This window comes from Myotis yumanensis, unplaced genomic scaffold (genome assembly GCF_028538775.1).
Source record: "Myotis yumanensis isolate MYYU_CA2020_CCGP unplaced genomic scaffold, mMyoYum1.0.hap1 SCAF_4, whole genome shotgun sequence".
In the NCBI taxonomy this organism is placed as follows: domain Eukaryota; kingdom Metazoa; phylum Chordata; class Mammalia; order Chiroptera; family Vespertilionidae; genus Myotis; species Myotis yumanensis.
The window spans coordinates 93,969,565-94,546,280 of NW_027223755.1; the positions used below are offsets into that span (position 1 = coordinate 93,969,565).

A 576,716-nucleotide genomic window follows, 5' to 3' on the forward strand; every position below is an offset into this window, starting at 1 on the left:
CCTTTCACAGGGGTTGCCTAAGACCATCAGAAAACACATATATAATTACATATTGTTTTTGTGATTAATCACTATGCTTTAATTATGTTCAATTTGTAACAATGAAATTGAGGGTCATCACAACATGAGGAACTGTATTAAAGGGTCGTGGCATTAGGAAGGTTGAGAACCACAGAGTTATAGGGTAGCCATAAAGTCCAGAAACAAAGGCAAGAGTGCGTAACAAATGATGGATTGATATTAAAATATCTGCCCAAATAATGTACGGTGCCAGACTCTATGTCCTCCCTGCATGAGCCTGGTCGGGGGAGGAACAGGGAAATGACTAATGCTGTGGGTAACTGTGACATAAGCACTGGGTGGGGACAATGAGGATGGGGGCGGAGGGAAGTCTGCATCAAAGTGCCAGTCTGGATCCAAGCTGAGAGTGAGGTTGGGGATGGATCGAGGGCAATGCCGCCTCCTTTCCTTTACAAGAGATGCACCAGTTAGAGAACATTTTGCTCAGGGGACCTCTGAGATGATCTCGCTCCTCTGCCACTCTCGGGTGGGCCAGTGGAGGCTTAGGTGGAAGAAATGAAGCATCTAAGACCCCACCACTTTTCAGGGGCACAGCAGGGCCACACCCACTGAACCCCTGTTCTCTGCTGCACATGCTCGCCACCTGTGACTCCTTCCCTCCATGGCTTCCATTCCCCACCCAGGGCTGTAGCTTCCTCCCATGTTCCTCCTTCTACTCTCTGACTAAGAAAACCCCTGGGGCCCTCCCTTCTGCCTGTCCCCACTCACCCCCTCTCCTCTGGAGCCCCCGGGCCATGATCGGTGGCTCCTTGGAGAAGCAGAGCCGTGCGGGCAGAGCAAGAGGGATAATTATAATCTTGGAAGGCGTGAGTCTCAGGCTAAGAAGCAGGGAGGCAGTTCTTCCTGCTGTGTTTGAGAGCTGGGTCTGAGTCAGAAACCATCTCTCAGAGCCCAGCCTCCTAGAGAGACAGGCTGGTCTCACTTCGCCTTTCCACCTTTGAGCCAGAGCTAGAGCCACTTCGTTCATTCATGTTCCCATTCATTCATTTATGAAATGCTGGTTATATACTTACCACCTGCCACACAGTGCGTGGAGCCTGGGGACACAGATTGGAAGGGGGGCAGGGGCCATTGCTTGGAGGTTAGAGTGTGTTCTGTCAGTCCAGCTCCATAGGTTGCAGTCTTGTCTCCACCATGTATTAACAGTCCAAACTTACATGCATTGTCTAAACCAGTGCTTCTCAACCTTCCTAATGCTGCGACCCTTTAATACAGTTCCTCATGTTGTGGTGACCCCCGATTTCATTGTTACAAATTGAACATAATTAAAGCATAGTGATTAATCACAAAAACAATATGTAATTATATATGTGTTTTCTGATGGTCTTAGGCGACCCCTGTGAAAGGGTCGTTCGACCCCCAAAGGGGTCGCGACCCACAGGTTGAGAACCGCTGGCAACCTCTCTCTGCCTCACTTTCCTCATCTGAGAAAGGGGCAATATAAATATTTTCCTTGTAAGGATTAAAGGGTAGAATACATATAACCCACTAAGCATCGTGCCTGAAGCATTTAAAAGCCCAAAAAATGTTAGCTGTTGCTGATAATTATTTTTTAAAATTTTATCAAAGGGTTGAATAATGTACAGTTCCTGCTCTGGATAAACTCACAGTCTAGAGAAAACATTGTAAAGAGGCTTTATCTCACATGTCAACTCTGACTGAATGGTGGAGGGCGCTTGGAGTACTGTATTAAGAAAGATTCTGAGGATCGGTTCAGACCTATCAGAAAAAGAGCATGATTGATTAGCAACGGGTTTTAGACAAAGAAGAGGTGGTACATATTCCTAGTGTCAGCTATCTGCTACTGAGTTAGTCCGGGAGAGGAGGAGGGGAGGGAATGGCAGGGGTGGTAAAAAATTGAGAGGAGTATCTAGTCAGACCTTATCAGGTATTTGAAACCAGCGTTGGAGGGGTCAGGGCTGCGGAAGAGCTATTCCTATGCTGATGTTTCTGAGCATCCAAAAGAGATGTGGATTCTGCCTGCTGCAGCGTGCCAAGGGCTTCTTGTCAGAATATATAGGTTTGAATGCTGGCTCTGGTACTCACGCACTATGTGTCCATGGGCAAGCACTGGACCTATCCTAGGCCTCCCTGTATGGAAAATGGAGAGAATGACCCCCCACTCACCCCCCATGCTCCTGGATTTTGGTGGGGATTATATGAGATGATGCATGTTAAGAACTCAAACCCTGGTGGTTAGCTATTACTATTTTGTCTGCCTTAAAGAACTGGGGGGTTGGGGAGGAGCTTTCTTTCCTTTGTCACCCATTATCAGTCAAATAGCTCTACTGTGTATGAGCGCTGGAAACAATCAAGGATTAGTGGGAACAATCAAATTGTTCAAAAATAGAGGATTAGTAAGAAAAAGCTTAACACTTCAAACAATTGGCGCATGGCTCACATAAACTGTGGTAGGTTATACAACATTACATAAAATGCTGTTCCATTTCTTTTGAAAAAGTATTAATTCATAAATGACCAGAAAAAGATTTGGAAATTTGAACCCCACGGAGTTAACAAGGATCACTCCTGAGAAGGTGGATTGTGGGTGTACCTATTAGAGTTCTTAACAAAATCCAACTTGGGCTAATTAAGCTGAAAAGGAGCTTGTTAAAAGTATGTTGGGGAGTCCCAGACCTCAGGGGAATGTCTCTATTTTCGAGAGCAGGACCTGAGCTTGTCTGGTGGCTTGCCTGGAGCCCTGGTAGACAAGGAACTCGATCCTACAACCACCACGATTCCCAAATATAATGAACTGAACTCTGTGCCTGAGGGAGGGCTCAGAATAACAATCCTTATGACTAGATGGTTAGTAGCCCAGAAGAATGTACAGTGAATCTCTTCCCTTAAACTCTGAGTCCTATCTTCCAACTCATGACAACCCATAGGTGGGTGGCTCCTCCACCCAGTTCACTTGGCCCCTGCTTGGCGGGCAGGTTTCTCTCGTGGAGTTCCTGAGCTTCCCAGGATAGTCAAATCTCTTCCTAGTGATGAGGAAGCAATGTTTCCAGCCCTCAGTGACCCCTTTGGGCCCTTCCTCTCTTCTCATTGGTATAGGCTGTCTGTCTTTTCAGTATCAAGACCATCAGACCCTTCTCCCGTCATGAAGCACTTTTTAGTATGAAATGGTTCTGGCCAAAGGGTTTTATGGGAGAATGGTCCCATTAGGGGTCAGGGTGGATCTAGAAATTCTCAGGGAGGAGGAGGCTTCAGAGATGAACTTCAAAGGATAGTTCGGATTTTCACAGGCAGGCATGGGAGGGAGAAGAAAGAGGGTAGTGCAGGCAGAAGATAGAAGCATATGATTTGGGGAAAAGTGATTCTATTGAAAACAATCTGGTTGATAGAATCATTGGTCTTTTTTTCTGTTTGGAAGGAAGGAAGGAAGGAAGGAAGGAAGGAAGGAAGGAAGGAAGGAAGACCAAGTCTGCGGGTTTGGGGGAAGGAGAGATCTACAATCCAGCTGGTTGGTTGATAGTTAAATTCCTAAGGTGGGTCCCCATTGACTTAGGGCAACAACATGGTTGTAATTCTTCCAGTTGAGCCCTAGTGATGCCCACCTCTAGCAGTGGGGAGACGAGAAGAAAGGAGAGATCCTGCCACCCCACCAGGTGGAGGGCGAGAGTCCTCCAACCAGCTAGTCCTTGTCTGTTTAACAAGTGCAGAGGGACAGCCCTTAAGCAGCTGGCTCCTGCCTTCTTCTCCAGGTCTTCCTCACTCTCTTCTTCACCTTGAGCCTTTCTGAGAAAGAGAAAAGCCATCCCTGACATCTGGGAGCTGGCCTGGTGCTCACAGCCGGGCCTTGGTGTTCTCCTATTGAGTAGAAACAAGTTCCTATGTCACAACATCTGACAAGGTCATTGTGACGGTGATGGATCAAGACAAAGCAAGACCCCTTTGCAATTATGTCTGAACACAGGCAAAACAGGAGTGGTGTCCAAGCCATAACAGTGACCAAACAGCCCCAATCCTGGCTAGTGACTGTTGCATCTTCATCAGTTACAGCTTTAGCCTTACTTCCCTACTTTCTAGATAACATTAGATACCTGGTTATAGGTACCGAGTTGTAGTGATTAGAAGCAAGTCCCAGACTCGGATTGCCCTCAGGAGAAGAGATTGTACAGCTCATAACATTGGGAGGTGGAGATCATGGAGGACATCTGATCGTTCTGCTTATGCTGCCAGGTTTTCATTTCAATGAGGCCACTCCCCCATGCCCCTAGGGATTCAGAGGCACGTGGAAGGTGAAGACCTATCCAGGGGACCGTATACTGTGGTGGAAAGTTTGTGCATTCTGCCTGGGTCCAAATCTTCTCATATGGGACTTGGAGCAATTTCGTTAAACTTTAAGTTTCAGGACCCCCATATCAAAATGGGGGATGATCATAATAACAATAACAACTACTTCCTAGGACTGCTTTGAAGATTAAATGAGGAACTATGTTGAGACTACCTCATTCTAGAGCAATCAATAAATGTTAGCCAATATCTACCCTGTTGGGTAATTCTTCCTCCCGGCTCAAATTGGAAGGAAGGTTTGGAGGACCCTTCCCATCCAGTCCTTCCTGGCAAGATCGGGCATTCCTCTCTGGGATTTCCACAGCCCCTTTGCTCTCTACTCCCACAGCCCTTATCTGTTACTATGTCTTCCCCATTGGACTGAGGGCGTCATAAGGCAAAGTTCCGTGTCAGTTACGATAGGCTAGGTTTTGCTGCAGTAACAAATTATGCCCAAAGCTCCATGGCCTCCACCCTCAAAAGTTTATTTCTCCCTCACACTGCCTGTCCATCGTGGGTTGGCAGTGGCTCTGCTCTGTGTCACTTTCACTCTGGAGACTGGCAGATGGAAGAAACTCTGAGTGGAACATTGCCAGTCTCATGCCAGAGCCGGGGAAAGAGACATAGCAAATAATGTGTTGGCTGTTAAATCTGCTGGGAAGTGTCAGGTGCCAGTTCCACCTGCATATGAGTGGCCAAAACAAGTCACATGGCCAGTACTGACTTCAATAAGGTGGGCATCTAAAAATCTTTTTATGGGAGGTAATCGAGAATCTTTGTGTTAAAATTTACCATGTAAATCTTATAATATTCATTTTACGAACAATAGCAATACTAATATCAGCAAAGTATCAGGTGCGGTTCTTAGTTCTCTACATAAATTAACTCATTTAACCTTCATAACAACCCTCTGAGGAAGGAATTTCCATTCTATTAGTATTCCCATTTTACAGATGGGGAAAATGAGGCACTGAGCATGCCCAAGGTTGCAGAGCTAGTTGGAAGCTCCGGGGCTGGGTAGGGACGGGCAGTGTAGCTGTGATGGGAATAGAGTGGAGGAACAGGAAGGAACTGTGGGGACCCATGAGGCTCCTTCCCTATCCGACTGCTCTTCAATGACCTCCTTTTGCACTGGGCTCGATGGGGCTCCATCCCTTCCCATGGCTCACATTCAGCTCCCCAGCTGAAAAGCCTGTGTTTAGGGCCTGCTGAACACCATAAAAATGTCAATTAACTTGATTTAAAAATGCTCCCAGTCTCATTAACAATAAACTGTTAGTGTTGATGCAGGCAGCCCGGGCTAAGAATAAATAATATGAATATTAAAAGGTTTCTGGCATCATTAATTGTCAATAATGAATTATCCCCCACCCCCACTCTCTCTGCTGCCAGGGTCCTTCTTCCTTGGACAGGAAGAGTCATTCCTGGAAGTCTGAAATTTGGCTTATTCATCTGCTGTGGAGAGGGAATGCAGGTGCTGTAAACTCAGGCCCCAGGAATCACCACTCTTGCGATCTCCAGTCTGATGAATTAAAATTGTTAGCAGTTTCGTGCAGCTCATATAGTGTGAGCCACAACCCAGCTCAGCACCCGACCCCGGGCAGGTGTCCTACCCCTGTTTGGTGAATGAACAAATGAATTAAAGGTATGGGCTTACATTTGTAATTTTGAGCATGAGTCTGCTTCCTAGCTGTATGACCCTGTCACTTATTTCTCTGTCCTTTTCTTCTTCCGTGAAATGGAGTTGATAATAATAGTAGCTACTTCACAGGCCGCAAAGATGGAAAGAGAGGGTGCCTGCTCAAGCTCCAGGCACGTCATAAGCGCTCAATGAATATAAGCCATCATCACCATCATTTTAATGAGACTTGCAACTTTGTGGTGGAGGAACTTAAAGGTTTCCTGGTTCATCTCCTCAAAGGAATATTCTTCAGCATTAGAAATGTTGTTTAAAGACATTTTAATAACAAGGAAAAATGCTTATGACAAGTTTTAAAAAAGCAGGCTGCAGAATTTCATGGGCTTTATGGTTGCAGTGATGTTCAAACGGACAAAAACAGGACAGAGATACATCAAACACGATTGGTGATGTTTTTCTGGGTGGTGGAATTATTTTATTTTCTTCAGCATACTTTCTGTAGCTTTAATTTTTTATAATAAGCATGTCATGTTTATTATGAGAATTGCCCAACATTCATAAAAATAGAGAGACCCATATTATGAAACCAATAAACTCATCATGTAGATTTAGTGATTGTTGACATTTTGCCTATTTGCTTCATTTTTTTTTCCTTTTGGGTGAAATATTTTAAAGTTACTCACACCATGCCATTTTATCCCTAAATATTTTAGTATGTATTTATAAATAAAGTAATAAGGATATTTTCCTGCCTAATCACAACACCATGATCACATCTAACAAAATTAGAAATAATTCCTCACTGTTATCTAGACATAGTCCATATGCAAATGCCCCCAACTGTCCTTCAAACAATTTTTTTCAACAGGTTTGTTATAACCAGGATCTAATTAAGTACCATACATTACATTTGGTTGTAATGTCTCTTAAATCTCTTTAAATTGAGCACAACACAGCCTGGCCTTTTTATCCATCAAATTGATGCCTCCAACAGACCACATGAGTTATCCCTCTGAGGGTTCCATCTTCTGTGTTTGCCTTTTCTGTGTGGTTGCATAGCTTTCTTTTCTTTAATTAAAAAAAATATTTTATTGATTTTAGAGAGAGGAAAGGAGAAAGAGAGAGAGAGAAAGAGAAAGAGAAACATGGATGTGAGAAACATCAATGCAAGAGAGAAACATTGATTGGTTGCCTCCCACACACACCGACCGGGGATTGAACCAAAACCTGGGTGTGTGCCCTGACCAGGAATTGAACCTGCCACCTTTCAGTGCACAGGACGATGCTCCAACCAACTGAGCCACACCGGCCAGGGCATGCACTGCTTTCTTTTCTTTTTTTTAAAATCCCCAACTGGGAGGATATTTTTTCCATTGCCTTTCAGAGAGTGGAAAGGAGAGAGGGAGGGGGAGAGGTAGGGAGGGAGGAAAGAAGGAAGGGAAAGAGAGAGAGAAAGAGAGAGAGAAACATCGATATGAGAGAGGCACATTGGTTGTCTCCCTCACTTGCCCTGACTGGGGACAGGGGGCAAACCTGCAACCCAGGTACATGCCCTTGACTGAGACTCAAACCTGAGACCCTTTGGTGTGCCTGCCGATGCTCTAACCATCAAGCACACTGGCCAGGGCCATGCATCCTTTCTTAATAAGAAAATGATAAAAAATACTCTCCTCTGTAGTTATTATCCACTCTCCCAACTGTGTAAGTAATAATAATAACTCCAATTTCCACCCGCCAGGCATGGTACTGAGCACTTTATTTGTAATATCTTATTTAATTCTCACAATAAACCCATGTCATACATACTGTTTTTATCAATCCCACTAGAGGACCAGTGCACAAATTCATGCATGGGTGGGGTCTGGCTGGGCCCCAATCAGATGGATCAGGGCCAGGCCGGCTGGGGGGAGGGGCCTTGGGCAATTGGCCGGTGGGCCCTGCCCCCAATTGGGGTGGGGGGGCAATTCGGGGCGGGGCCAGCCATGGGAAGAAGCTGTGTGGCCATGCCCCTGAATGGGGAGGGGTCAATTGGGGGTCAGTGGCCAGGGAAGGGGCCATGAGAGGTTGGCTGGCCAGCCCCACCCTGATTGGTGTGTAGGGGGCCGATCGGGGTGGAGCTGGATGGCGGGAGGGACTGCAGGCCCATCTGGGTGATGGGGGCTGATTGAGGGTGGGGCTGGCTGTGGGGAGGGGCTGTGGGCAGTGGGCCGGCTGGCCCTGCCCCTGGTTGGGGTGGGGGGGCCAATCTGGGGTGGGGCCAGCCAGGGGGAGGGGCTGCAGGAGGTTGGCTGGCTGGCCCTGCCCCCTATTGGGGTGGGGGGGGTGATCAGGGGCGGGGTCAGCCAGGGGGAGGGGCTGCAAGAGGTTGGCTGGCTGCCCCATACCCCATGTGCCTGGTTTGCTGGCCTCAGTGGGCATCATAGCAACTGGTCGTCCTGGCGTCTGGTTGCTGGCTTTTTATATAGATACTAGACCAGCCATGGGCAAACTACGGCCCGCGGGCCGGATCTGGCCCGTTTGAAATGAATAAAACTCAAAAAAAAAAAAGACCGTACCCTTTTATGTAATGATGTTTACTTTGAATTTATATTAGTTCACACAAACACTCCATCCATGCTTTTGTTCCGGCCCTCCGGTCCAGTTTAAGAACCCATTGTGGCCCTCGAGTCAAAAAGTTAGCCCACCCCTGTACTAGACGCTCAATGCACGAAGATTCATGCAAGAATGGGCCTTCCTTCCCCTGGCTGCTGGCACTGCCTTCGCTCCAGCCCGGAGCTGCCTTTCTACCTTCCCACACTGCCCAGAGGCCCAGAGTGACTGGGGCAGTGCGGAACGCCTTCGTCATCGCCACGGTGACGACACAAGTGTCCCACCCTACCCCCAGCCGCTAGGTGGCTGTGTATACAAAGTAACCAGCCAGCTTTGTTGTGTTAATTTGCATACTCATGCCTGATTGGCTGGTGGGCTTCGAGAAGGTACAGTCATTTTGCATCTTTCTCTTTTATTAGTGTAGATAGATTATATAAGTGGCATAAATGTGGCACACAAGGAAAATAACTTGCCAAGGCCTCATCGTCAGGTAGACCAGCTCTGAAGCCAGCAAGCTTGACTGCTATGCGGTATTAAAAGATTTGAAGGAGAGGCTGCAAACTAAGAAGGAAGGTAGGGCAACCAACTCCCCTTGGGGATGCGAAATGACAACTGGAAGCAGAGTCCCCATCATGCCCAGTAAGAGGTCTGGAGGGAGGCGATGGGGTGGGCCTGCAATGATGAAATCTGTTCTGCCAGAGCTTGGAGCTGTTCTGGGCATCTCCAGAGTTTTCTCCTGCTTTCCTTTCTCCCAGTCTTAGTAGTTTGGAAGGGCCCTAGGAAGCTTGTGATTTTCTTCCTCTGGCCTTGACAGTCCCTGGGTCTGCTATTTACAGGCAAAAAGACATCAGACACAGAAAGCAACCTTCAGGGGAGCTCCACAGCTGCCAGGGTAAGGCACACATGGGATTCACCACGATTCCATTCTTGGGTCTTCGTTCATGAGGGTTCTGGAAAGATCAGGCAACGTCCCCAGTGCATTTTGGGAAAGAGCGTTCAGGTACCTGATTCCTTAGCTAGATTTGCCTCTGCCAAGGGCAGGCTGTGTGTCTTTGGCCATGGCACCTAGCTTCCCTGAGCCCAAGTGTGTCCCGTATGATAACACATTTAATGATGTCAGTTCTATTTCCACGTGAGGTTGTTAGAAGGACTATATGAGGATAGGAGTGGGAGCACTTTGAAACGTAACCATGGATATAAGAGCTCCCCTCTAGGCAAACAGCAGGAGTTGCACATTCAGGTGTGCACACGGGCTAGGTAGGTAGCAGATGGTTCCCAGGAGAGCTGCGGTGTTCTCACAGGACCCTACCCCAAAGCCACGGTTTACCAGTCAAAGTGTCAGCAGCTGACCCAGGCTGGGCCGGTGAGTCACTGCACTGGGATGTTGGACTTGGGAAGGCAGGGGGGTCAGTCATTCTTTCCTGTGGGTTTAAGTCCAAACTGGAAGCAGGGAGCGTTGATACGAATGCACCCTGACTGTAGAGGAATATAGTTTGGAGAGGGAGGGTGAATGTGTTGAACAAGTGAGAGGGAGACAGACGTGTGAGACCCAGGTTCCAGCTGTTCTCGAGATCTGACTGCGTTTCAAGGCTTGTCTCTTCAACCCATTTTTGGCTTCTCTGAGCCAACCATGTCCCCTTTTTTGGCTCAAGTAGTTTGAGATTGTTTCTGCCATCTATTGCTAAAAGGCTGTCTGACATATTAGTCAATAGGCTACCCTCAGCAGTCCAAAGGAGGAGAGAACTAGAGTGCACTTAGGTGTTTAGTGCGCCTCCTAGTCCTTCCTTCTCACTTAACAGCTGAAGTCCAGTGTTGTCAACCACCTTGCCTCAGGTATCTGAGCAAGTGAGCAACAAAACCCACAGAGGAATCCAGGTTGCCTGACCTCCATCCCAGGGCCTCCTCCGCCTCTCCAATCTGCCTTTTTTCCCCCTTCTATCTATAATAATCACATATGTAAAACACAGTAACTCTTATTATTTACTGAGTATGTACTAAGTTCCTCTCTCTGCCAAGTGACTCTCACACATTATCTTAATAGGGATCCAAATGAGGAAGTTACTATTTTTCTCACTTTGCATAGTGGAATACTGAAATTCAGAGAGGTGAAGCAATTTTCCCAAAGACACACAGCCAGTAAGTCACAGAGTCAGGATTCAAACTCAAGTCCTCGAGTTTAATCATGGCGCCCTCCCCCATCTTTTGCTTCCTGCTCTGCTGAGAGTGGCAGTGGCCACACACTCCTTCAGCCAGTGCCTTGCTGAGTTTGAGAGAAAGTCTGAGCTGTCCCCAGAGATCTGTCATTGCTTGCATCTTGTGGCTCCTGGTATGGGAGTGTTGTTCTTGGACTTGTGTTATTTACCTAAGATTTTGCAAGGCTGTTTCTTGCTTATTAACAAATACTTCTGCAAATATGGATGAAAAACTGGCTTTGCTTACCCAGAAGTGGGGAGAGCTCCAGGCATCCCTGGAGAAGATGTTGATGCAAATATGTATGTGCAGAAGAGGCCCAGGTCTCCTGCTAAGGTGGCTTTGATGCTTAGCAACAAGAAGTCTGCTCTGTGATGGATGGGGATGGTTCATGAAGAGCCATCCAAGGCCACAGAGACAGCAAAGGGCAATCTACTCCAATAAAGTGCTAACTTCTGATCACTTCTGACAGAACCATCTGAGAGGCTTGTTAAAAATCCTCTTTATAGCCCTAGCCGGTTTGGCTCACTGGATAGAGCGTCGGGCTGAGGACTGAAGGGTCACAGGTTCGATTCCGGTCAAGGGCATGTACCTTGGTTGCAGGCACATCCCCAGTAGGGGGTGTGCAGGAGGCAGCTGATTGATGCTTCTCTCTCATCGATGCTTCTAATTCTCTATCCCTCTCCCTTCCTCTCTGTAAAAAATCAATAAAATATATTTTAAAAAAAATCCTCTCTATATATAAAGAGCCAGGGGCCATCGCAACCGAATGGACAACCGAACGGACGACTGAACAGGCTGAGTGGGGCGACAAGGCCGGCAGGGGGGCTAGTGGGGGGGATGACCAAACGACTGAGCACCAGGCTGCTTTTTAACTAATTGGCAATTTGTACATTTTAAGCCATTAGTTGGACATCCCCCAAGGGCTCCTGGACTGCAAGAGGGCGCCAGACTGAGGGACCCCCTTACCCCCTGAGTGCACAAATTTTGTGCACTGGGCCTCTAGTACAGTATATAAGTTATCTATTGCTGTGTAACACACTACCCCCAATCTTAGCAGCTTAAAATAACAGCAATTGATTTGCTGATGAACCTCTAAGTAGGGCAGAGTTCAGCAGTAATGGCTTGACTTTGTTGGGGACAGGAGCTTTTTTTCTTTCTTTATTTTTTAATGCTTTAAAAATATTTTAAAATTACATTTGACATACAATATTATGTTGTTTCAGGTGTACAACATAGTGGTTAGACATTTATATAACTTCTGAAGTGATCAACCCCATAAGCCTGGTATCATCTGACACTATAAATAGTTATTCCAATATTACTGACTGTATTCCCTATGCTGTACTTTACATTCCTGTGACTTTTTAAATAATTGGCAATTTGTACATCTTAATCCCTGCCCCCTTTTCATCCACCCTCCCAAATCCCTTCCATTTGGCAGCCATCAAAATGTTCTCTGCATCTATGAGCTTGTTTCTGTTGTGTTCATTTGTTCACTTGGTTTTTTAGATTCTACATATACATGAAAATATATGGTATTTGTCTTTCTCTGTCTGACTTATTTCACTTAGCATAATACTTTTTTATGTCCATCATGTTGTCAAAAATGGCAAGACTTCCTTCTTTTTAGGGCTGAGTAATATTCAGGTGGATGAATGGATAAAGATGTGATACACAACCCCAAAGTGGGATTGCTGGGTCATAAGGTAATTCTGTTTTTAATTTTTTTGAGGAACCTCTATACTGTTTTCCATAACAGCTGCACTGATTTGCATTTCCACCGACAGTGCAGGAGGGTTCCACACAGGAGGATCCACTTCTGAGATGACTCACCCTGCGGCTGGCAGGTGGGTGTGCTTGTGAGTGGGCAATCCTGCCAGGGCTGTGGGCCTTGGTTCCTCTTCATGTAAGGCTCGCCCTGGGGTGACCAGGCTTTCTCACGGCATGGCGGCTGGGCTCCAGGAGGGAAGGTCCCAATGGAACAAGGTGGGATTGCACTGCATTTTTTATGATCTAGCTTCAGAAGTCACTTAGCAACACCTCTGCTATATCATATTGGTCAAGGAAGTACAAAAGGCCCACCTACTCTCACGGGTTCATAACCTGAATCTCTTGATGGGGTAGTGGCAGGAGTGGTGGCTTCTAGGGAGGTGCCTGGTGGCAAGGAAGAGAGGGGGGAGGGAGAGGGGCAGTAGAGAGGGACAGGTGAGAGAAGGAGGATTACATCTCACAGTAGAGCTTGATCTGTTTTTGACACGCACATATATTACCTTCTGTTTAAAAAATAAATAAAAGGCTGAGATGGCTGGGGGCAGGGGTGGGTGTGTTCATGTCTGAGTATGTGTGTGTCTGTGTGCTCACAGTCTCCGGCCGGCATGGGTGACACAGCTAAAGCAGCAGCTCCAATGGGAAGCAAAGGAGAGGGTGCCTCCATGGCCAAGACAGGGCGTTGGGCTCCAGCATGTCCATGCCCTTGAGCTCCCCAGAGGTACTGCCGGACCTGGTCCATCTCTTCAAATGGAAAGAGATCCATCGGTCTGCCAGGAGCTGAGGACCCCCTGGTGAAAGCAGAAACACACCCCTGGGTGGAAATCACAAAAACCCTTCATCCTTTCACTAGGAGCAAAACAAACAAAACTCCAACAGACAAACAAAAACAAACAAAAAAACCCACAACAACAAAGCAATGAAACCCCACACATACCTCACTCAACAAAGAAAGCTGTGACACATAATAATACCTACCATTTATTAAAGTATGTGTCAGATGCTTTACCTAATTGAATTCTCACCCAGCCGTGATGGTGCAGAGGAGGAAACTGAGGCTCAGGCAGACAGAACGACTTGCCCACGCACGCACAGCTAGAGGGAAGGTGCAGAAGTGTGGGCCCAGCCAGGCCTGGTGGCGCCCGGGTCTGCTTGTTGAGCTTCCATCTTTCCTCCTCTCCCTGTAGCCCGGATCCTTGGGTGGCTTTGCCTAACGAAGAGAAATGTTCTCTATGCAATTTGGATCTGACCGCTGGACTTGGCAACAATTTATTTTGTGACTTCCCAGTTAAAAAAAAAGGAATCCTTTTTTAAGAACAGTGACTCTCGGAGGGCAGAGCCAGGAATTTTAATTGGGTGGGAGGTAGCAGCGAGTGGTGGAGTGAGCACCAAGTGGGTTGTCAGGAAGCACCTATTCCAGTGCTTACTGCCTGTGACCTTGGGCAATGATACTAATGCTCATCCCATGAATAGCCTCTACTTACTGACCTTTTCCTTTGTCCCGGGTGCTGTGCTAAGGGACTCATGTGTATCACCCGTTTAATCTTCTCAGCAACCCTGTGAGCGAAGGAGGTACGAATACCATCCCCATTTTGTAGATGAGGACGTTGAGGCTTTGGCACTAAGCAGCATGCCCAAGACCACACAAATGGGAAGAATTACATCCAAGATTTGGGTCTGGGCAGACGGGTTCCAGAGTCTGTGCTTTTAGCATTGTGCCGGAATGTTGATTCAAATATGAATGTATTACAGATGCTGACAGAGGCTAACATTTATTGAACGTTTTCCACATAGAAGATGCTATTCAAATCGCTGTATGCAATATCATTTAAGCCCCACAATGACTCTGAAATCAATAATAGTATCGCCATTCTTTCAGATGAAGAAATTGACTTCTCCTGTGTTTAGTGAGGGGTTATCTCCCTTCACTACATGGTTCTTTTTTCTAAGAGCTACTACTTTCAGAAAAAGGATATAAACTCAGGCCATGTGGGGTGGGGCTGGATTCTGACTAAGCCCCTCCCTCTCCCTCTCAGAGGGAAGCTGGGGGTGGGGGGGAGGAGCCTGGGGAGGTAGCTAGCCAAGTGCCCCACCTGTCCCTGCCCTGGAGGCTGGCGCACACAGGCTGCTCCCTGGGCTCGCCACGCCTGCCTCCATCGGTTTGGGCTGGGCAACCTGCCTCTTTGGCAGAGCGCTACAGCCTGAGGCTCCTGGGCCCTGCGTGGCTCGGTGAACTGTGCAAGGGAAGGGAGGCTCTGCCAACGTGTCACCTGCCAGCTCCCCTCCGGGCACCATCTGGGACGCACTGAGCTGGAAAGCCAGGGCCAGGCAATGGCTGCCTCCTCCGCCCGCCCCATGGGCCTGGCCACCCTGAGCACACACCAGGAGCACTCAGCCCAGGGAAGGAGTCAGAGAGTCGGGGGACAGAACATCCCAGGGGAACGCCCTATCCAGCAGGAATAAGCATGCTAACAACTGGCATTTGTTAACTCTTCCTATGCCTGGCTCTAGGCTGCTAGTAAGTGCTTTATGTATATTGTCTCACTTAATTCACTCGTTATGCACCACCCCATATTTAAGTACTGTTTATCCCATTTTACAGACGAGGAAACAAACACAGAGAGGCTAAGCGACCTCCCCAGGGTCAGAGTCATGCAGCTGGGAAGTTTCAGAACCAGGGCTCAGGTTCTACATTTTAAAGCTTGGCTGGCTCACGAGCCCTGGGTTCTACTCTTTGCTCAGTCTCTTCCTGACGGGGAATTCTTTTCAGCCCCCTGCTCTTTGCAAGTCTTCAGTTTCTTCTTCTGTACAATGCAGGGGTGGATCATATTTTCAAAATGTGTTCGTCACCGTCCCAGCATTCCATCTGGAGCTAAGGTGGAGGCGGAGGTGAAGTTGGGGGAGGGGGAAGGAGAAGCTGAGGATGACTGTCAGACCCCCAACCTTTTACCCCCTTTTTAACCTGAGATGAAAGTGCCCCTTTTCGCTGCCTCCCATGTTAGAGCTATGTGTGAGATTTGGCTTACAGAGGGGTGCTGCCGCTTATGGTAAGTCTGAATCCTAGCAGTTGCTGCTCTGACATTCTTGTACCCTAAGAGAGGAGGAAGATGGGCCTCAGAGAGGGTAAGGGGACCCAGGTAAAGAGGCCCAGTTAATTAGTGACTTAGCAGATTACATAATAGTTCCAAGTACAGGTTCTGGAGCCAGATACAAATGGGTTCAAGTCTTAGGCTGCCTGTTACTGGTGGTGTCCTTCGGCTGGGTCAGCTCTCCACTGCTAGACAGTCCCTGTTTGCTGCCACCGAGGGCTCCCAGTGGGAGAGTTGATGCCCTGAGTTATTTCTCAGATAGAAGAACTCAGTTGCTGGGTCATACTTTCTCTCTTTACCCTCAACCACAACTCCCAACCCAAAGGGCACAAGACACCCAAATGCCTTTGGACATCCCAGTTATGATGCTGATACCCAGGGTACCCCAGGACTGTCCCACCTTAAGGTATAATATGAAATAGTGGCTTTCCATCCGGCAACCTGTCCTACAATTCATGCCCAGCTGAGTCTGTGTTCATGGAGAGGGAAAGAGCTGTGTTGTGACAAGACGTGAATAGGAGAGTGTCTGACCGTCAGTAGCTGTGTGACCTTCAGCACCTTCCTTCCAGGCTTCAGTGTCCTCATCTTTAAAGAACAGTCTTGGAGGTTTGATGGCGCCCAGGGGTTGCACCGCTTCGAGATGGCATGCTTCAGTGATCCCAGGCACCAGGAAACATGACCTCTTTCCTTGGCATCCACACGGTTCCCTGAGAAAAGTCCTCTTCCTAAGCGCAGACCTGTGAATCGGGGTCGCCATTGACTAAGTTTCCCCCTTTATCTGCGGGGTGAATGATGAGACATTTGAGCACCCCTGGCCTTGGGAAATTGGCCTTAAATGGTCCAGCTGCCGGGCTTCAAAGCGCTGTCCTGAGGTATTGCTCTGACCCAGCCACAGAGCGTGAGCGAGCGTCAGGTCAGGTCTGTGAATCTCCACAGGTAAGTCTGAGCCTGGAAGGGGAGAGATTTCCTGGAGAGGCCTGCCCTCCTCTGGCCATGGAAGCTGCCCTACATTGGTGTGTGTGACAAGGAGCACCCACAGGCTCCCTTGGGGTATAACCATGTGACCCGTGGGTACCGCAGGAGCTCCTCCCAGCTCTTCCTCTTAGAGAGGGAGTTGCTGATTTGGTGATTAGAGTCCAGAGCACATGACTGTTAAAAGGTGACATATATGTTTGGCTTCCTTCTCTCGGAAGTCCCAGCCATAAAAGGCTCAAGCTGATTTCTCTCCCTCTGTCACTTCTCTTCAGGCCACACACTTTGGTGCCTTCACTTGACCCAGGCCTTTCTGGTTTGTTAGGCAGTGTGGTCAGCACCCCACTCACATCGCCTTGCTCACCCTGTCTACAGCATCACTCATAGAACATCCATGGGCACCTGCTGGCTTTCTGCATTGCTCTGTGCACAGGGTAGGCAGGAAGGGTGAGGAGCTAATGCCCCAGGACTGACCCTAAATCAATGAAGGATGAGGGGGTGATGATTAGAGGGCTGGAACTTTCAGTCACTCCCCTGGACTTGCAGGGAGGGGAGAGGAGCTGGAGATTGAGTTCAATCAGCAATGGCCAATGATTTCATCAATCACAGCTATGTAATGAAGCCTCCATTAAAACAAACACGAAAAGATGAGGTTCTGAGAGCCTGCCGATTGGTGAACATGCGGAGATTTGAGGAAAGTGGAGAGTGGCGTGCCTGGAGAGGGCATGAAAGCTTCATGCTCTTTCCTCTTACCTTGCCCTGCACATCTCTGCATCAGATTGTTGATTTGCATTCTTTATAATCCCTTGTAATAAATCAGAAATCTAGCGAGTAAACAGTTTTTCTCAGTTCTGTGGACTGCTCTAGCAAATTAATCAAACCCAATGGAGGGGGTGTGGGAATCTCTGATTTACAGCCAGCCAATCAAAAGCACAGGTAACAACCTGGACTTTCGATTGGCATCTGAAGCTGAGGGCAGTCCTGTGGAATTGAGCCTTAACCTGGGGAGTCTGATGCTGTCTCCAGGTAGATAGTGTCAGAATTTAGTTGAATTTTAAGACACCCAGCTGGTGTCCAAGAATTGCTTGTTGGAGTGGGACCCCCCTACCCTACCCCTGTCCCCCATTCGTACTGTATTTGGGTGCAGAACTCTTACTATTCTTGGAGGGATCCACTCTAAGATATGTTTTAATACAACATTCACCATAGTGCTGGGGGAGGCAGGGCGATTTTACTCCCATCTTACTAATGAAGAAACTGAGGCCTGGACAGGTCAGGGACTTTTCCCGAAGTGGCAGAATGTAGACGCCTGATTCCCAAATCACGATTCTTTTCTCAATGGTATGCCTTGGTGCCTCCTAGGTTCCTGTCTAGTATGAGGGAGGAAACTGGGCTGCACTAGGTAAAGACCAATAAGGAACAAAATCTTTTTTTGCTACCTTCATTTTAGTTTTCAAGACTAGCAGTGGATTTGTTTAGAAAAAAACAAAATACTTGCCCTTTGATTAGACTATTTATTTTATTTTTTATTAATTTTAGAGAGAGGAAGTGGGGGAGAGAGAGAGAGAGAGAGAGAGAGAGAGAGAGAGAGAGACATTTATTGTTCTACTTATTTATGCATCCATTGGTTGATTTTTGTATGTGCCCTGACCAGGGATCAAACACCCAACCTTGGCATATTAGGTGATGCTCTAACCAACTGAACTATGTGGCCAGTGCTGATTAGAACTATCGATTCCTGAATGGGTCATGGGGGCAGGAAGGGATTGTAGTCTTTTGGATAAGTTATTATGGGAGGATTAACTAGTGTCTTTGTTGATCTGAGGGTTGAGTCCTTCAAGAAAGTCACAGAATCCTAGAACGTCAAATGTGAAGGGCAGCTTTGAGGCCATCTTGGCTAGTCTAAACCTTTCTCTTACAAGTGGGATAACTGAGGTCCCAGGAGGAAAATGTCCTCAAGGTCATCAGGTAACATGGAAATTAGGATCTGAGAGAAAGCACAGGGAATATAGGCAATCAAGTCAGGTTGTGCTAAAATCAGGAATCTATGAGCACTTGTCAAATCAGGCACGGCAAATTAGAGCCAACTCTAAGTAAGAGATGGGGCTCCCCAGAACACCTACAACCGAGCAAGCTCGTGAAGTTCTATCTAAACTTTGAGAGAAATAATTCAAGAATTGGTTAGTGATGTTTGCCTTGGCACAGGACAGGTGAGTCCTATTCATCTGCCATGACATAAAAGACAAGGTCGAGAAAGCTGGGACTATGGTTAGCCCGAGTGGGAACCCACAGGATGGAATTTGGGAGGATGGGGAAGGTAGATCACCACTAAAAAGCAATGCCTAAAGGCAGTGGCTAGCCTGGCATTGAGGCTACTCAGCTGTGGGGAGCTGATATAGGGTTAAGCCTCGGACTGACCTGTGGGCAAAGTCACAAACAATTCCCAGCTTAGAGGGCACAGTCCTCTTAGCATAATTAGGCTTGACCTTATGAGGCTCTCTAGATCTTATCTGGGAAGCTAATGGGCTGAGGGAAGTGCAGGAAGTGTAACTATGGTCAAAACAAGTGAAACTCACAAGAACTGTGTAACTCTAGAAACCACTACCTTGTTTACCTCTCACTATAAAATAAAGGCTCAGGTTGCCTTGGGATCTCTCTCTGTGGCCTCAGCCAGGCACAGGGAAGATCCACGGAGAATAAGGAAAGCTAGAGAGTTCTGAACGCTGTCTCTGTGTAAAACATCCTTTGCCGACTCCGTCCACACCTTTGGGAACCCCTGGACCACTGGGGCTGGCCCCCAGCACTCAGCCATCCTCAATTGCTTTCTTGCTTTACCCTTCTCTCAAGATTCTATCATACTGCTTTGGAATCTCAATAACCTTATAGAATGCAGACACACACTTTATTTTATACAGCAGGCAGTTAAAGCAAAAATTCTGGATCAAATCCTGCTTCAAATTTTGCCTTGAGCCTCTTATCTCAAGGTACTAAAGTTGGCTAGTCCCACTTGAGTCTTCTGTCTCCCATATGCAAAATAAAGGGCCAGGTCAGAAATTCTCAAAAAGCACGAAACGAAACAATAGCTTCGTAGGATGATAGCAGCTATTATGTGGAATAAAATAGGTTTCCATGATGACTTTCTTTTGGAATATTGCTGGATTAATAAAAACATTTTTTAAAACTGCAGGGCTTCTCAGATCCTTTACAAGTAAAATAAAAATTCACCTTAAAGTGATTTGGATAGGCAGAATTCCCTAAATTTACTTGAAAACAGGAAATACACCATACAAGGTAGTCTCTCAAGGCCTTTCACCTGCAAAATGTTATAATTCTTTGCTGATTTCCTTTGAGAATAGATATATAAAGAGAAGCATAATCAATGACTGGCTCATTTTACTTCTCTCTTGTGAACATGATATGGTGGTTGGTTTTTAACCACAGTGTTTAAGTGGTTCAAAGTAAGTGGTAACCATTGGGGTCCTTTCTTTAGTAGAACATTTGAAGATAAATTAATTGGTTTGAAAACAACTGAAGCAATTTGTTCCTAGCAGACTAGATTATGTCAGTGACTTTAATGATGTGATTGGCAAAATTGCAGAACAATGTTGATTAAGGTTTTTGTTTTTTAAAATAGTATTGTCAGTATAGCTGCTATGAAGGTTTTCTATCTGAAAGTCTTGAGTAGCAAGATCCTGCTCAAGCTGTGTGGCGGGCTTAGTTTTGCAGCACAGCGAGAGGTAAAGCTGTTATGATAACATATACACTATTGGAGTCTCCACATGTGTGGCAGAGTCCTAGGTGCCCAACTCAAATGGTTCTCTATACTGGGGAGATGTCCAGCCTAGAGCAACTCCAGCTGCCTGTTTCTATCTTTAGAGACAGACTGTTCCTTCTTTCTCTACTCAAAAGAGGCCACACCGGTTTGATCTACCGTATTACCAGTCTGGTCACAAATAAATTTAAACTCTTCATAACAATAGTTTTCATCAAAGACTATTTCAGGGTCAGCACTGATATATAAGAATGAATGTGCAGTGACTATTAACCAGGGCCATCATCAAGATGGCCTATAAAATTAAAACATATAATCACACTTGACCCCACTGGAGATTTTGATGGAAGAGATCTAAAGTGGGTGCAGCATCTGTATTTTGTTTTGTTTTGTTTTTAAAGCTTTACAGATCCAACCCACATATCCATCAATAGGAGACTAGAAATACAAAGTGTGGTTTACTCATACAATGGAAAGCCACTCTAATAAAAAAGAAAAAGCTGTTGTTACTTGCAGCAACATGTGTGAATCCCTCAGACATTAAGGGAAAAAAGCTAGTTACCAAAAAATATACAATGTAGAATTCTATTTACATGAAGTTTAAAAATGAGCAAAGCTAGTGTAGGGTATTAGAAATCAAAATTGTAGTTTCTATGGGGGGAGGGGGGGGAGTGGGATTAATCATGAAGGGGCACCAGTGTACTTTCTGGGGGTGATGAAAATATTCTGTACATTGTTGTGAGTGATGGTCCACACAGAGGCAAACAATTTCAAAACTTGAACCGAATCCTTAAGAGAAGTGCATTTTATTGTATATAATTTGTACTTCATTTAAAAAAATAGCTTAACTTCCCTGTGAGTCCCCAAATTAGGGTCCTGTGCTAAAGTCCATGAAATGATCATCTCCACACGAGGGAAGGGCCTAACCCAGCTCAGCCCAATTACAGTCTCAAGAAAGGGACCACTTCCCTATTTTCTGCCTCATATCACAAAACCCTTCGTTTTCACTTATCTTCCATAATTCTCCACCCTTTCTCTGTCTTTTGGATAACAAAACTCTAGAGAACTCAACATACAACAACCAGCTTAATAATAAACCCATTGGTGTCCAGGAACTGTGCCTCTTTTCTGTCTCCATTTCAGTAGCCACATCTGTATTCTTGGAAGAAGTCCCTTCCCTGCTAGGCCACCTTGAAGAGACCTCGTATTTATTGAGCACCTACTATGTGCTAGACCTTGTTGGCTCGCTCACCAAGGTTATGTCATTTTCTTTTTAAAACAACACTGAGATGTGGACCAATGTCACCCCAATAAATTTAATAGAAAAATAACCATGAGAAGTAGATATTTTTACTGCCCTCCCCATTTTCCAGGTTAGCAATGAAAAAGAGAAGATAAGTTACGGGCTCAAAGTGATATCAGACTGATAAGTGGAGGATGCAGGGTTGGAATAGTGACTGCACAACCTCTTACCATTTAAGGCCTTTTTTCTTCCAGGGCATGAGAGGAGAAAAGCAGAGATGGGCATTGGAAGGAGAGAAATAGTAGAGCGTAAACGGGGCAGTGGTCCTCCCCTGACAATGCTTTTCGTGCCCAGTGGCCAGAAATCAAGCTAACCAGGCCCTACACACCCAGGCAGTCCCATGCTCTCTGGCTCGCCCCTGCTGGGAGCTTAGAAGTGGCGGCCTCAGGGCGATTTTCATTTGGTATAACTTAGAAAACAAGAAGGAAGCAAGTGGGGAATGTCAAGATGTCTTTACTTTTCGGATTCTGGCTCTCTGAGCTCAGAGGAGTGGGTTCCCGCACGGGGGTGGGTGGCAAGGCATAGGGAGAAGCATTGGAACAAATTGAGAGAGAGAGAGAGAGAGAGAGAGAGAGAGAGAGAGAGAGAGAGAGAGAACGTCTGTGCGTGGAGGGGGGATTGCTGTACTCAGCGCAAGGCACCGGGGGAGGAAGAAGCTGTAGCGGAGGAGCTCTGAATAATTGATTCTTCAGCCGCACCAGACGACCAGGAGCGGGCGTAGAGCGTGGTTTCAGCACCACGGATAGCGGCGCGCGCCACCGCAGGCGCCCCCGCTGTCAGCCAGCCACCTATCCTGGCCTTGTCGCCAGCGTGCGCTCTGGGAGCGGGTGGCAGCGCTCCGCGCCGCCGCCAAGGGACTGCGGGGTCTGTCTCGGCCCGCCTCCGGGGAGAGCGGCTGCGGGCGGGAGACGCCTTCGCCCGACGAAGCTCCAACCCTCTCCGGCTTTCGCGGGGGCTGCTGCGTCTCACCGACTGGGAACAAGTCCCTAAGTTGGCGTGGAGGCGCCCCTGTCTTCCTCCTCCTCTTTTTCCCAGGCGACCGCAGCAGAAGCACGCCCTGGGAGCTCGGTTTTCCCAGTGCTGTGAACCAGGGTGATCAGGCGCTCTCGGGACTCCCGCCGCGAAGTGGGGAGCTGAACGCCTGGCCCGGAGCTGGCCCCGCAGCAAAGGGCCCGGAGGGAGCTTTCTCCCCCTCCCGCATCTCTTTCGGCCGCGGACCGCGGGGATCCCCGGTTACAAGCGCGCGCGCGCTCCCACACTCACTCTCACACACACTCGTCCTCACACACACCAGCCCGGAGCCTGGGCTGCAGAGACATCTCTCGGGCGCGCTCAGAGGACTGGGAAGCTGCTGTCGGGAGTGGGGCACGAAACCGAGCTCTGGCTCTCTGAGGGAGGCGCCCAGGGCTTAAACCGGAGCATGGGGCCGGATGAGCACTGATAGTCGCGGCTGCAGCCATCAGCCCTGGAGATGACCAGGAGCGGCCACTGCTGAGAACTATGTGGAGAGAGGCTGCGGTGAGTGCTGGCGCGGGACGCAGGGCCCCTTTGGGAAGAGGACGGTGGAAGGCCTGGATAGAGGTGGGCGGCGGAACCGCAAGAGAGTCGTTGTATGGGAACGATCGCACCTCCCTCGGGGATCTGGGACCGCGGGAGCCCGAGTCCTTTTCCCTTCCCTTCTCCTCCTGCCGGCTCAACGCAAACTCAGCCATACCCCCCCTACTACCCCTACCCACCTCAAGGCCCGCCCCCCCACCCCTCGTTCAGCAGCTCCCGGCCGCACAACTCCCAGCAGCCGGCGCTGGGGAGGTGGTAGGGGGTGAGGGCGGAGGTGCCCTGTTAGCTTCTCGTGGGTGGATAAATTGGGGCTCCGGATTCTCCTGTGCGCTCTGGAGAGGAGCTCTCCATATGGACCACAGGGTCTGAGGATCCGGTCTGGGGGCGTCTTGGTCACGGAGGTTCAGCTCCCCCTCTCCTGTCGAGCCCCCTGTATACACATAGGGGCTGTGAGCATTGCAGACTGCAGCCCGACACCCCCACCCCAGTCCCGCTCTCCTGACCCGTGGGCTGACCCGTCTCTTCCCATCTTCGTAGAGCCCTGCTGCAGAGCCTCCGGCTGGGATAGCCGCCCCCCGTGGGGGCGATGCGGGCAGCGCGGGACAGCCAGGGGAGCGCGCGGGGGCCGCAGCATGCGGAAACCCGCTAAACCCGGTGGCTGCTGAGGCGGCCGAGATGCTCGTGCGCGCAGCGCGCCCCACTGCATCCTCGACCTTCTCGGGCTACAGGTACGTCCCAGCGGGAGACTTGGGCTTGGCGGGATGGGGAGGAGGAAGACTCGACCCAAGCGAGAGCGGGAGAAGGATCTAGGGAGAGGGAGAGAGAAAGCGGGTGAGGGAGTATCGGTAGCTAGGCGAGAGAGGAGCACCAGGGGGCGCTGCGGCACCGCAGTGCTCACTCATAGAGCTCTGAGGTCGGTACGAGTTCTCCCCAACTTCCCCAGGCTCTGGCAGTGCCCGCCCCAGGGCGCGCGCCTGTGCACGCGTGCACGGCTGTGCTGGTATTTGCAGGCACGCGCCCCTGTGTACCTGGCGCGGTGTATATGTGTGCACCTCCTGAGTCCATGTGCGGACTCCGGATGGCCGTTGGCACCATTACGGCGGCCTGTGGTTATGCGCAGAAATGCGCGCGTGCCTATGAGCGAGTGGATCCCCACCTGCCCACGTGCACCTAAGACTTGCTAACAGGACCTGCAGTGGAAAGCCTGGGGAGAGGCTGTACAGTTTATGTCGGTCGGAGAGCTTCTTAGGAGCCTACCTTTAGCCCCACACACGTTTTTTGCCAGCTCCCACGCACAGGCCCGCGGACGACCTCCTCTCCGGAATTCTGCATTGCACACAGCGCGCGTGAAAGAGAACGTGTGTGAACCCGTGCGTGTAGGGGGCGGGTCCTGGGGGTCACTTTCTTCAGGGCCCCTCAGCGGGAGGAGGGGCGGGCCCTAACTTCCTTCAGGCGCCCCGGGAGACTAGAGCGCAGAAGGGAGAGTTCTCACTCCCAAGCTCGTGGGTTGTACCTGCGCGAGAGGAATGGGGTCCGCAGCGGGTGCCGCAGGGAGCCAGGTCTGCGCTGCGTCCCGCGCGTTCACAGGGGGCGGGGTCAGTCAATTCGCCGGAGCGCTGGAGCCGGGTTACTAGTCTCTACGCCGCCTCCGCACGCCCGGCTGATCTGTACTTCGCTCCTTGTGAGCAGGGGGCGGGATCCGTAACTTGGTCCGCTCTAGCCGGCGTGGGAGAGGAGTGGGTGACAGGTTTGCTCTGTGCGCCTACGCTCAAGGGCGGTGGTCCGCAACTAACTTGGTGGATTCGGTGGGAGATGTGGGCAGAGTCGGGCATGGAGACTGAGGCATGAGAAGGAGGGTGGAGGAGAAGATGGATTTACCGCCAGGGTTGGAGAATTAGTTCGGATTGGAGTTGGATAGAGTTGGCGATGTGTCTAGTGACGTGGATGACGTCGGGGATCGGGAATGGAGTAGGTGACTCGGGCAACTTGCGCTGCGGGTGGGCTCGCTACCTGGCTGGTAGAGCAAGGGGCGGGGTCTGGAACCCTGGCTCACCGCAGCCCTGGCTCTCCCTCTCCACCCTGCAGGGACCATAAGTGGCGACTATGGGCAGACTGGGCTATTGGACCCTGCTGGTGCTGCCGGCACTTCTGGTCTGGCGCCATCCGGCGCAGGGTGCGGCGGCGGAGAAGGGTACCCCGGCGCTGAACATCGCGGTGCTGCTGGGTCACAGCCACGACGTGACGGAACGTGAACTGCGAAACCTGTGGGGTCCGGAGCAGGCGACTGGGCTGCCCCTGGACGTGAACGTGGTAGCACTGCTGATGAACCGCACGGACCCCAAGAGCCTCATCACACATGTGTGCGACCTCATGTCCGGGGCGCGCATCCACGGCCTGGTGTTTGGGGACGACACCGACCAGGAGGCCGTGGCCCAGATGCTGGATTTTATCTCCTCACAGACTTTCATCCCCATCCTGGGCATCCACGGGGGCGCATCTATGATCATGGCTGATAAGGTAAGGCCGGAAGCGATGGTCTGCGAGGACTCCGGAGTGCGCTAGTCATAGTATAGCCACCCAAGGTCTTCGGGAGCCCCTGGTATCTTCTTGCCATGACAGGGTGTCGTGGCCACTGACCCTGGTGAGAACCAGGTCCCACCTCTCCAGCCCAGAAATGAATGGAAATGCTTTTTGTCTTGGGTCTGAAAGTGGGGTACTCAGAGAGGCACTTTGGGTGTGCCAGGAAGAACTCGGCAAACACAGAAGTGTGATAGGGTGGTGGAACGCTTGGAGATTGCTAAGCAGTTTACAGATACAAGTCTGGGGCCACTTGAAACAACATGGCTTACATTCCTATAATATCAATGTTACCAGGTTGCTTTGTGGAAAATGTCCATTTTTCCCCTCTTGTGGTCACTAAAACTATTTCAAAAAGGATTAAATATAGGTGTGCTGTGGGACAAAATGCAAAGTTTTTAGGTATAGCACAAAAGAACAGAGAAACGTCATGCTTCTGCGGCCCCAAGAAGGGTGGAAAGTTTGAGAAGCCCTAACAGCCACAAGAATGTATTCCTCTAGCAGAGTGGGTGTGAGTGGAGAGGAGAACTGACCGCAGACCCAGAGCATGGAAGGCCTGACGCTTTCCTACCTGTTCCTGGGATGGAGCTGGAAGGGTTTCCAATGCCCTCAGATGGAGGGGTTAGCACCCAAGGATGGGTTTTGGTACTGAAGTCTGAGAGTGTCAGAATGAAGAAAGGTGTGTCCAAATTTCTTGGCTTAGGATGAAAAGGGAGGGTCTTTCTGTGGACCAGATGGGAGCGTTGGTTGGGAGAAGAGGGGAGAGAGACTTGGAGATTTGAGTGAGATATTAGGAGGGCTTCGTTTGAGAATTGTCCCGAAGTGGAAGGACTGAAGACAGTAGGAAGAAGCTAAGAGAGGAGAGAGAAAAAAAAGGAAGGATTAGAGTTGTGGGTGCATTGTACCTCTCTTTAAGCTCCAGCAAGCGAAAAGGAGTCAGGAAGGGGAAGAAAGGGTAAATGTACTTGTGTGCCATGGCCCCCAGCCCCGAGGCCTTCTTGGAGTATGTTCCTTAGGTGGGAGGAGACATCTTCATGGAGCGAGCGGAGATGTGTCATAGCGCTTTCCTTCTGATGCTCTCAAAGCACTTTTCTATTCAATTCATCAAATCAGATTCTGCCTCTGCCTCAGCAATTCCCACCAGCTCTTTTGGGAACTGTATTAATTCTTTCAGGTCTCCTGGGCTGCAGTACATTCAGCCCAAGTACATAACTGATGCAGTATCTTATTAAACATTCATTTAAAATGGTTTGCAGCCTAGCAAAATTCCTACGTGTGGTTGAGCATTTTCCCAGCCACTTCTCAGTTTGGGGGTTCTTTCCTGGCATGAAAAAAGTAGGGAACAGCTGTGCCCTGCCACGAAGGGATGGGCCATTTCAGAACTGGAAAGGGACTTAGAGTCTACGAGAACACCCTGCAACTTTCCGATGAAGTGACTGAGGCGTAAGGCAGTTAAAGACTGGGCCAAGACCACACAGTGGGTGATGGAACTAGATCTCTGGTTTTTTTGGTCCTAAGCTGTAGATCTCACATTCTACCAAAGTCAAGCCTATTCTTTAACTTTGTCATCCCATCTGCAGGGGGGTCAAGGAATTTCATTTTATGGGAGGTACTGAGCCATGGAAAGGTGCAGCAAATCAGAGCTCACAGAGCTTGCACATAAGTGACTAGCAGGAGCGACCAGCCTTCCGATGAATATATTAAAAAGGAAGAGAACAGCGGTTTCCAGCAGGGATTTTAGTATCTAAGTATTACCACCAATACCCCTTCCCTTCTGAAGTTTTGACCAAAGGAGTAATACACAGAAAACAATAGTCATATTGAAAGTGACATTTCTGGATTGACTAGGGCCCAGCACAATCAGTGGAGAAATCTGATAAAAGCTGAATTGGAGAAGGTGGCTGGAGGCTCACTCAGGCTGGGATGCCAGAGCTGGCAGGTGTGTGGCTCAGGCTCTCTCCTGACTCATACATCCGACTGCAGGCACAGCAGCAGGATCAGGGAATGGGCTCATAGCTGAGCACTCCCTTGATAGGCAGTGACCCTTCCCACTGTGAATGGCAGGCTCTGACTTACTACCAGCAGCTGCTCCTCTCTTGAACAGGGTGTAAGGAAGAGAGTTTTGAGAAGTCCAAGAGCTATGGGTGGAAGCATCCTCCTCTCCTGTGGAGTGAAAATTCCTTCTGGGGATTGGACAAGAGAGTAAAGAAGAAAAGGGATGCCCTGGCCAGGTGGCTCAGTTGGTTGGAGAGTCACCTGGTACACCAAAAGATTGCAGGTTCGATTCCCGGTCAGGGCACATACCTAGGTTGCAGGTTGGATCCTGGTCGGGGCCCTTACGGGAGGCAACCAATCAATATTTCTCTCTCACATTGATGTTTTCTCTCTCTCTCTAAAAATCAATAAAAAAACAACAACAACCATATTCTCGAGTGAGGATTAAAAGAAAAAAGGAATCAGGAAATGCCAGGAGGGAGATGAGAAAGAACATTTTCAGAGAAATCAAGATTAGAGAGAGATTTAACAGGGGGCGGAGAAGAGAGGAACAAAAGATCCCTTGACTCAAAAATGGTGAAGGAAATTGTATATTCCTCATCGCTGGGGCTTTCTGAGTTGGTCTTGATGGCAGGGAATCAAATATGTCAGTAGGGATAATATTGGGGTACATGTTGGGCCCCACATATGGAATGTGCTTCTGATGTTGAGAAGGATTGGGTTAGAGAGTGGTGTTTTGAAAAACCTGGATGTGTTAAAAAAAAAAAAAAAAAGAGATCGTCTGAGACATGAACAGCCTAGTAGCACATCAAGTTGGCTAGTGCCTTTGCCACCTGTTTCTTTTGGAGCTGAATGCTGAATGCTGAATGCAGTTTGTTTGGCTCTGAAGAAACAGACCACCTTGCTTGGTCGGGTTTGCCAGTGGTGTTTATGGCCACAAAGTCTGAACCTCTGACAAGGCCTCCCTGTTTCCGCCTGTGATGACATTCACTTGGTAAAGCCCAGAACATAACTGTTTTCGCTTCGAAATTGATAACGCGATAGTGCTCCCGTGGATAACCATGGCACTTACTTTGATTATCAGTTACATTGAATACCTCTTTCTACCATTTTACCTTTCCCTCAGTCTACTTGGCCCTTGAAAAAAAAATAGAAAGTTTTATAGTAATTGAAATGTGTCAAGTGACAGATTTTTGTGGTGTTAATTGAATTTACAGTGAAGATGTTAATTTCTGCTTCTATCTGTGGGTGGTCTTGAGATATAATTAAGTTAGAGGTGGGAATAATGATTGATGTACATACGTTCTAACCACATCTTGGTTTGGCTATTTTGATCCTGTCCAAGTGGAATACATGGAAGTTGCAGTGGCAGCCCCTATAAATCAAGCATATGCACCAGTCCTGTATGTTTCTGCTCAGTGTCCTTACCTCCTCCTTCCCTGTCCCTCTTATTTCTAACTCTTTCATAGGGGAAAGGGCAAGGCTCAGATGTTAACTACATCTATCCATGTGGGTTAATGCTTTAGATGTTATTTCCTCATCTCCTCCACTAGAGTGCAAGTTCCCTGAGGACAGATATTTTTTTTAAGTACGTTTATGTGTATGTGAAATAACAAATACTCCTTCTCTACACAGTTTATAAAAATGTCTTTTCATTGCAGAGTACCTAGAAAATGCATTAAAATTTAAAGAAGAAAATAAAAATCTCCCTCTAAATCCTATCATCAGGAGTAACCACTGTTGACACTTGGGTCTATTTTCTTTCAAGCTGTGTTTATTTAGTTATAAATTCAGGGTTATACTGTCTATATGGTTACCTTTATTGTACTTTGCACTTTGTGGCTTTCTTTGTCAGAAGATTCAGTTTTTCTTTAATTCTGGAAAAACATCTCAGCCATTATCTCTTGGATGTTTCCTCTCCAACATGATCTCTGTTGTCTTCATACGTAGCTACTCCATCAATCCTCCATGTAGATTAACTTAAACATTTTGCCCCCTAGTTCTCTGTTTCTCTGTGCTATGTCTGGGAAGGTTTCTTCAATTTTATACTCCAGTTAACCAGCTCTTTTCATTTGTGTCTGATCTATTGTTTTGCCTGTCTGCTAAGTTTTTCATTTCAACAATGGTTTATTTTATTTCCAAGATAAATAGCTAGTTTCTTTTCATGCCTTCTCACTTTTTTTGATTTATAAAAAACTCTTCTTACCTTGTGGATGTAAATACCACCTCTGTCTCTTTGAGGATTTAAAAAATACTTGTCATAAAGTCCTTTTCTGATTGTTCTAGCATCTTTGTTTCTTCAGGTATGAATTCTTCTATTGGGCGAGTCTGATCATTGGATGTCCTCAGATATTCCCTAATTTGTGTTTGTAACTTATTTGCAAGGCAGTTTTATGTATTCTCCTGCCCTATATCTGTAAGGGTGTGTGCTTTTAAATCAGAGCTCATATCAACAGCTCAGGTCAGAGCTGTCTTCCTGCGCTGCATACCCTATGGTGCAAGCTTGGGTCCCAGCCTCATGTGGATGGCCTAATTTTGGCTCCTTGACACAGACAGGAGCATGCTTTTTGGCTGTGACTCATGGTGGACGGTGCAGATGTTTCAACCCCATTCATAACGAGCAGCATGGTTCTGTCCCTCATCCCCTGGTGGATGTTGGGACTTCTGCTCCCATGGTTCATAAAGGACCCATCCGTCCATGGACCTTGTGGCTTTGATTTCTACTTGAAATTGTAGAGTCCCTTCTTTTGGTTCATTTATTTTTAGGGAACCCTCTCTATTTTTCATCTGATTCTCTGTGCTTATTTCCAAGTACTACTATATAAATTTTAAAATATCTATAAATTCTATGTTTTAGGAGTAGAAGAGGGAGGTTATTGAGTGTGTTCATTCTGATTTTGACTCAGTTATATTTCACAACCTGCTTTTATTTTTTCAAACTCGGTTATATATTCTTGGAGTTTTCCCTTATCAGTAAGTAGACTTTTCAGACATGAGTTTAAGTGGCTTCAGAGTATTCTGTTTATACCATAATTATTTTAACTATTCTTCCTTATTTTCTACCTTTTGTAAGTTTAATTACTAGTCCACATCTGTGTTCTTTCTGGCAACCTGTGCTGCCCTTGATCTTTGCATTTGTTACTTGGCATATGTTTGTTGATTGAATGAACGAAGCCATTGGTTCCGTTGCCAGCTTGCTGCAGTTTCTGGGCGAACTTACCGCCCTGTGGTTCAGGGCTTTCCATGCAGTGTTTGTTCCCTAAACGCTGACTCATTTCATAGGTGTGTGCCAAGTCTCCTCTTCTCTCTAGTGGGAAGATAATTACTAGCCATCTTAGGGAGTAACAGAAATTGGGGGGTTCCAGACAAAAGGCCGTGTAGCGCTGCTGAGTAACAGCTCATCAGCAGGAGGTGCAAGTCAGTGCCCTTGTAACCCGGCAGCTCTGGAGTTCGGATGTGAGTGATGGGCCTTTCCATTAAACACTAAGAGCTCATGGAAAGGGCAGACATGCACATCAGAATGTTGGTGGTGCTCACTCAGCTCCTACTGCGGAGGCAATGGAGGCATCGGGTAGTTCCTGGGAGCGGGGAGGCCTATATTTAGCCTACGTGATGAGGCATGTCAGATGCAGTCATCCACTCCTCCTCACATAACTCATTCGGGAGCAACAGGCATCACCCGAGAGGCATGACTAAGTTTCCCAGTGGCCCCGGGGGTCATTGGTAATCACACGGACCCTTGGTAACTGTGGTCTGGTGGATTTCAAGGGGGGAGTGCTTATCTTCTTGGTAGCCTCAGGTGGAAAATGCTCCTCAAAGTAGAGTGGGGAGGGGAGGGGTGAAGGAGGAGGATGAGTAGAGAAGGGAGTGGAAAGAGACAAATAGAATCTTGTTTTTTTAATGAGTTGGTGGTTTCTGATAAGGCCGTGGGGTCATTGAGAGGTTATGTTATTAACCGGTGTGTTTCCTTTGTCCGGCACTCCTCCTTATTATTCAAATTTAAATTGCTTGCCAACATTTTAAAGTTAGTTGCCAACATTTAAAGACATGACATTTTTTAAAAAAATCCAAATTTCATGATTCTTTGAAAAAATCAGAAGGCCTGATCACACTGGGCCCATGTTTCCCGTGGCAACAGTGGGCTGGAGATAAACAGCACCCCTCCCCCTCAGACAGCCCAGGCGCTCTTTCTCTTCTCTCTTTAGTCCTCAACTTGCCCACTTCACCCTTCGTTCTGTGGACTTGGTCCTGAAGGCATTGGGCTTGAGATCCTTGATGTAGGAGGTGGAGAAAATAGCTGTTCTTTGTTAGGAGGCCTTGCCTGGGTATCTCCTTCCCTCCCAGAGGCTGCTCCTCGGTTGGTGGCTAATTCATAGTGTGCATGTGGCCACAATGCTGTGTTCACTGCTGCCACCAATGTAGTATTTTGTCCTTTTAAGCCCACAGACCTTCAGTCCTTCTCAACCAACCACTCGAGTCAGAAGATCCCAGAAAACCTTAGACCAGTGGTTCTCAACCTTCCTAATGCCGCGACCCTTTAATACAGTTCCTCATGTTGTGGTGATCCCCAACCATACAATTATTTTCGTTGCTACTTCATAACTATAATTTTGCCACTGTTATGAATCGTAATGTAAATATCTGATATGCAGGATGTATTTTCATTGTTACAAATTGAACATAATTAAAGCATAGTGATTAATCACAGAAACAATATGTAATTATATATGTGTTTTCCGATGGTCTTAGGGGTCGCGACCCCAGGTTGAGAACCACTCCCTTAGACAAAGAGTCTGAACCTTAGGCTCTCCTGAGTGAGCTGTACCAACATTCTGATGTGCTTGTCTGCCCTTCCCATGAGCTTTAGTGTTTAATGGAAAGGCCCATCACTCACATCCGAACTCCAGAGCTGCTGGGTTACAAGGGCAATTTCCACTTCCTGCTGATGAGCTGTTACTCAGCAGCGCTACACGGCCTTTTGTATGGAACCCCCCAATTTCTGTTAATCCCTAAGATGGCTAGTAATTATCTTCCCACTAGAAGGAAGAGGAGACTTGGCACACACCTATGAAATGAGTCAGCGAAATGAGGCTTTGAAGTGATATTATCTCTATGTCCCCTTCCAGCTCTGAAAAATTGATGGCCTTCAAGAAAAGGCTGGTGAGAAACATACGTATCTGTGAGCAGTGGTTGTTTTTAGGTGGTAAACTCATAGCTGTCATAATTTTTTTAAAATTAAAAAAAGTCATTGCAGCATGGTTAATAAGTTGGATCTCAAGTTAGGGTGTCTGGGTTTCAATTCAGAGCCCATCACGTATCTGCTGGGTGATCATAGACCAGTTCCTTAAGGGCTCTGAGCCTCGGTGTCTTCATCTTTAATATAATAATAATAATAGTACCTACTTCATAGAGTTGTGCGATTTAAATGAGATAATGGATGTAAAGTATGTAGCACAGTGAGTGAGTTGTAATAATAAATACTTATTACAGAAATTCTATGTAATATGTCTATATTTTGTAGTTTCTATTTTTCTCCAATGTACATGCACTTTTTAGTAACCAGAGGAAAATGATGAAGGGTGAAGAGGGAATCCCCTGCAGGAAGCTGGGAATGAATTCCACAGAACCCTTAGGAATGGGGAGTCCAACATAAAATGACTCATACTTTCGTAACTGGGACTACCAGAAGCTTCCTTTGAGTTCTTTGCACTTGCCATGAGCTTTATGGCAAACTGAAGACTAATTATGGCCAATGTCTGTAAGCGGAGACTGTCTCAGTGACCTTTGCAGTAAATAATTCCACCAATTGGATCAGATGCTTGCTCGGGGCTTAGGGATCTAGGGCGTGACCATATATAGTTTTTATTTCATCTCTGCCAAGGATAAAGTAACTCAGCGATGGCCTGGGGAACCTGGCAGCCCCAGGGACATGATTAAAGAATCCCTTTGTGCAGATGAGAAAATAAAGGTCCTGACTTTTGCAATGATTTTTTTTAGTTACACAACCAGAATCCAGGTCTTTGGGGGATTATTCTTCTGCTTTTATTTTATTGCTCTTTCAAGTGAATCATTCTGAATGCAGTTAGTTTAGGGAAGGGGCTTAGATTCAAGAGAGACAACCGATTTTGATGTTAATATTTTGGTTGTAACTAAAATGATTAAGACGTTGAGTGATGGAATGAAAATTCAAAACTGCCTTTGCAGATTGAAATGATGAGCCCACACTCCAGACTGCCCTGGCGGGTTTAAGGAGGATTTGCACTCTTGCAGGAAGCAGATGTGGCTTTCCAACTAGAATTGAGAATGACTTTTGCAAGGGTCATGAACTAGTGAAGTGCCTGCTGAATCTGGCTCATGGATGCATTAGTATTTTATTTACCACCACAGTATTTAAAATGCTTGAATTTTAATGTCTTTAGATGAGGCAAGCATTGTCAAGTTCACTAGAGCCCTCCACGCTCGCTGTTATTTCACATATAGCCAGATTCACTTTTTATGCTAACTGCACGGTCTCTGTAAATCATTTGTGATTGTGACTCCCCCCCCCCCCCCCCCCCAGTCACAGGGGTTTTTATTTGTTATTTGCTTATTGTTTTGCATTGAGCAGATGCTCCTCAGATTCTAAGTAGTGATATGGCTTTTTAAAAAGTGAAGTCCACATTTTTAGAAAGATAATGTCTGAATTAGGATTGGTGATAGCTCCATTATACCTCTCTCTCTCTCTCTCTCTCTCTCTCTCTCTATATATATATATATATATATATATATTTCAGAGAGGAAAGGAGAGGGAGGTAGAAACATCAATGATGATACAGAATCATTGGTCAGCTGCCTTCTGCACGCCTTCCACTGGGGATGGGCCCTTGACTGGAATTGAACCCGGGACCCTTCAGTCCGGAGGCCAACGCTCTGTCCACTGAGCCAACCAACTAGGGCATACCTTTTTATATTGACAAGAGTGCTTTCTGCTGCAAGTAACAGAATATTTGACCAACAATGGCTTAAACCATTAAGCTATTTAGGATTTTTTTGTTTAACAAGGAGCCCCAGGTATAGTTTGGTGACTCAATAACCCACCAAGGAGTCAGGTCCTTTTCACTTTGCCTTCCTCAGCTGCTGGTTCCTCTTGGTCACAAGAGGGCTGCTTCTTTCCGGCCATCACATCTTCACATGCCAGCCTTTAAAACAGGAAGAAAAAAGGATAGAAAAGAAGCTTTTTTTCGTGACTCTCTATCCTTCCATTTGAGTAGACTTCCCTTACATTTCATAGGCCAGCACGAGTCACATGCCACCCCTTGAGCATCACTGGTAGAGAATAACAATCAGGATTTGTCTCCAAGAACCGATAATTGCCACTGAAGCAACATTTGCTTCTGTTAGCAGGGGCGTAGGAGCAGTGGCCAAGTGGTATGACACCATTACCTGTAGACTGGACTTATTTCGGGTGTGGGGTGGGGGTTAATACTGAAAGATGAATGTTGAAAAATTGCAGTTTGTCCAGAGGAAGAGCCTTCAGGATTATGCGGGATCTCAATGACGTAAGAGTCTCAGAAGAAATACGTAGGGAAGTTTATCCCAGAGAAGAGAAATCTCAGCGAGAATGTGAGAGAGAGGTTTCACTACTCCATAGGCGGGTAGGGGATAGCCTTAATATTCTTTTGTTCTGGGGACAAAACTGAGGCCAGAGGATGAAATTAGAAGGAGTAAAGTTTCAGCTTGATATGGGAAATAAGCTTTGGAAGTTTGGTCTCTAATAGAAACCTGTGATGTTTTATAGGAGAATAAATGTCTGTCAGATGTGACTGAGTGGAGAGTGACTGCCTATCTGTCAAGAACAGGCTGGCGAGTTGGACTCATATTAGCCAGACGGGATTGGGCCACCTCTGAGGTCCCTTTTTTTTTTAAAATCCTCACCTAAGGATTTTTTTTTTTTCTAGAGAGAGCGGAAGGGAGGAGGAAGAGGGAGAGATAGAGAAAGATAGATAGATAGATAGATAGATAACCATCGATGTGAGAGAGACACATCAGTTGGTTGCTTCCCGCACACCCCCACCTCCCCAACCTGGACCGGGTATTGAGCACCAATCAAGGTACATGCCCTTGACCAGGAATTGAACCTACAACCCTTTTGGTCTGCTGGCCAACACTGTAACCACGGAGCCAAACCGGCTAAGGTGCTGAGGTCCTGTTTAACTCAGAGACTCTATACCTCTCAAATCCTTGAAAACAATTTTTTTACAGTCTCCAAGTCCTGGAACTTTAGGCCCTTGGATTTGGCTGAAAACCAACATCCCCACTTTCTGCAAGTATATGAGTGATTCAGTTTAAATTTGCCTGGCATGGGGGAGGAATTTATGAGCCCTGCATCATCGCCTCAAATCCCCAAAGGACTTTACATCATCCTGAAGGGTAGATGATATTTGAAAAGCAGAAAACCTATGTAGGTCTATGTCAACTCTCACACACATATATAAATATAAACATAAGTAGGTCAGCCGGCATCATATTTACTAGTGGAAGTGTTTTTGGCCAAGAAGCACATCTACAGAAGACGGTGTTTAGAATAATTGCCACCGATCTCCAAATGGGAAGCATTTGCAGTTGCATCCAGTTCATCATGATTACTTATTAAAGTACATTTACATTTTTTGACCATCTTACTGTAGTCATCCTTTTATATTCTAAAGAGATAGACTGAACCCTCTCTGACTTTTCAGTTGTCAGATTATTTTTTTTTTTTTGTCTGTTGTACCTGACTGTGGTTTGAGCATTTGCTTAGGGCAGAAAATGCTCTGGGGACTATTCTGTTGTTTATCTACTTTCCCTAATTTGCCCCTCACATCTTCCAGGGAAAAGCAGAACCTGAAATTGCTTTCCAAATGCTTTGTCTTTCCATTCAAATTTCACAGTGTTCTGTATAGTAGAAATGGCTGTGTTCTTTCTAATTATTTATTTATTAGAAAGAGCTAATCATGTGCAGAGTAAAAAACAAACAAACCCCAATTAATAGCATTTAGAGTAAGGGTATTTGCTCAATACTGCACAGCAAACCCTCAGACACATGTTCTTCTCCACGGAGGTGACCATGTTACTCATTCAAAGAAAAAAAATTAAATAGGAATGGTGGCTTGTTCCCATTTGTAATTTAGGTTGAAGTTGGTATGTGACAAGGACCTGTTCCTCTTTTAAATCTCACTGACCTGAAAGTGGTGGATGATTTTCTGTTGCTCCCCAACTGTGCCTATTTCCCCAAAACAAAATAATGACCCATTCTAGAATATAGGATCGCTTCTGAAAAGCTCTGGCATCTCAAACTAGACCCACATTCTCACCCAAGGAATTAAAGATAGTTGGGGGTGGTTTGGGGGAGAGTCATGATCATTTTATACACTGATTAAAGCAACAGACCCTCCCCAGAGGGACCACCTTCATAAGCATGCATTCCATATTATGTTCAGTTTGGGGGCTCATAGACCCTCTGAAACTCATTCATAGACCTTCTTAGAATCCATGCATTTATTGGTTTATTAATATGTTCATTCTTCAAACATTTATTGAGCCTGTACCCTGGGCCCAAATGTTTTATAGGTATATCTATCATCCAAATACTTGCTTTGATGTAACTCAGAACCTAGTTGGAGACCGGCCTTAGAGTGATGCATCTATGGTGCGGATGGTTTGGAGGGCTGTGGGAATATAGAGGAGGGCACCTCATTCAGAGGTCTGAGGGTGGGAATTTGTCAGAGAGGATGCCCTACTGAGCTGTGCTCTAGAGTCGAATTCAAGAACTCCTGAGTTAGAAGAGGCTGTCCTCTATGTGCCTGCCCTGCAGGTCGCATCCAGCTCAGTGAAGGGTGAGCTGCAGAGTGGAGGAGGCTGGCTCACGGAGGACCAGACGCCAGTTTACAACCTGGGCCTTTCCCTCTTCACAGGCTCCTCAAGGCTGCCGGGCTCACGTGTTGTTTGGATAGCTCCTGAATTTTCCTCTGGAAGGCAGGTCTCACAATCCAAACGCTGAGCTTTTTGCCAATTTCTGTTTTGTTGTTGCAAACGGTGGAATGTCTCCTGCTCTGTTTCCTCTCTTTCAAATTAGAAAACTCTAGCCAAAAAGACCGAGTGGCATTTGAAATCCACATTGTCTTGCTTGTCTGTAGTCCTAGGGCTGAAAAAACCCCCCACATACTTGCCAGGTGAATTGTTTTCAAGCTAAGATATGTGTAGGGCTGAGGAAATGTAGTATTGGCTGACTTTGGTGAATAGAGCCAAAGCCACAGGAAGAGGGTGTTAAGCGGTATGAAATGACAGGCTTGCTGTGGCTCTGGTGGTAGGTGAAGGGCATGGCTTCCACCCATGGGATCTGGGAATGGTGGGCTTTGGGTGAAGCCTGAGCTTCATGGTCAAATTACACGTTAGTTAATTGCTGGTGGTTTTGTCTTGGTTAATTAGTACTTGAATGCTACTTGGCAGCATTCAGAGAAAGACTTTAATCATGGAAAATTTCAAGCACATAAAAAAGTAGAGAGAATAGTATGATGAGTCCTCGTGTTCCCAGCTTCAACAATTATTATTCCTGTTTTATATACTTCATCACTCTCCTTACCCCTACCATGGGGTCATTTTATATCAAATCCATGACATCATTATATTTCATCTATTAAAGTGTCAGTATAAATATGTATAATGTCAGAATAAATGTATCAGTATATATCGCAAAAAGATAAGAATTTTAAGGACTGTTAAAAAATAACTTCAGCTAATATGAGAGTAATCTCATGCGTGCACATTGGGAGGTTAGTGAGATTCAGAGAAGTATAAAGAAAATAAAAATCACCATCCATGGACAATTTTTAGTGACATTTCAGTATATTTCCTTCTAGTATTTTCTATACCTTATATACAAACACATATATACTACTGATTATATAATTTCACATATAGCTTTTAATTTATTTATCAGAAGCATTACAAATTATTTGTAAGCATTTTATCTGCTGCATTTTCTATGATATAGAAACATCATTATTTACTTGATAATAGTACTTGATAATTTAGATTGCTTCACATTTGTAATTATGAATTACCTTAGCACCTAGCTGGCTTGGTTCAGTGGATAGCGCATCAGTCTGCGGACTGAAGGGTCCCAGGTTCGATTCTGGTCAAGAGCACATGCCTGGGTTTCGGGCTTGGTCCCCAGTTGGGGGGCATGCAAGAGACAGTCAATCAATGATTCTCTCTCATCATTGATGCTTCTCTCTCACTCTCTCCCTTCCTCTCTGAAATCAATAAAAAATATTAAAAAAATAGCACCTCAGTGAACCCCTTCATAATGAAATGTCTGAATTACAGATTATTGGTGTTGAATTGAATCCTGTGGCTGAAATTACTGGGCCACTCACTGTACATCAAGAATTTTAAGATTCTTTTTAAAAAAAATATATGTTAATTGATTTTTTACAGAAAGGAAGGGAGAGGGATAGAGAGTTGGAAACATCGATGAGAGAGAAACATCGATCAGCTGCCTCTTGCACACTCCCCATCGGGGATGTGCCCACAACCAAGGTACATGCCCTTGACTAGAACCGAACCCGGGACCCTTCAGTCCGCAGGCCAATGCTCCGCTGAGCCACACTGGTCAGGGCAAGAACTTTAAGATTCTTGATACATACTTCTAATTGGTGTCCAGAAAGATTGGAACCCTGGACATTTCCCATAACTGTATTAAAGTGCCCCAGTCACCTAACTCCAGCCAGAACTTGAAACAAAAACTTTTCTACTAGAATCTCATTGTTCTAATTTGCATCTATTTTATGGTACCTGCTGTGGAATATATTTTAATTTAGTCACACTTCTTTGTTTTCTCTAGATGTTGCACAGTTTAACCTCTTTGAGATTTCTCATTGTGTAAATGGAAAAGCTCAAAAATGATGGAGTCCAATATAAAGTACAGTGAAATAATTTGAATTTTTAAAAATTAATAAATATTTTGAAGCCTGGCAGGGAGTTCTATGATTATTCATTCTTAGTCACCAGGCGTTGCTCAACCGTTGTGTCTGTATCAATGTTATTTCAAGAATTGCTTTAAAATGTAAAATTTCTCAGTAGAAAATCATTTCGTGGAACTTGACTATTATGATTTGCCAGGAGGCGGTAGAGAACCATGTCTTAGCCCGCGATGTACTCATGTTGCCGGCTTTGTGGTGAGCAGTAGGAGTGTGAACCCATGGTTTGTTCCTTTCTCTAGAAAGTTGAAGGAGGGATGAGGATGTCACAGTGACTGCCCTGAGATCGGAAAGGGATATTGCATGGGTGCCAAGGAATAACTGTTCTCCTTTGCCATTGTCGGGGTGGGCCAGAAAATGCGTTGCAAACACAAGTAGGAGGGACTTAGGGTTGATATTAACAGATGTGTGTGGGGGAGGATCTCCCAAATATTTAACCTCTGTTACAGCATGCCAATGTTATGGACTGAATGTTTGTGTCCCCCCCAAAATTCATATGTTGAGTTCCTAACCCCCAACTTGATGGTGTTAAGAGGTGGGGCCTTTGGAAGGTGATTAGTTCATGAGGGTGGAGCCCTCATGAATGAGATTAGTGCCCTTATAAAAGAGACCCCATAGAGCTCTGTCACCTCTTCTAACATGTGAGGACACAGAAGATGTCAATCAATGAAGAAATGGATCCTCACCAGACACTGAATCTGCTGGTGCCTTATTCTTGCATTCCAGCCTCCAGAACTGTGAGAAATAAATTTCTTTCTTTTTTTTTATTGCTTAAAGTATTACAAAGGGTATTACATATGTGTCCTTTTTTTCCCCCTGCCCTTGACAACCCCCTGGCTTCCTCTACCCCCCAGTGTCTTATGAGAAATAAATTTCTGCTGTGTGCCCTTCACCCCCGTCTGTGGTGCTTTGTTATGGCAGCCCGACCAGAATAATGCCGAGAGGTTGGGAGGCACTTCAAGCTTCATCCCAAGCTTCCCTAGTGCTTTTCTTCTACTCCTGAACAGATCAGGACTCACACCCCCACGTACTCTAACACTGACTGCTGTCTTCTCCTGGTGGGGTTTCGGTTCTGGCAATAGGGCTCACACATTGAGGCACCCAGTCCTTGTCTTGGAATCTTTCCTAAAACACACAGGACTTTCAGGTTCAGTGTTTCCTAAACATTGTTATTCAAATAGCCTTAGGGGGTGTGGTAGACAGGATCATGGTCCCCTGAAGATGTCCTAATCCCTGGAAACCTATGACTATGTCACCTTATATGGCAAAAGAGACTTTGCAAATATGGATCTTCAAATGGGGAGATTCTTCTGGAATATGCGGTGGGTCCAATGTAATCACAAGGTCGTTATGAGAGGGAGAGAGGGTGGTGAGAGTCAGAGAAGGAGATGTGATGACACAAGCAGAGCTTGGAGTAATTGCCTTTGAAGATGGAACAGGGGCCACAAGGCAAGGAATGCAGGCTGCCTCTAGCAGCTGGAAAAGGTCAGGAAGCAGAAACCTCCCCTGGAGCCTCCAGAAGCAACGCAGCCCAGTGACACCTTGATTTTAGTCCAGTGAGACCCATTTCAGACTCTGGGCCTCTGCGTCTGTAAGAGAACAAATCTGTGTTGCTTTAAACCACTCAATGCATGATAATTGATTACAGCAGCCATAGGAAACCAACACCGGGGGAGAATCTGGTAAACGCGCCGCTGGGCAGGCTGTGCCCCACGTGGCCTTCTCTCTGTGCTTTACCTTAAAATTTATGCAGAGTATGTGTACCATCTCATACTGTAACTGCATTGGTATTAAGGCCAGAATAATTTCAAAGTGACTTACAGATAGAGGTGTCAACTTTTCTCTTCACCAAATAGTCAAACAAAAGTCATGCTCCAGAAAATTCTGCCATGTTTATTCTCTGCACATGTGTACATCTGGACCATGCATGCCTCTGTCTGAGAAACGTAGGAGAGTGTGTGCTTTGAATTCAGACAACTCAAACTTACTAGCTCTGTGTCCTTGGGCACACCATGTAACCATTCTGAGCCTCAACTTTCTTATCTATAAAATGGGTTAGTAGTAATGCCAATCCTGCAAGGTTGCTGTAAAGATCAATAATTATCTGTGAAAAGTGTATATAGAGCACATTGGCACATAAAGCACCTGGTGTAGCAAGCACTGTTCTAACACTAATACAGTCTACACATTAACACTTCTCGTCTTCACAGCAGCATGATGAAGTAGGCTTCATTATTATCCCCATTTTACAGATGCAGGAACTGAGGCCCAGAGAACTTAAGATATATGTCTGAATTCACACAGTGATAAGTGGTTGAGCCAGCATTTGAACACAGCTAGTTTGGCTCTTGGGCATGGTTTCTTAAACTTGGCACTGCTGACATATTGGCTGAATAATTCTTTGCTGTAGGGCTGTCCTTTGCTTTGTAGGATGTCTGGCAGCATCCCTGGCTGCTCCCCACTAGATTCCAGTAGCACTGCCACACCCCCAGTTGTGACAACACAAAATGTCTCCAGACACGGCTAAGTGTTCTCTGGGGGGCACGTTTGTCCCGGTTGAGAACCACAGCTCCAGGTTTGGAAGTCTGGTCAGTGTATGGTACTGTCTACACAGTGGTGTTTAATAAGTGACATTTTCATTGCACTTTGGGCCCCATGTTTTACTAAACCTTTGAAGCTCTAGCAGACTAAGGTCTCTTAATGCTCGTGTCTCTTTATCTAGGCAGCACCCCGTGGAGTCTGTTCCCTATTTGGGGGTTGGTGTCAGGACCAAGCGGGACTTGGTGTGCGAGGATGTTAACACTCCTCGCTGGCTGCGCTGGCAGTGCAGGCGGGCTGCGGCAGCTTGAGTCAGGGCACCGAGCAGATTGCAGCAGGCAGACGCTGGTGCACATAGGCGCTTAATATTCTTTTCAGAAGGATGATTCATTTGCTCACACATGGCCTTCCTGGGAGTCATCTGAACAATTAATGTGCCTCCACCAAATTATTCACAAGCAGTTGCCCCATCATTCTTGGACCTGGATGGGAGAAAAAGGGTCAAGAAATTCAGGATACCTGGGACAGAGAAAAGAAGAAGAACTAATCAATAATGAGCTTTCTGCTAATTGGGGCATTTCTCCAAAATACATCGCGATCATGTTTTATTTCTGAAAGGAATCTGTTAACGTTTAGGATTGACGAGGGTTAGTGCAATGGGCTGGAAGAATTCAGCAAAGGGGCCAAATCTCTGCTTCAGCTGCACCAGGGAAGGCTCTGCCTCCGACCGTTCCTCAGACTCTGAGCAGCTGAATCATAAATTCAAATCCTCAGCCACACTGTGACCACACGAGAGACTATCTCTGATCCTCCCCGTGACCAGGAGTCCTGTCTAGAAAGTACATTTTAATGAGGCCCGCCTGCATGCAGCCTTCTCTTTCGTCCCTAAAGCCACGTCTGGTGTCCTGCTTAGGGCAGAATTTCAAAGCCAGATGGAGTCTCGCCCAAGTCAATGTCCCGTTCATGGTTCATCTGCCCTTGGTCCACTGCCCTGTGTGATGTGTGTTGCTATTCACTTAGTTTAAGGAGACTGCATCCCACTTAGGTTTATGACTTCATCTTTCCCCTCTTTCTAGCACCCAGTTTTGGGGCAGGGTAGGTGCCCAGATGTGTAAGTAAGATAGTGGCACAGTAGAAAGGGCTAGGTCCAGGACGGTATTTCTTTCCCACGGCTGCTTTAACACATTGCCACAAACTCGGTGTCTGAGAATAGCACCCTTTCACTCTCTTGCAGCTCCAGAGGGCAGACATCTGAACTCGGGTTCACTGTGCCCAAATCAAGGTGTTGCAAGGGCGTGCTCCCTCTCGAGGGTCTAGGAGAGAATCTGTTTCCTTGCCTTTAGCAGCTTCCAGAGTGGCATTCCTTGGCGTATCACCCTCGCCTCCAACTTCAATGCCAGCAGCATAGCATTTTCCTTCGGTTGTCACACCTCCTGTAAGGACCCGAGTGATTACACTTAGGGTCTACCCATGCAGCCAGGATAGTCTCCCCATCTGAGGAGCCTTAATTTCATAGCATCTGCAAAAATCCCTGTGGTCATTCAAAGTAACATTTACAAACTCGGGGGGTTAGGACCTGGATACCTGGGGGGCCATGGGTTAGCCAACCACAGGGACCATTATAACCATCTCACTACAGGGGCATGCAGGATTGTGCTAAGAAGTTAATTTGCTTCCCCATGGTACTAGGGTGAGCGTGGCAGGCAGGCTGGGCAAACTCTGGACCTCAGTTTTCTTATTTGCATGTGAGAAGGTTGGGCTAATGGCTCTTGTAGCTTTAACATCTTTCCTCTTTCGGTGAATTCTATGCAATAAGAAGAGCAGGTTGTGTTGGAAAAATTTTGGAGCTTGGAGTTAGGCAGACCTGGGGTTTAATCTGAGCTTCAGTACTCTTCCCTGTCAAAAGGAAATTATATATATATATATATATATATATATATATATATATATATATATTTTTTTTTTTCTATGAGATATTAAATTTATAAAATACATTTTTCCTTTTTTTTTCTCTCTCGGCTGTATCTCTCCTCTTGCATGAAATTGGACTGGGCTAAGGTCCACTCTGTGATAGAGGAGTCCACTTGTTCTTCAAGGTCAAGAGTCACTCCCCGCCAAAACCGGTTTGGCTCGGTGGATGGAGCGTCGGCCTGCGGACTGGGGGGTCCCAGGTTCGATTCCGGTCAGGGGCATGTGCCTTGGATGCCGGCACATCCCCAGTGGGGGGTGTGCAGGAGGCGCTGGTCGATGTTTCTCTCTTATCGATGTTTCTGGCTCTCTGTCCCTCTCCCTTCCTCTCTGTAGAAAATCAATAAAAATATATTAAAAAAAAAAAGAGTCACCCCTACTTGGCTGCTGCTGATCTGCCTTCTGCCTGCTTGGTGGGGCCTAGGCCCCTCTACAGGTGAGACAGGGCCTTCCTCAAAGCATCCCTAGTAGCTGCCCTTCTCCAGATGTGGTCCTTCTTAGCTGGAGCTGTGCAGATGCTTCACCATCTGTACCTGTGGTCCCAGCCTCTTGCTCTGGGTTCTTGGTATGCTTACTCCCTTGACATAAAGTAAAACATGCTGTGCAGTGAGCCATGAGCACCTTAAACTGAACCTGCCTAGAACCAGTCCCCTTCTGCTTCGTCCCCATACTGGGTTTTCTCTCTCTGTCAGTGCCTTCCCAGCTCTTCAAGTCACCCACACTGAGAAGGAAAAGGAAGGACGGATGGATGTTGAACCCCCACATGCGCAGGCACCATATTGCTGGCACAAACTTCAGAAAAGTGAAGGAAACAGAAGGAAAGTGAAGCCCAGAGAGTCACGGACACTTGCTCTTGGTCACACAGAACTGGCACTTGAACTCAGGTTTCCTGACTCCCCACCCTGTGCTTTTTCCACCAGAAGAGTTTCTTCAGGCACCTTCCCATGACGCCTTCACAGAATTTTTTGGTCTATTTTGACTTTAAAAAAATTTTAGTGAGGTAGGCATAACATAAAGTTTGCCATTTTAACCATTTTAAAGTGAACAATTAAGTGGTATTAGTGCATTCACAATGGTGTGCGACCATTGCCTTTTGTAGCCCCATCTTCATCACTCGAAATGGAGACCCCATAACTGTTAAGCATTCACCCCATTCCCTCCTTCCTTTAGCCCCAGAAACCACTAATCTTTCTGTTTCTATGGATTTAACTATTCCAGGTGGAATGGTGTCCTATCAAATGTGGCCTTTTGTGTCTGGCATCTTTCAAGTGGCATAATGTTTTCAAGGTTCATCCATTTTGTAGAATGTACAAGCACTCACTCCCTCTTATGGCTCAATAATAATATCACAATAGTATTCCACTGTGGGGATGGATCGCGTTTGGTTTATCTGTTCATCCATTGATGGACATTTGTGTTATTTCCACCTTTTGGCTGTTGTGAAGAGTGCTGCTACCAATATGTGTGCACAATATTTTTGCTTGAATACTTTCATTTTGGGCGGGGATATATGCCCAGGAGTGGAATTGCTGTTATGGAAATACTACATTTAACTTGTTGGGGATGATCTTTTTTCTTCCCTCAATGCTTTTCTTGACATCATAAAATAAAATAAATATATTTTAAAAGGAAACGTTATATCACTACCAAAAATAGATCCTGTTTTCCCTTGCCATAAGTAGAAGGTAATAGTAAACTAAGGAACGAACACATTCACACAAATTTAAAAAGAACAACCTCAAAATAAAAAAGGGGAAACATAACAGCACCATTAAAAGGCAACTAGCTGCTATTTTCTGCTAACCCTTAGCATATTTCGCTCTCCTTGAAGAGTAGATTAACAAGTGTTAGAAAGGTGTTGAAGACCTATTAGCACCAAAATGAGACTTCCTCATCAATTAATCAGAAGGATTAAAAGAGAATCAGGGCTCTGGCTTGTGTGCTTTATTGTCAGCTAGTGCCTTGTCTGTGTTAGACGAAACCATCTCTGGTACCACACCTGGCACTCTGGTGTGTCCATTCTTCCACTACCCAACTCGTGGTGACCTCCTTCCTCTCCATGTCACCCGGTCCTTATCATCTTCCCTTTGGACTCTGACTCCAGTCTTCTAACTTTTCTGCCCAGATGTTCACCATCAACCACCGCTACCACCACCAAAGGGGACTCTGAGCATATTAATTCCCCATTCTTAGAGCTTTGGTGATATCTCCATTATTACCAAGGTAAAGTCTAAACCATTAGCCAGGTACCCAAGAAGCACCACAGTCTGCTCCCTATCACAGACCAGTTCTTTCTGTCTCCTATATTGACCCATCAGGTGATCTAGAGGGCACACTCTTTCTTTTAAAAAAATATGTTTTTATTGATTTTTAGAAGGAGAGGAAGGGGGAGGGATAGAGAGATAGAAACATCGATGAGAAAGAACCATTGATTGGTTGCCTCTGGCCATTGATTGGTTGCCTCCAGCATGCCCCCCTACTGGGATCGAACCCACAACCCAGGCATGTGCCCTGACCAGAAATCAAACCAGTGATCTTCTGGTTCATGGGTCAATGCTTAACCACTGAGCTACACCGGCTGGGCAAGAGAGCGCACTCTTTCTCCTACATGCCCCACAGTTCTAACTCTGTCTCTGAGTTCTTCTCTTCTTCCATCATCTTCACCTGTGTTGATCATCTTGGTTGATCTAACTCTCAAGGTTCTTAGGAAGATCAAATAAGGCATACAGAACCCTGAAAACCCTAAAAAGAAATACAAGTGCAAAACATGTCATTGCTAGTTCTGCTTTGTCCTAAGTTCTTGAACCTTTGAATGTCAAGGGCTCCCAGGTGCTTTTTCCATTTCTTAGGTTTGAATCAGTTGCCTTTCTTGCCTGCTGTGCCCTGAGTATCTTTTGTGCCACCTGACAGAAAGTATGGCCTCCCACATGACCGAATGTATTCCTATTCTTTTTTAAAATATATTTATTTTATTGATTTTTTACAGAGAGGAAGGGAGAGTGATAGAGAGTTAGATCAATGAGAGAGAAACATCGATCAGCTGCCTCCTGCGTACCCCCTACTGGGGACGTGCCTGCAACCAGGGTACATGCCCTTGACCGGAATCAAACGTGGGACTCTTCAGTCCTCAGGCCGATGCTCTATCCACTGAGCCAAACTGGTTAGGGCTGTATTCCTATTCTTTTTTTAAAAAAATAAATCTTTATTGTTCAGATTATTACAGTTGTTCCTCTTTTTCCCCCCATAGCTCCCCTTCACCCGGTTCCCACCCCACCCCATGTCCTTCCCCCCCTCCCCCCATTGTCCTTGTCCATAGGTGTAAGATTTTTGTCCAGTCTCCTTCTGTACCACCCAACCCCCTTCCCCCTGAGAATTGTCAGTCCACTTCCTTTCTATGCCTCTGATTCTATTATATTCACCAGTTTATTCTGTTCTTCAAATTTTTTATTCACTTGATTTTTAGATTCACTTGTTGATAGATATGTATTTGTTGTCATTTTGTTTATAGTTTTTATCTTTACCTTTTTCTTTCTCTTCTTAGAGAATACCCTTCAGCATTTCATATAATATTGGTTTGGTGGTGATGAACTCCTTTAGCTTTTCTTGTCTGTGAAGCTCTTTATCTGACCTTCAATTCTGAATGATAGCTTTGCTGGGTAGAGTAATCTTGGTTGTAGGTTCTTGCTATTCATCACTTTGTATATTTCTTGCCACTCCCTTCTGGCCTGCATAGTTTGTTGAGAAATCAGCTGACAGTTGTATGGGTACTCCCTTGTAGGTAACTAACTGTTTTTCTCTTACTGCTTTTAAGATTCTCTCTTTGTCTTTTGCCCTTGGCATTTTAATTATGATGTGTCTTGGTGTGGTCCTCTTTAGATTCCTCTTGTTTGGGGTTCTCTGCGCTTCCTGGACTTGTAAGTCTATTTCTTTGACCAGGTAGGGGAAGTTTTCTGTCAATATTTCTTCAAATAGGTTTTCAATATCTTGCTCTCTCTCTTCTTCTGGTACCCCCATAATTCAGATGTTGTACGCTTGAAGTTGTCCTAGAGGCTTCTTACACTATCTTCATATTTTTGGATTCCTTTTTATTTTTGCTTTTCCAGTTTGGTGTTTTTTGCTTCTTCGTATTTCAAATCTTTGACTTGATTCTTGTGATCCTCTCGTCTGCTGTTGGATCTCTGTATATTCTTTATTTCAGTCAGTGTATGCTTAATTTCTGATTGGTCCTTTTTCATATCCTTCAGGGTCTCACTAAATTTCTCAGAGGTTTCTAGAAGATTCTTGAGTAACCATATAACCGTGGTTTTGAACTCTATATCCAGTAGTTTGCTTTCATCCATTTCTTTCATTTGTGACTTGTTTCTTTGTCTCTGCATTTTGGCTGCTTCCCTGTGTTTATTTCTATGTACTGGGTAGCTGCTAATCTCCTTGAGTTGATAGAGTGGCCTTGTGTGGTTGGTGTCCTATAGGGCCCAGTGGTTCAGCCTCCCCAGCACCTGAGGTAGATGCTCTTCGTGCACCCCTTTGTGAGATGTTTGCAGTCTTGTTGTAGTTAACCCTTGATTGCTGTTGGTATCACTGGGAGGAATTGACCTCCAAGCCAAATGGCTGTGGTGACCAGCTGTGTCTACACTGGAAGATCTGTTGCGCAGGAGACACCCTTATGGGGCAGGACTTGCTTCAGTAGGGCTTTGGTGCTCACTGAGTCTGCCCCTTGAATGTGTCTCTTACGGATGTGAAGAGTTGTAATCCGTTACCATCTCCAAGGACGTGCAAGGTCAGCCACTGTCTAGGGCCGCCCAGCAGGAGCTACAGAGACATCTGCCGATTCCTCCCCTTTGTATGGGGTTTGGAAGTGCCCAGACGAGGCCCAGCTGTGAAGCAAGGCAGGCTGCTGCTGCCAGGTAGTGGGCCTTCTTTTGGAATCTCTGGGGCTCTCTGACCCAGCTGCAGTTTGTTTTAGGCGAAAGGACAGGCCATTCATATGCAAAAGCAGATGCACACAGCTTGGGTAGGGTTGTAAATTGGGTAGGGCGGGGTCTCTGGGAATCACCAGGGTGGAGCAAACAGCAATGGCTTCCCTGAACCAAGAAGCCCCTGGTTCTCCGCATCCCACGCACCCGTGCAGGAACAATGAATGCTGCGAGCACCTCTAAGAGTAAGCCACCCTCACCTTCCTGTCCCAATGCCAGACAGTCCAGTTTCTCCCCATATGTGTCTGGGTCCCTCAGAGTCTCGCCTGTAACTGGAATTCAGAGCAAGCGGGAGCTTGTATCTCTCTCCTGGTTTAAAGAACAGCACATCCAGGTGCCAGCACTTTCTGCGCCTCCGAACCTCTTACCGGTCTCAATGCGCTTTCTTCACCCCTCTAGTTGTAGAATTTCCACTCAGCCAGCTTTCCCGTGGTTCTGGGTGGTAGTTGTTCGGCCGTTTAGTTGTAATTTTGAAGTGATTGTGGGAGGCAGCAAGTATAGGTGATTACCTATGCCGCCATCTTGGTTTCTCCTTGTATTCCTATTCTATACCTTTGCTGTAGCCATGTCATCTCCTCACCCCTCAGTGCCTAGTATGTGTGCTTTGGAAGAGCAGATCTGTGCCTACCTGTGGGAGAGACCTTGTCAGTGTAGACCGGGAATGGAGGAAGCCTTAGTCTCACTGGCTCTGTCAAACATATTTTCTTTCCTTATTTTTCTTCTCCTATTAGATTTTCCTTTGAATATGCTTCCTCTAATCGGAAGTGACAGTTTAATTACTTAGGTGTTTTAAATTTATATTCTGCCACACAGCTGACCACATGTGCTGAGGAGGCAATCCAGTCTTATGGCATGATTCCTTCCCTCTTGCTCTTTGATTCAAAAGATTTGGGAGGAGCCATGAAATGACTGATCCCATGAGCAGCAATAGTATCGAAAATCATTGAAGGGGACAGAAGCTTCCCTGGGGAGAAAGGAGACAGGTGTGAGTACAGGTGCAGAGGTGGAGCAGGAAAGCTGACAGTTCTCCTGGCTTCAAGGCTAGGCCATCCCTTTCATTGTCCTTCTACCACTCACAATGGATTTTCTGCATGATTATTTACTCTCTTCTTTTGAAATAGTTTTTAGCCTTCAAATTCATTCAATAGGAAAGATGGTACCTTAGACCTTTCTATCCAACATCATAATCATTGGTAGTATCAGAGTCACATCACTGAACGTAATAATTGACAGAGACCATAGAAAGGATGGATGTATTTAATGTGGGCCATTGAACAGATGTGGAAGCTGAGGTTCAGAGAGGTTCAGGGACTTGCCAAACTTCAGGCGCCCTCCTTCCTGAGTCCAAGTCCATAGGTCTCCTGGTCCGTAAGCTGTTGATTACTGGGGCTGTTGAAAGGACCAGCAATGACATCCTTTTTCTGTTCTGGGGATGGGGATAAAACCTCATTGTAGACTTATCACTTACACCACTTTGCCTTCAGATAATCACTTACACCACACTGTCTTCAGATAAAATGTAAGCTGTTGGCCACACTGTTTCTCTTACCGTGATTTTCTGACCTTGCCCACCTCTCTAGCCTCTGCTCAATTCTCTCCCGATTTTGCAATTTGCTCTAGTCCTGCATTTCCCTAAGAAAGTTCTGAGAAGCCAAAACCGGTTTGGCTCAGTGGATAGAGCGTCGGCCTGCGGACTCAAGGGTCCTGGGTTCGATTCCGGTCAAGGGCATGTACCTGGGTTGCGGGCACATCCCCAGTGGGAGATGTGCAGGAGGCAGCTGGTCGATGTTTCTCTCTCATCGATGTTTCTAACTCTCTGTCTCTCTCCCTTCCTCTCTGTGAAAAATCAATAAAATATATATATATATATATTTTTTTTTTTTTAAAAAAGAAAGTTCTGAGGAATACTAGTCCTGGGAGGTGTTCCCTTCAAAGCAGAGTTTAAGCTGAAATAATTTAGGAAGATGCTGAACATCATGAAATTCTTGCATAGTTACAATATGTATAAGCCCATTCAAGGCTCTGAGAAGTCTTGCACCACAGACATCTTTAAACTGTATTTAATTATTTCCTAAATGGATTTAATCACACAACCCTATATATATATAATTCTTGTTCTTGTTGGCTTGATAAAATATAGCAAAAAACATTGCTCTGGTTGCTGCAATACAATACATCTGGCTTCTTTCACATTTTCTATTTCTTTTCTGTGATGCTCTTGCCTCTCTTGTGTCCTTCAAAACTCATCTCAGAAGTCATGCCCCATGGGAAAACTTGCATCCCCGCCCCCTTGGGATTAGGTGCCTTTCCTATGCTTTTGTGCTTTTTTTTTTTTTTTAAATCTTTATTGTTCAGATTATTACATTTGTTCCTCTTTTTTCCCCCCATAACTCCCCTCCTTCCAGCTCCCACCCCACCCTCCACCCTCACTCCCCACCCACTGTGTTCATCCATAGGTGCATGATTTTTGTCCAGTCACTTCCCGCATCTCCCACACCCCTTTTCCTCCCAAGAATAGTCAGTCCATTCCCTTTCTATGTCCCTGATTCTATTATAACCACCAGTTCATTCTGTACATCAGGTTATTTATTCACTTGATTCTTAGATTCATTTGTTGATAGATGCATATTTGTTGTTCATAATTTGTATCTTTACCTTTTTCTTCTTCTTCCTCTTCTTAAAGGATACCTTTCAGCATTTCATATAATACTGGTTTGGCGGTGGTGAACTCCTTTAGCTTTTCCTTGTCTGTGAAGCTCTTTATCTGACCTTCAATTCTGAATGATAGCTTTGCTGGATAAAGTAATCTTGGTTGTAGGTTCTTGGTATTCAGCACTTTGAATATTTCTTGCCATTCCCTTCTGGCCTGCAAAGTTTCTGTTGAGAAATCAGCTGACAGTCGTATGGGTATTCCCTTGTAGGTAATTGAGCCTCTTTCTCTTGCTGCTTTTAAGATTTTCTCTTTGTCTTTTGCTCTTGGCATTTTAATGATGATGTGTCTTGGTGTGGTCCTCTTTGGATTCCTTTTGTTTGGGGTTCTCTGCGCTTCTTGAACCTGTAAGTCCATTTCTTTCTCCAGGTGGGGGAAGTTTTCTGCCATTATTTCTTGAAATAGGTTTTCAATATCTTGCTGTCTCTCATCTTCTGGCACTCCAATAATTCTGATATTAGTCCGCTTAAAGCTGTCCCAGAGGCTCCTTACACTATCTTCACACTTTCGGATTCTTTTTTCATTTTGCTTTTCCAATTGGGTGTTTTTTGTCAAATCTTTGGTTTGATTCTTGAGCTCCTCTGGTCTGCTATTGGGTATAATATTCTTTATTTCAGTCCGTGTATGCTTACTTTCTAATTTCTTTATCGTAGCATCGAGGGTCTCATTAGTTTTCGTGAGGCTCTGCACAAATTTATGGCAAGCCCTCAAAATTGCGATTCTTAGCTCCATATCCTCCATTTCTGTCATGTTTTTTTGTCTCCGCATCTTTTATGCTTTCTTGGTGCACCCCCTTGTGGTCTCTGTGCGCAGTCTTGTTCTAGCCAAGCCTTAATTGTTGTAGTTAACACTAGAGGGATTTGACCACCAGGCCGACTGGCTGTAGGAATCAGCTGAGCGGAAAACGTCTGTCTTCTGGGGAGGCGCTAATCCAGCCTTTGCCTGAGGCAATTGGCAAATGGCTGTGCGCAGGGCCTGGGCGGGGTGGGCTCAACAGGGCGGGGGGAGGGAGCCGCTATGGCCGCTCTCAGTCCGTCCCCAGGGGCTCTGCCTCTCTGTCCCCACAACCGCTGCAAACCTCGGAGGGGCCGTAGCCAGACAGTCCCGCTTCTCCCGTTTGAGTCTGGGTCCCTAGAGACTCGCCCGGATCTGTAGCCCAGAGTCTGAGACTCACTCCTGATTGAAAATGACAACCGCGCCCTCAGCCGCCAGCCCGCTTTGCGCGTGCACCACCTCACCACCGCACCACCGTACCTTTAAATTTTCCACACTACGCCTCCTCTGAGCGTCGGAATGCTGTTGTTTTTGCTTCTAGTTGAAGAGTCTCTCCTCAGCCAGCCTTCCTGTGGTTCTGGTTGATGTCCGTTCCGACTTTTAGTTGTATTTTTGAAGTGGTTGTTTACGGCGGCAATCTCCGGTGTTTACCTATGCCGCCATCTTCCTCATCCCTTCCCTTTTGTGCTTTTGTAGTTTCTGTTGAGGATACTCTTGGGGCTAGGAATTGTATTTTATCTATTTTCTTCATTCCATAAATATGGATTGTGCCTTCTGTTTCCAGGTATATTGTTGAAGGCACTGGGGATCCTGGGGTACTAGACCAAGTTCCTTCCCTCATGAAGTTTACAGTCAATGGGATGAGGGCAAAACATGAACTTATGACAAATACATAATGTTAGAGCTGAAATAAAAGCAGAGTAAAGAGATTGAGAGGGGCAGGTGATGCTCTTTGGCATAGGGTTTTCAGAGAAGCTACATTAAGTAGGATGAGTTAGGTTATGCTGCAGAAACAATAGTCCCTTTCTCTTAATGGCTTATAACAATAAAGGCTTATTTCTCATTAAAGCAACATACCCAGCCAGGGTTGTCTAGAAGCTCAGGTGGACAGGGCCTGTGTCACATGGAGCATGGCCAGTTGTCATGGAGCAGTGGGGAAAAGGGGTATGATGAGTCATGTACTATCTCTTTAAGGCTTCAGCTCACGTTTGATTAGCCACAGCTCTCTCAAGGAGAGGAAAGTGCTCTTTTGCCTTGTGCCTGGAAAGAGAAGGAACTGGAGTGGTTGATGGACAGCACTCATATCCTCTCATATCAGGGAGGACAAGTGAGCAGACACCTGAAAGAGAGGGGAAAGGAACCATATGGATATGGGGGGGGGGCATTCCAAGTGGAGGAAATAGTACATGCAGAGACCCTGATCTACTCCACCTGGTCCTCCATGCAAAGACCTGATCTTTCAGCACTCAGCACAGGGTTGGTATTGAGTGGGCAACCAGTTAGAGAATGAATATCTTGAATTCCAGGACTTTCTCCATTTGTGAAATCTTTCTATCCCAGTTTTCCAAATGGCAAATATAACTGAGTGTACATTTGTAAGACTCGATCATATCTAAGCAACTCAAAGGAGGGTTGCTTGATATTGGAGTCCCTCAATTAAAGGACTTGGAATCAGTTTACTGAACTTATCTCTGGCTACCTGATTTTGACCTGTCCTTTGACTGAGGCCTTTCCCCTCAAGGATCTTATGTCTTAGCCAAGAAACAAGACAGAAACATGTAAAGTCACTTCAATCATATAATGTTTATAAAATACATATAAAAAGGAAAATTAGTGTTTACCTGATGGCTTTACCATACTTGGAATGACTTTACCACTACCCAGATTCCTCGGTACACTCAAAGAGGGCAGAGGCATGTCTGTCACCATCACTGAGTATCCCAGCACCTTGAATAGTGCCTGGCAAGTGATGGGCGATCCATACATCCAATAGTTGTAGACTGGTTAGCTGAAGGAAGGGAAGGCTATGCATCTTTTAAGGTATGGTTTGGGGAGAGTTCTGACTTCAGGACCATTGACTGTCAAGCAGATGAAATTAATTTGACTAGAGGAAGAGTGAATTTATCTGGTAAAGGCCCTGGTGGACTGAACACCAAGCCAAAAAAGGTGATGAAGTTAGAGAACAATGAGCTGAGACCTCAATGAAGTGAATTAGATCAGAGTGAGTACTTGTGGGGAGAAAGAACAAGTTTGATGGTTGAGTAGGATTTCAATAGTGGAGCTGGGGGAAAGGTTGCCACATGTGATCCATGGCTTTTAACCATAATTATGTCCATATTAAATGCTAACTTTGGCAAAAGTAAGCAATTTCACTGGGCTCACTTAGCCAAAGAGAACAGTATGAATAAAGACATAGGTAGCTAAGTACATGGTGTGTATGGGGAAACATATGTAGATAGTTGTGATTGGAACCTGGGGTGTTTGCATTTTGACTCTTAACTCCTCTTGACTTTTATGCTAATTTGGGGCAAATGGAAATGGCACCAGTCATGTTCTTGGATCTGCCAGGTATCTTGATTTTCTGGTTATAGTGTGCTCAGACCTATGGTCCTCTCTTGTTCGGACCACTCATTGTACTGGCTTCCCTGGTGGCCACTGCAGTGGAGAGGGTGTCTGAGACAGGCTTGCTCAGGCACGCTGTGACTCCTCAGAATGAGTGACAAGTTCAGCATTCCTGTTGGCATGATGCTAAGTCAGCAGAAGGTCTTGAGTGTGCTGGCTCAGCATTGATCTTCCTGCTGGTTTGAATGAATGTCTCACCTGCAGTGTGGCCTTGAGAGATGCTGAAGTGTCTGATGAGAGGGGTCAAGAGTCAGACAGAGGCTGGGCAGTCTTGGTGACTTTGAAGATTTTTTTTTAATGTTTTTAAGAGTTGGGTACTTCCACCTGGAGAGCCTTTAATGTCTCAAATTCAGAGGCTTTGGGGGAGGGAGCTTCTATCTTAATGAACTTGAAACTTCTTTGAAAAGCTGAAATTACTGGACAAACACAAGATGGTAAGGCTGTTATAGTCATTATGATAAAAGTGGGAGGAAACTTTCAGTTGTCCATCCTGATACAAAAAATAGAGGCTGATGATTTTGGCCAAGCATTGATCTTGAAGAAAATGTTCTGTTTTCCTGTGGTAAGATATGCTCTAGGAAAATACTTCCGCAACTTTTGAATTGAGTCCCAAGGGAGTTCTACTGTTTTGGGACAACATGTCTGTACTTTGAAGAAACATTTGATTTTCATGCCCCATCATTTCCTATTGGGTCACTCTTCAGTGTCTTGGTAAAAGTTGTTACCTGCTTGTAGTATGCCCCTCCCCACCCAACCAACAAAGTCAGGAAAAGAGGGGAGCTCATGAAATTGAGGCTCTGAAGGGATAAGACCAAGGCAACTCGTGGAATAAGGGGATCAGAAATTTTTCGGGGTTCTTGGCAGGATCTGGAGACCTGCTGCTCAAAATTAAAAAGCCTGTTGAACCCAGCTTACAACCTGTGTCTCAGTCTTGACCAGAAGAGGACATTTAATGGATTCACCAAGATGATGGATAGGGAAAGTGAGGATTCCCCACAGGCATTCATAATAGTGATGGTTCCTATGCTACTAAAGAAATTAACATATGCACATTTCATCACTGTTTAGGCCCCAGCTAGTCTCCTCTCCAGGCTTTCTTTGACTTTTCCAGGAAGGGTTTATTCAACATATGTAACATTCAACAGATATTTGAGCATCTACCACGTGGCAAGCATGTTCAAGGCAACAAGATGCAGTAAGAAATAAGATTGATAAGGTCCCTGCCAACAGGAAATATACTTTCTGGCAGGGACGATAGGTAATAAAAGTATGAATAACCATATAATATAAATTCAGGTAGCCACACGTGCCAGGCAAGGAAATAAAGCAGAGTAAGCTGTAAGAGACAGAGTACTAGGGATGGGTGAAGTGTAGAAGAGGGGATTTCTCTAGCTCTGCTTTGGCCATGTTTTCATGTCATTTCGCATCTAAGTGGAGATAGATGTCAGATTAATTGGCTGGATATAGGAATCTGGAACTCAGGAGGGAGCCCGAGCTGTAGATGCTGCTGCCTGCATTTACATGGTTTTTAATGCCACAGCACTCTCTGCTCTTCTGTAGTTTTATTCTGTAATAAAAATTCATTTAAAAAGTGAGTCAATGTGAACAAAAAGGATGGTTAAATAAGAATTTTGGTCAGCATACTTTTCTGGAAAGGCCAGATAAAAAGATATTTTAGGTGTCGTGGGTCTCATGATCGCTTGTAGCAATGACTCAACTCTGCCATTGTAGAGAGAAAGCAGTCTAGACAGTGCATAAATCAGTGGTCATGTCTGGCTTCTAATGAAACTTGATTTCCAGATCTGGGTGTTGCACTGGATTTGGCCCACAGGCTGTCGTTTGTCAACTTCTGGGTGCCCCCAATGTGGAGAGGTCAGGAGAATGGGAAAGAATCAACAAGAAGACGTGAGAGACAGCAGCCAGTAGAGTAGCAGAAAACCAGAGTAGTGTGGTGCCCAGAAAGGCAAGTCAAGGAAAGGAGGGACCCACAGATGGTCAGAAGGATGAGGACTAAGAATTGGCCAGTGTATCAGACAACACGGAGACGGCAGAGACCTTAATGGGAGCCTTTCTGCAGCGCGGTAGTGACTAGACTTGACTGGAGTCGACAGAGGAGAAAACAGTAAATGAAGTGGGGGCAGTTGCTAAAGACAACTCTGAGATTATTTTTGCTATAAATGGGAACAGAGAAATGAAGAATTTTGTGGAGGGAAGCATAGGGTCAAATAAGGGGTTTTGTGTCTGTGTTTTTCTAAATCCAATATACAAGGATATGCGTATTGATTTGAGACAGAGGGGGCTGGGGAGAGAGAGAGATCAATGTGAGAGAGAAACATCTATCGGTTGCCTCCCATTGGTGCCTCAGGTGGAGATCGAACCTGCAACCTAGGTATGTGCCCTGACCAGAATAGAACCAGCAACCTTTTGGTGCATGGGATGACGCTCCAATCAACTGAGCCACCCGGTCAAGGCTTGTTTCTGTTTTTTTTTTTAATATATTTTATTGATTTTTTACAGAGAGAGGAAGGGAGAGAGATAGAGAGTTAGAAACATCGATCAGCTGCCTCCTGCACATCTCCTACTGGGGATGTGCCCACAACCAAGGTACATGCCCTTGACCGGAATCGAACCTGGGACCTTACAGTCCGCAGGCCCACGCTCTATCCACTGAGCCAAACCGGTTTCAGCTTGTTTCTGTTTTTAAGATAGAAGCTATGTTTGTATTTCAGAGTTGATCTCTTTCTTTTGTTACAGTTGTACCCTGTGCACACTTCTGTAATTCCATCTTTCCCACAGGCATTTGTTCAAAAAATCTATGTCTCCTATGACAGCAGGGTTTCTCAACCTTTATAGTTTGAGCTGGGTAATTCTTTGCTGTGGGACCATCCTGTGCGCTATGGAATGCTTAGAAGAATCCTTGGCCTCTAGCCACTAGATGACAATAGCACCTCCTCCCCTAGTTGCAATAACCAAAAATGTCTTCAGACATTGTCACATATCTTCTGGGGATGCTCCCAATTGAGAACCACTGAGTTATAATGTGAGCTCTTAAAAGGTAGGGACTAAATACTCATCTTGGTCTCCCTGGTCCCCAATACTGTGCCTGGTGCATGTTAAGGGCTCAATAAGTATTTTGTTGGATGAATGGTGTTTTGATTTTCTGGGTGATTCAACGGGGAAGGCGGGGCGGGGGCGGGGGGGTCTCCAGAGAAGGGTTCAAGGTATCTGACCTTTGCTGGGGGTCCAGGATTTGTAGTTGCATTAAGGAGGGTTGTGTAGTTGTCATCATGGGGACAACCACATCCAGCTGTCATTTGCCAGACAGTTTCTGGACAATCGAGATCTCTTGCCTCATGCCTCCTTTAGCAATTTGGGAATGTCACTGTCATGTAATTTCTCCAAAAGCAAGTGGACAACGGAGATGGGGAAACTCTTTATCTCAAGTGTGATTTCTAGTATTCAGGCTGGTACCTAGAGACCTTCTGGAGTCACTTCTCTAGCTCCTGTCTTCACCTCCAGGCAGAAACCCAAGGATGAGTGGACTTGCAGAGTCAGAGCAATAATAATATTAACCCTCACTCTGAAATAGGTACACCAATATACACTCTGAGGGGTAGCCTTTATTCCCACACTAATTAAGTACAGAGAGGGGTGGTATAGGTGGGTGAATTGCTCTCAGCAGGAGCTGGAATGACAAGGAATAGATTAAGCACCTCCCTTTGCACCATCCCCTGATGCAGGCTGACATGTCCTCCTACGAGGGCTTTTATAAAATGTTATTGAATGTATGGACGACTGGATATGCTTGTTGTTCCCACCATTTCCCTGATTTCCTTTAATCTGTGTCTCTGCCCAGCACAGGGCCTGGCTGGTAGTTGCCTCTCTGAATTGATAAGAATTTATTATTCTAAAGAAAGGAGTGTCAGGGTCCAAGAATTGAGTACTTTTCTAGCTCTTACATGTTTTCCCTATACAACCTTCATGGTTTTTGCCATATTACTGACCTCAATGGTCTACAAATTATGGGTTGCTCCCTCTTTTGTGTAACTACATTTTTATTGGAACCAAACTGCACCTATTCAGAACAGAACTGTGCCCATTTGTGTGCATTCTGTCTATGGCTGCTTTCATGATATAAAAGTAGAATTGAGTAGTTGCCACAGAGACCATGTGGCACCCAAAGCCTAAAATATTTACTATTTGGCCCTTTATAGAAAAGTATGCTGACCTATGTTCTACATTATTATTATTAACCATTTTTCCTCCAAATTGACTCAATTGAAATTTTATTTATTATATAGAAATGATCAAACATACAAGAGTAGAGAGAACATATAATGAACCTTCATAGACCCTTAATCCAGGTTCAACTCATGGTCCATCTGTTTTTCTTAATACTCCTTCCTCTTTCACATCCACCACCTCAATTATTCTAAAGCACATTCCAGGGATTGTATTATCTTATTATAAAATTTCAGTAGCCATCTTAATAAGATAATGGCTCCACTTATTGAATATAAACATAATCTTGTTATTACATTTTAGAAAGCAATAATTCCTTACTATCATCAATTACCCACAAATTGACTCAATGTGTTAAAACATAAACATGTATTTCAGCTTCGTTCCAACAGCAATTTGCTTGAAATTATGGTTTGGATATGCTATTTGTATTTTTTCTCATATACGTTAGAAGAATTACTTTTTTTCTTTTTAAATAGAGAGAGAGAGGAAGGGGAGAGAGAGAGAGAGAAAAAAAAAAACACTGATAAGGGAGAAACATTGATCAGTTGCCCCCTGCATGCCCCCTACTGGGAATTAAGCCTGCAACCTGGGCATGTGCTCTGACCAGGAATTGAATTGGCAGCCTTTTGGTGCATGGGATGATGCTCAATCAATTAAGCCACACCAATCAGGTAGAATAGCTATTGAATTATTAAAAACTTTGAAGGGAAACCTCCATGTACCCTCATTTTGGAGCGCACCATGCTAAGGAGACCCTTGGCAGAAAGTCCTGCCAACTTTCTCCTTTGCTCGAGTGAAGGGTCTTAGTGGGTCCTCGTTGTTACCATGCCCACAGAGCCGGTCAGTGCTTGAAGCAAACACCAGGGACATGCAAATCAACCACGAAATCTGAAGGAACAACAGCTTTCTAGTCATTGTTGCCGGCTCAACACAATTTGCAATACAAGTAAGACCGACAGATATAATTGGATAAACAGAAAACAGAATTAAGGTAATCTATCCTAAGTGTACCAAATTCCTATAATGAGTTGCTTTCAGCAGTTGTGGAAACATATAATTACCAAACAAATTACATGTTATTTTTATCTAAGAAGCTAATTAAGTGTTTCGTGTAAATTATTATGTGATGGTACAAGGATCTAAGTAGTATTAGGGACCTCATTGGCAAAGGGACGAGACCCAGGAATTTTACATGGGAGCGAGATTGAGAGAGATCGCAGCCAGGGGGCCTGATTCCAAGGTAGGAGTTATGGGAAGCAGGGAGAGATCTGGAGAGACTTCGGATGCCTACAGTTGTTTGAACTTGAGCCTACAGTTGTTTGAACTTGAGCCTGGGTGGTTGAGGTAAATCAGGGCCCTTGCCTTTATGGATCCTTGGGCCTTATTTATTTATTTATTTATTTATTTATTAAATGTAACTCCTCTTTCAAAACTGAAGCAGTGAAGGATCATTTATTCCAGCTTTGACCCTGGGCTCTGTCTTCTTTGTAGCACTTACTGTGCTCCCATCGTCTTGTGATTCAATAAATCTTCCAGCATCTCCTGTGTGCTTGTGCCCCTTCACTCCCTGGAATGAGAGGAAATGGGCAGTTTGGGATGTTCACTTCTTTTTGAAACGGAACTTTGAGCTGGAGCCAGCCGCCCCCCCAAACACATCCCTCGGTTGAGGCAAGGGAGGGTAGGTTGGGAAGTGCTCTGAACTGGAGTCATAAGATTAGACATATTGTTTCTCTCCTGCTATTTCGAGCCGTGTGGCCTGCAAGGCGTTGCTCCCTTGGTATCTCATCTGTAAAAATGTGGCCCGTGTACTTCATGGAGGTGCTTCGAGGGTGTCATGCCATAATGCAAATGAACATTTGTAAAGTCTAAGTCTCAGTACAAAAAGTCTGGTCTTGCCGTTATTATTAACCGATGACAGCTGTAGAAAGTCAGGCAAGGGGGGTGATATAACTGAAAATACCAGGAATCATCTAGCCTGGCTAGCCAGGTGTCATTGGAAATCAGTCTCTCCCATTCTCAGTTTGGTTCTTCTCTGCGTTGGTTTCATTCTCAGGGAATATCCTCTCAACCCCACTCCCAAAGTGGCAGTTTAATGACTCAGAGGAACTAGAGTTCTGTTTCCTTCCTGGTAGCTCTAGCAAAAGGGCCAGGGCTAACTCTGATTGGACTCCTCTAGATCACGTGCCCTTAACTGAGCCAATCACTGTGGCCCACACTTGGAGTACACTTATTGATAAGCTGGCCTGGTCATATGCATATCCTTAGAGCTGGAGATGGGGTTGGCCCCACTTGAGCTACATGGAAGGAGAGGTGGGAAAGTTGGTTCCCCAAAAGTGTGAGAAGGAAGAGTTTTTCTTTACTGTGGAGAATAGGATCGATTTCCTTCTTCCAGGTGATACCAATGTGAGTTACAATAGAAAAGTGCACTAGATTGGGAGGCAGGGAGAACTTGGATTCTAGTCTTGGATGCTGTCACCAACTCTCTGTATGATCCTGGGCACATCATTACCCTTTTTGGAGACTCCATGTGGCCAGTGGGGCCTGCATTTCCTGAGGTATCTTGTTTAAATGACAAACATCAACCCTGACCAGAATCTGCATTTGAACAAAGCAGCAGATTTGACCTCTTTCCCGTTTCCATGAATAAGTTTCCTCATTTGCTCTTCTTGCCCAAGGCCTCTTCAGAAGAGACAGGGTCCCTCCTCTCTCCCCACCTGAGGGCACAGTAGACATCTATCCCATCCCTGGAGATATCCCACACCTCCCATTTCTGTCCCATCACTGAGAGAAGATGGTGGGAGTTTGACTTCCAGATCCCAGGAAAAACCAGCTTCAACAGATTGCAGGCCCTTAGGCTGGTCTCATGATCTTGATCTTGACTCAGGCTGATCTGTACTGGCTCCATCAGATGTTCTGAAGCAATTCATACATGACGGGGCTAGGCAATTTGGCCAAGCCTGTTAAGTTCTTTTTTCCATTTCCTTAATTGCAAGACTTTTTGTTTCCCTAGTGGAGAACTTCCATATGAAGAATTATAAAATCCAGGCACTGCCAGGACTTAGTTAATGATGTTCTTTTCTCAGCATTCGTTCATTCATTCATCAAACTGTTCTTATGCACATTCCATATTCAGAGAATTCTGATAATGATGGCACACAGTAATAATAGTGACAATGATAATAGTTGGCATGTACTAAAATTTTATTATGTGCCAGGCACTGTGCCAAGTGCCTTAAATATCTCACTTAATCCTCATACTAACTCTATGATGCTGTTGGTATTCTTACCCCCATTTGGATGAGAAAACAAGCTCATTGAAATGAAAGAGAATATTCAAATAGCTGGTGGGTGGTTGAATCTGGATTCAAACCCATCTCTCTCTGACTTCTGAGTCTGCATTATTAACCATAACACACACTAACATGAGTTAGGCTTGAAGAAAGGAACTCATTATTCATTAAACATTATCTATAGAGCCTTTAATTCTTACTCCTGCCATGAGGATGGTGCTATGCCCACTTTGGTGATGACAAAACTGAGGTCTGGGTGTGGATTGATGAGGTCAAGGTCACATGACCAGGGATTGGCAGAGATCAGATTTAGACTTGGGCTTCTTGCTCTAAATCTAAGTAAGGCTTTTCCCACCACCTCAGGCTCTACAGGTCATAGTCTCAAGGCCCCTCAGCCACCACCTCAGGCTGTACAGGTCATAGTCTCAAGGCTCCTCAGCGGAGGAGGGGAGTCATGTCCAGTACCTGGGAGTTTCTGACAAGTACGATATGGCCCTTACAGGTGGACCCCGGGCTCTGAGGATGAAACAATGACTCTTGGTTGAGCTTATAATACAGGTTCAAATGGATTCACAGCATGTACTTTGTGCTAAGCACTTTATACTTTCTTGTTTAATCCTTTTAACAACCCTATGATTATCTCCATTTTACAGAGGAGGAAACAAGGGAGTACATAGTGTCTCACAAAAAAAAAGTGTCACTTGAGCTGGATGAAGTAGGTGTAGTTCAGGGCTGGGGCAAGAAGGACAAAGGTTGCCATAAGGTGTTATGAGCGGAGTTGAATGCCTGCAGCAGGAGTGTGAACTTGATCTGCAGTCTGTAGGAAGGACGATGAAATTGTTTGTGGTGTGCAGAAGGGCTGGAGGCAGGGGAAAGAGGTCTCTGCAGGTCTCCAGCTGTGTGTGAACTAAGATGCTAACAGTAGGAACAGAAAGGAGCCACCTACCTGGATAGCATGCGGAGTGCGTAACAATGTGACTTTAGAGGCTGAAAGACTTGGTTTTTCAAAAATTTATTGTGGAAAAAGCACTTAACATGAGATCTACCCTCTTAACACATTTTTAGTGTAATGCAGTAATGTTGACTATAGGCACAGTGTTGTACAGTAGATCTCTAGAGCTTGGAAGTTCTGGAGAGCTAATGTACAGCATGGTGACTATAGTTAGTAATAATGTGTTATATATTCAAAATTTACTAAGAGACTAGATCTCATGTTCTCCCCTGCACAAATGGTAACTGTGTGAGGTGATGGATGTTAATTTATTTGATTATGATAATCATTCCAAACGTATACATATATCAAAATATCACATTGTATATATTAAATGTATACAAATTTTATTTGTCAAAAACAAACAAAAATAAACTTTTCATTTTATCCTCTCCCTAACCCCTGATAACTACCCTTATGCTCTTTGATTCTATGAATTTGACTGTTTTAGATATCTCATGTAAGTGGAATCATACATTTTCTGTTCTTCTGTGACTGGCTTATTTCACTTAATATAACGTCCTCAAGTTTCATCCATGTTGTTGCATATTGCAGGACTTCCTTCTTTTTTTTAAAGGCTGAATAGTTTTCCATTGTATGTATATACCACAGTTTCTTTATCCATTCATCTGTCGATAGGCATTTAGGTTGTTTTCACATCTTGGCTATTGTGAATAGTTCTGCAATGAACATAGAATTGCTAATATCTCAGATCCTGATTTCAGTTCTTTAGAATAAATACCCAGAAATGGGATTGCTGTATTGTGTGATAATGTTTTGAAGAATCTCCATTCTGTTCCATTGTGGCCCTACCATTTTTCATTCCCATTGTGCAAGTGTTTTGAAGTCTTCATATTCTTGCCAACACTTGTCTTTTGTTTTTTAGATAATTGCCATCTTGACAGGTGGGAGGTAGTATCTTACTGTCTTTGACTTGCATTTCCCTGATGATTAGTGGCATTGAGTATTTAAAAAATATATTTCTTGTCAATCTGTGTGCCCCCCCCCCCCAATAAACCTGATTTTAATTTGGCTCCATTATTTGAACAAGTGACTTTATCCTCTCTGGGTCTTTTTTCTCTAAAATGGGAATAACATCACCTACCTATCAGGATTATGTAGCATGAGCTGCTGGTACTTGCCTACATCCCCTTAGTCCTTACCTGTATGTTCCAAAGGCTGCTTTCTATAAGTAATGCATGTGACTCTACCTGCGCGAGGTCTTTCTGGCTCTGGAAGCAGGTTTAGCTCACCTACAGGATGAGTGAAGGTGCTGGAAGCAGCCAGTGATAGATAGGGAGCTGGATAAGTGCTCCTGTTTCTTGCCCTTTAGGTGGGATGACTGTGATGTAGATATTTTATGTCAGATCCCAAACGTCCCCAGTGATAATAAGGTTCAGTTGCCCGTGGTTGTAACTTGCTTAGAAAACGCACCACTTATTGTTTCATTTTCCTTCCCTGCCTCACTTCTCTTTTTTCCTATCTGAGTTTCCTGGGGTCATTCCTCAGATAAGCTACTGGGAACTCAAGTTCTTGTCTCAGGGTGTCTTCAACCTCAGGGTTTGGGGGAACTCAAAGTATGAGAGGTTATAATAATGACCAAATTAAGTACTGTGTATAAAGTGCTTAGTAAAAGGTAAGACCCAGTAAATGGTTGCTGCTATCATTGTCATCATCATCGTCATCATCATCATCATCATCATTCTGAAGGTAGAATGAACTCATTTTTGAAGATATTTGCACTGACAGATAACTTCATCCAAAATTATGAAGAAAATATGAAGGGAGAGGTCATCTAGAAAGTATTGCAATAGTTTATTTTTTAAAGGAAGACAGTTTATTAATTATTAATCAGTATTTTTAATCTTCAGTCTTTGTCTAAACCATGCATAACCTATCTAAAATTGAGTATGATTAGTCTGCGGCCTCTTGCATCCTCAGTTGGTCATTCTGAGTTACCCATTTTGATTTTCTTGGTGAAGAACGGGTTTTATTACAACCCAGGTGCAAATGAACCTTGCCTTTGAAGTTTCTGTTGATATTTGAGCTTGCATGCCTAGTCATAGGCTGGAGAGAGAATAACTTTTGGATTTTCATTGTTTTAGACTTCATCTGTTGAAGAGGTGGGATTATAGGGTCTGTGCTGTGGGTTATTATGTTCCAGTGTTTACAATATTGACTTCCCAAAGTATCAGATGATGTGCTTGCTGGGAGGCAAGGACAACAGGGAGCCTTCAGAATCAGTGGGGTTGGTGGTGGGACAGGGGGAGGGGGAAGAATGATGAACAGTAGTGATGAAAAGATGAACCCATTTGCCTGTAAACTTGCTCATTTGACATGTGCATGTTTGCTCTGGACCCGGGACTTGGGGGAAGGCATATAGAAATGCATGAGAGTCTGTCTTGAGTGTTAGGAACATAGCATGATGAATACAGCACCTGTGTGACGGTCAGTTTTTTTTTTTTAATTTCTTTATTGATTAAGTTATTACATATGTGTCCTTATCCCCACATTACCCCCCCCCCCCTCACTCATGCCCTCACCCCTTGTTTTGTTTTTAAATCTTTATTGTTGAAGTGATGGTCAGTTTTATGTGTCAACTTGGCTAGTCTACCTTCACCAGTTGTTCAGTCAAACACTGAGCCTAGCGTGGTAGTAAAAGTGTTTCGTAATTGTGATCCAAGTCTAAAATCGGTTAACTTTAAGGGAGATAGTTCTAGATTATTTGGGTGGGCTTGAATCAATCAGTTGGAAGGCCTTAAAAGTGAAGGTGAGGTTTTCCTGAAAAAGAAGAACTCCTACCTGAGGATAAAAGTTTCAACTCATGCCCAGGAATTCCAGCCTGCATTATGAACTTCAGACATGTCTAACCATTCCCCACATTATTTAAGCACATTTGTCATAATAAATCTCTGAATATATGCTTCCTATTGGTCTGTTTCTCTGATTAAACCCAAAGTCACACAGATTTGCTTCCAGGAATGGAGTTGCTTCTATAACAAATACTTACAAGAGTGGAAGTGGCCTTGGAATTGAGCAGTGGGCAGAGGCTGGAAGAATTTTCAGACAAATCATAAAAAAGTCTTGATTTCCTTGGATACACTGTTAGTCGAAATATGAATGCCAACAACTCTACCATCAAGGGCTCAGAAGGAGGTGAGGAGCATAGTAGAGAAAACATATCTTATAGAATACCCAAATCACCATGAACAGACTGTAGAAATATGGATGCTAACTACCAGAAAGGATTAGCTAACGTGGAAATGAGGACTATCTTATTGGAAACTAGAAGAAGGGGATCCTTCTTATATAGTGTCAGAAAGTTTAGCTGAATGTGTCCTACAGTTATGTGGAAATCTGAGCTTGAAGGCTATGAATGTGGATAGTTAGCTGAGGAGATTTCCAAGCAAAGTGTTGGAAGTGCAGTCTAGTTTCCTTTTGCTGCTTTCAGTAAAATGTGAGAGGCAAGAGATAGATTAAAGGAAGAACTGTAGAAATTCTCAGCCTACCCAAATTGTAAAAGATGCTAAAATTAGGAGACTCAATACCAGGAAAACTACTCCCAAGAGAAAGCCAAGGGAGTGGCTGGATAACCTATTGCTAGTGCCTGGAAAGGATAAAAAAAAATCTTAGTATTTGATTATACAGAGGGATGTTTAAGAGATTAAGTGTGAGGACCCCTCAGCCATCTAAGCAGAAGCCAGGGCTAGAGCTAGGATTATCTCAGAAAGATATACTGAAGTCTAATGGAATGAATCCCTGTGAATCACACAGGAGACCCAGGAAGTTTTTGAAATTTTATACCAGCAGAAACATTGCCAACTTGGACTGAAGGGATCAGAGAGAGGTTGAAATGAAAGAAAGCCATCACACTCCCAAAATTCTACAGGTGAGAAACAGATTGCTCAAACTAATAGGCAGAAATACATGTTACCCCTCATGAAAAAAGAAGGATTGCTTTGATGGTAGAATCATGGAACACAGAGAATTATTGCCAGGCCTTGAAAGCTAATGTTTGTTTGCCCAGCTAGATTTCAGAATTGTTTGGGTATGGTAACTAGTTTTTTCTTTCCATTGTTTCTCTTTTAGCTCAGGAATGCCCATAACTCAGCCGTGGGCAAACTACGGCCCGCGGGCCGGATCTGGCCCGTTTGAAATGAATAAAACTAAAAAAAAAAAAGACCGTACCCTTTTATGTAATGATGTTTACTTTGAATTTATATTAGTTCACACAAACACTCCATCCATGCTTTTGTTCCGGCCCTCCGGTCCAGTTTAAGAACCCATTGTGGCCCTCGAGTCAAAAAGTTTGCCTACCCCTGCCATAACTGATATCCTATGACTGTTCCACAATTGTATTTTGGGAGCAGATAATTTGTTTTCTGGTTTACAGCTTTACAGATGGAGACAAATTTTGCCCCAGGAATGGATTATACCTAGAGTCCAATACATATTCGAGTTAGGGTTGAGATGATGAGAGACTTGCAACTTTTGAGCTGATGAGATTTAGATAACAGGTTGAAATTTTTGGGAAAGGGGTGAATGCACTTTGCATGTGGGACAGAAGTGAATCTTTGGGGGTCAGAGAATGAAGTGTGGTAGGTAGAATTATGACTCCCCCTCCCCCCCAATAAAGTCCTGAAACTTGAGAATATGTTGTCTTTTATGGCAAAGGGACTTTGAAGATGTGATTAAGTTAAGAATCTTCCCATCTTGAGATGAGGTGGGGGTAATCACAAGGTTACATGGAGGAAAGCAGGAGTGTGAGAGTCAGAAAAGATATGATGGTGGAAGCAGAGTTCAGAGGGATGTGGCCATGAGCCATGGAATGCAGGCAGCCTCTAAGAGTTGGGAAAGGAGAGATTCTCCCCTACAGCCCTCAGAATAAAGTTTTAGGAAGCCCTGCTGATCCATTCTAGACTTCTAACCTCCAGAACTCTAAGATAATAAATAGTTTTAAGCCACTAACTTTCTGGTAACTTGTTACAGCAGCAATAGGAAACTAATACAACTCGTGTGCCAGGCTTTCTGCTACACTCTTTAAACACATTATCTTGTTTCCCTATTTCAGCAGTCCGTCGGGATATAGGTGTTATTATCCCCATTTTCTGATTGTGAAAACGGAGGCATTGAAAGTTCAGATAACTAGCCTAAATGAAATGATAGAGCTAGTAAGTGGGGGGTCTGAGATTTAACCGCATGTCCAACTGATTCCACTGTCTGTGGAGTAGGTCTTGAATGATAAATGCTGAGGGACGTGAGGAGTACAAACAGGTAGGTTGGAAAGCCAGGAAGACACAGTTCAACGTGAGACTTTACATGTGGCGTGCGTGGTGACGTAGCGAAAAGTAGTTTAGCAGATGTGTAAGTGCACTGGAGTCATATTGCCGGGGCTCAAATCCAGCTTTGCCACTTTTACTGGATATGTGGCTTTGGGCACGTGGTTTCACCTCTCTTGACCTCAGTTTTCTGACCTATCATAGTAACGCTTTTCTTATAGGGGTGTGGGGCTTAAAAGAGAAAATGTGCTAACATGGCTTAGCATAGTGCCTGGCATGTAAGTGCTCAAAAATAAGATAGTGATAATGATAACTAGTAGTAATAGCAAAACAACGAAATACTAATTACAATGATGAATTACTTTAGGCAAAGTGATATGGTGGGAGAGGATAATGGCGGTGAGGGGGGGGGGGTGGGGAGGAGGGGTACAAGCATGTTACAAGTGAAGGGAAGAGCAGGTTCTCCAAGCCCGAGCTTGGCTGGAGTGGACAACCCTTCCTTTGTAGGGTAATAGCGTGAAGCCCTTTCCTACTTCAGTATCGTCAATGTGCTTGATGCCTGGGAACTCCCTGAGGGTAGAGGTTTCCTCTGTTTCTCTCTGATTTACCGCTATGTCCTGGGGATTTATTTCTTAATTGAATGAATGGTGTGATGAGACTGGAGCGGGAAACCTGAGCCACGCCAGCGAAGGCTTCCTCTGCTTCCCAATTCCCCAAGGGTTGGTTTGCTTTCTTTTTGAAACTGAGAACACCCCAGAGAAAGGCACGGACATGGGACCTGCAGAGATGAGGCTGGTTGCTGAGCATCTCCATGGCCCTTCACCACTGCAGCCCACTGCCTACGCTGTTCCTGGCCTCATTAAACCTGTTCTCCACCAGCCGTGCTGCTTAATATATACTGATCGCCCACAGCATGCAAGCTGGTCAATAAGTGTGTTCAGGAGCTTCACTCCACGCCTTCTTGGTCAGCTCCTACTGCTTCTTCATCACCCCAGCTCTTGCAGTCTTGTAGACGTGCCTTGACTTTTTCCATCTGCACCTTTCTAACGGAGGTCCCGGCTGCTGAGATGCAGTGGCTGAAGTCCCATTTCATTTGCCTCCCGAGCCTGGAGAGCATTGATTTTAATAAAAGCTGCCTCCTTCCCTCTCATTCCTCAGTTCCCACACTTCTGGGGAATGTTGAAGGGAGAAAGGACCCGTGATTGGCTCTAAGTTCCAGCTTCTCTGTAGCTATAATAGCATCTCTATTAGCATAATCCGTTTGACTCCCCCAGCTGTTTGCTTTCCCCGGGATCTGCTTGAGTCACGATGCTCCTGAACTTCCTTAATGAAGATATGATTGTGGGTGGCTGGAGACAGGAAGTTGGAGGAGAAGGGAGAAGGGGAGAGTCCCTTGGGTTATCTTGCTGTTACTCAGTATTGTTGAATTGGATCCTCAGCATTCTATCACGTGATGTTTGGATGCTGGGAGGGGAGTTAAATATAGAATTGCTCCTTTTGGCATTTCAGAAGGTTTATATAATGTCCTGTTCCTTTGACAGTGGGGAGGGAGTGGAGAGGATGGCTTGGAAGCTGGGTCTGTGTCTGGAGCTCCATTCAAAGCAAAGTCTACTCAGCAGCCTTGACCCACCTGCCTACTCAGGGGATGTTCTGTGAATCATATTTGCAAAGACGCAGGTGCTCTTCTGAGCCCAAAGATCTGCTCAGCTTAAACATTCTATTAACTCTATGATTCCACAAGTAGCCTTCGCAAGAGTGGATGCTGAAAATAGATCATCCGTGTGGCGTGTCCTGAATTTGCCTGGGTTACTGATTTGATTTTTTCCTCCAAGTCCTCTCAGAAACTGGCTTGGGAATTCAGTTTGCTTTGCTGTTTGAATCCTGCCCTGGGGTCCCAGAGACCAGCATTCAAACCCTGCCTCTATTATGTCCCAGCTGTGTGTCCTTGAACTAGTCTCTTGGCTTTTTTGAGTCTAATTTTCTCATCTTTGGCATGTCCCCAAACCCATGCCTGCTTCTACCTTTCCCATTTTAGCCAATTAACCACTTTCCATTTAGCTGTTCAAACTATAAACCTAGCAGTCATCATTGATTTCTCTCCTTCTTACCACTTCTTCTTGCCAAGTTATCAGCAAGTGCAACTACCTCTACTTTTAAAACATAACCACAAAATCTGTTCCTATCTTGAGTGCAACTTCTTTGTTTTAATTTTTCTTTTATTGATTAAGGTATTACATATGTGTCCTTATCCCCCCATTGCCCCCACCCCCCTTGAGTGCAACTCCTTGTGCAAACCACTGTTGATGACAGCAACATCTTCTAAAGTGGTTTCTGCTTCCAGCTTTGATTTCCTACAATCAATGAATGACCTAGCTGCCTGCGTGATTGAGAACAACAACAAAACCCATAAATGTAATCACATTACTCCTTCATAAAACCTTCCTACAGCTTTTCATTTTACCAAGAATTGAAATCAGTTTCTTCCCACGGCCTAGAAGGCCCGCCATCATATCCTGATCACATCTCAGACAGAAGCCTGCGCTCCTTTCCCTTGGTCCCTTTTTCTCTCCCAGGAACAATCCTAGTCCTCACCTTCAGTCCTTTGCACTTGCTGATCTCTCTGCCTGGGATTTTCTTTTTCCAGATCTTTCGATGGTAGAGCTTCTCATCAATCAAGTTTTATCTCAAATGTTGCTGCTTCTCAGAGGCCTTTTTCATATTTTTTTTATTCTCACTAGAGGATACGCCCATTGCTTTGAGGAGGGGAGGGAGGAGAGAAGGAAGAAGGGGGAAAGGAGGGAAGGAGGGGAAAAGGGAGGGAGGGAAGGAGGGAGTGAGAGAGAGAGAGAGAGAGATCTATTAGTTGCCTTCTGTATGCTCCCTGATTGGGGATTGAGCCCAGGCATAGGCCCTTACTGGGAATCAAACCAGCAACCTTTTGGTGCACAGGACGACACTCAACTAACTGAGCCACTCCAGCCAGGAGTTTTCAGGCCTTTCTTGATCACTCAAGTTCAAATGACCTCTACCCCCAGCATTACTATATTATCAGTTCCATTTTCTTTTGTAGCATAGGTCTACCTAAACATTATTTTGTTTATATTTTTATCTGACTTTTTGCATTAGAATGTAAGTTCTTTGAGAGCAGGGAACTTAACTTGTCTTGGTCACCGCTGTATCCTGTATCCGAAGAGAGCCATGTACGTAAGTTGGTGCATAATAAATGTCTGTTAAATGAATGGATAAAGAGTGGCCATGGGGATGAAATAAGAGTACACACACACACACACACACACACACACACACACACACTTATATATGCTTTGAAACTGCCATGGTAAGAAATGCTATGTTAAGTTGGGAGCCAGACTTTCCATAGCTCTCTAGTTGCCTTGGGCCATCCTTGGTCATATTATGTTCCCAAGAAACTTTTCCTACTTCTGATTGAATCAAAATTTGTTAACTTCTCAGCTACCTCATGAGCCTTTTCATCTGCTCTGCATCTGTTTCTTAGCAGACTAGCTTGGCACATGGTACTTTTTAGAGACATTTAGCATGTAAAGCCATTTATGAAGGAGGAATTCTTTTCTATTTTTTGCCGAATCATCTGTTGGAGAGAGGGGGAGGGGGCGGCAGTGAGCAGGCACTCATGATTCATTCTCTTGCCTGGAGAGTTCTGCCCATCTCCATCCTGGAAGGGTGGGAGACAGGGAGGCCCTTTCTGCCCGCCAGGCCGGTTTGAATGAATGAAGCATCCACAGTGGTGGCATGGCCGTCTTGACATTCCACTATTGGGCCTATCCTTTATGTTTCACATTTTCCAGATGAGTTATTACAGCCACTGCCTTCTGAATATCCTTAGGAGTGGAACTGCGAAGTTAGGGGGTCACAGTCCACAAAGCCATCCTCATTTCTGGTACTGATGACAAGTTTGGAGATCCCCAAGACCACCCTTAGCATCGATAATTCACTGGACACTCACAGAACTCACTGGAAGCTGTTACACTCATGGTGATGGTTTATCACAGCTAAAGGATACAGAGTAAGACCGGCCCTGGGCAGCACATAGGGCAGAGTCAGGAATACCATCAGAGATTCCTCATGTTGTACCAATGCAGCTGGGCTTTGAGACCAAGCAGAGGGCCTTCTGTGAGGGATTCTGGGCACCTGTTGCTGCCAGGAAAAGGAATGGTGGCAAATGCAAGGGGTTGAGCAGGGCCCATGAGTTTGAGCTTTGATTTTTGGTGACTGCATTGCCACTCCATCCAGGAGCTGTCCTTTGTTTATGGTGACCTCAGGCCTTCAGAATGTGACTTGGAAGTTTCCCAAATCTGGTCACAGCCTCTACAGAGAGTAGATTGGTACTGCAGGCCAAACGGCATGGTTTATAAAAATGAAGGATTTCTGAGACATTTGGGGCCTGTGAGCAGGAGGAGTCATGGAGATTCTAGAAACTATATTTCAAAGACAGAACCTGTCTTTGGTAGAATTAGATGGCTGCTTTGTGATCCTTTCAGAAAGTTCAAGAAATGCCATGAAAAATTAATAGAAACCAACAGACATGAGGAAAAAATGTTGGCAATGTTTGCCAAGTGGATACTATTATTTGTACAAGAAGATTACTTACAAATTAAGATAAAGGCAAAGGCAAATGTCTAAGAAAAACAGACCAGGAAAATTAACAGGTGGTTAGCTAGAATAAAAACACAAAGGTTAACAAACGCCCAAGAAAATGTTAAAGCCTGCTAATAATACAAAGTACTCAAACCGATGAAGTGAATCAGCTCACAAAAGGTTCTGTTAAGTGGAGCTACATATTATTTTTATAATAAGAAAAGCAAAATCACAAGAAAGTAAAAAGTGAAGGCCTTTGGAAGGGGTTTTATCAGAGGCTACCCACTTTGTTTTGGTGGAAAGGAGGGAACAAGGAGAGGGAGGATCTGGCATCCTTTTTTCTTCTGCATTTTAGCTGCTTCCATGTCCTCAAACCGCCCCCCCCCCCCCCCTTCCCTCTGGCGTGAATGTGTCATACCTCCTTCTGTTCTAAAGTGGGAGCGGACTCGGTACTCTAGGGAGCTGAGAACAGGGAAAGACTTGCCTTCAAGCATCCTATACCCCAGCTTATTCCCCCAGTCCACCTCCCTGCAGGACGCTTGGTTTTCTTGGCCCAGGAAAACCTACCCTCTTTTCCCAAGGTGCCTGAGACATCTCTGTAGCAGGTGAGGCAGCCCCTTTGCCCTTGGCCACCTAGCCTGGCGTAGGCAGACCTAAGGCTTAGCTAAACAGTCGGGGACTCAGAGAGCCCTGCTTCCTTCTGGCTGCTGCAGGCGTGGGGATTATATTTTAGCTGCTTGGCTTGTCTCTGGGCTTTCAGATTCACTGGAGGAGACTCTCTGCGGCTCCTTGTCATGTCTGGATTTGTGTAATTGAGGGAGGCTGCCTGGCCGTTTATGTGGGGATTGACTTATTTCTTCGGCGTGCAGAGTGCACGGTGGAGGGAGCAGCTGGTCTGGCGTGTGTTTACTCAGCACAGTCTCCCCAAGGTTCCCACTTGTCTTAAGCTTTTGGGGTGACTCTGTCTAGTACCTCCTGGAACTTGCAGATAAAGGCCCCCCTTTTTTTCTTTGCTTCCCCTGTGCTGTTGGCAGTGAACACAAAAGACTTAAAGAAATTTCGTGCTGGGGTGGTGTCCCCAGGGTCACAGACCTTCAATTTCCAGTGGGAAGCAGAAGGCTTTTAGAAGACGAGTCCTCATGGTCTCAGGCCACTAAGAGACTTAATTCCTGCAGTGTTTATTGTTGTGTACGACAGATGTCTAAGGCAAATGTCTTAAGACATTCCCCTTTTAAAAGCTTTCCTTGACATCTGTGTTCTTCAGAATAAAATCCAGTAACTTCACTGTGACCTGCAAGGCCCTGTGTGATTTGGCTGTTGCTTGCTTTTTTGGCTTTGTTTCCTACTATTCTCCTTCTTTCCAACCCCAGGGCCTTTGCACTCACCGTTCCCTCTGCCTGTAATGCTCTTCTACTCCTTTGCACTTGGTTGGTTCCTTCTTATCCTTCAAAACTCAGTTTTCATCAGAGAGGCCTTTCATGATAATCTCACTACTTGCTCTCATAAGAGCCCTGTCTTCATGAATTGTACCAAAACACTAAATTTTATCCATTTATGTGGTTCTGTCTCCTCCATGAGGTGGGCACTCCTTGAGGGTGGGACCTCTGGTTCATCATTGGATGCTTAGTAGAGCAGCTGACACATGGGCCAGTTGAAAGATATTAGGGATAATTTATAGATAACTCTCTAGAAAGCAGTTTTGATTTCGTCGTTCCTGCTCTCCCCTAGCTCAGTCACGCCAGGGCCACATGGCAAAACCCCTTGCATGCAATAATTTCAGTAAACCTGTATATAAGCCCACAGGAAAGCCGTGCACCCAAGCACCAAGCAATCCTGCCCTCATTTATCACCCTCTTCAGGTTGGCAAATAGCCCTGCTTGACCTGAATGAGCAAAGAGTTATCCAGGCTAAGTTGATGGTTAGGTTGGCTTCCTTTCTTGCTTGTCATTGTGAATCTGGAGTTTTGATGGCAAACATCCTCCATGTATTGAGTGCCTGCCGCTCATGGTGCAGGCACTTGGCATACATTACCCATAATCCTCAGAGCACCCCTATATGGTAGGTTTTATTATCCCCATTTTACAGGGAAGGAAATAGAGGCAGTCAGAGGTAAATTTGAACATCGTGCTGCCAGACTCCAAAACCCGTGCTCTTTTTCCCACTATCCAATGTGGCCTAGTTTTTGACATCCATGCCTACAGCCCTTCTACATGATGGTGAGCTGGTGAGGCTTTGCTTTTTTAAATAGACTATGCTGCTGGGTTGAGTTGTGAGGGTCAGAAACTTTTGATTTCATTTCCTCTACCTCTGGGGCCCCTCCTGGGTTTCCTTTCACTGGGAAGGAGACCGTCCCAAGGAAACTGATACCAAAAAGGATACCAGGGCAGCCACCGCTCACATCCTGGATGCTTTTGTGCATGTGTTGTTCTGAGTGCTTTACAGGTATCGCCTCATGTGATCCTCATAGCAACTCTGGTTTTGCTATTACTTAAAGCATCGTTCTGTGGATGGGGAAACTGAGGCACAAGGAAAGGAAGTAGTGGAGGGTGGATATAAAGCCAGCTAACCTGACTTTTGAGAGCTTGAGGGCACAACCACCATGTACTACTCACCAGTTAAATAAAGCTTCCTAGACTCTCACTACTCAAGCTGTGGGCCATGGACCAGTAGCTCACCATCCCTGGAAACTGGTTAGAAATGATGGCTCTCAGCCTCGCCCCAGACCCACTGTGTCAGAATCAGCATTTTAATAAGGCGCTCCTCTCCGTGGGGATTCGTGTGCAAGGTAAAGTTTGAGATGGATGAATGTAAACAAGTGCAACCTTACAGATGCTGGAGGCTTAGGGCACGTGAGGTCTTGGAGACAACCTGTGATTTCAGTATCTTACAGATCATGGCGTCGGTGAGTCGTTGCCTCCTTTTCTGGGTGGATGAGTGCTAACTAATTAATTTAGTACCTTCAACAAACAGGAAAGCAAGTTGAGCTTGCGAAGTTGATCAAGGCTTAAAAAGGAGAAAAAGAAAGAGGCCACTGCTGTCTGTGGGACGGCATGGCATCTCAGCCACCAGGGGGCTAGCATTGCTGAAGGCGTCCGTATTGCCGGTGAAGTTTTGGCAAACAGCCTCTCTATGGATTGGGAAGGTAGCTACCACATTAGGTCTGCCTGTGACTCATCTGCAAGTGTGGTGAGCACAAAAGGAGCCTTTGATCCAAGACAGACTGGCTCCATCTTAATGTGTTGGGAGAAATACTTTGATCTCCTTCTTTGACTCAAAACGTTGGTTTTGCGAGCCATATATTTAATCATTGTGGCTGGACAGTTATTCAGCCCCAGTTCATTTAATTAGGTCCTTATAGATGCTCCCGTAGATACCTGAATCCTTACAAGACAAGGAGAGCCTTTTAAAAAAAAAAAATCTCTCCCATTTATAAATGCCCAGAGGGCCACGAGGCACCCACGTGGCTTTACCAGTGATGTATGTGATCGTGTTCAAGTCAAAAGGATGAGTGGTTCTGTAGGTGATGATTGAGGTCATATATCTGTGAATCACCTCATTTTTGGGGGGTGGGTTTAGGCCAGTGGGCGGCAAACTGCGGCTTGGCAAACTGCGGCTTGGCAAACTGCGGCTCGTGAGCCACATGCGGCTCTTTGGCCCCTTGAGTGTGGTTCTTCCACAAAATACCAACTTCTTCACATGAGCCACGAAGTTTAAATCGCACTGTACATGTGCACTCGCACGTGGTATTTTGTGGGAGAGCCACACTCAAGGGGCCAAAGAGCCGCATGTGGCCCGAGAGCCGCAGTTTGCTGACCACGGGTTTAGGCTGACCATGCGTCAGTGTCTCTAACGGAACCCCAAGAAGGTCAGTGTCATTTTCACACTACTTTGCTCTTTCCTCTCATCTTGCCAAGGTGCAGTTAGCAGGTTATTCATCTAATTCCTTTTTTTAAAATTGTAATGCTCCTCACTTTTTTTGAAAGGGACAAAAAGAGACTTTTAGGAAATAAGTGTCAGGAAACTAATCAAAGCAGAAAGTTTCTGGGAGGAACTTGACAGCAGCATAACTTTAATGACCTTCCAGAAGATCACGCGCCCGAGGCAATTACAGGATTTGGGAGAAAATAGCTCCTGAATAGCCTCACCTGCTCAGTGTCCCTGCGCTTTGCAGAGGTTCCCCCAACACCCTGCTTGTGCAGCTTCCTTACCAAGAATGTCCTGAAAGAGATTTCACTTGGATTAAAACTCCTCCGGCTTGAACAAACTGCCAAGGGGCGGCCGATGCTAAAAAAGGGGACCTTTGGCACAGTGCCAGGCTTCTAAGGAGGTTTTTGGCTCTGGCTACCGGAGGTGCATAATGCGTTCTGACTCGGGGCCAAATATTATTAGGAGATTTTGCTGTTGAAGCTCTCGAGTATGGGTGCAGCGGAAAAAACACATATTAGTCAATAGGTTATCAATTTCACAGCTGGGGATGCCCAGAAAGAAAGGGCGTTGACTGAACGCTAGCCATACCCATGCTGCCTGATGGAGGACACTCCTCGGGCATGAAGCCTTGAGTGAACAAGGTATTTGGGAGCCTAGAAACAGCCTTTTACATCATTTTAATTAGACCGAGTTTCCCTCTTGTTTGCAACGCTCTGAGATTTTATGCACATTCTGCTTGGTCCCCTCTCTTTTGCCTGACAGTGTTTCCATGATCTGAAATCTTTCATATGGAGTGAAATTAGCCAAGGCCCGCACTGTATTGAAGGGTCAGAAGTTTAGCACTTGTTCACCCTCCTTTCCTAGGGAGAACAGGCTTTTCTCCGTGTTGGCCTGTATGCTTCGTGTGGGTCCTAGTTGGGAAAAACTGCCATGTTCCTGTGCAATGAAAGAAACAGCCTGATTTCAGCTCGGGCAGAGTGGCCTGGAAACTCTTGGTGCAGCTGGACCCAGCCAGGACCTTCCCTGGCGTTGGTGTTATGGGGTTGGATAAGCTTGTGCCTTTGTGTTTTTTGGAAGCTGCCCAGTCTCCATGGTCACAGGGACCCAGTACAAGGTGTGAGGACCCAGGCTCCACTGGACACTGCTATTCTGAGTGATTCCAGAGCTGTCGGTGGGGTCATCTGAGTGTTAGTCTGAAGAGCCCAATCTCCTTCACAGCTTCTGAGCCTGAGGCCCAAGAATTGTGACCCTCTAAAAAGGTGTTCCCGGATGAGATGGGTGACCTTCCTTCCCCCAGCAGGGTTGCAAGCCAACACAGGGGCAAAACGATTAGGTGACCTCCTGGTAGCTCAGTTTAATTCTTCTGTGGTTGATGTCACTAGGGACAGAGGGTAGGCGTGTATGGGAGACAGTGTCCTATGGAGACCGGTTCTTGTGGTTGCCCAGCTCACAGCGACTGCTTCCCGAGCCCCACCCTTTCTTCCTCTGCAGGCTGGTCCGACCAGGGTTTGGAGCTGATTGAAGTGTAGCTCATCCTCAGACTGTCTGATGACCTATGACTTTTGTGGCTGGGCTTGAAAGGGGGAACTTGGGTATGAGGTTGGGAATTAGAAACCAGGATTTTCCAGTTAGCCTTGTTGACATGGGAGCTGAAGGGATGCCATGCCAGGCTGAAGGTAGGAATGATCAGGGAAAGTCTGTGGGTGGAGAGAGTAGGTGGAGACTCTAGGGCAGTGGTTCTCAACCTTCTGGCCCTTTAAATACAGTTCCTCATGTTGTGACCCAACCATAAAATTATTTTCATTGCTGTTTCATAACTGTAATGTTGCTACTGTTGTAAATCGTAATGTAAATATCTGATATGCAGGATGGTCTTAGGCGACCCCTGTGAAAGGGTAGTTCGTCCGCCAAAGGGGTCGCGACCCACAGGTTGAGAACCACTGCTCTAGGGGGAGGCGGAAATAAGAGACCATGGAGACAGAGAGACGAAGAGAAGAGAATGTTGATTTCCAATGGCCATCTGCATGTGTCTTTAGAATAAACAGTTTATTTCTTTTTCTTGAGCTAACTAGGATGGGGCTCTCTTCTTGTGAACCTAGAACACCTGCACAGGAAGAGGGAGGCAGAAAGGAAAAGATCATAAGTGTATTTCAGGCAGAAGCTCTGTCTTCCTGTGTGTTTAAATGTGGAGTCTTTCTGGTTTGCTCATCACCCTCCCACCCACCCACATACATACTCTCTCTTTCTCTCTCTTTCTATCTTTCACGTAATGAATTCCAAAAAGGGAACTTTAATTAAGAGGTAAAATTCTAAGACACAGCCAGAAAATTCATGTTTCATGAATTAGGAAGCTGAGAGAAAGGTCCACTGGCTTCAAGACCCAGCAGAGTTCAGTAGGAGAAGAACTGAGAAAGGGATAGAATGATTAATTAATCAAGTTGGGGTGGGAACCTCAGGTTAGACCAGGGTTTCTCAACCTTGGCAGGAAATTCTTTGTTGTGAGGCTGTCCTGTGCACTGCAGATGTTGAGCAGCATCCCTGGCCTCCACTCACTAGATACCAGTAGCAATCCCCAATTGTGACAACCAGAAATGTCTCTAGACGTTGCCAAATATTCCCTGGGAATAAAATCACCCCAGTTGAGAACTACCAGGTTAGGTAAAAGGAAAGTCTTATTTCCTTCTTCAAACGAATATTGTTTTTCTTTTCTATTGAATCTACTGTTTATGAAATACTGTGGATGAAATTAATTAGTTTATTTTTAATTACAGAAATTGATAAGTTACAGAAATCTGGAAAATATTAGGCGTGAGACTGGCTTACCAAATACACTTGGAAAATCCTTTCTCTTGGCTCTGAAAAACAGCAAAGATATCCACCTATATGGAATGGGTAAAGCACATTCTAATTCAAACGATATAAAGATAATGGTGGATGCTGTAACAAGCCCCAGAATTCCCCCAGGTTTAACAAGGTAGAAGTTTATTTCTTGCTCATGTAACAGTGTTCCTGGTTGGTGAACAGCTTTCTTCCATGTGGTGATTCAGGGACCCAGGCTTCTGCCATATTGTGGCTCTTCCCACAACTAAGCTTGCTCTCTCTCTCTCTCTCTCTCTCTCTGGTCTCTTTTTTCAGTAAGCTGAAGAAAGGGTAAGGAGATGGCATGCCCTCTTTAAAGAGCCTTGGCCTGGATGTGACTTCATTTATGCTTACCTTCCACTATTGGAAATTAAGACTCCTGATAGTTTCCAATCAAGTAGAATGAATCAATATTGAATTGCTCATCTTGGCTCAAATTCTGTGACACTCTCTGGTCATGAAAATTCACCAGGAGCCTGTTCATGTAGAGTGCTTCCTCCAGTGATGAGGAAAGTTTTGCATAGAGTTGTTCTCTCTGCAGTTTGAGGTAGAGCTGGAATAGGAACCCAGATCTCTATGTCCAGCAGTCTGTCGGCTCTTGAATTTCTATTTCTCTTTTCTATCAGGATTAGAGATGTGGATTGTGCCAAAATAACTTTTATAGCCCCAGTGCCTAGCACAGGATTGAGCACATAGAAAGCATTCAATAAATATTTGCAGGAGGGATGAATGGATAAGTACTGTCGAAACAAAAACACTAATTTGAAAAGATATATGTATCCCTATGTTCATTGCAGCATCATTTGTAATAGGAAAGATATAGAAGCAGCTTAGATGTCCATTAATAGACAAATGGATAAAGAAGATGTGATATATATATATAAAATGAAATCTGGCCAATTGGAATAACATGGATGGACTTAGAAGGTATTATGCTAAGTGAAAAAAGTCAGACAGAGAAAGACAAATACCATATGATCTCACTTACTATATATGTGAAAGCTTAAAAAAAATAAAAGAATAAACAAAACAAAACAGAAACAGACCATAGATATAGATAATAAGCTGATGACCTCCAAAGGGGAGGGAGTGGAAGAGAAGGAAATAAAAAAAAATTACTTCAAAATAAAAGGTCAAAAAGGTCTTAACTGAACAAACAAAAAAAGAAATATTGTCCACACTCTCAGAAGCATGCACTCAAGGAAGGTTTACTTATTAACTTGAAAATTGCAGCTTATGTGCATATAGAGCTATGCCCTTAGCTCCGCTCGGATGTTACAGGCACCAGAGCAGGACGAACTCCAAGTGCTGCATTGGGGGTGATCAGTTTCTTTTATTAGCCAGGGAAATAAGTGAAAGAACTCTAACTCAGGGAGCCTTAAGTCACAAATTTGTTTTTTGAAAACATTCAGGGTACTTGGATTTCAGCAAGGCTGAGTACAGGTGCTCAATAAGGCCATCAAGAACCTTTTTCTCTTCATTACTTGGCTCCACTTTCCTCTGTATCAGCCTCTCCTTGGCAGACTCTCCTCGCTCTCCTCAGTGATGGCAAAGATGCCACCAGCACTGACAGACATTCATCCCTCACTTAGCTACCTCAGGAAGAGGGGCTCCAGAGAATGTCTCAGGGCTGAATTTCATTGGCCAGAGTGGTGTCATGTGCCCATCCTTGCACCAATCACCATAGCCTGTCTTTCACTGGCCAGACTAGGTCATGCGTGCACCACAAGAACAAGGGTGCCCAATCTACAGGGATGGACTGGTAGGAAGGGCAGTTCTTCAGGGAAAACCTGAAATGCTGTTCCAAAGGATGGGGAAAGGGATGCTGGATGGGCAAAGATACCCAATATCCACTATATTTCCAATGTTCTTATGTAGTGGATCTTTGTATATTTGTTCCTAACACTCAATAATATTCCTCTGATAATTATATTCGATTAACCTTTGCTAAGTCTGTGCTCCTTGAAGTCCTTATGGAGATTTGCCCCCTAGTTCAGAAGTGGAATATGTGGTTCAGACTTGGGCTATTGGCATCATATTCCCCTGATCTCAGTGAATGGTTCAGGGATGGTTACCTGGTCCAGGACAAGCCAATGAGATGAAATCAGGCTTTAGCTCAAACTTGAAAGTAGGAGCTCCTTTTTTAAAAAATTAACTTTTTATTATGAAAAACTTCCACCATACACAAAAATAACCCACCATCCAACATCAGCGTTTATCAACTTGTGGGCAATCTTGTTTCATTAGAGCACCACTCTCAGTGGATTCTTTTGGAGCAAAATTCCAATTTTCCCCAAATCATATCATTTCATCTCTATGTTTTTCAGTATGTGCCTCTAAAGATGGCGGTCTTAGGGAAAAAGACTTGGTATTTCCTATTAGAAGGGAATCTGAAAAGATGTAAGGGATAAAGTGCTGCTGTCACCTTGCTTCCACGTGGACCAGCAATTGGAGCCAATTACATGCCAGCAGAGCAGCAAGAAGGAGAGAAACCAAGTTCTGATGAGAAATTTGGGGCTCTGAATTCAGCTGTGCATAAAGTAATAAATGGTACCACTTTCTTTTCCAGATTAGGTGAGCCAGAATAATCTTTCTATAGGATGTTGTTGGCACCCTGGCTATATCCCCCTGGCCCGCCCTGAGGGTTATTTGAAACTTAGACGGACAGTTCTCAACACAGTGATGGCTTCTCACTCTGAGCATGGGTGTCTCTCAGCCTAAGGGCTTTCTCTGGCCATGGGATTGTGCTTGGTTTTTGCAAATGGCAGACCAGAAGTGGAAGGGAATAAATGCCACTCAGAGTCACCCTCAACCACGAGGGGCAGAAATTGGTGTATAAATATCCCAGCTTCCTTGTGGCTTAATGTGACAACACTAAGGCATGTACCACACTGAGTGTCAAAAGGTCCCTTGTGTGAATAAGTCCCAGTTGCCCCCTACAGGCAATGCACCTGTGATTGGCTTTCTGTCTTGCTGGGGTCCAGCCCCAGCAGGTCCAGGGATCCCCAAAGGTGTGGACGGAGTCGGCGAAGAATGAATGACATGGAAACTGGTTTCAGTTCATCAGCATAGCAAGGTTCTCCCTCCAGGATCTCCAGCGAAGTTCTGGTCAGGATCTCCAGCGAAGTTCTGGTTAGGAACTCCAGCGAAGTTCTGGTCAGGATCTCCAACCAAGTTCTGGTGCCATGTTCTCTCGCTAGGTTCTCCAGCCAGGTTCTCCAGGTTCTCCAGCCAGGTTCAGTCACCAGGTTCTATCCAGGTTCTTTTGCCATGTTCTGTCTAGGTTCTCCAGTGAAGTTCTGTAGCCAGGTTCTGTCCAGGATCTTTTGCCATGTTCTCTGGCTAGGTTCTGGTTAGGATCTGACCGAAGGTCTGCTGAGGATCTGCTGAGGATCTGCTGAGGATCTGCTGAGGAGCTGCTGAGGAGCTGATGAGGATCTGATGTTTATTGTCTTGTTACATCCGTTTTTATACCAGCCGATTTTAATCCTGTCAATTTCTATTACAAAGGTTAGGGCGTTTCTTATCTCCATTCCAGGGAGTAAAGATTATGTAGCTTAACTACCCGCCTGGCACTTAATTAAGGGGTTGTATCCCCTCCCTAACCTCAGGGAAAGATCCCCACCTGGGGAAACAACCTTTCTCTGAGAGGTGACCTTGGTTAAAACGCATGGCGCTAAAGGGAGCAAACATATTAAGAACAGTATGCTATATATGCCAGGTCCCTTGAAACAGCAAGGATGGACCGGCTCCCGGCAAATTTTAATTCCCCCTTTTTTATTTTTTAAATGATAGCGCATGTAAATCAGCGGCCACCTCTCGGATTGGGTTGTTTAAGACTCGGAAGAAGACTGGCAAGCAATGACAGTGAGCATAGCTATAAACATAGTGGATGGAGCGCACAAGGAGTCTTGTTTCTGTAGAAGGTTGCTAGTCTCTTCAGTCAAGGGATTTCAGCTGTCCTCAAGTCGGTGGTTTGGTTGTCCTTGTTGATCTGGCTAGCGGGCGGTGTCATTGGTGATGGGCTTCCCGGAGCGTCAGTGTGTTGAAGGGCTGGATCATGGGTCCACCAGGGCCATGCTTGATGGTGGTGTCGGTGTCCGGGGAGGAGTCAGCTGTACCCTTTGGGTTCAGACGATATGGATGATACCAGGGAGGAGGAGGATGAGGAGGAGACGGAGGGTGGTGTGACATAAGGTCGGATTAGACGGTCTGGAATCCACACAGGTGAGTCTGCATCCTGTGGAAATATACAAGCATCTCCTCTCCCCCAGGTTAAAAGTACATCAGGTCCCTTCCAGGCTCCTGTAAGTAAGTCTTTCCATTTGACGAAATAAGTGAGTTTCTGCTAAATGAAAGTTTCTTTTGCTGATTTACTCAGAGTCCTCGAACTTGGCTGAGAGAGTAGCTTCCACTTCTTGCTTTTCTACCATCTGCTGGGCCTCAGTTGTTAACTTCTTCAGCTGACCCTATGTTGGCACCTCAGTCCCTTGCATAGCCTTCCTTTTCTTCTTTTTTCTGCTTTTCTGACATCGGGGCAACTCCAAGTCTTTGGAACGATGAGACAAGGAGCTTCTCTGGATCCATTGTGGTGACGCACATAATGCATTTACTCAATCCAAGGCAGGCATTAAAAAGAAAAAACCCCAAATGCTCTCTTGTATCCATTTTAAGAGTAGGATTGGCGCTTTCTGCTATTACTGGAGTCCTGATCTATCACCCCAGGGAGAGCTTTCCAATCCTGCACTTTTCCGGGGTGGAAAGGCTGCAGTGGGGTTAAGGATAAGGCTCCTTGGGCCTATCTTCTCCCATGCCTCTACATTTACCTTTCCGGCACCTTTCCTTCCTCAGAAAAGCATGGACATACTTCTTGTATAAAACATTCCATCTGACTGGGAGTAACCTTAACTCCTCTGCTAGCAAGCATATGTGTTAAAAGATCAATACAGAGTCTTTTTTTCTTTAGACTCAGTATGGCACATCTTCTTAATCTAAAGATCAATACAGAGTCTTCTTTCTTGGACTCAGTATGGTACATCTTCTCAATCTAAGTTCTGTACTATCCACCTTCTTACCCTACTTATCCTCTATAGGGGGGTCTGTAGCACCCTGGTGGAGTCCTATCCGTCCCGAGTGTGGGGGTTCTCAATGGGGGGGGCTTACCTAGGGGAATCCTGTTCCAGGGGTTCCCAAAGGTGTGGACGGAGTTGGCAAAGACTATCCACCCTCTTTCTAAGGTGGAGTCCTATCCGTCCCGAGAGTGGGGCTTACCTAGGGGAATGGGGGGCTTACCTAAGGGTCCCTGTTCAGGCGCCAAATGTTGGGGTCCAACCCCAACGGGTCCAGGGATCCCCAAAGGTGTGGACAGAGTCGGCGAAGAATGAATGACATGGAAACTGGTTTCAGTTCATCAGCATAGCGAGGTTCTCCCTCCAGGATCTCCAGCGAAGTTCTGGTCAGGATCTCCAACCAAGTTCTGGTGCCATGTTCTCTCGATAGGTTCTCCAGCCAGGTTCTCCAGGTTCTCCAGCCAGGTTCAGTCACCAGGTTCTTTAGCCAGGTTCTATCCAGGTTCTTTTGCCATGTTCTGTCTAGGTTCTCCAGTGAAGTTCTGTAGCCAGGTTCTGTCCAGGATCTTTTGCCATGTTCTCTGGCTAGGTTCTGGTTAGGATCTGACCGAGGGTCTGCTGAGGATCTGCTGAGGAGCTGATGAGGAGCTGATGAGGAGCTGATGAGGAGCTGATGAGGAGCTGATGTGGATCTGATGAGGAGCTGATGAGGAGCTGATGAGGAGCTGATGAGGAGCTGATGTTTATTGTCTTGTTACATCCGTTTTTATACCAGCCGATTTTAATCCTGTCAATTTCTATTACAAAGGTTAGGGCGTTTCTTATCTCCATTCCAGGGAGTAAAGATTATGTAGCTTAACTACCCGCCTGGCACTTAATTAAGGGGTTGTATCCCCTCCCTAACCTCAGGGAAAGATCCCCACCTGGGGAAACAACCTTTCTCTGAGAGGTGACCTTGGTTAAAACACATGGCGCTAAAGGGAGCAAACATATTAAGAACAGTATGCTATATATGCCAGGTCCCTTGAAACAGCAAGGATGGACCGGCTCCCGGCACTGTCTTACTTCCCTACTCCTTACAACACTTCCTATGATCACCTCCCAACTGAACCACGTGCCCCAATTTCTTGTCTCAGGATCTCTTTTAGAGAAAACCTAATCTGAGATACTCCTCCTTTCCCGTCATTCTAAAAAAACCCCACAAAAATCGAATTCTAAGTAAGTATGCTCTATATTTTCCACCGTCAATATTTGCATGGACTAGGAAATAATGGATACTTTTGGGAAACTGTGACTCCTCCCTCCCAACCCCATATTCGCACAAAATGTTTCCAGCTTGAGGATCCAGTTGCAGGACCCAGGCAGGTCTCAGGACTACCTGGGATGCAGTTAATTTCACCTGTAGAATAATAAAATCCAAGTATTGTGGACTTGAGCACAACTCCCAGGCTGTAAGTACTATGGATACCCCAGCAGTCTTGCCTGATGGTTCAGATGATGATGTGCACATGGAAGAATGCTCTGCTCATCCTTCTTAAGATGAATTTCTCTTTGTACCCAAGACAAGGAGCAGGGAGACAGCAAGAAGAGCAGCTGTCCCTGTGGGAACATTTCTAAGTGTCTTCCTCCTATCTAAAATGAAAACACACGTGCAAACAAACACTAAGTTGGTGATGAAGCAAGTAGCTTCATGAAGGTCCCTGGTAGTGTTTCATTAATCTGGAGACCTGTTACCCAGCATCCTGCAAGCTGAGAAAAAAAATCTTAGATCATCCAAAACAACATTCTCCAAGTTCATGTACTTTAACTCAGAGAAGAATCCTCTCAGACTCTCACTCAGGGCTAGTTTGCTTTTTTTTTTTTTTTTTTTTACACACAATTCCACCACAGGGTTGGAAGCACCACATTTAAGCAGGAAGGAAACACCCAGGGCAAACTCCACAATGCAGGCCCCAGGCAAGAATTGTAAATGAGTGAGAAGAGACAGGCCAGTCACCTTACCAATGCTACATGGGAATGTAGGTCCAGTGTCATCAGTTCTTTCCAGTTTTCAGGAAAAACTGGAAATTGGAATGTTTAAGTGAAATACCCTTACTTCTATATAAAACAAGATTTAAAGAAAAAAGTGTTAAAAACAATGTGCAGGTCTGATACATTGGGGGCCTGACTTGGCCCCATCAACGGAGGCATGAATTCTCCATTTGCCACTGTTGCTTCTCCTTGGCTCCGGTAGGACATTTTATTTGTCATTCCTTGGTCAGACAACTAGATAAATGAGCGTGGATCTGGGTTTTATTGGGAAATACTTGTTGGAGAAATCAATGGGTGTGTAATCACTTGTAGAAATCACTCTGATTTTGGTTGAGTGGGCAGTGTTCTTAGCTCCCAAAACAAACTAGCTGTGCATATCCCCGGATCGATGTGGCTGGTGCCTGGGGACTGCTGGGGACACAGAGATACATCTTCCTCTTTCCTCTCATGTGTTTACACAACCAGCTTTCAAAGGCTATGATTCCTCCCTGGGCGACTGGCCTGCAGCATTTTCTCCCGGCTTTGCTTGATTTAGTTAGTTTCATCCAGGCTGGAATCTCTGAGTCTGGAGTTCTCCTGGCTTTGCACACAGATACTCAGTTGAGCAGATTGAAGAAACCCCTTAACTCTCTCTCGAGTGTCCAAGCAGGTTCCCCTATGGCAGGGGTCCTCAAACTACGGCCCGTGGGCCACATGTGGCCCCGCCGAAAACATTTATCCGGCCTGCCGGGTGTTTTTGCCGCCGCTGCCTGTTGCTTAGCAGCCTACTCGTCCCAGGCCCGCAGTGCGCATGTGTGGAATGTGCCACGCACTCTCCGACTCCCCTCCTCTCTGTCTCTGACTCCTCTCAGTCGCGGGTGTGATCGGTCCAGTCACAAGCTTGCCTGTGCAGAGCCTGCTGCTGCCTGAGGACCGAGGTAAGAACAAGTTAGGATTTATTTTTTTTTTGAAGTTAGGAGGTCTATTTTTTTTATTTTGCAGATAGTAGGGCCTTTTTTTTTGAAGTTAGGAGAGCCTTTTTTTTTTGAAGTTAAGAGAGCCTTTTTCCAGAATGAAACATCTGAAATCTCCAACCAGATCTAGACTAACTGATGCACACTTGCATCACTTGTTATGACTAGCAGTGACAAATATGGAACCGGACATTGACCATCTCATTAGCCAAAAGCAGGCCCATAGTTCCCATTGAAATACTGGTTTGTGTTATGCCCAGATTCCAAGATCCCCAAAAAAATTCCACACTGGGAGCCAGTTCGATGCAACAGCAGAAGGACCTTTTATTTCTTTGGACTAGCTAGACCGACCCCCGTTCCCAGCCGGCCCGGCCCTGCTCCCGGCCGGCCCGGCGACAGGAAGAGAGAGTGCCCTCCCGTGGGAAAATCCGGCTTAAATAGGGGGGTGACGCAAGGGGATTGTGGGCCCTGCCGATTGGCCAGGCGTGAGCCGGGTCTTGTTACACAGGATGTGGTCATATCTATGGCGCGCACTTCCCTTGATTGTCATTGGTTAGTTTAAAATCCCGGGCGCGGCCAGCAGAGGCCTGGGCTTCCGGGAAGAAGGCTACACGTGGCCCCAACATGGAGGATACAGGCAAGATGGCGGGGAGCGCATAGCCCTCACCCTTTCAGTTTGTTTATTTAACTTTACTTGTTCTTCATTTTAAATATTGTATTTGTTCCCTTTTTTTTTTTACTTCAAAATAAGATATGTGCAGTGTGCATAGGAATTTGTTCATAGTTTTTTTTTAAACTATAGTCTGGCCCTCCAACGTGTTATGCCCAGATTTCAAGATTCCCAAGAAGCCACCAGGGAGCCAGCCAGTCCGATGCAAAAGCAAAGAGTCTTTTATTTTAAGCCCGGGCTTAGCTCCTCTACCTTCCTTACTGACGCAGCAGCAGGTGGCAAAGAGAAAGCAGTCTGCTCGAACCAGGGGTTTTATAGAGGGTTGGAGTAGGGGTGGGAGAGGGGGCTGTGCCCCCCGCCGATTGGCCAGGTGCGAGCTGGTGACCCATTACACAGGATGTGGTCATAGCGATGGCGTGCACTTCCCTTGATTACCATTGGTTAGTCCAGAGAAATGGTGGGTGTGGCTAGCAGAGGCTCCTTCCGAGGGGGAAGGAGCCTTCGCTGAGCACATGGTTCCATACAAAATGGAGGTCCCTTAATGGATGGGAAGCCAGCCACTCGGCTCCCATGCAAGGCCTGCCGCCGTGGGCGTCACCGGGAGGCGGGCCGCCCACCACCCCGCCTGGCCCTTGGGTCTCCCGCTGCTCGGCCCGAAAGTGACTTGGAGGCCGAGGAGGGCGGCCCGGGTCCTTCTGGGCGTCCGCGGGCCTGCACCTATCTGGTCAGGCGCTGCCTCGGCCATGGCTGCCCGTCATCCTCCCTGCCGGATGCCTGCGGGGCCACGTGCCCCGCCGGCCCTTTCATTCCCCCCTTGTCTTGGAACTTCCGGCTCAATCATGAGACGGACTGCATTTCTATTCTACCAGAACTATCAACTGAACTATCCCTATAAGCTTAACAAATGGTTCAGTGGAAGGGAAAGAAACCATTTCAGATTTAACAAATTCTATTGAAATAGGATTTTTCTTCTTAAAATTCCTCCAGGGCTATCAAGAAGCCAAATCAAGATTCCTTGAGGAGGCTCAAGCATTCCTGTTTGTTAGGCTAGGTTTAAATTTGGAGTCTGTTAAACTAAGCCTCCGTTTTTCTGGGTACCATTTTCAGCTGGACCAAGTCTCCTCTGTTATTTGGTTCCTGGTCTGGCTGGGCATGGGAAGCAAAAAGTAGCCATGGGGACAGGAGACCTTCCTCAGAAGGCTCGAGTGTTCAAGCCTCTGCACCATTGGGGGGGTGAGGATCTATGCCCCACCTCTGTTGAACCCCAAGTTCTCTTCTGCTGGCCCCTCTGTGACTGTGCCTGTCTTAGGTTGTTCCTCCCTGAGGAATCTTACCCGTCTTTGACTAACCAGCCGTCCTCTGGGGCCAAGCAGGGTGATGTGAGGTTCAGTTCTGTCTCCTTGGTCCTATGCCCCTGTGGCCTCCATGCCCAGCAATTGCCTAGGGATCCCCTCGCCTGCTGGCGGGCCCCGGCATTGATCACATATCTTGGGAAACCCAGGTTTCTTCTCCAGAGAGGGCCCAGCTTACGCCATTGGGCAAGAGACAGATCCATGGTACCAGCTTTTCATGAACCCAGCTTGAACGGAGAGCTCAGACAACAGCTATAGACAATTGGGATCCTCTTGGCAATACAGGATGCTTAAGTGCCTTCCCAGGAGGGAATAAATCCCTTCACGTATTGCCAGATTTTCGGAGGAATTACGTAAGGAGAAAAACATACTGATCTAACTGTTGGTATAAAACCTTCTTTCTATGCATAACCATGCCTCAGACCTTCTATTCTAACATGCCAGCTTTACTACCCCTGACATGGGCATGATGACTCAGGCCTGCAAGACAGTATTGCAGGCTGCCAAGTGTTAGCTGTCTCTCAACAGAGACCGAAACCTGATGGGCACCGTTCCCTGCCCAGTTGGGCACCTGCCCTCTTGGCAGCTAGGCACCCTTTACTTTCTGGGGTTCACCCCACATAGTACCCTTCCAGGATAGCCAACATGTGTTCAAGCCTGCAAAAGAATCAAAGGTTAATATGACATAATACTGGTATCATGGCTGTTTCACATCTTCTGCCACTAAACATGTGATCCTATAAATTGTCCTTGTCTCTTTGGAGCCATGTCCATGAAGATGCAGGCATTATATTACACAGTATTGTGGGGGCTCCTGGTAACAGGAGTGATCGCGAATCATGTTACCAGCATCAGGCAGGTCAAGCACGCTGTAGCTTGAGCTTGAGCGGGTTGCGTTGATCTTGATCGATGCTCCATTTGGTGATGCAGTCCTTCTGGGTCATGGATGGATCCGCTGACCGGACGTGAGTGTGATGGACCCAGGTTGCAACGCCGTCTACCTTGAGAGCGGTGGGGGTCGTCAGCACCACGGTGTAGGGACCCTTCCAACGTGGCTCAAGGGTTTCTCGGTGACGCCTTCTGACGTAGACCCAATCTCCTGGTCTGTGTTGATGAGGAGTTGGGGTTGGGCTGGTTTCGTAGATGGCGCGGAGGCGCGGCCAAATGTCCTCATGCGCCTTCTGAAGCCCTCTCAAGGAAAGAGATAGATCTTGATTTTCAAATTCAGCAAGAAGGTCAGCTTTAAGGTTAGGAATGATAGGGGGTGGCCTGCCAAACATGATTTCATAGGGAGTAAAGCCCAGGGTGTATGGGGAGTTCCTTACCCGGTAAAGGGCATACGGTAGGAGTGCCACCCAGTCCCCGCCAGTCTCCATGGTTAATTTGGTAAGGGTCTCTTTTAAAGTTCTGTTCATCCTTTCTACCTGACCTGAACTCTGGGGCCTATAAGCACAATGTAATTTCCAATTTGCCCCAATAGCCCTGGTTACTACCTGTGTTACCTGTGAAATAAAGGCTGGCCCGTTGTCGGACCCTATCATAGCAGGAAAACCATACCTGGGTAAGATGTCTTCCAGCAGCTTCTTGGCCACCGTCTGAGCTGTTTCGTGCTTGGTTGGGTATGCCTCTACCCAGCCAGAGAAGGTATCTATAAAAACTAAAAGGTATTTATAACCATACTTCCCTGGTTTAATTTCAGTGAAGTCGACCTCCCATTGTGCTCCCGGTTTGATGCCTCTGAGCCTGGTCCCTTTTTCGTTTGATCCGACTCTCGTGTTTGTGAGTTGACAGGTCTTGCAGGCAGACACAACCTGATTTATCTTGGTATTCTGCTGGTGAATCTTGATCCCAGCACGTCGGACTAAGTCCTTCATTTTCCGGGTTCCCAGGTGAGTGGACCGGTGCATATGTTCTAATACCGCGTCCCCGAGCCGGTCTGGCAGTATAAGTTCCCCTTCTGGTGTATACCACCATCCCTTTATTTCCTGGGCTCTGGGGAGCTTTCTGATACGTTGCAATTCTTCCTGGGAGTACTCGGGCTGGTCTGGTAAGACTGGGTCCCCCGGGTCTGGGAGTTGTAAGGCCATGGTAGGGACCGAGGTAAGGGCTACTGCCTTCGCAGCCTGGTCAGCCTTTTGGTTACCTCTTGCTACCGGGTCATCGGCTTTCTGGTGCCCCTGGCAGTGGATTATGGCTAACTTGGCAGGAAGCCATAAGGCCGCAAGCAGATCGAGAATCTCCTGCTTATTTTTTATTGTCCGTCCCTCTGCTGTCAGCAGCCCTCTCTCCTGATAGATTGCCCCGTGGACATGAGCTGTAGCAAATGCATAACGGCTGTCTGTATAAACGTTAAGCCGCTTCCCAGCCCCCAGCGTCAGTGCCTTAATAAGGGCGATGAGTTCTGCTCGCTGGGCTGACGTCCCGGGGGGCAGGGCCTCTGCCCACACAGTGTCCGTTTCAGTGACCACCGCTGCACCCGCGTACCTGCACCCGTCTCGCACGAAGCTGCTTCCATCCGTGAACCAGGTGGCCTCTGCATCAGGGAGGGGCTGGTCGGTCAAGTCCTTCCGGAGTCCATGCACTTGCTCTAGGATTCCCGCACAGTCATGTAGTGGGGCATCTAAGTCAGGGTCGGGCAGCAAAGTAGCAGGATTGAGGGCTGCACTGGGGTGGAACCGCACTCTTGGAGGGTTGAGTAGGAGGCTCTGGTAATGGGTTATACGTGCATTACTCATCCATCTATCGGGAGGCTGCTTCAGGACTCCCTCAATGGCATGTGGGGTTGTAATCCTGATTTCCTGCCCCAGGGTCAATTTGTCAGCGTCTTTGACTAAGAGCGCGGTTGCCGCGATAATTCTCAAGCACGGTGGCCAGCCGGCAGCTACAGGATCTAACTTCTTGGACAAGTAAGCCACTGGGCGGTTCCAGGGGCCTAAAGCTTGAGTCAAGACCCCTTTCGCTATCCCTTTGTGTTCATCTACAAAGAGATGAAAGGGCTTCGTAATATCTGGCAGGCCCAGGGCTGGAGCACCTAGAAGGGCTTTCTTCAACTGCCTAAAGGCAGCTTCATCTGTCTCAGTCCAGTTAAACGCCCTTCCCTCTTTCGTAGCTTCATATAGGGGCCTGGCGATTTCGGCAAAACCCGGTATCCAGAGGCGGCAGTAGCCGGCCGATCCTAGGAATTCCCTCACTTCTCTTCGAGAGGTGGGAGTAGGGATTTTCAAAACAGTCTCTTTTCTGGCATCCGATAACCGCCGCTGCCCGCCCTCTAAGATGTATCCCAGATAACTCACCCTTTCTTGGCATAACTGAGCTTTCCTCGCGGATGCCCGGTACCCTAAGGCCCCCAGGGTGGCCAATAGATCTTGGGTTCCCCGCTCACAGTCCTTGGCTGTGTCGGCAGCAATCAGGATGTCATCTACGTACTGGAGGAGGGTCAGGTTGGGGTGTTCCCTTCTGTACTCACCCAGGTCCTCATGCAGTGCCTCGTCGAAGATGGTGGGCGAGTTTTTGAACCCCTGGGGTAGGCGCGTCCAGGTCAGCTGTCCACTGAAGCCCTCCTCTGGGTCATGCCACTCGAAGGCGAACAGGGGCTGACTTTGAGGTGCTAGCGGTAGACTGAAGAAGGCATCTTTCAGATCTAATACCGTGTACCAGACTTTAGAGGGCGCCAAGGAGCTCAAGAGAGTGTACGGGTTTGGGACTGTTGGGTGTATATCCATAACTCTTTTATTTACTTCTCGGAGGTCCTGTACTGGCCTGTAGTCGTTTGTCTGTGGCTTTTTAACCGGCAGTAGGGGAGTGTTCCACGCGGACTAGCAGGGGACTAACACCCCCAAGCTCTTCAGTCTCCTGATATGAGGCTGAATTCCCTTCCGTGCCTCCTGAGGCATGGGGTACTGCTTGATTCTTACTGGACCTTCTCCTGGTTTTAGTTCTACCAGGACTGGGGCCCTGTGGGCAGCCAGCCCCACCCCCCCTGTCTCTGCCCAAGCTGTTGGGAATTCTTGTAGCCATTTGTCCATACTGCCCTCTACTGGGGAAGCCTTCTGGTAGAGGCGATACTCATCCTCTAGCCTCATGGTCAGGACCTGAATGGGGCGGCCCTCCCCATCGGTGACCTGAGGCCCCCCTTGTCTGAAAGTTATCTGAGCTCCAATTTTGGTCAGTAGGTCCCGTCCCAATAGTGGGTAGGGGCATTCCGGTATCACCATGAAAGAGTGGGATACCCGGCCCGTTCCTAAATCTACGGTTCTTCGGGTAGTCCATGAATACTGGCTTATACCAGTTGCCCCTTGCACCCAGGACTTTCTGTTTGCCAGTTTTCCTTGCGGGGTGCGGAGGACCGAATGTTGTGCCCCGGTGTCAACAAGGAAGTTAACAGGAGTCCCCTCCACTCTGAGAGTTATCCTGGGCTCGGGGAGGGGGTCCGAACCCTGACTCCCCTAATCACTCAGTTCACCCAGCTCTAAGACCCTAACTCGGTCGGTCCTGTCTCCCTTCTCACCGGCCTTCTCCGGACACTCTCGAGCCCAGTGCCCTATTCCCATGCAAAATCTACACTGATCCTTCCGAAGCCCCCGCCTCCCTTCTCGGGTGGTCTGCTTACCTCTTCCTTTATTGCTTGCAAGCTGTCGGAGGCGACAGTCTCGCTCCTTGGGGGAGTCCATGGTCGTAGCCAGCAGTACTCTAGCCAGGTCCCGAGTTTGCCTACTGCTAGTGGCAGCCACGACGCGAGCCTGCCTGTCTTCTGGAGACTCTCGGTTATTGTACACCTTCTCTGCCACTGCCAGTAAATCCTGTAAACTCTTCTCTCCCAACCTATCTACTTTTTGTAGTTTCCTTTTAATATCTGCGGCCGATTGATTTACAAAGCTTATGATCACAGCTGCCTTGTTTTCAGGAGCTTCTGGATTCATGGGGGTGTAGGTGCGGTAAGCCTCCATGATCCGTTCTAAAAAGGCAGCTGGAGACTCATCCCTTTCCTGCTGAACATTCCCCACCTTGGCCAAATTAGTTGGCTTTCTAGCAGCCATTCTGAGACCCTTCATTAGGGTCTGACGGTAGACCGAAAGCCTCGCCTTACCCTCTGCCGTGTTGAAATCCCATTCAGGCCTAGTTAAGGGAAAAGAGACATCTATTTGGACCTGGTTGGCAGTTGGGTTTCCGTCCACGCCTGGAACCACTTTCCGAGCCTCATTGAGGATCCTTTCTCTCTCTTCCGTCGTGAACAGAACCTGTAAAAGCTGCTGACAGTCGTCCCATGTGGGCTGATGGGTGAAAAGAACAGAATCCAGCAAGTCAATAAGCCCCCCCGGCTTTTCAGAAAACTTAGGGTTTTGTGCCCTCCAGTTATAGAGATCGCATGTTGAGAAAGGCCAGTAATGATGGGGCTGGTTGCCATCCGCATCCGGGGGTCCAGCGGCCCGTAAGGGCAGGGTCTTGATGGTGGAGTCGGGTGCTGCAGCAGACAGTTCCCGCTGAGCTCTCTGCCGGGTGAGAGGCGGGCCTCCTACCGGAATCTCGGCCACTCCCAGAACTCCGCCCCCAGCCCCTCCCAGAACTCCGCCCCCAGCCCCTCCCAGAACTCCGCCCCCAGCCCCTCCCAGAACTCCGCCCCCAGCCCCTTCCAGAATTCCGCCCCCAGCCACTCCCGGCGTGGAAGGATCGCCCCATGGGCTATATGGGGGAGGAAAGATTAGTTCTTCTTCAGTCCCCCCTTGCAGGACAGGATACGGGGGGGCTGAAGGCTGGGTAAGATTCTTCTTTTTCTCCTCCTTTTCCGTTCTCTGCAAGGCAAGAATGGGCTTCGGCCCAGGAGAACGTGGAGGTAGGAAGGGCCTGAGCCAAGATGGTGGGTCTTCCACGAGGTCCTGCCAAGTAACAATGTAAGAGAGTTGACCAGGATGTCCCCCCCTAAGTCGGGAGACGACATCCCTGACCCGGCGGATGGTGGGGAGGTCGAAAGTCCCCTCCGGCGGCCACCCGACGTCAAAGGTCGGCCACTCCCTGGAACAAAAAGTCTGCCACCGGTCTTTCCGAACCTCCGCACTGAGGTCGCTGGCTCTTTCCCTTACCTCTTTAAAATGGTCGACCATAATGCTTAAAGGAGTAATTTGAGTCTGTCCCATAACGTCTGTCCAGTAAGTCCACAAAATAAAACCAAGAAAACACAAACACAAACAACAAACGGGCCCAGAAATACAGTCTTCCAACTCCATGGACGCAGAACCAAAACAGGCTTCCAATTCCATGGAGGCCAAACCCGAAAGCTAGACAATGGCCTTATGCCAAACCGGCGGAAGCTACCCGCCTCGTCTCAAATCCGCGAGAGGAATACACATCTCTCATGAGGGGGATACACATCCCTCATGGGGAGCAGAACGTCTTCTAACTCTCCCCGGCCTGTGGTCGTACACGGCGCGTCCGCCAGACCCCTCAGGCACTTAGATTCCAGAAACGAGCTCACACAGATCACACAACAACACAGACACACGACACAGACACCTACCGCGGTCAGTCAGACTCACGGATGGGGAGTCCCTCGATGGTCTTGGGAATCCCGGACGAGCCCCCAAATGTTATGCCCAGATTTCAAGATTCCCAAGAAGCCACCAGGGAGCCAGCCAGTCCGATGCAAAAGCAAAGAGTCTTTTATTTTAAGCCTGGGCTTAGCTCCTCTACCTTCCTTACTGACGCAGCAGCAGGTGGCAAAGAGAAAGCAGTCTGCTCGAACCAGGGGTTTTATAGAGGGTTGGAGTAGGGGTGGGAGAGGGGGCTGTGCCCCCCGCCGATTGGCCAGGTGCGAGCTGGTGACCCATTACACAGGATGTGGTCATAGCGATGGCGTGCACTTCCCTTGATTACCATTGGTTAGTCCAGAGAAATGGTGGGTGTGGCTAGCAGAGGCTCCTTCCGAGGGGGAAGGAGCCTTCGCTGAGCACATGGTTCCATACAAAATGGAGGTCCCTTAATGGATGGGAAGCCAGCCACTCGGCTCCCATGCAAGGCCTGCCGCCGTGGGCGTCACCGGGAGGCGGGCCGCCCACCACCCCGCCTGGCCCTTGGGTCTCCCGCTGCTCGGCCCGAAAGTGACTTGGAGGCCGAGGAGGGCGGCCCGGGTCCTTCTGGGCGTCCGCGGGCCTGCACCTATCTGGTCAGGCGCTGCCTCGGCCATGGCTGCCCGTCATCCTCCCTGCCGGATGCCTGCGGGGCCACGTGCCCCGCCGGCCCTTTCACAACGGTCTGAGGGACAGTGAACTGGCCCCCTGTTTAAAAAGTTTGAGGACCCCTGCCCTATGGGGTTGTCCCAAGAGCGTATCAGCACCATGGGCCAAGTGACATTAAGTCCTGTTGTGTCGTTTTATAAAAACTGAACCAATACTCCTTCTTAAGATGCTCTTCTCAAGAATCTCTTCCTCAAGGTCATGAAATAGTTTAAAAAAAAAAATCATTGTACTTATTTTACTTTTATCTGATCCCAAAAGTGTTATATGCCCATTGTTTTATAAATAAAGAATAAAATTTAAATTATTAATAATTTTGTCACACATATTAAACACAAACAGCATTTTTCCTTCTATTTCCTTCTGCATTGGTGTGAATGTGTTTTAGTCCATTGAGGCTGTTAACAGAAATATCATAAACTGGGTGGCTTATTAAAAAACAAATGAACACATTTATTTATCACAGTTCTAGAGCTGGGAAGTCCTAGATTGTACGCTGGCAGATTTAGTGTCTGGTAAAGACATGCCTACTCATTGATGGCCATTGTACCCTCAGAAAGAGGAGCCAGGGAGCTCTCTCTGGTCTATTCTTATAAGGACACTAATCCTACTCTTGGGGGGCTCCATCCTCATGTCCTAATCACCTCCCAAAGGCCCACCTCCTAATACCCTCACCTTGGGGTTAGGATTTAAACATAGGAATTTTAGGTGGGCTCAAACATTTAGTCCATACTGGTGTGTGTATTGCCTTTTAATATATTTTTAGATGTAATCTGCTAAATATTTTGTGGGACATTTTTGCATCTATGTTTTTGAGATATTGATCTATAGTTTTCTTATGATGGCTTTGGCTTTATCTGGCTTTGAAATCAAGGTAATAATAGCCTTATAAAATGAGTTTGGAAGTATTCCCTCCTTGTCTGGTACATGAAATAATTCATCTAGCGTTGTTTTCCTCCACCTTAAATATTTGACAGAATTCACAAGGTAAGACAGCTGGGATTGTGGTTTTCTTTGTGAGAAGATTTTGAAATGTGAATTTAATTTCTTTAATTGATATAGGGCTGTTAAGGTGTTTTTTTTATTTCTTCTTGGTGGAGCTTTGGTAATTTGCATCTGCGACATCATGATTTATGATAAGAAATTTTTATTTGGTCTTCTGAGCTCCCCAAACCCTTGGAATTTCCTAAGTGTTGAGAGTGATAAAAGTGTCTTTTTTATGTTAATGAGAGGTTTTGGGAAAGCATCTAAGGGTGGGGGCTGGTTGCCACTGGAGCCAACCATGTGATTATGCAGTGGTTCTCAACCTTCCCAATGCCGCGACCCTTTAATACAGTTCCTCATGTTGTGGTGACCCCCAATTTCATTGTTACAAATTGAACATAATTAAAGCATAGTGATTAATCACAAAAACAATATGTAATTATATATGTGTTTTTCGATGGTCTTAGGCGACCCCTGTGAAAAGGTCGTTTGACCCCCAAAGGGGTCTCGACCCACAGGTTGAGAACCGCTGTATTAGAGGTTTGGTACTTTCAATCCCACCCCCACCTGCAACCTTTAGGGAGAGGGGATGGGCTGGCAGTTGAATCAGTCACCAGTGGCCAATGATTTAATCAAACGTGACTCAGTAATGAAGCCTTCCTAAAAACCCACCAAGGCGGGGTTCAGAGAGCTTCCCGGTTGGTGCACACGTGGAGAAGCCAGGAGAGTGGTGCACCTGGAGAGAGCGTGGAAGCTCCTTGCCTGTTAGGGTTTGGCTGGTGCTGTGGGCTCTGAAAGAATTCACAACTAAAAGAAGCGATGCAGAGAGGATGTTTATTTTCCAAGAGAGAAAAGGGCCAAGTATTGCTTAGTCAAGGACCAGGGAAGAAAGGGTGGTCTGGTCTTTTAAGTAGTGGCTATTGCTAAGCAGCAAGGAAGGGAGGGGGATTTGGGTTGAAATTGAGCAGATAGGGGTTTGTCTTGATAAGTTACAGTTTGTTTGCTTTCCAGGAGTCAGTCTGGCAGATGTCCTAGGGAGGTGTCTTATCAGTATTTCTCCCAAGCCTGTAAAACAAGCTTAGAATAAAAGTTAGGAAGAGTTCAAAAGAGGCTCCTTTGAAGGGGAGGGAGGAAGGGAACTCCCTACTAACCTGAAGCTCCTTGGTGCAAATTATTCCGGAGTTTTGAAAATAGCAGGGAGGAGGGGGATGCAAGAATGTAGCTTTGAGAGTCGCTTATCTTGCCCTGCAGTTTGAACAGAGGAGCTGTTTGAATCAAAGGAGCTAACAATCTTGGTTTTTAATTACCAGGTGCTTCTCATAAATTGTGGAAGCCACAGCAAAGAAAAAGAGAGGCCCTTTGCTGTCCTTACAATGTCCTTTCCCCTTACCTCGCTTTAGGCATTTCTTCATCAAGGTGTTGATACATATCCTTTAATATCCATTGTAATAGACTGATAATTGAATAAGGAGAATGATTCTCAAAGCTCTGTTAGCCACTCTAGCAAATTAATGAAACCTGAGGCAGGAAGAGGCGGGTGGGGGAACAGTCTTTACCTGTGGAATCTGATGTAATCACCAGGTAGAATCTGGTAGATTATCTGGTTGATAATCTCAGAATTAAGTTGAATTCAATTCAAGTTGAATTGCTTGTTGGTAGGGGCGGTTCCCCACCCCACCAAAGACCCCCATTGAAATTGGCCTCAGAACTTCAAAAGAATGTCTTCAAAGAAATTTATGCATCTCATCTGGGTTGTCAAAATATTCCAGATTGTTCATAATATTCCTTTACTATCCCTTTAATATCTGAAAGGTCTGCAATGATGCCCCCTATTTTATTTCTGCTAACTGTGATGAGACTGGATGAGACATACATGAAAAGGACCTAGCCCAGGGTCTCTCTGTTGTATATGAAGCACTGCTTCAAACTCTGTTATCATCCTCAAGAATATCCTCTCTTCTCACCAGAAGGTAAACACCGCAGACACTTGGCGAGTTTGTTCACCTCTGTATCCCCACCGTCTAGAACCGTGTGCTCAGGTAACAGGCACTCAGAAACGCTTGTAAAATGGGTTCTACTTGTTTAAATCTACACCTTTGATTTCAGTGCCCTGAAGCTCAGCCGGAAAACAATAGCCTCCACAATATGGCCCGTGGTTATCTCAGCCCTGGGTTATGCTAGTTTCAGGTGAACTGCAGAAGAATAACAGTTCTCTTTTATGGGAATGTGTCCTCTTTCCTACATATCCCTGGTTTGCAAATTCCGGACATGGCACTTGGCTGTTTGCTAGTGCTACCTGGCAAGAGGATAGGTGTTTATTCAAAGGCTACAGGACTTGGTGACATAAAGTAAAAACAGACTCAGCAGGATCCTGTAAGTACTCCCCATGCAATTACCTGGGGTGAATTTAAAGTTGGCTTATGGCAACTTCCACACCAGGGCTGGAGGAAAGAGGTTGTATGTTTCATGTCCTCCAGGGGCTCCTGCTGTTGTTTATGCCCCATAGTCTCCCTTGGTACATGATGATCCATCTTGTTTTCCTTTTTTTCACCTTCCTACACTAACGCATCCAGTTATCTAGTGACTGAGCAGGGGATAGAAACTGTCGGTGCCATAAACTTATCCTGAGATCTCCCTCCTGGCTCTCAAATGCCAAAAGAACTTCCCTGTGTGTGGTTAGGGTTGAAGTATGCAATATGCATGCTTGGTCAACATTCCCTCATTAGGAAAGTCTGGTCCCCACCCTTGCCATCCCACAATACCATGGTCCTTCTAGTTCAGTGGTTCTCAACCTGTGAGTCTCGACCCCTGTGGGGGTTGAACGACCCTTTCACAGGGGTTGCCTAAGACCATTGGAAAACACATATATAATTACATATTGTTTTTGTGATTCATCACTATGCTTTAATTATGTTCAATTTGTAACAATGAAAATACATCCTGCATATCAGATATTTACATTCCGATTCATAACAGTAGCAAAATTACAGTTATGAAGTAGCAACGAAAATAATGTTATAGTTGGGGGTCACCACAACATGAGGAACTGTATTAAAGGGTCGCGGAATTAGGAAGGTTGAGAACCACTGCTCTAGTTTCATGATGTCCCTTAGAAGTAGAGTTTTCTGGATTTGGAGCCAACTGACCTGGGTTCAGATCTCCACATGTCAACTTGTGAACATTATATCTTCAGTCCAATGCCCTGGTCTTAGTTTCTTTACCTGAAAATGGAGATGACAGCAGTGCCTACCCTGGGGGGTTCTTAGGAGGATGACATAATACACAGGTTCACCTCTCATTGCACAGCCATCTTACCTACCCTCCTTCTCTGCCTTCATCGACCCCCATCTCCCACTCTGCCCATTGAGTTCCTGCCTCGTTCTCCTTTCTCCAGAAGTGAAGGAGCTGACTTCTTAGCATTTCTCGCAATGCCATTTTACTTTGTTAAAAGATCACATTTCCTCCTGTGCCTTTGCATTTGTTCATCAGACATCGCTGAGAACCTTCTAGGGGTCAGGCTGCTTCCAGGTGCCAGGAATTCAGAGAAAAACTAGTCCCGCTCCCGGCCCTTGAGGGACTTAGACTCAGCCACAGAGCAAGAGGCTACAATTCATGTGAGATGGTGTGGCCAGCATGGTTGTGTAAAGGTGGTGGTATTTGGGAGCTTTTTCTCATTTTTAAAATAAAAAAGCCCTAGCTGGTTTTTTAGTGGTTACAGTGCCAGCCTAAAGACTGAAGGGTCTTGGGTTTGATTCTGGCCAAGGAAACATACCTTGGTTGTGGATTCAATCCCTAGCCCAGTGAAGGCGAACCTTTTGAGCTCGGCGTGTCAGCATTTTGAAAAACCCTAACTTAACTCTGGTGCCGTGTCACATATAGAAATTTTTTGATATTTGCAACCATAGTAAAACAAAGACTTATATTTTTGATATTTATTTTATATATTTGAATGCCATTTAACAAAGAAAAATCAACCACAAAAATGAGTTCGCGTGTCAGAGGTGTCATAGGTTTGCCATCACTGCCCTAGCCCCTGTAGGGGCATGTCTAGGAAGCAAGCAATTAATGTGTCTCTCTCACATCGATGTTTCTCTCTCTGTCTCTCTCCTCCCCTCCACTCTCTCTTAAAAAAAAATCAATGGAAAAATATCCTCGGGTAAGGATTAACAACAACAAAAGTTGAACAGGAATCTTTTAAAAAGTTAAAAAACAAGAACCCACAAACCAAAAATCACACACTTCTTTCACTAATTTCTTTCCCTAGAATGTTCATCATGTTGGCTATTTCATATGCGGATATGTGCATGCCTCATTTTATCTATGTTTTCTAGGGTCTTTGGGAGTGCAAGTCCTTTTTTAATACATGACTTTATATATGAGGCGATTTTACAAAACCTTTAAAACATAATTTGTATATGTAAATTTTATTTTGTCTTATTTATTTAGAATGTCATAAGAAATTCCTGTCATTAAAATTATTTATGTTTTTGTAACCAGACAATCCATGGGTCTGTGATGCCTGTCACTACTTGAGCCAATTAAGCAGAAACAGGGTTGAATCATACATGAGCATTTATTCCCATACTGTTGGCAGGATGGGAGAGCAGCAGGTCATCCACAAAAATCTGCTCTGCACCCCACCATAAGCCAGCTGCTTATGTTGGGTAGAAGGACAAAGATTACATGGGAAGTAGGCAACAAGGGCACATGGGCAGTTTACAGAGATTTGCAACAACCTGTGGGTGTGCAAAGGTGGGAGTCATCGAAGGGCTGGGGGTCTTTAAAGGGCTGGTGATTTTGGTTTCTGCAACAAGGTTGGTAATCTTGCTATGATAATAGGCAGCTCCCTGATGGGGAGGAAGGGCTGCATTTCTAGGTGAGCCCCCAGCAGGGTTAGCATGTGCCTTCTTTAATCAGAAGAAAACAATCATAGTTCACAGAGCATGATTAATACTTCTTATAATTCTAGCTGGTCCCCAATATTCTGTTTTTGCCCCTATCATTTCTAATGGCTACCAAATGCAATATCATATGGCTTGTTTCATATGTATTTAAAAACCTACCCCCTTCCACATTATGACTTTTTCAATGTGGTTTCCTTGTGTTTGTATATTTATATAGTATATATTTAAATATATTTTTATTGAGTTCAGAGAGGAATGGAGAAGGAGAGAGAGAGAGAGAGACAGATACATCAGTGATGAGAGAGAATCATTAATGAGCTGCCTCCTGCCTGCCCCACACTGGGGATTGAGCCCACAACCCAGGCATGTGCCCTGACCGGGAATCGAACCATGACCTCCTGGTTCGTAGGTCAACACTCAACCACTGAGCCACGCCTGCCGGGTGTGTTTGTTTATTTTTAATATTTTTATTAACGTTGGGTCGGCTGGTCCCCCCACCCAGGCCTGGGTGACACCGTCACAGCCGAAAGATCTTCTGGCTCTGACATGACCCTTCGATGTCCCCTCTCATTTTTCCGTGTCTGCAGAAAGACACAGTGCAAGCTGTTCACTTTGGAGGCTTTGGCAGTTTCACTAAAGGGCAGGGCCTTTCCTCTCGGGGACAGGTTGTCATTGTGTGGTCAGCATTGGCGAGGAAGATCCGCAGGCCTTTGTCAGGGTTTCGGAGCCTGTCTGCTGTTGTGAATGACTTCTCCAGGCTCCCATCGATCACAAAGACTCCAGATGAACTCAGGCTCTTTTGGGACGGTGGCCACAGGCACCAGACCCGGAGCACTGCATCCATCTTGGCAGAGAAGACCAAAGACTTTTCTTGGGCCACTCATTAAAAGTTGAGCTTGGGCTTCTTTGATTTTATGTTTTCTCTGTGTTCCTGTAACATTAGCATGTGCCTCGGCTATAGCGTTGATCACACTGTCAACGTTTTATTTTATTTTGTCTTTCCCATCAGTCTTCCTTGCGGACTCTGAGCTCATGAGGGATGTGGAAATCTGACTCTTTCTCTTTATGTTCCTGGCACCTACTGGAGCTCCCGCCCACACTGTGGGGTCCAAAGTGTTGGCTTGATGGGGACTGAGGGATGATTCTATTGATTTTTAAGGCTAGGTATTAATGCATAGGTATTCCTTGAACTTTTCCTCTTAGGAGTCAGGACTCAGTGTGGAAACTTGGCATTGTCACGTGGGGGATGCAAAGAATCAAAGAATATATGTAGAAAATAATACAGTAATTAATAAATAATAATACAAGAATAAATCCTGTTTCTGTACTCACAACTGTAAACCTACGTTTGCCCTACCCGGTGTGGCTTCATCCCTCCCTACTACTAGGTAAAATTGTGCTCATGCCAGCTCCCTAAATGAAAGAATGTGTTTAACCACATGCAAAGCAAGTAGCAGGGAGACTTAATATAATCATTTAATTGCTTCATTAAATAACTTATTCTAGTAATATTAGTGGATTCCTGAGATAGTCAGGCAGGTTAGGCGCTGGGGATAAAAGCTGAAAAGACTTTGTCCTCATACTCATGCAGCTCTCACATCTGGAATACTTCATATAACAAATATTTACTGAGTGTCTACTACTGCTTCAGGTGGAGGGGTTATATCAGCAAACAAAACAGACAAAATATTTTGACTCTCACCTACAATGGGAATCCGAAACGATAAAGAAGAGAGAGCAATACTGTCATGTCTGGCTCCTGGCGAAAACAAAACAACACAGAAAAGCCCCCACACAAAATAAAACAAAACAAAAAACGGATCCTACGACAAAGCTGTAAACAAACATTGTGCTGTGGGTTCCCTTCCTCCCACTTGCCCTTTTTTTTCTATTTTTCTTCTTACCCACCTCCCACTCTCCTTCTAGGGGCTGGGAGAGGACAGGGAAAGACAGTTTCTTTAGGAGCTATGAAAAGTGAGCATCCTATTTGGTGAGATTTCTTTGGGAGCCTAAGGTTGAAGTATAAATAGTCCATACCATGTCTGAATCACTTATCAAGGTGTGTCTATATACTAAAGCTGGTTAAAAGGAAAAGTTTGAATTCAACTTTCTTACCCAGTTTTTGTGCTGTTGCAGAACCATTTTTGATGGAATTCAATCACATATTTTTTTCTTGTGTACTAGTATATCTGCCATATCTGGGTTTTTTTTTCTGACTTTGCACCTGTATGTATCCTTTTATTGATCACCTGTTTCATACAGTGAAAGGTACCCATGAGAGATATGTAAGAATGCAACACAGATGCAGTCTCAGGCTTTATGGAACTTACAGTCTCATTGGAGAGAAACACCAAATAATGAGCAATGCAACAAATTATTTAGTTATATTTCTATGATTGCAAGGACAAGAATTACAGGCTGCTGTGAGAGGGCCCTGAGGGTGAGGGTGGTGCTCAAGGAATGCTTCTCTAAGGAGTCAGCCCGGTAAAGGTGTGGGTCACAGGGGAGAGTGGCAGAGGAGCAGAGCGTTCCCACAAAAGCAAGCCCTGCGTTTGGAAGGACTATGCCCCCTTTTAAAGATCAGGGAGTCAGAGTAGAGGAATGGAATGATGCTGGAGGCATCAGAAAGAGCCAGGCCATGTAGGGGTAAACAGGTGACTTTGGGGAGATCCATGAAGGGTTTTATTTGGGAAACAGACATGATCAGGTTTCTTTTTAAAAAAATAATGTTTTTATTGATTTCAGGAGAGAAAGGGAGAGTGAGAAAGAGAAACATCAATGACAAGAGAGAATCATCTATCAGCTGCTTCCTGCATGCCCCCTACTGGGGATTGAGCCCCTAACCTGGGCAGGTGCCCCAACTGGGAATTGAACTCTGACCTCCTGGTTCATAAATCGATATTCAACCACTGAACCACACTGGCTGGGCAGGTTTCTGTTTTTTAAAAGACGTTCTGGCTGCTAGGTGGGGAATGAATTATAGGAGGCCACAGTGGAAGCAGGAAGAAAGGCTAGGATGTTATTAAATTTGTCCAGGTGAGAGATTATAGGGAGTTGGGCTAAAGGAGAGAGAAGTGGGTGGATGGATATGAATAGTATACAGGAGGCAGACTGACTGGGCATGGGGTACGAGGGAAAGGAAAGAGGCAAGAATCCCAGAGTTTTAGCTTGGGCATCTGGAAGGATGGTAGTGCCAAGCACTGAAGGGGGGTTTACTTTGAAGAGAGCAAAATGATAAGTTTTTTCTTGAACAAGTTGGGTTAGAGGAGGCTGCAGGTCATCTCGATGGAAATGTTTAGGAGGCAATCTAGAGCTGTGTGGGGCAGGTGAGCATTTGGGAAGCATCAGCCTTGGAGATAGAGATCACCCTGGGAGATCAGGAAGGGTGGGAAGGAAAGAGAGCCACAGACTGAGCCTTGAGGATGCTCAGCAAAGAGTAAGGATTGAGTTTATGTAGCGTTATATATGCCCAGCTCTTCTCGCAGGCCACAGTTTTAGAACCACCATAGATCTGTGACGTGAATGAATGAATGAATGAATGAAATGAATGAATTTAATGGTTTCTTCAAACTGGTTTATATTTAAAGAACTACAGTTTATATTTTTGCTTCATTCCAGAGGGAGAGGGGGATTCCTTTGCTTCTGCCTAATAAAGGAATTAATAAAGTTTTCAAAGGAATTAATAACGTTTTAAAGATGTCATATGTCGCAGAATTCTTGCTCTGGCTTGACTTGGATATGTGTGAACTTTGTCCTTCACAAATATTTTAATCTTTGGCTATGATCATTTCTAGGTTCCATGGTTTAAGAAGGCCATTGATAAAGTGGATTTCTTAGGAGGAATGAAATCTTAGGAGATGACCAGGGGAGGTGCAGGCTGCTGGAAGTGGTTCCCTGAAATTATCAATGGAAGCGTGTGTATTCCAAGGAGTGGAGAAAAGTGGGGAAGGGAGAGAGGATTTAGTACCTTGCTATACTAAAATTACTTGAAGAGCATCCATGTTGAACATGGGATAGATATAGTCCATGTTGCTCTAGAATCTAAAGGAAAAGGTGAGTCCAGAGAAGGTAGACTCTGTCTCCAAAATGTATAAAGAAGAGCAATGGGTCGACTCACTCAGTTGAGAGTTGGCATTGGAGGGTCATCAGGCAGAATAAGCAGATGTCATATGTCGCAGAATTCTTGCTCTGGCTTGACTTGGATATGTGTATACTTTGTCCTTCAGATTCTGGGAGGTTATTAGGACTTCTGGCAATAGTCCCATCATATAGGTAGGTATTGCTTCAGCTGCCTAAACTAATATTTCCTCATACCCCTGCTTACTCCCCCCACCCCTCACTCCCCCAAAAAAGAATTCTAGGACCATGTCCTTAGAGTTTCAAGAAGAAATATTCTGGAGGCAAGTTAATATCCTTGACTGTTAGAATTGTGTATGGTTATGATTCTCTTTGTATCTATTCTGGTCTCACTTAAGATGCTGGATGATTGATCACTGCCCTTCAGAGACATGCATTTTCTGCTCCTCAAAATGTCTGCAAACTGATCCTGACTTACGCAGGGAGAGCCTTCCCTCCGCCTCGAGTGTGCCGTTTCCAGCAGGGATGATTCAGAGGCTGTGGTATTTTGGCTTCCATGGTCTGAGTTTCAGCTTTGATATGGCTAGATGTACATCTTCGGATAAGTCTACATTCTCCCATCTTCAGTTGCTTTATCCTTGAAAAAAATGTAGCTGTTGCCTCTGATGGTATCTACTTCCTCAGAGTTCAGGCGAGGTCCCCCATGAGAGAACTTAAGAGAAATTGCTCAGCCGTCTGTGAGCTTCTTGATGTCAAGGGTCATCCGTTCCTTTCTTTCAGTGCCGAGCACAGGATGTGCCTCAGAGTAGACCATAACTGCTTGTTCAGTGATGTAGCAACTGAAGTGCAGTCACTGCGTGTCTGTGGGTGGGTGATTATCTCCAGGATGTGTGATCCAAGGAAACAGTGCTCTAGGATTGTGGAGGAGGGATGATACATGTGGTCTCTGGTTCTGGAGAGACCTAAGTTTGAATCCTGGCTCCGCCCCTTACTAGCTCGGTGACCTCAAACAAATTACTTAACCTCTCTGAGCCTTTGTGTCCTCATTGAAACAGGCTTAATAATATCACCAACGTCAGTGCGTTCTTGTGATGACTAGATGAGTAAATTACATGAAAATACTTCACCCAGTCCCGGAAACGTACTGGTTGCTTCATAAATACCAGTTGCTAATGTATCATCTTTAAGATTACCACCGTGTTGTCAGTTTTGCCTGTCACCTTTGCCTTTACGAGGTGGCTTGATGTCCTGGAAATTGAGACTAGATTAAATTTTGAGTGGATTTCCCCAAACCTGCTCAACTAGCCCCAAAATTATGGCAACAACAGTTCCCTCTTAGAGTGGTGCTGTCTCTCCAACAGATTTGAAAGTTCTATCAGGAACTGGGGTATTTTATGTGTTTTTTTTTTTTCTTATTTCCACCTGATTTCTTTTGCTATGAGACCCACACTGATTTTCAAGCCAGGGAGAGATAAAGTTGACGGACAACCCCGGTCTGCCTTGTTGGGAGATTAGGCTCTGGTCCCAGGTTTATAATTAGTATCCCGAATACTGGATTGAGAGGTGTTGGCCAGAAAGGGGAGAAGAACTGGCTAAATCACAGCCCTAAATGACTCCTGAGATTCTGGCCAAAACCAAGGAGCAATCTTTCTTGGAACCCCAACATCTGCTATTACTCAGAAAGCTTCTGGCAAGGTAAGCCAATTTAATTAATTAGAGCATACTCTTTTATAACTCTTGGAGTTTTTTTTTTTAAAACACATTTTATTGATTTTTTTACAGAAAGGAAGGGAGAGGGATAGAGAGTTAGAAACATCGATGAGAGAGAAACATCAATCAGCTGCCTCCTGCACACCCCCTACTGGGGATGTGCCCGCAACCAAGGTACATGCCCTTGACCGGAATCAAACCTGGGACCCTTCAATCCTCAGGCCGACGCTCTATCCACTGAGCCAACCGGTTAGGGCTAACTCTTGGAGTTTTTAATCCTTTGACACAGCAGAAAGCTCTGAGTTACTTGACTTACCTAGTTCTTTTCGATGTTTCTTCATGTTGCAGCTTTTGGTTTCTCTTCTCCCCAAGGTATGCCTGTCAGATCCTTTAGGAAGCAGATGTTGAGTTGGAGTCAGGAGTGAGTGCAAGAGATTTATTAGGAGGGGGAAGCAGGGGTATAAATGCCTGTGAAAAATAAAATGAGAGAGGGAGGAAGCAGGGTTGGGCAAGGGAGAGAGCCTCAGACCGTGATGAAGATCTGACAGTCTCTGCCAACTCAACAGAAAACTCCGGGACAGAAATTGCCCATTAGAAGAATCCCACACTGGGCAGAGTGGCCAGGCCCCAGTGCCCACCATGCTCAGGTGCTGGCCTAGGACTGCAGGGAAGAGCATGGCTTCAACTTTGAAGCTGAAGTGGATCCTGAAGGCGCTGTAGTTGGAGGCCATCTGTGAATTGTGCTCCTCGTGGCTGAACGACCTGTTCTTTCTTGGTGGCAGATGCAAGTGGTACTTGCGTGGAAGCCCTCCTTGGAGACCAGCACGTCTATGATGGATAAACTCCAATGATTAGGGAGACTGGCCGAATGCCACCATCTGCACCATTCAAGCCAGTTTCCTTCACAAATATTTATTTACACTTTCTGGATGCTAGTCAGAACTTGAGATACAGTGAATCCAGCAAGGACTGTGCCTTCAAAGAATATAAAACCTCTCAGATGAAACGAGAAGTGTGAACAAGCAACTATTTATAAAAGTGTAAATGGACAAGGGTCTTAGGAGAGGTGCAGAGAAGATCATCATTACAATAACAGCTATCATCTCTCAAATCCTCACGAGGGACCAGGTTTTTTCACATCACCTCATTTCTTCAGGGGGTGTGAACACTATTATCCCATTTTACAGATGAAGAAATGGAGGTTCAGGGAGGAGAAGTGACTTGACCAACATCGCACAACCAGTAGAAATCCTTCTCTCCGTGTCCTCCATCACTCTGAAGCCAGTGGGATCCTTCAAATGCAAACCTAATCATGCCACTCCCTGCTTAAACCCCTTTGATGACTTCCTTTGCTGTGGTGATTGCGCTAAAAATGTCTCAGTGGTCTTCAAGGTGCTGCCTGGATGACTTCAGCCACATCCCCAGCTGCATTTCTCACCTGTCCCTAGCTCTCTGCACAAGTCATATTGGCCTTCTTGCCGTTCCCCTCATGTTGCGCTGCTTCTTTCTACCACAGGCCCTTTGCACCTGCTGTTCCTTCCACTATCACTCCTTGACTAGAAAATTATGTTCATGTGCGTAAATAGCTCTCACTGCCATTTGTAATGTTCCGTTTACGTTTGTGATTATTTGACGACCTCCTGTCTCCCTGCACTCCAGGCTCCATGAGGGCAGAGAACTACCCGTCTGTCTTCACTTTTGTATTTCCAGCACCTAGCATAGTGCCTTGCCCATGGCAGTTGCTCAAGAACCATGTTGAAAGGACCTATGTTCCAGTGCTGGTGTTTGAACCGAGAGCATCTGACTTCACTGCCAGGGGGAAGCAGAGTTCCTTCTAACTGGCGGTGACAGAGAGTCCCAATGGCATTCCGGAAGCAGGAGCATTGGAATCCAGCCTGTGAAGCCAGTCCTGTCTCTTGGCCCCAGTAAACAAGACAGGGAATCAGAACCTTAGCGACTGAAGGACCAGGTAACAGAGTATGAACAGATCTCTTCTGACCTGTCCTACTTTTGGAAGAAAACAGCTCCAGAGAGTACCAGCCTCGTGAAAGAGCACCTACTTCCACATTTTCTTTGATCCAGGAGAGCATTGGTTTGCTGAGGAGGGAAGGAGGCAGGATTGCGTCCTATTTTCTTCCCCGAGTAATTTGTTTCCGCTGGTGCTGAATCCAGGCACTCCCAGAGACCGGGCCCTGCATTGCATTTGGAGCTCTGGTGATTTGCATTTAATTACGGATAATGTGTCTTTCCTTTAAAATTGTAAAGTTGCTTGCAGCATTAAAAGAAGTTCTTATTGGAATGAAAACACCAAAAGCTTTAGAGTATCTTTTATACTGACCGTGTGGAGTCATCTCAAAACAGGTGTGGATTTTCACAATGGTTTTGCAGTTATCCATAATGATGCCCTTTCTAAGTCAAATTGGAGATCTTTGGTCAGATGCATGAGATAGGAGAACTGCTTTGCTTTGATCCAAATTCTTGTAGATGGGGGGAGTTTAAGAAAGAAAGTGCAGGAGGGCTCCCGCTGGGTAAGTGGGGACCTCTTGTCCCCACTGCTGCCTAGCTCTGGCTCTGGTAGAACCCAGGATTTTCCCACGGTGGCGGACTTTGACAGGGCCTCTTTTTAGCCTCTGGGTTTCAGGGACAAGAAGGAAGGGCAAGTAGGTTCTGCTAGTTCCTCTAAGGAACTGGTGGTCCAATCTGGCTGGAGGCTCTGTTTCTTCTCTGATGCCTCCTAGCTCATTTATTGGAAATGATATTGTAGCAGTTAACCTGGGTGAAATAGGAAAGGTACTTGTCTGTCAGTCACACCTGGGAACGGGTCACTGGCTAGAGTAGGCATGGCCACTGCAAGTGCAGGAAGATTTAAGATATTGAAACCTCCCAGACAAAGGATTTCTTGTGCTCTTGCCCTGTTGTTTCTCTTGGGACTCTTGTTGAAGGGGCCAACTCTCTTGGCTCCCCTGCATTCTCCCACATGGCTCATGGCCATGTGGATCCCATACACAATGAACTCCAACTAGCTTGATGCTGCACCGGACCCAGCTCCACCATGGAACAGAAACTTTGGGTGCTGGCTTTGCTCCTAGCTCGACTGAATCCCCAGCTGCACATCTTTCAGGACTGGTTTATGGGAAATGGGACTTTGCAAACTGAGGGATGTAATTCCTTGAAAATAAAGCTTTCTCCCACATCTCATTCTCCCATGGGGGCCTCCACAAATGCTTATTACAGCAGTACCCCAAGGACCCCACTCCCACTAGCAACGGGGAAAGAACATCCACTCTTTTGTCCAATCACAGAAGGATGCCAAGATGATATGTGTGGTGGGAAGATTTCGCAGGGAAGAGGCTCGGGACCTCCTCCTCTCAGATTTCCAATTTCAAATATCTCTGTGATAATTTGTTTAATAGGTGCTTTAAAGCAGCCACTTTCAAATTTGAGTACAACTGCTTTTAAAAGAGCAACTTGGCGTCACAGCCCTAAGTGGAAAACCAGTACCACTTCCCAGAAATAGAAAGTAAGTGCAAAACTAAATTCAACTTGAAGACCCAACAGTCTTTTCATTTCTGGCTGGAGACTGCTGCCTGCCTAAGGCGCTGAGCCCCAGGCCTGGTCGCTTTTAAAACGGGAGATTAGCAAGTGTTGTAGGGTTTTTGGGACCTTTTCCTTGATGTTTTCAGAAGGGTTGAAACAGACTGGAACGTGAGCAGCTTTCTCACCTTGTGACTCAATGTTACTTCTTTACCCTTGTACCACCTAAAAATTACCACCCGTAGAACAGCCTCATGCTGGGGAAAGGGTTCTAGCCTTTTCCAGTAGACAACCCTGAATTGGTTCGTTCTGTAGACTGAGTCTTTGTTACCTGGGCAGGTTCAGGGGACCTGGCGTAAGAGTGATGTATGAGACTGGTCAGTTTCAAGGTGTTAATGGTGGTTGTAGCAGGACAGTGCATGGATGGCGACCAGAAGGAGAAGTAAAAGAGCCATGGGTTAGGAGGGTGCCTGGCATGAGTTGAAATAGTGGAGGTAAAACCCATGATTTCACGGTTATCCCTGGACTTTCTTCTCTGAGGGACATTTGGGGAAGGTGATGTGAAGTCTTAGAACTTTTCTGAGTTCCTTTATCTCCTCTTATTGGGTCCAGATCTTTGCTATTCCATGTGTGGTCTGCAGACCGGCAGCATCAGCATAACTGGGAGCTTGTCAGAGGTGCAGAATCTGGGAGGCTCCCACCCAAGACCCCCCTGTATGTTAACACTATTCATAGGTGGTTCATGTGCATATTAACATTGAGATTGCACACCCACGATCATGGCAGCATTATTCACAGTAGCCAAGAGGCGGAAGCAATCCAAGTATCCATCATGGATGAATGATAAACACAATGTAGTATACATAGACAATGGGATATTATCCAGCCTTAAAAAAAGGGCAGGAAACCCTGTTATATGCTATACATAGGCCAGTATGTTTAAGTGAAAGAATCCAGTCACAAAAAGGCAAGTACTCTATGATTCCACTTATATGAGTTATCTAACGTTGTCAACTTCATAAAAACAGAGAGTAGAGTGGTGGTTGCCAGGGGCTGCAGAGAGGGGGAGATGGGGAGTTGCCGTTTATTGGGTACAGAGTTTCAGTTTTGCAAGATGAAAATGGAGATCTGTTGCACAACAATGTTAATACACTTAACCCCACTGAACCGCACATTTCAAAAATGGTTAAGATAATAAATTTTATGTTATATATTCTTTACCACCATTAAAATAAATTAAAAAGGAAAAGAGGAACACTATTAGCCACCTTCAAAATAATTGAGGAGCAGTTATAATTGATTCCCCAAGTTTAGTGGGCAGAATGGCCCACTCGAGCGTGCTTGTTCAAGTACAGATTGCTCCTGCCTCCAGAGCGTCTGACTCACTAGATCTGGGAGGGGCCCAAGGATGTCCATTTCTCACAAGTTGCCAGGCTCTGTTGCTGCTGGTTGGGGCCTGGATGGTGAGCCACACACCATTCGCCTTGATGTGTGCCAGTCCAGAGAACGTCAGAGTCTAATAATCCTCTGAGGCCCCTAGGAGTTCTCAATCCAGAAAGAGTGTTGGAGCTTGAACAGCTGAAATGAATAAAACCAGTGAATCTGATTTTATTATTCTGGGATGGAACCTGGACCCATATATTTTAAAAAACTGTATGTTTTTGTGTAAATCAAGTGCAGAAAAGTTGAAAGAATAGTAAAAAGAACTCCTATATACCCTTTACCCAGATGCACCAGTTGTTTACATTTTGCCCCATTTCCTTCACACGTTTTTGGCAGGAATGTCACTTCAGTGACAACTATTCTTCTCGTTGCTCACATGGGGCGGCACAGAGTGTCTCTTGGTCCTGATATCGGTGATCTTCATTTTGTCATGAAGTAACTTGTAGGGAGATGTGCTGAGACTGTAAATTTCCTGCTCCTCATCCTGGTTTTGCTCAGTAGCTTTAGGATCCACTGATGTTTTCTGACTCCATCATTCCTTATCTTCCTTTATTTACTTATATCAGTATGAACTCACAACTCTTCATTTTTTTCAGTGGGCTATCATTATTTATATCTATGTTTAGATTGTCCCAGATTTGGCTAAGCATCACCTTTTCAAAGTGTCTCTTGTGGTTGTTTGTTTTGACTGTTCCTGTCTTCGTGAATTTGAGCTGCCAGGACAAAATCCCATAGATTGGGTGGCTTAAACCACCAACATTTTTTTTACAGTTGTGGAGCCTGGAAGTCTGGGACCAGGGTGCCAGTATGGTTGCGTTCTGGTGAGAGCTTCCTTCCTGGCTTGCCATGGCCGCCTCCCTGCTATGTGCTCACATGGCTTTTTCTTGTCATTTGCTCACTGGGTGACACGTGTGCTCTCACCTCTGGGCCACATTTCTCATTTCTAAAAAGAGACAAACCAAACTACATGAGCTGTATGGTGATGTCTTGGTCAGAGCTCCCCAGGACCATCCCTTCCCTGGAGTCTTGGGCCCCACAAGCAAAAGCCACAGTGTAGCAAAGCATATTGGTTAACTATGGCTGCATAGCAGACCACGCTGAAAGTCAGTGGCTGACAGCAATAATTACCTATCATTACTCACACACCTCTGGGTTGAGGGGTGTGGGCTGATCTTGGCTGGGCAAGCTCCTTGGTGCTTCCAGCTATGGGTATGGCTGGGCTTAGGTCCTCCATGAGCTTCAGACACAGGGCTGCGCTGATGTGTTTGTGCTGTGACTGAGGCGGAAAAGTCACTGGCTATCTGGGAAAAAATTCCTCTTGAGATAATAATTGGGATTTCAGAGAACAGGCAGAACCACGCACAGTCTCTTAAGGCCTCGTCTCAGAACCAGCACACTGCCACTTCTGCCTCCCTCTATTGACTAGACCAAGTCATGTGACCAAACCCGAAGTAAAGAAGGTGGGATATACACCTTCCTCGCTCCCTTAGTAAAAGGGACCACAGAATCACATGGCAAGGATGCAATAAGGAGTAAAGAATTAGGCTGAAAATTCAATCTACCAAAAAAGGATTCACCCCTTTATTTTGGCTGCTAGGGAATCCCCTACAATAGCCAGAGACTATAGGTCTTAAATATAAAGCCAGCTGATGCCATCTGATGTAATGCAGGCACTGGGGTTTGGGTGCCAGCACCATGTGGCCAATGGAAGAGTGATGCTGAATTTTAGCTGGATGCACGGGCCTCTCCACCACACAGGGCAGGACACAGAGGTCCAGTAGATGGGAAACCTGCTGAGAAACAGGACAGGCGGCTGCCACACACCTCTGGTAGTTGATCCTTTTCAAGACCAGGCAAGAAAAAAGGATACATTTAACCGTTTGGACCACAGTCTGCAGTGGGAAGACACTGTAACTCCTAGCTCCATTTATTTTCTTCCTCTCGAGGTCTTTGCAGGGTGAGAGGAGGCATTAAAAATTACTTACATATTTCTCAGTCCTTGAGATCTACTGAGAATAAGAGGTGGAGGCTTAAGAGAAGTGACTCTAGAATTATCTGCCTGATTTGGATCTTAGCTCCATTATTCTAACTTGCTGTGTGATCGTGGGCAAGTCACTTGACCTCTCTGTGTTCTAGTTTCCTCATCTGTAAAAAGGGAATAAGATAGAACTGACCTCAGAGGGTTGTGATGAGCATTCAATTAGTTAATATATATCAAGTGGTTGGAACAGTGCCTGGCACGTGGTAGGCAGTTACTAAGAGTTATTATTAAAGGCCAAATCTTTGAGAGAAAAAACTGCCCATTTCTAGTGGTCCCTTTGGAGCTGAGAAGTTATTTTATCAGACAAAGGAGGGTTCCTTGTGTCCAGACATTCGTGAGAAGAGGGGACTTATCAATCTCTTGAAGACATGACCATCTCCATCCAGGGCCTCCTGGCCACCCTGGAGAGACTGGAGGCGCTGCTGCCCCTGCGGTCTAACTGCTAACTCAGGCAGATCTCACCTGACAGTGCCTTTCTGCTGAAATGCTCGTTTATTATTCAGCGTAAAGACTGATTTTTCTCTGGACTGGAACAAGATGCCCTTTCTAGAACTGAAGAGATTAAAAATATATGCGAGTAACTCTTGTGCTGACACGATTGTGCTGTTTGTGTCACTTTTTAATGCTTCCTCAACATTGTTTGGGTAGGATTGTTTGGAGAGAAAGAGGTTAGAACCTGTCCCTCCTCTGACTAACCTCTCCTACCTCTTGCAGAAAGGACGAAGTTGGCGGTACGGCAAGCCACACCGCTGACGAGACTATTGCGAGGGCTAGTGGGGGCTTAATTACTTTCTCTATTTTTACGGCTTTATTGAGGTCTAATTTACAAATCATAACATTTACTCATAAATTCAGTGATTTTTTTTCTCATAAATGTACAGATTTTTTGCAACAATCACAAAGCAGTTTTAGAACATTTTCATCACCCCTGCAAAATCCCCTCCAGCCTGTGTGCAGTCAATCATTGCTTCCACGCCCAGTCCCCGGCAACCACTGTCCCGCTTTCTCTGCATATAGATTTGCCTGTTCTGGACACTTCACCCAAGTGGAGCCATACAATATGCAGTTGGCTTCTTTAACCTCGCATGATGTTTTTGAGGTTAACCCTTGTTGTATTAGGTGTCACCGGTTCACACGTTTCTGCTGCCAAATAATAAATATTCCATTGTATGGACACTGAACATTTTGTTTGTACTAGACCAAACAACTGGCCACACACACACACAACTCCCCAGCTGATGGGTATTTGGGTTGCTTCCACTTTTTTTTTCTATTATAAATAATACTCCGATGAACATTCATGTACAAGCATTTGTGTGCTCGTATGTTTTAGTTTCTCTTGGGTAGATACCTTAGTTGAAATTGCCTAATTGTTTTCCAAAGTGGCTGCAACATTTCAGCAGTGTATGAGCATTTCAGTTTGTCCGTATTTTTGCCAATACTTGTCTTCTTTGTTAAATCTTTCTAGTGACTAGGTAAGTGGTATCTCATTGTTTTAAAACTCATTTCCCTAATGACTAATAATGTGAGCATCTTGCCATGTGCTTATTAGCCATGTGTAGGTCATCTTTGGTGAGATACCTATTAAATCTTTTAAGTTGTCTGTTTTCTTATGATAGAGTTGTACGAGTTCTTTATTTATTATTGCTACAAGTTCTTTATCGTATATATGATTTGGAAATATTTTCTCCATGTCTGTGTACGCAGGTACTTGACATGACCTCAGAGAGTCAATGGCGGCAATTTCCATGCTGATGTTTAGGGAATCTGTCTCAAGATGATAAGATGAACTCCCAACCTGGACTCTCTACCAGGGGCTCCGAGCCTGGGATGTCTGAGCCACCTGTAGGTGGATGCATCATTGTGTCTGTATGCAATTTCTCAAGGGAGAGGCTCCAAAGCTTTTATTAGTTTCTTAGTGAGGTATGTGCTCTCTCCAAAAGGGTGAGACCAGCCCTGGCCAGCATGGCTCTGTTGGAGTGTCATCCTGTAACCAGAAAGTTGTGGGTTCAATTCCCAGTCAGGACACATACCCAGGTTGTGGGTTTGATGCCAGGAAGCAAAACAAACAAACAAAACAAAAAACACCCCCCGCCCCCCACTCACACAACTCCCCCTCACACACAGAACAATATGGTGAGACCATTGATGATGATGTTGATATTAGTAATAGTAAGTAAACTTTATCAAGTGCTTAGAAAATGCCAGTATGTGTTGAGTGTATTATATAGATTATCTCGTTGAATCTTTGTATCAGTCCATTTAAGCTTATTTATGCTGCAGTAACAAACCACTCCAAAATCTACATGGATTACAAATCAAAGGTTCATTTCTTGCTCACAGCTTATGTTAGGTTAGTTTGTGGCTCGCAGTGGTTCTCAACCTTCCTAATGCCACGACCCTTTAATACAGTTCCTCATGTTGTGGTGACCCCCAACCATAAAATTATTTTCATTGCTACTTCATAACTGTAATTTTGCTACTGTTATGAATCATCATGTAAATATCTGATGTGCAGGATGTATTTTCATTGTTCGCGACCCACAAGTTGAGAACCGCTGTTAGAGTCAGAACTCACTTTGAAGGAGAAGCCCTATCTGGGTCATTGCCACTCCCAGAGCAAAGAGAATAACATGAAGACATGAGATGAGCCATAACGGTTCCTCTTGGAAGTGGCACACCTGGCTTCCACTCACACTCCACTGGCTCTGAGCCTGACATCAGAGGGGACTCTAGTTGCCCAGTGTGGAGGGGTCCGGCAGAGAGGGGCGGTGAATATTTGAAAAAGAATGTAATCTATTAAAATTCTTATAAAAATCAGTGAGGTAGATGGTGGTGATTATTATTATTGTTCCCTCTTTACAGATGAGGAAACTGAGAAATGACCCCCCTCTCTGCCCCAGTGCTGCATAATTATTATGCGATGGATCTAGGATTGAGATTAAAGTGGACTCAGTCTGACTCCAGAGCCTGTGGCTGTAACCACTGCATTAGACTGGCTGTTCCGGATAGCAGCAGCAGGCTCCTTCTCTCCTCTTCTCCCCACTCCAGCTCAGGACAGTCCAAACACACCAGTCTCTTAAAGCTTCATCAGTCTGTGATAATGCTCAAGAGAAAGCCACTTCCCTAGCTGGAGTCCACGTTTTCACAGTCTCCGGCCTTGGGACTCATTCTGGAGTGCCCAGCTAGGCATTTGTTTGGCAGGATTCCTGTTTGCTAAGAGCTTACCATTCCTGCCATGGTGGGAATGTGCTGGGTATTTTTAGAGCTCGGCAGCCTTGCAGCGCTGCCTGCTTTTCCCCGCGGTCCGCGGATTAACCCAGGAGTGGCATATGCCCACGCATTGCCTGCCTGGTCTTGGTACACAGTCCTCTCTGCTGTTGAGCAAACAGATTGTCCCAGGTAGATATGGAGCCAGATTTTTTTCTCTGCTTCCCTCCGCTTCTGAGCTGCTCCTCCCCTTTGTATGATGTAGCTCCTCCTGGGGACCCATCAGACTTTGCAGCTGCTTCAGAGCCAGCAAAGATGGTGGGATTTGCTCACTTGCAGTTCATTCTGGCCAGGAGGCTGCTGGTTTTGCCACAGATGTCTTCATGTTTGCAGCTTTGCCTACCCTCCTGGGGGAAGGAGAGGATTCAGAAGGCTTAGGAAGTGACGGTTTCTTTCAGAATCATCGTTCCTCCAAAGCCACTATCAATGTGTATTGAACGCTCTCGTGGCCCAGAAACAGATGGCAGTGTCACTGTGAGAACGGTGGCTTTGGTTTGCTGATTGTGAAAAACTCCAGCTAGGGACCAGCGACATTGCAATTCATTGTGTAGATGTTATGAAGGAAAGCTGAGGATTTGCACAAAAAGGTACTTAGAATATCTGGAAGCACTAACTGTGGTGATCTAACTTAAAAAATACTTCCTGAGTGCCTACTGTGTGCAAGGCATAGGATTTCACTTCCTCATGCTACAATGTTCCAGAGGACATCGGACATCCCCTAATATAACCTCCAGCATTCCATTTACAGGATGTGATAGACACCAAGTTCTAAATTCATTCATTCATTCATTCATTCATCCATCCATCATTCATTCATTCACTCATTCATTCTAGTGTTGCGGTTAGGAGCATAAACTTTGGGGTCAGACTGCCTGAGTTTGAATCCTTACTCTCTAACTCACTGGCTGTGTGAGAGCGCCGGTGACCCCAGTGCTCCCTGCCTCAGCTTCTTCCTCGGGGCTGTCAGCAGAGCCCAGCTCACAAAGCTGTTGCATAGATTAAATGAGTTAATATACATGCAGCACTAGAAGTTCCCGGTGCCTCAGAAGCACTAGCAAGGCACCGGCTCCTCCTCCTCCTATCATTTGTGCAACATATTCATTGAGTGTCCCCTACATGCCGAGTTCTGACCCAAGTCCTAGAGATAGAGCACGGATCCAAATCCAAGTCCTTGCCCCTGAGGCGCTTACATTTCAGAGGATGGAGGCAGAAAATAAACACATAAATGTATAATGCCTCAGCTGGTGATGAAGGCTTGGGAGAAAAGTGCCTGAGAGATTCAAGCCAGACTCCTGAAAAGTCAGATGAGGGAGAGATTAATTCCTAATGAGCGGAGATTATGTAATCCTCCCCGGAGGAGGTGACATCTGCGAAGACGAAGATGTCGTCTTGTGAGGCACGCACACAACATCCAATCCCAAAATGAGCTTCTGTTGCCAGGACATGGAAATATTCTTCTCGGGAGGCATATTTGTCATATCTCCTTTTTCCTTGTTTCCTAAAAATAGGGATCCTAAATGAGGTTTAATGACCTTGGTGGGAGGCTCCAGGAAGGCTCTTCTCCCAGCGACAGATCCCAGGAGAGGACTCAGCGGAGAAGGGCGTGTAGCAGAAGCAGCTGTGGGGCGAGTTTGGTGTGTCTGCCTGACAGAGAGCAGACTGGGAGCAGTGAGAGATGAGGGTGCAGAGGTGGGTGGATAGGGAGCAGGGGGGGATGTGCAGGCCTTATTCAGTAATTCAGGTTTTTATCTCGACGGCATTGGGTAACCATATAAGTACAGTAATTTCTGAACCGGAAGCATTCCCTGCTCAAACTGGCTTTACCAGGGGTGGGGAATGTTCGGCCCATGGGCCGTATAAGGCCCGCAAAATCATTTGGTCTGGCCCTGCCAAGGCATTAGGGGTGAGTTAATTAAATGTTTGACCAGATATAGAGGCTAATTTTTAATTGGTAGTTTTGTATGGCCCGTGAATGATGTTATAAATATCCAAGTGGGCCTTGGCAGAAAAAAGGTTCTCCCCCTCCCCACCCACACACACAAAGGTTACCACTTAAATCCAGTAACCAACAGTTTAGCACTTAAATACTGTCTCACAATGTTGTGTCCCCTCTCCCACCCGCCAGGCACATGTTCACTTTTGCATGAACACCCATTCCTGGTCTGGGCTGGGAAGACTTGACTGGGGGGGGGGGGGGGGGGGAGGGGGGCGGGGAGGGTGTTATGTCTTGCACACCTGTCAGAGATTTGCACACCCAGAACAGCTCCCTTCTGCATCTTCTCTCTTCTAGCTCCTGCAAATGCCAAATGGTGGGAGTTTCTTCTTGGCTGAAGTTGTTTTTTTAGGTTTGAGACTCAGATGTTTCTTTTGAAAACATTTTATTTTTCTCAAAGAGAAACTTGTTTCTCCTGTGCTAAGAGTCCTCTTTTCCTTAACTCTTAGAGGAAGCTTTCCTAACCAAGCTGTGATCAAGTCAGCCGAGTGTCCCCATGTTGGCCTTCAGTGTTTTGTTTTTAAAGATAATGGCAGGTAAAGGAAATGGGCCAGCTAGGTTTTGAAGTCTTTGAAGGAGGCCCACAGGGGGAATGCCTAGCTCGACTTCCTCATTTTGGTACCAGTGACATCATTCCCACCTTGACCTCTTTAGGAATTGTTGGCTCTGGGCCGGTGTATTAGCTGTTTATTGCTGCATAATGAATTACCCCAAACTTAGTGGCCGACACCTATTTATTGTTTCACAGATTTTGTGAGTTAAGAGTCCGGTAAGGGCTTAGCTGGATTCTCTGCTCAGGGTCTCACAAGGCTGCACTCCAGTTGTCAGCTGGGACTAGGGTCTCATCTGGGTCTCAGGTGCTTTTCCAAACTCATATGGTCGTGGTTAGAATTCATTTCCTTGCAGCTGTAGAACTCATAAAGGATTCCTGTTCAGAACCAGCATTGGAGAGAGAGAGAGAGAAAAGGGAAGAGACTCCTGCTTCTCCCAGTCCCCGAGCACAGGAAAAGTCTAAGCGCCCTTTAAAGCATTCACCTGATGAAGCCAGGCCCACCTAGGCTAGTCTCACTGTTGTCTAACTCAGTGGTCGGCAAACTCATTAGTCAATAGAGCCAAATATCAACAGTACTTCTTCAAAATAGACTCGCCCAGGCCGAAAACCGACTTCTGCGCATGGGCCACGAAGTTTCAATCGCACTGTATATGTGCGCCCGCACGTGGTATTTTGTGGAAGAGTCACACTCAAGGGGCCAAAGAGCCGCATGTGGCTCGTGAGCCGCAGTTTGCCGACCACAGGTCTAACTCAACTGATTAGGGCCATTAATAACATATGCAAATCTCTCTATCTTTATTGTATGACATAGCATAATCACAGTAGTGATATCATCATATTCACAGGTTCTACCCATGCTCAAGGGGAGGAGATCATTCGAGGGCATGCATCATTGGTGGTCATCTTAGAATTCGGCCTGCCCCAGCTTGTAACCCAGAACTGAGAGAGACTCTTTGCTGTTCTTCCTGATTTTTGGATGAAGCGTATGGCTTGGAGAACAGCTGTTTTCCAAAGCCCTCTCATAATTCCATTGTAAGGGGAGGTGGAGCGTGATATGACAAATATGCTCCAACATTTTGGAGGTCTCAAGTGTGGGTGAAATAGAACAACCATTGGATGCAGAAGAGGCAGCTCTTGTTTGCAGAGCAGGTGAGAGTCACCTGTCTCTAGGAGGCTTTGTTAGGACTGAGTTCTGCTGGATGAAATAGACCAGTGACCTTGTAACCCCATGGGAAAAGAAGGGTTCTGGGAGTTGACGAGTTCTGGAAGTGAAGCTAACCTTAGGCCTCCTCACTCTGGGTTCTTTTCTATTGGGTGCCGTTGTATTTGCTATTTTCTATTCATAGGTTTCAGCTTCCCTCTCTGAAAAAGGAAGGCATAGGGCCAGGAGACCTCTGAGGACCACAGATCTAGTGACCCCAGGGCCAGTGCACATCACCTTTGGGGCACCTGCCAGTGAAGAAGCAGGCGGGTGTGGGGAGAGAGTCCCTTTGAAAACAACCAGTTCCAGCTAGATTGTGCCGTCATGAAGGTAGGGAAACTCTCTAGGCATGGAGAAGTTCTGTTTCTACTTAAAATCGAGCCTGGTTGTATTTGAAAGCGGCAGAATCTTGGTCTTAGGGGCCACCCAGTTCACTGGGCTGCTGTCTTCATGCCTCAATCGTACTTTTAATCAGAACAGATTTCAAGCATTAATCTTCAGTGCTTGTTCCTGCCATTTCCAGCTACTCGACACCTTTTCATAAACAAAATGACAGTTTGATTGAATGTGGTTTTTAATTAAGCTGCCTTCCCTCCGAGCAACTTTTTGCGAGCATATGTGAGGAGCCGCACTTCAGAACTGCGAGCTGAGGCCGACTTCAGAGAAACGCTGCCAGGCAGTTTGGGAAGAACAAAGGCAGCCAGGCAAGTGGAATTAACCAGGCGCCCAAATCCTGTGCAGCAGCCCCCACTCCGTCCCAGCTCGCCGTCCTTTGCAATAAGCACGCGAAGGCTCAGCAGTGGGTGCAGAAGCCTCACACTGAACCCAGGACATAGCACGTGAAGTCTCAGGAAATCCCCCACCATGGCTGTCTATGTTATTGGCATTTAAGCTGTTTGTGGCATGCTACTCCTTCCATCGTTGAGACTTTGTAAAGACAAAATGAAATAAGACCCCTGCTATTCTGCATACAGGCACAACTCAGAGTTTTATGTGCAATGGTGAACCCTGCAACACAAGACCTTCCAAGATCTCGGCGTCTCACGGGGAGGTAAAGGCATCCCTGGGGACAGAGCACACAAGCCAGGAATTGATGAATGGGCTACCTGAGCGTGGAGGGTGGAGATGTGGCTGGAATAACCTCGCCAGCTCTTCGGAGGGTAGTTCATATAAAAAGGGGGACAGTATGTCAACGAACAGCATTTGGCCTCCTCGAGGCGGGCATTTGCAGGGTGAGAGGGTCCCAGGCGTTCTCCTCCGGATACAATGCCAGGAAGCAGGTAGGGGTGGCACTGTTTTCAGTAGCATCAGATCCAAACCCACCCGCCCTTTGTGTCCTGGTGTGGTGCACAGATCCACCCTGATAAATAGCTGCTGCCTTGGAGAAATCCATCAAGCCTTCACCCTCTGCATGACTCATCTCCCTGTGGCAGGCGGTGCTCAGCTTCCAAGAATAGCCTCGCCTGAGGGATCCAAGCTCGGAATCCCTTCCAACTCTCAGGCCTCTGAAGTCGGGCGCCCACAGAGGTCTGTGCTTAGGTAACGGGGTGCAGATGGCTTGCTGTTTGCAGAGACAGTGGCTAATCACCACCTCCCCTCCACCTATCCTTTCTGCAATATTCCAGGAACACAGAATTCCAGGCAGGATCACATTGCTTACAAGGGAAGCCTAATCTTAAGGAGGCCTAATGCTGCCTTTTCAGTGGCTTAAAGGTAATCAGGAAGCCCACTCATTCATTTATATTTGCTCATTCAAACAAATATTTCCTGACTGCCTTGTAAGTGAGAACCACAACAAGAAACTCAATGGGGATCTCACAGAAGTGAATCAGACTGAAGTGCTAAGCCCGGAACATACGCCTCGGTCCTGAATCCTGGTCACCAGGCTGGGGGTGACAGAAACAAGAGCTGACATTTATTGAGCACCTACTATATGCTGTACTTCACAGGAATTAATTAGATGAATCTTCACAACAGTTCCATGAGTTACATTCCACTATCAACCTCATTTGCTCGTTGAGAACAGCGGCAAGCACAGAGAGCAAGCTCGGAGGGTAACTTACTCAAGCTCATACAAGCCGGTAGGCAGCTGTGTCAGGACCTGAACTAGGGTTCTCGTATAGGAACCACGTCAAAATCACAGTGAACTTCTGTCACTTCTTTCCAGAACATACCAAGCTCTTTCCCACCCCAGAGCTTTCCCTGTCCCTCTGCCTGAACCATGGTTGCGTTGGCACCTTCTCATCCTTCAGGTCTCAGCTTCAGGCACAGCTCCTTCAGAGGCCTTCCCCGACCACCTAGTTAGTTCTCTCTTATTCTCTAGCCCAACACTTTATTTCCTTCGTAGCCCTCATCCTAATGTGATATTACCATGTTTGTTTGCTCGTAGCCATTGCCCCTTCGCACCAGTCCCTACTAGAATTTAAGCTCCTAAGGCATGGACCTTGTGTGGTATTTGCCTCCTTTCCTGCAGCCTGGCACATGGTAAAATATTCACTGCATTGTCAGCCCTTCCTGGTTAGGGTCAGTCAATAGAGTGTTGGCCTGCAGACTGAAGGGCCCCAGGTTCGATTCCGGTCAAGGGCACATGCCCGGGTTGTGGGCTCGATCCCCAGTAACAGGAGGTAGCCGATCAATGATTCTCTCTCATCATTGATGTTTCTCTCTCCCTCTCCCTCTTCCTCTCCCTTCCTCTCTGAAATCAATAAAAAAGTATCCGCTGAGTTGTCAGAGGTGGGATCCAGATGAGAACAAATCTCAGGCATCGTTGACGCCTGGCTGTTAGAATGAATGAAGTCACGAGTGTCGGCTGTGTGGCTGTTGTTATTACTGTCGTTACCATGGCTGGTGGAGAGGAAAGACACCGGGGACTTAACAGGCACAACAGAAAACTTGGGGTTACAATGCAGAACCAGTGATTTGAGAGTCAGCCAATGCATGTCTCTTTCTGGGGGGCTCTGTCAGTGGGAGCTGCAGGTCGGCAGGTTCTGTGTGGGTAGTGGAAGCTTAGCTTCTCTCTAGCTCCCCCAGCCTCACCACACCTCATAGCTTTTCCCCTCTGTCTGCTGCAGGAGGCTGTGCTCTAGGTTCCACGAAGCTGTTGCAGATAGAGAAGGGAAGAAGTCCGGGCCTGGGGTGGGGCAGTACGGGCTGAGCAGAGAATCGATGTGGCTGTATTCTCCTTGGGGACATCAGCATGTGGCCGGGTTCCCCTGCTCCCAGGACCTGGGGAGCCACCAGGTGCTTAGAGAATTCCCTCGTCCCCTGTTGGCTGCCTCCCCTTAGACTTGCTTTGTTTTCCTATGCTTTGCTTCATGTGCCACTAGCATGTGCTAGAAGGAGGATTTTGTTCTAGAACATTCCACTGGCGTGGCCTGTGAGTCTCACTTTGTTTCTCTGTGAAATCGGGATCATACTGACTGATGGTGTGGTCACGAGGATTAGATGAGGCTGTCCTTTCCTTGGCACAGTTCCGGGCACTTGGCTGGTGGAGTTGCCATCCCACTAACGACAACAAATCAACAACACCTTACATTTCATAACGATGTTTCAGGCATTGGACTAAGCATTTTTTAAAATTTTTTTTTATTGATTTCAGAGAGTAAGGAAGAGGGAGGGAGAAAGAGGGAGAGAGAGAGAGAGAAACATCAATGATGAGAATAATTGATTGGTTGCCTCCTGCACATCCCCCACTGGGGATTGAGCCTGTAATCTAGGCATGTGCCCTTAACTGGAATTGAACCCAGGACTCTTCAGTCTGCAGGCTGATGCTCTATCCACTGAGTCAAACCAGCTAGGGCAGTGGTTGGCAAACCGTGGCTCGCGAGCCACATGCGGCTCTTTGGCCCCTTGAGTGTGGCTCTTCCACAAAATACCGACCTATGTGCATGGGCCACGAAGTTTCAATCGCACTGTACGTGCGCTCCCGCACGTGGTATTTTGTGGAAGAGCCACACTCAAGGGGCCAAAGAGCTGCATGTGGCTTGCGAGCCACAGTTTGCCAACCACGGAGCTAGGGCATTGGACTAAGCATTTTATCATTATTAGTATTTCGTTATTAAAATCTTACAATTGCAGTAGCTCTGTTGAGGCATAATTGGCACGCAATACACTGCACAACCGGTTAAGTGTGGACATATGAGTACATCTATGAAGCCATCACCACAATTCATTCAGTCTTTATTGCATCCCCATTTTATAGATGAGGAAACCGAGGTTCAGAGAGATAAATACCTTATCCTGGATCACATGGATGGCCAAGGGCAGAGCTGTGGGATCTGGGCCTGAGCTCCTAACCACGGCGTGCACTGACTCCCACTGTGGTGTCCTTAAAGGTTAATCTCGGGCCTCCCCATGTCTTCAGTGGGGGCAGTAATAGTGCGGACCACACGTGTTTGTGAGGTGCATTAAACCTGCAGTACGTGGCAAATGCTTAGCACGATGCCAAGACCAGAGCAAAGCACCAGTCAGTGTTGGCTGCCAATATTGTTGTGGTTGGTTGTTTTGTTATTAATGCCACACATTTGCATAGCTGCTCCCTCTTTTTGGACTAACCTGTCCTTTTACCTTTTCCTCCTCTTGCATGTGTCTATATTTTTGCTTGTCCTTCAAGATAATGCCTTCTCCAAAAGCCTTCTGTGACTTGACCTACCCTATGAGATAAGATCCCCTCTTCTGAAGCCCATTCATACTTTGTATTTCTTTGGTCCACAGCTCTTTCTCCTGCCTGTGCCTTTCACTCTTCAGTATCTCTCAGAGCCACACCTGAAAGAGTGTTCAAATGATCTGAATATGACATGAATATAGTCTGAAACCAAACTTGAACCAAATTTACCTCTTACATAAGGAACAGGATCTAGGTCCCAGCTCTCAGGGACAGCCACTGACACCTGCTCTCCACCTGCCGGGCCCCGTGAGAGCTGACGGCAGACCGAGCCTGAGAACCCATGCTTTAGCTCCCAGGTCCCCACTGTCGTCACCGTGGATGCGAACTTGACTCATGGTTCGGGCTTCCGTGGGACCGATGCAGCAGATGTTGTGTGTGAACATCCTCCTGTGGATGGTTTTTGGGTCAAGGCCCAGTTGCACAGCCCACTGGATCCCCGTTGTGACTTAATTTGCAAAGCTTAGCAGGGCCTCACACAGCAGCAGAGAGGATAAATAAACACAGGCAGCAGGATGGCTTCCTCCCCTTGACTCAGGCAGGCCTGTGGGTGTGGGATCTCCACCCACTTCGCCTGCCCACATCCCAGGCTGGGAGATGGTCTGGTGGGCTCTGCGTCTGCTCTGTGTCTGCTCTGAGTCTGAGCATGAGCAACGTTATAATTCAGTGCCTTCTCAGGCCTCACAATAGCAGAGCTTTTACTTTGGAAGATGGGCTCAGAATGGACTTCCTCATGTCATGAAAAGGGGTGGCTGGAATTCTCTTACGGTCTTTATAGAAGTACAGTGACTAAGAACAGTTTCTAAAATCGCTCTGTCTGGGTTCAGGGCCAAGGCCCACCCACACTCATAGACAGGGCATGCCATCTCTCTGGGTCCTAATCTGATCGTGCACGTCTGTGAGTAAGCACGTATTAGATGCTTACTATGTGTCACGTACTGGATAGGATTATTTCCTCCAGCATGCAGAACAGGAAACTGAGACACAGAGAGAGAAAATGACCAATGCAAGTCCCAAGGCCAGCAGGGTCAGGGCTGAGGTTTTTTTTTTTTTGAGCCAAACCAGCCAGGGCATTTTGTCCAATTTTTACTGTGGTAAATGCACATAACATAAAATTACCATCTTACTCACCCCCCGCCTTCTCTCATAGGTTGGATATCTGTCTGATGCTTCTATATCTCTGGCTCTATTTTTGCTCATCAGTTTATGTTGTTCATTATATTCTACGAATGAGTGAGATCATATGATGTTTATCTTTTTCCAACTGGCGTATTTTGCTTAGCATAATGCTCTCCAGTTCCATCCATGCTGTTGCAAATGGCAAAAGTTCCTTCTTTTTTACAGCAGCATAGTATTCCATTGTGTAGATGTACCACCGTTTTCTAATCCACTCATCTGCTGATGGGCACTTAGGCTGTTTCCAAATCTTAGCTATTATAAAGTGTGCTGCTATGAACATAGGGGTGCATATATCCTTTCTAATTGCTATTTATGTTTTCTTGGGATATATTCCTAGAAGTGGGATTACTGGGTCAAATGGAAGTTCCATTTTTAATTTTTTGAGGAAACTCCATACTGTTTTCCACAGTGGCTGCACCAGTCTGCATTCCCACCAGCAGTGCAAGAGGGTTCCTTTTTCTCCACATCCTCACCAGCACTTGTTAATTTGTTGATTTGTTGATAACCATTCTGACAGGTGTGAGATGGTACCTCATTGTGGTTTTGATTTGCATCTCTTAGATGATTAGTGACTTTAAGCATGTTTTCATATGTCTCTTGGCCTTCTGTATGTTCTCTTTCGAAAAGTGTCTATTTAGGTCCTTTGCCTATTTTTTGATTGGATTGTTTATCTTTCTTTTGTTAGGTTGTATGTGTTCCCTGTAAATTTTGGAGATTAAACCCTTATCGGAGATAACATTGGCAAATATGTTCTCCCATGCAGTGGGCTTTCTTGTTTTGTTGATGGTTTCTTTCGCTGTGCAGAAGCGTTTTATTTTGATGTAGTCCCATTTGTTTATTTTCTCCTTAGTTTCCATTGTCCTAGGAACTGTATTGGTAAAGATATTGCTACGACATATGTCTGCAATTTTGCTGCCTATGAATTCTTCTAAGATTTTTATGGTTTCTTGTCTTATGTTTAAGTCCTTTATCCATTTTGGGTTTATTTTTGTGTATGGTGTAAGTTGGTGGTCTAGTTTCATTTTTTTGCATGTATCTGTCCAATTTTCCCAACACCATTTATTGAAGAGACTGTCAGAACTCCATTGTATGTTCTTGCCTCCCTTGTCAAATATTAATTGAGCATAATGGCTTGGGTCGATTTCTGGGTTCTCTGTTTTGTTCCATTGGTCTATATGTCTGTTCTTGTGCCAATACCAGGCAGTTTTGGGAACAGTGTCTTTGTAATATAGCTTGATATCTGGTATTGTGATCCCTCCAACATTTTCTTTTTTTAAAAAATATATTTTTATTGATTTCAGAGAGGAAGGGAGAGGGAGAGAGAGATAGAAACATCAAAGATGAGAGGGAGTCATTGATTGGCTGCCTCCTGCATGCCCACCACTGGGGATTGAGCCCGCAACCCAGGCATGTGCCCTTGACTGGAATCGAACCTGGAACTCTTCAGTCCGCAGGCAGACACTCTATGCACTGAGCCAAATCAGCTAGGGCCCCTTCATTTTCTTTTGAGACTTTCAGATTCCAAGGGCATTTTTGATCTTCGAATGTGCCAAAAAGCATGTGCTTGTACCTGGGACACAGTTAGGCTAAAAAAAAAAAAAATAAAAAAATAAGACTTACCTCTCCTAGACCAAGTTGTTTTGGGCACGATCACAATAATGAGTATGGCCAGAACCAAGCAAACAGAAAGGTTTAAGGTATGACTCAAGGGCTTAAAAAATTGAAATGAAACCATGTAAAATTTTAATCTCTAAAGGCCTATGAATTACTCAAAACAGTGACAAGAAGCAGTAATGAAGCCATTTTATTTCTGTAAGGGAAATTATTTTGAAGGTCCCCAGGAGAAAGGATAATACACAGCGAGTTGGGGATCATTAAAAAACCCTCAGAATCAGGGATTCCAAACATTTGTGCCTCTTTGCTGCCTAGTTCTTTCCCTGCGAGGAACCAGAGTCAGGTACCTACCTACAGAAGGCCCCCAAGACTTGTCATGCTGGTTTCTGCCGAAACTGCACCTTGTGAAGTGGCCTTCAAAAATTAAAATTAGAAAACCAAGGAGTACAATGATAAACCGCTCTTAAACCTGGAGGACATCATGCTAAGTGAAATAAGCCCGTCACAGAAAGACAAATGACACACGATTCCACTTATATGAGATTTCTAAAGCAGAGAGTGGAACGGAGGTTGTCAGGGCCTTGAGGGGGAGGGAGAAGGCATGACTTTTCAGTTGGGCAAGATGAATAAGCTTTAGAGATCTGCTGTGCAACATTGCCCCTATACTCAGCAAGAATGTATCATGCACTTAAAATTTGTTAAGAGGGTAGATCTCATGTTAAGTGTTCTGACCACAATAAAAGAAAATTAAACATAATAAGTAAGTAAATGTGATTAAGCTTTCAGAAAGAAAGAAAAGAAATCATCTTAAGAATTAAACAAGATCTATGTAAAATAGTTAACTGTTTATGTAAAATAGTCAATTCCCACTCTTTCTTCTCTAGGGTTGCCTTTCAAATAGCCACGATGACAGGCAGGGCAGGTGCTTAGGACAATGCCAGCGCTAGCAACAGTGGCCAGGTACCTTGTCCAAAATGCTCTCAAGGGCATAAGCTCAGAATATCTCTCTCATGTTTCCACCCAGCCCTGCTTGGTGAGACTTCTTCATTTGTCCTCTACTCAGCACCTTCCCAAACTCCATGTCAGTCCTTCTCTGAAAGCACAGCCCGAGATAACACTGTGGGCTCCATCCTGGTTAGCCAGTGCACTTGAAGTTCTGCTCAGTATAATGTCATTAGTGTGAGGAGGGGCCTTTATACTGAGGCAACCAGAAGAGATACGTATCCGTTGTCTTAGCAAGACCCATGTGTCACCTGCTGACACTCATATATCCTGTTGGGCTGTCATTGCAGCTGTGGGTGTAGACTCCACAGCTTTCCTCTTTCCTAACCTGGATCTGCGTCCAAATGACTGATAGTGACATGTTCTCTTAAAGCCAATAAATTGACTACATTGCATTTCCATTGACATAATTTTAGAATATCACCACGATTCCACCTTTACAACATCTCTAAACCCCTCAAGTTTTCATTCAATGATATTCGCACACGCAGCCACATGCCAGGTGTGTATCTTTTATGTATGTATTACTTAAATAAATTTTCTGATTTCAACACACTAGATTTCCGCTTCCGAGCAATGCCACCCAATGCACCAGGAAAGTGTTGGAGAATTGATAGTGGTTCTGCTGGGAGGACATGGAGCTCGGACTCTCCGATAGTTGTTGTGTTGATGCTAGCTGCTCTCCTAAACACAGAGAAGTGGGGAGAGGGAGGAAGAGAGGCAAGGAAACCTAAACAGACAGAAGGAAGCTACCTCCTTAGAGGAAAAAGTGCCCCTGAGAAAAGCACAGAGGAAAGAGGACACGTGGGGCTCGTCTCCTCTATAGGCAAACAGGTCCAGATGGCCTGCGTGTGAGGCAGCCTGCAGAGCTGGTTAACCCAGCCGCCCAACAATTTACAGCCAGTTCACAGACTCTCCGAGAGGAGGCACGGAGGTCCAGACAGGAGTACAGGGAAAAGAAGGGCCTGCTTAAAATTTACTATCCAGAAAATCTGATGATTAGTGAGCGGAGAACACGAGGGGGAAATTCATAAATATCTGTGTCACCAGCATCTTGGGCCCGGGGTGGCTCTTGAAGTTTAAGAACAAATCATCTCAGGCCACGCTGGCGGCATTTTTACAAGACCGTTATAGATGGCTGCCTCCTGAGCTGTAGACCAGCGCTTCTCCGGCTGATGTGCGCACAAATCACCTGGGACCGGGCTCAAATGCAAGTTCAGGTTCAGCAGGTCTGAGTGGTGCCCGAGACTCTGCATTTCTAAGAAGCTCCCAGGAGGCACTGATGCTGCTGTTCCGTAGACCACCCTGTGAGTCGTGGGGGTAGAGGAATGGTTGGGAGACAGATGCAGGGGGTCCGAGTGGAGGTGCCTCGCGGTGGCATAGAAGCAGCTGGGGGACCTAGAAAGCATTGCTGGTGTCTCTGGGGCCCATATGCAGGGGAGGGCTTGGGGACTCCCCCAGAAGAGGAAGATGTTGCTGTCCGGGTCCCAGGAATGAATGAGCTCTAGAGCTGCTGGAGTTGAGAACTTTGCGGTGGTGCTTAGGGTGAGGGGAGACAGGCTGGAGGGAACCCATAGGAACCGTTTCTTGATTGTCTTTGCCTCTTGCTTTCTGCCTCCAATGCTCTCTTCCGCAGTCTTTTTTCATCTCAGTAATTGCACCCACCGTTCACCCAATTGCTTAAGCCAAAGACCTGGAGCTGTCCTTCAGTTTTCCACGTTGACAAAAGCAGCCCTTTGCAGCTGCTCCACCCCTGCACGGCTGTGTGAGAGTGGCCTTGGGCCTGGAACATTTCGTTGCAGAGACAGGAAGAGCCCTCACAGCCAGTGCTGGGCAGATCTTCTTGCCTGGACTTATCTTCTCTGTTCTGGCCTTGCTGTGCACTTTTGTCCTGCTCAGGAGTGGGTGTTGGATGGCACCTGCCCACCCTCACTGCTGTTTCTTGTGAGGAGGGATTGGGATCCTTGCACTTAGTGCAAAGTGGGGGCTGAGTGCAAAGTGGGGGCTGAGTGCAAAGTGGGGGGCATGCAGCCACACTGCAGCGTCAGCTGTGGAGTGGACCCCTGGCCATGGGGGCCGACACACTGCAAGGGTCTGGATCTTGTGCACTCTCTCCTCTTGCCGTAGGTAAACGCTGGCCCACTTGAGCCCGTGTGCATGATGTCTGTTCTCAGCGACCTGGAATCATGCACTGACCTAGTCCCTGGGCGGCAGTTATCTGCCTTTTAACCTTGACCACACAGCCTGACCAGCAATGGACAGTGAGACGTCCCCTTTCTCTTTCCCCGTACCCAGAATAGTACAATTTATAATTCTTCTTCTTCAAACAGATATCTCAAATTCTCTCCCATCTCCATAGCACCCCCATCGTCTCTGCCTGGACCTCTGGAGTAGCCTTCTCACTGGTCTCCTGCTTCCCTCTTCATCCGTCTCCCATCCAAGGCTTCCACTGCAGCCAGGTCGCTTCTCTCCTAAACAGCCTTCAAGGGTTTCTCGTGACATCTTGACTAGAATACAGGTGCCTACTCATCACCCATGAGGCCCTACCTTTCTCATCCTTCTCCCCTTTGCCATCTGTGCTCCACCAACTGGCTCTCTGTCACTTCTGAACATACCTGTGTGCTCTTAGAGCCTTTGCATATTCTGTTCTCTCTGCCAGGAACCAGCACTCCCTTCCCAAAAAACACATTTTCTCTCACCAGTGGCTCCTGCTGTCCTTCAGATCTCTGTCTCACTGTTCTTTCCTCCGTGAGGCCTTCCCTGACCACCCTGCAAGTGGTTAGTCTCCGGCACCTCTACCTCTGTGATGCAAATCCCAAGTTTGGTTTATATGTTATCGATTGTCTGTCTCTCCTGGTTGGATGTAAGCTCCATGGGGGCAGGGACCCGATCTTTCTTATTTGCTATTGAATACCCAGTGCCCAAGTCCAGGCTTGTAGTCGATCCTCAATACATATTGGTAAAAGCAGTGAATGAATTAGTGATAAATAAGCTTTGGGAAAGTGGGGAGGAGTACATAAAAGAGGCTAACATTTTTGAAGTACCTACTGTGTGCATGATACACCTACTATCGCATTTGCTCTGTCCCATAGGTTGCTATCAGATTCATCCTGCTGCCCGGAGAGTGTGATTAACTTGCCCAAGTTCACAGCTGCTGGGGAGCAGAGCTGATTTGCACCTTAGCTTAGGGTTTCTTGACCTTGGCATTATAACATTTGGGTCCAAATAATTTTTTGTTGTGGGTTGGACCGGTGGCTGTCCTCTGTATTATAGGACATTTAGTCGTATCCCTGGCCTCTACCTTCTCTATGCTAGTCGCACCCTGTCTAACTTATGGCACCTAAAGTGTCTCCACACATTGCCAAATGTCTCTTTGGGGCCAAACTAGGCTCCAGCTGAGAACCAATGGCTTAGCCTGTGGATAATTGGAGCCTTTCCTATGCTCCTCTACCCCATGTCTCTTGGCGAGCTGCTGTTTTTCTTGGGGACTCTTCCTTGTCCCACCATTCCCACAGTCCCCCTTATACTTCCCTCTGGGATTGCAACAAATGGATGGTGATTTTCTGAGTGTTGCAATAAACATTTGCTTTTTTGGTTTATTTAACATGTTCATGTTAAATCAGCCCATGTTCAGATGCTTGTATCATTGGCATGGATGCTAATATGCTGAAGAGAAAATGTGCAATATTTTTTCCTTTGCCTAAATAGCACGTCTGGTTGTTTGGTGTGAGACAAACCACTGTGCTTAGGAGGAGATAACTTGTCAAAACAGATTCAAGTCTCCACCACTGGAACAGCCTAGCCTCCTAGCTTTCCTTCATTCAGAGATGCAGTGTGAATTTTTCTTGGGTGTTTTAAAGTAGAAATTTATTTCCTGCCCTTTTATTTGGACAGAAGAAAAGACCAAATAGTGGTGTCTTTTAAAGGACAAGTGATGAAGAGAGAAAGGAATAGAGGAGTGTGTGTTAGACAGAGAATGTGAATGAGTTCCTACCCAGGGATACTGTTAGATACAGGGCTCCATTTTTGTCTCATTCACCCATTTATCCATCTACCCACCCATCCAGTCATCCACCCATGTACCCACTCATCTATTCACCCATTCATTTGTCCACTACCCATCCATCCATCCATCCATCCATCCATCCATCCATCCATCCATTCACCTGTCCATCCATCCACCCACTCATTTATCCATTTACCTTTCTATCCATCCATTCATTCATCCATCCATCCACCCACTCATTTATCCATTTACCTTTCTATCCATCCATTCATTCATCCATCCATCCACCCACTCATTTATCCATTTACCTTTCTATCCATCCATTCATTCATCCATCCATCCACCCCCAATCTGTCCATTAATTCATCCACCCACTTCTCCATCCACCCATGCACCCATCTACCCATCTGTTCATCCCTTTGTCCATTCATCCATCTATCCATTATCTATCCAAAATATTATGAGCTAGGGAGATTGCTGATGCTGGGGGCTGGGTACAAATTTGTCCTCACTCTAGTTGTTTTCCTTGGAAGACACACAAGTCAATAATCATTACATTACAACATAGTATGTCAAGTGCTGAGATAGAGGGAAGCACAGGGACTAGGATAGTCAGAGGAAGGCCCCTTGGCCTAGTCTTGGCCAATCAGGGAAAGCTTCCTGGAAGGGGTGAGCTGAAGGTTTCCTATCAATCCTTACCCTCCCCTGTAGCTACAGCAAATGCCTTTAGTCTGAATTTCTCACTTTTCAGCAGGCAGCTTAGAAGAGGGCAGAGTTTCTTTAGAGCTTCTGTAGTGCTTTGCTTACTCACAAATAATCTCATTGAGGCCTCATTGATGCCCTATGACAGTGATGGCGAACCTATGACACGCGTGTCAGAGGTGACACGCGAACTCATTTTTTTGGTTGATTTTTCTTTTTAAATGGTATTTAAATATATAAAATAAATATCAAAAATGTCTTTGTTTTGCTATGGTTGCAAATATAAAAAAAATTTCTATATGTGACACGGCACCAGAGTTAAGTTAGGGTTTTTCAAAATGCTGACACGCTGAGCTCAAAAGGTTCGCCATCACTGCCCTATGAGGTCCACACTATCATAAGATGAAACTGAGGCCCAGAGGTGGGGAATGACTGTACTTAACTATCAGGGTTGTGATAATAATTAGGGGTAATGTATCCGAAGTCTCTGGTACCCAGTACCTGCTTCATATCATCACTATTATCCACGGGGTCCTTCCTGCTAACATAGAGACAGTTCCTTGGTTGCTCAAAAAGCTGGTTTCAGTGTTCACGCTCCTCCTGCTCTGAGAATGGGAGCTTCTCTGTACACTCTTCACAGAGCAGCCCGAGGCGCTCTCTGCTAGAGTTTTGGGTTGTGCCTGATTTGCTTGTGAGGGCATGAGCCATCTCAGTGAACGTTCAGCAGTGGTCATCAGTGTTAGAGCACACCCCTCTCCAGCCTTGATTGCAGTCTGCATCCCCCACTCCTGACTTTGCCACCTGCCTCTTTTTGGTTTGCTGAGTGGGTATTTTGGTTGGTGAGGGCCACTTTCCCATTGCCTGGCAGCCCAGAGTGGGCGATGAGGAGGAAGAGCTCTGGAGGGCTGCCCCACCTTTGATTCTCTGCCACAGTTTGGGGGTTGCTTCAGACTCCTTGGGCTCTTATTTTTCCTTTTAAATCATTTAAATATTTTTAACTGTACAGTCCAGTGGCATCAAATACATTCATATTGTTGTGCAACCATCGCCACCATCCAGCTTCAGAATCTTTTCGTCTTGCAAAACTGAAGCTCCATACCTGTTAAACATTAACTCCCCGTCCCCCTCCCCCAGCCCCTGGCACCCACCATTCTGTCTCTATGAATTTGGTTATTCTAGGTACCTCATAGAGGTGGAGTCATATGGTATTTGCCCTTCTGTGACTGGTTTATTTCACTCAAGGTTATGTCCTTGAGTTATGTCCTCGAGGTTCATCCATGTTGTAGCATATGTCAGAATATTCTTCCTTTTTTTTTTCTTTTTAAAAAAGATTTTTTATTGATTGTTAGAGAGAGGAGAAGAGAGAGATGGATAAGAGAGAGAAACATAGATCAGCTGCCTCCTGCACATCCCCTACCAGGGATCAAGTGCATGTGTCCTGACTGGAATTGAACCGGCAACCTTTGGATGCATGGGACAAAGCTCAAACAACTGAGCCACACCAGCCAGTACAGAGAGCATCCTTCTTTTTTTTTTTTTTGGTAACTGGGATTGGTTTCTTTTCTTTTTTTTTTTAAATTGTCTAAAGTTTTACATATGTCTCCTTTTCCCCCAGTTGACTCCCCAGCCCCAGCCATTCCCACCCTGGGCAAGCCCCCACCACCCAGTGTCTCTGTCCGTTGGTTATGCTAATATGCATGCATACAAGTCCTTCGGTTGCTCTCTAACCCCCCACTTCCCCTGCCATTTGTCTCTGGATCTATTTTTGTTCATCAGTTTATGTTGATCATTATATCCCACATATGAGTGAGATCATGTGATATTTATCTTTCTCCAACTGGCTTATTTTGCTTAGCATAATGCTCTCCAGTTCCATCCATGCTGTTGCAAATGGTAAAAGTTCCTTCTTTTTTATAGCAGTGTAGTATTCCATTGTGTAGATGTACCACAGTTTTTTAATCACTCATCTGCTGATGGGCACTTAGGTTGTTTCCAAATCTTAGCTATTGTAAATTGTGCTGCTATGAACATAGGGGTGCATATATCCTTTCTGATTGGTGTTTCTGGTTTCTTGGGATATCCTCCCTTTTTAAAAAAATATATTTTTATTGATTTCAGAGAGGAAGGGAGAAAGAGATAGAAACATCAATGATGAGAATCATTGATCGACTGCCTCCTGCACCCCCCCCCCCCCACTGGGGATTGAGCCCATAGCCTGGGCATGTGCCCTGACCAGGAATCGAACTGTGACCTCCTGGTTCATAGGTCAAAGCTCAACCACTGAGCCACACAGACTGGGCTGAATATCCTTCCTTTTAAAGACTGAATAATATTTCATTGTATGGATATGCCACATTTCCTTTACCCGTCGTCTGTCAGTGGACATTTGGGTGGTCCCACTTGTTGGTTACTGTCAATAATGCTGCTTTGATGGGCTGATTTTCTAAATCAGTATTAAAACCAACATCGACTAAATGCCTACTGTGTGGCAGACACTGTGTTGGTCTTGAATACATTCTCTCATTAAATCCTTTCAATCCCACCAGTAGATAGATCCTGGTGGGAACACGAGTTTCTTTGTGGCTCATTGATAACAGCGTAGCAACAGTGAGTGCGGTCTTATTCCGTGAGGAAGCTGAGAGGGCCCCTAGCTGGGTGTCTGCTGACTGAAGCTCTCAGCACCCCTTCCTTTCCAGCACCCCTCCACCTTCAGCATACCGCTTTCACTTCACAAACATTGGCTCACCTTGAAACTCTGCTGCTCCTTCCCTCCCTCCTTTTTATGACAGGGGGGTAAGTAAGTTGGAGATCTCTCTGGAAGAAGGACATTCCGAAACAGATAGGATCAGAGTCTGGGAAGGACCCAGGGGGGCCGCTGTGTGAGCTGGTGCTGAGCCAGTCCTTCCCCAAAGTGCAGTGTAGCAGAAGGAAAGACCCCCAAAGGCACAGAGAGAGACACACACCCCAAACTTCAAAGGCTGTCACGCTCCCGCTTCGACACTGGGGGGTATGAAATCCTGTGTTAGGACAGAGCATGGTCTGCTTTCTAACGCCTGGAGAATGTTTCTACTCAGTTTCTAAGACGGGGGTGTGAGTGGCTATAGATGGTGTCAGGAGGACCGGCGAAATGATTTTCTGGTTGTCGAAGTCATGATATCTAAAGCCATTTCCAAAAGCTTTCTCTCAAGGAACAATCTTTAAGGAATGGACAGGTAACTTTCAGCATGCTGTTAGTATAGTCTTGGTTTGGGATGGAGTGAATGATGTATCTAGTCTTCTCCCAGCCTAACATTCTACTTGGTGGCCAATGGGATCTTCCATAATTATCAACACTCTTGAACACATGCTACAAGCCAAGCCCCATGCTGGGTGATCTCATTGGATCCTTTTAAAACTGCTTTGAGGTAGGAGCTATTATTAGCCCCATTTTACAGATGAGGAAACTGAAGTTAAGTAATTTGCACAAGGTCACACAGGGAGCAAATTACAACAGTCTAGATCAGCAGTTCTCAACCTGTGGGTCGCGATCCCTTTGGGGGTCCAACAACCATTTCACAGGGGTTGCCTAAGACCATCGGAACACACATATATAATTACATATTGTTTTTGTGATTCATCACTATGCTTTAATTATGTTCAATTTGTAACAATGAAAATACATCCTGCATATCAGATATTTACATGATGATGCATAATAGTAGCAAAATTACAGTTATGAAGTAGCAATGAAAATAATTTTATGGTTGGGGGTCACCACAACATGAGGAACTATATTAAAGGGTCATGGCATTAGGAAGGTTGAGACCCACTGGTCTAGATATACATTAAATACATACACTCTGGGGTGGGCGGGTCCTGGAGGCACCTTGGAGAGATGTGATGTGATTAGCCCGGAGTAGAAAGAGAGACCCCTGTGGCACATGTATTAAATTGCGAAAGGTGGAGAGAAAACAGTGGTTTAACAAGGAGCCCTAAATAAGAAATTATAAGGGTAGATGCGGTGAATTGCAGACACATTATTTTTCTAACAAGTTGTTTCTCATGTGCGTACATCCATACTGTGGGCTCCTGGGTAGGTAGCAGCAGGCACGTATTTATTTAATGATGGTTAATAATTCTCCCAACAAATGCCAGGCACATGGGTTACTATAAAGCAAAGCATAACACTTATTGGCATGTATGGATTCACAGTTGCATCAGACATTTATTAAATTCCTGCTTTGTGTGAGACGCTGTGTAGAGATCCTTTTGAAGCCTTTTCAGACTAAGCTAAATTTCTATATAATATTTTGCATGGTCTCAACTCTTGGCTTCCACTATTATGAATTCTCTAATTTAGGTTATTTTCTGCAGGTAGGTTATACTCAAGCTTAACAATTGGTCAGGCATAGGGCACCGACTGGTTGGTTTGAATGGCTGCATCAACCCAATGAATGGGTACCAGCCATCAGCAACTGGCTGGGTACCAACCCTGCTCCGAGGCGTTGGACATTTCCCCCTAGCTTAGTCCATGGGATCAAACAGTGATTTGTGTTTGGCTAAATGTATGGAGAAGTCCAAACAGAGACTGCGTAAGCAAGAGTCAGAGAATAGCATGTGAAACAAAGATTTTCGATTGAGTCCTATGGGTGTAATTTTCCTGGAGTGATGATAGGGGGGCTGCCGAACAGCGATGCCACTTGATATATTTGAATTCACAATATTAATTCATCTTGAAATTTCAAATAACGTTAAAGAAACATACAAGTTTACAAATGTATATGAAGATGAATGGATAAAGAGAAGGTGGTGTATACATACAATGGAATATTATTCAGCCTTAAAAAAGGAGATCCTGTCATTGTAACAACATGGATGAACCTGGAGGGCATGATACTGAGTGAAATAAGCCAGTCACTGAAGAACCAATACTGCATGATTCCACTTTGATAAGGTCCCTAAAATAGTCAAACTCACCGAGGCAGAGAATAGAACTGCAGTTGCCAGGGGCCAAGAGGAGAAGATAACGGGGAGTTGTTCCATTGGTATAAAGTTTCATTTATACAAGAGGAATGGCTTCTAGAGCGCCGCTCTACAGTATAATACCTATAGTCAGCAGTTCTGTATTATGCACTTAAAAATTTAAGAGGGCAGATCTCATTTTAAATGTTATTACTGTACACAAAACAAAACAATGCACACAAAAGACCACAAAAGGAGACAAGGAAGCTTTTGGAGGAGGTGGATGTGTCTATTATCTTAATACTGTGGCTGTGGTTTCACAGGTGTATGCATGTGTCCGAACTCATCAAATTATACACATTCAATATATGAGTTTTATTTTATATCAAAAGTATATCTTAATAAAGCTGTTTAAAAATGTTTACCAAGGGGCGTGGGTTATAAAATCTTGAGAACCACTACTGTAAAGGCTTGAATGGTAGAAACAAGCATTGGTTTGATGTAGCTGTTGGGATATCATGGAGCAAAATTTCATCTTTTTCTGGTTGGTAAAGAGGTCCTCATTGAAAATGTTTGAGTATTTCTGTTGCAGGGCTTTGGGAATCAGGCCAGGCCTCAGTCCCTGGAAAGTGAAAGTGAGGAGGGGCCAGTACAGAGGCTGTTCTGGTGAATCAAAGTGGGCAGAGGAGAGGTTGTGCCTAGGATGCACGAAGCGGTCTTCATGGAGCCTGTGGGTGCAGAGCCCATGCACATTGGGAGGTTCGACAAATAGAAAAGTCAGCTCCAACTTCTCAAGGAATTTCTGCTCTATCAGGAGAAACAAAACACTCACCAGTGAAGTCAGTTCAATTTCACAGATAGCGATTGAAAGCCTACCATGGGTAAGAAAAGCTCTCTGCTTGAAAAGTAGCTTGAGAATCATTGCAAAATGACAGAGCAGTGTGAACAACCCTGCATGCATTGCTGTGAGACACAAAACCCCAGAATACTAGGAGTGCTCTAATTCGGAAAGGTTTCCAGAATGAGATGACTGTGGTGGAGTCATGTATAGTGGCTGTCTTCTTGGGGAGTCTGAGAAGAGACTTTTACTCCATTATCACTTGGCTTTGGCAATGCAAGAAATGAAGTCTAGAAGTTTCCAATGTTTTCATCACCTAATGTGGACCCTTTGATTATTTTGTGTTCTTTTTAAAAATATATTTTTATTGATTTCAGAGAGTAAGGAAGAGGGGAGAGAGATAGAAACATGAATGATGAGAGAGAATCATGGATTGGCTGTCTCCTTTATGCCCACTACTGGGGATCGAGCCCGCAACCTGGGCATGTGCCCTTTACTGGACTCGAACCCGGGACCCTTCAGTCCACAGTCTGACGCTCTAACCACTAAGCAAAACCAGCTAGGGCTCTTGTTATTATTTTGTACCCAATGGACACTGTGTTTTGAAGAATTGTTTTGACTAATCCAATCTACCAGTAACTTGTGATTCAGATCTTTTGTTTTTGATTGATTTATTCATTCAACACATATTCACTGGACACTGAACCACTTGGATTAGGTTTGGTGGTTTATGACAGAAAAGAAAATTAACAGTGGCTTAGTGAGACAGTTTTATTTAATACTAGAGGCCTGTTGCATGAAGAGATTCGTGCTATCGGCCTTCCCTTGGCTGCTGGCACCGGTTTGCCTCTGGCACCTGGGATCCAGGCCTTTGCTCTGGTTGGGCTCTGGCTGGAGCCAGCCCCAGAGCCGTCAGGCATTGCTGCTCCGGCCCTAGGGCCATCAGGCTTCGCTCCGCTGCTTGGAGCCTACATATGCAAATTAACCGCCATCTTTGTTGGGTTAATTTGCATACTCTCATGATTGGCTGGGTAGCATAGCGAAGGTACAGTCCATTTACATGTTTGTCTATTATTAGGTAAGATAAAAGAAGTCTGGCAGTGGACAGACAGCTCAATGCCTGTAAGGTGGCTACACAATGATAATACAGATTCGTCTATCCTGTTGTTTCTTCCTAGATGGCTTCCATTCGTAAGGTCACCTCATGGTACAATATGGCTGCTGGAACTCCAGCCATTATGCCTCCATTTCAGAAAGCTGGACAGAAAGAAAAGAGGAGAAAGAGGCAATAGGTGTATATAAGTTGTCTTTTAATGGAGTTCCCCAGGAGCTGGCATACAATACTTCTCAAATGTCACTGGCCAGAATTTAGTTACAAGGTAAAACCTAGCTGCAAGGGAGCCTGAAAAATATAGAAATGTTGGCTTTATTCTGGGTAGCTATAATTCTAGCTGAGTCTTGGGATTCTAATAATAAGGAAGAAGAGGGGAATATTTTTTTTTGGAGGGTGGGAAGCTAGTTGCTGTGACAGGAATCCAAACTCCAGACTATGTACTAGAAATGATTAAAGGAGAGGTGGCGCTCATACACTGTGATTTGCTATGATTCTAGTCCAGTGGTTTTCAAGCTTCAGTCGGTGTGCGATTCATCTGGAGAGCTTATGAAAATAGATTGCCAGATGTCATCCCTGGTATTGCTGATTCATTAGGTTTGAGGGTGGAGGTAACTGAGAATATGCATTTATAGATGCTATTGATGCTGCTTGGTCCAGGGACCATGCCAATCCATTGACTAAAGTTAGAGGATGGCAACCTAGGGCCCATGAATCAAATCCAGCTGCCCACCTATTTCTGTATATACATTTTATTAAAACAGCCATACCCATTTGTTTAGAGCAGCTTTTTTAAAAAAATATATTTTATTGATTTTTTACAGAGAGGAAGGGAGAGAGATAGTTAGAAACATCGATGAGAGAGAAACATCGATCAGCTGCCTCCTGCACATCTCCTACTGGGGATGTGCCCGCAACCCAGGTACATGCCCTTGACCGGAATCGAACCTGGGACCTTTCAGTCCGCAGGCCGACTAGAGCAGCTTTTCTGTTATAGCAACAACAGAGTTGAGTAGTTGCGACAGAGATCCTGTGGCCTGCAAGCCTAAAGAATTTACGATCTGACCTTTTACAGAAAAGTTTGCCAACCTCTGCCTTAGATAAAGGCGGATTCTCACAATCCATAAGGAAATGTGCTCATCGATCGAGAAGTCAGGAAGTGAAGGGCTGGACCTCTTGCATCCCAACCACCATTTTCCATGGGACTGTGCCTCGATCGCCTCACTTCTATGATGGGGGCACTGAGCAAGTGATTTCAGAAGTCCCTTCCAGCACGTCCCTGATCTTGGCCCAGAAACTGATGGAATAGCCTTACAAAATGACAGGCACTGGCTGAATACAGTCCATTGTGCTGCCGCGTTGGAGTTGCCCTTGTGTTCTGTTTGTGAAAGTGTCCCCTTCACCACTTTTGAAGGGAACACCTTCTTTTCTTCACGTTTGATTGACAGCTGACATTTGTGGGAGCTGACATTCATTAATTCCTACTTTTCTCGGCCACTTTCCAACATGTTCTATTCATCACTGTGACTTTTTGGTGCCTTTGCTACTACTAACCTTCTCAGAGTCAGAAAAGAGGTAGAGTTTATAATGACATATATAATGTCACATCACCTCTCTCTGTGCCAGGTTATTTCACGGTGGGTTTGAGAATCTTTTTCAGAAGCAACAAGAGAGAAAATATCATTTCAATGGTACCTTGTCAACCCAAGTGAGACACATATTTGACTGTATTTAAATCAGGGTGAATGAGTGGAAATGAGTATGTAGAGGAATATATTCATTTGGATTTTGGTAAGACTTGTGGGCAGGTTCCTGCAACTCCCAGCTGCTTAGGAATTGTATTTGCCAATAGACAGGCCTGGAATCAGCTGTTAAAACAAAATAAAAGTTTATTTCTGCCCAGGTTAGAGCAGTCTGGAGGAGTTCAGGGCTGGCATCGTGCCATCGTAGACCCAGGCTCCTGTATTTCTGTTGTGTTCACAAACGTGTGGTTTACATTATTAAAGTTGCTTCTTGGTCTAAAATGGTTGCCAGAGCTCCATAGTTTTTTTTGTCAGGACAGTGTATATAATTTTATTTAATTCCAGGACTCTTCATTAGCTATAGGAGAAAGGAGAAAGTCAAAAGTCCTTCCTTCTTTATTAAAGACCCTCTGTAATCTATTGCATAAGATCCTTCCTAAAATTATTACTTCTGAGCTTTAGAAATGCTTAGAATAATTTTTATTTCTGTTTTGCTCATTACCTTCAAAATATATTTTTGAGCTGCCCACATCCTCCTGTTGCCACACCCGCACAAGCCGGGGCTAACTGAACCCTGCCTTTCCATGCATCTGACAGTGAGTGCCTTCTTAAATTTTGTACCCAGGTGCCTCACTTGCCTCACTCTAACCCAGCCCAGGCCCCAGCACCACTACCTCTCACTTGGATGAATGCAGTGGCGTCTAAGCTGTTTCTTTTGCCCGTTATCTCTTCCTCTACAACCCATTCTGCAGTCAGCATCCAAAGAATTCTTAAAACAGTCTATTCCTATCCTGTTATTCCCCTGCCTAAGCTACCTGAGTAGCTACCCATTGCACTTGAAGTATAACCCAGGCCCGTACCCATGGTCTGTCAGGTCCAGCATCTTCTGGCAGTTGCTCCATCTTTGTTTTCATCTTCAACCTCTCCTACTGCTGTCTTCACTGCAGCCACATGAGCCTTCTTCCTCTTCCTTCCACAGCCAAGGCCCTCTCCTTTCACAGGGCTTTTGTGTTCTGATCTCCCTGCATTGCGATTGTCCAGGCTCTTGCACAGCTTGCTCCTCATGGGTTCTGACACCAAGTGTATGTCCCGTCTCCCGACCAGAGTTTATCTTCACTATGTCACCATGTGCATTCCTGACTCAGCAGTTAACACAATCTATAACTGCCTTGTTGATTTGCTTGCTTCCTGACGGTGTTTCTGCCCACTAGATTATAAGCTTGCTAGGGAGAGAACACATTTATTATTTTTTGCCTGCGTTCCTAGCACTTCCTGCAATGCCAAGTATGTCATAAGCACTTAAGATCTGGGGAACAAGTGAGTGAATAAATGAATGGATTTAAATGCAGGAATCGGGAGCTTTTAACATGGGGTCAATTGGTCTGTGATTTGTAAACTTGGATGTGGGAAAAGTTACTTATTTTGATTCACCTGTAACTGGGATTTTCATTTCCTTTAATTTTTGAATGATAGCAACAAACTATAGTAATATTTGATTTTTTTCACCATTGTTGCAGATATCTTAGAATTGTTTACTTTCATCAAACTGCTTTGAGTGACAATAGTTAGTTGACACAGCATAGCTCTTGCTATTTAACATAATATGGACTTAGATACATATAACAGACTTATTTTTAAACATGATTGTTATGACTATATTTTGATAACAATTAGTTTCCTTTGTAATTTAATATATATAAAGTCATTTAAGATGCCATTTTTAACATGTCATTTAACAGCTTTGCTCTGGGAAGGAATCAGAAGGCTTCACCCGCCTGCCAAAGTGGTCCTTGGCCCAAAAAAGTCAAATCCTTCAGAATGAATGAATGACTTCTACACTTTTGTTTGTTGAGGACCATCCTACAAATAGGAACATCCTTCCCTCCCCACGATGACTTAAATACCATTTATTTTTTAGGGTCCAGGCAGATCTTTCTCCAAGAAGCCTTTGCAGCCCACTGTGTGTTCCTCCTCCTCCGAGCCAGTGTAGCACTTATTTATTTGGCACATCCAATAACCCCCTGATCCAACATTCAATCCCTTTGTGAGGTGATGTTTCCTGTCTTAGGAGCATATATTCTTTTTCCAAGTCACAGAGGCCTTCCCAATTATAATTAGTGCCCTGGCCCCTGCAGTGTTTTCTTCATTGAACTGCCATTTTTTCTTCATAGATTTTAGCACACTTATACATTTATTTGTATGACTCTTTGTTTAATAGCCATCTATCCATCAGGGAAGAGAGCATAGGTGTTTTGCTCATCACCTAGTGGAGGCTTCAAAACTTTTATATCAAAAGGGCCAAGGTGCCACCAATGTGGTTGTGGGTGGCAAGGATGACTAGAGCACTTGCCTTGAAGCTCAATTTGTTTAGCAAGCCCATTGCATTTGCCATCATATTTATATTGGGGTCTGATGATATTAGTGGGGATATTAGTAGGTATGGGGTCAAAACCCATAACATCTTGTTAGTTGTGGTTACCTTGTATACTTAGCACACAGAACAATGCCTGGCACATAGATCTTAAATAAACAATGGATAGATAGACGTATAGAATGTGTGGTGGATGGATGGATGGATGATTGATGAATGGGTGGAATGAATGGTGGATGGATGAGATGTATGGATGGAATGGGTAGACTGGTGGATTGGTGGATGGGTGTAGGGTTGGAAAGGTGGAGAAGAGTAGTATATCAGTTTTCCAGGGCTACCTAAACAAAATATTGCAAATTTGGTGGCTTAGAACAACAGAAATATAGTAAACCAAAGTTCTGGAGGTTAAAAGTACAGAATCAAGTTGATGGTAGAACTGTGCTCTTTCTGAGGACTCTAGGGGAGGGTCCTTCCTTGCCTCTTCTAGCTTCTGGTTGTTGCCAGTAATTCTTGGCATTCCTGGGCTCATAGATGCATAATTCCAAGCTCTGTCATCCTTATATGGCCTTCTCTTGTGTGTATCTCTATTTTCTCCTCTTAGAAAGCCACTAGTCATTGGATTAGGGCCCACTCTAATTCACTATGACCTTATCTTAACTGCATCTGCAAAGACCCCATTTCCAAATGAAGTCATATTCTGAGATTCTGGGTGGATGTGAATTTTGGGGGGACACTACTTACCTCTATACAGGTGGTTAGAGGGATGAGTAGAGCAATGGAAGGTGGTTGAATGGATGGGTTGAGAATTGGAAGGGGGGATCAAGGTGGCTGGAAGGGTGAAAGGATGGATGGATGAAGGGGTTGTTGTATGCATGGGTTGAATGGATAGAGGTTGGGAAGTTGGATGAGTGGAAGGGTACATAGATGGAGGGATGGCTGGTTGGCTGGTTGGGTAGATGTATGGGTGATTCAATTAGATTATGAACTTCTTCATAGTAGAATTCATGGCATATATGTTTATCTTCTCTTTATTACCTAGAATGGCACTTTGCACTTAGAGTGTGCTTGTTAAATATTTGTTGCCTGTTTTTTTTTTTTCTTCTGCTTTCAGAAATGCTGTTCACTGGAATGGCTACTGACAGATGTCCTAGGCTGTGAACATCCAGGGGAGAGGGATGTATGCGTGAATTAGTTGGTGCCATGTCCAGTCTCGATTTATGTCTAGCCTGGAATGTGCTCCTGGTGCCTGAAACAACTCTGAAAAAGAAATTGCAAGTTGGGTATAATTCCCACTGTTGGGAACTAAAAAATACATAGACAGCACTATTTCCTATCCCAGTATATTTAAAATCATAAACATGATATCAGATAAATAGGCCTTCAGCATGTACGTTTGCTTTCATTATTTCGGTTTGGACAGGGGTTAATGCTGTAGTGCTGGTGATTCTAAAGGCTAGGTCTTGGTTTCTGTTAAAGGAAGGGCTTAGTTGAATTTAAAAGCACATATTCTGCTGCTGTCTATTTAAGTGATGAGTGCGTCCATGCTCTTTTAATAGGAGGTTTGCAGGTTGGTGCCAGATGGACTAACTTCATCCGACGCCAATGGTCTTCTCAGAGGCTTTCTCTGCTCCAAACATCCTTAGTGTTGGTCCAGATTTCCCATGAACTCAGAAGACTCAGAGAAGCACTCATATCATTGCGCTTGAAAACTTCTCTTTTTCTCTTTAACAAGAAAATATATATAAATGCTAGAATATTTCAGACACACAGAGAAGTCTAGAGAATAAAATAACAAAACACCACATACCAACTATTCAGATTTAACATGTTAACATTATTGTCATATTTATTTAAAAATTTAAAAATATCTATATATCTAAAAGCTAAGCCACTGGAACGACCAGAATGACTGGTTGCTGTGATGCACACTGCCAACCACCCGATCGGGGCCCCAATCGCCCCCCCCCCCCAACTGCCTGCAGTCCCTCCCCCCCACCAGCCCGGCCCCAATCAGTGGGGCAGGCCAGCCGGACCCAACCTGTGCACGAATTCATGCACCCAGCCTCTAGTATTTAAATAAAGACATTGTTGAATCCTGCCACCCTCGTTCCATTTCCCTCTCTCCCTCATGAGAGGAGAAACCACTAACCTGAGGCTAACAAACACGTGTTTCTATAGGTGTATGCAAACCTGGAGGGTATTTTAAAGCTTTTCATAAACAATATTATATTGTATGTATCCTTCTGCAACTTGTTTTTATTCAGTAGTATGGTACTGTGATTCATCTATGTTTAGCTCTAGTCAATTAAACTGTTTACTAGTATCTGTTGTACAAATGTATAAACATTTGGAATGACTGTTGCCTTTTTGTTATTACAAACAATGAACCATTGAACATTCTTGCACATATGAGAGATTTTTCTCAAGAATTTATACCTGGCCATAGCCAGGTGGCTCAGTTGGTTGGAGCATGGTCCTGTACACCAAAAGGTTGCAGGTTCGATTCTAGGTCCGAGTACATACCTAGGTTGTGTGTTCGATACACTGTCATGATGCACATGGGAGGGAACTGATCGATGTTTCTCTCTCACATCGAAGTTTCTCTCTCCCCCCCTTCCTTTCGCTCTTAAAAAGAAATCAATAAATATATCCTTGGGTGAGGATAAAAAAAAGAAGATATACCTGTAAGTAGAATTTCTGAGTCATAGGCTGTGGGCTAGATATCACTCAACGTCACTAGAGATTGCGAATTTGTTCCACAAAATGATCGAGCCAGTTTATTCTCCCACAGCAAAGAATGAAAAACAACTTTCTCATATTCTTTTCAAATCTTGGTATTGTTAGTTTTGTCCATTTTTGCTTATATGATAGTGCAACATGGAATCTTACTATTATTTTTAATTTGCATTATCTTATTAGTTGGGAATTTGGGCATATTTTCTGGCCATTTGGGTTTTCTTTTCTATCAGGATGATTATTGTTCTTCTTGATTTATGTGTATTTTTTTCCTACATCATGGATACTAATTTTTGAATCTATTGAAAGTATTGCAGAATTCTCTAGCCAGTTTGTCCTTTAAATATAAGTATAGGGTCTCATAATAAAAAAAGTGAACATTTTAGTACATGAGAATGTGCCAGACATTTTCTTAGTGGATTTTGCTTTTAGCATCTTTAAAAGAACTCATTCCCTACCACAATGACAGAAAGATAGATCCTTTAAAATCTAACATTTTGCCTTTCACATTTAGATATTTATACTATCTGGAATATCTTTTGTATAGGTTGTGAAATAGGGATCTAATTTTATTTGCTTTTCATGTGGAGAGGCAATTACTTCAGCACTGTTTGCTGAATATCTCATCATTTTCTCACAAATTTGCAATAACTCCTTAGTGATATAATTCTTTCTAGATTCTCTGTTTGGTTCCATTGAACGACTTGTTTATCCTCATGTCTTTTTCATACTGTTTTTTTTTTGCATTAATGTAGCTTTATAGTACAAGTTGATTTCTGAGAAGACAAGTCCTTTTGCCTTGTCTTATCATAATTTTCTTTTTTCTTAATGGACTCTTATCCTTAGATATAAATTTCATAGTTAGCTTGTCATATTCTATAAAATTTCCATTGATACTATTGATTTGTTAAAGCTTACTGAATTTATAGATTATTTTAGAACAAACCAACATTTGACAGGAAATCTTTTTATTCATGAACATAGTGTAGCTTTTTTATTTATTTGGGACATATTTTAAAATATTCAGTAGAGTTTTAAAACTTCTCTGTAACTGTCTCACTTACCTTGATTGACATTCCTAAATATATGTGTGTATATAGATAGGTGTGTGTGTGTGTATATACACACATACACACTAGAGGCCCGATGCACACAATTCGTGTGTGTGTGTGAGGGGTCGCTCAGCCCAACCTGGGCCCTTTCGCAATCTTGGACCCCTCAGGGGATGTCTGACTGCCGGTTTAGACCCTAATCAGGCCTAAACTGGCAGTCAGACATCCTTCTCGCAGTCCAGGACCCCTTGCTCCTAACCACCCGCCTGCTCGCTCCTTACTGCTTGGCTTGTTGCTCCTTAGCGCTGCCACGGAGGTGGGAGAGGCTCCCACCACCACCGCTGCTCTCACCAGCCATGAGCCTGGCTTCTGGTTGAGCAGCGCTCCAACTGTAGGAGTGCACTGACCCCCAGGGGGAAGCTCCTGTGTTGAGAATCTGCCCCCTGGTGGTCAGTGAGCCTCATAGCAACTGGTCGTTCCAGTCATTCTGCCGTAATGGTCGCTGGGCTTTATTATATAAGATATATATATTAATAGAGAGCTAAGTTATGGAGAGGAGCACAGGCTTTGTAGTTCTCAGGCTCAAATCCCAACTCTAATCTGGTATACCTGGCTCAACCTCCTCAGTCTTTTAAAAATAATTTATCTTTGTTGATATATAATTGGCATATAACTTTGTGTAAATCTAAGGTCTACAATGTGTTGATACATTTACCTGCCGCAATACGACTTCCACTGTAGTGTTGGCTAATACCTCTCTCATGTCACATAATTACCATTTTTTTTTTGTGTGATGGGAACAATTAAGATTTAGTCTCCTAGCAACTTTGAAGTCTCTAATACAGTATTATTGACTATAATCACTATATTGTACATTAAATCTCCCGGATTTAATTATCTACTAGTTGCACATTTGTACCCTTAAACCACATACCTCTAATTCCCCCAACCCCAGCCCCTGTTAACTACCACTCTATCATCTGTTTCTACAAGCTCAGCTTTCTTAGAGTCCTCATATAAGTGAGATCATGCAGTATTTGTCTTACTCTGTCTGACTTATTTCCCTTAGCATAATACCCCCTCAAGGTTGATCCATGTTGCTGCAAATGGCAGGATCTTTTTTCTTTCTTGTGACTGAATAAAATTCCATCATGTATATGTCATACCTTCTTTATCCATTTGTCTGTTGACAGACACACAGGATGGTTTCCATGTCTTGGCTATTGTGAATAATATTGCAATGAACGTGGGAGTGCATACATCTCTCTGATATCCTGCTTTCATTTCCTTTGGATGAATACCCAGCAGTGGAATTGCTGGATCACATGGTAGTTCTGTTTTTACTAGCAATACCTGAGGAGCCTCTATATTGTTTTCCACAGTGGAGCCTTAGTCTTTTTCACTGTGAAGCAGTGATAGCTTCATCTACCTCACAGGTCTTAATGGGAAAATTTAACGTGATAGGGCTCTTTGAAAACTAGTTTCCTCTTCTCTCCTGTTCCAAATGGGGAAAAGCTTAAATTATAGGAGAATACATCTATCACTAGGATTGTCTTTGGGTTATTCGCAGTAAGATTTAATAACCTCTGGAATTTTCTGACGACATTGCTTTCGGCACGTGTGATGTCTTCTGGCTGCAATGCTAATCTTTAAGGGACTTAACTTTTCAGTCCATTATGAATCTGCAGTTTTCCTACTGAATACTTCAATTAACCAGATAGGCTGGTATCTCTTGGCACAAACAAAAGAGGTTTCTTTTGTTTGTTTGTAGCATTTGACAGTGATCTGAGAAACGAGTAATGTCCACACTGCTGCAAGTGTAGTCTTTTAAAAAAAACACATATTTTTATTGATTTCAGAGAGGAAGGCAGAGGGAGAGAGAGACAGAAACATCAATGAGAGAGAATCATTGATCAGCTGCCTCTTGCACACTCTTTACTGGGAATCGAGTGCACAACCTTGGCATGTGCCCTGATCTGGAATCAAACTGTGACCTTCTGGTTCACAGGTGGATGCTCAACCACTGAGCCACACCCACTGGGCTGCAATGTAGTCTTTATAAAATACGTATCTAACTCTGTTACCCTTCTGCTTGAACATCTGAGCTTGCCCCCATGGCTGACAGGAGCAGGTCAGCCCTGGAGGCCAAGTAGGACCTGATCAGTCTCTCTCCCCTTCTTCTGAGCCACCTGTCCAGTGCTGCATTGGCCCTAGAATGTTCTGGTTGCTCCAGTATTTTTCTACCTCCTTGGTCTGAATCACACTGTTCCTCTGTTTGGAATGTCCCTTCTTTGCAATGAATCTTAGGAATCTTGCAAAGTTCAATTCAGATGGTCCATTCTTTGATATCTTCCCATCCTGACCCTGCAGCCATGCACACACACCAAAGGCAGAATTAATCTCTTCTAGTTTTGCATGCCGAGAGCACTTTAAAAAAAATACTTTGATGGGTAAATCTGGAGGGCGTTATGCTAAGTGAAATAAGCCATACAGTGAAAGAAAAATGTAGCACATGGCATCTCTATGTGGAATCTAAAGAAAACAGAAGTTGAACTCGTAGACTTGAACTGTGAATACATAGAACCCAGAGTAGAATTGTGGTTGCCAGGGACTGAGAAAGGGAGAGAAATGGAGAGATGTTGGTCAAAGAGCACAAACTTTCAGTTATAAGATAAGTAATTTCTGAGGATCAAATGTACAGCGTGGTGATTATCCTATATAATAAAAGCATAACATGCAAATCGACCGAACGGCAGAATGACCAGTCACTATGATGTGCACTGACCACCAGGGGGCAGACGCTCAACACAGGAGCTGCCCCCTGGTGGTCAGCGTACCCCCACAGGGGGAGTGCTGCTCAGCCAGAAGCTGGGCTCAAGGCTGGCGAGCACAGCAATGGTGGTGGGAGCCTCTCCCACCTCCTCTTCAGGCGGACTGTAAGGAGCGAGGAGTCCTGGACTGTGAGAAGGTATAGGCCAGGCTGAGGGCAAACTCCCTACCCACACCCCCCCCCCCCCCCGCAAGAATCTCATGCACTGGGCCTCTAGTAGTTAATAATACTGTATATAGACTTGAAATTGGCTAAAAGAGTACATCTTAGCCATTCTCACCAAGAAAAAAAGAAAAGAAAAGGTAACTATATGACATGATAGATATGTTAATTAACTTGATTGTGGTAATCATTTCAGAATGTGTACATAGATTGAATCATCACATTTTATACTTTAGATATATCCCATTTTATTTGTCAGTTATAACTCAATAAAGCTGGGGGACAAAGGGAACCCTGAAGCCTTAAGCAACATTGGCCTTATGTATGTCCAAGTTTATCTTGCTATGTTGGGGTCCAGGAAGGGAGTGGGCTTTCTGTAAACAAAAGGGGAGGAGACAGTGCAACAAACTGTATGAATTTCATGGCCTCCGTCTTGCTGATGTTTTATGATCTTTCCAGGTTTACTATCAAGAACAAAACAACACAATATTGTGCATTGATGATTACATAAACATTAAAATTCTCAATCGTAAAAGAAATGTTACTTGCTGGAAGGAAAGCTTTATAAGAACAAGGACTAAATCATAAAGATACTTTGAGTTACTCTATTCATTTGTTCATTGAACAAATATTTATTGAGCACCTACTATGTGTTAGGCACTGATATAGGCTCTGGGGATATACCTGTGAAAAGGCAATATCCCTGCGCCCAGGGAATTTACCTTCCCAGGGTTTTATTGCTACTCATTTATGACTCTATCTGCCCCACTGGGCTCTGAAATGCATTTGGAGCAGTGTATTGTTCCTATTTGAGCATTTTCACTGCTGATTGCAGTCATTTGAACAGAGAGATGGAAATTCCATGCACAGGAAAAAGTATGCTCCAAAGTGCATAGTAGGTGCTGAAGTGACTGTAGAGCGAGTGAGCACAATATAAAAGCACCAGCACTCCAGGAACTGAGTATTCCATGCAGTCAGTTTCCTTTCATCTGACCAGTATACTGAGCACCAATCCTCTGACTCTGTACAGAAGTTAAGAGAAAGAGTTAGGCTGATTGTGTTTCCATTTATACTCCTCCGTTTACCTATCTGTGGGATCTGGGACACAATCCCAAGTCGTGGCTGCCTTATCTGAGTACGGAGTGTATTTGTGTCCTCTTGTTGCTATGATAAGTTACCCAAAGTGTAGTAGCTTAAAGTGACACATAGTTATTATCCTATACTAGAGGCCGGGTGCACAGATTCGTGCACTGGTGGGGGGTCCCTCAGCCTGGCCTGTGCCATGTCGCAATCCAGGACCCCTTGGGGGATGTTGGAGAGCTCATTTTGACTCCATCCCCGCAGGCCAGTCCCAGAGACTTCACTGGTGCCAGTGGGTTCCCTCTGCCTGGCCTGCAGGGATGGGGCTGAAACTGGTCTGGTGCATGGATTCATGCACCAGTGGGGTCCCTCGGCCTGGACTGAAGGGATTGGGTCAAAATGGGCAGTCTGACATCCCCTCAGGAAGTGGTTGGCAAACTGTGGCTCGTGAGCCACATGCGGCTCTTTGGCCCCTTGAGTGTGACTCTTCCACAAAATACCATGTGTGGGCATGCATGTACAGTGCGATTGAAACTTCGTGGCCCATGTGCAGAAGTCGGTATTTTGTGGAAGAGCCACACTGAGGGGGCCTCTCGAGCCGCCGTTTGTCGACCACTGCCCTAAGGGGTCCTGGATTGTGAGAGGGTGCAGGCCAGGTGAGGGACCCCACTACCAGGCCTCTAGTATGCATATAAGATTGTTGGTTAATCTCTTTCCGCCCTCCCCTCTGCCCCCTTCCCTCTGAGATTCATCAGTCTGTTCCATGTTTCCATGCCTGTGGTTTCCACTCCTGTGTTGAGTGCCTGCCCCCTGGTGGTCAGTGTGCATCATAGCTACCGGTCAAATGGTCCAACGGTTGGACACTTAGCATATTCGCCTTTAATATATATAGACTAGAGGCCCAGTGCATGAAAATACATGCACCAGAGGCGGGTGGTCCCTCAGCCCGGCCTGCCCCCTCTCGAAGTCCAGGAGCCCTCAGAGGCAGGAGGTGACCCAGCGATCAGGGGAAGGTGATGCCCCCATCACACCTCTGCTGCTGCCACTGCTGGCAACACAAGCCTCGGGCAGCCCTGGGTGGCTGGGCAGCCGCCATCTAAGGCTTGCCTGCACCTTGGGCCTGCCCTGGGTGGCTGGGGCGCTGAGGGGACTGGGGGACTCTGGAAGCAGGTGCACGGCAAGGCCTTGCCTCGTGCCTGCCACCCTGGCAGGTCTGAGGGGACTGGGTGCCGCATCTTGTGGCTGTGGGCGCAGCCATCTTTGAGGGTGTGGCAGTTAATTAGCATATTCCCTCCTTATTGGCTGTGGGCGCCACCATCTTTGCAACAGTGTGAGCGTCAATTAGCATATTCCCCCTTTATTAGATAGAATAAGTTATGGGTCTGGAAGACCAAGGTCCAAGATGGGTCCTAGTGGGTTAAAATCCAGATGTATAAAAGCAGGGTTGTGTTCCTCTGGAAACTCTAGGGCAGAGCATGTTTCCTTGCCTTTTTCAGCCTCTAGAGGTTTCTGTGTTCATTCCTTGGTTCATGGCCCCTTCTTCTGTCTTCAAAGCTATCAGTATAGCATCTTCCTCTAACACTCCTGCCTCCCTCTTATAAGGATACTTGTGATTACATTGAACCTTACCCATAATTCATGATAATATGGCATATCAAGATCCTTAATTGCATCTACAAAGTCTTTTTGTCCAGGTAAAGTAACATATTCACAAGTTTCTGGTATTAGGACATGGCCATCTTGTGTATAGGGGGTGGGTATTATTCTACCTATCAGGTATGATGGTATGGGTGTGATGATAAATGTGGCTTTTCTATAGGGTTATCAGAAAGATTTCGAGAGATTCACTCATTCATTCACGCACTCAGCAAATACTTAATGCTTCCTATGAGCTGGGCACTGCTCACAAAAAAATTGTACAAAATTCTTGGCCTCATAGAGCTTTCCTTATAATCAGGGAAAAGAGATAAAAGAAATGAGTGAATATATAATATATTGGACGGTACTAAGTGTGAGAAAGAACAATCAAGGAGGGAAGGTGAATGGGAAGGGCTGGGCAAGGCATTGCTCATTTAAACAAGGCGGCCATGCTGGGGCTCACTGAGAAGGTGACATTTGAGCAAATGCATGTAAAATGCTTAGCACAGTTTTGGCACAAAATAAACAGTCTTAAATCTAAGTTAAAAAAATAAAATTTACATAAATAAGTAGGCAATCCATCCCCTCAAAGTCACCCCATTACCCATAAAACAAAATCCTGGTCCTTCTGGATGGTAACGTTCACTAAAATTCACTGGGCTTTTGCGAAGATGCACTCCTAGCTTTGAAAGGGCTATTTCAGTACAGAATGTGACATACCAGGAAATTAAAATACTATTATAGATTTTCCTTCCCCGTGGCTCTCTTTGAGAATAGCAACAACTGGGAGTCAAATAGCTCAGGTGAGGGAAAGTAAGTTTCTGAGGCAAGAATATTGAACAGGCAGGGCTGGGGCCAGGGACGTTTCTCCCCACTCTTTCCCCAATGCCAGCAGGAAACAGGCTTTGTAGAACTTGGCCCTGGAATTTGCATTGATAGCCCAACTGCAATGTGGAAAGATTTTGGGAAATAGAAGCCCCACGAGGTTGAAATGGAGAGAAGGAGTGGGGAGAGAAATCCTTTATGCAATGAGGCATTTGAACCACTGCGGGCACCAGCCCAGGGGACGTGGGCATCCTGTGGGATGGACTGTTGCTTACCCATTTCACAGTCTGTTTCTACGGGGCACAGTGCGGGGTATCAGCACTGGGGACAGTGATATCTCTGGTCTGCTTCTAGGACAGAGGGATTAGCCCACAGATGCAGACCTATCTAGACACATTTTCTGAGTGTTAATTCAAGTTCAGGAATCCAAGCTGTTGGCAAACAACATGTCCCCACATATGTCTTCGCCAGCGAAGGCTGGAATTACGCTTGGGGCAAGTGAACGGAGTTTTCTTCTTGCTGTTGACTGTGTTCAGAAATTAGATCCTCAAACAATTCCTGATGTGCTGGCTTGAGACGGTGGGCAGCAATCCCAAGTGCTGGAAACTTGAGCCAGGTGGTCAAGGAGCCTGGGACTCATGATGAAGGAGTTTAAAAAAATACTTTCTTATGTGGCACTTCCTAGGTATCCAGCATAACTTTAAATGTTTAAAAAATATTAACTCATTTAGTTCTTATAATAACTTTGTGAAGTAAGTATGATCATCTCCTAAAGAAAACTGAGTCATGGAGAGGTTAAATAACTCATCCAAGCTACAAAACTAACAAATGCTGAAAATGGGCCTCTACCCAGTATAGCTAATGCCGCAACCCTTTAATACAGTTCCTCATGTTGTGGTGACCCCCAATTTCACTGTTACAAATTGAACATAATTAAAGCATAGTGATGCATCACAAAAACAATATGTAATTATATATGTGTTTTCCGATGGTCTTAGGTGACCCCCGTGAAAGGGTCGTTCGACCCCCAAAGGGGTCGCGACCCACCGGTTGAGAACCGCTGTTCTAGAGTCTAGAGTCTTAATCACTAACTAAAAGGAAAGTACCTCAGTTGGGTTTCCCCTAGAAACAGGCCCTGACTAAAGACTAGGTGAACTGGATCACCTGGGGCACGCTGGGGCACTGGCAGGAGACAGGAGGGGTGATACAAGGAGGGGGAGGCTCCAACAAAGACCATGTTACTCAGCCGGATACCACGGTGGGCAGCAGAGTTAATGCTGCAGGAAGGCTCTAGGCATCAGTGTAAAACACTTGCCTGAGACGTATCTGTGCCAAGGAATGAGGGAGCTGGGGCATTTATACTCCCATCCCCATTAGCCATCCGTTAAAGGCTGTCCCAGGGTGAATCTGCAGGTGGGTCAGAAGTGTCTGGGCAATGTGGGGCCCAGCGTCTGCAGAGTTGCTCTCTGATGAAGACCCAGGTGCTGGCTGTTGGGAGTCAAGCCGGCCTTGCTGAAATGGTAAGAAGAGGGAGTTTGGGTCGAGCACTCTCTGTTAAGCACTAATTGGATGAGAGGCATTTTGTTAGATGTTTGGTACTCATTATCTTATTTAGTTCTAGGAATGAACCAGAGAGGTGGGCTTTATCATCCCCATGTCTGGATGAGGAAGCTGAGATTGAGACAGGAAGCGACCCCAAGCTACTAGAGAGTGGAGTCCGTATTTGAATCTATATTTATGATCTATCTGCTACCAAATGATGGTTGTGGTCATTTTATAGTATAAAAATAAATGATTGCTTATGCAAGAATGTAAGTTACTTGAGGTCTAGAAGCAAATTGTTTTATCTATGTATCTCCGTCATCCACACCAGTGGTTTTCAATGAGGGGCAGTTTTGTTCTTCAGGGATAAATGTTACCCATTTGGCAATGTCTGGTGACATTGTTGGTTGTCATTACTCGGGGAGGAAGTGCTGTCGGCATCTATTGGGTACAGGCCAGGGACGCTGCTAAATTTCCTACAATGCACAGGACAGCCTCCACCACAGAATCGTCAACAGGGCCAAGGTTGGGGAACTGATGGTCACAGCTCTTAGTTTAATTTCAGGCTTTAATAAATGTCAGCAGAATGTCTGACTGTTGGGTGGGGCATGTGTAGATATGCCACTTTTCAAAGGATGGTAAGGTCTGAACATAAAGTAATAGTCATGAATAATTTAGTGTCTACCAGGCATTTTTTCATAGGCACTATCTCATTTAGCCATCATAAAACCCCAGAGGAGTGCAGAATGGATGGTATTTCCATTGTTAGAGGTGGGAGAAATTAAGTGACTTCTGAAGATGGCAGAGGTGTGTATGGGAGCTGCTGGTTGAACTTAGCTCTGTCTAACTCTGAATCCAGGGCCCTTCTATCCAACACGGCTTCTGAATTCATTTAAAGGTGGTGTTTCATCTACTCATGAGTGGAGAGGCAAAATGGGCTTGTTACAGAGATGATAGGAAGGTACATCAATTAGTATACTTTTGGCTGTAACAAAACCCCAACTCACATTTGTTTGATCAATAAGGACATTTACTATATCATGTAACTAAAAGTCTTGAGATACGGTGGCCTTAGGGTTGGTTACATCAACTGGGGAGCCATGGATTTAAAAAACAATCATCTTTTCATCTTTTTCGTTGGCTGCATCCTCAGGGTATGTGTGCTGCAGTTCCTGGTGTCATATTGAGACATGTCAGCAGCCAGAAAAAGAAGAGGGACCTTCTATTTCATAAGACAGGCGTGAAAAATAAATTCTCAGGAGCCCTTAAGATGGCTCCCCCTCAGGTCTCATTGGTCAGAACTGGATCATGTGTGCTCAACCCTAAACCAATCACTGTCTGAGGCAATGGGCTACCGACTACCTTACTGGCTTAGAGCAGCGAATCTTGCCTGGGGGTAATTTTGTCTCCCTCTTCTCTAAGGGCAAGGTCTAGAGATACTTTTCTTGTCACAACTGGGTGTGGGGAGGTTACTTCTAGTGTGTAGCATGTAGGAGCATGGAAGGCTGCAGAATATCCCCTAATGCACAGGCCAGTCCCCACAGCAAAGAATTGTCTGGTGCAAAATGTCAGTAGTGCAGAGGTTGGGAAACCCTGGTGTGGGGCAGAAAGGATTTAATTAACCCTGAGCTTCAGTGGGGAGGGTAGACGCCTGAACGAAATGGGGACCCCATTAGCATGGAAGAAGGGGCATAGAAGTTGGATGGACCACCACAATAGTCAGCTACAGAAGGACTTCTGCACAGTTCTTGTGGCTGATGTCATAGGAGACACATTCAAGCTCTTTTTTTTTTTTACAAAACAACTCTTAGCTGCCTCTGTCAGACAGTGCGGCCTGAACGGGCCATTGGCCTGACCCAGTCTGGCATCTCTTATCTCCATCAGGCTTGTTGCCAAACCCCGAGGATAGGACGTCACCTCTGGCAGGAGATCAGTCAGGATTAATTGGTGGTGAAGCTCTGTCCCACTCTGAACCTCCCTCTTCTGCAGCCGGAACAGTGCAGACCCGTTTCCAAGAGGCCGGATTGGAGCCTGCTGTGCCGAAGGATGCGAAGGAGCCAGAGACCCCTGGCAAACATACGGGGAAGGAAGAACATTGTTAACTGGCTTCTGTTTGGTGGCAGGAAAGAATAATTTCCGGGGAGAGGGTATCTGTATTTCTTCTGGGCTCTGTATTTTCAAATGTGCCGCTTTCTGGTTTCGAACTCCCAGGGTACATTTTCATAGGCAAACCTTGCAGAAATCCTGCAAACCTGCGATGCAAGAGCCCAGGGGAGGCCTTGGCCAGTTGGCTAGCAGCTACCACCAACTCAAAAAAGCTTATAACATCAACGACTTGTCCCCAAAAATGTGTTTTAAAAAGAGTTCTCTTTGCATTCTTTTCTGCCGGGTGATTGTGTGTAGTGAATGTTTAATTCAAGACCAGTTTCTTTGTAGTGTTCAATAATTCATTGGCCATTGATTGGGGAACAGTAACCTATTTAATGCTTAACTAAACAGAAACCAGTTAGCACACATTTCTATGCAAATATTTGAATGCTTGGCTTGTGCCCTGTGCTTGATGTTAGAGACAGAGTGGTGACAACAAGCCATCCTCTGCCCTTGGAAACTCAAGTCCATTGGAGGAGACAGTCTCAAACAGCTAATTGCAGTGCACTGAGGTGAGACCTGTGATAACTATTACAGAAACACAGCAGACATTGGATATCCGTCGGATGATAAATGTATTTGTCCATTTCATTAACATTTATTGAGCACCTACTGAATACCAGCCATTGGTACTTGGGGAATTAGAAGTATAGTTTTTCACGTACCTTGTGTCCTAGAGCTTTTCAAGAGCAGATGATCATAAAGCAATAGGATGCTCATTTTATTAAAGATATATGCAGAACATACTGATAGCTTAGAAGAACGACTTAGTTTGGGGGCTTAGGAATGGCATTAGGACAGACTTCACAAGGATTGAACAAAGACTTAGAGGAAAGAAGAGGCATAAAGAGATGGCAGGCAAGCCAAACTTCTCAATGCAGCAAAAATCCACGTAGACATGATTTAAAAAATATTGTAGCCCCTTTCCATCGACCAGACAGGGTCAAAGTGAATATGTATTAAGGAACCACACTATGCCTAATATTTTGATACCTAGACTTCGGCTGAACAAGAGAAGCATTTGGCACAGGAGTGAGATCATAAGATACAGAGAGCTGGGCTGATGGGGGCAGGTTAGGATGATTGGAACAATTTGAAAACCCTTTAGCACTAAACTGTGGTTCTAGTTATCAGTGCCGCAGGGGTTCAGAGCAGGGAGCCTTCACTGTGGGCTAGAGTGGTTGCAAAAGCAGTCCCTGCTGAGATAATTGAAGGTTGGTGGTGCCTTTGTAGGATATTGAGAAATAATACCTTCTAGAGTGAGCATTGGAAATCACCCCAAGACGTGTCCAGCGTTGGGGGGCTGTGTGGCAGGGAGCAATGCTGGGCTCTACACAAAGATAAGGAGTTAGCATTTGTCTTGAGGAGCTGTTTTAGCATTCCATGTTGCTCATCAGCATGGTGTATTGAGTTCAACCAGCACGTACTGAATCCCAGCTGTGCCTCTTAAAAGCGATGTGACTTGGGACAAGTTATTTAACCTCCTTGAGCTTTAATGTAATCATCTTTAAAATAGGGTGTTAATACTTACATTGTAGTATCTGAAGAGTTTAGAAATAATCTGTAGGAAGAGTCAAGGATAGTGCCTATTGTAAAGTACAGGTAGCCCATTAAATGTTACTCTTTGAATGAGTTGGGATGTGTTCAGCTATGGGCAAAAGAACAAAATAGCTCATACCATGTCTGCGTTTGTTATCTCACATGACCAGAAATTGTGAAGTATATCAGGCTTTGGGATCATTGGATTCAGTGGTTCGGTGTCCTCATCAAGAACGCAGCTTCTTTCTCTTTTTGTTAATCCTCAACTGAGAATATTTTTCCCTTTGAGTTTTAGAGAGAAACATCCATGTGAGAGAGACACATTGATTGGTTGCCTCCTGCACATGCCCGACCAGGGTGGGGGATTGAACTTGCACTCCAGGTGCAAGCCTTTGACCGGAAATCGAACCTGCAACCCTTCGGTGCACAGGCCAATGCTCTGACCACTGAGCAACACCAGCCAGGTCGAATCCAGCTTCTTTCCTTCTCTCTACCTTACTATCCTTGGTGTTGGCTTCACTCACAGGCTGGTATCAAATAGATTTCTGAGGTTTGGGGCATCGTATCCAGACACAAATATCTTATCAGGGAACAGAGACTTGACCTTCCTGTGCCTCCCTTAGGAGGGAGTAAGTAAGCCTCCCCCTCCCCCTTAGCTGCTTCCTCTCAATGCATCATTGTCCAAGACTGGATCAAATTCCCAAACCATGGACTGATGGAATGTGTGTTAGCTATTGGTGCCTAACAAATAATCCCCACACTCAGCAGTTTGAAACAAGCATTGTTATCTCACAGATTCTGTGGGTCAGGAGTTCAGGAGCCAGGCTGTGCTCAGCCCATGAGCCTGGGCTGCAGCCATGCAAGGGCCAGACCAGAGCTGGAGGATCTGCTGCCAGGAGGGCTTACTCACAGGGCTGTTGGCAGGAGGCCTCATTAATTCACTTTGAGAACCTCTCCATGGGTTACTCGAGCGTCCTCACGTTACGGTAGCTACTTCCGCCAGTGAGAGTGATCTGAGAGCGAGAGAAGGAAGCCACAGCGTGTTCCTCAATCTCATCTCAGAAGTCACAGACTGTGACTTCCACCAAATTCCATTCATTAGAAGTGAATCACGGAGTGCACAGGAGGGGGTCAGGCCTCTCCTTTGGAAGGGTGGGGAAGAGTTTAAATTTTTTGTGGACGTATTTTAAAGCTACCATATCAATGGTGCACCAGAAATTCCCTGATTGCCTTAGAACACTTACCTGGTGGCCAGGGGTGGGGTGCATGATGGGAGCCAACCACAAGGTCTGCCATGCTATTGCATTTACTAACACAAATAACCCACTTGGAGCTCCTCCTGTGTGCATCTCATTGTTCTTGGTACCGAGGGGGCACGAGATCAGTTAGAAATGGGCCCTGGTAAAGAGGGAGTGTAAGATGTGCAGGAGAGGGACATTAGCTCAAGTGCCAGAGGGTGGGTGTGGATTCCAGAAGGATATGGTTTACTTCCAATGAGCACATTCATAGAGAGACTTCGCGAGGAGGAGGTGGGATTTGAACTGGGCTCCACGGAAAGGGTTAGATTGACAGTCAGAGATGGGAATTGGGAAAGAGCATGATCATAGCAAAGGTGTTAGCCAGCATTTACTGAGCACCTAATATGCACCACACACACGTGTGTGTGTGTGTGTGTGTGTGTGTGTGTATTAATCCATATTACATTCCTGGGAGTCAGACAATGTTTTCTTCATTTTACAGAGAAAGGAACAAGTTCAGAGACATTAAGCCACCCCTCAGAAGACCTGTAGCTAGTAAGAGGGCCCACTGAGAGCGCTTGCCTAAGGGATACTTGTGCTTCAAAGAACGTGGGGACAGCGTCTTGCCTTAAGAAACTTGTCTAGCTTGTTCAAAGTCAGGCTTTTGTATAATAATTTAGCTGTAGGGAGTAGGTACAGCAGAGTGAGTAATCTCTTTACAAAAGAATTTGTCATTTTATTGAAACTTTACTGAAGATGCTCTCTAATTATCAAGCCCACACCCCACCCAGTGCACTGAAAATATGATTCAAAATTTATTAAGATTTACTTAGTGCACTTCTACCCCTGGAATTCCTACTCTGCATTATGCCTTCCGTAGGCTGTGTTTTGGAATAACTAGCTTGTAAAAATTAGCTTTTAAAACTGGGAAGGTGTCATGGAAGAGGTGAGGTCTTAAAAATTAAATTTACTTTTTTGTTTTGCTTTTTAAATTATTGGTAGTGTTATAGATATCTTTCATTCCCCACCCCCATTATCCCCATCCTCCCAGCCCCTACACCCCACCCCCCTCAGGTCTTCACTACCCTATTGCCCATGTCCATGGACTATGCATATTCTGACAGGTGTGAGGTGATGTCTCATTGTAGTTTTAATTTGCATTTCTCTGATGATTAGTGATTTTGAGCATTTTTTCATATGTCTCTTGACCTCTTTGGAGAAATGTCTATTCAGGTCTATTCAGGGAGCAGTGTGGACCTCACAGCCTCCTTCACAGACTTAACTCCCTCCACAGCTGCATCTCCCCCATAGCTCTGTCTCCCCCACACCTCTGTCTCTCATTCAGTTGCATCTCCCTCCACAGCTGCATCTCCCCCACACCTCTGTTTCCCCTACAGCTCCGTCTCCCCCACAGCTCTGTCTCCCCCACAGCTCCGTCTCCCCCACAGCTCCGTCTGCCCCACAGCTCCGTCTCCCCTACAGCTGCATCTCCCTCCACAACTGCATTTCCTCCTACAGTGGCATCTCCCTCGTTCTGTGTCTAAACGTCCAGATGGCTTTTTGAGGAGCAGAGCAAGATGTAAGGAGAATTGGAAGCACAAATGTGAGGATGCATTGTGTGTGTGTGTATATATGTGTGTGTATAGGTGTGTGTGTCAGTGTGTGTGCAAAGGTGTCAGAGTTTGCCTGTGATGTGTTTTTATGTGTATGTTTGAGATAGAGGGTATACAGTTTGCCTGTGATATGTGTTTTATGTATGTGTAGTGTGTGGGGGGATGAATGTATCTGTGTTTGTGAGTATGTGTGTATTTATGAGTTTGTATGTGTGCTGAGTGTGTGATCTCTCTCCTTCAGCCTGGCTCCTTTGTAGCTGAGAGAGGGGGCGGATTTCTGCCTCTCGCTCTATTCTCAGAGCTTTTCTGAAAGATAATCTCCTCCCACTGGCTGAGGGGTCAGGGCACTGACCCCAGGGTTTCCTTCTGGAAGGTCCTGGTGGCTCCTCCAGCCTGGTCCCTCTGCAGCTCAGCTCTGCTGCCCCGCTGTTCTGTCGGTGGCAGCGTTGATAAGCCCTGCTCCTCTCCTACGTCTGGGAGATTAGCTTTAGCAATTTTTAGCTTCTTGCCTTAAAAACCCCCACAAAAAAACCCCGAAACATCCCAAACTCTATCTTTTAAAGTTTTAAAAGAAAAGAAAACATAGCGACTATGGTTTTAACAAAGCAACGACCCCAGGGATAGAGAGCAGGCTTGGTGCTGGTGGAGTGCGACTCGCATATGGTCCCTGTGCATCCTCCTTCGCCTTTGAGTGGTGAGCATGGGAACAGATAAGAAAACGCTGGAGAAAGTGAAACCTTCTTCCATCTGGCACCAGGGGGCAGGACCAAACCCCCTCTCTCCCTTCCTTATCCACCCTCTCACTTTTTCTTTTATTTGGTCTGTAAACACAACACGAGAGTGCACCCTGGTTGGCAGGTATTGTGCTAGTACTAGGGGCACAGCAAAGAAGCATACATGGTCCAGTCTGATTGGGGGGAGACGCAAAGTAAGCATAAGAGAATTTGCAGTGTGAGGGAGGTGGTAAAAACATGGCATGGTGGGGCCTGGAGGAGGGCTGGAGAGCTTCCTGGAGGAGGCGACACCACCCTAATTTTTAAAGGACCAGTTGGGGTTATCTAGGCCAGGGAACATTTGACAATAGGGAGCAGATGCTCCTGGCATCAGGCAGGTACAGGCCAGGGAGGTTGCTAACCAGCCTGAACACCCAGGACAGCCCTCACAAGGCAGAATTATCAGGCCCCAAATGTCAACAGTGCCGGGGGTGAGAGATCCTGGTGTAGGCAGAGGAGATGGAAAGGCATTCCAAGGAGTGTGACAGGGACTGAGAGGAGCTGCAAGGACCTGGGCCTGTGTGAAAGGACAGCCAGGTGTTGGGGAGGGGAGACTTAGAGGAGTGAGAAGTTGTCACATACAGATTAATGAAGACCTTTGAATGTCCAGTGGGGGTTTGACATTATTTTAGGATGGAAGGAGGGGCATTACAGCATTTTAATTGGTGGTCAAATATGCTTGTGAGAAACATCACTGTGGATGCTGAACGTGTGTGAGATGGAGGGGCCAGGCCTGGACCCTGGGCACGGGCTCTAGGCCAGGGGCTTTCAGTGCAGGCAGGCGGAGGGGCAATCACCATGTCTCCACAGAAGGGCTTAGAGTCGGTATCGTTAGCGCAGGGCAATGGCATGCAGTTATGTAACAGGGCCGTTTGTTATCTATCAAGAAAAAGCTACACAGAGAGAAAAGCAGTGAAACGAGGATCCAAAGTTCTACATGGCTACCAACGCCCTTTCATTAAATTACCAACCAGGTCAGCACATTGCATAACAACGCGAGCCATTCACTTTTGCTAACCCAAGCAGAATTCTCCGGGAGCCCAAATTCTGACGCTGGGACCAGTGATGAGGGACATCTGTGAGGTGATGTGTCATCAAGGCAAATGAGGTGTTTGTCTCCACAGCCTGGATCCTTCAGGGGTTAGAGGTGCTACCTGGCAGGTTGTTATTGGTTAAATTGTGTGTCCCCCCAGAAAATATATGTGGAAGTCCTACCCCAAGGACCTTAGAATGTGACCTTTTTTTGAAATAGAGTCCTTACAGAGGTAACCAAGTTCAAATGGGGCCACTAGTGGGTCTGGATTCAAAATCACTGGTGTCCTTATAGAAAGAGGACATTTGGACAGTCAGACACTCACAGAAGGAGGAGGATGGGAAGCACGTTTTTAAAAATAGTAAGTGCTAATAGTTTTATTCTGGCATAAATGGGAGAATGCCATCTGCAAACCAAGGAATGCCTGAGGCTCCCAGGAGCAGGCGGAGGCATGGACCAGATCTCAGAGCCCTGCGAGGGGCCCAGCCCTGCAGCCCCGTGGACACCGTGATTGGGGACGTCTGGCCTCCACTCCTGTGCGGGAACGAATTTCTCTGTTTAAGTCACCTGGTCTGGGGTGCTTTGCTCCATCAGCCCTAAGAACTAATACATCAGGGTAAACAGAGTGATTTAAAAGGGGGAGGTCCTGGAGTATTTCAGATCGGCCCCCTGAGTTCAGTAACACAAGAGAGGAGGTGACAGTCATTCAGTTACCACTCGTACCTGAAAGCAGGAGGCAGAGGTTCACAAAGTGTGGTACCAGGCCAGCAGCAGCCCCGTCCCCTGGGAATGCAGACCCTTGGGCTTTTCCCTGAAGACCCCCTGCATCACAGACTGCCGGGGGTGCTGAAGGATGCCCCGGTTTGAAGCCACTGGCCTGGGCGTGTGAGACTGTGGGGAAGGCAGGTGAAGCTTCGTGGGGAAGGTGACACTTGAGATGTGACTTGAAGGATGGGCAGGACTGTAGGAGGAGCCGGGGAAGGGCGTTTTGGAGGTAGGGAATGTAGCTAGCATGTTCTGTTGTAAAAGATTGGAAAGCCGGAATGAGTTTGTACTTAATGGGGCTCCCTGGAAGGCGTTTCAGGACCATTACTATAGGACGAAGCATCGATGTGTAATTTGTTTGTGTGACACTTAGATTGGTTGCTCCCAGCCAGCAAATCACTAATACTCACGGGCTGTTTCTCAAAGTGTGGGCTGGTTCCTGAGAGGAATGGAGGGGTCACACCAACACCAGACTCAGTCAACAGAATCATCGACCTCCTTTGAAAATTTTTTCTAGTTTTGTAGATTATGTCAAGGAGAAAGTCTTAGTTGGAGGTATCACGCCTCCAACACCAGCTTTTTCCCTCCTTAACAAAATGTCAGTAGGTCTCTGGCTGAAGGCCTTGGGCCGGCTCCCGCTCCAGCTGGAAGTCACCAGCATTGTTTTACCGCCATTGTATTGAGTTGTATGGCTGCCTTTCTGTCATGGGAATGATACTGGTATTTCATTTATGACGCTGTGAATAAAAGTATCTGTCAAAATAAATGCATTTAACTGAAAACTAACTTAATTTTTAAACTCTTAGGTTATTAATAAAATGGATGGTTCACAGATAAAGCAGAAATCACAAAGATGGTTTTTGAATGATGGCAGCGGGGGACAGAAAACCCATGTAGAATATGCAAAGAGCCCTAGCCAGTTTGATTCAGTGGTTAGAGTGTCTGTCCACAGACTGAAGGGTCGTGGGTTTGATTCCAGTGAAGGGCACGTACCTTGGTTGCAGGCTTGATCCTGGCTCCAGTCCAGGTGGATGCGGGAGGCAACCAATTGATGTGTCTCTCTCACATCGATGTTTCTCTCTCTGTATCTCTTCCTCTCCCTTCCACTCTCTCTAAAAATCAATGGGGAAAATATCCTTGGGTGAGGATTAACAACAACAAAAATATGCAAAGAGGCGTGTAAATGTTGAAGAAAGGAATGGTTGAATATAAGGAGGATGAGGTCAGATTCTAGAGGTCTTAGGACTAGGGTAAGTTTATTTTCCATGGAGAACTACTGAAGATTATTTTAGAGTTAATGCTACAACAGCAGTACATGGACGTGTGCATCTAAATATACATACATGTGTGTCTCTCTATATATGTATATTGTTAGTGTCTCTGTCTATACATATGTGCATATATCCCTCTATTTGTATGATTTTTGTGTGTGTCTATGTATGTGTATGTCTATATACATGTGTGTCTACATATACCAGTACTACATATTTGTATCTATATATGCCTACGTGTGTATCTACATGTGTGTATGGACACACATGTATATACATATGTAAAGTATGTGTGTGTATAAGGTGGGGATACCTAGATTTTGGGATCTTCAGGAATACAATCTCTTGAATAGATACACCAGTTTTCTTTCACCTGAGACTATTTAAAGATTAGTGACCCCTTTATCTCTTGACCTTGACCATTAGCCAGCAAGTCATGATTCTTTTCCCCAGAGCCTGGCTCCATCCTAGCTGAGCCAGTTTGGACTCCGGTTGCTAATCTCTCCTGATCACTGACCCAGCCTGAAGGCACAGAAGGAATGGGCCGTTGTCTCTGGGAGCAATAGGATGTGGTCAGATAGGACGAGAACTGCCTGCCCTTTACGCCGCTCATCTCAGCTCTCACTGGCAGCCAGCCTTCCTGAAGACCTTCATCTATGCCAAGGTTCTGGGCCTCTCCATGAGGTTTCCTAGCAGGTGTTCCTGGCTGGATGCTTAGCCTGGGGTGATAGCAAAAAAATAAAGAGGAGGCAGGAAGTGAGTCCATTTACCTGTCTCCTCTTTGTCCAATGATGCAGCAAGGTGGGAGGAGGAAGTCGCCTCTTGCCTGCTTTTGTTGTGGTGGATGCTGGGCTGGCCGGGCTGGAGGACTCACCTGTCTGGCAGTGAACAAGCCTGGACTCAGTGCACAGAGGCTGCGTTAGGAGGAACAGGGGACAGCGCTCCGGAGAGTCCGATTATGGTGTCCCCTTAATGCTGGTGGCACATGCCTTCATGTAGCCTATCTCCCTCCTGGATTGCACATGACCTCTTGTTCACCCTTGGCTGCCCAGCACCTGCCTTAATAAGAGCAGAGCTTTCATTTCTGAGCATATTCCATGGGCAGTAGATGTTACCATCACCACTTCCAGGTTTGGAAACTGTAGCTCGGAGGGATTAAGAGACTTGCCAAAGGCATGAAACTTGTCTGATGGCAATACCCCTCTTTTGGGTTCCCTTTGATATCCTGAGTGTATAGCAGCCCCATCATAGAGCCAGGGCTCCACAATATTGGTTAACAGAGTGAATGATGAATGAAGGATTTGAACCCAGGCCCATCTGACCAAAGCCTCACTCTGTAACCTCTGTTCTCTGCAGAATTCCCTGTGATAGAATCTTGGTAAATGTTGATGGAATTGACTTTCAGCCCAAGGTTGTCATGACAGGTGGCAGCAGGTATGTGCACTTGAGAAAGTGCCAGAAACACATCCAGTGCAGGTATAAAAATATGCCCAGGAGTGCAAGGCGAACTACACTCCTAAGTGCACACTAGCTGGGCATCGGAGTGTCCAGGGAGCCTGGTGTGCTGGGGGGCATAGGGAGGTGATGGGGTCAGGGGGCTCCCCGTTGGGCAAGGACATTGGATATTGTTTCATGTGAGCAGAGGCCTCGTGTTAGGAGTTTCTGCTGGGAGTCTGGCAGAACATGTGACTAAACCTCTTTCAGTTTCCTCATTTGTCATTGGAGTTTGGGTTCTACTGCAGCATGATGGTTCAGAGCATGGACTGGAGTTAGAATGCCTGGGTTCAAACCCTCAATCCACCACTTTCTAGTTGTGCGTCTATTGGAAAGTCCTCTTTCTCCTCCATGCCTCAGTTTCCTCATCTATGCAATGGGGATAATGATAGGTCACAAGAGCTGGGTATGTTAATATATATAAAGCACTCAGGACACACAATAAATGCCCAATTTGCTGGTTTGGTGAGAAGATCCTATAAGATTTGACCTTTAGTAGTATAAAAGGCTACTAAAGAAACTTAGCCGAGGTGGTGTTCGGATTAAAGTGTCTTTGTTTCAAATTCAGTGGATCAGAAGAGAGACCTAGAGGTGGGCAGGCCTCAGTCTTTAAGTAACCACTTAATTTGTACAACACATGTCCATTTCCATTTACAAAGCATCATCAGAAGTTTTATCTCTTTGAGGCCTCCTCTCCCTGTGGCTGTTATTAGCTTGTTTGAAAGTCATATTCCTTTGGTTATTCATTCGCATATTTCTTGAAAGCCTACTATGTGCTGGGCTCTGAGAGTAAAGGGGGGGAGCAAAATCAAGCTTTCTCTGCTCTTCTGGAGCTTAAAGTCTAGAAGGGAGGAAGTGGATATGGAGAAGAGTGTCACCCATGTTAATATACATCCATGTTAATATCCTGTAATAAGTGGACAGTCCCTGGCTCACTAGGGTTTTACTTATAATTTTTCAACTTTACAATGGTGGAAAGGTGGTATGCATTCAGTAATAACCATACTTCAGGTTTTGCATTTTGATCTTTTCCTGGGCTAGTGGTATGTGAGGCTAGGCAGCGAGCACAGCTCCCGGTCAGCCACGTGATCACGAGGGTGAACAACCAGTGCTCTACAGTGCACTCATTGTGGTAGATGATTTGCCCAAGAGAAGGCTAATGTAAGTGTTCTGAGTACTTATAAAGTAGGCTAGGCTCTGATCTTTGGTAAGATAGGTGTATTAGATGCATTTCAACTTAGGATCTTTTCAGCTATGATGGGTTTATTGGGATGTCACCCCATCATACATCGATGAGTATCTGTACTGTGAAAGCACAAGGCACTACGAGAGCAGATGGTGGTGGTGGGGGGGCTCACTCACTTGGGAGGTCAGATGAGGTTGTGTAAGGACATCGACTCAGACTGGAATGTGAAGACTAGAAAGGGGTGCCTGGGTGAAAAAGAAGAGTGTTTCACAAAGTGGGAACAGCCTGGGCAAACCCCGTGCCAAACCTCTGAAAACATGCCGGAGACTCTGGGCTCGGAGGGTCAGGCGGAGGGTGGGCAAGTGCAAAACCGTGTGGGGACTTGCAGGCCATGGTTGGGAGTTGCATCTTTCCCTTAAGAGCAGATGAAAGCCACGAAGGACTTCCAAACCATGGCGGAGGGGTCGCCAAGCATCAGATTTACCTTCCGGAAGCATCCTCTCATAGCCACACGGAAGACTGACTGGAGGGGAGCAGAGGGGGTGCAGTAAGTTACAGCCCCTGAGCAGCCTTCATCCTTCCACGGTTCAGCCCGAGAGAGCTCATGTCTAGTGGAGGAAGACAGACAACAGACAAGCAAGTGAATAGAGACTGTCAGGGAGCCATGTGGGCTGGGGAGAAAAACGGAAAGTGGGAGTCTTAGTCCATTTGGGTTGCTATTACAAATTACTCTAGACTGGGTGGTTTAAACCGCAAACATTTATTTCTGACAGTTCGGGAGGCTGGGAAGTCCAAGGTCAAAGTGTCAGCAGATTTGGTTCCTGGTGAGGACCTGTTTTCTGGCTTGCAGATGGCTGTCTTCTGGTTGTGCTGAAGAGCAAAGAGAGAGAGAAAGGGAGGGAGGAAGAAATGGAAGGAGGGAAAGAAAGAAGGAGGAAGAGGAGGAGGAGGAGGAGGAGGAAGAGAGAGAGAGATATCTAATATCTTCTATAAGGGCACTAATCCCATACCTACAGGCTCTACTCTCAGGACCTACTTACCTCCCAGAGGCCTCACCTCCTAATGCCATCACATTTGGGGTTAGGTTTTAATGTATGAATGTATTGGGGCGGGGGGGGGGCACATTCAGTTCATACCAGCAGGGCAAAAAATAGAAAGGCTCGACTGCTGTTTAGATGGGAAGAACCTCTTGATGTGCTGACAATTTGAAATGGGAGCAGCAGCTACATGAATTATCTGTAGCAAGAGAAATCGGGGCACTGCAGATGCAAAGGTCCTGAGGTGGGCACAGGCTCTCTGTGTTTAAAGAACAGCAAAGAAGCCAATGGGCTGGAGAGAAGAAACAGAGGATGTGTTCAGAGAAGTAGCAGAAGCAGATCACATGGGGTCTTTAAGGCCACGTCGAGGATTCTGGGAGTTAGATTTTATTCAGGATGGGCCAAGAGGCCATCAGAAGCTGGGGAGCTGGGGAATGATATGAGCTGAGTCGCAGAAAGATTCCAGCCTGGGCCTGTTCCCTCCCAATGCCAGGGTCCCAAACCACTTTCTCAAATTCAGATTTCTCCCTGGGCTTAGGAGCGTTAGCATATTTTTATCTCAGCAGCCAGTACGGCAGAACCCATCCCCTGAGCAATGCACGAGACACAAAACCAAAGAGACTTTCCTTTAGAAAACTTTTTTTTGGTAACAAATTCTAAACTTATTTATTGCTTTTCCCACTGGACTGTCAGAACCTTGACAGCAGGGACTGTGTTTTGCTCACTGCTCTATCTCTGGAGCCTTAAATAGTATCTGAGACTGTAGATGTCAGTAACTCTTTGCTGGGTTAATAGATGATCACCCTGAACTTAAGCTTCTATGGAATGCCTCTTGGCCTGAGAGTAGAGATTTGGCAAAGAAAGAGGAAGGAGGAGATTAGAAAACAGAGAAATATTGGAGAGGCCCTTTTGTGCTTCATCGATACAAAAGTACAAAAGAGAGAGCCTTGGGCTTAGATAGAATGCGAGGAGAAAGAATGGGTGACACAGCCCTTCCCTCTGAGAATGCCTGGTCCTTGTGCGGGATTTACCTGGATTCCCAGGTGCCAGGGAAAAGTACAAGCAGAAAATCAAGACTAATACCCTCCTGGGTTTCACACCTCCTTCCCCCTGGCAATGGTGGAGGCCTGAGCTCAGAGCTGGAGAGAGCGGAGGCCACACCACCTCGGTGCTTCCCAGGGAGGCAGCATCTCACGGGTCAATGCGCTGCTAAAGCAATCTGGTCACCTTCTGGAGCAGAGAAGGTGGAAGGCATCGGCATGTATGTGTCTGTCGTGTTTCCTGCCAGAACTGACAGCCTATTGAGCGACAAGAGAAATGCCATAACATGTGATGAAACAGAATTTACCCAAGAATGTGAAGATGACTTGGGAAAGTCTCTGAAATAATTTCTTCCTGCCCCTTACCTGTGCTCCGTTCCCATCACCAGCAGTCACCACCCAGGACCCTGTGGCCTGCAGGGAGTTTCTACCTTAACTGATTGCATTATGCAAACGACGAAAAAGCACTGCAGGAAGAAGTCAGGGAACTTTTAATCGCAGATGAGGCGAGACATATGCTACATCCCCAAAACAAATGTCGGGGCATTAACTTTTAAGGGCTGCGTTGGGTTTTTCTATTGAATAATGTACTCAGCATTTCTGTACTCCTTTTAAAACGCCGTTTTCCATTTGAATCTACATGTCTAAAGCCTTCGGGAAGATGTGCTATTCGACTGGGAAATGGAGTGTTCTCTTTAGGGATCCCCCCTTCTGATTTCCCACAGACAGTGAGCGATGCCCTTGCCTGGATTCAGGGCCTGCTCACGCTTCGGAAAGGAAAGATGGGGTGGGACCCACATCCCGCTGTGTTTATTTACAGATTGTCTATGCTACAATGGCAGAGTTGGGTCATGGTGACAGAGACTGTATGACCCATAAAGCTGAAAACAGTTGCTCTCTGACCTTTAACAGGAGAAAGTTTGCCGACCTCTGATTTAATAGTAAAGCTTATTTCTCACTCATCCAATGGTCCAGTGCAGGTCAACAAGCAGCTTCCTGTCACTTGGGATTTAAGGATCCAGTCTCTACCATCTTGTGTCTCTGTCATCCTGCAACACCTTACAGTGTTCTGCCACCAGGCATTGGAGGGAAGGAGAGAGGAAAAGGTTTCTCAACTCTTAAAAACTCTAGCATATTTCCTATTGGTAAGGATTAGTCACATGGCCACACCCAGATGCAAGGGGTGTTGGGAAATGTAGTACCTGGCTGGGCAGCTGCCTCCTAGCAACAGTGGCTTACTATGTTCAGGGAAGCACACATTCATTTTGGACAGATAGCAAGCACCATCATGCTCTTTTCCTACTATGCTGGCTGCCTGGCTTTGAATCATCGCTGTTCTACTTAACTGACTGAACCTTTGGAGGAATTGACTTAAACACTCTGTGCCTCAGTTTCCTCATCTTTAAAATGGGCATAACAATAGGACCTGCTTCATAGCATTGTTGTGAGGAGTAAGCGATACTATATGCTACTTAGAGTGATTGGCACAGGTCTGGCATGGGGCACACAAATGTCATTCGCCAATGATGATGGCATTTCCAGTGACTCCACAGAAGGGCAGAGGCACCTTAGCAACATCCTTTAGAGCACTTTGTAATAAGTCCCCAACCACCTGCACTCCTTAGGGGGAAGCTGTGTGGATATGAAAGGGGATGTTCCTGGAGAGATCTACTCAAGCCAAGGCACTGAGGACAGACAGGGTGGAAAGGGTCCTCTGTCCAAGGCACACAGGTGTCTGCTGGAATGCCCAGAGGAGGGACAAGAGGAGGAACACACAGGCAGAGCCCATGCTTGGTTCAAGGGCGCAGCAGCATCTCTTGTTCTGTCCTTTACTGAGCCAGCATCTTCTTGCTTGTGACACGTGGTGGAGGGCATCAGAATGGGAGTCACAGAGGCATGGGGCCAGCCCTCCCTGGAAGCACGATGACTTCAGCGCCTCCAGTAACACGCCAGCAAGGGCTCCTCATGCCTCACTAAGTTCCCTCCCCGAACCTCCTGGAGGCCAAGAAATGCTCCAAAATGTTCTATTGATTCTCAGAGCAGCACTGGTTGGTGGTAAGAGCAGGGTTTATTGTTCCATTTTGCAGGTGGCCAGATGGAATCCCCGAGAGACACGCCAACGTCACATAGCTAGTCAGCGCAGACCAGGGAATGGCAGCCAGGCTCCCACCCTGCTGCCGGATTATGGAGGTTGTTTCTGAGACAGGCTAGATCAGTGGTTCTCAACCTTCCTAATGCCTCCACCCGTTAATACAGTTCCTCATGTTGTGGTGACCCCCAATTTCATTGTTACAAATTGAACATAATTAAAGCATAGTGATGAATCACAAAAACAATATGTAATTATATATGTGTTTTCCCATGGTCTTAGGCGACCCCTGTGAAAGGGTCGTTCAACCCCCAAAGGGGTCGTGACCCACAGGTTGAGAACTGCTGGGCTAGATGAACAGTCCTTGGAGCATGGAGAGGAACATCATTATATTCTGACTTTGATATGTGGGTGTTCTTGCCAGCTGAACTGCCCAACTTTGCTATGAATCTTGGACAGGTTTCTTTGCTTCTCTGGATCTCAGTTTCCTCATCTGTAATAGGGACAGATTCTTCATAAGGTCCTTTATATGCAAATGCCAGGGAGAGGGGGAGCTCTATACAACTCATTCTCTCATGCAACAAATTGTATTTGAGAGCCTTCTATAGGGTCTGAGTGCTGCGGGGACAGCAGTCAACAAAATCGCGAAACCTTCTGTCTTATCTTTGGCTACAATCCAGTGTGAAGGAAAGCAGACACAGACATACACAAGTAAAGTACGGAATGTCAGCTGGTGATAAGCCCTAGGAAAAAGGGGAGCAAGGAAGGGCAAGAGGGAGGGCTAGGGTGATGGTGCGATGGGGCTTCAATTTTAAGTAGAGCTGTCGGAAAGGGCTTCACTGAGCAGAAGCCATTTGAGAGCAGACAGACCAAGTAGGAGAGGATGTGATTCCTCCAGGTACTTGAGGAGCATTGCAAAAGAGGGAACAGCATGTGCAAAGGTCTGGGGGTTTCTCCATTTGATACGAAGAATCTGAAAAGATCTACTTTCCCATTCCCTAGTTGTTTTTGGTGGGGGGAGGGACGAGAGAGAAAATAGACCAGGTTCTTGTTTGACATGTCTGTAGTTGAGTGAAGTGGCTGGCTTTTCCAGCCATTGTTCAGAGCTGTCAGGGCTCACGTCTGCTGGTGGCGTTCTCTCGGTGTGCTCTGCAGTCTCTCCCAGATGGACTGTGCAGCCGAGCAGGGCCTGTTCAGGTTCTTTGGTGGATAGAAAGGAAGAGTTAGAGATGGATCCCGATGCTCTTCTTGGACCAGAGGGAAAAGTGATCTGACGATTGAATATGGGAAATATTATCATTGTTTTCTTTGTGGCCTGGAAATATCCTTCTGACTGTGTTGAGTACATTGCATAGATCACATTTCTATGCAGCGGGGAAAAAAGACAGAAAGGAAATCTATTCAAATAACAGTAGTAAATAATATCAATAGCTTCCCTGTGTATGACTGACAGTGCATCAAGCATCTTACTTTATTTTTTCACATTCCGTTCCTTCTGTCCTCCTGGTGAAGAAACCGAGTTCAGGAAAGTGAAGCGACTGAGCCCAGAGTCATTCAATTCAATTAGTGAGAACTCGAGTCTGGATCTGAAGCCAGCTCTCAGCCACTAAGCAGTCCTGTCCTGGTAGTTGCCCTGGGGGGGAGCAGCTCTGCAAGTCTTCTCTGCATCCTCCTGCTTTTGCTGTGTCTTGTTTGTTTGTTTTGTTTTGCCTGCGGTGAGTGCATAGAGCTTCTATACCCAGGAAGAAGGTTGGACGGAGAACAGTGATGATGTAGAGCCAGACAGCACTGTGCGAGCCAGAGAGGCTGCCTCGAGGTTGACTCCAGGACTCTGGCTGCCAGGCTTGCTTTGCCTGACTTGCTCAGGCCTCTTGCCTTTCTTTTTCATTTGGAGGAAACTTCCACTGCCTCAAACACATTACGTCATTGCAACCCTGCCCAGTGCCCCAGCCTGGAAGTCTCCAGGGTTTGCAGCAAGATTTCTCTGAAGCAAGGCTGTGTCTCCACCTGTGAGCCCTTGCATCCCCCAGCCTGCCTCTCCCTGCCAGGTGATACACCTGGGGAATGGCTTTGGCCAACACCCTAGAGTGGACCCTACCCAATATGCTACTTCTTGTGCCTTTATTTCCATCCCCGGGGCAAACTGTTATTTTCCTGGAACCAGTTTAGGAGGCACTGTGGCCTCCTTGCTTAAACACATTCCAGAAGTCCCGCTGCTTCCCCCATCTGGCAAGTTTGAGCACCTTTTGTTAAACGTGGGCCATAAGTTTTCTATAAACATGGAAATTCTATGATTTGGCTGCACCTCTAATAATTTCCTTTCCTCAGTAGCCCCTCTCATCTCTCTGTCACATCTCTCAATTTTCTCTTTCTTTCTCTCCTCCCTCTATTCTCTCTTCGCTTCTCCATTTTCTGCCATTTCTGTCTCTATTCCTCTCCCCTCACCATCCCCTTTTTCTTATCTTCCTTCTTTCTGGTTCTCTCCCATCCATATCCCAAGGCCTCTCCAGCCTCTCTCCACGTTAACTGTTACCTCCTTCTCATTCACTCTTGGGTGATTTTGTTGGAGGCTGTATTTGAATTAAAAGCTTATTTCATTTCCCCAAAAAATGAACAACCAACCAACCAAATAGCTATTCTGTGTCTTCAAGTGGTCTCTTTTGCCACTCAATGACTCTTACTGGACATAAAATAATGGCTAAACAGTGGGAAAGCTGTTGTGCCCGCCTCTTCAATGAGGAGTGAGTTGGGGTTATGTTTGAATATGGGCCTTCACGGTATTGTTTAGGCTTCTTGTCTTGTTCCCACTCGAACTCCGTGGCTTGAATGGGATTGCAGAATGCAAGTCTCTGAAAGGCAGGCCCACCATGGTTATGTGATTTTTAACAGGCAATAGGAGACAGAGAAGAGGTGTTGAGGAGGACATAGGTTAGCCTAGACCAGTGATGGCGAACCTTTTGAGCTCGGCGTGTCAGCATTTTGAAAAACCCTAACTTAACTCTGGTGCCGTGTCACATATATAATTTTTTTGATATTTGCAACCATAGTAAAACAAAGACTTATGCCCTGACCGGTTTGGCTCAGTGGATAAAGCATCAGCCTGCAGACTGAAAGGTCCCGGGTTCGATTCTGGTCAAGGGCATGTACCTTGGTTCCGGGAACATCCCCAGTAGGAGGTGTGCAGGAGGCGGCTGATCGATATTCCTCTCTCATCGATGTTTCTAACTCTCTATCGCTTTCCCTTCCTCTCTGTAGAAAATGAATAAAATATATTTAAAACAAAACAAAACAAAAAAAACAAAGACTTATATTTTTGATATATTTTTTTAAAATATATTTTATTTATTTTTTACAGAGAGGAAGGGAGAGAGATAGAGAGTTAGAAACATCGATGAGAGAGAAACATCAATCAGCTGCCTCCTGAACATCTCCCACTGGGGATGTGCTCGCAACCCAGGTACATGCCCTTGACCGGAATCGAACCTGGGACCTTACAGTCCACAGGCCGACGCTCTATCCACTGAGCCAAACCGGCTTCAGCTATATTTTTGATATTTGTTTTATATATTTAAATGTCATTTAACAAAGAAAAATCAACCAAAAAAATGAGTTCGCGTGTCACCTCTGACATGCGTGTCATAGGTTTGCCATCACTGGCCTAGACTGAAGGGCATCTTTGCTCTGAACTGTGTGTGGCATCAATAAAGTCTTCACAATAGTGTATAATGAGCCCCAAATGCAAATGACCTGGCAGATAGCTGATGGGAGTTTGATGGGCTTAATTTGAGGTCCTGGGAAACGGGGGGATGCCGTGGTGGTTGAGAGCAGGTCTTTGGGTTGGAATTCTGGCTCTGATGACCAGCTATATGACCTTGGGTGAGTTATTCAACCTCTCCACGCCCCAGTCTGCTCTTTTGAACAGTGGGCACCATGGCAGCTTCATATGAGTGGATTAAAGGTCATAATGTGCAAAGGGCCTGGCATAAGGCTCGTGCTTAATAAATACTTTTCAGTATTGTTTTCACTGTTTTGAGATCTCATTTTTATTGTATGTAAAATGGCACCAATACCCAACTCCCAGGGCTGCTGAGGGATTAGCTGAGACACCATACGTCAGAGACCTTTCTGCAAGACCTATGGAAATGCGTGGACTGGCTACCATTCATATTATTCCTATCTGCAGGGTCAACTGGCAAGGCAGTATTGCTCATTCATAGCAACATACTCTGAAAACTTTCATCCCATCAGAGGTCACTGAACCAGGGCAATAGGAAATAGGTATTATAATTCCATGATACCTATTTTTTTTATTAATACTTTAAAAATTTTTTGGTTGATTTATCAAGAGAAAGAAACATTGATGTGAGAGTGAAACATCAATCAGCTGCCCCCTACCGGGAATCAAACCCACAACCCAGGAATTAAACCGGCAACCTTTTGTTGTATGGGACAATGCCCAATCAATTGAGCCACACCAGCCAGGGCTATTGAAGACTTTTAATACTCACCATCAGTGGTAATAGTTGAAAATGGGCTCCTGTTGGTGTTCAAATCCTGGTATGTCTTTTTACTGGTTTTAAGATTTGTGCCAGATTACTAAACAAATCTCGGCCTTAGTTTCCTCATTTATAAAGTTGTAATCATAATGCCGACTTTGAAGATTCATTATGCAAATTGTGCTTATGTGCACCTAGATAACAAGTACTTTAGACAATAACACAGACCATGTGATATCTGTCCAATATATTCTACTTGGCTTCTGGTGGTGCTATAGAGCCACTGCCTTAGTTGGCTGAATTACTCGGTATTCGGAAATCTTTATTCGTTAGCTTTGGAATGCAACTGGAACACTAGGAGCAGCTGGTGGTCATCATTTTGCTTGTTTACAATGTGTTACAAGGTTAGTCTGGGAGAGCTCAGTTGGAATCATTATCTCGATGTCTGGTGGCTGTTCATTCTTTGGCAGATTGTTGAGGTGAGAGTCCTGGCTTCACCACTTACCAAATGCGGGGACACTGGGCCAACTTCCTGGGCCTCATTTGTGTTTTCTCTAAAATGGGAATAATAATAATAATAGAAGGTTCATCCAGGAGGTCAGAGCCTAATACAGCTGGTGCTTAATAAATGCTGACCATCAGTTTGGTGAGTTTGTTCACTTGCTTTTTGGTATACCTTCCCACAAGGCTCTAAGCTCCATGAGGGTAGGGAACCATCTGTTCTGTTCATGGTTGTATCTCCAGCACCTAGCACAGTGCCTGGAACATAGTAGGTGCTCATTGATGTGTTGAATGGATCCATGCTCGATGGATCTGTCATTCAACCTGTCATTCACTGCTGAGGTCCTGTGGCTGCCTTAGAGCTGGAAAGGTACAGGGTTTTTAGAGGACCCAACTCTGGCCTTCCCTCTCCCACCCACCCAGTGGCTGGTCCCTAGAGGCCAGGAGTATGTTTTTGTGGGGATTCTGGCAGCCACCTGGCCCCTGGAATGATTTCTTCCGGAGCTCGGCCTGCTGAATTGCAGCCAATTAGTACTGATTAGATGTTAATGAGTCTGAAGCTGCTTGGTAAACTGTTTAGCACATACCGGGAGGTGAGAGGGAGAAGCCCAGGGGATGTATTGGCATCATGCACAGGCTGCAGAAGTGCAGGAGGCCTGACCGAGATCTACAGCAGCTCAGTGACAAGTCCAGACTCTGCAGCTGTGGTCCTGTGTGCTGGGCGGACACAGGATCCCTGCTACCTGGCAGGAGAGTGAAGGGATAATAATGGCATTATTGTTACAGTAGAGTAATACTATTTACTGAGCACTTAACCAGGGCCAAGCACTATGCATGAGGTATGATGTGTACTTAATTTTATTTCATCCTTACACCATCATGGCTTACACCCCTCATGGATTATTTACCCTCATGTTGCTACTGAGGATAGGAACACTTAATTAATCCACTTTATGTCATAGACCTAGTAAGCACGTGTGACATCTTGGCTGCAGAGTCCATGTTATCCTTGGTTATTCAGAAACTCAATATGGAAAACTTGAATCTTGCATTATTGAGCACCTAACAGTGTGCCCTATGCACTGAGCTCCCACCATGTACTGAGATCATACTATGCACAGCCTCAATATTCTATTTATTAATCACCTGCACTGTGAAAGGTGTTTTCTACATAGTGACTTCTGGACTTGTTGGAAAACTAACACAGGGCAGGAAGAAGGAGTCCCATTTTTCAGTGCTTATGTCCATCATTTCGCTTGAAACAGCTCTTTGAAGGGGGCAGATTGGGATTACCCCTTCCTCTCCAACCTCTCTCCCCAACTTCTTACAGACAAGGAAGCTGAGGGCCAGAGAGATGGGCTTCCTAGTGGAGTCAGATCCAGTACTAGTGTCTTGAGTCCCAGCTCAGGGCTCTTTCTGTTCTTCTGGTACCCCAGAGAAACCCCCTCCTTCCTAAGGATGCTGGAAGCTCCTGTGCTTGAGTATAAGCCTGCTTCAGTGGGAGTCCTCATGCATTCAGGATGCGTGATGGTGGAAAAGGAGTGAGGGAATCGGTACCCAGGCAGGAAGGAAAGGTCTGAGCAGCCCCTGGAGGCTGGAACTGCGCCTGAATTGTAAGGGGCGTTATTGGGAATCCTCAGGGACTTGCAGAGAAGCTGGGCGTGGACCAGCCAGCCTGCTAGGACCTCTCCCAAGGGCAAGGTTTTGTGATTCCAGCATCACTGAGCTCAGCAGCGTGGGTGGCACGAGCCTGCTTTTTAAACTCTTCATGTATGAACTATCTCCAACCTGTAGAAAACTACAGAGAGCTGTATTACAACACTGACTGGCCTGTCTCTTAGATTGAACACTTACCCAAGTTTCTGGTCCGAAGTAGAGTTTATTAAAAAGTTTTCTTTAAAACCAGAGACTAAATGTTCTGACCAGTGGGGGAAAAAGTACAATTGTGTGATTTCAGATCATGAGCACTGAGCTACAGTGCCTTTTCATTTCCTTGGGCTAATTTCTAATCAGTGTGGTGTAAAGTCAGGAGCGACTACACTTGAGGCTCTTAGTTCTGAATCCTGTCCCCGCAGGGGTGAAATTGACCAGCTACAATCTCAGAAGAAAGCATTTACCAAACATACGAGTAGCAAAAAGAGGAATTGGGGTGCGGGGTGGCGGTGGTTTAATCTACTTGAGAAAAAACTGTGTTCCTGCCTTGGGTAGATAAATTGTTTATGTATAAATAATGCTGCTGATTAGAAATGCATTTTATCTTTAAAGTGTGCTTACAGATTTCTGCTTAGAAATGCTATTTGAGCCCTCCTCTTGGAAATGCCTCGAGGATTTCACCATTTCCTCACTGCCATCCTCGTGACAGTACCTACCACTTACTGTGCTCCTGCCGGGTGCCAGGCAGTGATGGATGATTACACGCACAATCTACCTCTAGTCCTTCCTTTACAACCTGGTGATAATAATGATGAGAGCAGTGATTATAAAATGATAATAAACAGCTCTCAAATATTGAATACTTGTCATATGCCAGGCGTTGTGCTGAATGCTCGCTTTCCTGCACTCTTGCATGCTATTCTCATACCTGCCACACAGGAAGGTGCTTTTAGTGTCCCCATTTTACCAATAAGGTGTCAGCAATGGGGAAATCCCCCCTCCCCTTTACTGATGGGGTAACTGAGGCATAAGGAGATCAAGCAATTTGCTCACAAGCTCAAATAGGACCCAGGTCTTCCTTACAGATCTCTCCTTCCTTGGACTTGATTGGAGAATGGATCATCCTCACCTCATTGGGTTTTTATTAAAAATGTGTTTTCTGGGGGAAAGGGAGGATTTTTCTTGGAGCTTGGAGGGATGTGGGAGAAAAAGTGAGTTCTGAGTGATGCAGACCACAGCCAGTGCCCAGACCGAGGGGTTTGGAGCTATAACCCTGGGTATGGCCTTGCTGATGACAACCAGGGTTTGCACGGTGTCTGTGATTCTGAGTCTGGGATCCAGACAGTCAGAGCAGCCTAGAGTTGAGAGGCAGGTTTCTCTCTGCTCATCTCCATGGACAAGCAGAGCTGGGGTTCCAATGTGTATGGATGAATGGTGAAGACAGGCATGCCAAGCTGAATGCCATTGGCACCGGACAGTCACCTCCCTGTCTAGAGTTCCTCTCCTGCAGCCTCAGAGGCTCCCCGCTCCCTCTTTGAAAGTGTCCCCTGTGTGGACCGCCCACAGCCTCCAGGACCCCTTCACCTGCCCACAAGTGGGTCTGGCCACAGCGCTGAGCAGAGCCCCAGGCCACTGCAGTGCACAGGGGCTGGTTGTTCCTTTCCACATTTAGGTGAGCTGCTCTCCAGGGGCTGCCAGGAATGTCAAGGTCAAATACAATGGGATTGCTGCTCCCATGTGTGTCTTCCGGTGCTACCTGGCAAATCCCACCTTCTTCTCTCCCGACTCTTTCTGGAAAACACCAGCCTTCCTTTCTCTCACCCTGATCAGAATTCTTATAACACCCATTGTTTCGCTTAACAGGCACTTTATCATGTATTGTTTTATGGGTTTGTACTTGAAAGAGCCCACATGTGTTTGGTGTGCCTTCCAAGCTAGACTAAATAAATACCTGCAGATCAAGCCTCATTTTAATAATTCATTTTTTGAAAGTAGTCAGCTTATCATTTTATTTCTCTAATGACAAAAGTAGCATAGCCTTGTAGAAAAATTTGAAAGAAATGTATTAAGGCCAGAACTAGGGTGAGCTAGCGAAGGCACTCACCTTGAGTATAAAATTCAAGGGGGCCCTAAAAAAAACCCCTCAGTTATCAGGATAAATGCTACTTGAATGCAAAAATTTAAAAAAACAAATGAATGCAAAGAATCTCATGATGAAGAAAATATTGAAATTTTAAATGAAGAGAGGATCCAACAGAGCTGAGACTATGGTGACAGGTGAGCCAGGATGAGGCAAGGGCAGGGTCGGATCCCGTCTTTATTTCAAATTTGACATTTATTTCCTCATAGATTTCTTTGCATTGATTTTGACTCGTAAAAATTTTGTATTAATATTCCTTATCTTTTATCACTGAGTCTTTTGACACCCTCTTCATTTTTGCGCCCAAACAAGAGCCTCATTCACATTCCCCTGGTCCAAGCCCTGGTAATAATGACCAGTGTTTACTGAGCACTTACTGTGCCCCAGGTTTGTCCTCATGTCCTTTAGGTGCACAGTCCTCCGAACCCCAGGAACCAGGAGCTGTTACTGCTCGTTCACATTTCTCAGAGCAGTTGGGACCCCAGAGTAGTAACTTGCAACTAGTGCAGCTCAAAACAGGTAGAACCAAGATGCTAAGGCTGTTTGCTCTAGAACAGTGATAGCGAACCTATGACACGCGTGTCAGAGGTGACACGCAAACTCATTTTTTTGGTTGATTTTTCTTTGTTAAATGGCATTTAAATATATAAAATAAATATCAAAAATATAAGTCTTTGTTTTACTATGGTTGCAAATATCAAAAAATGTCTATATGTGACACGGCACCAGAGTTAAGTTAGGGTTTTTCAAAATGCTGACACTCTGAGCTCAAAAGGTTCGCCATCATTGCTCTAGAACATCCACTTGGATTACAATACCCTGTGCAGCCTGGCCGGTGTGGCTCAGTGGTTGAGCGCTGACCTATGAACCAGGAGGTCATGGTTCGATCCCCGGTCAGGGCACATGCTCAGGATGTGGGTTCGATCCCCAGTGGGGGGTGTGCAAGAGGCAGCCGATCAATGATTCTATCTCATTATTGATGTTTCTATTTCTCTCCTTCTCTCTTCCTCTCTGAAATCAACAAAAATATATTTTAAACAAACAAAACCACAACACCCTGTGCAGAAATACTTTCCAGTCCTGCCTTTGGTCATCACTTCCCCAGGTAGCTGACACCCTCACCACACACACAGTGGCATGCAATTATTATCTGTTTACTTGTCCATCTTCTTCCCGAGGCCTCGTAAAGATGGTGTTGCCTCAGCTTCCCATGGTTATTTTGTACCAAAACCACGAAAGGGTCATAGGCTGCTTTGGGATCGCTCACCTGCTCATACGGCTCTGGACTCAACCTCATTGGCCCCAATAGAAACATGCTTGTGGAGGACAGAGCGGCCCAGTGGCATCTTATCTGGTAGTTGGTAATCACAGCCTTGCTCTGCATTTGTGCTCATCCATCAAGGCCCATTAAGCCGCAGTGGCCTGGAGCCCTTTTCCTGCGTGACTGATGATATTTGAAGACTTGGCAGAGGAGGTGCAGAGGCTCAGCTTGCGTGCCAGCTCCATCCTGCTGCCCTGTGTGAGTAACAGTGGTGGGACGGTGTCCGTTCTGGTTAAGTCAGATATGCTTTAGCTCACATTGCCCTAATGTGGAGAGCAATGTAATCACTCAAAGGGGAAGAGAAACGATTGCAAAACCTCAACTTCACTAAACTCCATTCATCCTCTAGTTGCTATGCCAGACACGGGAGGTTCCACCGGAATCAAGGACAGGGCTCCTTGCCCTCATAAGACATATGATTGGGGAAGTGCATTGTGCACTAAAGTGGGTTGTGATTGGCAAGCAGCCGCATCCCCTTGGAAATACTACGTGCAGTGCATGCATGGGGCAAGATCTCCTTTTCTTTTCCATGTGTTCCTCTACAAATAAAGGGCCCCAGTGAGAGCCAACAAGCACTTATTTGAGATCAAAATATGAAAGCTATTCCGGAAGCACTGATTCAGGCAGAAGCCCAAATAGTGTTTCCATTAGGCGACAAAGGCGATGGGCAGTTATGAGAGGGGAAGGGGAACGATTACATCAATAGAAGGAAGGCATTGCTATCGGTGCAGATAAGCTAACATACGGATGATAATTCAAAATGACATGTTTAATTTTCAATCTGGCGGTCATCAGTCCAGTGGTCATAATATCTGCTTTCATCATCTTTGCAAACAGTTCTTTGGGACATACGATGCTTTAGGCCAAGTCCAAAGGCTATTTTGCCCTGTTTTAACATTCCAAGGCTTGAAGCATAAGACATGCAAGGCAGTTTCTCTGGGATGGGAGCTCTGGCTCCATTTTACAGTGGCGTGTGTGTGTGTGTGCGTGTGTGTGTGTGTATATATATATTTGATGAATGTGTGGGAATCCACTGTGCATGGAGTGGATGTCCTACCCATCCTGTCTGAGCTGTGGCTGAGAGCTGCCTGGGGTGACAGAGGGAACACTCACCATAAGAAGCCCACAGTCCAGTTGAGAAACTAAACATTGCCCAGATTTTCAAGGTGTCTTTCCTGACTGTCCCCCACCCCATTCCAGGCTGAGTTAGGTGCCCCTCCTCTGTGCCCCCAGAGCCCTGTCGGCTTCCTTCATCCAGGGAATGCCCAGCATGCTGTTGAGGGAGGGTCCGCTTGGGTGTCCCATCTCCCACACTGAGTATGAGATCCCTCATCACAGGGCTGAGCCGTTTCACCGCCCTGCCCCCTGCACTTGCCTCGCTTGGTAAACACCACGTGCCTCATAAATGTTAGTCGAAGGAGTGCAGTGATTAGATGATTGAACAGATGAAAATGCTTAGGAGTGAGTTTAGGCAGTGCTGTTAAATGAATGCAAATTAATCTAGTGCAAACTGTGTACGGAAGGGCAAAGCGATGTTTCAAATGTAAGTACACTCAGAAATTTAAAGTGCTTTCAGAGTCAGAAAATCTTTTCTTTTTTTCTGCTTGAGCAAGCTAGTTGCAGTATCGCTGCCTTGAAGTACGTCACCTGCACCTGGACTGGGAAGCAGGTCTCTAGCTGTTGCACAGGTCTCTGCACTTCTGGACTTGGGTCTGCTCTTCGTTACCTGACACGACAGAGAGGGCCACGAGAAGGAACAGGGACTACCATGTGGACATCTTTGGGGGCCATTATTCTGTCTATCCCACATGACCACCCCTTAGACTCTACGGAATGGGTTGATGTATTTCCTGTACCTGCCTCTCCATGGTGGACATTAGTTTTTGTGAGCCCTGGGTTAAACGGCTTGGCGAGATTAGATGGAAAAATAATTCACTGGTAGGTTTCAGGGATGCTCTGAAGAAGCATGCTTCGGCCAGAGCAGGAAGGAGGGCCTCTCTGGGGACTTGGGACGCAGGCTCTGCCGGGCAGCGACTTCAGCACACAGCAGTCAGGGTGGACCAGTGCCACCGTGCGTCTTTCCTCTTGAGATGTGGATTCTCGGAGGAACGAGTCTGATTGGTTGATCTGGGTCCCACCATAACTTTCAGAGAGCAGGTGCCTTGATTGATGTCCTGAACAATGTGATCGGGGAGCGGCGATTCCCTAAAGGAAATAGGATGTTGCGTTTAGTAGAAGAAGGGTTGGATGCTGATGTACCTTTTTACTTGGAGTGATTTTTAGAGTTGAGGCCCAGGTGACTCCGTAGGTCCCTTAGCATCTTACTAAGTACTTCAGGGTGAATTGGGGACGTGGAATGGTGAAGAGAGCTGCTCATGAGCTGAATGAACTTGGTCGAGTCCATTTTCCTCTCTGGGCTTCAATTTCTCCTCGTCAAACAAAGAGGGGCAGCCTAGAACATCTTTAAGTTCCTTCTCACCTCCAAACCTAGAATTCTGTCTTGCCTGAGTGTCTGGGCAGATACTCTTTTACACTTACCTGCAATTAAGGGTAAGAACCATCTTCAGAGTAGAGGTACAGATATTTCCTGATAATTCCAAATTGATGCATAAGTCAGAAAATGTGGGTTCAGGTAGGTATCTTCCTAGCTGCTTGTAGGGTGACAGTTGCTAAGGAAGAGAGTGGCATTGATGGAGATGGTCCTGCATTGGGGTGAGATATCATGGAAAATAATGCTGCAATGATAACACAGCAAACCTGAAACCGTAGCACACGGGGCTGCCATATAGCACAACTCCAGGCACTGGTGGGGTGGGGGGCTTTGCTCATGGGATACCATATAAAGGCTGCCCCCTGCACTTGCACAGAGTGGCAGCCCTGGCTGAGAGACCAGTGCAGTGTAAATACATCCCCAGAGAGACAAGGTTAGAGCCCTTCCTACCTGGGCAGGTGCCTGGGGTTCAAGGTCTGCTGTTTCAGTTAGTCATCACGTGTTGATGCTGCATATCCATGGGATTCTTGGGTAGATCATAATGATGCTTTCACTTATTAAGAACCTGCAAAGTGCCAGGAATGGTGTTAGATATTCCCTATACATTATCCCACTTAATTTTACAACAATTTTCAGAGGTAGACACTGTTGTTGGTCCCTTCAAGAGTAAATTCTCTCTTGTCTCTGAACAAGCTACATTCTTGACAATTCTGGAGGACTAAGAAAAATAAGGATGTGGGAATTCGCTTAGTTGGGGATTATTCTTGCATAAACACAGAATAATTTAAAAAGCTAGACAAACATGCCGAAAGGAACAGCGAGATAATTAATAATAAAATAAAGATACTAACCAGGTAGCACTTATTTTTTTATCTGCCTTTTACAGACTGGAGGATGGAGGTCCAGAGAGGTTCATTGGTGTGCCCGAGGGCACAGACCTAGAATGTAGAGAATAGGGCTTTGAACTGAGTTCAAAGCCACGCGTGTCTGGTCAGAGCCCTGCTGCCTCTCATAGGGAAGAGGGGACCAGGCTTGGGGCCTGCTGAAGATCAGTGGCTGCCCCACGCCAGGGGCACCTCAGGTTCAGTCCCTGCGTGCCTTTGGCTGTCATCCCACCTGCTTCTGCCTCTTGCTCTCATCTCTGTCCTATGTGACCTCCCCCGCGGAGTTTGCCGCTGGCCATATGACCTAGCTGCCTGGACGCTTCTCTGTGCTGTGCTGGAACCATACTTTGGTTTTCATTTTCTGCAGGAAAGAGCAGCTTGGCAGGTTTATTCATTGGAGGGAGGCACTTAGAACACTGAGGGTGACGATGAGAGGTCTACACCCACCGATTCTTCCTTACCTGCACTGGATTTGCTATACACCCACTGATTGCCAACCCAGTGCAGGTAAGGAAGACTCATGGGGATCACCTGGGCAGTGCACTGATGAGCTGAGGCACAGATTCCACTGCACCTCGTCCTGCCCAGGTCTCTCCCTGGTTACCACTGGCCTCTTCTGATCTGGGTCTAGGAAGCGTGCTGTCCTTGGTGATTGAGTTGCATTGCAAATAAAAAGCCTCTTATGGTGTCAAACTGAGCATACCCTTCTACAGTGTGTCAGTGTCCCCTGCCTATTTTTGCATTTAGAAAAATTTCACTTCCTCTTAGCTCTTAATCCTCACTCAATTCTTTCTTTTTTTAATATTCACCTGAGGATATTTTTTTCCATTGATTTCTAGAGAGAGAGTGGATGGGAGGGAAAGGGGGGAGGGAGAAAGACACACACACACACACACACACACACACACACACTGATTGGTTGCCTCCTGCAGGCGCCCCTACCAGAGCTGGGGAACCTGCAACTGAGGTACGTGCCCTTGACTGGAAATCCAACCCACGACCCTTTGGTCCGTGGCCCGATGCTCTAACCACTGAGAAAACTGGCTAGAGTGTCACTCCATTCTTAGCTACCTTCTACTTCTCTGTGTGCCAACTCTATTAATATATTCAAAAATATTTGTTCTGAGTAGGCAATATCTGCATGGGATAAAAAAATTCATCAACTTACTGGGTGTGGAGTTAGCACTTCCCTGCCTTAATGTCTCTTCCTGGAGGACCGCTGTCTGTTTCTCTTAAATCATTTTGTCTGTGTCTGTACTGGGTAAAACCTTATGAAATTACCTTGTATATAGATCAAAGTGGTTGTATATTGGCAATTTCATGTGGTTCAGCCAAATTCAAGGATAAATATGGAGGCTCTGTCTAATCACCACCTGGTATATAACCTATTTTCATGTGTATTGTCTGTCTGTCTCCATCAGTTGCAAATGCCATGGAGCCTGGACTTGTTTACAGCCGTATCGCCAGTGTCTGGCACTAAAAAAGGCTCTCAGTCAATAAATGGATATACCACTCTCTCTCTTTTCAGGAATGGTAGCCAGCTCTGCACCTTGCCTTCCACATACAACACTGTGTGCCTTCACTTGCTGTCTGTCAGTACATGTACATACACTGGATTCACTGTCTAATCAGCTGCAAAGACAGTGCCCCATGAGGATGTACCCTGACGGACCCTTCTGACCCATCTAGGTTGTTCCCAATCTCTCACCATTACAGACAAAAATGCCCTGAGCATCACTGCACAGACCTTCTTGTCCACACGTTTCAGTACCTATAGAACGTTTCCTACAAGTGGAACTGCTGGGTCCGAGGCTGTGCTGCTGCTGTGAGTAGATATTGCCTGATTGTTTCATTGTGTGCCCAGAGAAGAATCACCTTTTTCATGGGCTGAATATTTGGTCTGTTGGTTGGTCCTGTTAGAAATAACCCACCTGCTTTCTTGGGCTGAACAGAACCACAGTAGTGGTGGTGGTGGTGTGGTTTTGGGCGGGGGGTGGGGGGGCAGGTGTTGCACATTGCTCAGGCTTCTAGGAGTCTGTCTTGCTAAGCCCTGTGGTCACCAGCAGTCCATTTTTGTGTGGTAGCCTGTTACATTTGTAGTAGAAGATGGGTTTCTCAGCATGGCACAACCAAATTAGCTTTCCTGTTGGAAGCCACCATAGGATGCTGGGTGGGGAACAGCGGCAGCCTGGGCATGAAACCTCAAATCAAGGGCAGGGGAGGCACTGCCCCGAAATCAGAGTCTTTCTTAGGAACAGGAGCTGCCAGGGCTCGGGAGAGCACTTGTTCTCCAGTCACAGCAGCCCCTACTTCTCTCCGGAGAGTTACTGCCTCTCCATCCTCAACTTGTTCAGCTCCGGCTCACTTCCACAGTGTGCCTGCTGTATGCCAGGGTTTTCTGCCCAAGTCCACTTTAACTTTCTGAAGTGTCCTGCGAAACAAAGACATTAGGCACATCTTAGAGAGAGTGCGAGAGGCTCAAAGAGATGGAATGACCTGCCAGTAGAAGCTTTTAAAAATGTAAACAGGACTAAGTCACTCCCTGCCTAAGACCTTCCCATTTAAAGCCCTCCTATGTTCTCACTTCACACTTGTCAATAGCCTCAATTTCCTCTTAATCCCACTCTCTTCCTCTCTCATCTGGCTCCAGTTACCATAGCCTTCTGTCCACCACTTAAATCTACCAGCTCATTCCTGCCTCAGGACCTGAGCATTTCTACTTCCCTCTGCCAAGAACAGTTAGTCCCCAACTTTAAAAAAAATATGTTTTTATTGATTTCAGAGGGGAAGGGAGAAAGAGAGAGAGAGAGAGAGAGAAAGAGAGAGAGAGAGAGAGAGAGAGAGACAACAGCAATGATGAGAGACATTCATTGGTCGACTGCCTCCTGCACACCCCACACTGGGGATGGAGCCTGTAACCTGGGCATATGCCCTGACCAGGAATTGAACCATGACCTCTTGGTTCATAGGTCAACACTCAACCACTGAACCCTCATTGTACATGGTTGGTATCTTCTAGCCACAGCGAGAATGTTCCCCCACTCCTCCCCTGAAGTGGCACATCTTTCCTGCCTGCTCCCACACATCACACTTTATCTCGTTGCCTATTTCATCTTGTACACAGCTGTTCTCACTATCTGAAAAATTGTTTTTGTTGTTCACATGTTTTATTTGTTGACATGGACTGTGGAATCACCTTTAAAAAGTTGTGTTTTAAAATTTGGGTGAGTTCTTATTTGTGTGACATGGTTTTATTCAAGTCCTGACTCTAAGCAGGAGGATGTGCACAGTGAGCTTTCTGGCTGCAGCTAGGATGCTGTTCTGAGTTCCTAGGATCAGTTTGCTTAGCCTGACCACTGAGGCAGGTCACAGTACATTTGGGGGCTTGTTTGATCTCATACAAAGTAGGTTATTATTATAACAACCTTTAGACCTACGTAGATCTTCATCAAAGGGAAAACAATGATTGGTCAATGCTGGCCAAAGCTGTAAGATGAGGATAAAAGCTATCCTTTAGGAACTTATGGTTTCCAAAGTAATTATTTTAAACAGTTAAGGTTTATGTGGTGGTGGTGGTGGTGGTGATGGTGGTAGCGGTGGTGTGTTTGTATTCATGCACATAGTTGTGTTAGAAATAAATAAAGTCAACACAAATATGGCTACCATGTTTGTTGGTATATCGTGCCACTGGTGAAACCTACCCTTTCTGGTCCTCAGGTTAAAAAGTAAAAACTGCCCAGCTCGTGTGGCTCTGTGGTTGAGCATTGACCTATGAACCAGGAGGTCACAGTTTGATTCCTGGTCAGGGCACATGCCTGGATTGTGGGCTCGGTCCCCAGTAGGGGGCGTGCAGGAGGCAGCTGATCAATGATTCTCATCATGGATGTGTCTCTCTCTATCTCTCCCTTCCTCTCTCTGAAATAAATAAAAACATATTTTTTAAAAAAGTCCAAACTACTTAACAGAATTTATAATGGAGTTTGCAAAGTGTCAAATACAGGTTTTAATATGTTTTATTTGGCCTGAATGGTGTTTTGAATTAGTCTCCAACATTTAAAAATCAGGAAGTATGTATTACATGGAATTCTGGGGTTTTGACTTCTCTAGAAAACTTAAAAGCTCTGGCAATGCTGCCTTTGGAATGGCAATAATGAGACAGAGTTGAGTAGTGGCTGCTTTCTCTGGGGGCGGGGGGCAGCATATGCCCTTCAGTTTGCCACCTTTCCTACCTGGACCACCTCAGTCACTTATGTCACAGGCTTGGAGCATTTGCTTTTGTGACCTTCATTCTAAAATTTCTCATTTATTTCCCTTCAGAATGAGAAATAGCAGGGAATGTGACTAATAAAAAATGATATATCCATCTTTGTTAATTTGTGTAATTGCCCAAGCTTTTCAATATGAATAGCAGATGTTGGAGCGAGAAAGAACAGGTGAGGAACCAACACTTAATATTACATTTACCCAAAATATAAGTAGCTTTTGATGTCTAAATCTTCCCTGCTACTTTTGCACATCAATACTCATTTAAAATAAGTGCTGTCAAAGAAGGAATAACTTGAAATGATTACTTTAAGTGAGGCATGTTGCTAGATGTAATTTTTTGATGATTCTTTTAATTGCTGCTTCTAACCTACATATATGCCTGTACTCCTTGAGATTCAATCTCAAAACCATGTCATATTCAGAGAAACAAAGTTAACACTTATTAAAAATAAATTTCTAACTTTACTTGGTTCTTTCCAACAATATTAATGGGCATCTAATTTAAGTTCCAGTTATTAAAATCACCTTTCCTCTCCACTTATACTCTCTCTTCCCTCATGTGTAGGCTGGACAATTACCTGCTAAAATGGCCATGTCACAATCTATGTCATAATCCCTGGACTCTGTGAATATGTTATCTTATATGGCAAAAGGGACTTTGTGGATTGATAAAGTTAAGGATGTTGAGATTATCCTGGATTATTCAGCTAGACCCAATGATATAATCACAAAATCCTTACAAGGGGAAAGCAAGAGAGATTCTACAGCAGGAAAAGATGAAGGCATTTGATGGTGAAGCAGAGTGTACCCCTGCTGACACTCCAGTGTCCACCTGGTGCAGCTGATTTAGGACTTCTGACATCCAGAACTATAAGAGAATAAATGTGTGTTGTTTTAAGCCATCGAGTTTGTGGTAATTTGTTACAGCTGCAATAGGAAACTAACAGATCCCATAATGGGCCTCTTTCTTTGTATATTAGCAAACCCCTCCATGAAGCTTTTCCAGCCCCCATTTCATTCCCTTTTATGGGCAAAAGGGGGAGACGGCACACACAAGGAACTAGGAGAGTAAACCACCATCTTTCTGTTCTCCATGATTCCTTCCTAGGAGGGACACCGACAAATAGAGCAGATGGAGAGGTGACTGCATGATCTGCTATCCATAACGACTTGACCAAAATCAGTGGGAAAATCAATGAGTCAATAGGACTCAGTTTTCTCACGCATTTATCCCTTTTATTCATAACTTAATTTCTTTTATCACCTTATTCTTTGCTGCACAAGCCCACCCAAACTATTCCCTACACTTCCCTCTGATATGGCGCAGGCTAGACTACATGTGGCTCTGCCTCTAATTACCATGTCGTTTGCATGGGGTTTTACTCATTCATTAGGATAAAGTAGGAGTCTCATTGTCAAGGCAACCAGAAGTGGGAGCGTGCACGATTTCAGCCTCGTCCTTGTACGCAGATCTACTTGGGGATATTCCCCCTGTGTTCTCGGTTAACCTGTCTTCCGTAGCCAAAATAATGCACATCAGTCAGTGATCATTCCTGTCCATTGTTTCTCTTTCTGTGAATGTTTTAGCAGATCTATTCTGCTTTTCTTGAATTTACTGGCTTAGTTCTGAAATTTCTCCTAGCTAATCCTGCTGTCCTTTCCTTTTTTATTGTAGTAGATTTCCTATCCCTGAAATCGTGCTGTGATAATTACTACTTTCAACACCTTCCACATGGACTTTTCTCTTTTTTTTTTTCACTCTACTGTTAAGCAGTCCATGCCTCCACCACTGGAATTGGAGTCCAGGATTTCTGTTTCTTCTCTACTTTTGAACTGGACACCTCACAAATAGATGGAGGGAAGATCAGGAACTCCCTACTCCCCAGATAGAAAGACACGTGGAGTCCTCCAAGAAATGTGATTCTGATTTTACACGGACTGCTTCATGTTCTCTTTCCCCTTAAAACATGCATCAGGAGCTCGTTTCTGTTCTAATGTCCACCGTTGTTAGTGATTCCTTGGCAATATGCCAGATATTTCTAATAGTTGGTGCTTAACAGTTTATTTTGTTTTGTAAAGTGTTGATGAATTTTGACATGAATAAAAGGTCATGTGGTGCCTTACAGGGAAATGACCTTTCTCACGGAAGCCACAAATGTGGGCCTGTTGCATGATTCTGAGTCACAACGGGTTATCTTTGACTCATACAAGATCTTAAATGTGAATGAGTTGCCAACTTTTAAAATAGGAAGATTTCACATGAAATTCTGACTTCTCCATTGTCTTAAAATACTGAAAGATCTGGGTGAAGCTTGTGTTCTCGTAGGCCACAGACAGAGGGAGTTGAGTAGTTGCCTCTGGGAATGAGGTGGAAATCTTTGGTTCATCTAGGTCTGGCCTTTATCCACCCTGCTTGGCTCCCTTTTGTTACCTTCCTGATTTCTGAAGGCATTTCAGCTGCAGCTTCGCCTCAAGGAGTTCCAGGCTGACGGGAGGAAGGCCTGATATAGTCATCTACACAGGCTCCTCCCTCACCCACCTGATCCATGGATGTCCCTTTTCTGTCTCATGGTCTTTCAGCCTCCAGAGATGATGGGTTGATTGCCTTGCCCTATAGCTATTCCTTCTGTAACCAGCTCTCTCTGGAAGAGAGTTCCCTCACAGACTGAAGTAGTGCTTTCATCTCTTAAATCCTCCCACCCCTTGGTTGGTGATATACTAGTGGGCATCTATATGGGTTATTCTACTTCTCCCAAACTTTATTTCTACCATATTCTCAAGGGTTGGAAAAGTAACATTTGCTCTGTACTGGTTATAAAGCACCAGGGACCCCGATGCTGCCTCATCCTGTACCATTCTTTACCTGGTTGTTTCATGACACTTGAAAGCTCCTGTCTGATGTGTGAGGCCATCTTAGAGATTTTTCAACGTTCACTTGGTAAGACCCAAAGGAAGATATGCTAGTTTTTGTGATGATAATGGTGTTGATAATTATGATGATATTAGTAGCTGCTTTTCATTGGAAAACTGCTGGCAGGGTAAAGCCTATGCCTGGATAAATGATTAATAAGAATTAGTATATCTAATCTGAATTAATGGCAGGTATATTTTAGTTTATAGATGAGCGAACAGGGGCTCATTGAAGTTAAATATATTCTCAGAGGCCAGTGTGATAGGCATTGTGTTTGTCTTCTCCAAATTTATTTCTTTTGGCAACTGCCATAACTTTCATTTGGATTTCCATCCCTACCTCATGTGGTTCATGTCCTCTGGGGAAGGCAGGCCATGTAACTGAGGCTTAAACTAATCAACACAATTCCTATTTACTGGCTATGGTCATTGGTTCACAGATTAGCATGAGTCACAGTTATGAACAATGAGATTGGGGAAGATTTGGTTGGGAGGCTTCTGAGAACCTTCTGAAGAGACCCTCATCTTATTACTTAGGACACAGAGAAGCATGCTTGTGGCTCCTGGATTAGTCTCCAGCACTGTGGGAAAACACTAGTACATTTGTGTTGTTTTAAGGCATAAAGTTTGTGGTAATTTGTTACAGCAGCAAACAGAATCTAATACAGCATGTGACAGCACCTGTGCTGAATGTCTTGCATGCATTCTTTCTTGATTCTTATCAGTCCTTCATTGTAAAGATTACAAAATGCCCCTTAGAGAGAGTAGTTAATATATATAGGGTCACTTCATTAGTTAAGCAGTTGAATAAAGATTTGAACCCAGGCAGACTGATACCAGAACCAGGGCCTTCAACCACTGCACTGCCCCCTAGCATAGCTGGGAAGTCTTAGATATAAAGATGTCCTTTCTGCACCAGCAGGTGCCTGGGAAGCTGCCTTAAGTGTTCTGAGGGAAATACCTTATTTGTTTAATGAAATTGGGATACCCTGGAACCTCTAACTTAACTTTGGTTGTTCTACTCATGTAGTGCTTCCACTGGCTCTGACCTGGCTACAGGGATAAGGATTTCCTTTGTTCCCCCTCTCCCAGCATGTTTATGTTCCTTAACTAGCCATGTAGGAAGCTGGCCATGAGCGGCAGGAAGGGGAAGGCCATGCATGTAGTTGAAATGATATATCACCTGATTTTTGGGGGGTGGGGGAAATATTTGTGACTATTGTCAGAATCATTCCTAGACTTGGAGAGGAAGGTCAGAAGGAGTTCCCCACTCTCCTGAAAAGGAAATAGTAAGAGTATTGAGGGGACAAGAAGGGGTTAAAGGAGAGAGCTAAGAGAGGGTAGGAGGGAGAAGGGGAGAGGAAGGCAGGGAGGAGAGAGAGAGGCAGATAAAATAAATTGGAAAAGATACATAGAAAAATATATATTAATACAAACAGAGAGAAAGGGGTAAGATTTTGTGGGGCAATTTGCCAAGTTTTAATACAATCATAAAACCATATACTCTGTGATCCAGCACATCTACATTTGTTTTATTTGAACAAAATACCCATAATGTAAAGTTTACTATCTTAACCATTTTAAAGTGTATAATTCAGTGGCATTAAATACAGCATGGTTTTATGTAACCATCACTACTATCTAGTTCCAGAACTTTTTCATCACCCTAAATGGAAACCCCATTCCTATAAGGAGTCATCCCACATTCACCCCTTCAAAACTATTATTTACTCGAATTTATTTTATCTGCCTCTCTCTCTTCTCCCTGCCTTCCTCTCCCCTTCTCCCTCCTACCCTCTCTTAGCTCTCTCCTTTAACCCCTTCTTGTCCCCTCAATACACTTAATAGCAACCACCCATCTGTGTTCTATCTGTATAGATTAATTGTTCTGCACATTTTACATAAATGCAATCATACATATTGTGTCTAGCTTTTTTCACTTAGCACAATGTTTTTTATTTTATTAATTTTTAAAGAGAGAAGAAAGGAGAGGGAGAGAGAGAAACATCTATGTGAGAGGGAAATATCGATCGGCATGCCCTCTACTGGGGACTGAGCCCGCAACCTGGGCTTGTGCCCTGACTAAGAATCGAACCGGCAACATTTCAGTGCATAAGATGATGCCCAACCAACTGAATCACACCGGCCAGCACTGGCACAATGTTTTTGAGGTTTGTCCATGTTGTAACATGTAGCAATGGCAATAACAATAAGTGGACATGGACTAAATATGAATTTCAAGGTCATGGCTAACCTATGGAAAAAAGAACGTGTTAGAATGAAATAGTTTCATACTGATGTACAGAGATCTCTAAGACATTGTTTTGGGTGAAAACAGTACATTATAGAATGAAAAGCATTTCCTATTATTTATGTAAATACTTATGAACTGGGGTCATATAATTCTCTATATAAATGTAGGCACATAAATGCACAGGCAGAAGTTTGCATGGAAATACAACAATACATAACACAACAGTGGCTGCTGTGGGGATGATTAGGGGGTGGTCAAAGGGACTTTAGCTTTGTCTCTCAATGTTTGGATTTGCCAAAGGAGAATATATTCATATTTTGAATGTGTGCATATAAATGAATTGAAAGAAAAAAAAGAAAAGAAGTGAAGAGAAAGAGACCAACAATGCCAAGAAAAAGGCACAGAGGGAAGTCCACAGAGAGGCAGAGATGCCCTGGGGTAGAATTTGGGTGAAACCATTCATCACACCATTACTCTACCCTTTGGTGTGGAATAGCAGGATTGGGGGAGTGTTGAACAGTGGGAGCTTTTAGACTCAACCTTCTCCCCATTGTGATAAACTGACTTTAATTATAGCATCTTGAACGCTGGTGATTATGGGTTTGTTCCAGTGTTAGAAAGTCTAGAAGCCAGTTCAGGACGAAGCTACTGTTTTGAGTCTTACTGGGCAAACAGTGTTTTGATTTTAGAGAAAGTTTCCCAAGCTTAATCAAGTTGTTCTTTCTGTGTTGACAAGATGAGAAATTTGGGGGATGGTGGTGATAAAAAAAAATCGTTTGCTTAAAAGAATGGAATAGCATAGCTTAAGGAATTGTGTTAAGATTGGCACCTTTGTTGGAAACTTCATAGGTGTGGGAAATAATTTTATGTTTTCATTTAAAAAACCTGGTAAAGAAATCGGTGCAGAAAAATGAGCCGTGTTTCTTTTATTCTGTTTTCTTTGTTAAGAACTGTGAGTTCTGGTTTGAAATCCCCACCCCAATTCATCTACCCATTCTTCACAATTATTTAATGAGTAGTTAGTATGCACCAAATACTAGGGGGTTAAAAAATAGGCATGGCCTGTTCCCATGGATGGAGCTTACAGTGTATTGGGGAGACATATTTTACAGCAATCCCAACCATTATGTATATGCGATTATAAATGCTGACAAGGAAATTCCGTGTAGGCAAATGCATTTGGAATATTACTTACAGGTGTGCCCACTACAATCCACTCAGGGACAGAGCAATTGGGAGGAGATGTCTGGGTGGATTTCTGCACTCTGGCCTCAGGCAATTAATTTCCTCTTAATGACTATGGTAATGGGTATAAGTGGGTCTTCTGGGGTTCAGACTACATTTTGTTGAACTCAATTTCCATGTGTACCCGAGTCTGAGAGAATCGCTGTGCGGGAGAGCACTGGGAGCGTGCCTCATGGCAGGGAGAGCAGAAGGGGTTTCACACAGTGCAATGCTGTGGGAGAGACTGAGGCCTGTTCCTTCTGCAGCTGAATCATGGGGGCAGAACGAAGCAAACAGTGACCCACAGTTGGATGGAATTGTTAGAGGTGACCTTCCACCTTCCATAACTCTGCCATTCATTTGGTTGTCTTGCTCTTTTGCTTTCTGGCATCCTTGTCTTCCATCCTTTTATTACTTTATTTCCACACTTGTTTCTACGTTACTTTCTTTTCTTTCCAAACCCTTCTTTCTCCTTTTCTTTCCTTCTGCTCTCTTTCTTCCTTCTATCTTCCCTTTTATTATTTATTCTCTCTTTGACTTTCTCATTCCATTGCCTCCTTCATCTGTCATTTTACCTCTCTGGTCACTCTGGTTCAATATACTTCCAGCTCTTCTTGCTTCTTGATTTCTGTGCCTCCCTACAAGCCCCTCCTCCATTATATCTTGGTCCCACTGAAGGTGCCACTTGGATCCTATAAGTATTACTTCATTATCCCTCCTTAAATGGAAATTAGCCTCATAGGGACCATTTATTCCTTACATTGAAAAAACATCCTGAGGATATAGGATTGGGGGAACCTATCAAGGAAAAGTGAGTAAGGACATGGAGGGATGTAACAAGGATCACTAACATTAGAAGCACAATACACAGTGTGTGTGTGTGTGTGTGGGGGGGGGGGTGGTGGTGGCAGGAGGTGGGTGGTTATAAGATGACCAGACCTTGGGTACATTTGCTCACCATATAGTGTAGCCTGAAAGTGTGGCCTGCCTCATGATATCTTGGCCAAAACAACACAAAAAATTCTTGTCTTATTGAACATCCTGAGGGGGTGAACACCTAGGAAGCCTTTTGAAAATCCAATTTCCTCCTCTATCCCCTTCATGAACCTTCCTTATTTGTTCCCCTCGAATTCTCTTGACCATCTTTACCACCTAGATCACTATCCCTTCTCCTTTCCCCAACCCGCCCCAAGTCTCCACACGCTTGCTTTCTTCTTGTCGTCGGGTCTTCAGAATGACCATCTTGAATGGTTCTCCCTTGCAGTTATTCCTAACCTTTTGTAGGGGTGAAAAGACCCTGCAAAGAATTTGAAGAAAGCCTAGGGCTTTCTTCACAGGAGCATGCACATACACATAACAGTTTTCATTCCCCCCAATTCCAGGGGATTTATCAGCTCCCTGAAGCCCATCCCTGGACCTTTAGGGGACGTGGATTGCCAGATCAGTCTCCAGGAGTGCCCCCTCCCTTGTCACATCCTGTCACATCAGCTTGCATTTTTTGCCTCAACCTCTATAACTAGCTGGAATTAGATTATTTGCTTATTTATTGTCATCAAGATGCTGGCCAAGAACACCTTCATTACCATGGCAACTGTAGGCAAAAGAAACACTTTCAGGATAATGGAAATCCAATGACATGGAGATGTTGGTTGAGCCTAGAATTTTGCTCAATATTTTTTTCATGCTCCAGCGCTGTAGGTGACCCTGGCTTGAAACTTAGTCCAGAAATTCTCAGTGTTACTAGTATACCCGGCTGTTTCCATTTGTATTCAAATCCTTCTCTGTCCGTGGTCTTCTGTTTGCTCTTTGTCTATTTTGATAGAAATCAATAGTTCCCCTCATCTTGCCCCTGCATTTGGAATAGTGAATCAACTCTCCCGTCTCCCCACTGCATTGTCACGCAAAGGTTAGCATCTTGGGAAGTCGATCCTTGGGGCAGAGCTTAGGTAAGAGAATGTTTTCCTCCTAATTGATTGGATCCCGTGGCTGAGCCCTTCTCATTCCACCTCTCACCTGGGGATGTGGGGGCTCCGCAGTCCCCCGAACAATGGCATTTTGCTTTATTGTCTTAGAGAGAAGGAGATACAAGGCATAGGCACAAGGCAATATGAGATGAGTAACCCAAGTCACCTCTTCAAATAACTGAAAGAAACTATCCAGGAGCCGATAAATGGCTTTTGTGTTCTGACAAGTTCAAGGCTGTCTTCAGCAGTTTTCCTTGGAAATTGGAAAAACGAACCTTGCAGTTGAAGATCTTGAGTTTGCATTTTGTTTTTCGAAGCGGGGGAGGGGGGGTTTCACAGCATTACCTTTAGGGCTGAGCATGTGTGCCAAAGATGTGAGATTATAGCATGCAGGACAAGATTCCAGGTGATGGAATTTCTTCTCCCTTTGCTCCAGAATGTCCAAGAATAAGTATCCATCTGCAATTCCTGTAAGATAGAAAACTACTCTTTGTAGCTGAGTAGAAGTGACAGTGTAATGGAACACTGTGACATTGCAGTGATGCTTCTGAAATCAGGGACAGTGTGAGAACAAGGGCTGCATCCGCTTCCTCCCACAAGCTGTCTGTACTGACTCATGATGGGCCCTGAGGCCTCTTGTCTCTGTTGATGCGGAACCTGGGTCTTTTCTTGGGGGGCTGGAAATAGGGCAGATTTAGGTTCTCAGTTCTCCTTTGACAGAGTTTTTTGGTGCTATGGGGACATGACATCACCCCAGATTATTCTGTCTTTTTTCCCCCACCTGTAAGACAAGGATGGAGAAATGTCCCAAGCATGGGAGAGATTCAAAATGGAAGAGTCTCAACTCTTAGGAGAAACAAAATAGTTTTTTAAAGATATGAGAGTTTATCATCATTATTTATTGCAGGAAAAAGTAACGTTGGAAGAAAGATAGAAAGGAGGTAAGTTGGGGCCCAGGTGTGGCTTTCACTGAACTTCCCGTTATATACTGCGTATTAGTCAAGCATTGCCCCACTGTCTCAGGTTTGTCCAGTGTCAACATTTCCCTGTGAACTGCTTTGGTTCCTCTTTGTCCTCATTTATTAGCTCTGGTTGATGCAAACAGAACCTCTGCGTGAAATCAAGAACAAGATATAATCTGCCCCATCAGCAATTATTCACAATAAATGTTAGTTGTTTCTGTTCTTTGTCTCTGGTTGAAGGAGCTAAAACGGGGCAGGTTATTTTCACCAGAGATACCTTCTCCTTAACTTTGGAAGCTGAGATACATATTGATCTGTTTCTTACCTTCAATGGCACCAAGAAATAGGGCACAAACAGTTTGCAGTTAACTGGCCGAAAGTGAAGCTGGCCCCTTTTCTGCTGAGCAAATAGAGTATCTCTCCCCTGTTCCATCTTCACATGGGAACTTCAGCTCTGAGAGCTTCTAGACTAGACATATAAATCCCTCCTTCCACTTCTTTCAGCTTTCTCTACAAGCTGTCTTGTCATCTGAGAAGCCCTCATATTAAGAACCATGGTTGCAACTTGAAGTTACGTCATTTATTTTACCAATTGGACCATTTAATAATTCAGAACTAGATTTAATAGTAGGGCGAAGTGAAATATATTCTCCAAGGCCATTGTGATGGATTTGTATTTGTCTTCTTAAAATCCATTTGTCTTACACATGTCTTTTGTAACTGTCATGGTTTTCCTTTGGATAGCCAGATGACCAAGATCCATCCAATTGTTTCTCTACCTTGGGCACATCATTTCCCTCTGTTTCTCCAATCTGTAAATGGACTTAACAGTACCTGATATTAGAGCAGGGAGCATTAAGTCTGATAACTCCTGCGACGTGCTCAGTGTAGTGCCTCATTAAGAAATGCCAGGCATTCGCCTTTTCCATTTTCTTTGTAATGAGAACATTGGCATCTTACAAATAACAGGTCATTTGTTAAAAAAAGAAAGCTGTGCTATTCAAAACCTACCTTACAAGCTCTGTTAGCCAGAATTTCTCCTACACTTGACCTTTATGAGATCAAAACAGGTGGAAGAAATGCCAATGTTAAGAATGTAGTCAGAACTCTATTTCTAGGCAGAATCTAGGGTCGGCATTCATTTGTACCTCAACCTTATATATATTTTTTATCCCAAAGGGCAAAGATTATTCATGTTCAGAGTGAGTACACCAACCCGCTGCCAGAGTCTTCAAGATTCAACACGCATCAAAATTGTATCTCCTTATTAAGGCAGGAAAATGGACCAACATGCTAAGGTTTCAACATCGATTAAGTGGAAAATAGGGGTTAGTTATAGGGTTAAAACTCTTAGCTAGGTAGGTATGTTGATTACCACCCTTCTTCCTTCTCATCTTTCTGATTGAAGACATCGGGTTCTTGGGGATCTGGGGCTACATTCCATCAGAGTGGGAGAACTGGGTGTTCTGTGGTGTTATGGAGAGAACATGGGCGGGGAGTTAGTCTGGTTTGAGATCAAATCATGCCTTGGCTTATTTCTAGCTGTATCAACCTGGGGAAGTTATATGGCACCTTTGAGCTTTAATTCCCTCTTCCACATAATGGACATAATAATGCCTTCTTCAGAGGGGTGTTGTGAAAATGAAATAAACGGAAGATTAAGGCACCTATCACAGTGCCTGATATACAGAGGTGCTCTTTATTCTTGGTCCTTGTTAAAAGTGTGTGTGTGGGGAGGGGCAGACAGAGATGACCAGGTAACTGTTGAGGGGAATAGACTTGAAGGAAGCTGGAGGGAGGTTTCTGGTGATGCTCTGTATCTTGATTTGGGAAGCGGTTACATGGATCCTTTCAAATTGTAAAAAAAAATTGAGTGGTATTCCATAATGATTTGTCCACTATTTACTAGTAAGTACTAAGATTTTACTAAAAATGCGTGTCTGTGAGATATTTTATACCCACAAGTACACATTTATAATGACGGGGCTCTTTCTCTCAGTGGCCAGGAGAGACACAAGCCCAGAACATCTTGGTATGTCCTTTCTTCCACAGCTGCTTCCTGCCTCTGACATCAGGGGCAACTTAGGTCTGTGCTGCTCTTTGAACCTGATATTCTTCCATTGCCTCTGACAGGTGGTAGGTTGGTGTAGTGGGAACCATGTGGATTTTGGAGGCAGAGATGCCAGGGTTAGAATCTTGGGTTTATTTTCTACAAGCCTCAGATTTCTTGTCTGTAAAATGGTCACTGTAAGGATTAGACACGATCCAGGTAAACCATTTACCAGGTAAACCATTTGCTAGATGGGTTGAAGTATTAGTCTTATACTTTTTGGGATTCATGTCTTGGGTAGAGACAATCCCTGCCCCCAATCTGGAAAGATTGACTTTTATGAAACAATCGCTTGATGTTTATCAAATTGGTTGCATGCGTGGGACTTTTCCTTTCTAGAATGGCTGTATCTACCAAGTCTAGACCAGGATGGTCTAGAACAGTGGTCGGCAAACTGCGGCTCGTGAGCCACATGCGGCTCTTTGGCCCCTTGAGTGTGGTTCTTCCACAAAATACCGACTTCTGCGCATGGGCCACGAAGTTTCAATCGCACTGTACAAGCGCGCCCGCACGTGGTATTTTGTGGAAGAGCCACACTCAAGGGGCCCAAGAGCCGCATGTGGCTCACGAGCCGCAGTTTGCCGACCACTGGTCTAGAAGGATCGAGACCTTACCTCTGAATTGGGCTAATCAGAGTAAACAGATCTCGTGTGACTGACAACTCCTCTTTTTGCTTTATGTATGCCAAATGTAGACAACTTGAATCTCTAATAATTTGCTTCTATTTGGTGTCATTGGTTTTATCTTCTCAGTTTAGCACAAGGCAGAGGAGACTAGATATTTTTAGTAAACCACTTTTTAAGTATGTATTTTCACATGCCCTCATTTATTTTACTGCATTTGGACAGGGCATAAACTAGCAGTCATTAGGTAGATATTCTTTGTGGATAGGTGGAATTCCACACATGGGCCTAATGGCATACCAAGAAAATGACATTATTCTAGCTGCTTTCCTTCTCCCTTAGTTTCTGAATTACAGATGGAAGTGGACAGGTTTTGCTATGCAACTCCATAATGAATGTTTTTAAAGAGGAAGAGAGAGCATGTCTTTGGGTCGTCTTTATTGCTAGAATCATTTTGGAGGGCTCTGAGACAAGTTGTGGCTGTTTTTCTATAATTAGTAATCTGGTTGCAGGCACTGAAATATGCTCTGCAGTAACAAACAGCCATTAACAGAAACTATCAGCTTATGTCCCCAAGTCAGGTCCTAATACGGTGTTTCAAAGGAGGACCCAAGGAATACCTGCGTTAATAACACCGGGTATGCCGGTTCAAAATACAGATTCCTGGGCGCTGTATTCCAAAGTTCTGATTCAGTGGGGCTAGAGTAGAACTCATGTATATGCCTTTTAATAACTCATTTGAGCCTTGGCTGGGTGGCTCAGTTGGTTGGAGCACCTTCCCGCACACCAAAAGGTTGTGGGTTTGATTCCCGATCAGGGCACATACCTAGGTTGCAGGTTTGATCCCTGGTCAGGGTGTGTACAGGAGGCAAACAATTGATGTTCTTCTCTCTCTCTCCCTTCCTCTCTCTAAAAATCAATAAACACATTCCCAGGCAAAGATTAAAAAAAACCCAACCCTCTCATTTGAGTGATTCTGATGCTCACCAAATAATTGAATTATGCCATTAAGGTTTACGCCTTTTGTAGGTTTCATGGAAGAAGGAGAGTAACATCAGGATCTTGAAGGTAAACAAAACATTGACAATACTATCATATTTTATTCCTTTTTTGGTTATAATAAATGCACATTGTTAAAAACAGACACTACTATAAAGTAGAAAAAGACCACTTGTAGTCCCATCATTTTTTTTTTCTCTTATGAGTATCTTTTAATGTCATCTTATAGGTTCATTTATGCCCTGTTTTTATTCACCTAACTCCCTAGCTGAAGCATTTCCTATGTTATTACAACCTCTCCCTGAACATTTTCTTCTTGCTTATAGAATTCTGCTTTATTGGCGGATTTCCTTTATTATCAGTGTACGTTGGTACCCAGGCAGAAGGGACCATGGTGCTGACGGTTTCTGTTTCTAGAGGAGGATGGATGCTTCTGTTTTCCTTTAAAGTTGTTACTCAGCCAGATAATCAAGAATCCTCTACTTGCTGAAATCAAGATGACTGTGATTGCATATGGTTTTGGCTAGAGAACAACCTCATTCCAATGTGTTTTCCTTTTAAAATTTTGACTAATAAATATCACTTCCTAATGATGAAGGCAGCTAGGAACCAGGAGGATAAATTGAGATTTCTTTTCATGCCATATGGAGAACCATATAGAAATGAACATATAAATCATTTCACTCCATTGCTGGATGTTGTAATAACACCATTTGGTTTATTCTTACTGCTGGCAAGGGAACTGCTCTCCCTTGAGTTTGGGCCCAACTGAACTGAGGAGTCAGAGTTGGACAAATCAGGCAACTTTGTTAAGAGTTCAGTTTCTGGCAGAGACTCACAGAGAGTCAAGTCACTCTTTAGAGTATATGTGTGTGTGTGTGTGTGTGTGTGTGTGTGTGCACATACATGTGTGTATATGTGAGAGAAGAGGCGCATACTGGTATGTGTCCATTTGTAGCTGAAAGAGAGTCACATTAAGAATAAACTTATCGCCAAGACTGGTTTGGCTCAATGGATGGAGCATCGGCCTACGGACTGGAGGGTCCCAGGTTCGATTCCGGTCAGGGGCATGTACCTGGGTTGCGGGCACATCCCCAGTAGGAGATGTGCAGGAGGCAGCTGATCGATGTTTCTCTCTCATCGATGTTTCTGGCTCTCTGTCTCTCTCCCTTCCTCTCTGTGGGAGATCAATGAAATATATTTAAAAAAAAATACTTTAAAAAAAAGAATAAACTTATCAGCTCTGATTGCATCAATCTTTGGAGTTGGCCATGTCGGCATAGAGTAAAAGGCAAGGATACCTGGGCCTCTGTAAATTAGAGATTGGAAAGTAACTATTAGAACATCTAGATTTCAACAGAACGTTCACCTCCAATATCCTGGACTTCAGAGGTGAACTGGTTTTCTTCTCTGGAATGCCTCAAAGAACTTTAAAGTCTCCTTTGTAGTGGTTTGTGATTCCTTGTACATCTGTTGCTCATACTAACTTAGTTTATTTATTTTTGATTTAAAACTAAAGGTGATAGCGTTTGCTACAAAAAAAAAGAGAAAAGAATATGTTTACCAGGGAGATCTGGAATGTAGTAGCAGCTGAGATTTTGAACATCTTTGAACCCTGCCTCAATAAAAGGCAGATCAACAAAGGAAAAAAACCAACCAACCAACCTCCTGGGTAGCATCTACAAAGAAATTCTGAGACAGGATGTCCCCATCAACCCTCCAAATGAGCGTGTGGATAAAACCACCAGCAGCTTCAATTCCCATGGGGCATTAGACACTGTGTGTGAGAAAAGAGAGGAAAAGGCAGCTACTTCTGAGAAGTCTAAAATGATCATTGGGCCCTCCTGGGGACCATGCTAAGGATGACAGCAGAAACTGGAGGGTGTCTTGCAGACTGCAATTCAGAGGGAGTACAGGGGCCTGCAGGTAGGGCTGAGGATACTGGAGGAGCCTGCGGCTATGACCCTACAAACTCTCAGAACTGACAAACCTGAGTATTCTTCCAGGACAGAGCCCTGCATGCCAGGGGAAAAAGCTCAAAGCAAAAACCTAAGTAGGCAGGACATAGACAACAGGGGAAATGGCCAGATGGGAGGCTCAGAGGAGCAGAGGAAGAAGCTTTCAAAAAATGAGAGGCCTCATTTTTAATCACTTTATGTTCAAAACAGAACAGGGAACTACAAAACCAGGAAGGAGAGAAGCTCTCTGGGCCCACCTCTTCCTCCTGAAAGTGCAGGAAAACAAAATTTCACCAAAAGAGAGCAACATAGAAGGATCATAGTTGAATCCCATACAAAGTCATTATGGTTAAAAAAAAGAAGAAGACAAAGGAGCGCTGAATGAATGCACCAGGAAACACTTGGGAGCCGTACATGCAATCGTCTCCCATAAAAGGGTAACTTCTACTAGGTTTTCAGCGCTTCTCCAGTATCTGCTGATTCTTAAAAATGACCTAAATTACATGTACTCTACAACAGCAACCGACCTAGTGACATTAACACTCCTAGCACTCGGGGTTTGGTTTTTAATACTATTTTCCACAGAGAGAAACCTCTGGGAAAGTGGCTGTTTCTAGGGGCGGGGCTGGTCCTTTCTAGAGCATCTTTTCCTAGCAGAGAGCAAAGCAGTCACCCAGGACAGCAGGCCTGAAGAACTCAGAAGCCAGCCGGAAGTCCCCACGGCCAGAGCTGGCACACTTGGGGCATCATTAAGGATGCTAATTGCAAGGGATCAAAACACGAAAAATCCGTGAGTTTATAATAACACAGTTATGGGTTTATAATGAAATATTTTAAAAGATAAAGCATTGGGCCCTGACTGGTTTGGCTCAGTGGATAGAGGATTGGCCTGCGGACTGAAGGGTCCCAGGTTTGATTCCGGACAAGGGCATGTACCTTGGTTGCAGGCACATCCCCAGTGGGGTGTGTGCAAGAGGCAGCTGATAGATGTTTCTCTCTCATCAATGCTTCTAACTTTCTAACCCTCTCCCTTTCTCTCTGTAAAAAAAAAATCAATAAAATATATTTTAAAAAAAAGATAAAGCATTGGGAACTTTCTGAGGAGGCTAAGAAACCAACTCATCACTTTAAAAACCTACATGAAGGGGAGAAAATCGGCATTTATCCTGCCTTTCTTGAATAAACTATCCATCAGGCTAACCAAACAGTTAATGAGGGAACATTTCTCTTTTTGGCATTGTTCTAGGTAATAAATGAAAAGGAATAATAGAATTGCAGACTCCAGTGAATTAACAAATCTAGGCAATGATCATCAATGCCTGTTAATGTTACAAAAAGAGATAAATAGACATTTTTTCCCCCTAAAAGAAGTATACACCACCTATGAAATAGTCTGGAGAGGAAATAATTGAAATCTGCATCCAATCAAGCCTTTAGATTAAGCTACCAGTTCTCAACAAACATGGGAGGGATAGAGGTCTGATCAGTGACATCTTGGGAATCCAGTTGTCTCATGCTGCTTATCCAGACTGTGGGAAACAGAGACGAAAGACCCAGGTTTTTAACCAATGATGAAATGAAATAAAATAAAAAGCTAATAAAATACTATATGTTCAAAGAGACTTTAGAAGCGGTTCTCAACCTGTGGGTCGCGACCCCTTTGAGGGTCGAATGACCCTTTCACAGGGGTCACCTAAGACCATCGGAAAACACATATATAATTACATATTGTTTTTGTGATTAATCACTATGCTTTAATTATGTTCAATTTGTAACAATGAAATTGGGGGTCACCACAACATGAAGAACTGTATTAAAGGGTTGCGGCATTAGGAAGGTTGAGAACCACTGCTTTAGAGGCATATTAACCAATCATAATATATGGACCTTTTTGATATTCTAATTCAAAGAAATAAAATGTTGAAAAGAAAAGTGTATAGGACAATGTGAACAAAACCAGACACTTGATACCATTAAGGATTTAACAGACATTCTGAGTGTGATGATGGTATTGTGATATTTTGTAAAGAAAGAGTCCTTGACTTTGAGAGATACATACTGCAATACTTGATGTGATGTCTGGAGGTCTGCTTCAAAATCATCCAGGGAAAGAAGGACATTGGTAAGAATATGGACAAAACAAGATTGGTCACGAATCAAAAATGGTTGAAATTGGGTGAAATGGTACATAGGACTTCATTATTATATTCTTTCTCTTTTCTCTGTTTGACATTTCTCAATAGTGGCATGTTTGTAATGACAATAGTGCCCTAAGTTTATGCAAATCTTTCTGTAATGATCTAATTGAGTTATAACAAAGCTTTGCAGATTGGTGAAAATCTACCAGCTCAATTTCTTTTAAACATTACTGGTGGTAGAAGTGTTTAGCTAATGTTACCATGGTAATCACTGGTAATCACATATCGCTGTACTAAGTCAACATGTTGCACACTTCACACTAATACAATGTTATATGTCAATCATATCTCAACAATAAATCAGAAAAAAGGATGTAACAGAATATTAAATAAACATATTAAAGGTCCCGAGAGCAGCATGGCAAGGCTGTCTTGAGATTATAGAGGAGAATCCGTCAAGTCAGGAAGTTAATAACAAACAGCTGGGCTGGCGTTTTCCGTTTCTGTGCTTGACAGTCACAGTGACTGATGTCTTTTCAGTCTGGGGCCCATGCCAACCTCTTTTCCTCCTCTAGGTTAGCGGTGGGGTGTAGAGACCATGGGGGTGGGGGTGGGGAGGGCACAGGGGAATTTTCCAATATCATCAGAATGAGTCTGTGATTTCACTTTTTGTATAATGTATATATATACACACATATATATACATATATATGTGTTATATACATATACATATATATGTGTATATATATGTATATCCATACAATATGTACAGAGAATGTTTCCTATATGTATACCAGACTTTATAGTTCCCAAGTATTTTCTAATACATTCATTCAGTGAATATTTATGAAATGCCTAGGTAGCTGGTGTTGCACTAGATCCAAGGTGGGGAACCTTTTTTCTGCCAAGGGCCATTTGGATATTTATATCATCATTTGTTTGAAATAATTCACTTAATATGAACTTAGTTGCTATGAAAAAAGCTCCTAGATTTATTGAATTTCGAGTCCCACTTGCGGTTGCCTTGGAAGCGCCAGACAGAAAGATTTCTCGGGCCTTTTATGGCCTGAGGGCCAGACGTTCCCCATCCTCGTACTACGATGAGGGCATAGTATGCAAAGATCAGATTCTAGCTTACGTTCCAGGATAGGGAGACATCGATACGCAGGCAAGAGAACTAATCATAGATTTTGAAAAGTGCTCTGGGGAGAAGATAAGCAGAGAGCTGTGGTAAAGACAAATGGGCAAAGGCCCTGCTCTGCAAGGGAAAGCCTCAGAGCAGGCGATACATAAGCTGACACCTGAAGGATGGAAGGGAGCCACTAATGATGGGAGGAGCTGGGGGGAAAGCATTCCAGACAGAAGGAACAGCCAGTGCAAAGGTGTTGAGGCCAGAAGCCAATCACAGTCTGGAAACCGTCGAGGTGCAGGGAGGGGAGACTGGCCCGAGATGGGTCTAATTTGGTCTTCAGAATAACCACATGGAGCTGCTCTCAGTGCTCCTCCCATTTTAGAGATGGGAGCACTGAGGCAGCCCTCTCTTCTCATTGCTAGTAAGTCACAGAACAAAAGCTTGGATTCTTTTCATCAGGCTCCAGAACTGGTGTTCCTTTTAAGCAGATAAAATAAACCTGTTACAGTCTTAGTCTTCCCTTGCCTCTCTTTTCTCACAGCCAGAGAGGTCAACTTAAGCTGTGCCTGGCGTGACCAGAGGGAGGACTTGTGGTGACAAGAGAGGGCGTGATCCTACATGCTCCTCAGGCTGACGTCAGGATCTCTTCACAGGGTTCGCTGTGGGAGTAGGAAATGTGGGCACAACTTTTTAATGTCTTAGAAGTGTCTGTGGGTACATAGCAGAAGTTGCTGTCACATCCATCTGCTGTTCTCCCTCTGCCTCGCTGAGTAACCTGCCATTTGCGATGAAGAATGGGAGCCACGTCATGTCACCAGAACAGCGATGAAGACGGCACTCTGGTTCCGGTGGGGCACTCATCTTCTGCGAGACGCCACTGTTGATCCCCTGCTTGCTCTTCTTTAGAAAGAAAAGAAATGAAAAATTCCTTCCACAGGAGCGTTTGTATTGGCAGAGTTGTTTTCATGGTGAACTTGACCCAAGTCACAGAGTGGGAGAAATCTGATGTTATCAATGAGGATGGACCCTTTCTTTATGGAGGAGGAGGAGGAGCAGGAATAGGGGAGGAGAAGGGGAAGAGGAGAGGGTGTGGGATGAGGAGGGAAAAGAGAGGAGGGGAAAGAGAGGAGGAGAATAGGGAGGAAGAGGGGAGGGAGAGGAGGAGGGATAAAGAGGAGGGAGAAGGAGGAAAGAGGAGGAGGAAGGAGGGAGGGGAGGAGGCAGGAAGAGGAGAAGGGAGGAGGAGGAGGGGAAAAGAGAAGGAAGGAGTAAGAGGAAAGGGCAGAGGGGGAAGTTGAACCATCCTCTGAAGCGCCACTCCCTGAGCGCACAGCCTCTCCATGGATGCTTTGACAAGTCAGTGGTTGGTGCTTTGCTTACACTCTAGCACCTTAGCGTCTAGAAACGTAGCATCTAATGGTCTCATGTTGCCATAGGAAGACGCTGAGAGACGTGAAGGAGTCCCCACTCACGCAGTTAATAAGCAGCACAACCAGGACCCAAGCTCCAAGTCCAAGTGTACTACCTTCTTCTCAAACTCTGGCTGCCTCGTTCTTGCCAAAGGGCTCTTGCTTCATTACTTCTGTGGTCCAAGCTCCAGGGGCAACCTAATTAAGAGCATCCTTCTTTTGTGAATTAGAATGGATTTTCAGTTTGCTTGGAGCTGGGACTAAGGCCAAGAGAGGTACACATTCAGCAAAGTGGACTTCCCTGGGGAAAGTCAGCCATGGGAATGGAGTGGTGTGTGTGTGGTGTCGGTGGGGAGGGCTGTATTTACATATGTACCAGTTAACATTCAGTGGCAGAGTTGCCTAAACACGTGCTTGAGTTCTGCCTTCGACTGTTAGCCTTGGAGTGGGTGATACCCTGCAGTAGGCACCTGGCTGTGCTCACAACTCTTCTTTAGATTCTGCATACGTGCTCTGATCCATGGGGAGGGCTTAACATAGTGCAGTGGTTCTCAACCTTCCTAATGCCAAGACCCTTTAATACAGTTCCTCATGTTGTGGTGACTCCCAATTTCATTGTTACAAATTGAACATAATTAAAGCATAGTGATTAATCACAAAAACAATATGTAATTATATATGTGTTTTCCGATGGTCTCAGGCGACCCCTGTGAAAGGGTTGTTCGACCCCCAAAGGGGTCGTGACCCACAGGTTGAGAACCGCTGACATAGTGTCTGAAGATGGTGTGCCACGAAGGTTATTACCTTTCATTATAATTTTCCCAGTTAGGGTGAGATAAATAATACTTCCTCAGTGTTACAGATTAGAACACTGAGATTTAGAGACTTAAATAACTTCATGTCGGTCAATTAGCACATGACAGACCCGGGACTCAAACGCTGGTCTGTTTAATTTTTGAAACTGGCATCTTGCAAGCCAGCCTCACACTGAGTGAGGGCCACCTAAAAAATAGGTTGATTAGAGATTAGTCACTGCGATCAGTTAGGGAATGTGGAGTATTAACTCCCTATTGGTTGTTGGAAACAGAAGCAAAATTGGCTATGGCCCTCTCGTTTCGAGCCTTGGACAACGTTCACTTATAACCGAGTACGGAGCATAAGCAGGATACACTATTCTGTATTCCACTAATGTGGCCTTGGCCTGAGAAATTGGATTCCAAGATCTTGTTTCTCATCTGGTGTGGTGCCAGGCCGGCCACCTGATGGATAGTGGCTTCCCTCCGAGGGATGGATGTACAAGTTGCCAGCTGAACAGCTTCGGTGGAAGTGCATTCTTTGTGAGATTCCTGTGAGGTCGGGGTTGCCTGCCTGAGATTCCATTGCTGGAACCAGAGTACTCACTCTGCTTTCTGTAACTCCATAGATGACACCAGGCACGTCAGAAAGACAGTACAGACTTGGATGCTGATTGCTCCCAGCACGTTGCTCTGTGCCTGGGTCTTACTTTATAAAGCTGACTGAGCGAGCGACCATATGGAGAGGTCAATGCCATTGAAAGACAAGTTTCATGTTACTCACAGTTCCCCTAGAAAGGAGAGACACACCACGCAGGGCCAAGGGAGGAGCGCTAGGTTTGGGTCAGGAAGCAGAGCTGGAAGGAATGGAATGTTTGGCTACAGCTTTTCTTGGGGTTTCTGAAGGAAGGGCAAGACAGGACGGGGTAAACAGTTTAGGGTGGCCAATTTGGATCATTCGGAGGGCTCTAACTGAAGGGGTGGTCCCTAGTTGCCTGGCACCTTGGTCCCTGGATGATGAAGGCAGATGAGATTGAAGAACATGGACTCAGAGTGGGCATGGAATAATAACACAAGAACACTAGGATTTAATAATACAGTGTGTTTTATTTTCTTGGTGGTTGTTTGTGTAATTTTATGCAAGCTATAAAATTTCCCTTAAAATAACCTAATTTCATCCTAAAAAGTTTGTTGATTTATAGACAGAGAATAACTAATGGCAAATATGAGTGATTGAGCCAGGCCGGTGTGGCCCACTGGTTGAGCGTTGACCTATGAACCACGAGGTCAGGGCATATGCCCAGGTTGCTGGCTCAATCCCCAGTGGGGGGTGTACAAGAGGCAGCCCATCAATGATTCTCTTTCATTATTGATGTTTCTACCTCTCTCTCCCTCTCCCTTCCATTAGTATATATATTAAATGCTAGTGATGTAGGTTGAAGAGAAACTGTGACTGCAGAGTTGCCTATTTCTCCCCTTAGCACTCTCGTGTGTTTTGGGATTGTTAGGAGTGCACACACATTTATGTTTGTTACATCTTCCTGATGAATTGACCCTCTTATCACTATGAAATGTCTCTGCTATTACCCTTTGTTTGGAAGTCCATTTTATCTGATGCTAATACAGATGATTCAGCTTCCTAATGCTTGTGTGGTATATAATTTTTCCATTAATCCACTTTCAATCTATTTGTGTCTTTATATTTAAAGTGCATTTCTTATAGATAGCAAATAGTTGGTCTGGATTTTCTTGATCCATTCTGATAATGTCTACCTTTTAGTCCACTGCCATTTACTGTAACTATGGATGCCTTTGGGTAAGATATACCATTTTATTGTGTGTTCTGTAGTTCCTATTTTTCATTCCTCTCCTCTTCTCCCTGCCCTGCTGAATTAGTTTTCTTTGGCCGCTGTAACAAATTAGGAGGAACGTAAGGGTTATAGGACTGAGGCCTGCATTTCCTTCTCAGCTTCCACATGGCCCCCTCCAGCAGTGGTGGGTCGTGTTCCTCTCCTCCTTTGAATCTCTGAATCTCTGACTTCTCTGCCATAGCTCCCTGACTCCAGGTGGAGAAAGTTCTCTGTTTTTAAGGACACAGGTGATTCTGTTGGACTCAAGGGATAACCTAACAGCATGTTCACTGGATCCAGAGTCTAGGTCATGTACATCTTTGGGGGCCAAGCTATTCATAATACCAGCCCTTTTAAAAAGTTTCAGGATATTATAGAATTCCATTTTAAACTTATTTGTTGGTTTTGGCTATATGTCTTGCATTTCTAAAGTGATTGCCTGCAGTGGTTGGCAAACTCATTAGTCAACAGAGCCAAATATCAACAGTACAATGATTGAAATTTCTTTTGAGAGCCAAATTTTTTAAACTTAAACTATATAGGTAGGTACATTGTTATTAACTTAATTAGGGTACTCCTAAGGCTTAGGAAGAGCCACACTCAAGGGGCCAAAGAGCTGCATGTGGCTCGAGAGCCGCAGTTTGCCGACACGGGTGGGGGATTACATTAAGCGTCCTTAGCTTATCACAGGTTCCTAGGGCTAATATTGTACCACTTCACAAGCCAACCTTGCACTGTGTCAGCCCATTTACCACCCCATCGCCTTTTATGCTACATGTGCATTGCAGCTACATACATTAAAACCATGGAGACCATGTAAAAAGTTTTGCTTTAAACAGTCATGGGTATGTGTATTTCTTTAAATTAAGAGAAAAAAATAGTCTTTTACACTTTCTTAGATATTTACCGTTTTTAATGCTCTTTATTCGTTCCTGAAGGAATTTGGGTTTCCCTCTGATGTATTTCCCTTCAGCCTGAAGAAGTTCTAGCATTTCTTGAAGTGCTGGTCAGCTGGCAAGGAATTCTCTTTGTTTTCTTTTATTTGAAAAATCTTTAACTTGCTTACATTCTTGAGGGGCATTGTCACCAAATACAGAGTTTAGGCGTTTTCTTCCAACACTGCAAAGATGGGTTTGCCTATCTTCTGGACTTTGTCGTTTCTAATCTTAAGACTGAAAATTTTGAATCATGAGCTCCTGTCATTTTTCTCTTGCTATTTTCAAGATTTTTTTTTCTTTTGATTTTCATCAGTTTGTGATGTGCCTTGCATGGTTTTCCTCACATTTATTCTGGTTGTGGTTCTCTGGGCTTTTTGAATTTATAAATTTAGGTTTTTCATAGAATTTTTAGCCATTGTTCTTCAGTATTTTTTTTTACCCCATTTTCTCTCGTTCACATGTTAATCATGTGCTTTAGACTTTGCTAATTTTCAAAAGTCTTTCTCTCTTTTCTTTTTTTTTTCAGGTTGAGTACTTTCTATTAATCTATCTTCAAGTTCCCTGATTCTTTCTTTCTTTTTTTTTTTAAAATATATTTTATTGATTTTTTACAGAGAGGAAGGGAGAGAGATAGAGAGTTAGAAACATCGATGAGAGAGGAACATCGATCAGCTGTCTCCTGCACACTTCCCACTGGGGATATGCCTGCAACCCAGGTACATGCCCTTGACCGGAATCGAACCTGGGACCTTTCAGTCCGCAGGCCGACGCTCTATCCACTGAGCCAAACCGGTTTTGGCCCTGATTCTTTCTTAAGTCATCTTCACTCTCATATTAAATCCATCCAGTAAATTCTTTATATCAGACACTTTCTTTTTTTTAAATATATTTTATTGCTTTTTTACAGAGAGGAAGGGAGAGGGATAGAGAGTTAGAAACATCGATGAGAGAGAAGCATCGATCAGCTGCCTCCCACACACCCCCTACTGGGGATGTGCCTGCAACCAAGGTACATGCCCTTGACCAGAATCGAACCTGGGACCCTTCAGTCTCCAGGCCGACACTCTATCCAGTGAGCCAAACCAGCCAGGGCAGACACTTTCTATTAGTCACCTAGTCAGAAGGCCAACCAGATGCAAGAGGAGGAGAAAGAGCCACCTGTCAGTAGGGAGGATGGCAAGAAACGTGAGGCCATCTTTTATTTACCCCACTTGGTATTGAAGTAGCTTCTAACCTGTCTCAAATGCCTGTCTGTTCAACTTGCTGCTTTCTTATACAAGCCTTTATCTCCCAGCGTGAATGAACTTCCCATCTCAATGCTATTCCGTGGCCTTCTCTACACATTTTAGTATTTATCACATTGTCCTGCAATTATAAGACCTGTTGTCTTCCTCACTAACTGATCTGAGTTTCCCAGGGGAGGGGACCATATCTGATATATTCAATGCCTCTCCCATTGAGAATTCACCACCTGTATTCCCAAGGTTGGGGGCTTGGACTGCTTTGTGTATTTTGTCCCCAGTGTCTAGCTCTGTGCCTGGCTCATAGAGATGCTAAATCACATTTCTTGAACTGGAATGATTTTTTTGTTGTTGAAATTCACACTGTCAGTTAAGGTTCTGGTTCTGGATTCCAGATAAATGAATTCTTTCTAGGGCTCTCCGGCAGCTGACTGAACCTAAACAGTCTTCAAGGCCTCTTTCCTTATTATATCCAGTTCATATCTTTATCCCCGTGTCTCAAGAGCACTTTCTTTCACGTTTTAAAATATAAACTGAATATAATAGTATAAAAAGTTTGAGGATTTTCCTGTGTTGTTCCCCACTCCAAGTTCTCTCTAATAGGCAATGCACCAAGCACTGCTCTATTGCTTAGTTTCAAACGTCAAGAAATCAGCTCCAAGCTCCAGGACTAAGAGCAGATTGTGTATCATGTACTTGTTGCTTTGGACCATGAGCTTTATGGGTTTATTTCCTCTGGAATAATGGAATAAAGAGGAAAAGAAAGTTACATGATTCACCTGGAGGCCCACGAATTTGGATCCTGAAAGCTGAAGTCATGTGCTGACTCAAACTTTGAATTGGGGCTCCTTTTCTCTGTCATCTATTCTGATGCTTGGCACAGAACGGGAACTCAATGGATGTCTGTGACATTAACGCTGTCTCTACCTAGAGCAGTGGTTCTCAGCCTTGGCTGCACATTAGAATCACCTGGGAATCTTTAAAATCCTGATTTCTGGGCCTCATCCTCCGGAAATTCTGTTTCTTTGTTATGGGGTGGGGCCACAACATCTGGCGCCAACTGCACGTGTGTGTTTCAATCTGTCATTGTCAATCGTGAATTTGGTTGACACTTATATTATAGAGAAAGGGCGAATAGCGATATTAAAAGATTTCTTCTAATTAATTTCCTTTCAATATGCACGAATCCATGCATTGGGCCACTAGTATGTATATAATGTCACATATTTTTTACTCACTCATCTGTTGATGGAAATTTGAGTTGTTTCCATATCTTGGCTATTGTGAATGATGTTGCAAATGAATGAGGGAGTGAGGATATCTCTTTGAGATCCTGTTTTCAATAACTTTGTTTCATTTCCCAGAAGTGGGATTGCTGTATCATATGGTAATTCTAACTTTAATTTTTTTTTTGCAAAACCTCCACACTCTTTTCCATAGTGAGTGCACCAATTTACATTCCCACCTGCAGTGCACAAAGGTTCCCTTTTCTCCACCCTCATCATCACTTATTATTTTTTGTTTTGTGAGAATAGCCATCCTAACAGGTGTGAGATGATATCTCATTGTGGTTTTGATTTGCATTTCCTTGGTAATTAGTGATGTTGCACCTTTTCTTATACCTGTTGGCCTTTGGAAAATGTCTTTTTTGGAGAAATGTCTAGTCAGGTCCTCTGCCCATTTTTAAAAATTGGGTTATTTTGTTGGTGTTGTTATTGAGTTGTAGAATTTTTTCATATATTTTTGGAATTAACCCTTTATCAGATTTATGATTGCAAGTATTTTCTCTCATTATGGAGGTTGCCTTTTCATTCTCTCTTTTCCCCTCTTTGTTGTGCAGAAGCTTTTTAGGTTGATTTTGTCCTACTTATCTAGTTTTGTTTTTGTTGCCTGTGCTTCAGTGTCATAGCCAAGAAACCATTGCCAAGACCAATGTTGTGAAGTGTTTCCCTATGTTTCATTCTAGAAGTTTTACAGTTTCAGGTCTTATATTTAAGCCTTTGATCTATTTTGAGTTGATTAATGTGTGTGATGTAAGATAAGCATCCAATTTCAGTGGATGATTCTTTGTTGTGGGGAGTTTTCTTGTGTATTGTAGGATGTTCAGCAGCATCCCTGGTCTTTACCCATTAGATATCAGTAACGCCCTCCCTTGAAGCTTTGGAAATTTGATATGTCTCCGGACATTGCCAAATGACTCCTGGGGGCATAAGCACCTCCTGTTGAGAAGAACCACTGCTCCAGGGTTTCTGATCTGATGTCCCATGGATTGATGTGTTATTCACTGAGCAGGTTCTGATGGTGGATTATAAGATTAAATTTTAGAATCCGTTGGGTTCAGTTGGCTCACAGGGTCCCATGAAGGCCAGGATATTTGGATATAGAAGCCTAGTGGAATGGGCAGGCCTAACGATGTGGATTTGAGATCCATCAGCATATGGTTAAAACCATAAAGAAGGATAAAATTTCCAAGTAACTGACCTACTAAGAGAGGACCAGTGGACACAAAATAGAACCTTCAAGAACACCAACTCTTTAACAGGTGAGTGAAGGAAGAGTTGCCAATGAGAAGGAATGATCAGGGATGTATGAGAAGGACAAGCAGAAAAAAGTTTCTCAGAAAACAATGGAGGAAAGTGGGCCAGGAGAAAAGAGAGGTAACAGTCAGTAGATGAAAGATACACCAACCTTATTTCTGAAAAGGGCTTGCGGGACATGTCCACCAGAAGATCATCTTGAGCACAGAGACCTCCTATGCTAACTAATCTGCTGGCCACTGGCCACATGTGGCTTCTGTGCGGTGGAAATGAGGCTACACTGAGCTGAGATGGGCTGTAAATGTAAAATTCACATTGGACTTGACATTGACTATGAAAAAGAAAGAATGCAAAATATTTCATTCATTACTTTTATAGCAATTGCACATTGAAATGACAATATTTTGGATATATTGTATTGAATAGGAAGCCTTATTAAAATTGATTCCATGTGTTTGTGCAATAAAGTGTAAAATTATATATGTGGCTTGTATTCTATTTTTATTGGACATCACTGGCATAGAACCATTTCTGTGGAAGGGTGAGGACTAAGAACAGCAGATGGTGAGTTGAGAAGTGAATGACAGGTGAGGATGTGGAGCTGGAGGGCAGACTGCTCTTTGGCCGAAAGAGGAGACAAGTGATCACCTTGGAAAGCATGGGCTGCTTGCTCTTTGGCAGCAAAGGGATGATGAGTGGTCACGTTATCTAGGAGGTGAGGCAGTGCTATAAAATGTTCATTTTTAGGAAGGGAGAGACTTGGGCATGGTTGAGGCCAGTGTGAAAAGGTCAATAGAGGGAAGAAGTCAGAGATAAGGAAGGAGAAGGAAGAAGGAAGCTAGACGAGGCTTAGAGACATTTTCATTAAACAGGCCGGTGGAGTGGAGGGGAGGAACTTACCTGCATCTTTAACCCCTTGAGCTTTATACTTGCTCCTGAAAAATGGGGAGGAAGATCAAGTTGTAATAGCAATGCCTCCCCACAATGTTGTTCTAGGGCAGTGATGGCGAACCTTTTGAGCTCGGCGTGTCAGCATTTTGAAAAACCCTAACTTAACTCTGGTGCCGTGTCACATATAGAAATTTTTTTGATATTTGCAACCATAGTAAAACAAAGACTTACATTTTTTATATTTATTTTATATATTTAAATGCCATTTAACAAAGAAAATCAACCCAAAAAATGAGTTTGCGTGTCACCTCTGACACGTGTGTCATAGGTTCGCCATCACTGTTCCAGGGTTTAAAAGAGATAATAGATGGGGATCAACTTTGTAGGTCGTGAAACACTGTACAAAACTGTATTTCAGTCGCAGCCACCAAGTGCCTTTCTCTCTGTCCGTTTGCTGCGTTGGCCTCCTCGTGCATTCCTAGTTCATATTCTTTATTGCCACAGAGTTGCAGGAAGAATTCACTCAAAATGTGGGAGCTATTCAACCCAGAATCTACTGTTAACATGTGGGACACAAGTGACTTCAAACAAGTGATTGACATTGGGTAACCCATGAAGTGCTTCTCAGGTGTGGTCCCTGGACCAGCAGCATCAGCATCCTTTGGGAATACGATAAAAAATTGCTCATTTCCATACAAGTCCTGTCGACTCAGAAACTCTGGGGGCAGAGCCCATCAATCTGCATTTTAACAAGCCTTTTAGTGATCCTGGTTCAATCCAAATGTTTAGAACCCTGTTTAGTGAAATCAGGTCACTACCCTTTTACAGCAAGGATTCTCAGAGTTTGGGGAACTAGTTAAAATTCAGATTCTGGGCCTAGGAAGCTGCATATAAAAGATCCCAAGATTATCCTGATGAGCTACCAAATATATTGTAAAGCAGTTTTCTGGAAAGGGCCAGATAGTAAATATTTTAGGCTTGGCAGACAAAGAAGCCACATGTTCTGCTGATGGAACAGGAAAACAGCTACAGACAATACATTAAGGAATGAGTGTGGCTGTGTTTGGGGGCCATATAAAATAGACTGTGGGTGTGGCCATGGGTCATAGAATACTAACCCTTGGTTGTGATACTGGTTTGCTTGTCTTCCCATCAGTGATTCTCTATCCATTCATTCATTCTTTAATTCAACACTTTTTACTGGGTCCTGCCTGTGCCAGACACTGAAGTAGGCATGGGAGTCCAGGCATGGTCCTTGCTCTCATGAAGCCAGCAGTCCCATCAAGTGTGTGTGTGTGGGGGTGGGGGGGTGGGGGTGGGGGGGGATTGTTAAGGAGTGTCAGAATCTATGGCAATATCTGCTAAGAATGGGGGAGAAAGTTCACTATTCATCCAAAAAGCCTCTGTTCCATAGCCCAGCCCTATACGCTTTGTGTTCAATTTCCTGGCTTCCGAGCTGCACCACTTTTAATGAAATCGAAGCAACTTTTGAGAGTATTTTTGGTTCTACCCCACTAGTTGCTAGGAGTTCTTTGCAAATGGTTTACACAGCTCTCGTCACCCACCACCAGGCGATAGCCATTTATGAGTCAGACCAGACCAGCTGGTTGGTATGGCACAGAGGGTTAGGAGAGGAATCTATTCTAGCTGTTGGTATGGAAATGCTGAAACACCAGGCAGTGTTTGTTCTGCCAGCATCTGACTATGGGTAGTATTTAGTGAGAAAGTCTTACATTATTAGAAACTTTTGTTCCAATGGAAACTAACTTTAGATTTGTTCATCTTTCGGAGCAGTTTGGAAAGACCTGAGCATCCTCCGGATTTCCAGCCTATTTGGTTCAGATTTGCAGGCCTATTGGCCCCAGAGGCTCTATCGTTTCCTTCTCCTTTGAATCTGGTGTAATGAGAATAGTGATGTCATAGCAACTAACCATTCTTTGGCACATATAAGCAAGGCATTGTGCTCAGTAACTTCGTGTGTGGTAGACAGGATAATGGCTTCTCAAAGATGTCCACGTCTTAATCTCTGGAATCTGTGAATTACTTTCTATGCAAAAGGGACGTTTTATTGTGACCTTGAGATGGAGAGATTATCTAGATGGGTCCAATTTAGTCATATACAATTTAAAAAGATTTTCATTGTTCCAGAAAGTTGTTTTGATCCCAAGATAACCACTGTTCCGAGTTCAGTCACTATAGAGTAGTTTTGCCCATTTTTGAACTTGATATAAAATTTCTGTCATGTTATAAATGAAATTGTATAGGGTGCATTCTTTTGTGGCTGGATTCTTTAAGCATAATGTCTTTGAGGTTCATCCATGATGTCGCGTATTAAAAGCTCTTTGCTTCCCCATTCTACCAGAGACCCCATATCAATAGATGAGTTCCCGGCCTGGAAGATGGGTCTCCTATTGACATCCGAATGGGACCTGGTGATTCAAGCTTGTAATGTCTTCCTCATGGGCTACAGCTTCAGTGAGGCAGTGGTTCCTGGTACATAGTAGAGGCTTAATGAAGGGCCATTAAGGAAATGTGCACATGAACAAGCGTTTCTCTACCTAATATCTATTGGATGTTTACTACATACCAGGCACTATTGTGCTGAGCATTTTGCATTAGTTATCTCATGTAAATGAAAACAATAACAGTCACTCATTTGAATGGTAGATGTTATTATCTCTAGTATATAAATCAAGAAATTGAGACCAAGAAATTACATGTTGGGCCCAGGTCATACAATTAATAAATGATGGACTGGTTGATTTCAACAAATATGTTCCCCACACTTAGCTGGACTTTTTCTTTTTTAATCCTCACCTGAGGATATATATTGATTTATTTTAGACAGAGAGGAAGGGAGGGAGGGAGAGAGAGAGAGAGAGAAAGAGAGAGAGAGAGAGAAACATAGTGAGAGAGAAACATTGATTGGCTGCCTCTCTTAGGTCCCTAACCGGGATCTAATCCACAATCCAGGTATGGAGCCTGACCAGGAATTGAACCCCCAACCTTTGGTGTATGGGATGACACTTCAATCAACTCAGCCACCTGGCCAGGGCTGGGCTGTCTATTTTAAAAGTAAAGTTAATTTATTTTTCTTTTATAAAGGAAATACAGGTTAATTATAGAAAATTTGAGAAATATAGAAAAGCAAAGAAAGAAAACATAAAGGCATCCATCTGCCACCTCCGCGAGACAATCCCTATTTTATTTTGTGGTGTATAATCTCATTGTACTATTTTATATAGTATATTATTTATCTGTTTACTATAGTAATGATCATGGTACACCTGCAAAATTATGTCTTACTTTCCATTTAACTTTTTCCTGGGTTGTTATAAACTCAGTGGCTTTGATGCATTTCATTTAATATTCATTCAACTGAAGTGAATGGATTATTTGCTGTGAGACATTATTTATTGAGCCCCTCCTGTGTGCAGGGCACTATGCAAAGCTCATGTTCCGTACCATTAGGCTCTACTGTCGCCTACCTGAGCCAGCGGAGTTGGGACCCAACCCTGAAGCCACACCATCTCCTACCCCTCAGAGTGTTGGCATTGTTGGAATTACATGCCTTTAGAGGATCCCTAGGTTTGTTTCTATGGGCTACTTTTTAATTAATAAAAGAAGAAAGCCACGAGGACACCACCAGCAATTCCCTGCAGATCCCCTGGGCTCCTTGCTTTAGCACAGCAGGAAGCCTGTATAACAAATCGGAGCGGGGCTGGAATGCATCATCCCAGGTGAGGAGTTCACAGATCGCATACCGTGTTGGCGCTCGGCTTGCATATTTAAATACTAAGGAGGCTTGCTCTGCAAATGGGAGGGATGCTGAAATCGAAGTGCCATAACTTGATTCTCAGAACCAGGTGGGACCCACAAGCTCATTCTGAGCTCTTACTGGAGGATTTTTAGGAGGTGTGAGGATTTGAAATAGGAAGAGACGCAATGTCAGATTCAGAGATGAGAGCTGGTGGTCGGGTCAGGGGTGGGCAAAGGAAGGTAGCCTTTTTGTCTCATAGGAAGTTGGAGAAGATGTTTTAAAAAAGGCTGTGAGCCCTAGCTAGTTTGGCTCAGTGGATAGAGCATCGGCCTGTGGACAAGAGAGTCCCGGGTTTGATTCTGTTCTAAAGCATGTACCTTGATTGCATGCTCCTCCCTGGCCCGGGTCCTGGTCAGGGCATGTGCAGGAGGCAACCAATTGATGTGTTTCTCTCACATTGATGTTTCTCTCTTCCCCTCTCTCTTCCATTCTCCTTAAAAACCAATGGAAAAATATCCTCAGGTGAGCGTTAACAAAAAAATAAAAGAAAATTGAATTCTTAAAAATAGAAAAAAAGGATGTGAATCATTTGAGGCAAATTTCAGGGCATTGCAGCCGATGAATGCAAATTCAGCCTATTTTTGTGGTCCGAATGGTTCCTCATTCTTGTGACACTCAAAACCAAACATTTGACTGAAAGTGAGTGCTTATGGGGCAGCATAGATGCAGAGCACACCAGATCAGAGGCTCCAGCAGTGTTCAGTGGCTTCATGGAAAGATGATTATAAAAATGTGTGCTATGAGGCATAAGCTAAACATTTGTCTGTGTCAACACAAATTAACATCGATTCTCTTTGTGCATTTTACATAATACCTCCTCTATATTCATCATTAATTCATTCAACAAATATCTGTTGAACACCTCCTATATGCCCACATAGGTGATACAACAGTGAGCAAGGCCATGCCTGTGTGGACTTTGCAATCTGCTGAGGCACTTTAGATATTTATTGAGCACCTACTACTAGTATATGTGGTTTGGGGAAAGGTGGGAGTATGAAGCTATTCAAGTGCTAATTTCTGTCCTCAAGTAGTTTGCAATATGGTATGAAAGTTAAGATAGGCAATGGATACCTAGTGCACAGTGTAGGAGTAAACATTCTTCCCCCAGCTCACTGTGTTTCTTGATAATTATTTTGGGAAGATGCTTCCATCCCATGGGATCCGTCCTAAGGGCCAATTTGAGGATCGATGATTCATAATCTGCTTTAAAAATACAGCTTCCTGTTCCATACCTTGGGTCTACTCTACAAATAAAAATCTATGGAACCAGGGACCCAGGAGACCATGGGTAAATTTAGTACAGCAGGACTAAACGTGTGTGTGTGTGTGTGTGTGTGTGTGTTGTGTATATATATGCATGTGTGTGTGGCATCATTCATAGGTGTGAGGGATAATCAATAATAACTTTGGCAACGAACAGTGTGGTTTGCCAACAGAGATGGGTTTGGAGGCCCAACATTGCCCAACATGGGGAGCCATGGCTCTGTGGCAAGTCAGCATTCAAGGAGGCTGCATGTGATAGCAATTCAGGGTGGACTAGATGACATATGATGGCAATTACAGTAACTAACTCTGTTGGGAGTTCTTTGTGTGCCAAGTGCTTTTACGTAGTTGCAACCTTTAATCCTCATAGTCTGAGGCAGCAGATCTAGTTGTTATCCCCACTTATGGAGGAGGAAGCCAGGCCACAGAGACGGTAAGCAGTTTGCTCAAAGTCCCCCACCTCAGAGAGAGCAGAGCTAGGATCCTAACAGGCTTAGTCACTATCCCTCCTTCCCAGGGTAGCCTAGAGAAGCACACACCACAAATACGACAAATGAGCCAACCTATCCTTTGAGGGGGATCTTCATTGGCAAGTGTTGCTCACGAGGGTGACCCATGTGACACTCTCGAACCCTAAGAGCGTGGTGGCTGGAAGCCTTTGGAAGAGGTTCAGGTGATGTTCTCCCGCCATGTCTATAGAACAGTCCTCAGGTGAGGTTCAAAGAGCTCCAGGGACTGCCTCTCTGAGCCACCTAGCCCTTCAGAGTTGTCAGTGGTCATTGTTTTGGTTGAGAAATCGCCCAATTAAGGAGGAGTGGAGATTGCCCCATTCCTTGCCCACCTTCCTTGGTTGGGGATTCTGGCCCCTCTCCAGGCATGATGTGATTGCATAATCTTAGTAATCTCCTTTTCTCTGGGAAGCTACCTCTCGGGGTTTATATTTATTTCATTTCTGCCACCCTGGCTGCTCTATATAAGCAGAGCACAACTGTGGATTGAAATTTTGTTCCTGATAATGTCTTTCAAGGGGAATTGGGGTTTCATAAGAGGAGGCATAAAAAAGAAGGTTCCTTAAAGGAAACCACAGTATCTGCACCCTAATGCTGAGGAAGTGAAGTACCATGTTCCTTAGGTGGCCCATGGGGCAAGTGGCGACTGTCAGGCAGCAAACGCAGCCCTGGGCTTGCAGTTCCATCCTGGACCCACAGGTTCCTTAACTCACCTTCCCCACGAGTAAGGAGGATCTGGTGCTGGGTAGTCTGTGTTCTTCCTTCGTAGCTGAGAACAGGCTGGAGGCAGGAGCACACAGGGTCAGAGTGACAGGCCAATGCTATTCCCATGTGGGAGGAAGTTAAGAGCATTTCATGGTCACAGAGAAACAAAACAGTGCTAATAAGGTAATTAGCACCTTTTCTCTGATTAGCAGCCAGGGAATTATTGAAAGAGACTAGGCAGAAACTGTGAAAAGATCCCTGAGCAACTGAGGGGTGAGAGATAGATAATAACTTGTTCTTTATGTATAAAAGAATAAGAATATGTTTTACGTGCAGAAAACAGGTCTCTCTCCCCCCTTGCCCCAAAGGCTTCCTTTCGGACCCCCACTGTTGCCTTTGCATGTGAAGCTCATCTTCCCGAGAGGCATTCACTCCTGTCCCAGCATCCCTTCCTGGGAGAATCTCTGAGCACCTAGGTTGTTCAGCTTCCTTCATTTTGTGCCCTTAAAGCACCATATACTTTTCTTTAAAATGCAAATGTCAATGGTAATTTTACATGTGCGTGGTTGTTTGATGAATGCTTGTCTTTCCATCTAGACCATAAGCTCTGTGGGTGCGGGTTCCAGGGCTGGTTTGGTTCACCACTGAATCCCCAGCCTTCAGCACAAGGATGAATAAATAACAGGATGAAGGAATGAATTAACTAAAGGGAAACACAGTTAAGTGACACTTGACATCTGGTCCTTTGTAGAGTTCTGGGAAGTTGGTGAAGCTGGTTCTACTTGTCATTCCACGAAGAAACCAAGGTTCCGTGGATCAGTGAAATGAAATGTCTTTGCCAAGACACACACGTCATACACCAGACTCACGCAGAACCCTTGAGAATCTGAGATTTTATTCATCGTTGCTTAAAATATGGGTATGATGTTGCTTATTGGTAAAAGCAGAAGTTTTAAAACTTTAGGAATTAAAATGAGCAAACAACAACAATAACAATAACAAAAAGACAGGCAATGGAGCCCACAGGATGATGGATTTTGTTCAAGCTCCTCCCCTCGGTGTGAGCTGCATTTGAACAAAGTCTGCCTGTTGCACTGAACTTGCCTGGCACAGACCTCGGTGTTCACCAGGTAGTAGCCAGGAATGCTCATTCTGGCAAAATCATTTTGCATCTTGATCACCAGCTTGAACAAGAAAATCTTTCCAGCAACGTTAAGGCATGACATGGAAATAATGGCAGGGACCGGCCCCCGATGGCTGGCAGGGACTTGTCAGCATGATACACAGGCTGCTGGGCATTCCTGACCAGAGGTCATGTAACCTACTGTGCTTCCTGGCCCGCTGAAGTTGGAGGCGGAGAGAGACTCCCAGTTAAATGTCCTCCTTGATGCTGTGTGTCTGGAGGCCCTCGTGCACACTGACACACTTGGGCAAGACTCCTAACCTCACTCACCACGAGCTGGTAAACCAAACCAAAACCCAAGTCAGGCCCCTCTGTGTGCTGGGGATATAGGGATTATTAAGACAAAGGAGAACAAAACCAAACACCACACATAGTTCTAGTGGGGTGGTGGTGGTGGTGTTAGTGGTGGTGTACGTTCAAAAGAGCTGTACAATAGTCTCCCATCTGCAGTTTCAATTTCTGTGGCTTCAGTTACCCATGGTCAACCATGATCTGAAAATGTGAAATGGAAAATTTCAGAAAAAAACAATCCATAAGTGTTAATTTGCACCCCATTCTGTGTACTGTACTTGATCTCATCACACAGGCATTGTACCATCTCACAGCATCACAAGAAGAAGGGTGAGTACAGTACAGTAAGATTTTGAGAAAGAGAAGGAGAGAGAGACCACAGTCATATAACTTTTATTACAGTATATTGTTGTAATTGTTTCACTTTATTATTGTTGGTGTATACATAGAGTTTGGTTCTGTCTGTGGTTTCAGGCGCCTACTGGGGTCTTGGAACATATTTCCTGTGGATTAGGGAGGACTTACTTAATGTGAATTAACAACCACATTAAGTGCTATGAAAATCCAAGGAAGAACATAGGAGAGAGGACATTTACCTAATCAAGGAAGTCAGAGAAAGCCGCCCTTAAAAATTGATGTTCAAGCAGTGAAATAAAGGATGAGTAAGAGACTGAGAAGGAGGGAGATGGAACAGCACAGGCAAAGGCACTGCGGGGGGCACAGTGGACCGAGAGGTCACGGCAGCGGACCGGGAGAAAGCAAGGCAGCGTGTGGTCTGAGATGAGCCTACCCAGGTAGGTAACAGGACCCTGCTGGCATCTACAGGCCACACTGCGGTTTGTGATATTTGTCCTGAGAGCCATTTGACACTGAGTGGTCAGCGCCAGAGTGGAGAGAAATTCAGGTGTCAAGACAGCGAAACCACCTCTTGACCCAGGCACTGGTTGCGAGGATTTACAGAATGCCTCCAGGGATGACACCAAACTCATTCCCAGTCCCAACCAGACAGCCTGCAGAATAAGTGCATCATGATCTCAGGGGAGGGCAACCCCATGGTTACAGCCACTATTCGCATAAGAACCACCACGGAGCAAATCACCCACCACTGGCTGTAAACTTGACACTGGTTGACATGATGAACATGCTATGACCCAGAGAAAGGAGGACGTTGACGGATAATGAGTCTTGGGTCTCGTGCCACAGCCTGGCTCGCTTCATTGAGGCATTTCATCTGAGTGTGGAGAGATAGAGTCATTTAGAGGCAAAAGGCTCATTAAATCCCCAGCTTTTTTTGGTACCTGCAGTGCTTCTGTTTTTCTAATTTGTGGCCTGAAATTTGGTTGGCAAGGGATGAAACACGTGAAGAGAGTTGGGTTTTTATGCCAGAATTGTCCAATCGCCATCTCACGTGAGCTTTAGAAAAAGAGGCATCTGAGCGGGCTGTTAATGAGCCGAGCGCTCAGTGGCCCCTACGTGTCCGGTTCTCTTTGTCCTATTCCAATGAGAGGGTGTTGGCAACCCTCACTGAGCCGGCAACAGGAAGATAACGCGGGCTGTGTGAGCTGCAAAGAGCGACCGTCTCTACTCCAGAGGCTGTCTGTGAGGCTCAGGCTGTCTCAGTCGGCTGACCGTGTTCGGCCTTTACTTCACTTATGTTCTGGGGAGCAGAACACGATTAGGTTTTATAATTCCTCTGCAAAGAGAAAGGGATGCCCAAAGTGAAGAACTAAGGAACCCCATTCTTCAACACTGAAGGTGTATCGCAAGCCTGCATTTGGAATAAAACAATAAGGAGAACATTCCCTTCATTGTCCTTCAGCATGGAGGGACTTGTTTGAGGATGTCCTGTGTTTTCTTGCACACGTTTCTTTGTCTGGCACAGGAGGAAAGATGTCAAGGACCCGGTGGATGGGAAAAGAAGGCAGGGGAGGAGCCAGCTGCCCCCAGTTTGATCCCAGTAGCAGAGGGATTCTTTTCTCTGCCTCAAAACACCTTGGCGTTGGAGAGGAAGCACAGATTAGCTGGAGAGTGTTGGGTCTTCTTCCACTGTCTGCTTCACTTCTTGTGTCTCCTTTGCCCTCTGGGTCGCTGAGGTCTGGCCTCTGTGCCTCCACTTCTGCGAAAGCCCCAGCGACCCTCTCACTGCCTGTGCAGCAATCCCTTCTGGTCATTGTCCTCCCGGACACTTCGGACACCTCCCGCCTTTCCCTCCACCTTCAGCTCTCTGCTCCCTTTGGCTTCTGAGCCTTCATGCTCCCCTGCTTTCTCCTTGTGTCTCTCCTGCATGGCTTCTCTGTCTCCTTTTCATGGACCCTTCCTTCAGCTAGACCATAGATTCTAATGTTTTCCTAAAGTTCTCAAGGCTCTTCTCATTCTGCATGGGTTAGATGTCATCTACCGCTGTCCACAAGCCCCTGCAGGAGCACAGCTCCTGTTTCTCACACGGCAGCTCTATCCTCTTTTCTCTTCTCAGACCTGCATCTCCTGCTGCCTGCTGGGCTCATCTACCTGGGCATCTCACAAGCAGATCGTCCAAAGCTTTATTCCCTTCTCCTACCAGTACCTGCTTGTCCGCCTTGATCCCTCCTTCATTTAACAAACATTTACTGAGCCACCTCTGTATGTCAGATACCATGCTAGGTGCCAGGGGTACAAGTATTCTCACTTGTTCTCCACCTTGGTAAGTGACATCACATTCCTTTAATCATTCTCTTCAAGTCCCTTCACCTCCAAATGCCAAAATCCCCATCCCATCCTATCCTATCCCACCCCATCCCATCCCACCTCATCCCATCCCAACCCATCTGTTGGTTGCCAGAGCCAATTGAATCGACTTCCTAAGCATCTTTGGAATATTTCTTCTTTGTCTCCATTGACACTATTCAAGTTCAGGTGGTTCCCCTTTTTCTGGGATTGCTTCTGTGGCCTCTTGACTTCCCCTCCGCCAGCTGTTCATGCTCCAGCCAGAGTGGTCCCTTCAGAAGAAAACATCTGATTATGTCACATCTCTGCTTAAAATTCCTTAGTGGATTCTTTTCATCAACTGTAGAAAACCTTAGCTCCTTATTTCTTCCCCCCCCACTCATTTTCTGTCTCTCCATCCTCCCAACCCTCCCTTTCTTTCTTCCTTCCTTCCTCCCTCTCTCTCTGTCTTCCTTTCTCCCTCTTTCCCTACTTTCTCCTTGCCTGACTTTCTCCCTTCCTTCCAACAACAATTTGAATATCTTCAATTCAATTTCACAAATATATGTATTACGCTCCATTATATAGCACACTCCCCGTTACAAATACTTGGAAATGCATCAATGAACAAGAAAAATATTCCTTATATTCTATCAGGGACAGTCGTCAGACAGGAAACAATAAACATAATAAATAAATCATATAAATTGTTTGGAACATAAAGGTGTTAAGTGCTTTGGAACAAGATTCAGTGGCACTCTACACAATGAGCCAGAAGGCATGACCTCCCCTTGGGCCCACCTCCTCCCCTACCCTCTGGCCTCAGGTCTCTCTTTTCTAAAAAGGGAAGAAAGGGAGCCATCTACCAGTTTCCCACGGCTTCTGCAAGGGCTGAAACAAATGTGAACTATCTGAGGGTGGGGGGAGTGTTGGGGCTGGAGGGCAGCGGGTGACCTGTGTCAGGGCTCCCCTTGCCTCTGAGGCCCTGAAGTTCCTCTGTGTCCGAGGCTGGAGAAGACAAACCTGCTGAGCTCCGGGAGGAGTCAGCTGACTTGGGCCCTGCATGAAGCCAGCACTGAGTGTGGCTGCAACTGGGAGGCCCCAGGTCAGAGCCCGACCGTTGTCAACTGTGTTTTTTTCATAAATAAATAAGTAAATAAAAAATAGTAATTTGAAACCCTCGTCAGAGGCTAGCGCTCAATTTCCCCTTTTATGTCACTTCTCAGGAAAACAGTCAAACCGTCAATTTTTCTGTTAAAATCACTCCCTTCCAACCCCTAGTTCATGCTCCTAATTTGTGCTCAGAGGACAATTGTGTTGGTGAACTCTGATCACAGCTCATCCTCTTCTTTTTTGAGCTTCAAGAGGATCTCGGGTTAACGCTTGTCACAGAGAACAAACGAATGCTGGCTTTTAGATGTCGGGGAGCTTGCACATGCGCACATGAGCATTGACGGTGGCCCTGGTCAAAGAGCCAGTGGTATTCCATAATTGGTCTATTTGTCTCTGAGAGCATGAAATGCATAAATCTGAGGCCCTTCAGATGCCCCAGTCTACATGCGTGACAGGAAGCTCCGGGATCTGTGAACTTTATGGGCAAGTGATTAGAAAGCAGAATATTATGTCCAAGGGAAATGGGGCAGATTAGCTTGCTAAATCTCTTGGCATTAGTTTAGGGCTCAGACTTCTGCTGTGGAGGCGTTACTTCCAGAGGGAGAAGCCGGCAATGACCTGCGCTGTGCTGAGGAAGGGGGAGCTTTAGGCAACATTAGAATATAGGCAACGGAAACCAGCGTTGGGTCAAGGAAAGGGAGCAAACAGGTTACGATTGAGGAAGAGCAGGGTGCACATTGCCCAGTGGTGGCAAGCTAGGGCTTTAACATCCAGCAGCATTCCAATGAACTCACTTTGACGTTAATACTGCCTACTCCATGGGGTTGTGCTAACGATTAAACAAGATAATGTGGAAAAAGGGACTGGCGTGCAATAATCGGTAGGTAGTAGCCGGTGTGGGTCAGGCATGGTGCTGACAGGTTTATGTACATGAGCTCAGCTGATCCATGAGGTGGGTGGCGATTGCTTTTCTTGTCGCAAGCGGAGGCTTGATGACGTTGAGTCAGCTTCTCAAGGCCACAAGGCTAGCACGGGGCAGAACGGAGGTGTGAACGCAGATATGCCTCATCCCGATATCCGTGTGCCTTCCACCGCATCAGCTCTCCACCTGTGATCCTGCTGGGTCTGTGCTCTGGCTAAGCTTGTACCATCCTGTTTGAGCGTGTGAGAGGACAGGAAGGGCCACGCCTGCTTGGGAGCCCTGTCAAGAGCAGACCATTGTCACAGCCCCTCAAGCAATAGGTTCTGTGAGGTCAGTGGGTGACTGATGACCATGAGGCTGCTTGGGGACTTCAGATACCCGGGAGGAGCAGGAAGATATGGATGGCAGCGTGCTCCTACAGGCTCCCAGGCGTTCTTCCTCAAGGGACCATGAGGTCCAAGGGCTCTCTAAGGACCTCCATCTCACCAAAGGGGCTATAAGACTGAAGGGACCTAGATGAAGCAGCCAACCCCAGCTGTAGGCCCTGCTTGCTTTATCTATTTATTCTGTCTTTATCATTGTGATAAAGTAGACTTAAGGTTTACCATTGTAACCATGTTAAAGTGTACAATTCAGCGGCATTAAGTACATCTGCAATGTCAGGGAACCACTATCTATTTCCCGAACCCCAAACAGAAACCCCATATCCATTAGCAGTCACTCCCCATTCCTGTCATCTCCAGCTCTGGGCAACCATTGGTCTGCTCTAGGTATGCATTGGACTGTTCTGGACCTGCCATATACATGGAGCCAGGCAGTCTGTGGTCTTTTGTGTCTGGCTGCTATGCTGAGGGTATGTAATTGGGAGGGGAAGGCAGAAAAGGGGGCTTGGGAGTGAGGTGGAGTTTGGGGAAGGGAAGCAGTGTGTCCTGTGCTCACGAGAGCCCAGAGTCAGTGCTGACAGCAGCGTGGACACGGGCTCTTGATGGAATCTGTTCCATTCCTGGCTTTGGATCGGGAGGGATAGCCTTTTCCTCTGGAACTGTTTGGTTCCTGAGTTCTGGAGGGCAGGTAGCAAGAGTTCAGATAGCAAGGAATGCCAGGCTCACCCCCCTAAATTCTGTATTTGTTTCCTGCCTTCAGGTCATGAATGTTTGGATAGCAAAAGATTCCTGTGGTTCAGAAACTCAGATTTGCCCACCAGCTCCCTGCACCTCACACCCCTATCCACGCAGCGCTCACTTGTACCCCACCTTCCTAACACCATGGATGCGCCCCTCACCCAGCCACTCTTAATGAATAGTCATTCATTCATTCTGTCACTCTGTCATACCTACAACCCACTTCGTTCGTTCGTTCATTCATTCATTCATTCATTTAGTCATTCATTCCTCTGCTTACTTATGCTTCCAGGTAACATGTTCTGGACTCCATCATGTACCAAGAGCTGGACTGGGTGTTGTTGCTGCAGAAGTGCATTAGCATTAATCTAGTCACATGGAGACAGATATTTAAACAGGCACTTAAAATACCAGGTGATGAGATCCACAGTAGAGGCCTGGACAGCATGTACCCGGGAGCACCATGGGGGTGGATGGGGAGGAGGGGAGAGAAGAGGCGGCCCTGCTCATTTGTACCCAAAGAGCTGGCACGTTGGCCTCCACTTTGCAGTTCGCGGAGATTTGTGTATCTCGGTGTCCCTGAGGCCCACCACCCCTCCCAGTAACCAGTCCCCCTGGGGTCATTTCAAAGATGAAAACACGGAGGCTGGGAAAGACTCAGCCACTCCCTCGAGTGTGAACACTGCAGGGCCGCACACAGGAGAGAGGGAGGCTTTGCTCCCAGGGGAATCATTTCTCACCCGGCAGATGGGTGTGGGCACCTACCTCCCCAAAATTGCTGGTTCCTGGGGGGCTCCAGCTTTCTCCCAGGAGTGGGGTGGCTCACCCCAGAGCAGCCCCTCTTCCTTCCTTCCACGCAGTGCAGTGCCTTCTGACTCACAGCCTCTCCCAAACACTTTGTCGGATAAGACAGTGCCGACAGGCTGTCGCAGCCCCAGAGGGGAGGCCCGATGGAAACTCACAGGTGAGGGTTGCGGACCACAGACACTGTCTGTGTCACTCCCCACTCCTCCCTGGAAGAAAGAGCCCCCCTAGCGTCATGGTGGAAGGCTGCTGTGGGGTCAGACCCCAGGTCGGTTCTGAACCTCTGCTTTGCCCAATGCTGCCCGGGACCATGGCCATGCCATTGAGCCTCTCCAATGTTGCTCCTCAAGCTCGGTCCCTGGACCAGCACCTACATGCCACCTGGGAGCTTGTGGGCAGTGCTCCAGCCTGCACTGCCCCCCCCCCCCCCCGGGTGGCACCTGCAGTGAACAAGGCCCCGGTGCTCCCTATGTTTATTAAAGCAATGAAGCATGTCCCCATAAGCCCCAACTTCCTCAACTGCAACATGGGAACAGAAATGCTTCATGGGAAGGACAGTGTGAGGACTAAATGCACTTGAAACTCTTTGCTTGACTGAGGAGTGGTTCTGGTTTGCTCAGCACCGAAGGGGTTGAGTTGTGGGTTTTTTTCCTCCCTTAAAACATTTTTTATTATGAGAAAATATATGTAGCATAAACATGACCATCTTGACTGTTTTGGTGTACAATTCAGTGATAGTAAGTACTACACATTGCTGTGCAACCAAGATCAGTATCCAAAGCCAGAACGCTTTTCATCTTGCAAAACTGAAACTATATGAAGGGGTTGAGTTTTAACACTGGGCCGAGTTGTCTACCTGTCGGTCCTCAGCTCATGCCCGGCACACAGTACAAGCTGCTCTGGAGCCTGGTGTCAGGTTGTTACTGGGACATGCCACAGGGCACCTCTTCTGTTTGCATTGAGGCTGTGCTGGTGGGCTGTCCTTTTTGGGTTTCACTGTTGTCATTGTAGTTCTTTCATGGTGACAACAGCCTAATCCCAGCTCCTGTGAGTTGAGCTCTTGGTATGTGCTGAGAGCAATCTATACATTATCTCAGTCCCACCAACCTCCTGAGAGTAGGAACTAACGTTCCCTCCATTTAACATGAGAAAGTGGTATCTCAAAGATCTTAAGGATTTTGCCCAAGGTCCTGATATTAGTAAGAGTAAGAGCCAAGGCTTGAACACTCTGTCTATTTGGCACCAACCTCTGGGCCTTTAAGAACATGAACATACAGACTCCCAAAGGGAGAAGCAGTTTTCTCCACAGGCTCAGCTCTCAGAGCTGCTTGTAGACATTTCCTGGAGAAATGGGGCGTTTTGAAGAGGACCTTTGTACTCTGATGTTTACCACCAGGGCCTGCCCCCAGCAGGTGTTATGGGAACGCCAGAGACTCTCCTTTTTCCAAAAATAAAGCTGTCTCCTGCAGTTCCACAGCAGCCCCTCCGAGTGTGACAGCCAGAGATGGAGATGTAACGAACATGGTCGGTTTGCTTTTTCTCCTCCCTGCAACAGTTTAATGACAAATGATTATTACTGGTGGCAACTGTCATGTCTTTCATCTGGGTCGTGGTGGCGGTGGCTGTCAGACTGTGAGAAGAAACCAATCACAGCGGCATATTGAAGAAAAACCAACAATAAAAAAAGGATAAAGAGCTCATGCAGGAAGAGGGAGATATGTGGAGAGAGGCAGCTGTTCCAAGGGGGAAAGCATGGGTAAGAAAAGGGAAGGATGGTGAAGGGAAACACACCACTGTGTAGTTTGCATTCTCATGATCTAAGTTTGGAAGGTGAGTGAGGAATGAATCACATTATTCTCTTTTTTTTTGTAGTCTCGGTGGCACCAGGAATCTTTGGTTGCCAGTGACAGAAAAGCTAATTCGAATTGGCGCCAGTGGTTCTCAACCTTCCTAATGCCGCGACCCTTTAATACAGTTCCTCATGTTGTGGTGACCCTCAACCATAAAATTATTTTCGTTGCTACTTCATAACTGTAATTTTGCTACTGTTATGAATCGTCATGTAAATATCTGATATGCAGGATGTATTTTCAGGGGTCGCGACCCACTTGAGAACCACTGGAAAGAGATAGTTAATTGGGACATGCAATGACAGCATTGGTACTCGGCGGCAGGTGTGGCTTGAACAAGGTGCTCAACAAGGATGTTAGAACGTGGTGACTCTCCTTTCAGCTTTGCCTTTGGCTTTGACGGTTTCCTTCTCAGGATGGAATATAGTGGTGCAGGATGGCTGCCAGAAACTCAGGTCTAACAATAAGAGAAACTGTCTTTCCCTAGTTGCTTTCTCCACCAATCCTGAGAGTCAGTCTGAATGGGCCAGGTTAGGACATGCTCCTACCCTGGAACTAATTGCTGACATTGTGAGGATTGGATGAACCAATTGGCTTGACTGAGAGAGGGGAAAGGATGGCTTCCAGGGGAAATTCACTATTACCAGTAAAGGAAGAAAGGATGGTTGGTGGTCAGAATAACAAATGCCTATGATATGGCTCAGGGAGGTTCATGCTTCTTTAAGAAAAGGGATCTGAAAAAAATGGCTTCAGGTGCACAGAGCAAGGCCAATGGCTTAGCTACAGTTGAAACTGACAAAAAACAAACACACACACAAAATAAAACATAACTACAGCAGCAACAACAACAACAAATGATGCCCCTGTGTAGCCTCGGTGATCTGTAATTGCTAACGACCCTGTTTGGAAGCTTTGAGTTCGATGCTCACCTGCAGTTTGACAGAGCACTTGGGTGAAGCCAGCTTCCGCCTTTGCTATGACCTTGCATAGAAATAAGAGCCTCAGTCTCAGCAGGTGTCCCTTCTTGGCCAGCCCTGCTAACGATCCAGAAAGCCGGGTTGGGGCCAAGAGCATCAATCATCGGCGGTTCTGATGGATGCAAAGGGTGTTGGGCTGTTCTTGGTGTAGTCAAGAAATACATCTCTCCATACATTTGTTCATTCTCTCCTCCAGCATTGTATGACTCGCTGGAGGGAGAGCTTAGCTCTGCATGATGAACTGAGAAAAAGTCTGGAATGCCCAGGTAGATATGGGAGTTCCATCCTTTCCTTTAGAGGTTAGGGTACCAATCGACTAACTGGTACAGCTGACAGTTACATGCTTTACGGTATCTTCAATGTAGGCTGCCCCTGCCTCAGATCAGAATTCCAAAGGGAAGAACAGGGCTGGCTCACATGAAACCCCAACATGCTCTAAGTTCCAGGTCCCCTCCCAGCTCCCCTGCTGGGAGACACTAATGGTGCATTTAACAGAGGTGTTGTTTGGAATGAGATTGACCTAGGAATTAAATCCAGACGCCCTTCCAGATCTACTGGACAGTTGCTGTGTGATATAGCCTCTATTTACTATCCTAACTCATCTCCCACCACTTTCCTTTAAATGACAGCTGTTTGACCTTCCTTCTGTTCCCTGAACCTGCAAAACCCGTTCCTACCTTTGCATACGCTGTTCTTTCTGCTTGGATGGCTCTCCTTACCTGCACCCTGACCCTCAGCTTTTCCTGGCTGGCTTTTCCTTGGCATCCCTTTGATGAGTGCCAATGTGGCCGACCAGGTGATCTAAAGCAGAGGTCCCAGGCTTTCCACACCACTCCTGAACCATTGCTCACCTGCTTTCCTAGAAACTAGTCTATGTATTGATTTCCTTCTTCCTTGTCTATCTAATCCCCTAAGAATGGAACCTTCATAAAAGCAGGGACCTTTGCTTTGGTAGCCTTCTTCTCTAGATTCACTTCCCCTGAACAATGCCTGGCGCATAACCGGAGTTTGTTAAATTCATTGAATGAATGAAAGGCAATCAGTAGCCTGGCCAGGTGGCTCAGTGGTTGACCAAGAGGTTGCGGTTCAATTCCTTGTCAGGGCACATGCCCAGATTGTAGGCTTGATCCCCAACGGGTTGATGTTTCTATCATTGATGTTTCTATCTCTCCTTTTCCCTTCCTCTCTGAAATCCATACACACACACACACACACACACACACACACACACACACATATATATATGAAAGGCAATCAGTATATGAATGTTTCTTCCTAGAGCAGCACATCTGGCAGGTTCATTCAAATACATAAAGTACTAGTCTCCCTTTCTGCCCACTGGCAGCCTTGCAGACTCAGAATTCCTCTCCTACTTTCATTCCTAAGGTGGTGGCCTGGTGCCATGCAAGGTTTTGAGGAGGACTCAGAAGGGCCTGGTGCCCTGCTCTGTAGAATTCTAGTGTGAGGGGCAGGCAAGATGTGTGCCTCTCAGCAACTAGGCAACCACACACAAGTCAGGGCTGCAGATGGGAGATAAAGACAAAGGTGCTGGCGATTCAGAAGGGTAGGAATAAGTAGGAAGCGAGACACTAAGAAGTCCATGATGGATGTGGTACTTGGGGCTTGATGGTCAAGGCTACCATCATCACCCCTATTAACATCAACTCAGCCTAAGCAAGCACCTCCTATGTGCCAAGTGCTTTATGTGCATTACCTCTGAAAATATACACAGCGACCCGTTAAGGCTCTGACTGTTACTATTATTCCAATTTTTCAGATGGGAAAACAGAGGCGTAAGTTAAATAGCTCACTTGTGCTAAAAGCAGATCTCAGATGGGCTTTCAGCAAAGCCCGTGTCCTTCCTACAAAGCCCCTGTTCCTTGTAGAAAACATTTCGTACCTGATGGCTTCATGACAAAGCAAAGGGAGCACCAAATTAGAAGGCGAGAGGCCCTGTGTCTGTTCACATGGTACCACTGATTTGAAACAAGTCGTCCAAGATTCTGGGGCCTCAGTTTCCTCACCTAGAAAATAGGGAAGCTGGACTAGCTGTACCATGTCTTGCTGTCCATCAGCATATTCTGGGGAAAATATTAGTACATATTCTAGGGCTCCTTAACGGAGATTCCGATGCAGTGGGGGATGGCGTGGAGCTGAGAAATCTGTAAGCATAAAAAATTCCCCAAGTGAGCTGATGCACAGCTACAGGGCTGGATACTGAAGGCTCAGATTAGTGTTTTCAACCCTCGCTGCACATTACACTCACTGAGGGGATAAAAAAGTCCTGGACCCTGTCCCAGACCAACTGAATTGGCATCTTTAGGGATGAGGCTGGCAGGGGTAGGAGAGCATTGGCTTTAAAGTGTAAAGACTATTGAACTCTTGAAATGTGGCTAGTGTGATTGAGAAACCAAATATTTAAATTTACATTTAAATAGTCATATGTGGCCAGTAGGTGCTGTGTTGGAAGCCCAGGCTCGGAGGTGGATAAAGATTCCCTTCCTTGATCCCCAAATTGTAGAGCTCTTCTTTGAAATTACCTTACTTAATACCCATCCCCTCCACTCTGTTCTGAGAGACTAGTGAACAGACTCCGAGTGAAGACTGGTGTTGCTCTCCTGGTTTCTGAATCAGATCACTCCAGCCACCTTGGATAGCTACCCTCGCTGGGAACCCAACAATCACCAGGAACTTAAGATTAAACTTCTCATTTGAAGAGAGAGGAGGAGAAAGCAGAACCAAGAGAGTTAGACTATTCTAGAAGACTGCTGGCGGATTTATTCCCAAGAGAAGCAAACTGGGGAATAGAACATAAGTCATAAAAAGGTCCAACGAGTGCAAATTTAATTGAAGTGGAATTCTGTGTTTGTGGGTGATGGAGCTGATGTGTTTTGGGGAAATGATGGACAGGGGAAAATATGAAGGCTTCCTTTGGTTTTCCTTCCAAGCACTCATTACTTGGCTTCATTAGATCACTCAGTAATTCAATTTGCTACATGTTTATGGAGTACCTGGCCTCTCTCAGGTACTGAGATAGATGCTGAGCCCCAAACACTTGAACAGTCATGGGGTTGGTGTGTGTTTCTACTTTATCCTGAACGTTGTAGGAGCTGCTGAGAAAAACTAAGCAGGGGGACACAGTGCTCCAATATGAACATTAAAAAGAGTTCTGTTAGCGGTGATGTGGGTGAGACTGGGGTAGGGACTCCATAGTCTGAGAGAGAACTGCTGACAGTCTGAACATAAGCAGGTATAATAGAGAAAGGAAAAAGAAATAAACCTGGGGGGTGATGAAGAAGTAATCTGAGCGTGAGTGGTGGTTAACTGCAGTAGTAAATGTGGGAAGAGACCCCTTCTTCTTTCCTGATAGGAAAAAAATGAAGGCTAACACATGAGTCATGAAATGGTCCAATGAGTGGAGATTGCTTGGGATGAAATATTGTGTTTGTGGATGATAGAACTGATGTGCTTTTGGGAAATGGCACCTGAGGATGATTTCTCCCCTCAGCCTCAGTCTCCTACATAAACTGATTGCCAATTGATTGGAGATCTTTGACATTTATTCTCATTTCTGGAGGTTTTCTTTTTCTTTTATTGAGTGGTGGTTATCCAACACACACACACACACACACACACACACACACACACACACACACACGTTTCCTGTTCCGCATACCTGAAATCACTTTTCCAGTAACTAAGCATTCAGATTGCCTGGTCTTGAATCCTGGCCCTGCCAAGTCCAAGCTAGGTGAGTTTGGGCAAGCTACATTCTCACTACATATTGGATATGTCCAATTACTATTAGTTGTGATTGTAACCATGATGATGGTGATGATGATGATGAGTAGGAGAAGGATGATGATGGTGAGTGATGATGATGATGGTGGTGGTGGGGAATGATTATAATGGTAGTGGTGGTGGATAATGATGATGAAGATTGATGGATATGGTGACTGATGATAATGATGATGATGGGGGATGATGATGATGGCAGTGGTGGTGGTGATGATGATGATGGGGGGGATGATTATGATGATGGTGGTGGAGGAGGAGGATGAGGAGGATGGGTGATGATGGGATAGAAATCCTCCCGTAGGACAGATGTAGCTTATATGTATGTGAGAATGCTATTCATCTGAATCCTCAAGCTTATCAGGTTCGATACCTTTACCTTTTATCTCATCCATGGAAACTGAAATGAAAATGTTTAAAAGCTCAGTTGATACACAATAAGAGTGGCAGACAGTAAATCATGGCTCACCAAGGCAATCCTCTGACAGGAGAAAGAAAATTCCCAAGGAGTTTCTCTTGATCTTTGCTGGGTCACCTGCATCATTATCCTTTTTGTTGGTACCCACCCTGGCAGGCAGAAGGAAAATAAGTTATAGAAATGGGGGCAGGGTTGACCCTGTTTCTCTTATGCCTCCTGGGAAGGAGGCTTCTGCTCATTTATTTCCTCACCCAATATTTATTGGGCCCTTACTGTGTGTTAGACATTGTGCCAGGCTTTGAAGACACTGACTTGAATAACATCCTGCCATTGGGATGAGACAGAGAAAAACAAATAAATCAGTGTTGGAGTTCATATACTCAGGTCACAGAAATTCATTTCAATTGGACTGGTGTGGGGCACAAGGGTTGGTGCTTTTAAATAACTTTCCAAGTGATTCTCTGTGCAGCCAGGAATGAGAGCTACTATTGGGTATAAGGAAATATTGGATGGCATTTTGCAATAACAGATGTTGTCAGCTTGGAGCTACGTAGATTTAGGAAAATTTCTTCACCTCTCCTCCTGTGTCCTCATGATAAAAGCCATCCATGATTGTTATAACGACTTGCAATACCTCATCTCTTGGGGACTTAGAATCAGAAAGAGATAATGGGCCCTGGCTGGTTTGGCTCAGTGGATAGAGCGTTGGCCTGCAGACTGAAGGATTCTGGGTTTGATTCCGGTCAAGGGCAATGTACCATGGTTGCGGGCACATCCCCAGTGGGGGGTGTGCAGGAGGTGGCTGATCGATGTTTCTCTCTCAATGATGTTTCTGACTATCCTTCTCCCTTCCTCTCTGTAAAAAAATCAATAAAATATATTAAAAGAAAAAAGAGATAATGGGTGTGGGTGCCCTTTATAGCCTTTGTGGATTGAGTAAGTGAAATGAAAGTTGGCATTAGACTCTATTAAATATCAGACTTTGATACCCATGGAGTCTGACCTTGAGCACCTAGTCAGGCCCTGGAACATTCTAGGACATTAGAGTGAGACCTCATGTGGGACTGAAGCACAGAGTTGAGTTGAGAGCAGACACCCAGAATCCCACACTTCCCTGCCTCCCTCGCTTTGTGTTTAAAACAGTTTGTTCTGTGTTCTGCAGAGCAGTGAGCATGGGGAAAACTGCTTTTGCTTCAGAACCAAAGTGGGTGTCTGAAATCTGTTCCTCTCCCCCGGCTTCACGCTGCCGAGGAGGCTGGTGCCAGAGGTGGTCAGAGGCTGCGCTACAGAATCCGAAAAGGACAGGCCGAGTGGGGGCAGGAGGTTAAGTGCAGGAGGGACAGTCTCTGCTATCCATGCAGGGAGCAGGAAGAATGGTCAGGGCCCTGAAAGAAAGGGCCATTTGGCATATCAGCTGCCAGGCCCTGGGAATGTGGCCAGATTCCCCCATTACCTCCTGCCAGTCCATAAAACCACCTTAGAAAAATCCAATGCTAAACGCGAGGCTCTTCAGTGCCTCACTGTGCAATTATGTGTTGCAAATAACTCTTGAGTCCATCCCTCTGAGGGGATTACAATGCCTTTGGTCCACAATGGGTTTTGAAGTTCGTTGCAGATGTCAGAGGAAATGAAAGTGGTGTAAAGTAACTGCATGAGGTCCATGAAGGACACAAGTGATGGTCTCTCTCCAAAGCATTATTCATCACTGTGAGGAAAGACAGTTCCTTCTTCTCTTCACACAGCTTCCTTGGGCTCAGGGAGAGTGGGCTGGTTTGCAGGGGGGATGTAAGAGCTGCATGCCAGTGGATCTGGAGATACCAGTTTCTGAAATAGGATAAGGATCCCCTTAGGTTTCTGGGGTGTCTATGTGGTCTAGAGGGCAGAGCACATGGAGAGGAACCCCAAGCTGTTGGGGTCCTCATAGATAGAAGAGCCCGTTACTTCTACTAGCTCATCCCATCCTCACAGCAACCCCATGAGGACTTGAACTGAGGTTTGATAGACCAGAGCCCATGCTATTTCAGCTACAAGGTTTGACTGGTGAGTATGCAGGGGTAGGCTAGAGAGTCTAAATTTAATGTGATAGGTGTAGGGAGGCCATAGGTGACTGGCTATAGAGTAGAGAAAGAGATTGGTTAAAGCATCAGGCAGCCATGAATAGGGTGAGTTATTGAGATTCTCAAGTTCAGAGTGTGAATTACCTCCTTAGTGGAGGGGGTAGCATGAGCCCTGATGTGAGACACTGAGATTCCTGGCCTATGGGGAAATAACAGTGACTTACTAGTACATTTGTTGACCATTTGATATGTGGTGGGTACTGTACTGGAAGTTTCTATACAATTCAATGAAAAAATGCTATCATTGCCAACAGCATGGTGCAGGGGTGAAAAGCTTGGAATCTTGAAGGCAGGTAAACCTGATTCACTGCCTGTGTAACCATGGAAAAGTCACTCTACTCTGAATCTATTTCTTCATTTCTAAAATGGGGATAATACCAGTTTAGGAAGTTGGTTGGGGGGGGTGGGATTAAAGGATAATCTCACCAAAAAAAGTGTTAGCCACGTGACTGTCATATATAGTAAGCACTTCTCTCATGTTAGCTGGTGTAATTATTACCATTGCCATACCCATTGTACAGATGTGCAAACTGAGGCTTGGAAAGGTTAAGTGATTTTTCCCAAGGACACTGAATTAGCATTGGTACCTGGGTAGTCTGACCCCAGAAGTTACACTGCTATTCCTCCAGGGAGAAGACCTTAGTGAGGATCACAAGAGAGTAACAGGAGAGACTGAACTTGGATTAAAGTATTGCAAGACAGGAGGGTGAGGATGGCACAAGGCAATGAGTTTGCACATACTCTTCCCCAGATGGCCTGTGCCAAGCTCTTGGCCAATGAACTGCTATCCTTATAATTATCTTTCTCCTTCATAAAGTTCCCAATGCAGCCGTGCCCTCCTCCCTATGTGGAGAACCAGATAAAACTGCATTTGCATACAATTCTGCCTTGTGCAGAAAGCTGCTCATGGGTACACTGGTCATGTCTAGCTCATAGTACATGGAGCAAGGGTGTTGGAGCACCCCACATACCATCAACTCCTACATGTAACATGTTTGACCTTCACCTCCACCAATACCAATTATTCCAAGGAAGTTTGGGTGTGTGGGTTGTCTCAGAGATTTTTTTTTATTAGGTTCCAGCTGTGCCCTTAGCATATGTCCTCCTGAGAACTTTCTTAGTTCCTTGTGTGCTCAGTGCAAGAAGATGCTGGTCCCATTGCCTTTTGCGGTCATCCTGTAACTGGTGACTGGCTTCCTCAGAGGCATCTTTGCTCCTTATTACATTTCTTTTGTAATTAAGTTTGGAACTTTTCAGTCCCATTCCAAGAGGCACGTGACAGCACATAAGGTTGATGACTATAACTGCTTTCTGACTTCACTTCTGTGCTTTCTTCTGTGGGTGGGTTCTGTAGGTTGTTGCCTTTTTTGGGTATTTAATTGAGGTTCTATGGATACCTATTGGGGCTTATAGGGCTCCTATATCTCATTATAAATAAAGGACACCCTAAATGTATTTTGGGTGTTTCATGGAGAAGGGGTTCCTCATGATAGTAGGGTGACGATGTTGAAAGGTTTTAGTTTTTGGACATGACATTCAAGAGCCATAGAAAGCACAACCTCAGATACTGAATTCTTCCCTTTCACTTTATGCTTAGACCAAGGACATTCTCCTTAGGCTTCATTCGCACATTCATCCACTCATGCATTTCCTCACCCTCCATTACCTGATGTGTCATGTGCCAAGCCTTCTGCCAGGTTCTGGGGACAGAGAGATGAGGGCAGCAGAATCTCTGCCCTTGAGTAGTCCACAGTCCTGTTGAGGGCGATTTGAAATGATTAATCCATCCAAGAATATTGGAATTCTCCAAAAGCTACTGTAGGGAAAAAGATAACGACCCAAAGTCTTTAAACCTGTTTCCCATTTTAATTGACTTAATTAGGTAAAATTCATAGAACTGTAACGTTGGAAGGGGCGCAGAAGGCATTTATTCCTGTTTTTTTTCTTCCTCTCTTTCTTCAAGCCACACTGCACTCAAATTATCCCCCTAACCCTGCATTTTGGAAAAGGGGAGTATTTCGAAGAACTATAGCTTTTGGCCCATTCAGATAAAACTTCCTGTTCAGTGAGAGCCCACAGCAAAAATTATGCAGACTTGTTCAGAATTAAGATACACAGCTACAAAGTATTGTTCTGAAAGATATGAATGGAGTTGTTCGCTCTTAAGACACACACACACACACACACACACACACACACACACACACAATGGAGTTCCCGTTCCCATTCCCATATTCGTACTTCCAAGTTTGTGGGAATACACGTGGTAGACACAGCATGCAAAATGAAAACATGCATGACTGTGGTACAATGAGGACCCTTTGAGAATTTTCTTAGTTCCCGGGAAGAAATACATCTCAGCGTTGGTCAAATCCCGATTTGTTACAACACAGAGACATACCTTGCTTCATTGGCATTTTTGCACCGTAGGTTAAGCTGATCTTCAGTGATCCCAAGAGGGCTGTGGTTTGTTTTGCAAAGGGTGCTGGACGTGGAATGAGAGCCTGAGTTTGGATACTCACTGGCTGCAACCAGTTTGAGCCTATCTCCCCCTGCTAACAATAGACCACCCTCTGAGGGTCCTCATGCAGCTTTGATGAGTTAAGGGGTGTAAAGGTAATTTGTAAATTGTACAACTGTATGTATCAGCTGCCTTTTCCAAATGGAAACTTGTTCTCATGATTAGACCATAGACTTGGGGTGGTGTTAGACCTATTAGAAGCCCCTCAACCCAACGCAAGTTACCACCCCACTTTCCAGTATAAGAGCACCCAGCAGCTCCACCTTATGCTCAGAATAAGGTGTAAGCCTCTGAACATAACCCCTGAGGCCATATGTGATGGGGTTCTTGCCAAGCTCTTCAACATCATCTCATCCCCTCTGTTTCACAAACCATAATGCATTTATCTGTAGTTCCTGGCATAGTCAAGATGTATTCTCGGGGCTCCTCTGACTCTAATATCCACCCGTTTCCCCTTTTCCACACCTGGATTCTCCTTCAACATTCTCTCGTGCTTCTCTCAGCCCCCAGTTTATGGAAGTTGCTCTTTCTCAAAATCCCAGCAGATCTATGAAGACAGAGGCAATGTCTGTGCCTGCCGTATGTATCATTTCTCCAAGCTGTTGCTGCACAGTTAGGTGCTCGCCAGATATTTGTTGATTGAGCAGATAGATGTCCACCCAGCATTTATTATCCTCTATATTACACAGGAGTCTAGATTTCAAGGGACAGAAATTCTACTACAGTTGGCTCAGGTGAACATGGGAACTTGTTGGCTTATAAACCAACAGGTCCAGAGTCAATGGCTACAGGCACGGCAGGCCACAGGTGGTCTAAGTGTCATCAGGAATCTGTCTCTATTTACTGATGTTGTTTTGTCTCTGATGGCTTCATTTCCCAGCCATGAGCCTGGGGGCCAGAAAGAGTTCATTCTGTTGGAAACATATGGACTCAAAGGGGCGAGGTGGATGGGATGAACTAGAGGAAAATGAGGAGAATAGATGATGAGATGACAGAAGTAACAGATGTTCCTCAGTGTATCAGGGCGTGGGCTCCAACTCCAGGACTTCTCTCCTCTTTGTATTTTCAGTATCTCTTTCAGGGTGGGGTGTACAGTAGGTGCTCAAGAATGTTTGCGAATGAATAGATATGTGATTTATTTCCCCTCACTTCTAGGAAGGAGCTTCTGTTAGCCTATAAAGACAGATGGTGCTGTATAAACTGCCTTCTGCCTCATCTTGTTTTTCTTTTTTTTACCTGTTGGCAGGATCCGACGTCTACCTTCTTCCAATTTGGAGCGTCCATCCAGCAACAAGCCGTGGTCATGATGAAGATCATGCAGGATTACGACTGGCATGTCTTCTCCCTGGTGACCACCATCTACCCTGGCTACAGGGACTTCATCAGCTTCATTAAGACCACAGTGGACAACAGCTTTGTGGGCTGGGACATGCAGAACGTGATCACCCTGGACACCTCCTTTGACGATGCCAAGACGCAAGTCCAGCTAAAGAAGATCCACTCTTCCGTCATCTTGCTCTACTGTTCCAAAGATGAAGCTGTCCTCATTCTGAGCGAGGCCCGCTCCCTGGGCCTCACTGGGTATGATTTCTTCTGGATTGTCCCCAGCTTGGTCTCTGGGAACACAGAACTCATCCCCAAAGAGTTTCCATCAGGACTCATTTCAGTCTCCTATGATGACTGGGACTACAGCCTGCAGGCGAGAGTAAGGGACGGCCTGGGCATCCTGACCACTGCCGCGTCTTCCATGTTGGACAGTTTTTCCTACATCCCGGAGGCCAAGGCCAGCTGCTACGGGCAGACGGAGAAGCCGGAGGCCCCGATGCACACCCTGCACCAGTAAGAGGCAGCGCTTTGCTTTGTCTCTCTCTGCTGGGGATCAGAGTTGTGTTTTCGTTGCTGTTGTTTGTTTGTTTAAATACTAAGAGCAATACGTACTCATTGCTGAAAATGTGCACTGAAAATCAGGAGTGTTGTGTTTGTGCGTATGGGATTATTTTGTTTGATTCTGCACTTCTCTCCCCTCTTCCTCTCTTCTCCTCTCCTTTTGTTTTTAAGTAACTTTTTATATTGTTTCCTGAAACTTAATTTTTTTACTTAACAATATCCCATGAAAACTTACACTTGAGATCTATCTATCCATCCATCAATTCTCTATCTATAGATATATTTCAAATATGTATATGCATATATGTAGATATATGTGTGTACATACATATGTATGAATATTTAGATATGTGTGTATGTAGATATACATTTATAAACATACACATATGAAAACCTACATTCTTTGTTACTTACTCATTGCATTCTTCAATAGGAATATACCATGATTTATTTATCCAGCCTTCATAATAATAGAATTTTGGGTTCTTTTAGGTTCTTTTTCATTAGAAACAAAACTGCAGTGCTAATCATCCTACGTGTCTCTTTATGCACATGTGCAAGTATTTCTCTAGGGTGGATTCCGAGAAGCAGAACTTGGGGGTCACAGAGCATGTGCATTTTAAAATTATTTAAGTATCTACTGCCAGATTGTCCTACAAAGTAGCTATATCAATTTATATTCACACCAGCCATTTGTGAAATCACTTCACTTCCCACATCCTCACCAACATGCTAACATTTGGAAAACTGCCCACAGTGGTGCTCCTAGTCCTTGGCTGAGTGTGTAGCTGAATTTCTCCCCTTCTTATGTCCTACATATTTCTATAGGGCATTGGAAATCTTGGCAAACACGCTCTCAAAGCTGCATTATATTCCATCACATGGACGTATTGTAATTTATATAATGACTCCCATTTTGGTGGACATGTAAGTTAAAAAGTATGTTTGGGAGAAGCATCATTGCTCTTTGTGGCCCATCATTATGACTCGGCTGTTGAGACGTAGAAGGATCACACTCGTACACCCGTCTTGCATGCATTTGCCTGCTGTCTGCTGATTTAATCCATGTCCAACCCTCAGATAATGAGCAGTGTGGCACCGGGATTAAGGGACTGGACTCTGGAGTCAGATTTGTCAGGGTTCAAATCTTGTGCCAACCACTTTCTATATGACTTGGACGATCATTGTACTTTTCTGGGCCTCAGTTTGTTGAGGAGCGGTGACAATAGCACTTACTTTCTAGGCAGCGGTTCTGAACTTCATTATGCATGAGAACCACTAGGAGAGCTGGTTAAATCAGCTTGCTGGGCCCCATGCTCTGAGCTCATCGAGAAGCTCTGGGTGGATCCTAAGACTCTGTCATTCTAACAAGTGCCTGGGCGATGCGGGTGCTGCTGGTCTGGGGGTCATGCATCAAGAACCAACGTGCTAGGTGCTTTGTGAGGATGAAATGAGGCGATGCATGAAAAGTGCTGCTTAGCACAGTGCCGAGCACCTAGTAATGACTGAGTGACTGTCAGAGTGATCAGTGAAGTTTTTCTGATCACCAGAAATGAGGGTCAGCAGACTAGTTTGGTTGATTATTAGCAGAGTAACGCCTCTCTCTAAAATGGTTCTGGAAGGTTTTAGGACTTTGAATCTGCTCCAGTTCAGGGATTATCTCTGGGCTGGGGCTGGAGGTGTGTGTATGTTTGCACGTGTGCATGTATGTATGTGTGTGTGTGTGTGTGTAATAGGTGCATAAAATAGACATAATTCTGAACAACTCTTGAGTTAGGAAATCATGGCCCTTTGAAATTCCCCCTTTTCCCCTCCTCCCCCGCTCTTTAATGATCTTGTTTCTACATTGGCACTTCCAGCATTTTAAATAATTGTGCAAATAGCAGGAAGGAACTGGGGTCAACCCGTGGGACACACGGCGCCTCTCACAGCGGCAGGATTGCTGCCAGCCCAGGGACAAGCGCTGGGCTGATGATCCTCACTCTTCATTCCAAGAAGCGCCCTGCAGCTGGGATATTCAGAAATGTATAATTTTGATGGGAACACAACTCAATTTTAGGGCAATTGAAATATAATATATACAGGAAAAGGAATTTGAGAAGGATCATTGGCAAGGCATTCAGATCTCCTTCCAGTGACCACCCTGAATTCCATTCCTAAAAAAAATCCTCCTGCTGTGAAGGCTGTCGTGCTATTTCCGGGAGTCGTGCTTTTGAGGGAGGCAGTTTCGGAGCTGATGTTTCAGCCCCAGAGGAGGAATGCGTCAGGTGTGGTAGGTTATCATCTGCTGCCTGGTGTTTAATGAAACTTTTCTCCATTTATGGAGCGCGGTGGTGCTCGCTGAGTGTGTGGGGCTGGAATCCAGCCCAAGCAAGGCCCCGACCACATTTCCCCATCATCACAGTGCTCCTGAGCATGCCCGGGAGAGTGGCCTCTTTCCAAGGCAAGGTGAGCACTGGGGGCTTGAGAAAGCCCAACGAAGGCGGTTGTTAAGAAAAGGATTAAGGGGACTGTATCTTTCCATCCTCCAAAAATCACCCCTCCCACCCAATGGACCCTGTGCTAGGCCTGGTGTAACCTTGCCCCTCAGAGAATGTACAATCTGATGAGGACAGGAGAGATTTGTCTGAAGACAAACTCAGATAACAAGAACTCTAATTCTCTCTCTCTCTCTCTCTCTCAGAAAGAATACTATGGGAAAGTATGGAGTTCAATAAAATGCCCACCCTAGTACTTACCACAGAGAACAAAGGTTAACACGTTATATGTGTTTCACAGTTTTAAAAAAATAAAACATTACTGATAAGGTAGAAATCTTGATCATACCTCTGTCCAGTCCTGCTTCTCTCCCTTCCTCTCCACGGGAGGGGAAACACTACAATAAACATCATGTCATTAGACCCAATTTAGTTCTTTCTTAGGTACCAAATGGTATCTAAAGTGTTAGAATTTTCTTTACCTCAACCTTATGGTTTCATTTGATCTATGAAGATACATAGAATTCAAGCATATTCCTCTCAGTTGCTGTTTTGTATTCTGTTGTAGAAGTTACTTAAGCGTCTGTGATTTAATCACCCCCCTTGGATGGACATTTGGTTGCTGGATGGCTGGAGGCAGAGAACAGAGTTGGACTCATCACTTGTTCAGTGGAGCCCAGGACTCTAGAGTTAGGTGTTCTCCTGCCAATCTTTAAAAGTTACATTTCAACTGGATTAAAACGTCTTCCTTTGTAAAGCATCTAGTGAAGAAATAGCTCTCACTACCCCCACTGTTTAGGGGGTGGGGGCGGGAAGCAACTGGCTTCAGAAGAGTGTTAGGTGCAGCCACACCCGATGGTTTCACGCTGCCTTACTGAGAGGCTCTGGGTCTCACTCCGACTGGTTGAGCACATCTCGGGGCTAATGGTGATGTCCCTTGGTGGTCCTCATGGGTATTATTCGTAATCGTATGCACAGAGCTGGTGTAGTTGGGCTATTGCAACAGTGACTGATGGCTTATGATGCTGGACCGGTACAAAGGAGGGCTTGCTCTGGGTGACGTGTTGATCTGACTGTGGACCTGTTTCCATTTCTGGGATTCCAGAATAAAAAGAGTAGGGGCAAGGGGGAAATAGTCTTTAGGTTGAACATTCCTGGTTTTACAGAAGGCACTCTGAAAAGAGCAGTCAGCATTTTCCAAAGTTCAAAAATAGCTCAGCCATGTTATGTAACCTCCTCCTCGCTACTGCAAAGTTATTAAACATCTGTTCTTTCGCCAAGCACAGAGTTTTCACTGGCGACTCCCAGCGCTGGGAAGGTAAACCAGGACCTGTTTTGCTGGGGTGGGACGTAGGCTGTTCTGTCCAGTTCTGTCCCAAGATCTGTCCAGTTCACTGGTGGATGGGGCTCCCTGGGAGGCACTGTGGCCTCGCAGTTAAGGGTGTGGGCACTGGAGCCAGGTTGTCTGGTTTGAATCCCTGATCAGAACTCTTCTGTTCTAATTCCTCCAGGTCTGCTCCCTCAGGTGAAATACGGGGATAAGAAAAGTATTTACGTCTTAGCCCACGGCTTGGCATATGGAAAGCAGTCTGTACATAGTTACTGTAATAGATAAAATGTATGTGCATGTATTCATGTGTTCTCCATTGGAGGGAACACATGTTACACTTACTGAGGAGGAGATCACAGAAGGGATAACTAGATGCATTTTTTAACTTTTTAAAATATATTTTTATTGATTTTGAGAGAAAGGGGGGGAGAGAGAGAGAGAGAAATATCAATGATGAGAATCATTGATTGGCTGCCCCTTGCACACCCCCTACTGGGGATCGAGCCTGTAACCCTGGCATGTACCCTTGACAGGAATGGAACCCAGGACCCTTCAGTCCACAGGCCGATGCTCTATCTACTGAGCCAAACCCCTTGCCAAGGGATTACCTTAGGAGGAATCTGGCCAGGGTGAAGAAGAACAGTGTGGCACAGAGAAATTCATGGGCTGGGTAATATCACAGAATTGGTTTTGAATTGGCCACATACTGACCAAGTGTAAGTTCCTAGCCACTCTGAACCCAGGTTTGTATCTAAAATGCGTGCGTGTGTGTGTGTTATAGTCATCTGTTCTTATTAAAGCAGAATTAAATAAAAGTCTCTATGTACAACACTTCTCGTTGAGCCTGGCTGGCGGTACGCATTTCACAACTGTCATTACTGCCTTCTTATTATTTTATGATAATGATGATAATCATCATCATCATTATTATTACTTTAACTGATACTGTTACACTGCAAGCTATGTACAGGCAGGAATGTGAGAAATGGAGGTGTATTCTAGGCTCATTTTTTTAACAACTGAATTGCAACTATATGTCCTGTGGCTCTGATGTTAGTCGAGGGAGTAGGAAATGGAGAAGTTACTGCATAGCAAGCCAAATAGAAGTGCTCAAGTAGATCTATAGCCCAAACACGTAAGAAAAGAACATCTTCTCCTGGGAGTATTATGCATTAGTATTGAGGGAAAGTTATTTGGCCTTAACTGATGACACCTGACATGACCACTTACGTGTTTTACATTAACCTCTTGATTTATGCAGGCAGGCCTCTGCTTTAAGAAGCAACAACCTTGTAAATTATTACCCAACCGATAGGAAAGGAATGGAAGGTATATAAGTGAGAGTGAGTTTACTTCACATCCAAGTTACACTGATGCTTTTTTCAGCCTTTGTTTCTAAAATAGTTGTAGGAAAAGTTCCTGATTTAATGACCCACTAAGAGACTGCACTAGCCTGGTTGGAATATTTTTATTTGATAACAAGAATGATCACCGTTGGTTCCTTTTTGATGCCAATAGAAGAGCCTGCTCAATTGATTCTCCGAGCCTGACTGGAGTTAAAACAGGGTGAATGTGATAACTTTTTGCAAATATTTGTCTGTTGGACCACCATATGCTCCACAAACATTTCTGGCAATGACACCAGGCACCCAGGAGATCAAACCATTCTGTGGGTCTGTGCTGTAAATCTGATAGGGTCTCTGGACTCAGGAATAGGGACAGGCTGAGTCTCCAAGAGATGGGTAGTGAGAGAAGCCAGGGCATGTGCCATGCTGAGACCCGAAAGCATGTTCCATGGTACTCTGTGACTTAGTGGGATGTGAGTTTGGACAGTGCTTTGCTCAAAGCCTCTCCTTATCTGGGTTGTCCTGGGCAAGCTACTTCCCTGATTTAAGCCTTCATTTCCTTGATTGAAAACAGAGATAATTCTAACCATAGAGGGTTATGGCAACATTTAAATGCACCCAATGCACTTAACCTAACATCTAGGATGTAGTTGGCACCCTTCAGGGGTTAATTCTGCTTCTCTGGACCAGATGCATAGCTTGAGCTGGGCCCCTCGTGTGTCCTACTGGACCCATGAGAAGTGGGCTGTGCCCCCTGGGTGTTCAGCCTGAGAGCTAAGTCAACAGCCTCTCGTCAGCGTCATCTCGGTTTGTGGCATCTCTCCTGGAACACAGCCTCTCTTTCTTGGCTGGGAGTCAAAAGCACCGTATGCCAGCCCTGCAATGCAAGTCAATCATTTCCAGTTGGCATCCAGTGAATAGCTTGACAAATGGTGGAAACCTGATGCTGGCAACTTGAAAGGACCGAAATTGGCCGTGCCTACACCTTGAGGGAACGGTGGTTTAGGTTGGTTTGGGGTCATACAGAAAATGTAAGTATTGTTCAAATTTGCCTTAATCCCGATGCAAGTCTGGAGGTAGAGACCAGCCTGCCTAACAGACAGATGTATTGATCTATTTCCTTCAGGGCTATGGGGGAAATTTTCATTTTGAAACTTGTTAATTTGGTGACACATACTAATAATTTGTTGCAACTCTCTTCTGGGAAAAGATAAAGCAAAGTATCCTCTTTATTACTCTGGTGCCCGCTGGTCGGGAGTATACTGGGGCCAGAGAGTGTGTGTAAGCACCGGGCCAGTTGGGAGACTATGACATAGTCTAGGGCAGTGGTCGGCAAACCTTGGCTCGAGAGCCACATGCGGCTCTTTGGCCCCGGGGCATGGGCCACGAAGTTTCAATTGCACTGTACGTGCGCACCCGCACGTGGTATTTTGTGGAAGAGCCACACTCAAGGGGCCAGTTTGCCAACCACTGGTCTTGGGGAGAGAAGATGGTGACTTGGGAGAAGTGGGTAGGCTCAATGCATGTTTTGGAGGTAAAACTAACAAGACTTGATAGATGACTATGAGATGATAAAAGAGATATATGATAATAATTTTTCACTCGTACAGTTGAACAGATGGTGCCTTTTACAAAACCAGTGAAGAAACAAATTGGGGGGAGTAAACACATGTTTGAGACATCCATGTGGAGATCTCAAGTAGGCAATTGGAGGGAAAGTCTGAGGTCAGATGGAAAATACAATATACACGTTTTGAGCTTATTGGTGGCAGTTACAGCCTGAGGATTGGGTGAGATCACATAGGGAAGAATGAAGAATCAGAGGAAGGACCAGGTTCAAACCATGATGAGTTTCACATTGATTAGTAAATAATACCAGAGGGGGAGGAGAATACTGGGGAGAAGGAGTTGTGAATTTCAGCTCCCTTTCCCCCATGGAGACGTCCTAGCCCAGTCTTTATTTTGTTGTGGAGCCAGATCGATGTCTGTGCAGTGTCTGCTATATGCTAGACATTGTGACGGTACTATGGACCTTCCAAAGCTCTATAATCCATGGCCAGTGCTAACCTACCTGGGTTTAGTGCAACCTCGTTGTAAAGTAAAATGTATCATAGGATGAACTACCGGGAAAATGGAGTAGGAGTCCTCTGAGTCAAAGGGAACCAATACCATATTGGGCTGGAGCTGTGACATAGGTGGTGAGCCAAGCTTTGGATCTTAGAAATGGTGATATCTTAGAGATGGTGACACCTCAGGAAGGGGAAAACCTCTACTTTTTGTTTCATTTTTGACATGTCTGGGAAACATCTGCTGTCACACAAAACAACAAAGTTAAAGATTTCTCTCCACCACAGGAGAGGAGCATGGGTTGCAGTGTGAGGGGCCAGCGCTCAGAGCTGGTTCCTTTGCAAGCTGGCTTTTGTTGGCTCTTTTGGAAGAGTGTCTGTCTATGCACCTCCTCATATGTAGGGCAGAAGCCCTCCTTATCATCCCTTCCAGGTGGGAGCTACACAGCCAGAATGGGCCTCTTCACCTGCTCTCTGCCTTTGTCCTCTGGCTTCTCTGCTTCCCCATCTCCTATCTCCATGTGAGGGCTGCCTGCCTGCGGGTGTGACTGAGCCTGGTGCAGGCTCCCAGGGCCTCAAGGCTGGCTGGATCCCAGGAACGGAGGAGTCTCTGTTCATCTTGGTGACGCTAGCTGGATTCTGCATGGGCATGGGAGGCCAGACACAGTTTTAGACAAGTCCCAGTGTTTGGTGAATGAATAGGCTGATCTGCTGATGTTTGGTGTACTCTTGCCCAAATCCCATAGACAGTTTCCTGAGGATTTGCTTCAGTTGGTTCCAACACAAGGAATAAACATACACTGCTCAGCATCCTGCATAGTGGAGAACAGTTCTCCTGAGACCTGTGCTCATTTCCTTTTCATTTCCATCATGATTAATAAAAAGATGTTATAAATTTAATTACATTGAAATAATACATTATTATGGGAGGGGATACTTTGAGTTTCATAAGTTATATTATGGAAGTATATATATTTATTTTAAAATGTGATATAATAGAAGTGTTAAAGTTCTTCAATGCTACAACCTACCATGTAGTAAGTGCCTCCTTTGTGCCAGTCACTTCAGGTACAGTATCTTAAATCCTTAGGTATGAATTTGGATGTTTTCACTATAGATAATTATCAACTAATTCAGTTCTGTGATTGAATGATTTGATTGTATTTCCAGAGGTAGGGTGGACTTCAGGTGCAGTATGATCAAGGTTCTGGTTCTTTTCCCTGTGATCTCTTGATTCTCCTCTTTGCGAATTGTCATTTTTGTTCTCAAACGGCTTCCTTCATGACTTTAAGGTTGCTGCCAGCAATACCTGGGATAACTTCTATGTGGCCAAATTAGGTCTTATGCCCATCTTTGGACCAATGCCGTATGCTAAATGGCTTAATTGGGACTCCTGACCCAATTACTGAGAAGGCAAATAGGATTAGGTTACAACAAACCAGTCCTACTCTTAGAACTGGGGATGAGGTAAGCTTTCCCTAAGGCCATAGAGTCTTGTGGGAGGCATGAAGGCTCAACCAATATGAGTTCTGTTAAGAAGGAGGAAGAGGGGAATGGGTGTTGAGTAGATGACCAGCAGGTCAATTATAAATCATAATAACTCATATTATAGATGAGGAAACTGGGGACCAGAGAAGTTAGTTAACTTGACAAAAGCCACACAGCTAATATAAAATGAAGCCAAAATTTAAATCCAGTTTTCTTGGATCTAAACCCTGTTATACTACTTTCAGAAGTTGCAAATTGACCTGAAGTTGTTGTTGACTCACAGAATGGTTTTACTGTTTTCAAAATTGTAAGATTTCATGAAAAAACTATATTTTTTTAGCTAGTCTTGAAAAACATGAAGAACTGATGATAATCCCACATTCCTGCCTGGAAGTCTTAAAAGTTGGGGCACTGCCTTTGGGTGCAAACCTTTCGCTCCTCAGGGAGAACCTGGGCCTTGTGGATTCCCTCCCGACTGTGTGTTGCTGCTGGGAGTGGGGTTTATGGAGTGTGTATCAGCCCTTTTCTATTCATGCTGATGTGATATTTTCTCATTCACTGGCTCTGTAGAAGTTGCTCAGCTAGTTTCTGGATTTCTTTCACTGAGAATTGTGCCTGGGTAGCTCATGTATATCAAAGGCTCCATGTGCAGCTGTAGATTCAGTGTGTCGTGGGAGGAAGTGAATTCAGCCGCCTCCTAGGTCACCATCTTGTACTGGAAGCTTCCTCCCACCTGGAGATGGTCAGCTGGATGTGGGAAGTGACTTCAGTTCAAGGAGGGCCTGCTCAGTATACCTTAGTGCCCACCTAAACCACTTACTCATTTATATGATCTCCTTGGCCTCTGTAAGTATTTTATTATATCATAATATGTCTTGTGTTTGTTTTATTAGTTTTATCATTATTTATAATCATTTCAAAACAAGAACTTGAGTGATAGATAATGGAATGAGTGATGACAGGAAATTTTGATATCTTTTAAAAATATATATATTTTTATTGATTTCAGAGAGGAAGGGAGAGGGAGAGAGAGATAGAAACATCAATGATGAGAGAGAATCATTGATCTGCTGCCTCCTGCACGCCCCACACTAGGGATGGAGCCCACAACCCAGGCATGTGCCCTGACCAGGAATCAAACTGACCTCCCGGTTCATAGATCGATGCTCAACCACTGAGCCACACTGGCCTGACAAGTTTTGATATCTTACCTCCAGGGTTCTTTTACACATGAGTCAGTACAAGATCTGAGGACAACTAAGTCTCCCTCTTTCCATATGCTTGCAGGTTCCCTGGGCAAACAGCTGGCAAAATCACAGAAAGAACTGCTAATTTTCTGTGACTAGAGTCTCCATGGGATTGGAGAGGTACCTCTAATCTTTAACTCATATTTTTCTCAAAACAAAATAAAACTGTCTCTTAAAGCTTCAGCTGGAGATGTCTGGGAGATAAGTCATCTGGGACTCAGGGTCATTTTATGTGGCCAAAGGTCATACATTAACTTCTCCTGTCAATTGACAGGTGTGAATTGGGGTTGCCTGTGCCTAGATGGCTTGCCCACTCTGCAGTAGGCATAAGCTTACTGAATTTCCCAAAGAGGGCTCTCACTTGTCAGATTAGATTCATTTATAGATGTTCTTCTAAAGCCGGAAGAAAATATTTGTTCTGGTAGGAGGTGGGGTGAGTGTCCAGCTTTTCTGCAATATCCTGAAATCTGTCAGATGAATGGCAAGTGATGGAGTCTGAACAAACCCATGTTGCTTGTTAAGGCTCATCACTGAAAATGTTAGTTTTCCATTTAAACCCAGTAAAATATATGGTTCTAATCTGATTTTTTAATGATTCTGAGGTTTTCAATATTTGCTGCAAAAATAACTTTTGGGTGTGTAAATTCTAACTGCTAGGGGTATATTTGAGAGATTTAATGGTCACATTTATCTTCATTAAATTTTATCCTGTTGGCTTCTACTTCTGACCAAGATAGAGTGATAGGGACTGGATATATTCTAATCTACTAAACAAAGTAACCAAAAATGGGCAAAACTATATGACATGTTTTTTTTTAAGACACTCAATAGCAGGCAAAAGAAGATAGGAAATAAACTACATGAGTCCTATGAATGCCCCATCTCACTGCCTTGAGTTTCCAGGCTGGAACTTAAAAATGGGAACCCAGGTAAATCCTGGGAAATCTCTGAGCTGACCAGATGGAGATGAGTCTAGAACAGCCGTGGGAAAACTATGGCCCGCGGGCCGGATCCGGCCCGTTTGAAATGAATAAAACTAAAAAAAAAAGACCGTACCCTTTTATGTAATGATGTTTACTTTGAATTTATATTAGTTCACACAAACACTCCATCCATGCTTTTGTTCCGGCCCTCCGGTCCAGTTTAAGAACCCATTGTGGCCCTCGAGTCAAAAAGTTTGCCCACCCCTGGTCTAGAACATAAGAGCGGTAGGAGTTTACAAGATCTGAGAAAAGTGACCTGCACAAACGGAGAACCCAGGAGATCTGCCTAAGGTCCCTCTTGGTTACAGAGCTGAGTACTGACCAATACAAGTGGGTGAGGAAAGCAATCAGGGCCAGGAAAAGGAACACCCCCAAAGATTAGAAGTAGCAGTGCTGGCACTCACTTGGGTCCAGGAATAGTGAGGGTTATTTTTGGTCTGTTCCCACCAGCCAGATTGGAAAACCTCCTGGGAGACTGGGTTGAGTATAGAAAGTTCTTGCCTCAATAATGGAAAACTGTCATTCAGACACAAGGTATGTCCTCAAGTAATGAAGTCATGGGGACATACGGCTATTTGCTCAGTTCATTTTTGCTCAGGACAGTCAGGAATTGATGTACACACAGAGGTGCATGAATGTAAGGGCATAAAGAATGGGTTTACTAACAAAATGAATAGAAAACTGGGTCCAGATGGGTGTGGGTGTAATTCTCCAGCAAGTCATGTTCCTTGCCATCATGAAAGTTTTTATGTGATGGTGGAAATAGAACTTGTATTAGTCAGGGTTCTCTAGAGAAACACAACCAATAGAGAAAGAGTGGGGATGGGGAGAGAATAGATATTAATTGGCTCATATAATTAATGGAGGTTGAGAAGTCCTAAGATCTATAATCAGCCAATTGGAGACCCAGGAAAGCCAATAATGTAAATTCCAACACGAGAGCTGGCAGCCTTGAGACCCAAGAGCCGATGTTTCAGTTTGAGGTGTGCCAGGGCTGACCGGCAGGCCCTGAACAATGGATGAATGATTGCTCTGACACATGTTTCTGTGAAAGAGAGGCTAAGGGGCTGTTTGCTTTAGGAGCAAATAGCCTCGATTGCCTGCCTCCTTAGGCTTTTATTGTAACAACAGCTTGAACTAAAATTAACCTCTAGATCAGTGGTTCTCAACCTTGGCTGCATTCTGTTTCTTTGTAATGGGGTGGGGCCACAACATTAATAACAAAGAAACAGAATGTCCGAAGGATGCGGCCCAGAAATCAGGATTTTAAAAAGATTCCCAGGTGGTTCTAATGTGCAGCCAAGGTTGAGAACCACTGCTCTAGATACAATCAACAGGGTAAGTATCCTTGAGAAAACACGGGCTTCTACAAGGTCGGGTTTGAAGATTAAACAGAGATTTCAGTAAAACACCCGGAAGTTTGGACTAGTTTGGAAAAGTCAAGCCAGGGGCTGCCACCTTCGGCAAGGTCCTCCTAGAAGCCCCCGACTTTCCAGACTTTCCAACCAAGTCCCATGCTTTCCCACAGAGGTGTCCCAACTCAAGGAAGTCAGGTACCAGGAGTTCCCTCTTATTCATGGGAGGGTTATTTTTTTTTCTTTTCTATCCAGGCCTTCAACTGATTGGATGAGGCCTACCTCAGTGGGGTGAGCAATATACTTTACTCAATCTCCTGATTCAAATGTTGATTTCACCTAGAAACACCCTCACAGACACACCCAGAATAATGTTTGACCAAATATCTGGGCACCTCATGACCCAGTCAAGTTGACAATATAAAATTAAGTATCAGAGAACCCAAACTAAGATTTAGGACATAGGGTTCTAATGAAAGCTTTGCTCTTATATATGGCTATAATCTTTGGAAAAACTAAACTTTTTTTGGTCTCAACTTCTTCATCTGTGTTGGGTACAATAATCTGGAATTGAATTGCATGATATTTGAATAGGAAGGGATGCTGGAAATCACTGAGACCAATCATTTTAAAATATTTTTCTTTTTTGTACATAAAGAAGCTTCTGGATGCTTGTGCAATCCCTAAGGTGTAAGTGTAATTCCAGCCCCTCTTTCCCCATTCAAGAAAACATTAGAGTGCAAGCAAGTGATGACAGTGAGTCTACTGTAATTTATATTTTTAAAATAAGTAATTTATAACATTCAGATCAGATTTGTAAAAGACATTATTAGTTGTAACTAATGATTTTCAACAGGGTTTATAACATCAAAATCACAAATCATGTCTCTGTGCTTTGTTATGGATAAAGAAACTGAGGCTGAAAAGACAGAGTTCATTAATGACAGACTGGTTAGTGGAAAGTGCATGCTAAGAGCCCCATATTTTTTCGCCCAGACCTTGGTGTGTGGCTCCCACTGCCCCAGTCCTCTCCTTCTGGGTCCTTGGTGATCAATAATAATGTGATGATGATGATGGATGATGATGATGAACTTCATTTTATCTGTGTACACCAGTACCTAGCATAGCATAGACACTAATGAATGTGTTGAATGAGTGAATAATGACACTTGCTAGCACAGCACTTGCTCTGATCTAGATGCTATGTTAAGCATTTTTACATGCATTAACTTACTTTATTCTCACAACAACTCCATGAAATAGGCGGTATTATTATTCCCATTTTCACATGAGAAAAATATTTCAGAGATAAAAATGACTCTCCCAGAGTCACCAGGTAGGGTTGGGATTAAGATTGCCTCTCTGACTTTAGCACCAATCTCTGATTTTCTGGCTTTTCAGGGAAAGACGAGGCTCCGGGTATGTTAGCATGAGGCCCTAGGAAGACTCCCAGTGCCGGCTTAAAGCACATACACAGGTCCTCCCACTGTGGGCAAGAATCATTTGTTTGTCTTTTGAGTTAATTTATCACAAAAATGAATGGGAATTTATTTTCTAAACCACAAAACCTTTCTGAAAATGTTACTATTCTCAGCATCAATATCAATTATTGTTATTGTCAGTATCATGGAGATTGATGTTTGGCACCACCAAGAATAAAGCAAGTGGAGGACAGAGGGAGAAGCTAGGAGAATTGTGATGATAATAGTCAAAAGCTCAATTGCATAGTCATCAACCTCCTTCAAATTGTTCTAGAATGAGTCCCTTCAGACTCTGTGCATCCCTGACGAGGGCTAATGAATATGAATTTGAGGCAAAAAAAATTGAGCAAAAATGTCAGCAGGGGTGTCTCAGTCATTCTGACGAGGCAGAAGGGAGGAAATAAAAGGTAAAAGGGAAGAGGGAAGCCAATTTAAATTTTGATTCTGGGTACAAACCAGATCAAAATGGGGTTGCCTGCCTTGATTTTTAAAGTTTGCATTCACATATGCAGGGAGGCCACACCTTTGGAAAACATCTACCCCTCAGTCTAGAAGGTGGGGGTGGAAACCATCGTGCCTCTGATCTATTTACAGATGTTGGGTTTCATAAATCTTCTGCTTTCGAAACAGAGTGTTTCTTAAATAGGCTCTAGGCCCTAAACACAGGACTGAGAGAAAGTGCTTTCTTCAACTGACTAGGCGGAAACAAACAATAAAAACAGTCCCCTAGCATCTGTTACCCATGTTCATCCACTGATTGCCTGGAACTCACTCATTCATTTGTCTGTTCATTCACACATGCATTTTCATTTGTTTACCCCTTCGTGTATTCAACACTTATTAGTATGTGTCTCCTACCTGTAGTAGGTAGCAACATACCTACTACAGGTAGGAGACACACACATGATAAACAAAACAGACAAAAGCTCCCACCTGAAGCTCCTGTTCTGGTGGGGAGACCAAAAATCAATGAATAAACATATAATGTCAAGTTGGTATTGACAGGTGGTTATTTTAGATGAAATGGTTGAGAAGGTGAAGTTTTGACAGAAGTGAAAAGGAAGTGATGTGAAGATCTGGGGAAAGAATGTTCTGGGCAAGGGGATCAGCAATTGCAAAAGACTGGAGTTGGGAAATTGCTTGGGCTGATTGAGGAATAGCAAGATGGTTAGAATGGTAGAAGCAGAATGGACGAGCGGGACATGGGTTTGGAGAGGAGACCACGTTCTGTAGTGTTTTAGATCAAGGTGGAGGTTTGGGGTTTTGTTTCTGGTGCTATGGGAAACTATTGGAGAGTTCTAGCAGGTGAGTGAGGTAGACTACTGCAAAGACCCCCGAGCTTGCCCAGGCTGTATCTGGAGTCTCATTGCTTTTTCTTTCCCTTGTGCCATTTCATTTCCTGTTGAAGTTGATCTAAAAGAGAGAAGTTCAGGATTATTTGACATATGGCAAGTATGCAGATGTGAGGCCTGGAAGTTCTGCTGCCATATTTCTACAATAGAAGAAATCAGACTGAGGATAAACATGACTCACACGTAGGAAAGAACTAAGGGAATTGTGGTATGGAGAAGCAGCCAGAGCCATGACCAAACTTCCCCTGAAGTCCACCTTATTATTGACCTTTTCGGATGTTAACCACCAGACTCCCTTCGTGGTATAAATTTGTTCAAGTTGATTTCTGCTAATGGCAACCAAAAGAACTTTGATGTATATGCATATTTGGCAGCTAATCTGTAGTATTGTGCTAATTAGTTGATGTGTCCTACTCTTTAAACGAACATCGTTGCCTTTAGTAAAGCCCAATTTGACCAACAAGGGGATATTATAAATAAAAGTTTTAGAAAGATTGTTTTACACAAAACAACGATGGCCCTTTAATTCCAGACAGAAAACTCCCTGATGGATCTAACTGGTGCTCTACATATGTTTGTAGTTTTTGGAGAATTTCAGCCTATAAATCCACAGGTTTTTGGAATCAGATTCTAGCTTTTTCTGCCACTTATTAGCAGTGGGAGCAGGTAACTAAATACTAAATACATCTAAGCCTCATTTTTGTCATCTGTAAAATGGAGATAATGCTAGTCCCCATTCTTAGTGAGGAGTTTATGAGAATTAAATAGGCGTGCAAAGCAATTAGCTCAACGCCTAGCACATGCACAGTGCCCTATGAACGTTAGTGCTTGTATAATAATATAATTCTCAGAATGACCAAGGAAATTGGGACAGAAAATGTCACCTCGATGGCAGGATTGCTCTGCAGAGCTTAATTGTGTTTCATTATCCTAACTCCCTGGGGCTTTCTGAAGGAAAAACAGACTTTTAAAAATTTAGAAATGTAGTCTTGCTATCTGAGACACTGGGGAGGAGGAGTGCTTAGAGAGGAAATGAGAGGGAGGCAGCGGTTCCATTGTGGAGTAGAATGCATTAGGGTTGATGTTAACTTGCTCCTTAAATAAATAGCCACATGGAGCCATATAACCATGTCTTTCCAGGGGAAAATTTTTTAATGTAAAAAGCACTTGGGTCCTACATAAGGGTGAGATGTTACCATATTTTCTATAATCTAAGATTCCAGCAGTGATAAAGTGATCTTTATTTCATAAAGGTTAAAATGCAAAAAAATGGGCATCTTAAAATTGATGCAGTAGAGGAATAGGGCCTTCCATGTCCAGTGCTCTAAGTACCTATAATGTAGGCATAACCCTCGTTTTATAAATGAGGAAACTGAGGCTTTGGAAAGGTGAGTAACCTTTTCAAGGTCAGAGCATTAGTGGGCAAGAGTCACAGCTGCATTTGTCCATTCATTTGAAGAATTTTTTTTAATGTGAAGAATTTATCGAGTGTACTCTGTCAAAACATGAGTATGGTTATAGTCTAATAGGGACTTTAGACAACAATGAGAAGGGAATCAAGTAAGTAAAATAATTACACATTTTTAGGGCTGCAGAGAAGGAAAGCGATGGGGTCCTGAGATGGAAAACTTCAAGACTGGGAGGAGCACTTCTCTCTATAGGATGAAGAGAGAATGTGTCTCTGTGGAGGTAACATTCCATCTTAAGCTGAAGGATGAAGAACCAGACATGAAAAGAGCCAGAGAGAGTCATTCCAGGCAAAGGGAGGAGAGTGTGCAAAGTCCTGGAGATAGGAAAGACTTCAGTGTTTATGAGGCAGGGACACGGTTGAATGTTTGAAATGCAAGAAAAACCATGGAGTAGTGGCTGTCAAAGGATGTTAGTCACTGTCTCACATCAATTACTTAATCCTCCAGAGGATAATTCCTTTCAGATATTCTGTGATCAACTCCATTCCTGTCCTGTTAAAGCTGGAGGAGATGCTTGAAGAGTTTCCATTTGAGATCTGGAGGTGGAGGGAGGATGACCTTGAAGGGTTATGGAAATGGGAGGATGGTGGGAGAAGAGCTGGGGGTGGATAATTCTGGTTGAGTTGAGCCAACCCCTGGTCAGAGCCAGCTCCCTACTGGAACACTAGGTGTCTCTGTTAACCCACATAGCGGGGAACACGTTGCACTTGTCCTGGTATTTCGACGGCTCTTAAGGCTGTGCTGTGCGGTCCTGAATGGTTTCATCGTATCCCCTTTCTTCCCAACAGAAGGCACTTGAAAATAAGGGGAGAATGAGAAGATTTCACTTTATTAATATCTGCAAAGTCAGGGTGTATGAAAAAGCTCCCATTCCCAACCTCTTGGTTCCCTTGAGAAGTTGGGTGGCACTTTAATGTAACTTTCTATTTTTACTTTTCACAAGGCCTTCTGTCATGAAGAAGCTTTGGGCTGTGTGAGAGAGTCTATGGCTAACAGCACCATCATTTTGCCTGGTTCCCCTTCTACATCGCCATAATTAATAATTATTATAATAATGTTATGTAGAGTGTTTTAGCTTCAAATACAAAATATCCTTTAATCCTTGGAATAATTTTGAGTCATATGAGATGATTTTCATTTAACAGATCAAGATGATAAAGTTCCTAGAGGTGATGAGATATAATCAAGGTCACACAAAGACGTTGACCTAATTGTAATGCTTCCAAGCCTAGAAGATAAAGGTTGCAAAGGCTTGGAAGTGTGATGTTGTTCCAACTCTCTCAACAATCTCAGGGAGCAAAGATGTTGATAATAACTAATGGTATTACCACTTCTACAACAATCAGCGTATATCTAGTGTGCCTGGCACATTGTGCTAAATTATTTTTATTTATTAACTAGCTTATTCCTCACAACAAGGCCCCAAAGTAGGTGCTGTTATTATCTTCATTTAACAGAAGAGGAAGTTGAGGTTGAAAGAGGTGAAGTAACAACTTGCCCAGCTCCCATGACTAGCAAGTTGCAGGGGTAGTTCACAAACCCTAACAGTTAACTCCAAACCCACTTGTCATCACCAATTAAACTGTCTCTATTGATGACATACTTCTGATATTAATAGGAATCGCGTTGCATTGAGCATATTCCTAGTTGTAAATCTCTTCTCTTGCTAGAAGTTTGATGAGCAAGATGAACATAGGCAATAAAAGAAACATTGGAGCAATTGCCTTGATAAATAATCAGACTGTAAAGCTGCCATCATAGAAAAAAATAGTTATTTTCTACTTTAATCAAAATGTTTGGATAGTTGCCATTCTTCCTAAGGAAGGGGGTTGCTGTTACTTAAGTAGATTCAGTTCCAGACCTTCCAATTTTGATGTGTTTCTTAACCAGTTGAGTCCTGGTTCCCCAACTTGTATTTTGCTGTCAGCTTCAGCTTCTTCAGCGTGCCCTATTCCAATCTGCATAGTCAATAGGATGCAAATAAATGGAAACATATGCATCGCCCTGCTTGTGGGAAATGTCGCTGTTGGCGGTGTGTGCCCCTTAGCTGCCTTTGTAGCTCCATGCTTCAGTTTCCAATTGAGGCTCTACATCTCCGGGGGCTGGTTTGACTGCTGCTGCCGATCCAGGTGGTGGAGCTAACATGGAATTAAGGGCAAGTGCATGTCATTGACTTCTCTTTCAGCTTTGGGTCTGAAAGCCCCTTAGGTTCCAGCTCCTTTCACTCCGGGGCCATTTGTACATCTGTGATAAGCTCAGCTTCTACCCCAGCAGATCATAGGCACTGGAAACTGGTTCCAGACATAGTGTATCGGGACATTTTCTCCTGCGCTTTAGTGTGGTGAGAGGGACCCACATAGACTGTGTTGCTTGGAGCCAGATATGACATTGTAGGCAGGTGCAGACCTGTCAGCCACACAGCTGGTTGAGTTAGCTCTACTAGACAGTGTTGGGCAATTTTGTTGTCTGAAATAGACACCAGCGTGGTGGCAGGCCGCCCATTTGCCAAGTGGTGCCCCTGCTAGGCAGGTTTTGGTCTGCCTTTGTTGGTGGTACATCTGCTGGGTTTGCCTGCCAGCATACCGGAAACTGGGAATTCTGTAAAGTTTCATTGTCTTTCTTGGCGTTTCTGACCAGCAGAGAAATACTAAGACTTGCCCTTTGTTAAAATGATGATTTGGCATTTTTGATTCCTGGCTCTACTTCAACCAGAAGAAATTAGTCTCTGATTTTATATTAATATTGGAAGTGCGTCATCTTTTGAGCAAGAATGGTTTTCTACCCCCTCGTGAAAGCCTGGATTCTCAGGAGCCTCTGTTCAACATTGTTTTCTCACACTTGATTCCAGTGCCCTCACCTAATGGAGTTATGTAATTTTTTCCTTCCTTTCTTTTTTCTTTTGAAAATCAGCAACAAGTAGAAAGAACTCCTGTGGATGACGTACATTATTCTTTCCAAAGAAGAGATGGGAAAAACGTTTTCCTAAACTTCAAGCCCACACAATAGGACCTGCCTTCTCCATTTTAAGCAGCTTGAAAGCCTTTGAGGACTGAGTTGGAGAATGCCAAACGTGACCTCCTAGTTAAAGGCAAAAGCTAAGAAAAGGGACCGTGTACATCAAATAGCTCCTACCAAGGGGCGTTTTTATGAGTGAAGTGCAAATGAAGGGTAGAATAGGCTTCATTCCAGGACACAAGACCCAATTTCTGAAACATGTGAACACTCTTGAAATTGATTGTGTTAGCGGCTTAAGTGCAGAGCCGTTGAGGTATGAAATGGGATAACTTATGTTACACACCCAGCACTTCGCTTAACATATGTTGGACTCCCAATTTAATATTATTATTAATCATTCATATATAGAAGGGAGATGTAAGAAACTTATTTCAATTACTTCTTTGACAAGAAATACAAGATTGTGTAACTCATTGTAAGGAATGCCTGTAAATCTTTACAAAGGTCCCTGGGATGGGATTTTATTCTGAAAACATTCTGAAAATTCTGGATTCTGATTGGAGAGAAGAGAGAAGAATCTGCCAGTGTCTCATATATGTCTGGGGTGACACAAGGGCCATGTTCAGAGTTTAAAGGTTTGCCATCTGGAAATAGGAGTAGAATTAGTCTCCTTTGTTGCAATGGAGAACTAGAGCCAGTGGGTTGGCGATCCTGGGAAATAATTTGGACTCAGTAGAAGGAGTCTTTGCTAAGCACTTAGAGCTCTCAATGAAGCGGCTCTCTTAACTCAGATACTGAACATCTCCCATCAGATGGGCAGCTGTCTGTCAGGAAGGGGTTCTGCAGTGTGTGGTGAGGGTCAAGTGTGGTAGGAGGTAGTTCTGTCAATTTAGATGAATAACCTTAAAACCCTCTATGTGGAGACCGTTCAGGCCTATTGATTTCTCTGTCTTAGAATATTACCATTCACATCTGCTGAATAGCACAGCTGTTACTGCCCTTTCGATACGGGATTCCACAACATTTGTTCCTTGGCCCAGATCCCTCCTCCTTTAATTGTGCCCATTAATAACATGATAACTAATGATTATTTTTCAGTTACTCTGTTCCAGGCTCTTCACAAAGTGCTTTGTGTGCATTGCTCTTTTAATATTCACAGCAGCCCTATGAGATGAGGATTTTTTATTGAGGCATAATAATGCGGTTATTATGTTGTACCTGTACTGAGATACAACATAATGATTCGGTATTTGTATATTCTGTGAAATGATCACCACAATAAGTCCAGTTAGCATCTAGATACATTTTTTTCTTGTGATGAGATTTTTTAGGATTTACTCTTTTAGCAACTTTCCTATTTACATCAGCGTATTATAAACTGTAGTTACCAGGCTGTACATTACACCCTATAACTTATTTATTTTATAACTAAAATTTTGTACCTTTTGACCACATTCACTCATTTCATTCACCCCTCCACCTCCCCTCCCCACCTCAGGAAACAACCAATCTGTTCTCGGTATCTATGAGCTTGGTTATGTTTTTCTTGCTGTTATTGTTTGTTTTTGTTTTTAGTTCCACATATAAGTGAAGTCACACAATATTTGTCTTTCTCTGTCTGACTTATTTCACTTAGCATGATACTCTCAAGGTCCATCCATGTTGTTCCAAATAGAAGGATTTTATTTTTTTTGTGGCTGAAAAATATGTGTATCTAACATTTTCTTTATTCATTCATCTGTGGAAGGACACTTAGGTTGTTTCACGTTTTGATCACTGTGAATGATGCCACATCATGGGGGTGCAGCTATCTCTTCGAGATCCTCTGTTCATTTCCTTTGGATGCTTACCCCATAGTGAATGGCTGCACCACTTCACATTCCCACCAACAGTGCACCTGGGTTCCCTTTTCTCCACATCCTCGCCAACACTTGTTATCTCTTCTTTTTATAATAGCTGTTCTGACAGGTGTGAGATGATAGCTCATTGTTGTTTTGATTTGCTTTTTCCTGATGATTGGTGATGTTGAGCACTTGTTCATGTACCTGTTGGCCATTTGTATGTCTTCTTCTTCTTTTTTAACTTATTTTATTTTTTATTCTTTATTCATTAAGGTATTACATATGTGTCCTTATTCCCCCATTGACCACCCCCCACTCATGCCCTCACCACATATAAGCCTAACCAATGGACACAGACAACAGGGGGGTGAGGGCCATTTGTATGTCTTCTATGGCAAAAGTTCTATTCAAGTCCTTTGCCCATTTGAGTTGTAAGTTTCTTACATATTTTGGATATTAGTCCCTTTATCTGATACATGGTTTTCAAAGATTTTTCTCCCATTCCAACAGTTGTTGCTTTATGTTGTTAAACCATTTATATTGCCATGCATGTTTAATGTAGTCTCACTTGTTAATTTTGCTTTCCTTTCTTGTGTTTATGGTGTCAGGCTCACCTTTCTGCCAGAGATGGTGTAGAAGTGATTCTTGGATAAAAGGACACTCTGGGATCCCTGAAAAATCTAATCTCTCAGTTTAAGCTACTTTTTATATAATTTGATTCAACTCATTTTCTATTCAGCCATCTACTTACTTTCTTCATTACTTTTTTTAAAACAAAGTTTTAGAAATACATATAACATAAAATTTGGCATTTAACCATTTAAAACTGTCCAACTTGGTGGCAGTAAGTATGTTCACAATGGATAATCATCAACACTCTCTAGTTCCATGACTTTTCCATCACTCTTAACAATTACATATCCCCAAAATGAAAAAGAGGTATGCAAGCAAAAACTTATATAGGGATGTTCATAGCAGTACCACCCACAATAACTAAAAGGTATAAATAACACAAATGTCCATCACCAGATATGTAGATACATTCCTATGGTCCATCCATGCAATGGAATATTATTCAGACATAAAGGAATAAAATGTTGATACATGCCCAACATAGATGAACCCCGAAAACATTACGTTAAGTGAAAGAAGCCAGGCACAAACCCCCACATATTGTATGATTCCACTTATATGAAATATGTTCATTGCTTTTTGTTGTATCTGTAAACCCCTCTGTGACATTTGTCACATAGTACTTTTTATTTACTGGTTTACTTTTTTAGAGATATAAAATTCCACCATAGTTTCTTCCTAGCAATGATATCTATGAAGTAATGGGTTTACTAGCTCCATTTTTCAAATATACATTAAATTAAACAAATTTAATTCTAAAGATAAAGTCAACCCATGCACCATTCCAATGCATCTATCTGTGCACCACCTGAAGTATGCTGATGACATTTGGGAAAGCAGTCTTTTGGTTCCTCTTGGCAATCAATTCTTTTTTTAAAAAATATTTTTATTGATTTCAGAGAGGAAGGGAGACGGAGAGAGAGATAGGCACATCAATGATGAGAGAGAATCATTGATCGGCTGCCTCCTGCACACACCCTACTGGGGGTCAAGCTTGAAACCTGGGCATGTGCCCTTGACTGGAATAAAACCTGGGACCCTTCAGTCCGCAGGCCGATGCTCTATCCACTGAGCCAAACCAGCTAGGGCTCAATTCCTTTTTTAATATGATGCACACAGTTCCTAGATATAAGTTATCCAATATGGCAGCTACTAGCCATATGTGGCTATTTCAATTTAAATTATTTAAAATATAATGAAATTGAAAATTCAGCTCCTCAGCCACACTCTCCACATTTCAAGGGCTCAGTAGCCACAGGTAATGGGCGGCTCTCCTATTGGGCATCGCAAAGATGGGCTGCCACGTCAGGTATCAGATGTATTACATTTCCATCCTGGGGGAAAGGGCTATTGGGCAGCGCTGGCTGGAACTGGCTTCCATTCTTCCTGTTACACTGGGAAGTGCCGCATTTCCCAGGTCCCGTGTCAGGTCAGCCTCTGCCTCGCGCCTCACTTCCCATCACTTGTTCCTGGCTGACCATTCATCTCCCCGCCAGCTTGGAAACTGACCTACTTTCCCAATGTCGCCATGGAGGGCGTGGAGCCAGGCCACAGCGTGGGCCCTGCTCTCGCTGCTCCCCTTCCTGCTTGCTGCTGACCAGCGCTGGACTCGCTCCATCTTGTCACTCTCGCTCCCATCCCACTGACGAGGATCGCCTCCCACATCGCCCTCTCCAGCTTTCCTGAAGGGCCCTGCTCAGCTTCAAACTCCATTTTGTTCTGTTATGTAAGTGTGAGAAGACACCAGCCTCCCTTCTCCACACTTCTCTCTCCAGCCTCTGGTCCCTCCTTCTCTGCCTTCCCCAGGCTTTTCCTTCTCCTTAACGTTGCTTCCTTCTTTATTTCTTTCTACTCTTTTGTTTTCTCTTTTCCTTCTTACTTTTTTACAGTCATTTCCCTGTCATTGTAAAAATAACTATTTTTTAAATTGATTTCAGAAAGAGGGAGAGAGAGAAACATCAATGTGAGAGAGAGACATCCATCGGTTGCCTCCCACATGTGTCCTGACCGGGGATCAAACCCACCACCTATCGATGCACGGGATGACAGCCACACTGGCCAGGGCTAAAATGAACTCTTTAAAGCTATTTGGAGCCCTAGATGGTTTGGCTCAGTGGATAGAGCGTCGGTCTGTGGACTCAAGGGTCCCAGGTTTGATTCCGGTCAAGGGCATATGCCCAGGTTGCAGGCTTGATCCCTAGTAGGGGGCATGCAGAAGGCAGCCAATCAATGATTCTCTCTCATCATTGATGTGTCCATCTCTCTCTTCCTCTCCCTTCCTCTCTGAAATCAATAAAAATATATTTTTTAAAAAAGCTATTTGGAAAACAAGTAGGAAGAGGAGCTAAAGAAAATCAAAACCTATATTCTTTCTATCATTTATACAAAGAAAAAACCCAAACCTTCCTTGATCTCTCAGTTCTTCTTTGCTTGTTCAGAGGTAAACACAGCATTTTCTTCTCCACCAAGACAGTGGCCTAGCAATTATGGGCAACTATATGACTCTCAGGGCAGGGAGTGGGGCTGCAAAGCTGAGTCTTTGGGGACACATTTCCACCCCAGAAATCTGTGGCAGGACATGAAACGTTGTTACTGCTGGATGTACATAGGATGCCAGGTTCCACTGTGAGACTGGGCAGCGTCCAGGCTGCTGCTTTGGCCAGGATGTATTTGCTCTGTCCTGATGGTCCTGAGGTGCCGTCCAGCACACCGGGGCAGTGTCCACGCTGCATAGGATTCCAGCTCTGGCCAGATGAAAACCTGCTCCTGTGCATTTAGCAAATGGTCACTGATCACCTGCCATATGCTGGATGCGGTGCTCGGGGTGCGGGCCATGTGGCGACAACTCAGACACGGTCCCTGTTCCCCCAGAGTTTACCCTCTAGCAAAGGAAATGGTGTGTGTGTGTGTGTGTGTGTGTGTGTGTGTGTGAGAGAGAGAGAGAGAGAGAGAGAGAGAGGGAGGGAAAGGAAGAGAGAGAGACTCTATAATAACAAGGTGGAATGGGAGATGCAGAGGAAGTGATGGGGCTTCTGAGGAGGGAGTGAGACCTTTGGGAAGAGGTGAACTCTGTGCTTAGTTTTGGAAGGTCTGAATGTGTGACTATTTAGGGGAGAAAAGTATTTTACATTAATTAAGATATTTGTGATTTTAAGCAATAGAAAACCATTTCTCATTAACTTAAGCAAAAACAAAAGAATTTATTCGTCCATTCAACTGGAAAGGTTGGGGGTGTGCCTGTTATCTGGCACATCTAGATCCAGCCTCAAATGATATCTTCAGTTCTCTCTCCCTCTCTCTTTCTTTCTCCCTCCTATGTTCCTCTCCATTATGGCTCATTGTCCCCACCTCACACCATGAGATAGGAAAGCGTCATCCAAAATAGGTCAGAATTCACCAACTTTTATCACTGTATTGCCTTGGGTCAAGAGAGATAGTTATCTCCTTTAGCTGCAAGAGAACATTCTCAGAGAAGAAATCTGATTGGATCAGCCTGAGTCCTTTGTCCACCCCTGAAGGAATCACTGTGGCCAGAGGCACTCCTATTGGCCAGGAAGGTGGAGGATCTATTACCAGGAAATGAAAGCAGCCAGAAATAACGGTGATTACTGCTTTCCCAGTGGGAAAAAAGTATAGGAGCAAAAGCCAGGAAGTGGGATATTATAAGGCTTTAGCAGGAGACCATGAAATGCTTGGGTTTTCTCCAAAGCGGGATACATAAAGAACAGTTGTGGTAAGTAAGGGTGGAAGTTAAAATTGGCTAAGGAGTGTGGATTTTTATCTCTGGACAATAGGGAGTCATTTAAGGCTTTGGAGCAGAATTCTACATAATCAGCACTAACAGTTTAAGATCCTTTACCTGGAAGGTGCATTTATTAATATGAAGGATGATATATAAGGAATGTGGAGACTAGGTACGATATAATAGTCCAGGTAGGAACAAAGTGAATATTACTTAAGTTATCTTGGCAGTAAGTGACATAAATGAACTCTGATTAGCTTAATTTAAACAAAAGGAGGTAGTGAAGAGGGAACGATAGAAAATATATTGGGACTATCAGAGGATCTTTAAAAATCAAAGGAGAAGTTGAGCAGCCAAGGTTTGGAAAGGTCAGAAGGCGAGGCACCATTCATTGGTGGGGTCAAGTTACTATCTATCACCTTGGTCCAGATCCCAAAACTTGTGGTCTCTGTCTCACCCATCAAGTTTCAAAATTCCAGGAGAGAGAATCTGATGGACCTAGCTTGGAACAGGTGCACCCCTCCCCCACCAGATCTGTTGTTTTTTTTTTTATGGCGGGGAGGGGGGATGGTGGGAAGCCTAGATGTTCAGGTGTATGTAGTGGGGAGGGCTTTTCCAAAGAAGAGGGCTTTTTGTATGTCAGTAAGCCACCCACAAGGGATGCAATCATAGAAGAAAGCCTGCATTTTTGTTAGAGGAAGAAACACAGATATTCTTAAGTTTGAATAGAAATCAGATTTCAAAGAAGTGACCAGTAGGTTTGTTTTATTTCATTTAGAGTAGTGTTTTTAAGTGACTTTCAATGAATGCCTCTAGCTGGTGTTTTTCCCACTGTCTGTAATCTTGCGTCTGGCCCGTTTCACTCATGGATGTTACCTTCTCTGTCTGGGAAAGCATGAGAGTTTTTTATTCCGCCTGAGAACTCAACTTGGTGCTTATCCTTAAGGTAGAAATGGAGTAACGGAAAACTAACCAGTTTTCTGATGGATTAGGTCCCCCTGCTAATGATTCTATAGCATCAGGGGCTTTCGTTGCAAATATATTTTCATTTATTGTAATTATTTATATGTTTGTAATTATTTCCTGATAATAACTGTTTCCCCTTAAACTCTAAATGACTTTAGGGAAAGGACCACAACTACTCAATTAATATTTGTTTGAACTGATGTGTTTGTTAAGAAATGGACTTGAAGCCTTTTTGCAGATGTACTTTTGAGATGTTGCTTAGTGGACCAAACTCTTAATTTATGGTTCTGGTTTTAGCATTGAGTGTTCCATGTTTCAGGAAACCCCCCAGTTCCAGGAAAACCAGGATAATTGTTCACACTACTTATGGATCTCAATGAAGAAATGTATCGTTATAGGCCCTCATCTAACTCTTAGCACTACCACCATGAAACTATGTGGTTGCTATGCACTGAATGTTTGTGCCCCCCCCCCCCCAATTTACATATTGAAACTATAATCTCCAATGTGATGTTATTTGGAGATAGGGCCTTTGGACGGTAATTAGGGTTAGATGAGGTCAGGAGGATGGGGCCCCTATGTTGGGATTAGTGTCCTTATAAGAAGAGGAAGAGATATGAGATCTATCTCTTTAACCATGTGAGCTCACAACAGTAAGAGACTGTTTGTAAACCAGGAAGTGGGCTCTCACCAGAACTCAAATCTGCCAGGCCTTGATCTTGGACTTCCAGCCTCTAGAACTGTGAGAGAGAAATACTTGTTGTTTAAGCCACCCAGTCTATGGTAGTTGGTAGCAGCCAGAACTGACTTATGCCCACTGACACAGGAGTGAGCCGAATCTCAGAGGACTTGGGTGATTTGTTTAAGGGTATAGTGCCAATAATAATGGAGTTAAAACTCAACTTCAACTTGTCTATCTTTAAATCTGCTCTTCTCTCTACTCTGTTCCCAGAGTTCAAAGTACTAGGTTAGGAACTCTTGTCCTCAAGGAGTTTATAATCTAGCAAAAGTGATAAAGTTGTGCAGGGTATGAATAATACAAGTCTAGAAGTCTCCCTTTGCATCGTATTCATCAAAGATTTATGTTTTATATTCACAACTCTGAAAGTATCTGGTTGTATTTAGCAGGGTCCTCCACAGAAACAGAGCTAATAAGATACATAGATATAGATTAGATATAGATATAGATATAGATATAGATATAGAGATTTATTATGAAGGATTGGCTCACATGATTATGGGGAATGAGGAGTCCCTCGATCTGACATCTTCAAGCTGGAGATGTAGATCTAGTCCAAACCTGAAGGCCTGAGAACCAGGGCCAGTGGTGTAAGTCCCAGTCCAAGTCCAAAAGCCAGAGAACCAGGAGCAATGATGTCAAGGCCAGGAGCAAATGGACATCTGAGCTCAAGCAGAGAAAACAAATTCCTTTTTTCTCTGCCTTCTGTTCTATTTGGATCCTCAAGTGATCAGATGGTGCTCACCCACATTGATTAGAATTATCTTCTTTTTTTAAAAAAATCCTCACTAGATGATTTTTTAAAATTGATTTTAGAGAGAGAAGGGGGAGATAATGAAGACTTGTTGGAAGGGGGAGAAAGAGAAACATCAATGTGAGAGCGAAACATCAATCAGTTGCCTCCCATACTCACCCTGATAGGGAATCAAACCCACAACTTAGGTATATGCCTTGACCAGGAATTGAACCCACACCTTTTGGTGTATGGGATGATGCCCCTGCCAACTGAGCCTCCTGACCAGAGTGAGTTATCTTCTTTACTCACACTACCAATTCAAACACTAATCTCTTCCAGACACTCTCACTGACACACCCAGAAATAACGTTTTACAAGCTATCCAGGCATCCCTTAGCCCAATCACATAAAATTCACCACCACAAAGGTCTTCAAAAAAAGGTGCTTTTAAAAATACTCTCCAACTGGATAGGACTATACATGAACAATGAAGGTGTATTCTAAGAGAGGAGCATACCGCATACAGTGTAGAGGCTGAGAATTGGGAGAGAACATATCTGATTTGGAGGAATTGGGTAAGACTTGGTGGGCAGGCTTTGAAATGATCATGAGAGGTGGCCAATAAGCATGATGTAGATCAGGGGTGGGGAACCTTTTTTCTGCAAGTGCCATTTGGGTAGTTACAACATCATTTGCTGGCCATACAGAATTATCAACTTAAAACTTAGCCTGCCTTATTTGGTCAAACATGTAATTAACTCACTCCTAATGCCTTGGCAGGGCCAGACAAATGATTTCTGGGGCCTTCATTCCCCACCCCTGATGAAGAGGATGGAAAGGATTTATATCTACAGAACATAATGTACACAAACACACGTGGCCTGGCTTGTCATCCCCACTCAGTCCTGTGTTTGGTGTTAAGTGGGCAAAACGTAGTCCTGAGGTGAAGATTAATGAATTGCGTTTCAAATTGAGTCAATAAATGTTGAGCATGCTGTGCCCGACAGCATGGTGTTAGAGAAATATGAACGACTAAAGCCAAGATCTGATCTTTGCTTCTGGTGAGACCAAATGTGTGGATGGGAAATCCTTAGAAGAACAGTGGGGGATGACGTATTGCTAAGGACTATAACATGAGGTATGGATTAAAAGGTAAGATTATCAGGAAACGCCATGTGGCAGAAATGGAGCTTGAAATTAGACTTGCCAAAATAAAATGAGGATTGGGTTTAGATTGAACATAATGAGGAGGGAAGGCATTCTCGGTGAGAGGAACAGCATATACCAGGAGACGGGGGTAGGACCAAATATAGGATTATATATTGGGAGGGAGAACAGGAGATAGGATCAAATATTGCAGAGCTGGAAGGAAACAAAGAATATGTAGTGCCATGCCCATAGTTTTCAGAGAAGGTTAACTGAGGTGCAGAGAAGCCAAATAGCTGGCACAGCTTAATTCAAAGTCTTGGAATCCATTTTGGTTCAGATAGTCAATCGACCTCTTAATCCAGCAAGGATTAATGTCGTTTTTAAGTGACACAAAACCGCAAACATAAAAGTGGCTTAAACAAGATAGGCATTGAGTTCTCTTTCCTGCAAAAGAAGTTCGAAGGTGGCCCAGCGCTTGTGTGGTGCTCCATGGTGTCAGGGACCCCGGCTGCTTCTGCCTTGTGACTCTGCCACCTCAGTTGGTGGCTTTGCCGAACAGTGACCGAGATGGCTGTTCAGGCTCTAGCACTCACGTCTGTGCCTCACAGTCAGCAGGAAGGAGGAAGGAGCAGAGAAGGGCCCATTCCCTCCCCATGAGATACTTCCTATAAGTTACACATGTCCTATCTTCTCTCTTCTATTGGACAGAACATAGTCACATGGTCATGCCTAGCTCCAAGGAAGGCTGGTAAATGTAATGTTTATGATAAAAGGCTATGTGCCAGCTAAATATGGGGGTTTCTATTCCTAAGGCAGAAGAGGAGAGAGAGGATATTGATGGACAAAGAAGTGTCTGACACCCTCTGTAGCCTTTGGCACCAACCTCAAATCCTCTGAGCCTTTGTTCTTTCTCTGTAAAATGGAAAAGTCCATACTTAGGGTGAAAAAGTTCATGAACATATGGAAAATATCTGGTACAACACTTCTTAGGTGCCAAATACATTTTAGTCCCTTTCTTTAAGAAGTTGCTATTAGTCACATATACAGGGAAGTGAGACAAGATCCTACATCTCCTTATCTGAAGACCAGAATCCCTCCTGTGCATCAGCATGGGGGGCTAGTTTCTTAATTGTTTTCTGGCTTATTTGTTTAAATAACTGATACAAGCAGATTTTTCCCAAATAGTAACTTAAAGGAATTCCAATATATTAAAGATTCAAGCAGAGGTGGAAATCTTAGAAGCCTAGTGCCTTCACCCCAACATCTCCTCTGTCTTCGAGTTACCTCATCAGATCCCCAGTGATCCATGGAGCACAGACTGATACCCAGTGGATGGAGGGATAAGGTAGGACTCATTGGCAGAGGGCAAGAGAACATGACAAAGAACGGAGACTTTTTATCCCTTCAGTCTACAGGCATTGAACATCTCCTCTTCACCAGGCACTGTTCCAGGTTCTGGAATGTTGATACAGCCGAGAACAAAATAGACAATTGCCCTGTTCTCCTGGGGCCTATATTCCAGGGTAGGATGCCCAGAAATGCTTGTATAAAATCACACCTTGAATTGACCCATATCTTCTCATTCTATACATTATTGGGGGGTAGGGAGGCAACATTTATGCACAACTGCCTGTTTGTGATCCCAAATAATTTGGAAGCATAGACGCAGGTGAGTTCACAGGAACTGCTCTTCACATTACCTCATTTTTTTGGCTCTCTTGGAATAGATGCTCATTACAAGGATGGTTCCATTGATCTCAGTTCCAAACGATTAGATGAGGCAGGTGTTAGAGGTGAATGGTGATATATTTGGAGCTATTTAGAGAGTGTTATAAAATACTATCCAGAACTTCAAGATTGTCCAGATCCCCAACCAGGTTCCTGAAAGAACCACACACATAAGGAACGAGAGGAGAGTGAGGTTCTGAGAACCACTTTAGTAATGGACACTCGGGCTTCCAATAACTCCTGATGAGGTAGAATTAGGACATGCATCTTAGACCCTACTTTATATGTCCTGCTCCCCGTGTAAACCTTTGGCCACATGGTTCCGGTGTGCTGTCTGCTGGGGGAGGGCCGGGAGGGGAAAGGGTCATATTTACAGAGTAAGCTTTTTCCTAACTTACTACAAGTTTCAGACTTAGAAGTTGTATTACAAAAGACAGCATGTGGAACATGTCCCCAAAAGTCACCTTTGTCTGAGGTGTGCTCACCAAATAGAGACAAGAAACCAGGAGAGGTGCAGGGCAGGCTGGCACCGAGTCACCACCCTTGCGCCATAGCCTGGTCTGGGGGTACTGAGGGCTCTGAGCTATCAGATTAGCTCCTCCTCTTTCCTAGGGGGCTCATTGTCTCCCTTGGGGGACTGGAATCAGCAGCCACAACAACCCTCCAACATCTAAAAGAAAGCCTTTAATCTCAAATTTTAGGAGGAGAAAAGATAATTATGTAAAACCATGGCAACTGCTACCATCATTTGTTATGTGACAAACACTTTGCCGGCCACATTACATACCTTATCTCATTAAATGCCATCTAATTTATCCCTATAATTACACAGTGATGTGGCTATTATAACCTCACTTTTACAGAAGAGGAAACGGATGCTCTGAGAACTTATACTTGCCTGAGATTGAAAGCCACAGAGCTGAAGTCTCACCCAGGCTCTCAGATTCCAGAGCCAACATCTTGCAGAGTTGCCTGTCTGAAGTTGCTGCACAGGAAATAAGCATTGGATGAGCAATTTCCTGGAGGCCTCTGTCTGCTCATTCATTTAGTCAACAAATACTTTTCAGAGCTTCTTGCAAGATACACATTCTCTAAGGTGTTTTAGAATCGCAGCGATCAAACAAGGATCCCTGCCTTATGGATCATACCATCTCCTGTTCGAATTATTTTTAAAAAATTCAGTATTGCTCAGCCAGGACAATTAACATTATTTTGTATTGCTCAGTATTGCTCAGCCAGGACAATGAACATTATTTTGTTTTCCTTGGCCACAGTAAGGTTGGAGTTGAAAGAATAAATACTCCCCTCTTTTTTTAAGCCCAGTTCTTTCTTTTTCTTTATGATGCTGTTCCTGGGTCTGTTTTGGATGACGCTGGGCTAGAAAATGCAGGTCTGTGTGTTCAAGTTATTACATTTCTATCCTGACATTTAAGTCTCAGCTCTGTGGTCATGCCTTCAATAATTGTTCAGAAGAAATGGGAAACCACCAAGGAGTATAAGAAATTGAGCCCTGGGCAAAACGGAAAGTGCATTCATTCAGAAACTTGCTGAAAAGAAATGTGCAAGGGTGTGTCTGGGGAAGGGGCAGTGGAAGAGTTGGGAACTGAAGGGTGATAGCTCCATGAATCTGTTCTAAAGAGAGGGGAGGGTTCATGTCCATAAGGGAATGCAGATGCAAGGGTGCTAAGTGAGACAGCAAAGGCAAGGGGATTTCAAACCTACAAGAGAAAACTGGGAAGAGCAAACCCGTGGGAAAAAATGATAGTGTCTTGAGAACTTAAAAGAGGTTAAGAAACCAGTGACTCTTTTGGAAAAAAACAACAACACCAAACCAACACAAAAAACACACATGTAAATTAAATGACAAAAGAAAAATGGTGACACCCAAAGCACTTCAAAGAGGTATTTAAGGGATAGTGTGATTTGGGAAAAGGCCCCGGGGAATGTGGCAAATGGCAAAGCAGATGGAAAATTAACCTAAAATTGAGAAACACTAAATGGGTTATGGTGGCATTTATGAAACAGTAAGAGAATTAAAGTCTGAAGGGAAATGGCGAATAATAAATATGTCTAGAGAACATTCCAAATAATCAGATTTTGGAAGTTAAAGGAGACTTACCACTGTAAGGCAAAAGAGAGAAAATAGAAATCTGGAGGAATGAGACATCTTAAGTAAAGTTGAAGGAGCTGGTGGGGCCCATATGCAGTTGGCTATTGATGAAAGGACAGAGGGACCCTGGACATGAGTGTACTGAGGGGCAGTGGTAAGCACGGTTTTAGAAAGATCGGCTTGCATTTGGGGTGGAGTGTTCGAAAACATGGCAAGGTAAAAAAAACAGTAAAAAAATGCACTGAAAATTTATCTAAATGTTAGCTGCTATTTATTAGGCAACAGCTGCGTACTAGGCAGTGTGCTGAGTGTTTTACATGCACTATCGCTAATCCCACTCCAAATCTGGGAGGTAGGTATGTGTTATATTAAACCACATGAAATGTCATGGCTAGTTCATATGGTTTAACCCAGTGGTCGGCAAACTGCGGCTCTCGAGCCACATGCGGCTCTTTGGCTCCTTGAGTGTGGCTCTTCCTAAGCCTTAGGAGTACCCTAATTAAGTTAATAACAATGTACCCACTTATATAGTTTAAGTTTAAAAAATTTGGCTCTCAAAAGAAATTTCAATCATTGTACTGTTGATATTTGGCTATGTTGACTAATGAGTTTGCCGACCATTGGTTTAACCTGATCTGTTTTTACAAAGAAGGAAATGGAAGCTAGGAGGATGTTAAATACACTGTCCAAAATGACGTATCTGGGCAGTGGTAGAGCCAGTTTGTCATCCACGATGTAGAAATAGCAGTTCATTCTTTCATCCATCCTGAGTATGTTCATTCAGCACCAGCTATGTGCCAGACACTCTATCTACAGCACTAACCAGGGCAGATGCAGTCACTGCCTTCATGATGCATCCTGTCTATTGGTTTCATAAGAACCATACTCACCAAAGCCAGTCTAGAGCAGCTGTCCAATAGACAGATCCCGAGAGCCACAAGTCATCTTAAAGTTTCTGGCAGCACTTTAAACAAGTAAAAGCTAATTTTAGTAATAGATTTTATTGTACCCAATAGGTCTAAACTATTTGACATGAAATCAATATCAAATTACTCAAAAACTCTTTTACACAATTTTTTAATACAAAGTCTTCCAAGTCTCGTGTGTATTGTGCCCTTATGGCACATCTCTATTCAGACTAACAATGTTTTCAAGTGCTCAGTAGTTGGTGGCTACCAAATTAGACAGTGCAGTTCTAGACAGAACATGACATTCTGGCCCAAATTTTAGTAGTCATAATTACACAGGAAAAATGACCTACCTGTTTCTCAGTGTTCTTTCTGAACCCCGCACACAACATCATAGGGCATGAATTGCAAGCAAGTAATGTTTCCTTCACTTGGACTTTAGCTTCATAACCCTAAGACTAGACACCAAAGGAAACTTGTATGTAAGTCATATACAGGGTGGGCAAAAGTAGGTATGCAAGACACAGAGTTTATTCTTGTATTATTAGTTATTAATTATCTTATTTTCCATACAAACAACTGTAAACCTACTTTTGCCCCAACCTGTAGGTTTGCACACTTTTTGGTTTAGTGTTGGGTATATCACTAACAATAAAACACAACTTGACTCTTTACCATCAATGGGTGATGATGACATAGAAGTGGACCCTTTGCAAACCATCAGAGCCCCCCTTTTACATTTTCCCAGTGTACTTTCATGTATTTATTGCTCCTGATAGAAATTTTAAAAGTGTAATTTGAAGCTTAGCAGCAGCCAGAATTTCTCATTTTTTTATCTGGTCACTAAATATTTATTATCAATTTTTGAGAAGTAAACAAACCAGTGATAAAACTTTATTGTTTAATACAAGTGCCCAGCAGGTGTTAATGGGAACTAAGCAATGGGGTGTGCAATGATATTTCCCTAGTAAAGAATTTTGCTCTGGAACAAGTTTAAATGGGAAGAAAGCCCAAGGAAATATGGATTGTCCTTCCTAGAAATTGGATGGGGGAATTGAAGGTAATAGGTACTTGCTCCCTGCCAACTTTATAATGAAATTACCATTCAGCAAAAATCTGTGTTAGAGTTGTTGTTTTTTTCCTCCCAAGGGACTGAAGGTCCTAATAAAAAAGAAAGAGAAGGAAGAAGACAATATTAACACTGAGTATATGGACTCATTGATCCAGAATATTGAATTTTAAAGGAACAGAGAAAAATCTGAAGCATAAGAATTTCCATATAATCATTCCCATAAAATCTGAAGAAGAGTGATTGCATCTAAATAATCACCCTGCTAATTCCATCTAATTGCACTACAAATGGGAGAAAAGGGAATGAGTGGAGGAAACAGAGATGGGGAATTAAAGAAGAAGGGGGTTTAAGTAAATTCAACTGGGTACCTGGGTACTCAACAGCACATGCTGGCTCCTTGGTTAAAGTGGTGACTGTGACCTTTAGTTCATACAACATAGCCCTGTGGATGACTCTCTCCAAGACTCATGTCTAAGTCAAACCGAAAACATTTGTTCTCTGGTCTGCCTTTTCCAAACAGGTAACATATGGAGTATTTCCAAACCTCTTGATAATCAAAAGTTTTTCCGTTTCGCCCAAATCTAGGGCATTAGGTATATCCAACCTGAACTCTATTTATCTCAAAGTGTTGGATAAGCAACACCTGGATTGGAGCTCATTGATTCAATTAAAATAAAAATAAAATTTAGTGAATTAGCTGGCCTAACTATGAGTTTGAGAGCAGCTACAAAGTGGCTTGTAATAGATTTTCTCTAGTCCAGGTAAGGGACACTGGTGGTCTTCCTCTGAGTCTTTATGTTGAAATTTCATGAACAGAGTTCCATCCTGTTCCATGGTTCTGTGGCCTTTGAAAGGACACCGGTGGTCTTTGAATATTTATGCTGAAATTCCACGAACAGAGTTCCGTCCTGTTTCCTGGTTCTATGCCTTTACTTGGCAGTTTTCTCCATGCGGTGCATCTCCTTTCCCTCCCCTTGCCATTCACCTGGCCAGCCCTTGCTCTTCTTCCCGACACAACCCAAACACCTGCCACTCTGCTTCCTCCTTTCAGCCCGGCCTCCACAATAGAATCGGCCATCTATTCCTTATGTGCTTCACCAGCCTACTTAGTACATATCTCTAATTTTATACTTACTGCTTTTTAAAAAATTGATTTTAGACAGAAGGAGAGAGAAAGTGTGTGTATGTGTGTGTGACAGAGAGAGAGAGAGGTAAGAGAGAGACATCAATCAGTTGCTTTCTGAACACGGTCCAACCAACCCAAAATCTAGGTACAGTGGGGCCTTGACTTACGAGTTTAATTCATTCCGAGACCGAGCTCGTTAAGGAGCTTGTTGACTCAAATTACTCTATCAACTCAATGCAAAAAATCGGCCGAGAGACAGCTGGTATCTCAAAAAACTCGTTAGTCGGGACACTCGTAAGTCAAGGCCCCACTGTGTGTGCCCTGCCTGATCAGGAATTGAGCCCACCACCTTTTGGTGCATAAGATGTTGCTCCAACCAACTGAGCCACACTGGCCAGGGATACTTACTGTTCTTTATTGCAGTCATTTGTTGCAGATATATAGGGTGTTCCTAAAAATGTATACACACTTTGAATGATTATAAAGTTAGTGTTTACTGACATACAGTTCATATTCAAAATTTAAAAGAATCTACAGAAATGAATAATTTTTTTTTGTCAATACCTGTTTTCAAACCAATGGCCATTCTAGTCCAGGCACTGCTGATAACACAAAGCAATGGAGTCACAAATGTCAAGAATCATTGCATTTGGCATTTGTGTGCCCTTAATTTGTCAACTGTTTCCAGTTTTGTATTGTAAACTTTATGTTTTATGTATCCCCATAAATTTCCTTTTCAAAGCTTAGTCTGGCTTCACCCATTATTTCAAATCAGTTGAACCTTAAAAGGAATGAAAATTAAGTGAGTTATCAGCTTTGAATAATTATAAAGGCAGTATTTGTACTTCAACTGAGTTTTAAACTTCCAGTAGCATTTTATGATGAACTAGAGGCCCGGTGCATGAATTCATGCAAGAGTGGGGTCCGGCCAGGGGGAGGAGCTGCGGGAGGGCTCCCAAGGCATGTCCGGCCCATCTCGCTCTGAACAGCAGCAAGCTAACCAGTGGTTGGAATGTCTGCTCCCTGGTGGTCAGGGCACATCATAGTGACTGGTCAACTGGTCAATTGTCTGCCTCCTGGTGGTCAGTGCATGTCATAGCCAGTTTTGAGCAGCCTTAGCATATCATTAGTCTATTACACTTTGATTGGTTGAATGAATGACCAAATACTTCACATATTAGGCTTTTATTATATAGGATTTCCTTTGTTCAAAGCTTAGACTGGCTGAAAAGAAAGAAACATCAATTGAGCTATCAGCTGTTAAAGTGTGTATACATGTTTTTGGCACACTCTGTATATTTGCTTATTTTTGTACTACTTTCCTAGCATGGTTCTTGGTATGGGGTGTGATAAATAGTAGGTATTCAAAATGTCTGTTAGATGGGTGGATGAGTGTATTGAGGGATTGATGGTCATGGATGAATGGATGGCACTTCTGGTGATAATCTATCAACACACTCTACCACCAAACATTCATTCCGCTCAATGGTGTGCCAGATAATGTGATAGAGCCAAAAATAACCATGGGGAACAAAACCAAAATAGTTAACTTGGAAATAGCTTAATTTAGACCCCAGTTAGCACTTTGAAAGCTGGCTGATAATGAGGAACTTGACCAAATTCCCAATCCATGCAAATTGTCTTCTCAAGGGTCTCAGTCAGGGAGTGTGAAGTGGAACACTCCTTAAATGTGCTGCCTGGACCGCATCCATTCAGTTCATCACATACAGCCAGGAAGCAGCAAAGGATAAAACGGCGACAACAACAAAAACCCAGCTCTGATTATCGAGATAATGAATGTTTTTTAACTGTAAACAAAAATGTTGAAGTTGTCTTCAAATGCAAAGAAGCATTTTTACTTCTGCTTCTATTGGCAACACATCTGAGTGCATCATACCTCTCCTTAAAACCTTTCATGAATCCCCACACCCTTCTGAACAAAATCCAAACCCTCAGGGTGTCATCCAAGGTCCCTTACGATCTGGCTTCAGAGATTCTCTCCAGACAAATCCCACTGCCCGTCAGCCTTCCTAAGCTAGTCCCTACTTCCTCTCACATATGTCACTCCCTTTGTTGATTTTTTCTTTACTTAAGATTATTCCCCTGCTCAGAATTCTTTTATCCTGACTTTCCTCAATCCATTCACTCCTCATGATTCCCCAAGAATCCTTCCCTAAATCCCTTAGGTTGAGTTAGGGGTCATTCTCCATGTTCTAACAACTTCTCACACTTACTGTCCATCAGTACAAAAGCGACATTCTAGTGCGATTATTGTTTATGTATTTGTGTCACTGATTTATAAGAATGTGGGTAAGAGGGCAGACGGGCACTGTGTTTTTTATTTCTTATCTATAGGACTCACCATAAGGCCTGATACATAATAGACATTCAGTAAATAGTTGTTGAATCAATAAATGTTCTTACTAGAAAATGATCTGAGATGCCTCAAATGTACCAAATAAAATACTGATTACTCTGCTGCTTCTTCTAAAATAGCAGTGCTTTATGCTAAAAACAGTATTTTTGTTAAAAATGGAAAGTATTTGCATAACTTTGGAGACTACAAAGATACACAAAAGAAAATAAAAAGTACCTATAAAATTTCCATGCACAGACAAGCCCTATCTTTATCCTCTTTTCTGCTTGATTAACGTTAAATACAGCACATTTTCCCATGCCATTAACTTATCTTTAAAAACATGATTTTTTAAAATTTATTTAAAATTTGTCTTTATTGATGAAAGTATTACAGATGTTCACCCTTTTTTCCTATCTCCTACACCCCGCACCCCCCCCACCCCCCCATGACCCTTCTAGTGCATTGAATGGATACACAGTCCTTGTTCTTTGACTTTGTCCAGTTTCTTCATCTTGCCATTGGAGAACTGATTCTCCCCACCTCCCCCCCCCCCCCCCCCCCCCCCCCCCCCCCCACACACACACACAACACAGCCAGATCTTCCGCAGCAGGACGGCCTAGGGCAGACAGTTAGGTCGATCTGTCTTTTTGGAATTTTTCTGTAGTCTAGTATTCCTCTTTAATATTTTACGACTTTATCTACTTTTAGTGTCAAAAGAATATAGACCAAGAAAATGCTATGACTTTGAGATACTGTGTCTGTCTGGGAAGTCTTTGAATGCTTCAATCCAACATACTTTATTCATTGAGTGTCTGCTTAGTGGTGTGTTTTTGTGGAAGTCATTGCCAACATTACATTTTTCTCAAGTTGCAAGAAAATGTGAACCTTTGGGGACTCCCAACCCAAAGGCTGGGAGATGAACCCTGCCTTGCCTCCCCATCTGAGTCCACCTTACTGCAGGCGAGGTGGCTTTGAGGAGTGGTGGTGATAAGAGTGTTGTAAGATAGACAGATGCCACCTGCAATGAAAATACCTATGCCAAAAGCTGACTGCAGAGACATTATATAAGAAAGATACTGAGGCGTTGTCCTTAATAACCTATTTCCCTTGCCCTCACATCTAATCCATCACCAAATACCTCCACTTGGTCCTGTTGGTTGCTGCTCCTACTCTCCCTTCTCTTTCTTCAGGGCCACAACAGGACCAAAGCCAACATCAAATCTAACATGGCTAATAAGTACACAGTAACCAAGGCCTCTATATGTACTCTGGTCCCCTTCAGATCCATTCTGTACACAGCCTTCAAGTCATGTGATACAAGGAAAGTCTGATTATATCACCTTCCTAATTAAAACTTTCATTGTCTTCCATTATTTTAAAACCAGATGGAATGCCTTAACATGGCCTGAAAAGCGTTGCATTGTTTGCATTATCTCAGTCACCCCACATCCTGCATTTTCCTGTCTCTCTCAGCTTCATCCTCACAGGTTTACATTCAATCCCTCGTATGCACTACCACAGGGCTTTTGCTCATGATGTTCCCTTTGCCTGAACATGCTTACATCTTTTCTAGTTAATGCTGACTCATCCAGGGCCAGCTGCTCTTCCTTACAGAAGTCTTGTCTGATGACTTGTTTCACTTTCACCTAGCATGCCCACCTTGCCATTGTAATGCTGACATAGATCTGTATTTACTCAATTAATGCCTATACTTTCCCTTAGACCAGTGGTCGGCAAACTCATTAGTCAACAGAGCCAAATATCAACAGTACAATGATTGAAATTTCTTTTGAGAGCCAAATTTTTTAAACTTAAACTATATAGGTAGGTACATTGTTATTAACTTAATTAGGGTACTCCTAAGGCTTAGGAAGAGCCACACTCAAGGGGCCAAAGAGCCGCATGTGGCTCGTGAGCCGCAGTTTGCCGACCACGGCCTTAGACTATAAGCTTCATGAGGAGAGTGATCATGTCTGTTTCCTTATTTATTCCCAGCCAATTAGCCAAGTCATGGCATGTAGCAAATGTTTAATAAATATTAGTTGAATGAATAATGAATGGAGGGGAAATTATGTCTTTGAAGTTGTGGGTCATGTGGTTTATGAGTTTCCTTTAGGGAAGCTTGTTAAAACACGATAGAACATGCTTTCCGATCCTTTTTTAAGGTCATTTGAACAAGGTATATGGATCTGGCAGGACAGAAAGACTCCATTCATGTGCTAATTACAGTCAGTCACTAAAGCCTGTACAGGATTGGGCATTCTGAGAATGAGTATAGGCTCATGGAAAAGCGCCTGGTCAGGGGGCAGTGCTGGCATGGGTACTAATCCTTCCACACATGGAGGCTGCTTGAGATGGGGATGGCGTCCTGAGTGTATGCTTTTTCACTGTTACCCTGATGGTGGCATCCACTCATTGGTTTCACACCTGTCTTCTTCTTCCCTTAAAAACATTGTCTTTCTCTCTTCCTCTTTCTAGATTTATGGTGAATGTGACATGGGACGGCAAAGACCTGTCCTTCACTGAGGAGGGCTACCAGGTGCACCCCAGGCTAGTGGTGATTGTGCTGAACAAGGACCGAGAGTGGGAAAAGGTGAGTGTCCTGTGTGCTGAACGCGAGGGAGGGAAGAGAGCCTGGGAAACCAAGGGCTCGAATTACTTCTTTTCCCAAATCACTTCCCATTGAGCTGCTCCAGGTCCCATCCCAAGCAACTGCCTTTGGAACAAGGCAGCCAAATATTGTAAGATGCAATGTTTGCTTCCTCCGGCTACACTGTTAATTGTGTGCTGCTCTCTCTGCTGGGTCTCAACCCTCAGGAGGAAGGGTCCTTGAAGGACTTAGGATAATTTCAAGGCGGCGAGATTTTGTTCACATCGTTGCAGTAGCAGATGTTGACTCTATAGCAGTGATCACGCCATTTTGCCTAAACCTCATAATTGTGTTTCATGTTGACACATTTAAATATCTGGATGAAACCCCTATATTTTCATTTACTTAGTCTTTTATTTTAAATCAACTAATTTTCAAAATTTAAGTGTGCCGCGTCTATAAAGCATAGGTTGAAAAGGAAGGTTATATTGTTTGTAAAGCACATTTTCTAGTACATACATATTAACTATAAAAAATCACTGTGCATAGAAACAATCATCTCACATACCATCTAAACCACGTCCTGAGCCAGAGAGGGGGGACTTCACAGGGATTTATGGCTGATGTCATGCATACAATGACAATGTCTGTCCTGGTTGCACTCTCTCCTTCCCCCTAATTGAACTCTCAAATTAGTCACCACAATATCATATGAAGAATAAAATAAAAGAGACTGAAAAGGAAGCCTATATTGTTATCTCGTCTTTTTTGACAAGCAATGCATGACCCCACATTACTTCAGCAGCTTTATCTCCAATTTGCTCATCAGATGGAGACCTGAGAGACTAGGGGAGCAGGACGATACCGGGTGTAGTGTGGGTACCATACTATAGTTAACAAGGTCAGAAGAAAATACTGTACAATCATAGCATTGACTTTAGCGGGGTGGGGTAGGTGTTAAGGACAGATTCCCAGAAGGAAATGATGAAACTTTGGAAGACTTTGACTACTACATAGGGCAGCTACAAAACACACATTCCTGCTAGTGCACTTGGAAAATTCACCAACTAGACCAGCCGTGGGCAAACTACGGACCGCGGTCCGGATCCGGCCCGTTTGAAATGAATAAAACTAAAAAAAAAAAAAAAAAGACCGTACCCTTTTATGTAATGATGTTTACTTTGAATTTATATTAGTTCACACAAACACTCCATCCATGATTTTGTTCCGGCCCTCTGGTCCAGTTTAAGAACCCATTGTGGCCCTCGAGTCAAAAAGTTTACCCACCCCTGAACTAGACCAATCCCACATAAGACAAGTTTAATTATATTTTAAAAGATTGAAATAATCCAGAATGCATTTTTTGAACACCACAGCATTAAAATAAAAATTAATTACAAAAATATATCTAGAAAATCAATAGATGTTTGGAAATTAGGGAACACACTTCTAAATAATCCACACATCAAAGAAGAATTCAAAAAGACATTAGAAAGTATTTTTGATGGAATGACAATGAAAATACAACATATCAAAATTGGAACAATAAAGTTGATGATGTGCTAAGAGAGAAATTCATAGCTTTAAATGTTTATAATAAAAAAAGGAAAATGAAAAGTCAATGATTTAAGCTTCTTCATTAAGAAGCTAGAAAAACAAGAGTAAACACTAATGAAGTAGAAGGAAGGAAATAATAAACATAAGAGTAAAAATTGACAAAGTAGAGCACAATATGGAGACATAATCTAACAAAGCCAAAAGTGAGTTCTTTGAAAAGATTAAGAAAATTCATAATTCCTAGCAAGAATGATCATACAAAAAAGGGAAAACATAAGTACTAAAAACCAATACTAAAAATGCAAGAGGGGATATCATCACAGACATTTTATATCCCACAGACATTAAAATTATTTTTTCTTTTTAAAAAATATATATTTATTTCAGAGAGAGAGAAAGAGAGAGAGAGAGAGAGAGAGAGAGAAAGAGAGAAACATCAATGATGAGAAAGAATCATTGATTGGCTGCCTCCTGCACACCCCCTACTGGGATTGAGCCTGCAACCTGGGCATGTGCACTTACTGGGAATTGAACCCTGACATCCTTGTTCATAGGTCAATGGTCAACCACTGAGCAACACTGGTCAGGCAACATTAAAATTATGAAAATGTTATGCCAACAAATAAGTCAATGTAGATAAATGGGCAAATTACTTGAAAAACCCATAATTTTCCAATATAGACACAAAAAGAAATGGACAATCTGAATAGCTCTAAATTTGCTAAGAAATTTAATTCATAACTAAAGACCAGCCCATTTAAAAAACAAAAAAAAAAACCAAACCCTGGCTTAGATGGCTTCACTGTGAATTCTACCAAGATTTTAAAAAGGAATAACACCAAACTACACAGTTTTTCAACATATTAGTAGTCATAATGCAGCAATATATTAAAAAGGATATTTATTGTGGATAAGTTAAACTTACCTTAAGAATTCAAGCTTGGTAAAGCAGAAACTTATATGGTCATCTCAATAGATGCAGCAAAAACGTTAGGCAAAATTCAATGTCCATTCACAATAAAGAAGGTAGATCTCTCGATCTGATAAAGGTTATCTATGAAAACCATATAACTAACATATTGTCTAATGATGAAATAATGAAAATAGATCTACAAATATACATTCAAATTGTTTGGTGAATAATTATGACAATGGGGGATAAGAAAGTCTTTTTAATAAATGGTACTAGATCAACAGGATATCCATAATGAAAAAAATAATAAACATTGACCTCACACTATACATAAAAATAAGTTAAAATAAATTTCAAACTGAAATGTAAGAGCTAAAAGTATAAAATTTGTAGAAGAAAATATGTGAGGATATTTTTGTAATCTGAGAAAGCAGAATGCAAAAGGCAATATACATACAGTAAAAGTAATAAATTGGCCTCCGTCAAAATTTAAAACTTTCATGTTAAAAATGAAAAAGATAAGCCACAAACCAGGGGAAAAAAAAATACACACACACACACACACACACACACACACACACACACACACACACACACTAGAGGCCCGGTGCACAAAATTCATGCACGGGTACAGTCCCTAGGCCTGGCCGGCAATTGAAGCGAGAGCATCTGGCATAGAAGGGCAAGTCCCAGCTGACCTCTGGGCTCTGGGCAACACCTGGGCCCCAGGGCCCCTACCCGCCCCCCTCCACCTGAGTCATTGGGCCCCCCGCCCGGTTCACTCAGTGTCTGGGAGCTGGGAAGCACCCCCACCCCTCACCGCTGCTGCTGGTCTCCATCTGCGGGGTGATTGGTGGAGTGATTGGACCTCACTTGCACCTACCTTGGCATGGTGCCACCCCCTCACCTGCTCCACCATCCCGCCGCAGTCCCACTCTCATTGGGGCCCATTGGAGCTGGCAGCACCTCCACTGCAGCCCACTGCCAGTGCTGTGTCGCCGTCGCCCGCTGTGTTCCGTGCTTCCCCCTAGTGGTCAGTGCACATCATAGTGAGTGGTCAAACTCCCAGTCGAACTCCTGGTCAAGAGGACAATTTGCACATTAGGCTTTTATTATATAGGATATATATTTTATAATATACTAGGGGCCCAGTGCATGAATTTGTTCACCTTGAAAGGAACTGTGGGCCGCGAGGCTGCGGTGGGCATGGGGGTGGGTCTCGGCCCATCCTCTGCACCCCCACCCGACCCCTCCCGCTACAGCTACTATCCCCTGTCTGCTGGCAGCCCCACTCCTGTCGTTGCCGCTCCCATGTGCTGATGGCGCCAGCCCTGCTTGCACCTGCTGCCAGTGCAGAGCTTTTGGGGCTGACACCAGCAGTGGGTGCGAGCAGCGGCTGCTGCCCTGATCATCCCTCAGGATCAGGGGGAGGTGGAGAAGCCCTCAGGGGCGATCAGGGCCAGCAGCTGCCACTCACACCTTCTGACAGCACCGAGCGATCAGGGCCAGCGCCAGGCATCGGCAGTGGGTGCGAGTGGCGGCTCCAGTGCTGACAGTGGGTGTGAGCAGGGCCAGCACCAGCATCAGGTGCAAGCACCTGGTGGGACCGCAGCGCATGGGAGCAAAGAATTTTCAGTAACCATCAGAGGCTCGCCCCAATGATAGAAACCAGAGCCCTGCCTTGGTTTGCTGCCCCTGCTCACCTGCTCCACCATCTTGCCGCGGCCAATGCTCGCCATGTTCCATGCTCTGCTGCCTGCTGCCGATGCCAGCCATGTTCCACGTGTGCCCCCTGGTGGTCAGTGCACATCACTGTGACTGATTGTTCAGTTGTTCAGTTGTTCAATTGTTCCACCATTCGGTCTATTTGCATATTAGAGTTTTATATATATAGATATTAAACAAAGGACTCATATCCAGAATATATAAAGAACTTAAGTCAATAATGAAAATAACAAAAAGAAATTAAATGTGGGAAATTGATTTAAGCATGAAAACATGCTTAACATCTTTGACATCAGTGAGATAGCACTTAACACACCCTGAATGGCTAAAATGAAGAAGAATGACAAGTGTTGGTAAGGATAGGGAGCTACTGAATATCTTATATGTTGCTGGGGGCAATGTAAACTTTCAACGACAGTGGAAAAGTATTTAGCAGTTTCTTACAAAGTAAAATGTAGACAAACCTTTTGATCCAGCCATTTCGCTCCTAGGTATTTGCTGCAAAGAAATGTAAACATATACCCAAAAGTAATATTTGTATAAGAATATTCATTGCAACTTTATTCACAATGGCAAAACATCAAAAAGAACTCAGATGTCCATCAGCAAGGAAACGGATAAATAAATTATGGTATATTCATAAAATCGAATGCTGCTCATTAATAAGGAATGAACTAGTAATTCCCACAACAGAGTGGATGAATTTCAAAAACATTATGTTGAACAAAAGAAGCCAGACACGGAAGATTATACTGTATGATTCCACTTCTGTGAAGGTCAAGAAGAGAGAAAACTCATCTATGGGATTAGATAGCAAACTAATGGTTGCTTTTGCCTGGCCAGGGTGGTTCAGTGGTTGAACATCAGCCTATGAACCAGGAGGTCACGGTTCAATTCCCAGTCAGGGCACATGCCTAGGTTACAGGCTTGATCCCCAGTGTGGGGTGTTGCAGAAGGCAGCCTATCAATGATTTTCTCTCATCATTGACGTTTCTATCTCTCCCTCTCCCTTCCTCTCTGAAATCAATAAAAATATATTTTAAAAAAAATAGTTGCTTTTGTGGAGGAGGGTCAATAACAGGAAGGGGCACAGGAAACTTTCTAGATTTATGACAGTGTTCTCTATCTTGAACATTTACCAAAATGCATCAAACTAACACACAAGATACGTTTATTTTATTGTATGTAATTGTACCTTAATTAAAAGAAATTTTTAAACCTTTCAAATTGTGATACTCAGTACATTTAACTACCAATGTTTACTGAATTTCCTGTTTAACTCCCAGACATGAGTACTAATTATAACAACATTAGCCATTGCTTAGTGAACACCTACTCTTATTTTTCTTTCAGGTGGTACACCAAAGTACTGAGTAACAACTTTGATTATTCAGTCATTCAACAAATATTTAGTCAGTGCCTATTATGTAGGCACTATTCTTGAGGTTTGAAATCTGTGAGCAAGAAAGACAAAAAATTAATTTCTGTACTCATGGAAGTTAGATTCTAGTGTGTGTGGAGGGAGGTGGGGTGGAATTCTGTGTACATTTGTGATGTTTGAGGGAAGCATTGGGTTCTAGTTAACGTCCCTAGTTGTCACCTCCTCTCTTTCCTCTACTGTGCCCTGTGGCCACCCTACCACCATACTAAGTGGGTTCCTTTATGCTTCTGGGACTTGGAGTATTATTATCCTTATTATTATTATTGCTTGGAATGCTTTCCTTATCCTCACTTTTTTTGTTTGTTTTGTTTTTTAATCTTCACCGGAGGATATTTTTCTATTTATTTTTAGGGAGAGTGGAAGAGAGAGGGAAAGACAGAGAGAAACATCAATGTGAGAGAAACACATCAATTGGTTGCCTCCTGCATGAGCCCTAACCAGGGCCTGGGCCAGGGAGGAACCTGCAACCCAGGTACATGCCCTTGGCCGGAACCCTTTGATGGAACCTGGAACCCTTTGGTCTGCAGGCCAACACTCTTATCCACTGAGCCAAATCGGCGAGGGTTATCCTCACTTTTTTTCACTCATCTTTCAGATTCTGGTTTTTCTTTTATCTTACATATGCAGAGCCCAAACGCAGGTTATTACTGTTGTTTTCTTACTCTTAATAGGAGGTACAGAACTTGAGCCCTTCTGCCTGTGATGTTGAGTTTGGGGTTATTTTTCAACCTTGTGAAGTTACGCAACCTGAGGATCACTTTTAAAGCTATAAAACCATTCTCCCTGGTTGGCTATAACCAGTCCCGGGTCAGGTCAGGCTTGACTCACGCCTATAAATTTTTCGTCTTGCCTTTGGACCTGGCTTATTTGCCAGGGAGCCTGTTTATAGGGAGGCCACTGCAGGGTAAGTGATAACATCACATAAAAGAAGGCTAGCGTTGATATCCTCCATTACCAGATATAGAAAATGCCCTTTTAATATTTTGTGTGTCCTCTTTCAAATTTCTGTTGAAATACAGCAATTTCTCAAAGAGGCAGCTCGGGGAATTGCTGCTGAGTTGAGCTTAGAATGTACAAATGCTTCCTGTAGCTGGCCTATTCTCTTGGTACTCAGGAGATCCAGTGTTTCAGACATAACTCCTTGTGCTTCCGGCTGGAAGACAGAGCAAGCCAGTGGAGCAGGAAAATACCAGGCATGTTTTCCTTCAAATCCGCCCCCTTGCAGCACACCCTGGTACGGCAGGTCAGCCGAGGGCAAGGCCCGGGGAAGGGGAGATCTGTTATTCTGGGAGTGAGAGGGTCTTTTCATCTCTGAGGTCACCCAGTGGCATCACTGGAGGTAGCAGCATGGAATGAGTGTGTCTTGCAAAAGGTGACAAGCCCTTAGAAGGGGGATTTGCTTTCTGCTGAGCCTTTGTGTGCGGCTGCTGTGGATTAGTCCAGCGCTATGCACAATGCTTGCCTGTGTTCAGCAGACACAGCACTCTGGTTTGAGCGGGCTTTCTCTTGCAAACCAGGGCTTTTGTGCCTGTTGCCTCACCTTTTCTTCAGTGGTTTTGCTCTGCCTCGGAGCTTGGTGGTCCAACACTTCCCAGAGATGCTTGAAAACAATACTCTGGATCAGCCGTGGGCAAACTACGGCCCGTGGGCCGGATCTGGCCCGTTTGAAATGAATAAAACTAAAATAAAAAAGACTGTACCCTTTTATGTAATGATGTTTACTTTGAATTTATATTAGTTTACACAAACACTCCATCCATGCTTTTGTTCCGGCCCTCGGGTCCAGTTTAAGAACCCATTGCGGCCCTCGAGTCAAAAAGTTTCCCCACCCCTGCTCTGGATGCAAGCCATTTGTCAACCTAGGCCAGGACAACCGATATCCCCTCGGTGCCAACTCTATGACCAACAGGCACCAGGGCTGCTGCAAGGATGAGTAGGAAACCGTCCCTCTCCTCACATAGCTCATAATTGAGCCATATCTGGGGAAAGGGGGATGAACTTGACCAGGTCAGTTGGGGAAATCTTCGTAAGGGTAGGGACATTGGTGTTGGTCCTTGAGTGATAGATTGGATTTTTCCAAGTCAAATAAATTTATTAACTACCTAAAGAAAAGGCTTTGGAAATAATCCTATTTGCCATTTTAGGGTTATACTTGTTTAAAATTTTAAAAAATGTATATATACTGTATATGTTTGTATATATATTACAGACTAGCTTTAAAAGGAATATATAGTTAGAGACAAAAAGATGTATGTAAAGAAAGATTTTTAAAAGCAGTTTTTGACTTCAAGCATAAATGGGACAAAAACCTTAAATAGCAAAGAAAAACAACCCTCTTGTTTTTTAGACAGGTGCTAATTAATGATGACAAAGATGCCCCAGAAGACATAAGGTAGATCCATAATTATGTCTTCCTGAACAAAGTGTCCCATTCTCTTTGCTCTGATGTGTCTACTCCGTCTTCACTCTCACCACTCTGCATTCTCACTGGTGCCTTTGATTTCAGCTGCCTTCCACACTGTGGTCCCTTCCTCCAGCCCAGATCCCCCGATCTCCAGCCTGGGCTGCAGAACATGCCCACATGGACCGTCCACTGACCTCCAACTCCTTCTTGTCTAAAGTCAAAGTCATCATCTTTCTCTCATGAATATGGTTATTTTCCTGTGTCCCAGCACAGAAAGCTTTATTATTATCCTCTCAATATCCCCCAGGCCCTCATATTCAGTTGTCATCTGCTCATGCATAGCATGTCCTGATGTTCATGTCCCTTTGAACATTTCCCCCTCTTTGCCAAGGACATTCTATCCATTGATTCTACATCTGCATAATCCAAAGAGGGTTCAGTTCTTTCTACTTCATTTCTACAGACCTCCCAAGAGTGGAAACAGCTTGCACTGTAATTGTTTGCTTGCATATTCTTTTCAGCTTAGACTGGAGGAGACCCATCAGGAATAGATCTGTTGCTTTCATATTTCTTTGGCTCTACCTCAAGGCTTTGTTTCTGGTGCAAAGAAGGGCCTTTAGACAACTTCTGGTAATTTATTAAGAGCTACATTGAACCAAGAAGTATACTGAGAATTTTACATCCATAATCCCATTCTGTTATGTCAACATCTAAAGTCAGCATTCTTATCCTTGCCTCATAAATGGAAATTCAGGTTTGTAGAGGCCAATGACCAGCTTCAGATCCCTCAGCTAGTATGTGATGGGAGTAAATGTGAAAAGAGGTCTGCCTGAGTCCCAAAGGCTGCATTCCTAATTGCGACATCATTCTGGTAGTAGGAAAAGGAGAAATTAAGGGAGTTCCTCCTACCCTTAAAATGAAATCCACCTCCTTTTTCTCACTGGGTAGAGCAGATTCCGCCCAAATCATCTCATTGGAGCTTGGGGTATAAGTATTTATCACATGTCCTAGGCCCTGTCTTTTGTGGTGGACATAGCCATTCCAACTTCCAATTTGTGTCGTTAAAGAAGGGGATTGTACCTGTCCCTTATGTCTTGTGCATTATGAAGTAGATACCAGTTCAAGAATTCCTAGAACAGATATGATAAAGGGTATCTTAGAAAAAGCTAAGGTTGGTCTATGAAGTGTATAGTTTTGACTGTGACATAGCAATGTGTTATCAGATCTAGTGAGACTTTCATCAACAATGCTGTGTTCATGGGGTGAAGTGATTTCTAATTATAGAATGCTCTAACTCCCTCCCTTCTACATCATTGTATTTTAACTACCCCTCCATGACTCTCCTACCACATTTAATCCAGAATGACCCAGAACACGTGAGAATATGAGAAATGTGCGAAGATTTCGTGTGTGTGTGTGTTGGTGTGTGATATCAATAACCTGCAGAAATGTTCATCCTGCTAAAGGATTGAAGTATTTATGCAAACATTGTACTTTGCTTCCACACACACATTCCAATAATTATGTAAAAGAAAAATGGAGGAAAATCATAATTGAGACCAGTATGTGACAATTGGTAGAACACTTGTGTGGGTTGCTGAAAATGAAATGCATTGTTTACATACTCTACAAGTGGACAGAAACATATTATGGCTTCTACTATATGCTCACTTAGCTGAGAAAAACAGTGGCAGCCTGTTGATGAGGCCATAAACTCTGGCTGTGACTGAAAGAATACTGTTGGTTGGCTTTCAGGTTTTCACTTTTTTCTTTACCATTAAATCTCTGGTGCTCAATAGCTGAGACTCAATAAAAGTTTGTAGAAAGAATATGAGAAGGAATGAAACCATTTTTTAATGAACTCCCCTAAATGAGGAACATCATTTAGTGTGATCATTCTATAAGTGTGCTCGATTGGGCTTCCTAGATCAGAATCGCCATGGGAAAGATGTGAAAGTCTTAGCCCTATCTCAAACCTAGAGAATAATCATTTCTGTCTCTGCTCTTTCATAAGCTCCCCTAGTGATTCTCATGTCCATTAAAGATATAGAGCCACTGCTTTAGGGCACAGATGTATTCCTTATAACCCTGACAAAATGGTTTCATCTACTTATCAAGAGTTCTTGCTTTTTAGTCTTTATGCCTCTTTATTCCTTTGCAATACACTGTTTAGTGGCAATGCTTAAGAGAAATGATATGGGAGACAAGCAAATAAGGAAACTGGAGTCTCGGTGTGCCTTGAGTAATCTCTGATGAATGAGACAGTAGCAATGTCAAATAAAGTGTTGTTTATGGATATAGTTTAGATCCTGTCACCTGGTGAGTCCTCAATAAGTATTGAGTTATTAAATTTTTTTCCCAGTTAAATCTGTCTCCCTTAAACAGAGTATGTTGAATTTTCGATATATAACCCTTATTTATTCACACATTTATTCCATTCAACAAAATTTCCTGAGTACCTACTATGTGCAAATCGCTGTAGAGGGCGGCGATAAGACATGGACCAGCTTTTAAGATAACTAAAGTCGCCCTAACTGGTTTGGCTCAGTGGATAGAGCGTTGGCCTGTGGACTGAAAGGTCCCACATTCGATTCTGGCCAAGGGCATGTACCTTGGTTGCGGGCACATCCCCAGTAGGAGGTGTGCAGGAGGCAGCTGATCGATGTTTCTCTCTCATCGATGTTTCTAACTCTCTATCCCTCTCCCTTCCTCTCTGTGAAAAATCAATAAAAATATATTTTAAAAAAAGATAACTAAAGTCTATTAAGGCACTAGGAAATGCTCATAACTATGAGATAATGTGAAATGTGCCACAAAAGATTTTCTGATAAAACTCCCTGGTATTTAGAGAATAGCTTTGTTAAATGTAGGGGAGAGGGGCCCAGGCATCTATACAGAGGACTCCTCATTTGAACAAGTTCTCAGAGAATAAGCATGATCTGGACTTCTGAACATGTGTGGGAAGGTCATTCCATTTAGGAGGAACACTGAAGATCAAAGTCCAGAGGCAAGAGTGCCCATGACTCATCTGAGGAAGAGTTCAGTGTGTTAGAAACATAGCTGTGTGTTTTGAATAACCCTCACCTTTCTATAATTCTCTCCCCTTGGAGCGTGAGTGGAACCATGAATATGATGAGATATACCTTCAGTAATTATGTTAGATAGCAAAAGGGTATTTTCAGTTGACTTCTCATTAATTAAAAGGAAGATTATCAGGGTGGGCCTAACCCAACCGTGGGAAAACTACGGCCCGCGGGCCGGATCCGGCCCTTTTGAAATGAATAAAACTAAAAAAAAAAAAAAAAGACCGTACCCTTTTATGTAATGATGTTTACTTTGAATTTATATTAGTTCACACAAACACTCCATCCATGCTTTTGTTCCGGCCCTCCGGTCCAGTTTAAGAACCCATTGTGGCCCTCGAGTCAAAAAGTTTGCCCACCCCTGGTAACCTAATCACATGATCCTTTTAAACTAGAGACTTTTTTGCAACTACTGATAGAAAAGGAAGTCAGTGAGATTTGAGCATGAGAAAGATTTGAATGACTGCTGGATTTGAGCATTGAGAGGTCCACATGACAAGGAATGTGGGTAGCCACTAGCAGCTGAATTTAATCTCTGGCTAATAACCAGCAATGAAACAAGGACTTCAGTCCTACAGCCTCGAGGAACTGAACTCAGCTCACAACCTGAATGAGTTTGGAAGTTGATTCTTCCAAGCTATGAGCCCATCCTAGCTGACACCTTAATTTCGGTCTTTTGAGACTCTGAAGAGAAAACCCAGCTGAGCTTGCTGAACTATGAAATCATAAAGGGGTGTTGTTTCAAGTAGCTCAATTTGAGGTAATTTGTTATATGGCAATAAAAAATGAATACAGATTGTTCTAAGGGCATGAAGGACCATGCTGGAATGGAAATTACAGACTACAGGACTCGATTCAGTAATCTTTTGGGCACTGTAAAAATGATGATGAGAGTAAAACAAAAATAATAATAGTAATAGCTAACATTTCTTTGGTATTGATAATATACCACACAGGGTGCTAAGCATTCAAATACATAAACTCATCTCATCCTCACATGAACACTGTAATATGGATACTACTATTACTCTGTTTTACAAATGTAGGCAATGAGGCCCAGCGAAATTCAATAACTCGCTCAGGGTCACAGAGCTAGTAAGTCATAAAGCCAGGATATATGAACCTCATAAACTAGTCTCTTCTTTAGAAATAAAATGGTGATTGGCATAAATCTTTAGGAAATTTTTCTAAGGGGCTATTTAAGTAGCTCAGGTTTAAGAGGATGTGTGTAAGCAAGAAAAGTGGCAGTGGGATCTGAGAGGAATGTCAAAACCAGACTTGAAAGCACATGGCATTGACTGGATGTTTGCTGAGAGATTTGTGGCAGAGAGGAATCAGTCAGATTAAAACAAATTTTTTTAGGCATGGGCCTGTCTTTAGGCATTTTGGAAGAAATTTGCCATTCCTGTAAATAACATTGCTCAACTCTCTTTCCTCCCTCTCCCCTCTTCCTTCCCCTTCTCCCCTCCCAATCCACATTCAAAGTTAAGTGCCCTTTTGTAAATAGGTTTGGTAATATCACTACCTTAGCAGAGTCTGTGTGAAATTTAATTTGTTTTCTTATATAATGATCATTAAGTTTCTCAAATTATGTGAGCCAGAGAGAGGGAAAGTTAAGCCATTACAAAAGACTTGAAATTATCATCTAGCATCATGCATAGTGACTATTTTAAATAACCACACAGTACAGTATGTTAGGTCACAGTGGGGAAAATATAGTAAGTATCTAACAAATTAACACATCAAACTAAAATAAGTGATGTTATTTCTGTGTGTGTATGTGTGTATGTGTGTGTGTATGTGTGTGTATGCGTGTGTGTATGTGTGTATGTGTGTATGTGTGTGTATGTGTGTATGTGTATGTGTGTGTATGTGTATGTGTGTGTGTATGTGTGTGTATGTGTGTGTGTGTGTGTGTGTGTGTGTGTGTGTTTCTGTCTTGTACTGTTTGTTTATTTTGTTTTCAGTTATAACATCAGCCCAACTTCCAAAAGAATAGCAATTGAACCAGTGCTCTCCTGCGAGGCAACATTCTGCAAAAATTTTTCTAGACTTCCAAAATGTAATAAAAGCAATTCATAGAAAAGACATCTCTGTATAGAAACATACATTGATGGGAATGTTAATGATAAAGATGACTGATGATGATGGTGGTGATGATGTTGGTGATTGATGTGATAATCATGATGTTAGCAGAAGTCATTAGCTCAGCTCCTGTGCAGAATGTTTGAATGCATTATTTCGCTTAAATATCATAATATTCTCTGCATTTTCTCATGTCTAAAAAGGAGGTTGTTGGGAAAATTAAATAAAATAATATATCAAGTGCTTAGAACACTGACCGGGCACAATAGATTATCAATAAATGCCAGCCCAATTATAATTGGAGCTCCGGGTTATAGGAGAGAAATTGGAAGCTACCTGGGATAAATGGCTTGCCCAAGGTGATAGTGATGAAGGCAGAATTGAGGCCAAGCAGCACTCTAATAGAGCCAGAGTCAACAACTGTGTTGCCTAAAGTATCCATCGCTACCTAACTCCCAAACCCAGTTGGTGAGGAAGCTATCCGAGGGTTATGGGGCATGATTAAGTGGACAGATGGTATGAATGTAAGACAAAAGCTGCACCCTTGATAGTTTTCCATTGCCATCAATTATGAAAATGAGTGAATAGATTATTTAAATGATCTCAGATGAGTAAATTATTCAAAACGCCTCTCGGAAGGCTTATTTCTAGAAACTCCTGAACTCAGTGAAAAACCATTTTTATTTTGCTGACAGGGCCATCAACTCTTCTGCGTTGCCGATGAATGCAGAGCCCTGAGCTCCTCTGACAGAAGGAGGAGGCCAAGGAGAGTGGGAGGGAGGCAGGGAGATTGAGAACAGAAGCCTTTAGGCCCAGCACTGCAGAATGGAGACTGAAACTTCCGTGTGTTATGTGGGAGAAAGCTGTTTTCTGTGCTCCCTGGAATGCTAGATTCTTTCGGAGTGCCACGGGGGTCTCTGAGCCAACAGGGGTTACCAAGACAGGATCCAACTTTAACCAGAGATGGTAACGCTTTATCTGGTGGCTATATTGGTGCTCTGAGTGAGGTTTATTTGGGGGGAAAGATATAATATTTCTAAAATAATTTTGAAAATGAGTCAAGTAAAGGGATTGACTTTAGTGAGCTTCTGAATAAGCTCAAATTGGTTGAGTACCTATGATATGCCAAACCTTATAATATTGGTTTTCGTATTTATTATTTCACTTTAGCTACATGAAGCAGGTGGTATTCTCTGATTTATGAGTAGGGAAACTTAGAGATAATCAGAAACATTTCTTATCAATAGCTGAGAAAAGATTCAAATTTAGGTCTTGTGAGTCTCCAAGTCTAATGCTCATTGCACCACTTGCCCAGTTTCTAGGATAAATGATGGAAATTTTCATAAAAGAGTTAGAGGTTCTTGTGGATGGTATTTACCTTTGAAGTTCAGTGGAGGGGAAAAATGACAATAACTAGCCCTTTCAATAGACTCAAATCTTACCCTTTAGGATAAAGAACCATTATGAATGTCTGATGTGATTAAACTACCTGTCCATCCATTTATTCACCCATCCACCAAGCCAGTCATCCAATGATCAGTCATCTAATAAACCATCTGTCTGGCCATCCATCCATCTATCCATCCATCCATCCATCCATGTATCCATTCATCAACCCATCAATCAACCCATCTGAGCAACTGTCTTTTCTCTATCATCTGGTCATCCACTCTTGAACCCACCCACTCACCCACTACTAATCTGCCTAGCAAGTATTTACCAATTACCTACTCTGTGCCAGACCTGTGGTAGGTATGGGTGAAGCAGAGGTGAAAAATACAATATGCATGCCCTCAGAAAGCTCACAATCTGGTGGCAGAGACAGAGAAATGGACTTTCAATTACAACATAGTAAGAGGAGTGCTGATGGTGTAGTTCATTAAGTCTTGAGCACTGGGATACCTACCCAACCTGGGTGTTATGAAAGGAATGAGAAAAGCTAATGCATGCCCTTGTCCTCAAGGATGAATAAATCTCTATTCAAAGGGTGAAGGTCATCTGACCCACTGTATTGACTCAATTACAAACATGTGAGGGTCCTCATTATTTTTCTTCATTTCATAATTCACCTGGTTAGCAGCAGCTGAATTACTTCCCACCCCACCTACAATGACCAGACCTCAGTGGTTTGTGGTTTGGACCTGCTTCCTACTTTCTTAGCATTGTCTCTGTCAGTTTCTGTTATTTTCCCATCTGCAGGCTGATGGTGCAGACAGGAATGACATTTGTCTGTAAGAAAAGAGACAGAACAGTGAAGCGCTCTAGCCCAGCAATCTGCTTCTGGCTACAAGTGGTTGTGTCAGGCTGCCTTCTGGAGCTGCAGTTTGGTTTTCTCAACTGTGCTATTGGCAGCAGTAGCTATGTACCCCACTATGCTGTTTTTTTTGTGTGTGTTTTTTTAGCATTAGAGCCTGGCTTGGGCCAGAGGGAGAGGCAGAGATAGAGAGGGATTGAGTATTCCCAGCATTGATCTCTAAGCTGTGGAAGACTTACTGTACTTTCTAGACTGTCAAGACCAAAACATTGGCCACCTGATACCTTGAGATAACTCCCCACCTTTTATAACATAATTAATAATAAAAATAATAATTGCTGTGCCCTGGTTATAGCCTAGGGACTGTATATGCATTATTTTTATCCCCTCTTAACAGACATTCAGCCTAAGTAAGATCCCCTATCCCCCCGTTTATATATAAAGAAACTGAGGCTCTGAGAGAATGGATGACCTTTCTCAAGGTTAAAGAGCACGTGACAATGTCTAAATTCCAACTCAAGCCTGCCAGATACGAAAGTCCATTTTATTTCTATGACACCATTTGGTAGAGGTTCTTTGTATATCAGTAGTGAAGGCTGTCATTGCATTAATTATGAAAACTACATTGGGAGCCCCTCATCCCTGTATGGGGACATGTCCCCATGTGTGCAGGAAGGGCTATTACAGGTGCACAATGCCCCCGCTAATGAGGCTCCCCTCCCTGAGCTTAGCTCAGAGCATCCCACTGAGCTGCACACAAATCTGCCACATAATCAGTCTCTTGCATCTTTGGGCAAAGCCAATCAGCGTTCTTCTTGGAATCTGAAGGTATAAATCACCCCCCACCCCCACCCCCCAAGCTGCTTGTTCGTTCTTTATTACTCCACCATATGGTTCCTTATCTGTAGCCATTGTCTTTTGAAAACGTGTTTTAAAGCACATTACAATCAGATCTATAGTTCTTAGAGTCTATTTTCCTTCCATTTGAATTATAATTTTGCAAATTTGAAAGACTGAATGGACCTGTTTGAGAAGGAAGCGGGTAGGGACTGAACCAACTGATTTCTCTCAGTGTGCAAATGAGGAGTCTATTGGAAATGCATATGAAGGAAAAATCCGAAGCTGAGACAAGACAAGGGAATCAACTTTTACTCCCTTGAAGGGATTTGTAGAATGACTTGAAGAAAATGATGGCCTCTTTCTTATGTTGTGTCTAACTTTTAAGTTTAAAACATACCATCTGGGTTGGAAGAATCCTGATTTTTCATAGCGTCCCCCACCGCGCTGATCTCTAAGTCTGCCAGAAGATTATAGCTAATGGCATTTTTTTTTCTTGCCTGATTAAAATGTGCTTGAAGAAAATAGGACAGGCAGATATAAGGTAGGAAAGGAGGGCAAGGATCAGATTTGGATATTGGATCCTGACAACCACTCTTTCTATAGGGGCAGCAGGAAGATTAACCTCCATTTAACAGGGGAGGACACTGAGATTGGGAGAAGATGGGTGACTTCTTCAAGGTTCCTCAGCGAGGACCATACACTCTCTCCAGATAGCATTTGAGTTGGTAACTTGAATCAACACAGAAAGACTTCTTGAGTTTTGTTACTAAAATGATACCCTAGGTTTTGCATTTGGGAATTGTCACTGCTTTGAAACTGGGTAAAGATTAAAAAAATATGGGACACCCATCCAATTATACAATCAATCAACCAGGACAGAGGTTGGAGACGAGGATGTGTCTAATGCAAAGTTCCCAATCCCAAATCAATGCCAAACGATAAGGTGGTGGCAGTTCCATTTGTAATTTTTTGAGGAACCTCCATACTGTTTTCTATAGTGGCTGCACCAATCTGCATTCTCACCAACAGTGCACTAGAGTTCCCTTTTCTCACCATCTTCGCCTGCACTTGTTTGTTGATTTATCAATGGTAGCCATTCTGACAGGTGTGAGGTGATATCTCATTGTGGTTTTAATTTGCATCTCTATGATGATTAGTGAGGCTGAGCATTTTTGCATGTTTATTGACCATCTGTATGTTCTCTTTGAAGAAGTGTCTATTCAGGTCCTTTGCCCATTTTTTAATTGGATTGTTTGTCTTCCTGGTGTTGAGCTGTGTAAGTGCTTTATATCATTTGGAAATTAACCCCTTATCATATGTATAACTGGCAAATATGTTCTCCTATACAGTGGGTTTTTTCATTTTGTTGATGGTTTCTTTTGCTGTGCAGAAGCTTTTTAGTTTGATGTATTCCCATTTCTTTATGTTTTTTCTTTGTCTCCCTTTCTCTGGGAGACATATCAGCAAAAATATTGCTATGAGAAATGTCTGAGATTGTACTGCCTAAGTTTTCTTGTAGGATTTTTATGGTTTTGTGACTTGCATTTAAGTCTTTTATTCATTTTTAGTTTATTCTTATATATGGTGTAAGTTGGTGGTCCAGTTTTATTATTATTATTTTTTTTTTGCATGTGCCTGTCCACTGTTCCCAACACCATTTATTTAAGAGACTGTCTTTACTCCATGTATCCTCTTGCCTCCTTTGTCAATATTAATTGACGATAGAGAGATGGATTGACTTCCGGACTCTGTTCTGTTCCATTGATCTATGTGATGTTTTTATGCCAGTACCAGGCTGTTTTGATTACAGTGCTCTTGTAGTATAGTTTGATAACTGGTAGTGCAATCCCACTTCTGGAAATATATCCTAAGAACCTCCAAACACAATCAGTAAGAATATATGCACCCTTATGATAATAGAGTGTTACTCACAATAGTCAAGATCTGGAAGCAGCCCAAGTGCCCATAGTATATGAGTGGATCAAAAAGCTGTGGTATGTTTACATAATGGAATACTATGCAGCTATAAAAAAGAAGGAACTCTGACCTTTTGCAACAGCATGGATGGACCTGGATATTATTATGGTAAGCAAAATAAGCCAGACAAAGACAAATACCATATGATCTCACTAATGTGGAATCTAATGAACAAAATAAACTGGTGAACAAACTAGAACCAGAGATGTGGATACATAGAGCAGACTGACAGAAGTCAGAGGGGAAGAGGATGGGGGAGACTGGATGAAAGAAAGTGAAGAGCTTGGCTAAAGAACATATGTGCATAGTCCACGGACACAGACAACAGTGTGGTGATGGCCAGAGGGTGGGGGTGGCACCTGGATAGAGGTGGGTAAAGGTGGAGGGGGTGGGGCAGAACATCTGTAATAGTGTCAACAAGAAAATTTTAAAAAAGAGCGTTCAAACACTTCACTATAGGTTTTACACAATACAAAGATTGAATTAAAATAAAAATGATTAGGGATTGGTTCCTGTTGACAAAGAGAGGTCAGCACCGTGGTCAGAGGAAATGGACTGAAGCTCTCATAGGGGGCTAGTAGCTGAAGCATTTAGGGGAGAAATGGGGCTTGGTCAATTTTATAGGTTTGAGTTGGCCATGGACAACACTTAGTTCTGGGACCCATGCCTACTCTGAAAAGCTGTCATTCTTTGTTATTTCTCAGATAACCAGTGTTTCCCTCAGTAAAAATGGGTTTCTGTGAAGATATTACCGCTACCATTTATTAAATGCTCGCTGTGGGTCACAAAGAGCTTTAGAAACATGATCTCTCTCAATTCACACAAAACCCCTATGTGGTTACTATTATTATCCCCATTTGTACAAGTGAGAAAACGAAATAATACAGCAGACAAGTTAATTTCCAAGAATCTGAGATGGCTTTTGAACCCCCATTTGTCTGATTCTGAAACCCAGGCTTTGATCACTAAATTCTATTATCTTCCTCAGTCAAATTCCAGGATGCAGGTGGCATCACCCAGTGTTGTGGGAAACACAGGATTCAAGTGGGAAAAGAAAGCATGGGGTTTGTGTTTCCTATGTAATTGCAATTCAGATAATGAAAACAAAAAGCCTATTTTCTGAGCATTGACTCTGGCATAGGCCCTGAGCCAAACATATTATATACACAAATCACATTTTTAGTTCACCACAGCCCTAATCAGTAGAAAGTATAATTATTTTTGTTTTGCAGATGAGGAAATTGAGGACCAGAGAAGTGAATTAATTAGAACATAGTCACCCAGCCACTTCATAACTTGCAGGGATTATAAATAATGTATGTAAAGCATCTAGCATAGGGCCCGGCACATAATAGATAAAACTTAATAAATGGGAACTATTATGTAAAGTGCAATATGGATTTTTAAATGATAGTTATTAGGGTGGTTTTTGATGGGGCTTTTGTTTTGCTTTATACTTGGAGGATTTTTAGAAGCCTACTGCTGGCATTCTCTTTTTTCAGAGGAATTGGGCCAAAATTTAAGATGAACACACTCAAGAATCATCGTCCCTTTGTTTTCTCTTTGAGTCCAACACAAGGAGGTGAATGCTGAGACATATACGATTAAGCAGGTCCTCAGCCAGCAGTCAGAAAAGTAATTATTTTCACTATTTGCTGTACTTTTTGGTCCAACTTACTTGAATGCACATTAGTTTACTGCTCTGAAATATTGTAATAATATCTTCTTCATCTTTTTGTGACTCTCTGCCATGAAGGTCAAATGAAATGAGACAATAGACAGCAACTGGGCTATCTGAACCCTGGGAATTTAATATTATTACCTATGTAATAACATACAGCACTCTGGTCAGGGTGCCTCTTCCAAGTGTGTCTATCATCTGAAGTTTCCTTTTTCTATTTCTTTCTTTTGCTCCTCTTACAGCTTCTTCGCCAGTGAGCTCTAAAAAGTATATCCATAGGTCACACTTCTTGGAATAAGGATCCAAGAAAGCTAGGGGTATGAAATTAATGCTATGCCTTAATTGTGCAGAACCTCAAACCAGCAAATGGAATTAGAAATAAGCATCAGGTCTTTGGACTTATTGATAGAGCTAAAGTAATGCCAGGCTGCTCTTGGCAGAACCTTCTCCTCTGTGCACAGAATTATATTAATAGGCAAACCCGTTCTGTCTACAGTAGGGAGCCGTAAGTGAATAACATATCTGTCTCCCCTTAGGGCACAAAAAGCAAATGCATTTCCTAAGTGTCATTTTGATATACAAGCCCTGGGCCTGGAGTATTGATAAAATCAATGCCTTGCCTCCCCTATTCTGGAGTTACAGCCGGCGTCCTGCATCCAGGGGTTCACTTCACCGTCATGAGACATGCACATTGTAGATGAGATGGAACTAACCTTGCCTGACTACCTACTATGGGCCAGACCGTAGCGAACAGGGCAAGTGCCTTGTAGGCATTATTTTATCAATTCTCACAATAATCATATGATATGATTACTCCTACTATCCCGACTTGACAGAGGAGGAAAGGAAGGCCTGGGAAATAAACTTAGCCAAGGTCACACAGCTCATAAGCAAAGAAACTGATATTCAGACTCAGTTCCAGCTGACTCCAAATCCACATTATTTTTAGTACATTTTAATTACCAGAAGAGACCAACAAAGTTGATAGTTGATTACAGGAAGGTCAGGGTTATGGTGGTCATGTTGGTACATGTACTTACTCAGTGGTTTACATAATACATTTTTATGCATCTGCTATATAAGAGGCCCTGAGCTGGGTATAAGGGATTCTAAGGCCAACAGAGAGAATACAGTCCCCCAGCCCCCTCAGTGAGTCAGCGAGGGCAGACAGGTTAGCATATGACTACTTGTAATACTTGATGAGATAAACGAAGAGGAGATCACCTGACCAGTTTTACAGGCTCAGGGTCTGCTTCCCAGAAGAACTGTCCTCCATGTAGAGTTCTGAAGGTCAAGGAAAAGGGTGCAAGGCAAAGAGTAGGAAAGGTTTTTCTGTGCAGGGTGAGTAGCATCTGTTCAAACCTGGCACTGAGAGAAGTCCGTTGTATTCAGAAGCCGGTGATTAGTTCTATGGGATTCATGAGGCAGTGTGGATGGGACAGGTGTGGAATGGGAAGGTGGTTGTCCGAAATGAGGTTAGCATGAGTGCAGAGACCTAGAGAGGCTTGGAAATGGGCTGGTCATGTGAACTATGGTTGCCGGAAGCCGGTCCATCCTTGCTGCTTGACACAGTCGCTGCAGGAAAGAAACATCTACGCAGCATATGTTTCAATGGACCTGGCATATATAGCATACTGTTTTTAATATGTTTGCTCCCTTTAGCGCCATGTGTTTTAACCAAGGTCACCTCTCCGAGAAAGGTTGTTTCCCCAGGTGGGGATCTTTCCCTGAGGTTAGGGAGGGGATACAACCCCTTAATTAAGTGCCAGGCGGGTAGTTAAGCTACATGGTCTTTACTCCCTGGAATGGAGATGAGAAACACCTTAACCCTTGTAATAGAAATTGACAGGATTAAAATCGGCTGGTATAAATACGGATGTAATAAGGCAATAAACGTCAGATCCTCATCAGTTCCTAACCAGAACTCCGACCAGAACTTTGGCTGGAGATCCTGGCTATAGGTCCTGACTAGGCTGCTGATCAACTGAAGGCTGTCTTCGTGTCATTCCTTCTTCGCCGACTCCGTCCACACCTTTGGGTCCCCTGGACCTGCTGGGATTGGACCCCAGCATATGGTCAGGCATTTTCACTCGATTCCAAAACCATCAAAAGGTTTTAAGGAACAGAGTGGAACGATCACATATGCAGAGCTATTTAGAGTGATGGCTTAGGCTGCTGCTTGGAGAATCTGCTGAGAGGAACACTATCTGGGGCAGGGACACCAGTCAGAGGTCAAGACTATGGTGGTGGTCACAGAAAAGACACAAACAAGGGAAAATATTCAAATATTATAGCTACCAAGCCTTGGCAATTGATTTACTATATATAGGGGTGTAGGGAGGGAGATGAATATTTCCAGGGTTGGGGTTTCAATAGCTCATATTTGGCACGTGGGAGAGAAATTGTGCTTTTTAAAAAACTGTTGAAGGTGAAATGATAAGTTCTACTCTATGCTCACTAAGTTTGAGGTTTTTCGGAGGCATTAGAGAGGAGCTGATGAAAGACAGTAAGGTGTGAGGGTCCTCGACATAGAGATGATTAGTGAAGAGTGGACAGTAGCAGAGGCCTGAGCATAGATATCTGGATGCATGAGGGAGGGGAAGGATACGTAAAATACGTGCAGAGAAAGAGGAACACACATTTTGGCAGAGTTAGAGATGGCAAAGAGGTGGGGAATAGCCTAGAAAGGGCAGGATCATGACTGTCTAGGGCAGGGAGACCCAAGGAAGGCAGGAGTCGTTTCAATGTCAAATGTTGGATTTAGTGATGAATAAGTGACTTCTGATCTTGGTGAGGCCAGATTTAGAGAAGAGGTTGGTACCGAAGAGGACTGTGTCCAGAGCAAAAATAATGGGATTCGTGTTTGGCTAGAGGAGAGATGCCGCTTTCATTATTAAAGGACGGGAGAAGGAAGATATGGGCAGAGGCAGGTAAGTTTCTGGGGTGTGTGGGTTGTCTACAGACCCTGTGAAATAAGAGACAGATTCATCAGCTAAGAGTGAGGATGGAGCTGGCGAAATTGCAGTCTTGTGGGCAGGTGTGAAGGCTTGAAATAGTTTATAGAGAATGGGAGATAGCCAATCAGGAAAAGGGAGAAGGATTTCCAGCCAGAGAGGGAGTCCTTACATTTAAAGTGGTTTTGTAAGATTTTTTGCCTGTACTCTGTGGTTTACAGGTGAGGAAGTGGTTGGACTGACTCAGAGTTGGGGGAGGATAATAGTGCCAGGTGGGTATGACAGGAGGACAAAGTGGGAGCAAGATAATTGTATGTATGGGAGCAAGATAATTGTATGTATGGCACCTACAACTATTGATTTGATAGGTGAAGAAGTCTAGGTTGGAACTGGGAGGACATGGAGGCATGGTGAGTAGATCAATTGGGAGAAAGTAGGGCTAATGGCCAAAATAATATTGGAGAAGAGACATGAGGTTAGCTGAGTGAGAGTGATGTGAATTATCTAAATTTAGAAACTTTGAAATCAAGCAATTCTAAGTGAATTTCCCCTTTATAGAAATGGGCAGCTAAAGTGAACTGAAGGTGACCAGTAAAGGGAAGGTAAAACAAAACAAAACACTGACCTCTAATTTGATCAAAATTGTCTGACAAATATGAACGGATTTATAAAATAAATTATACAATTATATGAAAATTCCAAAAGATGTGGATGGTGATAAATATCAGCCCTACATGGATGAAATCACCAATATTATCCTCAGATGTTGAGTAAGTCATTAAGGGATCCCAAGGCCATTTGCCAAGTTGAACTCAAATGCCACCAAATTCCAACGTGCACATAAGGATTTTACCCCAATGGGGCTTCTGTGATCTTATTTCAATGTTTCCTCTATTCCTCTTTCTTTTCCAATCTCCTTGTATATTGTGTATTTCATCCAATTTAGACAACTTTTAAAAAATATATTTATTAATTTCAGAGAGGAAAGGAGAGGGAGAGTGAGAGCAATATCAATGATGAGAGAGAATCATTGATGGGCCACCTCCTGCACATCTCCTACTGGGGATTGAGCCCACAACCTGGGCATGTGTCCTGACTGGGAATTGAACTGTGACCTCCTGGCCCATAGGTTGACACTCAACCACTGAGCCACACTAACAACTTCCTAGTGCACAAACATGTCCCTTAAACTCAATTTCTGTGCTTTCACATTATTCATTCAACCCAGAAGTCCAAGTTTCAACTGCCTGCCACCATGAAAGACAAATTCATGAGACAGGTTCTGGTGAAAAGGAAAGAGATTTATTCAAGTGCTGGTCACCTGAGGAGATGGAGGACTCTTGTTGCAAAGCCCACCTCCTCACTTCAGTGCAGGCAGAGATTTTTATTTAAAAGGGAGAGAGAAAGCAGAACAAAGAAATAAAGGGGAGAGTGTTGACAAGTTTCCTATGTGCAGGCCAGCACAGCCCATTCTGATAAGGATCTTAAAACTGGTCAAGTGATGGTCTAGTGTGCATCATCTTGGTTCTATGGTTGAAGGTCAGCAAATCTCCTGGAACTGGGATGCCTGAAGGTCAGAGTATGTACCTTCTGAAGTTAGCTCCTAGGGTTCTTATACAAACATGCTGCGTATCTACAAGCTACATATTAGTCAGAGTCAGTATTTCCAGAAACAATGTCAAAAGAATGGTGGGGTTGATCACAATTCCCCACTGTCACACCTTCTCTCTATTCTGATTTTTCAATCCCTTTGCCTCCTCCACAGCTCCCCTCAGTTGCCACTCCTTTCATAATTTATTTCCTCTCTCATCAGATTTTCTCTCTCATTTCTGGTGCGCTCTGCATTTATTTTACCTTTCCTCCTTTGGGACTTATCATTTTCTGTTTTATATTGTAATTAATTCTGAGGGCATTTTATTTTACTTTCTCTCCTGGTGGGTGGGTCTCTTATGAACAGGGACTTAAATCAGGGGTTTGCAAATATTTTATGTAAAGGGCAGCTAATAAATATTAGTTTTGTATGTGGGCCATACTGGGTGTATGGCAAGTATTCAATTTTCTGTTTTAGTGTGAAAGCAACCATAAATAACATATAAGAAAATGAGCATGGTTGTGCTCCAATCAAACTTTATTTATGGACACTGAACTTCAAATCTCATATAATTTTCCCTTGTCACAAAATATTATTTCATCTTTTTCAACCATTTAAAAATGCAACATTCATCTTAGCTCATGGGCTGTACAAAAATAGTTGACCCTTGGGCTGAAGTTGGGTAATCCCCAGCTTAGAGCCTGTTTACTGCTGCATCACCAGTGATAGAACAGTTTATGACATATACTAGGCACTAGGTAAACATTTGCTGAATGAATTGACCAATAAATCAATGTCATCCAACCCCAAGTAACTGAACTCCTGGAAATAGCTTCACTTATTGGTTGTAACAGTCAGAATAATTAGGAACCTTGGGGTGCTAGCCTAGGCTACAGTTTGTGTGAATCTGAAATTTTTTTTTATTTAAGTAAGGTGACATTGCTCTTAAGCATTATAGTTGAACTTGAACTTGGGTCTTCTGACTCCATTTCTAGAGTTTTTTACCCTACTGAGTTTGCTGGTATAATTCAACAGAGAAAACAATGCTTGCCTGGTTAGTCACCATGATTGTCATTTCCTCCCAGCAACTCTACAGGGCTCTGGAATTGTTCATTGGTGTCCAAGATAAGGTTAATAGGTTTGGATTAAATTGGGCCAGACAGTAGAGGGTTCCTTAGGCTTTATGTTTGAAATACCAAGACTTAATCTGTTCCATCCCAAGGGGATCCTCGTCTCCACCACTGCCTTCTAATCATATTCTTAACAGTGGGCAAAGCTGTGGTTAAGCTTATTACTGTTTCCTCACCATTAAATCTTCTGCTGGCTTTAGTATTGCAGAGGATCCTCTCCCTGGAATACTTTAGGGCTCAGACAAGCCCGGAGCAAATAGTTTGGGGCCAGAACTGAGCAAAGAAAAATGATTGTCAAAATACCATCTTATCTACAGAGAATTGAAATTCTGATCCGTGTGCGTTTATCACAGTGATGGATTTCACCCATGCACAAGGGCTTTGGTTAGCATCTTCATAATAACCAGCAGGGCCTCAGGCACCAACCCCTGGCTCACCCTTTCATATGGAAGGAGGAAAACGTCCATCTCAAAAATATAAATTTATTGTTTTGCCCCAGATATGAAAAAAACAAGCAAACACAAATGCCCATCAGAGACCCGACATCAAGTTCCAAACACTTCAACTTTCACAATCCAGTAACTTTTCACGGATGAGGGGATAAAATGCTTTGCAGCTGATCGATACCCCCGGGTCTTATAACCTTATTTTAAAACTCTGCAGACACTGTCAATGAGGTTAACTCTGAAAGCTCAGGGCCAAGATCCAAATGAAGTTGGCCGTTTTACATAACACTGTGTGAGGAAATCCATCAGCTTTGGGCCTATTCCATCGCCTAAGTCAGGCTTGATGCATTGAAGTCTCCTGCTTCCCTGGTCTGCAACTTAATTACCTAGAACTTACCTCCTTTCATGAACTGTTGGACAGTCCAAAAGTTTGCTACCTTTCAAGGTTTTTATTTTTAAAAGTTGCCCAATAGTAAGAGGAGAAGTCACATCTGTATTCATATCCAACCTTGTCATAATTTCTAGGCTAGTAAGAATGACTCGATAATCCCAATAAATGCAGGGTGTTTCAGCGATTAGCCCAGCATCAGAGGATGCATCTCTTGACTTCATCCTAACTCTTACTGGCAACTCTATCGAGGGAATAAGAGCTGCTAGATGTCATTCAGGTAAATACTCCCAAAAAAGGGCTATTTACTCTGCCAGATTGCAAACGGCATTTCATTTCTCTTACAAGTAGAAATGACACGGATCTTTGAAATTTGCCCAAAAAAGTACATTAGAAGGTCAAAGAGAAACCGTGACATTTTTTCTAAATTGTCTTTGTGAAGGTGTTATGAGTAATAATAATGGTCATCACTATTACTGTTCAAGAGGACTGACCTTGGGTCAAGTTCAGATCCAATATTACATCCTTATCCTCCCCCTCACCCTTTTCAGTTTCTGTGATTGTCCCATCCCCACCTCCCCCACCCCCCACATCTCCTCCTGACAGTTTTTGCAGATCTATATGCATTCTGGTTTTCTTCTCCAAGGCAGCAGCCCTTTAAGGGGTTCAACCAAGTTTATGTTTGAGTTTTGATAATCACAGATGCAGCACTATAAACAGACTTGCGGTGCCTTGGCCGTCAGCATCTCCAGTGCAGCCTGACACAAAGATGGAATCCTGTCTTCTAAGGCCCCTTATGTAAGGAATGGGGATGATTACAGAGGCGAAGAAAAAGGCTAATCAGCTGTTAGAGACTTAATTACATTCCGCTTGGTTGAAATCCCCAAATTAACTAATTGTCACTCAGGTCACATTTGAGCGGTGGATTTTTCCCCCTGATCTCTTATTCTAATCGTTTCTTGGATGTCCGTGTTAATAGCAGTAGAATGCAGCCTCCAGCCGGCAAGGGCTCACTGCGGCCCTGCTCATAGAGGCATTTTCATGGTGGAATTCAAGGTCCTTAGAAGAATCAACTCATGGGTAAAGTGAGGAAATAAGACTGGTGTACATGAAAGAAAGGTGCAAGATGACCACCTCTGGCTGTACCTCACAGAAAAGGAAGACATTGCCCCTCCACAAAGTGGGGAGACTCTGCACAGGTGCTCCAGGCCCCCAGGCCACCACTTTCTGCAGCAGATCCATGGAGCATTCCAGCAACAAAGCCAACTGCTCCTGTTTGCCTTAATATTTCGCAAAGCAAGTCTGATGGCAGTCTTGGGGATATCGAAGGCTGGTAATGGTCCCAGGCTCTCAAATCAGGTAGTCTGAGCTCAGATTCCAAAAGTTCTCAGTCACTGTTTGCTCTTGGGCAAGTCACTTAAGCCCCCCTACCCCCCTTTCCTAATCAGGAAATTAAAGGTTATAATGGCCTTTTCTTTACAGGTCTGTGAGGGTAAAGAGAAAAAAAGGCATGGTGGGGTGGTCCCTCAAGAATTGCCAGTTATTATACTTATTAATTATTTAATAGTCATTATTACAGCCTGCAGTAGATTGATTGATATGGAAGTTGCTCAATAAAGGACTCCCAAGAACATGTTGCAAAAAATAATTAGTAATTGTGAAAGAGCTTCTTTTTATGTTCTGCTGAATTTTCAAGCCTTTCATGTTATATCATTCCAGTGTGGAACCAAAGAAGATAAAAAAAAAGCCTACTATTAACTGTTTAGCTAATTACCAGACACATCACTTTTGAGAGCACACAAAGAATTAAAAGAAAACCAGAGAAATAGAACTTGGGGAACAGAGGAACTCTGGAGGATGGAAGATTATACATGAACTTCTAAATGAAATGGTGGCTCATGGTCTCAGAGACTTGCACCAAATCTGAGGTTGAACAAGCATTGAGCTCTTCCGCTGTTGGCGGAACATCAAGAGGAGAAGAGAAGCAAATAGGCAAGTTGTTTTACGGAAATAACAATGATCAAAACACATCTCCATGAATTTCCATCTCAGTGCTGGGTTCTAAAATAGCTGACACGGTTACCCATGAAGATATTAGATTATCCTGAGAGCGGTTATTATAGGAGAAAAAAATCAACTGCTCCAATGTGAGCTGTGTAACAATTAGGCAATTCTGAAATTTCAACTGAGAGGAATTTAATTAAGGCTCTAATAGCTGATTAAACTCATTTAGATCTGCTGGCAATTGCTACTGGTTACATAAGTAACCCAAGAAGAAAGATTTCCATCTTTTCTTGTGCCGTATTCAATCCTGCTGGGATCCACAGGTACAGCCCTTCAGGTGCTTCTCAAAATGTGGTCCTTAGACCACCTGGAACGGAATGACTTAGACCCTGGTTGAAAAGTCAGGTTCCCAGGCCTCCTCCCAGACCTACTGAGGCAGGCACTCCTGAGATCTAGGAGTTTGCCTTCTTAATTAGCTCCAAGGAGAGGTTCTTTTTTTTTTTTTTTTTTTTTTTTAAATATATTTTATTGATTTTTTACAGAGAGGAAGGGAGAGAGATAGAGAGCTAGAAACATCGATGAGAGAGAAACATCGATCAGCTGCCTCCTGCACATCTCCCACTGGGGATGTGCCCGCAACCCCAGGTACATGCCCTTGACCGGAATCGAACCCGGGACCTTTCAGTCCGCAGGCCGACGCTCTATCCACTGAGCCAAACCGGCTTTGGCGAGAGGTTCTTATTCATGCTGAAGCCTCATAGTCCCATGTAAGACAGCGCATTCAAAGGTAGCAGACATTGTCCCCTCTGTATCCGGAAAGCAATTCTTAGTGTCACTCTGCCAGTGGCATCTGTGGCCCCAGGGCATTGAAGACAAAATAGGTTTGACCCACGTCTGCTTTCCAGCAGTTTCTTTTTAAAAATATATGTTTTTAAATTGATTTTAGAGAGAGAGGGAAGGAGAGAGGGAGAAAGATTGATATGAGAGAGAAACATAGATTGGTTACCTCCTGCAGGCACCTCGACCGGGGAACAAACCCACAACCTGGGTAAGTGCCCTGACCAAGAATCAACCAGCAACCCTTTGGTGCTCAGGACGACACCCAACCACCTGAGCCACCCTCCCCGGGCAACAGTTTCTTTGTAGCAGAAACTGAATATACCATGAAGGGGAAAGTTGGGTTCCAATAAGACGTTTTGTTTCCGCAGACTCTAGCTGTTTTGGATGAAATTTTACTTGGGATTTGGTTAAAAAAAAGATATCATTGGACTCAATTGCAAGGTTCTCCAGATAGAGTCCATTTCAACTTCATAGCAGGCCGTGGCTCACACACCTGTGCTCTAGTTCCCTGATCAATCAAATTGAAATCTGTGTCAGGTTTCAAGCAGCAACCCAAGACAAACTTACTTGTGTATAACCCTGCTATCAGCTTGCTTACAGTATTAGATTTGCATGCAGGGGCATGGAAGTGATGCTAATCGATGATGTTAGTTATGCTAAATATGGACATTAAATCATTTTAAATTTCCTTCACGGCCATTTATCTCATGTCCTTTGGAAGACTTTATATTTCAGGTGGAGAGAAATTGGCCTCCTGTTTGCCTTGTTTCTCTCCTTAAATTTATCTTTCTGAAGAGTTAATTACTCATTTTCTCCAGCTTGGGAGTAAATCATTGCTTATTATCCAAAGTGAAATGTTTTCCGATGTTTTGCACACACGGGGTGTTTGTTTTAAGGCCTCTTTCCACCTTGGTTATGAAATCACCCAACGAGCTAACCGGGGACAGGCAAGCTAGACCCCAGGCAGTGTGAACTCTGCTTCCGTCGTCAGTTTTAATAAATTTCCTTTCTGCTGTTTAATTTTGTAATCCCCATTGTCTTATCTCCAAGGAGAGGAGCTGAGTAAACAGGTCATTTTCCTCTTTTAACTTTGTATTCCAAGTAAAAATGGATGGTATGCTGCAGTCTGAGTCGAGCTCGGTTTAGCAAATATTTATTGAACTGGCTTGTGGGTGAATGCCATAGCATATCCGATGGCGGGGGCGGGGGGGGGGGGGGGGAGGGGTGTCACATGGTTGTGGAAGCTGTCCAGGCCGGATACTCAACAGAACTGTAATTCAGTGCAGCCTGCGTCATCGCTCCCCACTTACATACAGTTACACAATTGGTCTCCAAGTTCTATTGATTCTACCACTTTGAGATCTCATGAGTTATGCCAGCCTCACCAATATGGTCCTATGTGAGCCTCATCCAGATTAATGCAACTGCCTCCTTAACCCATCTGTCTGAATTCACAATTTTTTAGCCATAAGCCCTGTCTCTGCACTACATTGGTAAGAAGTTTTCTAATACACCAGATTGATTTAGCCCTCCCCTGATTAAAAGTCTTCAATCACCCCACCCCCACCCCTCCATACCCCTCAGTTGCCCTGAGGATAATGATAAAACCTTTAGCCACACCACAGCTCTGCTGGTCTGGCTCGTAGTTGGAAGCCAGTTCCTCCAGGAAGCATCTTTTGATTCCTTCCAGAGCAGGTGGCTGTCTGCTTCAGCAGCATCCTGTGCTTACCCCAGCAGGCAGTCATCTCGCTTTATTGCCCTTGGGCTTTAACTTCTCTCCAGTCAGACTGGAAACTGAGGGTGGGGACCAGGCCTGGGCCTGTTCACAGTTGTAGCCCCAGAGCCTCCTGCAGTGCCTGGCACAGGGTACAGCACCGGATGCATGTGTATTGAGGGCATGAATGGACAAGTGGGAGAATTCAAAAAGAAAATGTTCTGGAGGCACAGAAGATGCAAAGTGAAATCCTGATGGAGAATTAGGCTCCATGGGAGAGGTGGTATTTGAGCTGGACCTGGAAAGAATGGGTAGGATTTCAAACTGTGGCGATAATAAGGTGAGGAATTTCAGGTGGAAGAAATTGTCCAGGCAAAGTAGGAAAGTGGGTGTTGTTCAAAGTGTGTGTAGTAAGTGAAAACTAGATACATCATTGTGGCTTAGTGTGTGTGTGTGTGTGTGTGTGTGTGTGTGTGTGTGTGTAGAAGTGTGTTTAGGTACGGGCTAGGTATGTGTGTTTGTGTAGTTGTGCGTGTGTGAGAGTGTATATATGTGTGTATTGTGTTTGGGTAGGTATGAGTGTATGCATGTAGGTGTGTGTTTATAGGTTTATGTATGATGTATAGCTATGTGACATATATACACACATATACACACATGGACATTTATATGTATACGTAGTGAGTATGTGTAGGTATACATAGTGAGTATGTGTGTTTTGAAGGTGCACATGTTTTAGTGTGAGAGTATGTATAGGGTGTACAAGAACGAGAAAGAGATTGAGAAAGTGAGAGAGAGATCAATGAAAGTGTAACAAGGTTAGTTGGACCTATATAACAGGGTCCTTTAATGTATAGGGGAGTCTGGCTTGGATTCTGTAGGCAGAATGCATCATGGAAGGAGTTGAGTAAGGGTGTTTAGATATATGTTTCAGGGGATGGTTTGGGAGACCAGGAGGCCAGTAGTAAAGAGATTTTAATTGTCTCTTGTAAGCATTTCGTGAATAGATCAAATAAGATCCAACACTCATATCTCTGAAAGGAGAGCCACACACATCTATTAACCTACTTTCTTGCAGCCTAGATGACATGTCTCTGAATTTGCCCAGACACGAAGGGGTAAATATTAACTTAAGAGACTCTGTTCTGGGAAAGTATTGGCTGAACCTTTCAAGAAGTAATCACTGCCCTTTCTCAAAATGCTTTTTAGAACCTTAAGAGCAATTCGCTTTCTAAAAGCGAATTTAAATTTTATTAATAAGAATGGATAAAAAATCATTACAAAGTTAATTTCCCCTTTTCATATTGCTTTTAACAAAATAACTTTCTCCATCAGAGGTCAATTAGTTTTCTTTGTCCTCAAAACTTCAGAATACTTGCTGAAAACACTCAAAGTTTTATCACCAAAATGCAGTTTATTTTGAAGGTAAAGATTTTTTTTCTTCTCTCACACAGTCTATTTGGGCGAGTTTGGGAATGTTTTTAAGTATAAAAAAAAATTCATGATAGAGATAAAAATCATCTGCCCCTCACTTTTTTTCTTGTGTGTAAAGTGTTTATAAGAATTAAACTAGTGCTAAGAATGGTACCTAATACATAACTGCTTAGTGATTGTCAACTTTTATTATTATAAGAGCTCAGGCAATACCATCAAGACTTTATTGCTCTCTGCTCTATTTTTTAGCTCCATGTTTAATCTCTGATTGGTTCTTTTGTCATACCCACCCTATCTTATTAGTTCCAGCAAAAGTCCCAGGGAAAATTCCCATTGGCTCAGCCTAGGTCAGTGATGGCGAACCTATGACACGCGTGTCAGAGATGACATGCGAACTCATTTTTTTGGTTGCTTTTCTTTGTTAAATGGCATTTAAATATATAAAATAAATATCAAAAATATAAGTCTTTGTTTTACTATAGTTGCAAATATCAAAAAAATTTCTATATGTGACACGGCACCAGGGTTAAGTTAGGGTTTTTCAAAATGCTGACACGCCGAGCTCAAAAGGTTCACCATCACTGGCCTAGGTCATTCCTTAGGGTACAAGATTCCATAGCTAAGGCATATAAGGATACACTAGCATTTTCTGACTCATCAACATTTTTTAAAAATTCAAGCTGTGTGTTCGTTCATTCCATTAACAACTATCCATTAAGTTCCTCCTTGTGCTAGAGCCTGAGTTAGAAGCTGGGGACATAGAAATCAATCTCTGCTAGACTGGGGAATCATAATCTAATGAGTGAAGCAAATACATAAATATATAGATTGTTGAGGTATACTATTATCAAGCAGATGAAGGTTAGATATTTAAATCAAAGTAAGAATTTGTGAATGAAATAACATGATAGTTGGGACTTTCTTCAATATAGCATGGAAAAAGTGGCGGAGTATAAATGAAACAAGACTGGCATGAGTTAGTAACTAATGAAGCAAAATAATGGGAATATAGAGATTCATTTTACTGCTCTCTTTTGTATGAGTTAATTTTTTTTCATAATAAAAAAGGAAGAAAATGGATTGAGGAAGCAAAGAACCTTCACTTTGGACAGGTAATATACAGAAATATGTTCATGATGACTTCCATATATCATTTTCCATTTTGGCTAAACAGACTAAATTAACTCTTAGGGTAAATCTCAACTCCTTGACAGGACCTACAAGGCTTTGCATCACCTGGCCCATGCCTTCTTAGAGTACTCTTCCTTCCTCAACTCCCTCTTACTCCCCATCCTCTCATCTTAGATTTGCAATCTCAGTTTGTGTCACCTCCTCTGGGAAGCCTCCTGTGATTTCTTTCCCCCTCTCTTCTCTCATATACTCACTCACTTTTTTTTTCTTCCTCCTGGTTTGCATGATATATACTTTTGTGTGATTATTTGACCCATGTGTGCCTTCCCAATTAGCGTAAGAATTCCATGCAAGTAATTTGTTGCTTTCTCTATAGTATCCTTAGTGTCTAGCACAGTTCTTGGTACCCAGTAGCCACTCAATAAATACTTATGTTTATAAACACTGGACTCATTTATAGTCCTTTGAAATAAGGATATCGGAGGGGAAAGATAAGGATGTCTGTTCTCCTCTGTCTGGTATATAAAATCTTGAAGTTGAGATATTTGGTGTCTGGAATGGGAGCCTGTCAGGCTCAGAGAAGTAGACAAGATCTCTCAGGATCTAGGGTATTGTTTATACAGCAACTTCAGCTTCTGATCAAGTTTTTCCACCCACCGCTCACTTCCACCCTCCTTGGCCGACTCATGGGTGCTTACTTAGACATCTTGGGAAGAGAGAGAGAGAAGATTTAGGAAGTCATTGCACTCTGGGAACTCATAAACCTTTGCAACCTCTCTCTCCATGAGTCAGCCTTGAGCTGGATGGAACTTTTGCCTGCCTCCCACTGTGTAGGGTATGAGATGTGGTCAATGAAATCACCATAGATCTGCTAGCTAAACAGTCTTTGCCCCTATTTAGGTATTTTGGGGACTTCAGTGCTTGTCTCTGAAGGGAGAAAGGGTATTGGAGCTACAATATGATGAATGCAGATCAATTAATAGACACACGAGTAGGAAAACATCTTTAGATTCAGACAGCCCCATACTATTGCTCTGGTTCCACCACGTATTAGCTGTGCTTTCGTTGTCTGAATTGTGAAGTTGGAATAATAATCCTCACCATGTAGGATTTTGGGTGATATTGCCACATTTCCTGACCCCAAAGTGATATTGTTATAATTATAACATCAAATGCTGTGGTGGAGATAGGTGCAAAGTTCAGTGTTACTAGGGAAGACAGAAATTCCTTTAAAGCTTATGTGATATTTGAGCTAGATCTTAAATGCCTACTACAACAATAATAAAATAATAGCAGCTACCATGTATGGTATGTGCTAAGTTCTATGCTCAATGTTTCTTGCATATTTTTGACTCATATATTCCTGAAAGGTGTATCCTGTTATTATCTGAATTTTACAGATAGAGAAAGTGAATCTCAGAGAGGTTGAGTGACTTTCCCAAGGCTACTCAGCCAATGAGAAATTGTGTATATGTATATGTAGTGAGTACGTGTAGAGAAGCCATGATTAATACTTAGCTCTGTTTGACTCCAAAAGCCATTTGCTTGCCCACTGAACTACCAGGCCTCTGGAAAAAAAAACAAGGGGGGAGTTGGTATAACATTCCCCAAAAGGAAAAGTTTGGATGTGTCTTTAATCTATTTATTATTAAAGGTTTGATCTTTGACCTGCAGCCAACTGATAGTTCCAAGAAGGAAGGAATTGTTCTGTGTTTATCTATCAGTGTTCCCGGGCTGGTGCCAGCTCAGAGTTGGTGTTCAATAAATCCTTGTTGAATGAATGAAGAATTTGATGGGCTCAACATTCTCTCCAGCTAGTGTTACATATCACAGCATGGGTAGATGAACATGTTTGACCAAACTACTCTGCTCCCCTTCCTATCTTAAAAAGAAAGGTACCCGTGAAGCTGGACAATTTTTTAACTAGCCACATGGGATATTTCTCTACAAGAAGCAAAGATTTTCCAGTCCAAATGATGAGGTCATCGTAGAGAACATTGGCTGCCTTATCCACCCCCTTCCCGCCCCTTCACCTCTCCTGGTGTCCAGAGAGTCTGAATTCTCTTGAAGGACCTGCGATTCATTTCTGGCGACACTATATTCCAGGGGGAGAGGCCGGTGGGTCATGTCGACACAGGCGAGCCTGGACTTGGCACTTAGCATTTCAGACGAGGCCTTTTTCTTGAGGCTGATATTACAAATAAAAGGCTGACCTGTGGTGTCAAGCAATTGCACGTGGGAGGAGGGCAAAGAAAGAGAAAGTGCGATGCTGGGGCCAGCTTTCTCCCACGTGCATGCGAACAGTGCCAACAAGCTGTCAAATAAAATTAAAGTTCAAAACACACAGCCTTTAATTTGATTTCACTAAGATGCCGGCTGCTGCTCAGAGGGAACACATCGATTCTGTTTTGACAGGTCTTGATGTGTACTAAGCAGAAGTCTCCACTCGGTGCTGGATTAATAAAAGTTCACCTCAATCTGCAACTTAAATAGAACCATGTCTGAGCGTGAAGTGTTGCTTCTGTTTCCTCACCTGCTCTGTCCCCTGGTGTTGTCTCTCCCCCTAATCTTCCCTCTACTTCATCTTCTTTTCCCCTTTCCTCTTTTTTTTATAGCACTGAAAAAAGCTTCCTCCTTTTCATTGTCTCTCTTCTATACTTAAAAGGAAAAGTATGTGGTCCTTAACTCTGCGCCGGGCACTGTGCTGTATAAATTGCCTTATTTAATTCCCACACATCCTGCCCTGGTCGGGTAGCTCAGTTGGTTAGAGCATCATCCCGATACGCCAAGGTTGTGGGCTCGATTCCGGGTCAGGGCACATACAAGAATCAACCAATGAACGCGTAACTAAGTGGAACAAATTGATGTTTCTCTCAAATCAATAAAAAATTCTGACAACATCTTTATAAAGTAGTTGGAATTATGCCAACTTTAGGCACCTTTAAAGCAGGTGGAATAGTTTCAGATGAGAAACAGATGCTCGTAGTGATTAAGAGCTTGCCTGGGGTTGTACAGCTAATAAGTGGCAGAGTTGCGGATTCAAGCCCAGGTCTCTCTGATTCTAAAAATTCGAGCTATTTTCATGACATCAGTGATCCTGAACTCTGGCAGGACTCGGGAATCACCTGGGGAGCTCCAAAAGTGTTAGTGCAGTGGTTCTCAGCCTTGGCTGCACATTAGAATCACCGGGGAATCTTTTTAAAATCCTGATTTCTGGGCCTCATCCTCCGGAAATTCTGTTTCTTTGTTACTCATATTGTGGCCCCACCCCATAACAAAGAAACAGAATTTCCGGAGGATGAGGCCCAGAAATCAGGATTTTAAAAAGATTCCCTGGTGATTCTAATGTGCAGCCAAGGTTGAGAACCACTGTGTTAGTGCTTAGGCAAAACCCCCGTGATGTCATTAGTCTGGGGCGAGTCTGGGCCCAATATTCTGCTCGCCCTCTGTCCCCATTTTTTCTCAACATGTAAAGCAGATGCGTACGTTGAGGCAAGTAGCAGAAAATACCTTAAGAGGGATGGATTTTTCTCCTGCTCCTCCCCCGGGGTAAGACTCGCCTTTCTAGAAACCAGTTGTGCTAGAAAGCACAGGCCTGTCTTTGTCTTTATGATGCAGGTGGGCAAGTGGGAGAACCAGACCCTGAGCCTGAGGCACGCCGTGTGGCCGAGGTACAAGTCCTTTTCGGACTGTGAGCCGGACGACAACCATCTGAGCATTGTCACCCTCGAGGAGGCCCCCTTTGTCATCGTGGAAGACATAGACCCGCTGACCGAGTCGTGTGTGAGGAACACTGTACCCTGTCGGAAGTTCGTCAAAATCAAGTGAGTCGGGGACCCTGTAACGTTGAATGTGTCCAATCCTTTCAATGGCGTGTGTCCTTGATAATAACAAAATCTATAAAAGAATACAGTGTGTGTAATGTAAAATGGGCCCTGTTCTAATAAGTATAATATAATGATAGATTTTTTAAAATACTTAAACTGGAACTACTCCAAGTGGTTTGCCTTATTTAATTTCAACAACCTCAATGCAAGGTAAGCGATTTTGACAGTTTAGACATGATAACAATGGAGTTATGGAAAAAAATTAAGAAACGCATTTAAAGCCATTCAGCTGGTAAATGGAAGGGGCAGGACTCAAAGACTGGTCCATGTTCTAGCCATTATGCTGAATCAACCCTCTCTTTCAATCTTTCCTTAAACAATTAATTTCTTTGTATTTTTCTGGCTGCCCGCCTCCCCCAGCCCCACCCCTTTCGCTTCCTTCCATCTCTTTTATATTTCCTAGATCCAAACTTTTCAAAACTTTTCAAAAGTTCTCTCCACTTGGGGATCAACACACACCTTACAAATGACTTTCTGGTGTGATCAAGGGGACCTGACCTCCTGGCAGAAATCCAGCTTAGCAGCAGCAAGCAAGCATGGCACCTATGTCACTTCCTCTTTCATTACAATTGAAAGAGGAATGGACTTTTGTATCAGAGCCTCTGGTGAAGGCTTCTCCCTAACATATAAACCTGTTGGAGAAGCACAAGTCTTCATGGCCAAGTGCAAGGCCCTGATTATAGTCTTTGCTATTGCAAACATAAACAAAAATACCACCCTTGTGGTGGATTCACCAAAGGAAAAGGCCTAGGGTTGGATGGAAATCTACTTTTTTCTTCAGAGTATTTTCTGATCGCCTCCTTTCACCTCACTAGTTCTTGCTTGTCCTGTAAGTCTTAACTACTCCTTCCCCAAGTTGGGTTAGTTCTCCATACTTCAGCAGTACTCTGGATATGTGTCCATGTCTTAGTCAGGCCAGGCTGCTATAAATTAGCATAATCTGCATGGCTTAAAAAACAGACATTTATTTCTCACAATTCTGGAGGCTGGAAATCCAAGATCAAAGTGCTGGCAGATTCATTGTCTGATGAGGGTCCTCTGCTTATCGTCCTTTCTTCACATTGCAGAGGAGAGGAAACACGTTCTCTTGCTCTTCTTATAAGGGCACTAATTCCATTCATGAGAGCCTCACCCTCATGACCAAATTACCCTCAAGGTCCCCCCTCCAAATATCATCCCATTGGGGATTAGGTTTCAACATATGAATTTGAAGGAACACAAACATCCAGTCCCTACAACTCTATCTCTTTCTTTGTTACCATTTTTTTGTGTGTGTGTGTGGCTTATAGTTTGTCTGTATTTCCTCTTGGATTGTTAATTGCCCAAATTTGGAATGTGACTTATTAATTTGGTACCCCCAGTGACAAGCACAAAACATGACATACTGATATTGATGATGCTTGAAATCACAGGGAAAAGGATCTTTTTTCGCACATTATACAAGATGCAAATCCCCAGAGCTCAGCTCTTGGGATAGAGATAATTTTTAAAAATATGATTGCTAAATATATTTTGAAGGCACACTTCAGTTTGGAGAACACTTTGTTATCAATACTCAGCCAATTTGGAATTGAAATTCTGAAATTATTCAAAAGATAATGATCAGCCTTTTTGGAGTTGTCAGCCTCTTTGGCACTGAAATTTTGAATGAATTGATCAATAAATAAATACATATTAAGCACACTATGAGTGATGCATCAGGGGATGCATCAATGGACAGGAAAGACAAAAGACAAAAAGTCTTGCAGTCATGAAGCAGGCACAGGTAAAAATCAATTCAACCAATGAAGGACCAGGGCAGTTCCACGTTATGATAAACTTTGGGAAGGATGTAAAGAAGGTGGTGTGAGAGGATGATAGCTTGATGGATGTGGGGCTTCTTTAGCTCACACAGGTAAGAATAAGGTCACATATAAAGGATGAAAAGGAGCCAAATGTGAGAAGAACTGGGGGAAGTGCCTTCCAGGAAGTGAGAGCAGCAGTTGCAAAGGCCTTGAGGCAGGAAAGAGAGTATCGAGTTTGGGAAACAGAATGAAGGCTAGGGCAGTGCTATAGAGTGATGAGCTGGGGAAACAATGGGAAAGTTGTCAATGTTTTGATTTGAATGGGTGTTTTTTGAGCAGAACTTGGTCAGATGAAGAAAACAAAGTGGCTGGCACAGAGCAAAGAGTATAACCTCCGTGAGGAGCCTCCCGTATGATAACAATGCCTTTTCTATTCAGTATGGCCAGTAAGTAGGGCCTCGCTTCACAATCAATAATAGGGTTTAAAGTCTTAAAAGCAGAAGCCCTGGAGCCAAAAGCAATAGATCACCAAGCCCTGAGTCACATTTGTATGGAGAAAATGAACCCCCAAATAAATTACTCTCTGAAAGAATTGACTTTTCCACTGAAGAATATAAACACAGTAACAGGTTCAGATTCACATGTTTAGTTCCCGTGGGAGGTGATGACTTGCAGCTTTCTTTTTCTCACTTGGGGACATAAAATGTTTACTGTGCATCTAGATAGCTTTAGTCTTTGTTTTACCCGAGAGCAATGAAAAATTACTAGGTTCCACTAATCCCAGCATTAACACAGATTGGATCAATTGTATTTCTTAAAGGTAACATAAGGCAGGCCAATTGATTCCAAAAAGGATTCTTATTAGATAACATGACTGTGTTTGTTTTCTTGATGCTGTTCTCCCAGAGAAAAACCCTTTGTCTCTCACTTCTAGTAAATGGCAGGGTCTTGAGGGCACCCATAAGTCTTCTAAAATCACAGGCGGTAGGAAATGAGCTGAGAAATCAGAGTATTCTTCTAGCCTGCTAGTTGAATGTTAAGGAAAAATGATCTGGCCTTGCTGCATAGAAAGAAATGTGGCCATACTATCAATTAATCCCCCAAACTGTTAAGTCATTGGTGAGAAGAGAGGAGATAGATTTTTAAGTGCTTATGTGAGAGGTGCTTAGGTACTTTATCTCCTCAGCTATCCTGCGAGGTAAGTGTTAGCCTTCTCAGTTTACAAAAGAGCAAACTGAGGCTGTGAGTGAACAGACTCGACTGAGTGTTTGTGGTGGTTAGTAGCAGGCCTGGCATCTGCAAGCAGCTCTGTCTGACTGGCGTGGCCATGCTCACATCCAGGGGCCACACTGGGAAACTGTAGAGCCAAAGAATTGGAGTTATTGGAGCCCTTTCCCTGTATTTGTTTTGATGAGTCACCCTTTATTTTTGGGTGATGGGAGAGAGCTGAGAGAGAGTGCAGGGACACCATTTCTCAGATGTCGTTGTAGTTAAGTCATACACACACACACACACACACACACACACACGCGCGCGCGCGCGCTGTTATAGGAATCAACTACAAGTTCCCCATTACAAGCTGGTTGTGTTTCCATAACCCCCATGATAAATTCAACTATTGCATGTGCTGCATGTCTTCTTCGTCCCGTGTCCCCAGGGCCTAGTTCTGTGTCATGCACAGAGTAGGTACTCAGTGGTGCTTGCTGGGTGAAAATGATTCCATGACTTCATATCTAGAAATAACTCAGTATTAAGGAGTGTGGGGCTATAATTAACTCATAAACTGGTTAAGGTGCCCAGGGAGGCCAAAGAATCATATAAGTCACTATATGCCTGTGACCCTGAATCTTAAACCTGAGGCATCTGTAATTCTTGTCCAAACTCTTCCAGGAATCTTGACCAGGGGAAGGAAGATAAAAGAAACAAAGCAGCAGAGAGTGAGGGAGACCCAAATGGGAAGAGGTAGACAAGAGGCATCGATGCACGGCCTATAGGGGCCGGGAAGAAAGATAATTTGATTTCGACACATTTTTCAGAGTCACAGATACCAAGAAGGAAATCATATCTGGACATGCCATTAACTTAATATACTTATAGCAGTTGTAATTCCAGCCTGCCCCCCTTCTGCTCTGGGAACTTGTGGGGATAGGCAAGGTACCTACTTCCTGTTACTCTGTGGAGTTGAGTCCACCAGTCATTATATGTAAATGTACACAGATGTAACCTCCCATGACCCCTAAGCTGAGGGTGGCAGGGTCAGAGCAGGTTATCCAGCTTCTAGGCTAGAAATTAGGTCTCCACGGTGGTCCTGGCTGAGAGAAGCAAGTTGGTTGAGCAGAGATTGGGGACAGGATAGGAAGTAGGCAATGGTGAAACAGCCATTCAGAGTAGGAGATCTGTGATTCTGAGATAAGCAAAACATTGAAATAAAGATTTCATTTTGCAACCCAATTTCACATCTCACAGTTATTTGATCAAATCTGTTTATACTCATGGGTGGAGATGCAGATCTACACTAATGGTGCTTGATGTGTGTTTATATCTATTTATGTATGTAGTATGTACTCACTATAGATAATGTAAGGGGGGCTAAATAGGGAAAAACACTTTTCACCATTCAAAAATAGCTAGGCTTCATATTTTATTGTTTTTTCCATTCAGATATTTCCTAAGCTCATCTGTTTTTATGTAGCTGTGATCATTCTGTAGATAGCACTATATATAGCCTACTTTTTCATATAATGTGGAAACGTAGGTATTTTCCTATTATGAGGTTGGGTTTCTGTAAACATCATTTCTGTGCTCAGGTAATAGTTTGAGTGTAGATGTGCCAACAATGGGATATTCAAACAGAGCACATATCTCATGGCATGCGTGACTCAAAGGCAGAGAGTCGAGCTAATAGAATCGCCAAGTGCAAGGTGGAATCACAATGCTGCTCAGAGGGGTCTCAATCTTCCTACACGAGTTGTCTCTATGTGCTTTTGGCTAACAATTGTCAAGGCCCCTGCTTCCTTCTTTTTTAAAGTCATTTTTGTGGGTGATTTTTGTGGGTGTCCTTTGAGTATGACTTTGTCAGGTAAATAAAGCAAGGTGTCTGGCACAGAGCAATGACTATAACCTTGGTAAATTATGATAGCTTTTAAGACAGTTTTTAAAAAATCTGTATTTTAACAAAGTTTGTTTTTCTGATTAAGGGCATTGCTATTTAATAGTGTCACCGTTTACACTCCTTGCCATGTAGGTAGGGAGGGAAAATGTTAAGAATGAAGGAGCCCTGGTTAGACAGATGACTCAATCATGAGACATGAATCTATGGACTCGGGCGGGGGGTAAACCTCAAGTCTCCTGATTCTTAGCTGAGGCGGGTTTTTTCTCAATAAGGAAAGGCATTTCCTAAGCCACTCACCCTCACTTTGTCCCTCTGGATGCGCACCCCTATCTGCAGTGATAGGGTACCGCAAACTCTCCTTCCCCTGCGAATTTCACATCCTCTTCCATTTTCCAGGAAGTTTTTATAAGTCAGCTTAGACCAGATCTGGTCTGAAAAGGGTACATGTGCTATAAACTTTTAAAAATAAGAGGCAGTCACTCTCACTGTGTAATCGGGATACAAATACTACCTAATTAAGAGAAATGTCATGGAGATTAATCCAATAATTAGTACAAAGCATTTAGCACAGTGCATAGCCAGTAGTAATTACTCAATAACTGTTAGCCGTTGTCATGATTATCTCATAATTAAGAGCACTTTCCACTTTTGCTGTTATAAACTCACCGCACGTCCTTGGAAAAGCCACTTCCTCACTTTGAGCTGCAATTTCCCATGTGAAAAGTAGCGGAAGAGCGTAGCTAATGATTATGAACAAATTTTCCAGTGCTAACCGTCTGTGGTCTTGGGATTTTCCTCTACAGTAATTCCACCAATGAGGGAGTGAATGTGAAAAAATGCTGCAAGGGGTTCTGCATTGACATCCTAAAGAAGCTTTCCAGAACGGTGAAGTTTACCTATGACCTCTACCTGGTGACGAATGGGAAGCATGGCAAAAAAGTGAACAACGTGTGGAATGGAATGATCGGGGAAGTAAGTTCTCTTCTCATCCCACGGGCTCCCCTTCAGACTTCGGGCCTGAGGTCCTCGGGGTTGTGGGGGGGGGGGGGGAGGATAAATAAAGGTGCTCTGCTTTTTTGCCTTGTACCCAGGTGGTCAATCAGCGGGCGGTCATGGCAGTCGGCTCCCTCACCATCAATGAGGAGCGTTCGGAAGTGGTGGACTTCTCTGTGCCCTTTGTGGAGACGGGAATCAGCGTCATGGTTTCAAGAAGCAACGGCACCGTGTCACCTTCTGCTTTTCTAGGTATCTGACCTTCATTGTCTCTATTATTTTCCTACAATGAACTTTGGGTATTTTGTCTTGTTTGCTCCAAGGACGGAACCAGCTAGGAACTGGTTCAGTTCCATTTTAACCACATCAACATATTCCAAAACGTGTCACATTTGAGTGATCCCAATTCACTTTCTTCCTCAGTTAACATCTTTCATTTATCTTGAACTTGGAAAAATCTGCTGAAAAGACAATCACATATTTAGATACTGAACTTGATTGTGTAGAATGTAGATCAGTAGACATATTTCTTAAAGTCTTGAAGACATTTAAAGTATAAACCTGTCTGTCCCCAGTTAATTTAAGTCATCCCATAGACCATTATTGAGCATCTACATCCCTATCCTCCATCCCTCACTAGAATGAGAGGCTCTTATTTCTGGATATAAGAGTGAAAATAATGGTGACTGCACAGTGATTTATGCCACTACTCTAATAAACAACATAGGAGTAGTCTGAAGAGTAAACACTGATTTAAAATTAACAGTCATATTTTACTAGTAAATGACTATCCTTTAAGCTGAATGGCTTATGAAGGAGGAAATTCTATTTATGCTCCTTTTAACTATTTCATAAATTCATGTTTTTACAGAAGATTGTTTTAAGGCAAAGTAGATTTGTATTTTCTGTCATCTGGTTTTCTTTAGCACTATAAATATATATGCTATAGGTAGCCTGACTAGAGTAATTGAAACTGCACAGAACATAGCCAAGCATTATTTATTTTTTCTTTAAAGAGAAAGGTTAAGTTGAGTGTTTGGTTAGCATGAATATTTTTTGATAGTGGCTATCTTGAAGACCATGGAATTCAGATGAACTTGCCTTTGACATTCCCCTTTTAGTGGTTTTGTCCTAAATTTGGGAAGGTTAAGATGAACATTTTCGCCTAGAAGAAAACAGTATGAGGGTGAAAAATAGTTCAATTAAGTTCAACTAAATTATCATCTTTTTTTAAAAGATAAAAATAACAACAACAGCACCCTTTGTCTATTAGAGAATTAAGATTGCAGACTAGAGCCAATTTGTGGACACCATCTCCCAGCCCATTGCCTTATTCCTCCACTGTCTTCATTTACTTGTAATGTCAGCACCCAACAACACTTTTATTCTTTATTCTCCTGAGTGAAATGTTGACGAGCAGGATTTTGGATATTGCCTTACTCACAGAAGCATGGATTTACTATTTTCATTTTTTTTATAATCCATTTAAGCTGTTGAAATCCATCCCACTCACTGGATTACGATTTTGCACCCGTTGCTTCAAATGTCATAGCCTTTGTTGGCATATTGTAGACCTTTACAAATATACACCTCACTGTGTTCCTTTTGTGCCTTTGTCTGATATGGATAACAATGCCCATGTCTTAAGAAGGGAGCCTCACTATACCATGAAATATGATCCATATTTCAAACCACTGATCCATATATGCAACATGTACAGAATCTTAATAATTATTGGATAGACTCTCACTCATTAGTCACTCTTAGTCATCCCTCCAACCCCCAGTTTCCTATCAGACCCTTTAATAGGGATCTTTGGCCCTGGAGATTAGGAAAGGGTTGAAGGAGGTGAATTCATGGAAAGAGATCTCTTTCTTTTCACAAATTGTCCACATATCTCCTTAGTGAGCTAGACAGAAGTTTCTTTCCAGTTCAATCAGAGAGACAAAAATATCAATTGGCTTGTTTCATAAAAATGGGTCGCTGATATTGAATCTGGCTTCAACCCAGTTTCCCTAGGTTTTTATCTTATCTGCATTAGTAGAACATTTCCATAAAAAGTCAAGTATTTTTGCTAAATTTAGTCAAACTTCCTTTTTCCCTTACTCTTCCTACTGTATTTTTAAAATAAAATAAAACAAAATAAATTGTAGCTGGAGGACACTGTTTTCCAAGCTGTTTTTACCCAGTGGGCTTAATATTTTTCCTAGTCACTAAATTACATCCCTATTCGATCGACTGTGCACCCCTTTATTTACGGTCATTATCTGCAGGTTTTCAAAGCCATAATGAAGCGTGCTAAGCTACATTTTTTCCATTCGCTGGCTCAGTCATCTGGAAGAGCCAAAACATTCAAAATCTGATTGCATGGCTCTTCATTATTTCCTATTCTCTCTCCTCCGCAAGCCCCATTAACTCACATCTGAAACCCTTGCAGGTAATGCCTCTAAGCTTTTGTGTAAAAATGTAACCAGGGGCTCTTCAAGGACAGAGATGACATCTCTTGCAATATTTCCATTCATTTAATTCTAAAGACTTTCTAAGCAGGTTGGATTCTTTGATCCAAAGAAATGCTGACCTGGAGTCTCATAGATTGAAGTTCCCTCATGGATAAATGTTGAATCTGTTTTAAGCCAGTAGAGGATGTCATCCAGAGTTATCTAAACATATTTCTGGGTCACTCCTTAGACATTATAGATAGTGCTTCCCCACTATTCTAGTGCTTTTCTTTGTTGTTGTGGTGTGTGTGTTGGGGGAGGGGGTGCGCGCGTGCGTGCATGTGTGCTATCTGACAATAGCAACCCTTCAGGGCATTAATAGGAACCTAATTTAAACTTACTAAAATCAGAATCCTGCAGCAGAACACTTATATTTCTGTGCCATGCGCACAAGTCAAGGGATAGATGTTGTCCCTTCCAAGTTGGAAATCATCTGGCATCAGTTACTTGCTCAGCTTCCGCCTAATTTTCTGACCAGTCGGTGACTAGGATGAATCAATTGCCAAATGAAGCCCACTGCGGGTTCACAGATTCTGACATGTGAATAGAATTCAGGGAGGGTTTCCTCTGAGGATGGCAACCTGCAGAGAAAAGGGAGTTATCAGAGCAATAAGTGGGCATGTTTTAAACACCAGGATGCATTTTCGGGACCCTGAACAGCACCCCGCACCACCAAGTCTGGCTTTCGCTGTAGAATCAAACAGCTATTTCATCCAATCTGTTACATGTATACAGTGTGCAGCACATACTACCAAATGTTTCCCATGCACATGTTCATTTGTTCATCACAATGATCCTCTCTGTTAAGACACACTATCCCATTAGTATACCAAACGTGGAGAATTAATTTAACATCTCTATTCTTAATATTAAGTAATTTTAATCTCTTCATTATTCATTTATTTCTCCCCCTTTTTTAGATACACCTCATTACCAAATTCTGTTATTTCAGGGACCTAATATTGTTTGTTACTCAAGCTAAATTTAACTAAGATAAATTTCAGTTGTCTCAATGATTTCTTCAGGCTCATCTTGTGTTATACAAGTCAAGTGATTTCTGTTGTTATCTGTTGCTTTTTAACATATTTACACTTTCAAAACTGCACTGAAAATAGTACAGCTGCTATAGGGAAGTTTGGAAATTCCTCAAGTCAAATATAGCCCTGACCGGGTAGCTCTGTTGGTTAGAACTGGATGTTGGGGTTCTAACCAACATCCTGATGCATTGGGTTCCAGGTTCAGTCCCTGGTCAGGGTGGGAGTCAACCAGTGACTGCATGGATGAGTGGAGCAAGAGATCGATCTTTCTCTCTCTCTCTCTCTCTCTCACTCTCTCTCCCTCCCTCTCCCTGTCTCTCTCAGAAACAAACAATAAAAAAAAAAAAACATTAAAAAACAGCATCACAAAGTTTTAGAAGTATCCAATACGGTTACAGCTTCAGACATATTAGTTTCTTGTTATATATTAAACTCATTAAGTGGGAATTTGTGATGACCTCTAGCTCTGTTAGGTAGTCACAGACTTTAATAAGAAGGCAGTCTGCTATCAGCCTAGTTCTTTATGAGTATTACTAGCTCCATCAGAAAAACAATTTAAAAATAATATCGCCGTAACCAGTTTGGCTCAGTGGATAGAGCGTCAGCCTGCGGACTGAAAGGTCCCAGGTTTGATTCCGGTCAAGGGCATGTACCTTGGTTGCGGGCACATCCCCAGTAGGAGGTGTGCAGGAGGCAGCTGATTGATATTTCTCTCTCATCGATGTTTCTAACTCTCTCTCTCCCTTCCTCTCTGTAAAAAATCAATAAAATATATTTTTTTAAAAATCAGTAAAATATATTAAAAAATAAAATGTCTACTGTCCAAAAGATATTATTGGGCTTCTTACATTTTACCCTCAGAAAATGTTTGCTTATGATGAAAAGGATTATAAGTTCATTGGTGTCAAAGGCAGTTTCTTTTCAATGATGCATTCCGGTGAGGATCCAGGGTGGGCCAAAAGTAGGCGTACAGTTGTGAGTATGTGAAACACAGAGTTTATTCTTATATTATTACTTATTAAGTATTGTACTATTATTTTGTCCAGTGCTGTATATTCATTTTTAATATTTTAGTCTGCTGATTTTCTAGCAAATCTATGTCATACACAGATAAAATGCCTCTATTCAGCTCATTTTCATATCCTCAATCAGATTGAATGGAAATGTTCATCTATTTTATAGAATATCTCTTACTTTTTAGAGTGTCGTAAGATTTAGAACCTTGTGAGTTGGCCTGCCCTCCTGTCTCCTCCACATAAAAGTGAACTTGTGAAACTACTTTCAGGGACAATAGTCATCTATCCATCTACTACTTCATTTCCTCTGCCCTTTGATTGAATTGTCATGGGAATGCCCTCAAATGACTTTCCAATTGCATTGAAGCCCATTACCAACATCAACAAGGTTCTGAAATTGTAGAGATCTCACCTGTCTTAGCAGGAGGCGAGAGGGAGAGTGTGTGAGCAGTGGTGTAGACGTGGTCTTCCAATATTCCCATCAACCCCATGCATTATGATCCTTTTCTAACAGGTTGTAATTCTCCCATTACTTCTAGAATCCCCTGCACACCATCCCTCTGGCATGTAAAAATAAAAATTGAAACAACAATAAAACCCGTGCTAATTGGCAGGAACCTGATGGTTGACTATTGGAGTCTAGCCTTGGTTTGGTTCCCTGGATGATTCTATGATTATATCGGCTCCTGTGGCCTCTTTATTTGCATTCTAGCTTCCTCCCCTGGTATTATCATTCTATTTTGTTTTTATTATCCTTGACCTGATTTGCAAAATGTCATATGCTCTTCTCTATTTTTATCCTAGTCTGTGCAGTCTTATAAACTGCCTCCAATATTTTGTAGAATAAAGAATGGTTCAAATGTATGAATAAAAAATGACTAGCTCCCTTTGAACGATCAGATGCACATTAGAGAAAGTTTCTCGGTGAGCCTGAAAATGGACCTCTGGGCTTCCTGCTGGCCCTGGCTGTGAGGAAGAGCAGACTGATCATGTCTCCATCCCTCTGGCCTGTTTCTCTGCAGAACCATTCAGCGCCTCCGTCTGGGTGATGATGTTTGTGATGCTGCTCATCGTGTCCGCCATCGCTGTTTTTGTCTTTGAATACTTCAGTCCTGTTGGATACAACAGAAACTTAGCCAAAGGGAAAGGTGAGAACCCCTTCATAAACATGATTCAACATTAATGCTATTTACTTTCCATTAACGTTTCAGATTTAGAACACAGGATCCTCTATTTGCCTTGCTAAACCATTGTACGAATGGTCATTGATATTACTTTTAATCCCATACAAGTATTGCTTATTCACTTCAACTGAAAAAAAAAAAGATAAAACAAAATGAAGCATTTTGTCTTGTTATAACTTGGAGTTCATAGTTAAGTGGAAACTGCTATTCCATTTGTTGAGTAAGCAGATTTGATGAATATTTTTTGGCAATTAATTAAAAATATCTGTGTCAAAAGAAATATTAAAATTGCAGTGAGTCTCAACTTTAGTCTGTGTAAGAAAATGGCTTTACAGAATCTAGTTTAAGAATATCATCCGGGGAGACCAAGATGGCGGCGTAGGTAAACACCGGAGACCGCTGCCGCAAACAACCATTTCAAAAATACAACTAAAAGACTGAACGGACATCACCCAGAACCACAGGAAGGCTGGCTGAAGAGAGACTCTACAACTAGAAGGAAAGAGAACAGCAAATCGAGGCTCAGAGGCGGCGCAGTGTGGAAAATACAAAGGTACCGAGGTGCGCGCGCAAAGCGGGCTGGTGGCTGAGGGCGCGGTTGTCGTTTTCTGTCGGGAGTGAGTCTCAGACTCTGGGCTCCAGATCCGGGCGAGTCTCTAGGGACCCAGACTCAAACGGGAGAAGCGGGATCATCCGGCATCAGTTGGAACCTGAGGGCAGCTTTCTCTCCGAAGTTTGCAGTGGCTGCCGGGGTTCTGAGAAGCAGAGCCTCTGGGAACGGGACTGAGCGTGGCCATAACTGCTCCATCCGCCCGCCCTGTTGATCCCGCCCCGCCCAAACCCTGCGCACACCCATTTGCCGATCGCCTCAGGCAAAGGCTGGATTAGCGCCTCCCCAGAAGACAGACGTTTTCCATACAGCTGATTCCTATAGCCAGTCAGCCTGGTGGTCAAACCCCTCTAGTGTTAACTACAACAATTAAGGCTTGGCTAGAACAAGACTGCGCACAGAGACCACAAGGGGGTGCACCAAGAAAGCATAAAAGATGCGGAGACAAAAAAACATGACAGAAATGGAGGATATGGAGCTAAGAATCGAAATTTTGAGGGCTTGCCATAAATTTGTGCAGAACCTCACGAAAACTAATGAGACCCTCGATGCTACGATAAAGAAATTAGAAAGTAAGCATACACGGACTGAAATAAAGAATATTATACCCAATAGCAGACCAGAGGAGCACAATAATCAAGCAAAAGATTCGACAAAAAACACCCAATTGGAAAAGCAAAATGAAAAAAGAATCCGAAAGTGTGAAGATAGTGTAAGGAGCCTCTGGGACAGCTTTAAGCGGACTAATATCAGAGTCATTGGAGTGCCAGAAGATGAGAGACAGCAAGATATTGAAAACCTATTTCAAGAAATAATGGCAGAAAACTTCCCCCACCTGGTGAAAGAAATGGACTTACAGGTCCAAGAAGCGCAGAGAACCCCAAACAAAAGGAATCCAAAGAGGACCACACCAAGACACATCATCATTAAAATGCCAAGAGCAAAAGACAAAGAGAAAATCTTAAAAGCAGCAAGAGAAAGAGGCTCAATTACCTACAAGGGAATACCCATACGACTGTCAGCTGATTTCTCAACAGAAACTTTGCAGGCCAGAAGGGAATGGCAAGAAATATTCAAAGTGCTGAATACCAAGAACCTACAACCAAGATTACTTTATCCAGCAAAGCTATCATTCAGAATTGAAGGTCAGATAAAGAGCTTCACAGATAAGGAAAAGCTAAAGGAGTTCATCACCGCCAAACCAGTATTATATGAAATGCTGAAAGGTATCCTTTAAGAAGAGGAAGAAGAAGAAAAAGGTAAAGATACAAATTATGAACAACAAACATGCATCTATCAACAAATGAATCTAAGAATCAAGTGAATAAATAACCTGATGTACAGAATGAACTGGTGATTATAATAGAATCAGGGACATAGAAAGGGAATAGACTGACTATTCTTGGGGGGAAAAGGGGTGTGGGAGATGCGGGAAGTGACTGGACAAAAATCATGCACCTATGGATGAACACAGTGGGTGGGGAGTGAGGGTGGAGGGTGGGGTGGGAGCTGGAAGGAGGGGAGTTATGGGGGGAAAAAAGAGGAACAAATGTAATAATCTGAACAATAAAGATTTAATTTAAAAAAAAAAAAAAAGAATATCATCCAAAGTACTGCGTCATAATTACATTCGTTCAACAATAAATGTAATTATAAAATGGTATTTTCCCCCAAAGAGTTATATTTTCCTCTTGACAGCGCCTGACCTTAGTGCAGTGTATTTGACAAAGTGGCAATCAGTAGATAGGAAATTGAATTGGGAGGCATTCATTGGCTATAACTTATTAAGAGGCTCCCACGCAAGCCAATATTCATGTCATGTATATAAACACATTACATCATTTTGAGTGAATTTTCCTCAGTGCACAATAAATTCTAAGTGGATGGTATATTAGAAAGGTGCCAGGACCAACTCTCCTTCCTGAAAAATGACTCGAGGTTGTAGAAGACAGCAGATCTTCAAGGTACAGTTATTAAAAAACAAAACGCTTTAACTCGCATATATTCTTTTCATGCGGAAGATCCAATGTTGGAAACAGCCATCAGGTCCAGGGAATCTATTAGGAACTTTGTTTTATTGTCCTCCTCCCACCTCTTCACCATTGAAGAGTGGTGATTACTATATAAACCATCTCCAATCAACCAAACATAGTAAAAATTCCATAAAAATCATGTTGAATTTGAATGGGAGCATAGCCCAGGTCTTCACTAACAGGATGACGCAACGAGCAAGTAAGGAGCTTTCTGATAGAGTGGAACCTGAGACAATTTTCTGTGGGTGATCAATAGAGTAGGTCTTCACATGTGCAGAATGAGCGTTTGTGCTATTTATGAATTTGTGCACATATTTGGTGACTATTTGTTGAGTGGGTGCTATGTGCCAGGCACTGTACTGGTGCAGGGGGATAATGTGGTAAATTGGATAGACACTTCCTGACCCTCAGGGAGCTGGGAGTTTAGTTGTGGAGATAACATGTAAATACACGAATTAATAATCACAGATTGTAATAAATCTCAAGAAGAAGGCGGGGGGAACAAAGTGAATTGATGGAATGGAGATGCTACTTAAATAAGATGGTTGAACAAGGAAGGACTTTTGGAAGAGATGAGATTGGAGTTGAGACCTGAAGAATGAGGAGTTCAGTCATGAGAAAAACGGAGGGAAAGGCATTCCATGCAGAAGGAACAGCAAATACAAAGGCCTTGGCATGGGACAGATCTTGATATGCTTAAGAAACAGAGAAGATGTGAGTGAGAGAGGTGGACAATGGTATAAGATGAAGTCAGAAAGATAGGCTGCTGACTGTGGTAAGCATTTCAGGTTTTCCTCAATATATAATGGAAGGGAAGAGGGGGAATGAAACATGGCCAGTGTGGAAGGTCCCTGGAGCCATTCTGTCAAGACAATGGGAAGGGTGGCAGCATTGGAAGGAGGGGACGAGGTAGGAAGGTGTACGGTCCCCAAGAGAAAAGATCACAGTGGTTTGGACTTGGAGGGGGTAATGGAGATGGAGGTAAGTGGATAAATTTGAGATATATCTCAGAGAATAAAAAAATCATTCAGAGGCCATCATGTGCAATAATTTCTCCTTTGGCCGAAGCACTCGCGAGAAGATCATTGTAAAGTAAAGAACCTAGCATGTGAACTCTCCAGCCTTTCCATTACATCAGGGCTTTCTATTTCCTGCTCAACTGCATGTGGAAACTCAGGAAATAGCAGCTACTTGTTTCTTTGTGCAAAATGGGTTTTGCTTCCATTTCACTGCACTTCATGGCAAAATTATATAGCCTGGTAATAGTATTCATGAATCAGGAATTCCCAAAAGTCTCGGACAGATCCTTTGCAATTGCCCATTCCTGACTCCAAAAGAGCTGTCACTTCTGATCAACATGCGCTGTTAATAAAATGAAGTGGTTCGTGAAGTTAAGTGGATTGACTCTCATTATTTTTTTCTTGAGTTCTCAGCCTGTTGGGAATGAGCCCAGAAGATCATAAAACTGGGCAAAGAGAAACAGGAGAGACCGAGGTCGGAAAGAATACAATTAATTGCCTTCTCTTTTATGCGTTGTGTATGGATATTATAAGTATCACTGTAGCCTGCATTTGGCCTCCAGTGTGGGAAAAGCCTGTGTCTCCTAGGCTCCCTGCCCAGAACTTCATCACTTCCATCAATCTGCATTCACTTCTGCCACTTGATTTATTGCCCATTCTGCCTGCATCTCCAGCTGAAGTCTGAGCAGATCATTTTTTTACATCTTCATTTACTTAAATGGCATAAAAATTAACCTTCTGTTAAAGGAAGACCTTTTCTACAATGAAATGAGGGCATACATTGATTTTTTTTTCCTCTTGTGCAAAACAGACCTGAAAGCTTTTTCTGGTCTGCACCCTCCTCACCCCAATACATTTCAACATGTTGTTCTGCCTCTTGAGTTAAGGCTACTGAAGGGAACATCTAAGAATCTTAGGGACACAAGTGTGTCAGGGTACATGGAGAGGAAGAGTGCCCTGATAGCACAGTTCATTTTCCATGATCCTGCAACCAAGCGTCTCCCATCTGTGAAGAGTTTGAAGAATTAAGCCCTATGGTTCCGTTCCTTCATGTCTCCATTTGGAGAGTTTTAGTGGAGTTTAATTCCTATATTGTGAACACTTTACATCTGAGTTTGAATAGGAGCAAGTGCTAGGGGCAATCGCATTAGAATACCAAACACCAGTCCCACTGAATCGCATGGTTCTTATGCAATAGCACATGGGATGAATACCGAAGCAGCCCCACGTTTCTGTAAAGCTTTCTTTACGTGTCTCGAGGAGATTGCCCTCCCAATGGAAATCAAATCGAAATTTAAAACTGGTCATAACACTACTTGTCACTCAAATCCACATTTTGCATAATCATTTCTTCTTCCTTTTTTGTTCTTCTTTTATTTTCTTTTAAGAAATGTGGCAAAAACCCAGCTAGATAGAAATATAGGGCGAATTATAATTTTTAAAGAAAAAAAAAACGAGATATGGTGGTGTGGTTCTGAGGCAATGAAGGAACACGACTGTGACGTAATTCCATCTTCTAGCAACTGTCAGCGGCCATCGAGTAGTTATTAGACACTCACATTTTGGGAAGCTGCTGAGAATGTCCTTTCTGTCGTTTGCAGCACCCCACGGGCCTTCTTTTACGATTGGAAAAGCTATATGGCTCCTTTGGGGCCTGGTGTTCAACAACTCTGTGCCTGTCCAGAACCCTAAAGGCACCACCAGCAAGATCATGGTGTCCGTGTGGGCCTTCTTTGCCGTCATATTCCTGGCCAGCTACACGGCCAATCTGGCTGCCTTCATGATCCAGGAGGAATTTGTGGACCAAGTGACTGGCCTCAGTGACAAAAAGGTAAGGTGACCTTGCTATCCTCTCGCCTGTGGGTGGATCACAAAATGGAAGGGAGCAATTCAGGCGCTGTCCTCCAGACCCATCCACTCAAGCACAAAGCCAGAGGATTTTTTGCCTCTCAGTTTAAATGGGTGTATTTCTAAAAATGCTAGGAACAGAACCATAAACTTCGCTCTCCCAGGTCTGAAAGGTTCCAGATCTAATTTGGGAGCAGTTTCCCCACGTGGTCAGTCCTTCTATTTAGATCCTCTTGCCGGTGATGAGGCCCTGTGGCTCAGGGTTCCAGCTCTGGTTGCAGCCCACCTTCCTGGGAGAGTGTGATGTCGAGGAAGATCCTGAGCCTGGACAGGGACAAACTTGGGGTGAAGTGGGGTGCTCTAGGCTAAAGGTACCTCCCGATTCTGTGATCTTGGAGGAGTCTCTTAAAGACTCTATGCCTTGGAGTCCTCATCTATGACATGAAAAAAAAAATCATCTCTAAGCCCTACCCAGAGAGGAAGCTGACAGCTGCTTTTTTAAAAACATAGATTTGTATTGATTTCATAAAGGAAGGGAGAGGGAGAGAGAGATAGAAACATCAATGATGAGAGAGAATCATTGATTGGTTGCCTCCTGCATGCCCACAACCCGAGCATGTGCTCTGACTGGGAATCGAACTGTGACCTCCTGGTTCATGGGTCGACGCTCAACCACTGAGCCATGCTGGCCGAGCCTGACAGCTGCTTTTTACTCTGTGGCCAATCAGCCCCATTTTCAGCACACCTGACTCACCTGAAATGTCTTCAAAGGACTTGAAAGAATCAGTTTTTCATTTCCCACCAGTTCTTTTACTCCGACACCTCTCCAATCCTCCCTCATGGGGCCGTGCTTACTGCATTGAGACGGGAGTGATCACACCTGCTCTCATTCTCCACTGAAATGTAAGAAGGTTTTCAGGGTATGCGTGGCTATTCAGAAATGCACAGAGAGGAAGAAAGGAGGTAAACGGGGTGCATCCTGCTATTGAAATTCTAGCTTCCAAAAACAAATCCCAACTTGCTAAGCTCAGCAGTATGAGGATTGCAGCGCTGCAAAGATTTTCTGTCTCGTGTGTGTGGATAATTTGTCTCTATTAAATCTCCCTATCACATCTTGTTGACATAAGTCTACATATACGCTTTTGGCATTCATCAATAAGTTGCTGAATAGAAAATCAGTCCAGAAAAAGCCCTCACAGCTTTTCCGTGTTATCTGCTGTGGTTGAAAGAGGTACAGAGGAGCCTGTCATTAGAGAGATGATGAGGGGTTGGAGTGAGTCACCTTCACAAAAGTGCCATCTCCCTAGGTAGTGCGTGGCCTCTCTCTGATGGCTTCCCACTGTAACTTGAGTAAATGCCATCCTACCTACCATGGCGACAACGCCCTTTATTTTTGGCTGATGCCATATATCCCCTCCCTCTCCATCACTAAGGCCCCCTCTCCGTTCCTTAAAAACTCCAAGTTCATTTCCAACCCGGTGCCCTTGCACTCTGTGTCCTCTGCCTCCAGTGTCTTCCCATCCTCACCGCTGGTTCCCCCATGACATTCAGGTTGTAGGGAAGATACCACCTCTTGGGACTGGCTTCACTGTGGTGAACTTGGCAGCCTGAGCTGGTGCTCCCGTGAAACTCTCATTGCAGAAGGAAGAAATAAACAGCAAACCAGTAAATGTGAATGGAGACTATCCCAGGCAGAAATGAGTGCTATAAAGGGGATAAAACTAATGAGATTAAAATTGACTTGGGAGCTCAGGTGCCCATCAGCAGATGAGTGGATAAGAAAGCTGTGGTACATCTACACAATGGGACACTACTCGGCCATAAAAAAGAAGGAACTCTTACCTTTGGCGACAACATGGTTGGACCTGGAGAGTGTTATACCAAGTGAGATAAGCCAGTCAGAGAAAGACAAGTGCCATATGATTTCACTTACATGAGGAATCTAATGAACAAAATAAAGTGACAAACAAAATAGAAACAGACTAATAGATACAGAGAACAGACTGAGAGCAAAAAAACCCCCCAAAAACCCAAAAACAAACAAACGAACAGATAAAAACCCCACACACAGCGAAAAACTCATAGACACAAACCACAGTATGCTGATTACCAGAGGGAAAGTGGGGTGCAGGGAGATAGAAGAGGGTAAAGGGGAAATAATTGGTGATGGAAGGAGACTTGAATTGAGGTGGTGAACGCACCATACAATATACAGATGATGTAGTATAGAATTGTACACCTGAAACCTATGTAATTTTATTAACCAGTGTCACCCCAATAAATCAAATTTTAAAAATTTAAAATTGACTTGGGGAAGGGGATATCAGGAGAGTGCATATGAAAGAGTTATCTGGCACCTAGTAGGTGCTCAGTTCATACTTGCTGATGAATGAAGAAATCATGGTGTTGGACACTGTCGGCATATCCCCCCCCCCACCCCCCCCCCCAAGGTGCCCTGAGATCCCTTTTCCAGCTGTGTGCCTAGCCTCACCTTTGCTGTAAAGGCTCCTACAAGGGATCTTCACAGGTCAGTTACCTTTGGGCACAGGAACTGGGAATGAACTTTCTCCCAATCTTTTCAGTTGCCTGTAACCAACAGGTGTGAGGGTACAAACGCCCAGCTGCTCTGCGGCTTCCAGGCAGGGCAAACTCGAAGCAGTTTCCTCTCCAGAGCTCCCTGCTAGACCAGGCAGAGGCTGAGACTTTGCCTAAAATTACATCCTGGGTTGGCTTCCTCCCTCCCCTGACCTCTGTCCCCGACTCCCTCCCTGGTTTCTCCTGGCACCCTTCCTTAATAAGTCAAGTTCACCCAAGTCCTTGGCTCAGGGTCGACTTCTGGCTGACTCCCGCCTAAAGCATATGGCATCTGTGAGGCAGCAGATAAAGAAAGCCCCTCACTCAGAGATGGAAGGCTGGGTCCCATTGCCTCTCTGCCACATACCGGCTCCGAGACGCTTTCCTGGCATGTAACCTGTCGGGTCTTCTTACCCCTCCCTGTCAGTTGGGAATCCTAGTTGGAGGAGGATGAAAGGAGACTGCAAGCATGCACGGGCCTTGGAGCCTATAAGTCCCCTACAGGCACCATGCCCCGTGACCCAACTCTACCACATTATGGGAGCAAAGGTACAGTTTCCAGAAGAAGTGACCGGAGGTGCAGGGGAAGCACTGGGGAGCCATGTCCTGGATGCAAGGATATTTTAAGAAAATCATTGGCAGTCTACTCTGCTTTTTGTTGCTATTTTCAAAGACGAGGGGAAAAAATCCCCTGCTACATAGTTTTGGTTCTAAATAATATGGCCGCTTGTGGGAAAACTAATTAGAACCACTAATAATTTGACTGACCTTCTCTCATTTGGAAACACCTAGTAACAGATACTGCGTCCTCGTGGGACACAGCTCAGATGCAACCTCAGAGCCTCGGCGGCAAGCAGAGAGCTCTTTTAATTAAATGTTTGATACAATTAGATAAACAGCAACGTTCTTGGAGTAAATAAGCTAAGTGCTCCCAGAAGATTAATAGCAGATACACCGAGAAAGTTTGCACAATACAAATCTATATTGAATCAATTTGTTTTAATACTGTTCACAGTGGGTTTCTCTCTCTCTCTTTTTAAAACACGAATACCTGTGTAACAACTCAGGTTTACAATACGTTAAGCCATTTGCAGGATTAGTGCTTGCTGTGCAGAGGCACCTTTGGAGTCCGTGGTGTGATCAGATGAGCTCGGGTTTAAATAACAAGTGGGCGGATTCGCTGGTAGATGCTCCCCTAGGAATTATTAAAGGAAAGTTGGAAATTCAAACTGTTGGGACTCACTATGGTAGGGAAAACCCATCTTTAGGAGGCAGCTTAACGTAGTGGGAAGAGCAATGTCATATTTGGGATCACATGGCCCTGGATTCAAATCCTGGCCTTGCCATATAATGGTTATATGGCCTTCAGTATGTCAGTATCCCCAAGGCTTAGTATCCTAAGAAAAGGGGGGGGGGTATTAGTATCATCTGGCAAGGTTGGTGTGAGGATTAGAAGTAACCTACTGCTTCTTCCCTGCCCTTCTCTTCATCACCCTCCCCTTCCTCATTGTCATCATCCCTGACTGATTCAACCATTCCTCACTTCTGGAGTCTAAAATGATATTGCACTGAGGCGGCCTTTTGTGACAGCAATGGAGGGAATTGGGGGAAGTGCCCTGGTTCTTGTGGAGTCGTGCTGCCTCTGGGCACTGCGGTCGTGCTGCTGGTGGCCCTGGCCCTCCATACTTACTGGTTGAATGGAGGCCTCTGAGCCTCTTAAGGGCCATAGCTGTTCGATGCTGACATCAGGAAGCCCGTGGAACTCCACCAGGGGGAGAAGACTGCACTAGAAATAGGGTCTCTAGTTGCCAGTGTTCCTGATTTACAGCCACAGAAGACAGATATTTCTAATAAATGTGTAGTGTTGGTTCATAAGAGGAACAGAGAAAGGTCCCGGGCAGGTGCCACATTCTTCCTGCACAATTTATTTCCCAGACCAGCATCTCTACTTCCTCCATCATAAGTTGCTTGCCACGTCTTAATCACTTGGACGACTTTCAGACCTGGCCACATACTGGATGAGGAAAATAATTAGAATATTCTACCCTTCTAATCCTCTGTTCTCCACAGCGGAAGGGCACTGGCTCATTCTGTGGCAAAAGGCACGCTCAGCAACAATAGGTGATGCGTATCAAGCATGCAGATGCCAGGAGGTGTTGCAAGCTCTCTGTGATTAATCGCAAAAGCAACCCCCAATTTACAGACAGAGAAACTGAGGCTCAGAGAACTTACGCAGCTGCTCACAATGACTGCGTTCCTAAGTGGCACATGAGAAGCCGAACGCTCTGAGCCCAAGTACAAGGGAAGCCAGTAAACAGGCACAGTGAGGGCGGCCTGGGGAAAGAAGGCATGAGGGTTCTACTGGCCCTGGGGATCGTGACTGCATTGTTCTGCATCCCCCGTTCCTGTGCTAAAGCCCACATTGGTCTCTTTCTACTTGCATGGGGAACTCCCTGGAAGAAAGTGGCACTAGAAACTATTCCCCCAAGAAACACAGAATGTGTCCTTGACTCGAGGGCCTGGGACTCAGGAGATGAGTCGTGCTTGCCCTTCTTTTTCACATTGTAGACCAGCGACTCCTTAGCCGTGAAATTAATGTAAGGGGTGTGACCATTCAAAAAACAGAGCCTAATGAATGCCATGGAGTATACCACATGTAGAAAGAGTGAGCACTATGAAGTGTTATGTGTGTGTGTGTGTGTGTGTGTGTGTGTGTGCAAGGTGGCAGTGGGAGATGCATTGTGAGTCATGCTGTAAAACCCTTGACAGCCGTGAGTCCAGTGGGAAAGGTTCCTGGATCCTGGTGCTGGGCTGACTTCTGTGTGGATCGCGGTACAGTCCAGGCCAGTGGAGAATGGGAATTCATCACAGAGGCTGATGACCTGCCTGTCGCTGTGCAAACCAGAGGCAGGGACGAAAGGGACTCTAACAGAGCTCCTGGGCTGCTCTGCAACAGATGGGGAGGGGAGTGGAGGCAGTGAGTCAGATTGGCTCTCTCTGGATGTCTCTGGAGGTTGGGAGCGGCTGCTACAACACCTAGATTTATGAACTGCCACCGTTGTCTCCCAGAGCAGGCAGCTGCCCGGCGAGCTAGCCTGGGCTCGGCCTCCTCTTTCAGTGATGAGTTGAGTTGCTGTTGGCTGGGTTGAGTGCAAAGAGCATTTTACTGTTCACACTCACACACATACTCACACTCCCCGCAACGACCCTCAGGAGGCTCTCCTTTGGATGATGTATGGCCACTTCCCTCAAATCCTGTTGTGGTGGCTTATTAGGCAGCAGCGGCTTAATTTAGGGGAAATTGTTTTTAACTGGAAATTTTAACAGTGAAATGAAGTCTGAAAAAGAGAATAATGTATCTGGTTGGCCGGACTCTTAGGTAAACTTGCACACTTTCTCTGGCAGTTCTCAGCTCCGTGGAGGGCTTGCTGGCCTGGAAGTCCAAGGGGCCTCTGGATTCTAGCCCTGGTCCTACCATGGAATTACTGGGTGTCTTTTTCCTCTCTGGGTCTCAAGGTCCTCGCCTCTGAAAGAGGAGGTGCTACTTGCATGATCTCTGAGGAACAATGGAGGTTAGACCTTAGCCCGTTGTCTCATTACACCACTTTCTACTTTCAGAGTTATATATTTCACAAAAAATGGAGGCCCACCTTCCTTTTTTTGCCCATAATGACAGTAAAAATGAAAACAATAATAGCTTTATTTTTGAGTGCTTACTCTGTTTTCAGGCACTATTCTAATTACTTGACAAATGTTATAATTTTAGACCTTCCCATTGACCTTCAAGGAGAGGTACTGATATGTTTCCCACTCTACAGATGGAAAATAAATGGAGGCAGGGTGAAGAAAGTGCCTTATCTAAGGTCCCACAGTTTGTAAGCAATAGAACCTGATTTTACAACCTGTGGACCCGAGCTCAGATTTGTAGCCATTGGCCTGTGTTGCCTCTAGATTTTCATTGTGTTTTGGGGACTCAGACCCAGTTCTCTGGACTCCTAATCTAGTTGGGTTGCCCCAAATGCTGAAGTTGTAAGTGGACAGTATCAGCCAATCATGGAAGACTAGTGGGGCATGGACAGTGAGCTTTCATGAAGGCTGGAGGTTCCATTCACAACATGGGAACTCCTAAGAAACTAATGCTTAGTAGGGACATCAGCTTAACATATGTTCATGAGCCTGCCATCATTATGCCTAGAGTATGTTAGGCCCCCAGTAAGTATTGCATGTATGGATGAATGAGTGAGTAGAGAATGAGTCAGTGATAACATATAGTTATTGTAGGGAAAGAAAAATAGCCTTTCCTCTATTCTCCTAGGTTCCTGGTCGAGAATGCCCCTCTCCCCCCAATAATAAGAGACAGGTTAACAGGAGAAAAAAAACAAAAAAAATTTAATAGCAAGTCTAACTCCTGTATGCATAGAAGATACCCAAGAAAAGGGAGTAACTCCCTTAAATAGCCCAAGCTACCACCTTAAATACCATTTCCAGCTAAATAAAGACAAAAGATGTTCAGGGAGAGACCAATTACCTGAGGTTACCAGGAAAAGCACAGTTAACAAGGATATGTTTGTTATGTAGACTTAAGTCAGTTGCTTTTTGCATTGGTAAGAGTTCCTAGAGACTTAGTCATCTTCCTCTTCCAGGTACAGCAAGAAAGACACCCTTACAAATGAAGATTTTCCTCATAAATGTAAATGTCTCTCTCAGGAGGGTAACTTCTACTTGGTTTTCAGAGCTTCTCCTGTGTCTGCTGATTTTTTAAAAAAAATAATCAACCCCAAGTAATCCTTATGGCAAAGAAACATATTTTGGGGTGGCAAAATCTGTTCCCCGTTATCATTTCTGGGTGAGGTGAAGGTCATTGTAAATGAAGTTCAGAGTGATTGGTGGGGATCACAGAAAATCCTATATAATAAAAGGCTAATATGCAAATTATCCCCTCGGGAGTTCGACTGGCCCGGAGTTTGACTGCTCACTATGATGTGTCCTGACCACCAGGGGGCGGCAGCCGGGGGAAGGAAGGCCCCAGCCAGCAGCCGGAAGGCCCTGATTGGCCCTGATCGCCAGCCAGGCCTAGGGACCCTACCCGTGCACAAATTTTGTGCACCAGGCCTCTAGTTTTATCATAAGATGGATAAATTAACCAAATGAAAATAATACCTTCATTCCTGCTCAACCAACATTTTCTGAGCTCTGCCAGGTCCCCAGTGCTCACCACTAGGCTCCTGTCTACAATGGCACCAAAAAGTTCAGTCCAACAAATTATCTATTGTGTACCCAGCCAGTATGTACTGGGGAAGAGCATGGAACAAGACAGACACTGGAGCTCACAGACCAGTGGGAGATGTGATTAAGAAGCACAAAACTGAGTGTGTTTTTGCTGTGCTAAAGCATGCATATGTTTAACTCCTGACACAAGGCAAAGTGATGGCTGACTTCTTTTCCTTCTCCTCTTTCTTCTCCTTTCTCTCTCTCTCCAGTTTCAGAGACCTCACGACTATTCCCCACCTTTTCGATTTGGCACGGTGCCCAATGGCAGTACAGAAAGAAACATTCGGAATAACTACCCCTACATGCATCAGTACATGACCAAATTTAATCAGAAGGGAGTCGAGGACGCCTTGGTCAGCTTGAAAACAGGGTAAGTAAGGATGGTGGCTTCTTTCTCTCTGCAGGCCTGCTAGCTGATAAGCGTCACAGAAAATGACTCTCTGCACACCTTGCTCCTTATCTGCCCCCACTGCATATTTTTTGGAGAGCTGGGCAGCCAGATGCACCCCAGTTAAGGGCTGCTTTTGTTAATCTGATGAGCACCACAGGTTTCCTTCTGAGTTGTGTTAAGGAAAAGCAAATCCAGGACACTTTGAAATGCAGAGAGCCAGTGGGGTTTCTTAAACTGATAAAGAAGTTGGCCCAACTCTATGGGCTATTTTACCTAAATAGAAATGTGAAAAAACAGAATTCAACTGAATACCTTCTCCTGCTCCTTTTAGTTCTTCTGACTGGTAGAATAATTAAAAGGACATGGGCAGATTAAGAGGAGAAAATCAAGTTTAATACATGCACACGGGAAATTCACATAAGCATGCAAATTCCAAGGGCAGGGAGGTAAAATGAGGTATATGTGTCATTCTGGACTAAGGGGGGTGGTGGGGAGAAGGGGCCAGGACTTCAAAAGGAAGTTAAGGCAATTTACAAGGGGATGAAAAAAGTTAATGTTTAGTAAACAAAGGTTTGCTGGGCCACCTTGAAACAGTGGGACATGGAGGACTTTGATCAAATGGGCTTTGGTAGGTTCCTCCCTGTCTACTGCACCTGGTCACCTTAACTATAGTTACCTATGCTGACACCCCCTTCCCCAGAGCAGGTTCTTTTAGGCAGTAAAGGGCGAGGACAAGGTTTCTTTCGGAGCCTCCTGGGCCTCCATTGTATTCAGTTTAAAATAATCTGCACGCCGGAGTGGCACATCTTGGGGTGATTCGTTTTGAACCCCCACTGTTTAGTTAAAGATCTAATTGGCTTTATTCAGTGATTCATACATTGGGCAGCATCCCATCTAACAACTAGAAAGGAGTTCTGAGGAGCTGTGCAAAATGGAAGGCTTTTACAGGCAGAAGGGGGCAGGAAAAGAAGTTTCTAGCAAAAAGTGGATCATTTCTTGCAAGGTCACTTTCCTTTGGGGAAGGGCAGGTAGTCAGGCAGATTACCTCACTAGTGCAGACCAGGTAATTCCAGATCAATTGGTTAAAGGCCACATTCTTAGGAGAAGCTGAAACCACAATTAAGTCTTGTTTTGCTGATGTGGGACTTAGCATAAGTGACTCCATTTTGGTCCCTTTCTTTCTTCCTTCCCTTCCCTTCCCTTCCCTTCCCTTCCCTTCCCTTCCCTTCCCTTCCCTTCCCTTCCCTTCCTTCCCTTCCCTTCCTTCCCTTCCCTTCCTTCCTTCCTTCCTTCCTTCCTTCCTTCCTAAAGATCTAAGGAGATTGAGAGTTTATTTGAAAACATAGAGCTATAGATTTTTATCTGATTTTAGGTAGAAGCTTTTGATGTAGCTTTATGTGAAAACTAACAGTATAACATTGATGAAGGAGAAAGGTAATATGGAGAGAAAAGCAATGAGAGCTCAACCTAATATTCTTGTGTCCCTGTGGCATGTGGATTGTAGCAGATGCAAAATTCCTGAGGCTGTAAGAAAAGACAGCACAGTGGTTAGGCTGTGGAGCTAGAGCACACTTCTCCTCCCCCGCTGTTACTTGTTGTGTGAACTTGGAAAGTGTTTCAACGGCTCTCAGCCTCATATATAAAATGGGAATACTAGTAGGAACTCATTGATAGGGGTTCGGTGAGCAAATGTGCCGGCAAGCATTTCAGAAATCGCCTGGCACAAAAAGTTGACCTGATTGTTAGTGTTGTAGCTTGGTGTAAAGGTTCCATTCTATTCTGTGGACTTACCAAAATATCAGGGACATGCAGAATACATTTTTGAAAGGGTGTCACTAAAAATGATTCTGTTTTAAATGAAGGAGCTGTTTAATGAGGAAAGTTTTGCCTCTCCAGAAAATTAAATTGCATGGAGTGTCCCAGTCACAGGGATTCCTGGCGAGTGAAATGCGACTACAGTGCATTCTCCTGAGTCCACAGCCCCTCCTCAGGCTGCTCGCAGGCCCTCTGCAAAGGCCTCGATGCTCCCTGTGTCTGGTGGGGCAGAGGGGCCTCCTCTGAACCACCAAGCCCAGGTCTCTGCGTAATTCCCCAGGACCTTGGGCTGATAGCAGTTTGTCCTTTCAGTCTCAGAATCTCTTTGGTATCCTGACAGGGGCTAGGACAGCATGTGTTTGGATTTCGAGTCCATTCCTTTCCCAAAACTCATGGACATACTGCTCATTCTGGCTTGCAGGAGATTTTAAAAATGTTTTATAGAGCTAAAAAAGGCAGAAAATAGCCTTAGCCGGTTTCTCAGTGGTTACAGCGTTGGCCCTCAGACTGAAGGGTCTTGGGTTTGATTCCAGTCAAGGGCACGGACCTCAGCTGCAGGCTCCATCCCCAGCCCCCGTTGGAGTGCGTCTGGGAGGCAACCATTCAATATGTCTCTCTGACATCAATGTTTCTCTCTCTCTCTGTCTCTCCCTCTCCTTTCCACTCTCTCTAAAAAAAAATCAATGGAAAAAAATATCCATGGGTGAGGATTAACCAAAAAATGTAGTAAATAAGTTTGATGGCTTTGTACAAACTGACCATCATGGTCAATTAACAAGACATCATCAAACCCCAGAACTCTCCCACACCCCACCCAGCCAACCACAGCCTTTCCCAGTCACTATTTTCCATGGACCATCGTCTCTTCTAAAGTAGATTCTTTTTCCCTGTGATTCTAACATATAAATAAAAGCATACCATATGTTTTTTTTTATTTGTTTGTCTTCTTTTAGCTCAACATTCTGTTTATGAGATGGTTGCCTATCACTCCAGTTCTCTCATTCTCATTGCTGTATAGAATTTCATTGTGGGGATACACTACAAATTCATCTATTTCTTCAAATCTTGATGAACATTTGCGTAGTGTCCCATATGAGGCTATTAAGAGTGATGTTTCGAAAGGCATTCTCGCATGTCTTTTGTTGCACAAGTGAGTGCATTTATCTTGGTATATACCTAGGACTGGAATTGCTAAGCTATAAAATGTATGTTCAATTTTAGTAGATATCAAAAAGACACATTTTATATCCCTTTCCTTCTTAGCCATGGGAATGGTTTTTATTTGTTCCCACTGTGGTCTTTTCATGAACATTATTTTTTCCTATTGGTTTGTTGTTTTTCTCCCCCTTACTAGTAATTTCTGTAGTAGAAATCTGTGGTATGATTACAAATGTTTTCCCCCAGTTGTTCTGTCTGTATTTTGAGCTTTCGGATGGCATATTTTTTCCGAGCAGACTATTATATTTTGTGGTCACATTTCCCAGTCCTTTTTTATGGCCTCTAGATTTCAGGTCGAAATTCAAAAACCCTCTTCATTCTGAGGCTACAAAATAGTTTTCTCCTGTTTCTTTCTATTTTGGTTGCATATCTACTATTTAGAATTTTTCTGGGTGTCGAGTGTGACATAGGACTCCAACTCCTCATATGACAACGAGAACCCCATCCTGAGAATGGCCACCACAGAACAGCACAAGATCAGACAGACCATGCCAACCACGTCTGCTCATCTCCACTTCTGTCCCTCAAGTGTCTACTTTGCCACATTGGAGGTCTTTGTCTTCCCTCTCACATCTTGTTTCCTTTTTACATTTTTCATTAGGAAATATATTATTTTAAATATGAGATGTATGATAAAATAATTTTGCAAGAGTAAGTATAATGAGGAATAATGCATAATAAAATGAACTCCCCATGGACTCAACACCAGCTTTTAAAAATAGCCATTTGCCTCCTTCACTACATGCAGTAGCTCTGGAAGGTTCCATCCCTCTGGAAGGTAGAGGTGGGTGCCCATATGCTCCTGAATTGTTAATTCCTCTTATAGCCTAAAATCCAGTAAGCCTTGAGTTCGACATCCTAGAGCACATATCCCAGCTGTTGGGTCCCACCCCGCCACCCCCAAGTCTCAGTGACATCCACCTGTTACTTGTGCATATGTGCACCAGGGTCAGTAAGATGGGACGGCTCCTTCATAGATTGTAACTTCTTGGAAGAGTCTAGAACACAAGAGGGGCTTTGGAATGAGAGTCCCAGCTTGATTTGAGTCTTGGCTCTCTCATTAGCAAGCTGTGGCCTTGGACAAGTGTTACCTCTCTGAGCCTCAGTTTCCCCATCTAAATAGTGAGAGGACTGGAATCTTCATCCTCTGAAAATAGTTCTAAGATTCTTTTATTTCTGTTGAACACTTATTTAAGCTCTTACAATTTCAAAATCCAGACATACTATATATATAAACGGCTGTCGGTTTTGCAGAGATTTAGATCAAAGCTGGAAAGCTGAGCATCTTCAAACCTGGCCAGTGGATTAACCCTACCTTCATCACTGTTAACATTTGGACCCAACACAGAACCTTCTCTCCACGGATGGAGCCACAAATCTGCATTTTAACAAGCATCCCCCGCCCCCTGCTATGGGTGAATTTGATTCTTGCTAAAATTTGAAAGGTTCTAAAGGGGCTCAATAATCACATTTTATTGAGATAGCACATAAAGATTAAGTCAACCAAATGTTTATCAATGGGATCCAAAATTGCTTTTAAGAAGAACATAGGCAGCAAGAAAATTGGAACTAAGCAGTTCAGTTTCATTGCTAATTTAAATGTATAATAAATTTCAATTAACAATGAAATGCATTCCAGTTAAAGCGTTCAGTTACAGAAATTATCAGGTAAATCAGTGAGAAAATAGGATCTGATGTACCAACATCGACAGAAATGGGATTTTTAAGGAATAGGCCTATTGTGACATGGGGGGCGCTCCTGAACCAATGGGGATGAGCTGTTCGTGACCCTAGGCTTCTAGACCAGTGTTTCTCAAGTCCTAGCCTGAATCTGAAGCAGTGGGGGTGCTAGTAAAAACGTTGGTCCTGACCCAGCTGGTGTGGCTCAGTGATTGAGCATCAACCTATGCAGCAGAAGGTCACGGTTCGATTCCCAGTCAGGGCACATTCCAGGGTTGCGGGATCAATCCTTAGTAGGGGGTGTGCAGAAGGAAGCTGATCAATGCTCTCATCATTGATGTTTCTCTCTCTCTCTCTCTCTCCCTTCCTCTCTGATATCAATAAAAATATATTTTAAAAAATGTTGATACTGAACCCCACAGATTTAGATTTGGAGGGGCATAGCCCGGGAATCTGCATGCTCTCACAAGCTCCTCAGTTGATTCTGCTGTACGCTAATCAGATTTGGGAACATCTGCTCTAGAAGAGGGAACTGAAGCTGAAATGAGCGGCGACAGATTTAGATTTACAAATGCTCAGTCATCAGGAGCCAATGTTCTCCAAGAAGTTTTGGCAAGTGGGCGAAACTGCAAGCATAGCACTCATGCCAGATTTAAATGAAACTATCAACATCCCTAGGACTCCAAGGAGCCTCATATTTCAAGACACAGTGGGATGACTTTTTAATTTTAATTGATTTTATGTACAATCATTTGTATAAATATTTCTGAAAAAGTCCCCATTTCTTTCAGAAGCATCAATCTTTAGCCCTCCAGCCCCTCAGTTTCCTATCTGATATTATTTCCAGCTCAAAGACAAGCGTCTTTGGATTTTTTTTTTTACATTGATTCCTTTGAGAGAATTAGAAGGCAGGGTTGTCTTTTGACCAATAAGCATTGTTTTGCAAGGTTCAAATTGTATGCAATGATGTATTTATACATCATTGAAAGGAGGGACTGGTCACATCTACCTGTGAGTGTTAGACCTGTCTTCATAGCAAAGGTGGGCCTGGAGCCCCTGTTTGAGAGCACAGATTCTGAAAGCCTGCAGGGTCCGGGGATCCATGTTTTGATGAGCACTTCTAGTGACTCAGGTACAGGGGCCTGGGCTTTGAGAGGTTCGTTAGGTAAATACTGAGACATGGTGTTCTCAGTGGAGTGGGCAGAACAAGAAAGAGAAAGGGCATTTCAGGAGAAGCCGGGGCATAGAGGAACATGAGTTTAGGTTTGAGCATGTTAAGTTGGAGGCGCCTTTGGGACAACATCATATTTCCTCATCATCTTCGCATTTATTGGAACCTCCCAATTTGTGACATGAAGCCCTGAGCGCTTCGCATGCATAATCTCATTAAATCCTCAGAGCACTCCTATGAGCTGGGTACCACTCTTATCTCCTTTAAGAGATGAAGAACCTGAGGTTCCACAAGGTTAACTCATTACCCAACAAACAGGCTGTTTAACTGAGGATCTACATTGTAGCAGGATTAAGTGTAGGAGGTAGGCTTGCCTCCTCGCTTGGCAATGCCTAGAGGCAATTAGATATGTGAGATTTGAGTTTAGGGGAGAATTGGAAACTGAGGATATGTATTTAATATAATCAGATACATGCACGCTTAATATTGTACACAATATACATATATTACATAATATATATGTATTAATTGATGACCTGAGCGTTGACAAGATCACAGAATCCTCATTTCCATCCTCAAAAGAAACTGATGCAGGGATGTAGAAATTTCCAAGGCAAAGGTAGACCATGAAGGCAGAAGGGTCCTCAGTGAAGTTAGTTGTTATGCAGAGGAAGTTCTCCCAAGGATACTGTTGGAGCAGGTTTTATTAGCTGTATTTTATCAGTCAAGCAGAATCAAACTCGGAGGGTTCATTTTCAGCGGCTGAGTTCGAAAGCGGGCATAGGCATCAGGGTTCAGTGAGCTGTTCTCCTAAATGGGATAGCATCATCTCCAGAGAAAATCAGATCGACAATGACCTGGTTTCTGAGATCCACCCCCACACTGCAACTAAAGCTCCAAAGTAATTGCTACCACTTCATAGACTTAGGAATTCTTTTCCTCAATAAAAGCTCAGGAAAGCACAGACATCTTTTTTTGTGTGCTTAGAATTATTTCTTGTTAAAATCTATTAAAATGATAGTAACAGAATTTCAAAGCCACCCATAAAGCGTTAAAAATAGAGAAAATGGGGGATTAAATAAAGGGGGGATCTCAATTCTGTAAACTCGGAGGTGGAAAGAGGGAGGAGAAGAGAGGAGGCTAAAATGAAGTACATCAAAATGTTATCAGAAATCTTGCTAGATGGTTAGGATCATGGTCCTTTTCATATATTTTTATATTTAACACATTTTCCTACTCATCAGGAAAAAATGTTTCTTCTGAACATAATTCTTCATTTCTTTCTGCACCGCCTTTGGGTATTTGTCCACATGTTTACACACGTTGAATCAGCATGTGTGCAAGTCTGTTTTGCTTTCCTCAGTTAACTCTGTACCATTTTGTTGGACAGTTTCCACATATAATGACTAGGTGATATGTCATTGAGCTGGGGGAATATTCATTAACGTTTGCTGCTCTGCATTTTCATCATACCTGGACTGACACTGGAGGGCCCTACAAGAGGCAGTTCTTTTTTGCAAGCTTTGCTGTTACCGTTATTGTAGACCAATTTGTCGAGAGTGTCATCCTCATCCAACATTGTTTCTCAGACTTCTGTGCTGCGAACGGCATTGTTTTTCTTCACTATAAGGCAGGCTTTTATCTTGTGGACAACATGGTTCCTGAACCTACTTACAGTTTTCCTTTGGCTTGGGCTACTACATAATTCAGAGCTTTATTTATGATCCTCTCTGTTAGCAACTGGGAAGAGCTTATGTCCTGAAGATCTGCTTTTGGACTTCCCACCTCTGATCTCACTCAACTCCAGTGGCTTTATCCATAGGTTTAAAACCTTTTCTACTGCAATTTGCATAAGCTACCTGAGTTGTTTGGGAACAAGATGAGGTATCTCTAATGAATTGATAGCATTTGTTCTGAATGTTTGGCCTGCAGTATCTTGTTTAAACCTCATAACAGCCCTAGGAGACAATGACTGGCATGCTGCCCACTTACAGCGGAGGAAATAGGCATAGAGAGATTCAATAGTGCGTCTGAGGTCACACCTGCTCCAGAGCCCATGCTTGGAGTCACATCTTAAAATAGGAAATGTGTATGTTCCTGGAACATTGCACAGTTAGCCTGTTTCCAATCACCTGCTATTATACAATCCCCAGAACCAATTCTGTTCTTACTTGAAAACGTCTCTTTTTTCTTTGAAAGCCTTAAACTGCTTTAAAAGGGGGCAGTATTTCTCCTCCCATTGAGATGGAGAAAAGAAATGAACTCGCAGGGGGAAATAAGACAAAAGAAGGGCCCTGATATTGGAACCCACCTGGTCAGGAAGGTCCTCCTGGGGCACTGAGGAAGCTGCGCTCCCTGGGGATTTCCTCTCCTTAGGGACCGCCTCTTCTTTTTTATGGCTGAGCATTTCAGAGGACTTCAGATACGCAATCTCATTTCATCCCGACTCAGCTCTGCCAAAAGAGAATTCTCTCCATTTTACCAAAGAGGAAACTGAGGCTCAGGGAGTAGAAACAATTCGTTCAAAGGTTAAGTGAGGGAGGAGCCAGCATTCAAACTCGACCCAACTTCTCTTTCTACCCACGATGGGTAACTCTGCTCCTGCAGGCAAGCGCCAACCTGGAAGGAGAGGGTTAGGCACCTCGTTATGAAGTGGCAGAACTAGGACCAGGGACATGGCTGCTTTGACCCACCCGCAGATCAGATTTGGAAAATCTCAGAGCTGTGCTTCCTTTCTTTATTGTGGAAATTGTAAACAGGCTCCCACAGACCCTGGTGCTGAACCGGTCCAGGAGCTACAGCATCCGCCTGTGTTCTCTTGCCATGTCTTGATCTAGCAGCAGGCAGAGGAGTGAGTTTTCCTGGGGCTGGGCTAGCTCAGGCTGTGCAAGGCCACAGCACGGGTTGGGAGACCTGGTTTACAGCCCCTAGTAGGTGCCCAGGGCCAACCCTGAACAGCTGTGCCTGCTCTAGCAACTTCAGTCTCCTTCTGTAGAGAAAGATACACGTGGAGGAGTGATAGAAACTCAGGTCCCGCCCCTTCGGGTGACCCCCATGCAGTCGTTTCCTGAAGCTGCCATAACAAGTTCCCACAAACTTGGGGGTTTAAAGCAATAGAAATGTATTCTCTCACAGTTCTCCCAGAAAACCACACTCAACGTGTTGTGGGGCCATGTTCCCTCTGAAGGCTCTAGGGGAGGATCCTTCCTTGCCTGGTCCAGCTTCTGGGGTCTCCCAGCTTCCCTTGACTTGTGGCCGCATCACTCTGGCCTCGGCAATTGTCTCTATATGGCCTTCTGTCCTGGGCGTCTCTTCTTATAAATGATTCTTCTTCTAAGTCAGTGGATCTAGGACCCTCCTAAATGATTTCATTTCAAGATCCTTAACTAATGACATCTGTAAAGACCCGATTTCTGAATAAGGTCACATTCTGAGCTCTCAGGTGGACGTGAATTTTGCAGGGGACCCTTCAACCTCAACAGTCACCTGGGTTACAGTGTGGTTTTCCCAGCACCATCTCTGACAGGTGTCCGACCTCAGCACAGGAAGAGAAGGCTCTCCTCTGGTGTCTGGGTGGGGCGAGGCCTCAGTGTTGGGGCTCTACAGAGCAGGTGCTGCTGGGAGTGACGCCATACACACGGGCTGCTCAGTGCACACGTGTGCAATACAGCTCATGCGCATGAACCCCTCACCATCGAGGAATGTGATCACTGTGCTGGCTGGTTTTCTGTGCCTTCTCCATCCAGCCTCTTCATCTCAGTTGTTTGGTGATCCTCACTCTGTGTCAGGCGCTGTTATAAGCACTTTATCTATTCCTCATTCAATTTTCACAGCGGCCCCCTGAGGATGGGAGGCCCAGCATCTCCATTAGGTACATCTCTGGGCCTGTTTCCTCATCTGAAAAATGACATGATCTGTCAACTCCTTGGACATGGTTCTTTGGGTCTAAGGTGAAATCTAACAGAAACTGTCACATAGCCCTAGCTGGTTTTGCTCAGTGGATAGAACGTCAGCCTGCAGACTAAGGGGTCCCGGGTTCTACTGTGGTCAAGGGCACATGCCCGGGTTGCGGACTTGATCTCCAGTAGGAGGCGTGCAGGAGGCAGCCAAACAATGATTCTCGCATCATTGTTTCTACCTCTTTCTCCCTCTCCCTTCCTCTCTGAAATACATATTTAATCTGTCATGCAGAGGGGGTAAGTCACTGGTCCAGGCAAGTGCTGGTTAGCTTCAGAGCTGGGATTTGAACTGGCTCTAGCATCTGCGCCCTTAACCACGGTGCTGTATTGCTTCCCATTAAAAATATATTCTCATGTAAAAAATGAAAAATACAAATATAAGCATCTCCTGACCATGTCCCAATCCCAAACCACCCCCACAACCAGGTAAGCACTACTCTCTGCTTTCATGTCCTTTCTCCTAGACCAGTGATGGTGAACCTTTTGAGCTTGGCGTGTCAGCATTTTGAAAAACCCTAACTTACCTCTGGTGCCGTGTCACATATAGAAATTTTTTGATCTTTGCAACCATAGTAAAACAAAGACTTATATTTTTGATATTTATTTTATATATTTAAATGCCATTTAACAAAGAAAAATCAACCAAAAAAATGAGTTCGCGTGTCACCTCTGACACGCGTGTCATAGGTTCGCCATCACTGTCCTAGACCTTTGTTACATATTGGCATATACTCATATGTCTACGCATACTTATGAAACTTCATTCTATGGGATGCTATCAAACTTGCAATATGCTTCAGTTTGGTTTCCAATTAATCATATGTTCTGAAGAGCTCTCCATATCTGTAGGTGTCTTTGCCTTCCTTCTCTCTGACTGCTGGGAACAATTCCATGGAATGCATGCACCACAGTTTACTTAACCATTTCCCTCTGGGGGATATTAGTCAGGTGTCTGTGTTAAAAACCTCGATGAGTCCTTTGTACACTTCCGCACATAGTTCTCTAGGAATGATCACAAGAAGTAGAATTTCTGGGTCAAAGTATTCAAACTGTCTTGAAAATTGTAGTCCTGTTCTGCCAATTGATTGATTGATTGACTTGTTTTCTGAGTGGCCTCCTCGTGCAGAACACGGACTTTGGAGCGAGAAATACCTAGTTTCCTACCCTGGCTCCGATAATTACCAGCTGTGTGACCTTTGGCAGAGCAGTAACCTCCCTGAGCCTGCCTTCTGGAATTCCTTTGACAATTGAATGAATTGACTGAGGGAAAGTCCCCAGAACTGTGTCTGACACATAAGGTTTTTATCAGATATTGATCCTTTTTCCATTATCTCTTTCATTTTCATGTTTTCTGGCCCTTGAGATTCCCTGTCTTGTAGCCCTAGTGTATGACAAGCTCTGCAGCATCACTTATTGCTACCAGTATAATGCTCAAAATTCGAATGCCCTCCCTGCTAATGCCCAGTTTTGGGACCTTGGACAAATGAACCTCTTAAACCCCATTTTCCCTTTTATAAAATAGCGCTAATTTTGGTTCCTCCACGTAGGAGTCCATTGTATGGATTAAATGCATTATGAAGGCAAAGAGCACACTGTCTGGCCCATGGTAAACATTAAGAAAAGCCTGAACACAGAAAACAGTTTTAGCATTCTTTATTGTCTACTGTGCACCTTGGGATTTGCAGTAAACGGTCAGCTCTGATCCCAACTCTTGAGGAATATATTCTAAGGAGCTCTATAAAATATTTACATTCCAGGAGGAATCAATACTTTTTCTGTGTCAGACAGAACATGAGTTGTAGCGTGAGCAGAGCATAGCATTTGAATAGTGCTTTATAATTCACCCAGCATATTCATAGCAAATGTGTGGCAGATTCATGGCAAATCCCTTTAACCAGTGCACAATCATGTGGGAGAAATTGTTTTCCTTCTGGTCAGATGGGGAATTCAAGGCTTAGAGAAGTACACAGACTTGCCCACCTTCCTGTGTGTTGTTCCTCTGACTCTCTCTCTCTCTCTCTCTCTCTCTCTCTCTTTCCTTTCTCTTCTCCCCCTCTCCCTCCCACTCTCCTCCACCATGTGTGTCTCCATCCTTCTCTCCCTCCCTCTTTGTCTCTTATTCTCTCCCTATAAGTCCATTTCCCTCCTATTCTTTCCCTCTCTGAGTCGTACTATGTATTTTCTCACTCTCTTCCTTGTTCTTTCCCTTCAATCTCTCTTTCTCTCTCCCTGTCTTTGTTTTACTGGGTGCTTACCTCCATCTGCATCATTCCCTCCCTCTCTCCCTCCCTCCCTTGCTTCCTCCCTCTATCTCTCACTCTCTCTGTCTCTGTTTTCAAAATTGCTCGGCATTGTCTCAGTTAAAAAGTAAATATTAGCCATCAGTCTTTTTAAAATCCAATTCACAGTGACTACTACTGGTAGAAATAATTAACACAAATTAAACTCACAACAGCTGAAAGCATACAGGGTGAAATTTGTAATTGACTAAGAATCCATGATGACTCCAGTCTTCTTGGCCAGTTTTGGATCTCTGCACAATTTTGACCCAGATGCACCGGACTTGTGGAAATAATCACCACAAAAGAAATGTCAAAAGAGCAGGAGTTATAAATCAGTAAAATTTGTTATGGTTCGAATGCTGATCAATGAATCAAAGCCTTATAAAATTTAAACGCCAAAGAATTGATCACAGTGAAAATGGTTTACAAAAAAAAAAAAAAAAAATGGAAACAATTTAACTATGCTATGCAAGACATCAATCTAGGAATTAAATTAGCTTAATGGAGTTTGCTCTGAAAAATGCTTCTTTATTGAAAATGCATTAAATTTTGTGTTCACAAACTTAGAGTCAAAATGTGATTGATTCTAAGCCACTTCCCTAAAGCCAGTTTTAGACCATCCTGTGCTGATGGCAGGTATAGTTTCTGTGCATGTTGAATGGCTCTTGCCTGAGCAGGTGCTTGCAAAAGTAGTCATGCCTCAGTGGTACCAATTCTTGGACCCACGAGTACCCTTCACCCATGAACAGCATACCATGTCTGGGTGCTTGAAGATGGTCTGCATCCCCATTGCTTCCTGCCCAAAGCAGTCATTACTGCCACTACAAGCTCCTGGTTGTGCATTAGGATCTGCAGTTTCCAGAACACCTTCATTTCTGTTTCATCCATCGAACAGCCAGCCCTGAGGAAGAGCTGTTATTCCCCATCTTGCAGATTAGAAGCTCCAAGAGGTCCCATACAAGCTGGCAGAGGCGGATCTGAACCCCATCCATGTTCCACACTTGCCTATGGAACATGACTGACCTAAATGGCTGGGTGATGTGTTTCCTTCCTGACAAGGCTTTGAGGTGACCTAAAAAAATACATGCAGTGATCATCAAAGAGATGTTTACCTTTCAGTAACACTTGAGACCTCCAACACACACACACACACACACACACACACACACAGGTTTTCATTAATTCATCAGAACAAGTCAATGTCTTGTTCAAGGCTTCTTGAATGTTAATGAATGGATAATTAACTTTAGCTATATAATTAGCCTTTAAATATGCTAAATATGACCCTCCCCCCCCCCCCCCCCCCCCCCCCCCGAGAGCATCTGAAAACATGCATGAGGAGATGAAGAGCTAAAACCGGAAACTTTTGATTAGGAAATGTCAAGCCACTTGACAATGCAAGCTCCCCTTCTCAAAAGGGCCATGGTCTCCCTTTGTGTTGGGGGAATCAGATTTGCCCACAAACAGTCTTGGGTCTGGAGTGAACTTTCAGGCCATCGTGCAGTTACAAGAAAGGCTGACTGAGGTAACGGGGTCCTGTCTACACGCTCCAGCGAGCTGTAGCCTCTCCAAAGCCGTCGACAAACCTGGCAGGAAGCTGCTGGGTTAAAGTCGCAGGGGCACATGTGACAGTCGTCCTTACTTTGCTTCTTTGCAAATTTGCAAAAGGGAGGTCTTATTTCCCCCTCTCACTCTGAATCACTGTCATTTTTAATCATTTGCTTCCCTTGAGGACTGCTGGTGACAGGAGAGGGTGACAGCACCCACACAGCCTCTACCAGGCCTGGCAGGGAGGTGGGCATGTCACGACACCAGCATGGCACCCATTCGCTTCTGTTTCAGCCCCCGTGCTGGGGAGCCCAGGCGTCGTTTCATTTGTCACCATTGTTTGAAGAAATGATCAGCCCTCTGTAGGGAGTAGAGTTGGCTGGATGGAGTTGGCTGGTAGGGGCTCTGTCCTGATCTTTGAGCCTCCTCCGCCCAGTGGGAGAAGCACTTAGCTGGTGGCAGCTATGTGACCTCAGCAAGAGCTGGGGAGGGGGGGACAAAGGCAATTTCCTCTTGAAAAGCAGGAGGAGAAAACTCGGAACAGAGAAGCACACCGGGCTCCTCGCCTGTGAGTCCTCAAGCACCTAGCTGACTGCTCTGAGTTCTGAGGCCGCTTTCGCGCCAACCTTTCATCTCTGTGATGCTTCAAACCCAGAGCTGCCAGTAGCCACGTGGCAGTCTAACATATCGCCATCTCAGCATCCCAACTCCAGCGCCCAGGTGCTTCTGGTCTAAATTTGGCTTCAGTTTCAGGCAGCCTGTTCCTCTTCCTTACCTTTACCTTCAACATGAAGCCTTGGCCATCCACGCCTAAACGTCTCCCGAACAAATGGGCCAGACACGTCTTCTGTGGGGTAACTCCAGACCGTCCACAACTACGCATGTGCTGGGAAAGAGACACAATGAAGCCGAACAACCCACCAGATCTTTTCAGACTCTATTCTAATCTCATCCTTGCTTCCTTTTTCATATCCTTGGGCTTGATGTATAGCTGTAGCCCCCAGTATGAGTTTCATAAGCAATAGGCAGAGCTGCCTAGTTAATTTCACAAGTCTTATGGATCACGTGGTCATGGTGATTATTCTGTGGCCTTGGGTATCAGACTGTGTAAATCCAAAGGCTGTTCTGACACTTCTAAGCTGGGCGGTGGTGAAGAGTCGCTTTACCTCTCCGTGACTCAGTTTCTCATCTCACAGTGGGGATGGCAATAGACGTAAACCTGTGCATAGTGAGAAGGAGTAAATGAGATAATGCATATAAAATACTAAGGACTGGATTTGTCACGTAGAAAGCATGAAAGTTGTGAGCGCCTTTGTAAAATCTGAATTTGATTGGATGCACCTGTGTGTCCTGAGCATTTGCTATGGGCCGGTTACTGCACACACACTTTATTTATATGACCCCCTTGTTCCCAGCAGCCCACAAAGGTCAGATATTGTCCACTCTGTGCGCAAAGACTTTGACCGCAAAGACTTTGACCACTCTTGAGGATGTCAGCGATTTTTAACTTATTTCTTTCTAACAATGGGAATATGTTTCTTTCAGTTGAGGAAAAAGATTTGTCATGAAATACAGTATTGATTTGCTGAAATCTGTGCTTAATGGTTTAAACCACCGTTAGACATGTCTAATTGATGGGTACAGTTTTAGATTTCCACCCCAGAAATGTGATGGGCTAATAGGAGGGGGAAAACTTTCACCCCATGAATACCAGCTTATGGCCTTGACATTTGAATGCCCCTGTGCACGCATCGGTGTGTGCTTCTGTTTATTTTTGGAGGAATTGAGAGTAAAGATTTGGGTGAGGCTTGGAAAGTCTTAATAAAACCCAGGTTCTCAGCATCTCCATGGAAACCTTGATATGTGAAGTACAGGCATTGCAAGCACGCACTTCATCAAGAGGACAAATGCTGTCCATGACTGACGTCTTCAGGAAACACATGTTATCCAGTCTCCACTGCCCTGTGAAGAGTGACAGAAGGTGACTGCTGGCTTGTGAAATGATAGAATCCCAGAGCTGATGAGCATCTCAGCAGGACCACCAGCCACACAAAAGAAGGAAGTGACATTCCTGAGGACGCACCATCAGCCAAAGCTGGACTAGAACCCAGATCTCTTCTACCTGCTCGTCCACTGCTCCCCTCACACCCCTACACCCACCACATACAAACCGACCTTTGCAATCTCCCCAGCCCCTGTTTCCCCGGGTCTCAGTTTGCCGGCTCTCCAGAGAGGCTGCTTCCTCAGAGGTTGTCAGCTCCGGATCACCATCACCATTGACAAAGCTCAGCTTTCTTCCTCTTCTGCTTGGATGCTCTGATCCCCTTTTAATGCGCTCAGAGTATAAAACCACGTCTCCAATCCTGCAGCTTTGGATACAAGCTTCAGGGTCTTTCTGTTGGTGAGATAAGCCTTGTAGGCTCGCTCCAACTCTCACCATTACAGAAACAAAAAATTAAACCGAAGAACGCAGCCGTAAACCTTCCAAATACTTTCATTCCCATAGGGCATCTTTCAGCAGCTGTCTCTGAAAGGAGGCAGCATTTTACGTCCTCTCCCTGCCACTTTTATTTTTCTTTGCTTCACTGTTTTATGTTTTCTTGTTAAAGAGAGAAAGGCAGTCATGTTGAGAAGTTGCCAAAGAAGTGGAGTTATCCCCAATTTCATTTTCCTACCTACTTTAGAATTGAGTTTCCATCCCCATGTTCAATGGTGGTCATTCCTGCCTCGTTAAATAACTTAAAAAATTGGAAACAATATGCACAACAGCTAAGAGATCTCGGGAATGAATGAGGCACAGCCGTGCCATGGAGGGGATTTATGGCGCTGGCCTTTTGGAGGGGACGTGACTGGGAGGGGCATAGAGGACTTCGGAGATGATGAAAATGTCCCATACCTTGATCTGCATGATGATTTCAAGTATGTGTGCATATGTCAGTTTTTATCTAGCACTTTATTTTATATGCATCCTACCTCCATAACAGTAAATGTATCCCAGGAAAGTGCTACATTTGTTGACATGAAACATGTTCACTGTGTGTGGTGTGAAATGAGAAGAGAATGCAATTTGTGAAATAGTTTGCCTGGTAAAATTCTATTTGGGGGGTGGGGGGTGGTTAAAACAAGGGTTGACAAACAATGGCCCATGGGCCAATCTCTTGTTTTACTGGAACAGAGCTGAGTCCATTCGTTTATATATTATCTGTGGCTGCTTCCTTCCATGCTGTGCGTAGTTCCTAGTGCTGCCATAACACATCCCACAAACGGTGAGGGTTAAACAACAAGGTTATTTGTCTCATAGTCCTGGAGCCTGGAAGTCTGAGGTCAAGGTGCTGACAGGGCAGTGCCTCCTCCGAGGGCATCAGGGAAGGCGCTGCTCCGCCTCTCCCCCAGCCTCTGGTGGTTCCTGGACCTGTGGCAGCATCACTCCCACCTTCCCAGGGAGTCTCCCTGTGCGTCTGTGCCCACACCTCCCCTCCCATGAGGACACCAGTCATAATAGAGGAGGGGCCCTCCCTATTCCAGGATGACCTCATCTTAATAATAACATCTGCAATGACCCCATCTCCAAATAAGATCATATTGTGAGATGCTGGGGGTTAGGACTTCAACATATGAATGTGGGGGGAGGGAGACACAACTCGGCCCATAACGTGTCACAACGGCAGAGTTGAGTCGTTGCAACAGAGACCCTATGGCCCGCAAAGCCTAAACTAGTTATTATCTTGTCTTTTCAGAAAAGTTACCAACCCTGTTTTTAAAAAGGTGTGTGTATGTGTGTGACTCTGTGCATGTGTGTGCACATGCACAAAAAGTTTGGAAGATTGGGCCTGGGCCAGGTAGCTCAGTTGGTTAGAGCATTGTCCCAATACACCAAGGTGGGTTCAATCCCCATTCAGGGCATATACAAGAATCAACCAATAAATGCATAAATAAGTGGAACAACAAATCAGTGTTTCTCTTTCCCTCTCTCTCTTTCTTCCTCTCTTTTTTTCTCTCTTTCAAATCAAAAAAAAATTTTTTTTTATTATGGAAGGTTGTTCACCAATACGATTGCCTCTGAGTTATGGAATTATGGGCAATTTTAATTGTACTTGTATTGTTAGTATTTTCTACATTATTTGGGTTCCTAAAAATTATTACATTATATTTTTGTAATATGAATACACAGTAAGCATGTTTCTTTTGGGAGGAAGAGACCTTATTCTTATTGAGTCCCTTGCCTGCCTGCCTGCTACTCCCGAATCGTCCTGCCCCTTAATAGTTTATTGCGTTCTGATGCAGCCTTTCTAAGTAGGCCGCTGTCCTCCACTGTTGGGAGTACTAAGGGCAACACTTAAACCAGCAAACTCAACTGTTTACTCACTTGGGCATAAGGGTTCTTCACGTCTTTATTTAGCTGCCTCTTGTAACTTGGAGAAAAAAGTTCTGGCTTTTATCTCTTCATTAAAAATAGATCCTTTTATGATGAGAGGCTGGAAGGGCCCTGAGCCATTGTCTCCCATGGGAAAGAAAGTGTGTGGTGCTGGATTGGGCTGGGAGCTGGGCCCTGAGATGGTACCCCGCCTTTCCCATGACTCCCTGGTTTCTTGTCATTGCAGGAAACTGGACGCTTTCATCTACGATGCGGCGGTCTTGAATTACAAGGCTGGGCGGGATGAAGGCTGCAAGCTGGTGACCATCGGGAGTGGGTACATCTTTGCTACCACTGGTTATGGAATTGCCCTCCAGAAGGGCTCACCTTGGAAGAGGCAGATAGACCTGGCCCTGCTCCAGTTTGTGGGTGATGGTAAGACCGTGGGTGACCCCCTACTTTGGGGGACTTGAGGCCCTTGCACTTTGGTTTCCCTCCCCCCACTTTACTGGCTTTCCAATGGATTTTTATGTGATGAACTTGCACACTAAAAGTATTTATTGAATGCTTATCACATGATACCACCGTTCTTTGGGTTGCTTATAATGGAAACCAATTATAGATAGCCATATTTTTAAAAGACATTTATTTTGGGGATGCAGAAGTATCCATCTCAGTGAATTTAGAAAAGAGTTGAACAAATAGATTTAGAGGAAGAACAGCAACTGGGGCAGTCCTGGGGCCTCAACGGCACAAATTCACAGGTTCTCTCTCTCTCTCTCTCTCTCTCTAGCAGTGGTTTTCAAGAGGGGGGACAACTTTGACCCCCCGGAGCACTTGGCTATGTCTGGAGACATTTTTGATTGTCATGACTCTGGAGTGTGTTTGCCACTGGCATCTAGAGGATAGAGGTCAGGGATGAGGGATGCTGGCAAACATCTTACCATGCTCAAGACATCCCCACCCCCATATCTCAAAACACAGAATTATCTGAGCCCAGATGTTAGTAGGACTGGAGCTGAGAAAGTCTGCCCTGGAGCAGTGACATTACATAACCAGCTCATATGTCCCAATCTCGAGTCTCTCAATTCCAAGTTCCAGAGGAAGGATTCCTGGAGCATTTGGGGTCAAGGACCCATCAGGACTGAAAAAAAAGGGCAAGGTTATGTTGTACCAACATAACAGCTCTTGCTATTATCCGAGGAATGAATGAAACAGAAGCAATTTCTAGAAAAGGAATCGTGAGCAGAAAGCTCGTGGGCTTCCACTACAGTTCACTTCTTGACTTTCTATCATGCAAAAAAAAGTTTCCACCCTCTTGGGGATTATGGCATTCATGGAAGCTAATTGGGTCAACTCTTTCTAGCAGCATTTCCTGCTGTCTGTCCTCTGTTTCATAGTTGGTGATCTCACCATAGCCTTTGCCATGACATCGTCTTTACAATTCTGCCATGGCTCAGATGGCAGGCTGGTTCCCCTCTCAACTGCCAGCATGAGATAGGAAAGACAAAGCCAGCAGAGATGGCAGGTTAACAGTAAAAAATGAGAGTGTGAGTAGGGTACAGACACACAGGACACAGGGCAGCAGCTGTATTCAAGAACGAGGGGAAGCTACGGTCAGAGTGGTTACGGAATATGCTATGCCTGCCTAGAGCTGGGACAGGAAAATCTGGCGACTCCTGTGGCCAATACATTGAAATGGGCAGAGGTTAGTGCATAGGGTTGGTGTGAATTGGAACCAAGTACATCATCCCTTGCAGCTTCTTTCTTCTTTCAGAATGAACCCCGATTCTCACAGTGCCATCAAGAAATCTAAATGTGTTTTATATTTAACTCCTAAATATACATCTGATTCTCTTAATTCCCTATGGAGCATTAGTGCCTTCCTCAGATCTTGAGCCACGTTCTCCGCTGTGTAACAGTGCTTTGTGTCCGTGTGGGCCAGCTACGGCTGTGAAACCTACCAGTGGTTCTCAACCTTCCTAATGCCGCGACCCTTTAATACAGTTCCTCATGTTGTGGTGACCCCCAACCATAAAATTATTTTCATTGCTACTTCATAACTGTAATTTTGCTAGTGTTATGAATCATAATGTAAATATCTGATACGCAAGATGTGTTTTCAGGGGTCGCAACCCACAGGTTGAGAACCGCTGCGAGAGGCATACACATTCATTTTGCTCATGGGAGTGCAGGTGGAGTAGAGGAGCCTCGCCGCAGGCTGTGATGGCTCCGGTGACTGTACTCCCTCTGCAAGTCCCTCGTCAGCTGTGTGGTCTGTGTTCCACATGTGTCTATTCTGGGTCTCAGGCTGAAAGGCCAGCAGCCACCTAGGAGAAGCTCTTGTGTTGTCTGTGTCAGAGGCACAGAAAGGAACACCTAAACCGCACATGCACATTTCAGCTGGCTGCCTTGTCACATTCATATCTACTAACAAACTTCTGTCTACAGATGGCCAAGCCCAAGGTCAAAGGATTGGAGGCATGCTCTACCTTTTATTAGAGGACTTTGATATAGGACAAGGTATATAGACACAAACAGGGATGAATGATTAGGACTGATGGTTCCTTCTACCATTGTGGTTGCCTAAGCAACCCTACATGGAGTGAACTACTCAGCAAACAAGAGTATTATTTATAACAGTAAGCACACAAAACTCTGAACATGACAGATAACTGGCCAATGAAGGATTTCATGAATAAATACGCACATGGATGAATGATTAGTGTTGGGATGTGTTTCATTTGACAGGAAACTTTTAAATATGGAGGGTAGCTGTCAAATAATGAGTTCTAACTCTGCTCCTACCCACCATTGCTGTCACTCATCAGAATCTGCTATGAAACAGCAACATATTTAGGGAATAAGATATGTCAATTATCATACTGGATACATTACATGTGTTCTTTAATTTAATATTGATAACAACCTTATGAAGTGAAATATTTCTTTTACCCATTTCACAGAGGAAAAGCTGAAGCTCAGAGGACTTATGAGCCCCCTACCTAGTAAGGGGAAAAGCCTCTCCTCAAGGGGCCTTAATCCAGAAGGGGGTCAATTATGTAAGACTCCTGAGATGTCTTTCTCTAAGATGTCTTTCTCTAAGATGTCTTTCTAAGATGGCTAATTAGACACTTAAGATTTGTAAACACCTTTAGGAAGGAGTTATTTAGTGCATAACTGAACTAAATCTTTTGTCCCATTTATAAATACTTCTGCAAAAGAGGTGATTTTCTTAGCCTTATCTGTGAATGAGTATAAAAGTATTTACCTGATAAGGTTGGTGTGAGGATGAAATGAGACAATGCATGTAAAGAGCTTAGCTAGCACAGCACCTGAATATAGAAATGGTTCAATAAATGGTAACTGTTACCATCATCATCACCAACACTATTATTATCACCATCACCATCATCATCACCAACACCACCACTGTCATCATTGTCACCATCAACATCACCATCACCGTCACCACCATAATCAGCATCACCAACACCATTATCATCACCGTCATCATAACCACCATTAACACCATTATTACCACCATCACCATCCTCCTCCTCCTCTTCCTCCTTCTCATCATCACTGTCCATCCGCAATTCCAATATTCAACACACCTTCTTTAGTGTTGTATTGGTGAGAATATGGTCCAGTTGGTATCATGGAAACAACAGAAAATGTCCTCTTTTTGGAAAATAAAAAATAAAAAGTAAAGGCATTCAGATAGGCCAGAGGCATGTTCCCTGTACCAGCAGTGTCTAGATTCTTATAAATATGTTCTGGCTCATTGCTTTCCTGGTCAGACTGTCGGGGTTGGGAAATGTGTCTCCTCAGCTTCATCTTCAGAGACCATCTGGAGGCAAAGACATTGGAGAGAAATGACGTTGCTCCAGGGGGCGTCTTAACATAATCTTCCCGGAAAGCCACGTGTCCAATTCTGAATGTCTCTCTAGGAGTAAATACATAAATTAACACAGCTGCATAAATATTTCACTTATCGTATGCAGCTTCAACAGGATTAATTATGCTCTAAAGTTAGACCTGTAAAGAGCAGCACTGAGCAGTACCTAATTATTATTCATCCTCTAGAAGGGAGTGTTCATCTCTTGTTATAGAGTAGCTTTGGCGGACAATTACGAGTGTAATGAATTTCAAAAATGTTTTAAAAATTTTTATTAATGAGCTGTATAAATATAACCTTTGAAGGAGTGTTAGATTATTGGGGGGACTTCTTACATGAAGCCCACCAAGCATTTCCCTAGGAAAAAGGCCACTGGTCTGCCGTAAGAGATACACAGGATCCAACAAGATCTTACCTTCCTTTTTTTATATGATCATTGTGTCCTTTCTGAAATAGTGGAATACCCCGTGGGGATCTTTGCTCTCAGTAGTTTAGCAATAACAATCATAGGTTCTTTGCAGCTTTGATCATGACTATCATTTACTGAGAAATATACCTTCCACCTGGCAGGTGTGGCTTAGTTGGTTGGAGTGTTGTCCTGTGCACCGAAGGGTCATGGGTTCAATTGCTGGTCAGGGCACATACCTAGGTTTTGGGTTCAGTCCCCCTTTGGGGCATGTATGAGAGAAACATCAGCACAATCGATGTTTCTCTCACGCTGGTATTTCTCTTTTTCTCTTTCCCTTCTGCTCTTTAAAATTAATGGACATATCCTCGGGTGAATGAGGATCTAAAAACAAAAGGAAGTATACCTTTTTAGGCAGAAATGTTTCAAGAAGGGAATGTCACAGTCTTTTTTTCTTTTCTCCCAGGAACGTATAGTCTAGTTGGTGGGTAATATATAAACTTAAAATATCTAACCTCGAAATATGAACATATTTACAATAATTCATGTATATTAAGTAATATATATATATTCTTAGGTGTCTTGGGTAGGTTAGAAAGTAGTCAAGGTGAGATATGAGATAAACTAGTTTTTTTAATGGAAGAATGAAAGGACTGAAAAGGTCACACACAAAAAATAAGAGTAGTGAGATTTAGATAAAGAATAGAATTGGCCAGAGCTCATACTAGAACCTCATTCATTAACTCATTCAGCATTGAGCAAATATCTGTTGAGTGCCTGGTATCTCTCTGGCACCTAAAAGGTAACACTTGAGTGAGAACATAGATAATGAGTAAATCTGGGACCTAAAAATGGCATTTCTGCTTTGGGGGGGGGGGGGGGCGGGGGTGTTGAACAGGTGATCTCATAGGTCCCACCAATCTCATGGATTTTGTAAATTTTTTATGTGATTCTGGGATTTGAAGAGACAGAAAGGAAGTTAAGAGGGGTTAAAGCCCTTTTGATGTATAGAGCCAGCAAAAAGATATAAAGAACAGACTGTATAATAATATTGCTCAGAAGCAAGTAATGCTGAGAAAAAGGAAGAAAATGATTGTTTTTGAGCTCGCACTCAATGGTCCAGCTCTGTGCTAAGTACATCACAAATGGTTTTAGTAACTTTTCATACAACATTCTAGAGTTGATCGTATTATCTCTGTTTTACACTCCAGGAAAATGAGGCTCAGTTAGGTTAAGTGAGTTACAGCAGAGCTTCTCAAACTTGAGCGTGAATGGAAACCACCTGGGAATTATGATTTCAGTGGGTCTGGGGAGGGGGAGCCTGGTGATGCTGATGCTGCTGGTCTATGGACAACCCTCTGTCTAGATTGTCATAAAAATTGCACCAAGTTCATGTGACTCCAGTTCTGATCATCTTTCCATTAAACCATGCTGCTGGGAGAAATCTTGGTCATGAGTAGCCAGATCACCTTAGTTTCAAGAGTGTGCTTTAGCACTGACAAATACTTAATCTTCCATTTTGTGCTTTGCTCAATTTTCATAGCATAGGTTTATTTTTTAAAATATATTTTATTGATTTTTTACAGAGAGGAAGGGAGAGAGATAGAGAGTTAGAAACATCAATGGGAGAGAAACATCGATCAGCTGCCTCCTGCAGACCTCCTACTGGGGATGTGCCTGCAACCAAGGTATATGCCCTTGATGGAAATCGAACCTGGGACCTTTCAGTCCACAGACCTATGCTCTATCTTCATTGAGCCAAACCAGTTATGGCCATAGGTTTATTTTGAAACTCAAAAATGCATGACTAGTCTGTGTCTGAGACATTACTAGTCTGAATGTATTGAACAAATAAAATTAAATATATGTATTCACCCTATATTTTTTATGTTTTTTTTATTAAATTGATTGGGGTGACATTGATCAACATGAACATATGGGTTTCAGGTGTGGGTTTCTATGTTACAAGATCTGCACATTGCACCATGTGCCCACCACCCAAAGTCAAATTTTCTCCTGTCACCATATATTAAGACCCCATTCTCGCCCCCCAGTCCCTTCCCTCTGGCAACTACCACACTGATGTTTGTGTTCACGAGTTTCAGTTTTATATCTCACATATGAGTAAAATCATATGGTTCTTAGCTTTTTCTGATTGACTTATTTCACTTAGCATAGGTCCATCCATGTTGTTGCAAATGGTACTAGTTCATCCTTTCTTATGGCTGAGTAGTAGTCCATTGTGTATATGTACCACATCTTTATCCAGTCCTCTATTGCAGGACAGTTTGATTGTTTCCACGTTTTGTCCACCATGAATAATGCTGCAGTGAACATAGGGGTGCGTATATCTTTGCAAATACATGATTTTGAGGTTTTGGGGTATATACCAAGGGGAGGAATTGCTGGGTCATATAGTAGCTCCATTCTTAATTTTTGGAGGAATTGCCAGACTTCTCTCCATGGTAGTTATACCAGTCCATATTTCCACCCTCAGTGGATGAGGGTTCCCTTTCTCACACAACCTCTCCATCACTTGTTATTGCTTGTCTTGTTGATAATGGCCACTCTCATAGGTGTGATATCTCATTGTAGTTTTGATTTGAGGTGATATCTCATTGTAGTTTTGATTTGCATTTTCCTAATTGCCAGTGATCACCATATATTTGTATAAATTATTTATATGGTATACCCCATTGTACTTAGATCATATTTAGGTATATGTGACTGATATCAAATGTGAAACATGTGAAAGATATAACATATGTACCTCTTGTATTAATATTGTGTTAAATAGGTGACCAACAACGCATTTTGTGGGGACTCTCCCAGTTTTAAACCTAGCTAGTGAGCCCAGTTATAAGCTTATTGGGGCACATAAGATAGATCTATATGAGATAGTTGAAATACACCACATCTATGATTTCAGTTGGATAGGTACATTGGGTACCTATCCATTCCCCTTATCCCTTTTGTACTGCAAGTGTGTAAGCAGTCATTTTAAAGACACATTCAGATTGATAACAAATTAGAAGGGACCACACACTCTGCTCTTGTATTAGTAAGGAGCCAGGCTGCACACAAATCCAGAGCTTTGGGAAGCACCCCTCCAGGATAGAGATGCTCAGATCTGGGAGTGGGGAGTGGTGGAGCGGAGCCCGTGGAGAAGCCCACTCCCTGCTTCCGGGGTGTCAGTCAACGTGCCTAGTTCCTGTCTTTGTCGGCTGCTCTTCCACTGAAGCGGGCAGGATTGGCTTTTGATGGCTGGGACCCATGCTGCCAGCCAGGGTACAGAGCGTTTGTGTGATTACAGGAGCTCTTTGTGTATCTAATTAGCATTCTCATAAATTGCTCTGAGCCACTGGATGGGTCGCGAATAGCCTCAGCCCTGCCGTTGTCCAGCTTTCCAGCTTAATATCTGTGAGCTGCCGTCTGAGCTTGGGGTTGGGAGAGCTGGATGCCCCGCAGCGTGGGTGGCGATGAGCGCCGGTGCCTCTGCTGTCCGATGGACACATTTGTGAGCAGCCTCTACGGCCCGTCCTCTTAGGGCCGGCTTAGGAATGGCCTGGTGGTGTGGGTACGGAAATTGCCGAAGGCCCACTCACTCCTAAATATTTTCCCATTAACTCTCTACCGTGTCTGAAATTCCACCACCTTTAAGAAATGGAATTCCTTTCTCAGTGGAATTCCTTCTTCCCTCTTCTCCTAACTGTGCTTCTTGATTCGACATTTGGCCCATCCTTCAGGGCCTCCAGAAAGACTTCCTTAGAGCCCACAGCTCTGGCCTAGATGCCCTTTAGCTCCATACTTGTAGCGTTCTTGTGGCATTTAGCAAAGCAAGTGAAGGGGTAAGCTAGAAGGTTCTATAAGTTCCTAGCTGTATGACTTTGAGCACATTAATTTCTGAGTTCCCGTTTTCTCATCTTAAAATGAGAGTCATTTAAGGATTAAGTGTGCGAACAAACATGAAAATAACCCAGTGCTTGACACACATTAGGTGCCTGCTCATTGCCGATCTGTCCATGACCCTGGCCGGCTGCAGTACACTGCACTGTAAGTCCTCGAGGGCACACCCTGTCATGTCCATTGTTGTTGCCTCTTTCTCCCCTCAGGGCTCACTACTGGGCCTGACACACAGTAGGTGCTCAAATAAAATTAGTTGAATGAACAAATGAATAGATTTGGTGACATTACAGATATGCTTTTGCAGGGCTTATTTCTTCAATTAAGTATCTTTTCTGATGAAGAGGATGCTGTTTTCTTTAGGAAGGACATTAGCTATCTGTCTCTAGGGAGAGAGACGGGAGGAAGTCACTATCCAATCAGACAGTCTTCCCAATCCTCTGGACCTGTATTTATTGTAAGACAGAGGCAGATTCCTCCATTGTCTAATTTGTGTGCAGTAGTAGTCAAATATTCCTCTTTTTCTTTGTATACTTTTTAATACAAATCCTCTGGGATGGCTATAACCAGCAAGATGACATATTTCCCGGGTTTTAGCACTGGAGTGGATCATAAATTATTACTGAGTTTGTGGTTTGAGGTCAAGTTGGTAGACAAGAGAAAGAGTATGCTCCATAGGGAGTGGCGTACTATGGCCCAAACTATGGCCACGGCCCAAATCCAGCCACTGCCCATTCTTGAAAATAACGTTTTATTGAAACGCAGCCACATCCATTCATTCAGGTGTTGTTTGTGGCTACTTTCAATGGCAGAGTTGAGTTGTTGCAACAAAAACTCTATGACCTGCAAAGCCTGAAATATTTACTATCTGTCCCTTGCTAGAAAAAGTGTGATAACTCCTGGTCTTAGACTGCCTGGAGAAAGATAAGAGGGCAGAAAAGACTTAAAATTGTAGGTTGTCCAGTTCTCCTAAGGGAAGGGAAAAGATTAAGGTGCCAAAGGGAAGAATGGAGAGCAAGGAGGGTAAGGAGGGCAAGAGCGACACAGATATATGAGGGGAAGAAATAAAAGGGAAGAAAGGAAATGAGAGGAGGGGAAAATGATGAAGAGGAAAAGACTAGTCAAAAGCAAAGAAAGAGGGAAAGGGAGAGTAATAGGGGAAAAAGAAGAGGAGAGATGAAGACAAAAGAAAGGAAGGGGTAGGGAAGAGAGATCAGAGAGAGAGGTGTGGTAGGTGGCCAGTCAGGCAGTGTTCAGCCTGGGCATCGACAGGGCCCGCTGGATTTGTTCAGCCGAGCACTGAGCCATGTTGCAGATGAAACTGAAGACATCTGAGAGTGTCTACTGGCCCATCTCGGCTCTGAGGTGCAGCAAGGCACAGACCACTGGCTGCCTCACTCCGGACTCGGAGATGTCTAATTGATCTCCCGCTGGCGTCCCCGGCTAGCAGTTTTTCGTGACATAGGTCCTTGTGTCCTCAGATGACTCAGCAACACCCGATTGCAACCATTTAAAGAGATAAATGCCAAAATAAGGATGGGGGTTTGAGGAAAGGCAGTTCTGAGACTCTGAGAACTCCCTTGGAGGGGAAGAAACAGTTTTCCATTCTCTAAGTGGAAATCTTTCAACAGCCACCATTATCATTGTTATCCTTACAGACATTTATAATAATAGGTACGCTTACGGAGGGATAAACAGGGTCATAAAATCGTCTCCATCCTTATATGTGTAAATTTCAGTCTTCGAAATGATTAAATGGCATTAGTTATGATTATTAGTCCCTGTGTACAGGTGAGGAAACTGAGTCATGGGTAGGTTAAGGAAGGTGTCGAGCTACTAGTACATGGCAGCTCTGCTATTGGAACCTAGGCAAGGGGGCTCCAGGACTTTGCTTTAATCATTATGTAATATTGCTTCTTTATCTGCTGTCACCCTCACCGACATCCCTAAGGCAGGCTTTCTCATCTGGAAAGAGACAAAGCTGTGATTGAAACACACGCCAGTCAGAATCCAGATTCAGTGTCCTTCCCCTTCCCTGAAGGAACAGCATCTGTCCCCTGCAGAGGATGCTGGGAAAAATGACTTCGTGACAAAGGTTGAGGGTGGGAGAGAGAGTGACCTACACTTCGTTCCATTTTTCCATGGAGAAGGAGACTTGTCCATGCCCCGGGCCCCGGCACCGTGGGAACAGGCTCAACCTAATTTTTGAAATCATTCAACCCTGGCAGTTAGGAGAAAACTCCGGGCCCAGAAGCAAGAGATGAGAAGGAATGAAACAAGGACAGAATGTAATTAAGAGGAGTCAGATGTTCGGCCCCAGCACAGGCAGCCTCTCCAGGTTCACAAAGACCCGACTTGGTCGCCCAAATTGCTTGCTTCCCACAGAGCTCCTCGGAGCTGCATAATCCCTGGCATTTCAGAAAGTTATGGTTTCTTGCTAAACATGTTTTAATCAAATTGAGACTTCAAAGGCAGAAATCACATTTTGGGCTGAGCTAAGCTAATCTGTAAATCACGTCTAATCAAGTTAGCAAAGACCAGGTGCCATTGACAAAGCCATTTGCTCATTCGTTCCTTCTCCCTGTAGATCTGCGTTCAACAGAGAATAACTGAGCAGCTTCAAAGCTCAAGGTGGCGGGATATAAAAATAACTAAAGACTCCTGTTCTGTTGCCCTTAACAGTAACCTTACCTATAAAGATGCTTGTGTCACTTCTGTGTCCATCAGACTCAGTTGGGGAGCCTGTGGAAAACACAGATACGGACATTATACCCCCTGGGGCATTTTTACATCTACTTGGGGGTATTTTAATACACAATAAGATTTAAGGCCCTGGCTGATTTGGCTCAGTGGATAGAGTGTCAGTCTGTGGACTGAAAGGTCCTGGGTTTGATTCTGGTCAAGGGCACATGCCCAGGTTTTGGGCTCAATCCCCAGTAGCAGGTGTTCAGGAGACAGCCAATCAATGATTCTCTCTCATCATTGATGTTTCTATTGCTCTCTCCCTCTCTCTTCTTCTCTGAAATCAATAAAAATATATATTTAAAATAAGATTTACTCTTTAGATTAACCACTCTTTAGATTAACAATGTTTAGCACTTAGGAGCATCTTATTCTCTGATCGGCAAATACTGTGTACATCCACCCCTGGCCAACAGTTCACCCGTTTGAAGTCCATGAAATTGGGTGTTGGCCCTGTGTTTCATTCGTCCTCCTTCTCTCAGGGCTCCTAACTGGGTTTCCATATCCAGAGCCCTTGGTGATTGTGAAAACCTGAGACCAAATGGTGTGGAACTTGGAGGTGTCCGTGTGCACAGTGACCACAATAAGGAGCATAGGAGATACGGTGTGGGGTGTGAATGGAGGAAGTCATCAAATAGGCTTGAATGTCAAGCTTCCTCATTCAGAAAGAAACAACATAGACATGAAAGTGTTTGTTGCTTCCAAAGGTTTCATTTTCATGTAATAACTGTCAAAAATAAAGCAGGCAAGACGGAAAGACCCACATTTGGGCAGACAATGACCCACTGCTTTTATTGATTAAATTCAATATGAAACCAGATTTGGACCCGATGGCTCTCCTGATCCTGTACACATGTGAATGTGGACCCATTTGAAACCACCAGGGAGGTGTGGCTTGAGATCATTCCTGGTGATGGGTTGCCTGAGTCTAATTTTTTTCCATGCACCCGAACCTCATTTATACACAAATAGCAGCTTTGATATAAACCCAAAGTGGGTGATTAATGACACTTATGATGCCCCAGCAATGGACACCTCCTATAACCCAGAAACTAGTTCAGAGCAAACTACTTATTTGGAAATGAAGTTTTTCAACAGAAGAAAGTGTCCACCTTAAGCATAAAGTAGAAGTAAAGGGCCTACCTGCTTTGCCATTGGGCTGTGACTAGATGGTACCATAAAAATTAGACTTGTTTATCTCGCTCTTAATTTTAACTAGAGATATCGTTGGAATAATAATGAAACAGCACTTTCTTAAGAAACAGGTAAAATCCATACATTTGCCAGAGAGTCATTGACTGCTCCTCTGAGTTGAAGCGCCAAGGGTATTTATCTGTGTAAGTTCTCAGGGAATTTTCCAATAGGTCCCTTGAGATCTGCAGTTGCAGTGTTTACTATCAATCTGACACCAGGAGTGGAATAAGACTGCAGTGCCAAACTTATTCCTGACAATCAGTGAGTGGCTCAAATCAGGAACACCAAATGTCAAGAGAACCATTAAAGTTGAAATACAACATAATGAAGGACTTGCTGGTAAGTCAAACATTGATGTTATAGAACCTCATGTAGGAGTGACAGGATGAATAAACAGTGGCCCCAACTCCCTCTCAGTCTGCATTTTTAAAAACACTTTGATTTGGCAAAGCAATATAATATACATAGAAAAGCATCCCAATCCACTACCTCAACATAATTGTTTTCAATATATAATTACCTTCTGGTCCTTGCTACTTGCAGACACATTTCTTTAAATAATTATTGGTTATGTACACTTTTATATTTCACTATTCCACTCGCCAGTATATTTTAAACATTTTTTCACGTTACATAACCTGGTCTCATAATTAATTTTTGCATAAAATATCATATTCACTATTAAATAATATTTCCTTACTTTATTTTCTTAATGTTAAACATTTTTTGCTTATATAGATAACTAGAGGCCCGATGCATGAAATTTATGCAAGAGTAAGCCTTCGCAGCCACGGCTGCCTGGATCCCTCCCTCGCAGCTGAGGCTGCTGCCTCGATCCTGCAGCTGCAGCAGAGGCTTCATCCTGGAAGGACATCCGGTCTAATTAGCATATTATGCTTTTATTATTATAGATGATGGAAGGAACATCTTTATACCTTTTTTTATTAATTCTCTGTGTAACAAATTCTTAAATGTGGAGTTTGAAAGGTAAATGGCTATAACCATCCCTAGGAATCTTGATTTATGGTCATATTAATGCCCCAAAAGGTTGTTGCCAAATAAATTTACTATTAATAATGAGTCACTGTACCAAGTTCAGAACAATGTAGCAGCTCTGAGCATTGTGGTTCTTTTTGCTATTATAGGAGGTATGATGTGCTATCTCAGGGTTGCCTTCATTTGAATTCCTTTGAATACTAGTGAAAGACAGGAGGGGGGAGATCTGAGTTGTCTTTTCATCTAGTTTTTGACCATTTTACTATTTTACATATACATTTTAATGAGCATTTTCTATTTCTTAGTAATTGGTTAAAACTTTTATTATTTCACACACAAAAAGTCATAAATGTAGCATCAGGGGTGTCGCTAAGAACAAAGGCTTTGGGTTGCAAGAAGTGATTTTTACTTGCTCCATGACCTTGGGAAAGTTACCCTTTTTAACGGCCAGTTTCCTCCTCTTTCAATTGGGGATTCTAATGACCAACTTCACCAACTTGAATGGTATGAGAATACCCAGTATGTATCATAGGTGATAACAATAGTGAAGAGCTTAAATTGGGGTTTATTCTTATTCCTATATATGTTTTTCTTAAAAATAATTTTGTTTCCTGTACTGATTGCTTAAATAATGATCTGCTAACTGTGGCCCACTGCCAGCTTTGTGAATGATGCTTTGTTGGAACACAGGCGCATCATCCGTGCACTCCGCGTGCCTGTGGCTTCCTTTGTGCGGCAGGAGCAGAGTTGAGCAGTTGTGACAGTCACCATCTGGTCCATAAAGCTGCAAAAGTTTACCAATTAGCCCTTTACAGAAAAAGATTGCTGACCTCTGCCTTAAATTACAAAAGTAAAAAATGTATTCTTTAAAAATTATTTTAAAATAATTCCAACAATCTGGATGAAGTTAACATAGTACATACCTTTTTATTTTTTAAGACTCTTTTTATTTTCTGTGTAAACAGTTCATATTTCTAGAAAAGGTATTTCTTTTTCTGGATAGAAATATTGCTTCTGTTCACTCTACTTATTATGCCCTCTCTTGACTCCCAAAATGCAAGAATACCTTCACCTCTGGTATGCCACTCTTATTCTATTTTTGCCTTCTATCAACTGTAATGTACCTTCACTCTCTGGCACAAAGCTCAATGTGCAATTCATTTTTATACCACTGTGTAATTACCACCCAGATCAAGATCTGGAACATGGCCAGCACCCCAGAAAGCTCTCTCATGGCCCTTCCCAGCCAACATCCCGCCCCCCCCCCCCCCTCCGAAAAGGTCAACACCACTCTGTTCTCTGTGATCATGGACAGCTTTTGCTTCTTGAATTTCAAATAAATGGTAGAATTATATAACGTATATTCATTTATATCTTTTGTGGCATTAGTCCATATGAATGAGTTAACTACAGCTCATTATTTTTCATTACTGCATAGTATTCCATTGTGCGAACGTATTACAATTTAGTTATACATCTGCTAAGATGGACACTGTGTTAGTCTTCGTTTTTGTCTGCTTTGAAAATCCTTGCACATTTTTGTGCACGTAGGCACTTAGCTGTTTGGGAATACACTTAGAAATGAAATTGCTGGGTCATAAGTGCACATGTACTCTGCTTCCGTAGATACTCCCAGTAGATAGTTTTCAGAAGTACAACAAATTTACATTCCCACCGGTAATGCATGTGGCTCCTCTATTTCTGTGCGCCCTGTTTCTATCTTCTAGGAGAGAGGTAAAGCAGGCTTGCATAACTGAGCTCTGGGTGTGTTCCTCGGTGGCCGTGTGGATGGATATCATTGTACAATCATAATGAACAGTGGCCCCAAATAGCCAATAGTTTACAGATGCAGATTTCTTCCCCAGCTTCCTTAATTCATGACCTTGATTCCTCTCACTTGACTTCAGCTGCATCATTAGTAGAATGGAGCAAAAAGTCAATAGTGTCTGCCCTACTTACTTACCTGAGTTGGAATCTGTATGTAACTACTCCCCTATACCCATATGCTCTCCCACTCATCCCTGGCTCTGGTCTCTCTGCCATCGGTACTTCTGACCTATGATAAGGGGGAAGGAAGCCAAATAAGAACTGCCTCCCCCCATTTTTCCCCTTCTGTTCTTCACCCTTCTTCTTTTCCCTCTCTCCCCTTCTTCCTCTTTCTTCCCTTTGCTTTTCTTTCTGCTTTCTCTTCTTTCTCCTTCATGCCACAGCCAAGTCTTGAGTGCCCATTAAACTCGCACGCACTGTCCTAGGCAAGGGGAATGCAGATAAAACGGGGATGAGCTCCTCTGCTTAAGGACCTTGCAGTCTCAGGAAGCTTATTCAGAGCACTTCAATAGAAAGGGAGCTAAAAGGCAGTGACGTCATTTTACTTGCTGAGAGAAAGATATTTTTTGGCAATGGGATGTGGAATTTTTGCTATCCTTTTTTTTCTTCTTACATCTATAGCCTTTTAAAAACACAAGGATCCCTTTGTGATATTAAAAAGCCCTCATGCTCTTACACAGTGAGTCATAGGAATTAGAGGACTATTGATTGAGAAAATGTGCAATGTCAAAAAGTTACTATGAATTCATTTGTGCTCACAAATGCATATGCCTTTTAAGTCATACCAACTTGACCATCTCTATGTGTAAGAGACAAATTAGCTAAGCAGACTCCAGAAGTGCTTGTTAAACACAGAATGCCCTGGACTTCTTGAAAATGTTCTACAGTCATAACTCCAGATAATCATTTCTCACCAATTCTACCCACGAATGGAAAATTGTGACCACGTACATCGTTTGATGTCTGATGGAGTTGCCCAATTCTTGCTCCAATTTTTCCTTTTTCTTCTTTAAGAGACACAGGTTGAGGACCTGTGTGCACAAAATTCCCCAACTCCAGCTTGCACGGTTGATCACGTGGCCTTCTGAAATCCCAGCCAGATGGCGACAACCCGCAATGAATTCCACGGTGCTCGAGCTCCATCCACAGAGCAGAGACCTCAACTGGAAGGTGGAACATTTATGCCAAAGACAGCCTGTCTCTGCATATAACTGGATATATTTAAGCCTATTTTTATTCTGGTTTTGTGACTTCTCAGCATTATACAGAAATGGAATATTCTGACATTTAAATAAGGGAGATTTATCTTCCAAAGTTAGTCTATTTGTGTCCAGAATCTTGTATTCTTCCTCTCCCCGGCTCCCCAGCCCACACCAAAGGTATTTTTTTTCTCTTTAGCAAGTTGTTCAGTGACCCTCGGAGATCATGGATACAGAGATTCTAGGCTCCAGATGCTATTATTTCCAGATCCAAGGTCATCTGACTGAAACTCAAGAGTTTAGAATTAATGAAACTAAAGTCCCAAGGTCAGTGATAAGATGGTCTGGCTGACCGTACGCTGTTTCAAGGCCACATATTAAATCCTAGACCTGACCAGTGGCTTCCTTCCAGGGCAACTAGGCAAGAAACAGAGTTGGCCTCAAACCTGCAGACCCCCAGCTGTCCTCACTCCCGACCACAGTTCAGAGCTCACAGTGGCTGAATCTGTTCTCCGGGAGAACGGGAGGCTGCCACTGATGGTGCCCCAGATTTTCTACAAAGAAAGTTGTTCTTTTGCCATTTCCAATTCCATTCGGGCTTCTGAGAAACTCCAAGTGCCCAATCCCTGGACAAGACATGAAACAGGATTGAAATGGGGTCAGTTCCCCTCTTGGTGTTCACAGCAAACCCTAATGGGATCAGCAGCAACGTCACTCTGACGTCTTTGGCTGTGGATAGAAGTCGGTTCCCCGTGGGGAACCGTGGGACTCTGTTGCTGGGACCTTTGCTTAGAACGTGCTTGCCCCCCAGTCAGCCTTGATTTCAAGGTTCCAGAGACTATTCCTGACCCCTTTGCCTGTGACTTCACAGATTCTTTCCTCTCTTGCTGATTCTCAGATCAGTGAATCACTAACTAAACAAAAGGAAAGCTTCATCTACAGTCAACACACTTTTTTTCTATTTTTTTATTATTAATTTCAGAGAGGAAGGGAGAGGGAGAGAGAGATAGAAACATCAATGATTAGAGAGAATCATTGATCAGCTGCCTCCTGCACGCCCCCTACTGGGGATTGAGCCTGAAAACAGGATATTTGTCCTGACTGGGAATCCAACCCGGGACCCTTCAGTCCACAGTCTGATGCTCTATCCACTGAGCCAAACCAGCTAGGGCATCACACTTTTTTTTAAATCCTCAACAAGATTATTTGTGTTTTTTATTGTTTTTGAGAGAGAAAGAGAGAGAGAGAGAGAGAGAGAGAGAGAGAAATATTGGCATGAGAGAGAAACATAAATCAGTTGCCTCCCTTACGCACCCAGATTAGGGATTAAGCCTGCAATCTAGGTATGTGTCCTGACCAGGAATCAAACCCACAGCCTTTTCGGTGTATGGGACGACACTCCAACTGATTGCATCTCTCAGCCAAGACTTCAGTCAACACACTTTTATGGACCCACCGACTATGTGCCAAGATCTGTGCCAGGGACTGGAGATTCAGGAAGAACAAGGAAAGATCTTCACCCTGAATAAACTCACCTCCCAATGGGGAGGACATAGAAGCAATTGACAATTATACTTGAGTGTGACAGATTTTCTATTGACAAGATATCCTGATGCCACAGGAGAAACTGTGGTCTCTTACCAACATCCCTGTGCATTCAGGGAAGACTTCCTGGAGATGGAGACTTCTGAGCTATGAACCCCACATATAGCCATTGCCAAGTTTTCAGCATGATATCACGCAGCTGGTATATCCACAATAAATTGTTATGGTGCTGGTGATACTGACAGTTGTTACATATCTTGGAAGCAGGAGAGTTTAATCTGGACATTCTGCCTGGCTCTGAGGCCATGACCCGACTCTACTAGTGGTTGTGTTACTGTGGTAACATTTCCTGGTGACCTTCCTCCACACTATAGCGCCATTGTGCAAATCTTTCATCCTTCACCTACCTGTGACAGCCTGCCTTCTATTATATGTGAGGAGACACTGGGCTTCCGTGGACAACAGTTGAAGAATCTTGGGTCCACCCAGCACACAGCTGGTCTCATCCAATGGCCCCACTGTTCCCAGGATACCCCAGACTTCTTAGCATGAAAGCTGAGTCCTTTGCAATGAGCTCCTGCCCTTCAGGCTCCTTCTTTGATCACTTCTTCCTTCCCCCAAATCTCTGATCTCAAAACACTCCACGTTGTTTTCCTGCCTATGGCCCTATGCAAATTCAATCATCTTATCTTGCCATAAACACTGGTCTGCAGGTCTGTCTCTCAGGACTCTGAGCTTGTAGGGGCCAAAGACCGTGTTTTCCATCTCTGTGTACAAATACAGAGATGCTGACTCTGTGCTAAATGCTTAAGAAATTTAATGAACGGATGGATGGATGGATGGATGGATGGATGAAAATGAGTGAATGAATGTGGGAAGGAGTAAGTCAAAACTAAATGACGTCAATCAGTTGGAGTGTCGGCCCATACACCAAAAAGCATTAGTTGCCTTGACCAGAAATGAAACAAAATATTAAACTCAACTTCTACAAACCACATACTATTTCTTTCCATAGATCACTGCTTAGGGTCAGGTGCTTTGGCCAGAGACCACGGGAAGAAAATATGTAGATGTGTGCCTGCAAGGGTACATGTGTGGGCTGATTTTAGAAGATGTACTGCAGCAAATTCTCAGGCCCTGCGTGAAGCCTAAAGGGTATAGGTCCACAACTGACTGTTCACCACTGACCTGGGGGAGAAAGGCTCAATAGTCTGAAGGCTGGTCACATTGCATGCTGTAAATCCTTTCCGGAAGCAATGCCCTTAGTGCTCGGACAGTCTTAAGAACAGGCTGAAATCTAATCTGAAAAGCAACTGCAGTCCCTGGGGAGGTGGGGAGAATGAGTCTGAGGGCTAAATAAGGAACTGATTTCTCTTACCATTGAACATAGATTCTTCTTGGAGGCCTAAGCCTTCTCTCTGGACATGCATCCTTGGACTCATAGGCTCCATGGGAGGGCATGGGAAGGAGAATGTGATCTACCCAGTGCCCCAGCCTCCCTGGCTTCAGGCAGGAAATAATGTGATCTCCAGCAATACTGATTGCGTAACAAGTGTGTTCCAGGCACTGCACGTGTGCACCCTCATTGAATTCCAACTTAACTCCCACGCAGTAGATGCTGTTGTCCTACATTTGGTAGGTGATAGATCTGGTGCTCAGAGAGACTGAGCAGGTTCCTTCACCTCTCTGGCCCCATCTGTAAAATGGGTGTGACAATGGCACCAGCCACATTAAGTTGATATGAAGGCTTGTGGCTTAATTTCGGAAAATTCTATAGAGTGCCTGGAAGAGAAGATAATTTATGTAACTTTGTTAAATAAAAGAATTGAAAAGTTGATAAATGCATGGGTGTGGGGATGGATATGTAAGAGGAGTATCTGGATCAAGATCGAGTGGGTAGCACCTGTTGAAGGTGGGAGTTGAATGCAGGTGGTCTGGTTCTCATACTACCCCCTGTGACTATGTAGCCCTTACGGGATGATTCAACACGCTCCCCAAACCCTCGGAAAAGGGCACTACCATTTGTAGCTCATTCCAGTGTTTTCTACCAGAAACCTTATTTCCTATGATGTGCTGGATGGTGTCTACTTAAATTTTTATTCATTAATTTTTGCAAATCTGAAAGCCGTGACTTCTGCCTTGTGAGTGAGTGGATGGATGATGTGAGAGTCCATGCTGGTGGGTGGGCCCACTGTCTGTGTCCTTTCTGCACAGGATTCGGTCTGACCAATTCTATATGTGTCATGCAGCCTCTTGCAGCATCACCCAAAGTGCTAATGGCAGCAAGTCTCAGACATACGTGTGCACAGAGCTGTCTCCGATATCCTCGCCTGTTCCCTTCTAGATTTTACATCTCTCTGGCTCCTGCTTCTGGAAGCCCCACCACGCTGCCTTTTAACTGGCAGCTTTAGGAAAGAGAGAGAGGTCTGTGACACCTGGTTTGACACACGGCCTTCCTAGGATGGCACAGAACTCCGAGGCTGGCAGAGAGACCGTGCTGGCAATGCCTTCTTCCCTGAAGATAGATATAGGAAGACCCTCTGAACAGGTGTAACTTCCATGGATACAAAGGCAACTTCAAGTGCGCGTGAGCTTCCTGTCTGTCATTAGAGGTATAAATAGAGAGAGAGAGAGAGAGAGAGCTCTGGGCTCTCAGATACAGAGAGCAAGACAGTACGGGCCTGGCTGCAAACTCGACACTGCTCCGGCTCCCTCTCCTCCCAGGAGAGCTCTTAGCTTTTGTCTTTGCAGCGAGAATGAGTCTGCTGCAGGAGAGACATTTAATTGTCCCATTTACCAGCTCCAGTTTACAAGATCACGTCGACAGGGATCACGGCCTCTTTGTAACGGAGCAACTGACAGCCGAATGAACATCACAGCGCTGCTCCTTGGAAAAATGGCACTTGCCGCTTTGCCAGCCGACGACATGCAAACGCCCAGCCTCTGACGCTGGGGCCCCCTGCACGTTCCCTCTTGCTCTGCATTTTCTCTATTTATATGGCAGAAACGCTCACCCCACAGACCTGCGCGTTTTGCAGCGCTGCCCCATTTAAGCCTGGGGCTGTAAGGAGAGAAACAAACGGAAAATACGGTTCAGCACTTGCTATGTGCTGCAGGCCACGAGAAACACCAAAATCATAACACGTGGTCCCTCGTCTCCCTCAAGGAGATTACAATATACTTGAGTAAATTAAAAACGAAATAAGAAAGTATTTGAACTGCAGTTCAGTACACACATAGCAGAAGGCTGTGAGGCAGGAAATGAATAACTGGAAAGGGATTGGAACAGGCTGCAATTGGCATTGAGAACTGCGTTTTGTTCTCCTCTCTGGATGTGGGTCTGGTTTACCCGGTGGACTTATTCAAAGAGGGAGGCGGTGTTTGGGCAGAGGGCAAGGGAGTCTTGATATTCACATGCTGAAAGGAATCGAGATGATGTGTCTTATACCGAGACTGACCCTGTTACAGGCACACAAGCCTGGCTGTCTCTGAGACAACACCAAAAGGAAGATGTGCTGGGAATGTGACAGAACATGGGGAAAAGACCCATTTTTGTGTCCCCACAGACTCCAAAGTGTGGGAAGTCAGCAGCACACAGTATTTTTGAGGGGATGGCCTCAGAGTTTTTTGAGAAGACGAACCCATGGACAAGGTGGTGGTGGCATTGAGTGGATAATGAGATAACATGACAGTGTCTCCCATGACGACTGCAGCTCTGTGGAAGCACCGGGGGCTGCTGGGAGGAGAGGACTGGAAATCAGGATAGCCCTTCCCCTCACTTTGCCTGCACCACTGAGTAACCAGCACCCTTCCTTGTGAAGAACTTCTAAAGAGGCACATTTCCTATTTTCTCCTTCCAGAATACATACGCGGTTTAAATCCTGATTGCAAAAGTTATACATGCGTATATGGTTGTGGGACAACGGAAAACCCAAGGCCCATGTGCCCTTTCATGCTGCAAACGCAGAACTCAGGATTACATGCAATTGCACATACGCACATTCACACCCTCCCACACCCCCACAGTGCACAAAGTGAAAAAGAAAGGGAAATCTTTAGGCGCCAGAAACAGAGGGGACTCAGATGTTCCCATGGCACTTTTCAGCTGAGGTGCGGCATCTAAGGGGGGACGGCCTTTAACATCCACTTGGGGCCCTGGATCGTGCAAGGGAGTAGAAAATGACACCACTGCATGAGGCTGAGACCTCCAGCGAGTCAACACATCTGTGAAAAGGAGATTAGAAAAAACTGTCCATCAAAGCAAAGAAAGTACAAGAAGGCTTGCCATCTGTTTGAAGCTCTGAGAAATTAACACCGAAATGAGTATGGAGGTCTAAATGTATGCTACTGAAATGGTGTGATAATTACAGTAAACAAATTTCATACTAAAGCTGGTGCATTGCAAGTCCCTGGGACCGTGATGGAAGCAAACCCAGATCCTCGCAGCGGGGGCACTTCTATAGCCCAGTGTGCTTGGGAGCCCTCTGGGTGTAGGGGTAGAAGCAGTCTGCTGAAGATTAGCTCATAATCAAAAGTTACTAATGTCACAGGGAAGTAAGCCACCATGAGATGCAGCACACACAACCAATAAGATGGGAACCCCAAGAACCAAGGGAGCGGGGAGGAGGCAGGGCAGAGAACAACCCAAAGACTGTAGGGTTGAATTGTTAAATATAAAAGTTTTAAAAATAACAGAGGAGTAGGACATTACGATCAAAAGAACTGGCAGATGTACCACAGTTTTCTAATCCATTCATCTGTCGATGGGCACTTAGGCTGTTTCCAAATCTTAGCTATGGTGAATTGTGTTGGGGGGTGGGGGGGGGGGGTGGTAAGAGATCAACCGAAGGACTTGTATGCATGCATATAAGCATAACCAATGGACACAAAACACTGCGGGGTAGGAGAGGCTGGGGGAAGATTAAGGGGGGAAAGGAGACAAATGTACTACTCTTTGTAATACTTAAAGCAATAAAACGAAATTTAAAAAAAACTGGCAGAACTTTTAAAAAAGGCAGATGAATGTCACAATTAAAAGAGATGAAAATTAAAACAGAAAGCTAAGTATTACTAATGAAGGAATAAATGAACTGGAAAGTGTACAAATCATCTAACGGCAGGACAGAGAGATAAAGGAATGGGAAATATTAAAACAAAGTTAATAACCTAGAGGATAGGATGAGAGGGTCCAAAATAGTTTAAACAAAATTGTCAGAAGCGAAAAAAGCCAGGATTATCATGTGTCATTAGAGAATTGTGTTACCACTCACTGCACACCTTATTAGAATGGCTAAAATCCAAAACGCGGAGAACATTAATCAATGCGGGTGAGGATGTGGAGCAGCCCCCATTCACTGCTGGTGGGAATGCATGATGCCACGGCCACTTCAGAAGGCAGTTTGGCGGTTTCCTACAAAGCTAGACATACTAATAGTCTCACCGTGCAATCTAGCGATATGCTCCTAGGTATTTACCCAAATGCATTGAAAACTTGCATCCACAGACAAAACCTGTACATGAATGTTTATAGCAGCTGTATTCATAACTGGTTAAACCAGGGAGCAGCCAAGATGTCCATCAGTAGGTGAATGGACAGACTATACATGTATGCGATGGAATATTATTCCACAATAAAAAGAAGCAAGCTATCAAGGCATTGAAACACACAAAAGAACCTAAGTACATTCTGTTCAGTGAAAGAAGCTTGTCTGAAAAAGCTACATGCTACATGGCTCCATCCATATGATGTTCTGGAAAAGACAAAACTAGAGAGGCCATTAAAAGATCAATGATTGCCAGGGGTTGGGATGGAGGGAGGGAGCGATGAATAGTTGGAGCACGGGATTTTTAGGGCAGTGAAAATACACTATGATACTGCAATGGTGGGTGCTTAGCATTACGTACTCAGCAATACCCACAGACCTACAGAGCAAAGAGTGAACCGCAATGTAAACTGTGGACTTTAGCTAATAGTAATGTATCAAGATTGGTTCATAAATTGTAAAAAAAAGAAATTGCCACTATCAATGTCAGAAGTTAACAGGGGAAAGTGAGAGAAATGGGGGCTAGGAGTATGTGGAAACTCTGTACTTTCTACTCTAAAAATGAAAGTCTATTAATTTTTTTAAAAAAAGATAGGATGGCGAGAGTTAATACGCCAAGCAGCAATGGGTGAGATGTTTCCAGAATTAAAGTTATGAGTCACCAGGTTGAAAAGCAGAGCAAATAAAACAAACCCACACCCAGATTCCACACCACAGACAAAATGAAATTCTCAAAAGCGAGTAGAGAGAAAATAGAAATTACATAGCAAGTAATTACGGGCCGACTTCTAATAACAGCTGCAGTCTAGATCAGAGGAAAACTCATAACATCTTCAAAAGGTCAAGAAACAATAACTGCCGACTTAGCTTTCTGTGTCCCATCAAATCAGTCAAGAGCTAGAACAAACCACCAGCAATACAGATTGATTCTCCGAAACATAAGGGAACAGTAGAGCAGTATGAAAACAGTCATTTTATTAAGTTCTTCGAGAGGGATCCAGTAATCAGGTGGACTATTTCCTTTGTTTTGCTCTGCATGTCTCTTGTATCTTAGGGATCACACACACACACACACATGTGCTCGTGCACGCACGCACACACTTCTAGCTTCCATTTAGCATTATGTGCAGACTCCTTGATTTTCACTGCCCTTGAAGGGTAGTGTGTAAAGGCTGAATCCTAGTCTAAGTGCCATAGTTGAGTGAATTGCTAGACAGTTAATATGATTGCTAGGCATTCAGATCAGAAAATTTCCTCCTAAATGGCAACTGGGTAAAATGCACATAAGAGAGAGACAAAATAATGCTAAGCATGCCCATTACCTTATTTCTTTGAAAGCCCCACTTGCTTCTTTAAGTGCTTACTGGAGCGGGAGGTGTTTAATTTGCAAGGGGCCATTCAGAGCCGGTTGGGGTGCTTCCCTTCAATCAATGCTTTGAGGCCTAAGTGCATTGTTTGTGGGTGACCATTTGGAATAATCCTGGATGTTCTTCTAAAGGAAGAGGGAAGAAGAAACTAATATATTTGAGGACGATGGTGTGCCAGGCACTGCGCTGGGCATTTTCTTCACAACAATACCGTGAAGGCTGCAATTTCTGAGTTCCTGTGATTCAGGCACTACGTTTTGTAATATTACATATGTGAGTTTGATCCTCACCATAAATGTGGGAGATAGGCAGTGTTATTATACCCATTTCACAGGCAGGATAACTGTAGCTCCGAAGTCACAGCTAGTGAGTGATGAAGTCATAACTGGACTGCAGGTCTTTCCACTGTAGCTGGCTGCTGGTTTAGCCCATGTTCTGCTCCAGGATCGGGTGTGTTTGAGGTTGAGATAGAGAAAAACAGGATGGGCAGAACATAATGATAATGACATGAACAAACAAAAAAACATACAAAAAGGCAAAAAAGGGACTATGCCAAACTATACATTATGTCATTTCATCTTCCTACAACAGACAGTAAGTAGGTATTACTATCATCACCTTCACTGAACAAGTGAGTGATGCAGACCAGGAAAGCTCAGTAATTTGCCTTCAGGTTACACAGCCACAGGTCATGGATGTGTATCCCAAACCCAAAGACGCTTGCCCCGGAGTGCATGCCCGCTTCTCACTGCCTGTGGGTCGTATCTTCCGTGCAGGTGAGATGGAGGAGCTGGAGACGCTGTGGCTCACAGGGATCTGCCACCACGAGAAGAACGAGGTGATGAGCAGTCAGCTGGACATCGACAACATGGCAGGCGTGTTCTACATGCTGGCGGCCGCCATGGCCCTCAGCCTCATCACCTTCATCTGGGAGCACCTCTTCTACTGGAAGCTGCGCTTCTGTTTCACGGGCATTTGCTCTGACCGGCCGGGGCTGCTCTTCTCCATCAGCAGGGTCAGTACCCCTGGCGGCCACTTCCTTTTGCAGTAGCGGGTCCAGAGAAGCATCGGGTGTCCAGAGAATCAGGGGGTCTTGATTTTTTGCAGGAAAGGGTCTGAACCTTGGGTGTTTATAAGCCGCAGTTTGCAAACCCAGATGACTATAGAAGCCAGAAAAGAAGGGCGAATGGGTGAAGCAGGCTAGGCATGAGAAAGGCAGCACCAATGATGTGAAAAATAGCTTCTGAATTGGGTGTCTGGGTGAGGGAACAATGGAGGATCCCAGGGCCTGTGACAAACTGCATAATGCTCACCATGCCTGAAGGGGGCAGTCCTCCTCAGTGGAGGACGGGAATGCGGAGCTAATATTATCAGGTCTCATTTGTAAAAGAGAAAATAGTGGTCTGATTTTGTGTGAAACCTTTCTATGTTAAATATTAGTAACTAATTCCATTAAAACACACACACAAAACATCATGTGGACCAAACAAAGCAGTCTGTGGCCTCCATCATAGCACCCAGGCATGCTATGCCACACTACTAACATCCCTAGGCAGGATGTGACAATGTGCATGCATTCCAACAGAACGTGCAGGACAAAACGTAATCTGCACACACAGCCACGCTTTGTGTACACACCCAACAAAACACGGAAAGCATGTGCAGTACAATAGTGTCTGCAATGAAACCAGACGTGAAGACCCATGAGAAAATGCACACACATCAAACAAGACAAAATACACATTCAACCCAACATAAACTACAGCACAGAGTACTGTGCTGTAGGGGAACTCAGAATGGGCTTAGCCCCAGAGTTCCCATGCAATACAAGAAAATCTCCTTTTATTGCATAACATGCCATGTGTGTGTTGCCATAAAAAGCACATGTGACCTAATTCACCAGTAATGATAACCAGCATGGAAAATGCTTATATTTGTGGAGCACATATATGTTCCAGGCACCTTATAAGAACTTTATACCCTCTATTTCATGTAACCTACAAACCAACTCTATGTAATTAGCTCCAGATTACAGATGGGGGAACTCAGAGTTATGAGGGTAGGGGTATTATCCAAGGACACACAGTTGTGGTGGAGCCATGGTTTGAATCTAAATAGTGTCATCCAGAGCCCACACTCTTACACATCCAACACGAGAGATTTGATACAAATCATACTATACAATATATATGTGCATGCAACTCACATAATGTGTTTACATATTCCACACAATCTAGTAATTTACTTGCATCATAATAAAAGCATATACACACATATTGTTTATTCATCATCTAACATAGTAGAACATTATCTGTCTACTAGAGGCCCGATGCACGAAATTCATGCAAGGGGCTCGGTCCTCACAGCCTTGGTGGCTTGCCTCGGCCCTCACAGCCCAGGCTTCATCTGGAAGGTCGTCCAGAAGGATGTACGGAAGGTAGTTCAGCTGTCCTGTCTAATTAGCATATTATGCTTTTATTATTATAGATTTTGTATCAATCATCTGTCTGTCCATCTCTTTCTCCACCCATTAGTTCATCCATCCATCCACCCATCCATCCATCCATCCAACCATCCATCTATCCATTCATCCATCTATTCATTCATCCGTCTGTTCATTCATCTGTCTGTTCATCCATTCATCCACCCATCTATCCATCCATCCCATTCAATCTATTTATCTCCCTATTTCTCCCATTTACTCTCCTTGGAATTTTTTTTCACATGTGTTTAATGAATTTGGATTTGAAACATGGTGAAAAATATTCCTTAAAAACATCTAATTTTATATGCTAAGCTTTATTGAGGAAACTAAATCATTGTTTAAAAAGGAATTTTTGTATCCTTAGCATTTAGTGATTTTAAAAACCTCTGAGATTCAGAAGGTACACATTAGCTTAGTGAGGAGGATTTGTTTTCTCCATTCAATGGCACTGTAAACTTGAGTTTGGTGCAAATACATATTTCTTAATTAGCTTGATGGCATCTAAACACACAGATTGCTTAAAAATAACAGTGTGCGTGCATATAGCTAGGTATGCCAACTTTAAGCTAATTCTCTCTGCCAATTACTAAAGGCTTTCTATATCCAAAGATTCTGGGATTATTATGAGCAAATGCACACTGTTGCAATTACTTATAAATCCTGCTTGTGTTTGGAAGAGCATTTCCTCTGTCTGAGATACCATTAAGGAAGCCAAGTTGATAGGATCATTATTATAAGAAATGAACTAAATCCCTCACTCCTGTTCCAAGCATCTTGAAGAATGGGAGTGTTGGTGGGGTGGGGGGCGGGGGGCGAGAAGAGACTGAGCCCACAGGAGCAGCTGTTATTGTGTTGTGCCTTGACGGGCTGGGAGAGCTGGAATTTGAACATCAGTCTCCCTTCCCTAAGCCAGAGTGGACCCCTCATCCCATAGGAGCACTGAAGGGACTTGTGTGCCCCCTTGAAACTCCCAGCCATCCTCATTCGTGCCCCCAACGGTTGCAGGGAGCCCTACAACAGCAACTGCCCTCCCTCCTTCTCCCCAGATGAGATTTGTCTTTTAAAATAAGCACAGCCTGGTACATGTGAATAAAAAGATCTCATCCTTAATGTACTTTTCTCATTCCGAGTTTACCTAATAAATCTCTCTCTCATTTTTTAGGGGAACTCAGAATGGGCTTAGCCCCAGATGCTGCGCCTAGAAGGGCTTCTGAGTTGCTAAAAAGTGCTCTTCCTTTCCTGGTCAAGGGCCAGCACACATTTCTTAAACTGGTCTGATGTGCATATGCACACACATGCCACCTTACATATATGCTTACATATAGTGCAGAGAACACACACCAAAGCAAAAGTGTCTTCAGTGTGTACACACCATCATTTTCTGTGAAATAAAACCTGCAGTGGGGAATTCCCAAGGAAAGAACCTACTTTCCTACAAATATAAGATCACAAGGACACAATGAATTATGCCTCGTGTATAAATGAGAGCCTGGGCCATTGTCTCTAATCCTCACAATATCCTATGAGGTTGAGTTGATCACACGAATCCTATGATGGAGAAACTGAGTCCCAACAGGTTAGAATGGGACCCTCCTGTTCACTTACGTTTCCTTGAAACAACAGAGGTCTTCTCACGTCATCTCTCATGCCAGAAAAATAAGCATGAGAGAGGAACCTTTGTCTGTGTGTAGGGTTGGGTCTCCTGTTTTTGTCAGTGTCAGACACCTTGGCATCTGAAATTCACTTCTACCCCAAGGCAGAGTTTCTGCACACAAGCCAGGTCTCTCCATCACCATTTCTCTTTTTAGCATATAGATCAGCCAGACAATAGACATAAAGTTATTGCGACACACAGACACACACACGCAGCCCTCCTTGTGGGCTTGTCCCTTGGGAAGCTCCTGGATAATTTGAACCAATACAAACCTGAGATACGTGCACGTGTGGAGCTGCCCAGGGAGAAGGCTAGAGCTCAAAGAAACCACTTATTTAACATCAGAACCAAGCTTCTCCCACAGCTGTGGCCTTTGTCTCCAACAACTTCCCAAACTGTGCCCTCTTGTCTGCAGGATGCCCTTAACGTTTGTTTTCTCTCTGAAATGCTTTCCCTCTCATGTAGAAAAAAATATTCACTGTCATTAGCATAAAGAACTGCCTCAGTTGTCTCCTGAGATGTAAGGAATGGGGGACACAGCAAAGCTAAGGACTCGGGAGAAGGAACCCAGGCACCTTCCCGATGAGCTTGGATGGGGCAGCTAGAAACAGTGAAAAAGGCTTCTGGCTCGTCCACACCTGGGACCAGTAGCTCACTGTGGGTTCAAGAGGGCACCCTATTTCCACAACCCATGAAATGCAGCCAGGATTATGAATAACAGAGGAGAACAGAAAGAGAGAACTCTGCAGGAAGGAAAGAGACACAACCCAGGGATTTGGCTCCCGGGGAGGGGCTTGGCTGCTCACCTAAGCAGGAAGCCACAGTGGCTTTGGAGAACAAACCTTTAGTAGGAAAGGGTAGCAGGCCTTTCTTTGGCGCTCCCACAAAATGGGCAGTGCATGTTCATGCTGGTGTGAAAGGAGAGGTGCAGTGACACAGGAAGGGCAGATCAGGGGGAACAGAGCAGCTCAAAAATTTATAATAAGGAGGAAAGAGAAGCTCCTGGCAGGTGAACAGCCAGCCACACAGGACATGGAGGAGACTAAAGACAAGACTGCAGGAAGGTGGGGAAAGGGCGCGGATGCCAGGGCCACGCAGCCCACGGTTGAATGTCAGAGAAAGAGATGCTCAAACGCACAACCGCAGGTAGGCTTTTCTGTTGACCTCTCTTAGAAGGCTGGAGTGGAGACTGTCTCCCGAAAAATACAAGAAAAATACAGCAAGCTCGAGGCTGTCACAGTTCCTTGAGCATCTCTGTGGGTGAAACTCGTCCCCACCATGGGGAACTGATGGAGCCACTATTATCACAGTCCACAGTTAAATACGTATACTTTGCACAAGTTCACGCCAAAGTCAGCAGCAGCTGCCGCATTCACTTTTACGAACCCCTTCTCAGGCTGGCTCCTCATCAGTCTTGGGAGGACCAGGTCAAATCCTGCAGGCTTGATAGGATTGTTCCTTTTAGGTCTGGCTGCCAAAACTTTGGGAGCAGGAGTGGGGCAGGGGGGACCGAAAAACACACTGTCACCGATGCCCTCTTGCACATGAACCGAATTCTTTCCTGGAGTTACTATTAAGTAGAAGTAAACAGCTATTTTTAAGAATGGAAGAAAGTGTAGTGGAAAACAGACATATAGATGGGCGTGCCTATATTTGAGCTCCCCAGGAGTCCATAAGTCACTCAGTCCCTACATGGATGTAAATGCAGCGCACTGTGTTCCCAGGACTCTCCACTGTCCCTCGCAGCTAAAACCCGACTCTATGTTGAGCAAATTCACACACAAACAAACACACAAAGACTATATCGAGTGAAGTAAGAGAAAAGTTTGAGAGAGTGGCCCCAAAGGTTTGACCTATGTCATGTCTCTCTATCCCCTGGGTTCTACTTTTTTCTATGGTGGCTTCACTCTCAGGATAATGTCCCCTCATGGTAGCAAGACTAGTCCCCTGCAACTGCTACTTGTATCCTAGCATCTATGTCTATTTCTAAAAAAATAAAAAATAAAAATCTGATTCATCACACATACTAATAGATTCCATTCCTATACTGAATCAGAAAGGATTTTCTGACTGACCTACTTGGGTCTCATGAGTTGAATGATAGCTTCAGTGTGTGGGTAGGGGTAATTCCCTAAAATAATAATAGGTTGTCCTTTAATGCCAACTTAGTTTGCTTGCCAATAGCTGATTCTCTGGTATCCAAACTCCAAAGCTGATTCTGAGAAATTTTAATAAAAAGCATGAGTTGGTGACTTGGGTGTTGACAGGGTTGATTAAATACATGTCAATTTGGAGGCACTGAGACCCTCATAGTTATATGAACATTCATTGATGCCTTTTCTCAAGCTTCATGTATGACTATTTGCAGAAGTGTTTAATAACCTTGAGCCAGAGGGAAAAGATAAGCCTGATATTTGCCACTGGTCTCATCCATTTAAGAAACATTACCAGGCTTCGTATTGGATTTTGCTATTTCTCCAGGGCTCCTACAAGAAGGCCATATCTCCCTTTGCAGATAGAGTTCAGGTGTGGAGTGGTTTCCTTTGCTTGCTGCTGCTGATGGTGTGTTATGTCACTTCCCACAGGGCATTTACAGCTGCATTCACGGGGTGCACATTGAAGAAAAAAAGAAGTCTCCAGACTTCAACCTGACCGGCTCACAGAGCAACATGTTAAAATTCCTTCGGTCAGCCAAAAACATGTCCAACATGAACTCCTCAAGAATGGATTCTCCCAAAAGAGCTGCCGACCTTATCCAAAGAGGTTCCCTGATCATGGACATGGTTTCAGACAAGGGAAACTTGATATATTCAGACAACAGGTCCTTTCAGGGGAAAGACAGCATTTTTGGGGACAACATGAATGAACTCCAAACATTTGTGGCCAACAGGCACAAGGACAACCTCAATAACTATGTGTTCCAGGGTCAGCACCCTCTGACTCTCAACGAATCTAACCCTAACACGGTGGAGGTGGCCGTGAGCACAGAATCCAAAGGGAACTCCAGGCCCCGGCAGCTTTGGAAGAAATCCATGGACTCTCTACGCCAAGATTCAATGACCCAGAACCCAGTCTCCCAGAGGGAGGAGGGAACATTGGAGAATAGGACCCACTCCCTAAAGAGTCCCAGGTACCTTCCAGAAGAGGTGTCTCACTCAGACATTTCAGAAACTTCGAGTCGGGCCACATGCCACAGGGAACCTGACAACAATAAGAGCCACAAGACCAAGGACAACTTCAAAAGGTCAGTGGCTTCCAAGTATCCCAAGGACTGCAGCGAGGTTGAGCGCTCATACTTGAAAACCAAAGCGAGCTCCCCCAGGGACAAGATCTACACCATTGATGGTGAGAAGGAGCCCAGTTTCCACCTAGATCCCCCCCAGTTTGTTGAAAACATGGCCCTCCCCGAGAACATGGACTTCCCAGATGCCTACCAGGACCACAGTGAGAACTTTCGCAAGGGGGACTCCACGCTGCCCATGAACAGGAACCCTCTGCACAATGAAGATGGGCTTCCCAACAATGACCAGTATAAGCTCTACTCCAAGCACTTCACCTTGAAGGACAAGAGTTCCCCTCTCAGCGAGGGCAGCGACCGCTACAGGCAGAACTCCACACACTGCAGGAGCTGCCTTTCCAACCTGCCCACCTATTCAGGCCATTTCACCATGAGGTCGCCGTTCAAGTGTGATGCCTGCCTACGGATGGGGAACCTCTACGACATTGATGAAGACCAGATGCTTCAGGAGACAGCGAATCCAGCCACCCAGGAGGAAGTCTACCAGCAGGACTGGGCACAGAACAACGCCCTCCAGTTCCAAAAGAACAAGCTAAGGATTAGCCGTCAGCATTCCTATGATAACATTCTCGACAAGCCTAGGGAGATAGACCTTAGCAGGCCCTCTCGGAGCATAAGCCTCAAGGACAGGGAACGGCTTCTGGAGGGAAATTTGTACGGGAGTCTCGTCAGTGTCCCCTCCAGCAAACTCTTGGGGAACAAAAGCTCCCTCTTCCCCCAGGGTCTGGAGGACAGCAAGCGGAGCAAGTCTCTCTTGCCAGACCACACCTCCAATAACCCTTTCCTCCACTCCTATGGGGATGACCAACGCTTAGTCATTGGGAGATGCCCCTCGGACTCCTATAAACACTCGTTGCCATCCCAGACAATGAATGACAGCTATCTTCGATCCTCCTTGAGGTCAACGGCATCGTACTGTTCCAGGGACAGTAGAGGCCACAGCGATGTGTATATTTCTGAGCATGTTATGCCTTATGCTGCAAATAAGAATAATACGTACTCTACCCCCAGGGTTTTGAATTCCTGCAGCAATAGACGTGTGTACAAGAAAATGCCTAGTATTGAATCTGATGTTTAAAACCTTCCATTAATGTTTTATCAATAGGGAAACATACGTAATGGCCAACATTCTGGAGGGAAAATGTTGGATGTCCAATAGTGTCCTGCAAAGAGGAAGAGGATTTAGGAAGGTATTTTTTTTTTGTTGGTTCTTTTGCACATGGCTCCATGCCATAGTCTTCCACTCAAGGAATCTTGTGAGGTGTATGCTGAGAATGGCAGATACCAGATAGGTGAGTCCTTAACCAAAAATAATAAATCAAAGGGCAAGTCTCCTGGACATGCCCACTAGGTATGTTGGCAATAATGATGCCTTGGATGCCAGAGGTAATGTTGTGATTTCCTATATTCCAAATTCCATTAAGCCAGTCCACCATGCAATTTTCTCATCATAAACACCTAACGGTTTCTCTAATACAGAATAAGCAATATGGTATGCATGTAAATCCGACACAGACCAAATAAAACAGTTAGGAATGCATCTGCATTGTAGCGAGATTGACATGTGCAAGAGATTAGGAAGTTTGGCTTTGTAACCATTTCAGCTTTTTTGTCATGCCTTCCATCACAGTCCAGGCCCAACCCCAGAACTCCAGGCTCCCCCAAAGAATAGCAAGTCAGTGCGTTTCATGCTAACTATGCTACTACCTTCATTATAGTCCATTTCCAAGACACATCTGGAGTAAAAGGCCAGAAGGGCCCTCAGGCAGAGAGCTATAAGAAACTCTTTGGATGTCCATTTGTGTGTTTCACAGACGCGCTCTCATCCTTGGCTTCTGGTCTTGTTCAGGACTGCATAAATTAAGACAGTTATGTCTTCGATATCTAAGTGTGGATCTTCTGTCTATGACACAGCGGCCCTTATAGTTTATCCTGAGGACTCCTGTGTACGTAAGTTTGCATTTCCCCCCTTCTGGTGATGACTCAGGGTTGTATAGTATCTGTTATCCCTTTCCTTCCAGAGTAACCATAGCTCGTTCAGTCCCCAAACAGCCATGGTGGCTCTAATCAACTGTGTGTTGCTGTTTCCAGGGTTGTTAATGTGGTGGCAGGCACCAAGAGCCATATGTGCGCTGTGATCTGTAAGAAGTACAATGCCATCTGTCTGCAGAAGGCTAGTGTGGTTTTCGGTTTATGTTTCTTACCGTCATGGAATTTAGTTGGACACTCATTTCCACCCCAGCCTCCTCAAATCAAAAGCCTTCAAAACATGAGAGACACTCATGCATCTACCCTGAGCATCCTCCAAATTGTGGGTAAACATCAGTGGGACACGCGAGTTCTCTCTTCTGAAATATTCACCCTGTCGGAGGCTAACTGTTTCATTGGCACCAACAGAGACAGATGAAAAATTCCTCCAAGCATTTGTCATTTCTGAGTCCCCTCCAGTATCTCATTCTTAATCTACTCAAACCTGTGCATGTGTGATATGAAATGATACTCATCTAGCAGGATTGGAGGAGAAAGGGCAATCTTTATGCCTGGGAAGCTCTTAGCGCCATGCCTGGCACCTGCAAAGTGCCTACAGAAATAAATAAATAAATAAATAAATAAAGACAGTTGTTATGTTATGATACTTTATCAGACCAGAATTTTAATATTTAAAGATAAAATATTATAAAGACCACAAACAAGAGTAAACATTTTATACAGTTTTAATCTAATAATTAATGTATTTTAAATACATTAATATCCCTGAAATATTTGGGAGAACTAGCCATCGGGTTTTTTTTCAGAGTAACTCAGTCTGTTTTGGCGACACGCTGCAGAAACCCTAAGCTAATGTAGACTAGCTTAACAGTTGTTTCCTCCTGCATTTTGCTTTGGGTTCTTGGAAAAGGGAACAGAGTGGCAGGTTGAAAAGTTATCCTGTTTCTTTTCTTCATGGTGTGTTCTGTTTTGTAGGTAGTGTTTTCCTGTGAGTGGGCAGGTGCCAGAAATAATTCTCCTGGAGCTTGAGAATTCACTGAATGGCTCCATCTTTGGGGATGTGTACCCGATTTACAATATTCCCAGAATGATGGAAGCTGGTTGCAATAAATTTCAGTCAGTGGTAGAGAGGCTGAGGAAGGCAATGGGTGAGAAGGTGTCCCATCAACCTTGCAGTAGAAAGGAAGAAAGGGCTGACTAGACGCTGATGACAAATGCACTTCAACACTGTATTTTATTCATGGATGTTGCACCTTTGCTGCCCCTAGACCCAACAATGGAGGAATGTATACTGAAGGACCTTGAATAGTCACCCCAATTTCTAATCTATACCATTGATTGTCTTTTAGAACATTCTGCCTTTGGCCTTCCATTGCATTCCAAACCTGTCTTCCCCCAGCCAGGATTTCCCCACAAATTTGTCACGTCTTTGCATGACATGAATTAAAAAGTCTCCCCAGAATATAGAAAAGTGGTATGTCATCAATCCAAAGAGGCTTTGTCTTCCTCCAGTGTCCTCAAAACGCATGGGGCTGCCACTGTGATAGAGATCTCTAAGGGGAGTGCAAATTATACGTGGAAGGATTCCCTGGCCCCCAAAGCCTTCTAATAACAGCATTATTTCTGCTATTAATCCCATGCTTCTCTGGATAAGAAACTAAAAGTGTGGCTTTTGGAAGAACCAACAGTACTGGAGTGTGCCTGAAAAAATATGCCCCCTTTTATACCCATAGTTTCTCTAAAAGACAATCAGAATTGGATAGTATATAATAAATACCTAACTTCCCTCCTCCACTAATGCACTGACTCTTAATTGGGACGATCCCAAACATAAGAAAATTGCCATGGATCAGATGGTCAATGTTTAAGTGACAGGCGATGTTGTGGAGCCATTCAGAGATGATCCACATCCAGTTAGTTCTTTGGAAAAAGAATATCAGAATATAACACCCAACTGTAAATGCTGCCTACAATACAGGAGGTGACAAGAATGAAATAGGAAGCCTTGAACTTAGGCATTCATCCCCAAGGGTTCTGTGATCTTAGATGTGTTGATGCCAAGGAGCCAGAATCTCTGAATCCAATTTTGTGCCGCAGCTTCACCTGACTGCAGTCAGAGCTGGCATCGTAATGATGTTTCATTAGCTCTACATGATTTTCTCCACTTGAGAGGACCCAACTGGTACACCTGCACGCAAATGCTCCTGCTCCTGCCCACACGCAACCAACTTAAAATATTCTGTGTCAGGAAGAGAGTCTTCTAATCTAGGGCATGAGTTCTGCTCTGGGAAACATGTGCACATCCGGAAAAGAGTGCTCTTTATCCTCACACACTGGGGTTGTTAGGTCACTTCCGGTTGCCATGCTCTGAGAAGGCAAGTTCCTGATTGGTCTGTTTTTCTGCCAGTGGGGCTTCCATGAGAGGTGTGAGATGATAATCTCCCCACGCATTGCATCGCTCTTCCATCCTCTGCAAATCTCACTGCAGGATTTTAGCCAGCACCATCACCGAGTGTCTCATGGAGTATACTTGGTTTCCTCCTGAACCCTGTTGCAGAGGGTGCCTGAGAAGGTTTCATACGTAGCTTTTCTGATGAAGGCATTAAAATTCCCCCATTGCAGCAAAATCAGTCAAATCAATTCACGCTCCTTTTCAAGGGAGGGGAAAAAAAAGAAAATTACACCTTGTTTACAAATGAAATAGCTTCACTTAAGTGGGACTCTAGCCAAGGCAGCTAATTAGTAAAAAGATCCACGGCCGCCATACAGTTGCACACTGTTTACTCTATTTGACATTTCTTACCGCTGATGTGTATTTAATATTCTGCATCCTCCTCAGGAAATGACAAATGCCCTGAATTCTTTGCAAATAGAATTGCTAATGAAAAAGGAAAAAAAAAGTTGGTGTTAATTAAATGGTGATTAAAAATTTATCTCCTTTAAACCTAAAAAGTGCAGCTGTAATAATCAGTTGTCATATAAATAAATACCTCACACTGAAATCCCTTGCAGTTTGAGACCTAAATAAATACTAATGGGAGAAACCTAAATATCTTTCAGAAGAGCTGAATGTATTTGTTAACTGGATGCACATCCCGTACTGTTTCTTTGTGCGTTGCTGTTGTGCATGAGGCCTTGGACGGGGGACATGAGCTGTCTCTGCGAGAAAGCCTGTTTGTATTACCCATGGCTATCGTAGACGTAATTGGACTTCAAGGTAAAAACGCAAAACAAAACTGAGTAGGTGGAAACTAAACTCATTGGTTGATATTTACTATGAGCTAGGGGTTCTCAATAGAGACAATTTCCATTCCAAAAGCAGTGTTTATTTTCACTTGAGACAAAATGAGAAATTTCGGGATACTCCCATCTTCTTCTGGTGAACAGGGTTGAAAGTGCTTAATGAGAGGTGAAGTGGGGCTTATACTTGAAAAGGTCTCCCAATATGCAGTTGCCCTGTACCCATTTTCTCCCTTTTCATTGTACTGTGTTCATACCTAATTGTACCAGATGAGGCCAGCTTGCCACTTGATAGAGATCGGAGATGATCAAATGCACTTATCTTGTGAATACAAATGCTTGTGTACACATGTATATACTATACATGCTTGATTTCTATAATTCACACGTAAGTGTATCATCCAAATAAAATTGTACATACTGTAAAGTTTATGTTAACAATTAAATGGTGGTGATGGTATTAACACATGGAAAACCCATTCTGGTTATTGATGGGATCATGTTTATGTAGACAGGGCACTATTTTTTTTAAAATCTCAGTTCTAGGGAGGGTGGCAGAGCCAAGTGGGATTTGGATGCTGGTGTTCTTGACCCCTTCTTTACAAATGTATCTGGAGTTAGGGGTATGGAATATATTCTGCTCACATTTGCTTCTGAAGACAATGCTGATAAAGACATGAATGTGATTTCTGTAAAGTCATCAGAGGGCATTTTTTTCTGTTGAATTCCTTATTCTCTTCCCCCACCTGAACTCTTTCTGTGGCCAGAAGTACTCTCAGAAGAGTATCAGCTAAAGGTGCCTGCCCAGAAGGGCCTTAGACAAACATAACTGAAAGAAGTCACCAAGATTTGAGGCAAGGGGATGGGAGGTGAGAAAACTAAGAGGAAATGAAGTTCCCAAGGAGACCGTAATCTATAGGATTGTCAAGTTGACAATATCGGAGCCAGGTCTAGGACCCAAGGCTTCATGGCCCAGTTCCCAGCTTGGTCCTCTTGACCAGCTGACTCATTTCTAGGTTTCTCTTGAGGGCTCTCTGGAGTACCCGTGGGATAAGAGCCAGAGAACCTTATAGAACTGACCCATCTTTCTTTGCCTCTTGCCTTATGCAGACCCAAACATCCCTCTTTGAATTTTAGTTTTCCTTCAAGCTCCCCAGCACTCCCTGCCTCAGAGTCCTGGAAAAGAGAATGCCTTGTTTCAGGGACTTATTCCCTGGGAAGAGTCAATGAAGGATATAGTTTAAAACCTCAAACCAAAGATGAGAGCTGGCAGTGATCGCTGAGATGATAGAGTTCTCTTTCTCGTGAGCCAAGGATGAGCAAAGGACACTGATCAGCTGATAGCACTTGACTGACACTGATCAGCTGATAGCACTTGACTGAGTGTCTAATCTCTCCTTAAGGCCAATTTGGGATTGAGGAGCCACAAAGGAAATAGAAAATAGTCTTTTCTCATAGTAGCTTATGGTCTAGAAATTCAGTTTCTTAATACAAAAGATAGCCAAGGACCCATGAAATGCAAACACAGAGTAGATGTAGAAACTAGAAATGATAAATAAAATTCTTGCCAGGAAATCAAAATGTATCTGATTCCATGATCAAACAAACAATAAAGCCCTCCCCTAGATCTGTAAGTAACTTTGGAGGATACAGTTTGTGCTCCTGGGGATGCCTTGATTACTTTAATCTTCAAAGATGGAAACCTAAGGGCATCTAACCAGGTGAATAAACTTGCCCTTCCACATTTTGCACAGACAGGCTTAGATCTGATTCCACTCGGCGCTCCAGCCCTTGCCAAATCATGCCTCCTTCCAGCTCTGCTTTCTGTCATGTGCTTCAAGGAAAGGTTGGAAAAAAAAATCTCAAAGGATTAAAAAATAGATCATGATGTAAAAAAGACTATTTCCTGAAAGCTTTCTTCTCTGGTTTTGTTTTTGACTTGTGAAAAATATTTTTGATAGTTCAGGGTATAAATGTATCAGGGAAGGGAGTAGGGAGAATTCCTTGTTGAGTCCCAAGTGCCTACTGTTTAGGCTGGTGAAAGAGAACACACCAGGTGCCCTCGAGAGAAAATGGGGCAAGGAAATTTCAGGAAGATAGTGGGTGGATATGGAGCTTATTTTTTTTTTCTCTGTCCATCCTATTCTTGCATTACTGGAATGTTAGCTTCTTTGCTTACCCCAAGTACATGCCTTGAGTCAGAAGTTGAATTTGAAAATGTTAAAATATATCTACGTTGAGTACAGACAATATTCCAGGCATATCCTAGGATGAGATTCTCAAAATAACCTTAGGGTGAATTCTGGTTGCTCCCATTTTACAGATAAGGAAACCAAGGCTCAGGGCAATCTCAGCCTCATCAGTAACAAAAGCTTGCTAATAAATCCCTAACGTCTGGCATATTCTTGAAGTGCCTGATCTCCTCCAGAGAGGTCAGAATGGAAGTCAGAAAGAGAGCTATGCTGTTCAGAGGTCCCCACAGCTCTCTCTTGAGTTTCAGCCTCTGTGGTGAGGAAGTTAGTCAGTGCCCACCCCTCATCACCTGGTTTGGGGTGCATTGAGAACTCCTGGGGATCTCAGATCGTTCTCAGTCCCTTCTGAGACTTGAATGCCATTTGTGTCTCTCCCTTGTATGCTTGTGCTTAGCATTTGCTTTTCTGGTTCCTGGAGAGTTATTTTCTTTACTTAGCATGTGCCTAATCTTAAATATCCCCTTCCTTTTTTTTCTCAGTAGACATCAGGGCTAATTGCATTTAACATATGCAAATAGTATGCTTTCACGTGTGTGGACACACACACATATGCACGTGCACACACACACACGCTGCCTTGTGGCCCCCATTAAAGCTCTCATAACTAAACATTTTGACACATTTTCAAAAAGGCCATATTATTTACAAATGGACTGGCCCTTCTGTTTCCTCTAGATGTTTGGTTATTTTCACCAAGCAGACAGAATAAGGTTTGAGGTGTGACAGAGAATAGCAAATAGAGTTTTGCATAAATGATTAAGAGCTTGGTGGTCAGAATGACTGAGGGCCAACTAGTAAGACTGTTTTTCCTTCTTGGTCTGTTATTCCCCCCCCCCCCCCCCGCCCCAAAAAAAGTCTTAGAGTTACTTTCCTAGTAACTGACATCACGATTACTATTGAATTAGTGAACGCTTGTTCAGTTTGTCTCTTTACAGAGTGTTGACTTTGGATATTTTCACTAGGCATTCTAGGAGTCCCAAATGATGTAGTGTTTAATGTATCGTGTAGGCAATGACACTGAGCCCATTCATTCTTTTTTTGCACGCCCCTCCCATGGTTTCAGCCACACTTGTCTCTCCTGGCACTTACATTTACTGTGAGGGGCAGCATACCAGGTCCATTTTATAGATGAGATAACTGATCTGAGATCTGAAGGAATATTTTTCTAGAAGGTTCTGTGAATCAATCCTTCAGGACGGTCAATTAACCTCGCGTAAGCACCCTTGTCCTCATCCCTGAGAAATTCTCTAGCTGTTTCAAACTGGCAGTAAAAAGTCTCAGGACAGAAAGGTTATTATATTATTTAATAGCTATTTGGAGATCCTGCAGTTTGGTCTACAGTGGAAGACCATATCCTCCTAGGGATGTTGAGCTGTGTAGAATCCAGAACGCTCAAAAGAACAATTTGGCCAGTGATATATCTTCACTGGGGCCGTATTTCAAAGCACACAGCTCTCCAGGGAGCAGAGACCAAATTGTTTAAAATGGAATCATTTCTCAGATTACATTCCTCAAATAAGATGTCAACAATATGCAGAAACAAGCAAGATGTTATCATTCATAAATCCCTCTTATGCACCTTATCCATGAAACAATGTCTTTGCATTGTTGCAATTCCAGAACATTCCTCCTTAGCCATAACCCTGAGTCATAACCTCTTCCACTTAATTCTCCCTCACACCTTTGGGAAGGATTTAAGATGAGCCTTCAAAAGGATATTAACACAACATGTAACCAATACCACAGCTGCCTTTTAAATTAATAAGATTAATTGTTCTCTGGCAAACAAAAGTTTGTCTTTGGCATTTTAAATACTTCTCTTTGATCTGACATTTTGCTGTTTTAAGCTTGTAAAGGGCTCAAATCAAAGACTATTGATAGCTGAACAAATAGAGAAGGTCCAGATTTGGTCAGTTTTTCCATAGAAAAACAATTTTAGCCTTTTGAATTCAATTAAGGTTTTTACATTAGCCATCTGAGGCATTGAATTGTTTCTATTCTCAGTTAACCTGATTCAAATAAATGAACAGTATTGACTTTTAGCCCTGTTTTATTTTTTAAAATCATAAGTGTATTAGGTTTCTAGCTCTAAGGCCATGACCATGAAGGAAATGTTTAGAAATGGAAGCTTCAGACAACTATTTGGGGTCAAATTCTGATGCATTTGGGGAAGATGAACATGGCACTTGTAACGTTCATATTTCCCAAATTCTTGGCAAAGGATGTCAGTTGCTTCTTTTTTTTTTCAAATAAGAGATAAGATCAAGAATAAGATTTTCATAGAAAATTTAATAAACTCCTCGATATAACTAATTACATGGCCAGATGTGGCTCAGACACCTTCCAAGCCCGAGAGTCCCCAAAGATTTATCAGTTATTTTTAACTATGAACCTTAATCTTGTTCATCCCCCTGCTAAAACAAAGTGGAAAGCATTTATTTGCCAAATTATTTAGTCAGGACAATTCAATGTTGTTTATCATGAAGGAATGTTTGTGTGTATGTGTTTACGTGTTTAATATGTATTTCAAGCTGAGTATTCAGAAAGAATTTGGTGAGTTAATTTGGTGGCTTGAATGAGAAGTAGGTCACTAAAATAACAAATGATGTCCTTTTACGCAGAAGCAGAGGGTAAACTATTCATCGTTCACTCATGTTAGAAGACTTACTGCGTAAGACAGAAGCTGGTCATTACACACAAGAGAGAAATTGAATGGTGCACCTTTGAAGGTCCATATCTGAGTCTATTTTAACCCAACATGCATGGGATTGAGCTCCATAGAGAGGGTTTCCATTCACAGCCACATTCAAACACAGTCCAAACCCCACATCAGAACTGGCTCGATCTCTTGTATGGCGGAGCCCAAAGCAAGCTGTGTACTCTACTCAGTGGTTTCCATTTGGGAATAGATGTTCATGTACCAATCACAGCAGCTTCTACCTGTCATATTTTAATCCACTGCATGAGGAAGTGCTACTAACTGTATTAAATATTTCCAAGCATAGCTACTAAATTACACGTTTGCTTAACACCTTTCTACGATAGAGGAAGTATATATGTACTATGGTTGTCTTCTTGTAGTTATGTCTTTTATTTTTGTTCAACGTGTTATCAACCTGTTTAAAGGAATGGGGTTTGAAATGTGTGTGCAAACTGATCTGTAAATAACTCCCAAGGCAATGAAAGTGCCCGGTCCTATGGTGTAAAAATGTAAATACAGGAAAATTTCATTTTTCTAATAAAGATAATTTCTGCCGATTGATATGAAAATGAGAAACGGAGTTGTGGTCTTTGTTGTCATCATTGCTGCCATGGTGGGCATCACTGATGTTGCAGGCAGGCTTATTATTATTACAAAGGGGAAGTAGCTTGATTTCCTGCCTTTGTGCACTGGAGGGGTATAGGGGGAAGTGTGGAATTGGGAAGAATCCATGGTTTGGCTTCAGGATTTTAGCTGCATTCTTTGCTAATGTCCCTTATCAGGGCCTCTTCTTCCTGTGCAGGTCCTACACTTGCAGTCTTGACTCTGGATAATGGTGAACTTTGCCAAGCCCTGTGAATTGTGGGAAAAAGTGATGGTTAAAGACTTCTCCTTTTTGTGTTCCAGGAAACAGCATGTACTGCAGAGAACCACCCTTTTTTATGTGACTTAGATATGACTCATGGATGTCCCTCTTGTTTACCAAGGCCACACATAGACCCCTCTCAAATTCCCTTCCTTTGCCTCACAAAGGATTTGCTGAGCTTCGTGTCTCCACTGATGATTCGAAACAGAATGTTTGTTGACTGAACTTTGGTTCAGCTTCTGTCCTTCTCCTGGGTCCCTGACTCTGGCCCACCTTCAGCCTGAGCAGGCACACAACCTCTCCTTAACAGCCCCTCCTGGGGATGGGCAGGCTTCAGAGTCTCCGATCTGTTGTCCAATCATGCTACTCCCATTCATCTCACTTCCTCACACCCTATTCTTTCTATCTGTTTGCTCCTCCCTATAAAAGAAAAACTAGTCTCGCCTAACCCTTAAGCCGAATTCTCCCTTTTCCAATAGTCCTTCTCCCTTATTTCTGTAGCCCCTTTCTCCCCGCTTGAGGTAATTTTTCTGAACAATTCACTCCTTACTAAAGCCAGATTTAATTTTTATTTGACAACCCCCAGATCAAGGGACATTTCTAAAACCAAAATATGACCGTGTGTACTCCACCTCTCCTTCGCTTAAAGCCTTTGGCTTAAAACAATGACCCACAGGCCAAGCTAGAATTCCATGGCCCAGCACACAGAGACTTTCCAGTCCCTGCCATATCCCTGTCTACCACGTGCCTTATGCTATGTCAGAGATCTTTCTGCTCTTCTGCAAAGAAAGACACCATATGTTCTCATTTTCCCGTGCCTTCACTCATGCTCTTCTTCCCTCCAGCAATGCTGGTCTCCTCCTCCTCTCCTCTTCAAAGTTAGTCCTCCTCCAAAATGTATTGTCAGTAGAAACCTCTTCTTAGTTTTTCTGAGCTACCCCCAGCAGCAGAGTTAACAGCTGGCTGATCCAGGCGTTGGCAGGTTTTACTATATTTTTCATGTGTGCTATCTCTCCTTGGAATGTGAGCTTTTCCAGGCAAGGGCCATGTCATTTTTCACATTTGAATCCCAGCACCCACCCAGCATCTGACACAGCGAGGACACTTACTAAACATTTGTGGATGGGTAGAAGGATGGCTAGTTGGAAGAGTGGAGAACTGATGGGTGGGTGCATGGCTGGATGGGCAGATAGATGAAGTCCTTTGGAATCTGTTCTTGATTTTCCTCACTCTCTACTATATCTACACTATCTCATCCAGTCCTTTGACTTTAAATGCCACTGACTATCCCCAAATTTCTTTATTTGGGTCTAACCTCCCTTGTAAACTCTGGACTCACATATATGTGAGCTCACATACATATTTATATTTTATAACTCCACCTAGAGATGTTAAAGACATCCAAAACCTAAAATGTCTTAAAAAGTACTCTGGACCACCCCACAACATACACAGAAATCAGAGAGTTCTCTATCTCAGGAAATGGTACTACAACTGACATGCTTTCTCAGGCCAAAAACCTATTGGTCATCCTTCACTCCTCTTTCCCACTCACATCCAATCCAATGGCCAGCTTAGTCTGGATGATCTTTAAAATACATCCAGGATCCATCTGCTTCTCATCATGTCCACCACTGTCACCCCAGTCCCTGACCTCCCATTTATACTGCAATAGCTTTCTAACCCTCCACCCAGCTTTTCCGCTTGCCTTCATGTCTGTCCGTTCTCCAGACAGAAGCCAGGGTAATCTTTTCAAGATGTTAATTAGATCATATCCCTCAACTTCTCTCAAGCTTTCAATGCCTTTCCATTACAATCGAAATAAAATAAAAATTCTTCCCATTCTAACTTCATGTCCCTAACTCATATTACAGTACACTCTCCAAGAAAAAGGGATACATTTTCCCTTTTCCCTTGCCTCATTCCTTGTCTTTTGAGCCTTTTCTCATCCCCAGCCTTCTCTCTCTCTCTCTCTCTCTCTCCTAAAGATGGGCCATTTCCAACACATTTTCTATTAACTGAAGTGGCACTAAATACCATCGCTGCTATGAAACTAATCGGCAATTTGTGAGATGCTTTTACATCCATGTAGCCCTGTTTGGGGGGCATAATTATTTCCTAATTAGGAGCTATTTGTAGCTGGGACTTGAGACATTTGCTTCTGCCAGTGACATGGCCATCCAGAATAGTTCACTTTATTTATTTATTTATTTTTTGCTCCCCCAAGATTCTGCTGGCTGAAGCCAGATAGCCAGACAGCCAAGCAAATTTAATTAACAGGCAGTGATGGTCTCACGGGAGAGAAAATCTCTGACTTACCAGTCAAATTTGCTATAATTCTGAGGATAAAACAAACAAAAAAATGTTTCTCTTAGAAGACTGTAGTCTTCTGCTAGGAACGGACCGATTGGGATCATTTACCTTCTTTTCCAAGAGCGCTAATGAAATTTGTAGAAGTTCATTAAATTAACCCATTTTTGTAAAGAGCCCTTTAGAAATCTTTAGAACACCTCTATGTGGCAGGGATTATAATCTCCCTTTCATATATTTGGAAACCAAGAGTCAGAGAGTTGAAGTGACCCAGGTCCTTGTGAAGCAGGAGTCAGGGTGAGCGTGGGTCAGCTAGAATCCACATCTCATGATCTTTTATCTCTAGTTCTATGCTCAGTGTTACCTAGGTTCCAATAGAGCAGCAGTTCTCAACCTGTGGGTCGCAACCCCTTTGGCAGTTGAACGACCCTTTCACAGAGGTTGCCTAAGACCATCCTGCATATCAAATATTTACATTACAATTCATAACAGTAGCAACATTACAGTTATGAAGTAGCAACGAAAATAATTTTATGGTTGGGTCACAACATGAGGAACTGTATTTAAAGGGCCAGAAGGTTGAGAACCACTGCAATAGAGTAAAGCAGGTACGTCCTCTGTGTCCCTAATCCCTTATCCACTGTAAATGCTCCATTCATATTTTTAAATAAACATGTAGCAGAAAGAGGAGCCAGAACGTCTTAGGTTCTTGACCACATCCTAGCTTTGTGAACTTTGGTTAGTCACTCCAAATCTCTGATCCTTCTCATAGTCTTCTCATGCATATCTGTAAAATGAGAATTTTCAGCTCCAACTCTTCCCTCTTCATAGGCTTGTGCAGCGGCATGGTTGACCATACAATACAAAAGATAACTCCGTTTGCACTTTTTTTAGTTCCAAAATTTAGAAGTTGTACTCAGGGTATATTAAAAAAAAAACAACTGCCTTATGAAATGGCTGGAAGTTCATGACATCTGCCCCCAGGTTTGCTGGGAACAGAGACTGTCTTTCCCTGGATGTGAATGGTCCATGAATTAGAGATATGGATTAGGCCTTTCCCTAAAGAAACAGAAAGTTGCACAGGACTATTTTCCTGAGCTCTCCGTGGTGCTGAAAGTTGCGTGGAAGTTCTAGTAGGTGCAAAGCCTTCACTCCTCTCCTAAAGCAAGAGGTAGAAACTAGGTCTACATTTTTGCCTCTAGAATATCCAAAATGCTAAAATTTCTGAGGATGCATATGCAAAGACTGATGCACTTGGTTCAGCAAAAACTTCTATTCAGCCCGAGTGCTGGCAGAAGCCAGGAGCAGACTGTGCTGTGGCTTTCCATTTGAAAGTCTTTATCTTCTCTTGAGGAAGTGTCCGACTCTCTTCCATTTCCCACCCCCCGCTGACATGCCAGGGTGTCTCAGAAGTTTTCTCCTTCTCTTGCCTCCCTCTCAATCTGCCTCTGAGAAAGAAAGAGCAGCCTGGCCCTACCTAACTCAGCAGCACTGCAGGCAGCCCTGTGTTCCAACTGACAGCCTCCTCCTCCTGCATTTCTCCATAAGCAGATAAGAAACTCTGGTCATCCTTTCAGAGGCTTGGGCCCCAGGAACTGGTGGCATCAGCCTTGCTCACTGCTTTTGTAAAGTTTGATTGTTTGGGGCCTTTAATGAAAACAGAATCCAAGGAATAAGAATACGCAGCAATAAAAAGAAGGAAGAGAAGATTATCCCCTATTAACCAGCACCTGGATTCCACTCTCTGCCCCCATCACTGAGCATAATGAAGAACAAGCCCATGGACTCCTGCCTGGAAAGTTAAAATGCTGTGGCTGAAGAAGTTGATCATCTGTGGCCCCTATAGCATGCTCAGAGGAATACAAAGAAGTCGGGGTCTATTCTGGCTCATGGACCCATAGAATATATGACTGACTTCAAGATGTACAAACACCAGCAGAGCAATAAATATGGTGACAAGGGAGCTATTTCAGTGCAAGCAATATGCACAAGAGGCTTTATAATCCAGGCATCCCAAATCCACTATGATAGGTTAAACCACATTTGACATCTTCCTGAATCCTCTCCCATCATCTTAACAACTCACCTTCCATCAAAAGCTGCAGCGAAGGACATGTGAGTATTGGTTTTGCCTTCAGACCTTGAAAGCATTTCACTGATTTGGAGCATTTTTGATATTTGGCAATAAAAAAATAAAGCTCAGGATCATCAAGCTCCCATTTATTCATCAAAGATAAGGTAAGTAAAAATAATAACACAGAAACTCATTTTCAGCTGCTTCTTGCATATCTTGAAGGCACTCCAAACTCAACATATTCAAAACAAAATGTACCCTTCTCCTCCTGCTACCAGCACTTGCTTCTCTTCTTTCCTACCTCAGAGGAGAGCATCATAGGCTTCCACCCACCAGGCCAAAATCCTCAGTCTTTTTGACTCCTCTCTCTCCTTCCCTCCCCCAGTTTTGGTGAATTTCCCTGTCTGAATCCTCCTACGTGCCTCCTGCTTTCTATCCCCACTGCCGGATTGCCATCTCTCATCTCCTCCCACATGGATTATTGTAACAGTCTAGTGATAGGTCTCCCTGCAGCCGATATTGACTGACCCTTCTTTCTTTCTCCATATACCTGCCCCAGTCATTGTGCTAAAGTAAAATTTGGATCATGATATCCCCAACTGAGAGTCTTTTAATGGCTCCCCATTGCCTACAGTAAAGATCAAAATATTTGACATGCCTGGCAAGGATTTTTTGGTCTGTTCTTGCTGTCACTGATTCTCTAACCTCACCTCCCACTCCTTCCTTGCACTCAGATGCTGATCCAGCAAAAGTAAACCTTTGTAACCTCCCAAGTGGGTCCTTAAAAAATACTGTTTTCTCTTCATGAATATCCTTTAACTATTTAAAACAGAGTTATCTTTTAAGTCCTGACTCACCTCTGTGAGTTCTTTCTTGGTTTTCCCCAAATAGAGTTAGTGGCTCCATTTTATGAGCTCCTGTGACTTTTTGGACACTTTTTCAGTGTAGCGTGTTCTTTGTCCCTTTAATATATCTACTTTCCCCTACTGTGAAGTTTCCCATAAAGATAATGGTCTATGTGACCCGACTGGTACATGAAAAGATGTTCAACACCGTAATCTTCAGAGAAATGCAAATCAAAATCACAATGAGATATCACTTCACAACTGTTAGAATGGCTATTATTTTTAATAAACAAAAGATTATAAATGCTGGTGAGGATGTGGAAGAAAGGGAACTTTGTTACACTGTGGTGGGCATGTGAATTGGTAGTCATTATGGAAAACAGTATGTAGTTTCCCCAAAAATTAAAAATAGAACTACCATATGACCCAGCAATCCCACTTCTGGGTAAATATCCAAAGGAATTGGAATCAGGACCTTGAAGAGATACTTGCACTCCCATATTCACTTCAGCATTATTCACAATAGCTAAGATATGAAAACAACCTAAATGTCTATCAGTGAATGAATGGTAAAGATAATGTGGAATATATACAGACAATGGAATATTACTCGGTCTTAAAAAAAGGGAGCAACTATTGCCATTTGTTACCACGTGGATGGGCCTAGAGGACATTATGCTAAGTGAAGTAGAAACAGAGACAAATTCTGCGTGATCTCACTTACATGTGGAATCTCAAATAATCAAAGGCATAGAAGCAGAGAGTATAATGGTGGCTACCAGGAGTATGGTGGGTTAGGGATGGGGAGTGGGGAGATATTGGTCAAAGGATACAAAGTTTTAGTTATGCAAGATAAATCAGTTCTGAAGACCTATACAGCATAGAGCCTATAGCTAAAAAATATTGTATTGAACACTTAAACTTTCTAAAAGGGTAGAGCTTATGTTAACAACAACAACAATAACAACAACAGGGATAGTGGCAGGAGACTTTGGGAAGTCATGGATATATCTATGGCCTTGGTGGTCATGATGGTTTCATGCATGTATACTTATCCCCACACTCATCCAGTTTTATACATTAAATATATACAGCTCTTTACATGCCAGTCACATCTCAATAAAGTGGTTTAAAAAAAAAATAGTGAGCTGTGTGGGGCACAGGAAAATGATTGAGTTAAAGATAATTTGGGCCCTAACCGGTTTGGCTCAGTGGATAGAGCAATGGCCTGCAGACTAAAGGGTCCCAGGTTCGATTCTGGTCAAGGGCATGTACCTTGGTTGCGGTCACATCCCTAGTAGGGAGTGTGCAGGAGGCAGCTGATCGATGTTTCTCTTTCATTGATGTTTCTAACTCTCTATCCCTTGCCTTTCCTCTCTGTAAAAAATAAATAAAATATATTAAAAAAAAAGATAATTTGGAAGTCACCAAGACACAGATTATAATTAAAACCATGGATGTAAATAAGAACACCTGAGAGAATATGTTGGGTTTGTGCTGTGTCAACTTCCTGCTTAAGGTGGGCCACAAGAGATATGGGGGAGCTTTGGAGGGAGAAAGCAGTCATTTGTTTCTTTGCTTGGAAGGTCAGGGTAGCACATACATGCTGCTATTTATCTGCTGGCCCACTCATTGGGGTGGGGTCAACTGCTCCACCTCCCCTTGGGTCTCCTTTCAGCTTCTCCAGCTCTGAAACCAGGGGTGTGTTGGGCTCCATGACTGCGGGTGCCAGCTTCTCCAGCAGGACATCATTTCATCTGGTTGAAGGCAGTGAGAATTGACACAGGTTCCAATCCCTCATCAGAAGTTCCAGCCTCATTCTCATGGGTTCCACGGTGCCCTTGATTTTCTCATTTCCTTTACATCAATCTTTCCTTCCTGCTGACCTTGCTGTGGTCTCCAACCTTCAGCATTAGATATGAAGTCAACAGCCTTACAGATGCTGTTTTATCAGCTCCCACAATTACATGAGGTCAAATCCATGTAATAAATCTATCTATCTATCTATCTATCTATCTATCTATCTATTCCCAGTGATTCTTATCTGATTGGACCCTCACTAATACAGAATTTAGTACCAAGAATGGGAATGAAAATTGCATTAGCTATCTATTGCTAAAAAACCAATTGTCCCAAAACAATACACATACTACCTTCAAGTAGGTGAGGAATTTGAAAGAAGCTTAGCTGGTGGTTTTGACTCAGGGTCTCTCATGAGTTGCAGTCAAGGTGGCAACTAGGGCTTCAATCATCTGAAAACTTAACAGGGCCTGGAGGATTTCCTCCAAGCTCACTCACATGACTGTGAGCAGGAGACCTCAGTTTCTCACTACTTGGGTCCTTCGTCCCTAGGACTGCTGGAGAGAAAGAGGGAGAGAAAAAGCTGACTATAGGAGGGGACCTAGTATGCTGACCTTATTTATCTTAGGTGGTTCAACTATTTTTCTGTTTCTCATATTTTGTTGCATGTGGGTAGATGTTTCATCCTTCTAAGCCCTGGCCATAGAAATTTAAGTATCAATCGTACTGCTCAAAATTTTGAAACTATTCCTAGCCTAGCTATATCTCTTGAACCTATAGCCACCCACTAACATTGTATCAAATTCCCCCCTATACTGTAAATACCAAGCTGAATTGAAAGACAGTAGATCCATATTTGTCAAATAATTAGATTCCATCATTCAAATATTTTCTCTTTACCTCCTATATTTATTGAGCATGCACCAGTATTATGTACAAGGCCCTGTATTAAACTATGAGACACACACAAAGATGAATAAAATATATTCCCTGTCTTAAAGGAGCTTTCATTTTGCTTCATGTCAATTCATCCTCCACAGAGGGCCTCCAGAGGTCTCCAGTATGAATTTGCCTTATGCTCTTAAGAGCAGAAGCCCAGCCTCCTTGCAATAGTGATGATTTCTTGAAATTCTAAATCAGCGCCTTAAAGAGAATGGGCCAAGTGTGCCTGGGGTGATGCCTTTGCCAGAGTTAGGGTGCATGTCCCTTTGGGGCAGCCACAAAGCTGGGTCTCCCAGAGCCAGATGGAGCGGTGGGACCTGACCAAGTCAAAGGATGGGTCAGAAGAACTCTCGTCAGTTCCCTGCTCCTCTCTGTCCTTGTGACATACAAGAGGAGTGAGTCAAAGGGAAGGTGACGTACACAAACCCCAGCTCCTCCTCCTGCCTTACTCTGTGGCTATTTTTGGAACAGGTGCCCTAGATTTACTCCATGTCACAACAAAAATTGTCACTGTAGAACAGGTGGAGGAGGTAGAATCAGATTTTCAGTTTAAAGGGCCACTGGAGGTTGTATAACTCAATTTGATGAGCAGGCCCTTCGTATGTCGTTTTCAGAAGTGGTTGTCTAGCCTAGATTTGGGCAGCTCCAGTGATGAGGAGCTCACCCCTTCCTGAGGCTGTTCTTTGCACTATGGGTCAGCTCTACCCCTAGCTCCATTGAGACAAAACAAATTCTCTATCAATTCTACTCATTTTTCCTCATCTTGTCTTCTGGACTCACCTAGAATAAATTCAATTTCCTTTCAACAACAACAACAGTGATGACGATGATGATGATGATGATGATATAAAACATTTTTTTATGGACTATGCATCAGACATAGGACTGAGTGTTTTACTCGCATTATGTCCTTCAGGCCTAAAATAACCCTATGAGGTAGGTACTATTATTAATTTTACCAATGAGAAATTTGAGGCAACTATCAGAAAGTAAACATCGAGTTCCACCAAGTCTTTATTTTCAAGGCTAAATATTTTCCCATTTTATCAGCTCTTTCTCTTCTGTTTTGAGAGACAGCACAGTATAGTGGGAAAAGCATGGCCATTTGAATCAGGATGACCCAAATCAAAAGGATATGTGTCCTCTTTTACTGGGGGAACAGCCCAAGATAATATGAGGCTTTTTGGTGCCCACAGATGATTCATACCATATTTCTAGTTGATTCAGACTCAAAGGTCTCCCCCTGCCACATGCTCTTATTAGCAATAACATCCCTCCCATGTTCTTGGAGAGTGGGTATTTGGGGCCCAATTGCAAGAATTTATGCTTTATCCCAGTTAAACTATAACCTATGCAGTCATTTTAGATCACCAGCTATAGTCAACTGTCTTTTCCTTTCTCTTTGGACGTTTAATCTTCCTTCTCCCTCACCCCCAACACCAATGAATCACAAAGTTCCGCTTGTTTTGCCTCCTATGTGTTTTTTTAATCCGTCAGTGTTTCTCTGATCTACCCTTACCACTCTAGCCCAGGCCGCTATCATCCCATCCTGGACAATTAAGAAATCCTCCTGCCCTAACTGGTTTGGCTCAGTGGATAGAGTATCAGCCTGCGGACCGAAAGGTCCCAGGTTCGATTCCGGTGAAGGGCATGTACCTTGGTTATGGGCACATCCCCAGTGGGAGGTGTGCAGGAGGCAGCTGACCGATGTTTCTAACTCTCTATCCCTCTCCCTTCCTCTCTGTAAAAATAAAATAAAATATAAAAAAAGAAGAAAAAAGAAAGAAATCCTCCTAACTTTGCCTCCTGCTGCTTCTTTTGCTACTCCTTCCACCTGTTCTTTACCAAACAGCAAATAATGTGATTTCTCCATTTAAAAACTTTTCACCTTTGCGCATGGTTCTTAGGCTAACGACTGAAATGTATTCTATAGCCTGAAGGCCTTTCAGGGTCCTGCTCTGCCGATCCCTAGCTCTTCCCAGCTGCACTCACTCCTGAGCACTCTCCGTGCTCCCATCCTCTACCAGGAGCACTCCCACCTCCATCCCTTACCTAGTTAATGCCTTTCAGACCTCAACATGGTTAAGACCATGAACTCTGGAGCCAACTTCTGGTTCAGCTCTGCCATTTGCTAGCCATGTAATCTTGGGAAAATAAATCACTTAACCTTTCTGTGTCTGTTTCCTCATCTCTAAAATGGGCATAATAGTAACAATATATAATAGGGTTGCTGTAAGGATAATATGAAAGCATAACACAAAAACAGTGTGGGGCACATAGTAAGTGATGTTATAAAAGCATTAATAATTATTATTACATAATGATATGACTACCCAGGAGAGTCTTCTCAGAGCCCTCAGACTAGGTCAGGGAACCAGGATGTATGCGTATGTACAAAATAGGGAACCTGTACCTTTTCAGTGTAGAAATGATCTTCATTGTCATTTTGCATTTATTGGTGATTATTTGCATTATACCAGCCCTTTAAACTCCATTGCAAGCTCCATGAGGACAGAGCATTGAGTTACCTTTTATGCACCACTTTTACTCACTTCAGTGCCTAGCCCAGTTTGTGACACTTCTAGGAGCTCCCCCAGTATTAGCAGAACACGTGGATGTGTATTGTTGAACACAGCAGGCATGGCTTCAGGCTGGTCATGGCTTTTTGCTCTGTCCAGTCGCCCATCTACACACTCACACCTAGAATGTTGTCATTCAGTCAGTTACACATCTTCATGGTGGTCGATCACTGGTTTCCCATCACAGAGTCAAGGCGATCAGTGTAACAGAAGGAACACTGGCCTCGATTAGGGAAGACTATGATTAAATCCCAGACCAGACACTTGTCTCTTTGCCTGGTCAGGTCAGTACTTTCTCCTCTTTTGAGGCATAATATTAGCACCTGCCTTACATAAAATGCTAATTAAATAAGATGATAAAAACTGACATGTATAGAGCAGTCACCACATTGCAGCTGAAGTCCTTGTTCCTTTATAGGAGTGTCCCATTTAATCCTTACAACAAAGCTGTGAGGCAAGTGGTATCATTTCCCTCATGCCACAGATGAGGATGTGGACATCTAGAGTGACCATTCTCTTGCCCGAGTCACACAGGAAATGGAAAAGACCACATTTGAACCTAACTTGTGTGGATCCAGCGTCTTAGTCATCTTCCCCTTGGTCATGCAGGATATTTAGGAAGCAACTGGTGCAGGTCACACGTGGGAAGCACTGATTGAGGGGTGTTAGAGTTGCAGAAGGCCTACACAAGAGGAGCATGGGTAACATTCTGCTCTGTGCAACCATTTATTCCCACCTGTCTCCTCCAGCTCCTCCAGACAACCCCTGACATCATGTCAAGATTATCTACTGACATCATCAGCTACCCAATAAGCATTAGGGTTTAATTAAAAGAGAGATTTTCTAAGAATAGCTTTTATTTTCTTCACACCACTGGCTAATATTGTCTCCCGTCCCCTGTCTACACAATCTAATCAGAATTCTTGCTGATTTGAAAGCAAATATAATAACAATAAGAACACCACTTATTAGCATGCAGCTTAGAAAGTGGCTCATCCTAAATAGTCTTTTTTTTCTGCATGAGAAGTTTGCAGATTGCTCAGATGAGCCAGATATTACTCGGAGGCAGGAAAGTAGAGGAAAATCTGATATCAAAGAAACCCCACCGAGACTTATCAATGAACTGCTTTTTGCTGCTGGGGGTTTGGAATGAGATGAGGAAGGAATGTGGTATGAATCAAGGAAGTGCAGAGTTGGGAACACAGGCTGGGAGATTGGGGTGGGGAGGTCTAGGAGGAAAAGCAGCCCCCAAGCCTACTCAAGTGTAATGCCCTTAGGCCATGCCCAAGGTGATTAACTCACCTCTTGCCAGTCCTCATAAAAACTTTGGGATGTATATGACATTTTCCTATTTTATGGGTAAGGGAAGTGTGGTTCAGAGAGATGGGGTAACACCCAAAGTTACAAAGGTTGTAAAGGGCAGAGACAGAATTCAAATAGCCATGTCCCCCATTCACTGTCCATGGTGCATGTGTGTTACAGAGCACATAAGGCTCAATCTCCATTTTTCCATGTGTTCTTTCTGCCTGTATTCTGTCTGGCCCCACTCAGTCTCATAACATCAATCCAAGCTGTAGGCTGATGACTCTCAAATTTATATTTCTTGTAGACCTCCCTTGAGAGCTTCAGACTTGTAATTTTCCTTTGTCTACTCGACACTTCCATTTGGATATCTAACAGTAATATTAGAGTGAACATGCCCCCAACTAAAACCTGGTCTCATCCCAAAGTCCATTTGCTCATCCTGCAGATTGGTCCCACCACCCACCCACCCCCCATTGCAGAGGCCACCACCACCATCTTTCAAGCTCAACACAGAGAGCAGAGAATCTTCTTGTCATTTTTCTGTCTCAGCCCCACATGTACCCATACATAGCCCCATCCTACCTCTCTCAGACCTCCATCCACTTCCTTCCATGTCCATCACTCCCGTCCTGCTCTCGCAGTTTCCTGTGGTTCAGCCTCACCCAGCATGTTGGGCTTCCTACGGTTTATGGCTTATGGCTTATGGCATGCAATTCTGCTTTCTTTACATCAGTTATCACCATCTGCTATGTTCTTGCTTATATGTTGTTTTTTTCTCCCTCAACTTGACCTGACACATTATGAAAGCAAAGATCCTATCTTAGTGACTGCACCTACACTAGTACCTGGCACATAGTAAGTGTATAATAAATGTTTGTGAAATGAATGATCAAAGGAGCTAAGTAGTCCAATTCAAGTTCCTACCCACTGTACTATATCACCTTCTTTTACATGATTAGAGTTAAGGTTAGGACTGAAAACCTATGTCTGGAAGCAGAGAGCAGGGAAGGACTGAAAAAAGGGGTTGGCCATGCCAGTGCAATAATTAGTAGAGTTAGGAAGGGAATTGACCTACAAGATGCCTCTTAGGCAGCTACAAGATGAGATAGAGATAGAGATAGAGATAGAGATAGAGATAGAGATAGAGATAGAGATAGATAGATAGGTAGATAGATAGATAGATAGATAGATAGATAGATAGATAGATAAATAGATAGATAGATCGATATAGAGTTGTTCCACTTATTTATGCATTCATTGGTTGTTTCTTGTATGTGCTCGAACTGGGGAATGAACCCGTAACCTTGGGGTATTGGGACAGCATTCTAATCATCTGAGCTACCTGGCCAGTACTTGCTCATAATTTTTAACAAGCGCTAAAGAATTATGAAGGACAAGGGGGTGACAGTCACAAGTACTAGTGTGTGACAGCTACCAAGTACAGGAAATTGTGTTGCATGCTTGACCAGGTCAGGATGACAGGAATGTTTTCAGACCCAGCCTGTAGCAGGACACAGGGAAGGGATGCTGGTTTGTGCCAGAACACACAATGATTAAGATAAAAATGAGCTTCAATGGGAAGTTCGATGACAAGCAACCTCCCTTCTGGCCTGGGTCCAGCTTGCAAGTCAGTCAGTGGTCATGCCTAGTAGCACTCTCTCCTCCACAGCCTCGAGGCTTAGTTCATTGCCTTCAAGGTAATTGAAAGCCTGGAGGAAGAAGCTGGGGAAGGGGTCTGTTTTGAGCATCGCTGGTTTCCCTACCCCTAGAATTCAGTGCGCAATCACCAATCTGCACATGGATGGAGATACATTATTCAGAGCTCACTTTCTTTTTGTTCCCGAATGGGAGTGGAGGGACTTGCTCAGAACCTCCCAGGCAGAAAACCATGGCGACCCATATCTGGTTCTAATAGAGGTTTGATGATTTAGTGTCTCCAATGACTACCACCAAATTGAGCCTGATCACATCCATTTTTATAAGGCCATGTTCCAATCACATGATTTGATAGAGGTAATTGTTCCCGAGGTCATTCCCAGCATGATTTCGCACAGATAACGTGTTTCTGAGGTGCTCAGGAATGCTGGGCTTGTCTTCTCAGATGTGCTTGTTGCCTAGGGAGGGAGGTGAAGGTTACCTATCCCTCCAGCAGCATGTTCCTGTGCCTGTACTGTCACTAGTATGTCAGAGTGTAAGCCCTGAGAAAAACCACAAATGATACCTGGCTAAGTGTTTCCCAGCTTCTTTAGATTCCTTCTCTCCACAGTCTAGGCTCCTTGAATCTCCAGCCTCTGGCTCTCTGGGTGGAGATGTGCAATAGCAAAATGACCATTGTCTTTGGAATCAGACATTGAGTCTGAATCTTGGCTCTGCTTCTCTCTAGCTGTGTGATCTTGAAGAAACTGTTCAACCTCTCTGAGCTGTGAGGATCAATGTTTAGCAGGAAAAAATGTCCTTGAAGTTGTTCCAGAAAGAGAGGCTAGAATCAGATGTGTTAGATATTACTTCCTGAGCCCATGTATTGTCAGAAGAGCCCAGGTTCTGTGAGTCTAAGTATAACCAGTTAGTACTGCTGTGTGGGTGGGCTACAAATAAAGTTTTAAACTCTTTGTAGGGGGAGAGGGCGGGATATTTATATAATGATGTAATATGTCTTCCACTGAAAGTTAGTTAGAAATACAGGTTTGTTTTTAAGAAGAAATAAAAATCGGACACTACTTAAATGTTGGAGTATTTCTTATCTGATAGTTTTCTATGAAGATATAAAGTGAAAATATTATTCTAAGATATAAAGTGAAAATATTATTCTAAGGCCTGGCCATGAATTTCTTTTAGGGTCTGAAAAAATACCTTGGAAAGATACTTGGTGTAAAATATGAGCTTGAGCTTAGGCATACTGGTGTGTGTGTGTGTGTGTGTGTGTGTGTGTGTGTGTGTGTGTGTCAGAGAGAGAGGGAGAGAGAGAGAGAGAGAGAGAGAGAGAGAGAGAGAGAGAGAGAGAGAGATTCTTCTTGTATAGAAGGATGAGAGCAAGGTTCACAAAGCTCTTGAGAAGAAGGAGTGGGGAGAAGAGAAGGAGAGGAATGAGGAGTCACAAATATTGTGTGAGGTTATGGGCTAGTGGACATTTCCTGAAGAGAGAATGGACATTTAAAAGAAAAAGGATATGCATGTTCCTAGTTTAAAGCTGTTTGTGCAGTTGTCTTTGTATTCAGTCAACTTTATTACATTCATAAATGCTGTGTACGTTTGACCTTGTACTTCAAGAAGGTCTGAATTCCACACTGGTTCTGTGAAGGCTGGAACAGAAGCAGCCTCCGAAAATTGGGATCCTGAGGGCAGAGGTGACCTCCAGACCCCTTGAACATGGGCTGGCCTCAGGACATGCTTTAGTAAAAAAAAAACATGGCGGTGGAGGCAATGGCATGTGCTGATTCTGAGCCGAGCTCTTAGAGGCCCTGTGTGCTTCTGCTGTTGTTCTTGGAAACTTACTGCCAGGTGAGGAAGCCCAGACTAGCCTGCTGACTGATGAGGGACATGTGACCCAATCACTCTCCGCCCCAACCAATAGCCAGCCAACCACCGGACTGGCAGGTGAGGTCCTGTAGGTGAGGGCCAGCCCCAGACAGCTGACCATAGATGGTCTGCAAGATCAGTCCAGATCAGCTGAACATTTAAGGTGTGAGATGATGGTTTCAGAGAAATAAAGAGAAAGCAACCCTGAAAGACACTTAGGTGGCTAAGAGAACAAATTAAAATAGTTTTCTCCTTATTCCCCACATCTTATTTTGGGCTTCACATTTGAAAACTGAGGCTTCATATCGCAGCTGGCTTAGCTGATCAATATTTCAAGTTGGCATCCACCCACCCACAGACTTGAGTTTTCCTGAACAATGCCCTCATTCACATCAGCCCCAAGAATGAAAGTCTATATCCTTTCCAGTCCCATTGAGCCAATGTCTTACAAAATAGGTATATATTTAGGGCTTCCAAAAGAGATAATGAGCAATTGCTAATAATTATTTGAAGCCATTGGAGTTGGACCCAGCACAAGTAATGCTACTGTTGAATTTTGATGATACCAGAAAGATAATTTCAGCTCACTGCAAGGTTGGCTGCCAAGACATGCTCAACAATTGAACTAAATTTTCAAATGTGGAGATGTAATCTTTTCAAGCCACATGGATTCCAGTGAATTGAGTTGCAGTGCAATAATGGTCTCTTGTACACTTCCTAGAACATGCAGAATCGGGAGGCAGATGTTTCCAGGGAGGGGACAAGTGTGTAGGAGTCTGGCATGGCTCCTCGGGGGCTGGATGGGCTGCCGACATGTAGCACCAGTTCAGAGCAGAACGATGGAGGGCTCTCTGAGTCCGGCTTCTGTATTAGTTTCCTGTGGCTGCTGTAGCAAATTACCACAGTTTTTGATGACACGAAACAACAGAAATGTATTCCTTCACAGCTCTGGGGGCCATGAGTCCAAAGTCAAGGTGCTGTCAGGTTTGGTTCCTTCTGGAGGCTCTGAGGGAGAATCCTCTCTATGCTTCTCCCCAGCTTCCGGCAGCTGCCAGCAATCCTTGGCATCCTCTGGCTTCCAGATGCATCGCTTCAATCTCTTCTGAGTCTTCGTATCACCCTGTCCTGCGTGTATTTCTCCTCTTCTTTTCTCTTATAAGGATACTTGCCATTGGATGTAAGGCCCACCATAATCCAAGGTGATATTATCTCAAGATTATCAACTAAATGATAGCTGAAAAAACTCATTTTTCAAATAAGGTCACATTTACAGATTCTGGATGGACATATATTTTAGGGGCCACCACTCAACCCACTATAATTTCTAGGACAGTAGGCTCCTACCTCTGACTTCATCTCCTACCAGGCTCCCTACCACCCTCTCATCCCAGGCACCTGGGCCTCATAACTGTTCCTCAATCACACCGGGCTCATTTTTAAAAATATATGTTTTTATTGATTTTAGAGAGAGAAAGAGAAGGAGAGAGAGAGAAAAACATCGATGAAAGAGGGACATCATCGATCGGCTGCCTCCTGCATGCTCCCTACCAGGATCAAATCCACAACCCCAGCGTGTGCCTTGACTGGGAATCTAACCAATGGCCTCTTGGTGCATAGACAACGCTCAACCAACTGAGCCATACCAGCTGGGCACCAGGCTCATTTTTCATCAGGAATGCTGCTTCCTCTTCTAAGAATGTTATGTTGCCTTTTAGCCATTCGGCCTCAACTCAGTGACCCTGTCTCAAAGTGACCTTTCTTGACAATATACATTGGCACCCCATCTCCAGTCTCTCTCTATGAAATTCTTCTGTTTTAGTTTATTCCTGACATGTAACAGCATCTGAAATTATTTTAGGTTTCTGTTTGCTCTTTCGTTTCCCTTCAATGAAGTATAAAACTCCATGAGATCCAGGACTTCCCTGTCTCACTCACTTAAATACCATCTCCAATGATCTGAACAATTTCTGCCCCATTGTAGATGCTCAATGAAGAGTTACATGCCATTTGGGTATCACAGAGTCAGGTTTATAACATAAGAAAATTGACCTTTCAAAATGAGGGGAGTTTTCCAGATTCAAGACCGTAAGATGTGGGACAAGGAGAAAGAGCTCTAGTCCACGGGGAGAACTGATGTGCCACGTGATTCTAACGGGCAGCCAGCAGTGAAGACCACTGATCGAAGGCAGTCATGGAGATTCCATTCCTTTTGTCAAGTGATTGATACTGTACTCTGGGCAGGTGACGTCAACCTGATCATTAAGCCTTGAGACTAAATCAGCTGTAGGATAGTCTGAGAAAGCTTTTCTTCCATTCAGAAATAAAGAGACACACAGAGAGATACTATTTGCCTCCCCCTCTCCCCCCGCCGTGGGTGGCACTGTCCTGGTCAAACATGGACCAGACCTCCCCTGTGTGCATATAAAGAGACTACACTGCATATGTCACTTCTTCTATAATCTATCAAAGTTATCCTACTGGCTGTCTTACAGGGAAGATCTAGCGCAGTTTTCTACATCCAAGGACATGAGACCTTCTGGATGGTTCCAAGTTTAAAATCTTACAGAACATGATGAGAAAGGCTCCTGTCCTTTCCCTTTTTCTAATATGCCATCATCATACAGGGTTTATTCTTATCTCGTGGCCACAAGATGGCTGCTACAGTTCCAGGCATCACACAAAGGCAGTATCAGCCAGTGTCAGGAAAGAGGTTGTTAGGGTCTCGGGTTCTTCTTGTGGAAGGAAAGCTTTGTGTCGAGATAAGTACCCTGCTGTTAGACAATGATCCCCCTGGAGTAGGACAGTCAATAAATAAAGACTCCGAAGCATCAGAAAGAAGAGCCCTGGCCGCAGAGACCACAGTGTCCTGGGTTCAAATCTCAGTCCTGGCTACTTTACCCAGTGTGTGGCCTGGTGGCCCCTCCAGGCTGCAGCTTCCGCTCTGGAAATGGACAAACAGCTCTCTCGGGTCCTAGTTCTCTGAGTCTTAAGAAGTCAGAACCCGGCAAACTGCAGTGTTCTTTTGGCATCTTCGATTTTTCTCTTTGACAAACCACTCAGAGGCCAAAAGAAACCAGGCATTAAAGAGAATTACATCCCAGGCGATCTAAGCATGTGCTAATTTACTAGTTATAAGCTGGGGAAAAATTTCAACCAGATGGAGTGCCCTGCCCTTGACACTAGCTATCAAATTGTTCCCATTTCATTTCTCGGGAGGAGGCCTAGCTATAAGTTATCAGAGGAAAAATAAAGATTCTTCTCTACCCTTCGCTCCAAACTCTGGCTGAAAGGCCTCAAATATTTCCAAGTGCTTAAAAAAAAACCTCCAAAACCTCTGGATAGACACTCAATATAACTATGGGAGTATGCTGCGAAGAGGAGATGGGCTTGCACGTGTGAGGTGCATGTCATGTCACGTGAAACGTGTAAATCTCAAGCTCCTTTTCAAAACATTGACATGCTCACTGTTTGTGGGCTTAAGAGGAAAAGTATCCTTCGATTTCCTCCCTTAAAGTGACAGCACCCCATCAGTGCCTGCATGGCCAAGCCATCAGGTTTTATAAACTGGTCAGCAGCATAGCCCCCACCTGCCCTGTCTATTCTCACTGCTCCTGATCTTATCCAATGGACTTCAGCAAGAGTTAATCAATCATGGCTAACGTGGGAACATATTTACTGCACGCCAGGCATCGTGCTAAGCATATTAACAATCATCACTGAAACTGATGTTGAACTTGCCAGATTTCGCTTCACCTGCTTTCTATATAAATTCACTGCAATCTCACAGTAACCCTATGGGATCATCTACATTTTACATGTGAGGAAACAGGCTCAGAGAAGATGAGTAAATTTCCTGAGGTCCTTGAGGTCGTGAGTGGCAGAGTCAGGCTTCCAACCCAGAGACAGAAGTCACAAATATAGGCAATTGAATAAGCTCATATACTTCCCAGGGATGTAAATGTACTATATGGAGACATCTGGTAAACCAGCGGGCTGTACCTAAGCTTTCTGTGTGTGAAAGTGGGGTTAGTGGACACAAGGAAACTACTTCTATTTTCTAAGTGGAACTGAATTAAAATATCATTTTACTTCCAGGAAGAAGAAAAAAGGCTCTGAGTCCTGGTCAATATTGAAGATTAGAATTAATTCTACCAAATAGATGCCAGTTCCGGTCTAATCACAGCTTTCACTTTGTGGCCGGGAAGGACACTAATGTTCCCCAAGTACTGCCCTGGGGATGGACGTAGATTTTTATTTGAATCTCAGAGCAGCCCTATAAATAAAGTGATGATTTACATTGTTCTTCTGAGAAACCCAAGTCTCAGATTAGGTAATGTTCCCAGGGCCACTCAGCCACCCAGAGGCAAAGCTGGAATTTGAACCCCAGCATTAGGGTTGCCAAAGGTCCATTAAATGGGGTTCCTTTCTAATATAACTGTTCTAATATTCCAGAAACCCATTTCTTATAACTGTGTGAGTATCAGGCAGGGAAGGAACAGAATAAGGCTGCAAGGTGGACCCAGAGTGTTTGTACAAATGGTCATTGGCCATCAACTCTATGCCATGTGCTAGGACAAATGCTACGGACACAGAGTTGAAAAACAGATGCAGTCCTTGTCATGGAGTCTATTACAAGGACTGTTGTTAAACACAGAATGGGTTATATCATTTCAGATTGTGAAAACTGCTATTAAAATAAAACAAAAGGAAGGGTTTAATTTAACTGGAGGGGGCTGGTGTTTAACCAGGAAAGTCTGCTTTAAAGATATAATATTAATTGAGCCCTGAAAGATGAGGCAGCATTTGCAGATGAAGAGTGAGGTGAAAGTACGTTCTTGGCAACAGTGATAGTATGTGCAAAGGTCCTGAGGCAGAGATGAGCTTGGCACTTTGAGGAACAGAAAGGTCAGTGTAGCAGTATTAGTGTGAGAGGGCTTAGGCCAGAGAATAATGTTTGAGAGGTGAACTTGGAGTCCAGCCAGGAAAATGACCCAGGAGGTCCTAGCTTAGGCTAATCCGAGCACCTGCATCAGGACAACCAATAAATCAGGACCTCTGGAAGTCACAGGGGAGGACTAGGAAGAAAGGTGAATTGCAGTCACAGAACAGAGCCATGCAGATGAGCTGGCTGGAGGGGTTGGCCTTATTGAGCTAGCCAGCATCCTCCTGTCCCCATACAAGCCCTTTCCTCATCCCTAATTATCTCTGTGACATCCCCGATTCTGGAACTTCCTGGTCTCCCTGTCTCTTAACTGGCTTCATTTACTCATGTCCACCTTCCAAAACAGATCTGAGTACATCACTACCCAGCTTACGGGATAAAATTAAAAGTCCTGAGGTGAAAACACAAGATCCTTGGTGATTTGGGGTCTGCCCACCTCTCGCTGTGTGACTCTCTCCAGCTCCCCCAAACCACAGAATTCAAACTCCACCTTGTTCTGTGGGATTCCATAAAGCCTCACCTCACACTCACCATTAGCTGACAAGATTATGTCAACAATCTTTCCTGGCTCTAAGAACCCCAGAATGTAACGCAAACTATTTTTTTTTTTTTGGTAACAGACTTCATAAATGAGCATTTCCCCTCATGCCTCCCTCTAAACTAAGCATGAGTTCAGCCAATGACAAGGCTGTGTAGGCCTCACCTTTATTAGATCTGTTTGCCTTCACTTATGGAGACACACCCTTAAAACTGTGGCTTTAGAATACAAGAAGGGGGGGGGGGGGGAGCAGGAATCTCTGGAAGGATTTTTGAGCTGTGAATGCAAGGTCACAAAGAGGCTGTGAAATGAATTGGAAGAGAAGCATGTTGTTTGAATGACTGGTGTTGCTTAGGTGTTCTCCCTGCTCAGGTGAGTACTGGAGACATCTGCTCTGCCCAAAGGACCCAGAAGTGCCGCTATGAAAAGGAAAAACGAGCTCTCTGAGGAAACTTTTGTCCCGTCTGTTCAGATATAATAATACAGTCTAATGCCCCCAAAGTTTACAGCCCCACCGTGACATTCAATACTCCACTTTGAGGATGCCTTGTTAATCTATGCTTTTCATCATCAATGGAGCTGAACACCTCTTTGAAGGATGAATGGAAATAAACAGGCATTTTAAAGCAATTAATTGAGTTAATAGAAATGCCCATAGAAATGAAAGCAAAATCAATTATGTTAATGCCGGGTCACTCATGGCCATTTTCCTGGAGATGATGTCAAATACTATTTACCAGAATGTTGGTGAGTAGGGGGAACATTCAGTGTAACTAATACTGAACCTGATGCAAGTAATGTTATGCCCAGGTAACTCCGACTTATTAATATCCTTGAGCACATGGCACCTCCGGGAACGTCACCAAGTTCAATGACACTGTGAGGCTTCAGAAATATCCAAGACTGAGTAGGCTAGATGTTAGGAATAATGAGCTTTTTGAGCTGTGTCTGCTCTTCATGGGTTCCGTGTCCTCCGCAGAGGGGCTGTGAGCTGCCTTCCCTTCTCCCACCTGCTTCCCTGTGTTTCTCCTGTCTCTTCAGTTGGTGCAAAGTGTGTGCTAACTTGCCTCCAATGCAGACGTCAGAGGCTAGAGTTGGCTCCCAGCAATATTGGTGTCATTGCTTTTGGAGTCTCTGTGGCATTTTGATGTGGTGGTTGCTGGCTCAATCCCCGCTCCTCAACTGAGATTTGAAGAGGCAAGGCTGCTGTAAAAATAACCACTGGTGTACTAACCACACATCCTATCTGCATAGCAGGCGTCAGGGGTTTTATTTCATTTGAGCTTTGCACAAGAGAGGAGAGGGTTGCGAATAAGCCAATGCATCTGCCGGGTCATGACACAGACCTCTTGATTGTCCAGCCCAGGAGGAGTGAGATGCTGCAGAACGAAATGGGTTTTTGAGCCAGTCAGAACTGGATTCTAATTCCAGACTTGGTGACCCACAAACACCATGGGGAGGCTAGCTCCTTATCCACTGGGATTGGGGGTACGTAGGTTTATGGGTGCCAAGTGGAGGGCACTCAAGGAAGCTGTCCACCTTAATCTCCAACCACGGGACACAGCCTGTTTCCACTGTCCCTTCCTGAGATCTTTTCCCTCAGCATCCCAGTGGAGGCATAGAGTCCAGACACCCTCAGAGGGGACCTCCATGAGGGCAAGGGCCTACTCTGTATCCTCAGAATTGCTATTGCATAAAGAAATGATTAAAAGGACTGGGGTCTAGGATCAGGCCAAGATTGTGCTGGTACTTGTGGGAGGACATAAAAAAAAATTGTTTGAGCTGTTTCAGTCCTAATTAAGACTGTGCTTAATTGAAATTCACAGCCTCCCAAACACATCTCGCCACCTCTCCTTCCCTCTTGCTGGTTCCTGCAGATGCCTGCATGGCTTTTGTTCTGGGCAGCTCTGTGTCTGGTGGAAGTGGGCACAGCTCCGCCTCCCACTGCCTCTAACCTGGATGGTTGCTTCGGTCCACCCCGCAGCTCATTCCCTCCCCGAGGTGCTCAGTGAAGCAGAGCTGACCTCCTAGGAGTTCATTAGTCAGATGCCCACGTAGAATGTAGACTTTGATTTCTGGGGCCTCCGTGACCTCTCTGCGCTGCGGACCAGAAGTTTCTCTGTTGAAGTCATTTTACATCAGCACGTTTAAGACATAAAACAACAACCTGTCATGTCTTGGATGCCTCCCTGTAGGATGCCTGCGTGCCACACTTGACCTTGACATGGTGCCCCCCACTTGTATTGAGGGACCAGGTGAGAAACAACCCTTCCACTTGTTTCTGCCTTGCTCTAAGGCTGCTGTTGACAGCCAGGCTCAGTACATGACACAGGGCCCTCCCTCTGAGACGCCTTGGAGAAATTCTGCGTGGTTTTGGTTGTGTTTCTCCAAAGTGTCTGCAGTGGGAACGTGCAGCGCAGTGCAATGGGAAGGCAGGTCTGGGAGAGCTCAGACCTGGGCAGGAGTTTCATCCTTCCCACCTTTTATTTTATTTTATTTTTATTTTTTAAGAAATATATTTTATTGATTTTTTACAGAGAGGAAGGGAAAGGGATAGAGAGTTAGAAAGATCAATGAGAGAGAAACATCGATCAGCTGCCTCCTGCACACCCCCTACTGGGGATGTGCCCGCAACCAAGGTACATGCCCTTGACCGGAATTGAACCTGGGACCCTTGAGTCCGCAGGCTGACGTTCTTTCCACTGAGCCAAACCGGTGAGGGCATCCTTCCCACCTTTTAGCTCAGTAAGATTGGACCTCTCTTTTATCCTCAGACGTGGAGGATAATACTTCGTACTTAGCTTGCTAATACTAAGACTTAGCTTGCAGGTTTGTTGTGAGGATTAAGTGAGATTATATATGTGGAGACCTGGTACTGCATTGTGCTCAATAAATGCTTGTTGCCATGTTGTTTGTTTCTATGTATAGACATGCAATTCTTATAACTAATCGTCTTTGCTTCTTCTAGTCAGATGCCGGCAGGTTGCAGAAGCAGATTTGTGGCCACCCTCCGGCAGGCATGGATTTTGTGTAATAAATATTGCTCCTGGTTCTCCCTCCCCTCGTTGTTTATTTGGTTGGGGCTTTTTTATAGTTGCATCTTCTTAATTATCAGTTATGATTTATTATTGCAGAAATACTCCATATTTCTTTCATACCTGCACCAAATCCTACCCCAAATCCTATTTAGAAGAGCTAGGATAGAAATGTTCTCGTACAAAAGGGAAGGAAAAAAACCCACCTTTGCAGCCTCCGGCATTTCAATTTTCAGTGGTCAATTTGTTAAATATTGGAAGAAAAAAATCAATATGGAGGCTAAGAAGAAAATGATTAATGTCCACTCTTTAGAAATGGAAAGTATCTTTGAAAAGTAACTCTTTGTCAGGTATGTGGTTTGCAAATGTTTTCTCCCATCCTGCGGGTTGCCGTTTCACTGTATTGGAGGTCTCCTGTGATGTGCTGAAGCTTGTTAGTTTGATGTAGTGCCACTTGTCTGTTTTTGCTTTTGTTGCTGGTGCTTTTTTAACAGCCCAATTAAAAAGTGGCAAAAGGACTTGAACAGACATTTCTCCAAAGGGGACATATGAATGGCCAACAGGTGCAAGAGAAGATGCTCGATGCCACTAGTCAACAGGGTCATGCAAATCAAAACCTCAAAGACATATGACCTTACACTTGTTAAGATGGTTATGATAGCCCAACCGGCATGGTTCAGTGACTGAGCTTAGACCTATTGACCAGGAGGTCACGGTTTGATTCACAGTTTGATTCCCAGTCAGGACACATGCCCGGGTTGCGGGCTCGATCCCCAGTGAGGGGCATGCAGGAGGCAGCCAATCAGTGATTCTCTCTCATCATGGATGTTTTTATCTCTCTCTCCCTCTTCCTTTCTCTCTGAAATCAATAAAATTCTATTTTTTTTAAAAAAAAGATGGTTATTATATACTTTTTAAAAGTCAACAAGTGTTGGTGAAGATGTGGAAAGATTGGAACCCTTGTATTCCATTGGCTCCAAAAATGGAGTAGCCACTATGGAAAACAATATGGAGTTTCCTCAAAAAAATTAAAAATAGGACTAGAAAATTATCTAGCAATCTCACTTCTGTGTAATTATTCAAAAGAATTGAAATCAGGATCTCAAAGAGATATATGCACTCGACAACCTAAATGTCCATTGATGAATGAATGGATAAAGAAAATGTGATATCTGATATAATAATAGAGGAATATGCAAATTAGCCAGGACGCTGTAATGTCGCCACCAATCTACAAGTGGCAGAGAGCTACAGCAGGGTGGGGCAGTGGGCGGAGAGCTACAGGAGGGTGGGGCAGCGAGATATGAGCAGTGGAGGGCTACCAGCGGCGGTGGGTGGAGTGGTCAGCTGAGGCAAGTGGTCTCGAGTTACTCGCGCACAGATTCGTGTGCAGGGCTACTAGTATACATATAATGGAGCGTTATTGTACCATAAAGTGAAGGAAATCTTGCAATGTGACAACATGGATGAATGATGAGGACTAAGGCTATTAAGCCAATCACAGAAGGACTAATACTGCAAGATGCCACTTATATGAGATACCTACATAGTAACTCAGAGAAGGAGGGAGGAGAGTGGTGGTTGCCAGGGCCTGGGGAGAGGGGGAAGTCGGGAGTTCCTCATGAATGGGTATAAACTCTGTCAGGCAAGATGAGTAAATTCTAGAGATCTGCTCTACAACACAGCACTTATAGATAACAAAACTGCTGAACACTTGAAATTCTGTTAAGAGGGTTGATCTCATATTAAGTGTTCTTACCACAATACATTTTAAAAGGAAGATTATTTGCTGTTTATTTCCTTTCTCCCACTAGGAATGGCTATATGTGTCCCTGTTGTCTCTCTTAAGGGCTCCCTCCCCCGACCTTGGAAACATATTATTTGACACACTTTTTAAGCCAAATGTCAATGTTTTCAAATGAAGCTGTTCAGCTTCAGATCCTACTCACCCATTCCATTCTCTCCCCCCATTTTTTTGTGGGCTACATTCCTTTCACTTACAAATATTACAATTACGTCATGGTAGATTCCAAGGACTCTCCCAGTTATCAAGGTCAGTGACAATGTGGGTCAGACCTGGTGACCCTGGGCATGTCATTGAACTTCTCTGAGCTCACTTTTCATTTCACCTGTTCACCTATAAAATGGAGAAGATAATTTCTTTCCCATCGGCCATTTGTATTAAAGGCCACAATGTGTTTTAGACCACCTGGCAAGTGCTCAGTAAATGTTATTTTCCTTTCTCTTAGTTTCCAAAGCCTAGATCAGTGGTTCTCAACCTTGGCTGCACATTAGAACCACCTGGGAATCTTTTTAAAATCCTGATTTCAGGGCCTCATCCTCCAGAAATTCTGTTTCTTTGTTACTAATGTTGTGGCCCCACTCCATAACAAAGAAACAGAATTTCCGGAGGATGAGGCCCAGAAATCAGGATTTAAAAAAGATTCCCAGGTGGTTCTAATGTGCAGCCAAGGTTGAGAAGCACTGGCCTACTAGTTGAACCCAATTTTAGTATTTTACACGGAGGTGGTTGGAAACACCTGTTCGTCCTTACCTGCTCTCGCCTCATTATTGGGTAAGCGCAGTGGTACATTTCCAGCACTAATACTCTGCATCAGTTCCCATTACACTAAACCAGTTTCTGCTGAAATTGAATGATTATAACTTGTGTTTCAAATCAAAGGTGCATCAGTTTGGTCATCGTTTGGCTGTATAGGTGTCTGCAAAGATGGCACTTTTAGGATGGAAGTGTGGCCTCAGACCAGGGACCATCCAGCCTAGAAGGTTTTTACTGATGGATGCAGGGAAGTTTATAGCCTTGGACTACCTTGAATCTACAGTGCCAAACTCTTTCATTATAATACTAGAGGCCTGGTGCACGAATTTATGGCGATCAGCAGGGGGGGGCTGGGGGGGGGTACCTCAGGAGGTTGGCTGGCCACGGGAGGTTGGCTGTGGGAGCACACTGACCACCAGGGGGCAGCTCCTGCATTGAGCGTCTGCTCCCTGGTGGTCAGTGCACATCATAGCGACCAGTCAACCGGTTATTCGGTCGACCGGTCGTAATGGTCACTTAGGCTTTTATATATATAGACTAACAGTAGCTAATATAGACTACTTAGCCGGGCACCATGCTAAGTGTATGCACTTTACATGCATTATCTATGTACCCCTTGTATGAGTTTTCTATAGTTACATAACAAGTTATAATAATTGAGCAATTTAAAACAACAAACGTGTGTTATCTCCCCTTTCTATGGGTTAGGTAGGGTTCCAGGCTGGCTTGATGGATCACGTGCTCAGAGTTTCACAGGCTGCCCTTGGGGTGTTGGCTAGACTGCCCTGCTATTTAAAGGCTTGACTGAGGGAACTGGGTTTGAAAATGGCTTTTCCACATCTGCTTCATCTTGGAATGTTGGGACCAAATGTACTTCTCTGCACCTTTATTTCTTGCTCCTCCCTCTGCATAGCTCTATGTATAACTGCCCTCCCTTCCCCTGTATAGTCACTTGATCTTTGCATTCTAAACTTGTTTCTTAATATCTGGCACAGAGTTCCAGACGTGGCAAGCACTCTGATGTCTCAGTCAATTCTCTGTAAAAGTCAAGGACTACTTAGGACTTAATGACTATAAGTCGTTCGATTAAAATTGCTTTGTAAATGACAAACACAGAATTTGTAAGCTTACCTTTAATTGGACCATTTTATTATTTTCGCTGTTGTGTTTTAAGATGACAGAAATCTGACAGAAAATTACTCATAACATCCTAATTAGTGTTTATCTGGAGTATCTGGTTTAAATGTGCCTCCTAATTAATTTGTGGTACCTACAACTTTATTCTATTCACACAATTTAAAATGGATGAATCTATTCACACAATTTAAAATGGACGAAGCACCAATGAAAGAGTCTGTCTAAAAATGGCCTGAAGTATAGACATTAAAGTAAATGTTAGCCCTAGCCAGTTTGGCTCACGGGATAGAGGATTGGCCTGTGAACTGAAGGGTCCCAGGTTCGATTCCGGTTGGGGGCACATGCCCCGGTTGTGGGCTCGATTCCCAGTGGGGGACTTGCAGGAGGCAGCCGATCCATGATTCTTTCTCATCATGGATGCGTCTGTCTCTCTCTCCCTCTCCCTGCCTCTCTGAAATCAATAAAAAATATATTTTAAAAAGGGTAAATGTTAGAAGTAAAATAAGTAAATAAGTAAGTAAATAAATAAATAAATAAATAAATAAAAGCTTGACGGGGGGAGACTCCACTTTACATTTCCCCAAATTGTTTGTCAGAATTTATTTCCTTGCAGTGGTAGGACTGAGGACCCTGCTTTCTTGCCACTGTCAGCCAGGGACCTTTTAAGGTTCTAGAGGCTGCCCTCTGGCTCCTGCCGTGGTCCCCTCCTCTCATATCAGGACAGCAGAATCTCCAGCTCCAGTGGCTGAGACGGAGTCCTACATAATGTAACGCAATCGCGGGAGTAATCATCCCATCTGCTGGATAGAAGCAATGCACAGGTTCCACCTCACTCAGGGGCAGGGATTGTGCAGGGCCACGGATGCCAGGGAGTGGGAATCCTGGGGCCATCTTAGAATTGTGTTTGCCAGACATCTCATCACACACCGCAAGGTGGGAATTTTTATGATAGCCATTGTGCGTGTCAGCGTTGAGGCTTCAATACTTGCCAGGGTTGCTCAGTCATCTGGCATGCAAGCCTGTGCTCCAGCTTCTATGTTCCTCAAGCAGTAAGTTCTCTGAGGAAGCCAGTCTTATATTTTTCCTAAAACTGCCTCCTTCAAGCTTCAGGTGTGGTGCTCCTTTGAGCTCCCAGACTATGATATGAAATTTGAGGAGCATGTGAATGTACATGATTCATAATCAAAGACTATTTGGAACTGGAAATCATCTTAAACACATTGTCCACATCCCTCATTTCTCTACATGAAAAAATAGAAGATCAAAAAGGAAAGGGATTTGCTTAAAGTCACAGAGAACTAGTAAATGTCAGAGCCAGTACTGGACAGCAGATGTAGTGGACATACCATTCTTTCCTCCCTTTCTTCCTTTCCTTTCCTTTCCTTTCCTTTCCTTTCCTTTCCTTTCCTTTCCTTTCCTTTTATTTTATTTTTCTATCTATCATCCATTGCCCTCTCCATTCATTTTGCAACAAGACCTCAATTTTCCTCTGGATGACACCTCTCTCTGCCTCTCCATCCCTGCGATTTAGGTTAAGCTGACCTATCCTAGGTCAGGCTTTGTCTAAACAGTCCAGGCTTGGCCAATTAGAGAAACGCATATTTATGACCACAGTGATGCTGGAAAGTGGGCATCTAATCCAAGTTGGCTCAACAGGAGTCATTGAGAATCTGCCCTAAAGCTTTTTCTGAGATTATCGAGAAAGACATGCTATCTTTCTAGGATTGCTAAAGAGCTAGGATGGGAGTCAGGAGCTGCTGGGGACCACCCTTGCCATCATATGTGGACAATCATCTTGGGTATAAAGCCAACACAGAGGAGAGTGTGTAGTAGAGAGATTACTGATGTTGCTGAGTGTCCGGATTGAGCCACACCTGAGCTAGTACAATGCTGAGAATCTGAAGAGACATAAGCTAATGACTTTGGAAGCCAATAGATTTTTGTACGTCTCCTTAACCTAATTTGAGATGGATTCTGACACCACCACCTAAAAGAATCCCAACTACTGCAGTCTCTTGACTTCTATTTCTATGCTCTCTCCCTTGCATTTGTGATTTAAAAATTGACAGGGACTTCAGAGCCCAACTATCTTCTCTAAGAAGGCTAAGGCTTCCTATCCTAACTCCTTAGTCATTTTAGTCACCACTTTCTCTATGGTCTGAATAGAGGAGGCCTTTCTTTACATCTGATTGAAAGATACCAACTCACTGAGATTTTCCAGTGGGTCAGAAAGATGCCTGGGTAAATTCCGTTTTCTCCTACACCTGACCAATATTTCTCAGACACGTTAGCTCCAAAGGGAGCCAACCTATTGGGCAGATGTCTTCTAGAGATAGAGTGTGTAGTGATTACAGAATTCCTCTGGGTCTCAGCTGCTAGCTACATGTCTCTCAATTTCACAAGTAAAAAATGGATTGTTTTTCCTTAAATATGTTACCTGCATTTGACATGAGGAGCCTCAGCTCTGTCTCTTTTCCAAAATGCTTATCTGCAAAATTGGAGTGAAGGGTCAGGATTCTCCGGCTGCAATGGTTTCAAAGGATAAGGCATAAACTGAGAGAAGGTGGTCATTTCCTTCACAAATCACTGTGAACGAACAAAGGCTCAGAAAGCAATGCATTGTCTTTGGTTTTTATTGTTTTTATTGAACAGAATTGCACTGGGACTTGATGATCTAATTCCGGCACTCAAGGGCTGCCGTCAATCAACATTATCTGAGAAAGGAGAGCATAAGCTTTATGCTTGCAGGTAATAAAATGATGATACGATATCAGCACATGGTACTGATATCAAGACAAATGGGCCCTAAAGCGAACACACACTGGGTTCAAGTCCTGCTTATGCTAATTACCAGCTGTGGCTCTTAGCGAACTTATTTAATGTAGGTAAGCCCTTGTAAAAGGGATAATACTGATTTCACAAGGTATGTGGGCAAACCTGTAAGGTAAGAAACCATTTTCAAACTTGAATTACTCTGACTTTAGTGAATAAGCCCTTACCTATTTCTCGCCTATAAAGATATTGCTGTGGCTCAAAAGCAGCCGGATTGTGCCACTTCTGGGTGAGATAGGGTGAGTGCTCAGCACCCTGCCTCTCCAACTGAATAGAGCTACAAAACCTGGCACATGTATGAATCAGCTTTTGAGAACTCTGAGAAGTAAAAAGTAACAGGCAGGTTGGAGGAAAGAGTAAAATTGAAGCCCCATAGGACCATCAGTACGTTTAGCATCGTTTCCTCTCAAATCCCCTGGCCTGGGCTCAAAGTAGCCCCCAAACCAAGACATGGGCACGTGAAGACAGCGAGAGCTCCAGGAAAAGTCCATTAGCTTGGGCTCTGGGAACAGGAGAGGGGTATCCTGGTCAGAACAGCAGCAGCAGGGCACCTAAAATTCTTGAGCAGGAAACTTTGTTTCTGATTGAAGAAGCTATGGCCTCAAGAAGGTGAGGCAACAACTTGCCATTTTCCCCTCTTGACCTCATACATGGGGATGTTCAGGACCAAAATGAGTAGAATCAAGGAATCAAAAAATTTTGGGAAGATCACAGGGTAGAAGATAGAAGCTCCGGGAAATGCCTCTATACTGGTGTTTGAATCAGGGGGCTCACCCCTGAGCTGCACGTGTCATGGATCTGGTTCTTTGCAGAGAAACAGACCACTGGCTCGACCCCAGACTGATCAGCAGGTGGTTCCATGCAAGGACCAAATCCGGGCAGCACGGCAGAGGCTCTGAAAGTGGAGGAGGTACCGGAACTACAACTTAGAAAAGAGCAGTAGAAACTTGTGGCCTCAACCCAATGGAGTCAATTGTCCACTAAAGCAGAAATATCATCGTTCTTGATAAGATTTAACAATGTTCAGTCTTATAATATAATATGAGAAAGCAATCCAAACTTACCATATGAAGAATCGGGAAAAACTCAACCTGCATGGGAAAAGGCAATCCAACATATGCCAACCCCAAGATGAGCAGATGTTGGCGTGATCTGAAAACAGCATTAAAGCATCTAGGACAAAAATGCTCCACTAGGCACATGCTCTTAAAATGAATGAAAATATATAAAGTTGCAGCAAAGAAACTTTGAGTCCAGGCCAGGAACTTTAAAGAGGGACCAAGTGGGCATTTTAGAACTGAAGACACAATAACAAACATTTAGAGCACCGTTTATGCCCGGTTTTCTCTACAGCTGAGATGGCATCCCAGCACCTGCTCTCCGAAGAGTGCAGGGTTGCTATTAACCACGTGGCATCTTCTGAGCTGCACGTCAGTGATGCTTATTTATCTATGGCCTGCTATTACAAGGAAGACACGGGAGCACCTCTTCTTGCTGCATTTTGCATTCTTTCAAGACCAAGCTGAGCTGAAGAGGGAGCGTGCAAAGCAATTCGTGCAATATCTAAGGAAACGTGGGGGTAAAATCTGCCTTCTGGTTATTGAGAGGCCTGGTTGGGAAAGCTGGGGAAGTGGCCTACACATCTAGAGTCCGCTCTGGAGCTGCAGAGCAAGTTAACCAAGCTCCTGCTAGACCTCAAGGCGGTGGCTTCTGCCAACAATGAATCTGATCTCTTAGGCTACATGGGAAAGCACCTGGGTAGATGGGAGAGGAACACAGGCTGTGTGACACACCAGCTTGACTATCATAAAGGATTAGAAAAGCAGGCCCAGCAGGAAGACCCATTTAAAAAGCTGCTGGAGTGTCAGGTGAAGAGAGGTAACCTCTGAAAGCAACAAAGCAAGTCTTCTCATTGTAGTCGGTCCCCAAATCAGCTCTTTCCTAATCGTATTCTCCACTTGACAGAAGACTGCTTTCCTTCATTGCTGTACATATAAGTTTGTTTTTGCATTATATAGAAAAATAAAAGCTCACTGAAAGGATGCAATATCTGAACGAAAATAACAAAGGAAAGTCTGAACATTTGAAGATAGATCAGTAGAAATTATCCAGTCTGAACAGAGAGGCAAGATTTTTAAAGCTAAACAGTCTCAGAGACAACACTAACAGGTATGAGAGCCGTGTCCTGAGATCAGTAGAAAGAGTGCAGAGTAAAAAATACTTCTAATAATAATTGCTGAAAACTTTCCCCAAAACCTTCATGCCCAGATTGTAAAGTCCGGGGTGCAAGCCGCTGTCACAAAGAACCAAGAGACGCTTTCTATGCAAATGCAAGGGGTTTATTTAGCTTCCAACATGTTGGGGCCCACAACAACTCACTTTGAATGCGGCAGAGCAGCGGCCGTGAGCCCCGACCAAGAGTTTAAACACAGGTTATATACCTTTCAGCAAATAGGGTAAGTAACCTGGGGTCATTCCATTGGAGATCTAGCGCCGTGTCAACATACCTATCTGCTTTTGGCGGGGAGGGAATGTAGTTTGGAATTTTTCACTAATGATCTGGCTTTCTAAGTGAGTTAATGCCTGTCTGGTTTCTTATCAGGCGTTTGCTTTTTAGTTCCCTCCCGGGCTGCAGCCATCTCCCGTAACCTCCCTGGCTGCAGCTATCCCCCATAAAAGTTGTTTGTTTCATCTGCCCCTTCTGACCTTTCCTAATTACCCTGGTGCCGTTTGCTTCGTCTGTCCCTTCTGACCCTCCTGATTATGTTGGCGCCTCTCATTCCCCCCTTTTTCTGTGGACGGTTTCTAATCTTAGAGACCCTCAGGCTCAGCTAAGGCTGAGTACTGTTGCCTGATGATAAGGAAAGAAACTATTTTAGCTTTAGCAACTTCTATTGAAATAGGATTTTTCTTTTTAAAATTTTTCCATGGCTATTAAAAAGCCAAATTAAGATTAATTTATCTACTGTCCTGATGTTTGTATAAACACAACAAGAATGGTAACTGACTACCTTTGCTGGAATTTCATGGTTGAATTTTAATGTGCCCCGTAGGGCTAGGAAGCCATGCCACCCAGCTGCCATCAGGCCCGCCTGCAGTATCTGCTGAGTTAGGTGAATTCTTCACCTGTAGCAATTCCACCTGAGCCCACGCTCCAGGCTTTAAGCCCATCTCAGTAGCCCTCCTACTTGTTGTGGCCCAGAGCGTGTGGGGGCTCCGCAGGAACGTAGAGGCATCCCTACTGCTCCCCTTTTACTTTTACCAACCGCCAGTGATGGTAGGGCATTGGCTTGACACTCCAGCGCCAGCCATCTTCAGGGCTTCCAAGCAGAATACCAGGCTTCCTTCGTGGCATTTTTACTGGCTTCAAGTCTTTAGAGCTTAGACAGGGCTCTTTAAAACATGATACTCCAGTCAAAGTTTTTCGTTAATAAAACCACTATTAGGAACCGGTCTTATTGAATCTATGCAAAGAAATGTATTGCCATGTTAGCATCGCCAAATTTCGGAGGAATTACATAAGAAGAAAGACATACTGATCTACTCTAAGATTTTCTGACTTTCCTTGCCAATTCCTTTTAGTTGTTGGCATTAAACTTTCTTTTTATGTATAACTATGCTTTAGACTTTTTACTCTAAACAGGCTTTTTTTTTTTTTTTTTTTTTTTCTCTTTTCAGACTACCCCTGACATGGGCATGGTCATAAAGGCCTGCAAGCAGTACACAGGCTGCCAACTATTAGTTGTCTCTCAACAGAGACCAAAACCTGATGGGCACTGTTCCCTGCCCAGGTGGGCACCTGCCCTTTTGGCAGCTAGGCACCCTTTACTTTTTGGGGTTCACCCCACATAGTACCCTTCCAGGATAGTCAACATACATTTAAACCTGCAAGAGAATTAAAGGTTAATGTGACAATGAAACATAATATAGGCATTATGGCCGCTTTAGGCAGCCACATCTTCTGCTACTAAACATGTGATTCTATAAATTGTCCTTGTCTCTTTGGAGCCATGTCCATGAAGATGTAGGCATTATCTAAGTCTATTCAATGTTATCAGCATCAGGCAGGTCGAGCACGCTGTAGCTTGACGAAGTCTTTTCGGATCATGGATGGGTCCGCTGACCGGACGTGGGTGTGATGGACTCAGGTCACGACGCCGTCTATCTTGAGAGCGGTGGGGGTCGTCAGCACCACGGAGTTGGGTGTAGGGACCTTTCCATTGAGGCTCCAGGAGGTGCCTTTTGCCTGGGTGGCGCCAAGGCGCAGCCAAATGTCCTTGTGCGCCCTCTGGAGCCCTCTCAAGAAAAGAGACAATTATCTTTTTAGTGAACAAGTATCTTTACAGTCTTGGGCTCTTGAGCAGATAACAGGAACATCATCCAAGTCCCCTGATGGGGGCCTGACAGGAACAGATGTGGGGGCCTTTGGCTGGGGGGGTATAAAGTCTCCATTCTTCCTCCCTCGGCACTGCTAAGGGCAGGATCATTGAAGAGGTCTCTTCACCTAGGCAGGGCTGTGCTGAACCATCTGGGGCAAAAGTGGTTTCTGCTTTTATTTTGGCTAAAAGGTCTCTGCCCATTAGAGGGACCAGGCAATTTGGCAAATACAGGAATTCATGAACCACCTGATGGCCGCCTAACTGACATCGGCGGGGGGCGGCAGAACAGTCTGCAGCTGTGGTCCCGGTAGCTCCAATAATGGTGACTTCCTGTCCTGAGAGGGGAGCTACCTTCTGAGTAACTATCGAGTGCTCTGCCGCTGTACCAACCATAAAGTTCACAGTCTGGCCCCCGATTTTCATTTCGACCATCGGTTCATGGGGGCCCAGTTGGAAAGAGCCCAGCCTGTCCTAGTCAGAGTCAGCTGTTGCCAGTCCGAGGAGGTCTGCCTCAGGCGGCTCTGGCCAATAGCGGCTGGGTGGTTTGGATGGCCTTGCCAGCTTCTTTTGGCCTGCTCCTGCCCTGCCTGCCTCTCCACTTCTGCTACTAAACCTTACTCTGTCCCTTCTTATACATGCAGAACTGGACCCAAGGCAGCGAGTTTTGAGCAATTTTAAAATTTCTTAACATACATTTTATCATTCATGTTGTAGGGAGGGATTGGGTTAGCTCCTTCTGAATGAAAGAACTAATCAAAATAAGGCTTATTTTCTAACTTCATTTGTCCCTGGGCATGGACAACAAATGACACTAATCAGATTGATATAAACGATTTAACCTTTGTTTAGGGAGGCAAATGCAAAGCATTTACTCCAAATGTCTTTGGTTTAGGGAAAACAGGATTTTTGTTTAGTTTCCCTATTCTATTTGTCTTAGCTTATTGGTCTATCATGCATTCATTTTTCTTTTAATATTTATCTTTTTCTTTTTATTATATATATAATCTTTACAAATTTCATTTTTTTAGGTTAGCCTTCAAACCTTCTTTTTATGTCCTTCAAAAATGCATAACCATGCCTCAGACCTTCCATTAAGTATTTCTTTACCTTTTTCCATTACATTAAAGTTGTACATTCCAGTTAGTTAGAACTCTGAGCCTTAATTAATTTTTAAGGTGACATGTAAGTAATTAACATTTCTCAGATTAGCAATATATTCATTATTTTTTTTTTTTTTTTTTTTTTTTTTAGAGATACAAACAAAAATTTCACTAGCTAAACAATTTTAAACAACAAAGACATATACTTAAACAATAAAGACAGATAACATTCCCCATTAAAACTTTGAATCACCACAGCTAGCAATTATCAGTTTGTGAGTATACAGGCCTTGTTGACGTCATCTTGGGATAGCTGTCTGTCTCTCTGTGGTTAGCGACTTCTCGTAAACTTCAAAAATATAAGGCACAATTAACCAATAGATTCAATTCTACCCTCTAGATTTTGTATGAGGCACATTCAGATTAATAATACCTAGATGAACATTTTTTTTTTTATTGTTTGACTCAGTAAATTTTAAGGTCTCAAGTTTCCAGCAGCTATGGAAAACCACACCTGAGGCTGGCAAACAGGCCTGGCCCAGCCCTTGACTTTAAAATCACCATTTTTCTCTCGGGAAAGTCAAGAGGCAAATTTGTAGCTACATAATTTCTTGAGATTCAAATCCAATTATTATTATTAAGGCATGTACTTTGGCAAATTTTGTAACAGAGGCAATCTTATTGAATTTTCTTTTGGAGGCTTGTTGCTAGAACAAGCCTGCATTGCTTTCCTGGGTAAAATTAGCTATTTTCCTTAGGAAATAATCAGTCTTGGGTTTTATTCTGTATATGTGTGAAGAGACTCTAGTTCAAAACTCTATCTAAATGTCCAAAAACAGGACAATTGCGCGCATTAGTTTTAAACCAGCTTTTCTCTTTACATGTGAACAGAAATACCAGACACATTTTAAAACTTTTCAATTACAAGAAGGACTTTTTGTCATCTAGCTGGCGCGATCTCCATGGGAAGAGCCCTGCTCCCGTCCAGAGTAGCCGCGCCGCCCCCAGCTGTCCGGCCCGTGGGCTCCGCGCGGGACCTTTTCCAGACCTTCCCCCGGACCCGACGCCGCCGGGGGCCTCGCTGCTCCGGCCTCTCGCAAGCGACTCGCCGGCCCCGCCCCCCCCCCCCCCCCCCCCCCCCCGCGCTCCACACAAGCCCGGGACCAACGCCGGCCACCGCCGGCCGCAGCCGCCGCCGCCAGGCTCCGCGAACGAGTTCGCGCCCGGCCCGAGCCCCCCAGCGCCGCCCCCCGAAGGCGCGCCGCCGCCTATGGCGCTGAGCGAGCGCAGGCCCAAGCTGCAGGGCTCGGGCTGCCTGGGCTGCCGCCGCCTCTCCCGGCCTCCGGCCTCGGCCCAGCGCCCGCCGCCGACCAGGCCAGAGGCCGAGCCCCCTATTGCAGAGCAAGCGGCTCCTGCAGCCCCAGGCAGTGATTTTCAGCTCACCCTCCCTGCCTGGGAGGCGCGCGGGTGGGGACTCCTCCCCTGCCTTTACATTCACATACTTTCACCCGACATTCATTCAGAGTTTAAACAATCCATTCAATTCTTAACAATTTCCCAATTTCTGAGGGAGCTCTAAAGCCTCCCGCAATCTTCTTGAACTGATCAATCACAATACCCAAAGGAGCAGTCTGAGTCCATTCCACAGCGTCCATCCAGGAGGAGCAGAGGGTGGAGGGAGGGAGCAGAGGGTGGAGGAGAGAACACACACACCAACACACCAACACACCAACGACAAGAAACAAAGAACAAAAGACAAAGACAGACACAACGCGTTGAGACAAAAATCGAAGGATCCAAAAAGAAGGTTTTACAGAACCAATTGACCTAGCTGGCAACAGAACTATAGACCCAGAATCAGAATCCGTACCTAACCGACGGAACAGACAGGAGTCCACCAGGCGTCCCTGGTCCTCTCCAGACTCCACCAGGGCGTCCCCTGGGGTTGTGGCCTGCGACCTCCCGACACGTCTGTCTGTCGCAGTCGGGGGAGGCTCACGCCCCTCCCCGACAGCCACCCGACCAAACAGATTTGCCAGCTCTAACTAAATTTGTGTTTCCAATATCTAAGCGATCGCTATTTAGAAAGGCGCCGTCACTTACCCCAAGAAGCGTCTGTTGGAACCCAGAGGCGGCTGCAACAAATACCTCGCTGCGTGCCCGGCGACAAGTGGGGGAGAGCCTCCTGCCTTAAATAGGGGGTCCCTCTCCTCCCCGCTGGGGGAGAGCCTCCAGCCCTAAATAAGGGGTCCCTCTCACCCCCGCCGGTATCTCGGTGGGACCTCCAAATGTAAAGTCCGGGGTGCAAGCCGCTGTCACAAAGAACCAAGAGACGCTTTCTATGCAAACGCAAGGGGTTTATTTAGCTTCCAACATGTTGGGGCCCACAACAACTCACTCTGAACGCGGCAGAGCAGCGGCCGTGAGCCCCGACCAAGAGTTTAAACACAGGTTATATACCTTTCAGCAAACAGGGCAAGTAACCTGGGGTCATTCCATTGGAGATCTAGCGCCGTGTCAACATACCTATCTGCTTTTGGCGGGGAGGGAATGTAGTTTGGAATTTTTCACTAATGATCTGGCTTTCTAAGTGAGTTAATGCCTGTCTGGTTTCTTATCAGGCGTTTGCTTTTTAGTTCCCTCCCGGGCTGCAGCCATCTCCCGTAACCTCCCTGGCTGCAGCTATCCCCCATAAAAGTTGTTTGTTTCATCTGCCCCTTCTGACCTTTCCTAATTACCCTGGTGCCGTTTGCTTCGTCTGTCCCTTCTGACCCTCCTGATTATGTTGGCGCCTCTCAAGATATATCATAATCAAACTTCAGAAAATTAAAGACAAAGAAAAATATTGAATGCAACTAAGGCAGGGAAAGTGTGATATTCAGAATATTCATTAACAACAATTTGACTGACTAAATTTTTCATCAGGGGAACTATGGAGGCAAAAAATAGCAGGATGATATTTTTAATGTGGAAGAAAAAAACTGTCCACTCAGAATTTGATATTCAGAGACAGTAATACTTTAAGAATGAAGGTGAAATATAGACATTCTTTTTTTAACTCTTTACTTTTTCAGTTACAGGTCATGGTCAATATTATTTTATGTTAGTGCAAGTATACAGCATCAAGGTTAGATGTTTATATAATTTATGAAGTTATTCCCCTTATTCCCAGTCCATAAGTCCAGTATTCACCTGGAACCATACAACATTTATATCAAGGAAGAATAAGAGAATTTGTTGCCAGCAGATCATCCCCAAAAGAAATGATAAAAGGAAATGCTTTGGGCTACGAGAAACCAAAAAAGGTTCCAAGGTTCAAATGAAATTGTGAGGGAAATTGCAAAATATCTGGAACTAATGAAAATAAAATGTAGCATTAGCAGTTTGTGGAATGGAAACAGTAGTGCTTGGAGGGAAATTTATTAGCATTAAATGTTTACATTTAAAAAAAGAAAGATCTCTAATCAACCGTCTAAGCCTCCACTTTAAGAAATCTGAAAATAATGAGCTAAATATCTACCCCGAAGCAAACAGAACAATGTTATTATATTTGTTTTCAACAACAAAGTTGTTGAAAAGTGGCGATTGATTGACTTGAGATTAGAAAAGGAGTATGGAAAATCAATAAAACCAAAAGATACTGGTTCTTTGATTTTGATAAACCTCCAACAAGTCTGAAAAAGAAAAATGTGAAAAGACACAAATTACCAATATTAGGAATCAATGAGGGGATAATATTACCCCACAGCTATTAAAAGGTTAATACAGAAACCCTACAAACAACTCCATACAGATAAATGCAAGAATTTATATGAAATGAACCAATTTCTTAAAAAGTAAGAACTACCAAACTCTGCAAGATGAGACAGATAACCTGAATGGATTTAGATATACCAAAAAAAATTTTATTCATAGTATTTTTTTTAAAAAGTCTTCCAAAAATAATCTTTGGATTAAATATTTTCAACCAACAAAATAACTTGAAAATAAAGAATAAAGTTAGAGAAATGATACTACCCAGTTTTATAAGACTTACTATACTCACACCTACCATGATGGCTCCAATCAATAAATCAACAAACCACAAGTGCTGGTGAGGATGTGGAGAAAAGGAACCCTCTTGCACTGCTGGTGAGAATCCAGACTCTGCAGCCACTGTGGAAAACAGGGTGGAGTTTCCTCAAAAAATTAAAAATGGAACTCCCATTTGACCCAGTAATCCCACTTCTGGGAGTATATCCTAAGAATCTTGAACTACCAGTCAGAAAGAATATCTGCACCCTTATGTTCATAGCAGCACAATTTACAATAGCTAGGATCTGGAAATAGCCCATGTGTCCATCAGCAGATGAGTGGATAAAAAAGCTGTGTACATCTACACAATGGAATACTATGCAGCTGTAAAAAAAAGAAGGATCTCTTGCTCTTGTGAAAGCATGGATGGACCTGGAGAATATTATGCTAAGTGAAATAAACCAACCAGAGAAAGACAAATATCACATGATCTCACTTATTTGTGGAATCTAATGAACAAAATAAACTGATGAACAAAATAGGTCCAGAAATATGGATGCATGGAACAGACTGACCGATCTCAGAGAAGAGAGGACTGGGGGGGGGGGGGGGGGGGGGGGCTGGAAGAGATTAACCAAAGAACACATATGTACATATGCATAGCCCAAGGACACAGACAATAGTGTGATGAAGGCCTGGGATGGGTTTGGGGTTAGATGAAGGGGGGAGCAAAAGGGAGGGGGAATGGGAGACATCTGTAATGCTGTCAACAATTAAAAATAAAAGACTTACTGTAAACCACAGTAATCAGCACATTATGGGATTGGCAAAGGGACTGACATGCATAGGTCAATAGAAAGAATAGAGAGTTCAGAAATAGAACCATGCGGGGGGGGGGGGGGCAGGGGGGAGATGGAAAAGATGATGCTGCCACTTCTGGGAACACTGTAATAAGAGAAAAATGTTACATGATCAATAGCAAACCTCTATTAAACACCTACTTGGCAAGAACTGCAGTGTTACTCCATTTCATCTAATCTTCCTAACAACACTAAGATATTGGTGCTATTATTGTCCCTATTTTTCAGATAAGAGAAACTGAGGCCCGGATTGAATGGTTTGCCCAAATTCATGGCTAGGAAGTGGAGCAGCTGGTATTTGAATCAAGGTATCGCCAAGTCCAGAGTCTGGGCTTTGTGCCAACCACAGTCTACTGTCTGGGGCTGCAGCATTGTGCTTTTTGTTTGTTTGTTTTAAACCGAACATGTAAACTAGGATGGTCTTGTCAATGACAAACACCATCTCTCCATGTAATAGGTGCTCACCTCACTGACCTGATCCATGAGAAATGCTGACTGTTTGGCTGAGAAAATTCTCCTGCATTGATTTCCTTTGTTTTCTTTCTTTAATGCAGCTGTTAAGTTCATTTACACAATGTAATTCATCATGAGATGGCCAAACCTGGGTTTTATTGATGCAACAATTAATTAGTTGGCTGCCCAGTCCTGCCAAGTTTGTTCTAGATGAATGGCTGGCGCAGGGAGCCATGATACAAATACAGCAGGCACATTGGACATCTTGCTGGCTTAATCACACTTGAGATGTTATCAGAGGCCGGTCCCCTCTCACCTTTGGGCTGGCCGGTGACTGCACAGCACAGAGCGCTATTGCCAGTACTGCCTCCATCAGCAACAAAGCTGGCGCTGGCAATTCCTGTATTCCCAGCTGTGTGCCTGGGCCCCGTGAGAAAAGGGTGCCGTGACTGAGTAGGTTTAAGGTTTACCCTCCCACTGGAGTAAGGTTGTGCCTTGGGTGAGTGGAGTCAGACTGCTTGGGGTTCAGTGGTTGACCCTCACTAGTTGGGGCAATGGACCAGTCATCTTTTTTTTATCCTCACCTGGGGATATTTTTTCCATTGCTTTTCAGAGAGAGTAGAAAGGAAGGAGGGAGAGGGAGAGAGAGAGAGAGAGAGAGAGAGAGAGAGAGAGACATCAATGTGAGAGAGACATATCCATTGGTTGTCTACCACACGTGCCCTGACTAGGATTGGGGATTAAACCTGCAACCTAGGTATGTGCCCTTGACTGGGAATTGAACCCACAGCCCATCAGTATGCAGGCCGATGTTCTAATCACTGAGCAACACTGGCTAGGGTCAGTCATCTTTTTAACAGCTATATTAGGGTAGAATTTACATACCATACAATTTGTCTATTATAAGTGTACAATTCAATGTTACTCAGTACTAGAGGCCCAGTGCACGAAATTCGTGATTGGGTAGGGGCCCTAACAGCTGCCAGCTCCTGACCAGGTCCTTCCTTTGTTCTGCGCTGCCCCCTGGTGGCCAGCACACATCATAACGAGTGATTGAACTAGTTGGTCGAACTCCGGAGGGGACACTTTTCATGTTAGGCTTTTATATATATAGATATAATTATGCAAGCATAACCACAATATAATTTTAGAATATTTCCCTCATGCCAAGAAGAACCCCTATACCCATTCGCCGTCACTCCCAACTCTTCCTCCTTTCACCTCATCCCCTAGGCCAGTGGTCGGCAAACTGCGGCTTGCGAGCCACATGCGGCCCTTTGGCCCCTTGAGTGTGGCTCTTCCACAAAATACCACGTGCGGACGCATACATACAGTGTGATTGAAACTTCGTGGCCCATGCGCAGAAGTCGGTATATTTTGTGGAAGAGCCACAGTCAAGGGGCCAAAGAGCCGCATGTGGCTCGCGAGCCGCAGTTTGCCGACCACTGCCCTAGGCAATAAGGTTTATCATTATCACCTCCCACCACCTGCCTCTAAAAGCCTCTGCCTAAATACAATGACTTGAAATTCCCTGGACTGAAATGTCCTTTCTGGCAGTCCATGCATTTGCTTCCACCTTCCCTTCTGCCTCAAACTCCCCTCTGTGTCTTCTTTCCCTGAATACTACAGCATCACCTCCTCCAGGAAGCCTTCCTTTCCCCCTACTTCACCCCAAAGGTGGGGTGCTCTATCTCTGGGCCCACGGAGCATCTGTTTCATTTCCTCCTTCATTCATTCTTCCATTCCTCAATTCAAAAAAATACCATGCCTGGCACACAGTAGGCATGAAAGAACCTCTTATTAGCACAGTATTGTTACTGTCTGTGTCTCTCTTCCACAACGGGACTGTGATCCTTAAAGGTCAGAATTGCTGGCACATAGTAGGGCTAGTTGAATATCCAGTGCAGGGGGTGGGGAAGGGAGGAGCGTTTGGCTGGCCACCTTCCCAGGAGGACAAGGAGAATGGCAACTCCAGGTTCAAGTCTTCTCCCTCCTGCTTTCATCTGGCTCCCCATGACACCGGCCTGGAAGCAGCAGGAGTTACATCAGCCCCAGTAAATAGGACCGGCTTTTTAAAAACATCATTAGAAACTCATTTACCGCAAGCCACCAAAGCCGCGTGAGGCAGAATAAATCTGCCTGTTCCAACAGTCTTTCTCTTGTTCCATTTGCTCTCTTCTTTTGTCTATTTTTCCCCCCTCATGTTTTGTTGATTCTCTTCATTTCCAAATAATTCTTTTCTCTGCTCCTTGCCGCCAAGTCCCAAACAATCGCACCCACAGATCAGTGTTGCTCAAAGCTGAAAGCAAGCTTCCGCGGCTGTGCACTCGGCAGTTTGCAGGGGTTTTGATTCCAACTCCCCGAATTGCTGGAGCCCAGTCTTGTTCACATATTAACATCCAACAGTTGGATTACTTTCTCTGCATTAAAAAAATGCACATAGGGCTTTTTAATAGAGTTTAATAGCTATCGTTTTCCAAAGCTTTATCTCTTCCGTTCCCAATCCTAATCAGAGCTATTGGTTGGCTCTGGAAATCATTCTTAAAACTTATTGGGCCCGGCCAGCATGGGTCTGCGATTGAGTGTTGACCTGTGAACCAGGAGGTCACGGGTTCGATTCTGGTCAGGGCATGTGCCCAGGTTGAGGGCTCCATCCCTAGTAGGGGGCATGCAGGAGGCAGCCAATCAATGATTCTCTCTCATCATTGGTGTTTCCATCTCTTTCCCCCTCTCCCTCCCTCTCTGAAATCAATAAAATATATTAAAAAACACATTGAAGGAGAGATGATTATTATTCCTATTTTGTGGATGACAAAACTGGAACTCAGAGAGGTTAAGTAACTTGCCTATGGATATAGCTCTTGTAAGTGGCAGACTTGAGATTGAAATGCAAGTCTGTAAACTAAAAGGGCAATGCTTTTCACAAAGACTATGCTGTCTCTGAGCTCTTTCTTTCATAAAGAAAGTTCATAACAAGTTCCTAAAGGTGGAAGTTCAAGGAATCCTGGAAACACAAACATTGGGCTTGGATCTATGCCTGTGGCATTCTCTGAGTACTGCCAGGGTGCTAATTAGCATTTGTTTATCACTTCTAATTACCCGAGACTCTCTGACAATTTGAGTTCATGAATGCTAATGTAAGGGCAGAGTCATAAGAAGTTAAGATGGAGGCCGCAAGCCTACAGAAACAAAACTTTTGTGTTTTAGCTGACCCAATGGCTTTTAATAGGGTAGTGACAAGGAGATATGGTTAAAAACAGAGATGGAAATGAAGAAGAGCCACTTGCCATGTCCCTCCATCCCAAGAGCTCTCAGTGGAATTACTTAATCTTTAAATAACCCAGCTCAAGGACTAATGAGTTTGAAAGATTGATGTAATTTTATCATTTGAATTACCAAAGGTTGTGGAACACATCTGTTATATTTTGCCTGCCCGGAAACCATTTCTCTTTCTTCTGTTAATAAGACCTTGACTTTGTTTGGGAAGCCACCCACCCCTCCTTTTAGTTTATGTGATTCTGATGTGGTTGCTCCCAGTTACCCCAACTCACACTCCAGCCCTTGTCTTTAAAAGAGGTCATGTGATTCAAACCTGACCAATCAGCATATTTCATCACCCTGACCTCATTGATTGATTCCTGAATAAGCCAATGAGATTTAACTGCAATTTGTTGGCAATATGGATGCAAATTACACATAGATCTAATTGACTTTAGCTCAGCTAAATCAGCCCCCTTATGCTCAATTGTATAAGCAAGATTCTGTCCTCCATCTCTGGTCCTGTTTCCCTTAGTGCTGCTTCATTTTCAGGTTCATTCTTTATATGTCAGGAATGCTGGCTCCCAGCAAGGCCCTTCTCTGGCCTACCATCATAGGTCAAACGTTGCAGATCTCTTGATTGATCCTACTTGTCTGCACATCCCACCACTTGGGCCAAGCACAGTTGGGGAAATGAAGTTCTATAACTGGTCCAGTCACCCTCAGAGCTGTGGAGAAGTAGGGCAGGCAGGCACCATGAGGTTTACTCCCAGTGGAGAATGAGTAGCTTCCCCAAGACAGGCAAAATCCAACTGCTCTCCAAAGTTCCTTGCAGCTCTGAGTGGTTCCTTTATCCTTGTCAGGTGTTTGGAAAAGCGACTTTATCATTAGACTTTCCTGACTTGGAAGGGCTTCCTGGCTTCTCTGTCAATGGTTTCATTTGGCCAACTCTCCTTCCTTGGAAGCCTTACAACCCCATTTACATGCTGATTGCATACTAGCAAGCTGCTGCCAAGAAGGGTCACTTCGGACAGGGAGATCCTTAAAGGCACATATCCCTCCAAAAACAGAAAACAGAAGGAAATGATGATTCCTCCCATCCTCTGTCACCATCCCAGAGCAGCCTCTCTCCGGTCTCCCTCTTAGATTCATTCTCCATACTACTGCCTGAAAGATTATTCTCGACTCTAAGCTGCTCATGTCACTCTCCTCTCTAAAGGCCTGTGGGTCCCCATCTTACTAGGTCAAATCCAAGATTCTAACTTGGCATTCTAGGCTCATTCCAGCCCAGTAATATGTCTACCACAGGTCTCCATCTTCTCCTGTCCCCCATTCCTTGTTATGCTCCAACCGTAATGAGCTGCTTTCTGTTCCTTGTATGTGCAGACTTTTTGATACCTCAAGGCCTTTGCATGTGTGATTGCCTGTCTGGAACTCCTTAGTCCACAAACAATCTTTAAACCTCTCTCTCTATTAAGCCTACACTATATTATAGTCATCTGAGTGAAGCTATAATATAGTGGTTAAGAGCACAGACTCTTAAAATCCAACTTCCTGCTTCTACCACTTTGCAGCCATGATTTTGGACAAGTTCACCTCAGTTTCCTCATCTGTAAAATGGGGGACAAGAATAGTACACTTATTTAACACACTTAGAGCAGTGCCTGGCATATAGTAAGGACTTTAGAAATGATTGCTGTTGTTTTTATTTGTTCACAGTTTGTCTCCTTGTCAACTGTAGCCTCTTTGAGGGCAGTGACTGTGGCTTCTTCCCCTCTGTTCCCTGACTGTTTATTGTCTGCTCTCTTTTCTTCCCTCTGCTGCAAAGGGAGACTGGTTTTCTGGGTACTGTGAGCCTTAACAACCTGGGTTTCATCATAGGGGAAATTCACCCAGAAGCAAATCTCAGCAAATAGGTAAACTGAGCCAAAACAAGCTGAAGCTGTAGCAAAAGCACCATCCTTTGGGACCAGCCAGAATGCTATGCCAGCTGCTAACTTAGTGGCTACGATTGATCATTTCAACAGGTGACAGTACAGAGAGTTGATTACGCGTTCCCATGGAAACCAGTACCTGTGCAGGGAAAGGCAGGGCCTGTGGTGAGATGCAGGAAGCAATACCAGGGCGATCATTTGGGGGAAACGGTGCTGCCTGCGAGTCTGCGTGCTGAGGTGCTGAGTCACCTGAGGGCGGCCGGCAGAGGGCCAGGGCATAGAGCAGTATTTAACTGCTGTGCTCCTGCTCCCAACAGCGGGACTGTAAATCCTCAGACCTCAGACGAAGAGTAAGCTATCTGATTTGAAGTTGTATTTTGGTAAAAATTAAAACAGGCTGGATTGGAAGACAGGGTTGTGTTGCCTTGTGACCCGCTCCTGCCCACACAACTCCCATTTATTGAGGGAATTGTATTGCTGCTTCTCCAGCTATGGTGACTTTTTCTGGAATAATAAAAGCTCTCTTCTGCCCTAAAGAGACCAACAGAAGAATCAATTTCTTCTGATCTACCTGTTTGTGGATATTGAGTGCAGTAATAACTGGAATTTATGTATTGCCCCAAATGCATTGTCATTGGACCCTCGGGGCAGCCATTGGAACAGTGGTTCTCAACCTTCCTAATGCCGCGACCCTTTCATATAGTTCCTCATGTTGTGGTGACTCTCAATTTCATTGTTACAAATTGAACATAATTAAAGCATAGTGATTAATCACAAAAACAATATGTAATTATACATGTGTTTTCCAATGGTCTTAGGAGACCCCTGTGAAAGGGTCGTTCGAGCGACCCACAGGTTGAGAACCGCTGCATTGGCGGTAGATGTGGGAATCATCTTAGTAACAAACCAGAGAACAAAGGATCAGAGAGGTTAAGCAGCTTGCTCAAGGTCACACAGGCAGGATATAAGGTAAGACGATATGAAGAAAAAAAGATCCCTTTTGAGGTCAGAGAGATCCGGGTTTTAATCTGTGCTCTGCTAATTAACATTTAATGACCATTTCCTAGTTATTAAAATGGTATAGTAATGCCCACTCCATAGATTTCCTGTTATATAAAAAGGCCTTAACATCATACACACTGCTTCATAATCCTCATTCTATTTGCTCCTCCCACCTTCCTTTTTCATGTCAAATAGAGCTGGAACTTGAACCCAGACTAGTTGTCTCCTAAACCCGTGTTCTTTTTGCTTCCCCACACTGCCTGGAACCTTTCCCCCACCACTGTGATGATGCAATGGCCGGGGGGAGGTAATCCCTTCTTTTAAATCACCTGTGGTACAGTGAAGGCGAGCCTGGGTACTAGAGGAACTTGTGCAAAGAGTGAGCTCTGTGTGTGTTTAGAGGGAGGGCAGGTCTGACTCTGACTGTGATGTGCATATTAACTTGTCTGTGGGGAGCCAAGTGCACTGTCTCACACAGAGAGAGAGAGACTCCCTGCGCTGAAACTTGGGAAACCAACTGGAGCTTTAGCTGCAGGTTTATGACTCATTGCTGTACGAGTGGCCAGGACAATACCTGCTCTCCTGACTCCCAAAGATGAGGTTTAGTATAGAAAGAAATATTTTCATACGATACGAAACGAGACAAGTGCCAGGTTACGACAGATCAGAGCAGACAGGAGTCCTGTTCTCAAGGGGCGTAGGTTGCCGTGGATTTTAAGAGGCATGAACTACATTATCACTTAGATGTTTGCTAAAAATCGAGGTGCCAGACTTTCCAACCAGATCCATGGTGTCTCCACAACTCATTTAATTGTTCTTTCTTACAAAGGACACTTATTCTGCTCCTGCATTGTGCCAGACACCATGCTCGGTGCTGGAGATACAGTGTGAGTAAAAGAAGACACAGCCCCTCCCTCCCATGAAGCCTAAAGTCTATTGGAAGAGACAGATAGTAACCAAATGTTTGTGTATTTTACATAAAAACCACAACTGTGACATGGACACTAGAATGAAATGGCAAAATAGAAAGTTTTAACCTAGATGGGGAAATTGGAAAGGACTTCCCTGAGAAAATAATGTTAGAGCCGGGGACTAACATAATAGGAGGCATTAGCTAGCTAAGGAAGAAAGGATCTCAAAAGAGTATCATGTGCAAAGGTCCTGTGCTGGGAAGAGCACTGTGGGTAGGAAGGATTGACAAAAGCCAGTGTAGCTCCACCTGATGGGCATCTGGAAGCTACAATACAAAACCCGTCATTGTATCGCCATCGACAGCACAAACTTGGGTCCTTAATACCTAATTGTTTTGGTTCTAAGATGCCCAATGGTTTATTAACATTATTTTCTAATGTGGCATTTTAAAAAAACAGTGAGAGATTTATTGCCATATCTAATTAAAATACACCAATTTCTAAGTAAACTTTCTTATTTGGGATCATTTTAGATTGACCATAAATTTTAAGATACCTTCTGAACTTCAGAATGTCAATTTGATTAACATTGTGTTAATTTGTTAACTGGTTCAAAATGTGAAGGAGATGCACCTTGGAATTATGGCAATTTCTATGATTATGACAATCACAGCTAACGTTTATTGAGTTTTTACTATTTACCAACTCTGTACTGAGTACTCAAAAAGTACATATGCGTGAAATCATAGGGTACTTGTCTTTCTCTGACTGGCTTATTTCACTTGGCATAATGTTCTCTAGGTTAAACTAAACTAACAAGCAGAATAGGGACAGATAGAGAGCAGGCTGACAGCTGGGGCGGGGTGGGGGAGGGGCTGGGAGGGTGGAGGAATTGAGCAAAAAAGAAAGAACTCATGGACACAGACAACAGTGTGTGATTATGGGGAGGAGAAAGGAGGGGATAGGTACAAGAGTGTATGGGGAGAATAAATGGTGATGGGAAAAATAAAATAAAAATATATTAAAACGAGGGCAAATGGAAAAACTGAGATGGAGACAGGCTGACATGCTTTCCCAGCGTCACTTTGTGAGCACTGACTGAGCCGGTACTTGAATGCAGAGGTCTGGCTCCAGAATGTTACAACCAGTGCGCATGACCAAGCTTTAGAACTGCGGCCCAGCTCCAATCCCCACGATGGGCTTTTCTTCCCTCGGTTGCTTTTGGGGATAGTTGATGAGCTGAGTATCAATGGATGAGGCTGAAGGGGGCTCAGTCCTTACCCGGTGATGCATCCTATGGCTTTGGGCTTGCCCCTTTCCCCTCTGTGCTCACTTCCCTATGCCAGGCCAAGTGCAACATGGAAATGTCATAGACTCCCCAGCCTCAGAGAAGATGGTCCCAGCCAGGCGAGAGGCCAGCCTGGCCACACTGCTGTGTTAGTGCGAGGAGCTTGACTTTCCAATGAGTGGGGAGCCCAGTGGCTGCTGAGGCCCACACGATTCTTCATGTTCCTGTCCAAATAATCAGAGTCATCCTCCAATGTCATTTATCTTGTTCACCGTGAGAGAAAGACAGCCATTACTCATTGATCCCTTGTGTTAATTTGTTAACTGGTTTTGTGGCAACTTTGGTGGCAGGTGTGAGAGTAAATAAGAGAGTTTCATTGTAAGAAAGGTTAGAAAAAAAATGAAGGTTTATTCTCAACCCTTGTTCATTCTCAACCATTCAAAGGACCCTGTGACTAAGTATATAGATAACTGTCACCTCTAAGGTGTGAGGGTGCCAATAGTTTTTGCTTGACTTAATGCATAAATTTCCCATTCTTGATGTTTTTCCTTTTGATGAAGACATTTATATATTTTACAGCTCTCACAGAGCCCTGCAGCCTGCAAGGATTAGAGCTCAAAGGTGTGCCTCTGTACTCAAGCTTTCTAGAAATAACAACAACGGTAACGATGAGAAGCAGGGAGATGAAGAAAGTGGCATTTATTGAACCTTAACTCCATTACTTCCTTTGTGAACTTAAACAAATTGCTTATATTCTCAATGTCTTGATTTCCTTATATAAAGTGAGGTTCATAACAGTACATACCTGATAGAGTTGTTGAAGGTGCTAACCCTTAGCAAGTCATCCATAAATGCCCCCTTCTTCCTCTCCCTCCTCCTCCTCCTCATTACTGTTGTTGTTGTTATTTCCAACAGGCTATTTTGTTAGATCTTTCTAATCAGCCTGTAAGAAAAGGAATAGAATCATTTTAAAGCAGTGTAATCACTCAGAGTGGGGTAGGGTTTGCAATACGAGCACCCTACTACAGGGGGATTCTTCTCTATTCTGTTGACTTAATATCCTATTACCTTTTTAAAATAAACTTTATTGAGTTATAAATTAACGTAAAATAAAATGCCCACATTTCAAGTGTATTATTCATGGACTTTTATCAAATGATCACACCTGTGTAACCTCCACCACAATAAAAATCCAGAACATTTCCATCATCCCAATGTTCTCTTGATTCCTTTCCCAGTCAGTCCCCACCCTCCAGCCCAAGTTGCCTATTGATCTGCTTTCTGACCCTGCAAATTATGTTTGTCTTTATAGAATTTCATACAAATGGAACCGTGCAATATGTACTCACCAGTGTCTGGCTTCTCTCACTCAGCACAGTGCTTTTGAGACTCATCCACGGGTGTGTGTCAGTATTTTGTTCCCTTTTATTGCTAAGTAGTCTCTCATCGTAGGGACACAGCACAGTGGTTCACCTGTTCATCAGTTGGCAGACTTTGGGGTTGTTTCCAGTATTTGGATGTTGGGAACAAGGTTGCTCAGTAACTGTGCACATGCCCCAATCCATATGGACTATGTTTTATTTCTTTTTTTAAAAATATATTTTATTGATTTTTTACAGAGAGGAAGGGAGAGGGACAGAGAGTTAGATACATCGATGAGAGAGAAACATCGATCAGCTGCCTCCTGCACACTCCCTACTGGGGATGTGCCCGCAACCAAGGTACATGCCCCTGACTGGAATCGAACCTGGGACCCTTGAGTCAGCAGGCTGACGCTCTATCCACTGAGCCAAACCAGCTAGGGCGGGCTATGTTTTATTTCTCTTGGGCAGACACAAAGGAATGGAATTGCTGGAGAACCACAGAATCTTGACCACATTATTCTTTATTAACAGCTCCTTCAACCACTCACCTATACATACAGATTTTTTGTTTGAGGAATTTTAAAATGATTACGAAATGAGAACTTTATCTAACTTATCCTAAGTTGACTGGCACTAGTGATATCCAACACCGGATAGTAATGTGGTGTCTTTCTGCAGCTAACTTCTCATCCTTCCGCCCTAAAACGTAGTGACTCACATAACCAGCACAAGAAGGTGTTCCTCTCCTGGTCTGGTCACCGTCACTGGTCAGTAACTCCATGATATCAGAACACACAGTGCCCCGGAGACACACAGATTGCAGCAAAGGACTTTGTCACTCCTCACTGTCTTTCAGAAAAACAGTGTCCGGCTCATGGACAATATGTCAGCGGGAGCTCTAGGAAGCAGGAGTGCCTGCACATCGATCCCTGCAGAAAGCTAAACTTGTCCTTGGTCAGATTCTACCACTTCTCAAGGTCCCGTCCTCCTGCCTTGTTAACGTCAGCTTCCTCTCTGCTGCCTTTTGGGAAAAGACCCAACCATGCTAATTGTCCCCATCCTCTTCTGTTTTATGTATTTATTCCACTTACTGATAAATCCCACGTCCCATTTCATTTTCTCTTTCCCACCGACAAGCATTCTAATGCATTTAATGTGCATCATTTGTCTGTATATGTTCTTTCAAACTACTATTGTTTAAGTGATGTGTCATTTAATTTACAAATGGCATTGTGCCATTTCTCATTCTGTTCTTTCTCTTCTATTTCCCCTACGCTCTGTTTTCACATTCCATCTTTATTGCTAGATGTGACGCTAGTCCACTTCTTCTAACTACAGTCTGGTACCCCTTGAGGGGTGTCCTTCATTTCTTACCTGTCCACTTTCCCTGTGATGGGCACCCCAGGCCTCTCCAACTTCCTGTTACCACAAATAATGCTTCAGTTCTCATGCATGTTTCCTTGTGGACAAGTGAGAAAATTGGTATGTGACCTACCCTTAGGGACTGTATTGTTGCCCCCAGGGTACGAGTATATTTCATGTGACCACACACTGCCTGGTTGCTCCAGAATGCCTGAACCACCCACACTTCCTCTAGCATCTTCCCCGGGCCAGCACTTGGCATTACCCAGTTTTCTTACGTTTGTTGATCTCCTTGGTGTAAACTGGTGATAGCATGTTGTAGATTCCCTTTGCATTTCTCTGTTCCTAATGAGTTTGAGCATCTCTTCAAACGTTTGGTGGTCTCTTGGGCTTCCAAACACTGGCTAATTATATACTTTGCCTGCTTTTTAAAATTGAAGTTACTTAGATTTTCTTGTTAATATCCAGGTAATATAAGCTTCAAAAGGATAGCACAGTGCCCTGAACACAGTAGGCACTCAAAAATACTTGCTGATTAGTTGTACGAGAACATGGCCCATTGCTGGTGGCCTGTCTCCCTAGAGAATTCATGAAAAACGCCAAGCAATGAATGATTCAATGCCCGTGTTTGCAGAGATTCTTTAGTTGCAAGCAACAAAAACAAATTCTGTCACCCATAAGGAAAGATATGGGGAACACATTTGGGAAAATTAGTTTCAGTATGTTTTGGTCTTTGCATCACTCTGCTTAATTTTGAAAAGCCTGAGAGAAAGGAACGGATTGACCCTGTTGGTCAACTTCAGGTTGGGGTTGGATGGGTCATCTCGACTGACATTCCCACCAAAATTGCATTCAATGAGTAGCTTACCAAGGGAAAACAAACGTGTTGGAACCCCAAAGAAAATGGAATGAATCTTGAATAGGTGGAACCAAAATATATTCACTACAGCCTTTGCTATCCCAACAGGCTCCTTTCTGCAGAGCTCCTTAGGTATTTAGGTGCTGTGACCACATGTAGTAAAAAGCTCCAGGTAAGGTGAGAGGGAAAACCTGGGTAAGGGGAGCCTGATAAGTATCTTTTCATCAATCCTATGTTGAGCACCTACTGTGTGCCAGATACTCTGGGGTAATAAAGGAGAGGGATCAGGCATGCTAACGTTCACCTTTCTTTTTATAGGCCATGGTCCAGTGGGGAAGACTGGCATGGAAACATGATCTCTTCTACCGGACAGATTTGTAGGCGCTAAAATAAGTGGACAAAGACTTAAGAAATAGAAATAAGGGAGAGGTTAACTTTGACATTGAGAAGAGGAGGGAGTCGGAGAAGGCTTCTTGGAGAGGATGCCGGTTTTTGCTGAGCCACTTATGTAACAAATATCTATGAAGCACTTATCCCAGGTGCTGAGGATGCTACAGTGAAAAAGAAAGACAAGGTTCATGTCCTCATGTGGTTTCCATGCAGATTCTGGGGAGTTTGACTCTTACCTGCCCATGTCTAACTCTCCAGCCCAATGCCTCCCAGTCCTAACCACTACATCTCACTTTTGTTTTAGCCACGTGGTGACTCTTCCTTATCTGATATGTGGCCCATGTTCTCTATTGAGTCCATGGATGTGTTCATGCAGTTCTCTTGCCTGGACGCCTCCCTGCCTCCTGTTGTATCTCCAATGGCCATTCATGTCTTCTCCAGGGGGCTCACCTGGAGCCCTTCTCTTCTCTTCTGCCTGGACTAGGTCTCTCCTCTTCTGCATTCTGACAGCCCTGTGTGTTCTCCTCCATAATTTCATCAATTACAATATAAACCTTGATTCAACTCTCTGATGCCTTGAGGGCAGGTACTGCATTGGATTCATCTTATTTGCAAGTACATGTTCACTAAATTTTGATGAATGCACAGATGAGTATCGGGAGAAAACCCAGACTGACATCTATGTCTTGCCTCAACAATCAAATAACAATATCACCAGAGGTAAACCCATTGCCCACTCTGAGCCTCCATTTCTTCATCTGTGTTACCAAGGCTTGAACTGAAAATATATGGGGCCCCTATTCTTAGTTCTGAGCTTTCATACATCTCTCTCTCTCTCTCTTTTATTATGACTATCTTGGTGGAAAAAAAAATACATGACTGCCATAAAATACTTAAGCAATTCAGAAAAGTACAAAGAAAGAATACTAACCATACTCCAAATCCCATCATCCCAAAATAATCATGGTTAGCATTTGATGAAAATCATTCCAGACATCTTTCCATGCTTATATACTAATAGACAGGAGAGCAAGAGATAGAAATAAAATTATAAGAAAGGGATCATAGTATCCTGACTTTTTAAAAAATGTAACATTAGGTTGTTTTTCTCTGGATATAATAGAAGAAAAAGAAATTGAAATGAAATTAATTAAGGGAATTACTGAACCTCAAAGTCCCATTACTCTAACATTAAACATTCACCAGAGGAAAGACCAACAAATACCAATAATTCAAATACAAAGAAGTTTCAAATCAGAGGAGAGAGCATGTGCCTTTTAATTCTCACAGTGAAACCTCAGGCCCTAGCCTGGAAGAATGGGCAGCAGGCTCCCAACGATTCGGTTCCAGCGAGCTGTGAAGACATGATGGATGACTAGCTGCCCAGCCTTAGGCCATAATTGATGACAGCACAGTATTGACCCGAACTATCCAGCACGAGAAATCCACTACCTGAGGCTGTCAGCCAGGGCCCGTCAGCAATCCAGCAGGGCTGGGGCACACCCTGCAAGCCCCATCCTGGGGAGCTGACATATCTGACTGCCTGACAAACACTCTCAGAATCCAAATGATTGAGGGCAGTCAGAGGAGGTGTTCTGGCAGATCTGGAGATAATGTTCTGATTTGATGCCAGGGCGTCTTCCAGCAATAAATTACACATTTGACTGAGATTGGCCCATCTCTGTCTCACACAGGTCCCAGTCCCTCACAGCTTCTGGAGACAGATGAACTCACAGTCTGATTTGATCTACTCAGAAGGTGGGCATGGCTGTGATGAGAAACAGAGATGTCTTGACTGGTGAAGCCGGAACAGAGAAGGCACAGACTCGAACAACAATTTCAGGTTGGACTGTAGGGCGAGACAAGTCCCAAAGTTCTGGGTTTGAATCCAGGGTCTGCCCTTTACTGGCTGTTCCAACTTGGTCAAATGTCTTAACCTTTCTGTGCCTCAGTTTTCTCACCTGTAAATGGCAATGGCTGCTGACATTTACTGTATGTAAAACGCAGCTAGCATATGCAGGGTTCTTGCTAAATTAAAGCTATGTGTATAACCGTAAGCAAGTCAGATGGCCTTTTTGTATCTCAGTTTTATCATAATAAATATAATGACACTATGGTAATAATAGCTAGCCATGAATAGCATGCATTGAATTCTTAGTATGATATGGTGGGCACACGCCAAAGAGTGTGGGTCCTTTACGTAAAATTAACTGATTATAGGTGTTAATAACATTTACAAAATACCTTCACAGCAACACCTAGATTAGTAACTAATCTGTGTTTGATTAAGTAACTGGATACCAGAGCCTAGCCAGGTGGACATATACACTAACCATCACAGCATCCTTTCATGCTCATATGCCTTTTGAAAACTATTCCCTCCATCTAGACTTCCCTCTCAACTATCTCAGTTTCACAAGCCTGAGGGGCACCACCTAAATGGCCCCTCCATCATGAAGCTTTCCCGTATTTCCTCAAGCAGGGTGAGACCCCTCCTTGGTGCTCCCATAATACCCTGGGTTCCATTCTGTTACAGCATTTATCACACTGCACAGCAAATACTCGCTCCAAGCCCCTTCACCCCCAACTAGACTAAGAAGTAGAGGCTGGATATTTCTTCAAGCCAGTGTCCCCAGCATCTAGCACATGGAAGGGGCTCAATCAATATTTGTTAAATGAGTCCATTTGTGATAGATAAAGAGACTGTGAAGGAAACAAACCTCATGCTCAGTGGAGGCATGGGAAAACCCACTATTGTATGAATTTTATCCCACTCAATCCCTGATGTCTTTCCTTCCCTACAGCTTAGAGCCAAGTTGAGGCAGGACTGCCACAGGGTGAGCCCTTCATTAACAAGTGTGTGTAGGGTTGGGGGAGAAGGTAGGCAGGTCTGCAGAAAGTCACCAGTGGCTGCTTTCTGTGAGAGGTTGTGCAATTGGTATTCCACAGTATGTGACTTTTTTTCAGCTTCTTGCTGAAAAACACCAAGTGGTTGTAAATCATCCCACTGCAGCTGTCTGAGCGATAAGTGCCTGGGAATTGGGAAGGGACGTGGGGACGTGCTCCTGCCCCCAGGAGCCACACAGCGCTATTTCCAAGGCTCAGTAATTTATGCTGAAACTCAGGGTGTTGGTCCCTTCGCTCCCAAATCAATAGGAGTCAGGATGGCTTTGTTCTCATGGTGGGATCCTCAGGGAGAAGATGCTGGGAGACCAGATCTCCTGGGAGAGCAGGTCCTTCAGCGCTCTGAAGGTGCAGCCATTTTAGTAAGGAATCCACTTCCAAGCTCAGTCAACCTTGGGAAAATTATTTAAACTTGCTAATCTTCATTCTACCTATCTATAAAATGAAGACAAAAATAGCAGCTACTGTGGGGGTTGTTGAATGCTATTTAAAACATTTATAACAGTTCCTGGAACATGGCAACCATAACATAAATGTTTACAATCATCACCATCATCACCATCATTCTCATCACCACCACACCACCACCACCACCACCACCATCATCATTATCACCACCACACCACCACCATCACCACCACCGCCATCATCACCATCACACCAACACCACCACCACCAACATCACCATCCTCATAATCATCATCATCATCATTATCATCTTTATTGTTGTCATCATTACTGTCTTATCAAATATTTACTTAGATCCTGCAACCTACCAGGTTCTGTACTAGGTTTGGAGAATTTCTGAAGATTGAAAGGTATAATCCTCTAACAGGAAGTTGGCATGCAGACATCCACAGGTGCTGCAACAAAGGCTTGTTCCAGGGGAACAGAGCAGAAATGAATAAAGACTTCCAAGAGGACCAATGTTCAGCTGGCTCTTTAAGAAGGTCCAAGAGAGGAAATTGTTAAGGTAGATCAGGGGTGCTGGGGTGCAGCCCCAGCAGGTCCAGGGGTCCCCAAAGGTGTGGACGGAGTCGGCGAAGAAGGAATGACACGGAGACAGCCTTCAGTTGATCAGCAGCCTAGTCAGGACCTCTAGCCAGGATCTCCAGCCAAAGTTCTGGTTAGGAACTCCAGCCAAGCTCTGGTTAGGATCTGATGAGGATCTGATGTTTATTGTCTTGTTACATCCGTATTTATACCAGCCGATTTTAATCCTGTCAATTTCTATTACAAAGGTTAGGGCGTTTCTTATCTCCATTCCAGGGAGTAAAGATTATGTCGCTTAACTACCCGCCTGGCACTTAGTTAAGGGGTTGTATCCCCTCCCTAACCTCAGGGAAAAATCCCCACCTGGGGAAACAACCTTTCTCAGAGAGGTGACCTTGGTTAAAACACATGGCACTAAGGAGAGCAAACATATTAAGAACAATATGCTATATATGCCAGGTCCCTTGAAACATATGCTGCGCAGATGTTTCTTTCCTGCAGCGACTGTATCAAGCAGCAAGGATGGACCGGCTTCCGGCACAGGGGGAGCTGTTTAGGGTGCAAGGAAACATTTCAGTCAGGAAAAACATGGAGACCCAGACCTGCTGGGTGCATTCAGGGAGTTATGTTACCTGGCACAAAGCCTGGTCATGATCAGAAGGTCCCTGTGGTCATCAGCAGAGCTAATGACTCCTCAGAACATTCCTAAGTTGCATTCATGGCCACAGCAGATTCCTGGACCTCAACAAACTCAAATATGTGTTCTAAGTAGGTGAAACTGCCATAAACTATCTTCACAGCTGCACTCTGTAATCTCCATATGAATGTAGATAGTTAGATGGATAAATTCCAGCTAATTTGGTCCTGGATTCCTTCTACAGCCCCTGAGAGTTCAGAAGTTGGGAAAGTTGCCACTTCAGTTTACTCTGTGCTTTAAATCTCCTCATACATGCAATTGTAAGTGTCCAAGCTGATGCGGGCAGTGAGTGGCAGAGCTAGGATTTCAATTTCATTCTGTAAAACAAATATTTTGATTACTCTAGCGTACCATGGCCCAATAGGATAGCCACTGGACATGTGGCTATTCACATAAAATGTAAATTAATTCAAATGAAATAAAAAGTAAAATTTAGTTCCAAGTTGCACAAGCAGACAGTAGCCATCCTATTGGATAGTGCAGATACTGAACATCTCCATCAGTGAGAAAGTTCTGTGGAACAGCGGCGCTGTAGAGAGAACACACAGCGTTTCTGTAGCTGCCTTGTGCTGTTGGAAGAGCATGCCTCATTTAGCTGTAGCTTTGCAACATCATACTTAAGACACGCCAGAGACCCACAAGCCTCCCCTCATGAGGTGATCACCCAGGAATACCCATTTGGGAGGCAATTAGGCAATATGAATCATGAAAGATGCAATTAATCAAAGGCATAGAAAGAAGCCACAGAATGTGGCAGCTGCTCCAGCTATGGAAACTGCACTAACTGCACTGAGAAAGAGCAGACTGGCCCAAATGAGCATCAGCTCACCCACACTCTGCCCTCCCCTGGCCTCAGGACCAGAGTGATGTTTCTTTATGTTGCTTGAAGGCTTTCCTCCATGTCTCTGAGTTGGCGGCCCTCTACAGCTCATCACGGGTATTAATTCACTTCGTTTCCGCATTGGTCTGCGCCTACTATGTGCTAGGCACACTATATGCACTGGGAAGAAGAGTACCTTTTGGGATTTGGGCTTCATACTTTGGTCGTGAGAAGTGGGTTCAACTAATTCTGCATCTCGCTGAGGTTTGGTGCAAGCCCCTCTGTGGCTCTGGACCTCAGCTACCCACTGGAAAATGAGATCTAAAAAAAAGGTTGTGGCCCTAGCCGGTTTGGCTCAGTGGATAGAGCATCGGCCTGCGGACCAAAGGATCCAGGGTTTGATTCCTGTCAAGGGCACTTACGTTGGTTGCAAGCTCCTTCCCAGCCTGGGACCTGGTCAGGGCTTGTGCAGGAGGCAACCAATCAATGTTTCTCTCACACCGATGTTTCTCTCTGTCCTCCTCTCTCTTCCACTCTCCCTAAAAAAACAATGGAAAAATATCCTCAGATGAGGATTAACAATAAAATAAAATAAAATAAAATAAAATAAAATAGTAAAATAAAATAAAATAAAATAAAAGTTTGTGATGATCAAATCAAATGATACGTCTGCAAGCTGGAAAGTACTGATCAGAAGGTTTTGTTTTCATTGAACTTGAAGGGGCTTCCTATGGCACCAGTGAGCGTCAGATGACAGAATCAGAGAGAGGAAGCATCAGTTCCATTTATGAGAACAGATGGACGAGGACTAAAATGGCTTGCGAGAGTGGGCACAGGCAGCCAGAGAGACAGAGAGGGACTAGAATCACACACTCCCACCGCTCTTCTTCCCACTTCAATTATCTGTTCATCCTCAGCCAGGCTGTGAGTCCCTCTCTGCTTTTAGGACCCACAGGCTCTACGTGGACTTTCATTTATCTGAGGTCAATCACAACAGTCCTGGAGACCATTTATGAAGCACTCAGTATGTGCCAGATAATTGACACATGTGCTAGCGTTGAATCCCTAGGTACAGACCCTTATTGTACAGAGAAGAAACACCATCAGAGAGGCTACGTTCACGTCCAAGGCCACACCACTGAAAACCAGCAGAGGAGGTGATCAAACCCATATTTTTCTGACTCCGAGGGTGTTTCACAGCTCACTGTCCCCTAGGGCAACAGGATGTTGTAATTGTCAAGGGCTACAAAGATGGTGAGCAGAGAAAACGCCTCAGCTGCCTGCACTGGAGCAGGGCCCTGCTGCAGCTCTTTCCCAGGGCTGGTCACATGCCCAACAGGACTGATCACTCCGGGGCCTGCTGTTTTGTCAAAGTCCTTGGTCCCGTCACCTGGCTGACAGAGGAATGTCTTTGGGAGAGCAGAGCTGCCTGGAGAGAGAGGAGCTGAGTGGGTCCTCGGGGAGCTGCCTCCACTCTTAAGCCTTGGGTTTCCTCCTCGGTCGGGATCTGCATGTTTATCTTTTAAATTGTATTTTTTTTTTAAATATATTTTATTGATTTTTTACAGAGAGGAAGGGAGAGAGACAGAGAGTTAGAAACATCGATGAGAGAGAAACATCGATCAGCTGCCTCCTGCACACCCCCCACTGGGGATGTGCCCGCAACCCAGGTACATGCCCTTGACCGGAATTGAACCTGGGACCTTTCAGTCCGCAGGCCGACGCTCTATCCACTGAGCCAAACCGGTTTCGGCCTTTTAAATTGTATTTAACTGAATTTTTCAACGAACACATTTCTGGAAGAATTTTCTAATCAAATGAAGAAGCAATATTCTCAAATTATTTTGGGCAAACTCTATATCCATTTCCTGCTTAAGGAAGAAATTAAAATCCCACAATGACCTTTTTAGAAAGATCACGACTGGTTTTCTTCCTCCTCCCGTCCTTCCTTCCTCTCCTCCTCCTTCTCCTCCTTGCACATTTACATCTCAGTTTAGAGCAAAGGTAGTTAACCTAACTGGGGATTAGAGGATAAATTTCCCAGCTTTATTGGTGATGTCCTCAGCTTCTGCGCATGCTCATTTTTTTGCTGGTTAATCAGCATGCCACTGGTTATTTCTATGCTGTGTCAGTTTCGATCTTCCAAACAAAGACTACTTGTTACTCTATTACCATTAGTCCAGCACTTGTAATGCCATTTCTGTTCCAGCACCAGGTGGCTGCAGCCCCAGCTCCACCCCCCGGCCCCCCATGTCTAGTAGATGTCCCACACTTACAGGTTAATTTTGTTTTGTGTGTCTTTCATAACAAGTAACACGACCTGACCTTATTTTACAGGGTGGGGCAATGCAAAACCCAGAGTTTATTCTTGTATTCTTATTTACTAATTATCGCATTATTTTCTATATGACCAACTGTAAACCCGCTTTTGCCGCACCCTGTGTGTGCCTTTTGTTTTTCTCTGTCCTTAGAATTTAAGCCACAAAAGGTCAGGGACTTTGTTTCTTTAGTCCGCTGCTCTGTCTCCAGCGCCAGGAAGAGGCACTCGATCAGCGTTTGTTGGAGAAATAAAGCAGGAAGAGCCACAGTTAGCCCGATAGAAGGAGCTGCCTATCTTGAATTCCAAATTTAAGGTGAGAATAGAAACGGGAGGTGGTACTTGGCATCTGCAGGGAAAACAAATTAGGGGCTTGTGAATCGGAGCATGCAAAATAAAGCTGCCAAGTAAGAGTGCTATTATCAGTAAATATTTCATAGACAACGTGTGAAAATAACATCTAGCATGGCTTGCCAACCACTCTAGGTGCATTTTATATGCATTATCTTACTTAGTCCTTTGCAGCTGCTGTATGTGGTAGGTGATTCCTTCTAATGGCTGCTGTTTTGTGAAAGTTCATAGAGATAAGAAATTCAAGGTAGACAGAAGTTAAGGAATTGTCAGAATCACAGGGCTGACGAGTGGTGAGGCCAGATTTGGTCTCTACTGTCCACCCTGCTCTTCCACCTCCCGCTGTATGAACACTGCCCATGGGTAGCTGCAGTACTGTTAGCCAGTCAGCACCCTGATATTCAAGCAGAATTGAAATGACCTAAGCTAAAGGACACACAAAAAATGTACTCCCTCGCCCTCTATCTTTGTGTTCTAACAAGCATCTCTAGGTTTCTCAAGCTAATCCCTTTATTTCCATAATTGATTCCCTTTTTTCTCTGTGTTTTCCCAGCTAAGCACTTTCTCAAATATATTTTACCACCATAAGGGAGGAAAACTTTTGCCTTCTTCCCTTCTATGTTCGCTGGTCTAATCATTGACTTAAGAGAGATTAACTGAAGGGGGAAAAACAAAACAAATTTAATGTCATACGTATGGGCTCCCGACTAACAGGCAATTGAGGCTTCTATGCTACTCTGAACTAAGGAGAAGGGGGTGGGAATCTGGGACTTCAAAGGGGAGAAAGCCAATTCCCAGGAGGTGGGGAGAGCAAATGTTTGGTAAACAGATGTTTGCCCTGCCATGCAGATACAAAACTATCTCTGTAAAGCTCTCTCCTGGTACAAGCCCCCTATCTGAATTCGTTATGCAGTTGAGGAGGAGGTAAAGGGCTCTTCTTGAGTCTATTGGGCCTTGATTATCCGCAGCTCAAAATGATGCCCAGCCAAAGTGGCACATTCTGGAGCAGCCTGGCCTGAACCCTATCACCGCCTAGGCTTTCCCTCTTCTCTACTGGGTTAAAGCGCTCAGGACAGAGGCCTAAGTTTCCCCTCTTTGTTATTTAAAGTCTCTGTATTGTAGGATTTTTGACAATGCCAAACCTGAGCTCCAGAAATACGGGGAGCTGGTCTAATCCATTCTCCAGTCAGTCCATCTCCAGCAGCTACACCAGTTCTCAGGGAAAGGACACCGTGACAAATGTCTAAATGAACAATAAGGGTGCTTCAGACACAGGTAAATAATAGGGCCTAAACGAGTATTGAGGTACGTGAAGAAAACCTGTCTGCGGTGAAGTCGGGAGGTCCTGGAAAGGTGAAAACAAGCATCGATTTTGTGAAAGAAACTGGAGACAATATTGAAATGTTGGGTAATTCTGGCTTTAAGCTGTTAACACTGCTGGTGGGAATGCAGACTGGTGCAGCCACTGTGGAAAACAGTATGGCCTTTCCTCAAAAAACTAAAAATGGAATTCCCCTTTGACCCAGTGATCCAACTTCTAGGAATAAATCCCTAGAAACACCAATCAGAAAGGATATTAGCACCCCTATGTTCATAGCAGCACAATTTACCATAGCTAAGATTTGGAAACAGCCTAAGTGCCCGTCAGCAGATGAGTGGATTAAAAAACTGTGGTACATCTACACATTGGAATACTACACTGCTGTAAAAAGGAAGGAACTCCTACCATTTGCAACAGCATGGATGGACCTGGAGAGCATTATGCTAATCTGAATAATCAGTTGGAGAAAGATAAATATCACATAATCTCATTCATTTGTGGAATATAATGAACAACATAAACTGATGAACAAAAAACTGATCCAGAGACAGAGAAGCATTGATCAGACCATCAAACCTCAGAGGGAAGGCAGGGTAGGGTGGGAGTCAGGGGGAGAGATCAACCAAAGGACTTGAATGCATGCATATAAGCATAACCAATGGACACAGACACCAGGGGGGTGAGGGTATGAGCAGGGTTGGGGGGACAATGGAGGAATAAGGACACATATATAATACCTTAATCAATAAAGAAAAAACCCACAAAACATTCAAACCTGTAAATAATTTTTTGTGAGTTTATTTGAGCCCAACTGTCAACAATTGCTGGGAAGCAGAATCTCAGCATATTGAGATAGTGCTCCAAAAATGGCATTTTTTTTTTACCTTGTTTTATACTTTACAACAAAAGGAGGAGATGTAAGTGGGTTACAAGAAATCCATTGGTGATAGATTAGGGAGCAGGGCTGGAGGGGACTTCTGGGATTGGATTAAAAGTAAACTGATAGTTGAAACCGGTTTGGCTCAGCGGATAGAGCATCGGCCTGTGGACTGAAAGGTCCCAGGTTCGATTCCGGTCAAGGGCATGTACCTGGGTTGCAGGCACATCCCCAGTGGAAGACGTTCAGGAGGCAGCTGATCGATGTTTCTAACTCTCTATCTCTCCCCCTTCCTCTCTGTAAAAAATCAATAAAATATATTTTTAAAAAAATTAAACTGATAGACACATACTTCTTTTACTTAGGTGGGTACAGGTAGTTAACAGTAGACAATTAACATTGATAACATAACAATGAAGGAATTTGTGGTCTCCATCCAGGCGCCCAGGCACATTTGGTTGTGCCCCGAGGGGTCTGGAAAGATAGAAGTTACAAGTTACCCTGACATTTCATAGGTGTGTTATGCAAAAAGACAACAGGCTCATCAACAAAACAACAAGAAAGCCCACTGTATGGGAGAACACATTTGCCAATGTTATCTCTGATAAGGGTTTAATCTCCAACATTTACAGGGAACTCATACAACTTAACAAAAGGAAGATAAACAATCCAATAAAAAAAATGGGCAAAGGACCTAAATAGACACTATTCAAAAGAGGACATTCAGAAAGCCAAGAGACACAGGAAAACATACTCAAAGTCACTAATCATCCAAGAGATGCAAATCAAAACAACAATGAGGTACCACCTCACACCTGTCAGAATGGCTATGATCAACAAATCCACAAATGACAAGTGCTGGAGAGGATGCGGAGAAAAAGGAACCCTCCTGCACTGCTGGTGGGAATGCAGACTGGTGCAGCCATTGTGGAAATCAGTATGGTGTTTCCTCAAAAATTTAAAAATGGAACTGCCACTTGACCTAGTAATACCACTTCTAGGAAAATATCCCAAGAAAACAGAAACACCAATCAGAAAGGATATATGCACTCCAATGTTCATAGCAGCACAATTTGCAATAGCTAAGATTTGGAAACAGCCTAAATGCCCATCAGCAGATGAGTGGATTAGAAAACTATGGTACATCTAAACAATGGAATACTACACTGCTGTAAAAAAGAAGGAATTCTTACCATTTGCAGCAGCATGAATGGAACTGGAGAACTTTATGCTAAGTGAAATAAGCCAGGCAGTGAAAGAAAAATACCACATGATCTCACTCATTTATGGATAATAAAGAACTTTATAACCTGATGAACAAAAAGATAGATACAGAGGCAGAGAAGCATTGAACAGACTGTCAAATTACAGCGGGAAGTCTAGGGAGTGTTGGGAGGAGGGGGAGGTAAGGACTTGTATGCATGCATATAAGCATAACCAATGGACACAAGACACTGGGAGGGTGGTGTGAGGGCATGTGCCGGAGGGTAGGGGAGGCCGGGGGAAGGTCAATGGGGAAAAAAGGAGACATATGTACTACTATTTGTAATACTTTAAACAATAAAATAAAAATTTAAAAAAAACAATAAGTAATGAATATTCAGTATTTAACACTGCTGATGGGGGGTGGGGGTGTCTTGTGCATACGTATTACCATATAGTACTGCAAGTATGTATTTCTTGTCGATGTGAGTTCAGAACAGCGTAAATAAATATATAGGTACATTCTTTGTATTATTGAAACTAAAAAAAAAAAGACAATAGACTCAGTAAAGATCAAAGTTGATCTTTGTCAGGGAAGATACTGGCCTAGGTCATGACTACCCACTATAAACTCTTTTTTAATGAAAGGTTTTTAATTTCAGACCATCCTTTGTGGTTACTTTAGATCTCTTGAGTTTGCAAGGCCGCCACACAGGCCTTCCTGAGTTAGGTGAGCATGTGGCCCTTTTTTGTCCACAAAGCTAAGTATAGTCTGCTCTCAAGAAGCTAAACTAATCTAAGATCAATCTCTTTCTTTACTGTCGATGTCAAGGAGGGTCCTGGTATTGGTGCCCATGTGGCCAGATGGATCCAACACAGATAGACATCTTCACTTAGGTCTTTTTAAATCCAATTTATTTCAACAAATTCTATCACCGCTATATTGAGCAAAATAAAGTAGTGAGCAGCTTGAGAGGTAGTTATGAAGCTTCCGACACCTGAGACCTTGGCCACTGAGAGTCAGCTCAGTCAGCTCAATCCCCAGTGGACATGACCTGTCTATTCTGCTCCTCCCTGTCAGAGCCAGTGGCCCGAAGTGATAGATCACCAGTTTTATTAGTTGCCAAGGGCTGCGGTAACAAATTACCACAAATTATATGGCTTAAAACAACAGAAATTGATTACGCTCCATGTTCTGCTGAAGGTTCTAGGGGAGAATCCTTCCTGGCCTCTTCGTAGCTTCTGGGCTTTCCTTGGCTTGTAGCTGCATCACCCCAATCTCTGCCTTTGTTGTCACCTGACTTTGTATCTTTCTTGCATTATAAGGACTCCTGTCATTAGATTTAGACCCCATCCTTGATTACATCTGCAAGGACCCTAGTTTCTTTTTTAAAAAAATATATTTTTAATCGATTTCAGAGAGGAAGGGAAAGGGAGAGAGATAGAAACATCAATGATAAGAGAGAATCATTGATCATCTGTCTCCTGCATGCCCCAAATGGGATCGAATCTGCAGCCCGGCCATGTGCCCTGACAGGGAATCAAACCGTGACCTCCTGGTTCATAGGTCAATGCTCAATCACTGAGCCATGCTGGCTGGGCAAGACCCTAGTTTGAAATATAAGGTTGCATTCATAGGTTCTGGGGGTTAGGAATTCAACATATCCCTCAGGGGAACACAACTCGACGCACAACATCAGGCAAACTAGTTTTATCAGGCTTCTTTGTTCTTGGTGTGACTGCGAATGGGGGAATTGACTTAATCAAGGCACTTTAAACAAAAGAAACCAGAGGAATCATGGAGTGCAGGTGAGATGGCATTGCCGCCTGGCAAAGGGTAGTTCTGATCTCACCCACCTTGACTGTATTGCAGTGTGTCTCCTCGGAGCTTCCATGTCTAATTGAATCTTTTAACACTTCTTTGAGGCAGGTGACAACAGCTTTTCTTTTCGCCATCTGGCAGGCCCTGTAAAGGACATCACAGTTACCCACCCATCTCACGAAGAAGCAAGCAAGGAGGTTAATGGACACCTGGGACCTATTTAGAACTGCTAGTGGTTGGGTTGCAATGACCTAGTTACTTTCAAGAGAACCAACTTTTGCCAGAATATGAGTCATGGACAATTACTTTCTTCTGTATGTAAAACAACAACTAAAATAGTGTGCAGTTCCTTTTTCTCTTTATTTTTTATGCCTTTTAAGTTGAAAGACATCTTCAGACTGACCACTCCTGCTGTTTTCTCCCAGCTCCTTTCTTGGAATATAGAGTTATAATAGCACATCTCAAGAAGGCTGTGAGCTCCACCGAGGGAGGGCACACTCCCTGAAATCATCTCTGATTCCATGGAACCAGGTACATCTTTGATACACCTTGCAATCACCTGGAGAGTTTTAAAAATATTGATCCCTGGCTTTTACCTACAAAGTTTATGATGTATATGCCCTGGAATATAGCTGCAAATCAAAATTTTAAAAGTTCCCTTGGCGACCTTAATATGCAGGCAGCTAATGGTTGAGAACCACCATCCTGGTATCTAGTATTGAGATTCGGTAACAGCAACAGCAGCTAATATTTGTTGATCCCTTATTATGTGACCTGGGCACTGTGCTCTGGAACTTATATGCATTGTTTCATTCATTATGTAACCATTCTAAAAGGAAGCAGCAGTTGTTATCTCTATATTACATAGGAGGAAAATGAAGTCTAAAGAGGTTGAGTGGTTGACTCAAAGTCACCCAGCCAGTAGGTGACAGACCCTATAGACCAACAATTTCCTTGACATCTGGTTCTCTGTTCTCTACCAGTCTTACTGCTTTCACTGTGCTCTCTGCCGCCCTCTGTTGGCATATAGGAGATGTTCCATAAGCAGTTGTTTTACCCCAAGCTGTCTTGAGGTATAATTGACAAATATAAATTGTGTTTATTTGAAATGTACATTGAGATAATTTGATATACAGGTATATTGTGAAATGACATACACAATCAAGCTAACTAGCACAGCCATCACCTCACATAGTTACCCTTTTACTGTGGTGAGAACTACAATACATTTAATCAAGAACTCTCACAATTCTCCTGTAGGTTACATTGTATTATCCTGAATTTATAGCTTGGGAAACTAAGCTTCAGAGAAGTGAAGTGACTTGTCCAAGATCACAGTTAATGGATGAAGGTGCTGGACTTCACCTCAGGACTGCCTGCTCCTTCTGCTATGAACCCTACAGAATGAGCATAAGCTCTTTATGAACAGAGACCCTCTCTCACATTTCACTGTGTGTTTAGAGGCCTATAGTGCAGCTATTAAAATATGGGACATGGGGTTGGATCAGACTCTTAGTTTTTTCATCCACACAGTAGGAATGAGGAGAATCACCTTTCGTGGGTTTTATTAGAAACAAATGAGATAATCTATGCCAAAATGCTTTCACAGTCCCAGACAATAAGGAGTATTCAATAAATGCTAGTTTCCTTTTCCCATTCCCTTCTTCACCTTTTTATCCCCCAAAAGAATTCCAATAGGACCTACAAAAAGGAACTGTTTTTCAGGATGTGTTTTTTTTTTTTTTGTGAAACTCTGTTTATGGAACATGATCTGAAGTACCCAAAATAATATTAAGAAGATCAGCATACTGACCAGTTAAGTACCTTAAAAATTTATTTGTTTTGTTTTACCTAGGGGTTGGGGGTTGAAATCAAGATTTTAATTCTGATCTTTGATTTCAGCCTCAGTGTCCAGCAGCTGCCTAACCATGGAAATCTCTCATGTCAATTTTTGCTTTCCAGATATCATTATGGTCCTATGAAGAGAAAAGTTGGCTATGTGTGCCTTGAAAAGTTGTAGGTATCTGTTTTCAGGGCTCTTGCAACCAAGGCTCATGGGAACCCATCTCAAACTAAGCACAACAGAGAATAGCATCATTCAACAGATCAGAAAGTCCAGTGGGGACTTCAGGCAGAGCTGTTTCCAGGTGCTGAAATGATAGCGATAGGAATATTTCGCTCTTCATTTCTTGATTCTGGTATCCTATCTGTGGGCTCCATTATCAGCTTCCCAAATGGTATCAAAGACGTGGCCAACACCAGGTTTACTTTCTTCTAGCTTAGTTGGCCATGGGCAGCTCCAGATTTCACTGTAATTAAGTTGGCTCATGATACTTTCAGCCCAGATCACATCATAATATATCAGAGCATTGACCTGAGATCCTTAGCACCCCTTACCTGTCTCTCAACTTCTGCCCTTCAACAGACTGTTCTTCCTCTTTCCTCCCCAGCCCCACAGGCTTCATGGCCACCAGTTCTGACCATGACTCTTTTACTTCCCTCCACCCCTCATCTCTGAGTTTCTCTATTTCCTTATTGGTGAGAACAAAAGAAAAAGGTAGTAATAAAATCAATCCCTCAGGGTTGATGCCAAGATGAAATGTGCCTCTATGTAAATGCCTGACAGATAGTAGAAGCTCTGATGATATTATGCCTCTTCTCTCTGCATCTTCTGTGAGTTCCCGGTGTATACAAAAGAGGGGAACAGCATCATGATTAAGAGCTCAGACTTCCGGGGCAATATTTGAGTTATGGCTCCTCCCCTTGCATCCCAAGGCTCTGAACAATTTGGCCCATCTCTCTAAGCTTGTGATTTCATGAGTAGGATGGAAATAATGAGTACCACACCTTAAGCTGTGTAACAGTTAGATGAGGAAGTATGTGTCCAGTAAATAGCTGAGTGGCAAGGCTCATAGTATACAGCCCTCAGGTATCAACATTTATTACCAAGCCCTTGGAATTCATAGAAAGGATGGAGGGAGAGTTTACTCTGTTCTGATATGTGAAATATGTCTGAAAGGCAAATAAATCATCATCATCTAGCAAGTGCTTTCAGTCCTATTGTGGGTGATGGAAATTGCTCATGATGCTCCACATTCACTTGGACTGGGATGAGGAAACCAGATGGAGGATCCTAAAATATATACATAAACAGAGTCCCTTGGTCATTTACCGCATTAAAATATTTCACTGTCGCCCAAGGCGTGTTTTCTTGTCCATGAAACATTGCATAAGACGTTAGAATCACACTGGTATGTAACAGATTCACTTCTGATGTCACAATTCCTACCAAGATGTGCAAGTGTTTTGAATTTTAATATTTAATATTTTAAAATAAAAGAAAATTTAATAGTTTAAATGTCAAGTATTTATTATTTTCAGTATATTGTGGAGAGTTCCATGTTGTAATCTCAAACACCTACGGTGCTAATGTGCAGAAAGTCCTAACAAAGAACATTTATCTATACTTTTCAAGAGGTTTTAACATTCTTGATTATATCTAATTTCCATGACAGTTTGGTGGACTCAGTAGAGAACTATATCCCGATGTTAGGGATGGGAATACTGACTCACAGAGAGATTAAATAGCTTAGTTTAGTCACACACCTGGAAAATGTTGTAAACAGAATCAGAATCCCAGTGTTAACCTCCTTTCATCGTGAAACTCTGAGCCACTAATATGTGGTAAAATGGAAAATACGCTTTTCCTCTCCTTTCTCTTCTTGAGCTTATGCTGCTCTTGGGTGTTGGAGAAAAGCACAAGTAATGGATATCATGGAACCATGTTGGATAAATAGCAACTGCAAAGTAGACAATTTTGATTGCTCCATTGCCTGCTATCACTTCCCCTCCCTTTTGTCATCTTACTCAGGGTCCATAGCTTATATTTCTTAGCATTCTCAACATGTTCACCACAGAGAGTTTAGTTTAATAAAGCATATCTTTAAATTCATTTTATAGAGGAACAGCCCCCTGTCCATCACCAACTCTACATCTTTCCCTCTCCCAGAACACGTAATGACAAAGATACCACCCACCTCACCATTCATTGTTTTTCATGATAGTTAAGTCTATATTTCTAAATATTGTGATTATTCTGCTCTTTATGGACCAATGGGTTTCATAAATTATCTATTGATTTCTTGCTATGATAGTTGAGGATTTTCTTCATTTAAAGTACTTAACGTTTCTCCTTCTCGTAAATATAACACATTTATAAGTTCTTCTAGTGCAAATATTCCTTACGCATCTCCTTTCCTTGTTCTTTCAACTAGAGATAAAATCTAAAATTCACCCCTCAACTCTGCTCCTTCTTCTACTTCCCAATTTTTATCACCTGTGCTTTTACATTATTATCAAAACTGATAGTATTTATGTGGTGCTGAACAGTTTCCATATATCGTCAACTCTAAGCTAATAGGGATTGAAAAATGCATCATTTTATTTGCCACAAAGAAAGCAAAAAGACATTGCCAATTTAATTTTAAAGTGCTATCAATTAAAAGATACATGACAATTTCAGAGATGTTAAAAAATATGATGTAACCCTCAGACATTCCTGATGGTATTATAAAATGTTGCAGCTGCTTTGAAAACAGCTTGGCAGTTCCTCAAAATGTTAAATATAGAGTCACCATATGACCCAGCAATTACACTGCTAAGTATCTACCAAAGAAAAATTAAAATGTATGTCCATACCAAAACTTGTACATGAATATTCATAGCAGTATTATTCATAATAATCTGAAAAGGAGAGATAAGCTAAACATATTTTAACTAACGAAATTATCAACAAGATGTTCTGTATCTATATAATGGAATATTATTTAAGCACAAAAAGGAATGATGTGCTGACACATGCTACCTTAGAGTCTGAGGACTGGGACTGTAATGAGCTCTCTGGGTTTTCTTTTTGTCTCATAGTCCCAGATATGGAGATGAAGAAACTGGTTACCTAAAAATGCAAATAGGAGAAGACTAAAAAAGCCCCAACCAGAGGATAATTACATTATAAATGGGGATGATAAAAGGACATAAAGGTTGGCAAAATGTCTATATTTTGCTGGAACTGGTAAAATGGTGAAACCAGTAAGCTGTGATAAGTTTTGTATGCATAATGGAATAACTACAGCAACACTGAAAAAGCTACACAACAAGCACAGTAAAAAACACTATTTGCAATATGATTGATCTTAATTGCAAATGAGCTGCATTGAAGACTGTTAAAGGAAATCCCTGATATTTGAGGAATAGATTCTTGTTACTTTTAATATTTAATTTGTTCTCTTTATAATTTCATTTACCTAACTTTATTAGATATTCCAGTATGCCATTTTTAATGGAACTGGTATATTGACAGTTCTGTCCTACCTCCTCATAAAGAATCACTTATCTGGCATATGGTCAGATCAAAGAGTAACAAAGCAGTTATCTGACTTTTGTTTTCTGTTTTATTAATAAAAATTTAAATGGTAAAAAAAAAAAATGCCGGGAGCGCGCATATAATTTCTCAATTATAATTGAGACTTCAACCTCTCTCTCCTATTGATAGAGCAGTTAGAAAATTAACAAGGATATAGAAAGACACAACAACACTATCAACCAACAAGATCTATTCACATTTCTAGAACACTCCCTCTGACAACAGCAGGATACATATTCTTTCCAAGTGCCCATGGAACATGTTCCAACAAGACCATGTCCAGGGTCCCTCAACAACCCTCAAATAATTGAAGAGGACTGAAATCATGCAGAGGGTGTTCTCCAACCATAATGGGATCCACTTAGGTATCAATAACAGAAAGGTAACAAGAAAATCTCCCAAGAATTGGAAATGAAGCAACACATTTCTAAATAATCCATGGGTCAAAGAGAACGTGTCAAGGAAAATTTTAAAAATGCATTGAACTGGATGAAAAGGATAGTACAACTTATGAAAATTTGTAGTCCACAGCAAAAGCAGTGCTGAAAAAGAAATTTATAGCACTAGATGCATGTATTAGGAAACAGTAAAAGTTTAAGATCCACAATCTAAGCTTCTACCTCAAGAAGCTACACAAAAATAAACCCAAAGCAAGTAAAATGAAGGAAATAATAAATGTAACAGCAAAAAAATTCAATGAAATTAAAAACTGAGAAATAATAGAGACAACAATGAAACAAAGAACCAGTTCTTTACAAAGATAACTTGATACACCTCGAGTAAGACTAAAAGGAAAAAAGAGAGAAGGCACAAATTAGCAATATCAGGAATAAAACAAGGTTATCCTTACAGACTCTGCCGACATCAAAATGATAAGGGAATGCTATAAACAACTCTATACACATAAACTTGACAATAGATGAAATGGGCCTCTTTGAAAATCACGAACTATGGCAACTCACTCAATATGAAAGAGATAATGTGAATAGCTCTATAGCTATTAAGGAAATTGAATTTGTAATACAAACTCCTAAAAAAGAAACCTCTGGGCCTAGGTAGTTTCCCTGTAGAATTCTAATAAACATTTAAAGAGAAAACAACACCAAATCTACATAGTCTCTTCCAAAAAATAGAAAAGGCGGGGAAACTACCAATTTATTTTAAGCTAGTATTACCCTGATTCCCTGATACCAAAACCAGACAAACATAGTACAAAACAAGAAAAGTGTAGACCAATATTCCTCATGAATATAGACACAAAAGTCCTTAGCAAAATATTAGCCAACAGAATTTGGCAATATGTAAAGAGAATTATACACCTGACCAAGTGGGGTTTATCCCAAGGATATAATATTTGAAAATCAATCAATGTAACCTGCCATATTAACAGACTAAAGAATAAAATCACATGGTTATATCAATTGCCAAAGAAAAGGCATTTGGCAAAATTTAATGCCCTTTTTTAAATTTAAAAACTTAGAAGAATAGGAATTAAAAGAAACTTTCATAATTTGACAGGACATTTCCCTCTAAGTTTGAGAACAAGGTAAGACTGTCTATTCTTGCTCCTTTTGTTCTAGCAAATGCAATAAGGCCAGAAAAGGAAACAAATCCTTCCTATTTGCAGGTGACATAATTGCCTATGTGGAAAACCTCAAGTGATTTACTAAAAGAAAAAGAAACCTCCTAGCACTAATAAATGAATGAGTTCAGCAAGGGTTATACGGAGCAAGTTTATTCTAAATGTTACATGGAAAAACAAACTAGAATCGCTAAAACAAATTTGAAAAAGAGGGAAAAGTGGGAGGAATCAGTCTCCTTGATTTCAAGACTTATTACATAACTACAGTAATTAAGAATTGGTGGTGTTGATGGAGGGGTAGATCAGTGGAATAAAACAGAGATCGCCGAAACAGACTCACACAGATACAACTACCTTGATTTTGATGAAAATGCAAAAGTTATTTGATAAAAGAAAGATAATTTTTCAACAAAAGATGCTGCTGAAATTGTACATCCAAGGGGCAAAAAGAAACAAACAAAAAACATACAAAAAACTCTCAACCTAAGTCTCATACTTTTTACAAAAAAAAACAAAACAAAACAAACAAACAAACAACAACAACAAAAACCCTCAAAATGAAACTACGAACTTAAATGTAAAAACCGTAAACACAAGAGACCATCTTTGGGATCTCAGGTTAGGCAGAGTTCCTAGGTTTGATACCAAAAACACAATCCATAAAGAAAAGATTGATTCACTGGACTTCAACAAATTAAGAGTTCTTGTTCTGTGAAAGACCATGTTAAGTACATGATAAGGCAAGGTATTAATGGGAAGAAAATATTTGCAAACCCCATATGTAACAAAGGACTAGTATCTAGAATATGTAAAGAATGTCCAAGCTCACCCAGCTGGTGTGGCTCTGTGGTTGAGCATTGACCCATGAAGCAAGAGGTTACTGGTTGATTCCCAATGAGGGCACATGCCTGGGTTTCAGGTTCAATCCCCAGTAGGGAGCATGCAGGAGGCAGCCAGTCCATGTTCGTCTCTTATCCATGTTTCTGTCTCTCTATCCGTCTCGTCTCCCTTCCTCTTTCTTTCTAAAATCAATAAAAGCATATTTTAAAGAACCTCCAAGCTCAATAGTAAAAATAACAATAATAACCCAATTAGAAAAAATAGGCAAAAAATATGAAGAAATGTTTTACTGAAGAGGATATCCAGGTAGAAATAAGCACATGAAAATATGTTCAGCATCATTAGCCTTTAGGTAAATGCAAATTGAAACAAGTGAGATATTATTACACATCTATCTGAATGGCTAAAATAAAAAAATAGTCACAACACCAAATGCTGGTGATGATGTGGAGAAACTGGATCACTCAGACATTTCTGGCAAGAATGCAAAATGGTACAGACACTTTGGAAAACTGTTTTCCAGTTTCTTTAAAAATTAAGCATGCAACTACCATATAACCCAACAATTGCACTGGGCATTTACCCCAGAGAAATGAAGACTTACGTTATCACAAAATTTGTACACAGATGTCTACAGAAGCTTTAGTCACAATGGCCAAAAGCCCATATGCCTGTCAGTGGGTGGATAGTTAAACAAACTGGTGCATCTATACCATGAAATACTGCCTAACAACAAAAAGGAGCAAATGATATATACAAACAACCAGGATGAATCTCTAGAGAACTATTATGAGTGAAAAAAAAAACAGTATAAAAAGTTATATATTGTATTATTCCATAAGACACTCTCAAAATGATAACATTGTAGAAATAGAGATTACAGCAGATGAGGGTTATGAAGGGAAGTTGTGTGAATATTAAAAAGGCAAAATGAAGGACCTTTGTGGTGACAATATTGTTCTGCATGTTGGTTGCATGAATATCAATATTCTGGTGGTGACATTGTACAAAGTTTTGCAAGATGTTACATTTGGGGGAACTGGATAAAGGGTACAATGGATCTCTTTATATTAATTCTTACAACTTCATGTGTATTTATGTAATCTTAAAATAAAAAAGTTTAGTTTTTAAAAAAATGAGAGTGGTGCTGAAATCATTTAACTCAGGATGCATCATGCTACTACTATGGTTGGTCTCAGCAACCATACTCAATGGCCCATAGATTATATTTTAAAATATGTCATATATTTCAGAGGGGTTGAGGAATCAAATCCAATCAAAACCACTCGCCTTTTAAGAACTGAAGAGAAGTGAGTTCAAGGAGCTCATCTAAATCCTTAGAGCGTCACTCACCAATAGTAGCATGGCGAGGGAACCAGCTACTCACAGGACTGCTTCCCGTGTCAGGGGGTTATTTTTGCACCTGAAGGGGTGCACAGAATGCAACGTTAGGAAGCAGATACCAAGCAAAGGCCTGGCTGACATTTGGTGATGGATATTTAACAGCGAGTGTGTTATACATTGCCAGAAATTAGGAACTGCCAAGGACACGGGTTTGGGACTCCAGGTGTCTGAGCAACAGACCAAAGAGTCTAGGTCTCTAGGAAATTGTGCAGCCATTCATCCAGATCGATGACCGATGAGAAGCCCATGGACAGGGACACAGAATGGTGCCACTGTCTCCTAAACTGTTCCATCTGTGGCTTCGGTAGCTACGACAAGGTCCAGTTGCAGAAGGCAGAGTCTTGGAAGCAGAAGGCAGCAGGCTGAGATGCTGATGGGCTTTGTGGGATTAGCTACGTTGGAGAGAGCAGGACAGCCAAACAGTGGGACTGAAGCCATGCTGAACAATGAGGCAGCCCTTTTTTGTTTTTAATTGGGGGTAAAAGCTCTCCCTGGGCCAGACACATGACCACAGCTGAAAGCATTGGCCCATAGTGGGATGTGCTTGGTTTGTATGGAGCTGGCTTAAGATTCGTGGGGCTTAAGCTAATAGCATGGAAGAGAGCTCCAAGAACCGATAGTGTGAGTTGCTCTTATGTGCAAAGCTTTGGGGGAAGGTGTTGAAGGTCGGGATTAACGGAGTGCTCCTCCTGATAGGTCTAAGAGCAATCAGACATTCTGGCCTGATTTCCCACCCACACCGTCTGCCTGATGCTTGCTATTGGCCTGTCCTGATGGCTTTGCTTCTCTGTTGCATGAGTTTAGAGCTGGACTTGGTGATCTTCCCAAGAGCAGGCAGGAAGCCTGAACCACATGAAGATCAGATAGGCGAGCCTCGCCCCTCTCCTGACTGACAGGTTACAAACCATAGTGATTAACTGTCGAGGCCAAGGCTTGTCTTCCTGAGAAAATGTTTTCTCTTCTTGTCTGCTGGAGAAAATGACCCTCCGGAAGGGGCATGAAGACTTGATCAGCGTGGTCAAGAGGGTGTAGTAGACTTTGTGGTTCTGGAGATGGTGTCAGGGCTGGAGAGGCAGGTGGCAGGAGGGGCAATTGAATGACCTTGTATGTAGTCTAGACCAGTGTTTCTCCATTTCAGTGTGCTTGCATATCACCTATAGGCCTTGTTAAAATGAAGCTGCTTGCTTAGTACATCTGGGGTGGGGCCTGAGATTCTGCATTTTCAACAAGCCTCCAGGTGATGCTGATGGTTCAGGGACCACACTTTGAAGAACATGATTCCAGACTGTAAATTTTGCAGGCGACATTCATCTGTCCTTCTCTTCTGCCCCTCACCACCCTCCCCTAGAGAAGAAGCTAGATGAATGGCAGGCCATTGAGTTGCCACTGGAAAGGACATTTTTATTTATCAAACTCCTATCCTGTGCTGAGACATTCCATGTATCATCTTCACTATTTGAGAGATGGGAAGTTAAGGCTCAGAGAATATTTTGGTTGCCCGCTGCTATGGGCTGAATTGTGTCCCCCAAAATTCACATGTAGACGTCCTAATCTCCGGTACCTTAGATAAGACTGTATTAGGAGATAGGATCTTTAAGAGGCAATGAAGTTTAAAGGAGATCATTGGGGTGGGCCCTACCCTAATATGACTGGTTCTTGTGAGAAGAGATTGTAACCCTGACCCACACAGCGGATGACCATGTGAGGACAGAGGGAGAAGATGGCTAGAGAGCCAACGAGAGAGGCCTCAGAAGGAACTGGCCCTGCCAACACCTTGATCTTGGACTTTTGCCTCCAGAACTGTAAGAAAATAAATTTCTGCTGTTTAAGCCAGCAGACTTTGGTGCTTTGTTATGGTAGCTCCAGCAAACTAGATGAGGAAGGACATTCTGGATCAATGGAACAAATGAGCTAAGGTCCAGGGTGAGAGAGGCTTCACGCTGTTGGGAATCTGAGAGCAGATCTGAGAGGCTGGAGGGCAGAGTCCATGAGACACGTGCAGGAGAGGAAGCTGGCAAAACAAATGGCTCCGTGAGTGCGGGAAGGTCTCCATCTTGGTCAAAAGGGCAACGAGGAGCCACAAAGGGCTCTTGGCTGGGAAGCAATGTGATCAGACAGCTCTGGCTGTAGAATGACAAAGCCCTGGGGTAGACTGAAGTCATTAGGCCGTTTCTGTGAAGCAGTAAGGGAGAGAGACAGCAGTAGAAGGCCTGCTGACTTCCAGATGGACAGATGGACATTGTCATCTGACTTACTGGCATGAGGGAGGAAGAGCAGGACTTCTCAACCTGGACATGATGGACACATAATTCTCTGTCATGGGGCTATCCTGTGCACTGTAGGATATTTAGCAGCATCCCTGGCCTCTACCCACTAGATGCTAGTAGCATCCACCCCCAATGCAGTTGTAACAATCAAAAATGTCTCCAGATATTGCCAAGCATCTTCTGGAAGAGGCAAAATCAACTCCTGGTAGAGAAACACTGGGGTAAAGAGGAGTGTAATAAAAAAGTCAAGGGTTCTCAGCATGTGGTCCTCCCACCAGCAGCAGCATCTGGGGATGTGTTAGAAATGCAGATTATAGAGGGCTACAAGCACTCCGACCAGATATGGAGGGAAGTTCATGGCTGCTGGTGAGAGAGTCTGAGATCTCTATTCACCTCAGGTAACAAGGAACTTGCATCATGGGCTCATGTTTTCTAGGCACGCCTCCTCTCCAATGTTCCTCTCTTTCGTCACACGTTTGGTTCTGTGATGGCCCTGAAGATTCGGAAATGATTAAGGCACAGTCCTTACCTGCAGGTGTTAAAAATCCTGTGACATGTTATTAATAAGCTTTTTTTTTTCTGATAGAATGAAGGAGCAAACATTTGTTGGATGCTAATTATGTGCCAGAAATGTCTACTCAATCTTCACAACTGTGTGAATCAGTTACCATTAACAACCTCATTGAACAGATGATGAATTGGAGCACGAGGGGAACGGGAACTAGCCAAAAGTCAAACAGCTGCCAGGTAGGCAGCACGCAAATGCGTGACCATCTGATCCCAGAGATTTTAGACTTTTCTTTACATCCTACTGTACATAAAGGATGCTTATTCCCAATCCTGAGAAATGCCATAAAAATGAGCAGAGTTTTGGACGTCCTCAGAATTGAATAAAAGTAGAGGAAAAAAACACACAAGGGAAGAGAGAGGGTTTAGGAGGACATAATGGTCCATATATACTACCATCGAGAGTATAGTCAGCATCAATTCTGTATCAAAGACAAATAAGCAGATTGGACAAGCATTTGGATATGTCTTGAAGGAGAAAAGGCAAGTAGCAGAAGTCAGGGGCCATTAGGAAGGGAACTTTCTGGTTGGAACAGGGTAGAGCCTTCCAGAGAGGCTGAGGATGGATGTGTGGGACTAGAAAGAGAAGGTCTTTGATATAGCAGCACAGTCTAGGACTCTGAATTTAGGGGACGTTTGCAGCCACCTCGTCGGTCAGTCTGGAAGGATGCATATAATAAGACATGGCACAAGAAAATACAGCTCTGCAGCTGGACATAAATCGAGTCTAACAGGATGGTGATTCATGGTATCTGATGTAAACCACTGTGTTACATAGCACGGAGGCGCAATGAGGCTCAAGCCACATAATTCAACATGACGGCTGAAATGTCCAGAGAGGAGGCATCTGTGTCTCCATCAGCCGTGTTAATTTGGATGGTAGCTGCATGAAGGGATGTTATCAAGAAAGATGCTGGCAGGATGCTGGCCAGGGAGGGAAATTAGAAACACGCAGGACAAAATGCCAGGACCACGTCGCTGGGCTGTTCATTACCGTAAGAGCTAGCCTTTTACTGGTGCCAGGCTATGAATAATTAACAAACTGATACTCACAATCAATGCATTATCTCATTTAATTCTCCTAACAACCCAGGGAGTGAGGCATCACCCCCATTTTATGGATGATCTGAGAGTTAAGAATATTGTCTACAATATTCTCTGTTCTGATGGCACCCAGCTAGAACAGAGCAGAGCCGAATTCAAAACAAGTATGTCTGTAAGCCAGTCCGAGAAAGATAAATATCACATGATCTTACTCATTTGTGGAATATAATGAACAACATAAACTGATGAACAGAAATAGATCCAGAGACAGAGAAGCATTGAACAGGCTGTCCAACCTCAGAGGGAAGGTAGGAGAGGGGGGAGTGTAAGAGATCAACCAAAGGACTTGTATGCATGCATGTAAGTAAACCATGGACATAGATAGTACAGGGGTGAGGGCATGTGCTGCGGGCTGGGAAGGGCCGGGGAGAGGTCAGTGGGCGGGGGGGGGGGGGGGGGGGGGGGGCGGGGAAAGGAGACAGGTGTAATACTTTAAACAATAAATAATTTAAATAAAATAGTAATAATAAGGATGTCTGATTTCAAAAGCCATGATTGCAAAGATTCCATTCCACCTCCCCCCAAGCTGAGGTTTCCGCCAGTGTGGAGCACAAATGCTTTGACCGCAGTAGGAGTGGATGTGTGTGGAATAAATTAATGAGTATGTGATTGGTATCAGCTGAATCTGCAGCCAGGCGATTTTGATCAGGGGCCTTTGCTGGTCAGACATCCACAAATGTATTTTGTTTGGCTCACCAAATGTCCACTTACATCCTGTAAAAAAAAAAACAGAGTTACAATATTGGAATACCCCCCCCCCCCCCCCCCCCCCCCCCCCCGCCCCATTAAACTCCAGATTTCCTGTGTCTTTGGAAAGATTGGGAACTCTAGCAATACTAGGCCCACGTGGCAGCCATCTGTTGGAGCTGACAATGGCTACACTCCTTGGTGTGCCGCCCTCCTCACCACTCCCTGTTGCTTCTCTGAGTTCAAATCCAAGTGCCTGTCAACATTTATCATTGCATTTGGGCGATTTTCCTTTCAGCGCAATTAAGGAAAAGATGAAACATTTATTATACCATCTCCAACAAATGCAGGAAAACACGACAGACAGGACCACATCTCTCAAGAAAATGTAGGATTATAGAATTGAAATATATCCTGCATGTTTAATATATAATCATAGTTTGTATCAAAAATCACATATCTAACCCAGATGGCTTCATTCATTTTCATTTCCAGCTTGATCTCTCTATGGATTTGACTTTCAGCCCCTGGTCTAGACAGTCGATTTCAATAGCTCAATAGCATGTGAGGTCTTGTCAATATGAGGTTTGTTCTATTTATGAGCAACCAGGGAACTCACAGAGAATAGGAACCAGTCATTTAGTTGCTGCTGTGTCTGAATTTAACAATTCATACGTATTTCAGGACTTAGACATTGAAACTGTCAGTGATCTACTGTATTTCTTTTTTAGAGCAGAAATCTATTTTAAGGTTGTGATCACTAACCAACATTACCCTCTAATGGGCTAGCTGCCCTGAGCCAGAATGCTTAGTAAGTTTAATACATAAGCTTTAGCATTCATTTTAATGATCACAGTCACCCAGAAATGTAGGTATTATTTAATCCCAGCTTGTTCACTGAGGTACTTAATGATCAGTTGAGGTTCAGACATAAACTCAGATCTAAGTGCAAAGCCAGATTCTTCTCACCGCCTCATACTGCTTTGCCTTTGACTGGAATGTGGCCTTTATCTTTTGGATTTTTTTTGTTTACGTTTAAAGTTTTTTTCCTGAGATTTACTTGCTGATTTTTCTTTTATTTGTAACCTCTATTTGTCCTTTAAGACACAGGCAACATGACTTGGATTTTTAAGACAGTTTTTACAAGGAGTTTTTGCCTTATGATTGAGAACTAGATCTATTTATATTTGTTGTCATAACTGATACGCTGTGTATTTATGTGTATTTATTCTCCCTTTTATTTCCTTTGCTCCTCCACACAGCAAAACCTGTCAGAGCTCCATGCACAGCGGGCAAGCAATGCACTGCTGTGGGCCCCAGAAGGCGCTCAGCACCAATGGGGAGGAAGGATTTTAAGTTAAAGTTGGGCTGCTCATTCCATAGCTCCCGGGAGCTGTAAAGATGAGGCGGCCTGATGTTTACTTTTTTTTTTTCTTATTCTCTCCACTAAAGAGGTTGAAAGGTTTCTTATCCAGAAAACTTAAATATGTTGAAACTTCAGGAAATATTACAATGTTATACAAGCGATCCCCCTCCTCCAGCCCCTGGTAACCACCACTCTACTCTGCTTCTATGAGTTTGGCTTTCTTCATCCCACATATAAGTGAGATGAGACAATATTTGTCTTTCTCTGTCTGACTATCTCACTTAGCGTAATGCCTTCAAGGTCCATCCAGGTGGTTGCAAAGGGCAGGATTTCCTTCTTTCTCAAGGCTGAAAAATATTTATAGGTATATGTATATTTCATCTATATTCATATTTATATACCATATCTTCTTTATCCATTCATTCATCGTTGGCACTCTATCTTCCATGCTTCCTAGCAACTTTCTCGGATGAGTGTAAGGATATCATGATTAACGTGAGAAATGGGGAGAGGATTTGTGCAAAGGACAAAGCAGATCTAGTCTCTGAAGTCTATATTATCTCCTTCCCATCTCTTCCTTCCCTCCTCCCGATCACCATCTCACTGTCTCTAGCACCCTCATCCCATTGCTTTTATTTCCTCTTCCTCCTGCCCTCCCTCCCTCATTCCCCTGCTCTCAACTCCTTCTTCCCTCCCTTACACAGCCTGTGATTTTGTTTGAAATGCTCTGTGAAAAATATTCTTCAATGAACTCACAAATCAAGGCTCTGAGAGGCGAAAGAAGATGGAGCACCGACTGAAACTCTGTCCACAACAGCCCTGGATTGCCAGGTGATAAACCAAGGTGGGGTGGGGGTGAGAGAGGATGTGCGTGAGGTGCAGCCACTGACAGAGCTGATTATGCCCAGGCTTTCCCTCAGGGCAAGCTCTGAGCTTCTTAGGAACGAGGCCAAGGGAGCACAAACTTGAATTTCCACCCAGACAGGCTTTCTGCAGAGCACTTGCACCCAGAGCCTCCTCCCTGCCCAGCTACTAGGAGGGGCAGAAAGCAGAAAAAGCTCTCCCACCCAGGCTCCAGTAACCAAGCTGAGGGTGTGGACAGCCCCAACCCCATTAAGGGATCCAGGCTCCTGTGAGTGCCCTGGGGGCCAGCACAGACCTCCCTCTTATCCATCCCGATTGCAGATCCTGCTGGTTGTCCCTTCATCCACCTGCCTTCATCCAGCATCTCCTTTTCTGGAAGACTCTCCTCACCATGTTTTTCCTGGGTGTTCACCCTTCTCCACAAGACCATGTTCTCAAGGAAAGGATATTTTATTTTATTTTTTACATATTTTTATTGATTTTAGAAAAGAAGGGAGAGTTAGAAACATCAATGGTGAGAGAGAATCACTGATCCACTGCCTCCTGCACATCCCCCACAACCCAGGCATGTGCCCTGACTGGGAATTGAACTGTGACCTCCTGGTTCATAGGTCGATGCTCAACCACTGAGCCACCCCCAGCCAGGCTCAGGAAAGGGATATTTAAAAACTGAAGTATAATTTACATATAATATACATAATCCTTAAGTGCTCAACTCAATTCATTTTTACATATCCAAACCCTTGTGAGGTCAAGACATTGGGTATTCCCACCATTCCAGAAACATCACTGCTCCCTTCCTGTGCGTACCAGCTACTGTTCTGACAACTGCCACCATAGGTTGGTCTCGCTTGCCCTTGAACTCCATATAAATGGACTCATACTGTATGTGTGCTGTGGTGTCTTCGTCCTTGCCCAACATGATTTTGAGATTCATTCATGTTTTTGCATGTAGCAGTTGTTTTGTTTTTGTTTTGTTTTTTTTAATGGATAACAATTTGTTCATCCATTCTTCTGGTAAGAGAAGTCACATTTTAAATGCTGATATTTGGCAAAGTTCTCTGTGGGAAGAGAAAGAAAACTAGTGCTATTGAAGCAACAATATTGTTGTCGCTGCTGTGACATTAAATCCTGCTGGGTCTGTCTTGCTCTGTCTCAGTATGCTGGCAGGGAAAGGTAGACACCTTTCTGGGGCTATTCTGAGAGAAGCAGGCTGGTCACAAGCATCAGAAGCCACACTGCTGGGGACAGGGGTTCTCTCTTCAGGTTGGACTCTGGGTCCAGGGAGCCCCACAACTGCTGTCAACAAATATGCAATGAAATTTGCTAAGATGTAGTAGAAAAGCAAGAACCCAGACAGACAAACTGGGTTCCATTTCTGGAAGTTACCCTTAGAAAGCCACTGAGATGTTGTAGCCCTCTGATTCCACTTCATCAAGTGGACTTTATAATACAAACATTATAATATCACTAGAGGCTCAGTGCACAAATTTGTGCACCAGTGGGGTCCAGCTGGCCCACCCCGATCTGGGGCAGGTCTGGCCATGGGGAGGGGCTATGGGTGGTTGGTAGGCTGGCCCCACCCCGGTTGAACTCCTGGTTGAACTCCAGGTCGAACTCCCAGTTGAGGGGACAATTTTCATATTAGTCTTTTATTATATAGGATTGTGAGGTTTCAATGAGGCATCTGGTAAACCCTGACACGTAATAGGAAAATGAATATTCGGAAAGGAACTGCTTCTCAGACTAAGGTTTCCAGAAGCTTCTTAGAGAAATGAGATTTTTGTGGATCTTTTCCTCCAGAGAAAAAATATAAAGAAAATTTTTGACTTTCAGTGAAGAATTCTGTATCATATTCTAACATGAACATTCTCCCCAGGACTGACAGTGGTGGTTATGTCTGAAACACCAACAAAATACACACTCCTCCATAGTTTGTATTGGAATCTCCTGCTGGGTACCCTCTGCTCTCACTCTGTCCCTTCTGACCAGACTCACTTGCTGAAATTCCATGTTACCCTGGTATCCCCTTTCTCTCCTGCATTATTTCTCTACCTTCATTGGATCATCCCACTGGTTTATCAATGTGACTTGATAGGTCCTACAGGAAGTCCTCCCACTGACCCTCATTCTCTCCAGATAATGCTCATTGTCTCTTCTGTCTTTCACAGCAAAGTTCCTCTAAAAAGTTGACTTGACTCACTGTCTTCACTTCCTCACTTCTCATCCTCTCCTCAACCCACTGCACAGTAATGACTATTACCAGAAGTTGACCATGACCCAGATGGTGCCAAAGCTGATGGGGAACTCATTCAACAGCCACTTACTGAGCATTTCTTTAAACAATGTTTGCTCTGGGTTCTGGCATATATCTCTGAACATCAGAGGCAGAGATCCCTACCCACCTGGAGCTTACCTTCCAGAGGAGAATAGTGAGGTAGAAAGCCATCATTTTTTCAATTCTCTCTGCAGCACCCCTCCTTCTTGAAAAACTTTCTACCTGTGTGACCTTGGGCAAGATAAACTTTCAGTGTTTCAATCCCCGCCTTGTTGGAGGAGTTCATCTAGAGTATGTGACCACTGGTTGATGCTTGAGCTGGATCCAGGCAACGTGAGTCTCTTCCCCTCTCACCTGTCTTTGGAGCTGTGTCAAGGATGCATCCTCGAGAGAGTAAGGTGTTGGTGAGACCATCTGGTCGGTAAAGGTGGTGGAACCTCATTAAGGCCTCCATAGAAACTTTAGGATTTTTCTGTGGTTACAGAGCTCTCCTTTCCTTGTGACTATCCCAGACAGGCCTCCTATGTAAGTTCCCTTGTTTGTTAATAGCCACCTGCCTATCTGCAGTGGCCCGGCTTTTTCTTAGATTCAAGGTACAGGGCCAGTTTTCGAACCAAGACTCTTCTGTAAGATGCAGAGGGTAACAGCCACCAGGAGGGTTGCTGGGAAGATCCTGGGAAGCACTGTGTGCCCAGTGCCTGGCACACACACGAGCAGAGAAATGCCCGCTGCCCTTTCTGATGTTTTTTCCTGACTCCACAAAATCTTTAGTAACAAAGTATGTAACTCTATATTAGTTATGCTTGTAATTATAAAGTAACTTTCAGAATAATATATGCAAGGGGATTAAGTTGCCTGTAGCTCAACATGTGGTTTTTTTTTAACTTCCAATTATATGGTCTTAACCAGCTCCCTGATTTCCAGACTTGTAATCATTTTTTGCCTGAAAGTGCCTGCCAATCCCAGGAACCATCTGGGCTTGTTTAGCCAAGACCTTACAGAGTTGAACAGCCTGGCCTGAGGCCCTGCTCTTCAGGAAGCATATCTGGGTTTCTCTCTCTCTCTATGATTTTGATATATTTTCAAACTTAGAGAAAAGCAGCAAGATCAGTACAAGGAAATCCCAATACCCTTTAACCATATTATTTTTTTTAATGGATTAAGTCTGATTTCCACTCTGGATTTCTTTTTTCTTTCTTTCTTTTTTTATTTCAGAGAGAGGAGGGGAGAGGGAGAGAGGGGAGAAATAAAAACATCAATGATGAAAGAGAATCATTGACTAGCTGTCTCCTGCACTCCCCTACTGGAGATCTAGCTCGAAACCTGGGCATGTATCCTGACTGGGAATCAAACCACGACCTCCTGGTTTATGGGTCAACGCTCAACCACTGACCCATACAGGCCGGGCAACCATATTCTTAATATTTGCCCCATTTTGCTCATATTCTACATAAGTATTTTTCGGCAACATTGGCGAAGTTGAAGATCACACCCCTTTATTATTAATTTTAGTGTGTATTTCTTAGGATCGACAATATTCTCTTTCAAACAACACAGTATCAACTTCAAAAAATGTAATAGTGATATAAAACTATCATAAAATCCAGTCTGTATTCAAATGCTGTCAATTTTCCCAACAATGGCTTTCCTTTCTCCCCCAGTCTACTCCACCATCCAATCCAGGACCACACATTGCATGTAGTTGTCACATCTCTTTAGTCTTCTTTCTTCTGAAATGTCCTTCGGCCTTTCTTTGTCTTTCGTGACCTTGATAGTTTTGAAGAATTCTGATTGGTTACTGTGTAGAATGTCCCTCAAGAACATTAAGATAACGTGTCTTGCAGGTTTCTCCACTGTCTAGTCACTACTTTCCCCTTGAAACTGTACATATCCTATCCCTTTAGCAAACTTTCGAACCAATGGCTTCACTTTAATTGATGATTTCCCCGCCCATCAATCTCTCTGTATTTATTAGTTGACATTCTACCATCAGATAGCACTTTCTTCCTTTCCCGTTTACTTTTTTATTCATTTATTAACTCACGTGTTCTTATTTTATTCAATGAGTTATAATCTACTAGCGTCCAAGTGCACAGATTCGTGCACTGGTGGGGTCCCTCAGCCTGGCCTGTGCCCTCTCGCAATCCGGGACCCCTTGGGGGATGTCAGATAGCTGGTTTTAGCCCGATCCCTGCAAGCCCAATCCAGCAGGAGGGAGCCCCATCTTGTGCATTGAGCATCTGTCCCTTGGTGGTCAGTGCATGTCATAGTGACCGGTTGACCGGCCGTTCAGTCACTTAGGCTTTTATATATGTAATCATTATCTATTTTCATATTTACACTGTACAGACTGAGCCAGTAGGAACTTCTTCACAGTGACCCCGTGTCATCCACATCATTCTTGAGCACTTCCTTACTTTCTGGCACAAAAAGGAATTCTAGGTTCAATTTACACTCTCCTTCCCTGGCCCTGGATTTGGCCTTTTCATCAAGGAATCTGAGTTCCTTTTAGAGGAGAAGAATATTTGGAAATGAAGATCTGGGTCTAGATGCGCTCACTGCTACTACTGTATCATTGCTTCTAGACCTTCTCAACAATAGAGCTAGAACATGCATATGTCTACACACACACACACACACACACACACACACGAACACATACACATGCACACACTGCCCCTTATGTTTAAAAGCATGAGTTTTATTGATACTTCTAATTCTAATCCTACAGTATAAGAAACATGCTAGTTTTCCTCCTTTCCACATTTGCAACTGCCTTTTCCAACAGTGAGAAACCTGGATCTCACTATCATCAAAATATTTACTCTTTTGCTCAAGCCCAGGATACACAAAAAGTAGCTTTAGAATTGCTAACTCATGTCACTGTGAAAAGCAAACCAATTAGCTGGAGCTCAAATTTTGTTTTGAATTCTTTTTTTTAGGTAAAGTTTACATAAAATGAAATGCACAAATCTTAAACATACAATTAATGAGTTTTAGAAAATGCATATGTCTATTTTATCAATATAGATAGCATTCCTATCTTGCCAAAAAGTTCCCTTAAGTCTGTTTCCTGTCAATTTCCCACAAGAGTCAATCTTTTTTTTCCATGTTTTTCATCATCAACAAGATTTGTCTATTTTATAGACCACATATTGGGTCACAAGCAAAGTCTCCACAAATTCAAGAAGATTGAAATCATAAAAAGCTTCTTCGCAGACCACGATGGCATAATGTTAGAAATAAACTACAATAAAAACAACCCAAAATACTCAAACACTTGGAAGCTGAATAGCATGTTATTAAATATTGATTGGGTTACCGATGACATCAAAGAAGAAATTAAAAACATCCTGGACACTAATGACAATGAAAACACAACAATCCAAAACCTCTGGGACACAATGAAAGCAGTCCTGAGAGGAAAGTTTATAGCTCTACAGGCCTATCTCAAAAAACAAGAAAAAATGGTAGTCAATCATCTAACTCTACAACTCAAAGAATTAGAAAGAGAGCAACAAGAAAACCCCAGAGTGAGCAGAAGGAAGGAGATAATAAAGATTAGAGCAGAAATCAATGAAATAGAGACCAAAAAAACAATACAGAAAATCAATGAAACCAAGAGCTGGTTCTTTGAAAGGATAAACAAGATTGACAAACCCCTAGCCAGGCTCACCAAGAAGCAAAGAGAGAGGTCCCAAATAAACCAAATCAGAAATGATAGAGGCGAAATAACAACAGACCCCACAGAAATACAAATGATTGTTAAACAATACTACGGGCAACTCTACTCCAACAAACTAGACAACCTGGAGGAAATGGACAAATTCCTAGAAAAATACAACATTCCAAAACTCAATCAGGAAGAATCTAAAAACCTCAATAGGCCAATAACTATGGAAGAAATTGAAGCAGTCATCAGAAAGCTTCCAGCAAACAAAAGCCCAGGGCCAGACGGCTTCACAGGGGAGTTCTACCAAACATTCAAGGAAGAACTAAAACCTACCCTCCTCAGACTACTACAAAAAATTCAAGAGGAAGGAACGCTTCCAAGCTCATTCTATGAAGCCAGCATCACCCTAATACCAAAATCAGGTAAAGACATCACAATGAAAGAGAATTACAGGCCAATATCCCTCATGAACATAGATGCAAAAATCCTCAACAAAATCTTAGCAAATCGGATCCAGTAGTACATCAGAAGGATCATACACCATGACCAAGTAGGATTTATCCCAGAGATGCAAGGATGGTACAACATCCATAAATCAATAAATGTGATACATCACATAAACAAATTGAAAGAAAAAAACCACATGGTCATATCAATTGATGCAGAAAAAGCATTCTACAAAATCCAACACCCATTTTTGATAAAAACTCTCAGAAAGGTGGGAATAGAAGGATCATACCTCAACATAATAAAAGCCATATATGACAGGCCCACAGCCAACATCATACTCAATGGACAAAAACTAACACCATTTCCCCTAAGAACAGGAACAAGACAGGGATGCCCACTCTCACCACTCCTGTTCAACATAGTACTGGAAGTATTAGCCATTGCAATTAGGCAAGAAGAAGAAATAAAAGGCATCCAAATTGGAAAAGAGGAAGTAAAACTGTCCTTATTTGCAGATGACATGATATTATACATACAAAACCCTAGAGACTCCATCAAAAAGCTACTAGACTTAATACATGAATTTGGCAATGTAGCAGGATACAAAATTAACCCCAAGAAATCTGAGGCATTTCTATACACCAATAGTGAACTTTCAGAAAGGGAGATCAGAAAAACAATCCCATTTACCATCGCACCAAAAAAATTAAGATACCTAGGAATAAACTTAACTAAAGAGGTTAAAGACCTCTACTCAGAAAACTACAGGACGTTGAAAAAAGAGATAGAGGAAGACATAAACAGATGGAAGAACATACCATGTTCTTGGATTGGTAGAATCAACATCATTAAAATGTCCATACTACCCAAAGCAATCTATACATTCAACGCACTTCCCATTAAAATACCAATGGCCTTCTTCAAAGATCTAGAACGAACTCTCCAAAAATTCATCTGGAATAAAAAAAGACCCCGAATAGCTGCAACGATCCTGAGAAAGAACAAAGTAGGTGGGATCTCAATGCCAGATATCAAGCTGTATTACAAAGCCACTGTTCTCAAAACTGCCTGGTACTGGCACAAGAACAGACATATAGATCAGTGGAATAGAATAGAGAGTCCAGAAATTAGCCCGAACCAATATGCTCAATTAATTTTTGACAAAGGAGGCATGAACATACAATGGAGCCAAGATAGTCTCTTCAATAAATGGTGTTGGGAAAATTGGACAGACATATGCAAGAAAATGAAACTAGACCACCAACTTACACCATACACAAGAATAAACTCAAAATGGATAAAGGACTTAAATGTACGACAGGAAACCATAAAAATTCTAGAAGAATACAAAGGCAACAAAATCTCAGACATATGCCAAAACAATTTCTTCACTGATACAGCTCCTAGGGCAGTTGAAACTAAAGAGAAAATGAACAAATGGGACTACATCAAAATAAAAAGCTTCTGCACAGCAAAAGAAACCATCAACAAAACAACAAGAAAACCCACCTCGTGGGAAAACATATTTGCCAACGTCATATCTGATAAGGGCTTAATCTCCAAAATTTATAGGGAACTCATACAACTTAACAAAAAGAAGACAAACAATCCAATCAAAAAATGGGCAAAGGATCTAAATAGACACCTTTCAAAAGAGGACATTCAGAAAGCCAAGAGACATATGAAAACATGCTCAAAGTCACTAATCATCCGAGAGATGCAAATCAAAATAACAATGAGGTACCATCTCACACCTGTCAGAATGGCCATCATCAACAAATCAACAAACGACAAGTGCTGGAGAGGATGTGGAGAAAAAGGAACACTTGTGCACTGCTGGTGGGAATGCAGACTGGTGCAGCCACTATGGAAGGCAGTATGGAGGTTCCTCAAAAAATTGGAAATGGAACTCCCATTTGACCCTGTGATCCCACTTCTAGGAATATATCCCAAGAAACCAGAAACACCAATCAGAAAGGATATATGCACCCAGATGTTCATAGCAGCACAATTCACCATAGCTAAGATCTGGAAACAGCCTAAGTGCCCATCAGTAGATGAATGGATTAGAAAACGGTGGTACATCTACACGATGGAATACTATGCTGCTGTTAAAAAGAAGGAACTCTTACCATTTGCAACAGCATGGATGGAACTGGAGAGCATTATGCTAAGTGAAACAAGCCAGTCAATGAAGGAAAAATACCACATGATCTCACTCATTCATGGATAATTAAGACCATTACAAACTTTTGAACAATAATAAATACAGTGGCAGAGCTGCCTCAAACCGATTGTCGGACTTCAGTGGTAAGGCCAGGGAGGGTTGGGGGACAGGAGGGAGGGGAGTAAGAGATCAACCGAAGGACTTGTATGCATCCATATAACCATAACTAATGGACATAAGACACTGGGGGGTAAGGGAGGGCAGGGGCTTGTCAAGGTTGGGGGGGAAAAAAGGACACATATGTAATACCCTTTGTAATGCTTTAAAAAATAAATAAATAAATAAATAAAAGATTTGTCTATTTTAAAACTTTATATAATTGACACCCTGGTAGGGTTGCTCAGTGGTTAGCGTGTCAGCCCATGTATGAAGGGTCGAGAGTTCAGTTCCAGGTCAAGGATATGTCCCTGGGTTGCAGGTTTGATCTCCAGCCTTGGTCAGGGCACATGCTGGAGGCATCCAATCAATGTATCTCTCTCACATGAGTTTCTCTCTCTCTCCTTCCCCTCCCTCTCTCCCTTCCACTCTCTAAAAAAAAAATCAATGGGGAAAATATCCCCGGGTGAGAATTAACAAAAACAAACAAAAACAAAAAACAACTTTATAAAATTGAAATCATATAGTATGTTCTCTTTTGTGTCTGGCTTCTTTCACTCTGCATAACATTGATTTATTGATGTTGTTACATGTTCAATCCTGTTTATTGTCGAGTTGTTAATTCATTAGATAAATATGCTACAAATTGTTTCTGTTAATGGCATTTTTCTGTTAATGGATATTTTAGTTGTCTCCAATATTTAGGTATTATAAAGAAGCTGTGATCAGCATTCTGGTACAAGCTTTTTATGTGAATATATGATTTCATGTCTCTTTGGCATATGCCTAAGAATGGAATTGCTGAGTTATTAGATAGAGGCTTCCAATTCTTTCCAACATAGCTGTAACATTTTGTTTTTTTGTTTGTTGTTGTTTCTTTGTAGTTGCAACATTTTGCACACCCACCAGCAATGCATGGGAGTTCTAGTTGCTCCACTTCTTGCCAACATTTGCTGTTATCAGTCGTTTTTAGTTTTAGCTGTTCAGGCGAGGGTGTAGGGATATGTCAGCGTAGCTCTGGTTGTGCATTTCCCTGATGACTAACGATGTTGAACACGTTTCTGTGCTTATTCAAAATTTATACTATATCTTTGTTTGTGAGAGGGTGTCCAAGGCTTTGTCCGTTAAATTGTTTGTCTTTTTATTATTGACTTGCAGGTGGTCCTTATATTTTCTGATGCAAGTCATTTATCATGTATGTGTTTTGTAAGTATGTTTTCACAATCTATGACTTCTTGCTTAATTTTCTTAATGGTGACTTTTGATGAGCAAAAATATTTAATTTTGATTAAGTCTAATTTACCTTTTTTTCCTTCTTTGTGTGAGTTCTACTTAAGAAATTTTTAACCACTCCCAGATTGTGTGTTTATTTATTCACCTATATTTTCTTCTAAACCTTTGTACTGTTTACTTTTATACTTAGGTCTCTGATCCACCTCAGATTGATTTGTTTTGTATAGTGTAAGGAAGAGATTCAGGTTTATTTTCCCCCTCAATGAATTGTTTTGGTGTCTTTGTCTAAAGTCATTTTATCATGTAAGTTTAAGTCTACTTCTGGATTCTCTAGACCTTTAATGTAGAAGTCTGTCATTGTGCCTATATCACAATGTGTCAATATAGTAGCTTTATAAGAAGTCAGATAGCATTAGTTCTCCAACTTTGTACCCTTTATCAACAATTACTTGGATATTATTTGCACTTGGATGTCCTTGGTGCTTCCATTAAATTTTCAAAACCCTACACTTCAGTTTTCTCATATAAAAATTGGGATTAGAATGGCACTTACTTAATGGATCTTTTGTGAGAAGTGAATACTTTATTATATATAAAGCACCCAGAATGGTGTCCTCAATATCACAGAACTCAATAAATGTTTGCTACCATATTTCTTCTCTTGTACACCCAGTTGAACTACTCAGAAAATGGTGTGAATAAAAACTTCTAGCTGCAAGAGGAGGCAACTTTCCAAGCCATGTCTAATAAGTTCTAATTGCTCCCATTTGCACAACAGCCTGGTTTGCTTATCGACATCTGTTCTTTCTGGAAACTGACATGTAATTTTCTTACCAGTTATCCACTGATTCCTCATATGCAGCAAATATATAAAAGCATCCATCACACATTGTGAGGCTGACTCTGAGCAGACCGTGAAACTCAATGGCCTGTTCAGATTATTTTTAGAATCTGTAGGTGAATTTAGTTTCATTTGCCTTGAATTTTATGAAAAGCTCATCTTTTATCATCATCCCCTGTCAAGTTGGCCTTGTGCTATTTGCTTTAAAGCATGATAAAATATGGTATTATGTATATACTAGAGGCCGATGCACTAAATTCGTGCAAGAGTAGGCCTTCCTTCCCCCACCTCCCACCCCTCCCCCAGCTGCCGGAACCAGCTTCCCTCTGGCACCCGGGACCCGGGCTTCCCTTGCAGCACCAGCTTCATCTGGAAGGATGTCTGGTCTAATTAGCATATTACACTTTTATTATTACAGATAAACCTTATCTTTAAAATACAATTAGAAAAATAAATGTGCATGATAGCAAATATAAAACATTCACAGTCCTGGACAGGTGTGGCTCAGTTGTGGTCATGGGTTCAATTCTTGGTCAGGGCACATACCTAGCTTGTGAGTTCGATCCTTGGCCTGGTCTGGGCATTTGTGGGAAGCAACCAATTCATGTTTCTCTCTCTCGCTCGCTCTCTCTCTCTCTCTCCTCTCAAAATCAATGAAAATGTCCTTGGGTGAGGATTAAAAATAAAAAATAAACAAACATTCACAATCATATATAGTACATAAACTAACTGTAATTCCCCTGGCTTCAAAAACACGGTAGCCATAGTAGATGAAATTCTATATTATACATTCCATATTGAATATTATGTATTATATTGTGTATTACAACAGCAGAGTTTTTGAGTCGGAGAGCATGGGTTAAAATGTAGGCTGTGCCATATGCTAATCCTGTGGCCTGGGGAAATTCATGTATTCTCTTTAAAACTCATTTATCTCATTGTAAATGAGGACAGTGATGTCTCCTTCACAGGGTTGTTATTAAGATTAAATGTGAAACTACATATAAGATTCTAGTATTGTGCCTAATACACCATCTGTGCTTCATAAATCAAATACGTTATTATTATGGAAAGTCATATTTCTGTGTATTAGTATTTAAAGTCTAGTGGATGGACCATTGCTTTATTCCCTCAAAGAACTGTCGCTTGAAGAAGGAATTCTGGATAAATAGAAAACTTTATAACTTGAAAACAGCTTTCACCGGGAAGGGGAGGAGAGGGGAGGTTTGAGTCAGGACATGGGTCGTCTCCTGGATCCTTCTTATTGCCACGTGGTCTCTTCCTGATCTGCACTTAGGACATGCTCCTCTGAAGATGGGTTTCCAGGGAAGGCCTGTCACAGCATCTTCATCCACACCAGCTTGGCGGGGGTTGGGGGGAGGGGGCGGTCAGTGGTCATATTTCTCCTAATTCTCAATCTCAGCTCGAGAACTTGGAGACATGGTAAGCAGCTGTGCAGCATTTCTCACGTGCAAAGGAATAAGGTCAGAAAACAATCAAGAGAAGGCCCTAAATAGTCAGTGTTAAGGGTTAGAGAGCTCTTTTCTGTTTCACATCTTTCAGGGGATGAGCTGAGGGATAAATTAAATCAACAGATAAAAAAATGAAATGAAATGAAATATTAAAGGTAATGGGAAATGGATTTTGTTATCATGGTTTCTGGGACCAAAATTTATAAAAAAAAAACAACACCCAGATAAGAAGGCGGTATTAAGTCAGACTCAAAAGTGGGCTATAAGGAAATAATAATAATGGTAAATATAAAAATAGTGGCTAAGTTTTTTGAGTGTTTACTGTGCCCTAGATACTCTTCCAAATACTATTCTTACGTTAGCTCTGAAATCTTCAAAATAATTCTATGAAATAAGTACTAATACTTTTCAGTGCTTCAGATGAGAAAACTGAACTAGAGAAGGCAATACACTTGCCTGAAGGCACACAGCTATCAAGTGGCAGAGCTGGGATTCGAACCTGGGCAGCTAACTCGAATCTAGAGACAGCAAGCCACTGACCCTGTTTTCTCTCCCAGATAGAAATGTGCCCTTGCTGATGTGAATTTGGTTCAATGGCAAGGAGACGCAGATATCTATAAATATCCCTTTAAATAGAAACATGTGTATTATTAGTGTAAGGTATTCTGGGAGGTGGAGAGATTTCTGTAAGCCCCAAGAATAAAAAAAGACAAAATGATTGTGCAGCTCTCATATTTTGGCATGGACCTACCCATTTGTAGCCAGTGTCATGTTTGGGGGCCAGGAAAATGCCTGTCTGGGTCATGCTGCATCTACTCCTGCTCTTAGGCATTCACGCCGCACTCTTGGAAAATCCCAGAATTTTGACTAATCAAAATTGAAACCTACAGTAGGTGTGTGTGTAGTTGTGTGACATGTAACCCACCTGAAATGCTGCAAATAATCGATCCTGTGTGTCTTTTAGAAATTTGCTTCTAAAAATATGATCTGTGGGCCTAGGGCACCAGTAGACTGGTTAGAAAAGCAGAGTCTCAGGCCCGGCCCAGGCTTCTGCAGTCGGTAGAACGGTGTCCCCCACAACGGATATGCACACCTCGAATCTCAGAAGATGACTTTATTCCCCCCCCCGCCAAACATCATTTCCTTGCTTGTTGTTTTGAACTAGGGTCTTTGCAGATGGTACTAACTGAAGAACCTTGAGGTGAAATTATACAGCCCTGTGTCCCGAGAGGAGGAGACAACACAAACACATACAGAAAGAAGGTGGCCATGTGACATTGGAGACGGAAATTGGAATGATGCATCTACAACCCCAAGAATGTCCAGGACTGCCAGCAACCACAGAAGCCAGGAGAGGGGGCCTGTACCAGATCCTCCCTCAGAGCCGCCCATATCCTGATTTCAGACTTCTGGCCTCCAGAGCTGAAAGAGAACTCATTTCCATCGCTTGAAGCCACCAAGTGTGTGACAATTTGTTACAGCAGCCCTGGGAAACTGATACACTTACTGAATCAGAGCACTGACATTTAAGAGGCTTTAGCATTTCCAATGCACGGTGACATCCATCACAGTTGTCCATCTGTTCTAAGAAACAGGATCACTTTACCAAATCAAGTCTCAAGTTAAACAGATGGAAGCGATTTGTCTCTGCTAGATGCTGGGAGAGGCTTGGGTGCCCCATTTTGCCCCTCTCTGCTGACTTCACCCCTGACATGTCTGCCTCGTTCTACATACAACTTGTGTAGATTATCATTTGACTCACGAAACGGGCCTGTGAGGCAAGTAAGGTCATGGTGTTCATAAATAATGGAACAAGATCTCAAAAACACTTCTTAAGACTCAAATTAGTTTTGCTTTTTAAAATGTTATGTGTTTTTTTCCCCCTCTGCATTCTTGTAATATCTTACTCAGCAAGCATGCAAGGCTTATAAAAAGATCATTCTCTGTGCTCTTCAATCATTGATGAGGATTTTGAGTTTTATTGGCCTTACGATAAGTTCCGGATATTGACTTTAGTTATGCCCTCACGGTGGTAGCCTTCTCTTTGAAACTGGAACCACATAGGGGACATATCTCTAGCTTTGGTTTTGTTAGAGATGACCCCTAGCTAGGATGACCATGACCAGGGAGAAGCTTTCTTCTCCATAGACTGTAGGCAGGGTCCAGGCAGGGTCATCGATTTTCAGTCTATTGGCCTCATAGTCTTGCTTGAGTGGAAGTCATTGATTGATAGGTGGATACAACCCAAATGGCCCAATCAGAGTTGGTCTTGAAGTAGCCAACAACACCCTTCCCTAGGCTGACTCCTGACTACCACCAGGCAACCAAGCAGACCTGTCTTGAGCCTCAGCCCAGTGTGACTATAATAGATGCCCAGTCCCCCCACACTCCATACACAAGCAGTAATTAAGAGTAGGGCTCCTGGACCCAGAAAATCTGAATCCCCACCCTGTCTTTCTGAAGACAGGGCCACTTAGTTCCCTATACCCCATATAATACCAGTATTTGCATGACAAGGTGATTGTCAAGAATGAGTTACAAATGTTACATATTTACAACAGGGTCTTATAAGGAGCACAAAAGAAGCCAGCTGTTCGTGAGTTTTTATTCTCATGTTGGCAAAGCTCCATTTGCAGCATTTTTATCGATGAAAAATGTTGATCTTTCCCACCTGCTTCATCTCTCACAAGGTACGAGGCCCTTGTTCAACCTATAATTGCAAATCCACTGAACTCACCATTTCACCTGATTTCTCTAGGTCTGACATTCCTCAGCTGCAGCACTCATTATGTCCCATGAAAGAATAGTTGCTATTTTAGTGTATCTTTGATCCTACTCACCTATAAGTGGCTCCTCTGATTTTGCCACCATATATACCCACACACATCTAACGCGTGTCCACCTGTCTTGGTTTCATGTCTGTATGACTGTGGATGAAAAGGGGCCACATGCTAAACCTGACAATCTCAGGGAAAGCCTGCATGGCGGCCTTGCAAACTCAGAGACTTAAAGGATGGTCTGAAATTAAAACTTTTTTAATTAAAGAGCAGTTTATGGTAGGTAGTCATGTCCTAGGCCGATATCTTCTCTGACAAAGGTCAATCTTTGCCTTATTGAACCTGTCTATTGTCTTTTTGCATCTATAATAATATATCATTGTAATGTCAAAGTAATTTTCCTTTTTCTGGACCCTTCAAAGCACAGGCACCACTCTGTAGAGACCACAAATCCATTCATTGTCATTGAGTTAATTGTGGACTATTAACTATCCCGCAGCCACCTAAGTAAAAACCTCAAATCCCAGAGGTTTCCCCACTTTGCTTTCTCTATCACCAGTGGATTTCATGTAACCCACTTACATCTTCTCTCTTGATTGTAATGTATAAAATAAGGTGCAAAACTGCCATTCTCAGGAGCATAATCTCAATCTGTTGAGATTCTGCTTCCCAGCCTTTGTGGACAAATTAGCTCAGATAAACTCACAACAAAATTCTTCACAGGTTTGAATGTTTCTGAAGTTAACATGACCTGTCTGTGTCCTGGTACTTAGGCCCAGAAATTAATCAGAATTATTTGGGGCTTAAAGGAAACTTGGAAACCATTGAGGTCAACTGTCCATTTTTAGGATAAGGAAACAGAGAAGGTAAAACAAAGGGGAAAAGAATTGACGTGTATGGAGATTAACTGAGCACACTCCTGGTTCCAAATGCTGTACCATTTTGCCTGTTATATTTCAGTTCACCTACAAGGCAATCTTACCAGGTTGGTGTTCTCATTCTCCATTTACCCATAACAAATGTGAGACTCAAAGAGGGCTCATTTGTCCAAGGTCACACAATTGGAATGTGGAAATCCAAGATCTGAACCAGACCTTTCTATTTCCAAAGCCTATTTTTGGTCATTTCACTAAATCAGGTGACTTAGCTGCCATGTGATTTATCCAAGGTCACAGGGCTCACAGACAATGTCTGGAATTTAGATGTGCCCTCCCCCCCCCCCCCCCTGGCCCCGCCCCGCCTCAGTTTGGTCGATTTCAAGGCCTTTTAAAATACATGGCTTTCTCATCTGCTCAAGTCATAAAAATGCTTGAATGCAGACGCCTCATTTCTATAGCAGAAATAGTAAATGTTGTTCATGCAAAAAGGCTTCATCTGATAAACCAGTTACTTATAGTCTGCCCAATCCAGGTGTTGTGATAAACTACTGCTTACCATTAGGGAATGTATTGATAAAACCAACTGAGCATATCTAGAGTGGACGCTAAATCCCATTACTCTTATCTTTAAAGAAGTGTTTCCCTTCTCAGCAAATAGAAGGGCAGCAGGGCAGAAGGGAGGGGTGATGCTGCCCCTTTTAAGTTTCCAATCCGATTTAGAGGTCATTGCTGTGAGCTAGCCATCCCCTTCCCGCTTCTTTGAGCTCTGCGGATGTCAGTGTGAGCATCAGAAAAGAGAGCGTGCTGTTTCCTAGTGGTCATGCATGCTGACCTCCGCTCATCACATATTTACAAGATGCACCTGTATTTCAACACTGTGAGAGAGATGATCAAGGAGCCCTCATGTGTGAGCTTCCATCTGTGTGAGTCCTCCAGCATCAACTGCCAGATATGTGAGTAGAGAATTCAGAATGACCTCTGCCCCAGTCGCCATCTAATTGCAGTTTTATGAGAGACTGCCCAGCCTCCTGCTCTCTAATTCCTGAGTCACAGAAACCATGAGAGAGAACCAACTGTGATTTTAAGGCACTAAGTTTTTCAGTGATTTTGCTACCCAGTCATAGTAATTAAAACATGGGCTATGCATGGAACCATGTCATTGAGGCACTTGTTAGGGTCCCCTGGTAGACTATACATTTCATGATGGCAAGGGCTGTCTCTTTTGGTTTTCTGATTGATCTCCAGTGCCTAAAACTGTGCCTGAGACATAATACATGCTCCATAAATGGCTGAGTCATGCATGACTGAATAAGTCAGTCAGTGCATGGCGCTTGAGGGCAGGAATGGGGAAGAGACTTATCTGAGTTCAGAGAAAAACACAGACCTCAATGATTGCAAAGACCTGAGAAAATGTGATTTCTATGATAATGCCCTGGGCAGCATCCATTCAGAAGTGTGTTCTTACCATCCTCTGGAACCTTCTGCCAGGTCTGGCAAGCAGATCACAAAACATTGCCCTCGATAGAAAACAGTGGAATTGTAGATGGTTCATGAGGTCATTTGAGTCCTGAAATATGGGTGTCCAAGTGGCACTTCTGGTTTATTCTCGTAGCGTCTATGTGGTTTGGCATGACTAAATCCGGGGGTATCTGTGTAAGTGTTTTGGAGGGAAGTTTGAAAATGCATAGGTCTATGATTATGCCATTCAATACTGTTGCCAAGTCATATGTGGCTGCTTCAATTTAAATTAATGTATATTAATGTACCCTTATGTTAATTGCAGTGTTATTTACAATAGTCAAGATTTAAAAGCATCCCAAGTACCTTTAAGTAGGTGAGTGGATTAAAAAAAAAAAAGCTGTGGTACATTTATACAATGAAATATTACTCAGCCCTAAAAAAAAAAGAAAATCTTACATTTTGCAACAGTATGTATAGACCTGTAAAATATTATGCTCAGTGAAATAAGCCAGTCAGAGAAAGACAAATATCATATGATTTCACTTATATATGGAATCTAATGAACAAAATAAACAAACACAATAGAAACAGACCCATAGATACAGAGAACAGAGTGACAGCTGTCAGAGGGGAGAGGGTTGGGGACCTGGATGAAAAAGGTGAAGGGATTAAACAAAAAAAATTCATAGACACAAACAACAGTATGGTTATTGCCAGAGGAAAAGTGGGGGTGGGAGGAGGTAAAGGGTGTCCCAAAATTCATGCAAGAAGTAATTTTGATAGAAAAGACAGATTTATAATTAAAAATTGTAAATTTTTTATTTATTCATAAAGTATACAGTATAGGGTTATGTATGGAATAGCATATCGGGTAAGTGGCCTCCACGGCTTTGCTGGAACATATGCACTCTTTTGTTGAAATTTTCCATGACCACGTACAGTGCGATTGAAACTTCGTGGCCACACTCAAGGGGCCAAAGAGCCGCATGTGGCTCGTGAGCCGCAGTTTGCCAACCACTGGTCTAGGGCTTCTAGTATCTAGTCACTCAATCTCTTCACTGTGAGGGCTCTAGGACTTCTCAGTTGTTGACACCTATTGTCCATAAAGCACTAGGGATAATGCTTTCTATATATTATCACCTTCAATCCTCAAAATTCTAAAAGTGAACAGTACCCCTCCCCCCATTTTATTTTATTTTTATTTCTTTTTTTATAATTTTTTATTGTTAAAAGTATTATATATGTCCCTTTTTTCTCCCATTGACCCCCTCCAACCTCTCCACCCCCCACCCCAGGCCTTCAGCACCCTATTGTCTGTGTCCATGGGTTGAAGGAATTAGAGCTTTGAAAGGTCAAGGAACTTACCCAAGGTCACACTGCTTGGGTGTGGGAGAGCTGGGGTCTAAGACCAAAGCTATTTGGATTCAATACCCAGGGTTCTTTCTGCCGTAATCACTTGCTTTTTATTGAAGTCTTGCTATGTATGTGTGGACTTCTTTATACAAGCATCCTGAAATCGTTGGATTAAAGGAATCAAAATGCAGTCGCCCGCCCAGGGTCTCAGTCCTCTGTATCCCAGACAAGTGGTAGGATGCAGGGCACGCTTCATGCCTCGCCGTCTTGACTTTCATGCACATCCACGTCTACACATCTGGTTTTCAGATGAGTGTTTTCCAATGCAAAGAGATGAGGAAACATCTTTAGCTGTTTTTCTAATTCACGATGCATATTACTCACAGCAATGTATGACACAAACTAAACCTGACAGCTGTTAAATCTGCACATGGTAACATTTGTTATAATGGAAAAACTGACGGAAGAATCACAACTTTTTGATAACAGTGAAATCTGCACACACAAAGAAATGACCCGAGGAAAAATTAGACGTGTTGAAAGATGAGCAGAAAGAAACACTGATAACAGCTAGAACCGTGCTGACTGGTAAAGTCTGTGTTTGAAGAAAAGTTGTTGGAAGATTCAAATAGTCTTGACAAAATTTGGGCATGCAAAATTTTACCTGAGGAAATTTGATTTAGCTTTAAGAAATTAGTAAAGATGTTCTTTAAATGGCTAACACTAATCAGAGCTCTCTGTGGGTCAGTCAATATGATAAGCACTTCATATGATTTATTTTACTTAATTGTCAAATAATACTGGGAGACTGATATTAATGTCACCTTCATTTGACAGTTGATGAAACTGAGACAAAGGGAGTTATGGAACTTGCCCAGATAGATAGAACAGCAAATAAAGGCAGATGGTGCAATAGAAGCCAGGATATTTGGTTATAATGTTTGTGCTCTTCAATATTTATTTCACTTTGTCATGCTCTTTATTTGGTTCCTTTTTTGTGAAATTATTTTCTGCACCTCTTTTGGTTTATAGAAGTATTTTATATTTAATAGTTGAAATAAAATATATTTGGATTTTATATTTCAGGATAATTATAAATATGAAGACAAATTGTGGCCATAGTCAAATAAAAGGGTTTTTTTTTTTTAACCATTTGTGAGTGTGTTGAAGACACAATACCCCATTAATCCCAAATATTTCAGTAATTCTCAAGACAAAGACCCCAGAAATCAAAATTGTTGAATATTTGCCAGTTTAGAATGATGGCGTTAAATATTCACCAGGTCAAAAAGTGGCATCAAGGCCATGAGGTTAAAACATTTCTAACCAATATTTATGTGAAAAGGATTGATCTGATGAAAATAAGTTTAGTAAAACTAAAGTAGAAGTGGGAGGAAATGACATTGCTGTGAATGTACTATATAGGTAATGGATCAAAAATTAAATTGGCTTAATTAAGTTAACAGCCTCAAGAACAGTACCTGTCTCCTAAGGCTATATATTGTGGAAATTAAATGGATTAAAGGACATAATATATGTGCGACGCTTAGGCCATGGTAAGAGCTCAATTAATGGTAGTGATGATGATGGTAATAATGACAATTTCTAAGAATGAGTCCCAGGTTCCTTGTTTTGTCCCTGAAAGTGGTGAAAAGTAGAGGTTAATATGAGGTTTTAATGTACACACAGGAAGAATCCAGATTTAATGACTCAGGGTCTTATGGTAAGTCCAACAAAGGCACTGGTTTGAAGAAGGACGCACACATGGATGAATGTGTTCCAATAAATCAGCCGCTGTGATTTGATTAAAGACCCTGAGCTGTAGAACCAGTGGCAAATAAAGATATCAAAGGAATCTTTCAATGTGAAGGTGAGAGACAAAGACCATGTTGACTGAGAATGACTGAACTGCATCAAATGGGAACTGGTTAAAGGCATCTGCTGGTGAAAGAGGAGAAAGTGGAAACCAGTCTTGCTTTGTCTGGGGCTGATGTCTCCCACAAGCATTTGGAGCTTTGATAAATGGAATTTCTCCAGCTGAAGGAGACAAGCTTCTCCACACCCATCCAGGCAATTTCCAGAAGAGGCCACTTCAAGTGGACATTATTATTGCGTGAAGAACTTCCCTGATGGTTTTCCTCTTTCTTGTGGCCCCAAGGAGGAAAAAAAATCATAGAAATGACTCAAGAATATCAATGATTGTCGGGAGTGAGAAAATAGAGAAAGAGCTGAGATAATACACAGAAAGTTGCCCAAACTGAGACCATTAAAACTTAGACTCATGCACTAGCTGATTTGGTTCAGTAGAGTATCAGCCTTTGGACTGAAGGGTCCTGGGTTTGATTCTGGTCAAGAGCATATGCCTGGGTTGCAGGCTGAATCCCAAGTATGGGGTGTGCAGGAGGCAGCCGATCAATGATTCGCTCTCATCATTGATGTTTCTATCTTTCTCTCCCTCTCCCTTCCTCTCTGAAATCAACAAAAATATATATTTAAAATAAACAAAGAAACTCATTGGTCTTTGAAACACTGCTTAGCACATAATAGGTGTTAAAGTATGTGTGTTGTATGAAGGACTGAATGACCATAAGAATGCATATATCATAAACACTAATTCAAAAAGATATGTGCACCTCTATGTTCATTGCAGCATTATTTACAACTAGAGGCCCAGTGCAAGAAATTCATGCACTGGGGGGGAGGATCACTCAACATGGATTGTGAGAGGGCGCAGGCCAGGCCGAGGGACCCTACTGGTGCACAATCGGGTCCAGGGAGGGACGTGGGAGGTTGGCCAGCCAGGGAGGGATAGAGGGAGGGCTCCAGGGCGTGTCCAGCCCATCTCACTCAGTCTTGATAGGCCGGACCCCAGCAGCAAGTTAACCTACCAGTCAATGCATCTCCCCCTGGTGGTCAGTGCACATCATAGCGACTGGTCAACCAGTTGACTATCTGCCCCTGATGGTAATTGCACGTCATAGCGAGCGGTTGAGCAGCCTTAGCATATCATTAGCATATTATGCTTTGATTGGTTGAATGACCAACCAGACGACTGGACACTTAGCATATTAGGCCTTTATTATATAGGATAGCTAAGATATGGAAGCAACGTAAGTGCCCATGAATAGACGATTGGATAAAAAAGATGTGGTTCATATGTACAATAGAATGTTATTACTCTGCCATAAAAAGGAATGAAATCTTACCGTTTGCAACAACATGGATGGCTCTAGAAGACATTATGCTAAGTAAGTAAGTCAGACAGAGAAAGACAACCAACCACATGATTTCACTTATTTGTGGAATCTAAAGAACAAAATAAACAAGCAAAACAGAAACAAACTCATAGACACAGGGAACAAACTGACGGTTACCAGATGGGAGGGGGTTGGGTGGCTGGGTGAAAAAGGTGAAGGAATTTAGAAATACAAATCAGTAGTTACAAAATAGTCATGATGATGTAAAGTACAGCATAGGGAATATAGTCAATAATATTGTAATAATTATGTATGATGCCAGGTGGCTACTAAACTTATCGAGGGGGGATCACTTTGTAAATTATATAAATGTCTAATCACTATGCTGTACACCTGAAACTAATATAAAATAATTTTGAATGTCACCTGTAATTAAAAAATTAAATCAGAAGAAAATCTGAATGAATGTGTCTCAGATACTGAGATGGTTTTTTCCTGCCAGTGCCCCTCCCATCTGTGATCTAATTAAATTACATTCAAGAGATAAAAGTGCAATATACAAAGAAGATAGCAACATACAAAAGCTCAAAATAAATTGGGAAAAATGGAAACAACTGTCAATGTGATTGTGATTCTTGCACCCAATATTTGTTGAGAGCTATAGTTGATACATGGCTTATAAGGTTTGGAGATTGCAAAATGAAGTCATCTTGCCCATCTAGAATGTATGAACCAAGAGGAGGCAGGTGCATAACATGCACACAACAACGTTTATTGAGCACCTACTATATTTTAGGAGCCGCAGATATGAATAAGGCAAAGTTGCTGCCTTCCTAAGAGATCGTGGTCTAGACATCGAGACAGCTAATTAATCAGAAAATGACCTCCCTGTGCTGAGTGCTGTGCTGAAGGCAGCTGTGGGAGCAGGATCAGGTTGTACTAACCCGAGATGACTGGAGAAAGCAAGTTATAAACTAAGTAAGAATGGCAAAGTTAGCCACCAAAAATGTTGCTTGATGTATTGCTAAAGTAAATAGCTAACCAAGTGTTCAAACACTATAGATTGAATAATCCTGTTTCACACCACTTTGAAACAGCAACTTTATCATGAATTTGGTACATGTGTATGTGTGCGTGTATGTGCGTGTGCGTGCGTGTGTGTGTGTGTGTGTTACATTAACATCTGTTGCTAGTCTCTCTTCTGTGTTCCAACAATCTGTCTCTTTTTGTAGCAGTGTCACACTTTCAAATTTATTCCCCCCCCCAGCACTCACAGATATTAAATATATTATAATCTCACCTGACAGCCTTCCTTAATATTTTTTTCTTGGCTCTTTTCACCCATTTGTTTGTCCAAATGCATTTTAGAATCACTTTGTCAAATTTCCCAAAATCTGTCCTTCTGGGATTTATATCATAATTGCATTAAACCAGTAAATTAATTAAGAGAGAACCTATTTATAATATTGAGTCCTCCCTTGTAAGAATATGATGAGTTTCTCCGTGAAGCCAGAGTATTTGTTAATATTCCTCAGTAAGGTTTTATAATTTTATAACTTATTCCTTAAGGGTTTAAAAACAAATTATTTTTTTCACTACTATGAGGGAATAAGATTGTTTTCTGTTATTATTTTTTATTGAATTTATTGGGGTAACATTGGTTAATCAAATTCTATAGGGCTGTTGATATATTCTAACTGCTGATTGCTAACATATAAGAAAACTATTGTGTAGCTATTTTACTGCCTTTTCTTATTAGTTCTAATCTAAGGCTTTTCCCCTGGCTTCCCTGGGTTAGAGAATCCTATCACCTGTCAACAACAATAGTTCTGCATCTTCTTTCCAAATAAAGAAAACTTTCAAAAACATAAAACTGATGGTCCTCACTCCCTTGCTCCAATATCTGCAGCACAAGATCCAAATCCCCACATGGGAATAGAGCAGTGATGGCGAACCTTTTGAGCTCGGCGTGTCAGCATTTTGAAAAACCCTAACTTAACTCTGGTGCCGTGTCACATATAGAAATTTTTTGATCTTTGCAACCATAGTAAAGCAAAGACTTATATTTTTGATATTTATTTTATATATTTAAATGCCATTTAACAAAGAAAAATCAACCAAAAAAATGAGTTCACGTGTCACCTCTGACACGCCTGTCATAGGTTCGCCATCACTGGAATAGAGAATAGCCTGCGATCTTGCCTTTCCTCCATTTCTTGCCCCCGCCCAGCATCCATCCAGGTGCGGCCAACTCCAACTCCTGGCAGCCCCCAAACACAGGCCACACTCACGCCTGGCCTCTCCCTTTTTTGCCGACCTAGCTCCAATTCATCGTCAAGACTCAGCTCAGGTGTCTGATACAGCCTCCCAAAGGCTCCCCACGTGCCTCAGGCTCCCTCCTGCTCCTGGGTGCCCAATTCAAATCACTTGTCACCAGTCTTTTCCCAGCACAGACTGTTGGGCTGGTTAAAAACACAGCTTTGGGGTGAGAAACCCTGAGTTTGTATCTTGGATCCATCATTACTAGATGGAAACCAGGGCTAAGTTCATTCACTCTTCATTTTTTAAATGGGAGTAAGAATATCTAACTTGCCCTAGCTGATTTGGCTCAATGGATAAAGCATCGGCCCACAGACTGAAGAGTCCTGGGTTTGATTCCCATCAAGGGCACATACCTCTGTTGCAGGCTCTATCCACAGCCCCCATCGGGGTTCCTGTGGGAGACAACGATCTCTCTCCCTCCCCTTCTCCCCCTCTCCCTCCCCCTCTCCCTCCCCTTCTCCCCCTCTCTCTTCCCCTCTCCCTCTCTCCCTCCCCCTCTCCCTCTCTCCCTCCCCCTCTCCCTCCCCCTCTCCCTCCCCCTCTCCCCCTCTCTTTTCCCCTCTCCCCCTCTCCCTCCCCCTCTCTCTTCCCCTCTCCCCCTCTCCCTCCCCCTCTCCCTCCCCTTCTCCTCCTCTCTCTTCCCCTCTCCCCCTCTCCCTTCCCCTCTCTCCCTCTCCCTTCCCCTCTCCCCTACTCCTTCTCCTTCTCCCCCTCCCTCTCACTCTAAAATCAATCAAAATATATTTTAAAAAAGAAAGAAGACTTCCTAATCCATCTAAGATTCACCATTGAAGTCCAAGGACTTTAGGCACTATCTGGTACATAGCTGGTGCTCCACACATATTGTTCATATTGTTCATATTGTTAATGCATGGATATGAGGAAACCAAAGCTAAGGTGCCAGTCCCCAAACCCAAGAAGGCTCCTCTGTTCCTCAGGAGGAAAAGGGCACAAAATCCAACCCTCATCCCCACCCGCAGGTGCTCTTGTCACAGCATCTCAACATCACTTTTAAAGGGAAACTTCTATGGAATCAGCCCCATTGTTGCAGATGCATCCATTCCTTTTGCTACTTAGAGATTCAAAATAAGAATTTGTCTTTTTCACTTAAGGAGGTTCATCCAACCTCAAAATATGTATGGTTTTTATGTGTTCTTTTTTGAAATGGTAAAAGCAATATATGTTTATTGGAGAAAACTTGGAAGATAGAGACAGATATAAGGAATCAAATAAAACATCAACCATAATCCCTCCATGCATTATTGTTATCATTCAAACTTTGCTATTGCCATTCTATTTTATTAAGATGTGTATTTTTTTTTGCACAGCTCATAAGTTGCAGAGCCCCAGTAAGCACTGTCTACATCATAAAAAGAATTCAAAACCTTATTTTCAATAGCTAGATAATACTGTCATGTAGATATCCCATAATTACCATTGCATTCTACTACTAGACATGTAGATCATTTCCAAAGCCTCATTATTACAAATAATGGTTTCTCGAACGTCTTCATCTATGTCTAATTGGTTTCCATTTGTGGTTATTTTCTTATGATAAATTCCTACAAGTTGAATTACTGTGTCAACAGGTAAGAACATTTCTCAAGCTCAGGATATATATTTCAAACTGCTTTTCAGAAAGTTTGTAAAAATTTATGTCTGTATGAAGAATCTGATGATGTCTGTAAATGATATTTTCTGGGTTTTCTTTTTTCCTTTCTTTTAATAGAAATTGTTCCCTGGGTTTGGGATCAGAGTGGGCAAGGTCGGGATTTCAGCTCTGCCAGGTACTAGCTGTAAGATCTTAGACATGTTTGACTCTCTGACTGACATTCCTTCAAGTTTTCAGCTCAAAAGTTGGTTTCAACCTTTCCTTTGAGATTCAGCCACGGTAAAAACATTATCTGAAACTCACCCTTTGCTCTTATTAGGCCATTCCATTGTAACTCCCCAAAAGACAGAGATGGATGATTACTCAGAACTGAGTAAGTCAAATGAAATTTTACATTATCATGCCTAGAGAATTCTTACTTTGAAGTTATTTTCTATTTACTCATCTATCTTTACTAAAACAATTAATAGCAGCATTATGTACAATAGCTGGAATCTGAAAACAGCCCAAGTGCCTATCAGTAAATGAGTGGATAAAGAAACCTGTAATACATTTACACAATGGAATATTATGCAGCTGTAAAAAAAGGATTTCTTACCCTTTGCAACATCATGGATGGACCTGGAGAATAATGTACTGACTGAAATAAGCCAGTCAGAGAAAGACAAATATCACATTAGCTCACTTATATGTGTAACCTAATGAACATAACAAACTGATGAACAAAACAGACCAAGAGGCATGGATGCATAGAACAGATTGACATATGGGGGCGGGGGGGAAAAAAAAGGCCTGGGGTGGGGCAGGGGTTGAGAAGAGGGGGGAGTCTAAGAGGAGGAAAATTGGGGAACATCTGTAATATTGTCAACATTAATAAAAATAGATAAACAAACAAACAAACAAATAAACAAACAATGAAGAGTTAAAATAGAGACTCAACTCAAGTTTCAGAGCTACATAAAGCCTTTCTTGACCCCCCCATCCAGTCACCTCACCCATTCTCTTCCCTTCTAGGACACACCATGTTATATTTTGTTCCTACTTTTCCATTTTTGCCTTTTTTAAAATTTTCTATGAACTTCTGTGCAGACCCTGGAATTACTAATAGTCATTTATCTTAGCTGCTGTCATGATTCTCACTTTCCAGGTAAGGATCGTACATATCTCGAGGCTTAAACATCAAGGGGTTTTCTGTGGAGGAGAAGCCTGCTCAGCTTGGAGTGGTGCAGCCTAATAGCTTTGAGCAAAGGCAATGGAGTCAGACTGCCTGATTCAAATCGGAATCTCACCACTTCCCAGATGCGTGACCTTGGGTAAGCTACTGAACCTCTCTGAGCCTCGCTTCCCTCACTTGGAAAATAAGGAAAACAGTACTTATCCTTTTGGCCTGCAATCAAATGAGATAATGCATTAATGTCCGGATGTTAACCCAGTACCTGGCTCAGGGAAGTACTCACCCCCCAAATGTTCGCTGTTCTCGTCATTGCCCACATTGAATAAGACAATGGGCTGGGCGACTTGGATATCTCTAATTTACACAAGGAACCTAAAGATGTTGTCTTCACCATGGGAAAGTCCTGGTAAGTGTTTCACGGCCAAGACCCAATTTATTCATGCCTTGATGTGAAACGATTGCCCTGGTGCATGTTAACACTCAAAGACAATTGACAAACAGGAAGGAGAATCATGGTATCCTGGTTTGAAGGTGACCCTAAAGGTCACTTGTCCCTTCTTCCTAACCTCTTTCCAAGATCCCTGTTGCCTGTCGCCATTCTAACAATGGAAGTGTTCATTCAAATGAGCACATTTCATGCCATGAGAACTAAGATTTCCTGAGCGTCTGCCCTGTGATAGGCACACTATTAAGTACCTTTAAATTCTTTGTCTCATGAAATGTCCCCCAATGCCACGAATGGTAAACATTATTGTCTTTCAAGGCCAACAAGGAGACTAATGCACAGAGTGGTTAAGCAACTTTTCTTAGAACACACAGCTCATATCAAGCCTCTTTGCCCATGAAGCCTTTGTGTTTTTCACAGTACCCTGCTACCTTCAGAAAAGTAAAGCAAGTTTTGCTGCGCTGAATACATATCTGTTCCTCCCTTTAGAAATGGAGGTGCAGTTGTCAGAACCTGGATTTCAGAGGAATGTCAATGTTAATGTTCTCTTCTGACCCCATTTAAAGCCCTACTCTCTCCACTTTCCCAAAGGCTAGGGTCACGGTTCATAAAACAGCATATCCGGTATGACATTTTCCTCAATGTAGGGGTCAGAATCCTTGGTTCCTGGGAAATAACCTGCTAAGGAAGTCTCCCTCTGAAACCCAGTGGCTAATAAATCACCTTTTATCTGTTCCCTGCAGCTTCTGCCTCCTCAATTGGAGTCAGAGGGCAGCTGCCCCTGAACCTGCTCGGAGCTTCCCACTCATTTCAGAAGGAAGAGGGAGGCCACAGGACGCCAGCCCAGCTTCTCTGCTTCCTGGCTATGCAGCCTTGGGCAAGACACCCTCACTCTCTGAGCCTTATCTGTAACTTTAGGGATCAGTTATTCATCCTGCAATGGGTCTGTGGAGATTTACCAGGCGCCGGGCAGTGGATGCAGGGATTCAGTAAATACCTCTCAGAAGTAACCGCAGAGATGACCTCCGGCTGAGGGCAAAACCAGGCCGCACTTTAGCTTTTATGAGCCTCAGTTTCCTTACCTATAAAATAGAAATAAAGGAAACAGCCTTACATGAGAGAGTGGATATGAAGTCCCAGAAAATTGGAACTAATAATGATAATGATGACAGTGGTGGTGATGATGGTGGTGATGATGATGATAGCAATGATGATGGGGTGGGGGCTCAGAGCTAGTCACGCCAAGATGTGCTTCTGAGGTGTGCAGATTGTTTTGAGTAAAGGGTAATTTTAGCTTCAGGTTCAAGAGAAACATCACCCCTCCTTTTAACTACTTAGGAGAACTGGAATTAGGGGCCTTGTCCATAAGGAGAGATTATCAGCAATAATCTTTTTTTTGACCCATCTATGTTGCAGGACAAACATCCATTTACAAAACATCTGTTTTTCTTATCCTTTTGCAGTGACCCTTTGAGGCCCCCAAGCACCTTATCCCATCCCTCACCAGGACGTCTTATGTACCCATGTTCCCTTTATCTCTCCGAACCTCTCCTCCATGCAGGGCCTCTGGTTCTCTTATGTGTGCAGGGTTCCCATACATATGCATGTTTTAAATTTTGTTATTTTCTCTTGTGAATCTTTCTCATGTCTATTTGATTATTAGACCAGCCAGAAGAACCCTGAGGGTAGAGGAAAGTTTGTTCCTCCTCCACAATGGTGATGACAATGTTGATGATGATGGTAATGACCGTGATGAAGAGGGAAGGAATTCTGAAGGTGTTGATGATGTCGCTCAGAAAACTTTACTGCAGGGGAGGATACTGTGTAGAAGTCACACTATCACAGCTCCATTCTCATCCTTCTTACACAATATCTTACCAATCCTTCTCATAGCCAAGTGCCAGTGGGCTATTCAGAAAGCTTCCCTCTTTATTGTCATTTCACATAACTCTGTCCCCAAGACCATTTGCTTGTCACTGTGCCCCTCACCATATTTCAATGACAGCTTATCCAACAAAAGCCAGCTCCCAGAAATGCCTTCTTGTACTTCTTCACAGGAGTACTGTTCCCTTTCACCAGCCCATTGTTTGGGCCCACACAAAGGAAGCTTTAATGGGAGGCACACCAGGCAGAGGGATTTATGTCTGAATGGTGTTTTTCTGTTGTTTTAAATGGGTCTGAGGAGCATTTCAAAGCTCCTCATTCACCAACACAAAGGGCCCTAAGTCAGTGTCTTGGGTATTTAATGAGTCTTCTCTCTAATGACTGTAAAGCCCTATCAACTCCTAACATCCCTTCCTTGTGGCTCAGAGGAGGCCCAGAGACCTGACCGGGAAGCACAACACTGATGAGCACAGACACAAGCAAACACTACGCACATGCTCTCACACTGTAGCCCATGCCACAAAGAGCAGCTCCACAGGCTGCTGGGGACTGGTGGGGGTGGGGGTGGGGCGGGGTAGAGGAGGGGCGGCAGTGGTGAGGGGAGAGGGGTTCCAGAAGAGGGGAAGAAAAAGGAAGCAGCATGGCATAGAGGAGACATGACCAGCTTCGAAGTTCAGACAGAGCTGGCTTCCCATTCAGGTTCTGCAAATAACTTACTGCGTGGCATGACCAGATCACTTCACCACTGTGACTCAGTTTCCTCATCTGTCAAATATCAATGTCTCGTAGCATTGTGCTAAATGCTTTACGTGGATTCTTACATAAGATCCTCACATCAAATCTTTGATGAGATAGGTGCTCTGAGCAGTTCCATTTTATAGATGAAGACACTGGAAAAGTTAAGTGACTTGCCCAAAGTCACAGCCAATCAGAACTGTGGGACTCAATCAACACCCATTAGTTCTTACCTTCCCCCATCTTTCCTCATAAGCTATAGCTGCCATGAATCCCCGGAGCAGAGAATGCTATGTTGAGTCAAACCATCAACAGGAAGATACTACCCAAACCTCATTTTAAGCTCTGAGCCTGCAGGATGGGCACAGCAAGAGCCAATCAAAGATTTTATTATTAACCAATATATCTAAAGATGGACTAAAAACTATAGCTTAATTTGTTGAATTAAACCAACCTTAGAATTTAAGCAACAGAAGTCACATTTTGACAATTGTTCCAAGCCTGATAATTAAAAAACCTATTAGTGTTTGAAGAGTTTTGTTGACGCTCTTTCTCATTTTAAGCAAATTTCTTATGACATTTTGTGCAATGGCTTTTTCTTATCCTGTGATTTCTTTTTTGTTCAAGATCAGAGTGGTTTTTGAAGAGGTGCTTTATCTAAAATTACAAATCAATGGATTGGGTACTGTGGGGGTGGGGGGTAGCTTGTCACAGCTGGGGGCTCTACAACAGTTAATTTGGGCAGTGAAAAGAACTCAAGAAACCCACGCGTGGACACACAGGCATTCAATTTATTAGGCTCAGAAGGCTGGGGGATTCTGCTGGGTTTGAAGTGTTTGGTCTGAGCTCATTTCTTGCTTTAATGGCAGGTCTCTGTGTGCTTAGTTAACACCTGCTTTAAGGGCAGGGCTCTGTGTGCTTAGCTAACACCTCTCCTCTGAATTTGAATGCACATTGTTTCTATATCCTGCAGCTTTGAGTTCCCTGGAGAGCGGTGTCACAACTGGGTGTCCCTTCCCCAGTAGCTAAGAAGAGGAGCAGGTCTTGGAGGGCTTGGGGGGGGGGCGGGGGGCAGAGCCTCAGCAGCTGCTGCAAATTGCTGCCCATTTGCACTTGAAGCTGATGCTCAATAATGCTGGCTTGGTTCTTGAACGTTAAACTCCTCCTCAGCTTGTCCAGATGCTGCTCTTGTTATAGTTGTGCTTCTCTGAAGCCCTGGGAGCCGGCAGGGAAAGAAAGTCTGAGCCATAAAATGCAAGGATGCATACACATCTCATAAAGTTACTCTTCAGACAGACTTCTTTAGTTATAAATATGTTTTTATTGATTTTAAAGAGAGAGGAAGGGAAATGGAGAGAGGGAGAAAGATCAATGAGAGCGAGAAACATCCATCGGCTGCCTCCTGCACGTCCTGCTGGAGTTTGAGCCCACAAGTAGGGCCTGTGCCCTGACCCGGGACCCTTCAGTACATGGGACAACACTCAAGCCACACCGGCCTGGACCTGACAAATTTATTTTTTAAATGCAGGAAAGGATGATCACATTTCCCCATGCCAGCCTCCATCAAAGGCTGGATGCTGAAATGATACCAGAGATATCAAAGACACAGGCCTGGTCCCCCAAGGAGCTTTTATGTCTGTTTCTTCCAAAGTCTGCAAACTGTTCATGGTATTGCTAAAAATAAACAGCCAGCACTTACGACATATTGCACTAAGCATATCCTGATTTAATCCTCAACATAACACTAGAAGCAGGTACCACTTTGATCTCCTTTTAGAGAAGGGAGACCAAGGTGCAAGGAAGGTAAATAATTGTGATTTTGTGACTTATGGAAAACACGCATTTGGCCATTTATCAGCTTACAGCTCTTTCTACCTTTGACCATCAAGTTTGACAATGAATCTTAATAAGAAATAATAACTAATTCATTTAATACCTACAAGCCCACGTACTTTCCTAACATGATCTAATGTAATTTTAACAACAGCCTGATGTGGTCACAGATGAGAAAACAGTTTCAGGGAATTAGCAATTAGGCGATGGAGATGGAATGCAAACCTGGGTGAACTGGACCCCAAACTCCTGCCCTTCCCACCATGAGGCATTCTTGAAGCCTATCTCGGTCTCAACCTTGGCATCCCATTACATCCTCTTGGGAAAATTCTAAAAAGTAACCAATGTTTGAGCCGCTTTCCAGGCCAGAAGAATGAGAATCCATGGGATCAACAGCGGGTCATCTGGCATTCTAAAACCCCATCCTGTGATTTTCAGACTAAATTGGGGTGAAATTCACATAGCAGGAGATTGGCCATTTTAAAGCAGACAATTCAGCAACACTTAGAACATGTTGTGGAACCATGACCTCTATGTAGTTCAAAACATTTATTCACCCCCAAAGAAAACCCCTCCCCCATTAGCAATCAGTCCCCATTGCCCCCTCCCCAGCCCCTGGGCCGAGCAATCTGCTTTCTGTCTCCACGGATCTATCTCTTCTGGACATTCCCTGTAAGTAGAATCCTGTTAACATGTGACCTTTTGCAGCTGGCTTCTTTCCCTGAGCTGCATGTTTTTGAGGTGCATGCACTTTGCGGCATGTATCAGATTTTTTTTATACCTGACGAGAGCAATCATTACTGAGAGTCAGAGTTGCATACAACCCCACCATGTGAGGTTTGGGGGGCACGTGTTTGTATTTCCATTTTGATAGGTAAGAAACTCAGGGCATATCATGTGCACAAAATCTCATTCAATCTGTCTGCTCTTCCCTCTACCCAACCCTAAGCCCCTGCCATTGTCACTGCCTGATCCCTGACCCAACGCCCCCCCCCAAAACATTTCTATAATTTATAGGAGTTCCCACACAGTTAGTAAGTGACAGAGCTGGGATGTAACCCTTGTCTGCCTAATTGCAAAGCTATCCTCTGCAGAGCATCTACTGGTGTGAGTCTTCACCCAGGGCTCTGTTAATTTTGAACCTCAGCTTGGAACACCTGGGGCTGGGACAGAGGCAGGCAAGGGAGGGCTGGTTTCATGCCATGAATTACAAAACGCTCTCCTCTTCCTGTACCATGTTGACAACTTCATCTGGTATTTTTGAGTAGTGAATTTAAAAGAGAAAAATAAGGCTGGAACTAGCTTAAGCAATGACACAATGTGCTTCGCTCCTGTCTCTTTCTCATCTTTCCTCGTTTCTACTTGGCTTTATCCCTCTTGCTGTCGGCAGTCTGTATCCATAAAAGCCATGCCAAGGAGCTGAGCTGTTACTTCACAGAAGATCGGGATCCGTTTATAATTTCTCCCTTATTCCAATCCTGGCAAGGTTACAGGCAATTGAGCAAACGGGCTCATTTATTAGGAGGTCCATGACAGCACATCAGACCGTTGGAGCTGATTCAAAAAGACATAATAGATTCCAAACCCAAAATTGACCTCCGGCTGAGAGGATCCCTTGTCAAGCCAGCATTCTCTGGACCAGCCTTGGACAAAGGAAGCTGGTAATGTATCATAGTGCAGGAAATGCATGTGAAATAATGTTAAGTGGAAAAAAAAAGATCAGGATTCAGAACTAATAAAGGTCATAGTCATTGCCTTGGGAGGGGGCTTCGATTGATTTTTCTGCTTCCTAATTATTTCCCATACTGGCTGGTGTCCAACCACTCACACAACACAGTGACTTTTACTCCTTTGTGGTGTCTGGAGCCTGCTGACCTGTCTCCACCTCCACTGCCACTACCTTGGCCCAGGTCACCATCTTTCACTTGGGCAATGGTGACAGCCTCCCAGCTGGTCTTCTAGATGTGAGGTCTGTCCCCTCCAGTTCCATCTCACATGGCAGCCACAGTGAGTGATCTTTATAAAACATGAACGTGACCATGTTATTCTCTCGCTTAACCCCTCCGATGGCTCCTTATTGCCCTCCGGATAAAGTCCTTAATGTGCCCCCCACCTCCCTATCCAGCCTGACACCATGTTTCAGCACCTTCTCACCTCTCACTCGACATTCCAGTCATGCAGAAAGTTTCACGGTCCCTTTGACCTTCCGAGCTCCTTCCAGCCCCAGGCCCCAGTCACAGGATGTTCCTCCTGCCTGGCACATCCTCCCTTCCCTTGGCAAACTTCTGGTTGTCTTTCTCATCAGCTTAGCTATCACTGCCTCTCCGCGGCCTTCCCTGGTCCCTAAGACTCAGTCAGTCCCCCCCCCCCCCGGGGTGGGGAGGGGCTCCTGTGCTCCCACATCCCCTTTCATGGCACTGCTTATATTTTGTTGTCATCATCTATTCTGGTGCCTGGCTCTCCCAGTAAAATGTACCCTCTGAAAGGGCAGGGGCAATGTCTTTCTCATAGCCCAGCCCCACGCACCAGTGCTCTCATGGGCACTCAGTTTTGCTGATTGGTTTGGGAGTCCAAATATCCAGTTATATGAAGGGAAATCAACCTTTGGGGGAAGCTTACGTGATCCATGGCTATTGTATAAAAGGAACCTTTCCCCTGAAATGTAATGTTGTTGTCCTCTGTGCTAGAAGTAGTTAGCCCTTCCATACTCCGATATGCATGGAAACCACCAGATAGTCAAAGAAACATTTAAAAAATACAGATGCCCAGGCACTACCCACAAGGATGAGCAAGTCTGGGGTGAGGCCCAGGAATCTGTACCTGTAAGAAGTTCTATGGGGGACTTTGACACACACACACACACACACACACACACTCAACTTGGGGTCCCACTGAAAGATATACAGGTGTCCCCCAAAAAACATATATATATATACTTTGAATAATGATAAAGGCACACTGGGTTAAATCTGAAAAGAAAGAAACATCGATTGAGCTGTCGGCTGTTAAAGTATGTATACATTTTTTGAGACCCCCTGTATAAGCCTACCCTCATGGTTGGCACAAAACAGGCTCTGGAAATGTTAGCTCTGCTCTTCTCTGCCAGTTGGGTGTAGACCTGGTACCCCTCCTTCTCAGGTCCCATATTCTCTACTTGTTGAGCGACACACAGGCAGTGGCTGCCAGGGTGGCAGATCCATCCTTCGTCCACTCTGGAACAGAAACGCAAACCAAGCCCCTCCGACGCTGGAGCAGGCGATCCTTCTTGCTTATTAACGATATTATAGAGGCAGCTGGTCTACCACGTTAGTATGACAGGTCTATTTTCATATGGAAAAGAAAATTATAGAGAGGCATAAACATTTGCTAACTAGAGAGATGTTATTATAGCTGGCAAATTGCATTCAGATGTTCAGTAATAGTGGAGTTAATGGATTTCTGAGGGTTTTTCAGCAAGTGAGCCTACCAAAAAATAAAAAACTTTCTCAATTTTTATTAAAAGGGTGTTGCCCAGCCTCCCAACCTGGCATGAGGGTTACTGGCTGTGAGTGGGGAATCCGGAGTCTGCAGGGGTCTGGGCACTGGAGGAGGACACCATACACCAGCCCTCCCTTCAGTTAAGCATAGGACTGTCAGGGAAGCCCCTCCTGCTCCCACACCCAGCATCTTTCAGGAGAAACTAAGGAACAAAACAGAATTATGAACACTTACTGTGTGCCAGGCCCTGTGCGAAGCACAATCCACTCACATCTCATGTTGTCCTCCTTTTTATAGATAAGGAAACGGATGTACAGGAATCCCAATGGTCTTGCTTCAAATCTAACAGCTGGTAAGTTCAAGCGGTGGCCTTGGAGCTCATCCCATCCAACCTGAGAACCCAGACTCTCAAACACTGAATTCTAGATAAGAAGCTTCCACAACCTTTCAAGGTAGCTATGGTGGTACCCATTTTACAGGTGTGTCTCCAGAGGCTCAAAAAGTCCAAGAGGTAGAGCCCATATTTGAACCAGAGCTATATGACTCACCCAGCCAGTCAGTCCGCAGATACTGTTTGAAATCCTTCCCTATGCCAGGCTCTGAGCCAGGCAGTTGGGGACACACCAGACATCACCCCAGTCCCAGGATTTTATACTCCCTGCTGCGCTGGGACTCCCTGTGGCGCGACAAGCCACTGGGGAAAAAATGTCAAGAACATTGTTATTTATGATTATTGTGCTTTATCTTCTCACTCTGCTTATCTTGACCCACATTCCTTAGCCATCAGGATCCCCTACCTGGCCCCTATGGTATGACCCAAATTGTCTTTCCCACCCCACCTTCAGGCCACTTTCCAGGATGTAACTCTGTACAATCTAGTGATGGTCAGCTACCCTCCCCCCATTGTGGAAGCCACTGGACTTCCGGACCAGAAGACTCCACAGTGGTCGGCAAACTCATTAGGCAACAGAGCCAAATATCAACAGTACAACGATTGAAATTTCTTTTGAGAGCCAATTTTTTTAAACTTAAACTATATAGGTAGGTACATTGTTATTAACTTAATTAGGGTACTCCTAAGGCTTAGGAAGAGCCACACTCAAGGGGCCAAAGAGCCGCAGGTGGCTCGCGAGCCGCAGTTTGCCGACCATGGCTCTAGGGACATCTCCTCACTCTTTGCACTTGCAGAAGGGAGACTGCGACCAAGATGTTGAGTCTACAAGTCAAGGGACACTGAGGCTTACTGGTGACCACCAAAAGCCAGGAGGGAGGCATGGAGTGGATTCTCCCTCAAATCTCCAAGATGAACTGTTGCTGCCAATATCTTTGATTTGGAAGCTCTGGACTCCAGAATGGTGAGAGGATAAACTTCTGTTATTTTAAGCCACGTAGTGGATATTTGTTATAGCAGCTCAAGGAAACTAATATACCTGCCTTGTTCCGAAAGGTCCTGATATGGTTTATTTAATACAAAATAAAATCAGCTTAAGAAAAAAGCCATGTAAAGTTGTAGAAAAAGCTGGAAATAAGAGCCATCTACATATACTCAATGGAAACTGCTAGAAACAGAGGGCACAGCTGGGCTCTGAGCTCCCTGTAGCTGATGCAAAAAGAGAGCCCAACATCATGCATGATCCACTATGTCTATAAGAAGCAGAGTCGCACAGAACAACCACGAGGACCTGAGTGGGGTAAAACATTTCTTAAAGGGAGAAAGTGTCTGCAGTGATTTCTTGAGCAACAGTCTTAATAAAAGTGCCTAGTAAATATTTGTGGGAAAATGAAGACTTTTCCCACAGAGACAACTGTTCCAGAAAGTAGACAAGCCCTCAGGTTTCAATGCATATATTAAGAGTGAAGAAAAACTGACTCGTGTATCCTGAAGTTATATTTTAAAAATACATAATATTAAAATATTAAACAGGCCTCCTAGAGACACACTCTCTGCCACTTCCTCATTCAGATCCTGGGCATGGATCATGAGTGGTGATGCCACACTTCTTCCCGGAGGCAGCAGGAGAAAAACCAATGGTCTCCATCTGCCTTCAGCAGCTCAGGGGGAACTCTGGGCCTCAGGCTTAGCCGAGGGTCTGCCCCCACACAGGCCACTTGCTCCCTCTTCCTAGAGGGACTATACATCTAAATGCGCTCATTTCTTTATAACGGTAACTGTAACCATCCATTTTCTCATCAGGTGCCAGCTCTGATCTAGATGCTAGGAATTCAGTGATGAGAAGAGCAGATTGGATGAGACGGTAAACAGAGAGTACCCAGCACAGTGGCTGGGAAACAGCAGATGCTCAAAGAATGTCATCACCTCTCTCCTCCTCCCTCTTCCCAAAGCAAACTTTGAGAGATCCCAGGTGGATGTGGTTGTAAAAGGCATATCGTCAGTTCAGCTCTGTCAATGAGTCAATATTTGGGTCATATTTTTGGAAGGTCAACTCTCAACAGGTATTTAAGTGAATGAGAGAACAAATGAATATAAGAAATAGGTGCTCATTTCTAATAGAAATGTCTTGTTTACGAAAACACTTTTAATTGAAAAAGTAACACATGCACATAGTAAAAATTGAAAGAGTACAAAGTATATACAATGAAAATAAGTATTAATCCTGTCCCTGACCCTCTCTCTAGTTCTCCCTAGAAGTAATCATAAATAAGTGTATGTGCCTACGTGTGTGTGTGTGTGTGTGCGTGTGTGTGTGTGTTTGCACGTGTTTTTTCATAATTAGAAGTATTCTGAAAAATATATCATGGGTTTTACTCTTCATCCGGGCATATTGGGCTATTTTCTCCTTCCCAAATGCCACTGTGTGTGCCATTATGAGAATAGATGAATTATTTAGCCAATCTGCTACTGTTGAACATTTAGGTTGTTTCCAGTCTCTGCTGTTACAAACAATGAACATCTTCATTGTGCACATCTGTAGGAAACCATCTTAACACTAGAATACTTGTGACCAAGAATAAATGTGCTTTTTTTGTTTTAACAAATATTGTCAAATAGTTCTTCAAACTATTTGTATATTTCACCCTTCTTCCAACAGCATGTGGAAATGCCTATTACCCCACACCCTACCCAAACCACACATTTCTGGCATTTTAAATATCTATATTCTGCCTCCCCAATGATTTGACAGTTATTCACCTTGCCTTCATATAAATCCTTGTGAGCAAAGAGGGACTCTCCAAGCTGTATTAATGAAATTAAACACCTTTGTTAAGGGCCAGGTTCAGGATAAACTGAAATGTAGTTCTGTTTCACCTCAGCTGTTACTTTTTTTTAACCACGCTGGCCTACCCTCTCTAGATTGGAGCTTTCTAAGGCTTGGATGTTATGTGCATAGCATATGGCACTGAACAAATAAGGCCAAACACTTGGCATCACCATGAATTAGGTTGTTCCAACACGGAGCTCTGTTTGCTCATCCAGATGTGAATCATATTTTATACTATTGCATTTTCCCCTAAGAGGCTTTGGAAGGAAAGATTCACATGTCCTGGCAAGGGTTGAAGATGGAAAGTGTCTGGAAAGGTTATTTCTCAGTATAGAGCCAGTTCCAGGGGCCACATCAAGGATTCCCAAGGTTTATGAGACTTTGAGAAAGTCCGCCGCTGGTCCATGCTCCTGATTCTCAAGTTAGGGAATTTCAATTTAATCCAATTCAATAGAAATGTGTGAAACCCTAATATTAGGTGACAGGCCCTGTGATACATCTTGGGAATCCTTACTAAACTAAAACAGACAGATGACACCCCCAGAGTATGGTCCTTTGTTGGGTTCAAGGGGCTCCATTAACTTAAATTACATACACAACTATGCATGTATGTGTGTGTGTTCATGTGTGATTCTATGTTCTTTCTGGGAAGAAGGCCCATAGAGTCTATCCTGTTGTCAAATATTCTTGCCTTCAACAACAACAGAAAGCTTAAGAATTTATAAATCTAGAAATAATGGTGTCCCTACCTTCACCTGAGAACTTTTGGAGCCATTTCTAGGATTTTTATCACCTCCATACCCACAAGGTTTTTTATTTTTTTCCTGTTCTTACCTGCCTTCATGCATACTGCTTGAAGCAACAAAGCCTTCCAATCCTTAGAGAAAGTAATTGGTTTTGCTTTAATTATTCTAACAATGCACTGATTGGTAGGTGCAGGGGGTGCTCAAGTCTGGTGGAAAAGGAACTAAGCCATTAAAAGATCAGAAAAGAGGACTGACTTCCCTTCATTCCTTCAGTCATCATTCACCCACTCAGTGATCAACACAGGCGCTCACTTATACACATCCTGTCACTCTCTCACTCTTTCTTCATTCACCATGCAGGCAACACACACTCACCCACTTTCACATTTCCTGTCACATACTCATGCAGTCATTTATTTATTTTTCAAACCCTTACCAAGGACATGCCATGTGTCCACCTCCATGGAACCGGAGAGACAAATGGCCCATTGCCCTGCCCTAAAGGAGCTCATAGTCTAGCGGGGAATCAGATGCTCGGACTAAGAACTACAATACATGATGTTACATACCAAGGAAAAATGCCATAAGAAGCATCCATGCAAATTGTTGAGAAGGCTCCAAGAAGAAATGGGGTCTGGAAGGATGACTAGGAGTTTTCTAAACATAGGAAAGGGTCAGGAGGTCTCAGAAGATGGAACAGCATCTGGAAAAGTCCAAAGGTAGGGAAACATTGGAACATGATGTAGAGGCCATCATTGTCTTTCCCTCATTGTAACCTGATGTGTTTTGACCTGGGAACATGGCTGCTTTGGAGGGAAAGCACTGAGCTAATCAGCCTACAGGACACACTACAGCTCTTAGTGGCACATTTGCTGCAGAGACAGGCACCGAGAGCCAGGTTGTTTCCTTCCTTCAACATTATGTTGATTGGTCTCCAGATGCTACTTTTACTTGATGAACTCACTCCAGAAACACATTTGGCCTTCAGCAGTGACAAAAGGCCTGCCTGAAAGTGGCTGATTTAGTGTGAGTGAAATAATCGCCTTCCATTCTTACAACTTAGTTTATGGGACTCCTGCTATGTTTAAGTACCTGAACTTCTAGCCTTTTCCATGTCCCTTTTCTTTCTCCTTCCTATGACTCCTGCTACACAGAAAGGCTCATAAACAGAAATTAAATATCAAAGAGGTGAATTGAAAGCTGTTTTATAAACATGTGGAACAAAAATATGTAAACTTTAATACTCTTGGCAATGACCCATATAACCTTATTTTCAAAGCTGTGGACACTTGAAGATCTTGCCTGGAGATACTTCAAGTGCCTCAGATACAGGAAATGCTGCTTAACTGGAAAGACAAGATGACATGTTGAGTAAGGTCATAGACTGTTGAGTCACAGAGAACATATTTCAAATCTTGGCTCTGCCACCTAGAACCTGTATGTACCAATCATGACCCATTGAGTACAAGTGACAGAAAACCCAGTTGAAGCTGATTTAGGGTGGGGAGGAAAAGGGTCGCCTCTCCATTCTGAGAATGAATCATGCTCTTTGTCATCTCCAAGAATTTCAAATGCTATTTTTTATCCTTTGGATGGTCTCCATTTTCCCAAACCTCCACCAGGACAATTCCATTTTCCCAGACCAGGATAACTCTTACTTATTTCTTTAGATCATGGCTTAGATATCATCTCCTGTAAGAACCTGTAGTTGCTGTGATGGTAAGCCACTCAGATTCACCTCCAGCCACTGGGATGTCAGTGTCTGACAGCTCTCATCTAAGTCTCTCCCCAGGAAATGCCTTCAACCAAAAAGAACTGTCCCACCCAAAGTTACTCCACCTTCTTAACACATTCACGTGTTCCACATGGCTGTACAGAAACCTTACCCCTATGTCTCAAGAAAGTACAACTCTTAGGGGCATCCCAACTCCACAGCTTGCTGTGAAGTCATCTGAGGCTTTCCTGTGCCTGCAGTACAGTTCAACTCCTCCTTTGCCTGATTTCACTTCCCTTCACTCCACAACAGGCACTGATCTCAGGGGAATCCCCTGATAAATCTCCTGCTTAAGAATCTCCTATTCAGACAGAGTCTATTTCTTGAGGAACATGGCTAAAAACAGATGTCTTCCTTGACACCTCATAAGGCTAGGTCTGATATCAGGTCGAGTTAACTCTCACTTGTATATCACTAAACTCTCACTCAAAATTACCTAACAATTAAGAATTGATTGTCGAGAGGCCAACCCAAAAACACTGCCACCCAGAGGTTGAGCCACAAACTGACTCTTAGGGGAATACAAATTAAGGCAGACTGGATCACAAATACGGCCTGCTTTAAAATCAGGACTGTGATTTACAACACGGAGGAACAGTGTAATGCAGGCAACACTCTCCTAAATACCTGGCAGGACCAAGGCGAACCAGGCTGAAGAGTAGAAGAACCGAAAGACCATCACTACTGCAAATTTTTTCTTTTTCTTTTTCTTTTTAATTTTTTCACCTTTTTACTAAGAAACCAATTTTTTTTTCTCTTTTTCTTCTTTTTCCATCACCTGATTTTACCCTTTCAATTACCACATTTTTATTTTTAACCAGTATTATTACTCCTACCATTTTACCATTTTTTAAAGTGCCATTTTATTTTCTCTTTATTTTCTTTTGGGATTAGTGTTCTCCATTCTATTTTCATCGTTCCTTTAGCATTAATTTTCCCTATCTCAATTCCACCTCTTTGCTAAAACCCTCTTCCTTACTTTTCCCCTTTTGGTGTCCTGTTTCTCTTACCCTATTCCTGCTCCAGACTTTCCCAATTCCCTCTTTTTACCCCCTGTCTAATTCCACCCTACTTATATATCCTATTTCCAATCTACTGCTCTAAATCCTTATACACCTATTCTTTATCCTTCTTCACTTTCCAACCATTTTTTTTTCTCTCTTATCTTTCTATTGTTTTCTTGATTGTTGAATATATTGGGCTTTTTTTTTTTTAATTTGTTTGTTTGTTTTGTTTTGTGTTTTTTCTTCTTTTTTAGGACTGGTTGTGAGGTTGTTTTTCTTTTTCTTTTTCTTTTTCTTTTTTTTTTTCTGCTGGTTTTTCCCTTCCCTCCCCCACCCCACCCCAGCTATTTTTGTGCTTCTGTTTTCCCTTACCCCTCTGGATATTATTGGTGGTTTGTAGTTTGCATTCATCTCCAGGGATCTGTTGCTGGAATTTGTTGAGATTAGTGGCAGTTCTATTGGAGTTTGCTCCTCATACGGGGAGTCTCTTCCCCACTTCTACTTCATTCTCTTTTTTCGCTCTCTTTTTTCCCCCCTCTTTTTTCCCAATTCTATTTTTGCACTCCTTTTTTGTTTGTTTTTTTCTTATTTTTCTTTTCTGTTCTCTCTTTTATCTTCTTCTCTTCTTTCTCCCTTATCCCCTAATTCTCTTAATTCGGGTGGTCACCTTTATTTGGAGTTATTAATATTGTGAATATACTTGTGTTCAGTGCCTGGTACGTTGTGCCTTGCTCTGTTGTATTTTGTGCCTTTAAATCAACGCAGCAGATCCAAGCAACAGCAGCCCCCTGATCACCGCAGCCTCCTGATCACCACAGCCTCCTGATCACCACACCCTCTGTCTGTGGAACAGCAACTGTACGTGAAGCCTCCCCCCACCAGCCAGAAGAGCCAACACAGCTGTGAACAACACCCACCAGAGGAGCTGCTGCCAACTGGAAAGCAGCTGCTACCGCAACCGTCTGAGCAGCAACCACAACCCAAGGAGCCCCTGCCACCCAGGGAGCAGCCACTGAACACCTCAACATCTACATATGTCAGCGAGATCAAACATGGGTAGGCAAAGAAACCCCCAAAGGAAAGAAAAGCAGGACTCGCCAGAAAAGCAGCTAAGTGAGACAGAGATATGCAACATGACGGAAAAAGAATTCAGAATAAGGTTCCTAGAGTACATGCACCACATGTTCAAGAAGCAAGAAGAAACAGATGAAAAACTCAACTACTTATGCAAGAAGCTAGAAGAAACAGATGAAAAAATCAACAACTTAAGTAAGTCCCAAGAAGAAATGAAGAGTGACATAGCTTCAATAAAAAACTCCATTGAAAGTATCAACAGTAGACTGGGAGAAGCGGAGGACCGAATTAGTGAATTAGAAGACAAGGAAGCAAAACACACTCAAACTGTACGGCAAATGGAGAAAAAAATTAAAAGACAGGAGGAGAGCCTAAGGGAGCTTTGGGACAACATGAAACGAAACAACATACGAATAATAGGGGTGCCAGAACAACAGAAAGATGAACATGGATTAGAAAACCTATTCGAAGAAATAATATCAGAAAACTTCCCTGAGGTGGGGAAGAAAAAAGTCACACAAGCCCAGAGAGTCCCAAACAAGGTGAACCCGAAAAGACCCACACCAAGACACATCATAATTACCATGGCAAATGTTCAGGATAAAGAGAGAATCTTACAGGCTGCAAGAGAGAGACGGAAAGTAACATACAAGGGATCTCCCATTAGATTATCAAATGATTTCTCAACAGAAACACATCAGGCCAGAAAAGAATGGACGGAAATCTACAAAGTGATGCAAAGCAAAGGACTGAACCCAAGAATACTCTATCCAGCAAGGCTATCATTCAAAATTGAAGGGGAAATAAGAAGCTTCACAGACAAAAAAGGGCTAAGGGAGTTTATCACCACCAAGCCAGCCATGCAAGAAATGCTAAAGGGACTGGTGTAAAAAGAAGAAATATCAAGCTCAGAAAGAAAACAGCCACACACACACACACAAAAAGAAATGGCTACAAACAAATACCTTTCAATAATAACTTTAAATGTAAATGGACTAAATGCTCCAACCAAAAGACATCGAGTGGCTGAATGGATAAAAAAACATGACCCATACATCTGCTGTCTACAAGAGACCCACCTCATTAGAAGGGACTCACACAGACTGAAAGTGAAGGGATGGAAAAATATCTTTCACGCAAATGGAAAGGAAAAGAAAGCTGGGGTAGCAATACTTATATCTGACAAAGTACATCTCAAAGTGAAGGCCATAACCAGAGATAAGGAAGGCCACTTCATAATACTAAAGGGATCAATACAACAAGAAGATATAACCCTGGTAAACATATATGCACCCAATGCAGGAGCACCCACATACATAAGAAAACTTCTGGAAGATATCAGGGGAGAGATCGACAACAATACAATCATAGTAGGGGACTTTAATACACCACTGACATCACTGGATAAATCCGCTAGACAAAAACTCAGCAAAGAAACAGCAATCCTAAATGACTCACTAGATCAGATGGACTTAATTGACATCTTCAGAACACTTCACCCCACATTCCTCTCAGGTGCTCATGGGACATATTCAAAAATAGACCACATATTGGGTCACAAGCAAAGTCTCCACAAATTCAAGAAGATTGAAATCATAAAAAGCTTCTTCACAGACCACGATGGCATAATGTTAGAAATAAACTACAATAAAAACAACCCAAAATACTCAAACACTTGGAAGCTGAATAGCATGTTATTAAATATTGATTGGGTTACCGATGACATCAAAGAAGAAATTAAAAACATCCTGGACACTAATGACAATGAAAACACAACAATCCAAAACCTCTGGGACACAATGAAAGCAGTCCTGAGAGGGAAGTTTATAGCTCTACAGGCCTATCTCAAAAAACAAGAAAAAATGGTAGTCAATCATCTAACTCTACAACTCAAAGAATTAGAAAGAGAGCAACAAGAAAACCCCAGAGTGAGCAGAAGGAAGGAGATAATAAAGATTAGAGCAGAAATCAATGAAATAGAGACCAAAAAAACAATACAGAAAATCAATGAAACCAAGAGCTGGTTCTTTGAAAGGATAAACAAGATTGACAAACCCCTAGCCAGGCTCACCAAGAAGCAAAGAGAGAGGTCCCAAATAAACCAAATCAGAAATGATAGAGGCGAAATAACAACAGACCCCACAGAAATACAAATGATTGTTAAACAATACTACGAGCAACTCTACTCCAACAAACTGGACAACCTGGAGGAAATGGACAAATTCCTAGAAAAATACAACATTCCAAAACTCAATCAGGAAGAATCTAAAAACCTCAATAGGCCAATAACTATGGAAGAAATTGAAGCAGTCATCAGAAAGCTTCCAGCAAACAAAAGCCCAGGGCCAGACGGCTTCACAGGGGAGTTCTACCAAACATTCAAGGAAGAACTAAAACCTACCCTCCTCAGACTACTACAAAAAATTCAAGAGGAAGGAACGCTTCCAAGCTCATTCTATGAAGCCAGCATCACCCTAATACCAAAACCAGGTAAAGACATCACAATGAAAGAGAATTACAGGCCAATATCCCTCATGAACATAGATGCCAAAATCCTCAACAAAATCTTAGCAAATCGGATCCAGCAGTACATCAGAAGGATCATACACCATGACCAAGTAGGATTCATCCCAGAGATGCAAGGATGGTACAACATCCGTAAATCAATAAATGTGATACATCACATAAACAAATTGAAAGAAAAAAACCACATGGTCATATCAATTGATGCAGAAAAAGCATTCGACAAAATCCAACACCCATTTTTGATAAAAACTCTCAGAAAGGTGGGAATAGAAGGATCATACCTCAACATAATAAAAGCCATATATGACAGGCCCACTGCCAACATCATACTCAATGGACAAAAACTAACACCATTTCCCCTAAGAACAGGAACAAGACAGGGATGTCCACTCTCACCACTCCTGTTCAACATAGTACTGGAAGTATTAGCCATTGCAATTAGGCAAGAAGAAGGAATAAAAGGCATCCAAATTGGAAAAGAGGAAGTAAAACTGTCCTTATTTGCAGATGACATGATATTATACATACAAAACCCTAGAGACTCCATCCAAAAGCTACTAGACTTAATACATGAATTTGGCAATGTAGCAGGATACAAAATTAACCCCAAGAAATCTGAGGCATTTCTATACACCAACAGTGAACTTTCAGAAAGGGAGATCAGAAAAACAATCCCATTTACCATCGCACCAAAAAAATTAAGATACCTAGGAATAAACTTAACTAAAGAGGTTAAAGACCTCTACTCAGAAAACTACAGGACGTTGAAAAAAGAGATAGAGGAAGACATAAACAGATGGAAGAACATACCATGTTCTTGGATTGGTAGAATCAACATCATTAAAATGTCCATACTACCCAAAGCAATCTATACATTCAACGCACTTCCCATTAAAATACCAATGGCCTTCTTCAAAGATCTAGAACGAACTCTCCAAAAATTCATCTGGAATAAAAAAAGACCCCGAATAGCTGCAACGATCCTGAGAAAGAACAAAGTAGGTGGGATCTCAATGCCAGATATCAAGCTGTATTACAAAGCCACTGTTCTCAAAACTGCCTGGTACTGGCACAAGAACAGACATATAGATCAGTGGAATAGAATAGAGAGTCCAGAAATTAGCCCGAACCAATATGCTCAATTAATTTTTGACAAAGGAGGCATGAACATACAATGGAGCCAAGATAGTCTCTTCAATAAATGGTGTTGGGAAAATTGGACAGACATATGCAAGAAAATGAAACTAGACCACCAACTTACACCATACACAAGAATAAACTCAAAATGGATAAAGGACTTAAATGTACGACAGGAAACCATAAAAATTCTAGAAGAATACAAAGGCAACAAAATCTCAGACATATGCCAAAACAATTTCTTCACTGATACAGCTCCTAGGGCAGTTGAAACTAAAGAGAAACTGAACAAATGGGACTACATCAAAATAAAAAGCTTCTGCACAGCAAAAGAAACCATCAACAAAACAACAAGAAAACCCACCTCGTGGGAAAACATATTTGCCAACGTCATATCGGATAAGGGCTTAATCTCCAAAATTTATAGGGAACTCATACAACTTAACAAAAAGAAGATAAACAATCCAATCAAAAAATGGGCAAAGGATCTAAATAGACACCTTTCAAAAGAGGACATTCAGAAAGCCAAGAGACATATGAAAACATGCTCAAAGTCACTAATCATCCGAGAGATGCAAATCAAAACAACAATGAGGTACCATCTCACACCTGTCAGAATGGCCATCATCAACAAATCAACAAACGACAAGTGCTGGAGAGGATGTGGAGAAAAAGGAACACTTGTGCACTGCTGGTGGGAATGCAGACTGGTGCAGCCACTATGGAAGGCAGTATGGAGGTTCCTCAAAAAATTGGAAATGGAACTCCCATTTGACCCTGTGATCCCACTACTAGGAATATATCCCAAGAAACCAGAAACACCTATCAGAAAGGATATATGCACCCAGATGTTCATAGCAGCACAATTCACCATAGCTAAGATCTGGAAACAGCCTAAGTGCCCATCAGTAGATGAATGGATTAGAAAACTGTGGTACATCTACACGATGGAATACTATGCTGCTGTTAAAAAGAAGGAACTCCTACCATTTGCAACATCATGGATGGAACTGGAGAGCATTATGCTAAGTGAAACAAGCCAGTCAATGAAGGAAAAATACCACATGATCTCACTCATTCATGGATAATAAAGACCATTACAAACTTTTGAACAATAATAGATACAGAGGCAGAGCTGCCTCAAACTGATTGTCAAACTGCAGTGGGAAGGCCAGAGAGAGTTGGGGGGCAGGAGGGAGGGGAGTAAGAGATCAACCGAAGGACTTGTATGCATGCATATAAGCATAACTAATGGACATAAGACACTGGGGGGTAAGGGAGGGTAGTGGTTTGTCAAGGGCGGGGGGGGGGGGAAAAAGGATACTTATGTAATACCCTTTGTAATACTTTAAGAGGAAAATAAAAAAAAATAAAAAAAATAAAAAAAAAAAAAAAAGAATTGATTGTCATTGAAGGAGACTTTTAAAATAGTACAAGCTTCACGTCTCTAGGATGGAAGCCATTTTTCCCTCACATGCCCAACCAGTGCAGAGTCCTCCTGTCACATGACTAAATGTTGGTCTGTTTGGGCCTGATAAAATCTGCTTGCCTCACCCAGATGACTCCCTGAGACTCACACCCCACCACAAAGATCTGCAGACACCCAGCAGGGAACAGCTAGATTTGGTATGCCCTGGGACATTTGCTGAGTGGCCTCAGACCCAACACTGGCACCGAGTTTGAACATCTATGAATCTGATGAACACCACTTGCCCTTACCTGGTGACTCACTGAGAACCTACCTCATGCAACTCAAGACCACCAGAAGCTCTTTCAGTGACTAAGTCTATCAGGCAGATGACAGGCAGCTGGCAAAGGCAGATCTCTGGGGTGACTTGGAATCGAACTTGTGACCCTTCACTGTAAGGGCTGACACTCTAACCACTGAGCCAAACCAGCTAGGGCAAATTCATACCTTTATGGCCAATTAATATTTGACAAAGGAGGCAAGAACATACAATGACATAAAGATAGTCTATTCAATAAATGGTGTTGGGAAAATTGGACAGATATGGCAAGAAATGAAATTAGATCATCTTTCACCATTCCAAGAATAAACTCAAAATGGATTAAAGACTTAAATATTAGACTTAAAACCATAAAAATCCTCTAAGAAAATATAGGCAGTAAAATCTGGGACATTTCTCGCAGCAATATTTTTTCTAATATGACTCCTTGGTCCAGGGAAACCAAAAGAAAACAAACAAATAGGACTACATAAAAAAAGATATTGCACAGCAAAGAAAACCATCAACAAAATGAAAAGACAGCCCCTGAATGGGAGAACATATTCACCAATGGTAAATATGATAAGAGGATAGTATCCAAAATTTATAAAGAACTTATAAAACTCAACACCAAAAAAAAAAACACCAAAAACAATCCAATTAATACATGTGCAAAGGATCTGAATAAATATTTCTCTAAAGAGGACATACAGGTGGCCAAGAGACATATGAAAAGATGCTCAGTGTCACTAATCATCAGAGAAATTCAAATTAAAACCACAATGAGATATCACCTCACATCTGTCAGAATGGCTATCATCAATAAATCCACAAACAAGTGTTGCTGAGTATGCAGAGAAAAGGGCACCCTCAGGTTGACGTGAATGCAGATCGGTGCAGCCACTGTGAAAAACAGGAGGGGAAAGGGGTTGGCCTCACACAGATGGAATTTTCATGAGGGAGGCTGGTCTACCCCATTATTTGCTCTTCTATCTTTAGGTCAGAGTCTTCATTTGCCTATCCATAAAGAAAATCACAAATGGTAATTACTACAATTTGTGGAGACTGTAGGAAAACAAACAAAACTCTGTGATGGTGGTGTCCACCTTGCATATTCTAAGCCAGTGATTCTTAGACATGTTTAGCTTAGAGATCTTACCCTCCAATGTAATCATCTGCTAAAGACCAAATTGGACACTCCTCAGTCTACTACTAATGGGTTTGGTTCCATGAAGCTCTCTGTTAGGTCCATCTGTGCCTACTTCTGAGATCCTGAACAAGTGATAGATGCACACCTATATAAATAAAGCCATATTCTATATGCTGACTCATCTGTTCTGTTCTGTGCTCATAGACATTTTATTCAAATCTACACTAATAAAAGAGAAACATGGTAATTGGCGAACAACCGCTACCCTTTTCATTGGCTAATCAGTGAGTATATACAAATTAACTGTCAGCAAAGATGGCGTTGGCAGCCAGGCCGGGATCAGCGGAGCCGAGAGGCCTCCCGGCCGCAGGGATCAGCAGAGCCGAGAGGCCTCCCGGCTGCCTGGATCAGCAGAGCCGAGAGGTCTCCCGGCCCCCGGATCAGCGGAGCGGAGGGGCCTCCCGGCCCTGGAATCAACGGAGCCCAGAGGCCTCCCGGCCCCGGGATCAGCGGAGCCGAGAGACCTCTTGGCCCTGGAATCAACGGCACCGAGAGGCCTCCCTGCCGCAGGGATCAGCGGAGCCGAGGGGCCTCCCGGCCGTCTGGATCAGCGGAGCCGAGAGGCCTCCGGCCCCTGCATCAGCAGAGCCGAGAGGCCTCTCGGCCCCCGGATCAGCGGAGCCGAGAGGCCTCCCGGCCCCGGGATCAACGGAGCCGAGAAGCCTCCCTGCCGCCGGGATCAACGGAGCCGAGAGGCCTCCAGGCCCCCGGGATCAGCGGAGCCGAGAGGCCTCCCGGCCGCCTGGATCAGCGGAGCCTAGAGGCCTCCCGGCCCCGGGATCAGCGGAGCCGAGAGGCCTCCCGGCCCCGGGATCAGCGGAGCCGAGAGGCCTCCTGGCCCCCGGATCAGCGGAGCCGAGAGGCCTCCCGGCCCCGGGATCAGCGCCGAGAGGCCTCCCGGCCGCCTGGATCAGCGGAGCCGAGAGGCCTCCCTGCCGCCGAGATCAGCGGAGCCGAGAAGCCTCCCGGCTGCCTGGATCAGCGGAGCCGAGAGGTCTCCCGGCCCCCGGATCAGCGGAGCCGAGAGGCCTCCCGGCCCCGGGATCAGTGGAGCCGAGGGGCCTCCCGGCCCTGGAATCAACGGAGCCCAGAGGCCTCCCGGCCCCGGGATCAGCGGAGCCGAGAGGCCTCTTGGCCCTGGAATCAACGGCACCGAGAGGCTTCCCTGCCGAAGGATCAGCGGAGCCGAGAGGCCTCCCGGCCCCGGGATCAGCGGAGCCGAGAGGCCTCCCGGCTGCCTGGATCAGCGGAGCCGAGAGGTCTCCCGGCCCCGGGATCAGCGGAGCCGAGGGGCCTCCCGGCCCTGGAATCAACGGAGCCAGGAGGCCTCCCGGCCCCGGGATCAGCGGAGCCCAGAGGCCTCTTGGCCCTGGAATCAACGGCACCGAGAGGCTTCCCTGCCGCAGGGATCAGCGGAGCCGAGAGGCCTCCCGGCCCCGGGATCAACGGAGCCGAGAAGCCTTCCGGCCGCCTGGATCAGCGGAGCCGAGAGGCCTCCAGGCCCCCGGGATCAGCGGAGCCAAGAGGCCTCCCGGCGCCGGGATCATCGGAGCCGAGAGGCCTCCCGGCCCTCGGATCAGCGGAGCCGAGAGGCCTCCCGGCCCCGGGATCAGCGGAGCCAGGGGCCTCCCGGCCGCCTGGATCAGCGGAGCCGAGAGGCCTCCCGGCCCCCGGATCAGCGGAGCCGAGAGGCCTCCCTGCCGCCGAGATCACCGGAGGCCAGAGGCCTCCCGGCTACCTGGATCAGCGGAGCCGAGAGACCTCCAGGCCCCCGGGATCAGCGGAGCCAAGAGGCCTCCCGGCCGCCTGGATCAGCGGAGCCGAGAGGCCTCCCGGCCCCGGGATCAGCGGAGCCAAGAGGCCTCCCGGCCCCGGGATCAGCGGAGCCGAGAGGCCTCCCGGCCCCGGGATCAGCGGAGCCGAGAGGCCTCCCGGCCGCGGGATCAGCGCCGAGAGGCCTCCCGGCCCCCGGATCAGCGGAGCCGAGAGGCCTCCCGGCCCCGGGATCAGCGCCGAGAGGCCTCCCGGCCGCCTGGATCAGCGGAGCCGAGAGGCCTCCCTGCCGCCGAGATCAGCGGAGCCGAGAAGCCTCCCAGATGCCTGGATCAGCGGAGCCGAGAGGTCTCCCGGCCCCCGGATCAGCGGAGCCGAGGGGCCTCCCGGCCCTGGAATCAACGGAGCCCAGAGGCCTCCCGGCCCCGGGATCAGCGGAGCCGAGAGGCCTCTTGGCCCTGGAATCAACGGCACCGAGAGGCTTCCCTGCCGCAGGGATCAGCGGAGCCGAGAGGCCTCCCGGCCCCGGGATCAGCGGAGCCGAGAGGCCTCCCGGCTGCCTGGATCAGTGGAGCCGAGAGGTCTCCCGGCCCCGGGATCAGCGGAGCCGAGGGGCCTCCCGGCCCTGGAATCAACGGAGCCAGGAGGCCTCCCGGCCCTGGAATCAACGGAGCCGAGAGGCCTCCAGGCCTCCGGGATCAGCGGAGCCGAGAGGCCTCCCGGCCCCGGGATCAGCGGAGCCGAGAGGTCTCCCGGCCCCCGGATCAGCGGAGCAGAGGGGCCTCTCGGCCCTGGAATCAACGGAGCCCAGAGGCCTCCGGGCCCCGGGATCAGCGGAGCCGAGAGGCCTCTTGGCCCTGGAATCAACGGCACCGAGAGGCTTCCCTGCCACAGGGATCAGCGGAGCCGAGAGGCCTCCCGGCCGCCTGGATCAGCGGAGCCGAGAGGCCTCCCGGCTGCCTGGATCAGCGGAGCCGAGAGGTCTCCCGGCCCTGGGATCAGCGGAGCCAAGGGGCCTCCCGGCCCTGGAATCAACGGAGCCAGGAGGCCTCCCGGCCCCGGGATCAGCGGAGCCCAGAGACCTCTTGGCCCTGGAATCAACGGCACCGAGAGGCTTCCCTGCCGCAGGGATCAGCGGAGCCGAGAGGCCTCCCGGCCCCGGGATCAACGGAGCCGAGAAGCCTTCCGGCCGCCTGGATCAGCGGAGCCGAGTGGCCTCCAGGCCCCCGGGATCAGCGGAGCCGAGAGGCCTCCCGGCGCCGGGATCATCGGAGCCGAGAGGCCTCCCGGCCCTCGGATCAGCGGAGCCGAGAGGCCTCCCGGCCCCGGGATCAGCGGAGCCAGGGGCCTCCCGGCCGCCTGGATCAGCGGAGCCGAGAGGCCTCCCGGCCCCCGGATCAGCGGAGCCGAGAGGCCTCCCTGCCGCCGAGATCACCGGAGGCCAGAGGCCTCCCGGCCACCTGGATCAGCGGAGCCGAGAGGCCTCCAGGCCCCCGGGATCAGCGGAGCCGAGAGGCCTCCCGGCCGCCTGGATCAGCGGAGCCGAGAGGCCTCCCGGCCCCGGGATCAGCGGAGCTGAGAGGCCTCCCGGCCCCGGGATCAGCGGAGCCGAGAGGCCTCCCGGCCCCGGGATCAGCGGAGCCGAGAGGCCTCCCGGCCGCGGGATCAGCGCCGAGAGGCCTCCCGACCCCGGATCAGCGGAGCCGAGAGGCCTCCCGGCCCCGGGATCAGCGCCGAGAGGCCTCCCGGCCGCCTGGATCAGCGGAGCCGAGAGGCCTCCCTGCCGCCGAGATCAGCGGAGCCGAGAAGCCTCCGGGATGCCTGGATCAGCGGAGCCGAGAGGTCTCCCGGCCCCCGGATCAGCGGAGCCGAGGGGCCTCCCGGCCCTGGTATCAACGGAGCCCAGAGGCCTCCCGGCCCCGGGATCAGCGGAGCCGAGAGGCCTCCCGGCCCCGGGATCAGCGGAGCCGATGGGCCTCCCGGCCCTGGAATCAACGGAGCCCAGAGGCCTCCCGGCCCCGGGATCAGCGGAGCCGAGAGGCCTCTTGGCCCTGGAATCAACGGCACCGAGAGGCTTCCCTGCCGCAGGGATCAGCGGAGCCGAGAGGCCTCCCGGCCCCGGGATCAGCGGAGCCGAGAGGCCTCCCGGCCCCGGGATCAGCGGAGCCCAGAGGCCTCTTGGCCCTGGAATCAACGGCACCGAGAGGCTTCCCTGCCGCAGGGATCAGCGGAGCCGAGAGGCCTCCCGGCCCCGGGATCAACGGAGCCGAGAAGCCTCCCGGCCCCGGGGTCAGCGGAGCCGAGGGGCCTCCCGGCCCTGGAATCAACGGAGCCAGGAGGCCTCCCGGCCCCGGGATCAGCGGAGCCCAGAGGCCTCTTGGCCCTGGAATCAACGGCACCGAGAGGCTTCCCTGCTGCAGGGATCAGCGGAGCCGAGAGGCCTCCCGGCCCCGGGATCAACGGAGCCGAGAAGCCTTCCGGCCGCCTGGATCAGCGGAGCCGAGAGGCCTCCAGGCCCCCGGGATCAGCGGAGCCGAGAGGCCTCCCGGCGCCAGGATCAGCGGAGCCGAGAGGCCTCCCGGCCCCGGGATCAGCGCCGAGAGGCCTCCCGGCCGCCTGGATCAGCGGTGCCGAGAGGCCTCCCGGCCCCCGGATCAGCGGAGCCGAGAGGCCTCCCGGCCGCCTGGATCAGCGGTGCCGAGAGGCCTCCCGGCCCCCGGATCAGCGGAGCCGAGAGGCCTCCCTGCCGCCGAGATCAGCGGAGCCGAGAAGCCTCCCGGCTGCCTGGATCAGCGGAGCCGAGAGGTCTCCCGGCCCCCGGATCAGCGGAGCCGAGAGGCCTCCCGGCCCCGGGATCAGCGGAGCCGAGGGGCCTCCCGGCCCTGGAATCAATGGAGCCCAGAGGCCTCCCGGCCCCGGGATCAGCGGAGCCGAGAGGCCTCTTGGCCCTGGAATCAACGGCACCGAGAGGCTTCCCTGCCGCAGGGATCAGCGGAGCCGAGAGGCCTCCCGGCCCCGGGATCAACGGAGCCGAGAAGCCTCCCGGCCGCCTGGATCAGCGGAGCCGAGAGGCCTCCAGGCCCCGGGATCAGCGGAGCCGAGAGGCCTCCCGGCCGCCTGGATCAGCGGAGCCTAGAGGCCTCCCGGCCCCGGGATCAGCGGAGCCTAGAGGCCTCCCGGCCACCTGGATCAGCGGAGCCGAGAGGCCTCCTGGCCCCTGGATCAGCGGAGCCGAGATGTCTCCCGCCCCGGGATCAGCAGAGCCTGATGGAAGCCCTGTGTGTTTATGCACCCTTGGGGTGCAGAGGTCCTGTCCTAGGCTGAGGCCTATGGCGAAAATTTCGACTCTAAGAAGCAGCCTCAGGGCTGGAAGGTGGCTCCTCTGACCTCAGTGCTGGAGAAGACCATTAAGCAGAAAACTAAAGAAACCAATTTTATATCATTTCCCAGGTGGAGAACAGTTGGCATGTAAGCCCCTGACCAGTGCCCAGCCTCTCCTCTGTCAGTCTATCTCACTCTTAGGTACCATGTTCTTTGTTCTGTCTTAACTGCAACTCATTTTTAAACTAGATTGCTTTTAAAAGAAGACTAAATAAAGTTTCCCTTAAGTTATTTAGGTGGTGCTGGGGCTGCTGGGGCTGCTGGGGGCCTGATAGAAGACACAAACACGCAATGGGGGCCCTGTACCCAGCAGCCCCAAGGCCCGCCACCTTGGTGCTGGGGCTGCTGGGGGTATCAGAGACACAAACCCGCAGGCCCAGCACCCAGCAGGCCCAAGGCCTTCGTGGCAGAACTAAGGAGCAGCAAGCCAAGCCATAGGAAGCAGCAAGCAGGTGGGCAGTAACAAGGGAGGGGTCCTGGACTGCAAGAGGGCACATGCTGGGCTAAGGGACCCCCCCACCCATCCCCAGTGCACGAATTTCGTGCACCGGGCCTCTAGTATATTTATAGTTGTCCTTTTTATCATAAACTAGAGGCCCAGTGCACAAAATTCATGCACTCTGGGGGAGCCCAGCCAGCACCCTCTCACAGGGGGAGCGGGCCTAAGTCGGCAGTCAGACATCCTTAGCGCTGCCACAGAGGTGGGAGAGGCTCCCGCCATTGCCACTGTGCTCACCAGCCATGAGCCCAGCTTCTGTGTTGAGCGTCTGCCCCCTGGTGGTCAGTGCGCTTCATAGCGAGTGGTTGAGCAGCCTTAGCATATCATTAGCATATTACACTTTGAGTGATTGAACTGACGACCAGACAACCAGACACTTAGCACACATATTAGGCTTTTATTATACAGGACAAGGCATGAATCGCCTTCATAAATAAATCAGGAAATCTACACATCATATGGCTCCACACAATGGTTCATACCATCAGCTGTACTGGGCAGGGAAGACCCAACTTTGCTCTGGTGGGTAGCTTTGTTCACTTCCAGCAATTTCTATGTTTCTAAGTTGAACTGTTTATAAAATAAATAAGGACAGATCAGAGAGGTCTTGAACGAGCACTAATTAGTTATTCTCATATCTTTTCCTTCAAAGCAGCAGCTCTGATCAACATAATTTGAAAACCACCCTATTATTATTGTCCAATGTCTCCAAAACTCCAGGCATTCACATGCACTCTCAAAATCTGTACACAGCTTTACTGAGGTAAAAATTTACATACCATAATTACCTTGTTTTAAGTACTATTCAAGATATTTAGGAGATTTACAGAGTTGTGCAACCATTACCACAATCTACTTTTAGAATATTTCATCACCCCTAAAAGAAACCTCATGTTCATTTCAGTCTATTCCCTTTCACACCCCCAGCCCCAGGCAATCACTAATCTATTTACTTAGATTTGCATTTTCTGGACATTTCATATCAATGGATTCATATAATATGGAATTTTGTAGGAGGATTGTTTCCCTTAGTGTAATATTTTTAGGTTTCTCCATGTTGCAATCCCTTTATACCACTCACTGTAATAATTTTTTGGCAAATTCAAGTGTCAAATACTATTCTTGATTTACTATTTTCTTTAAAACCATTCACTTTACAAAAAAAAAAAAAAAAAAGCCATCTTAAAAGAAAACTTGACCTTAGTACTATGAATGGAAAATCAATACTACTTACAGTAATGGAAAGGATATAAAATAAATAAAATGTTGCTGTGAGTTATAGCTAGAAAAAAATCAATTAATCAATCAAACAAACATTATTTAATTCTAGTTGGTTACTAACCTCTGTGAGATTCTAAGCCTGAGATCTGGTTTCAACATGTTAAAAGAAGAGATTAATAGGCATCATTTGGACCTGTTTCTCTACATAGATGAAAAATTGGGGGAGGGAGACTCTTGAAAGTGTCTTTATTTTGCCTGAGGGAGAAATATAAATAACTCCTGGCCAGAGGGTGGACTGTGATGGTTTTTAAGACGTGCCCACAAAGTTTTTGTCACTTATCATCAAGGGGTGAAGTTGAATTATCTCCCCTTCTGTATAGGTTGCCCTCTTTGACTTGCTTCTAAAGAACAGAATGTAGCACAAGTGCTGCTGTGTGACTTTTAAAGCGAGGTCATAGAAGTGATATAGCTTCCACCCCCTTTTCTATCCTTGGAGGCTCACTCTTAGAACCAAGCCACCATGTTGTGGGGAAGATCAAGACACATTGAAGAGGCTACCTGTAGGTATACTGGCTGAACTCCCTACGGTCCCAGCCACAACCAGTACCTACCACCAGATATGGGTGAATGAGCCTTTAGATTATTTCTGCCCCAGCCTGTGAATCACCATTGCTGGCACCAAGGGGAGCATAGACATGCTGTCCCCACTGGGCCCTGCCCAAATTATAGATTTGTGAGTAAAATAAACATTGTTTTAAGCCATAAAAAAGTGACAACCAGGCAATTGACCGTCATCCATAAGGGATGCTAAAACATCCCTGGAGATGGAACATTATGGAGTGAAATGCAACATAGAACTCCTGCCATAGAAATAATGTGTGAGAAAAATACTTGGAAAAATCAGGTTGAGTGAATGACATCTACTCTAGGAAGTGTAGATAACCATTATGGAGAGCAAATCTCAATTCCTGGAGCGTTCCTTTATTTGTTTATATGTGTGTTTTGGCTAAATGGAGTGTTGGGGTTTCCACTCTAGTTGAGTTCCCCAGGCAGGAGAAATGATAGCGCCTCCTACTGGCAATGCTTCACCCTTCATACACTACACATCTTTTCTCTAAATAAATACTAAACAATGTGGGAAAATATTGGTTTGAAAGGGCTGCTCTGTGCTCCAACATGTCTGGATGTGGCCTCCTTTTGCGTTTCCAAATTCTAAGAATATCTTGTCTTAAGATATTCTTTCATTGTCTATTCAATCTAATTCAAATGTGTACCTTGGGCAATAAAAAAAAAAAGACCAATATTAAAGATCCTTTAGCATCAAACTGAACATTTCTCATTGAAGTGTTCAAAAGGATTGCAAGATAACCCAAAGGGAATAACTTTCTCATTCTGTCATTCAGTTATCTAATGCTCATCTGCCCAGTTCTTAAAATAAATTTAGATGCATCAAAGGTATGCCTCCCACATTTTGAGGGCACTCCCAGATCACCCTTGTGCTTTGTCCATTTGCTTTGTCCAAATGAGTATGACTAGGCTTGGAGTTCTATGCTTAGAAAATATTGGTTCTTAACTCTAAATCTTAATTTGAATAGTTGTTTCACAATGATGCACAAGACCTTGGCTTAGTATATAATCATGAAACAGAAAATGTTTCCTTCTCATTCCACACCTGCCTCTACACCCTCGGACCCTAAAGAGTATGGCAATTCAACTAGTCTTTCATTCATTAAGGATGCTTTGCATCCTGAGCATTTCTTTTACACTTCTTTTATGTTCTGAATTCTAAACATGTCCACCCCAACTGTTCCCCAATTAAAATCTTTCAATGGATCCTCAGGGTGCTCAGGATAAAGTCCCAACTCCAGCCATCCTGAGTTATTTGGTGGTTCCTCAATGTGCCCTAGTATTTCACACCAAAAGGATTTTTGCACATGCTGTTCCCTAGGTCAGAAGCACACTTCTCCTTGCATTTCCCTGCATAGAGCCCATTCCTCCTTGAAATGTACCTAAGCCTTGCCTCCTTCAAACTACCTGGGTTATCCAACCCTGCTGTGTGCATCCAAAGCATTCACGCCCACATCTCCCCAAGCACTTAACCTGGGAGGTCATACTATAAACATCCTGTGTTAAACAAACCTTATAGGACTTCCAGCTCCCCGAGGATAAGCGCCTTCTCTCCTCTCTATCTCCAGGGCCTTGCCCAAATCTCATTTACACTTGCTGCATGAATGACCTTAAAAGGAACCTATTTTAAAAAATCAACTGTTTTTAAGCTGGAGACCATGGTAAATGCCATGTCTTTTGTAAACTTCTTAGATCACTTCACCACTTACATTTCAATGGTGCTCATTAATTTGTCTCTACTTCCTTTTGAAACTGCCTCCCAACCTTGAAAACACCCTTAGCAAGGTGACTTGGCAAGCACGCTCACAATACACATAATGCACACACCTAAATTCAGCAGCTCAGACAAAGTCTTCTGTCACCTCCTATTTCTCTTTTCTCTTTAATTCAGGGTTATCGGTTGGATAAATAGCAAGTATTCTGTTCTAGGCTTTGTTCTCTCAAGCAGGAGCATTCTTTAGGAAGTTTGAAGGGTTCAGAGGAAAGAAGTTAAGAACGCATCATGGTGGGAGAGGCCACCTGGCAGAATGGGGGTTTGGATTCTAAGGCCAAACAGCCTAGCTGTCCACTGAATCCATCTCCTCCATCCTGCTCAGGGACACTGTTTCTGCAATTGACCCATTTTTTCCCCCCTTAGATCATAAAATTGTCCCTCTCTGTCCATCATTCCCATCAGAGCACAAACATGCTACAATACTTTCCATCTTGAGAAAAATCATCTTTATTGTAAAAAGAAGTGTTTCCACTTGCATTCCTCTCATTCTCTCCTGCTTTCTTCCCCACGAAGCTACTCCTGCCAAAGTCACCAATAATGTGACATGTGTTAAAACCAAGGTAAATCCTCAGTCCTAATCTAACTCAATTTAGAAGCAGTGTTTGGCACAATTAATTCCTCCCTCCTTCCTGAATTACCTTCTTGGTTATCTTTGACTTGCTAACTATGTCCTCTCAATCTTCTTTGCTGGTTCTTATTCTCCTGTTCTTGGCTGCTCCAGAGCTATTGCCTAACTCATTCTCTTCTCTATAGGCACACTCACTAGTGGTTTCAACCATCCCATGGCATTTAATACTGTGTCTATGATAACAAACTTCACATTATTATCTCCAGCCCTTTCCATTCTCTTTCCATATCAAATTGCCTCTTAATATCTCCTCTTGTGTATCTAATAAGCAACTTTAACTTAACAGGTACCAAACTAAACTCTGACTCCACCCTGCTAAAAAAAAATCTGCTTTGGCCAATGTCTCCTCATCTTAGTAAATGACAACTTCTAGTTGTTCAGACAAAAAATGTCAGCATTATCTTTGACCCTTTCCTTTCTCTCACAACACACCAGCAGAATAGCAAGCAGATCTTTGCTCATTCTCTGCACAAAAGAGGCCAGATCTCGGCCGCCACACATACCCTGCCAAGCCCAGGTGGGGTTGGCTGTATGCCCCTGTCACCATCCCTGCCCAGCTTCTAGAATAGGGTTAGCAATGAGTAATGGAATTGACAGAAATACCTTCCGGGGAAAAGGGGGTTGGCATTTCTGGGGCAGGGCGTCAAAGCTCTGGTGAGGAGAGCAGAAAGGACACCTTTTTCTTTCCTCTGGTCCAAAACTGCCCATAGCTATTTGCCCAGTTGCAAGAGTCATTGCCTAATGACTGATCAGAGTGACCCACAATGAAGGACATGGCTTCAGTGGGGCTGAGGAACAAGCACTGATCTGAAGCCATGAGCCTGAGTAGTGAGTCCTGACCCAGCCACAGGTTTTGTGTGACACTAATTCACTTACCTGGGCATCAATCAATTACTGGGGATCCCAGTTCCTCCCATTGGTGCCAGCCTGGCCCATTTCTTCACCTCTGAGGTGCTATTTCCTCATTTACAAAATGAGATGGCATTTCACGAGGCTATTGGGAAGATTAGTGAAAATAGGGTTATCTACATAAAAGTGCATAATGTTGGGGGCTACTGGCATTTGTCGGGGTGCTTCCCTTCCAGAATCTCCATCCCCATCTATGAAATGGGGGAGTATTGCATCTACTATCCCAGGCATTGCTGTGAAGGTGTTTAAAGAGATTTATGGCACGGGGGGGTGGGGGTGGGGGTGTCATTTTATTATCCTTCTATCACCTAGAGTGTTCTAGACTGTAAACAGGAATCTTTATTCACACATCTAGTATAATGCACATTACTCTCTGTTAAAGTTGGTTGTGTGCATTCTGCCTCGCCAACAAGGCTGTAAGCCCAATGACAGGCAGGGACCATGTCCGTGTTGGCTCATCATTGTCATCCCAACACTTGTCACTGGGTAAACAGGTGAGAAAAGAAGAACTCTCTAGTGCCTTGAAGAGGTATTTTTCCTTCCTCTTTTACATGTTCAGTTTCACAGGAGTGTCCCAACTTCCTGCCTTCCAAGAGCCCCAGGTTAGGAAGAGAGAGACTACTGGTGGCTGGTAGCTGTGTCTGCACTTCTATGAATAAAAGCCCCAGTCGTCTCTTTGGAAAACTTCTCCCCCACTCTCAGACCACATGATTGGCAGTGGGCCTCACCCAGGAACTAGCTAATCAGTACAGTTATGTGCCTTCCCAACGATAACAGTTGGTTTAGAGGTGGTCATGTGACCCATTTCAGGCCAATGAGACATAGTCTTGAGATTTTGACTTCATCTGTTAAGCAAGTAAAGCTCTTTCCATGTGGAGTGGGGCAAAGGGAAGAGAGATTCTGAGGGCCTCTTCATGCTATTGTTTCAGTCTTTAGAGCCTTGTCTCAAGTCCCCAGACTGTTCAGTTATAGAAACCAAAGCCGATGAATTCAAATTCCCTTTCTTTGCTTAAACTGCTTTGAGTAGGGTTCCCATCATTTGCAACTGAGAGAATTCTGACCAATTTCTAGCCAGGACCCTCAGTGGTAAGGGAACTGCAGGAGACAGGAACAACGTAATGTAAGAGTGAGTAGTTGTGTTTGAGGGCATTGGCAAACACAAGCAACAACCACTCGTGAAAGGGCAAATTATGCTGACCCTCTCTTGCTGCGATCCAGGTTTATTTGCTTTACACATAGGATGTAAGCTCCCTAACTCCTGAATTGATATGCACGTGGTATCAAAGAAGGAAAAAAGAGAGAGATGAAGAAATGACAGCCATCAGGGGAGCAATATCATTTTAAATGTAAAATAATTGTGTTGACTATACAGTCTGCTGAAGGAGTACACAAATTATACACAAACTGTATGCATATTTGAATTGCAAATCCCTTGTGACCTTCCTACTCGATCTTCCACACACCTGGGTTGAGGCCCTAGGGGAAATCCTGGTGGGAACTTTCAATCAACAAGCATTTATTTAATAAGCTCTATTCTGCCACTCTGCTAGGTGTTTAGCCTAATAGACTTGGTCTCTGCCCTCTAGGAATTAGCATGTGAACCAGGGAGAGGGGAAGAACCACAGGAGACAATTAGTACCTAATAGAAGACAAGATACAATTAAGTGCTAAATGCTGGGCTTTGGACAGGAAACAATTGACTAAAGTTGCATGGAGGCCAATTTCAGCTCGATGCAAGGGAGAACTGCCTGGTGGGTGGATCTGTCCTTCAAGGATAGTGCAATACCAGTTTTTGCCATACCAGAGCTTGATAGAGATTTGAAGTGATCTAAATATATAAAAGCCTAAGCAACTGTTCCAACCAGTCAACTGAACAACCGGTCGACTGGTCGCTATGACGTGCACTGACCACCAGGGGGCAGATGCTCAATGCAGGAGCTGCCCCCTGGTGGTCAGTGTGCTCCCACAGCCAAACTTCCTCAGCCTGGACCTGCCAACCTCCTATGTTCCCTCCCCACTTCCAGCCGGCCCCTATTGGCACCAATTGGAATCGGGTGAGATGGCCCCAATGGCCCTGATTGCCAGCCAGGCCAAGGGACCCCACCCATGCACCCATGCACAAATTCGTGCACCAGGCCTCTAGTATGGATAAAAATAACAACCATGGAGTTGGGAGCCAGACCAACTGGATTTGAATCCTGGTCCTGTCAACTAGCCATATGACTTTGGGCAAGTATTTTTGTTTCTTCATCTTTAAAATGGGCCTTAATAACGCCCACCTTACAGCATTATAAGTGTTAGAGATATTGCAGGTAAAGTGTGTGAAAGGCTTGGACTCACCATGAAGGCAGTAAGATGTCAATGAATACGAGTCAGGTGGACCCTTAGCTCTGCCATTTGTCAGCTGTGTGGCCTTGGGTGAGTCATTTAACCTCTCTGACTATCAATAAATAATAATGATGATGAATACTATACTATTGTTGTTGATAATATGCTATCACCAATCTTATTAAGACTCTGTGAAATTGTTGAGAAGGTTCTTAGAATAGCATCTGGGAGAGGACCTTCCAGAAAAAATGATGTATACACAAACATATTCATAACTATACCTATGTGTGCATACAGTTCTCAAACAATCAAGCCTCATTTCTGTCTTTTTCCTGAAACTTCCCCAGTAGCAAGTGGGTGATCCCAATGCTCTCTGATGAGTGAGCTCTTTGAAAAAGAAAACCAGTCAAAAAGGACACTTACAATTGCGCCCTAGATTTATCTCTACAGTGGAGGCCCAAGCAGATGTTTTCACCTTCCTTTTTAAAAGAAGGTTGTTGTTTGCTCTTAGGAGAAGCAACACACACTAATTGAGGAGTTTTGAAGAATGTCATAGACACATAAAAATGTAACTTTACATCATCCAAAATTTCTCCATCCACCCAGGAGTAAACACCACTTCCCAGACTTGTGGAGACAAACACACCACAGGAATCTTTGTGAGCTAAACAGCTTCCAAGGTACAACCACAAAATATGTTCTGATAACACATGAACTAGAGGGCAAGTATCAAATCAGACCCTTAGTTACTTGTTTGAGAAATCTCTGAGAAGCCACAATGAGACACTGCTATTCTCCCACCAGGATGGCTAAAATGCAAATGACTGATAACATCAAGTGTTGTCAAGGACATGGAGGAACTGCAGCTCTCACACACTGCTGCTGCTGGAACTTCAACTGGTGCAATTGCTGTGGAAAACTGGAAATATCTGTTAACACTAAATGCATGTCCATCCTGTGACTAAGTGATACCTCTCCTTAATAGGTAGCTGTTAAAGGCTAAATTATATCCCCTAAATTTCATATGTTGAAGTCCTAACTCCCAGAACCTCAGAATGTGATTATATTTGGAGATAGGGCTTTTAAAGAGGTAATTAGGGTTAAGTGAGATTATGGACACAGGCCCTAATCTAATCTGACTTGTGTCCTTATAAGGGGATCAGGAAACAGATACAGACTGAGAGAAGACCATGTGAAGACACGGGGAGGAGATGGCCAACTGCAAGCCAAGGAGATAGACCTCAGAGGAAACCAACCCTGCCGACACCTTGATCTCAGACTTCCAGCCTCCAGAATTGTGACACAGTCAATTTCTGTTGTTTAGCCCATCCAGTCATGGTACTTTGTCATGACAACCCTAGCAGACTAATAAAATGGCCAAGGAGAAGGAGTACACATGTTCCCCGAAAAGACTTACACCATACTGTTCACATCAGCTTTATTTATAACAGCTCCAAATTTAAAACAACCGAAATGTTCGCTGCTAGGAGAAAGAACGGAGGAGGAAAATAAATTGTGATATATTCACGTAATAAAACACCACATAGCCATAAAAAATAACACACTACCAATGCATGCACCAACATGGATCAATGTCGTGGGCACTGTCGAGTGAAAGAAGCCAGGCACAAAAAGCCAGATACTCTTTGGTCCCACTGATATGAATTTACAGGCAAAACTAATCCATGGTGATAGAGGTCAGAATGTTAGTTACATCGGGGCTCCTAGGGCAGGAGCCTAAGGAGCCTACCGGAAGCTGGACATGTTCTATATCTTGATCTGGATTTTGGCTACACATTGTTGGGGTAAGCAAAAACTGACCAAGTGTAATGGCTTTAGAGTTTCTGTTTGGAGTGATGAAAATTTTAGGAAATACTGGTGATGGTTGTACAACATCTTGATTGTAATGAATGCAGCTGACTTTTGCACTTAAAATGGTTAAAATGGCAAATTTTGGGTCTTACATATTTCACAATACAAATTTTTAAAAGCAAACAAGCTTTTAAGATGTATGCCCTTTACTGTATGTTATGTTTCTATGTGTAAATAGCAAGAAAACTGTCAGGGACCAGCTCACAGTGCCTGGGTGGTACAGCTGTGAGGAGCACATTTCTTTTTCTCTGTTTGCCTTCAGGAAAGCTCATCTTCGATGTGATGCTATGACCTTGAACAGCAGGCAGGGAGGTTTGGTTAACTTCCTTCTAGATTCTCCTTCTCCGATGATTCTTTATTTCATTTCTCTATCTCTTTTTAAGTTCAATGAATCATCTTCCCCGGTGATCTGGGGGAAGGCTTGGCAGCCTCATGTGAATGAGTACATCACTGGACTCGAGGAAAACCTGAAGATCTGATGTGAAGACCAAACCCTTTCTTCCAACACACAGCTCCTCCCCACATAAGCATTTTTTGGTTGGTTGGCTGGAGAAGATGTTTATTAACAGGGCACAATTAGTGTGGCAGATGCCTTTGTTTCATGCAAATAATAACAGCGGAGAAAACAGACGTATAATTACTTGGGCTTTTTTGGTGCTCAAGTGTTGCTACTTGTGATATTAAGTAATGAACATGCCACTCGGTGCACGTGGAGTGTGGCGCTGATTCACATTCAGCTGGTGGAGATGAGGGCTTCGAGGGGGATATGGAGAGTGGACTTGAATTTTGTAAAAACATAGGAAACAAGATTAACCCCTTAATGAAATGAGTGAGCGGTTGGACCGTGTTTCCCTTTGTGCCTTCCCTTTTGAGATATTCCCAGGACTACGCCCTGGGGGTCTCACCCTCTCTCGCTTGTATAGTAATAGTTTAAGTTCTTTTCTACAAACTCTCACTGTCACACTTTGCTGCTGCTTCTTGACTCTTCCTACTCATCAGATGAAGTGGAGAAGAGACCAACAAAGCCCAAATCTCTCACGCATCTTCTGTAAAAACAGAGAGGAGGTTATATCTCAGCTTCAGGATGTATCTAGGTGCTCTCAGCCCGGGTACACTTCTCCGTGGGATGCTGGGCAGACAGGGATCTGGGCACTTGCTGGCCTTTCTGTCTGTGAAATTCTGTCTCACCAAGAGATGCTGCTGGCATTTCCTCAGCCCTTTGTCCAAAATAAGCCCTTCTCGGTGTAAGCCATGGCCTATCGCCTGCAAGAGACACACCATGGCTCACACAGGTAACGATTTACTTTTCTTATGTAAAAGGAAGTCCAGGGGTAAAAAGATGCTGGTGTTCAGTAGCTCTGTTTTGCTAGAGCTGGGTCTCTGTGACTTTCTGAGTCTTTCCTTCATGGGTATTCCACATGCTCCAAAGGCTGCCCAGAATTTAGGCATCTTGTCCATGCTCAGGGATGAAAAGAGAGGAGAAAGAGGTGGAAAATCAATTCTCAAAGCCAAGAGACCAGGAAATGACTATTGGGCTTTTCCAGGCCCTGCAATGGAAAGAAGTAAGGAAGTGGGTGGGAATGGCTGTGAGGTAGCCAGTCAACTAGCCAACCTCCGTGCTATCTTTGGTACCTCCTCCAAATGGGGTACAAGTCTATGTATCTATGTGGACATGAGGAACACGAAGGCTGACGTTATTGAGTTTCAGAGAATCAGGGGTTCCAAGACAGTTGAACATGCTTATCTCTATTCCCATTTTCTGTTTATGTCCATTTGGGTCCTCTGAGAAGCAGAAGTCAAGTTGGAACTAGATTTATTGGGAGAAATGCCAGTGAAGGATAAAGAGAAAAGGAGCAGGAGTAGATGGAGAGGCCTTCACACCGCGATGCGGATCTGACATCAGTAAAAGGAAGAGGGGAGGAAGGCGGGGTAGGTAGGGAGACTCTTGGCCTGCAATGTGGCTCGGAGAAGGACTTGGCCAGGCCAGTGAAGTGCTTCCAAGCATGTGTGGTCCATTGGAAGAACCATGCATTGAGCAGGATGGGCTGGCACTCATACCCTTTTCTCACTTAGTCACTGACTAAGCAGGAGGCCAGGAGAACATGGCCTCAGCATGAATACGGGTGGATTCAAAGGTCCAGCAGCTGGAGGCTGTCCAACAGCCATGCTCCTCGCAGCAGGATCTCCTGGGAGGCAGTGTGAACAGGGTACCTCTGTGACTGTGATTCCAGTCCCTCTCCTACACCTCCACTTGCCCCCTCTTTTATGACATTAAACTGCCCCCAAACTCTCCCTCCTGAGCCTCAGGAATTTCTACATGGGATGCTTCAGATGCCATCTGATTAGAAAGAGGTGGGAAGTTGTTGTGAAGCTGCATTTGAATAGCAGTCATGGCTACTGATGTATTTGGCTTGTGTGGTCACACCGCATGGATTGGGATGAATGCTATTGTCCCTTGTTGTGGGTTGAATTGTGTTTCTCAAAAAGATACGTTTAAGTCTTAATCCCTACCACCTGCAAGCATGTCCTTATTTGGAAATAGGGTCTTTGCAGATATAATCAAGTTAAGATGAAGTCATACCAGAGTAAGATGTGTCCTAATCCAATGACTGGTGCCCTTATAAGAAGAATACATTTGGACACAGAGACACACAAGGAAAATGCCATGTGATGATGGAGGCAGAAATTGAAGTGATACATCTACAAGTCAGAAAACACCCAGGGTTGCTGAGAGCCACCAGAAGTTAGGAGAGAGGCATGGACTAAATTTTCCCTCCCAGCTTCCAGACCTAACCAACTCACCTGACCTCTTCATTTTAGACTTCTGGCCTTCTGAACTGTGAGAGATTAAATTTCTGTTTTGTTAAGCCACTCAATTTGTTGTAATTTGTTTCAGCCGCCTTAGGAAACTGACACACCCTGGTGCACCCCAGGCTTGATCTGAGCCCCTGCATTTGTTGCTTAGTGATATGTGGGAGTCTCCTAGTCTTGCAAACTGAGGCTCCAGGTCACAGTGGCTCCCCTGCCATAAGCCTGAACATCATCAAACCCATTTGACTGGCTTCTGCTTGAGGTCTACCTAGATGGTGACATACTAGAGGGACCTTCTGGCCTCAGCAACCCAAAAGTTCATGCCGAAGCAAGCTTTGGGTTGAGTCTAGGCTTTGGGGTCAGATGATCTGAATGTAAATTTTATCTCTAGCTGCTGTGAGACTTTGGGCAGCAACACAACCTCTCTGAGCTCTAGCTTTTCTTACCTCTAAAATGAGGATAATAGTGTTTCCTTAAAGAGCTCTAGGAAGGGTGCAGTGAAGGACCTGCTTCATTGTATATAGCCAATCCATGAGTACTTTACCATTATTGTGATTATTATGTAAAACATGGTGATGATGATGATGATGGTGGTGGTGGTGATGATGATGGTGGTGGTGGTGGTGGTGGTGGTGGTGGTGGTGATGGTGGTGGTGGTGATGGTGGTATTCCAGAGACATCCAGTCATCTTTGAATACCCCTTGCTCTGCTCTTTTATAATACTTCCTTTGCCTGAAAAGCCCATGCTTGACTCCAATCGGAAATTAAGAACAGGCTTAGAGTATCAGAAAAGCAGAGACTCAGAGAGTCAGAGAGTGGAAGAGAATGAATAAGAAAATGTTAAAGGAGAGATTAAGAGCAAGCAAACAAGAGAACTCATGTAGTACAGCATAACATAAAGGTGTGTAATTTTGAAAATAAAATTATATGTTACAACCTATCATTATTTATTTTAATTGCATATGGTGGCAGTATGACATCTCCAGGGCATTGGGCTTCTGAATGTCCTACCTGTACCTTATTGACTGTCCCTTTCCCTCTACCCCCAAGTGCCCCAATGAACCTCCCCCAGAAGAGAGACTAGCATGTGGAAAGGTCCTGTGGGGGAGGACGGAGGCAAATCAACTTGCAAAGGGCAGGCCAGAGTGGAGAATGAGAAGGAAGATGTTTCAAGAAAGCCCTGTGAGCTCTGGAAAGGATTTTGTCTTTACCCTGAGACCAGCAGAAACCACTTCAGGTTCTGAGAAGTCACATGATGTGAGGGGACATTTTTAACAATCCCCCAGGCCTCTGGCAGCTGTATGGAAAAAGGATTGAAAGGAGCAAATGTGGACTTGAGCGACCAGGTACCACATCCCAGACGAGAGGGACTCACTACTGACACTTTTGTGACTTAAAAACAGAAAGCCCCGTCCTTCCTCTCACATATGCCTCACAAACAGGTTTCAGGGCGCACGGCCTCTGCTCAGAACATAGCCTGCAGCTGTCTCTTTGCAGAGGAGCCAGCCCAGGACAAGCAGAGGACAATAAATGTCAGAATCAGGCAATTTACAAAGACGTTAAATCTCCAGCCCCAGAACAAGCTGCAGGTCTATATGAGAGCGGACAGGAGCATAATTTTCTATAACCTGAAGCAGACATGGAGTGTGAGGGAAAATCCCAGTGCAGGTGCGTGGCGACCGACAGCTGTAGCGTGGAAGGAGGGGAAGGGAAGCAGGTGTGATTGAGGGACAGTCCTGGGCTCAGTAGATGTGTCACATTCAATCCTGTCAACCAATCAGCAAGGACACTATTATTCTCCCATTTCATAGGTGAGTAAACTGAGGCATAAAGACCTGAATGACTTGACCAAGTGGAACAATTATGGCTGTCACTGCCTTTTCATCGATTTCTGGGCCTTTGGTTTCTGATTTTAGCCACAGTGCTAGATAGGTACTTTCACCAGGGCTGCAGGGACCTCAAGGGAAGGTCTCCATCCCACAATCAAAGCCCAGGACAAACAGATTCCATCATATGCTGGTGCCCCAGCTATGTGCATGCGTCACCGAGTTTAATCCACACCATGACGCTCTGCTGGAGGCACTGTTGATATTATCGTCCAATTTAACAAATGAAGAAATGGCTCAGAAAGACAACGGTTACAGGAGAACAAAGCAGCTAAGTATGGATCTGAGCAAGTGCTGTCTTATTCTGCTCAGGAGGAGATGGCATCGCTCAGGGAGCATGATTGGAGACATCAAGCTGCTCTTTTATGATTTGCAGGTCGATATTGAAGAGTGGCAGGACAATCAAGGAATGTACGGTTCTTATGTCTTCTCTTTCTCTGTCTCTCCACATCCAATTTATCAAAAAACCCCGTTGATTCTTTTTTTTTACAGTATAAAGAGAATCTGACCACTTCCTGCCACCTTCAGAGCTCCCTCTCTGGCCCATGACCCCTTTGGCTGTCACCTAGCTTATCACAGCAGCCTCCTAACCGGTCCATCTGCTCCAACACACACAGCAGCCAGAATGGTCCTGTCAAAATGAAATCAGGTTATATCACTCACCTGCTCAAACACCAGCACCCTCAGGATAAATCCCAACTCCTTCCCAAATGGCCCACAAGGCCCTATGTGATCTGACCACTTCCCGTTTCCTCTTCAAGCTCATCTCCTCCCAGTCCTCCCTTAATTCTCTGCTCCAGCCACTTCTGGCTCCTATGTATGCTCATGCCTCAGGGCCTTTGCACGTGCTTTCTCTGGCAAGCTCTCCCTCCAGAATTCTGCAAGCCTCACTCTCGCGTCTCTTTTAGGATTCACCTCAACTGCCAGCTCATCAGAAAGTTCTTCCCTGACCATCTCATATGACTTACCTATCTGCCTCCCTGTCTTCCATACTCTGCCTTACTTTTCTCCATAATCCCAAAATGGCACATATTTACCTCTGTGTTGTTTTTATTGTCTATCTTCCCATACTTCAAAGTAAGCTCCATGAAGGAAAGGAGGGAGGGGGCTTGGTTCACTGCTCTACCCACTCTGCCTAGGACAATGCCTAGCACAGAGCAGGCATGAGGTTTCTCCTTATTAAAAGTCCCCTAGTACAAGGGTAAGAGGAATAAAAATGTGTTGAGAGTGTACCTACTATGCACCAGCATAACAGTTACAGGCCAGTCTGACTCAGGCCTGGATTGAGCTCCTTGGTCTGTCACTGGCTGGCTGGGTGACCTGGGCAAGTCACCTGTCCACTCTTAGCCTCCGCATTCTCCCCTATTCAGAGTGTCCCAGGTACGAAATGTAAGATGCTTTCCCAGTGCCTGGCCCCTAATACTGGTAAGTGGAAATATATACTAGTAATTCAGATTGTTATTCCACGTGACATCCCTGACATGACAAAAGTGCCTATTTCCCAAAGTACTGTGAAGACTGCTTTCAAACCTCTTTTCACAGATGAGGTAATGAGTGTGCCGAGAGGAATTCCATTAGACAGGAAAATACAGGCACTGGCCTAAATGAGTATGCCTCCCTAATGTCATTTTTGACCTTTCCTATTTAATTAAAATGATGCAATATGTGCAGGCTGCATCGGAGGCAAATGGACAGCAATCACCATCACCGTTTTATCTCTGAGTCCAGCCTTTGATGGCTCAGAGTAATTCCAGGAGCTGTTGCCCCCGATAAGAAAATGATCAAAGCTTACACTGTACATAAATAGCGTTTGAGTTGGAAGGGCCATGAAAAGAGGGCAGCTGGGAGCATGTTTGTTTGAGGGACAGCTATCTCATTGAGTGAGGTCCAGGGATGTAAGACAGAGGCTTTCGTCTCACATCGGCCCCCTGGGGTTAGCGCTTACATTTAGGCTGGGAACCCTGAGCTTGCATTTGTCACTTTCATAGACGACATCTTTCTCCTATTCTGATTCCACTTAACCTGTCCATTCAAATCACCATCATCTGAGCAAAAAAGAAGCAAGTTACAGAACATTTCGTATCGTATAATCTCACTCGCGTAAATTATAGAGTTCTATGTTTCTTTAAGTACTAGAAAGGCATCTAGAAGTATGCTCTTTACAATACTGAAAGCGGTTAACAAGTTATTTAGAGCCAGTGGGGATTTGGGTGAATTTTCATCTTTTTCTTCTTTCCTATATTATTTGAAGTTTTAAAAATTTTATTAAATTAGCTGTGTAATGAAAAATAAAACTATTTTCACTTCCAAAGAGAAAAAGTCGCCATCATCATTATTGTCATCTCATTACCATCATCATCACCACCATCATGATCACTATCATCACCACCATCATCATTACCATCAAATCACCATCTCCATTGCCATCATCACCATTACCATCATCATCATCATCATCATCATCATCATCATTATCATCACAAATAAAATGAGATAGTTGCCCGGCTAAAATGCTTGAGCTCTGCCATATTTTTGGCAGGGTTGGTGTCTGAAATCTAGTGGTGGCCACTCCAAGCAAGCCAGCTAGGAAGTCAATGAGTTCACCATTTCATTTTCAAATAAGCAAAAGTTAGAAGTGAGTTTCCCATTTGCATTGGCATCTATAGACCTATATTGATATGTCCGGTGGGGCAGATATCTATGCTTACCTTTCCCTTTTCTACCTGTATTTGTGGAAGTAGACAGCTCTCCGTGGGCCCAAGGACTTGGAACCTGTTTGTTTAGCAGAAGTATTCTAAGTCCCTTAGCATGGAGTGAAAGGCTATAAAAGAAACAACAGATTTCTGGTCGCTTTAAAGCCATCCTGGTCTGAAGCTTCCTGGCAGTGTTTGGAGAAAAGGTAGCATGTCTAAAACTCTCACAACATTCCTTTACTAAATCAGTATCTGTTAAGCATCATCTGTGGGCAGACACTGGACGAAAGCCTGGATGCCAGGTGACCAGAGAGAAAGTCTGCCATTGGAGAACTAATCTGAGAAGGGCAGTGCTGGATAAAATATGAGCCAGATGCTGAGATAGTCACATCAAGGGCCAGCAAACCACAAGCTAAGAATGACTTTCTACATTTGTAAAGGGTTCTGAGCAAAAATAATAATATGGAACAGGGATCGCAGGTGGCCCACAAAGCCTGCAATATTTGCTGGCTGGCCCTTTGCAGAAAGTTTAAGGACATATGTATGCAGAGTGGCCAGGGAGATCTCTCTGAGGATGCAATGTTTAAGCTGAAACATGAAGGGGCAGGAGCCGGTCATAGGAATAGCCCAGTGGCCCAGGAATAAGATCATCAAGTGCAAAGGACCTGAGGCAGAGAGAAGGCAGGAGCATGCAACCTATTGTAGCTTCTGCCCCACTGGGATTGGCTTCTTTGAGTTGAGCCAATTGGGAACTATTGAGGTTTGATGATCTTTCTTTGTGAAAACAGAAAAGAAAGTTACCTCATCTCCCCTCTCAAGTTGCCTGGAACATATATGTCAGGTGGGCTAAATAAGAACTCAAAATACAGATTCCTGTTCTCACTTCTACTCCTAATAACTGAGGGGTTGGAAATGGATCCAGAGAATCTGAATTTTGTTAAGTTCCCAGGTAATTATGACAACCAATCAGGTGTGGGAACCACTCAAAAAGACACAGAAAGTATTCCACAAGATATTTGGCACATAATAAAGACTCAACTAATGCTAGCTGCTTTATGATTGTTTTCTCTTTTTTGTTTTATTCCTCACCCGTGGACATGGTTAGAGAGAGGAAGGGAGAGGGAGAGAGAGAAACATCGATGTGAGAGAGAAACATCGATCAGTTGCGAGTACCTGCCACAACCCAGGTATGTGCCCTGACCAGAAATCGAATCAGCAACCTTTAGGTGCACAGAACAACACTCTGGCCAGCAGTTGCTTTATGATTTAATGAAATAGCCTTGGAATAATATAGGACCCTAGCAGAGTGGTTAAGACTATGGACTCTTGAGCCAGAATATCTAAATACAAATCCTAACATTGATAGCTGTGTGGTCTTGGGAAAATTTCTTAACCTCTCTGAATCTTAGTAGCATAATACTTAATATGGGGTTAATAGTAGTATCTACCTTATAGAGTTGTATAGTTTTAATTGAGTTAACATATGTAAAATGCATAGAACAGTGACCAGCAACTGACACAAAATAAATGCTGTGTTAGCTTAGATCAGGGGTCCTCAAACTACAGCCCGTGGGCCACATGCAGCCCGCCGAAAATATTTGTTTTTTTACTTCAAAATAAGTTATGTGCAGTGTGCATAGGAATTTGTTCATAGTTTTTTTTTAAACTATAGTCCGGCCCTCCAACGGTCTGAGGGGCAGTGAACTGGCCCCCTGTTTAAAAAGTTTGAGGACCCCTGGCTTAGATAATCTTTTTCATGAAATTAGACTCAAGGTTTAGTGAATTATGATAACACAAGTGGCCCATTGCACAGATTCGTGCACATTGAAAGGAAATTAATTAGAAGAAATATTTTAATATCACTATTCACCCTTTCTCTATAATAGAAGTGTCAGAGATGAAAGAAAATTAGTAAAATGTATATGAAAATCCTATATAACAGTGGTCGGCAAACTGTGGTTCGAGAGCCACATGCGGCTCTTTGGCCCCTTTAGTGTGGCTCTTCCACAAAATACCACGTGCGGGCACGCACATACATTGCGATTGAAACTTCGTGGCCCATGCACAGAAGTCGGTATTTTGTAGAAGCTGTCCCCTCGTGGTCAGTGTGCTCCCACAGAGGAAGTGCCACTCAGCCAGAAGCCAGGCTCACGGCTGATGAGCGCAGTGGTGTTGGTAAGAGCCTCTCCTGCCTCCATGGCAGTTGGACATCCCCTGAGGACTCCCGGGCTGTGAGAGGGCTCAGGCTGGGCTGAGGGTTTCCCGTCCCCCCCCCCCCCCCAGTGCACGAATTTTGTACACTGGACCTCTAGTAATAACAACATGCTATAACAAAGACATGATATAAAAACAATATTGATATAAACAATGACTGATAAATTGATTAACCTTATTCTAATTTCTCCCTGTATACCACATTAAGAGTAAAAACACTTTCAGAGTGCTTGAGTAATTTCCCTTGTGATGAAGTATTTACAACTTTAACATCACACGCTCTTTGAACTCAAGAGAAAGCAGCATATAACTGACCATGTCCAGAAACGGGTTCAGGTAGGAATATTCCTACTCTGTCTAGAGTTTGTCCTTGTGATTTATTAATAGTCATCATAATTTCTGGCATCCCGGGAAACTGTCTTCAGATTAATTTAAATGGGAGGCCAGTGTCAGACGGGTACAAATCAATTCTTGGAACCAGAACAACTTCTCCTTCAGCAGATCCTATTAATACTTCAGCTTAGATTATGTTAGGTCGCAATCTTTTGATAATAAATCTGGTACCATTTACTATTAAGATTTCTCAGTAGCATGATGATTGCACCTACTTTCCATTTTAATTTATGACACAGCATTCCTGAAGGAGTAATACTATAAAGAAATTCGATGGAAAAATTTTTCTTTTCGGCATCATCCATTGAATCAATGGAATCATCACTCAAATAGGTGTGAAAATCTCCATTGAGTATATCCAAAATTTTTTCATTTAATTTATAAATGTGCTCATTTTTTGGACAAAGAACCAAATTCACGATCAACAATGACAGATCGAAACACACATGTGTGATTGGCACCAGCAAGAGCTTTATATGTATTGCACATGCACAAGTCAACATTTATTTTTAAATTGCCAGTGCACGTCATGTGTATTGGCCGGTCGATTGGTCAGGTGGTTGGTCGGTTGGACAGACATATGGTCGGTCACTTAGGCTTTTATATACATAGATCAGACTCCCTTTCAAATGGCCCTTAATTTGAGGAGCTATGCATAACTTCCAAGAATTTGTGACAAGCCAGAGAAATGTAATTTTCCCCCATTTTCTCAGAGAGAGTCACATAAGAAAGTCCTATGGAATCCTTGGAAGATTACACAAGCTGTTAAGATTCTGGAGCTAGATTAAGAGAAAAAAAGCACTGAATATACAGACTGTTATAAGGTTGGGACAGAAATGAGGTTTGTTTTTCATTACAGCTGCACCAGGAATGAATCAGCTTGACAAGGAGCTGTGATGTTGTTCTTTTCCCAAAGACAGCAATTTAGTGCAGTCTTAAGATAAGCGCGCTGATAAGACCAAATGTGTCTGTGCACATGGACACACACACTCACACACACACACACACACACACACACACACGCACACACTTGTTCCTCCTCAGCTTCAGCCCAATGAATCAGCCCAGATGGATTTCCAGAAGAATCCGGACCTCTGTGTTGGCATGAGTCCACATAAAAAACTACTGGAAAATACTAGCACTAGACTCAGGCTTCTGGGTAGCAAGCAGATTTGCAAGACAGGAAGTAAGAGGACACAAGAAATGCCACCCACAGGTAGCCACACCTGGGATACCTTCCCCAGTCTTCAGCCGATGTGAAGAAAGCTAGTTGAGCCCCAGCCAGTTTGGCTCAGTGGATAGCGTGCCAGCCCACGGAGTGAAGGGTCTCGGGTTCGATTCTGGTCAAGGGCATGCACCTCAGTTGCAGGTTCCCCAGCCCTTGTTGGGGTGCGTGCAGGAGGTAACCAATCAGCGTGTCTCTCTCACATCGATGTTTCTGTCTCTCCCTCTCCCTTCTACTCTCTCTAAAAATCAATGGAAAAACATCCTTGGATGAGGATTAACCAAAATAAAAAAAAGAAAGAAAGCTAGTTGAAATCTGAGAGACCTGTGTGTAAATCTTGGCTCTGCCCTTCCAGCTTTGTGACCTTGGGCGGAGTCACTGAGCCCAAGATTCCTAATATATAAAAGGGTCTTACCTCAGAGTATTAAAAATGAGCCCCTCTAACCGACATAACTTTTTAGCAGTGTCCCACCCCTGTAGCTGAATATTCTACATTTATTAATGATAGTTTATCCATCATGAATTGTTCTATTCCATCTTTGCCTTACTCCCACAGTAGCTTCATGAAGCTGAACTCCATAAATAACTTTGGCTTCTTTTCTGCTGGAAGCCAGTTCCAGCATGTCAGCAGAGCTGAATCATCTGGAAATGGCTGAGGGCAATTCCCCAAACCTGAAAAGGATGCATTAAATGATTGTTTGCTGCCAGATAGCTAAGGGCATCTCAATCTACATGTTATTGCCTCCTACTGGCCAAACACTTGAACAGCTGTAGGCAGTTTCACCAATCTGACAATGGATTCTGAATACCCTTTGATGTGTATATCTACCTTGCCTTAAGACAATTTGTGTTAATAAATAGCAAGGGTTCCTGAGAAAAGGAGAACTTAGTTCCTTTAGCTAAGTCTTCTCTGACTCCCTTATAATGCCTTCCAAAATTATGTTTCGTCTCTGGACTCTTGATTAATTTACACACAGCGCTTCTCCAGATTCCTGAACCCTTCTAGATGCTGGATTAAGACCACCGGCATTACTTTTCCATGATGCTTCTGCCTATCCATCCCAGCTCAGTCCTTATACCACCTTGTTGGCTGGTTTTCCAAGATAATGTCAGGAACCTTTGCAGTGGTTGCCAGTTTCCTCCAGATAATGCAACAAATGTTTCAAACTGGCCTTCTGGCCAAAACTCAACACCCCTCTCATGTCTGAAATGCTCCATTAGAAATCCTTCCCTGTCTGGGCTGAGCGTCATTCTCTCCTACGATGCATACACTCCTCGGACACCAAGGGCTCACCTTCTTCCTGCTAATGCATTTATTAGAGATCTTCCCTGCAATGCAGTAAGAGTGAAGAAAACCCCAGACAATAGGGGTGGATGCATTCATTTTCCGTGGCTGTTGTAACAAATGACTACACACTTGGTGGCTTAAAACAACAGAAATGTACCAACAGTCCTAGAGGCCAGCAGTCCACAATCACTACGACTGGACTGATACCAAGGTGTTGGCAGGGCCATGTCCCTCTGGCGGCCCTAGGGAGGGTCCTTCCTTGCCTCTTCTAGCTCTGGCAGCTGCTAGTGTCCTTTGGCTTGTGGCTGCGTCACTCCAATCTCCAAGGTCAGCATCTTCAAATCTCTCTCCGCCTCCTGGGTCCTCCTGTGTGACCGTGTTCTCTCCCTTTGCCTCTCTTATGAGGACACTGTGGTTGCCTTTAGGGCCCACCTGGATACTTCAGGCTCATCTCCCTCTCACAAGATCCTGAGCTTAACCACATCTGCAGGGGTCCTTTCCCCGAATAAGGTCACATTTACAGCTTCCAGAAATTATGATCTGATATCTTTGGGGAACATTTTTCTGCTTCATCGCACTACAGTGGGTCACA

General features: G+C 44.0%; 1 protein-coding gene and 1 pseudogene across 2 annotated transcripts; both read left to right on the forward strand.

The window, feature by feature from the left end:
• Window positions 1–22,699: 22,699 nt before the first annotated feature.
• Window positions 22,700–415,473, forward strand: GRIN2A (glutamate ionotropic receptor NMDA type subunit 2A). 2 transcript variants are annotated; one of them, XM_070412996.1, is made up of 14 exons: window positions 22,700–23,201; window positions 23,778–23,968; window positions 25,326–25,757; window positions 249,899–250,491; window positions 291,677–291,791; window positions 328,999–329,204; window positions 334,967–335,135; window positions 335,255–335,408; window positions 340,730–340,855; window positions 346,155–346,384; window positions 354,456–354,616; window positions 372,912–373,099; window positions 398,064–398,302; window positions 404,012–415,473. In XM_070412996.1, exons 3-14 carry the CDS (start codon window positions 25,344–25,346, stop codon window positions 405,800–405,802), a joined length of 4,386 nt encoding a protein of 1,461 aa, XP_070269097.1. In that variant the 5' UTR covers window positions 22,700–23,201; window positions 23,778–23,968; window positions 25,326–25,343; the 3' UTR covers window positions 405,803–415,473. The 2 variants fall into 2 exon arrangements, with proteins under 2 accessions (XP_070269097.1, XP_070269098.1); XM_070412997.1 differs by lacking the exons at window positions 22,700–23,201; window positions 23,778–23,968 and adding an exon at window positions 25,020–25,208.
• A 32,068-nt stretch (window positions 415,474–447,541) lies between these two features.
• On the forward strand, window positions 447,542–448,072 carry LOC139009474 (ferritin, heavy subunit-like; annotated as a pseudogene).
• Window positions 448,073–576,716: the final 128,644 nt, after the last annotated feature.

Bases quoted from the DNA above. Each gene is read 5' to 3' on its own strand.
- GRIN2A (XM_070412996.1), top strand. From the start codon at position 25,344: ATGGGCAGACTGGGCTATTGGACCCTGCTGGTGCTGCCGGCACTTCTG. The intron at 291,792-328,998 runs GTGAGTGTCCTG...TTTATGATGCAG, and splicing joins AGGACCGAGAGTGGGAAAAG to GTGGGCAAGTGGGAGAACCA. The intron at 329,205-334,966 runs GTGAGTCGGGGA...TTTCCTCTACAG, and splicing joins CGGAAGTTCGTCAAAATCAA to TAATTCCACCAATGAGGGAG.